This window comes from Hyperolius riggenbachi, chromosome 8 (assembly GCF_040937935.1).
Source record: "Hyperolius riggenbachi isolate aHypRig1 chromosome 8, aHypRig1.pri, whole genome shotgun sequence".
Classification (NCBI taxonomy): domain Eukaryota; kingdom Metazoa; phylum Chordata; class Amphibia; order Anura; family Hyperoliidae; genus Hyperolius; species Hyperolius riggenbachi.
The window spans coordinates 270118859-270695574 of NC_090653.1; the positions used below are offsets into that span (position 1 = coordinate 270118859).

At 46.0% G+C, this 576716-nt stretch overlaps 1 protein-coding gene across 4 annotated transcripts; it reads right to left on the bottom strand.

The window, feature by feature from the left end:
- Nucleotides 1–24275: 24275 nt before the first annotated feature.
- Nucleotides 24276–416588, bottom strand: FIBCD1 (fibrinogen C domain containing 1). 4 transcript variants are annotated; one of them, XM_068248850.1, is made up of 8 exons: nucleotides 416501–416588; nucleotides 381902–381976; nucleotides 118377–118844; nucleotides 82039–82192; nucleotides 64011–64147; nucleotides 37911–38007; nucleotides 28681–28860; nucleotides 24276–25625 (listed from the first exon to the last, which is right to left on the bottom strand). In XM_068248850.1, the coding sequence occupies exons 2-8, from the start codon at nucleotides 381971–381973 to the stop codon at nucleotides 25366–25368; spliced, it is 1368 nt and encodes a 455-aa protein (XP_068104951.1). In that variant the 5' UTR covers nucleotides 381974–381976; nucleotides 416501–416588; the 3' UTR covers nucleotides 24276–25365. The 4 variants fall into 4 exon arrangements, with proteins under 4 accessions (XP_068104951.1, XP_068104950.1, XP_068104952.1 ...); XM_068248849.1 differs by lacking the exon at nucleotides 416501–416588 and adding an exon at nucleotides 415771–416324; XM_068248851.1 differs by lacking the exon at nucleotides 416501–416588 and adding an exon at nucleotides 414591–414614.
- Nucleotides 416589–576716: the final 160128 nt, after the last annotated feature.

A 576716-nucleotide genomic window follows, 5' to 3' on the forward strand; every position in this document is an offset into this window, starting at 1 on the left:
TGACTCAAAAAGACAAATGCATTGTGGGACTTGTAGTTCCGTAACAGCTGGAGGGCCAAGTTTGCCCATGCCTGGTCTATAGCCATTCAGCCCTGGGAGTTGGGCGGGTGCCTGGGACCACTCCTGAGGATACTGGAGTGGGACCACTCCTGGGGATACTGGTGTGGGATTATTGCAAGGTAAGTATCCCTGGTTAATCCAGAGCAATAAAGGACTTTTTTCGTTGTGGTCATTACCTGTTTGATACTAGAATCCATAGGTGATTTCCTCTGCTCCCTCTGTCCCATTCCGCCTCCAATGCATTTTTTACATAGCCCCCAGGCTGCGACCCGACCCCACAGCACGGGTCGTCTCGTATGCCACAATCAAGATGGCCGCCGCCAAGATCCGCGCCTGCGCAGTACGCATGGCGAAGAGTGCGGCTGCGCAGCTCTCCGCCCTCGCCATGAGCGCGCCCGCTGCCACGCTAGGAGGACGCTGACATCGAGTACGCGGCTGGGCGAGGGCGGAGAGCTGCGCAGCCGCACTCTCCGCCATGCGTACTGCGCAGGCGCGGATCTTGGCGGCGGCCATCTTGATTGTGGCATACGAGACGACCCGTGCTGTGGGGTCGGGTCGCAGCCTGGGGGCTATGTAAAAAATGCATTGGAGGCGGAGTGGGACAGAGGGAGCAGAGGAAATCACCTATGGATTCTAATATCAAACAGGTAATGACCAAAATTTCGATATTTGGCCTCGTAAGTCCTTTAAAGGGGACCCCCGGATGGCACCATAAACCCCCCAGGACGTTGGCGGCCCCCACCTCCTCCTGGGGCACCGGAGGTGGGGAAGAGCCCCTTACCCATGGATTGGACAAGGGCTCTGGGGGTGAGGGGGAAGTTGGCCGCCCCTCGCCTCCAGAGCCCCCCCATACCATGGACCATGCGGGCTGGTATAGCTCAGGGTGCGAAGCCCCACGTGGCCGGGACTCCGCATTCTGGCTATCCCAGCCTGCATGGGGGACAAGGGGTTAAGGAGGCTTGGAAGGGGGGACCCCACGCTGTCTGTTTTCATGAAATGTATACAATATGTATACAGAACTCGGAATGCAGTAACCTGTACTGCAGCAGTGTCATTTTACACAGTTTAAAAACCATTTTTCCTATGAAACTTTAAAATCGTTTAACTCAAAAACTATAAGGTCTTTTCACAATTTTTTTTTACCATGTTCCTACCCACCCTCCCACCTGGCTATCTATTTGCCCACCTGGCTATCTAACTGACCACCCTCCCACCTGGCTATCTATTTGCCCACCTGGCTATCTAACTGCCCACCCTCCCACCTGGCTATCTAACTGCTCACCCTCCCACCTGGCTATCTATTTGCCCACCTGGCTATCTAACTGACCACCCTCCCACCTTTTGTTCAGTAACCTAACCTGTATAATACAGATGTTACATATATGCATCAAGAAATATTTCTGGGCCTCAGGGAAGGTTGCCGTAGACTGTACTGGTAATTATATGCAATGTGTGACCACGCCCAATTTAGTTATGGCCACGCCCACTTTTAGCTGCCTGCCAGGGGCCCGCAATTGGTATTTTGCACAGGGGCCCGCTGCTGGCTGTGTCTGTCACTGGTGAGCCGTCTTTAGACTTCATTCTGCGGCTTAATATAGCCGCAGCAATTTCAAATGTATGCTAATTTATGACCTTCATACAAATTTATTATTAACACTTATCCACCACAATAAATCCCAATAAGTCACTTTTGTAATACTCCATTAATCATAACTTATAGAGAAATGTACCTGTGTGTTTTTAGAGAGAAAAGCCTAATTCCCTCTCATCTTCAAGTAATCACAAGTGTGATTTGATCTTTCAGCTGTATTAGCCCAGAAATTCGGCAGTCCTTGGCAGAGCAGCTAATATGTAAACGCAGGATGTTTTATTAATCAAAATTTTTATTAATACAAAAAAGCAGGATGTTAACCCTTTGTCTGCTTCCATGAAAGCAGGAAGTAAACACACTTCACATTTATTGCAGGAGCTCTATTAGCTGTAACAAATAAATATTTTTCTTAAAAGGTATTATGCTGTTGCTTATCTTTTAGAGCAGAGAGGAAGTTCGGAGTTCAGGTCCGCTCTATCAATAACCTCTTTTAAAAATGTGTGATGTTCAGTCTGACGTCTTCTTTTGAAAAGGTAGGAGAGATTTTCTATCTTTTTTCTTTTGTCCCGGTTGTAGAGTGTGAAGATTTCTCCCTGAACTAGCCTAGCGTTCAAGTAACAAATAGTTACTATAAATAATGGTTGTGGCTTGCAGACTGCCGTCAATATTTCTGGAGTCACGCCTTGTCTCCAGGCCAAGAGAGTCCAAGAAGTGTTCTCCAGAACCTCATCTGCGCATTAAGGCTCTTAGCGCTTTGCAAAGCCTTTTTGTCTGCCTCATAAGTTTTTTGTCTGAAGAGGATTGTTAAAGTTGGCAGCTTAATCCACTCCAGATGGGAACTGGGTGCTGCCCCACTGCTCTCCGACGGTGCTTCGCCCGCGCCAGCTGACGCCCTCATTAAATGAAATCTAACCGGTGGGGGCAACAGTATTATCGACAACTGTTTTACTGAGACACCGGATTTCTCAGCAATGCTCACTCGCCTGCCTCAGGTTCACTTAAAGTGACATTCCCCTCTCACAGAAGGTTATTTTTTTACTGTAGTACTTTGTATATTTTTGGATTCCTTTTGCACTTTGTAGGCATTCTTTTTTTAGGTATTCATATAGCACCTAGGGTTCATATAGCACCTAGGTTCTCAACGTGCGGTACGCGTACCCCAGGGGGTACTTCTGGTGGTTCCAGGGGGTGCTCGGGCTTGATATACTTAACCAAGAATAACACATTTAGAGTTTTAGAAAATGATAAATCTTATTTAACCACTTAAGGACCATGGTGTTAACCCCCCCCCCCCCCCTAGTGACCTGGACATTTTTTACTAAAATGGCCACTGCAGCTTTAAGGCCAAGCTGCAGGGCCGCACAACTCAGCACACAAGTGATTCCCCCCCCCCCCCCCCCCCCCCAATCCCTTTTCCAAATGCTCCCCAGTTGTTTGTTTATTTTTTATAAATATTTATTTATTTATTTATTTTTTTAAAATAAATTTCCCTATTTTTTAATTTATTTTATATTGTCCCCTCCCTCCCTCCCCCCGCCAGCCAATCAGAGTGATCGGCTGTCATAGGCTTCAGCCTATTTCAGCCGATCACTCCCCAGCCTATGGAGGGGACAGCCATGTGACAGGGTACAGCGCTGCCTTAGATCGCATCGCTGTATGGGGTAATTAAACGGCGGCTTTGCCGTCTAACAGTCTTTGATCAGTGATCGCAGCTGGGAGACTGAAGGCGGAGCGGAGCTCCGCCTTCTAAGCGGAGATGCTCGTGCATTAGTGCGTGCGATCTCCTGCTAGTCCCATAGAAGGCCGTTCATGCCAATCGGCATGGACCGGTCCTGGGGCTGCTGCAGCGTCCACGCCTGGTCGGCAAGCAGTTAAACAACACCAAAATTAGTGTTTTAGCTAATTAAAAGCAATAGTAAATGCTTGGACATTGTTTAGAACCAATTATCATGTACTACGATTAAATATATATTGGTCAAGGGGTACTTGTGATGTTTTCTATGCTAGGGGGTACTTGGTGAGTACAGGGTTGTAAAAGGGGTACATACCAATAAAATGGTGAGAAACCCTGATATAGCATATGGCTTTATACTTAAAGTGTACCCAAAGCGATAAAAAAGTAAATACTTACCTAAGACGTGAAAAGCCTCAGGATCCTATAGAGGCTTCCCACGCCGTCCTCCGGTCCCCCACTGCCGAGAATGGACCCCCTGAAGATAACCGACAAAGGGTGATCACATCGAGGCCATGCTCCTCTTGAGGCACAAGTGTGGCCATGGGCGTAACTATAAAGGAGCAGCCCCTGCGACCACCAGGGGCCCAGAGCTGTGGGGGTTCCGTTACTACCAACTTTCCCTTCCTCTGATGCAATGGACTATACTTCAGATCAGGGGTTTTTGTAGCCACACTTGTTATGGGTGTGAAGATCATGATAGCCACACTTGTTTTATGACCCTTGTGAGATGGGCCCCCAGGACGTGAAGATCACCAATAGCCAGGGGGCAAGGGAAGAGGTGTGGGGCTCTATAAAAGTTTCGCTTGGGGGTCTCATAAATTGTATTTATGCCCCTGAGTGCAGACGTACTGTGCCTGCGCGGGTATGACTGTGCCTGCGCGGGTATGACTGTGCCTGCGCGGGTATGACTGTGCCTGCGCAGGTATGACTGTGCCTGCGTGGGTATGACTGTGCCTGTGCGGGTATGACTGTGCCTGCGTGGGTATGACTGTGCCTGCATGGGTATGACTGTGCCTGCGCGGGTATGACTGTGCCTGCGTGGGTATGACTGTGCCTGCACGGGTAGGACTGTGCCTGCACGGGTATGACTGTGCCTGCGCGGGTATGACTGTGTCTGCGTGGGTATGACTGTGCCTGCGCGGGTATGACTGTGCCTGCGCGGGTATGACTGTGCCTGCGCGGGTATGACTGTGCCTGCATGGGTATGACTGTGCCTGCGCGGGTATGACTGTGCCTGCACGGGTATGACTGTGCCTGCGTGGGTATGACTGTGCCTGTGCGGGTATGACTGTGCCTGCGCGGGTATGACTGTGCCTGCGCGGGTATGACTGTGCCTGCGCGGGTATGACTGTGCCTGCGCGGGTATGACTGTGCCTGCGTGGGTATGACTGTGCCTGCGCGGGTATGACTGTGCCTGCGTGGGTATGACTGTGCCTGCGCGGGTATGACTGTGCCTGTGCGGTTATGACTGTGCCTGCGCAGTAAACCAAACGACTTGGCCAGGTGCAGAGTGCCAGAAGTGGTCCTCCCTACCCTATACAGTTCCCTGGTGTCTAAAGGCCCCCACCCTCACCTATACAGTTCCCTAGTGTTTAGTGGCTTCCCCCTACCTCCCCCATATCGCTTTCCCGGTGTTCTAGGGCTTCGCCTCCAATATAGCTTCCCTGGTGGTCTGGAGTGGGCCAAACATAATGAAAAGTGGGGAAACCACTTGAGGGCTAAAGGTAATGGCTCTGAGGGCCAGATTTGGCCCGTGGCTCTGAGTTTGACATGTATGATATAGAGTCTTCTCTCTCCTTAGATATTTATTTTTTTAACTTTGTGGCGCCTCGTGTTCTTTTTAAACGGAACTTGAAGTGAGAGGAATATGGAGGCTGCCATCTTCATTCTCTAATAAACAATGCCAGTTGCCTGACTTTGTGCTGTTGCTCTGCCTCTAGTACTAAAAGTCACTGGCCCAGAATGAGCATGCAGGTCTGATGCTGTGATTCTGGTTTGACTCCACTTTGTGTCTCAGATACAACTAAAGCCAAAAGGTCAGCATGACTGCCAGGCATATTTCTCTTACTTTAGGTATCCTTGAAAAGTACCTGACATGACATGTGACACAAGATAAACGTGTACATACATTCCCAATCTTGCATAGAACTAAACTGTGTTTCTTCTTTTTTCTCACTTTAAGAGTTAAGAATCCCAGTGTAAAAATATATATAAACTTCTGATAGTTAGAATAAGAATTATTACCTCTCTTGATGACTAGAATAAAAATTATTACCTCTCTTGATGACAAAAACGCCAGTAGCACTGGAAAAGTATTCAAAACACAAAATAGACAATGAGTTTCACAGGTACTAGCCCACTTTCCATATCTAATCACTTTGCTGCAAGGCACTGTGTGTTGACCTGAGGAAGCAGGCTAGTGCCTGTGAAACGCGTTGTCTATTTTTGTGCTTTGCATAAATACTTTTCCAGTACTACTTGGTGTTTAAAATAAGAATGAGATTACCTCTCATCCTTATTTTAACTATTAGAAGTTTATATATATTTTTACACTTGGGTGCCTCCATCCTCACGAACATTCAGCCCCATTTCAGCACTGGACAGCAGAACTTGGTGCGTTCAGGGCAGGTTGTAGACTTTTTGTTGCCTGAGGCAAAGTTGTGAGGATGGCCTCTTCTCTTCACCTCACTTTCCTCTTGCTTCTCCTTCTGCTCTGACTGCATGCTGTAAAAAAAATGCTGCCCCTGTAATCTCTGCACCTGATGCAAAGGTTTCACCGTGCTTCATGAGAAAACCGACCCTGGGTGCGTTCCATTTAGCTCTGAAACTTCCTCCTTCCAGCTTAAAAACAGGAAGTAGCAGCGCTAAATGAATCCCACCCCATCCTTCTGTCAGGTGCTTAAATATTGTGGTATGCGGTTGTTAGGGTTACGAACCACATGGTCACGAATTCAAACATCAACACTACTGATCAGGGATAAGTTCCAGTAGTATCAGACCATTTCCAGTTCTTATTCTTAATTATAGATTTAACTTTGCTCCTCAGGATTGACAACGCCTGTGACTTTTTTTGTATCTATTTCCTGACTTGTCCCAGTCCACAGCGTTATCTCTGAGATATTTAGACAGTGCCTTGCCAATCTTAGTTGATTGTTTGCTATCAGCTGCACTACCAATCACTGGAAGGCACTAGGAATATTTTTTTTTTTTATGCTGAACTCATCGAAAAGATTACAGATGATCACAAGTGGAAGCCAATTAACTTGGTATAACGCAGGAGATTAGTTACACCTGATTGAGTTTACAAGGATTTTTAGGGGGGAGGTGAACCTTTATCCATCTCACTGATTCTGTTTTGTATTTACTTCTCCCGACTTGTTGCTATTATATTTTTCTCTCGGCTGCTATAAGTTATGTCGAATAAATACAGCTGGAATTTTTTTTTCATGCATGTCTTAATTTTGAATATTCATTTTGAAGGGGTCGACTCTGATCCACACCCGCTCTACAATTGTTTATCCCGCGAGTTTATTTTCACTTTAAATAAGACGTATCCTAGCGAACAATAATTCCCAGCATGCTCTGCTGTTTTTTAATTGCACATCTCACCCCCTACTTGCACAGATTACTTAATTTGCTGTTTTTCCACCACAGATGGGATGAATTGCTGCTCAATCATATCAACACACAATTACACGGAAATATAATTATGCACCGCGGCGAGAGAGGAAAAAGACCATATACACGCGCCGCAATAAGTCATGTATCTGTCAGCATACCTTTCATTTGCACAAAATCATTCTCACCTAATTTGCGAAATCTTCACAACATATTTAATACCACGTAGAAAAGAAAAACATTAACGGCAAGAGGTTTTTTTTTCACTTTCCCCTTGTTAATTATTTCCTTGAAACCGTGGTGAGATCCTGGGTGGTGGCATCAATTATACTGTTGTTCTATTGTGTAATGAAGAGATGAATCAGAACAATTAAGGGGGGGTGCAAGTAATCGGCAGTCTGGGAGGTGAACTAGGAACGGATGTAGAAGAAGAAGAAGGGAGAAATAATTGTTCCGCTATCTCGGGGTCGCGGCACAAAGTCTCTCCTGTGTCCTCCTGGCATTTTCTGCAGATGAGTTTTGCTTCTGATGTTATTTAAAGTGGACCCGAACTCTGTGTGCACATTGCTCCTTTTCTCAAGAAACATTGTCTATGGAAGAAAAACAATCTCTTCCTCTACTTAAAGTGAACCTCGAGACTAAAAATCTACTCAGCAGCACTGAAAATGCTTGGTGTTTCTTTAACAGTTTCACAGCATCAGAACTTTGTTTTTCTCACCCAAGCCTCATTTTTAGCTACACAGAAGAAAACTACCTGGGCATTTTCCCCCTGATGTTGTGCCAAGCATGATGGGATTTCTGATGTTGTTGTTCTCCTTCTGCTGCTTTGGCGCAATTTTTTTTTTGTTATTTTGAATTTGAGATTTGAAACTTAACGCGTGCAGGAGGGGAGGGGTTATCAGGACACAAGACAGTTGGAAATGTGTCTCATGCTCCCTGTTACCTCCTTTCAACCAAAAAGATGGCTGCCCCCATGAAAAAGATGGCTGCCCCCATAAAATCACAAACATTTACCTGTTCTTTTAAAACAGGGTGGGTAAGAGATTATATTACCTAGCCTACCTTTTTTATTAACATAACTAATGTAACTTAAAGCGGAATATAACCCTGCATTTCAACTTTGCTCTAAAACATTATTTACAGTATATTATATGCAACCAGCATTTTTTTTTTTTACTAGACCAGCATTGGAAGGGTTACACAGTGCTTTAAAGTTCCTGGAGATTTCTGCAGATGCATCCGAAGCTGACATAGATACATTTTGTTTACATAAATGTATCTAAGTGTTGAATGTGACTCATCTCTCTGACTGAGAAGAAGTTGGAGGACAGCCAAAGAGTGTGTAATATTTCTCAATAGTTACATATAACTAAATAGAATGTAACAATCTGAACTTCTGCATATCTCTCCACAAAACTTTAAACCTCTGTGTTTAACCCTTCCAATGCTGGTCTAGTAAAAAAAAAATGCTTTTTGCATATAATATGCTGTAAATAATGTTTTAGAGCAAAGATGAAATGCAGGGTTATATTCCGCTTTAATGACAGTATGTTTGTTTAGGCTGACGTTCCCCTCTAAAGTTACAGAGTACCCAGCGAGCTTATGGTGAACCAGAACGTCTAGGAGTGTGTAAGGGGCTACAAAGGACCAAAAAGCTGACTTACTAAATTGCTATGGAAAACAAATGCTTTCCTTCTTAAAACAAAAGGTATTTATGATTATTCAGATTGGAGTGAGCATATGATGTCTCCCACAATGCATCACTGCTAAATATGCAAATCGTCCCTTTGTTGTCCCTGATAGCTAGCTAACCACACCCCCAGAACCGCTAAAAGGCAATGATGTGACAGCTTGTTAATTGTACAGAGCCACAATTAACAAAGCTTGTTTTTTCACATAGTGAGCCACGCTGAGTTCAGCATGTGACATATGGTTGCATGCCCAGAGTCTCTCCCTACATGTCCATCCCTTCCTCTGCCCAAAAGCTACACATTTATAATGGCGTATAAATAAAGCATGAAGTAATAATAATGAATCAAGGTGACTTTAGGTGGACACACACACACACACACACCTGGAAAAATGGGCGCAAGATCCGCCTTGGAAACAAGGTAGTGCCGCCGTAGGCGCCTGCAATGAGCGGGAATTTTGTTACCCAACAAAATAGTGGCTGCCGATGCTTCCCTCTATGCAAATCTAATACTGCAATTTGTATAGGGGAGAGCCTCAGCGCCCGCTATTTTATCAGGCGCCACTGAGCTCCCTTTTGCTCATTGCCACCCAACATGGAGGTGAGTTATAGATTAGACAAAATGGGAAGGGGGCATGACAAGCACGAAAAGCCTGTTTCCTCAGTGACCCCGAGGAGGGACAGGCTAGGATTTCCCACTTGTCCGATTTGGCAACCCTTACTTGTGAATTCTCAGGTGTTTGTGTTATTATCACCCATCATACTTCTTGAATTACCTCACTATTTTGGGCTCTTGATCTTCCCTTCTGTCTTTTGCGATACTCCTCTCCAGAATCGTATTCCTTGGCAATTCAGCCTTGTAAAATTACTACTGGAAGCAGGCCGAACCTTTCAGGGAAGTTAAGTCACTTCCAAGTACAAAAATACAGGGGTCAGAATTCCTGTGCACATCAGAGACTTAAAGAGTACCTCCAGTATAAAAGATCGTCATGTCAGGATCTGTATTAATGATGCAGTGTGTGTGTGTATGTGTGTGTTTTCTCCAGGGGTTAATTACTTACCTGATCAGGCGTAATTCAAGGTGAGTGCTCCGCCCCCACTCAGAAATGTGACTGTGATGGCTTTTTTAAGGGTCTGTCAAGGCTCCGACCACCCCCAACCCGCCCCCAGCGTGGCAGCTGCAGCCTAATTGGTAGCTGTTGAACTGGGGGCAGGTTGCGACAACACAGGCAGAGGTTTCCAAAGAGCTTTGGAAACATGGCTGAGAGGAACTGGGGGGGGGGGGGGGGAAGAGCATCGCCTGTGTAATGAATTATAGTCAGTCAGGTAGGTGTTTAATGCTGAGTCATCCTCCCCAATCCTGCATCATTAAAGGGAACCAGAGACGCCGAACATGGAAAAAGAAAAAAGATTTCATACATACCTGGGGCTTCTTCCAGCCCCATAAGCCTGGATCTCTCCCATGCCACCATCCTCCGCCTCCTGGATCCGCCAGTACAGGGTCTCGTCACTTCCGGCGGACGCGGCCAATTGTCCGCATGATCAGGGGATCCCTCCATGTCCTTACGCGTGCGGCTGCGCTATATGCAGCTGCACGCGTAAGGGTATGCTGGGAGCCCCTGTGATGCGGACAATTGGCCGCGTGCTGACGCCGACTGGCCGAAACTACGGGACCCGGTACTGGCGGATACAGGAAGCGGAGGACGTCGGCGTGGGAGCGATCCGTGCGTATGGGGCTGGAGGAAGCCCCAGGTATGTATAAAATCTTTTTTCTGGCGTCTCTGGTTCCCTTTAAGACACAGCCTTACATAACAGACTCTGGGGGAGATTTATCAACACATTACCGACAGTTTTTTCTTCTTAATCTCTTCCAACCAGCAGAGAGAACAGTTCTGTATGATAATAAGAACCTTCTCAAATCCTAGGTAATAGTGGCAATTTAGCATGAATTTCTAGAGCTGCACTACAGTTAAGAAAAGTGCAAATCCATGCCTAAACTGCTGCAGATTAAGAAGTGCTTAATAGCTGTTCTACAAATGTAGAACTGCAGGCTAGACATGATTGCAGAGTGCAGGATTGACATGATTTGTGATGTGCTCCTCCCCCCTGCTGAATTCCTCCTCAGAGCCTGCTGCTATCAATACAACAGCTGTGTTGGTTACCTCAGCAACAGCAATTCCCCTCACACACTGCACTGTCTGAGAGACCTTTCTAGCTCCTCCTCTTTTACAACAGTTTTAGAAGGAATCTGCACTATCTAATGATTTCTTAAGATGTCTGAGACAGTTCTGCATGGATTTCTAAATATTTACTAATATTTTGATAAATCTGGCCCTCTGTCTTCTATACTAGAAGTATTCTTTAAAGCAGGGGTGTCAAACTCAGTCATGTAAGAGGCCAAAAAACCTAGTCTAGGTCGCAGTCCAAATAGTTTATTAAGATTTAAAGGGAAGGTTCAGGGAGGGTGGGTAAAAAATAAAAATCAAATTCCACTTACCTGGGGCTTCCTCCAGCCCGTGGCAGGCAGGAGGTGCCCTCGCCGCCGCTCCGCAGGCTCCCGGTGGTCTCCGGTGGCGCGCCCGACCTGGCCAGGCCGGCTGCCAGGTCGGGCTCTTCTGCGCTCCAAGGCCCGGAACTTCTGCGTCCCACGCCGGCGCTCTGACGTCATCGGACGTCCTCCGGGCTCTACTGCGCATGCGCAGAACTACTGCGCATGCGCAGTAGAGCACGGAGGACGTCCGATGACGTCAGAGCGCCGGCGTGGGACGCAGAAGTATCAGGACTTGGAGCGCAGAAGAGCCCGACCTGGCAGCCGGCCTGGCCAGGTCGGGCGCGCCACCGGAGACCACCGGGAGCCTGCGGAGCGGCGGCGAGGGCACCTCCTGCCTGCCACGGGCTGGAGGAAGCCCCAGGTAAGTGGAATTTGATTTTTATTTTTTACCCACCCTCCCTGAACCTTCCCTTTAACACCTATTGGACAATATCAAACTAAGTGGTGTAACTATGGTGACCAGAGGGACAGCTCCTCCCCCTTCCGCAGAGTAGCGTTGTGGGGCAGTTTAATATTTACCTGTTCCAGTGCTGCTTCGGTAGAAAAGGATCGAGATAAGTTTTGGCCCAAGGCAAGTTGCTAGCCTTCACTTCCCCATAGTCTTTTTAGAAAGCTGAGGTGGCCGGGGAGATGGGAGTGAGGGGGTGTTTTACAAGCCACGTTAGGGGGTTTGGAACCCCATGGTAATTTTTGTTGAGGGGTCCCATGGGTCATTGCTGCTACACCCCACCTCAAACTGACACCAGGTACTCTGTCACCGGTGTGCTCCTCTGGGTGGGAAGCGGTGTACTGTTGTTCTTTTACTGCTCACAATGATGCACATTTGTAGCTCTGGACGGCCACATAAAAATGGCAAGAAGGTTGCCACATTTGGCCTGTGGGTCTTGTGTTTTATACCTGTGATTTAAAGAGGAGCTGTCAGCGATAATGTCTCAGAAAAAAACACATACAGTATACTGTATTAGTAGATAAATATTTGCTCTACTTGCATAACATATGTATTGCACTGTTCACATTTTGATTTCAGTGAATTTTATATAGTAAATAAAGAGAATTCTGTTTCCGTCAGTTGCCATTTTGGAATCCCTGCGTCTGAAGCCAATCCTGATGTCATTTCCTCCCTTACTTACTGTTCCCTCTCCTGATTTAGTATGCTTGCATGGCTTCCTTCCAGTCTTCAGACACTCCCACACAGCTCTGCATTAAAGGACAACTGAAGTGAGAAATATATGGAGGCTGCCATATTTATTTCCTTTTATACAATGCCAGTTGCCTGGCAGCCCTGCTGGTCTATTAAGATGCAGTAGTGTCTGAATAATGCCAGAAACAAGCATAAAGCTAATCTTTCAGATCTGACAACAATGTCAGAAACACCTGATCTGCTGCATGCTTGTTTAGGGTATATGGCTAAAAGTACTAGAGGCAGGGGGATTAGCAGGATAGCCAGGCAACTGGTATTGCTTAAAAGATAATAAATAAGGCAGCCTCCATATATCTCTCGCTTCAGTTGCCCTTTAAAACATGAATTATAATACCTGCTGACTAAATATCACTCGTTATATCAGATACAAGGGTACCAGAGTTGAATCAAAAAGTAAAGACAGGGGTGCGGACATGTATATGGAGTATTAGTAACAAACTTGACCAGCGCTGTATACACTTTCATGTATCACTCCCACCACCAGCGCCCAATGGAGGGCGACTCACCGATTGAGTTGGAATGAAAGTGTATGCAGCGCTGGTCAAGTTTGTTATTAATGCTGATTGAAAGGACTAACTCGCCTTATTTTGACTACAGCGAAGCCCAAGTCACATTATATGGGACTTTTTAGCTTTTTAGTGAATTGGAAAAGTGTTTACGACATTTAACTGGACTAATTCATTTGTATGACTCACAGTTTGAAGTAGCTGCTGCTGAGCCCACATTACGGTTTCAGATCATATTGTATTGTGTGTGTGTGATACATTTTAACTTGGCACGTTATCCTCAAACTTCCAGTACTTTGGGATCTTGATATATTGAGTGAAGAGCTGAACCAGCCCAGGCAGGTATTGGAGGGTTTTAATGTATATGGAGTAGTCTTCATAACCACCACCCCCCCTCCTCTGTCCCCCTCCTTTATTGCGCAAATGCCCCCCACAGTCACTAGCTGGATGGCCGGGGCGTTAGTGCGCAGGCGCTGGCTGCGTGCGTTCTTGCTTGTGCACCTGTGGCTGGGAGCTGTCTGCACATGACGTCAGGACTGCAGCAGACCCAGGTTTGACTTTTGTGGAACAAAAACGTTTGTTCCTGTGACTGGAGGTTTGCACTGAACATTTTCTGGAGAGAATTGTTCAATGTCCTCTGTAAAGTGTGCCGGAAACTGTGCCAGTGGTATATAAATGCGTCATATTGATAATAACTAGCCTATTCACCCTACCATGAGTGGATGAGTGAGCACATTTGTTCTGTACACAAATTTCCATTTTCTAGGAAATCAAAATGTGAAGCCGCTAAGTTTATCAGTAGCCAGTTTGTTGATTGGTGGTTGGGGATTTCTGATTAGCCCCCTGCAAACCTCCATTTCCTGGTCAACGGAATTCTGTGTGGGGGACAAATTGTTCTCCCGGCCTGCCATATGCTCTGACATTCAGCCTCACTGTGGGTATGATGTGCTATTACCACAAGGAGAGTGAGGAATCCTGACAAATGGAAAAGAAAGAGTAAACGGACATACCAATCACCCGATCTGTATGTGCTCTCTGCAGGGTGTGTGGTGTTGGGGGGGGAGGCAATGAACACAATACTAGCTAATTAAGGCGCCCAAGTGTAAAAATATATATAAACCTCTTATAGTTAAAATAAGAATGAGAGGTCATCTCTCCTGATGACAAAAACACTAGTAGTACTGGAAAAGTATTTATTCAAAACACAAAATATGCAACGCGTTTCACAGGTAACTAGCCTGCTTCCTCAGGTCAATTAGAAGTTTATATATATTTTTACACTCGGGGGGGCCTCCATCCTTACCAGTATACAGATAAACCTCCTTTGGAGGTAACAGTCGTGTGCAGGGGCATAGCAATAGGGGTTGCAGAGGTAGCCACCGCATTGGGGCCCTTGGGCCAGAGGGCCCCCCCCTCAACTACAGTATTAGCTTTCTATTGGTCCTGTGCTCATAATAATCACTTTTGTAGACGATTTGAATAGTGGTAATTATTAACAAACTGTTCCCCATCCCCTTCTTGCACCTCTGACACTGTGGTTGTCCTTGGCAGGTTTTGGTGCACTGTATCAATTGTTATGTATAGAGTGCTTGGGGGGCCCCATTGTAAAACTTGCATCGGGGCCCACAACTCATTAATCCATCCAGAGTGGGGTCACCAGAGAGGAGGCAGGGGACACTGCGGCACCTGTACATAGCTTAGATTTCCAGCTGAATGGTTACCATTGATTCCAAGACTGGATTTATACTTTTTTATACTTTTTATACAAAAATGTGCTGGGAATTGGGCCAATCACATGCAATTCCTGTGCTTGTAGATTGACCCAAATCCAAGCTACATGCAATTTGAAATCATTATTATCTCAATGACTTTTTTCAATGACATTTAGCAAATCCATGCAGAAAAGGACAATCCACCAGGCAACCTAGGCAAGTGCTTGGGGCCTAGTGGGTGTGAAGGGGCCCACCTACCACCTTCTCTGACCTCTCTTCACTTCAACTTACCAAAAAGTCCACAAGGGAACCCCAATTCTACTACCTAGCCTAGGGCCCCATTGCATCTTCATCCATCTCTGTCTCCATGTCCTGATAAAGTCCAAGTAAGGGTTACCAACATTTTCCTCTGTAACATTAGACATGTTTTTTCAATCTCTCCCTGGCTTGCTGGATCCTGTATGTTCCTCACTGATCTGTAACTTCAGTAAACCGGCCCCTAAATTAGGAGCCTCGTGTCCATGGGCATAACAATAGGGGCTGCAGCCCATGCTTCTCTCTCTAGCCTCTGAAGCGACTTCCTGTATAAACAGGAAGTCGCGTCAGACACTAGAGAGAGAAGCGTCCGCGCTGGAGCGCACAGAAGGTATGTAGCTGCCGCTGCCCGCCGCCTGCATATATATTGTTATTGAAGCCGGAGGGGAGCGCAGAGGGGATAGCCCGAGGCGAGGGAGGGGGGAAGGGGGATAGGGGGCCCACTCAAAATTTCTGCAGGGGGGCCCGGTGAGTCTTAGTTACAGAGGCGCTTCTAAAGACTGACATTCCAGCAAACTGCCTAGGGCGCTGAGCAGTCTGGGAAGCGCATTCCAGGAAAAACAAATGTCTATTTTACTGATAATTAAGGGTTCGGAGAAAAACTTTCTATTCTGTGCACAAGGGTTCTGCTGGCTGAGCCACTGGATAACCAGTTTTGTAGACAGAGACTTGCACCAAGTCCCCTATTCATTGTTATCTGGCGATCTCCTGCTACTTCTACTGTCCCGCCCCTCCCTGTGCCAGAGAGGAAAAGTAAACAAAGCAGAAGAGCTTGTAATAACAAGGCATGCAAGACATGTCAGAAGTGCAGAGCTCCATGCTAGAGAACATCAATCCCCAGACAATTACGTTTGTCCTTTGCAGCACTAGGGACATTTGTATTTCCTCACCAGACCCGATCATCTGAATGTGATGGCTTCCAGACTGATAAGGTGCTGTGTGAATAGCAGGACAACTCGCTAAATTAACAGCTTTAGTCACTGATTGAGCACACAAAAGGTTAAATTCTGGCTGCAGCTCAGGAAGGGGGAAGCACAGCGAGAGACCAGGTCATCAGGATGTGAATATAGTGACTTGCTGTATAAGGTGCTGCTCAGGCTGCCTATTCCTTGACCAAATCATAGACTGCACACTGGGGAACTACAGGTACCACTAGCATGTCCTACTGTGATTATGTATGTGTCATGTATGGAAGTTCATCTTCACAAAGAAATGCTGGTAATTGTAGATCTCCCAGTGGTTTATAAGGATCTTACAAACGTACAATAATAGATAATTGTTCATATACAAGTGATAATTAAGTATTTCTATAGCACTGACGTCTCCTGCAGCACTTTACAGAGTACATAGCCATGTCAATGGACTGTCCTCAGAGGAGCTCACAATCTAATCCTACCGTAGTCATAGTCTAATGTCCTGCCATATTATTATTATGTATTTATATAGCACTGACATCTTCTGCAGCACATTACAGAGTACATAGTCATGTCACGGACTGTCCTCAGAGGAGCTCATAATCTAATCCCTACCATAGTCAAAGACTAATGTCTTACCATATTATTATTATTATTATTATGTAGTTATATAGCACTGACATCTTCCGCAGCACTTTACAGAGTTCATAGTCATGTCACTGACTGTCCTCAGAGGAGCTCACAATCTAATCCTACCATAGTCATAGTCTAATGTCCCACCATATTTTTATTATGTATTTATATAGCACTGACATCTTCTGCAGCACATTACAGGGTACATAGTCATGTCACTGACTGTCTTCAGAGGAGCTCACACTCTAATCTATCCTATCATGGTCTAATGTCCTACCATATTATTATTCTGTATTTATATAGCAGTGACATCTTCTGCTGCACTTTATAGAGTACATAGTCATGTCACTGACTGTCCTCAGAGGGGCTCACAATCTAATCCTACCATAGTCATAGTCTAATGTCCTACCATATTATTATTGTGTATTTATACAGCACTGACATCTGCTGCAGCACATTACAGAGTACATAGTCATGTCACAGACTGTCCTCAGAGGAGCTAACCGTCTAATCCTATCATGGTCTAATGTCCTACCATATTATTATTGTGTATTTATATAGCACTGACATCTTCTGCAGCACTTTACAGAGTACATAGTCATGTCACTGACTGTCCTCAAAGGAGCTCACAGTCTAATCCCTACCATAGTTAAAGTCTAATATTTTCAATAAAGGATTGTTTTGAGGGAAACCAGTTGACTTGTTAGTGTGTTTTAGGGATGTTGGGAAATATGAAGTGCCTAAATGAATTCCTGGGGAAGATAATAACTCCATGCACATTTTGCCCTAACCAATGTTCAAATCTAGGACTCAGCACTGTAATACTGTACAATAGTGCTATCCAGTACGCCTCTATTCTGCTCATATCTATCTGTTCATGCATGTCATCAATTCTCACCTTCTACCACTCTTCCTCCCTCCATTCTACTTCTCTTACACTACCAACACACTGTGCTTATTTCAAGAATGGGTTATGAATTACTAAACTATTGTACCATTTGACTATCTCAACCCTTCAATGTCATGATATACCCACTCCAGTACTATCCTGACAGGCGGTAACATATCTGCATATCCCTTTATGTGTGTGAAAAAGTGTTCTGGAATCAAGGGCACCTGATCCGCCAGGCCATAGAGGCTGTCACCTGGAGCGACGTGCGGGGGGGGGGGGGCTTGGGGGAGGGACTGGGCCACCCCCTAGCCAGATAGTGTGTCCTCCCAGTTGGTAGACGCAGCACCAGTTCACCTGTCGGCCGCAGGCCCGCGGAGTCTGTGGCAGGCAGAGCAGGGTAGGGCGCTGCATTACGATTATTTTCCAGTGAAACGCAGCCGCATCACAATTATTTTCATAGGGAGGCACCACAAGGGGGAGGATGGGGGAGCGTGTCGGGGCACCATGGGGGGGGGGGGCACCACAGGTTTTCTCGCCTAGAGTGCCAAGATGGCTAGAGGCGCCCCTGTACTTGCTCTTACGCAATGCTTCAATACTACGGCCATTTGTAATGACCACCTCTTGCCTATGAGAAAAGCCAAGGTTGAGTTTTTCCTTCATTTCCTTCCTACAACCCTAATCTTTTTAAATCTTATTTTGTTCATTATTAATGTATCTTCACATTCCTTTTCCATTTCTTCATCTGTGTGCCTTCCTCTGTAGCTCCTTCTCGACGTTTGTCACAACGAGTGTCTTTTCCATCTGCCTCTCTCCCCCCATCTGTGTCTCTTTGCTTCTCAGCTCCCCCCCACCCGCCCCCACAGATATTTTATATAAACCCTTTCTCCTTAGACCTTTCTCCCTCGGTTAGTGTCTAGGTCTCAGGAGACCCCTTCTCTCTCTCTCTCTCTCCATCCACCTGTTCCTCCATCTATGGGCCTGACACCAACTCTGGTGGTCCTGCTGAGTTATGTGTTAGCGCAGGATAAACAAGAAGACTTCATGCTCGTTTAACCAAGACATTAAAAGCAAATCATTTTTACTTGTCAAAAAAAAAAAAAAACAGAAGGGGGGGGGGAAGAGTATTTCTCTAATGCCAAGATAGCAACTTTAATGAGAAACCTGTTAACAGCGTTCCCGGTTTAACCAACCAAACTTTGTCACGGTCCATTAACTTCCAGGTTACATCCGCCTGGATTCCTTTTAATTTTCAAAACACTTGTTTACAATGCCGGCTGCCACAACCCAGGTAGCATAAAGACGAACGGCATGAAAGGCGCTAATGATTTCACAAGGAGGCCTATTCATTACTGAGTGTCTGGCTGTGCATGGCGTGAGGTGTAACCCCCTCCCTCCCCTCGCCCTTTCCCCCCCCCCCTCGGAGTTTACTGATGTCTCTCAGAATAACAGCTTGCTCCCGCAGGAGCAGGTACATGGCTGCGACGTGGAGACCAGAGCCTCCTCCCATGTTCCACCGATGCGACTTGTTCATCTGTGTTTTTTTTTAAATGACCCACTCATTACGGGGACGGGCACGTCATGAGGATGAACGGAGCGCGGAATATTTAGCGATGCTGTGTTACAAGTAGCTTTTTGTCTTCACTAATTGAGACGGAGTTGATCGTAAGCTTACAGCATTAAGCAGCTGTTGGCCTGGTGTAATGGAGCCCAAGATGTTTTTTTGGAAATGTTAGGAAAGCAAATTAAATTTTGATGCTATAATTGCTGAAAACGATTGCCCGTGGGGTTGGGGGAGGGGATCAGAGATTGATAGCTTCTAGGGAAGGATATCATGCTAATGTATCTGGGAATTTATTTTTGGAAGCCTTTTGACAAAGTGTTCGTTAGTGGACTGCGAAAATATACTTTGGGTCATTCTTTAAAATGCAGAGCAGGATCATCCACCAGGCAACCTAGGCTACCTCCTTCTTTGACCTCTCTTCACTTCAGCCTGGCAGTCCTGCTGATCCTCTGTCTCTACTACTTTAAGCCATAGACCTTGAACAAGCATATGCAGATCAGGTGTTTCTGACACTATTGTCAGATCTGACAAGATTAGCTGCATGTTTGTTTCAGGTTGGTGATGCAGACACTACTGATGCCCGGATGACCAACAGGACAAAATGGCAGCCTCCATATATCTCGCTTCAGGTTCCCTTTAAGAAATAAACAAACCTATCAGCTTTACATATTATACTGTATTCCACCTCCGTAATATCTCCAAGATCCGCCCCTTCTTAACCCCGGACACGACCAAACTGCTCATCCATGCCCTCATCATATCCCGCCTTGATTACTGTAATTCCCTCCTTTCTGGCCTCCCCCTGAAACGCACTGCCCCCCTTCAATCAGTGATGAACGCGGCTGCAAGACTCATCCATTCTTCGCACCGCTCTGCATCCACATCTCCCCTTTGTGAATCCCTGCACTGGCTCCCTATCCGTTTCAGGATAAGTTTCAAGATTCTATGTCTGGCATATAAATCTGTGCACAAAACCTGCCCTACCTACATCTCGGAGCTTGTTTACAAGTATACACCAGGTCGCCCCCTCCGTTCCTCCAACGACCTTCGCCTCACCACCCCACGCATTTCACACTCCCATGCCCGCCAGCAGGATTTCTCAAGAGCTGCCCCCACCCTCTGGAATGCCCTTCCACCACCCATCAGACTTGCTCCCCCTTTCAACACATTCAAGCAAGCCCTCAAAACCCACCTCTTTATGATGGCCTACCCACCTCCTACCACACAGTAACTCTCTAAGGAATATTTAACAGCCCCCCCCTAGTGTTTCCACCCCTCCCTTTAGATTGTAAGCCTCTGGCAGGGTCCTCCACTCCCTAGTGTAATCTACAGGATCATGTGCTCCTGTCCTATGACAGCCTGTACTTGTATTACTGGGCCTACCTAACCAGCCCATATTGCATGATCGTGTATTTTGTACAATTTGTATGTATAACTTTGTTCTATGTGTATAACCCTGTGTATGTCATCCTTGTATCATTGTATATATTTATTGTCCAGCGCTGCGTAATATGTTGGCGCTTTATAAATACAATAAATAATAATAATAATAAAGTATATGTATCTTAGACTGATTTATGTGCATGCATGTGTTTCCTAAAGTGGAAGAACCTGACAGGCCTGAGTGTGAATTTCCAGTTTAAGAGAATGGAGGTACCTCATCGTGGTGAAAGGGTCTAATACAAAATGCCTTTGCATGCAAACCATTTTGGAAGCAAATATCCTCCATCAGTGCAACTGAATGCAAATTTCATGCAAATTAGTGCAACTAAATGCAATTTTCATGCAAGTTTTTATCATTGCTAAAGTTCCTACTTGATGTGAGTATCTGAGTGCAGAGGGTTAATTATTGTTTGCATGTAAATTAACCACTCCCCTCAGCACCGCCTCCCCCATTAAAATTCTGGGCCCTCCATAGGATGAGCACAGCTCCACAGCTCCAACAAAATGGGCAGCACATTGAACACATTTTATAAGTGGTCAGAAACTTGTAAATAACTCATGAAAGAATAAAGTTGCGTTAAAACCAAGCACACCATTGTTTTTCTTGTGAAATTCCCAATAAGTTTGATGTGTCACATGACCCTCTTCCTATTGAAAAAACAAGAGTTGGATTCAATATGGCCGACTTCAAAATGGCCACTATGGTCACCACCCATCTTGAAAAGATTCCCCCCTCACATATACTAATGTGCCACAAACAGGAAGTTAATATCACCAACCATTCCCATTTTATTAAGGTGTATCCATATAAATGGCCCACCCTGTAGTATTTATCTACTTATATATGTGTTTTATATTTCTAGGTTAGCATGGGTGTCGCTTGTTCTTTAAAGGATACCCAAGGTGACATGTGAAATAATGAGATAGACATGGGTATGTACAGTGCCTAGCACACAAATAACTATGCTGTGTTCCTTTTTTTCTTTTTCTGCCTGAAAGAGTTAAATATCAGGTATGTAAGTGGCTGACTTCAGTGTGACCCTCACTGATGAGAAATTCTATAAAATACTTTCCTAGCTAAAAATGGCTTCTGAGAGCAGGGAAGAGATAAAAAGGGTCATTAGTTCATAGATTTTAGCTCTGGCATACTGCAATGAATGTGTCATTGAGCAAAAACAATAAAACAATTAAAACTTAACTAGTAGATTTAAACATAAAATAAAACTGTGGAATATCTTAAAAAGTTGTTTTTAAGAGAAGGAAGATAGATACAGTCATTTATTTCTTAGTTTATTTTCGCCTCTGTGTCCTTTACAGTAAACCTGAGATCTCAGAATAAAAAAAATTTGTGCTCACCCGGGTCTTCCTCCAGCCCCATGAGCACCGCTGCATCCCTCGTTGTCCTCCTGAGTGCCTCTATTCATCTGCAATTATTTCCAGTAATCTGGCTCAGTCGTGCCAGTCGGCTCTTCTGTGTATGAGCGGAGGGGCTGGAGGAAGCCCCGGGTCAGTATAAAATCTTTTTATTCTGAGATCTCAGGTACACTTTTTTAAGCAACAATAGTTCCTGGTCTGTGTAGTGTAATAAATATATAGGGAGGGGAAGCTTAAAGGACAACTGTAGTGAGAGGTATATGGAGACTGCCATATTTATTTTCTTTTAAGCAATACTAGTTACCTGGCTATCCTGCTGCTCCTCTGCCTCTAATACTTTTAGCCATAGACCCTAAACAAGCATGCAGCAGATCAGGTATTTCTGACATTTTTGTCAGATCTGACAAGATTAGCTGCATGCTTGTTTCTGGTGTGACTCAAAGACTGCTGCAGCCAAATAGCTCAGCAGGGCTGCCAGGCAACTGGTATTGCTTAAAAGGAAATCAATATGGCAGCCTTCATATACCTCTCACTACAGTTGTCCTTTAAGTGCAATGTATGTGCTGAAAACGAGTGCAACAGAGTTTAGACATTTCAGACTAGGACAATAGTTAGGTTTACTGTCGGTTTTGGAAATTCATAGCTGACTTCACGCTGAAATTGATTTTTTTTAATAACATTAAATTGCAAACACACTTGTGCAGCCCCGATACACGTTTACAGCAAATTTGTAGAAAGAGTGACATTTCTTTTTAAGTGATACTCTTTTCATTTGCATGGACTTTTTTTTAAAAAAATAATGAGCATATGGGAGTCTGTTTCCTTCTTCAGGTCCAACATTGTGGTATAGTTTTATATCTGAGGAAGAAAGCTAAACTTACAAAAAGAAAAAGTGCAAGTAAAAAGAGTAACAAATACAATACTCATTTTTTTAAGCTACAATCATCTCCTACAATCCAAAAACATAAAAGATGCTTGGGATGTTCTGTCTGAAAGGACCACTATCACAAAAAAAAATGTAAAATTTTAAACTCATTCATATAAAATGTACATTTGATCCAGAATAAAATGCACCATTTTTTCCTATGTCTGAGACACAGTAGATAGTTAAAAGCTGACTGATCTGACAGGTTTTGGGCACGTCCATCTCCTCCTAGGGGATTATTAGGGTGGTATATTTGGCTCTTCACAGGGAGTGCCCCCCCCCCCCCCCGCCCCGAGTAGATGGACTTGTTCAAAACCTGTCAGAACTGTTAGTTTTTTTACTTCATATGGCCTCAATTCACTAAGCAGTTTAGACTAGTCTACAGGTGTTTTTTAGTCTACTGATGGTTTGGTCAGTTGCATCAAAGGGGAATTCACTATTACCAAATGTTGAAGACCTGTTTTTAGACCGGGTCTAAACCATTTGGCAATTAGGTGGGTAAAGCAAGGGAATTGATCAAAAGATGCAATTCACAAACAAGTAGCTATGACTGACATCCTTCTCCTTTGATGAGCTCTCCTCTGCATACAATTAAACTCCTGCATAATTAATTCAAAAGGTTCCATCCTCACATCTAAAATACCTCACAGAATTACTTTGCTGACAGAAATCAGCTGGTCTAATCTCTGACAGAAAAAGTGGGCGTGGTTACTCCTTGTTTGCCTTTGTGAATTGTGTAATTACTGAATGTTAGACCAGGTCTAAAACATGACACCAAACCATCAGTAGACTAAGATCCATCTGTAGACTAGTCTAAACTGCTTAGTGAATTGAGGCCATACTGTAAGTGACAGCAACATTAGAAAAAAGTAATTTATAGGACAATTGCTCGGGTAGAAATATACCTATATATATCTTATATCTATGTGTTTACAATCTTACACATTTTCGCAATAGTATTCCTCTAGCTGGGAACACACTTTTGTCAGAGATAAACGGCCGTGGCTTCCGGCAGATTACCTTTTCATAAACTTCGGCAATGGGAATCGCATGCTTGTTTCTTCCCACATTTTAAACCGTATTGGAAAAATGTGAGACTTACATCGTCATGCAATTTCAAATAGGGGGAAACTCGCAAAATTTTGGTAAGTGTGTTCCCTGCTTTAGGGCCCTTTTCCGCCGGCTTCGCTCCGATTCAGTTATCGGAACACTTGCATTTTGCCGATTGCAAGGGCACTGCAATTAACATTTTAATCCCGGTTTCTCCTTCTTCACCTGTGCAATTAGACTTATGGAGAACACAGGATTCAGGAAAACCCGCAGGTCCATTTTTTTGTGTGCTTGCGATGGGCCGCTATTAGAATTTTTTAAAAGCTGCCAAAAATCGGTGAAAAAAATGCACTTTTTAAATTAAGAAAATCGCATTTGCAACAGTGATTGCGATTGTTTTGTGTAACAGGGCCCTTAGAAAGCTTTTTTTTTTTCAGTGGCTGATGTGAACAATTTGGTGTTAGTTATAAAGTGCCAATAGAAGAAATAAACAACACAACTCAATTTTGGATACAGCTTCTGCTTAAAGTATTCACAGTATAGACACTACTCTCCAAAAATGAAATGGACGCAATCTTATAATTTTTTTTTTCTTGGTCAAAATCTGCATTTGTCAAAAATAAAAAAATCATCAACCCAGCAAATTAAGAAACAAAGAATTCATCACAATGTCTTTTTTGGCTTGGCACCTCACTTCTTCTTGCCCCTGCGCAGCCACGGCTAGCCGTTGTGCCAAAATTTGTTTTGCTTTTACGCCTACACACCACATGATCAATTAGGTCACCGAGATCACTTTGACAGCAAACATCAACATCTCGACGATCCAAAGTCTGACGATGTGTTCAAAATAAAGCAATGGGCATCGAAGAGACACCATATTTCAGAACAGAGTGTTGTGTGTGGGGGTGGGGGGATTGTAAACCTGAATACCAATTTCACTAGTCACCCCAAAAAAATAAAAAATAAAATATGAGAAGCAGGAACAAATAACAGGTACAGTGGGAGGGACCGCCAATTGCAACGCCAGGAGAGAATATTAGTGACAGGCTTCAGAAAGTCATGACTCATCTGTCGAGGAGAAGATGCCAACGGCACAGAGGAAAGGCATTGTGCGGCTGGTAATGTGAAGTGATCTCAACTATCAACGTCTTTCTTTAAGAAAAAAAAAGGATCTTTTTGGGACATTGAGAAACATAATTTGTGCACGTTGATGTCCGTAGATACAAGATTCCAGACAAAGATGGACAGGTAGATACCAAAAGTGGTCCAGGTTAACCAGTCCCACAAGTATCGAGGAGGCTGGCTGGGACACAAAAGCACAAGAAGAAATGTTGGTTTGTTAGCACTGAAGTCTTCTGCACTTAGTAAACATCTCCATTGTGAGCTTTCTTCTCAAAAGTTTGTTGGATCCCTCTGAAAAGCTCAACCTTGTCATCTGTACAATGCCTTCAGAAGCTCATCCAAATATACTCTTGTGCAACATCAGTGTCAAGGGGTGAAAGTCTCAGCTTTCTTAAGTTTCCCACCCAAAATGAGTGTTGAGTTAGCAGTTTCCCTTAAAAAGCCCCATCCAGTAATGAAAGAGGAGAAAAGATCACTTGTCTTCTCGTAAGGGGCGAATCTTCATCTCCGTGAATTTGAGGGAATATTGCCATCCTGTCCAGGAAGACCACTCGATGCCGTCGGCGTATGAGGCGTGGTGTCCCCGGAGATACTGGCCGTTCAGGTTGGAGGTGTGGCAATTACGGTACCACCAAGCTCCATGATAGAAGCTGGCGCAGTTGTTCTCAGAGTGGTCATTGTCCATGTCTTTGGTGGTGAACTTCATGCCACTGTGCTTACCAAAAGAATCTCCTGAGGAGCAAGAAAAGAGAGCATCAAGGAACATTCTTGTAAAGTGTACAAATAAAGTGGATGAATAAAACATAATTGTTTCAATTAGATTATGCAGGAGAACAGAGGTGCCTGGCTCTTCTACTGACCACATATGCTGTTGCTCCATTGTTGTTGCCTGGTGAGGCGGGATCAAACTTGCGAAATGCGTTGCATGTTTGGAGTTCATAGATAAAATATGTTGACTGTCTTTGCTGCAGTCGTTGTGTGTCTACTTGGAGGAGGTAAGTCCACCACTACCTCCTCTATTTACCAAGAATTTGGTTTTTAAGCTCATTTAGCTTCCTTTTATCCTTTTAGGGCCTCTGTTCTCCTGCATAATATTGAGTCCACCCTGGGTGGAGGGTTGAACCCCCTTTTTTCTCATCTACAGAGAGCGACTTCTTATTCCTGAGTGGGGTCAGGAAAATCTCCCCACCTGCCTTTACAGTGGTTGCCTAATGGTAACCCTGGTTTGTGAGTATTAATATTTACTCTATCTAGTAACCATTTACCAGTACATATTACACTATTGGGGCTCTTGGTGTTCCTTGTTTTTATATTTTTTGTTTCAATTAGAGTTCGGTTTAACTTCGTTGAAGGTTCCCTCTGCACATGAAATGTTTGGAAGGATACCTTGTGGGGCCACATCTGGAGTATGGGATACTGTTTTGTGAACTGCACTAGGAAGGACATTAAAAATAAACTCCTCGGTCGAGGCGCCAAAAATATGTAAAATAATTAGAAACAAAAGGAGATAATGTTGATTTACCTTTTGAAGTTCCACACCAGTCTTATATGGTGGAATATTTCAATATTATTGCACAAAAACATACGGAGGATGCGTTTGGTGGGTGTGGTCCACTTCTTCAGGTCTATGATGATAAATTGCCAACGGTTGGCAGTTTATTGTTATTTTCCTAAAAAAAGATGGACAGACCTGCGAAACACTTTGTCCTTCTGTTTTTGTGCAATAACATTGAAATATGCCACCGTACACGCCTGGTGTGTAATTTCAAGAGAGGTAAGCCAACATTACCTCTCGTTTTAACTCGCTTTTAATTATTTTATATATTTTGGACGCCTCCACTCATTAGTTTATCCTTTAGAAAACTTTATTGGCACGGTGTCATTAAATAGTTTTTTATTGTTTTTTAACTACAAAAGAGAAATTAGGAGTGCGACCCCTTGAGTCCCAAGGCTCCTTTGACCCCTACCAGAGCAGAGGCTGGCAGTCCTCTGTAGGCTTGAACTGGTGGTTGCATCTCTTGCAACCATACTTGTGAGTGCATCCTTCTGTTTATACTAATGTATTGGTGTGTATAAATACTACTCTATTGGCTCCTGGTCTCTTGGAAGATCATCTGGTCCTCCTTATCTCTCAAAATTTTAGATCTAGTGTAAGGATGGGCAACTAATTAATCATAGCAAAATATTGGTAGTCGCTCAGTCAGGCTGACATATGAGGAGCTCACGAGACTGGAGAAATACACAGAGCAAAATGTAACGGGACCTGGGCTCAAAACTCACAGATAGCCAGCGGCTAACACAATATCCCAAAATAAACGACTGTTAGTGCCACATATCCATCAGGAATGTGGGTTACGCTCCAATGTCTAAATGGATTTCCACAGAGTCAGCACCTCATGTACAGAACCTGGGAATAGGGCCTGGTGCCAAGCCTTGACCGGATTGCTCAAATGGTCCTAGACAAACCAATGTAAAAGAAAGAGGTGGCGCAACACTGGCTGCAAATAATGCTTATGTTGTGGAATAGAAATACTACATGTTACGGACTCGCAGGTCCTTCATCAGGTGCAGGGGGTTGCTCTGCCGGCATCAAGACCACACTCCTAGAGGGGTTCCCACTTCCTACACTAACAGTGGATGCATCCTACACATACAATGAGTGTATCCACGATTGGATAAAACACCTGAAACATGAAATGGGGCAAGACACCAAATTTGTCTCTTTCTGCTTGCCACCTGGCTCTAGGTAAGGTAAGATGAGGAATGGGGTGTCAGAAAAGGTGCCACATGGAGCCACTAGACACCCACCAGGCCCTAGGCATCTGCCTAAGTTTCCTTGTGGATGATCCGGCTGTTAGAATATGCTTTGCTTAGCAGGTTTACTTTGGCTTTAAAGTGAATCGAGCAGCATTTTAGCCCCCAGGGCATCTCAATAGCACATTCAAAATGCATGCTAACAATGTGTCTCATTACTAAATAATCCATTCTACCTCTTCTTTTTACATTTAAATCTTTGTCAGAGGGTTTAATTGCCCCACTTCCCCGGCCTGCCATCCTCAGAAAGAGCAAGCAGATAAGGACTGCGGTAATTAGCAGTAGCAATGAGCAAACAAAAAGCTTTCATCAGCAGGAGGGGTTGGGAGATAGGACACTGTGCTTCAAACAATTTATAGAAGTCACAGGTGATTACATTCACACCCTCCCCTGGATAAATAAGGGTGGAGGGAAAGGGAGGGGGGGGGGGGGGGAAATGACAGCTCCTACAGCTATTAGAATCCAGGACAAACTGCAGGGAAAAAGGCTGCTTAGATCCCTTTGAGGCTGGTTTCACACTACTAACCAGCATTTTTGATGCGGTACGATTCGATGACCGCACCACACCGCCCAAAACAGCCTTTGGGGGTTTCCGCGTTAATATGCAGTAATCCCCACTCTGGCTGAAACAGGAAGTGTGGCGGAAATACGAAGGTCACAGAAGGGTGTTGAAAATACAACGCAATGTGAACACGGTTTAAAAAACCTGCATCGCTTTAGACTCATATGACTTCCGGTCCGCCGCACTTCGCCTCGCAACTCGCCCTCTTGCAGCAGATGCACCACTTCCAGTACATCGCATCCAGTGTGAAAGGCCACATAGACTTTCATTGCCCTAGCGCCCCCATGCGGTAAAAAAGGGAAACGCAATGAAAACGTCCCAGTGTGAAAGGGGCTTAAAGGTTTATTAGCTTATTAGTTTTGTGCAGCAATCCTAAACTACCCCCAGCACATACAAGAATGAACAGCATACCTGCATTTCCCAAGTAGTCGGCCACCGTGAGCGGGTATCCATCCTCGTCCGGATTGACGGAATTCAGGCCCACGCCGAACGTGTTATACTGAGCATAAGCCGTGGCGTTATCAAAGTCAGTCAGGTCAATACGGAGCTGGTAATGAGTTTGCATAGTCAATAAGTACAGCCGCTGAAGGCCTAGGAATAATCAGAAGAGAAGAATAACAAAACAACGCTGACTTTCAGAGAATAACAAGTCATGGGATTGCTCAGCTGCAGATTCTACCTGGAGGAACCTCTAGTTAGATCTGTTATTGCAATTCATCTTGCAGTGCTCTTTTCCATGGCTTATTATCTGCTTTTAAAGACGACTGAAAGCAGAACTACTGAAAACTTTGTGTATCACTGAGTGAGTTTGAATGGGGTTTCTAAAGCTTTTGTCCTGCTTAATGCACAATAGCGGTTCCCTGCTGGTATCAGGACCTGATTCCTTGGCTGACAGTTTGGGGGCAGAGCGCTGTCTATCGAAAAAGGGCGCACTGAAATGTGGGCGCCTAGTAATCCTGATAGTAAAATATCGGTATTTATTTAATACAGATATTTTGCTATTAAAGTGTAGAATATCGGTATTAAATATTGCTAATATACTATGGATAAACCTAAGCCTACTCTCATGCAGAACCCTCCCCAACGCCTAACCCTAAACCTTCCCCCGCACAAACACCCTAACTGACAGGAAGTTATGCCGATTGGTTCAATTTCAAGCTGCACATACTTCACTTGAAATTTGAATGCAAGGGGAAATTATTTGCTTCTCATTGACCCTCCCTACTGATGACATTCTCCTTTAAAACTCAAACTCCAGGAAAAGACATACAATATCAGATCAGTAAGCAAAGATTCCAAGTCACCTGTTTTGTGTTAGTTGAGGGCTCTACGGCTGAAAATCCTATTTTGTAAATTCGGTTATGTGACCTGAATGAGTCCCATTGCAATCACACAATAAGGCTCCAGGTAAACGTGAAAGTACCCTTATTAACTATTAATTACGGGATAGGTGTAGTAGGTGTTACAGATGAGTAATAAGGTCTGCTCTGCACCTAGTTCCTTATATAGTGAATTGATGAAGATCACTAGTCCTTCCAACACTCTTTGCATCCCCGCCTTGGCAATATTTCTCTATGATTCTGTACCAGCAATACAGATTAAATTCCATCTTTTATTCTTTACTCTAAAAACGGGCCAAACAGCAAGATTCATTACATTCACACTTCCAAAGCAATAACCCTTGTAAAATGCTCCTCCGTCAAATTTCAATTTATCTTAATAGTTCCTCAGTGTCACGATACATTACAGCTCCTAAACGTGACCAATAAACACTATACGGGTTATAGACAGCCATGATTTCTCTATGTGTTTATTGGCCACACTTAAGAGCAAAGAGGAAATTCTGAGTTTCATACCACTTAAAAGATTATTTACAACATGAACTCTACTACCACAAACGAATGTGTAGCAGAATAGCTTTCAAACAGTTAAACACAGCACCTTGTTCTTCAGTGGGAAGCTCCTTGCTTCAGTGGGCAGCTTCTGGCCGCATCCGAAGAGGTGATAACATTATCTTTTGTTTACATTCCATTGTCAGATACATTTAGTAAACATTAGCAAAGTGCAGAAACTGAGCTCTCTCTGCTTCTAGTATGTGTGCAACTGAGAAGTGATCACTAGATATATTTTAATATACAAATACAGCAGCTATGCAATAAAATGCAATGGCAGCTTTCAGAGCAGATAAACTGCATTTTGGGAATATGTAATTTGTAGACAGACAATATAACTCGTGCACAAAAGCAAATATGATAACTGTATGGGTAATAAAAAGTAAGAAAACACATTGTTATTGAATGTTATGTCAGAGCTGTATCCCACTTTAAGAACCATAATATTGGATGAGATTAAATAACTATTAAGATAAACTGGAATGGATGGAGGACTATTTTATAAGCTTATCACCTTGGCTTCTGGTTAACCCAAGACTCACATGCTGCTCTGTTTGTACTGAATGGTCATAGTCTAGGCACTAACCAGTGGTACTGTCAAAGCTCAAAGCCAGAAACATGCTTTTATATTAGTTTTACATAGTATGGAAAAAGGTTAAAACCCCTTTGGGGATTTTACGGTTGTCACTGTCCCCATGGAAGAGATTGCTCTTGTTTCACATGCTAGCAAGGTTATGCTCAAGATTTTGCAGGCTATGCTCAGCAATATGAGACCCGAGAACTACTGGAAAACCAAGCTGGTTTTCAAGCTCATACAAACATCCAACATAATGCACATTCAACCGCACAACAAGACCAACTGCATGAGAAGATGTTTACACGGCCAATACGTACACACACGCCAACCAACTAAAAAACAACTCAATTAAATATCAAGATAAATGACAAACAACACAACATGTCCACAGTAAAAAAACAAAACTAAGCTGTCCAGATAACTTGTACACCTGTGGCCAACCTGCAAGATAGTTGGGTAGGTTGATCCACTGGTTGGATCTGGCATACAACCTGTTATCAGTTGGTCTTCTTGTTGTTTGGCAGCCGTTCACATGCCCAACTGTCTTCCAACCAAACAAGTTTAGATGATAGTTGGGCAATGCATACCAGCCTTTACACACCTTACATTGGGTTGATAGCAGCAACCACATGGGCAAGTATACACTATACGCACACCTCTAGTGCACCAATCTTTTACACATAGGCTGCTGCAGTTTCAGTGTTCTCTACGTCTGCTCAACTATCATCTAAACTTGGTCCGTTGGAAGACAGTTGGATGTGTGTACGGCTGGCAAACAAGAAGATGACCAACTGATAACAGGTTGTTTGCCACGTCCAACCGGTGGATCAACCTACTCAACTATCTTGCAGATTGGCCATGTGTGTACAAGTCTTTTGAACAACTTTATTGTTTTTTTAATGCGGCCATGTTGTGCAGTTTCAAAAAAATGGTTCAAAACCCTCTGATACCCCCATAAAGTTACACCCACTGGTGCAGGATCTGGTCAGCCAGGCCAATCCATGTATCCAAGCAGAGAGGTTCCGCAAACCAAGAAAGGTAGGGAAAATGCCAGTATTCTTCTATTAACAACTCCCCACAAAAAGAGGATCAACTGACGCGTGTCGGGCTTACAATTTGCAATTAGTCATACTATGAGAATAAGGGCAGATTGTAAGCCCGACATGCGTCAGATGATCCTGTGGATGTTTTGTCTCTTTTTGTATGGAGTTGATAAAGAAAATGGGAAGAGCTTAAAGTGAACCTCCGGACTAAAAATCGACTCAGCAGCACTGAAAAGGCTTGTTGTTTCTTTAACAGTTTCACAGCATCAGAACTTTGTTTCTCTTATACAAGCCTCATTTTTAGCTGCACAGAAGAAAACTGCCCGGGCTTTTTTCCCCTGATGCTGTGCAAAGCATGATGGGATTTCTGATGTTGTTGTTCTCTTTCTGCTGTTTTGGTGCAATTTTTTTTTTTTTTACATTTTGAATTTGACATTTGAATCCTAGCGTGTGCAGCTGGGAGAGGTAATCAGGACACAGGACAGTTGGAACTGTGTCTCCTGTTCCTTGTCACCTCCTTTCAACCAAAAAGATGGCTGCCCCCATGACAAAGATGGCAGCCCCCATGAATCACAAACATTTGCTTGTTCTTTTAAAACAGGTTAGGTAAAAGATTATATTACCTATCTATTCTAATTAACATAACTAATGTAACTTAATGACAGTATGTTTGTTTAGGCTGAAGTTCCCCTTTAATAAAAAAAGAAACCAGATACCTCTGTGCTGCGCTGGCTTTACCGTTCAAATCCCCCGTGGCGGGGGACTTTGGAAGTCTTCGGGAGCCGAATCCTCCCGAAGACAAGCGGTTCCATACTGTGTATGCGCGATTGCGAGATAGAGGGTGTTCGCGCGTGCGCAGTATTTCCGAAGTCACCGAGCAGTATTTGACTAATTTAGTCAAATACCGCTCCTGGGGACAGTGCAGCACTGTGAGCACCGGGAGAGGAGAGGGAAGGCTCATTAGGACCTGAGCCTTCCCTCTCCTTAGGTAAGTATCTTGTTTTCTTTTTTTTATGTAGCGGTTCCCATTGGCTTTCATAAAAGAATATCGGCATCTTTCCTACCTTACCTGGTGTGCGGATCCGCTCTGTTTGTATACATGTTGTGCAGTTTGTTGTTTCGCTTGCCTGTGCAGTAGACCCAGACTGACGCCACTGAACCTATTACCGGGCCTATTAACGGCAGACCGCGGGAGGATGGCGTGGGACTAACAAGTGTTTATGCTGCTGGAGGAAGCTGCGGGTGAGTATCAAATGTTCTTTTTGCCACAGCTCTGGTTTACTTTGTGAGTTGTTTTTTTACTTGGTTGGCGTGTGTGTACGCACTTGTCATTTAAACAACTTGCTGTGTGGTTGGTCATGTTGTGCGGTTGGTTTTGCATTATGTTGGACATGTGTATGAGCCTTGAGAAACATCTCATAGATATAGACCATATAAGACATGGGCTGGACTGGAGTAAGGGCCCGTTTCCACTATCGCGAATCTGCATGCGTTTCCTGCATGCAGATTCGCACAGCCAATACAAGTGGATGGGCCTGTTTCCACTTGTCAGTTTTCCTGAACGTTTTTCTGTGCAGGATTTTTCTGCACGGCAGAGCCCTCAGAATTCGTCTGCGTGTGGAATGCATGCGAATCGCCGCTAATGTATTTAATAGGGAAATCGCCTGCGGCCTTGGTGTGCGAATTTTCATGCGAATTCGCATGCGAATCCGCATGGAAATCAATGGAAATGCACACCGTGGCGATTCGCACCGCACAAGTGGAAACGGGCCCTTAAAGTTTAGCCTTGCTTCGAATTTTAGACTTGTGCAGCAATGAGATAAGGTTACAGCAATATTTTAAGGAAAATACAGTTTCACGTTAACGATGGAGGAGCAGTATACGTGCAGGACAGATTTGGCTTGCTCCACCGTCTCCTTCTTGGCCAGGTAATGTCCACATTACCCACAATTCCCCTCCCCATGTATAATTGCTTCTGTGCTATGCTTGTTCATTCCATCTCTTCTATCTGCGCTGAAGTCCCTGCGCGAGGGGTCAGACTCCATCTTCACCATATTAATGAGGACATCAAGTGACTGGCGAATGCAAATCAAGGTGTTCCTGTGATCCGTGGCCTTGTGCTTCTGTTTGCTGATTTCAATTAAGATTCTGTTGCGGAGTCCGGCAAGATTGGCACACGTCTCCCCGAATGTGCAGATTGGCAGCCAGCAGAGCCGCCGGTCTCCTAGTCACCGCTGCTGGCACACACCTCCCCCTGAAGAGGAGCCTTCTGAAGCAATTACCGGGAACAAGTGTGCGGACCAGGTGTTCGGCCTTCTATTTCTGCCTCTATAAGTACCTCATGACAGGTGTATCGTTACAGCCCTAATTCAGCCTCCAATTTACATAGGATAGTGGATTTGCATTAATTAGCAATGTACAAAGTTTTGTCCTTCGCACCTCTGTACCTTTTGTAATAAATCTATTGAAAGTAACTGGCTGGCTAGGTTTGCAAAACTCTCTTCCTGTGCCTGAGACATATGCTGCGCCTGCTACCTGAGAGAACAGCAAATATGTGTGCCTTCCATACTTTTCCCCTGGCGTGTCGTTAGGGTCTGGGACCTGGGGCTTAAGCCCAGAATCCCCTGGCACTGTGCCTGGATGGTGCTGCAGAGTGAGGTGTGGAGTGTTGCCATGGTTACGGCACCACTTTCTTGCCCAGCCACAGCACAGCCTGCCTGCAGCTCACCAGATGCCATCAGCAATGGTACTGTTGCAGTATTTGGCATTTTGTGGGCTCATGATTACTAAATGGAATGCAAATACATGACACAAAAAGAACACAGTGACAGGAAAATCATTATATTTTGCTGGCCACTTTATTAGGTGCATCTTGCTAGCGCTGAGTTGGACCCCTGTGTGCTTTCAGAAATGGCATTTCTCAGAGATTTTGCTTCATGTTGACATGATAGCATCATCTTTTGCCTGTGTTTTGGGAGGAAACGCATGCCCACTGCATTTGAGTTACATTGTTACATTACTGTTAGCTCCACCCACATACTGTCATGACCGAGCCCATTTTTCCTCTCTGCACTCTCCCCTTGCCCTTGGTGCCCCGAGTCTTTCAGGATCCTAGCTACCCTGCTGCCCCTCCCCCTTTCTCACCGTCATCTGCATAAGACAGTGAGAGAGGGAGCAACTGCCAGCGTCGCTCTGCTGCTGACAACCAGGCATGGGCTTCCGAATTCCGCGGAAGCTAAAATTCCGAAATTCCGCCGGAATTGGGGTTTCCGCATGGTTCCGCGGAATTCGGAATTTGCAATCCGGAATTCGGAATTTGCAATCCGGAATTCGGAATTCCGGCAAAATCGGAATCGGAATGAATTGACCAATCAGGAGATGCGGAATGAGTTGACCAATCATAATCAGCGGAGAGTTACTGCGCTAAAATAACGGTTTCAACATTTTTTTATCCAAATTTACAAAATACAAATCAACTTTATTAACAATAGATATTTCAAATGAGCGATTGAGTGTTTCCTCCTAAATTTACGGAAATCCGTTTAAAAATTACGGAAGTCCGTTTAAAAATACGGAAAGTGCACGTGGCGGAATACCGCGGAATTCCGCGGAATGTAGCGGAATTCCACCGGAATGTAGCGGAAGCGGAATTTCGGTAGTGGCGGTATGCGGAATTACCGCGGAATCGGAAATTGGCTCTTCCGACCATGCCTGCTGACAACATTGTAGCTACAGCTCCTCCCCCATAGAGTTTTACCCTCGTGTCCCCGCACAGTGTGTAAACATTTACATTTTCAGACACATCGAATGTCTGTATCCCGTGTCTGTAACAGTTTAGTAAAAGAGCAATGGAAAGGGCTAAACAATCCATAAGCTTGTATTACTAGTATGGCTAGTGTCATTTAGTGTGGCTGTCAGGACCACTGAGCCCACCTGATCTATGGAGCATGCCCAGTAGACTGTGGAAATAAAGCTGCAAGTCCAGCATTGCTCACTCTGCTTTCTGCATAGATCAGGCAACCTTGGTGGTGCTTTTAGCCCTCTAATTCATACCCAAGATGAGGACTCCTTCAGTGCGGAATATGGACCTCAAAAAGAATAATCCAATGCCAATGAATCTACCAAGCGGCTGTGGGGGTAGGAAATAAAAAGCCACTTGCTAACAGTATGATCCTTCTGGGCTTGAAACAGACATTATCATCAGGTACTTAAAATAAATGCTTTAACTCAGGGCCGGTTTAAGCAACAGTGGGGCCCCAGGGCAAAATAAACCTGGGGGGCCCCCCCAACATATACCCCGGAGCAAAAATTGTCATTAAGGGACCTTTCTTGCAGCTGGTATAGTCAGGGTTTGAAGTCCCAATCGGTCGGAGCTCCACATTCTGGCTACCCCAGCCTGCATGGGGGACAAGGGGTTACAAAGTTTCAGAAGGGGGGACACCACATAATTTAAAAAAAAAAAAAATTCCCACACTCTAAACATAGAAAAAAAATTGGTAAAATAGGAACAAAATGCCAGGGATCTTCATACAGCCATATTGCGGCTGTATAGCAATCCCTGGCCAAAGCGCTGCGGCTGCGTATGGACCCCCTGGTCCTGGACACCCAGTCAGGAAATTTATTGCTCTTTCTTTTGATACATGTAAAATTACACTACAGTTAGGTACTAAAAGTGACATTTACTGCATTTAAAACTATACTTTTTTCCTTCAAAACTTTAAAATAGAGTTTCTCAAAAACTATAACGTCTTTTTGAAAAATTGTTTTTTCCTCTTATTCCCAATGATCTCCTTAACATATCCTGCAAATTTAGGGTTTCTAGAATTTAAGGTGGATTTTCTATTAACTATTAAAGTCGGCTGGTTTTTAAATGTGTATTTTTTTTCCTTTGAAACTTTAAAATCGATTTTCTCAAAAACTATAAGGTCGATTTGAAATTTTTTTTTCCTCTTGTAGCCACTGGGGGCCCCTACAAGCTCTGGGGCCCGGGGGCAACTGCCTCCTTTGCCTCTATGGTAACTGCCTCCTTTGCCTCTACGGTAGCAGTATTCGATCGATCATTCGAATACTGCTCTGTGCAGCCACCGGAGCCTTCGGAAGACGGGCGGCTCCATACTGCGCGCTCACGCATGCACAGTACAGAGCCACCCATCTTCAGAAGCCCTCGGGCTCCGGCAGAATTCCGCAACCACCTGCTGGAACGAGGGGACTGTGAGAAGAGCAGGAAGAATCTATAGGACCCAGAGCCTTCCCCCTCCTTAGGCGAGTATCTGTAGTGGATATAGTAAAATGCAGCAAATTATTCATGATACCCACTTCTACTGTAAACACTTCCTACATCTATATATTGCTGTATATTGGTATGTAGCCCCGCCTTCCCAGTGATGCTTAGCCTAGGCTGATTAGCTATTCAGAATTTTCCTTCCAGTGCATTCTGGGAAACCAGGGCTTATAAACCAGGGGGCGATACGATTTTACAATGGGCAAACACTGACTAAAGAGTTTATAAATGCATATTGTAAAAAAAAAATATTCACTACAGTTCCTCTTTAAATGTAAGAACACTTTCAAGTAGCTACATATATTTTTGGTGTCCAGGTATGCTAATTAAATGACACCCAAGGTCCTGATAGGCCGTCATTCAGCAGGAAGTTGTGGATTCGGCTGAAAGAGCAAGCGGTTTTTCCCCTTCCTGCCATATGTTTGTTTTTTGTTTTTTTTTTACAAAACTTTCTAATGCATAATTAATATAAATGAAGTTCTATAAATGCTATGTAACTGCTTGAACTGGAGCTTTAACACTCTTCAGAATGGAACAGGCTATTTGTACGCATTGTACAAGCATAATGCATTCATTACATGCACAGCCATTTACTCTCTGCTGCAAGGCCGGCAGAGTGTGTCACATTTGTTCTCTTTACTGAATACGCTTTTTTTGTAAACTGCTTCTTATAATACACCAGACAGCGGAGTGGCCCGTTGTTTGGACGGTTAATAGAGTTGAAAACATCAAACCCCGCAAAGTGCACTTCATTCTGTTTTCCATAAACCTGATGGCCTACTTTGATGAGATCTGTTGTAATGATTAGTCCTTGATGAACAAAGAATTTTTTATTTATTTTCGCTCACCCAGCCAATGTTCCCCTGTAAGTTTTCCGAATCCATCCCTGTACTGTTCCCATCCGCGGAAAAAACTCACGGACCCGTCTTCTCTTCTCTGGAATACCTGAAAACCAGATACAAAATGATTACGGTAATTCATTTCAGGGCCAAAATATACAGAAAAAAAATCATATTAGCTACTTCAGTACAAAATACTATAACCCTCTTCCTTACCATATCGTTACAGTTCTGTGACGCCATTGTTTAAGTTGAAATATGTTTTTGTGTGGCTTTTTTTTCCAGGACGTGTGGGGATTTCTTTTGTTCCCATTTCATTTTACTGAAGTTGGAAATGTTTTGTTTTTTTCAAAGAATGTTTCCCAACAAAAATAAATAAATTGAAATTAAAAAGTCATATTTTATGAAACTTTAAAAACAAGAATGAAGCCAAAACACTTTAATTATCTTGAATAGCAGCACAAAACCCTTAACCTCCTTGGCAGTAAGCCATGCCGGAGGTTTTCTCCAGCCCTGCTGGGCCGAGTTGTCTAATTTTTTTTTTTTGCTAAACGCACACACCGATCGCCGCCGCCCCGCGCTTGATCGCCGCTATCTGTCGCGCCGTGCGCCCCCCCCCCCCCAGACCCCGTGCGCTGCCTGGCCAATCAGTGCCAGGCAGCGCCGAGGGTTGGCCCGGGACTCCCAATGACGTCATCCCGCCCCATCGCCATGGCGACGGGGAAGCCCTCCAGGAAATCCCGTTCTTTGAACGGGATTTCCTGATCGAAGCGTTATATACGCGTTCCCGTTTGCTATTGATGCCGGCGACGATCGCTTTACATGAAACAAAACAAAACAAAAAAAAAAAGGATTTCTGCCTATTGGGCAGAAAAATTGAACCGCCAGGAGGGTTAAAGTTACTTTTATTCAACCAGCAAGTATTTTTTTTTGATGGGAAATGACATAGGTGTCTCCTAAAAGATAATAAGACGATGTACAAGAGGAATTATTGTGGGAAAAACATTTCTCAGCTTTTATTCACTTTTGAGCAAAGAGTGTATAGTCCAAAATTACTCATACCCTTCACAAACTGTCACAGTTTGTGTGAAAATCCAAAGTTCTATACCATTCCAAATACCGTATATACTCGAGTATAAGCCGACCCCCCAACTTTTACCCCCAAAAGCAGGAAAAAGTGGGTGACCCGAGTATAAGCCGAGATAATGTTATCTAATGGAATAAGAACCGGGGCTCACAGGTTGCAGCTGTTCCTTTCCTATCCTTCAAGCATGCTCACTGCCCAGTCTCAATCAGGTCATTGCTCCTGGCCCAGTGTGATATTGTATGTGAGCCATGTGGAGGCCAGGCAGTAATCGAAGGCCAGGGAGGGTACCAGCAGGAAGGGTGCTGCCTGTAAATAATGTCACAGCACTCCCTTCATACAGACACAGACACACTCTATATAAAAAGTGCTGTCTCCCTACTAGTGCCTTGCCTGCATGTGTATAGAGCGAGTGTCCCCCTCATAAACAGTGCTGTGTATGGCATGCAGATGCTTGTTGTGCCCCCCTCCTCCCACCACGTGCGGGTATGCGGTGGCGATGATTGTGAATTGTGGCCCCACCAGTACATGCAGAGTGATGTGAATGCCCCCCTCTCCTTCGGAGAGCCTTGCCGGCATGCGTATAGAGCGAGTTGCCCCCTCATAAACAATGTTGAGGATTGCGTGCAGATTCTTGTTATACCCTGCGGTATATGCAGAGTGATGTGAATGCTACCCCGGATGGCCCCCCTTCCCGGTATATGCGGAGTGATGCGCAACAGAGCGTACTTCCTTCACTCACCGTTCAGCGTTGTCCTCCTCGATTCCGCATCGGCCTCTCTCTCATCGCTATGACACATATTCAACTCCGTCCACCTTGATGCCGTATCAGCCTCTCGCTGTCTCTTCGCTATGATGGCGTCATAGCGAAGAGACAGCGAGAGGCTGATACGGCATCAAGGTGGACGGAGTTGAACATGTGTCATAGCGATGAGAGAGAAGCCGATGCGGAATCGAGGAGGACAACGCTGAACGGTGAGTGAAGGAAACACGCTCCATTGCGCATGACTCCGCATATACCGGGGAGGGGGGCCATCCGGGGGGGGGGGGGAATTCACATCACTGCATATACCGGAGGTTATAACAAGAATCTGCACGCCATCCTCAACATTGTTTATGATGAGGGAGACACTCGCTCTATACGCATGCCGGCAAGGCTCTCCGAAGCTCCAGAGCTGCCTCCATTTTTCACATGGCGGGGGTACTCGGGAGAGGTGACTCGAGTATAAGCCGACATCCCCACTTATAGGCAATTTTTTGGAGGTGAAAAAGTCAGCTTATACTCGAGTATATACGGTAGTCTAAGCTGTTCTAAAGCATCCTAATTACCCTGATTAATTGGGAACAGCTGTTTTAATAAACTCAACAGGTGAAAAACAGCAGCTCTCTGCAGTTGGTTTGTGGACAGTCATGGAGCTCAGTGAGGACCTGCGGCTGCGCATGGTGGCTGCTCACAAGTCAGGAAAGGGCTACAAGGCCATTTCTAAATGTTTTCAAGTTCCAGTGGCTACAGTGCAAAAAATACAAGATGTTCCGCACTTTGGAATATCTCAGAGATCGTGGTCGGAAGCCAAAAGTGACACCTGTGCTGGCCAGGAGGATAGTGAGGTGAAAAAGAATCCAAAGATCACCACCAAGGCCATCCTGGTGAATATGTGCTCTGCTGGGGGCAATGTCTCAAGGCAGACAATCGTACGGACACTGCACACTGCTGGGTTCCACTTATGCAGACCATGGAGGACGCCAAAAAAGGCACACAAAAGCTTGCTTGCCCTTGCAAATGCTCATCTGGACAAGGAAGAAGACTTCTGGTCTTCTGTGTTATGGTCAGATGAGACAAAAATTTAATTGTTTGGTCACAATGATGTTTCCTTTATTTGGCTTAAAAAAAGTAGAATCCTTCAACCCAAAGAACACCATCGCCGCTGTCAAACTTGGTGGTGGGAAGCTAATACTTTGGGGGTGTTCTTCAGCCAATGGACCAGGAAACCTAATCACAGTAAATGGCACCATTAAAAAGAGCAATACATGAGGATTCTCAACGACAACATCAGGCAGTCTGCAGAGAAACTTGGCCTTGGGCACTAGTGGACATTTCAGCATGACAATGACCCAAAACCCACAGCAAAAGTTGAAATGGTTACCAGACAACGACATTAACATTTTGGAGTGGCCCAGCCAGAGTTCAAACTTGAATCCAATTGAGAATCTGTGGAGGGAGCTAAAGATCAGGGTGATGGCAAGAAGACCCTCCAACCTGAAAGATTTAGAGTTCATTGCTAAAGATGAATGGGCAAATATACCTGTGGAGACATGCAAAAAGCTGGTCTGCAATTATAGGAAGCATTTGATTGCTGTAATAGCCAATAAAGGCTTTTCTATTGATTATTGAGAAGGGTATAATAATTTTGAAATACAATTAAAAATAATTTTGGACTGAACACATTTTGCTCAAAATTAAATAAAAGCTGACAACCCCCCCCCCCCCCCCACACACACACACAATAATGCCTCTTGTATATCGTTTTATTATTTTTTGGGAGACATCCATGTCATTTCCTGGCAAAAAAAATACTTGCTGGTTGAATAAAAGTAACTTTAAGTCAAAATTTGCCAGGGATATAAATAATTATGGGCAGCACTGTAGCACTGGTGCTGAAGGTCTGAAGTACTATAACATTAAAATCAGGGCTGTGGAGTCGGTACAAACATCTTCCGACTCCAACTCCGACTCCTTGGTTTATGAAATCACGACTCCGACTCCAACTCCGACTCCGGGTACCCAAAATGACTCAGACTCAGACTCCTCGACTCCGACTCCTTAGTCTAATACTTAACAGGGCTGTGGATTTTGTACAAAAATCATCCGACTCAGTTTATGAAACCACGACTCTGACTCCTCCCAAAATTGCCCCGACTCCTCGACTCCGACTCCTTGACTCCGACTCCACAGCCCTGATTAAAATGTCACTAAAATGCCACCATTCAGTAAGCTAAACCCCATAAGGTATACACTCATGGGTGCATTGCATATTTTGGCTGCATTTGTTTTTGTTTTTTTGTTTTTTTATAGAATAAGAATAAATGTAAAACAAGAATACTATTCTTTCCCTCAAATGTTTTTTTTTTTTGTCATTTCTGAGACATGGGCCTATATGCAGCTACATTTGTCTCCTGATTTTTCTCCTAGGAGACAATTTTTCATCTTCTGTTTTACAATAACTTTTCAGCACTTAGAGTGTTGTACCGTGTTAGCCATCAGTAAAAGCAAGACGTTTTGAATCAGGATGATACCATTTATTGGCTAACTTAGAGATAAATACATTTTCAGCACTTTGCAATCGAGAAAGTACCAAAAAGTAGGTGGAAAGTGTTATTTCTTGCTTGCTGGTGATTTAAATTGACAAGAAAATATCACTTAGGCGAAAACTCATGAGGAAAGGTAATTGCATATGGGCCCTGGGCGATATTTTCACACCTTATCAATAGAACTCCTTTTAAAGAGAATCTGTACTCTAAAATTCTTACAATAAAAAGCATACCATTCTATTCATTATGTTCTCCTGGGCCCCTCTGTGCTGTTTCTGCCACTCCCTGCTGTGATCCTGGCTTGTAATTGCCATTTTATGCAGTGTTTACAAACAAAAGACATAGTAAGTGATAGGCTGAGAGTAGCTCAGTGTTGTGAGTCATACAGAGTGTGCAGGGGGCGTGGAGAGAGTGTGTGTAGCTTCTAGCCAATCACAAGCAGCACAGCACATTCCTGCCTGACTGCCTCAGCCCGACAGAGCCGACAATGAAGAAGGGTTAGATCATATAACAGAGATAACACAGCCATCGTGCAACTAGAAAAGGCTGCAGTTAGACAGAGCACATTAGAACAGGTATAGGAACTTATAGGATAGAAGAAATAAGGATGAAAATTTTGTTACAGAGTCTCTTTAAGACACCCGCAAGAAAAAAAGACAGCCCTTTTTCACCTGCTTGCTGGTACTTTTAAAAATTAACCTCCCTGGCGGTCTATTAAAACCGCCAGGGGGCAGCGCAGCACATTCAATTTTTTTTTCTTTTAATCATGTAGCTAGCCTAGCGCTAGCTACATGATAGCCAATGTGCAGCGGCATCCCCCCTACCACGTTCAGAACTTCCTGTTTGGCTTCCCCGTCGCCATGGCGACGATCGGGATGACGTCATCCACGTCATGGCGCAAGGGGGAGTCCCGATCCACCCCTTAGCGCTGCCTGGCGCTGATAGGCCAGGCTGCGCAAGAGGTCTGGGGGGCGGCGCGGCGGGTAGTGGTGAATCAGCGGCGATCGGTTTGTACACGCAGCTAGCAAAGTGCTATCTGCGTGTACCAAAAAAAAAAAAAAAAAATATGCAAATCGGCCCACCAGGGCCTGAGAAATCCTCTGCGGCGGCTTAGCCCGAACTTAGTTCGGGCTTACCGCCAGGGAGGTTATAAGAGTGCTGAAAAGCTTTTTTAAACAAAAAAATATTTCCTAGGAATTCTAGGAAAAAAATAATAGAAAACATTAATTGAATAAAAACCATGATGTATAGAACAACTGTTTCTCCAGGTGTGTATCTTCCTCCCTTGTGGCGTATACTACAAGGACCAGTAAAAAATTAAACAATTTACCTGTTCATGGAAAGCAAAACAGAAATTTGCCGTCTTAAAACAGAAGGTATTTGCGATTATTCAGGTTGGAGTGAGCTGCTGAGGTTTCCCACAATTCATAACTGCAGAATATGCAAATCATCCCTTTGATGTCCCGGAATGCTAAACGCCTCCAGAACCGCTGGAATGCAATGATGTGTCTGCTTGTTAATTGTACAGAGCCATAATAATCCAACATGCATACAGACTGTTTTGGATTGGTCAATTCCCACCAGTGCATGACACTGAATAATCGCAAATACCTTCTGTTTTAAGAAGGCAAACTTCTGTTTTGCATAGCAAAAGGAAGCTTTTTGGTCCTTTGTAGCCCCTTACACACTCCTCGGATTTCTGGTTTACCACGAGCTTGCTGGGCAATCTGTAACTGTTCATAGAACAACTATAACAATACTGCTTTTTACCTGTATAGTACTTTTGCTGCAGGCACTGCAACAATAAAAAAATACAGCCGAAATGACACCATTCAGAAAACTATATACACTTATCCGTGGGTACTTTTAATAATTTGGTTGCATGGATTCTTTGTGTGTGGAATTTATAGTAGGAATGAATGAATAAGTAAATACAAATCCTCAGATATGTCACTTGTGTGGATGCAAAAACAAAAACACCTGATGGATGGATGAACCCCTTTATCGGAGGGAGGGAAGTAGTACTTGGGGCCCCCTTACAGCTGTGGTCCCAGGAGCTGCTCCCCTGTAGTTACGCCCCTAGCTAGTAGAAATTACACAGACCTATATAAACCAGCATTATTAACCACTTCATGTCCCATGACGTGAAAATAAGTCTCTGCACTCCCCTTTCTACAAAATTAACACTGTTTATTTATCTCTGAGCTGATACCAGTGCTACACAGTTGTAAAGGAATGACAGCAAACCCCTCTCTTTCTGCCAGGGAATTCAATGGCAGGATTAATGTGTAAACAAGTGTAAAACAAACATTCCAGAAGCAGACAGATGTAACGAGAGTAGGGTATATACAATGTGTTACTAATACATATTAAAACAAATTAACTGTTTAAATAAACAGGAAAGACAAATACAATTTGTAAGTTTAATGTACAATAGAAGCTATTTACATTAACTAGTCTACAACCGCTCCACGCCAACAGGCGCGGCCGCGGTGGCAGCCCCAGGACCGCCTAACACCACTTGGCGTCAGGTCCTGTAGCCGGCTAATGCAGGAGATCGTACGCATGGCTGCGCGCGCATCTCCTGCTTGAGGGGCGGAGCTCCACCCCGCCTTCAGTCTCCAAGCGGCTATTGCCGCTCGGGAGGCTGTTAGACGGCGTAATCGCCGTCTATTTACATGTATAGCGCTGCATTCGGCAGCAGCGCTGTACTGGGGACAGCCGTGTGACACGGCTGTCCCCTCCATAGGCTAGGCAGTGATCGGCTGTCAAGCCTATGACAGCTGATCACCCTGATTGGCTGGCGGGGGGAGGGAGCGAGGGAGCAGGGGAATACAAATTTAAAAAAAGGCATATTTATAAAATATATATATATATATTGATAAATATTTATAAAAAACTAAATAAACAACTGTGGAGTGATCAGACCCCACCAACAGAGAGCTCTGTTGGTGGGGGGACAAGGGGGGGGGGGAGGGGAATCACTCGTGTGCTGTGTTGTGCGGCCCTGCAGCTGCAGTGGCAATTAAGTAAAAGATAGCCTGGTCTTTAGGGGGGTTTAACACTGTGGTCCTCAAGTGGTTAAAGCTATAATGTATGAAAGTAGATAAATTGTGTATTTTTTAACTTTTTTCCTTATTTTCCTTTTAAAATACATAGAAAATAAGGTCATGAATAAAAACAAATAGCCTAATTTGTCCTGAATAAAACAATCCATAGATCATTTAGTTGTGATAATTATTGTATTAACCACTTTACCCCCGCCCGTACGTATTTCTCCGCCCCTTTTTCCATCCTTTAAAAACCAGGGACGGAGAAACACGTACTTTCCGCGTTCCCGACGCTGCCCGCGCTCCCGCTCGTAAACACGCCGCCCGCCGCTAGTAAAACCGCCGCCGCCCGCTCGCCCAGAGATCAATGAACGGGAAAATCCATTCCCGTTCGTTGATCTAAGCCCCGCAATGATCAGCTGCTCTCCTATGGGCAGCGCGATCATTGTGAGAAAAAACTCACGTGTCCATGCTCATTATACTTCCTCCAAGCTTCCGGAAGGAAGCTTGGAGGTCGCATTAAAACAAAAAGTTACTGTGGCCATCTTGTGGCCAAATAGTAAACTACACCCTACACATTTTTCACATACAAATAAATGACTTTTACACATAAAATTAACTCATTACCTCCCACACTCCCCATTTTTTTTTTTTTTGTAATTAAAAAATAAATAAAAAATTTACAATTAAAAAAAATACATAAATAGTTACCTTAGGGACTGAACTTTTTAAATATTTATGTCAAGAGGGTATAACACTGTTACTTTATAAACTATGGGCTTGTAATTAGGGATGGACGCAAAAATGAAAAAAATGCACCTTTATTTCCAAATAAAATATTGGCGCCAAACATTGTGATAGGGACATAATTTAAATGGTTTTATAACCGGGACAAAAGGGCAAATACATTTCATGGGTTTTAATTACAGTAGCATGCATTATTTAAAACTATAATGGCCGAAAACTGAAAAATAATAATTTTTTTCCCCACATTTTTCCTATTTTCCCATTAAAACACATTTAGAAAAAAATAATTCTTGGCATAATGTCCCACCTAAAGAAAGCCTAATTGGTGGCGAAAAAAACAAGATATAGTTCATTTCATTGCGATAAGTAATAATAAAGTTATAGACGAATGAATGGAAGGAGCGCTGAAAGGTGAAAATTGCTCTGGTGCTCAGGGGGTAAAACCCCTCAGTGGTGAAGTGGTTAATATATTTATAAAGTTATTGCCAAAGTAATCAGAGCTGAGCTGAACTGTGAAAATGACCAGGGAAGGGAAGTGGTTAATGCACCACTAGCATTCACTATAAACTTTCAATATAGCTCTACATTCACTTATACTATAAGCACAGACTTATAGAGTGGCAGCATACCAAGGGAGCGTGAATAGAGCCTGGTGAGAAGGGAGAGCTCAACTTATCCCTTACCTTCCTTAATGGCCCCTCCTCCTGCTTTCCCTGGTAGCTGCTGGCTCCTCCCTCTCCTTCAATTAAATGCTGAAGAGCGTAACTATGTAACCCCACCCAGGTTTAAAGAGGAACTCCAGTGAAAATAATGTAGTAAAAAAAGTGCTTCATTTTTTACCATAATTATGTATAAATGATTTAGTCAGTGTTTGCCCATTGTAAAATCTTTCCTCTCCCAGATTCACATTCTGACATGTATTACATGGTGACATTGTTACTGTGGGCAGGTTATGTAGCTGTTTCTAGCTGTTCTGGCTTTACAGACAGCTGTAAACAGCCATTTCCTGTCTGTAAACATTGTTACATTGTGTCAGTTTGCCCAGAGTACCGTGGTACCCAGAGCTTCTTGTGGGAGGGGTTTCAACACAAAATCAGTCATACAGCGCCCCCTGATGGTCTGTTTGTGAAAATCATTATATTTCTCATGTAAAAGGGGGTATCAGCTACTGATTGGGATAAAGTTCAATTCTAGGTTGGAGTTTCTCTTTAAACCACTCACTCTCCATAATGTAAAAGCACGAGCCTGTAGCCACTACATTAATATGATGCTCCTCCTGTATAGATAAAAGGGGCCACAAGCAAGCATTACTGGCCCTCGTGCCATTGTGTCAAACATACAGTATATGCGCATGTGTGTTTGTGTATTTGTGCAATAGCAAATAAAAACAATGGTATTTTTTTAAACTCCTTAGCTTGTTTTAAATACCGACACTCTCTCACATTAACCACAATAGCAGCAATTTATTTTCCTGGGTATCTTTTTCTTTTGACATTTATAATGTTGTGTTTTATTTGATCACACATTGCAGAAAACAATCCTCCGCAGTAGCCTTCAGCAATCAGTCCGAAAGGAGAGCTATCTATATTGTGTTCTATTAAGAAAACATCCAAAATACAGCAGCGGCAGGAGAAAAACAAGGGAGAGGCGCTGCCCTTAACGGCTTAGGCCTCATTCACACTCTGCTTATTGCTAGAGATAAGCCAAGTACTGCAGTGCAAGTAATACAGTGGGACTACGCACACTGCGGCAATTGCGGTGCGTTCACCATTTCCGCTGATTGAAAACGTGCTGCATGCAGCATTTTCCCGGTGATTGCATCGCGAGTCTCATTCTCAAATCGGGGAAAATAGCAATGCAAAATTACGAGTGCGATCGCTAGGCGATTCTCATTTTGCAGTTCCGAATGCAAACGGGACCTTACAATATAGAGGGACAGAAATAAAATGGTAAGGGTTGTTTCACACGTGTGCGGATACAGAACGGAAACGGTAAGCGCATCTGCAAGGCGGATGTGTACCGTACGTTCTGCATCCGCATGCAACAATATTTCCCCGTTTGTTTTGTGTCCGCACCTAGCCGCACATTCGCAGTGTCGATCACATCGGCCCGTACACATCTACACTTACCTGTCCCACCGCTGCTCGATTCCTTCAACAGCCCAGAAGCCAGCAGATGTGGCTCTCCACAGGCTGAAGCAGGCCAATTCTCCCTAGCAACAGGGAGATTTTTCATTGGTCCAACATGAACCAATTCTCCCTGTTGCTGAGGATTCCCAATGGTCTTTTGCAGCCTGATGGAGATCCCCTGGCCACTGGGCTGTTTTGAAGGGATCGAGCAGCGGCGATGAGCAGCAGGACGCGTCAGTATGACATCACAGCAGTGACAGGTGAAACTTGCGATACGGTGGCAAGCCTAGTGAGAACGTACAGTGTCCTTTCTCATAGGCCTTCATTGGACACGTTTTCCCATCCGCTCCGGGAAATTGTGCCAAGTTGGGACTCTGCGTTCCGTCTCGCGTTCTGCAGGACACACATCTGTGTTTCGTAACAAGTTGAAGCGGGTCCTATTTTTAACATAGGATCTGCTTCCTGCGTTTAAGCAGAACTTTAAAAACATCACAGGGATACATTTTTAAAGTGCAGCAAGCAAAGCCAGATTTATGCAAAGTCCATGTAGGCTGCGGCCTAGGGCAGCTGGACACCACAGAGGGTATTGCTACATTTGAAAAAAGCTTGGGCATGTGCAGTACACCCCAATGATCGGAATTACCGTGCCACCTAGCAGAAGCAGCGTGGGAAAACGGCCCCAGGTATGTACAGTGGGATGCAAAAGTTTGGGCAACCTTGTTAATCGTCATGATTTTCCTGTATAAATCGTTCGTTGTTACAATAAAAATGTCAGTTAAATATATCATATAGGAGACACACACAGTGATATTTTAGTGAAATGAAGTTTATTGGATTTACAGAAAGTGTACAATAATTGTTTAAACAAAATTAGGCAGGTGCATAAATTTGGGCACCACAAAAAAGAAATGTAATCAATATTTAGTAGATCCTCTTTTTGCAGAAATTACAGCCTCTAAACCCTGTAGTTTCCAATGAGAGTCTGGATTCTGGTTGAAGGTATTTTGGACCACTCTTCTTCACAAAACATCTCTAGTTCATTCAGGTTTGATGGCTTCCGAGCATGGACAGCTCTCTTTAACTCACACCACAGATTTTCAATTATATTCAGGTCTGGGGACTGAGATGGCTATTTCAGAATGTTGTACTTGTTCCTCTACATGAATGCCTTAGTGGATTTTGAGCAGTGTTTAGGGTCGTTTTCTTGTTGAAAGATCCAGCCCAGGCGCAGCTTCAGCTTTGTCACTGATTCCTGGACATTGGTCTCCAGAATCTGCTGATACTGAGTGGAATCCATGTGTCCTTCAACTTTGACAAGATTCCCAGTCCCTGCACTGGCCACACAGCCCCACAGCATGATGGAACCACCACCATATTTTACTGTAGGTAGCAGGTGTTTTTCTTGGAATGCTGTGTTCTTTTTCCTCCATGCATAACGCCCCTTGTTATGCCCAAATAATTCAAATTTAGTTTCATCAGTCCACAGCACCGTATTCCAAAATGAAGCTGGCTTGTCCAAATGTGCTCAAGCGGCTCTGTTTGTGCTGTGGGCGGAGAAAAGGCTTCCTCTGCATCATTCCCGCATACAGCATCTTCTTGTGTAAAGTGCACCAAATGGTTAAACGATGCACAGTGACTCCATCTGTAGCAAGATGATGTAGGTCTTTGGTGCTGCTGGTCTGTGGGTTGACTCTGACTGTTTTCAGCATTCAATGTTTCTGTTTATCCGAGATTTTTCCTGGTCTGCCACTTTGAGCCTTAACTTGAACTGAGCCTGTGGTCTTCCATTTCCTCAATATGTTCCTAACTGTGGATACAGACAGCTGAAATATCTGAGACAGCTTTCTGTATCCTTCCTCTAAACCATGATGCTGAACAATCTTTGTCTTCAGGTCATCATTTGATAGTTGTTTGAGACCCTCATGTTGCTACTCTTCAGAGAAAATTAAAAGAGGAGGAAAACTTACAATTGACCCCTTAAATACTCTTTCTCATAATTGATTTCACCCGTGTATGTAGGTCAGGGGTCACTGAGCTTACCAAGCCAATTTGAATTCCAATAATTAGTTCTAAAGGTTTTTGAATCAATAAAATGAAAACAGTGCCCTAATTTATGCACCTGCCTAATTTTAGTTAAACAATTATTGCGCACTTTCTGAAAATCCACTAAACTTAATTTCACGTCTCAAATATCACTGTGTGTGTCTCCTATATGATATATTTGCCTGACATTTTTTATCGTAACAACCAACGATTTATACAGGAAAATCATGACAATTAACAAGGTTGTCCAAACTTTCGCATCCCACTGTATAATTTTTTGGCGCCTCAGGTTTTCTTTAGCTGCATACATTTTTCACTGGTGTGGTCCTTTGACTGTGAGGGTATTTTTTTATGCAGAGGTGGTAGATCATTTTGACTCTGTAGTTTTCAAAAGTAGCTCACGAGATAGCAGAGTGTGGGCAGTTTATACTGTATAGATTTTCGTACACACCTCACAACTGCCAGCGCTAATGCCTCTGGACAGAATATAAGCATCCTGTGGACCCCGGATACATGTAAAATAAAACATCAAATAAACTCTCTAAATGGGGCTTTGATACAGCGAGCCTGGAAGAATAGGAGATAGATAGCGCCTCCACATTATTACACTGCCCCCCTAGGAGCGCGAGGAGATCTCAGAGGCAGCAATGGTCGATTTGCAGGGCATATTACACAGCAGCGTTAGCGAGATACATTGCAGGACGAGCCTTGAACACAGCCTGGAAGATTCTAAATGTGATCTTCATGCCGGACTAATCTGAATTTTCTGCCGTTCCCCCCCTCCTCCTCCACCCCCCCCCCACCCTCTCGGCTTAGACACACCGCCAGAGCTATCTATAACAGGTGTAAGGGGAATTATGTATCAAAGATTTCCAGAAGCCGAGCCAACCCCACATTTATCAAAGAAAATAATCTCGCTACGTGTCAGCCGAAGCCGTTTGCTTGATTTATCAAACGCCGCTCTCTTCTTCCTTTGAGTACCGGGGGGGACAATTGACAAGAGAGATCCCGGGCGGGCGGGGGGCCGGTGGGGAATGGGTTAAAAGGTTTATGGAGTTTAAATGTGTTTTACATTGATGTTCCTATCCCAGAAGATTGTGGCAGCGAGCGGGGAAGGGGGGGGGGGAGGATGATGCGGGGGAATATTCAATCACACAGGTGTCCGCCAGACCCAGGCGGGGAGAGGGAAGCCCGGATTAATCTGATCCGACCTTGTACAGCTGAAGTAGGGCACATTGGCGTTGTGTAAAAGGGAGAGAGACGTAAGGTGAGGTGAGGCTGGGACAGGGAGGGAGACGAGGAAAGCCAGCTAACAGCTCAGGCGACACACAAGAGGGATTAGCTGAGGAAAACACAAAGGTGTATAGACAGTTTCCCATACTTCTTCTTCTTCTACGCCTGAGGGAAATCTCTGACAGAAAAAATATACAAAATTACAATTCTTTTGTCCCCGCACGGAGCGTAACTACAAATCACTGAGCCCTTCAGCAAAAGTTTGGTGGGCTCTCATTACACTCACTGCTTTAGGACCGTCACAGCCTCAGGCTCATCTGCCCGGGGTTGTGTAACAAGTGCAGTCACCATGACCTCCCGCTCTACAAGTGTGGGTGTGGTCACTATTACCCATCCAAAACAGTGCAGCCATCATGACCTCCCCATCTATAACCAGTGTGGCCACCATGACCTTCCCGCCTATAACAAGTGTGGCCACCCTGACCTCCCCGCCTATAACAAGTGTGGCCACCCTGACCTCCCTGCCTATAACAAGTGTGGCCACCATGACCTCCAGCCTATAACTAGTACAGTCACCATGACCCCCCATTCACAAGTGAGGGCGTGGTCACTATGACCCATTCATAACAGTTCAGCCACCACAACCTTCCCGCATACAACAAGTGTAGCCACCATGACCTCCCTGCTTACAACAATTGTGGCCAACATGGCCTCGCCCCTTATAACAAGTGCAGCCACCACAACCTTCCCACCTACATCAAGTGCAGCCACCATGATGTCCCTGCTTACAAGTGCAGCCAACATGGCCTTGCCCCCTATAACAAGTGCAGCTACCATGACCTCCCCGTCTATAACATGTGTGGCCACCATGACCTTCCTGCCTACAACAAGGGAAGCCACTATGACCTTCCCACCTATAACAAGTGAAAATTATTAAACCAACTGGTCAAATATGCCTTCTGGAGTCCTTGTGAAGGCTTTGGAAGTACTCCTGATAACAAATACTGTGTGCAAGTGCGCAGTAGGATGCGTTAGTTTTTGGAAGCACTGGGGATGCTTCCAAAGACTTTGAAGGACTCCCGAAGACGTGGGTTTTCACAGAGGGACAGCAGTGGTCCAAGGGCACAAAGAGAGGACTGGGAAGACTCTATGGGATCCAGAGCCCTTCCTCTACTTCGGTGAGTACTGTATTCAGGGGTGTAACTAGAGGGGAGGAGCCTCTGCGATCACAGGGGGGGGGGGGCCCAGAGCTTTTTTGGAGCCCCAACTACTAACCTTCCCTTCCTCTGATACAGGGGTCTATACTTCAGATCAAGAGTTTGTGTGGCTTTATTTGTTATGGGTGTGACGATCCTGATGGCCACACTTGTTTTCTGACCCTTGTGACGGGGAGCACAAAGGGGAGGCAACGGAAGGGGTGTGACCATTGGGGGGGCCTCATGCATTGTAGCTACACCACTGACTGTTTTCCACTTTTTTCAGCGTGGCTTTGAATTTGCTTTAAAAACAAATGCTCTCTTCACACAGCCGCAATCACACTACCACTAATTAACATACCTCTCCAGTAACCCTGACTATGATCTAATATGACCCCAGAGGAGGGTAGCACATTCTAACAAATTAATAGCAGACAATGGATGCATAATAACTTATACATTCTGTCTCTACACCCAATGCTTTAGCAAATCAGTTCAGCAGTAGTATGGTAAGAATATAACTGTTACAGCTATGCAATTAGCATTTTTGGATCATTGCTTACAAGCTTTAGTGGGCACAGAGGTTAATGTGAATATGTCCTATTAGATTGGGTCATGCTCCTCTAGCATTCCACCCAATCTAGCCTATTTAAAGAGAACCCGAGGTGTGTTTAAAGAATGTTATCTGCGTACAGAGGCTGGATCTGCCTATACAGCCCAGCCTCTGTTGCTATCCCAAACCCCCCTAAGGTCCCCCTGCACTCTGCAATCCCTCATAAATCCAGCCGTGCTGTGAGGCTGTGTTTACATCTGTAGTGTCAGTCTCAGCTGCTCCCCCGCCTCCTGCATAGCTCCGGTCCCTGCCCCCGTCCCTTCCCTCCAATCAGCAGGGAGGGAAGGGATGCAGGCGGGGACCGGAGTTCTGCAGGAGGCGGGGAGAGCAGCAGACTGACACTATAGAGATAAACACAGCCAGCTCTGACAAGCTGTTTGTCAGCAGCGTGGCTGTGATTTATGAGGGATTGCAGAGTGCAGGGGGACCTTAGGGGGGTTTGGGATAGCAACAGAGGCTGGGCTGTATAGGCAGATCCAGCCTCTGTATGCAGATAATATTCTTCAAACCCACCTCGGGTTCTCTTTAAAGTCCAAATGAGTAGGAGCACACTATCATTTCTTTGTGATTATCCATTTAAAGTTAACCTGAACTCTTCCACAGGACAGGAGGAAAACAGAGAGAAATGCACCCTGTATGTATTTAGAGAGTTCAACCTGTCTAATCCCCCTTCCCCCCTCATCTGTGTCTAATTACAAGTTGTAATTTGATCTCTCCCGTGTGTCACCTGACTGCCAGGGCAGATAAGCTCATTTGAAAGCACAGGATGTTAAAGCGGATCCGAGATGAAAAACTAACTATAACAAGTAACTTGTCTATAAATCTTATCTAAAGTTCAGATAGTTCACACAGCAAATCTAGCTGCTAACAGCTTCAACAGTTTATGATTACATATTCCTGTGATACAATGAGGGCAGCCATGTTCTGTTTGTCACATTGTCGCAGGCTGGGGCTGGAGATGCTATCAGCTTGCCTGTGTGTAAATTCAGTCCCCCCTCCCCTCTGCCTCTGAAATTAATGGCTAGTAACCTCCTCCTGCCCAGACTGAGCTCCCATAAGCCCTTGCTACAGTGCCAAGGCACTGTGAAAAAGCTGTGGGCGAGGCTTGTTTAGCTTATAGGGAATTGGAGTATTAAAACAAAACAAAAAAAAAGTATTTGGCTTGAGGAATGCCCTATAAACTATATGAAAGGAACACAATTATGCAATGAGTAAAAGTTTTTCTCGGATCCACATGTCTGCTTCCATGAAAGCAGGAAGTAGAAGCAGTGCAGATTTATTTATTAGGGAGGATAGCGGCCGGGGGTATCCGTTGCATTCGTCGTTCATGTTTATTGCACTCTGTTACTGCCGTGCACCCGATCTAGCATGTTGACGACCAATCTCGGCCTGAAATTGGTTGAACTGTTGATCGCGCAATGCTCTTGGCGGTACCAATTTTCATCAGCTTTGATAATAATTATCAAATCTGATGGTCGGCTGCCAAGTCTACAGATGCACCTTTAGTCTTTTGTGAACTAAGACCTAACAAAACCAGCAGGGTTTTTATAGCTGTCTGTGAAAAAAACATTGTATGAGTTTTAGCACAACTTAATGTTTACAATCTCCAGTTCTCCCATTAACATGAGGTCAATTGTACAAACACACTTCCTCCCTTCGAAAAATGAAACTGTTTTAATACATCCTGTCCCATTATGTCCTAAAACTTTTATCACGCCTGTAAATGTAGCAAACAGCCCTTTCACACAACCCCATTTACGTTTTAGGGCTTATTAAATGGAGTCTTTGTGAGGCGCAGTTACGGGCTGTTTAATGACGCGGACGTAGCTGATGACAGCGGGTGAGAGGGAAGTCCAGGAAGGCTGATGGAAGGGAGAGGATAGGGGACCTGTTGGAGAGACCTCTACAGATGAAAACTGGGCTGGTATAAGGGATGACACCACAGGTGATGAGCTGGGGGGACTGAAGAAAGTGATGTTTGATGTGATCAGGCAAGGCGGGCAATCCATGGAGGAGGGGTGGCGCTGGGTCATACTTGTTTGTGTTCTCATCATTAAATATGAATCCCCCCTACGGCAAAAAGAGCCCAGTCTCTGGACCAACACGCTAAAATATTAATATTCTCTGCTGACGCTCCTTAGTTGGCGAGATTCTCGAATGGACTGAGGACCATTGTTATAAGAAAATTAACCCCACCGGTCCTGCTTGTTAACTTAAGGATTCAACATTGCCTTTCCATGACCGCGAAGGGAGTAAAGGCATCTCCATATGAAAGTAGTCATAAGAGCAGCTACGTAGGCCACATACTTGTTTATTCTGTTAATAATCTTTTAGCAGCAGTACTTTTATTATGTAGCCTGAGGCTTGTTAGGACCGCCTGAAATTTCACATAGATTCACCAATGGCTGCACAGCTGCCGAAGGTCAACTTCCTGGTCACATCTCGTCGCCCATCACCTGAGTGTGTCCTCCCAGCAGCTCATAACGTGATTGGCTTGCGTACTGACTGAAGTCTGTCTGAAATTCACATGGATATACCTATGGCTGCACAGCTGCTGAAGGTCAACTTCCTGGTCACATCTCCTCGCCCATCACCTGGGTGTGTCCTCTCAGCATCTTATAATGTGATTGGCTTGAGAAGTGACTGCCCATCCACAACTCTTCCTTGACTATCTGACTGTCAAGACTCAGCAAGACTTTGTCACATGCAGATGAAGCTGAGCTTCTAAGCAGCAATTGTCTTCAAGTACCATTCATGTAATAAAGAATGTGTTTATTAACATCTTAAACAAAATAAAGTAAACAGGATCACTGTCTGAATCCCCAAAAATGTGAATTCTATACAAAGTAATCTCCAGGGTCCCTCTTGTCCACCACCCAATGTAACATTTTGAGCTTTCCCTTCTGGGGCCTTATGTTGGAGCACTACCCGTACACCCGTAATGGTGGCTATGATGTAACAATGGGAGGGTGTGTTTTACAACAGATTCCTGGACTTCTATTTAAAGCGGGATTGTCACCATAAAAATCAAATTTCAACAGCAACTGGTCTGAGTGTATTAAGCGATAAAGATGCTAATCCTGCATTCAAAACTTTTTCTGCTGTTATGATTTGGAGTTATCACATATTTTTGGCCCTTTAATAGCCATTGCCAAACAGTTGCATGCTGGGGGTTCTTTTTATCTATAATATATTCCTCCTCTTCCCATTATTTTCATTCCTAGCTGACTAGCTGAAACCAGATCCCCTGCTCACTTGTGTTTACAAGCAAGGCAGAGGTGACTCAGCGATTGGAGGAGAAAAGAAAAAAAAGTTAAGGGAAGAATAACATCAGGATTTAGCCTCAAACTGTGGGCAAAAGACATGGTTCCCACAAGGAACAGAATTCTCTTCATTTACTATATAAAATTCACTGAAACGTGGATAGTACAATACATGTGTTATGTAAGTAGATCAAGTATTTATCTACCTTTATATGTGTTTTTTTTCCTGGCATAGTATGGCTAATCCTCCTGCTTTAAAGTGATATTACACTCAAATTAGACTTTTTGCTCTAATGCATTAAATACAGTAAAAAATGAATATGAATGAATGTGAAACACTATGAAACTGTCCTGATGTCATCTGAATGCATATTTACACCTCACTGAAGCTAATCGATATGGCTGCAGGACAAATTATCAGACTGACTCGTAATTAAGTAAATAGTGTGCAAATAAAGGAGAGAAAATTATCTGCTAGTTTGGCTGCCTGAATAGCCAATCAACCTGCTTGCAGTGGCTTTGGGTGGGGAGTGTGTCCCAGAAAACTAGACTACTGGAGATAGCACTTTAACCAGTTGTATGTTCTACATTATGTTTGCATAGGTTGTGCATGGAAACCTGACCCAAAAGTGCCCTTGGAAGGAGTATCCACTAATAGGACCGGTGCTACCTTAGAGCCAATCTGGGCAGTTACCAAGGACCCAAACTCCTTAGCAGTACCCAGATCATAGATTGAAAAGGTCACAATAACTTGACTGTCAGAACAGTATGAAATGTAAAGGGCCCTATGCCCACTTTTGCTCAGGGATTTACCCAAAACTGTCCCCACCCACTAATGCAATAAATAGTGCTAAAATTTGAGATGCGTAAGCCATTTTTGCTACGTATGTATGTGCAGTATTCCCTTATTTATATTACAGCCCCTTTCATTATTCCCAATCAAGCCCCCCCCCCCCCCCAGCCCACACAAATTACCGATGTGTTCATGTTTGCGCACTGCAATACAAACCGGTAAACTATAAACCGCATTGCTAAGCATAAAACAAACACAAGCGGGGTAAGAGGCGTCATAAACCACCGGCAACAACACATACGTTCTGTGCAGGCTGTAATTATACACGGGAATCATATACCAAACAAGGAAAACCATAAACACATCAACATGGTAATTATATAAACAAAGAATAACAGGCTATGAAAAGCACAACATAAAATATGAACTTCCTATAATTACGGGAAGACAATGCAGAAAATACAAATCAATGTAATAAAGTATGAATGTGATCCCCTGTATATGTATATGAGCCTGTAAACATGCACACTATAGAATAGTACCGTGTACAGGTATACAGCACCACTCATGAGCAGGCCGTGCAGAGGATCCTTAAAGTGAACCTCCAGGCTAAAAATCTACTCAGCAGCACTGAAAAGGCTTGGTGTCTCTTTAACAGTTTCAAGGCCTCAAAACTTTTTTTTTACCCAAGCCTCATTTTTATCTGCACAGAAGAAAACTGCCCGGGCATTTTTCCCCTGATGCTGAGCAAAGCATGATGGGATTTCTGATGTTGTTGTTCTCCTTCTGCTGTTTTGGTGCAAATTTGTTTTTTTCTTTCTATTTTGAATTTGAGATTTGAAGCCTAGCATGTGCAGCTGGGAGGGGTGATCCGGACACAGGACAGTTGGAACTGTGTCTCATGCTCCCTGTCACCTCCTTTCAACCAAAAAGATGGCTGCCCCCATGAAATCACAAACACGTGCCTGTTCTTTTAAAACAGGGTGGGTAAGAGATTATATTACCTATCTATTTTAATTAACATAACTAATGTAACTTAATGACAGTATGTTTGTTTAGGCTGAAGTTCCTCTTCAAAGAGGAACTGTAACCCTGGAATGAACTTTATCCCAATCAGTAGCTGATACCCCCTTTTCTCAAATAGATCATCAGGAAGGTCTGTACGGCTGATATTGTGGCAAAACCCCTGCCCCTCTACTGCAGCAGCAATGGATGGCCTCTCCCTGCCCCCTCCAGCAATACGCCCCCCCCCCCCCCCCACATCCAGATATGCACAATAGTTGCCTATCCCTACACCCCTCTCCCCCTACATCAATGATAGGTGGATTCTCCCTGCTTCACCCCATCCTAAACAGAGCAGTAATGCATGGACGTTGCCTCTTAGCACCAGGATTGCTTCTTCCCTCATGACACGGAGGACACAGCCTGGACTCTGGAGCGTGTACAGTAGTCACCTGTTACTGTGCGTGTGAACAGAGTGCATCTTCTCCATACTTTCGGGCAGTCTCATCTCTTCTGATCGTCGGCTAGTCACGTGACGTGGCTGCCATGGAGATGGCAAGCTTTCAAGCTCCGTTTCACACTACGGAGCTTGGATTACTTCTCTGAACTACCCCTCTCCATAGGCGGTGATAGAGCCCCAGTAAGGAGAGAAGGAGTCAGTCTCAGAGGAAAGGGGTCCCTATCCAGCAAAAAAGAAGAGGTGCTTGAGCACCCAGAATCCCCCCTTCCCCCCGTGCATGTGCCTGCCCATGTGAGTCTATCTGAATAGATTGTGCGTCAGCACGTGCAAAGCTTAAACTGGGACTCTAGCCAGGTTTTTACTGCTGTCTGGATTCCTACTTGCCCAGTTATGGTTATCTCTAAGTACTATTATGTATTTATAAAGTTTACTGTATATACTCATGTATAAGCCTAATTTTGGGGCCAAAAAGTTGATCAAAAGTGGGGGTCTCGGCGTATACTGGAGTCACTACTCTTTGAGTAACCACCACAGTGCCCCCACTGTATGCACAGTGGTGCATCATCTGAGGGAGACCACACACCTGACATTTCCATGGGAGGTCCCAGCTAACCTCATCTCGAGTTGTAGCCTTGGAAGGCATAAAGGAGGGTGTCTATTGAGTGGTGAGAATCCTTGCATCCCTATATCAAGTTTTAAATACATGACTATGTGGCTCTACATTCCTTGCTTTATCTTTATGCCAGCTTAAACTTTGCAACAGGAGTTCTTTGCATGTCCATCTCCATTGTAGGCCTATGTCCTGGCTTATTATTTCAATCTGCTGAATTTATGATGCTTTTCTGTATACTGTATGGTTGTGGCCGGCCATGGCTGTGAGTGGTGTTGTGGTTGTGGCTTTTGCCACCCCCGGCTTATACTCGGGTCGAACATTTTTTCCAGTTGTTTAAGGTATACGTTGGGGGTGTCGGCTTATACTCGGGCCAGCTTATACTCATGTATATATGGGTACATCTTCTGCAGCACATTACAGACTACATTGAACAATTCGTATCACTAGCTGTCCCTGACAAAGGTCAGGTGCCGCTGGGTAGCAAGCACTCCCCATTCTTTGTGTTTGTATTTTTGGGGAGTAGTTGAGGGTGGTTTCCCAGGTGGTGAGGTCACTTAGGAAAACGTTTTTCTACAGGTGCTCAAAGTTAGAGTCCGTTTTTAAAGACACTGATAAACTTGACCTGAAGAGGTGGACAAAGACCTGTGAAACGCGTTGTCTACGTCATACGTCAGCCGGAGACCTATGAGCCAGTGGGCGGCCATTTGTAGCCTATTCGCTATCTGCACACTACTCTGAGCTTGTGTAGCCTTGCTAAAGCATTGAAAAGAAAAGATGACTCCCAACAAAACGTCAATCGCTTGACCTTGCGGCAAAGTGTGCCGACAGGGTCATATGCATAGCGCCGCTACCCCCCACGCCCTTCGCCCAGTGACGCACTCGCTGCTGGACAGGAAGTACGTCACTGGGATTTCCGGGGAATCGCCGTAGTATTCCGTTGTTCCGCGCCGCAACGCTGCCGCCCTTTTTAAAAGGTTTGCGTCGCCCATTGACTTACAATACTTCCGCCGCCAACTTAGCAGTGGCTCAGAGGGGATTAGACACTCCAGGCGCGACATGTTAAGTGTGCTAGGCCCTATTCTCTTGCATTGAAGTTGCATTACCATGCGTTAAAACAGGATACCGCAACGGACGCTTACAATGCAAGTGTAAAAGGAGCCTGAAGCAGGACGTCAACTTTTTTTTCTGGCCGGACGGGAAGCCGATAGCTGTATTTCATATAAAGCTGTGTTGTTGTCTTTTCTTTTTTGCTGAAGCAAAGGAATCATTTCCCATAATTTCCTCAGCATCCTCTGAGATGTTCTAATCTTCACATAGGACTCCATCTCAGTACTGATCTCCAGTATTGTTTACACTGGGTACCACCATTCAGTGATGATCTCCAACGTGTCGCACAAGATGACATTTCAGAATGAATTATGTTTTCCCCCATTACAGAAGTAAATGTCAGTCAGGAGTAGAACGCAGAGTGTGTATGGGTTCCATTGCCTAGAGAGGCGTGTCTGGAATATTCCCAGCCGCTGTGTAAAACCACAGACTGACCTTTCATGATTATAGTCTGGGTGTCTCAGCAAAGCGTATAGCAGAGCTGCAGCATAGGGAGACATTATGGAAAGTGACACTATGCCGTAATAGGGGCAGCACTACACAGAAGGGCAGCTAATAGAGTCACGGGTCCATACATGAGGCTTACAGAGGGGACCAATGCTGAGGAATCATGACAGGTGCCATTTCTGACCTTGTTCTAAAAAATAAATAAATTGCCTAAAGTGACGATCTAGTGTATATCAATAATAGTAATGCTAATTTTGTTTACACTAAATTTTGCGGAAATTTCCCAATTCCAATTACACGCAATTACAATATTGAATTGATTTTGCATAATTAATTAACTGGTTGCCGGACGCATCATGTCGATGGGCGTTGCCGCAAGGCTACCCCAGGGCCGCCTAATGCCGATCGGCGTAAAGTCCCGGGGCTGGAATTTGCAGGAGATCGCGTGCTCCGCTATCAGCTTCCCAGCGGTGATCGACGCTAGGAGACTGTTAGACAGCGAAACTGCCGTCTATTTACACAATACAGCGCTGGGATCTACGGCAACGCTGTACTGGGGACAGCCGTGTGACACAAATATATACTGTACTGAGTTTTGAGTTCTGAATACACATTGGGCTCGATTCACAAAGCGGTGCTAACCCAGTTAGAGACTTTAGGCATGATAACCATTGCACCACGCTGGTGAAAAGTCAGTTTAGGCGTGATAAGTTTAGGCGTGATAAGTTTAGGCATGATAAGTTTAGGCATGATAAGTTTAGATAAGTTTAGATCGCACGCAAAGTCCCACACGCAAAGCAGTGCCATTAAACTCTATGCGAAGTGCACCAGACTTTGCTAGCGCAAAACTTTTGATCGGCTGTGCACTGCGGTGCTAACCCAGTTGGTGCTTAAACTTATCATGCCTAAACTTATCACACCTAAACTTATCACACCTAAACTTATCATGCCTAAACTGAGTTTAGGCATGATAAAGGGCTTTTCACCAGCGTGCTAACTGTTAGCACCGCTTTGTGAATCAGGCCCTTTGAATACATTTTAAGAAAGAGGCTTGGGAGTAGGGAAGTTAGTTTTAGGGAGTAGGGGGTTGTTAGTTTTTTTTAGGCAAATTTTTCATATTACGCGGTGCAATCATCCAGCGGCAGTGAGTGCACCGCACCATTGACCCATACATATTATCCTGCGGATAAGTGCTTTCACACTTACTATGTTTAGTAGCGTTGCAGTACTCTTCCTATCTAGCTGGGAGCACAGCACTAAGCGGTGGGCGGTGCAATGCATATTAATGATTGGTGAACGGTAATATGCACGGGGGAATGGTGTGGTGTAATCGTCCTGTCCTGGGCTCTCCTGCCACAGCACGATCACATCGCACAATATGTAAAATCAGCCTTAAAGGGGATCTAAACTGAGAAGGATATGGATTTTTCCTTTTAAAATAATACCAATTGCCTGACTCTCCTGCTGAGCCTCTGCCTCTAATACTTTTAGCTACAGCCCCTGAACAAGCATGCAGCAGATCAGGTGCTCTGACTGAAGTCAGACTGGATTAGCTGCATGCTTGTTTCAGGTGTGTGATTCAGCCACTACTGCAGCCAAAGAGATCAGTAGGGCTGCCCGGCAACTGGTATTGTATAAACGTAAAAATCTATATCCCTCTCAGTTTAGGTTCCCTTTAGGAAACCCGAGGTGAGAGTGATATGGAAGCTGCCATATCTATTTCCTTTTAGTTGCCTGGCAGTCCTGCTATACTCTTTTGTGTCAGTGGTGTCTGAATCCCATACCTGGAACAAGCATGTGGCTAATCTTGTCAGGTTTTTTTCAGAAACATCCGATCTGCATGCTGGTTCAGAGGGTTTATGGCTTAAAGTATTAGAGGCAGAGGATCAGCAGGATAGCCAGGCAATGTGCATTGTATTAAAAGAAAATAAATATGTCTGCCCCCATATATCTCTCACCTGCTGTTCCCTTTAACTTCCTGTCCCAGTGATAGGGTCAGCACATACCATATATGGTAATATGAAACTTTTTCAAAACCAAGAAAGGTTGCCGTGCACCTTTAAAGCAAAACTGAACTGAAAATTAAAAGTCAAAATGAACATACACAGGTCATACTTACCTGCTGTGTAGTCTACTCATCAATATCTTTCTCCTCTCCTGTGTCCTGTTTGTCCACTGTGATCAATGGCATTCTCCATCCTCCATAATGGCTATTACCTCATTACAGCTTCCTGGTCAGCACACTGTTAAACTGTAATATTGCCCACTTGAGCCATAGGTGAACATGAAGATTACCTTGCTCATCAGTTGTCCTTCCAGTTATAACTGCCAGCCAGGGGCGTAACTAAGACCCGCTCAGGGCCGTTTGGGGGGCTGGAGGGGTCGCAGCATGAGGGGAAAGCTATGGCCACACTCGGCGGGCAGGGGGGAACGGTCCTCCCCCTCCCTCACCTCGGGCTCTCCCCTCTACGCTCCCCTCCAGCTTAAATAACTATATATGTGCATCGGTGGGCAGCGGCAGCTACATACCTTCCGTGCGCTCCAGCGCGGACGCTTCTCTCTCTAGTGTCTGATGCGACTTCCTGTACAGGAGGAGCGGAGCGCAGAGGGGAGAGCCCGAGGTGAGGGAGGGGGAGGAACGTCCCCCTTCCCCGCCGATTGTGGCCATAGCTTTCCCCTCATGCTGCGACCCCTCCAGCCCCCCAAAATGCCCCTGAGCAGGCCCCAGGGGGGGGGGAGGGCCCGGGCCCCCCAGGGGCACATGGGCTGCAGCCCCTATTGTTACGCCCATGCTGCCAGCAACTGATATATAACAACTGACATCAACTGATATTTTTCAGTTCTGACAACATCCTGTCAGAACTGGAAGGAATGGCTGTAAGAAGAAAATGATGAGCTTCTGAGAGGAACTGCTGGCGCGGTGAGTATGTAATATTCATCTGCAGGTTTATCACATTTTTATTTAAAATAATTTTACCCGGTTCAGATTCATCAATCAATTTAGTCTCCTTATGACTTACCGTCCAGCCGCCGCCATCAGTGGTCATGTCGCAGTACACCTGGAATCCAGTGGGGTAGTGTAAGGGGAACACGGAATAGACGCCGTCCTCCTGGTGTCCGCTCATCAGAATATCATAGCAATCCCGCGGCTTGGAGCCTACGAATAAGAGAGTCAGCGTTACATGTCAGCAGACGTAAAGCCATTTCCTCCACACACAGGGGTGAGTCACCACCTCAGATTATTCTATTCCTAGAGAAAAAAAATGTTTAAATTCACACATAAAAAAAAAATCCCCTTGCAAAGGTTCTACGCGGGTGACTTTCCTGCTAAGATTTATTGTCCAATCAAAATGGAAGCGGTAGGAGAAGCGGGCGCTGGCTTCCTGTTATTACATGCAGGGACGGCGCTGGGAAGGCTGACAGCTAAACTGCAATGAGGATTTTTCTTTCCTATAAACTAGATCTATTTATTAAAAAAGTAAGCTTCAAAAGTAGCATCTGATCAGCAATGCAAATAGAGCGCATTTATAGTGTTACTCCCATGGGACAAGTCAGTAGCTGCCTGCTTGTTTACACTAAATGCCCGCCCTCTCACCCCTGTTCTGATGACATTTAAAGAGGAACTCCAGTGAAAATAATGTAATTAAAAAAAAAGTGTTTTATTTTTACAATAATTATGTATAAATGATTTAGTCAGTGTTTGCCCATTGTAAAATATTTTAAATCCCTGATTTACATTCTGACATTTATTACATGGTGACATTTTTACTGCTGGCAGGTGATGTAGCTGCTGCTTGCTTTTTTGACAGTTGGAAACAGCTGTAAACAGCTATTTCCCACAATGCAACAAGGTTCACAGACAGGAAACTGCCAAGAGTACGTACTCAGAATTTCTTTGTGGGAGGGGTTTCACCACAATATCAGCCATACAGCGCCCCCTGATGGTCTGTTTGTAAAAAGAATAGATTTCTCATGTAAAAGGGGATATCAGCTGTGGATTGGGATAAAGTTCAATTCTTGGTCGGAGTTTCTCTTTAAGGTGGCCGATCGACCATCCAATAATTACCGTATTATCAAATCGGATGAAAATCGGTGCCTCCCAAGGGTATGCCCGATCAACAGCAGAGGCGTAGCTAGGGTTTTCAGCGCCCGGGGACATACACAGTTTTTGCGCCCCACTCTGGACAAAATGGGCGTGGCCACACATCAAAATGTGGTCGTGGTCATGGGTGGAGTCAAAAGTTATTTAGATAGCTATATGTGCCCCCTGACTCCATTCAGATAGCCAGATGTGCCCCCCCCCCTTAAATAGCCAAATGTGTGCCCCTTTAGTTAGCCAGATGTGCCCCCCCTTCCCCCTGTATAGATAGCCAGATGTGCCCCCTTTAGATAGCCTTATTCTGCTGCTGTTAACACTTTTGCAGAGGGAGAGAGAAAAGCAGGGAAACTACAGGCAGCCAGCGAGCCGCCTCTCATGCACTTGGGGGTGCAATGGCCATGCTGAGCGCCCTCACAGTGCTGCACCCGGGGACATATGTCCCACCTTGCCCACCCATAGCTACTCCTCTGATCGACCGAACAATTTCCGGTCAAAATCTGTTGCATGTATTCATCGGACATGCTGCAAGATGTCGTGCCTTTGTGATCGATCAGGTGTGGGGCGGCAATGACGAGCAACATCCGGACAAGTAGCGAACACAACGAAACTGCCGGCGCTGCCTTCCTGGTGTATAAATGTAACCCCCCCCCTCCCCGTGTGTGCATTTATACATTACCTGTCCTGTGTCGCCCACCACGCTCATACATCTTCGGAACCCCCCACTATCGCGTTAGCGGTATACACGCCTCCGGCATGGCACTGATGTGACATCATGCACACGCCACATGCTATGCGCGGGCGGTGAATACACCACTAATGGAAGAGCAAAGGGTTCCGAAGATGAATGGGTACTGTATAAATGCGCACACGGCGGGGACAGTTATACACTTGCAGGGCAGTGGCATGTGCGGCGGACGCATGCTGAAAATGAGCAGGAATCGGCTGTGTATGGGCAGCAGACAGATCTCTCTCTAATCAGATTCGATCAGAGAGAGATTTGTCTTTCGGTCGAATCTGCCCATCATCGCTAGATGTATGACTACCTTTAAAGGGTACCTAAACTGGGAAGGATATTGGTTTTTCCTTTTAAAATAATACCAGTTGCCTGACTCTCCTGCTGATCCTGTGTCTCTAATACCTTCAGCCACAGCCCCTGAACAAGCATGCAGATCAGGTGCTCTGACTGAAGTCAGACTGGATTAGCTGCATGCTTGTTTCAGGTCTGATTCAGCCACTACTGCAGCCAAAGAGATCAGCAGGACTGCCAGGCAACCGGTATTGTTTAAAAGGAAACATCCATATCCCTCTCAGTTAAGGTTCCCTTTAAAGGATACAGGAGCAGAAAATGGGTTCTGAGAGCAGGAAAGAGGTAAAAAGGGTAATTTCTTTATCAGTGAGGGACACAATGCAGTCACTTCCTGTCAGGACTGAGTCAGCCACTTACATACCTGATATTTAACTCTTTCAGGCGGAGAAAGAAAAAATGGAGCACAGCATAGTTATTTGTGTGCTAGGCACTGTACATACACATGTCTATCTCTTCATGTCACATGTCAGTTCGGGTATCCTTTAAGGTGGCCATTAATGATACAATCCTGCAGACGATCAATCGTGTGGTAATCGAAAAAATTGGTCATTCCCATAACTGGACCAAAACAAACAAACAAAAAAACAGTAACCAATCCAATCAGATCGATGGGATCGATCTGAAAAACGGGCGGTGAACTGGAGCAGCTGACAGTCTGTGAATTCGCTGCTAGTGGAAAAGATGCCTAAAGATGGTCATAAATGATACAATCCTGCAAATTACTGATCGTTTACCGTGGTGATTGTAAGCGATTAACCGACCACGGGGGTTGTATCATCAATGGCCACCTTTAGGCCTCTTTTCCATGAGCAATTGAAGGTGGTAAATTCAGCGGACAGGCAGCCCCCCCCATGGTGTTGCATACTCAGACGTGACATGAGAAGTAAGCCTGCTATCTAGGTGATGTGAGGGCGGGGGGAGGGGCAGTGATGGGAGGATTTCCTGCTTATTTTACAGATCCTTGTCCCGCCCACTGGAGGTGGGAAGGATAGGAATCTACAAAATAAGCAGTAAATTAACACTGATTAAATAAAAAAAAAAAAAAAAGGAAAGGGCGGAAGTGATGTCACTTTTTGCATCACAGAGAAAACAGTAAAGATGGAAACCAGCAGAAATATTCTTTTCTTTTTCCATATCACGTCTTTTAAATTTGACAGTGAACGCTACAACAACAGGATAGGTAAGCGAAATAAATCATTACTTATCGGATGATTTATTTTAATTTGTTTCAGTTAATATGGAATTTCACCCCACTTTAAGTCATATATGACTGTCACTCTTTCGGAAGCTGAAAAGTGGTCATGAATTGTTGAGTAAAATCCAAAAAACATCAGTTGTGCTAGATTTTACATATGTCTATTCATTTATGAACATCTTTCAGTGCAAAAGCTAAATAAATATTTCTCGATGATACTTAAAGGGGAACTGAAGAGAGACGTATATGGAGGCTGTCATGTTTATTTCCTTTTAAGCAATACCAGTTGCCTGGCAGCCCTGCTGATCCTCTGCCTCTAATACTATTAACCATAGCCCCTGAACAAGCATTCAGCAGATCAGGTGTTTCAGTGGTTCCGACTTTAAAGTCAGATTTGACAAGACTATCTGCATGCTTGCTTCTGGTGTTATGCAGATACTACTGCAGAGAAATAGACCAGCAGGGCTGCCAGGCAACTGGTATTGATTAAAAGGAAATAAACATGACAGCCTCCATATAGCTCTCTCTTCAGTTCCCCTTTAAAGGATACATTAGTTCTAATTAAAATCTAAAAATGACGCCCTATGTGTGTGAGGGGAGGTGGGCATAGGCTTACCGCACCTCCTGTGCCCTGGCATCTGCCTCCGTTCGCCCCCTATTGCTGCCATTGTCCAGGTCCTGGTCAGAGCGGTCGGCGCCCTCTTCACCAGACATACTGCGTTGCGCATGCGCAGTGTGACGTCTTGGGCAGCTTGTGACCGCTCCGAATACGTCATCAATACGCATACTGCACACTGGGTCCCCGGCGAGCCCACATGCCACCCAAGAGGACATACTGCATATATGAAGCACAGTATGTCCGGGTCAAAGGGTGCCAACCATGCCGACCAGGGTTTGGACAACGGCAGCAATAGGGGACAAACAGAGACAGATGCTGGGCTATGGGAGGTGCGGTCGGTACCCTTTGGCCCGGACATACTGCACTGCACATGCGCAGTAGGTCCTCTTGGGCGACTTGTTAACGCGCTTGCCAGGAACCCAGGGTGGTGTACACGCACACGCCCGCCTGCTGATGTTACTCGGCGCGGTCACAAGACACCCAAGAGGACGTACTGCGCATGTGCAGTGCAGTATGTCGGGTCAAGGGGCACCGACTGCTCTGACCAGGACCTGGACAAAGGCAGCAATAACGTGTGAACGGGAGGTGCTGTGCGCCTATGTCCACCTCCCTAAACACACAGGGCATCATTTTTAGATTTTATTTAGAACTAAGTTATCCCTTATTGTTATTGGATCATTAGCTAAAGCCAAGTCAACAAAATGTTATAATATTAGATAAAAAGGTATTAAAAGCACTAATACGTTTAGTACATCCCCCCTCTGTGGCTGCTGCAATGCCCTTGAGAACCCTAATTTCAATGCAGTTCATCCATCCTGTAATAATGGTGTTCCCTACATAAGCTGGTGGACTGTGCGCCGCATAAACTGAATTAAAACAGGAAGCGTCCCATTATCAGCAGGTAACGGCCATAAATACTCCACTTTAAAGGCGCAGTGTCATCTCCTCTGGCGGATCATTAAACGGCTTGCTAAATTGCTGTAACTTAATTGCTTTATTTGTGGCGGCACAAACTGCGCGGCATATCAGTCTAAGTAAAGCCGATCTCCATAACGTCTGCTTTTTATCGCTCGTCTCTGAGGAAGGCGAGACACTCTGCAGCTGTCTTCAGAGTACTACAAACCCCAGCCTCTCCTGCTGCCGGTACAAGGGAGTGAGTGTAAATATGCACCACTAACAGGTCATAATTTAAGGGTTTTTATTAGCGAAAAACTATGCTTATTAGTGATGACAAGTGGGTCAACTATGACAAGCTGCACTCAGCTATACAACTGCAGTGACGACGGGGTAGACTTATCTCCTTCTCTCCCTGCCAGGCTGCCACCTCCCTCTCCTCTATTTCTACCTCCCTGTGTTACTGTCTACCTCCTCTCTCTTCTCTCTCTACCTCCTACCTCTCTGGCTGCCATGTCTCTGAGGGCCAGTGTGCACAAAAAAGATTTTTCAAGACAATTCTAGGCATGTGCCTAGCGACTTTCTATTTATACCTAGCGATTTTTGGAGCGTTTTTCTGTAACATTTTTTTTATATACAGTACAGGTGCTAGTGTACTGGTTTTGTCACAAAAACGCTTGGCAAATCGCTGTGATCTAGCACTTTCAGAGCGATTTTCCACTTTCCTATACTTAAAGGAGTCATCAGGGAGAAATTAACAAATGAGCTTTACTCACCTGGGGCTTTCTCCAGCCCCTTGCAGCTGACTGTCCCACGCTGATCGCTCTGCTCTCCGCCGCTGTCCCCGAGGTCGTCCTTGCTGCGCAAAGCGCCACTGTTAATCATGGCCACGTTGCCCGCGGCGTACTGCGCAGGCGCAACGTGACGTGACCATGATTGACAGTGGTGCCTCGCGCAGACGCAGTAAGGTTGACCTCGGGTCGGTCTGAATACTGTGCGCGAAGACCGGGACGGCGGGGAGCGGAGGTGACAGCGTGGGACAGTCGCCTGCAAGGGGCTGGAGAAAGCCCCAGGTGAGTAAAGCTCATTTGTAAATTTTTCCCTGATGACTCCTTTAACAATGAGGCTGAATTACCTCAGAAATCAGCAGAAATGCTGCAGGACCCGCGTTTGCGTTTTGGGGAAAAAAAAATCACATCGCTCTGGTGTGCACCATCCCATTCTAATACATTAGCCACACGCTTTTTAAAGCGCTACGGTTTTTAAAGGCACTTAGAAGGGCTCTTGGTGTGCACCAGCCCTTACTCTCTAAAGCTAAGTACACACCTGAGATAAAAGTCTTTGGGAAATGAAAGATCACAGACCAATTTTACCCCCTTCCATGTAGTATGAGAGCCATACCTACACAGTCTATTCTAGTAAGCTGAGTACACCCATCAGATGAAAATTTTTGCAAACTGTCAATAAGTTTGTCAGGGAGGTTTTAAAGCAGTAGGATCAGCCATACTATGCCAGGGAAAAAACATATATAAGTAGATAAATACTTGATCTACTTACATAACACATGTATTATACTGTCCACATTTTGATTTCAGTGAATGTTATATAGTAAATTACAAGAATTCTGTTCCTGGTGGGGGCCATGTCTTTTGCCCACAGTTAAGGCTAACTCGTGATGTAATTTCTGCCCTTTACTTTTTTTCTTGTCTCCTCCAATTGCTGAGTCACCTCAGCCTTGCTTGTAAACACAAGTGAGTAGGGGATTAGGTTTCAGATAAGCAGCTGGCAGGGAAATAAAGGGAAGAGGAGGAATAGATTATAGATAAAAATAACCCCCAGCATGCAATTCTTTGGCACGACTACTAAAGGGCCAGTGTTCCTTAAGTATGTGATAACTCCAAATCATAACAGCAGAAAAAGTTTTGAAAGTTTTGAATGCAGGATTAGCATCTTTATCACTTAATACACTCAGACCAGTTGCTGTTGAAATTTGATTTTTATGGTGACGATGCCGCTTTAAAGACTGATCTTTCTATAGATGTCGTACACATGCAAAAGATCTATATCTGAATGTATGAATGCAATTTGCAGGCCAGGAACTGATCTTTTCAATGATTAATCACCACGATAAATTCACAAAAGTTTTCATGCTGAAATCGATAAGGAATCGGCCTGCGGTTTTTGGCAGCCAACAGATCTGTCTCTGATTAGATTCATTCAGAGGTTGATCTTTCTCTTGGTCAATTGATAGCTGTATTGGCACCTTTAATCTCTTATCGCTATCTCTGTTTGTCTCTGCCGCCACCTCTCTCTGTCCTCTACCTCTCTCTTTACTGTTTCCGTCTCTCCTCATAACCTCTCTAACTCCTCCACCACCCCCCCCCCCCTCCAACATACAACTCTCTCCACCTAAAAATACAGCTCCTTGTTTTAAAGGAAACATCAACTGAGGCAAATAAGTCAGCTGTCATCTTTATTTCTTTCTGAAGTTGCCTGGCTGTAATACTGACCTTTGATCTACAGTAGTCTTTGGTCGAGCCATACCTGGACCTAGCATGCAGCCGGTAGAGTCACAACACCTGATCCGCATACTCATTCTGGGTCAGTGATTTAGAGAGCATTGAAGGCAGAAGACCAGCAAAGAACAGCCAAATAAGTAGTAGGGAGAAAAAAAAATCAAAAAGCTAAATATTATTATACAAATAATATTTGCACCAATTCCTAGATCCTGAACTCCTCAGGAACCTACAGATGCCTCATCAGTCAGTGTCAAACACTGTCACATGCAGAAGAAAAGTGATTTCTCTGTCAGCTAAAGCCACGCCTCTCTGCTGATAGATAACCTATCAAAGCTTTCAGTCTACAGTAGGGAGGTGTGTCTTTAGATTTCACCAAGAGGTGAGCAGTCAGTGAGCAGTCAGGAGGTGGGGATCTTTGAATTAGCCCAGCAGGTTTTTCTGTTTTTCTTTAAAATATGGGACTTTTCCCACCCAAAAAACTTTCTATGTATAATTATAATTACTGTATTTTTTTGGCTTATAAGAAACACTTTTTCTCCCCCCAAAATAGGGAGAAGAAGTCCCTGCGTCTTATATGTCAAATACAGGGCATCCTTGACTTATGAACCCCGCCGATACAAACCACTGACCCGCAGAGATGTCGGGGACCCCCTGTACTGTCCCCCTGTGTGTCTCCTGCGCTACTCGTGTCCTCCCGTGCTCCCCCTGAATAAAGAAAAATCACCTAATCCAGCTGCTCCAATGGCGTTTAGAGATCTCTCCCTAGCGGCTCCCCCAGTACTAGGAGAGCCGTGAGGGAGACGAAAGGTCTCTGATCGCTGCTGAAGCCGCTGCATTAGGTAAAGCGTGCTGCCGCTGATTGTTATGTATTCATGGGGAGCGCAGGAAGGCACAGGGGGTAGCACAGGAGACACACAGGGGGACAGAAGGGGACACACATGGAGTGGAGGAGACACACTGAGGACAGAAGGGGACACGGGGGAAGTGCAGGAGGACATGGGCAGCGAAGGAGATACAAGGGGAGGCAGAAGGGGACATGTGGGGGAGCAAAGGAGGACACAGGGGGACACATGGGGAGGAAAGGGGGACATGGGGAGCAAAGGAGGACATGAGGGGACACATGGGGAGCAAAGAAGGACACGGGGACACATGGGGAGGAAAGGTGGACACGGGGACACATGGGAAGGAAAGGGGGACATGGGGAGCAAAGGAGGACATGGGGAGCAAAGGAGGACACAGGGAGACAGAAGGGGATACATTGGGGAGCAAAAGAGGACACAAAGGGACAGAAGAGAACACACAAGGAGAGCAAATGAGGACCCAGGGGGGCAGATGGGAGGCAGTAGGGGACTTATGGGAGACTGAAGGGAACACAATGGAACACAGGAGGACACATGGGATAAGGGGTGGGTGGGGGGGGGGGCAAAGGAAGATGCCCTGGAATATGGATGCACCAGGCTTAGTATATTTTTTTTCCATGATTTTGCCCTCTAAACCTCGGTGCTTCTTATAGTCTCTTGAGCATCTTATATGCTGAAAAATATGGTGATTTAAATTGAAGTTTGAAATAAATGCCTGAACTTTGTCCTAAGTATTTCACCCATCCTGAATGAGTACATTCACGCTATTTTAGTCTAATAAAGACAATAGCGACGTTGGAAAGTCGGGAGAATGTGCGTGCCTGCCAGTTGGACTTCTAACTGTCAGTAATACCGCTCCAGTATGAGTGGCGCAGAGGCGACCTGTCTTAGACCTGCTTTTATGCTCCCACCAGAACATTAAGTGTCATCTCAATAAAGGCAAGTGAAACTTGTAAAGTGGAGGAACAATACGGTCAGCTCTAATAAAAGGAGAAAAAATCTTGTCCGGCTCTCCTTGAGTTCCCTTTCATGCCTTGTAATTACCGTACCTGAAAGAACATTCCATTAACTTTTCAACTTTTCCATAACAGCAGAATTATTACAACCTAAAGGATACATTGAAGTTGGAGCCGCCTCCCGCGGCGTGGGCCTCATTGTCTGCTCCGGGTCTCTATTGTCGGCCAGGGTGAGTGACGGGCGTCGAGAGAACATTATATGGTTTGCAAAACAGATTTTTTTTTTCCTGTATTTTACATTCTCCACCACAAACAAATAATACCTCAGTCACATGATATATCCTTGACTCGTTTACAGATACTTGCACAAATAAACCTCTTTAACCCTCAGGATTTCTCAAGTGGTGCCTTAATCTCTAGAACTCTTTCCTCATGCCTCCTGACACTCCCTGGGACCTATTGATATTGGTGTGAACAGGCAATTCTGTGGAGTTTTGGGGGGAAAAAAATTGCCATTTTTTTATTTGTCACATTTAAAAATGCGCAAAATGGTCACCTTTTTAGTGTATTTGTTTTTTGACAATTACTCATTACTTATATTTATTTTAAAGGAAATAAAAAACAATCAGTTTAACTTATCTGGGGCTCTTTGCAGCGCTATGGAGTTATCCTATGCCCGCGCCGTCCTTTGGAGACCCTCTCGCCGGAAGCGGCGATCCCCGCAAAGCTGACCAGCCACGTGCCTCCTCACCGTGTCCCCATTGCCGGCAGCATTCTCCTAGCAACAGGAACGCATTCAGGGTGTGCACGGCTTGGGGCCGCCTATGTGAAGTAGCCTCCTACTGTCTGTGAGTGGTCAGCTCTATAGGGGTTGCCCCTGCTCACTGGAGGGTCTGCGACGGACGGCGTGGGTACAGGATGACTCCAGGGGGCTGCAAGAAGCCACGAGTAAGTTAAACTGATTTTTTTATTTAGCTTTAGTAACCCTTTAAGTAGAAATTGGGAAATGAGGTTCCAAAAGTGGGGCAATAAAAAGGTTGTCTATGCGCAGATCACTACTACACTCTTACGTTCCTCCTTCATACATTGCTACTCTACAGATATCACGTAAAACTTAATCTGGGTTTTGGAAACACTCATTCAGGACTTCACACAAGCTGCTCTTACCCTGTGGAACTCTTTCTTAGAATCCATTCATCACTCCCCATCCATCAAGATCTTTAAAGTAAACCTCAGCTGTAAATTGCAAATTGAAGAAGAGGCAGAAGGACACTTACTTATTCCTCTTTGACCCCCCCCCCCCCCCCCCCCCACACACACACACACACAGATGACACAATCTCTTAGCAGTCTTTTCAATGGCAGAAAACTGCCATTGCAAAAAAAAATTTTTTAAAAAAGGGTAGTGGTTAAAGGACCATTATCGCGAAAGATTTAAAATACACGTAAACACATACACAGAAGTATATTTCTTCCAGAGTAAAAGAAGAAGGAATGGAGGGTGGCTGACCAGCTATATTGTCTAACAGCTGGATTTCTTAAGTGGAGCTGAAATGCCCACTCTGTGCAGGGAAACTTTTTATTTAAGAGTTCTGTTTCTACAACCTTGGCAGAGTGGCACTAATCACTGAATCTTATATGTTCCGGGATTATTCATGTCACAGCAGATCAAGCTGTCTCATTGCACACCAGGAAGTAAGGAAGATGCACAGAGCTCTGGAATTCAGGATTTGTACAGCAAAGCAGGGCAGCTGCGGACCAGAACAAATTATTTACTCTGACATGTAGCCTCTTATGTCTTCCAAGCCTTTCTGCCCTTCTGCTTTTTCAGCGCCCAAGGCCATGGTCTTTGTGGCCTTTCCAGAACACTGGCTCTGATGAGGAGATGGACTAGTCTAAAACCACTCAGATTTGTCAGATTTTTACTACCTACTGTAAGTGAAAGCATCATAGGGAAAAAGTAATTTATAGTGCATTTTACTCAGTGACTAATGTGCTTGTTATTTGTTTACATACACTTGTTTTTTTATGGTAGAGGTGGCCAGTTGCATTTTTTTTCCTGCTACTCTGTTGTAACTTCTGCTGCCTGTGCTGATAATATGGGTTTTATTCTTACCCTGGGCTTCCTCCAGCCCCATAAGCACATGTGAGTCCTGCGATCAGCCCCGATACCCGGCTCAGTCACGTCAGTCTGGGTCTACTGCGCATGCGCGAGACAGGTGCACATTAGACTCAGACTGAACCTGACTGAGCCTGTTACCGGGGCTGATCGCGATTGAGTGGAGGCACACAGGAGGACAGCGAGGGACTCACACACACTTATGGGCCTGAAGTAAGCCCCGGGTAAGTATCACTTCTTTTAAGTCTGTGATCTCTGGTACACTTTAAGTTCAGCTTAAAGGGAACCTTAACCGTGGTTCAAAAAAAGTTTCACTTACCTCGGGCTTTCCCAAGCCTCCTGCAGCCGTCCTGTACCCGCGCAGCTCCTCCAGTGTCCTCCGGTCCCCCACCGCAGCTTAGTTTCGTTTTCGGCCGACTACCAGTCGTCCTCCTGCAACGCGTCCTATTCTTCCGCATTCCCTGACGTAAAGCGCGTCCATGGAACACATTCCCCGCCGTAAAGCGCATCCGAATGACGCGCTTTACGGCACTTTACGTCGGGGAATGTGGAAGAATAGGACGCGTTGCAGGAGGACGACTGGCAGTCGGCCGAAAACGAAACTAAGCCAGATGACCTGTTCAGGCAACTTTATAATCTGTGATCTGACTGAGAATGTGTCACCTAGCTACTGAGTGACCAATCCTGATCTCATTACTGCCTACCTAGTCAGGGTAGCCCAGCTAACCACCAATATTCACCTTTGATTTCACCCTCTATGTCTTTATCCCTGGTACACACAATACAATTATTCCATCAGATTGACAAGAAATTTCTGGTTGTTCGATAATTTCCAACATGTCTGATCAGCTTATCATCAAGAAAGGGATGGATTTTGTGCAGTACTGATCTTAAAATTGCTGCCGTCCCCGATCGGTAGCAGATTGGACATTTTGCAAATTAGCAAACTTTATATGTGTACCCAGCCATAAAGTCCATACCCACGGCGTGATATTTTCGGGAAATCATGTAGCATCGTTTAATGAAAATTCATTAAACGATGTTTCATGATGCAGGCCACCCGCGGCGATCATTGGTTGTTAAATGACCACTATGTTGGATCAAATCGAGAAGGATACTTCTGATTCCCATTGACTTTCACGGCAATTTGCCACGATCGTGTAAATGATTGTTTACACGATCGTTCTTTTCTGTGGTCACCAACGATGCTTGCAGATTCTGCCAGATGGCTCATGAAACAATCTTTCGTCGGTGTAGATCCCTGATCTGTCTGGCCGTGGGTACATACACTAGCTTTAGACTGTTAGGGCTTGTTCAAATTAGGGGCGATTTTGTTTGCTTTTTTTGGCGCTGGCAACTTTAAAAATCGCCATAAAAGCGCTTGTGCAATGATAGCTTATGTTCTCACATAAGCGATGAGCTTTCTATCCAATCTCCTGCACCATCTTCAGAGCGTTTGCGATTCAATTCTTTGAAAAGCGATTTCCCAAGCGCTTTAATGAATAAATACATTGTATTTATTCATTTCCAGGGCAAAAAGTGAAAAAAACGCTACACAAAATTGCTTAGAAAAACGGTTTCAAAATTGCCCCATACATCGCTCAGCGCTTGCAATTACACTAGCGATTTATAATGTGAACAAGGCCAAATCTCATTTTGGCAAGGACCACTCTGAATTGGTCAGAGACATTTGAATACAAGCGAGCTTGTGCAAGCATGCATTGTAGCTGTTCATACCAATCTTTTGTACTGCAGGTTCCTGTGTATATATCCAGTGGTGTAGCCAGGGCCGAATTTGTACTCTTTACCACCCAAGGCCACTGCCAGCAGCCACCCCCCTTCAGCATAAGTAGCCAGATGACCCTTCCCCCTCCAGTATAGGTAGTGAAATGACCACTCCCCCCTCCAGCACAGGTAGCCAGATGACCCTTCCCCCCTCCAGTTTAGATAACATGATAACCCCTCCTCCCTCCTTTCCTCTAGTATAAGATGCCAAACCTTTCACCTCCCCCACAATATAGCTTGCTGCCCACCCGCCCTTGATCCTGTTGTGCCCTAGGCAATGGCCAAATGGGCCTTGGCTTAAATCCGGCCCTTGGTGTAGCAATAGGGATGCAGAGGTTGCGACCGCACCGGCCCCAAGGGAAACCCCCTCAATCGCGGTACTAGCTCTTTATTGGTCCTGTGCTATAATGATCACTTCTATAGATGGTGTGAATAGTAGTAATCAGTAATCATTAACAAGCTGTTCCCCATCGCTGTTCCCCTCTAGTACTGTGGATGTCCTTAGTAGGTTTTGGTGCAGCATATCAATTGTTATGTATAGAGTGCTTCGGGGGTGGGGGGTGGAGGGGCAATGTAAAACTTGCACTGGGGCCCATAGCTCCCTAGCTATGCCACCATATATATCGATTGGTCATCTGCACTTGTCCACAGTGCGACATGTGCTGGAACAATAAAAAAAACACAGCTGATCGCTCAACAACCAAGAAAATAATTGTTTATTGGTCATTTTTGATTGGTCTGTAGCACAATATTGGCTCATGCATTCCAGCTACAAGGTTATGTTGGACTCTGAAGCTTCTCCTGCAGGAAGAAACTCCTAATTTGGTAAGGAACTATCTTGCTTTGTGTGTGTTGAAAACACAATGACTTTGGGCTGAAGAAAAGCTGTTAGTTCTTTGTGTTGCTGCTGGTAGCGTTATTTGTTTGTCTCTCTTTTTTTGAAAATAAAGCTTTTATCTGTCATTACATGGCTGTGTTAGAGAACCTTGATCCCCTCTGAACTTCTCGATTTGTTATGTTTATCTTTACAAAAGTGTCTGTTTTTCAGTTCTAGAAGATCACCAAGTTTATACTGCTTTTTGAGACTCTAGACATAGATCGGGTAATCTTACTGAACAGGGTGTTACACAACCAAAAGAAAAAAATAGTTCCCCACAATGTATACATAAATATAGACTATAAATATAGTCTATAAGTAATTCAACCACTTGGCCATTGTCATGTGAATAGTAACGGGGCCGGGCCGAGGCATAGGCTGAAGAGGCTCCAGCCTCAGGCCGCAGTGTAGGAGGGGGCGCACAATTCATTCAGCTGTCATTCCTAATTGTGTATGAAGCAGAAAGAAATAAGAAAAGGGGATACATGACAGTGACTGCAAGCCAGATAACTAGATATTAAGGTGTTGAGGAGGTTGTGGGCCCTGTGGCCCTCTTAGTCTAATAGCAATCAGTGTGTGGGGTGGGAGGGATGGAGGGGCGCACTTTGCTGTCTCAGCCTTGGGTGCTGGAGGACCTTGTCCCGGCTCTGAATAGTAATCTCTTTATTGTGGACCAAAAAATTGGTATAAAAACAATTAAAAACAAGGCCGGGTCATCAAGTACTCCCCAGTGGGTAAACAAGCAAAAAACGTGTACAAAGATAATCACATAATCCTTATAAGTATCACAATAAAAGTGCTGTCACGAATATCGAAATAACACGGTAACCAGAGAGGGTATAATTCATGACCTACATAATTATATCTGTTGCATTGTCCAAGTAAAAAGGTATTGCGACCCAGTGAGCGTTACACACCAGATAAAATAGTTCCCATATGGACAAAGTATGCGACAGATAATCAGCAGTATAGAGTATAAATATACATTAGGTCACATTGTCCATGTAACATTATATTGATCCTTAAAAAAAGTGATCAATAGTGGGCAATGTATGTGATCCAAAGCAATCCACATCATGAAACAAACATCTCCATTGAGTATATCTGCAAAAAATTCTCAGCAGAAGGTAACCAATTGCATATCATGCTAATATATGAAAAAAATAATAATCAGGAAACAACCAACAAGAGGATGTGCAGCCACCAGATAAAGTGTAAAATTAGAAACAAATATCCCCAATAAGTGTCTAGTGCATAATGGGAATCAGGGGCACCTCTAGCCATTTTGTTACTACAGACAGAAGGAGGCACAGGGGAGGCAGAAGGACAAACAGGGGGTCAGACAAGGCACAAGGGACTTAAGGAGGCACAAGGAGACAGAAGGAGGCACAAGTCACAGAGGTGGCAGCTGCCTGAAACTTACACTAAGTAGATGTAGCAGAAAAAAAGTAATAGAACACCCACAGGGAGTTGGGGTTAGTCCAGGGGCGGGGCTCAATTTGGGGTGGGGCTTAATCCAGCAACATGGCGCTCCCCAGGACCAATGGCACTCCAGGCAATGGCCTGTACTGCCTATGCCTAGAGGCGCCCCTGATGGGAATCATATTCCGCTGTGCATGAAAGTGATCAGTGCAGATTTTAGCAAGGAGAAACATAGTGATAGGCAAAGACACATAGGATTAGGGAAACCGGGTGTAAGTACAGGGGTACAGCTCCTATAACCACAGGGGGGGGGGGGGGGCTACAGAGCTGTAACATTCTTTCTGATAAAGGGGTGCACCCATCAGATCAGGTGTTTTTGTGGTTACACTTGTTATGGATATGAGGATTACAATGTCCACACATGTTTTAGGACCGTTGCTTGACGGGTCCTCAGGCTGTAACGATCATAAGGGGTTGGCAAGGGAAGGGGTGTGAGCATTGAGGGGGCCTATCACAGTTTTGTTGGGGACCCCATGGTTTATAGTTACACCCCAGCAAAGACAGCAAAAAAAAAAGTCTGTGAGAGATTTTATTTTTTTTTTCCACTTTTTCCTGACAGTAGACCTGAATTCTTGCACAAGACTGAAGAAATACATAGAGATTTGCACTCTGTATGTATTTAGAGAGTTTGGTCTGTTTAATTCCCCCTCATTTGTATCTAATCACAAGTTGTAATCTGGTCTCTCCCCTGTGTTGCATGACTGCCTATGGCAGAGATGGCAGATAAGCTCATTTGAAAGCACAGGAGGTTAACAATATGTCTACTTCCATGAATCAGGAAGCAGATTTATTTTACTATTAGAGGACGTTTTTCTTGTAATTCACGCTATGTTGTTTATATGTTGAAGTGTCCCTGTGGCAGCTGCTACGTGGGGAAAACCACTCAAGAACTTAAAGAGCGTATATCCTCTCACAAAACTACCATTAGGGGTAAGAGTATGGATCATGCAGTCTCTGAGCATTTTGTTCAATTCCGACATGATGTGAGTCAACTTCGAGTTCAAGTCTTGGATGGGGTACCTCGGGAATTTAGGGGTGATAGGGGGAGAGAGCTGTTTAAAAGGGAGGCTCGCTGGATAAGGGAACTTGAGACTACCGGATGGGGGGGGGGTTTGAATAAAGAATATGACCTTAATTTTTTTGGGTGACTCTGAACTTTATGCTCTGTACTTTGCACCATGGGGTGGGATACTGCCCTGTATGGGTCCTTTCTTTTACTGGTTTGATTAATCCCTTGCCTTTTAGTGCTTTGAGGGAGAGGGGTGTTGTTTTATTAAAAAAGGTGGAATATGGACACCCTGTGAGTCCTATGGGTTAGCGTATTTGTGTACGCGTTATTTCCGCGTGTTTTTCCGCGTACATTGCGGCTGTTTTTACGCATCGCGGTGGCGACAGAGCGTCAGGACGGCGCTGGATATGTCATTCCGCTTGTATAGCGGTCATGTGACTAGTGGTTGCCATAGCGACGGCGGGCAGCGCTGTTTACAGATGTAACTTCGTTTTTGCCCATCATACTGTAGATGGGGACTTTCTATTTAGACCCTGGGACTCAGGGGACTCCTATCCACCTTTTGGGATCTTTAAGATGTTCAGTAACTATCTTGGAACAGGTATATAATAATGTTTATGTCTGAATGTTTGAAAATGTGACATCATTCTTTTTTGACCAATGGAGTAAGGGGGGGGGGGTGACTCTGTGAGGTCAGTCCTTGCAGTTCCCCATCAGGTCCGGTCATTTGCATGCTGTTCCACGATTGGTTACCTTGACTCAGTATGTGACTATATAAGCTGTGAACCTGCATTTGCACAGTTGGCTGTGTGGCGTGAACAAGGACTATGGAGGTCTGAAACGGTGGACCGTAGCCACTATACAGCTTTTTATGTATTTTTGTAAGATCCAATAAAGCAATTTTTCTGATAAAAGAGCGGTGCTGGATCGTTTTGGGGATTTTGGATTGTTTACCCGGATGGTACACGGGTGGATCCGCTGCACGCTTGACCCCCGAGTCATTTGAGTGCTGTCCTACCTCTTTCCTAGGCGAGCAGGTTTATTTTAGGATTTATATCAGCTGTAACAAAGAAATGTTTTCATTTAAAGTGTACCAGAGCTTAATAATTAAAAAGATTTCTACATACCCCGGGCTTCCTCCAGCCCCATCTGCTCTGATCGCTCCCACGCCGCTGTCCTTGGCTGTCCGCAGCTTTGGGGACCGGGTCCCGTCACTGACGTCAGTTGCGGCCAGCTACGCAGCTGCTGGAGAGATACGTAGAGGGCGTACTTCTCTTACGTCAGACTGACTCCAACTGACGGAAGTGCGGGGACCCGGTTCCCGAAGCTGCGGGCAGCAAAGGTCGGCGGCGTGGGAGCGATCAGAGCAGATGGGGCTGGAGGAAGCCCCGGGTATGTATAAATCTTTTTAATTATTAAGCTCTGGTACACTTTAAAGTTATTATGCTGTTGCGTATCAGAGAGAACGTTTTGAGTTCAGATCCGCTTTAATAAAAAAAAAAGTTTCTGTCTGGATTTCCATTTGAACACAATAATAATGGACATACCATTGGTGCAGCCACGAGGCTTGGTGCTCCTGGCAGGGGCCCGGATAAGATCACCCTTCCCACGGGAGCGCCCATGATCTCTCTGTAGACTGTCCAACACATCACTGACTGAGCTGGCAAGCTGGGCCACGTGTCTCTGTCCCTCCGAGAGAAGCTGTATAGACAAAGAACCAAGTACATTCCTGTGACGTCTGGTGAAAGGCAGCGCTATAAGCAATTCAAAGATTTAAACAGGGCCACACACAATACAATGTATTATTTTTTTTTCATTGAGAAGTATGATTGATTTTTCGGTTTTGTAACTTAATAAAAAAATCGGATCAATGTGTACAGTAGGTGGCCACTTAGAATACAATGGTGTGTTTTGGTTTTTTTTTGGATTCAATGTTTTGATTCATAGACCCAAGCAGGGCCGGGCCGAGGCATAGGCTGGAGAGGCTCCAGCCTCAGGGCGCAGTGTAGGAGGGGGCGCACAATTCATTCAGCTGTCATTCCTAATTGTGTATGAAGCAGAAAGAAATAAGAAAAGGGGATACATAGCAGTGACTGCAAGCCAGATAACTAGATATTAAAGTGAACCAGAGAGGAAGCATCCTCATGTATTTTACCTTATAAATCAGTGGGAACATGACAGTAAACACCTAATCTGCTCTTTGTTACATTGTTCTCTGTTTAATTTGCCTGTTATCACCTCTAAGATAAGAATCCCGACTAAGCAGTCGGTCTGGCTTTGCTACAGAAAGATTATAGCTGAGACTGTGTTCTTTGCTGTCTTCAAGTCCAAGCCTGCCCCCTGCTGGCTTTGCTCAGGAATCATTATAGCTGAGTCATTATAGCAAAGCCAGACTCAATGCTCAGTCCGGGATTCTTATCTCAGCTAGATAACAGACACTTTTAGCAGTGAGGATGGAACAGAGAGCATGGTAAGTGTTTTCTCTAATGTTCCCACTGATTTCCATGGTAAAATACATGAGGATGCTTCGTCTCTGGTTCACTTTAAGGTGTTGGGGAGGTTGTGGGCCCTGTGGCACCTCTTAGTCTAATAGCAATCAGTGTGTGATGACTGGAGTGGGAGGGATGGAGGGGCGCACTTTGGTGTCTCAGCCTTGGGTGCTGGAGGACCTTGTCCCGGCTCTGGACCCAAGCAGTTATTTCAGAGCTTTCAATCACGTAGAACTGGGGAAAAATGTTACGCAAAGTGCGTGATACATTGGTGAGATTTTTTTAAAAATATTACAATCAATCGGGAAAATTGATTGTAATTCTCAAATTGAAAACAAATATTTTGTGTGTGGCCACATTATCACATTTACATTCAATTGTTCCACAATCAAGAAAAAAATTATTGATAACTCCCCAAAATTTGCTTTGGTCTATAAATCAAAAAGTTTACAATCTATCCTACGCCACTCAATCTTCTGAAAAATTATCAGAATATTTCACCATAGCCTATTAAGAAAAGCAGAAAGTTTGATCACATTTCTTGTTAAAAAAATAAATAAAAATAAACATCCAATTTTTCTATACAACTGATCATTTTATTGAAAAAACTGTAAAAACCGAGCATGTTCTTGTATTGTTATCGTTTATTATTATTGATTAAGAAGTCACAAAAATATTCAGTGGCGCTGTACAAAGTAAGAAACAAACATGGGGTACAGATAATACAGACAATGGAATACATCAATATTCAAAATACAGAATTGGTAATTACAGTAACAAAAGTAACATGATGAATAAAATGTATAACAAATTCCAACACACAAAAGAGTGAGAGAGCCCTGTCCTTGAGAGCTTACAATCTAAAGGAATAGGGGGGGAACAAGAGGAGGGTGGTATACAATATTCATATCTAGAGGCAGTGTGTCTTTAGGTTATCCAGTAAGGATGTAACTTGGCCTTAGGTCAAAGGCATGTGTTTTTTCAGGATATATTTATTCTGAAATTAACTAAATCATGGGCTTACTTTATATATTTAATCCATAGTTTTTCATTCAAACTCAATTTATTTTTTATTTTTGAATATTATATAATAACACAATTTTGATTGTACGAGTGTATTCATGCTTCGGTCTCTGGTATTTTCAGCTTGATACTCCTCCCTGTAATGCCTGATGAAGCGGGATTGAGCCTGCGAAACGAGTTGCATTTTTTTGGGGAGTTTCTAATAAATGTGTTTGACTGTCTGAATCGCAGTCATTGTCGTGTCTGCTTGAGGGAGGTAAGACCACCATTTCCTCCTTCATTTTTGCCATTTGAGTTGGTTTTTAAGCTCATTTAACCTAATTTTATACTTTTGGTGCCTCTGTTTTATTGTATACAATTTAGGTCAAAGGGAGAATGGCCTAAGATAGAGCATATGCTTGTCGGAAAAAGTGAGTTTTGAGGTAGCGTTTTAAGATATCAAAGGTTGGAGAGTGGTGTATGTGTTGAGGAAGAGAATTCCAGGTGAGGGGTAAAACACATGCAAAATTATGTATAGATGAATGCAAGGATGTAATTCTAGAGGAGGACAAAAGAAAGTCAAGTGCGAATCTGAGATTGCGGTTGGGTTGGTATCTGGAAACTAGGGAGGAGATGTACAGGGGAGAGAGAATGTGGAGAACTTTGTAGGTTAGGGTTGAGAGTTTGAACTGGATCTCTGGTTTATTGGTAGCCAATGAAGAGCTTGACAGGGAGGGGCAGCAAAGGAGGAGCGAGAAAAAAGATGAATGAGACGAGCAACTGAGTATAATACAGATTGGAGCGGTGCTAGTCTGTTAGCTGGTAGTCCACAAAATAGTGTTACAGTAGTCCAGACAAGATATTATAAGAGCATGTACTGTACTAACATTTTAGTTGTGTCCTGGGTGAGAAAAGTTTGGATGAGAGATATATTTTTGTGTTGGAGATGACAGGAGCTGGTTAGGGAGTGAATGTGAGGAATAAAAGAGAGAGAGAGAGAGAGAGAGGAGTCAAATATTAACCTGTGCTTTGAGAACTAAGTTATGGGGGTGTTATCAACATTTACTGTTGAGGTGGACAGAGTCTGTGGAAAACTGATTAGTTCTATTTCATTCATATTAAGTATCAAAAGGTCAGGAAAGATATACCGTATTTTTCGGACTATAAGACGCACCTAGGTTTAGAGGACAAAAAAACGGGGGAAAAATATATATACTAAACCTGGTGCATCCATGGTGAAGGGGCATCTTGTGGATTATGCCCCCCCCCCGCCCCTCCTTTGTACCTTATGCCCCCTTGTACCTCTTTTGTCTCGCTGTGTCCACCTGTGTCCCCCATGTGTCCGTTTCTGTCCTCCTTGTGTCTCCTCTATGCTCCTTTGTGTCCCCCTGTGTCCTCCATTTGTCCCCCTGTGTCCTCCTCTCATGGGCACAGTACAGGCAGTCCCTGACATTGTGGCGGGTTGAAGGATCGTATTGGCCGGCGTTCACAAGTCAGGAACTCCCTGCATTTGGACTATGAGACGCAGTGACTTTTCCCCCCTACTTTTGGGGGAGAAAAAGTGAGTCTTATAGTCCAAAAAATACAGACAAGCAGTCGGGAACACGTGTGAGGAGGGAGTTAAGGTCTGGGGCAGAAAGGTACAGTTGTGTATCATCCGTGTATAAATGATATTGAAACCCAAATGAGCTGATTAAGTTGCCAAGAATGTGCATATAGATAGAAAAGTGGAAGGGGCCCAAGAACAGAGCATTGAGGTACCGCCACAGACAAAGGATGTGCAGAAGAGATCTGATCTGAGTAAGAGACTGTGAAAGTCATCCCAGGTGATAGGAAGATATCCAGGAGAGAGCAAGGCCCTTTATGCCTACAGATGAAAGTATCTGTAGGAGTAAGGTGTGGTTGACAGTATCAAATGCTGATGTCAGTATGGAATAATGACCTTCGGATTTAGCTGTAAAGGTGGCCATACACTGGTCGATTTGCCATCAGATTCGACCAAAAGATAGATCCCTCTCTGATCGAATCTGATCAGAGAGGGATCGTATGGCCACCTTACTGCAAACAGATTGTGAATCGATTTCAGCCTGAAACCGATCACAATCTGTGGAGCGGCCGCCGCCCCCCCCCCCCCCCCCCCCCTGGTCCACCGCTGCCTTCTTCTCCGCCTGGTCCCGGCATCTTCTCTGCATCGGCTCCCGGCTGGCATCTTCTCCCATCACCTTCCGCATCACACATCCGGCATCCGCATATAACTTTCTGTCACTCCAGTGACAGCGGATGTTAAAATAGAGCGCCCTCTATTTGTACTTCCGCTGTCACTGCAGTGACACAGGAAGTTATACCGGATGCCACGATGCGGAAAAGATGCCAGCCGAGAACCGGGAGGTGACAGCGGTGACAGCGGGGACTCGCGCGGCGGAGCAGGTAATGTATCTCCGCTGTATTGCGTCGGTCGTCGGGCATTCGAACGCGCTATCGACGCACTCCTGACCCACCGCTGATCGAGAAAAAACTTCCGCACGGATGGATCGACGGGAGTCGACGGGAATGATGGATTTCAGACGGAAACCCATCGTTCTGTCAGTGGTGTGCGCTGCGATTTTACGGCTGTTTCGATCACTGTGATCGAAATGGCCGTATTTCAGCGGGAAAATCGTTAGGTGTATGGGCCCCTTAAGAAGATCATTGGCCTTTAAGGTAATATTTCAGTTACAGGTGTTATCTTGTGGCATTTCCACCCTCTGTCTTTTTGTACCCCCTGGGGACTGTAGCAGTGAGGTCTACAGTTCACACTAAAGTTCCTGTTTTTTTTTCTCCTCCATCTCACAACTCCTGCTACAAATGTCCCACACCATGTCTTGTCTCCTTCAGACTTTAACAATTAGCAAGAAGCTAAAGCCTGGTACACACTTTCAATTATGATTGGCCAATTACTGACCAATTCACCCACCTCCATGTAGTATGAGGCTCAGCAGACACTGAATACTATGAGCAGATTGTGTCGATAAACCCTCATACTACATAGAGGTGGTAAAATTGGTCTGTGAATGTCCAATCATAATTGAAAGTATGTAACAGGCTTTAGAAATAAGAACTCCAGGACGGGTTCAACAGAATTATCCCCCTTGTGGTAGTAGTTATGGCAATTAATGTGTGCACCTCTTCTTTCCCTTGCATACTTTTACGCTAGTCCTGTATTAATAATAGTAAACCATTCCTTCCATGGAGGACCCAGCCATGGTATTGTCTTCAAAGATAACACTATGATCTCTGGAGCTGTTAACTAAGCAACTTGTTTTACTATTTATCTCTCAGACTTAGGGCCAGCACTACCATAGGGGCAACCTGAAGGTGTAAAGATGGGATACATCATGAGCCCATACAGTGTAGTAATGGGCTCATGATGTATCCCATCTTCAGCCCACAAACCACTTTGACCATTCCGGAGAAACTTTGATTCCGACCACAGTGACCCCTGGTGTTCAAGGGAAAATCCGACGGGGGTCATGTAAAACAAGCAACCCCTATGTCCTCTCTTATCCCCATAGGAAGAGTGACATCAAAAACCCTATAAGAGTGCAGGTACTATGTCCGACCACCTTACAGCATAACAGGCGTGGCCTAACGCTACCTCGGCCCATAACAGCTGTCACCACCATTACTTTCACTCTATAACAGTGTATAAAAGGCGCCCTTGATCTAATAATCACTTGTGTGTGCTAATACACTATTTATTTAGCTAAACGAGAGGTGTGTGTGGTGGTGGTGGTGGTGGGGGTTGGGTGTCAAAAAGTGCTATCTTGCCTAGGGCCCCATTGTATCTTAATCCATGTCTGCCGTGCTGCAAAGGAAACCTGTAATCTGAGAAATATGGCGGCTTTGAGGTGACAGACAGAAGACTAGTATTCTGTGTTTCATCGGGGCAGCGCAGATTTCCTCAGAGCAGGAAGAACAGCTTGTGCCTTTGACAAGTGCATAACTCTGCCCCCGTACTTCTATGGAATTGCACACTGTACAAAATACCAGGCCCGTAAAACATCAGGAACGCCGAGCACCGGTATTAAATAATGAGGAAGTCTTAATTATTTCATGGCCAGCAGTGTTTTCATCAAAGTGATGAAAAGGTGCCCGGTACAGAGCGTCTCAATCCTGTAATATACACTGCGGCTATGATTTCTGGTAAGTTACCTAAGTAAGTTAGAGCAGTTTCAGACTGGAGGTGATATGATTGGTATGATTCAGTTACAAAATGGCTTGTGTAGGGAAGACATATGTTATATTGATTTTAGTACTAAAAAAGAGTGGCCCTTTAACGTAAACATGCGTCACACATATTTTCCAAAGTTCCCTTAGCCCCCGTTTGCTTAAAAACAAGAAGAGAATCGAGAGCCCAATATGGTGCAGTATTGTCAGGTAAAATGAAGAGTTCAATACAATTTTATGTATATATATACTCACAAACACGGGCTACCAACAGGCAACCACTTTAAATGCAGGTGGGGAGCATTAGGACCTGACCCCACTCAGGTGAAGAAGTTGCTCTCTGTAGATAGTAGATGGGGATGCACCCCTCCACCCAGGGTGGACCAGAAGATCAGCAAAAACTCGGTATACAGAGGCGCCAGAGTAGAGTAAAACGTTTTAAAAAACGCTTAAAAGGAGAGGGGGATGTTAAGGTGGACTCACCTCCCTCTTACAAAAAAAGAAAACTCACTTGAGTCTCAATAAAATAGAATTGTCAAGTAATTTATTCAACTCCACAAATGCAACGCGTTTTGCGGGCGTGACCCCGGCCCCCCCAGGCAAAAATGGGAGCACAACTCAGTGGGTCAAGCAATAAGTTTGAGCGCCTCTTATTGCTTAAACTTATTACTTGACCCACTGAGTTGTGCTCCCATTTTTGCCTGGGGGGGCCGGGGTCACGCCCGCGAAACGCGTTGCATTTGTGGAGTTGAATAAATTACTTGACAATTCTATTTTATTGAGACTCAAGTGAGTTTTCTTTTTTTGTAAGAGGGAGGTGAGTCCACCTTAACATCCCCCTCTCCTTTTAAGCGGTTTTTAAAATGTTTTACTCTACTCTGGCGCCTCTGTATACCGAGTTTTTGCTAGCCCCCGTTTACACTTAATCAGTTGCTCTCAGTTATAACTGAAAGAACGACTGATTTTAAAAGTAATTCCCATGTTTTCCTATGGCACCGTTCACACCTAGCACGTTTTAACTGAAATATTTTTCACAATGCACTGCTATGGAGAAAGAAGAAAAAACGCGTACCAACTGATTAAGTGTAAACAGGGCCTAAGGGTTGTGCATAGTATGCAGTCTTTTCAACGTCCATGCAATTTTTTGTTTTTTGAGGAGGATGTAGTTAGCCCTTTAATCTTTTCGTACATCAGGATTTCCAACAATGGTAGTTATGCTCCCAGCCAGTAGGAGCTCTGGGCCCCAGTGCAAGTTTTACATTGGGCCCCCTGAAAGTGGGATAAAACGTTGACATAACATTCAACAAACATGTGTTTTTCTACTTTGGATTATCCATACAGTTATCACATAGTAATATTGCCCATCTACAAATTCCCAAAGTACAGTTTATCTTCTCTGAGAGCTGCCATTGCATTTAATTGCATAGCTGCTGTATTTGTATATTAAAATCTAGCTGGTGATCACTTCTCAGCTGCTCACATACTAGAAGCAGAGAGAGACCAGTTTCTGCCCTTTGCCAATGTTTACTAAATGTATGTGACAAACAACAGTACACAAAAGATGTTATCTCCTCTTCGGATGCGGCCAGAAGCTGCCCACTGAAGCAATGAGCTTTCCAATGAAGAACAACGTGCTGTGTTTAACTGTTTGAATGCTGTTCTGCTACAAAACATTTTTGTGGTAGTAGATTTTAAGCTGTAAATAATCTTTAAGGCCCCATTCACACCTAAAACTGCTAAACACCGGCGATTACCTCTAGCGTTTTGCAGGAGTGATTTTTCCGCGATTAACGCAGAAAAATCACTGGACACTGCAGCGTTTTGGGAGCGATTGCAATTAGCGGTGCTATGCATGCTAATCGCGATTGCTAATCGCCGGCAAAACGTTGCATGTGACGCGTTTGCGGTTAACGCTACCCGCAAATGCGACAGTGAAAACACTGCCATAGGCTTACATGGGCTAGTGGTTTTAAAAAAGCGCTAGCGCTTTGCGCTGAGTGGGAATCGCGCGATTCCCGCTCAAGTGTGAACGAGCCCTTAGAGGAAAGAGGAAATGCTGAGTGGCATACCACTTTAAGCGCTCTATACATAACAATTAATATTGAGCACCAAAACCTGCCAAGGATAGCTGCAGTGCCAGAGGGGTGAAGGCTGGGGGCCCTGGTGCATCCCCCATTACTACTCCACTGCTCCCACCCTCACCTAATCACACTCCAGACTCTGCATTACAACTCAGGCTACATTACAACCAAATGGGAGGGCAAGGAATGCCCGCCCACCTAATTATAAGATGTCAAGGATAAAATATGGTCAGGTGGGCAGCCAATCACTGCAGTCTGACTTCCACACCAGGACTGAAGAGGAAGCTGGACCCAAAAGGGCTGTCCGCATCTTATTTATTAAAAATAGCAACTGAAGAGAGGCTGGGAAGGCCACAAAAATGTGGTCTTAGCTGGTAAATATTAGCTGTTAAAAATTCAAGTCACAATTAACTGTTTAAAGAGACTCTGAAGCGAAAATATATCTCGCTTCAGAGCTCATAGTTAGCAGGGGCACGTGTGCCCCTGCTAAACCGCCACAATAGCGCCGCTAAACAGGGGTCCCTTCACCCCCAAACCCCCCACTGCAACACTTGGTCGCAGACTTGGTCGCTCCTGGAGGCAGGGCTAACGGCTGCAGCCCTGCCTCCAGTCGCATCTATCAGCGGCGGATCTCCGCCTCTCCCCCGCCCCTCTCAGTGAAGGAAGACTGAGAGGGGCGGGGGAGAGGCGGAGATACGCGCTGACAGACGCGCGTGAGGCAGGGCTGCGGCGGTTAGCCCTGCCCCAACCAGGAAGCGCTCCCCCGCTGCACCGAGGGGATTTGGGGGATCAGGGACCCCCGTTAAGCCGCGGGATAGCGGGGGTTTAGCAGGGGCACACGTGCCCCTGCTATCTATGAGGTCTGAAGCCAGATTTATTCTCGCTTCAGACTCTCTTTAAAGGAAAATTCACAGATATGCTTAAGAATTAATTTTAAAATGAAGGGTTGACAACCGGTATGGTTACTAAAGCCGATGAATGTCATTCCCACAACAATTGAAAGAAGTCCTCTAATTTATCCAAGTTTACTAATCTAATACTATAAATGAGGCGAAAGAGAAGTGTTTACTAAAAAATACTGTGGTTGTATCTTAACATGTAAAATGTTTCCTTTTCTTATTCCAGCCATCTGAAAATGGTGTTGAAATTGAAGAATAAGAGGTGTAATCCTCAGCTCTTCCCAGCCTCTCTTTTACCTGTAACTCCCTTCCATTCTAATGAGTCATGCTGTCTTTTCTCCTGTGGGCAGAGACAAGCTGAACACATAGAGCAGCTGTCTTGTCTCTGCACACAGAAAAGCAGACAGCATGACTCATGAGAAGGGAGAGGATGAGGAGGGAATTAGCAGAGGGGCTGGACACAGCCATGGGTTTGATCATGCTATAGTCAGATTTCAACACAGTTTTCAAATGCTTGGATTAGGAAGAGGATAACGTTTACAAGAGAGAATACTTCACACGATGTCCCACACACCTTCAACAAAGGACGAGCAGTCAGGAGTGCCACTGCTCAATCCAGGCCTTCCACATAGTGGAGACAAGTGCATGTGTGCATGATCTTCGATTAGATACAAATTTGTAAACAGAGGCGTCAACAAGAATAGGAATTTTTTTAAACCATTTAAAAAGGGGTAAGTTATGGTGGACGTACCTCCCTCGATAAACAGACTGAAAAACTTTACTTAGATTCAAGGTGACATTTATTAGGTACTCCAAAAAGAAACGCGGGTCACAATCCAAAAAGCAACGTGTTTTGTGTTGCTTTTTTGGAGAAAAAAAATAGGGTCTGTGTGGCAGCCAAGCCAAGCGCCTCTGTCACAGAGGTGCTTGGCTGCCACACAAACCCTATTTGTTTTCTAAAATGATTTGCCTGATGAAGTGGGACTGTGACCAGCGAAACGCGCTGCTTTTTGAAGTAACTAATAAATGTTACCTTGAATATAAGTAACTTTTTTCAGGTTGTTTATCCACAAGGGAGGTAAATCCACCATAACCTTTCCCTTTTTAAACGGTTTTTAAACGTTTTATTCTTGTTGGTGCATCTGTTTACAAATTTGTATCTAGTCTAGTCCGCGTACGTTAAAAAGGGGCGCTGGGAAAAAAGGGCGCCGGGTTTTTAACGATAAGCATGGATAACGTTTAAAATTGTATTGTACTGTATTTCGTTTAAAATTAATGTTTTTTAAAGTTATAAATCATTAAATAATGTGCATTAAATCGGCAATTGTAAAAACGTTAATCTTTCGTTTAAATAGTGAAACGTATAATAACGTTTAAAAAAAAAATTACTAAGTAACCCTCCCTGTACCTACCCCTAACCCCTAGACCCCCCTGTTGATGCCTAAACCTAAACCCCCCCCTGTTGGTGCCTAAGTAACCCTCCCTGTACCTACCCCTAACCCCTAGACCCCCCTGTTAGTGCCTAAACCTAAGACCCCCCTGTTGGTGCCTAAACCTAAGACCCCCCTGTTAGTGCCTAAACCTAAGACCCCCCTGTTGGTGCCTAAACCTAAGACCCCCCTGTTGGTGCCTAAACCTAAGACCCCCCTGTTGGTGCCTAAACCTAAGACCCCCTGTTGGTGCCTAAACCTAAGACCCCCCTGTTGGTGCCTAAACCTAAGACCCCCCTGTTGGTTTTTTCGTTTAAAAATAATGTAAAAAAAAAAAAAAGTACTGTTTTTCGTTTAAAAATAATGTTTGGAAAAAAATATTGTACTGTTTTTCGTTTAAAAATAATATTTAAAAATGTATAAATCATTAAATAATGTGTAATCATGAGAAACAGTAATAAAACATTAAGTCTCCGGGCGCCGCTTTTAAAACGTTAGTTTTCTCCGGCGCCCTTTTTTCCTATCGGGCGCCCATGAAACGATATTTATTATAGGAGTGAATGGCGGCGCCCGATTTGTCCACTAGCCTCAGGCGCCCGAATTTACTGTTACCGTCTAGTCCACCCTTGGTGGAGGGGTGTATCCCCATTTTTCCCATCTACAGAAAGCGACTTCTTAAAGAGACACTGAAGCGAAAAAAAAAATATGATATAGTGAATTGGTTGTGTACTATGAATAATTACTAGAAGATTAGCAGCAAAGAAAATATTCTCATACTTTTATTTTCAGGTATATAGTGTTTTTTCTAACATTGCATTATTCTAAAATATGTGCAGATTACACAACACTCAGCATTCAAAATGATTCTTTCAGAGCAGTCTGTGAAGTAATGACCTCTCCTCTGGCAGAGGAAAAGTAAATAGTCCAGGAACAGTTGAGATAATAAAAGTCAGATAACAGCCCTCTCCACTTAGTCGGAGAGCTTAAAGGAATACTGTAGGGTGTCGGGGGAAAATGAGTTGAACTTACCCGGGGCTTCTAATGGTCCCCCGCAGACATTCTGTGCCCACGCAGCCGCTCCCCGATGCTCCGGCCCCGCCTCCAGTTCACTTCTGGAATTTCAGACTTTAAAGTCTGAAAACCACTGCGCCTGCATTGCCGTGTTCTCGCTCCCACTGATGTCATCAGGATCGTACTGCACAGGCCCAGTATGGTCTGTGTCTGCGCAGTACGCTCCTGGTGACATCAGCGAGATCGAGGACACGGCAACGCAGGTACAGTGGTTTTCAGACTTTAAAGGGGAACTGAAGAGAGCGGTATATGGAGGCTGTCATGTTTATTTCCTTTTAGACAATACCAGTTGCTTGGCAGACCTGCTGATCCTCTGCCTCTAATACTATTAGCCATAGCCCCTGAACAAGCATGCAGCAGACCAGGTGTTTCAGTGGTTCAGACTTTTAAGTCTGATCTGACAAGACTAGCTGCATGCTTGTTTCTGGTTTTAATCAGATACTACTGCAGAGAAATAGACCAGCAGGGCTGCCAGGCAACTGGTATTGATTAAAAGGAAATAAACATGACAGCCTCCATATACCTCTCTCTTCAGTTCCCCTTTAAAGTCTGAAATTCCAGAAGTGACCCGGAGGCGGGGCCGGAGCATCGGTGAGTGGCTGCGCGGGCACAGGATGTCTGTGGGGGACCATTAGAAGCCCCGGGTAAGTTCAACTCATTTTCCCCCGACCCCCCTACAGTATCCCTTTAATGGCTTGTTTGCATAGAGATAACAACTGGAGTTTCTCAACTCTTCCTGTACTGGAAACAATTAGACTGATGTATCTGATCTTAATGTTTTATTTCTTAGCTGTACTACACATACAAATCATAATATCATCATTTTTTTTTTCGCTTCAGTGTCTCTTTAAACCTGAGTGGGGTCAGGTTCTAATTCTCCCCACCTGCCTTGATAGTGGTTACCTGTGTGATAACCACTGGCGTAACAATAGGGGATGCGACCCCTGCCCCCGCAGGGGGGCTCGCTCGGGGCCGTTTTGGGGGGCTGGAGGGGTCGCAGCATGAGGGGAAAGCCATGCCCACAATCGGCGGGGAGGGTCCCCCCCTCCCTCACCTCGGGGCCCTCCCCTCCAGCTTAATGAGTGTCCGGGCAGCGGCAGGCAACGCAACGGGTGATACATACCTTCCGTCTTCCGTGCACTCCAGCGTGCGTTCCTCACTCTAGTCTCTGACGCGACTTCCTGTGTAAAAGGAGCGGGGGGGGGCTACTCAGAATTTCTGCAGGGGAGCCCGGTGGGGCCTAGTTACGCCAATAGTGATAACCCATGTTTGTGAGTATACTCATTGCTACCGTTACTATAATCTACACAATTTACTTAAATACTACACTATATTGGGCTCTCGGTTTCCTATCTTTGGTTTTAAGCATGATCTTAGATTGTTCACCCACTGAATATACTCTGCATGCTCTGAGGAAGAGACTGAATGTCTCAAAATGTTTGCTTTGTTTATATTCAATTATTAAAATTGATATTGGATGTGTCAGCCTTGTTATTATTGAAGATAACTTTTACAAGATATGAAACAGCAGCACTATTTTTACTAAACACTTCTCTTTCAGGATATATTATTATTATTATTATTATATAGTATTTATATAGCACCGACATCTTCTACAACACTACAGAATATATTGTCTTGCCACTCAACTGTCCCTCAGAGGGGGTCACAATCTAATCCCTACTATAGTAATATGCCTATAGCCAATTTTAGAGGGAAGCCAATTAACTTATTTGAATGTTTTTGGGATGTGGGAGGAAACCAAAGTGCCCGGAGGAAACCCACACAGACACGGAGAGAACATACAAACTCCTTGCAGATAATGCCCTGGCTGGGATTCGAACCGGGGACCCAGCGCTGCAAGGCTGGAGAGATAAACACTATGTCATCGTGCTGCCCAGTAGCGGATGTCTCGTAGATCCTCAGATACACAAAAGGGTGCCCTTTAAAGAACACCTGAAATAAGAGGGTTATGAGAGCTGCCATATTTATTTCCTTTTAAACAATACTAGTTGCCTGGTTGTCCTGCTGACCCTTTGCCTCTTGTACTTTTAGCCATAGACCCTGAACAAGCTCAAGCATGCAGATGCAGATCAGATGTTTCTAACAAAGATCTTACAAGATTAGCTGCATGCTTGTTTCAGGTGTGTGATTCAGACACACGTGTTTCTTTATGAAAAGGACTTTGTAAAAATACTCAGATGCAGTCATGCAATACAAAATATTGAAGCAACTTTATTTGGCACATACTGACACAAACATGCAAAAAATTGACGTATTCACAAAAACTTTTGATCCGTGAGATCAATCCTCATGAAGAATAATATATCCAGAACTTTTCATGAAGCTAACACGCATTGTAATCTGGTTTGGCTTGATAAACAATTAAAGGCTTATAGGCAACGACACATGTTTGTTTCGGGCTTAATTTGTGCCCTTCATCAGGCCGTAATGTGATTAAACAGTTCTGTAAGGCCCAATCAGCAACAACAACCAGGAAAACACAGAAGATAATAAGGGGCATCTTCACCAACCAGACGCACCCAAAAACAACCCCAATGGCATGAAGAGACGACCATGTAGCTACGTGTGATTCAGACACTACTGCAGCCAGCAGGACTGCCAGGAAACTGGTATTGTTTAAAAGTAAACAAACATGGCAGCCTCCATGTACCTCTCGTTTCAGGATTCCTTTAAGAACTAGCAATTTTTATTCCAGTTTGTTTTTGTTTTTTTTAAAAGAAAAATGCAACACAAAACTAAAAACAAGCACCGACCCTGGTAATACTACTAGGTGATAATATATGCTGAAATATATTAAAAAACAGAATTAAATAAAAACAAAACACTGAGCAATTATTCACTAAAAAGTGAAATGATTAAATAGGTTGAAAATTGTCTAGTCAAGCGCATCATGGCAGAGGAGAGACAAACCGCAATAAGAAAACACATTAAATAAACTTGGAGATTCCAAGCCAATAAAAGAAATTGTGTATTATCCATAACAAGATAAAAATCTCATAAAAATAATCAGATGGTAGCGACACACAATCCAATAGCGGTGGGCAAATAAGATATACTCTTGAACACGCCACTCCACAGGATGTCAAATCCCACTGGAAAAAATGACTTCCACTTGGTTGTATCGCTTGGCTCAGTATTACGCCAAGCGTGGAACGACTTTGTCAGGTTAGAACTTTTTGACGGTTCATCTCTCCGGTGTAATCGTTGGGGATTTTTTTGCCGAGGTGGAAGCTATTTGTAGCTGAGGGATTTGACCTCCTGTAGAGGGGACCATTCATGAGGATATCTCATTTCCCCATCTCTGCTGGACTGTTTGTAGCTCCTGTTTGATCACATGAGATTTTCGTCTTACCCATTTTTTATTAGTTTTGGATTCCAGGTTTATTTTATGTTTCTTCCTTTTAGTGGCACATCTGTGCTATTTCATTGTGTAGTGTAGTGGGGGTGTCTCAGCACCTTGCAGGGAAAAAAATTGAAATGCTCCCTGTGATGATTTATCTGTTTGTTTGTTCTGTTGCCATTGTCCTGTCCCAACGGTGGTCGACAGGAAATGGTTCTGATCTCTGTTCTTGGAGTATAGCTGGTGCAGCGGTTGCTACCAGCTATCTCTTCTGATCTGTCTCTTTGGATCGCGCTAGCCACTTTTCGCTAGCGCTGTGGATCCTTCTGTTCTGTCTCCTGGGATCGCGCTAGCCACTTTTCGCTAGTGCTGTGGATCCTTCTGTTCTGCTTCTCTGTACCTGGATCGCACTCGCTTCTCGCTAGTGCTGTGGATCGTATCTCTCCCTTGTCCCTGTTTTCGTGTGTCTGTCTTGTCTGTTACGAACGCTTGCTGTAGGCTCGGTGAGGTAACCGTTAAGCAAGCGCTCGCGTCCTCTGTTTCATGTTTGTCTGTCAATGGTTAGTTAGGCGTGCTTGTCTCTATTGTGCTTATCACGTGGAGACTGCGCATAACCGCGTGCACTGTTGCGAATGAGTGTGGTGTTCGCGGTTAGGTAGCGTTTGTTATTTTCCGTATCTCCTCATTGTATTATTTGCTGTGCCTTTGCTAACCTCATATTCTGTTCTGATCTGCCTTGTGTCACGTCTGGCGATCGCACCTCTCGCGATCGCGTTCCTGTTTCATATCTGCTGTTGTGTGTGCACTGTCGCGGGGTGGCGACTAGGTTGGCGCACACACATACAACCTGTCCCTTTGCTCGTCTCATTCGCAATCGCCTCTCTTGCAATTGCGTTCTGCGCTTCGTACAATTCCTGTCTGGCATTTGTGGAGGTACAGAGGATTGGTTCCTCTGCACTCCCCAGCGCCATCTGCCGACAGGAATTTTCCCTCTACGGGTGCGTAGCACCTTTTGCTGGGTGCCTGCAAATACACGCTTGTGGAGGATTTCCGCCGTGTCAGCGCACGCGTTGTGCGTTGATCACGGAGAAAGTTCCACAATCGTTACACTCCCTTTGTCATATCGACTTGTTCATTTGGCACTTTTATTGGCCTGATGAAGCGGACTTGGACCCGTGAAACGCGTTGCCTGTGCTAAATAAAAATCTTTTGTCATATACAAGGATTTCGTTATTGAGGTAAACAACCTCATATTATTTCCTCGATTTTAAGCTGTTTTTAGATGTTTTTATTTCAACTAGGGCGCCTCTTTACCTTCAATTATTTCATTGTGTGTTTGAGAGCAAAAATTTGCATCCCGTTTATTTCTTAAATACGTTTTTTTTTACTTCCATTAGAGCTCTTTCACACTGATATCTAAACTGTGCGCTTAGCGCGCAGCTCAGCCTTCCATTGGCTGACCGCTGAGCACCTTCCAGCTGCAATAGCAAACTTTGTAAGCTCATGTATGTTAGCATTTGACACAGGTGCCCTTATGTTATTCACTTTTTTATCTTTTCTCCTAGTTTTCTCCTAGGAGATAGTTTTTCATCTTACATTTAACCACCCTGGCGTTCTATTGCAGTATTTTTTGCATTTTTTTTTAAATCATGTAGCTAGCCTAGCGCTAATTACATGATTCCCCCCCTCCCTGCGGCGTCCCTCCCACCCCTCCGATCCCCGCCGGCGATCAAGCCCATCCGGAAATCCCGTTCTGAACGGGATTTCCTTTAGGGCTTCCCCCGTCGCCATGGCGATGAACGGAATGACGTCATCGACGTCGTGACGTCACAGGGAGTCCCGATCCACCCCTCAGCGCTGCCTGGCACTGATTGACCAGGTTGCGCATGGGGTCTCGGGGGGGGGGGGGGGCCCTGTTACGCGGCAGGTAGAGGCACATCGGCGGCTGCGATCGTCCCCAACACGCAGCTAGCAAAGTGCTAGCTGCGTGTTTTAAAAAAAAATTTACGCAGCCCCCACCAAAATTACGAAAATCGCTCCCCCACCAGGGCCTGAGCGGTGCCCTGCGGCGGTTATGGACGAGCTGAGCTCGTCCATACTGCCAAAGTGGTTAAGGTACCATATTTTTCGGACTATAAGACGCTCCTGAACATAAGACGCACCTAGGTTTAGAGGAAAAAAAACAGGGGGAAAAAAATACTAAACCTGGTGCATCCATTATGCCCCTTTTGTACCTCATGCCTCCTTGTACCTCTTGTATCTTCCCTGTGTCCTCCTCTGTCCCCCTTGTGTCCTCCTCTATGCCCCTTTGTGCCCCACCCCCCTTGTGTCCGTTTGTCCCTGTGTCCTCATTTTTCCTATGTCCTCCTCTGCATGGGCACAGTACATGGAGTCCCCGACATTGTGGCAGGTTGGAGGTTCATATTGGCAGGTGATCACAAGTCAGGAACTCCCTGCATTTGGACTATAAGACACAATTACTTTATAGTCCAAAAAATACAATAACTTTTCAGCACTATACAGTTTAAAAAATACCAAAAGTAAGTGAAAAGTACTGTCAAAATTATTCTGAGTATTTTCTTGCTTGCTGGTGGCTTAACATGTATTTTATTGATAAGGTGGGAAAATATCCGTTAGAACTAAACTCAGGAGAAAAAGTTAATTACATATAGGCTAGGGTGCGTTTATCTGGGAGTGCAAAATGGAAACAGGACATTTGGGCACCCGCTAATGGCGGAAGTTTGGGCGCCAGTGTCACCCAATAATTAGCGGGTGCCCAAATTACCGCTCAATGCTGCGATTTCACTGGACGACATAGGCATCCTAAAGAAAAATTACTTTTCTTTTTTTTGCAACGATTGGCAGCAAAGGGGGGGGCAGGGGGGAGAGAGGATAGTGATTGGCGGTGGGGGAGATGTTAAGGTTAGGCATGGGCAGTGATTAAGGTTAGGCTTGGGGGGGGGGTTATGTTTAGGCGTCAATAGGGTCGTGTGCAGGGGAAGGCGGTGCGGTTAGGTGTCAGGTATGGTGTCTTTGCGTGTATGTGTGTGTGTGTGTGTGTGGGGGGGGGGGGTGGGGTTGGGGGGGGGGGGGGGTGGGGTGGGGTGGGGGGGTGTTAGGGTTAGGCTTCAGGTAGGGTGTCTGTGTGTGTGCAGGGTGGAGGGGTGGTAAGGGTTAGCTATCAGGGTGGAGGGTTCCGTGTGAGAGTAGGGTTAGGTTTAGCTAACGGTTGACATTATATATGCGCAAATAACTGTCTGAGAGAATATGGCCGCACTGAGATGCGCCTCCATGAGATGGATGCCTCCCAACTGCCTGTACTGAGGGCTTCCCAACACCTGGTAGGATCATAAAACAGGTGGTGGATTCACTGCCTACAGCTGCCTGTCCATGCACCTCCTAGATCTCATTCTCATGACCAGGAGCATTCTGCACATGCTTGTACAGTACAATTCTCTTGAGAGCCAGACGAGCGCAGAACGCTCTAGGTCATGGGTGCGTTATTGAAGAGGTGCATGGTCAGGAGGACCAGGGCCGGATTTACCATAAGGCACTGTAGGCATGTGCCTACAGGCGCCTGCTCATGGAAAGGCGGCTCACTCTCCTTCACAAGTGCCTCCATCCCACCTAACCTATGCAGAGTCCTGATGAGAGTGTAAGGGCCAGTTCACACCTAAGCGGGAATTGCGCGATTCCCGCTAACCACAAACTGCTAGAGTTTTTTTAAAAACTCCTGTCCCAGCCTAGTGCAGTATTCTCACTGCCGCGATCACGCTAATCGCAAACGTGTTACCTGCAGCGGTTTGATGGTGTTTCTGGAGGGATCGCGATTAGCATGTATAGAACCGCTAATCACGATCGCTCCCAAAACACTAATTTGTCCATTGATTTTTCCGCGTTTATCGTGGAAGAATCACGCCCACAAAACGCTAGCGGTAATTGCTAGTGTTTTGCGATTTTCTAGTGGGAATGGACCCTTAATGAGAGGTTTCTCATCTAGCGCTCTGAATTCCACTGACAAGATCTCCCTTCAGTCAGAGTCACCTCTAGCTAGTTAATACTGACGGTAACTCTGGGTACCTAATGCTTTTAAGGGGCACCTGAAGCTACCTTGCTATGACAGGCAAGGAAAGTAAGGGAAAAGTGACAGCTAACACTTGCGGTGTGCTTTTGGTGGGGGTTCAAAGTGTAAGGTGCCAGGAGATCTTGTGCCTATAGGCTTCTGTGAGGTAAATCCGGGCCTGGTCAGGACTGAGCATGTGCAGTGGCTGCATCTAAAGATCTAATTGCAGATATTTTGGAGTGGGCAGCAGCATAACTAAAGGGACCTGGGGGATGCTGAGTGACCTGATACACTACCGGGGCGGGAAGAAGGCCAGGTAAGAAAACAAACAACCTGGCCAATTCAGGTGTACTTGAGGGCCTTTTACACTTAATGCGTTGAGTTGCATCGCATTTGCCAACTCAACACACCTCAACGCAAGGCATTAAGTGTAAAAGGGCCCTCAAACTACTACTACAGGCTAGGGATGCTTATTTGGGTTTCGCAGAATTTAAATTTTCACATTTCCGATCGGAAATCCGTATCTCCTATCGGAACTTGGAAAATGGAAATCAGATTTTTGTGGAAATACCGCATTACGACAATTCGGTAATTTTAACCCAATCACAGAGCTCGGAAGCATTGGACCAATCAGAGAATGCAAAAAAATGAACAAAAAAACACTAATCGGAAAACAGAACTCGGATTTCTGTGTAAATACTGGATTACCACAACTCAGTAATTTGAGCCCAATCCCAGAAATCGGAAGTATTTGGCCAATCAGAGGATGCAAAAAAAAAAAATTGACAAAAGTTCTACTCGAAAATCGGAAATCAGCATGTCCGACCATCCTTATTGCGGGCTCCACACATTTCACATGATCCTTTCATGCACTTTTGATTTCAGAAAACTGACAAGAATGTTCGATTAGTTGTTACTCTCAATTAGTTTTTCCTCTTGTTTTATGAAATGGGAGAGTCGGGAAGAAACCAATTTCAAAACACTCAAATGATAAATTTAGATTGTGTTCCTCTTGTTTTAAAATGAATAGTCTGTAAAGACTGCATGAAAATCTGTAAAGCAATAACCTGGCCACACGCCATACAGTCTGTCTCATCTTTATCTGCTTTACAAGTGTATCCAGTACAAGTCCGCTAGTGTCTATGTAATAGGAGGAGGAACACTTCAAATATCATTTGGATAATTGTTTAGGTGGGGCGGTCCTTACAGCATCAGCGCACATGCAGCTGGTCAGCAGTTTATTTGCTCACACCGCAGGTCCTCTTCCAGGGCCGGGCCGAGGCATAGGCTGGAGAGGCTCCAGCCTCAGGGCGCAGTGTAGGAGGGGGCGCACAATTCATGCAGCTGTCATTCCTAATTGTGTTTGAAGCAGAAATAAATAAGAAAAGGGGATACATAGCAGTGATTGCATGCCAGATAACTAGATATTAAGGTGTTGGGGATGTTGTGGGCCCTGTGGCGCCTCTTAGTCTAATAGCAATCAGTGTGTGACGGCTGGGGTGGGAGGAATGGGGGCGCACTTTGGTGTCTCAGCCTTGGGTTCTGGAGGACCTTGTCCCTGCTCTGTCCTCTTCCACCCCTCGACAACAGCTAAAAGTCTCCGTATTACAAATCTCCTACTGTGTCTGTGTGTTACTCCCCAAAGGTTGTGTATTAGGCATACCTAACAAAAGGAAAGCCGATAGTAGTATATTGGGAAATTTACTGATACTCTACAATTAAAGTGTAAAGAAGGATTATAACATTTTTTTACTATAACTAAACCTAACCCTACTCTTACACTGAACCCTCCCACCGACGCCTAATCCTAACCACTCCCCCCCCGCACACACACCCTACCTGATACCTAACCCTGACTGCCCCCCCCCCTCCCGCACAAACACCCTTCCTGATGCCTAACCCTAACTGTCCCCCCCCCCCTGCACAACCACCCTTCCTGATGCCTAACTGCCCCCCCCCCCTGCACAAACACCCTTACCAATGCCTAACCCTAACTGTTCCCCCCACCTGCACACTCTTCCTGATGCCTAACCCTAACTGTCCCCCCCTGCACAAACACCCTTCCTGATGCCTAACCCTAACCACCCCCCCCCCCCCGCACAAAAACACTTCCTAAAGCCTTGTCCCAACCACTCCCCCTGCACAAACACCCATCCTGATGCCTTGTCCTAGCCACTCCCCCCTGCACAAACACCCTTCCTGATGCCTTGTCCTAACCCCCCCCCCCCTGCACAAACACCCTTCCTGATGCCTTGTCCTAACCCCCCCCCCCCTTTCACAAACACCCTTCCTGATGCCTAACACTAACTGCCCCCCCCCCCTGCACAAACACCCTTCCTGATGTCTAACCCTAACCATCCCCCCCCCCCCCCGCACAAACACCCTTCCTGATGCCTTGTCCTAACCACTCCCCCCTGCACAAACACCCATCCTGATGCCTTGTCCTAACCACTCCCCCCTGCACAAACACCCTTCCTGATGCCTTGTCCTAACCACTCCCCCCCCGCACAATCACCCTACCTGATTCCTAACCCTAACCGGCCCCTCCCCTCGCACAAACACTAAATCTAGACCTGCACCTAGTTGCTGCTGTAGTTGGGCATGCCTCCATAGAAATAAATGAGGAAGTAAGGCAAGTGCATGTCTGTTCCTCTATATATTGCCAACCGTCGCCCTCTAGAGAAGGCAGCTTACCTGCACATTTATCAAATACAGCCTGATGGCCAGTGAACATTTTGACAGCACTGAGGACACACCTGCATGCGCTGGGTGTCAAGAGATATTTTACTTATTTGTAAGACAAGAGAATAAAAACAAAAACAGCAACAACAAAAATCCAGCTTGCCAACTCCCAACCCCCAAAGGTTTTTGTCCCCTTGTTCCCCTTGTAAATGGGTATTCCCCTGGGAATTGAGTTTCTACAAATGTAGGGCTCCACCCCCCCTCCCCTTATGCTTTACTATATTAAGAGACGCCACTGAAAAAAAAATTGGTGGCTTTGTGTCATTAACCCTTCATGGTATAAGATGACCCATCTATCTATTTTTCTGAGGGATAAAGATATGCCAGAACTAAAATCTATGACCTATTGACCATTTTTATCTCTTTCCTGCTCTCAGAAGCCATTTCTCTGTCAGGAAAGTGTTTTACAGTTGTAATTTATTATCAGTTAGGGTTACGCTATAGTCCAACCCAGTCTCGATCTGGACAGTCTCTTGCATACCGGATTTTTAACTCTTAAGGCAGAGAAAGAAAAAAAGGAACACAGCATAGTTATTTGTGTGCTAGGCACTGTACATACACATTAAATCAAATCATATCACATATCACCTTGTGTATCCTTTAAAGAGAAACCGAAACCAAGGATTGAACGTCATCCCAATCAGTAGCTGAGACCCCCTTTCTCGTAAGAAATATTTTCCTTTTCTCAAGCAAATCATCAGGGGGCTCTGTATGGCTGATATTGTGGTGAAACCCCTCCCAAAGTGGGATGTCAGGGCCACGGTTCTGTCATCACACTGTGGGAGCCTTGTTGCATTGTGGGAAATAACAGCTGTTTCCAACTGGCAAAAATGCATCATCTCCTTCCACAGAATCACCTGCCAGCAGTAAAGATGTCGCCATGTGATAATTGTCAGGGAGAGGAAAGATTTATAAATAATTATTGTAAAAATTAAGCATTTTTTTTTTCATTATGTTATTTTCAATTGAGTTCCTCTTTAAAGAGACACTGAAGCGAAAAAAAAAATATGATATAATGAATTGGTTGTGTACTATGAATAATTACTAGAAGATTAGCAGCAAAGAAAATATCCTCATATTTTTATTTTCAGGTATACAGTGTTTTTTCTAACATTGCATCATTCTATAATATGTGCAGATTACACAACATTAAGCATTCAAAATGATTCTTTCAGAGCAGTCTGTGCACTAATGACCTCTCCTCTAGCAGAGAAAAAGAAAACAGTTGAGATAATAAAAGTCAGATAACAGCCCTCTCCACCACTAGTCAGAAAGTTAATGGCTTGTTTGCATAGAGATAACAACTGGAGTTTCTTAACTCTTCCTGTACTGGAAACAATTAGACTGATGTATCTGATCTTAATGTTTTATTTCTTAGCTGTACTACACATACAAATCATAATATCATCATTTTTTTTCCGCTTCAGTGTCTCTTTAAGTGACTACACTACTATTAGATTGAGTAGTTAAGTTGTAGAAATAATGAGGAGGTACCATAAATATACCAGAAGGAAGGGAGAAAACTTAAGGCTGGGTGCACACATAGCAGAAACGCTAGCGTTGAGTAATGGGACTCAAAAAAAAAATGCAGAGACCTGCACCAGTATGCGTTTCGAGAACACTGGTTTTTGTTGCATATTATGCAGCATAGCTGCCAAAACACACATAATGAAAGTCAATGGAAACGCAATGTATTGTGTTTGTATGCTTTTTTTTTAAAAATAAAGATTTCTGATGCGTTTCCGCTTCCTGTTGTCTTCCTAGTGATTTGCATAAATGTAAATATAAAAACGCATACAAAACGTATATGCATTTTACCTAAGAGAACCGCAAACACGTTAAAGCGCACACAAAAGGCATGAAAAACGCATCTGCGTTAAAAAACCGCAAACGCACCAAAAATGCATTACAAAATCGCACACACACCTGCATAAAATGCTCTTTTTCACGCTATGTCATATGTGAACCCAGCCTAAGGCCTCTTGTACACTACATGCGATTTTATATTCTGATTAAAAATTCTGATTAAAAAACGTAGCAGCATGTAGTACGTTTTGTAATCAGAATCAAAAATCGGATCAGATAAAAAAATCAGAATCGCATGTTCGGCTTGATTCACGAAAGTGTGATAACTGCTATCACAGCAGTTATCACGCAAGCTGCCGCGCGCAAAGGTTAGCGCGCAAACAATGTTACTTCGTGAGATAAGCGAAGGTTTTCACGTGAAAAGTGCATGTGATCAAGCGCAAACCTTCGCTTATCACGCTGTAACGGTGCTTGCGCGCGGCAGCTTGCGTGATAACTGCTGTGATAGCAGTTATCACACTTTGGTGAAGCGAGCCCGTAGCGTGCAAGAGGCCTTATACTGATCTTGAATACAGCTTTATGAAGGTACAATATATACTGACCATGGCAGTCTACAACTGACAACAAAGCGAAGCCCTGGCAGATTCCCCCCTATAACAGAAGATTGGTGGTGGTCTATTTCTATTTTTCAGCTCTTTTCTACACCTGCAAAACCACAACCACATCTATGCTTTGCCATAACCCAACCTCTATGGCTGGGCTTCGAAAAACTGAATCCAAGATCAACACTTTGCAGCAGCAGCTGCAGGGACACGCCCGATCGACGCTGATCTATGCAGTCATAAAGGCTGCAGGAGTATTTCATGGTATGGTGGCTCCTGCCTGTAGACGAGCCACCGCTTCCCCATATAAGACCTGCCAACGTGTTTAATTGAAAAAGCTTCAATGCGAAGCATCCTGGGCCCCGGCGTTCTATTCCGACGCAAGCTGCATGAGCGAGGGGGGATCTGGCGCTCGCTCCTCATCGTGGACCAGATTGGTGTTCCAGATATTTGTTGGCCTCGATGTGTTTGTGTGCGCACCGCGCCAGGGCTGCCATGTGTTGTGTGTGAAGCTGATCCAGAAGATATCTGTACTCATAGATCATGCCATCTCTCGGCTTATTATGCATGGAACAGAGGCCCAACGTTCCACGCACATTGTGTGTTTAATTACATTCATAAGCACACGCCATATGCAAATACTAAAAGTGAACCTGCCATGGTGGAGGAGGAGGCCCAAGGCATTCACACTTTTTAAACGGTCTGTGTACAAAGGCTTTAGTGTGTTTACAGGACTGGATTTACCTCACGGGAGTCTGAAGGCACAGATGTCCTGACACCTTAGACACCTCCATGAACCCCCGCCGAACTGCACAGCCAGTGTGCTGGCTGGCCAAGCCATCACTTCTCCCTTACTTCCCTTACCTGTCATAGGTAGCTACAGGTGCCTATTAGGTAGCCAGAAGTACCCTCAATATTAAGTAGCTAGTGGTACTCCCAACTAGTATTAGGTAGCTAGAAGTGCCCCTGACTGAAGGGACATCTGGTAGTGGATTGCTGAGAGCAGAGTGAGTAACCTCTCATTTACACTCTCATCAGGACTCTGCATAGGGAAGGAGGGAGGCGCTCTGAGAGGGGAGTGAGACACCTTTCCATAATCAGGCGCCTGTAGGCACGTGCCTACAATGCCTTATGGTAAATCCAGCTCTGTATGTTTACGTATCTTACATTAGGGCCCAGACATGTAATGCCATATACTTGCATGTTTGATTCTAGCTACATAACCCCACAGATCGCACTGTAAGCTGTTCTTGTGTGCCTAAATTGATTGTAAACCAGCAGCCGTGTATGCTGAATCTTGTTTGAAAATGTGCTTCTGAAGTGTTCTCACTGCTTTCTAAAGCGAGGATGAGGTGAACAAACACCTTAGAGAAAAAAAACACATAGAGACAACGGGAGCCCAATAGCGCAATATGTCACTAGTCTTGGAGAAATTAGCGAAAAAGCAATTCAATCACAAAGGTGGGCTGCAGCAAGGGGCGACCATCACAAGAAGCCCATGGAGATATATAACCCATCTCCACTCGGGCATTCCAGGTGTAGCTAGATGGAGATTGGCTGTACCCTTGGAAAAGATAATTGCTACTGCAGATGGCTGAGCCACTGTAGTACAACAAGAGTGAAGGCACCCAGGATAGAGAGAATTTTGTTTAAAACAGGATAACACTAATTAGATAAAGTAAAGTTGATTTTATTTGCACAGGCATCACGTTTCGTGGCTACAAGCCCAATTCCTCAGGCCATTAAAAGTGCCGCTGCTGTGTAGCCAAAGGACTTGGAGCACTTTGAGTTGCCTGAGCAAAACTTGTACAAAGGGGCATAGATCTGATTGTGCTAGGCTGACCAGGCGTCCTCTTTCGCCCGGGACAGGTCCACTTTTTATGACCTGTCCGGGCCGTCCTCTCGGGGTTTTGAAATGTCCGGGTGAAGAGACACAGAGCAGCCGAGCTGCAGAAGAGCCACTTTGTTCAGTGTGTGAGTCAGCAGACTGGCCAGGGGGAAGGGGGGCAATCTCCCCCCAGGCAGCCTTTCATTCAGTGATTTAGGGCAGGTCTGGTGTATTCAGGTTTGTTGTTGTAAGGCAATGTGAAACACTTGGCTAGCTGATAAAAGTGCAATTAGAGGGCAGGCAAGCTTGTAAATATACACAGCATGATGCAGAGCTTGCCTGGAGGGTCCCTGGGCAAATATCTGTCTGGTTTCTCCCGATTGTTATAGTGACTGCATGTGTGGATAAGGCGTTAAAAAAGTTTTTGACAGTCCCTAGACTCCAGGAGCGCTGCTTTTTGACTTGTGTGAGAGACTGGCAGGGCCTCCTGTTTTTCTGCACTTCATCACAAACACCTTTGTTAGCTTAAATTAACCCCAAAGTGTTCAGTTAAATCACTGAGATATCCAGCTTTCAGTATGGGCAAATGAATGGCAAAATGTTCAGTACTGCATGTTTCTTGTCTTTTCTCAGCAGTTACACTTTTAGGTTGAACAGAAGACATCCAGCCATCCAGTTCAGCCAGAATACTAAATTATTGTGCTTAACTAGCATGGTTTTCTTCTCTGGAGTTCTCACCATGATTGTCATTTGTCACCTGCCTGTGTGATTTTATTGCATTTTGTAGGGAAATCTTCTGCGAATCTGATTGCATTTTGTGGTCGGCTGGCCCTCTACCACCATGTGGTCTGGGAAAAAAAAACCGGCCCTCCATGCAGTGTTGCCAACTCATCCCTTTAATTACTGACACATATGAATTATACAGGTTTCGTGGCTAGGTAGATGCAGGTAAGGCATTGATTATGTGTAAGTAGCCCCAGAACCTGTATAACTTAGATGTGTCAGTAATTAAAGGGATGAGTTGGCAACACTGCCTCCATGCCCCCGAAGTTGGACAGCACACTGCTAAGGTCTTGTATTGTATATTTGGCCCCACCCATGACCACGCGCACACGCTGTTGTGATCGTCCTCTTTTTTGGAAATCAAAATATGGTCACCCTAAATTGTGCTGACTCATGGCTCTACTTGTAAGCAGTGGTGCTCATCTGGATTCCGGATATCCGGGTAACCCGGATATCCGACCTTTTTTTAGCTATCCGATTCGGATCCGGATTCCGTATTTCTGTGCAAATCCGGATAGCAAACCGCGGATATCTGGTCGCATACCCGGACATCCGTGGATATCCGGCGGATATCCGAATCCGAACACTGCAACTAAGGAGATGACATCATTGAGCCAATCAGAGGGCTCCCAGCAGAAGCCCTAGCAACCAATCACAGAAGGGAACCCTGGCCAGCCCCAACTGACCTCATTGAGCCAATCAGAGGGCTCCCAGCCTAAACCCTGGCACCCAATCACAGAAAGGAACCCTGGCCAGGCCCCCCTGTATAATAAGGAGGGCTGCCATGGTGAGAAATCTCGTCCTTGCTTGTGAATGCTCACTGAGAGACATGCTCCAGTGCTGCTGGCCTAGCAAGTGCTGTATACAGTGATAAACCTAAAGCTGTCCAGTGATTAACCCCTTCACTATCACTACACTATTGTTATATTGTTAATTAGGTAGCAGCCAACTAGCTTGATTTCATTCAGTGAGTGACAGTCAGAGGGTGTGCTGCAGGGCTGCTGCAGCTGCTGTGTGTCTGTGTGTGTGCTGTGCTGGCCAGCTAGCCTTAGCTACAGTATAGGTTAGGTTAGGGAATAGGATTACTGTGTTATTGTGTAGTTAGTACTGTAGTACTGCAGTCAGTGCTAGTAGTTGTTAGAGTAGTAGTACTACTGTGTTAGCTTACTACAGAGCTGCTGTGCTGTGAGCAGTGCCAGTGTGACAGTTAGTGTGCACTAGTGTCTTCTCCTCTGCTGTCTGACTGTCACTTGGCACTTTGCATGTGGCACTTTGTACTTGGCACTTTGCACGTGGCACTTTGCACTTGGCACGCGCCAAGTGCAAAGTGCCGCGTGCAAAGTGCCGCGTGCCAAGTGCCACGTGCAAAGTGCAAAGTGCCACTGCCAAGTGCCACATCCGGCATGCTCATGGCAGACGTTACACCTGCTGCTGCTGCGTTGCCCTGCTCCTGCTGCCTGTGCTGCTCACACCGCCAGGGTGCCACAGGCCACTGCTGCTGTGCTGATACCACCTACATTTAACTCAAAACACAATTGCTGCATCATTTTTTGTAGGTGTCTGGGCTGAAAACAGTCATGTCCCAGATGTGCGGATGGACTTTGGACACAATGTGGGCTGCACGACCGCTGTCTGGAACCTAGTCCTGATCAGGGGCATAGCAATAGGGGTTGCAGAGGTAGCGACCGCATCGGGGCCCTTGGGCCAGAGGGGCCCCGAAGGGCCCTCCCTCAACTACAGTTTTAGCTCTCTATTGGTCCTGTGCTCATAATAATCACTTCTATAGATACTTTGAATAGTGGTAATCATTAACAAACTGTTCCCCATCCCCTTCTTGCACCTCTGACACTGTAGTTACCATTGGCAGGTGTTGGTGCACCATATCAATTGTTATGTATAGAGAGCTTGGGGGGCCCCATTGTAAAACTTGCACCGGGGCCCACAGCTCCTTAGCTACGCCACTGGTCCTGATGTTAATTGACAGCCATTTTTTTTGGGGGGGGGGGGGGGGGATTTTAAGTCCCCACATCATCAATTTGTGTTTCACTTAAAAAAAAAACATGATGCTACATGCCTCATTAACCCTTAAAAAACGTTTTAGAAGCAATTTAACCACTTGAGGACCCAGCCTTTACCCCCCCCCCTTAAGGACCAGCGTAGTTTTTTATGATCTGTGCTGGGTGGGCTCTGCAGCCCCCAGCACAGATCAGATTGCATGCAGAGCGATCAGATCGCCCCCCTTTTTTACCCCCTATGGGGATGATGTGCAGGGGGGGTCTGATCGCTCCTGCCGGCTGGCATGTTGCGGGGGGGCACCTCAAACCCCTTCTCCGCGGCGAGATTCCCCCCCTCCCTCTCCTCCCTGTCCCCTTGGTGATCTGGGCTGCACAGGACGCTATCTGTCTTGTGCAGCCAGTGACAGGATGTCCTCTGTTACATGGCGGCGATCCTCGGCCGCTGATTGGCCGGGGATCGTCGATCGGCCTTACGGCACTGCTGCGCAGCAGCACCGTTCAATGTAAACAAAGGAGACAAACGTCTCCTGCGTTTACATTTAGTCTGCGAGCCGCGATCAGTGGCTCGCAGGCTATTCACGGAGACCTGCTCCGTGATCTCACAGGAAACGGCCGCTCGCGCAAGCGCCCTTTCCTGATTAATTAGGGAGGCACCTGCCGACACAGATGTGCGTCGCTGGTCCTCCAGCTACCACTTTGCCGCCGCACGGTATGAGTGTGCGGTCGGCAAGTGGTTAAAGGCCACTTCCGGTTTCCCTATCCAGATATCCGAATCCGCCCGGATATCCCGGATACTGGGGTCGGATATCCGATTCTATTCGCATACCCAAAAGTTTGGATCCGGATATCCGATCCGGATATCCGGATCCAGATCAATTCGGATTTTGAAAAGGGGTATCCGAGCACCCCTGCTTGTAAGGGAAGACAAGGTAATACCTCTGGGAGGTACATAATTATAATTGTGGGGGCACATGGCTGTACTTGTAAGGAGTGACAGGACATAGTTCTGGGAGGTACATAACTGTAATTGTGGGGGCACATGGTTGTGGTTGTAAGGGGGACATGACAATATTTGTGGGATGTGTGTAATTTGTGGGAGGTGCATAGCTAATTGTGGGGGCTCATCATTAGAGTTGGGCCGAACGGTTCGCCTGCGAACGGTTCCATGCGAACTTCCGTGGTTCGCGTTCGCGTCCCGCAGGCGAACCTTTGCGGAAGTTCGGTTCGCCCCATAATGCACATGGAGGGTCAACTTTGACCCTCTACATCACAGTCAGCAGGCCCAGTGTAGCCAATTAGGCTACACTAGCCCCTGGAGCCCCACCCCCCTTATATAAGGCAGGCAGCGGCGGCCATTACGGTCACTCGTGTGCCTGCATTAGTGAGAGTAGGGCGAGCTGCTGCAGACTGTCTCTCATAGGGAAAGATTAGTTAGGCTTAGCTTGTTCCTGGCTGCATACCTGTTCTGTGAACCCACCACTGCATACCTGTACTGTGAACCCACCACTGCATACCTGTTCAGTGAACCCGCCACTGCATACGTGTTCTGTGAACCCACCACTGCATACCTGTTCAGTGAACCCACCACTGCATACCTGTTGTGTTCAGTGAACCCACCACTGCATACCTGTTCTGTTCAGTGAACCCACCACTGTATACCTGTACTGTTCAGTGAACCCGCCACTGCATACCTGTTCTGTTCAGTGGACCCGCTACTGTATACCTGTTCTGTTCAGTGAACCCGACCACTGTATACCTGTACTGTTCAGTGAACCCGCCACTGCATACCTGTTCTGTTCAGTGAACCTGCCACTGCATACCTGTTCTGTGAACCCGCCACTGTATACCTGTTCTGTTCAGTGAACCCACCGCATCAGTGCGCATACCTGTGCAGTTAAGTGAACCCACCTACCTACGTGAGTGCACGCAGTGTGATATACCACTCCGTGCATACCCGATATGGACAAAACAGGTAGAGGAAGAGGTAGTGCCAGAGGAAGGCCACCCGGCAGGTCTGCGCGAGGTCGTGTAAATGTAATTTCGTGTGGACCTGGCCCACAGTACAGTGCTCGGAAGAAGGCACGTCTCATCACCTCCCAAGATTGTCAGGACGTGGTTGAGTATTTAGCGACACAGAACACCTCATCTTGCTCAGCCACCAGCGCTACTACTAGCACCACTTCCGCTGCATTTGACACTTCGCAAGAATTATTTAGTGTTGAAATCACTGATGCACAGCCATTGTTGTTACAGCCAGATGAATTTTCACCAGCTCATATGTCTGAGTTACGCGGCAACACTATGGATGTAACGTGTAAGGAGGATGAAGGACCTACTGATGGTGCATGTTTGGATTTGTCTGAGGCAAGCGAAGCTGGGCAGGATGATTACGATGATAGGGATCCTCTGTATGTTCCCAATAGAGGAGATGAAGAGGGGGACAGTTCAGAGGGGGAGTCAGAGAGTAGTAGGAGGAGAGAAGTTGCTGAAAGAAGCTGGGGCAGCTCTTCGTCAGAAACAGCTGGTGGCAGTGTCCGGCACCATGTATCGCCACCTATGTACAGCCAGCCAACTTGCCCTTCAGCATCAGCTGCTGAGGTCCCCATAGTGCCCACATCCCAGGGTGGCTCAGCGGTGTGGAAATTTTTTAATGTGTGTGCCTCAGATCGGACCAAAGCCATCTGTTCGCTCTGCCAACAAAAATTGAGCCGTGGAAAGGCCAACACTCACGTAGGGACAAGTGCCTTATGAAGGCACCTGGAGAAAAGGCACAAACAGCAATGGGATGGCCACCTGAGCAAAAGCAGCAGCAGCACACAAAAGAAAAGTCACCCTTCTTCTCCTCTTCCTCCTTCAGGTGCATCATCTGCTTCTGCCGCTTTCTCCCTTCCACCTTCACAGGCACCCTCCTCCACTCCGCCTCTGCCCTTGAGCGCTTCCTGCTCCTCTGCCCACAGCAGCAGTCAGGTGTCCGTGAAGGAAATGTTTGAGCGAAGAAGCCAATTTCGGCCAGTCACCCCCTTGCCCGGCGTCTGACAGCTGGCATGGCGGAACTGTTAGCTCACCAGCTGTTACCATACCGGCTGGTGGACTCTGAGGCCTTCCGTAAATTTGTGGCCATCGGAACACCGCAGTGGAAGATGCCAGGCTGCACTTATTTTTCGAGAAAGGCCATACCCCAACTGCACCGTGAAGTTGAGAGGCAAGTGGTGTCATCTCTTGCGAAGAGCGTTGGGTCAAGGATCCACCTGACCACGGATGCCTGGTCTGCCAAGCACGGGCAGGGCCGCTACATTACGTACACAGCCCATTGGGTCAACCTGGTGGTGAACGATGGCAAGCAGGGCGCAGCGGACCAAATTGTGACACCTCCACGGCTTGCAGGCAGGCCTCCTGCCACCTCCTCTCCTCCTGCTACATGCTCTTAGCTGTCCTCCTCCTCCTTGGCTGAGTGGCAGTTCTCCTCTCCAGCTACCAGAGCAGGGACAAGGTCCTCCAGCACCCAAGGCTGAGACACCAAAGTGCGCCCCTCCATCCCTCCTACCCCAGCCATCACACACTAATTGCTATTAGACTAAGAGGGCCACAGGGCCCACAACCTCCCCAACACCTTAATATCTAGTTATCTGGCTTGCAGTTACTGCTATGTATCCCCTTTTCTTATTTCTTTCTGCTTCATACACAATTAGGAATGACAACTGAATGAATTGTGCGCCCCCTCCTACACTGCGCCCTGAGGCTGGAGCCTCTCCAGCCTATGCCTCGGCCCGGCCCTGCCAGCTACACAGCCCCAGCTCCGCAGGGCCTATGCTGCATGCCAGGTACGACGGTGTCACGCCATCTTAGACATGTCTTGTCTCAAAGCAGAGAGTCACACTGGAGCAGCTCTCCTGGCTGCTCTTAAGAAACAGGTGGATGAGTGGCTGACCCCACACCACCTGGAGATAGGCAACGTGGTGTGCGACAACGGCAGCAATCTCCTTGCCGCTTTGCATATGGGGAAGCTGACACACATACCCTGCATGGCACATGTCATGAATCTAGTTGTTCAAAGATTTGTGGCAAAGTACCCTGGCTTAGCGGATGTCCTGAAGCAGGCCAGGAAGTTCTGTGGGCATTTGAGGCGGTCTTACACAGCCATGGCACGCTTTGCGGAAATTCAGCGGAAAAACAACATGCCGGTGAGACGCCTGATTTGCGATAGCCCGACTCGCTGGAATTCGACCCTGCTCATGTTCTCCCGCCTGCTAGAACAGAAGAAAGCCGTCACCCAGTACCTCTACAACTACAGTAGAATGAAACAGTCTGGGAAGATGGGGATGTTCTGGCCCGACAACTGGACACTGATGAAAAATGCATGCAGGCTCATGCGGCCGTTTGAGGAGGTGACCAACCTGGTGAGCCGCAGTGAGGGCACCATCAGCGACTTAATTCCCTACGCTTACTTCTTGGAGCGTGCTGTGCGTAGAGTGGCGGATGAAGCTGCGAATGAGCGTGACCAGGAACCGTTACGGCAGGAACAGGCATGGGACCAATTTTCATCAGACCCAGCTGTTTCCTCAACACCTGCGGCAGCACAGAGGGGGGAGGAGGAGGAAGAAGAGAAGTCGTGTGCAGAAGATGAGTCAGACTCAGAGGATGATGAGCAAGGTGTTTCTTTGGGGGAGGAGGAGGAGGAGGGGACGGCGGCAGGAGAACACCCGCATCAGGCGTCGCAGGGGGCTTGTGCTGCTCAACCTTCCCGTGGTATTGTTCGCGGCTGGGGGGAGGAGGTTGACTTACGTGACGTCACTGAGGAAGAGCAAGAGGAGATGGAGGGTACTGGATCCGACTTTGTGCAGATGTCGTCTTTTATGCTGTCCTGCCTGTTGAGGGACCCCCGTATAAAAAACCTCAAGGGGAATGAGCTGTACTGGGTGGCCACACTACTAGACCCTTGGTACAGGCACAAAGTGGCGGACCTGTTACGAACTCACCTGAAGGTGGAAAGGATGCAGCACATGCAGAACCAGCTGTCAACTATGCTTTACAATGCCTTTAAGGGTGATGTGACAGCACAACGCCAGCAAGGTACCACTGCCACTAATCCTCCTCCCGTGTCCACGCAGTCAAAGACAGGACGCTCCAGCGATCTCGTGATGTCGGACATGCGGACGTTCTTTAGTCCAACGCCTCGCCGTAGCCCTTCCGGATCCACCCTCCACCAACGCCTGGAACGGCAGGTAGCCGACTACCTGGCCTTAAGTGTGGATGTAGACACTGCTGTGAACAGCGATGAGGAACCCTTGAACTACTGGGTGCGCAGGCTTGACCTGTGGCCAGAGCTGTCCCAATTTGCCATCCAACTTCTCTCCTGCCCTGCCGCAAGCGTCCTGTCAGAAAGGACCTTCAGCGCAGCTGGAGGCATTGTCACTGAGAAGAGAAGTCGCCTAAGTCACAAAAGTGTTAAGTACCTCACCTTTATCAAAATGAATGAGGCATGGATCCCGGAGGGCTGCTGCTCGCCCCAAGACTAAGTCAGTCCCCGCACACACAGCATCTCTGCCTGCACGCCGTGTGACTGGCTGCCTGGCCTGTCCCTCCACACAGCATGTCTGCCTGCAGGCCGCTTGACTACCTTCTCCGCCACCACCAACAGGGTCCGGGACTCCAGGCGGATTGCTGAATTTTTTAGGCCGCTGCTAGCAGCGGCCGCTGTAATAATTTTTCTGGTGCGTGTACATGACTGCCTAATTTCTGGCTGCACTGCGGGCAGCTGCAACAACAAAAGAAAAGGCATGTACATGCGCCCATTCCCCTTCGTGATCATTACCTTGCCGTGGTGAAGGGGCTTGCGTATCACAATGAAGCAATGACCGGCGCCTAGATGAGTGTCTCGGGGGGCACACAAAAGATAATAAGGTCGTTGCTTCATTGTGGTCAGACCAAATTTGATCAGCTGGACAGTCACTGTTCTGTCATTCAGCTACATCAGCCAGGCGACCATATGGGCTGTAACGCCACCAAAACCTGCACTCTCGCCATGGTGCGCACCAGTCCAGCACGGCCGTCACTACACAAACAGCTGTTTGCGGTGCGTTACACGGTGAGTTTGGTGTGTCAGTGTGAAGCAGTACCTTAATTACACTACCTGATTGATGTATACACATGCAAGATGTTTTAAAGCACTTTAGGCCTGTCATTTAGCATTCAATGTGATTTCTGCCCTTAAAACGCTGCTTTGCGTCAAATCCAGATTTTTCCTGGGGACTTTTGGCGTGTATCCCACTCCGCCATGCCCCCCCTCCAGGTGTTAGACCCCTTGAAACATCTTTTCCATCACTTTTGTGGCCAACATAATTTTTTTTTTTCAAAGTTCGCATCCCCATTAAAGTCTATTGCGGTTCGCGAACTTTAACGCGAACCGAACGTTCCGCGAAAGTTCGTGAACCCGGTTCGCGAACCTAAAATCGGAGGTTCAGCCCAACTCTACTCATCATGGCTGTTCTTGTAAGAGGTGAAGGACATGACAATACTTCTGGTATGTACACAACTGTAATTGTGGGGGCACATGGCTGTACATGGTAAGATGGGCATGACAATATTTGTGGAGGTATGTATCATTAATTGTGGGACACATGGCTGTACTTGTAAGGGGGACATGACAGAATTTGTGGGAGGTACATAGCTGTAATTGTGGGGGCACATGGCTGTACTTGTAAGGGGTGACAAGACAATACTTCTGGGAGGTACATAGTTTTAATTGTGGGGGCACATGGCTGTACTTGGTAAGATGGGAATGACAATATTTGTGGGGGGTACATAGCTGTAATTGTGGGGGCTCATGGCTGTACTTGTGAAGGGACATGGCAATACTTGTGCGGTAGGGCATGGCTATATTGCAGTACTTTTGGTGAAAGCATGGCAATTCTAGCAGGGGAACATGACAATATACTGTATATATATTTTTTGTATGTTTAACTTGTCTTTCAGTGTTCACATTATTACAAGTATATAAATACATCTCATACACACAACTTAAAGTAAACATGAAGCAAAAAAAAGAAGAGGGAAGGCTTATAGAGCATCCCTGGTCCTCCCACGGTCCACTCGTTCCAGCACTGTTACCGCTGTTGCATGTACTAACTAGTCAAATACGCCTTCGAGGATCCTTGGAAGCCTTCGGAAGCACTCTTTTCCCCAAGTGCTTACAAAGACGTGCAGCTCCAGACTATGCATGCACAAGCATGCTCTCACACATGCGCAGTACGGAGCGGCCCATCTTTGGAAGCACTCGAGGACACAAATAATTCCAAAGCCTTCTGAGGGCTCCCGGAGGTGGAAAATTTGAACCGGGGAGTTGGGGACAGCACTGGAAAGTCGACATAGAAAGAGGACAAGGAAGACTCTATGAGATCCAGAGCTTTAGCTCTCCACAGGTGAGTATCTAACTTTTGTAAAAACAAATTATACAGCTTTTAGCCCTTGCTTTCTCACATCACCACCAAGGAATGCTATAGTATACCTGTATGAGTCTGCCCTGCTCACTCTGCAGTGCTCCCAGCTCCGATACCAGCCCGTTCTGTCCTTTTCTCAGGCTCTCCCAGTCTGCTCGTTGCCGGGACACCTGGGATACCATCTGTGACACCTGGTCTGCCAATCCTGACAGTAAAGCTCTCTCCTTCCCTACGGCCACTTTCAGCTCAGAGTCGTGGTCCGCCAGGGCAGACAGCAGAGAAGACTGAAGACCCTCCAGACGAGGTACGGGGTCTGGGCAGTTGGGGTCGATGAATATATTGATGTGAGAGCTGTCCGCTCTCTCTATGGTGACCAGAGCGTTGGGGTCCTCCATGTTGGTGGTGATGACTGGCGGAGGCTCGGTAGAAGGAGCGTGGTAGTGGTTCATGAACAGAACGGCTCCGGTGACGGTGACTGCCAACAGGACAGCAACGGACAACAAGACGGTGCATAGGATGTAACCACAGCTTGTCCTCTGCAAGATAAGAAAAAATACCCTTCTAAGTTCATGTAAAAGTGATACCTACACCAATGAATACACAGCTAAAATACTCTAAGCCCATTAAAAGTTTAATTTTTATCATGGTCACATAAGTCATGCCTAAGATAGGATTAAGGTGCATATTCAACTTTGCTGGATGTCGCCTGTCAGGGATCAGGACCTGATCCCCTTATGTGACATTGCTAGGCTGTACACATGCGTCACACAGCGGGAGAGGGAATGGTGCAAACAATCGGATCAGCAGGGGATCAGTGTCGCTGGGGGTGAGTAGATCCACCCGGCAGATTGCTCACGGGTTGGGGGTCGGGTATTGCCGGTGTAGTGCCGAGTTGTCCTACTTTGTCGAAATGTACTACCTGGTCTAATCTGGTAGCGTCAATCGATTAGTCAAGGTGTCTAAATATGCAATTTTATCGGTATGTGCTACCGGTCTGCCTAACTTACTCACCCTTCTTCCCTCGTAACCCTAACTCTACCCCCTCTCCTATCCTAACACTAACCCTCCCATCTGTTCTCCTAACGCTAACCTCCCTTTTCTACTCCTAACACTAACCTACAACCTCTCCTAACCTGCTTCTATGGGATGCTTAGTAGTAGTTAGTATCGACAAGCCGGCGGAAGGATATCAGGCAAACTGAGCTCAAGTGCTGGTGCACATGCCCAGATCCAATTTCAGCATGTTTCGATACGAAGCATAAATCGGCATTACACCGGCTGTAGTACACACGCCTGATCATGGTCGTTATTGGCCGCCTCAGCCGACTTAAGTCAGGCGAGTGTAAGAAGCTTTAGTCTGTAAGGTCCATTAAGTAGGGTTCACATACCATACCATTATTTGGAACTAAACTCAAAACTTCATTTCTGCTTTAAAAGATTAGCTACAGCCTGATAACCTTTGTAAAAAAAACAAACAAACTGCATTATAATTAGTGGAAAGCCTAAAAATAATAATAATTATGCATGTTACTGTAGGAATGGTTGCGCTACTGAAGTACCACGTTTCACGCAAACAGCGTAACTCACAGTACTTGCTACCGGAAATAAAGGTAATACTGCCGTGCGCTGTCTGTGCACAGCAGTATTACCACGATGTTTATTTTATGCAGAGCTGCCTTAGCAGAGTTATCCTGTAGTCTATTCTCAGTTGCTGATGAAGTGATTTTTTTTTCAGCAACTATACTATGTGTGGAATGAAGACTTTTCATTGTGTGCTGTGCAAGAGTTCTGGTCCGCTTTAATAGATCAACTAACTTATGTGAGAATGCAGGCCAGAAACATACCTCATTTTTTGTTCATAATTATTTTTTTCATGCTTGAACTTGATCGACAAATGCCTTTTTTTTACCAAACTGACTAGTACTATGTATTTACACAGTATATTGCTGGCACATTTTCTGCAGCAGAGTACATTGAATAATTCATATCACTAACTGTCCCTTAGAGATGTTCTCGATCTGAAGTTGATATCGTAATTATGGGCTAATACTTTGCCATACATGAGAATGATTCACTAAACTCATAGAACTGCCGCGCTAGCATTTTGCGTGCATTATAACGCGTACAATGGTTTACAACGTGCACAAAACTCTAGCGCGGCCCTGCTATGAGTTGGCACGGTTTAGTGAATCATCCCCATGGGCTGATAATAGCTTGATTACCAATCATTCTGTGATCAAAAATCAGTTGGAAAGTAGTGATTGGCATACCACTTGGTCACCCGTTTTATTATTCAAAGATATGGCAAAAAGGATTTTTTTCAAGGATAAATGGTTGAAAACAAAAGGTAGCTAAGGTAGGGTAGATCATAAATCAGGTCATTCATTTTTGCATTAAAAGTTATAGTTTATCCACAAAACACATAGATAAAACCATAAGGGCCCGTTTCCACTTGCACGGAAACCGGGCCGAATCCGCAGAGTTTCCCCGCAGGCAAATCGCACGGGAAAACTCTGCCATAGAGAGTAATGGAGCAAATCTGTGCGAATCCCATAGCCATGCATGGTACGGCTCATGGGATTCGTCAGCGTAACCGCAGATCCGGAAGTGCCGCCACGCATCTCTCAGACGCGTGCGGCTGCAGTGGAAACGGGCCCTAAAGGATCAAAACAACACATGTTGTTCTGGTATAGTAAACCCAGATATAATAGAACTTCTGCTATAGTAAACCTGTTTTTTGGTCCTTGTGGTATTCTGTATGTGGCTATAGTGGAAAATGGGCGGGTGCATGCACCATATGTCAGTCGGAGACTCCATGAGCCGTGGTCGGTGGGCGGACTGGCAGCCACTTGTAGCCTGTTCACTATCTGCACACTACTCTGGGCCTGCGTGGATTACCTCAAACGCACCAGCTGCTGAGATCTATGCTTCCTGTATAAGTTGCTGCCTGATTACTGAGATGATTACCTATCATTGGAGACTTGCTTGTGCATGGCTGCAATGCTACAGCATCAACCAGGCTGCACAGAAATGTGATATGCTCATGTATTGTGCATGTACAATATGCCAATGTATTGCGCCTGTATGATATGCTCATGTATTGTGCATTTATGTTATGCTTCTGTATTGTTGTGCATGTATGTTCAGCTCATGTATTGTGCCTGCACGATATGCTTATTGATTGGGCATTTGCATTGCAGAGCAGTATTGCTATACACAGCTGCTAGACATTATCCCGCCCACTGCGGTTCTTTTCTTAACCTTATTTGTATTTTGCATGTGAAGTATACACACCCGTAGAAGTTAAATAATACATTTTATTTCTACAGACTTATGCGCAAAACTTCAAAGACGCACGACTGAAGAACAAAGAGGGACACAGGGATTTGCTTCAAAAACAGGGACAGCTGGGATGCGTGAATATGGAAGAAGGTAAGAAAGTTTACACTACATGATTCTTTTGCTGTGGGGATCATCACAAAAACATTACAAAGATTTTAGGCAAACTTTAAATCCTCAGAGGCTTTTGCTGACACTGAAACGCAAACAGAGCACTGGCAGAAAATACATGATTTGTTAAAGGGTCGGTCTATAATAATGCCTTTTCTTTCAATAAATATAGTCATGCGTTAGACATTACAGCATAATATGTATTCAAATGACAATGTTTCTGAGGGCCTTTTCACACTGAATGTGCTGCAATGCATTTACCCCATCGCTTGCCTTTTGCAAATTGCAAGGGTGCCACTGAGATAACAGAAGTGAAAGTAACATGTTCACACTGAGAGCAGCAGCACGTGTACAGAGCATGGAGCAGCAGTGTGTGTACAGAGCATGGAGCAGCAGCATGTGTACAGAACATGGAGCAGCAGCATGTGTACAGAGCATGGAGCCGCAGCGTGTGTACAGAGCATGGAGCCGCAGTGTGTGTACAGAGCATGGAGCAGCAGCGTGTGTACAGAGCATTGAGCAGCAGCATGTGTACAGAGCGTGGAGCAGCAGTGTGTGTACAGAGCACAAAGCAGCAGCGTGTGTACAGAGCACGGAGCAGCAGCGTGTGTACAGAGCATGGAGCAGCAGCGTGTGTACAGAGCATGGAGCAGCAGCGTGTGTACAGAGCATGGAGAAGCAGCGTGTGTACAGAGCATGGAGAAGCAGCGTGTGTACAGAGTATGGAGCAGTAGCGTGGGAAAAGAGCATGGAGCAGCAGCATGTATACAGAGCATGGAACAGCAGCATGTGTACAGAGCACGGAGCAGCAGCGTGTGTACAGAGCATAGATCAGCAGCATGTGTACAGAGCATGGAGCAGCAGTGTGTGTACAGAGATTGGAGCAGCAGTGTGTGTACAGAGCACGGATCAGCAGTGTGTGTACAGAGCATAGAGCAGCAGCGTGTGTACAGAGATTGGAGCAGCAGTGTGTGTACAGAGCATGTATCAGCAGTGTGTCTACAGAGCATGGAGCAGCAGTGTGTGTACAGAGCATGGAGCAGCAGTGTGTGTACAGAGCATGGAGCAGCAGCGTGTGTACAGAGATTGGAGCAGCAGTGTGTGTACAGAGATTGGAGCAGCAGTGTGTGCAGGGGCGCCTCTAGCCATTTTGTCACTCCAGGCGAGAAATCCTGTGCCCCCCCCCCCCCCCCGTGATTGCCCCCAGTCCCATACCCCGTACCCCTCATGGTGAACACCACTCCTGTGGTGAACCCCACCCCCAAGACCCCCGAAAATCATAATGCAGCAGCGTTTCACCAGAAAATGTACTTATTGCGGCATGGGTTCACCAGGAAATAGTTGCTATGCAGCAGAGCGTTTCACCATAAAATATACTTATTGCGGCATGCACTCACACACACCACACACAGTACACACACACACACACTATACACACACACACACAGTGTACACACACACACACACACAGTGTACACACACACACACACACACACACACACACACAGTGTACACACACACACACACACACACACACACACACTATACACACACACACACACACACACACACACACACACACACACACACACACACACACACACACACACACACACACACACACAGTGTACACACACACACACACACACACACACACACACACACACACACACACACACACACACACTGCACACAACATACACACTATACACAGTACACACACACACACTCTAGACATGCACAGCACAGTACACACACTATATACACACACACACACAGTACACACACTGCACACAACATACACACACACACACAGTACACACACTGCACACAACATACACACTATGCACAGTACACACACACACTTTAGACACGCACAGCACAGTACACACACTACACACACACACACACACACACACACACACACACACACACACACTGCACACAACACACACACACACACAACACACACACACACACACACACACACACACACACACACACACACACACAGAGAGCACACTATACACAGCACACAGTAGACATACACTACACACATACAGAGATAGGAGGAGTGGAGTGAGACTGAGAATAGCCTGAGATGGAGCAGTTTATCTGTATTGCAGTCCCACATTACACAGAGACTAGTTGCTGGTAATAGGACTGCTGTCCCTGCCAATCTCTTACACAAGTCAGCAAGCAGCCCTCCTGGAGTCTAGGGACTGTCAAAACTTGTCAACCTGTTTAAGACCTTATATGCACATGCAGTCATTATAACAATGGGGAGAGACCAGACAGATTTTTTCCCACTGACCCTCCAGACGAGTTCTACATCATGCTGTGTATATTTACCAGCTAGCCTGCCCTCTAATTGCACTTTTATCAGCTAGCCTAGTATTTTACATTGCCTTACATCAACAAACCTGAATACAGCAGACACAGGACCAACCCTAAATCATTGAATGAAAGGCGGCCTGGGGGGAAGTCAATGCCTGGCTGCTACACAGTCTCTACATCCACGCAGTTACCAGTAGCAGAGAGAGAGGGACTGAATTCTCAGGAGTCGGACTCAGGAGCTGATGATGCTGTACTCCTCCGATCCCTGACTAGGATGAGTGCCTTCTTTCACTGACTCATTCATTACTGTGGTTCTTTGAATCATTGAGCTGAAGTCCAGTCAGCCCCGCTGCTGCTGCTGCTGCTGTGTAAACTGACACCTGAGTCAGCTGAGAGGCATTTCTTCTCTCACTACTCAGTGCAGAAGCGCCCTTGCCTCTTCCTGTCGCCTTAGGCGAAAATTTATAGCTGCCTAATGGCTCGGACGCCTCTGAGTGTGTGTACAGAGCATGTATCAGCAGTGTGTGTACAGAACACGTGTGGGCATCGTAATGTTTACACCCACAACAAATGTAGCCACAAAACACCTGATCTAAAGGATGGACCCCTTTATCGGAGGGAGTGAACTAGTAGTTGGGACCCCGTTACAGCTCTGGGCCCCCCTGTAGTCGCTGGGGCTGCTGCCCTCTAGCTACACACCTGAATGGTCCTGCTACATTTTCCCTGCAATTGTGTCCAATGAAAAGAAGGTAGCAGGAAAAAAGGGCGCCAGTTGAAGGTGGACGAAAAGTTCGCTGCCCTAGACTTTAATGCAATTATCGTTAATACAGCGAAAAAAGCAGAAAAAAAGGGCGTCGCGAAAAATATCGTTAATAACATTAGAACATTATAGTTTTTGAAGTAGTTATCATTTCAGAAGTTTACAAGTTATAGTTTTTGTCATATTATTTCGTTAATATGCACAGATTTTACATTTTCAAAGGTATTATCGTTAATATATGTAAAAGGGTGTTTCTGCAGAGGGAGTGGTTATGGTTAGGCACCCCCTAGGTGGTGGTTAGGGTTAGGCACCACTGGGGGGTGGTTAGGTTTAGGCACCACTGGGGGGGGGGTGGTTAGGGTTAGGCACCACTGGGGGGTTAGGGTTAGGCACCACGGGGCGGGGGTGGTTAGGGTTAGGCACCACCGGGGGGGTGGTTAGTGTTAGGCACCACCAGGGGAGGGTTCTGTGTGAGGATAGGTTTGGGTTAAAGGGAACCAGAGATGTACCCTAGATGAAAACACAGTTATACATTCCTGGGGCTTCCTCCAGCCCCATACGCGCTGATCGATTCCACACCGAAGTCCCGAACCGGCTCCCGTCACTGACATCATCGGAGCCAGCTACGCAGGAGAAGTGCGCCCTCTACGTATCTCTCCATACACTGCTGCAGAGATACGCAAAGAGCGCACTTTTGCTATGCTTAGACTGGCTCCGACTGACGGCACAGCGGGGAGTCGGTTCTCGTAGCTGCGGGCAGAGGAGGATGGCGGCGTGGGATCGATCAGCGCGTATGGGGCTGGAGGAAGCCACAGGTATGTATAAAATCTTTATTTTTTCATCTCTGGTTCCCTTCAAGCAGTATTGACAAAAAACATTTAACGTTAATATTTATTCGTTATTATATCTCTTTTGTGTTTTGCAACAGTAAATATTGTTAATAAAGCTTGACAACGATGGTTCTCGTTATCAAATTTCATTAATACCTGACGCCAAATTCGTTAATTAGTCGGGCCCTTTTTTCACGACGCCTTTTTTCATGCATGCAAAAAAAAAAGGAGATGCAAAACACACAAGTAATTGCATGCTTAATATTGCCAAAATCTCTATTGCTAACCCCATTGCATTATGCAGACAGTGTTTAGGGTCATAGCTATAACATTTGTTATGGGTCTTAGCAGCAATGGGGCAGATGTGATCCTTAATTGTCTTCACTGTGCATTTAATTCTCAGTTTCTCCATCCTGAGAGCACTAGAAGTCTGTATTGGTTGCAGTGTTGAGGCTCAGGGTTGGGGGTGTGGTATGAATGCCATATAGCACAGGTGTCGAACTCCAGTCCTAGAAGGCCATATAGTGTTTTGGATGGACTGAGAACTGGAGAAATGTGTTCTACTTGATGAACCACAACTTTCCTGATTCAGTCCTATTAAATTATTTGAGCTGTGCCAAACATTTGTGAAGACCTCAGCCCTTGGGGACTGGCGTTCGACGTCACTGCCATATAGAGCATAGGCAATCAATGGGTATTAAAATATACTAGCCGACCCGCGGCGTAGCATACGCCAAGCTGGAGGGGGTAGCGAGCAGGAAGGGGGTATTGGGCACAGCGGCGGGGAGAGGGGGTTGGACCCCCCCTCTCCTGGGTCCCCCATCTGCGCTCCCCCTCTAGCTTAAGTTCAGCAGCAGGCGCCGCTATTAGAGGCAGCAGGCGGGGATGACTCACCTCTTCCACGTTCCAGCGTGCGTTCCACTGTCGTCACTTCCTGCAATGCCGCCCACTGTACTGTAAGTGGACGGCATTACAGGAAGTGACGACAGTGGAACGCACGCTGGAACGTGGAAGAGGTGAGTCATCCCCGCCCACTGCTTCTTACTAATAGCGGCGGCTGCTGCTGAACTTAAGCTAGGGGGGAGCGCAGATGGGGGACCTAGGTGAGGGAGGGGCCTCCCCTCCACTGTGCCCAATACCCCATTCCAGCCCGCTACCCCCTCCAGCTCGGCGGCAAGTGTAGGACCGCCCTTGGGGGCAGGGAGCTACTTCTTCTTGCTTGGACCGGCCCCTTCTTCTTGCTTGGACCGGCCCTGGGGCAGGGCGCTTACTCTATTATATATATAGATGGAGCACAGGGAAGGGGAGACGTGACATTGCCAAAGTATGTCTAACAAACATTTTGCTATTGAGTTCTGTTATTTATAGTCCTCACATTTCTACGGCAGACTCCCTTGTAGAATAATTAGAATTCAAGGTTAGGTGAGTCAGCAGTGGCGTAAATACAATCTATTGGGCCCCCCAGCAAAACTTTGATGCCCCCCCCCCCAAGTGTTCCTACCCCTTCCTTTTTCTCCCCTTGGTGCCCATCTCACTAGAGTCATAAAACAAGTGTGGTCATCATGATCTTCATGCCCATAACAAGTGTAGCCACAAAAACACCTGATCGGAATTCGGAAGGAAAGTCCCTTGTATCGAAGGAAGAGAAGGTTGGTACTTGGAGACCACACAGCTCTGCCTCCCCTGTGATCAAAGGGGCTGCTCCCCTTTAGTTACGCCCCTATGATTCAGTGCAGATTCAGCTGACTCCTGTAAGCATAGTAATTGCCTGGGGGGAATTATTCTTTGCAAAAAAATTACTGACTTCGTAGAAGGAATGTATTGATAACAACACAAAGAGAATTTTGAGGACTTAACATTCAAAACACTTATTCTTGCTACCATATGAATAATAATAAGATACAGAATAGGGAATTAGAAGTCCTCTAGCACATGGTAACCATGTGTGCCAGGAAACGCCCCTTCCTTTCAGGAACTTTGACAGCCGCCTCTCATTTGAGACTGTGACTCATGCGGTTCCATGCAAAAACAGCTCTGAAGGTTCAGCAGGGGGCTCCGCACTCGGCCAAGAAATGGCACAGGATGACAACATCTCTCCTCTTCCTTGGGAGAACATCTTTCCTCCATCATGACAAGCTGAGAGAAGAGCAGTCACACAAAAGACGGAATGTTTTTCCCAAGAAAAGTTGATGTTTTTACTTTTACAGGCTTGCTATTTACCGGTAGATATGATAGAAAGTATTTCTGTAATAGAACGCGGAAAAGCCGCCGCGTGTACTGACAGCAAGCGGCGGTTTGCACGCAGCAGCGTGCGTCTGGTGTGGCTGGGTCTGTTAGTTCACACAGATTGAGGAATACGCGCGCGCGCGCTGAGAGGCAGAACCTTTATGACAACCAAGGAGGGATAAGCTGACCAGGTTGGTCAGCTGACCTCAGAGCAAGTGACTATTGGTTGATCATTGATGGGTGGCGCCGGGTCTGCCGTTGCGAACATTTATGTGAAAGCACTCCGACCTTAGTCAGATCCTACAGTGTGTTAGAACCAGGAGGACCTGGGAATTCACACTGAGCCAGATTACTTCTGTGTATCATTGTGTTATACTTCCGACTAGTTCCAGTGTGTCGAGACCACGGACCTCACACCCAAGATTAGGGACTCTGTGTTATCATTCTGTTATACTTCAGACTAGTTCCAGGGTGTTGAGACCATGGACCTCACACCCAAGATTAGGAACTCTGTGTTATCATTGTGTTATACTTCAGACTAGTTCCAGGGTGTTGAGACCACGGACCTCACACCCAAGATTAGGAACTCTGTGTTATCATTGTGTTATACTTCAGACTAGTTCCAGGGTGTTGAGACCACGGACCTCGCATCCAAGATTAGGGACTCTGTATTATCTTTGTGTTATACTCCAGACTAGTACCAGGGTGTTGAGACCACGGACCTCACAACCAAGACTAGGGATACTGTGTTCCATCATATTATACTCCAGACTAGTTCCAGGGTGTTGAGACCACGGACCTCACACCCAAGCCTAGGGATTGTTTTGATATCTGTTATGACCTATTGCATTTCTGACTATCCCTCTGCTTTCTGATTCGGTACCTACGCATATCTGATTATCTGTTGCCAACCCTGCCTGCCTTTGGAAACCGAATCAGCCTTCTGTCTCTGTACCTTGTCTGTCCGTGTGTTGCCGACCCGGCTTGCCCGACCTTGAGAGCTATCTCTCTGCTTTAGAGATAGTCTCCAGACCTGCTAGTGACATCCACCTTTCAGGTGTCACTCACTCACAGGTCCTTCCTACTTTCAGTCTGAGGCTCCACCCCTTTGAAGGTCTCAGGCTGCTGGAAGGTTCATGCACTTCCCAAAAGGCGGTATCGCCCATACTGCCAAAGACCACCTGCTCCTCGGGTGGTCCAACTCAAAGTCATTACTGTTGTACCAAACACTCACACTATATAGGTGTCCAGAGGTTAGTCATACTTGCATTATCGGTGATTCTGCAGATCATCAATAATCGGGTATATATCTGTATTCTTGGTGATACTGCAGATCACCAATAATCAGATTCTCTCTGTGTGCTGACACCGATCGTTACAATTTCTCCCCCAAAGAATCACTTGTTCAGTTACAGAGGTACTAAGTACCTGCTAAGAACACAATGAAAGTAAGAACTGAGAGTCTGCAGCTAAGTGCCATAGCGGAAAAGTCTACAAGAAGAATCAATAGTAGATTCTATTTTTGGCGCCATGCAACACTTTCTCCAAAGTTTCAGCAACAGTTGAGGGCAAATATATATATTGAGAAAGGTTGATCTCAAAGTACTTCACTGGATGAGGCTTGAGATCCTTTATAATAAAATGTTCCCAAGAAGAGACAAAAAAACGGTCTTTATTACTTAATTGTTTACTGTTGAAAATTTTAATTGGTTCTCCAGACAAAGATGGTATTACTGCAGTTAAAGCTAGACCTTAAGGTACAGGTGACAAACACAAGGCTCCCAGGCCGAATTCAAGATTCAAGCACTTTACTGCCATTGCGTAACACAACAAAATTACATTTTATGACAGCCCCACGGTGCATATAATGCTGGGGATACACGGTATGTTTCTGTAACGTGTATCGAGCAGCTGACCCGACCAGCTGATAATATTCAGCTGGTCCGATCGGATCCATCTGAAAATGGCGCCTGTGAATAATGCCGCACGGTGTTGCCGCTAATCGCTATTTAATGTTAAAGCCTTATTGTTTTTTAGCGTTAACACACAGAACCCTCTCTGTACCTATTCCTAACCCCTAAACACCCCCTGGTGGTACCTAACCCTATAGGCCTATACACACGTCGGATTTTCCGGACGACGGGTCGTTTGAACGTCCCGTCGTTCAGTCGTCCGCACGCCAAATCGGGCGTGTGTACAGACTGTCGTTCGGGTGATAAGACTGATTTTGAGCGATCGGCCCGGCAGATCGCTCAAGACCAGTCTTATCACCTGAACGACAGTCTGTACACACGCTCGATTTGGCGTGTGGACGACTCAACGACGGGACGTTCAAACGACCCGTCGTTCACAAAAGTCCGACGTGTGTATGGGCCTTAAGACCCCCTTGGTGGTGCCTAACCCTAAGACCCCCTGGTGGTGCCTAATCCTAAGACCCCCCTGGTGGTGCCTAACCCTAAGACCCCCCTGGTTGGTGCCTAACCCTAAGACCCCCCCTGGTTGGTGCCTAACCCTAAGACCCCCTGGTGGTGCCTAACCCTAAGACCCCCCTGGTGGTACCTAACCCTAAGACCCCCCTGGTGGTGCCTAACCCTAACCCCCCCCCCCCGGTGGTGCCTAACCCTAACCTTGACAGTGTTACATTAAATCCATTCACCATTTTGCAGTTAAATAACGTCTGCAGTTTGGCTTATGTAGGGCGCTATTGATAAATAACATTACTGTGGGAAGAAACGTCTACTGTTTCGCAAATGAACGGCACTATTGATAAATAACGTAAGTGTGTGCCACTATTGATAAATAACTTTAGTAGTGTATGCCGTTTTTCTTCTTTTTTCCCTGTGCGCCATTATTATGCAGTACTAACGATAAATAGCTATAAGCGTATGGTATTTTTAATGCGGCGCCATTTTTATGCATAGACGCTGTGCGCCATTATTCACTGATCCGGGTCCGATCACGCCGCTCGACCCCCGCCCGCTCGATCCTCGCCGGCGGACAATGGCAGGGAATCGAACAGCTCATAAGGAGTGCCGGCGGGAAGGAGCGGTAATCGATCCGCGCACGTGGGGTCACGGCAGGGGTCGATCCGGCGGCTAATCGGCCGCCGGATCGACCCGTGTATTCCCAGCATAAGGAACATAGTGATAGTAACGGAAGTAGAAATAGTCGAATCATACAAATATACCAGGTATTTCAAAAATGTAAACAATTTGTACACAGTGTTAGTTATTTCAGAGAGGATTCACAGTTTATTAAATTGATGGCAGATGGGAAAAAGCTGGTTTTCAGTCTGTTTGTGTTTATGCGAATTGATTTAAAAAGTCTGCCTGATGAAAGGAGCTCAAACAAGGGTTTTTCCAGGGTGAGTGTTGTCCTTGATAATGTTTTTGGCCCTTCTCATACAGCGAGTCTTATACAAGAGTTCCAGTAATGGTAGTTCAGTGCTGATAATGACTTCTATTGCTTTAACAACTCGCTGCAGGGCTTCTCTAGCAGCCTTGGTGCGGCCCTCCTTGCCATTTATGTGGCCCTCGAGAGCTTCAAGTGTGCATCATTGTTAGCAGTAAAATAATAACAGCACATTCCCTTCCCATCCAGAGAAGAACACTGGTGAAAGTATTTTCGGTTGAAACATTGTCAATTTGTAAGGGTGCAGCAACAATCAATGGGATGCTCTAGTGAAATTAGCATGGGGCTATCTCTTGGGATTCAAACCCACTTGTCTGGCTGGTAAAAGGCACACACACCTTACTTCTATTCTTCTTGGCAGTCCCACGCTGTATGCTTCCATACCTACTTCTCCTAATCACATGGCATACCTCAGGAGCCAGAGGTGTGCAGGATAGAGCACGTGGCTGTCAAGAACATCAGAGGTGACCCAAAGCCGCACTAGTGTAGGTAAACATTAAAACTGCTCCACTGGGCTACTCTGAAGAAGGGCGAGAGGCAACGCTTCATGTTCTCTATAGTTTTCCCACTCAGTTTGAGACTTCTCAAATGTTAAATCTTAATAAACAATTTGACCTGGGACTTAGGCTATGGTGCAGATTTTGTCCCCTCACATGACTGAGTTTGACACCCCTGCCTTAAGGCATGGTCACCTATCTCATTGCCATGACTCTAAAAAGTGCCATTCACCAAGAAATAAGTAAGTTCTATCACCACACAGGAGCAGGGACAACTGTTTTACCTTTACCTTAGGATTCTCCGCCTCACACTAAGCTACAGCTGATGTGGTAATGGTAGTGGTTAAGGGCTCTGCCCCTGACACAGGAAACCTGGGTTTGAATCTTGGCTCTTCCTGTTCAGTAAGCCTACACCTATTCAGTAGGAAACCTGGGGCAAGTCTCCCTCAAACTGCTACTGCCTGTAGAGCGCGTCCTTGTGGCTGCAGCTCTGGCGCTTTGAGCCCGCCAGGAGAAAAGCATGATATAAATCTTATATGTCTTGTCTTCGCATAATAGCCAAACTCCAGACAGAAAGTAACTTATTACGCGTTACCTCTGCCAAAATCTGTGAGCCTAAACTCAACCCCTCTGTCAATATCAAAGGTTTGGCTACACAGTAGCTGCTGACAGACTTCTGACACTATTTAGAGTTCAGCAACATAGTAGCCGAACTCTGTGAATCACCGCTGCTATCTCCACAGCTATTTGGAGTTTGACTACATTGTAGCCGGACTCCACGCGTCAGCTCTTCCTCCCCTCTGACGATAGCTGAAGTTTAGCTATTTAATAGCTGAACTCTGGCGCCTCTGGAACTCAAATTGCAACGTCATAGCCCGCAATTTATATTGCGGTCTATGGCGGCGTCCAAGTTTCCAGGTGTGCTATGCGGCCCAAATTGTCTGCTTCCGAGCCCCACCCCCTAAGAGCAACATCACTTGAATTAAAAAGTACATTTAGTGCATCAGAAGAGGAAGTTTATTAAGGTAACTTTCTGTTAAGTGTTCTGTTGAAGTAAACCTGAGACAAAAGGATTGAAAAGTTTTATATAGACCTGGAGCTTCCTTCAGCCCTCTCCACGCAGATCGTTCCCTCGCTGCTGTGCTCCGCCTCCTGGGTGGTCCGTTAGATGCCCTGTTATCTTTGGGCAGTCAGGGTTCTGCTGCACCTGTGCCTGGGCACCCTCCCAGACATGGAAGCGCACGTGGGCAGACTGCGTCTCCACCAACTGGCCCCAAATGGCCGAAGATAACGGAGTATCTACCGGAACATCCAGGAGGCAGAGAATGGTGGCAAGGGAGGGATCTGTGTGGAGATGGGTGGAGGAAGTCCCAGGTATGTATAACATTTTCCATCCATTCATCAACTTGATCAACCTGTCATCGTTCATGCAGCTTTTTTTTTAATGCATCTCACATGCCAGATTCCTTATGTGAATAAGCTGGTCACTTTCCACTAACATGCTTATGATTGCCCTGGCTTGTCTGTTTTTCTTATGCCATTCCTGATGGTTTTCATCTGGTCTATCTGTGATAATTACATCCCACAGATCATATCTAGATAGCAGCATTTCCATTTTAAACTTCCATAACTGATCGTTCATGTTCTTCAACTTGGTCACTGCTAGTGTAAGTTCTGCATTGCTAGCCATGTCTGCTTCTGCTCTTTAACCCCCTTGGCGGTATGAAAAATACCGCCAGGGGGAAGCGCAGCAGTTTTTAAAATTTTTTTTTTTTTAATCATGTAGCGAGCCGAGGGCTCGCTACATGATAGCCGCTGCTCAGCGGCATCCCCCCGCCCGCTTCGATCGCCTTCGGCGATCACCGATCAGGAAATCCCGTTCAAAGAACGGGATTTCCTGGAGGGCTTCCCCCGTCGCCATGGCGGGATGACGTCACCGACGTCAGCGACGTCGGGACATCATTGGGAGACCCGATCCACCCCTCGGCGCTGCCTGGCACTGATTGGCCAGGCAGCGCTCGGGGTCTGGGGGGGGGGGGGCGCGCGCCGCACCGGATAGCGGCGATCGGGCGCGCGGCGGCGATCGGGGTGCTGGCGCAGCTAGCAAAGTGCTTGCTGCGTCCAGCAAAAAAAAAATTATGTAAATCGGCCCAGCAGGGCCTGAGCGGCACCCTCCGGCGGCTTACCCCGTGTCACACACGGGGTTACCGCCAAGGAGGTTAATGTTTATCTGTAGACAGGGGCATTGCTAGGCCCACAGATCAGTGGCATGTGCCCCGGATCTATTCTGGGGTGCCCAGGATCTCCCCCAGTGGTGGTGATGGTGCCTCTATGGGCTGTGGTAATTCAGTTGTGGATATGTTGGGTGCTGTGATGCCTCTATGGGGCATACTGGGTGCTGTGGTGCCATGCTGGGCACTGTGATGGCTTTATCGGGGCATTCAGGGAGCTGTGGTTCTTCTATGGGGGCATTTTGCTGGCCAGGCCTACTTAGACCGCTGTTAAAGGGAACCTTAACTGAACGGTGGGGGGGGGGGGGGGGGGGGGAAAAGCTTCTCTTACCTGGGGCGATTACCAGCCCCCTGCAGCAGTCCTGTGCCCTCGGAGCTGCTCTGGAATCCTCCGGTCCCCCGCTGTCACTTAGTTTCGTTTTTGACGACTCACCAGTCGGCCGGCCGCTATGCGTATTATTGGCCGCATTCCCTACTGCAATTAGCGCTGTTGCGGACCGCAGCACGTACAAAAATATGCGTTGCCGCATTCCGCACGCGTAGATATGTGGCAATGTGTATTTTTGTACGCGTTGCGGTCCGCAACAGCGCTAATTGCAATAGAGAATGCGGCCAATAATACGCATGGCGGTCGGCTGACTGGTGAGTCGTCAAAAACTAAACTAAGTGACAGCGGGGGACCGGAGGATTCCAGAGCAGCTCCGAGGGCACAGGACTGCTGCAGGGGTCTGGTAATAGCCCCAGGTAATTGAAACTCTTTACCCCCCGTTCAGTTAGGGGTCCCTTTAAGTTCATTTAAATTTGCCTCCACCCATGACTACACCCACATTTTGGTGCATGGCCACACCCATTTTCTGGCAGAGTGTCCAAAAGTGCCCCAGATCTCTTCAGATCCTGAAGGCAACGCCCCTGTCTGTAGATCAAAGTAACTTTGGGAGATTCATGGTAGCCATTTTCTGAGCTCCACTGGATCACTGGTGACGTTCATCTTAGGGTTATTGCAGAATGAGGACTGAAAAAATGTCTGTATATTTATGTCTAAATAATTTCAGCCTAAACAAACATACTGTCATTAAGTTACATTAGTTATGTTAATTAAAATAGATAGGTAATATCATCTCTTACCCACCCTGTTTTAAAAGGACAGGCAAATGTTTGTGATTTCATGGGGGCAGCCATCTTTTTGGTTGAAAGGAGGTGTCAGGGAGCATGAGACACAGTTCCAACTGTCCTGTGTCCTGATCACGCCTCCCAGCTGCGAGTGCTAGGCTTCAAATCTCAAATTAAAAAAAAATAACAATTGCAGCAAAACAGCAGAATGAGAACAATGAGATCAGAAATCCCATCATGCTTTGCACAGCATCAGGGCAAAAATGCCCGGGCAGTTTTCTTCTGTGCAGCTAAAAATGAGGCTTGTATAAGAGAAACAAAGCTCTGATGCCGTGAAACTGTTAAAGAAACACCAGACCTTTTCAGTGCTGCTGAGTAGATTTTTAGTCTGGCGGTTCACTTTAACACCACAAATGTACAGCAGGAAGGAGACTATGATGAGCCACAGAAATCATTCACAGAGAACAATAAATAAACGAGGACATTTGGGGATGCAGAGATGTAGACCAGAAGGGCCGTGGAGAGCGGAGAGACAGCTCCTTATTTTTTTCCCCTGTTCTTTTGTTTCTCACATCAGGCTGATTAATGGAAATTCTGAACAATTGAGAAATATTGACGATTTAGATTTTGTTTCCTTCTTTTTTCTTTATTGACAGATTATTCTTTTATTCCGGAATATTGAGTAAGTAAAGTTGCATTCCACCGTCAGGAAGAAGTACGAATTTACCCAGTGGGGAAATGCATTTCCCTGACACAGGCAAAGAAACATTAAAGTGTCTTCAATTGGATGCCTTTTCTCTGTTCTGAAAGACGTTCCATCACTCCTGCAGAGTAACGTCTTTAGTCCTCGCAAATCAAGGAGATCCCTCTGCATTTCAGAAGTACGGATAATCCACTTACTTTTGCCAAACAGTCTCCGTAATTGATACAGCAGTGCAGACTTTGTTTTGTTTAAGTATCGGGCTGAAGGTGTGTACTGCTGACTTCAAAACATCTAGTCAAATAAGATGAAACCGCATTGTACGTTGCTGACAAATGGTGTTTAGGGACAGGGGCGTAGCAATAGGGGTCGCAGAGGTTGAAACTGCATCGGGGCCCTTGGGCCAGAGGGGCCCTGAAGGGCCCTCCCTCAACTGTAGTGTTAGCTCTCTATTGGTCCTGTGCTCATAATAATCACTTCTATAGATACTTTGAATAGTGGTAATCATTAACAAACTATTCCCCATCCCTTTCTTGCACCTGTGACACTGTAGTTGCCATTGGCAGGTTTTGGTGTGCCGTATCAATTATTATGTATAGAGTGCTTGGGGGGCCCCATTGTAATACTTGCATCAGGGCCCACAGCTCCTTAGCTACGCCACTGTTTAGGGATACCCATCTTGGCTTAGGGATGGTCTTTATGGACCGGGTTAAAAGTTTGTGAAAAGATTACAGAGGCGCAAAAAGGATAAGATCAAATAATAAAAACATTTAAAAATGCTATTGAGGTAGTGGTGGACTTACCCCATACAAGCAGACACTGAGACTTGTCTATTCAAATAAATACAAATGTATTAGCACACTCCAAAAAAAGGGGGACTGCAATGCGCGTCACAGGCTCAAACCCGCTTCCTCAGGCAACAAAAGCCAGGAGCATTGTAACATTCTGTGGAGATGCAGTTGTGGGCAGTCAGGATGCCCCCGCAGTTGCTTCGGTTTCCCTGTCGGGCGTTTCTCCTGTCCCCTCGGCGTCTAGCACGCCGAGGGGATTGTCAGTGGCTCACAGGGTGGCTTTGTACAGACGGGACCTTTATGCGGGGAGGAGGCGCGTCAGCTGACCTGCCGGTCGACTGACGTCAGAGGATACGCTCGGCAGCTCAGATTGGCTGATGGGCGTGGCCGAGGGGTCTCCTCCGCTTCTTAAGCCTCCGGGAATCACTTGCAAACTGTCTGCTGTTGCGAATGCTTCGTGTGAGCACTCAGACCTTAGTTAGTTCCGGTGTGCTTTGATCTGGGAGGAAACCAGGGATTTCACACAAGACTAGGAATTGTTATTACTAGTACTACTGTTATTATTGCTTGATTATCTGTGTATGACTCTGGCTCTCTTCTGACGACTCTTACGCTATAAGATTCTGTACTTTCGCCCATCTGATCCTGTTGCTGACTCTGCCTGAAATACCTCTATCCTTCTGCTTGCCGATTCTGTATCCTCCTTTCTGTTGCCAAACCGATCTGTCTGACCACTCTACTCACCAGTGAGCCCTTGTCACTGGTGAGGTTCCTTACTGATAGTACCCACCAGCTCCTCTGGTGAGGTTCTGCCAAAACTAATCAGTATTACTGTTGCACCAAGCACTGTACACTTGCTATTACCTTGTTTACTATACTTGCATTATTGGTGATTCTGCAGATCACCATATAATCAGGTATAGTGTCTGATTTATTGGTGATACTGCAGATCACACAATAACCAGACTTCTGTTTGCTACACCAATCGTTACAAGCATACAACTTCAGTGATTCCGGGTAACACCTGGCGCCTCTGTGACAGAGGACAGAGGCGCCAGGTGTTACCAGGAATCACTTAAGTTGTATGCTCCCGACTTTTGTTGCCTGAGGAAGCGGGTTTGAGCCTGCGAAGCGCGTTGCAGTCCCCCTTTTTTGGAGGGTGCTAATAAATTTGTATTTATTTGAATAGACAGTTTTAGTGTCTGCTTGTATGAGGTAAGCCCACCACTACCTCAATAGCATTTTTAAATGTTTTTATTATTTGATCTTATCCTTTTGGTGCCTCTGTAATCTCTTCACAAACTTATTATCCACCCTTGGTGGAGGGGGATACCCCTTTTTTCTATCTACAGAGAGCGACTTCTTATTCCTGAGTGGGGACAGGACAATCTCCTCACCTGCCTTTACAGCGGTTACCTTGGAGGTAACCCTGACTTGTGAGTATATTCATCGTACTCTTTCATATTTCCATAATTTACAGTACATACTACACTATATTGGGCTCTCGGTTTCCCTTTTCTCTCGGGTTAAAAGTTTGGACATGAATCAATCAGCCTACAAGTTACAACCTGATTAATGGTAGAAGCTTCCCAAAGTTCTCAGCAATTAACAAAGTGGGACTGGGCCGGGCCGAGGCATAGGCTGGAGAGGCTCCAGCCTCAGGGCGCAGTGTAGGGGGGCCCCCAATTTATTCAGCTGTCATTTCTAATTGTGTATGAAGCAGAAAGAAATAAGAAAAGGGATACATAGCAGTGACTGCAAGCCAGATAACGAGATATTAAGGTGTTGGGGAGGTTGTGGGCCCTGTGGCCCTCTTAAGCTGGCCACTAATGATCCAATCTTTTTCATCCAATCTTACCATTTCTATGTAATATAAGGTAACTGCCTGAAGTATCCATTCAGTATATTCACTCAGTTTACCCTTATACTACATAGATTTGGTAAGATTGGATGAAAGAGATTGGATCATTAGTGGCCACCATTAGTCTTATAGCAATCAGTGTGTGACGGCTGGGGTGGGAGGGGTGGAGGGGCGCACTTTGGTGTCTCAGCCTTGGGTGCTGGAGGACTTTGTCCCTGCTCTGGACAGGGCTGTCCAATGTCCCCTTACCTTTTCAATTTAGCGTTGGATTCTTGCTGCAGGCTGTGCAGTTTGACTCATGTATACACGGCCTGGATGTCAATGGCACACAACTCAAGATGATGGGTTTTGCAGATGATCTACTACTGTTGCTACTACAACCTATTACCGGAAATAATAAGCCAAATATCCTGATCAGACCACGCGTTCTTTCAAACCTCACCAAGGGGCCTGATGCATTAAACTTTTATCATGAGTTTTGTTCCTTTTTTTGTTCTTTCGCCTACCCTATTAGGGCCCGTTTCTGGGCTGAATCCGCAGACTTTTACCGCAGGCAAATCGAGCATGGAAACTCTGCCATAGGAAATAATGGCACCACCGGCCAAATCGCTTGCCCTAGCGATTCCGCCGACATTGCCATCTGTTTCCGTGCGGGAGGCTGCGAATCCCATAGCCATGCATGGCATGGCTTTTGGAATTCGTCTGCGTACCCGCAGACCAGGAAGTGCCGCCGTGCATCTCGCAGCCACACGCGGCGTCTAATGGAAACGGACGCTTACCTTTTCTGTAACTAGTTAGCAAAACTACTATGAACAAATTGAGAAAAACACAAAACACAAAACTTTAGTTGATATGGGGCAATTTATTCTGAGTTTTCTTATTTACTTACTGTGTGTACCTAAGTACCTAACGACCGCGTCACGCCAAATGGTGTGAACGTGGTAGCTCCCCCAGGACCACCTAACGCCAACTGGCGTCAAATCCTCGGGGCGGAGATTGCAGGGGATCACATGCGCTGATGCGTGTGCATCCCCGCTTGACTGACGGAGCTGAAATGGTGGGGGGGAAAGGGGGGGGGGGGTCACTCGTGTGCTGTGTTGTGCGGCCCTGCAGCTTGGCCTTAAAGAGAATCTGTATTGTTAAAATCGCACAAAAGTAAACATACCAGTGCGTTAGGGGACATCTCCTATTACCCTCTGTCACAATTTCGCCGCTCCCCGCCGCATTAAAAGTGGTTAAACACAGTTTTAAAAAGTTTGTTTATAAACAAACAAAATGGCCACCAAAACAGGAAGTAGGTTGATGTACAGTATGTCCACACATAGAAAATACATCCATACACAAGCAGGCTGTATACACCCTTCCTTTTGAATCTCAAGAGATCATTGTGTGTTTTTTTCCCCCTGCATCTCTCATGCACTGAAGTTTCAGGCTGCTCTTTTCTTCCTGCAAACAGCTTTGCCCTTGTCTGTAATTTCTCAGTATGTGAAAGCCCAGCCAGCTCAGAGGACGATTTATCCAGCTTGTAAAAGATAAGAGAGAAGATGCCCTAATCTAAATAATACACAGGCAGTGTGCATAGAGGGGCCTGGAAGGGGGAGTTCATAGCAGAACCACAACACTGAAGAACTTGGCAGCCTTCCAGACACAGGCCGACAAGTCTGACAGGGGAAAGATACATTGATTTATTACAGAGACTGTGATAGCAGAAAGTGCTGCAGTTAGCCAGAACACATTAGAATAGCTTTTGGAACTTGTAGGATGATAAAAAACAGGATGCAATTTTTGTTACGGAGTCTCTTTAAAGCTGCAGTGGCCAATTTAGCAATAATTAGCCTGGTCTTTAGGGGGGTTTAACACTGCAGTCCTCGAGTGGTTAAACTCCGCTCAGAACTCTGCATAAGTAAGTAGGGAGGGAGGCTGAGCTGCCTTTCCATCAACAGGCGCCTGTAGGTACGAGCCTACACTGCCTTATGGTAAACGGAAATACTACCGCAGTTGCCTGTATCAGGTTCAAGTTGAGATCATTCATTAAATTAGATAGGAATCACCACCTTACCTGTAAAATAACTTTCAAACCATTTGGGCATTAGAGGTACCACTAACGTTAGGAAATAAACATCAGTGAATTCCGATCAGATTTTGAGGGCTCCCTGTGATGTTTACTGGGGGTGCAGAGCCCCCCCGAGGGCTATCTAACAACTTCCAAGCAACATGCATGATGAAAGCCTCTAAATGAGCTCTTTCATTTCACAGCTTGTTTTGTTTGAGATGCAGAGAGGAGGATTCTGTGCAATAACAGTCTTGCAGGATAATGCAATATGCCACTTCCATCAGAGACTCGCCGGCAACAAATTATCTACCCTGAAGTGATTTCAAAGTTACAAGAACTTATAAACCATTAAGTAGGCTCTCCCCGAGGAGGCCACATTAAAGTAGCCCCGGAACGGTATTAATACTTAAAACTGCATTTTATTTATTGCTGTCGCTTGCCTCCTCCTCTCCAGCTTTATCTCTTGTGTTGTGTCTTCTTAATTAGTGACAATAAAGTACTCTAAAAACAGAGTTTTGAGAAGAAACAGAACATAAAGTTCCCAAAATCCCTAACTGATTAATAGTTAAAGGGGGTTGTAGCATCCAGAAAAAACTAAAATTTACACACACAAAAAATACATTATAAAATAGGTCCCTATATGTTCCCCATTTTTTTTCTTTTTACCTGGTCTGTTTGGCTTTGCCTAAGTGCAGGAACAGTGCAGTGCCAGCGGGATTGTGGGACTTTTTTTTTTACAGTAACAAACTTATCTCAACATGCAAATAACAGAAAGCTTCCCATTTTGGATAAGATAAAGACACTATAGCTGTAGCTGAATCCCGCCTCCCCTTGAAGAGTTTACTCAGCGCTGTACAGGCGTGTCTGGGCTTTCTAGCTGACAACTTTTTCCATGCATTTGTGGTCACTCCTACACTAAAACAAAGCCACAATAAGGTTGAATATCAGTCATTGTTAAGACACACGTCACTCCAGTCTCCTACAAATGTTCTTACCGTTAAAGGGGGATTGTCAACCATAAAATCAAATTCCATTAAAGTGGAGATGAACTTTTACTCATTGCATAAGTGTGTTCCTTTCCTTCTGTTTATAGGGCATTCCTCAAGCCAAATACTTTTTTGTTTTAATACTCTAATTCCCTATAAACTAAACAAACCACGCCCAAAGGTTTTCAGAGAGCCAAGGCATTTTCAGACAGTAGCAAGGGCTCATGGGAACTCAGCTCAGTCTGAGCAGGAGGGGGGGGGGTATTACTAGCCAGAGATTTCAGAGGCAGAGGGGAGGAGGGAGGAGGAGGGGGGATTAGGTTTTTTTCACAGGCTGAGTGCTCAAGATACAGATAATCCTGCCTCTGTAATGTTTACAAACAACATGGCTGCTGTCATTGTATCACAGGAAGAAATAATCATATTCTATTGAAGCTGTTTACGGTTAGATTTGCTGTGTAAACTATCTAAATTTTAGAGAAGATATATTGACAAGTTACTTGTTATAGTTAGTTTTTCATCTCGGATCCGCTTTAACCCACTGCCTTGTGTTTATTATGCAGTCTACAACCTGACCCTGCATTGCAAGCACCCCAATCTACTCAGAAATGTTTCTGCAGTAATAAATATTATCTGTCAGCCTGGCTCTATTTGGTACACTGCTGAAGAGAAGGAAGCTTGGCATCTCCCGTCCCACATTCTTGCTCCTCAATGATTGGCTGAGGGCAGCTCAGTGTGACACGAGGCCGAGAAGGGAAATCAAACCTCACACCTCTGCAAAAGCTACTGAAATACGATCTATGCTGCACTCACATGTATTTACAAAGCAAGCTAGATATGACAGTGCAGTTTCTAGGAGAAAAAAAGAGTAAGGGAGGAAATGACATCGGGATTAAAACCACTTAAAGAGAGTCTGAAGCGAGAATAGATCTCGCTTCAGACCTCATAGCTAGCAGAGGCGTGCGTGCCCCTGCTAAAACGCCGCTATAGCGTGGCTTAACGGGGGTCCCTGTCCCCCCAAACCCCCTCCGTGCAGCGGGGGAGCGCTTCCTGGTTGGGGCAGGGGTAACCGCCGCAGCCCTGCCCCATGCGCGTCTGTCAGACGCGTATCTCCGCCTCTCCCCCACCCCTCTCAGTCTTCCTTCACTGAGAGGGGCGGGGGAGAGGCGGCGATGCGCGTCTGATAGACGCGCTGGGAGGCAGGGCTGCAGCCGTTAGCCCTGCCTCCAGGAAGAGTTTTCCCTACGACCATTTTACGACCAACTTTTGCGGGGGGTGGGTTGGAGGTGAAGGGACCCCCGTTAAGCCGTGGGATAGCGGCGTTTTAGCAGGGGCACACGTGCCCCTGCTATATATAAGACCTGAAGCGAGATTTAGTCTCGCTTCAGTGTCTCTTTAAGGACCAGCCGAATTTCTAATGATCGGTGCTGCGTGGGCTCTGCAGCCCGCAGCACCAATCAGGATTACACCAGGGCGATCAGACTTCCCCCCTTTTTTCCCCACTATGGGGATGTCCTGCTGGGGGGGGTCTGATCACCGCCGGCCATTAGTGAGTTGCGGGGGGGGGGCTCCTCAAAGCCCCCCTCCGCAGCATTTTCCGCCCTCTCCCCGCTTACCTCCCTCCCCTCCTTTCCTTAGGTGGCGCAGAACGGATATCCGTCCTGCGCATTGTAGGATAGGCTTCAGCCTATCATATGCCGGCGATCCCCGGCCAATCAGAGGCCGGGGATCGCCGATCTGCCTTACGGCGCTGCTGCGCAGCAGCGCCGTATGATGTAAACAGAGGGGATTTCTTCCCCGCATATTTACATTACGTGTGCGAGCCGCGATCGGCGGCTCGCACACTGTTCACGGAGGCACCCTCCATGAACTGGCATGGAAAGTTTCCATGCTATACCACTAATGACCAGGCGCCGCCCATCGGCGTTAGCTGGTCGTTAAGTGGTTAACTTCAGTCAGAGGCAGTAAAGATGGAAAATGCCTGAAACAGTTTTCTACTATTACTATATAAAATTCACTGAAATCAAAACATGTATTTATCTACTTCTCTAGGTGTTATTTTTTTCCCTGGGATAGTATGGCTGGTCGGCTGCTTTAAGCAGCCAGCATGATTCTGCTTTTCAAACGCCTATTGTGACACATCTCCCCAAAATTAACACGCTGCAACTAATTTGTAGTTTACCCTGGAAGAGGTGCGAATAAAAAAAAAAACACAGCTTTACTCATTTATTTCAGTCTAATAAAAAAAAACACAACAAAGCAAACAATCGCAGAATTAATGCAATGCAAATCAATCTAATTAAATTCCGCGCACTGTTAGAATTACTCAATAAAGGATAAAGCGGCGAGAAATGATAGCTGTGCTCCAGAGCGCACTAAGTGCGAGGGAAGGGGAAGCTATCACCGCGTTTCATGAGTTGTTATTGTGAAGTTGACCTGAAAGCAATTTTTGATGTTTGTTGCCTTTTATTTGCATGATCCTGCCTGGAATATCAACGTTCAGGTTCTCCAGTAACTGTCTGTGTCAGATAGCGCGGTGCACATCCGTACTTAAAACTGAACTGTAGGATCGCAAATTAAAGGACTACTCCAAGAGGTGTAATTGGATTGGCCATTGAAAGACAATAATAACTGTCATTTTCAGCAACATTTGCAAAGCGTGTTTCAACCATGGGATTCAACGAGCATGGCGTATCCCCTGTTCAATATTTAGGGTGGATTATGTAACAGAGGAAATGGCTAAATGCCTGTAAATGGCAGAATATACTGGTGGCCTTTCCATCTGGATATATAAACAGTAAGAGATGGAGTTATCCGGATTGAGTCTAGTAATGAGTTCCAAAGGGTAAGAGCAGCATGACAGAACACCCTGGTTCCAAGGGTTTTTAGAAGTTGTGGTAGGTGTGATGCAGTTGAAAATGCTTCAGATAGAAAGTGCCTAAATTGTGTAAGAATTTTCAATGTTAGTAGGCCAATTGTGAAGAGGACGATTCTCATTTGTTTATGGAATGGAGTAAGCAAAGAATCAGAGTTATGTGACAATGGCTTTTCTCTGTTGTTTGTTAACAGCCTATTAGGCTTATAGGCTCTAACACACACTCGGTATTCTAACTCTTGGTGGCCAGGGCTGATTTACCATAAGGCACACAGGCGCCTCATGATGTAAAGCCGGCTCACTCCCCTCCCAGAGCGCTTTCCTTCCTCTTTATCTATGAAGGGTCCTGAGCGGAGTGTTAATGAGAGGTTACTCACACGGGTGTCGGCATTCCACTGATGAGATCTTCCTTCAGTAGGGGACAACTTAATACTGAGGGTACCTCTGGCTACCTAATGCTTAGGGACAGCTGTAGCTACCTATGATGGGTAAGGGAAGTAAGGGAGAAGTGACAGCTGGAGCAGCCAACACACTTGTGGTGCAGTTTGGGGGTTTGTAGGTTCGTGGAAGTCTAAGGTGCCAGGACATCTTTGCCTATAGGCTCCTGTGATGTAAATCCGGGCCTGCTGGTGGCACTTATACCCAAGGAAGTGTCTTGACCAACAGTATCTTGTGCTTTAATAATAGGTTTTGCCAGCATTGGATTTTTTTAAAAGTGTTTTTTTTTTATAGTTCTTTTATAGAAGTGCTTCTTTTTTGAAGTTCCTCCACCATCACCACCCCTGTTTTTCTGTGGGCGCCTCCCAAAGTCTTCTATATAGTTCTGGTATATCTGGATCATGCGGTTTTTGCCATTGGCCTTTTTGTTTTTAACTGTGTTGTTGATTGAGAAACACGACCAAGAGAGAATTAGGGCATGAGAAGATATGGGGACAGTTTCTCTACAAGATCTTTTAGTGGTTACCTGTTTTGTCCGGCCCTACCATAAATCCACCTGAATGATTTGATTCAGGCATCAAAATCTAGGGGCTGGCAATATCTCAATATGCAGAGCGGCTGCATCAGAGCACAATTGCCTGGTTCTTCACCAGGTCCTCTCCTCTTATGCACTGAAGCCTATAACCGTGCAGCATAGCCTCCCAATGCATGTCATGTGACACCACAAGCCTATGCAGATTTGCTGCCGCACAGTGATAAGCTGCAGTGCAAAAGAGGAGAGGACCTGGTGATGGACCAGGTAATTGTGCTCCACTGCAGCCGCTTTGCATATTCAGAGGGGAAGGGGGACGAGGCATTGAATCTGGGTGCACTTTTTTTCTGGGGATGAAGACGTACTGCATATTAGCCGCAGTTCTTTCTAAGCCTTTTGGTAGGAGTGGCAGCAGGTGAGCATCAGGCTGCAAAAAGATTAGAACTGGATCCGTTGGTAACAAATTCTTTGTGAGCCTTATTTATCCAGCAGATAAATAACTACTCTTAAGGGATGGTTCAGATGGGCATCTGAGCCAGCAGCACACAAAAAAAAATACATAAATCCAGGCACATTGCCTCAAGTTAGGACATTTATTAAGTGCTAAAGGGGATGTGGCCAGCAAAATAGCAAAGTCAGTTAACCCTTCACACACTCACATGCCCCTGTGGCCAGGGTTTAATCCAGTGCACTCCCTCCTCCCCCTATCTGTGACCATTGTCAGTTTGCACATAACGTATGCTGGTGTGTGCATGGTGCCAGGGCCGGGCTGAGGCAGAGGCGAGAGAGGCTCCAGCCTCAGGGCGCAGTGTAGGAGGGGGGCGCACATCTCACTCAGCTATCATTCCCCTATTGTGTTTGAAGCAGAGAGAAATAAGAAAAAGGGATACATGGCAGTGACTGCAAGCCAGATAACTTGAGATTAAAGAGAACCCGAGGTGGCTTTGTATAACGTTAGTGGGGCACAGAGGCTGGTTGGGCACACTAACACCAGCCTCTGTTGCCCCATCGTGTGTGTCAAAGACCCCCCTGCTCGCCGCTATACCCCCGCAATGCTGGCGACACGCAGCGTGTCGCCAGCACAATGTTTACCCTAGCGCTGTCTGTCAGCGCCGCTCCGCCGCCTCCTCCGCATCGCCGCTACCCGCCCTCGTCCCTTCCCTCACGCTGATTGGAGGGAAGGGACGAGGGCGGGTAGCGGCGATGCGGAGGAGGCGGGGGAGCGGCGCTGACAGACAGCGCTAGGGTAAACATTGTGCTGGCGACGCGCTGCGTGTCGCCAGCATTGCGGGGAGGATAGCGGCGAGCAGGGGGGTCTTTGACACACACAATGGGGCAACAGAGGCTGGTGTTAGTGTGCCCAACCAGCCTCTGTGCCCCACTAACGTTATACAAAGCCACCTCGGGTTCTCTTTAAGGTGTTGGGGGCCTTGGGGTGCATCTTAGTCCAATAGCAATCAGTGTGTGACGGCTGGGGTGGGAGGGATGGAGGGGCGCACTTTGGTGTCTCAGCCTTGGGTGCTGGAGGACCTTGTCCCGTCCCTGCATGGTGCACATGGACATATTTTGTTAAAGAGAACCTGAGGCGGCCTAAAAAAAACATACTACCTGCTCCACGCCGCCTCCCAGATGCAACTGTGCTGCTCCATGCTGCTCTCCGTGGCTCTGTTCATCCTCCATTCACCGGCAGACGAATCCAAGATGGCCATGACCTGGAAGTACTTGGGTTATGGCTTAGCTGATGATTGGAGGAGGCAGGGGAAGGAGGTGATAAAGGCGGGGGAGCAAGTTGGTGGAGGCTGGGGAGCGAGGTGGGAGAGCAAGTTGGTGGAGGTGGGGGAGCAAGTTGGTGGAGGTGGGGGAGCGAGGTGGGAGAGCAAGTTGGTGGAGGCAGGGGAGCAAGTTGGTGGAGGTGGGGGAGTGAGGCGGAGGAGCAAGTTGGTGGAGGCTGAGGAGTGAGGCGGGGGAGTGAGGCGGTAGAGCAGGTTATTGACGGCTGGCAGGGCAAAAGGAGGCTACCGACAATCAGACTGTCTCTAGCTTTGAGGGGGAACAGCAGAGCCCGGGGGGCCTGACAGCGGCACCAGAAGGACACATAGGCAAGTAACTGGGCAGAGAACATGCCTCTGTGTCCCATAATCTAAACTCAGTCCGCATTGGGTACTCTTTAACTCCCTTGTGGGATTAGTTTGAAGCACTATCTGTCCCAGGAGAGGACGTCAGGATATGTGCTCCGAATGTTTAGATAGGTTTGATGCAATGAACGTTTGCGCATCTGCACTATGCCTGTTACAGGGCCGGAGTCAAGACACCTACGAATACTGGGGTACCTCTGTATGGTGTAGGTGTCTATACAAGAGATTGTATTGTTTTGTACTCCAGCTATTAACTTAGCTGTAGGGATAGCCGTGGTTCCTGGATGATTGATTTCTGTGAAGGCATTTGTATGAACATTTGCATGAGAGTGTGCGAAGGGTTAACCATCTGAGTCAGTAGCGCAGCGTCTCGATTTACTAGCGAGCAGAGAAGCATTTAGCAACCTTCAACTGCGCTTTCCATGGTTTGCTAAATGTGTTGCGTTTTCCCCTCCCCAAGCAGACATGGAAGCGCCATGCTTAGCAGATGCTGGACGACTGAAAACGACAGTTTGGAGCGGGGTGTTTGCACGAACCACGATAGCAAGCACTGTTAATTAAAGCGGAATGAAACCCAGCATTTCTTCTTTGCTCTAAAAGATTATTTACAGCATTTTATATACTACCACCATTTTTTTTACTAGAACAGCATTCAATTAGTTAAACACAGGACTTACAAGTTCCCTGCAGAGAAAGCTGGCTGCATCCGAACTGGAGATAATGTTATGTTGCGTTTACATTCCTCACTTGATACAATTAAGTAAATACTTCTCTGAAAGTGCAGACACTCCTGAACACAGTCAGACACTCAGAAAGCATTTCTGCTCAAAATTCAAGAGGAATAAAAAAGTTATGAATAAAATGCAAAGGCAGCTCTCAGAGCAAAAAAACTGTACTTTGGGAACTTGTAATTTCTAAATTAATAATAACACGTATGCACAAAAGCAAATGTGATAACTGTAGGGCATATAAAAAGTAGGAAAACATGTTTTAATGGAATATTATGTCAGGGTTTTATACCGCTTTAATGTGAATGAACAGCGCCTGAGCTGACCGTTGTTTAACGCCGTTTCAGCACCTCTCTGAACCCGCCCTGAGAGACTTCTATTTTTTGCTGCCTCTCTAGTGTCTTTTTTTGAGGTCCTTGGAGATAGAAAAATCGTCAAGCACAAAGCTACAGCTTCTTCTATACACACTGGGCCTGATTCACAAAGCGGTGCTAACAGTTAGCACGCTAGTGAAAAGCCCTTTATCATGCCTAAACTCAGTTTAGGCATGATAAGTTTAGGTGTGATAAGTTTAGGTGTGATAAGTTTAGGTGTGATAAGTTTAGGCATGATAAGTTTAGGTGTGATAAGTTTTTAGGCGTGATAAGTTTAAGCACCAACTGGGTTAGCACCGCAGTGCACAGCTGATCAAAAGTTTTGCGCTAGCAAAGTCTGGTGTACTTTGCATAGAGTTTAATGGCGCTGCTTTGCGTGTGGGACTTTGCGCGCGAAATCTAAACTTATCTAAACTTATTATGCCTAAACTTATCATGCCTAAACTAAGTTAAGGCATGCTAAAAATGGTTATCACGCCTAAAGTCTTTAACTGGGTTATCACTGCTTTGTGAATCGAGCCCACTGTATCTTAATAAGGCAGTAAGTCAGTAAAGCAAGCATACTGCATTATTATTCATGGTCTTATCGTGAGAGATTTCAAATAGGACAACCCTTTAATAATGGATAGCAGTAAATGATATAATCTGAACAATCATTTTATGCAATGCACACTTGGGTTATTTATTTTAAAGCGCTACAAATCTCAGCCATTTACAGAAGAGCTGTTATGTGAAACTGACTGTAGTATGAGAATATGAACTACCCATGAGTCATTTCTGCATTGTAAATAATGACAGTGACAAGCCTATATTTAAAAACAGATTTGAAATCGATACTGCAAGTACGCTGTATTATCAATCAAAGCCTCATTTTAAAGAGGAACTGTAACCAAGGATTGAACGTCATCCCAATCAGTAGCTGATACCTCCTTTCCCATCTTTACCTTTTCTCAAATAGATCATCGGGGGGTCTGTATGGCTGATATTGTGGTGAAACCCCTCCCACAGTGTGATATCAGAAACCTGTCCCCCTACTACGTACTGATGATATAGTTATCCTACCTACCTATGACCCAAAGTAATATTATGTGTGTCAAAATCACAGTTCTCCCTTCCCTCGTCACACCATATAGTACTAGAAGCAGCCATCTTGCATAACAATGTAATATCCAGTTCACATTATAAGCATAACCTGCATTGTTTCCTAAATGTACAGCTTTATATTTGATTAGAGGAATACAGAAGCTCTTTGCTAAAAGTAAAGCTTATCTATAGCCAAAGATAAAACAAGAATCTCTTAAGCTGGAGAGCTCAGTGTGACTGTGTGTGGTACCCTGACAAGATTCCTGGAAGAAAATTAAATTTAACACTTTAAAGCATAACTGAAGATCTAAAAAAAGCAAACAGTTTAACTTACCTGGGGATTCTCGTATAACACTATTGCGGGTTGGAATGCGAAGAAAGCTACACGTAGCCCGGGGTGTGCAGGCGCAGTCTGGTGGCGGGAGAACGGAGGATCGTGGAGGACTTGCGCGCAAAAGGACGGCTGCTGGGCCTTGGGGAAGCCCCAGGTTTGTGAAACTCTTTGTTTTTTTTAGATCTTTAGTTCTGCTTTAAGGCACTTTTGTTTTTTATTTTTTAAATGTTGTTCTTAGAATTTATAATAACATGGCTAAGCTACTGGAGGGGGGATTTTGACTGTAGTTTCACTTGGGCAGCATGGTGGCGTAGTGGTTAGCGCTCTCGCCTTGCAGTTCAAATACCAGCCAGGTCAACATCTGCAAGGAGTTTGTATGGTCTCCCCGTGTCTGTGTGGGTTTCCTCCGGGCACTCCGGTTTCCTCCCACATCCCAAAAACATACGGATAGGTTAATTAGCTTCCCCTAAATTGGCCCTAGACTATGATACATACACCTCACAATACATACATATGACTATGATAGGGATTAGATTGTGAGCCCCTCTGAAGGACAGTTAGGGTCCTTTTACACTTAATCAGTTGCTCTCAGTTATAACTGACTTTTCAAAGTAATGCCAATGCTTTCCTATGGCACATTTCACACTTAACGCGTTTAACTGAAATCTTTTTCCCAATGCACTGCTATGGAAAAAACGCGCACTAACGCACACTAACGCGTACTAACGCACACTAACGCATACCAACTGATTAAGAGCCCTAAAAGGGCCCTTACTGACAAGAAATATACTTGTACAGCGCTGCGTAATATGTTGACGCTATATAAATATTTACAATAAATAAACACTTTGTGTGACACAATTTTTTTAAATCTGTGGCTATTTATTAGTTTTGAAAGATTCCTGTTTTTTCCTATAATGGCCCTGTACTGTAGTACTCTGTTTTTTTTGGTGGTTTTTAAAGCCTGGTACACATCTTCAATTTTGATTGGCCAATGACTGGCCAATTTTACCAACTCCATGTAGTACGAATGTCAACCGATTTTGAATACTGTGAGCAGACTGTGTAGCTAAGCTGGCAAAATTGGTCAATGATTGGTCAATCAAAGTTTAAGGTGTGTACCAGACTTTAAAGGACTCTAGGGGCTGGAATAAGCCCCAGGTGAGTAAAAATAGATTATAAGTGCTGCCTCATGAGTCCTTTATGCCTGGTACACACTTTCAATTATGATTGGCCAATCACTAACCAATTTTACCAACTGTAGAGGCATGGCCGTTTCTACCGCCGTGCGGGGCGTGCCGCGGCCCGGGGCGCTGTTGGGAGGGGGGGGGCTGTGATGGAGGGGGGAACCGCAGCCGCGGGGAGGGCAGCCCGACCTCTTCCTCCCTCTCCCCGGGCCGCCCTCCATACGATCCCCCCTCGGACGGAGTGCAGAGTAATGCGCAGGGAAGCGCTATAGAAAACTACTCACCTCTCTGGCTCCAAGCGCTGCTCTCCCGCCGCCAGTCTCCTCTCTCTGCCTACACGCTGATACACACACACGCTGCTTCCTGTTTAGCAGCGTGTGTGTGTATCAGCGTGTAGGCAGAGAGAGGAGACTGGCAGCGAGAGAGCAGCGCTTGGAGCCAGCGAGGTGAGTAGTTTTCTATAGCGCTTCCCTGCGCATTACTCTGCACTCCGTCCGAGGGGGGATCGCATGGAGGGCGGCCCGGGGAGAGGGAGGGAGAGGTCGGGCTGCCCTCCCCGCCGCTGCGGCTCCCCCCTCCATCATGGGGGGCACCTACCTAACCTATACTGGGGCAGCTACCTATCTAACCTATCCTGGGGGGCACCTACCTATCTAACCTATCCTGGGGGGTACCTACCTAATCTAACCTATACTGGGGGGCAGCTACCTAATCTAACTTATACTGGGGGGCACCTACCTAATCTAACCTATACTGGGGGGCACCTACCTAATCTAACCTATACTGGGGGGCAGCTACCTAATCTAACCTATACTGAGGAGGCACCTACCTAACTAACCTATACTGGGGGCATCTACCTATTTAACCTATGCGGGGGGCAACTATTCTGGCTACCTATATTAGAGGCACCCTCCTAGCTAACCTGTACTGGGGGCACCTAACTATCTAACTTATACCTGGGACGCCTGCCTATCTAACCTATACTGTGGGCAACTATACTGGCTACCTATACTGGAGGCACCTACCTGGCTAACCTATACCGGAGGCAACTATACTGGCTCACCTATGCCTGGCTACCTATACTGGGGGGACCTATAGCTGGCTACCTATACTGGGGTACCTATTCTGGGGGAATCTATACTGAGTGCAACTAGACCTGGCTAACCTACACTGCGGGCACCCATACCTTGCTTCGGGGGGGATGGGGGGGGGGGGCGCAATTTTTACACCCTCGCCCTGGGTGCATTTTAGCCTAGAAACTGCACTGTGTATAGGTAAACCCTAATACTACATGGAGGTGGTAAAAATGATCAGTGGTTGACCAATTATTATTATTTTTATTTGTATGGCGCCGTCGTCTTCCGCAGCGCTGTACAGAGTATATTGTCTTGTCACTTAACTGTCCCTCAGAGGGGCTCACCATCTTATCCCTACCATAGTCATATGTCTATGTATGTATCATGTAATGTATGTATCGGCATGGGCGTCCGCACATACGGCAAAACCGGGCATCTGCCCGAGCCTGGCCGCCCGCTGCCCCCCCCTGGCCGCGTGCCCGTGCAGCCAGCAGGAGGGGAACAGCGCAGAGAAGAGAGAGAGCTATGGGCACAGTGGGGAAGGGCGGATGTCTCCCCCCACCTTCCCTCACCTTAGGGGGCTCTCTCTGCCTCGCTGTCCCCTCCGGAATGAACAATGAAGTGTGCAGCGGCTGGCAGCGGGCGGAACTTACCTCGTCTCGCTCCTGCGCCGGAAGTTCTGGTGCCGCACTCTGGTCTGGATCAGACCAGAGTAGCGGCTAATCCATCCGGCGCGTGCGACGAGAGGAGGTAAGTTCCGCCCGCTGCCAGCCGCTACACACTTCATTCCGGACTCCGGAGGGGAGAGCAAGAGAGGGAGGGAGAGCCCCCTAAGGTGAGTGCCCATAGCTCTCCCTCTTCTCTCCGCTGCTCCCCTCCTCCTACACACATAGCCACTTTTTCTGGGGACATATACCCCTGGCTACATATACTGGGACATATACCCCCTGCCTACATATACTGGGACATATACCCCTGCCTACATATACTGGGACATATACACCTGCCTACATATACAGGGACATATACCCCTGCCTACATATACTGGGACATATACCCCTGCCTACATATACTGGGACATATATCCCTGCCTACATATACTGGGACATATACCCCTGCCTACATATACTGGGACATAAACCCCTGCCTACATATACTGGGACATATACCCCTGCCTACATATACTGGGACATATACCCCTGCCTACATATACTGGGACATATACCCCTGCCTACATATACTGGGACATATACACCTGCCTACATATACTGGGACATATACCCCCTGCCTACATATACTGGGACATATACCCCTGGCTACATATACTGGGACATATACCCCTGCCTACATATACTGAGACATATACGGTATACCCCCTGCCTACATATACTGGGACATATACACCTGCCTACATATACTGGGACATATCCCCCTGGCTACATATACTGGGACATATACCCCCTGCCTACATATACTGGGACATATCCCCCTGGCTACATATACTGGAACATATACCCCTGGCTACATATACTGGGACATATACCCCCTGCCTACATATACTGGGACATATACACCTGCCTCCATATACTGGGACATATCCCCCTGACTACATATACTGGGACATATCCCCCTGACTACATATACTGGGACATATCCCCCTGGCTACATATACTGGGACATATACCCCCTGCCTACATATACTGGGACATATACCCCTGCCTACATATACTGGGACATATACCCCTGCCTACATATACTGGGACATATACCCCTGGCTACATATACTGGGACATATACACCTGCCTACATATACTGAGACATATACGGTATACCCCCTGCCTACATATACTGGGACATATACACCTGCCTACATATACTGGGACATATCCCCCTGGCTACATATACTGGGACATATCCCCCTGGCTACATATACTGGGACATATACCCCCTGCCTACATATACTGGGACATATACCCCTGCCTACATATACTGGGACATATACCCCTGCCTACATATACAGGGACATATACCCCTGCCTACATATACTGGGACATATCCCCCTGGCTACATATACTGGAACATATACCCCTGGCTACATATACTGGGACATATACCCCCTGCCTACATATACTGGGACATATACACCTGCCTCCATATACTGGGACATATCCCCCTGACTACATATACTGGGACATATCCCCCTGACTACATATACTGGGACATATCCCCCTGGCTACATATACTGGGACATATACCCCCTGCCTACATATACTGGGACATATACCCCTGCCTACATATACTGGGACATATACCCCTGCCTACATATACTGGGACATATACCCCTGCCTACATATACTGGGACATATACCCCTGCCTACATATACTGGGACATATACACCTGCCTACATATACTGGGACATATCCCCCTGCCTACATATACTGGGACATATACCCCTGCCTACATATACTGGGACATATCCCCTGGCTACATATACTGGGACATATACCCCTGCCTACATATACTGGGACATATACCCCCTGCCTACATATACTAGGACATATACCCCCTGCCTACATATACTGGGACATATACCCCCTGCCTACATATACTGGGACATATACCCCCTGGCTACATATACTGGGACATATCCCCCTGGCTACATATACTGGGACATATCCCCCTGGCTACATATACTGGGACATATACCCCTGCCTACATATACTGGGACATATACCCCTGCCTACATATACTGGGACATATACCCCTGCCTACATATACTGGGGACATATACCCCTGCCTACATATGCTGGGCAAATATACCCCTGCCTACATATACTGGGCACATATACCCCTGCCTATATATACTGGGCACATATACCCCTGGTTACCTGTTCTGGGGACATCTCTACCCCTGGCCACCAGTTCTGGGGACATCTATACCGCTGGCCACCTATTCTGGGGACACCTATAGACCTGGGGCTACCTATTTTTGGGGAACCACTGCTGTCAGATTGAGTGAATTTTGGGGAACTGCTGCCAGGTGAGAGGTGTCTACATATTAAGGGGGCATTCTGCCTATTTATGTGAAAAGCTGTCTATTTATGTGCCTAATGACTGCTGACTTTGTCTTGTTGGGGGCCTCATGATTTGTTGGGGGCCTCAAGATTGCTGAATTTGTCTTGTTGGGGGCCTCATGATTGCTGAATTTTTCTTGTTGGGGGCCTCATGATTGCTGAATTTGTCTTGTTGGGGGCCTCATGATTGCTGAGTTGGTCATGTTGGGGGCCTCATGATTGCTGAATTTGTCTTGATGGGGGGGGGGCTCATGATTGCTGAATTTGTCTTGTTGGGGGTCACATGATTGCTAACTGCGAGACTATGGAAAAAGCTGAATCATCATCATATGAGACAATAACATTAAACCTACTTTTTCCGCTTTTTAAAACAGAAAATGAAACTGGGAGGTTCTAAAAAAGATGAATAATTTTTTTCAGGAGTACGATGGATGAAATTGTTTATCTTCACAGTTTATTTTCAACTTAATTTTCCATAATGTTCATGTATGAGTTAAAACGTTTGTATTTAGTTTAAATTGCTGTTGGCACTTTGTGATAGTAAAGTGACTTTGCAGTTTGGACACTCGACCTCCAAAAGGTTCGCCACCACTGTCCTAATCTAATGTCCCACCATTGCTTAGTTCATGTAAACTTGTCTCCACCCACGACCACACCCACATTCTGGTTCATGACCACACCCATTTTTCGGCGCGGCGCGCCGCATGACATAGCTCCATTTTTTTGGCCACACAACACCAACCCAAATTTGCGGCGCGGCTCCCCACTTTTTGCTCCCCACTTTTTGCCCCCCCTCTGGAAATTTTTCTGCGGACGCCCATGTGTATCAGAGCTTAAGGCCAATTTAGGGGGAAGCCAATTAACTTATCTGTAGGTTTTTTGGGGTGTGTGAGGAAACCGGAGTGTGGAGGAAATCCACGCAGACACGGAGAGAACAAACTCCATGCAGGTAGTAACCTGGCTGGAAATCAAACCTGGGACCCAGTGCTGCAAGGCAAGAGGGCTAACCACTATGCCACCGCGCTGCGCATTCATAATTGAAAGTGTGTACCAGGCCTGGTACACACCTCAATTCTGATTGGCCAATAATAAAAATTTAACGTGTATACCAGGCTTAACTACTGGGGAATTAGTCACCAAGTTTATTAGAAAGACATTTTAGGGAATACAAAGCTTATAATTCTTCGTTTTAACCGCTTTCGGACGGTGGTGATTAAAATCTACTCTCTGTTTGGACGCTGTTATTCCTGCCAGGGCATAGATTTCACACCCAGGGCATAGATCTCATCGCTGTATCCCCACTGCAGTCTGCTGCATAGCTCCCAACTGTCCCTCTGTCCTTCTTTTCTCCTCATATGTCCCTCTTTCAGAACTTTGTCCCTCTTTCTATATATATATATATATATATATATATATATATATATATATATTTCTTTACTAAAAAATGTGTTTGACTCTAAACTTTATTCCCATCCTTTAAATTGACATATTACTCATTTTAAAATGTTACTATGAAGGAAAATGAACCAGGATAGAAAGGACAAGTGTGGTTTGAATTATAAAACAACATATTTTCCTTATGAAATCTTTATGGTATGCGTGACTAGGGGCATGGAGGGGGCGTGGCCAGGCATGTGGCAGGGGGCGTGGCTTAAGTGTCCCTTTTTCTCATCTCAAAAAGGTGGGGAGATATGTGCAGTATGACAGCAGAGCTCCTGACCCTGTCATCAATGTGAGCCAATCTCATTGGCTCACCTGGATCACAGGGTTAGGAGCCAATTAAATCGGTTACTGACCGGCTAACAGCGCTCTGCCGTCATAGAGGCGGCAGAGCGGCTGGGCTGAGGCGATGGGTGTGCGGCGTGAACTGTGGTGGCGGCGATACTGAAGAGGTTAAAGAAAATTTCAAACAGTTATTGTTTTTTAATGACCAGTCCAATTAAATGGCTTGGAGTTGTCCTTACCATTCTGCTGTTGAGTTTTAAGCATGGATGCATGCTGCGCTATCTGACTCAGTCAGTTACTAGATAAAAAAAGCTACAATTTTATATTCCAAGCAGGAACATGCAAATAGTACACAAGAAACATTGTAAAGCGATAAATCCTGTGTGATTCGGGTCTCTTTTCTCTGAGACTCTCAGTATCACCGATCAGCAGGAGAGAAACCACAAGAGTAGAATGAAGGCTGCAGCTGGGGGGATCCAGAACAAAGTCTGGACGCGCTGTGATTATACTGCCACTGTCACATCACTGCGGCCCGCCTCTCTCTGTATGACGCGCATCATTAAGCAGTGCGTTGTGGTTGCCTGCCGCTGGGCTGTCACTCTGTGTTGTCTGCTGAGGTCTCCACCTCACAGGTGGTCCCTCCTAAGCAATAAGGAGCTCCGCTGTGCTTGGGGAAATAATAATAATATTCTACTGAGTGTTCTACACAAAGTAAACAGTTACGTGTGTGAGTCTGTGTCAATGTTCTTCTTCCTTCATGTCAAGGAATCCCTGAAGAAAAATGATTTTCGGTCACCATTTTTGTGAAAATGTTGGCCAGATTAAAATACTTTACTTTTCTTTGGACGGTTAAAGTGGCCGTACACTGCAAACCTGGCCATATACAACGCATTTTGCAGGACCTACCCACTTCTTCCTTGGGTCAATAGTACAGTGTCTTACAGAGTATTACACACACTGTACTATTGTCCTGAGGAAGCGGGTAAGACCCGCGAAACGTGTTCTTCTGTGTACAATTTGAGGTAAGCTAGTGTTGGGCGAACACCTAGATGTTCGGGTTCGCGAACGTTCGCCGAACATCGCCGCGATGTTTGGGTGTTCGCGCCGAACTCCGAACATAATGGAAGTCAATGGGGACCCGAACTTTCGTGCTTTGTAAAGCTTCCTTACATGCTACATACCCCAAATTAGCAGGGTATGTGCACCTTGGGAGTGGGTACAAGAGGAAAAAAATATTTGAAAAAGAGCTTATAGTTTTTGAGAAAATTGATTGTAAAGTTTCAAAGGAAAAACTGTCTTTTAAATGTGGAAAATGTCATGTTTCTTTGCACAGGTAACATGCTTTTTTCGCCATGCAGTCATAAATGTAATACAGAGAAGAGGTTCCAGGAAAAGGGACCGGTAACGCTAACCCAGCACCAGCAGCAGCACACGTGATGGAACAGGAGGAGGCGCAGGAGGAGAAGGCCACGCTTTGAGACACAACAACCCAGGCCTTGCATGAGGACAAGAAGCGTGCGGATAGCATGCTTTGTACCGCCATGCAGTCATAAATGTAATAAAGATAAGTGGTTCAATAAACAGGGACCACGCGGCAACACTAACCCAGCAGCAGCAGACGTGATGGAACAGGAGGAGGAGCAGGAGGAGAAGGCCACGCTTTGTGAGACACAACAACCCAGGCCTTGTATGAGGACAAGAAGCGTGCGGATAGCATGCTTTGTACCGCCATGCAGTCATAAATGTAATAAAGATAAGTGGTTCAATAAACAGGGACCACGCGGCAACGCTAACCCAGCAGCAGCAGACGTGATGGAACAGGAGCAGGCGCAGGAGGAGAAGGCCATGCTTTTTGAGACACAACAACCCAGGCCTTGCATGAGGACAAAAAGCGTGCGGATATAGCAGCAATGCTTTTTGCCGCCATGCAGTCATAAATGTAATACAGATGAGAGGTTCAATAAACAGGGACCGGAAACGCTAAACCATCCCAGATGTTCATTGGTCATGTTACTTGGTTGGGGTCCTGGAGTGTTGCGTAGTCGTTTCCAATCCAGGATTGATTCTTTTAATTTGAGTCAGACGGTCTGCATTTTCTGTGGAGAGGCACAGAGTCACAGAGTGGCAGTACACAGAGTGGCAGTACACACAATGCTATATAGTCTGGCTGAGCGGTGTACACAGAGTGGCAGTAAACAATGCTATATAGTCTGGCTGAGCGAGGTACACAGTGGCAGTACACACAATGCTATATAGTCTGGCTGAGCGGTGTACACAGAGTGGCAGTAAACAATGCTATATAGTCTGGCTGAGCGAGGTACACAGTGGCAGTACACACAATGCTATATAGTCTGGCTGAGCCGTGTACACAGAGTGGCAGTAAACAATGCTATATATAGTGTGGCTGAGCGAGGTACACAGTGGCAGTAAACAATGCTATATATAGTGTGGCTGAGCGAGCTGTGTACTACTGTTCCCTGCAGCGACACACAATGACTGGGGGGGACCCTGGCTAGCGTGGCTGGAGAGCGAACTACCCTGCCTGCCTACCCAAAGCTAAACCCACAGAGAAATGGCGGAGATATGACGTGGTTCGGGTATTTATTTACCCGAACCACGTGACCGTTCGGCCAATCAGAGCGCGTTTGGGTCCGAACCACGTGACCCGTTCGGCCAATCACAGCGCTAGCCGAACGTTCGGGCCGAACTCGAACATCACCCGAACAGGGTGATGTTCTGCAGAACCCGAACAGTGGCGAACACTGTTCGCCCAACACTAGGTAAGACTATTTCGTTCTTTTAAACAAGTTTTAAAAATGCAATGCCCCTGGGGCACGTCTTCCTGTGCATCTCAGCCATGGCCGGATTTCTGGCAAGGCCACATAGGCCATGGCCTAGGGCACCAGATGAACAAGAGGCGGCCTGCAGATAGTGGGCATTATTTGCAGGGCATTATTTGCAAGTGTGCAAACAAATGAAAGTGGTCAGGATAACTGCACTATTAGTACCAGCTGGCATCTGCCTGTGCAGTGCTACAGGCAGCTGCAGTCCGTTAACCAAACGTTTTTGAACAGTGTGTGACTAGCAAAAAGCCAGACCTTGTCTAATGACATAGCAGCAGCTGCAGGCAGTTACAGAAGGCCGGGTCCCACACACTTGGCGTGGGGGATGAAAGGACCAGGGACAGCACCAGCAAATAGTACAGAATACAGAAGACAGACTCTCACAGTACCCATTTCTTAATTATTGATTGGCCAGCGCTGTTACCCTGAAAACAGCAGTGGGTACAGGACTCACTTTTACGTGTTGCTGACCCCACCCAATGTCCAATTGTGAGCCACTTTTGACAATGTGTGTGTGGTGGATGGCTCCCACCACGCCCATCACCTGTAGATGGCTTGATTGACCAGTTCCCCGTGTGACGTGATTGATTCACTTCATATTGCCATGGAGACCTCGGCACTAGCCCCAATAGAGGACACCAGCGGCCCAAAAATGTTTGGATGGGTGTGTGTGGAGAGAGGTGGTAGGATACGGTTTCGGTTGGGGCGCCTGGTAATAGTCGGCCTTGGGCGGTAAGAAGTACAAATCCGGCCCTGATCTCAGCATCACCCTACGTTTAGGGGCATTCCCCTGGTATCTATATTTCCTAGAGAACAACCAACAACAATTAAAAGGAAGGATTGGGATCTAATCCGCGTGAAGATGTAATTGTCCATGGCCATTATGCAATTCCATTTTTCACCTGAGTTTCTCCTAGGAGATAATTTTTCATCTTTAATTCAAATTACTTTTTTAGCACTTTGCAATGGCAATGGAAAATTAACAAAAGGTTAAATTAAAAAATACTGTCAAAATTATTTTGAGTATTTGTTTGATTGCTGGTGGTGTAAAAGGCATTTTGGGCTTGATTCACAAAGCGGTGCAAACTGTTAGCACGCTGATGAAAAGCTCCTTATCACGCCTAAACTCAGTTTAGGCGTGATAAGTTTAGGCGTGATAAGTTTAGGCGTGATAAGTTTAGGCGTGATAGGTTTAGGTGTGATAGGTTTAGGCGTGATAAGTTTAGGCGTGATAGGTTTAGGCGTGATAGGTTTAGGCATGATAGGTTTAGGCATGATAGGTTTAGGCATGATAGGTTTAGGCATGATAGGTTTAGGCATGATAACTTTAGGCATTATAACTATAGCACCAACTGGGTTAGCACCGCAGTGCACAGCTGATCAAAAGTTTTGCGCTAGCAAAGTCTGGTGTGCGAAACGTCGCATAGAGTTTAACCTCCTTGCCGGTTATCCCGAGCTCAGCTCGGGGTAACCTGCCGGGGAGGATTCCTCAGGATTTGCATAATTTTTTTTTTAATATACACAGCTAGCACTTTGCTAGCTGCATGTCACTTACGATCGCCGCCGCTCCGTGCCGATTCGCCGCTACCCGCCGCATCAGAGGGTGCCCCCCCCCCCTGAGACCCGTGCGCTGCCTGGCCAATCAGTGCCAGGCAGCGCTGAGGGGTGGATCGGGACTCCCTCTGACATCACGACGTCGGTGACGTCATCGCACCCATCGCCATGGCGACGGGGGAAGCCCTCATGGAAATCCCGTTCAGAACGGGATTTCCGGATGGGCATATGCGCCGGCGGCGATCGGCGCATAAGGGGGGACGTCGCAGGGAGGGGGGAAGCATGTAGCTAGTGCTAGGCTAGCTACATGCTAAAAAAAAAACATATGCAAAAAAAAAACCTCCCTGCCGTGCGCAGCACATTTTTAGAACGGCAGGGAGGTTAATGGCGCTGCTTTGCGTGTGGGACTTTGCGATCTAAACTTATCTAAACTTATTGGGCTTGATTCACAAAGCGGTGCTAACTGTTAGCACGCCTGTGAAAACCCCCTTAGCACGTCTAAACAAGCTTTTCGCGCATAAAACTTTACGCGCGCAAAACTTTATGCGCCTAAAACTTTACGCGCGTACTGCACAGAGCGCAGGGCGCTCCGCGCGAAGTGCCCATTAAAGCCTATGGGACTTAGCGCGCGTAAAACTAACCTACTTAGCACCCTGGTTAGCGCGTCTAAAGACTTTACACGTGCTAAGTAGGTTAGCACCGCTTTGTGAATCAAGCCCCTTACGCCTAAACTTATCACGCCTAAACTATTATCATGCCTTAACTGAGTTTAAGCATGACAAGGGGCTTTTCACCAGCGTGGTGCAATGGTTATCACGCCTAAAGTCTTTTAGGCGTGATAACTGGGTTATCACCACTTTGTGAATCGAGCCCTTTATTTGCAAGTTGTGAAAATCAGTGGTGCTCAAATACCCCTTTTAAAAATTCGAATTTGGTCGAATTCGAATAGTAAATTATTCGAGGTCAGTCGAATATTCGAGTCGAATATTTTTTACTATTCGATTCGACCTCGGACTTCGAGCTCACTATTCGAGTCGGTATTCGAGCTCACTATTCGAGCTGACTATTCGAATTGGCCCAAAATAGCTTCCAACACTTGTTTTGAGGGTGAATGATGCAAGAAACATCTTTTTTTCCAAGTAACAACAGCAAGTGATTATGTGGGGATGTTCCTTTAAAAAAAAATGTGGAAAGAGAAGTTGTGTCCTTAATTTGGTTCAGTAGTGTAGTGTTACTGTATATACTTGTTCTTCTTCTTCTTTATCTTTCTTAATCTTCTTCTAGATCTTCTTCTTCTTCTTCTTCTTCTTCTTCATCATCTTCTTCTTCTTCTTCATCTTCATCTTCTTCATCTTCTTCTTCATCTTCTTCTTCTTCTTCTTCATCTTCTTCTTCTTCTTCATCTTCTTCATCTTCTTCATCTTCATCTTCTTCATCTTCATCTTCTTCATCTTCATCTTCTTCTTCATCTTCTTCATCTTCTTCATCTTCTTCATCTTCTTCTTCTTCTTCTTCATCTTCTTCTTCTTCTTCTTCATCTTCTTCATCTTCTTCTTCTTCTTCTTCATCTTCTTCATCATCTTCTTCTTCTTCTTCATCTTCATCTTCTTCATCTTCTTCTTCATCTTCTTCATCTTCTTCTTCATCTTCTTCTTCTTCATCTTCTTCTTCTTCATCTTCTTCTTCTTCTTCTTCATCTTCTTCATCATCTTCTTCTTCTTCTTCATCTTCATCTTCTTCATCTTCTTCTTCATCTTCTTCTTCTTCATCTTCTTCTTCTTCTTCATCTTCATCTTCTTCATCTTCATCTTCTTCTTCTTCATCTTCTTCTTCATCTTCTTCTTCATCTTCTCCTTCTCCTTCTTTTTCAATATCGTCTTCTTCTTCTTCTTCACGTATTTCTCTTTTCAAATTTTTTTTTAAAGAAATGCAGCTATTTTTGAGCGTAACAAATAGCTGGTGGGCGCACGCATGTTGGAAGCGCCATTGTATGTGCTCCCTGGCAGTGGAAACACAAAGACAGCAGGAGGTAAATTCAGCAGCAGGAGGAGGAGGATGAGTGTGTGGCAGCAGGCAGTCAATGAGGCAGGCAGCTCGCCGTGACATAATAGCCCTGGTACCTAGCGGTGATACCAGGGCTGTAAATAAACACAACAGGAGGTCCCAGACAGCGGTCGTGCAGCCCACATTGTGTCCAATACACAACTGGGACAACACAGTTTTCAACCCGGGCACCTCAGAAAAATTAAACCTTTTTTTTTTTTTATTGGTTTTTTTTGGTTTTGGTTTTACAACCAATATAGCTATTGTTTTGACGTAATAGCTGGTGGCAGAGTGGCAGCAGAAGGTAATTCTGTGTACCCTGGCAGTGGGAAACACAGACAGACAGCAGCAGCAGGAGGAATGGAGGAGCAGTGTGAGCAGCTATTGTTGTGACGTAATAGCTGGTGGCAGAGTGGCAGCAGACGGTAATTCTGTGTACCCTGGCAGTGGGAAACACAGACAGACAGCAGCAGCAGGAGGAATGGAGGAGCAGTGTGAGTGTGGCAGCAGGTAGGCAGCGTGACATAATAGCCCTGGTACCTAGCGGTGATACCAGGGCTGTAAATAAACACAACAGGAGGTCCCAGACAGCGGTCGTGCAGCCCACATTGTGTCCAATACACAACTGGGACAACACAGTTTTCAACCCGGGCACCTCAGAAAAATTAAACCTTTTTTTTTTTTTATTGGTTTTTTTTGGTTTTGGTTTTACAACCAATATAGCTATTGTTTTGACGTAATAGCTGGTGGCAGAGTGGCAGCAGAAGGTAATTCTGTGTACCCTGGCAGTGGGAAACACAGACAGACAGCAGCAGCAGGAGGAATGGAGGAGCAGTGTGAGCAGCTATTGTTGTGACGTAATAGCTGGTGGCAGAGTGGCAGCAGACGGTAATTCTGTGTACCCTGGCAGTGGGAAACACAGACAGACAGCAGCAGCAGGAGGAATGGAGGAGCAGTGTGAGTGTGGCAGCAGGTAGGCAGCGTGACATAATAGCCCTGGTACCTAGCGGTGATACCAGGGCTGTAAATAAACACAACAGGAGGTCCCAGACAGCGGTCGTGCAGCCCACATTGTGTCCAATACACAACTGGGACAACACAGTTTTCAACCCGGGCACCTCAGAAAAATTAAACCTTTTTTTTTTTTTATTGGTTTTTTTTGGTTTTGGTTTTACAACCAATATAGCTATTGTTTTGACGTAATAGCTGGTGGCAGAGTGGCAGCAGAAGGTAATTCTGTGTACCCTGGCAGTGGGAAACACAGACAGACAGCAGCAGCAGGAGGAATGGAGGAGCAGTGTGAGCAGCTATTGTTGTGACGTAATAGCTGGTGGCAGAGTGGCAGCAGACGGTAATTCTGTGTACCCTGGCAGTGGGAAACACAGACAGACAGCAGCAGCAGGAGGAATGGAGGAGCAGTGTGAGTGTGGCAGCAGGTAGGCAGCGTGACATAATAGCCCTGGTACCTAGCGGTGATACCAGGGCTGTAAATAAACACAACAGGAGGTCCCAGACAGCGGTCGTGCAGCCCACATTGTGTCCAATACACAACTGGGACAACACAGTTTTCAACCCGGGCACCTCAGAAAAATTAAACCTTTTTTTTTTTTTATTGGTTTTTTTTGGTTTTGGTTTTACAACCAATATAGCTATTGTTTTGACGTAATAGCTGGTGGCAGAGTGGCAGCAGAAGGTAATTCTGTGTACCCTGGCAGTGGGAAACACAGACAGACAGCAGCAGCAGGAGGAATGGAGGAGCAGTGTGAGCAGCTATTGTTGTGACGTAATAGCTGGTGGCAGAGTGGCAGCAGACGGTAATTCTGTGTACCCTGGCAGTGGGAAACACAGACAGACAGCAGCAGCAGGAGGAATGGAGGAGCAGTGTGAGTGTGGCAGCAGGTAGGCAGCGTGACATAATAGCCCTGGTACCTAGCGGTGATACCAGGGCTGTAAATAAACACAACAGGAGGTCCCAGACAGCGGTCGTGCAGCCCACATTGTGTCCAATACACAACTGGGACAACACAGTTTTCAACCCGGGCACCTCAGAAAAATTAAACCTTTTTTTTTTTTTATTGGTTTTTTTTGGTTTTGGTTTTACAACCAATATAGCTATTGTTTTGACGTAATAGCTGGTGGCAGAGTGGCAGCAGAAGGTAATTCTGTGTACCCTGGCAGTGGGAAACACAGACAGACAGCAGCAGCAGGAGGAATGGAGGAGCAGTGTGAGCAGCTATTGTTGTGACGTAATAGCTGGTGGCAGAGTGGCAGCAGACGGTAATTCTGTGTACCCTGGCAGTGGGAAACACAGACAGACAGCAGCAGCAGGAGGAATGGAGGAGCAGTGTGAGTGTGGCAGCAGGTAGGCAGCGTGACATAATAGCCCTGGTACCTAGCGGTGATACCAGGGCTGTAAATAAACACAACAGGAGGTCCCAGACAGCGGTCGTGCAGCCCACATTGTGTCCAATACACAACTGGGACAACACAGTTTTCAACCCGGGCACCTCAGAAAAATTAAACCTTTTTTTTTTTTTATTGGTTTTTTTTGGTTTTGGTTTTACAACCAATATAGCTATTGTTTTGACGTAATAGCTGGTGGCAGAGTGGCAGCAGAAGGTAATTCTGTGTACCCTGGCAGTGGGAAACACAGACAGACAGCAGAAGGGCAGTACACAGCAGCAGCCCACTGTAGGTGTGAAATGTGTGGCTGCAGGCGACGTAATAGTCAAAGTGAACCAGGCTGGCTTAGTGAGCAGGAGCCAGGAGGTGGTAAAGGGTGGTAAGGCACATTAACGATGGTACTAAGTTCCGGCAGCCAGTTCATGTCCCCCTCTCGCCGACAACAGGGGCCAGGAACTCGCCTTCCACCCACGCCTGGTTCATCTTGAGAAACGTCAGTCTGTCCACAGACTTGTGAGACAGACGTGAGCGTTTCTCGGTGACCACGCCACCAGCTGCACTGAAGCAGCGCTCGGACAGCACGCTGGAAGGGGGGCAGGACAGCACTTCCAGGGCGTACTGCGCCAGCTCGCTCCAGATCTCCATGCGCTTGACCCAATACTCCATGGGATCAACAGGGGCATCGCTGTCAAGCCCGCTGTAGGACCCCATGTAGTCAGCCACCATGCGGGTCAGGCGCTGGCTGTGACCGGAGGAGGATGCTGCTGCATGCATCTCCTCTCTAGTCACTGCTGCCGGAGCCTCTACAGTCCTGTAGAGCTCGTGGCTGAGAGACAGCAGGTCTGTGGGGCGCTTGCTGCTGCTGGATGCAGGCACCTGCTGCTGCCTCTGTGCTGGCTGCTGGACAGTGGGGGTGGAAGGCTGGGGGAAGGCTTCCTCCAAGCGCTCAACAAGGGCCTGCTGCAAGCTCCTTATTTGTTGCGCTGGGTCTCCTCCTGCAGGCGGCAGGAACTGGCTCAACTTCCCCTTGAGGCGTGGGTCCAACATCATGCTGATCCAGATGTCCTCCCTCTGCTTCATCTGGATCACCCTGGGGTCCCTGCGCAGGCACGTCAGCATGTGCGCTGCCATTGGGAAGAGGCGGGCCACGTCTGCTGGCACATCGACGTCAGTGCTGTCCTCCTCATCCTCCTCCTCTGCTGCCTCATCCTCTCTCCACCCCCGCACCAACTCAGCTGCACTGCGCTGATCCCCCTCATCAGCAGCCAGGTCAGGGACCTCCACCAAGTCCTCCTCCTCCTCCCCCTCAGAGGTGGACTGTGCAGCTGCTTGCCGCTCCTGCTGGTCCAAGGCTGCCGCTCCCTGTGCCAGCAAAGCATCGAGTGCCCTGTTCAGCAGAGAAACCAGGGGCACCCACTCGCAGACCATAGCATGGTCCCTGCTCACCATGTTTGTGGCCTGCAGGAAGGGAGCCAGCACTAAGCACACCTGCTGCATGTGCCTCCAGTCATCATCGGGGACGATGGACGGGATGTTGCTGGTCTTGTCCCTTCTCTGAGCTGCGGAAACAGTGGCCAGGGCAAGGTAGTGGTTGACAGCGTGCTTCTGTTCAACCAGACGCTCCAACATCGCCAGGGTGGAGTTCCAGCGAGTCGGAACGTCAATGATCAGCCGATGGCGTGGCAGATCCAGCTCCTTTTGCACGTCTTCCAGGCTCGCACAGGCTGCAGCCGAGCGCCGGAAGTGACGCACAACGTTCCTTGCCGTTTCCAGCAGCTCGTCCATCCCCTGGTAGGTGCGCAGGAACTTCTGCACCACCAGGTTCAGCACGTGGGCAAGACAGGGGATGTGGGTCAGGTTTCCCCTGTCTATGGCAGCAACCAGATTGGCCCCATTGTCGGACACCACCTCTCCGACTCTGAGGCCTCTGGGGGTCAGCCAAATCCGCTCCTGCTCCTGGAGTTTGGCCAACACGTGGGCTGCCGTCAGCTTGGTCTTGCCAAGGCTGACCAAGTGCAGCAGCGCTTGGCAGTGGCGGGCCTTCACACTGCTGCTGAGGCGGGGGGTTTGGCCAGGTGTGGCGGAGGATGGCAGAGGATCGGAGGAACCCGCTGCAGTTCCCCTGACCCTGCGGGGTGGCACCACCCACTGTGTTGCTGCTGCTGCTGTGCCCGCTGCTGCTCTCCCATCCTCACCCCCTTCCACCAAGCTGACCCAGTGGACAGTGAAGGACAGGTAGCGGCCTGTCCCGAAGCGGCTGCTCCAGGAGTCCATGGTGACGTGGACCCTTTCACCAACCGCGTGCTCCAGCCCTCGCTCCACATTGGCCATCACAAAGCGGTGCAGTGCAGGAATGGCCTTGCGGGCGAAGAAGTGTCTGCTGGGGAGCTGCCAGTCTGGGGCTGCACAAGCAAGCAGCGCCCGCATGTCGCTCCCCTCCTGCACGAGCGTGTACGGCAGGAGTTGGGAGCACATGGCCCGTGCCAGCAAGCCGTTCAGCTGCCGCACGCGACGGCTGCTGGGAGGCAGAGCCCTAACCACCCCCTGGAAGGACTCGCTCAAAAGGCTCTGGCGTGCCTTTTTGCTGGCACGGGAATCAGCAGACGGAGCAGAGGAGGCCACTGAGGACTGGCTGCCAGAACAGGCCTCAGTGTCGGCGGCAGGAGTTGCAGAGGGGGGAGGAGCAGGGCGTTTCCGCACTCCTGCTGGTGCTGCTGGAGGAGCAGGAGGGCGGGTGGCTGCTGTTGCTGCTGCTGCTGCTGAAGGCTGTGCAGTGATGGGATTGGTGCCACTGCCAGCACCAGATGCCTTCAGCCTCTGGAACTCCTCATGCTGGTGGAAGTGTTTCGCAGAAAGGTGGTTGATCAGCGAGCTGGTGCTGAACTTCAAGGGGTCTGCACCTCTGCTCAACTTCCGCTGACAGTGGTTGCAAGTGGCGTACTTGCTGTACACTGTGGGCATGGTGAAAAACCGCCAGATTGGTGACAAAAACATCCCCCTACGGCATGGAAGCGCTGCTGCCTGTTTCCCTGTGGTGGTTGGGGGGGGGGGGGGGGTCTTGGGTGCGGCTGGTGGTGGTACTGGCTGATGCTGCTGCTGCTGCTGCTGAGCCTGAGACACCAGCAGGCTGTGGGACGCTGCCAATGCTTGCAATGATGCGCCTCCTTGCAAGGCCCACAACCGCATCCTCCTCCTCCTCCTCAGAGCTGCTGAGGACGACATCCTCTGGATGTGTTGGCACCCAGTCTCTGTCTGTCACCGGGTCATCATCATCATGCCCCTCCTGAAACATGTCCTGCTCTGATGATGACCCCCCAAACTCCTCTGCTGATGCATGGATGGGACGCTTGACTGTCGCCACAGTCTTGCTGTCCAATCCCTCCTCCCCCAAAGTGCCCATCAGCATCTCCTCCTCCAAATCGCCAACAACAGCATTCAATTGACTCATCATGCCTGGGGTCAAAAGAGTGCTGAGTGACAGGTCGGCGACTGACGGTGAACTGGCCTCCTCCCCAGGCCCTGCTGGGCGGCTGCTGCGAACAGGGGTGGTGGTGGTGAGGGTGGAGGCCTCGGATGCAGAGCTGATGGCGGGCTGCTCATCCTCCGTCATGAGTTGCACCACAGTGTCTGCATCCTTTTCCTCAATGGGACGTTTCCGACCCGGCTGGAGGAAAATGGGAGCAGGTGCTACACGCTGCTGCTGCTGTGTCTCTGCAGCGTGAGTTGCAGATGCTCCTCCTGGGCGGCGCCCAAGGCGTCCACGGCCAGTGGCTATGGGAGGAATGTTAGCCACTGACGCTGCTGCTGCTGCTGCGGAACTGTGCATGGTGGCGCGCCCGCGGCCGCGGCTTGCCACAATGCTGCTCCCTCTCTTCCTGATTCCCTTGCTGCCCTTCCCCTTGCCCAAACCGCGCTGGCTGCCACTTCCAGACATCTTCAATGTTTTGGGCGTATAGACAAAAGTTTTGTAAAAGGGCGGGTGAAAAGTGGGGTACTTTAATGGAGTGGGTTGGTTGGTGAGGTGACTGAGTGAGTGTCCCCTAGTACAGTAAGTAAGTATTAACAGTCAGGAAGTACAACTAGCAGTTACAATAATCAGTAGTAGTAATCACAAGTAAATTTAGTGTGTGTACACTCAGACAGTGAGTGCACGCACGCAGGAGCTAGTAGCCTATGGACACAGTGACTGAGTGTCCTAGACTCCTAGTACGGTAAGAGTAAGTAAGTAGTAACAGTAAGTAGAACTAACTAATAACAATAATCAATCAGCGATCAGAAGGAAATGGAGTGTGGGTGGTGTGTGTGTACACTCAGACAGTGAGTGCACGCACGCAGGAGCTAGTAGCCTATGGACACAGTGACTGAGTGTCCTAGACTCCTAGTACAGTAAGAGTAAGTAAGTAGTAACAGTAAGTAGAACTAACTAATAACAATAATCAATCAGCGATCAGAAGGAAATGGAGTGTGGGTGGTGTGTGTACACTCAGACAGTGAGTGCACGCACGCAGGAGCTAGTAGCCTATGGACACAGTGACTGGGTGTCCTAGACTCCTAGTACAGTAAGAGTAAGTAAGTAGTAACAGTAAGTAGTAGAACTAACTAATAACAATAATCAATCAGCGATCAGAAGGAAATGGAGTGTGGGTGGTGTGTGTACACTCAGACAGTGAGTGCACGCACGCAGGAGCTAGTAGCCTATGGACACAGTGACTGAGTGTCCTAGACTCCTAGTACAGTAAGTAGTAACAGTAAGTAGTAGAACTAACTAATAACAATAATCAATCAGCGATCAGAAGGAAATGGAGTGTGGGTGGTGTGTGTACACTCAGACAGTGAGTGCACGCACGCAGGAGCTAGTAGCCTATGGACACAGTGACTGAGTGTCCTAGACTCCTAGTACAGTAAGTAGTAACAGTAAGTAGTAGAACTAACTAATAACAATAATCAATCAGCGATCAGAAGGAAATGGAGTGTGGGTGGTGTGTGTACACTCAGACAGTGAGTGCACGCACGCAGGAGCTAGTAGCCTATGGACACAGTGACTGAGTGTCCTAGACTCCTAGTACAGTAAGAGTAAGTAAGTAGTAACAGTAAGTAGAACTAACTAATAACAATAATCAATCAGCGATCAGAAGGAAATGGAGTGTGGGTGGTGTGTGTACACTCAGACAGTGAGTGCACGCACGCAGGAGCTAGTAGCCTATGGACACAGTGACTGGGTGTCCTAGACTCCTAGTACAGTAAGAGTAAGTAAGTAGTAACAGTAAGTAGTAGAACTAACTAATAACAATAATCAATCAGCGATCAGAAGGAAATGGAGTGTGGGTGGTGTGTGTACACTCAGACAGTGAGTGCACGCACGCAGGAGCTAGTAGCCTATGGACACAGTGACTGAGTGTCCTAGACTCCTAGTACAGTAAGTAGTAACAGTAAGTAGTAGAACTAACTAATAACAATAATCAATCAGCGATCAGAAGGAAATGGAGTGTGGGTGGTGTGTGTACACTCAGACAGTGAGTGCACGCACGCAGGAGCTAGTAGCCTATGGACACAGTGACTGAGTGTCCTAGACTCCTAGTACAGTAAGAGTAAGTAAGTAGTAACAGTAAGTAGAACTAACTAATAACAATAATCAATCAGCGATCAGAAGGAAATGGAGTGTGGGTGGTGTGTGTACACTCAGACAGTGAGTGCACGCACGCAGGAGCTAGTAGCCTATGGACACAGTGACTGGGTGTCCTAGACTCCTAGTACAGTAAGAGTAAGTAAGTAGTAACAGTAAGTAGTAGAACTAACTAATAACAATAATCAATCAGCGATCAGAAGGAAATGGAGTGTGGGTGGTGTGTGTACACTCAGACAGTGAGTGCACGCACGCAGGAGCTAGTAGCCTATGGACACAGTGACTGAGTGTCCTAGACTCCTAGTACAGTAAGTAGTAACAGTAAGTAGTAGAACTAACTAATAACAATAATCAATCAGCGATCAGAAGGAAATGGAGTGTGGGTGGTGTGTGTACACTCAGACAGTGAGTGCACGCACGCAGGAGCTAGTAGCCTATGGACACAGTGACTGAGTGTCCTAGACTCCTAGTACAGTAAGAGTAAGTAAGTAGTAACAGTAAGTAGAACTAACTAATAACAATAATCAATCAGCGATCAGAAGGAAATGGAGTGTGGGTGGTGTGTGTACACTCAGACAGTGAGTGCACGCACGCAGGAGCTAGTAGCCTATGGACACAGTGACTGGGTGTCCTAGACTCCTAGTACAGTAAGAGTAAGTAAGTAGTAACAGTAAGTAGTAGAACTAACTAATAACAATAATCAATCAGCGATCAGAAGGAAATGGAGTGTGGGTGGTGTGTGTACACTCAGACAGTGAGTGCACGCACGCAGGAGCTAGTAGCCTATGGACACAGTGACTGAGTGTCCTAGACTCCTAGTACAGTAAGTAGTAACAGTAAGTAGTAGAACTAACTAATAACAATAATCAATCAGCGATCAGAAGGAAATGGAGTGTGGGTGGTGTGTGTACACTCAGACAGTGAGTGCACGCACGCAGGAGCTAGTAGCCTATGGACACAGTGACTGAGTGTCCTAGACTCCTAGTACAGTAAGAGTAAGTAAGTAGTAACAGTAAGTAGAACTAACTAATAACAATAATCAATCAGCGATCAGAAGGAAATGGAGTGTGGGTGTGTGTACACTCAGACAGTGAGTGCACGCACGCAGGAGCTAGTAGCCTATGAACACAGTGACTGAGTGTCCTAGACTCCTAGTACAGTAAGAGTAAGTAGTAACAGTAAGTAGAACTAACTAATTACAATAATCAATCAGCGATCAGAAGGAAATAGAGTGTGTGTTGTGTGTGTACACTCAGACAGTGAGTGCGCACACGCAGGAGCTAGTAGCCTATATGAACAGTGACAGTGAGTGTCCCTACGGGTACAGTAAGAGTAAGTAGTAAGTAAGTACAACTAACAATAATCAATCAGTAATCAGAAGGAAATAGAGTGTGTGTACACACAGACAGTGAGTGAGTGCACACACGCAGGAGCTAGCTAGTAGCCTATAAACAGTGACAGTCAGTGAGTGTCCTACTCCTAGTACAGTATAACTACAATACTATTAGTAAAGGACAGCAGAAATACTGGTATAGATGATGAGAGAAATAAACAGAGGACAGCTGCCCACAGAGGCAAGGCCCCCCTGAGGCCTAAACCTGTAAGCTTGCAGCAGCTGCCTGTCTCTAATGTAACACACAAGCTACTAACTAAAATACAATGTCTATCTAAATAACAACAATACAGGTGTATATGGCAGGTGTAGGTGAGCAAAAACGCTAGGTAAATGAACACAATAGAGCACTTGCTAAGCCAAAGCACAAAGGAGCAGATCTCTCTCTGTACAAGTCTCAGGCAAGCATGGAAAACCCGAACATGGCGGCCGCTATTTATAGGGTAGGGGCTGGCCAGGGTCCCCCTCTGTGATTGGCTGCCGTCAGAGGGCCTGGGAGCCCTCTGATTGGCTCTAAGGACATCAATCTGGGCTATGACGCTATTCGAGCTCGGTACCGAGCTCGAATAGCGCCGGTTTGCTCGAATAGCTCGAATAGTGAATGGGCTATTCGAGTGTTCTCGAATAGCCCATTCGAATAGCTACAGCTATTCGGAGCTCGAATACCGAGCTCGAATAGCTGAAAAAGAGCTCGAATATTCGAGCTACTCGAATATTCGAGCTCTGCTGAGCACCACTAGTGAAAATATCAACTTGGAGAAAACTAAGGAGAAAAAGAGAATTGCATATGGGCCCACATGTCTTAAACTGTACACCATGTAGCAACCCACCCTTGTAAGTAGCATGGTGTGACGCTCGGTGTAATGGAGCGCACACGCAGCAAAAAGGGGACAGCGTGCTTCTGAGCCTGGCACTATGCGCCGGCCAGAAGCGAAGGGGGAAGGACATACTGCGCACACAGGGCGCAGTATGTCCGGGGCAGAGGTCAAGCAAGTCGCCGCACACCGGAGTGTATAGAGTATGAACAGCGGCAGACGGAGGAGGGTGGGAGGAAATGCAGGTATGCGCTCATCACCCCCTACACAGTGCGGCAATCAATTTTACCACAACCATTCGGTTGTGGTATCCTGTAGAGGGAACCTGAACTGAGTAAAAGTATTTAAAATAAACACATGATGCACTTGCAAACGAAAATTACATACTTACCTCGCCGTCAGCTCCTCTCAAAAGCTCACCATTTTCTTCTTACAACTATTCTTTTCTTTTCTGACAAGATTTTGTCAGAACTGAAATATATCAGTTGCTGTCAGTTATAACTCAAAGGACAACTGATGTTCAATATAATGTCCATGTTTCCCTATGAAGTAAGTGGGCGATATTACAGTATAACAGTGTGCTGATCAGGAAGCTGTTATGGTGCAATGGCCAAATTCAAAATGAAGGAGGGAGAATTCCATTGATCACAGTGGATAAACGCTGAGATGAGAAAAGGAGAGGAGAAAGTGATTGATGAGTGGATACATGGGAGGTAAGTATGACCTGTGTATGGTTATTTTGACTTTTAATTTTAAGTTCAGGTTTGCTTTAAATATCCAAGTGCCTTACACTACATTGTATACTGGTGCTCCTGGTGTTTTCTTTGTCTTTTCTTTTTTATATCCATTCCCCCAAGTATAGGTAGCCAGGTATAGGATCCCCCAGTATAGATAGCTTGGTATAGGTGTCTCAAGTATAGGTAGCCAGGTATAAGTGCTCCCAGTATAGTTAGCCTGGCATAGGTGTCCCCAGTATAGCCAGGTATAGGTGCCCCAACTAGTATAGGTAGCCTGGAGGAGGGGAGCAGCAGGTACACGCAGCCCTCACCTGGGGCCCCCTTCTGTGCTCCCCCCCTCCAGAAATTAGTGCAGTGGCAGCGAGGAACAACTCCCCTCTTCCTGAGGCGTTGGAGCTCTACGTAGAAGAGTGGGTGGCATATAGAGCTCTGTCACCAGGAACCAGGAAGAGGTGAGTTGTTCCCGACCCGCTGCCACTTCGTTAATTTCTGGAGGGGGGGGGGGGGGCGCTGAAGGGGGAGCCCGAAGTGAAGGAGGGGGAGTCAGACACTGCTGCTCCTCCTGCGCTACGCCCCCCTCCTGCCATTAAAACGGCCCTGGGCACGCCCCCACACAGGCTTTTCCCACCATGGGCTCCCCCGTGGTTGCATCCATTGCAGCAGCGATTGTTACGCCCCTGACTGTTACATTCGAATTGTACCTTTAGTGGCCACTTTAAGACTGATAAGATTTTGTCCTATGGGAATAAGAAGCTGCTTTGTGAGGCTATGATAGCGGCTCCACACACAGAATTCTCATTCGAGAGTATCAATAGTTTTGTACGATCAGGCAGGTATCAGCCTGTCTCTGGCTGGCTACAGTGGATATGAATATTTCATACATTTTTTTTTAATGTTTTATATATGAACATTTGCTATTCATGTCAAAGTGCATGGTGCGTGCATTCATTTGTTTTATACTTTTGTTGAAACAGTTTACAGAATCACAAACTACATATTACAAATAAATGTATAAACCTGACACTAGGAAAACCGCTCCACACTGCATACCGGTGTACTGTGTAGTTTATTATTGTGGTATAGGAGTAAATAATAACCAATACATGACATATGTACACAATCTACGGAGTTCCTTGCTATATTTTTTTCTATGAAGGTTGTTAGGTGTGAAGTTCACAGTAAAACCTTGGCTAGCAAGTATCTTGGTGTGCATGTCTTTGGATGACAAGAAAAAATGTTATGAACTTGTGACTTAACAAGCAAGCAACGTCTTGATATAAAGTATGACAACTTGATATAAAGTATGACAACCCGATCCTTCAGCCCCCCGCAGCGACCCACTTTCATTTTTGGCGACTCAGGCAGTCAATGGCCACTGCGCCTGAGAGATCGTTTCATACTGTGCATGCACAGGACGCTCCCGGTGACGAGAGCGTGATTAAGGATACGCACAGCGCAGTGGCCATCGGCGGTTTGAGTCGCCGAAAACGAAAAAGGGGGTCTGCTGGGGACCGGAGGATCGGTTCGTCACAACGTGGGCACAGGGATGGATGCAGGGGGCGGGTAGAAGCCCCAGGTAAGTTAAAGCAGATTCGAGATAAAAAACTAACTATAACAAGTAACGTGTCTATATATCTTATCTAAAGTTTAAATAGTTTACACAGCAAATCAAGCTGCAAACAGCTTCAACAGTATATGATTATTTCTTCCTGTGATACAATGGCAGCGGCCATGTTCTGTTTGTCACATTACACAGGCAAAGCTGCTCTGCATATCCAGCCCTCAGCCTGTGAAAACTTCACTCCCCTCTCCTCCTCTCTGGCTAGTAATCTCCTCCTCCTCCTGCTCAGACTGAGCTCCCATAATCCCTTGCTACAAAGGTTTAGAGTGCCAAGGCACTGGAGAAGCTGTGGGCGAGGCTTGTTTAGTTTCTAGGGAATTAGAGCATTAAAACAAAGCAAAAAAAGTATTTGGCTTGAGGAATGCTCTATAAACTATATGAAAGGAACACAATTATGCAATGAGTAAAAGTTTAACTCGGATCCACTTTAAACAGGCTTTTTTTCATTGAGTTTAGGTTCACTTTAAAGAGAATCTGTAACCAAAAAAAGAGTCCCTGGGAGTTACTTACCTCGGGAGGGGGAAACCTCTGGATCCTGAATAGGCTTCCCCCTTCTTCTTCAGTAGAGGGGATCCAGCGATGGCACTTCCCTGAAGATCTCCTTGTCTGCCTCTTGTCAGCATGCGCACATGTGCAGTAGCAGCTTTCCACTAAGCCCCCTGGCGGAAATCGCTGAGCCCAATCGGTTCGGCTGTACTGCACAGGCACGTGACGTATGCGCCGGCTATTGCCGCCGGAGCCTGAGTGGAAAGGTGCTACTGCACGGATTCGGATATCCGGATAGAAAAACGGAAGTGGCCTTTAAATTGCTTCCCAAACATTTTTTAGGGTAAATGAGGCATGTAGCATCATGTTTTATTAAAGCGAAACACTAATTTATTATGTGGGGAGTTAAAAAACATGAAAAAAGAAAAAAAATGGTTGTAAATTAACATCAGGACTAGGTTCCAGAAAGCGGTCGTGCAGCCCACAATGGCCTTGATTCACTAACCGGCGCTAAGCTGGTTAGTGTGCCTTATCTGAGGTTAGCGTGCCTTATCTGAGTTAGCGTGCCTTATCTGAGTTAGCGTGCCTTATCTGAGTTAGCGTGCCTTATCTGAGTTAGTGTGCGTTATCTGAGTTAGTGTGCCTTATCTAAGGTTAGCGTGCCTTATCTAAGTTAGTGTGCCTTATCTGAGTTAGTGTGCCTTATCTGAGTTAGTGTGCCTTATCTGAGCTTAGTGTGCCTTATCTGAGGTTAGTGCTCCTTATCTGAACTTAGTGCCCCTTAAGTAGCTTTGTGCACACTAAAAGATGCACAAAGCTACATCGTGCACTGAACCGCGCACAGCGTAGTGTGCCAATCTTTGCGCGCAGTGAGATGATAACATCGCACCCGCTATACTGTATATGATGCGACGATAATGGTGCACTGATGCGCCGTTTAGGTCGCACCCTATGAGACCTTAAGGTCGCATCATGTACAGTATAGCTGGTGCAATGTTATCGTCGCACCGCGCGCAAAGATCGGCGCATTACGCTGTGCGCGCTGTGCGAGGTGCAGTGCGCGATGTAGTTTTGTGCATATTTTAGTGTGCACAAAGCTACTTAAGGGGCACTAAGTTCAGATAAGGCACACTAACACAAATAAGGCACAATAACTCAGATAAGGCACACTAACTCACTGAGGTTAGTGTGCCTTACCTGAGGTTAGTGTGCCTTATCTCAGTTAGTGTGCCTTATCTGAGCTTAGTGTGCCTTATCTGAGCTTAGTGTGCCTTACTGGGGTTAGTGTGCCTTATTGAGGTTAGTGTGCCTTACCGGAGGTTAGTGTGCCCTAAGGCACACTAACCTCAGTAAGGCACACTAAGCTCAGATAAGGCACACTAATCTCAGATAAGGCACACTAAGCTCAGTAAGGCACACTAAGCTCAGATAAGGTACACTAATCTCAAATAAGGCACACTAAGCTCAGATAAGGCACACTAACTCAGATAAGGCACACTAAGCTCAGATAAGGCACACTAACTCAGATAAGGCACACTAACCTCAGGTAAGGCAGACTAACCTCAGTAAGGCACACTAACTCAGATAAGGCACACTAACCTCAGGTAAGGCACACTAACCTCAGTAAGGCACATTAACCTCAGATCAGGTTAGCGCTGTAGTTTGTGCCCACTAAGTGATAAGGCACACTAACCGGCATAGTGCCGGTTAGTGAATCAAGGCCCTTGTGTCCAAAGTCCAACCGCACAATTGGGACATGACAGTTTTCAGCCGAGACACCTCAAAGAAATTATTCAGCAATTGTGTTTTGGGTTAAATATAGGTGGTATCAGCACAGCAGCAGTGGCCTGTGGCACCCTGCGATGGGAGCAGCACAGGAAGCAGGAGCAGGGCAATGCAGCAGCAGCAGGTGTAACGTGTGCCAGGAGCATGCCGGACGTGGCACGTGTACGTGGCATGTGTACGTGGCACGTAGCGTTGGTGGTACCACGGCTTTAAAGAAATTGTGAACCAGGCGCTTAGTTAGTAATAGTTAATCAGGAGGAGCCAGGAGGTTGTGGTTGTGGTGGTAAAGGGTGACAAGGCAGGCATAGTGATTCCCAGCCACTTCATGTCCACCTCTTGCCAACAACAGGGAAAGACTCCCCCAACAGGGTCTGGCAGAGTTTTTTCCTCGCACAGGAAGCGGTGTAGGGAGCAGAGGAGGCCACTGAGGACTGGCTGCCTGAACAGGCCTCAGTGTCGGCAGGAGTGGCAGAGGGGGTTCTGGTGCTCCGAGTCTGACCACTGCCAGCGCCAGCTTGCTTCAGCCACATGATGTGGGGTACTTGTATTTTATTAAATCGAAGTTGGACTTTAAAGCAAATCAGCACGGAGTGACAGACAGCAGAGTAGAAGACACTAGTGCACACTAACTGTCTAACTGTCACACTGACACTGCTCAGCACAGCAGCACTGCAGTAATCTGTAGTAAGCTAACACAGTAGTACTACTCTAACAACTAACTAGCACTGCAGTACTAACTACACAATAACACGGTAATCCTATTCCCTAAACTATAATGTGGCTAACTCTAATAGCAGGCCAGCAGCAGGCCTGGTCTGTGCACAGCACACACAGACACAGGACCTAATAGCAGTTGCTGCAGCACAGACTCTGACTGTCACTGAATGAAATCAAGCTCGCTAACTAATAAACAATAGAACAAAAGTGTAGCGAAGGTATTAATCACTGAAAAACTTTAGGGTTATTACTGTATACAGCACTTGCTAGGCCAGCAGCACTGGAGCATGTCTCTCAGTGAGCAGTCACAAGCAAGGATGAGATTTCTCATCATGGCACCCCTCCTTAATATACAGAAGGGGTGGGGCTGGCCAGGGTTCCCTTCTGTGATTGGGTGCTAGGGCTTAGGCTGGGAGCCCTCTGATTGGCTCAATGACGTCATGGACATTATCTCCTTAGTTACAGTATCCGTATTCGGATATCCGACCGGATATCCGAATTCCTATCCGGATTCCGCTTCTAATTTGGATACCGCATTCCGGATTTGCCCAGATATCCAGAATCCGGATCTGAGGTCGGATAGCTGAAAAAGTTGGGATTATCTGGGTAGTTTGGATATCCAGAATCCGGATGAGCACCACTGGTAATGACTGCTCAATGTCACATCACAAGAAATGAGCCAAAAAAGTAACATCGCCTAGGATGCATGAATACACATTATACACAGAAAAGAGAACGCCATCCATATGGCAACAACATATAGAGTCAAAACGATGTTCTCCAAAATATCAAATCTTTATTTAATGACTACGTATCAAAAGATAAAAACAATGAAAAACTGCTACATACAGCAGGTCAAGACGTCTGAAAGTGTATTAAATTGTATTAAATTCATACAATCTCGTAATAATACAATTCAGAATGGAATGTATACAATATGTAGTATAAGCATATAATAGGGGACACGGGCTCGATGGGGCTAACGTAAATACACTAAGCCAAATGAGCAAAGCAAAGATAGAACAGTAAGTGTCTGAAAGCAATTACCCAGTTCGGGTGTGAATATAGATATCACAGAAATAGACAACGCTAGGCATACATTATGGCAAAAACACCTCCATAAATATGAAAGCAATATGTATCTTACCACCAGGGCCGCCATCAGAAATTTTGGGGCCCCTCACACATCATCAGGCCTGGGCCCCCCTCCCTTAGCCCACCCACTGGTTTCTGTGCCCGCCCACTAGCCCACCCCACCCTCATGTTCATGCACGAAGTACGCTGCGGCGCAAAATGTGCAAGGCTCCGACACTGAAGAAAGCAGCATACACAGCATGATGCAGCAAAAAGTGGGCATGACCATGGCATGTTGTGGGTGGAGCCAAATACTAACAAAATACAGGTAGTCCCTGGTTAACAAATGAGATAGAGTCCCTTCTTATCCTTTATCCATTTTCTTTTGTCCCCCTCTTTTCTCCCTGTGCCTCTTTTGCCCACCTCTGCTCCCCCTGTGCCTCTTTTATCCTCCTGTGTTACCTCTTGTCCCCTTCTGTCTCAGCTCGTCCCACTGCCCTAGTCAGGTATAGGTGCCACCAGTATAGGTATCCAGGCATAGGTGCCCTTACTATAGGTAGCCAGGTATAGGTTCCCCCAGTATAAGTAGCCAGCTATAGGTGGTGCCCCAGTATAGGTAGCCTGGTGTAGATACCCCCAGTATAGGTAGCCTGGTGTAGCTGGTGCCCCAGTATAGGCTAGCAAGATACAGGTGCCTCAGTATGGGTATTCAACTATAGGTGGTGCCCCAGTATAGGTAGCCTGGTATGGGTGGTGCACCAGTATAGGTTACCCAGTTACAGGTGCCACCAGTATAGGTAGCAAGCTAGAGGCGCCCCAGTATAAGTAGCCAAGTATAGGTGGTGTCCCAGTATAGGTAGCTAGGTATAGGTGCTTCCAGCCCCAGTATAGATAGCCAAGTATAGGTGGTGGCCCAGTATAAGTAGCCTGTAGCCAGATATAGGTGGTGCCTCAGTATAGAAAGTCCGCTGTAGCGGGATCACTTGTCTGTTCCCCGCGTTCAAATGCTGATGTCACTCTTCTCCCAGTGCTGGAACGCAGTGTGCTGGTTAGTGAGCCACAGGCCCGCAGCCAGCACATGCGGCCCTTCCAGCGCTTGGGGGGGGGGGCAGGGCCCCCAGAAGCCAGGGGCCCCTCACTGCAGTGTCAGTTGTCTCCCCTTGATGGCTGCCCTGCTTAACACAGGTGTCCCCTCACAGACGTCTGCCGTCTGAAAAAGATCGGATTATCTGGGTAGTTCGGAAATCCGAAATCCAGATGAGCACCACTGGTAATGACTGCTCAATGTCACATTTCCATGAAATCCTCAAAAGGAGGCAAAAACAACGCATGCGTGAAAAAGGGGTGAAAGGAAATTTGGGCGCCCAATTTTATCTAGTAGAATATCGGTAAAGTTTACTGATATTTTACATGTTAAAAGCGTTAATCATCATAGTAAAATATTGGAAAGCAATACCGATATTTTACTAAAACTTAACCTAACACCACTCATACACAGAACCCTCACTTACCGATGCCTAACGTTAAACGCCCCCCCACCTAAATCATAAAAACACCCCCCACGGCTTACCTTAACCACCAACCCCCACCCCTAACCCTTAAAAACACCCCCTCCATGCCTAAGCTGAACCGTCTCCTTCCCCTACGCCTAATCCTGACCCCGACTGACCCCCGCCGCCAATCTGCCGCTATTGCGATAATGTTGGGCCACCACCATAGGGGCCATTATAAATTGTGGGTATAATGTGAAATTCGCTATTTATCGGGCGTCCTTAATGTGAACCCTCCAGTTAGTCTCAGGTTCCCTTTAACTGTCCCTCAGAGGGGACACTTTTGAGCTACACAGTAAGGAACAAGAAGAACAAGGATTCCTGGTACAGTTCAGAGAGTTTTAACCCTCTGGGCGATACAATTAGATCGCCCAGGAGGGGGCGCAGCACTTTTTTTTAAAATTTTTTATTTTTTAAATCATGTAGCGAGCCCTGGGCTCGCTACATGATAGCCGCTGCGCAGCGGCATCCCCCCACCCACTCCGATCGCCTTCGGCGATCAGAGTAAGCAGGAAATCCCGTTCAGAACGTTCAGCCATGGCGACGGGGCGGGATGACGTCACCGACGTCATGGACGTCGTGACATCAGAGGGAGTCCCGATCCACCCCTCAGCGCTGCCTGGCACTGATTGGCCAGGCTGCGCAAGGGGTCGCGGAGGGGGGGCTGCGCGGCACGGCGGCGAGCGGCGGATCGGCGGCGAGTGGCGGCGATCGGAAGTTACACGCAGCTAGCAAAGTGCTAGCTGCGTGTAACAAAAAAAAATTATGCAAATCGGCCCACCAGGGCCTGAGAAATCCTCCTGCGCGACATACCCCGAGCTCAGCTCGGGATTATCGCCCAGGAGGTTAACAGACTAACAAGAAACCGGTTATCACTCTCTGCAATATAAAGAATATAAGCCAACCCTACAAATGTAATGCAAATGATATATAACTTACCTCAGGGCCATTAATAATAAGATTCTTTAAAAAAAATGGCAAATGTAAGATACTGTATATGCTTATACATATTTATGCATTAGTCCTAAAAGAGCTAATGTGTGGAATAAAGTAGACAGTTTTAAAAGAAGGAACTGCCTAACCGGTAGAACGCCAGCAGTGAGCCATGTCCCCATGTTATTAACATGCATGTGATAACCTTCACCCCCCCCCCCCCCCCCCCCCCCATCATGGAGCTTCGGATAGGCTTCGGCCCAGCATTTGTAGTTCCACGGGTGCATAGCAACAAGTCTCCTCTCCTCTTTCTACATTTGAAAGCAGTCAGAACAACAGAGGATGATTACCTCCTGCCACGGGCTACTGCCCACTGTTCTCCTTCTTATTAATAAGCCTGCATGCATGTGGAATTCCGTGACATTCTGATCTCCTGGCTTACGGAACTATCATCCCTGTTCTGCAAAGCTATTTACAGCTGTGCTCTAGACACATAGATTATATTGCCGTTCAAAGGTGAACGGCATCTGGTTTTTGGAAAAGAATAATATTACCTTAGGATCGCTGAAATTTCTTTGGAAAAGAATAATATTACCTTAGGATCGCTGAAATTTCTTTGGAAAAGAATAATATTACCTTAGGATCGCTGAAATTTCGCATAATCAAGAGAAGAGTGTGGTGTTGGGACTACTTTCACCAGTTTCCCTGTTAGCTGAGAGACTGCTTTTGTTTGCATGGCTGTTAAGTGCCCCACATCGCGGTTTTGAGAAAAACCGGGGTTTGGACACACCCCCATGAGTTCTGTGAAGCAGAGCAACATGTGACCTGTGAAGCAGAGCAACATGTGATGATGTCACCATATCATCCCTCCCACAGACCAGCGGGAAAGATGCATTTAAGCGGATCTTCTGCATCACGGGAGGCTCATTATATAGTGCTTATTTTATTCCAGTAGCATTGGGATAAGTGTCACAACTTCCCAATGGCATAACTAAGGGGCTTGGGGCCACAGTGCAATCTTTACCCAGGCCCCCAAGCATCCCTGTTTCTAAGGGCGAGCAAGGCGGGTATCCGCTTGGGGCGCAGTGAGGGAGGAGGGCGCACCCGGCACAGTGATGAAGGGGGAGCAGCGACACACTGGGACGGGGAGGGGGGCCTGACTCCTCTCTCCCCCTCCTCTGGACCCCCTCTGTGCTCCCCTCTCTATTTGCAGAAATAGATTTATGATGGCGGGAGCGGTGTAGTAAAGACTCACCTTCCGGGTTCCATAGAAGTTCACTGCCACCGGGATGTTCTGTTTTCAAAAGCATTTCCTGTCTAGAACCAGCCCTAGTCAGGCCCCATGTCACATGTCTGTTAAAGAGACTCTGTAACAAAAAAAAGTTCCCCTGGGGGATAGGCGGAAGTAGCCGATCTCTATCAGTCCGCTCTACTACGCAGGTGCAGGAGACTTGCGCCTGCACAGTATTGCAGACCGACAGTGATCAGTTATTTCCACCTATCTCCGAGCGGAAAGCCGATACTACACCTGCGATGGAGCCGGGAAGTTAAATATTTACATCCCCACTGTTCAGAGGAGCACAGACCGCCATGGGACACAGGAGGACGGGGGAAGCCTCGATAGGATCCGGAGGCTTCCCCCACCTGAGGTGAGTACCCTCCCAGTGGAATTTTTTTTAGTTACAGGTTTTCTTTAAGGTACACCTTAGGCCCCTTGCACACTTGCGCGCTGCATCGCCCCACGTTATGCTTCCCTGTTGCATCCCCGCCACATAGGCCATGCAAGTCAATTGAGTTAGCGTTATGCGACATGGTGCGGCAGAAGTAGCAAAATCGCTGCAATCCTGGTGCAAAGTCAGCAGCATGTTACAGCATGATCCGTGCCTACCACACAGATTATACAGCAATGCAAGTCAATAGGCAGCGCAGCAAGTGTGCACGACGGGAGTGTGGTGCGGATGAGTGGACTGACAGGAATCCCAGTGACGTACTTCCTACCCAGCATTGCATCGAACCTCTAACCTCAAGTGTGCAAATGGCCTACGCCCACCTGGGCACCGCAGCTGTCCTTGGCACGTTTTGGTCCTCAACATCAATTGATACGTATAGAATGCGTGAGGCGGCCCAATGTAAAGCTCACACTGGGGCCTATAACTCCTTCACTACGCCACCGCCTGATAGAGACACACAGAACACCTCAATCAACATAACGCTCATAAATCACCTATCATTGCCAGTACTAGACAGCTACATCCCGTACTAGACAGTTACACGGTGTGTAAATCTATCCTGGCGACAGATCAGAGCCTGCTGCCTATGTTAATACATATATAAATATGTGCCTACACTTCATTCTCACATTGTGTTCCACTCCGAAATATATGGCCCTGTCACTCGACACAGAGAAGCCTATTCCTCCGACTATTTTCGGTTAATAATTTAAAAGACCCTTAAGCGTGAAATATGTAACCTTCTGCAGAAAAAACCCGATTGCAAATATTTCCAAATATGTAAAATACCTCAAATGCTCAACGCAACAAAAAAGATATTTGATAGCAGATTCTTCTTGCGTTTTTGCAAACTGTGTTTTTTTCCCTCCCCCCCTTGTAGGCACAGCGGGTTTCATTATTCCATTCTGCTTGATGTGTATGAAAAACAATGGCGCATATGATTTACAAATAATAATAATAATAATCCATTTTGGCAATGCTCTTGGGGCCTTATTATTTATCAAAGTGCCTAAACAATAAGAGTTGTTGTTTTGCCCATATGGACGCTTCTTAAGGGACCTGTGAACGTACACAGATGGGTAAGCGACCCCAAATTAATCCCTGATCTTTCATGCAATTAAAATGCATTACTGATTTTGCCCCCCTAGAGAGATGGAGGGACGCCCCCTTCCTTGTTGCTTTTTGTTTTCTTCTCTTTACCTGTGGTCTGTAGACATATTCCATTACTACAGTAGCCTGCCAGGTTACCAGCTTCCCCATTGCTCTGCCTGCAAACTATCATTTGCTATAGGTGCTCTGAGCCAATTTACTTTTGCTTTGAGACACTGTTTGATTGACCTGAGAAAGCGGGTGGATGCCAGCGAAACGTGTTGTCCAGTATTTTTGAATAAATTAGTTTTGTATCTTATATCACTACTCATTTTGGGGTAAGTTTTTCTTGCCTCTTAAAGGGGAACTTCAGCCTAAACAAACATACTGTCATTAAGTTACATTAGTTATGTTAATTATAATAGATAGGTAAAATAATTTTTTACCCACCCTGTTTTAAAAGAACAATGTTTGTGATTCATGGGGGCTGCCATCTTTGTCATGGGGGCAGCCATTTTTTTGGTTGAAAGGAGGTGACAGGGAGCATGAGACACAGTTCCAACTGTCCTGTGTCCTGATCACCCCTTCCAGCTGCACGTGCTAGGCTTCAAATGTCAAATTCAAAATGTAAAAAAAAAAAAAATTGCACTAAAACAGCAGAACGAGAACAACATCAGAAATCCCATCATGCTTTGCACAGCATCAGGGGAAAAATGCCCGGGCAGTTTTCTTCTGTGCAGCTAAAAATGAGGCTTGTAAAAGAGAAACAAAGTTCTGATGCCGTGAAACTGTTAAAGAAACACCAGTCCTTTTCAGTGCTGCTGAGTCGATTTTTAGTCTGGAGGTTCACTTTAAACAGTTTTTATTTATTTTACACATCCTTTGGGGTGCCTCCCTCCAGGTATTACATCTCTGAACCCCCATGGAGGTCGGTTTTTAGTTTGGGTAATTGTTTGTTTTTACATTTTCACATCTACTATCCTTTTATTTCTTGGAGTCTGACCTAATCCCACCGAAGAAAGTCAATCCTCTCTCGGTGATTGGTGACACCACCTTCAAGCGAAAACACCACCTTCAAGAGAAAATTCATGGTCGCCTCCTCCCTCGTAGAAAAAGAGACTTTGAGACGTTACTATAATTCACAATAACATTTATTATATACTCCAAATGTGCAACGCGTTTCTCAGGTCTTTATCCAGCTTCATCAGGCAATGAAATGGAGAAAGCAAAAAGGGTCTGCGCCGTGGCCAAGCGCCTCTGACAGATCAGTCTAGTCTACCCTTGGTGGAGGGGGGTATCCCCATTTTCTTCCTAACTACAGAGAATGACTTCTTATACGTGAGTGGGGTCAGGTTCTAATTCTCCCCACCTGCCTTGCCAGTGGTTGCCTGTGTGGTGACCCTTTGTGAGTATAATAGTTATATAAATCTACTATTGATCTAAATACTACACTATATTAAGCTCTCGGGTTCTTTTCTTCGTTTTAAGATTGTAAGAAAGTGGGTTTGATTCTTTGTAGAGCGATGTCACCTGACTGCCCCAGTCACTTCCTCCTATGTCCTAGACTGCCATTTGCCCTGTTACCACTCCAGGATGTTTTGTTCTAGACTTGTGCGATTGGTAAGATGCGCTATCTGTCCCAGGAGAGGACGTCAGGATGTGTGCTCCTAATCCATTGATAGGTTTGATGCAATGAATGTTTGCATGTCTGCACTATGCATGTTACAGGGCCAGAGTTAGGACACCTATGTTTACCTGGGTACTTCTGCGCAGTATAGGTGACTAAGCATAAGAATGCATTCTTCTGTGAACTAAGACCCCGGCTTTTAACTTAGCTGTAGGGATAACAGTGGTGTCTGGATGAGTGAATCTGTGAATGCATTTGTTTGAACATTTGCATGCGAGAGTGCGAAGGGTTAATAGATTTTTGCTGTTTTGCCACACCCCCTTCAGCACCTCCCTTTCCTTAATAACTTATTTAATGTCCTAACTAGAGGCGATGTGCCTGGATATATGTATTTTTTCTTGTTACTGACCCCTGTGGCTAGGGCCTAATTCACAGCACTCCCTCCTTCCCCTGTATGTGTTTGTCAGCATGCACACAGCTTATGGTGGTGTATGTGCATGGTGCACATGGATACATTACGTTAGCTCCCTTGTGCGATTGGTAAGATGCACTATCTGTCCCAGGAGAGGACGTCAGGATGTGTGCTCCTAATCCATTGATAGGTTTGATGCAATGAATGTGTTTGCATGTCTGCACTATGCATGTTACAGGGCCAGAGTTAGGACACCTATGTTTACCTGGGTACTTCTGCGCAGTATAGGTGACTAAGCATAAGAATGCATTCTTCTGTGAACTAAAACCCCGACTTTTAACTTAGCTGTAGGGATAACAGTTGTGCCTGGATGAGTGAATCTGTGAATGCATTTGTTTGAACATTTGCATACGTGAGTGCGAGGGGTTAATAGATTTTTTGCTATTTTCTAGCCACACCCCCTTCAGCACCTGCTTTTCCTTAATAACTTATTTCATGTCCAAACTAGAGGCGATGTGCCTGGATATATGTTTTTTTTCTTGTTCTAGACTCCCGCCTGGCTTGCCTATGCCTAAACACAGCCTAGCTATGAAATCCATATCCCATTTAGTAAATTGCTTCTTTCTACCGCCTCCCGGAGCTCCTAAACCAATGGCCCACTTACCGCATCTTCACTGTTACAGCGTTCAATACGCAATCATTTTATTCGCCTAATAAACAGATTGATCAGTAGATATTCCCGAACTGTACATGATTAAATAAAGGCACAAAATGTGACACGATGGCGCTAACGAGGGAAGACAAATTATTGGAATCTGCAGAGATTACAATGAAATTGAAGTACAATTAATATAGCATAGCGGCAGCAGCAGCAGATGACTAAGAGATAAATGTGGCATAATGTTAACCTAGCAGCAATATGCGAGGCGCTAGCCATATACACAATTAAGGCATTAGATGAATCAAAAGCGCCAGATGAGGTGAAGCTATTAAAGCTGCCTGTATGAGATGAAAAGCGAGCAGTGGTTACGGCGTACGCGCTCCCAGCGTTTTACTGCTACAAGCTTATTTAGAACATTATTTGCATATTCGAGGCTCTGGGAAGGAGGAAGCCACATGAGCAAATAATGTACAGTTGCCCATTCTTCTTCCTGCAAATATTGCTATAGTGCATACTTATGGCCAGGGTTGGGCCGAGGGAGAGGCTTAAGAGGAGCAGAGGCGTGAGGGCGCCTAGAGGTGCCCCTCCCCCCCCTCAGCCCTGGGTGCCACCCATCCCCCAGCCGTGGTAATTGCAGAGCTGTGAGCGGAAATCACCTCTCCAGGTTCCCTCACAGGCTCTGCTTGTTCTCTCCAGATCCGCTCTGAGATGGTCTTCATCAGGGCCGCATTTGTACTCTTTACTGCCCAAGGCCACTGTCACCAACCGCTCCCCTTCAGTATAAGTAGCAAGATTACCGCTCCCACCTTCCCTCCAGTATAGGTAGCCAGATGACCCCTCCACCCCTTCCCTCTAGTATAGGTAGCCCTTAATCCCTCCTTCCCCCCTCTTTTCAATATAGATAGCCAGCTAACACCGCAGCAGCCATCAGTGTCACTCATTTCTCCACTCGTCTGCAGTGCAGAAGCTTCCTCTTCCTTTCTATCTCCAATGCTGCCCAAGTTCATAGCCGCTGCCACAATGCAAACATGCACAGAAAGCAAAGTACCACAGTCAGGCGCTCGCCTGATTTCCCTGCATTGCAGCATTTGCAACCTTGCAAATGCTGCACCAGTTTAGCCTACTGCTTTTGTGCCCTTGCTCCTGTGGTGCCCTAGGCCATGGCCTAGATGGCCTTGGCCTAAATCCAGCGGTGGTCTTCATGGCTGCAGCCGATGTCTCTCATTCTGTGACTCATGCATCACGACGTCCTGGCGAGTCACATGATAAGAGATGCCGGCTGTAGCCGTGGACTCTGGTCACTAGCGCTGAGCAGAAGTTTCTGAAGATGCCTGGAGCCCCCTATACAAGGGTAGGGGACTATGGCTACATATACTTAGAGCTCTGACTACTTATACTTAGGGGGGAGGGGGATCTGGCTAACTATACTTAGGGGGGACTCCGGCTACTTATACTTAGAGAGGACTCTGGCTACTTATACTTAGAGGGGACTCTGGCTAATTATACTTAGAGGGGACTAGGCTACTTATACTTAGGGGTTATTCTGGCTGCCGATATGGGGGGGGGGGGGAGGCTCTGGCTACCTATACTTCTGCCTCTGATGCTGGAAAACCTTGTCCTGGGCTTGCACTTCCTACCCCAAATCTGTAGCTAAATGATCTAAAAATAGTTCCTGAACTCATCCTGCGAGTTGCGCTCACATAGGGAAAGACTGCAGACAGAGTATGGATCATGTGACCACTATCTTTGACCCATTGTAGACTCAATGGGCTTGATTCACTAAGACAAATAGCATGTCTTATCAAAGTTAACACGCCTTATCAAAGTTAACACGCCTTATCAGAGTAGCATAGTGAGCGCTACAAACTTATGCCTGCTAATTGGCAATGACAAGAGCGCCACTCCTCCTGCCCTGAGCCCCTGCGAGTTTGTAGCGCTCACTATGCTACTCTGATAAGGTGTGTTAACTTTGATAAGGCGTGTTAACTTTGGTAAGGCATGCTATTTGTCTTAGTGAATCAAGCCCATTGTTGATCATTGTAGAGAAGACCTAAGCAAATTGAAGTGAAAATAAACGTATGAGATAATGAATAGTATGTGTAGTACGGATAATATATAGAACATTAGTAGCAAAAAAAAAGTCTCATTTTTATTTTCAGAAGTAATGACCCTTTGAACTTTCCTGCAGTAAAACCTTATCTAGAACTGTCTCTCTCTTTTTCTTGGCTGTTTAAGCTGTTCAACTGCGTTCAACCAGGTTAGTCGACTAGCTCAGAGAAGCTCTTTTGCATAGATAACAACTGAAGTTTCTTAACTCTTAACAACATGAGATTCCATTCTTTGCTACTAATGTTCTGTTTATTATCCGTACTATGCATACAATTCATTATCTCAAACGTTTATTTTTTCTTGAGATTTGCTTTAAATAAGTGATTGTTTTACCCTCAGCCTTGCTCTCTGTTATGTACTGTGCTGGGAGGTAAAGCTATAAGCTGGGAATGTATGTTCTGTGCTGCTCCTTCTCCTATGTGAACCTTTTGTCTCCCGTCTTATAAATTAATGAGGTTCTTGCCACATTTTTCTTCCTTTACAGGGAACTTCATTAATGATGCATGATAGGCCTGTTCTAAGACCTGCGCCGTCAGTTTTAAAATAAATCACCAGTGGTCTCCTAATTATCCAGGGGAGCCACAAAGTCCTTAAAGGGGGATTCAACTTTCACAAAAAGTGCAGTCCATTCAGTTGAATTCTATACATTACAGCAATTACAAGCAAATATGACTTTGAGCTTACGCGTCTTGTTTTTATGTGCACAGAAAACAGTGATTCCAGACACTGGATTAATGCAGGCATTGTAAATGAGTGAGGCCCATTTCACACTAGTGTATTGCGTTACCCTGTTTTGCCTCAGGGTAATGCTACACCAATAAAAGTCTATGGGGCATTTCATACTTGCGCGGTGTGAGGCAATGTGCCGAAAGTCCTCAATCTGCCATCCGTGCTGAAAGTCCTCAACGCTGGAACATCCGCGCGTTGGTGGCCGACTTGCGCAGCGACATGTGAAGACTGGAAGTCATGTAGGTCTATGGCGATGCAACTTTTACAAACATTTTTGGGGTTTGCATTGTGACGCGCATGTGCGGAAGCGTATTTTTTCCATATACTTCCACGCAATTTAAATTCCAGCCACAGGAAGCGAGCGCCAGAGAGCCCCACTTCCTGCTTGGCCTGCGGGCACAAGGTAGATAACCACGCATTGACGCGGTAATCTCCGAAAGCTATTTTTAGTGTTGCGATGCACCGTCGCCCGCACCGCTACCCTAACGCCGGCTGCCAGCCTGAAACCGGCATTGGGGCTGGAACCCAGTGATTTTTTTGAGCATTTAGGGAGCGATTCAAACCGCTAGCGATTTCCCTAAACGCTCAGCTAATGTTGATGGATGGGCCAAATTCCACTGGACCAATTGCGATGACCAAAATTGCAAAAGCAGGACATGCAGCATTTTTAGCTTTAGCGGTTAGCGTTTCTGCAATGTACAGTATATAAACGCTGGCGTAATCGCTCATCAAAACCTACACAGAACGATTTTGCTAGCGTTTTGAAGTTACTGCACACTAAAAAAATTAAAATTAATTGAAAGGACCAATCAGAATTAAAAACGGTAATTGCTACACAATCGCTGGCAAAACACTTACACTTTTTAAAATCGCTACCAATATCGCTAGAAAACGCTTATGAAATCGATTACAAAACGCTCATACAAAACGCTAGTGATTGCGATTAACGATAGCGATTTGTAGTGGGTTCCAGGCCTAATGCTGATCCATACAAAGGGCTATAACAGCCTGCAAGTGATCAATCTTGGCCCTATTGCAAATCCATCCGGTAGCAGTGATCAGTATACCATCTTGTCCCACTCAACTTTGATTAGACTTTAGAATAAATTTGACCAATAATCGATCAGACTGCAAGCGCAACATCACATGATGCACAACCAGCGTATACGGACGTTGATCCCTCACCGCTCGATCATACCGACAGGAAAGCCAGCTGGAAGGTAATCATGACAGGCTCTGTCTTAAAGTGACTCCGAGCTCATAAAAAAAAAGAAAGTTGTACTCACCTAGGGCTTTCTCCAGCCCAGTGCTGGTCGGGAGGTCCCACGACGGCGTCCTGGCTCTTCTCCTTCTCCCCGCTCCGGAACGGCTGACAGGCCGCAGCCCGGGCGACACTCTGCCGAGTGTCGGGCTGCAGCTTCCGCGTATGACGCGGATTATGTCACACGCCGGCCGCCTCGCGTCATCACGGCGGCCGGCGTGAAAGTACTGCGCATGCGCGCTTTAATCGCGCATGCGCAGTACTTTCACGCCGGCCGCCGTGATGACACGAGGCGGCCGGCCTGTGACGTCAGCCGCGTCATACGCGGAAGCTGCAGCCCGACACTCTACCGAGTGTCGCCCGGGCTGCGGCCTCTCAGCCATTCCGGAGCGGGGAGAAGGAGAGGAGCCAGGACGCTGGCGTGGGACCTCCCCACCAGCACTGGGCTGGAGAAAGCCCCTGGTGAGTACAACTTTCTTTTTTTGGGTGAGCTCGGAGTCCCTTTAAGGATACAGGACTAGGAGGGACTCGGGGTCAAAGCAGACCTGGACTCTTGCAGAGGAGACAAGGAGAATACAGAGAAATCAATCCTGTGCCCACCCTGTGTGTGTTTTTAAAGAACAGCCTATCTAATTCTCCCTTCTCAACAAGTAATGAGCTAGTGTAATTTGAGATGTCAGCTGTCTGCAGACTCTGCTGAATTCTGAGCTAATGTGTAAACACAAAAGGTTAAAGAGACACTGAAGCAGAAAAAAAAAATTATGATATAATGATTTGTATGTGAAGTACAGCTCAGAAATAAAACATTAGGAGCAGAGACATAAGTCTAATATTGTTTCCAGTACAGGAATAGTTAAGAAACTCCAGTTGCTATCTATGCAAAATAGCCATTAAGCTCCACGGCTTTCAAAGTCGCAGAGAGCTCTGTCTTCTGAGGGCTCGTTTCCACTGTTGCGACGCGATTTCGCCGGCATTCCGACGCTTGTAAAAACGCATGCGGATGCGTTTCCGCATGCGTTTTTACCCGCGATTTCGCGTGCGATTTCGCATGGCAGGGTGCCATGCGAAATTAACCATGACACTGCCAGGGCAAAATAACATTGAAAAATGTGCGAAATCGCACGCGAAATCGCGGGTAAAACGCATGGAACAAACGCATGCGTTTTTACTATTAAATACATTAGCGGCGATTCGCACGGATTCCCGACGCAGGCGAATTCTGTGGGTCCCGTCGTGCAGATTTGGCCCGCCGCCAAATTGCTCCCGCACGCCGCACATGTGGAAACAGCCCCGGCCACTTCAGTGTAACAAGCGAATCCGCATCTCGTCGCCGCATGCGGATTCGCTATGGTGGAAACGAGCCCTGAAGCTTGTTATCTCAACTGTCAGTCACTGTATTTTCTTGTTCTCTGCAGAGGACAGTTCAAACGTTCACTGGCCTGCTCTGTAAAATCATTTAGAAAGCTGAGTAGTGTGTAAACTGCAAATATTAGAGAAGGACGCAGTGTTATAAAACACACTATATAACTGAAAATAAAAATATGAGATTATTTTCTTTGCTACTAACGTTCTAGTAATTATCCCTACTACACAACCAATTCATTATATCATAATTTTTTTTCCTTCAGTATCTCTTAAACCCTTCCTGTGCTCCCAGCAAACCAGGAAGTAACCACTCTGCTGAATCTCAGTAGGAGTTCTATAAGCTGTAACAAGAAAATGTCTTTGCTCTTGCTTATTTTTTAGAGCAGAGAGGAAGTCCTGGGTCTGATTGGCCCAATGATGATGCGTGGTCCCGGATTGTTCTCTAAGCCAAGTGGCCTCAGACACAAAGACAGCTTTGCAAACCTGGCCACAGCTAGGCAGTAAAAAAACACAATCATGTAAAAATGGTTTATGTGCAATTCAAAGACTTTGCGCATTGCAAATTATGATGGATTCCACACAATATGCATTAGAGAAAAGCCTGAGCCTGAACAAGGGATTTTAATATCCTGATATGCGACTCCCAGAAGGTACAGTATAATCTGTTACTCTGTAGTGTATAAAACACATACGGTAGCTGTAACTCGCTCACACCTCTGCTTCCGCAATATTTCCACTGCTTCTTAAAGCGGATCCGAGATGAAAAACTAAATATAACAAGTGACTTGTCTATATATCTTATCTAAAGTTTAGATAGTTTACACAGCAAATCTATCTTCAAACAGCTTCAACAGTATATTAATATTTTTCCCTGTGATACCATGGGAGCAGACATGTTTTCTGCTTGTCACTATTACACAATTACACACACAGGCAAGCTTATCTGTATCTAGGCATGCTAATCTGCATATTCTGTGAAAACTCCACTCTTATCTCCTCCATTACAAAGGCAACTGATCTGTATCTGCACTGCAGCTCTCAGATTGTGAAAACTCTGCCTCTGAAATCTATAGCTAGTAACACCTTTTTCACCTGCCCAGACTGAAATCCCACAATCCCTTGCAAGCGCCAAGGCACTCTGGAGAAGCTGTGGGTGTGGCTGGTTTAGTTTATAGGAAATTAGAGTATTAAAACAAAACAAAACAAGTATTTGGCTTGAGGAATGCCCTATAAACTATATGTAAGGAACACAATTATGCAAGGAGTAAAAGTTCATCTCGGATCCACTTTAAGTGCCCCTCCAACTCCAGCTGTAAATTGTGACTTTGCTCTGTCATCCATTCAGAGATGTTATCAACCCTTCAGTAAACACATACTTATGAGTCATTTTCTTTACTGTATACACTGGGAGTAGCACATAGCAGGCTTTTACAACAGGACTACAGCCAATGATGCCAGTATTACTTATGTAGCACTGACATCTTCTGCAGCACCTTACAGTACAGAGTATATATAGTCATGCGGCACTAACATTTCCTCAGAAGAGCTCACAATCTAATCCCTACTATAGTCATACTTCCATTGTAGTCTAGGGACAATTTAGGGGGAAGTCAATTAATTATATGTATGTTTTTGGGATGTGGGAGAAAACCTGAGTTGCCAGGTGAAACCCACGCAGAAACGGGGAGAGCATACAAACTCTGTGCAGATAGCGCCCTGGCTGGGATTTAAACTGTGGATCCAGTGCTGCAAGGCGTGAGAGCTATTCACTATGCCACCAGGCTGCCCTAGTATATCTCACTACTGCTCAGGGCTTCATTTAAAGCAGGGGTCCCCAACCACCGGTCCGGTCTGCCGGTCCGTTGGCAGTTTTCCTCCGGGCCGCGGCGTGTCTGGCCTCTCGACCCTCCTCCCCCCCCCCGCGGCTGCCGCTCCTGTTACCTTATAAGCGGCGGCCGCTTCTTTCCTCATATTCTCCCAGGCGCTGCTCTCCTCTAATCCGCATCTGTTATTACAGCATCGCATATTGCGGCTGCTGTAAGGAGGGAAGGAGGCACGGCAGGGTTTCCATGGTGACGGCGATGCATATCGCTGCTACAGGAAGCCGCTGCCGCGCTTCCTTCCCTTCCTTACAGCAGCCGCAATATGCGATGCTGTAATAACAGATGCGGATTAGAGGAGAGCAGCGCCTGGGAGAATATGAGGAAGGAAGCGGCCGCTGCTCATAAGGTAACAGGAGCGACGGCCGGGGGGGCACTACCTACACACCCACCCACACTAGGGCACTATACTAGCTATACTGGGCACTTTACTAGCTATACTGGGCACTATACTAGCTATACTGGGCACTATACTAGCTATACTGGGCACTATACTAGCTATACTGGGCACTTTACTAGATATACTGGGCACTATACTAGCTATACTGGGGCACTACCTACCCATACTGGTCGCTATAATGGGGTAACTATACTAGCCATACTGGGGAAACTAAACTCCCTATACTGGGGCAATTCCAGACCTCCCCCCCTCCCCGTAACCCGCTGCGCATGACACTGTCCACTAGGTCGCGCACCGCATCCCCCCCCCCGGGTCCCCGGTGAAAAATTTGGCCAGAAAAGGTTGGGAACCCTTGATTTAAAGGACCTCTGTCGCGAAAATCATAAAATTTAAAATACATGTAAGCATATACAGATAGAAGTACATTTCTCACAGAGTAAAATTTGCCATATATTACTTTTCTCCTATATTGCTGTCACTTACAGTAGGTAGTAGAAATCTGACAGAACCAACAGGTTTTGGGCTAGTCCATCTATTCATGGGGGATTCTCACTATGGCCTTTATACTTTATAAAGACTCTACCTGAAAAGGATTTATGCAAAGATGCTGGCCAGCCTCCCTGCTCGCTGCACACTTTTATGGCAGTTGGACTGAGCAACTGCCATTAACTGTGCTTTGTAAATAATGAAAACCCTGAAAATTCCCCATGAGGAAATGGGCTAGTCCAAAACCTGTCGGTTCTGTCAGATTTCTATTACCTACTGTAAGTGACATCAACATAGGAGAAAATTCATTTACATCTCATTTTACTCTGGAGGAAATGTACATTGTATTTGTATATGTTTACATGTATATAAAATGTTCTGATTTTCTAGATAGTGGTCCTTTAACCACTTCACCCCAAAGTGTTTTTTACCCTACGGACAAGAGCGATTTTCACCTTTCCGTGCTCATCCCTTTCATTTGCCAATAGCTTAATCACTACTAATCACAATGAAATGATCTATATCTTGTTTTTTTCACCACCAATTGGGCTTTTTGGGGTTGATATTTGTTTTAAGTAATCACTTTATTTTCTATGCATTTTAAAGGGAAATACAAGGAAAAAATACACTATTTCTCCAATTTCATCCCCTATGGGTTTAATATAAACACTGCTACTGTGGATAAAACCCACACATTTTATTTGCCTATTTGTCCTGGTTATCACAAGATTTTAATTATGTCCCTGGTACAAAGTATGGTGACAATATATTATTTTTTGAAATAAAGGAGTATTTTTTCTTTGGTGGTTTTTTTCTCTCACTATTTTCACGTGCACGGGAATGCACGTGCACGGGAATGCACACGAACATGCGCACAGCGGGAGCAGCACTGCCTAACTTATAAAATGTCCTGGAGCCATTAAGAGGCTCTAGCAGGAGGTTTTTATAAGTCAGCATGTCATTAACTGGTTAAAGTACCCATGAATGAGGTAAAAAAACAAAACTGTTGAATTAGGACCATGGTGGGCTACATTAACCAATCCCCAGCCTCCTGAAGCTGCTCTGTGTCTTTTGGGTCCCTCTCATTTCCTGGGCTCAGTCCTCTTCACTCCCCAGCCTCCCAGACATTCCCTGAGTGGCACAAATTGACTCTGAAGTGCGCAAGGCGCACAATGAAAGAAAGTGCTCATGGTTGAGTGCTTTCTTTTAGCTATGCACGTGCAATTCAGAACTCACACCAGCACAGATCTGAATCTCTCGGCACCGATAGGGGAAAGTTTCGAGAACATATTCAATGGAGAGATCCAGTTGAGTATTTAGCAGACTGGGGACAGGGACAGAAGGGGCCCTGTCTGTGCGGTAAAATTACCATGCACAGGTACTGCACTGCAAACTTAACAGAACTAACAGCCAGGCGGCAGCGTACATTACCCTATTAGGGATAGTTTACACTAGTGGAGCTTTTCCCGATTAGCAAAATGCTAGTGCAGTATAGCCCTACAGGTGTGATCCAACTGAATCGTTGCAATTTGTAATATGGTAAATCGCAATCTCAATGCATGCAGAGATTTTCTGAGAGGTTGCTTTTGAAATCCAACATTCCTTCCAAGTGGCTTGGAAAACTACTATGTAAAATGGCATTTTTTTGATTTCCAGTAAGAACCAGTCCTTATAGTTTATGAAACGTTTTTATGCAACTGCTCGGGCTAGCTCCCGGGAGCTCAATGCAGAGTATAGCGCGCAGCAGGCGTTTTTATTCACCTCCCGGGGGATCCAGACGTTGGTAGCCTTTCTTCTTCCTGTCCTCTGAGGCTCTGAATCACTCTGGTGAGATCGCCGTCATCGATCTCACCCCAGAGTTACAGCGCCACCCGGAGGACGGAGGTAAAATTGCAGCGCTGGAGCCCGGAAGGTGAATGAGAGAAGGGGCTGCTGCAGGCATTCTGGCGGCAAGATTTTTTTCCCAATTTTAGGATCTGAAACGTTTTAAAAAGACCCTAAAATCCGGAAATAATCATTTCGCCAAGGGGGTTAAAATCCTGTCTTAAATTGTGATCACCTGACCAGAATAATCAAATGTCAGTTTCAGGTTCTGTGGGTGGAGCCACAGCTCCTACTGGTATTGCATCATTCAGCTGTGCAAGGGGGAGGGCACAGAGTGAGTCTCTCTGAGAAGACTGCAGCCTATAGCAATGACAGTCTGTGGTTTAGGAAGTGGCCAGTGCCTTGGCTCCTGACCAGGTACTTTAAAAGTGATTTATATGCCATCAGCTAATAAAGGGGGTTCTACACAGATACAGTAACAGCAAATAAGTAACTACACTGTGCTGGGTAAACATATATATCTATATTAACATATAGTCAGGCTTTAAGATAATTTGCTGTGAAGAAGAGGAACATTACAGAAATAGAAAGGAGAATGCAGGAACCATCGGTGCAGAGCGCGCTCGCTGTCTTCCTTGCCTCACCGCAGCTTCAATGCACTTACTTTAAAGCGAAGAAATTTAATTACCATAATGAAAAGATGGGGATTTAGCTTACGGAAGTAATTTATTTTTCACCACCGGCTCGTAATCCTGCCTGGCACCAAGCGTGCATTACAGCGACGCCGTTCCTCTGGGACGCGCTGGCGGGGATTCGCCGCGGCTCGGTAAAGGTTAAAATATTTGGGATGAGCTGGAGAGCTTGGTGCGTCGGTTCTCCTCTGCTGGATAGAACACGACTTTCAGGTCTACAGGAGAGAGAGGGAGACGGGGGCTTCCAGAGAGACCGCCAGGCGAAGACGGAGAGAGCGCGAATGCTAATGTTCAAATCCATGACCAAAACGCTGATCCGCTGGTGTGTCGGTGACTGACAGCAAGTCGTATAATAGAGGGAATTATTATGGACGGATACACAAGGAAATGACCGTACTTACAGAGGAGAGAACAACACATACGGCGAGGGGGGGTATAAGTGACCTTGTGCAAATCACTCCGTCCTGACAATTTCCATCCATATGGATGTACGGATCACAGACCTGCATTCAGACCGCATGTGGTTTGGCTGCACTTAAGGGGGGGAGCGTCAATCTCATTGCAATTTATGGTTGTTATGTATAGGCGATCAATAACATTTGCACACATTTCCTCCTCATATGAATGGACGGCTTTTAAAGTAATTCTACAGAGAATGGCATCACACTTAACTGGTGTTTACGCAACTTTACCGCCTCGGCAGCACAGGATGTTGGGGGCAGAATCACATACGTATCTAAGGAGAAGGAAGCCTCTCTGGGTCCTAATGAGGCTCCTCTCGCTGTTTTCTGGGCCCCCATTGCCACTCATGGGCGCACCAAAGATTACCAACAAGGGCTTGTTGGTAATCTGATCGGGGCTGCGCTTTTCTTCAAGCACGGGCGCGGCAAGCTGTAGCTGCTCGTGCACTCGAGAACCTGCTGCTGCGCATGTGTGGCCACGCTTGTGACAGAAGAGGAGCGTGGCCCTGATCAGCTGGAGCATCCATGAGCGGCAACGTGGGACGACAGGGAAGCCTCCTAAGTATGTATTTCTGAACCCCAGTTTTGGCTCGGGTTCTCTTTAACCACTCTGCTGCGACAGCCTACCGCAGGATTGCGGCCGCAGAGTGGCACTCTTGTTCCTCAGCCACACACGGGCGCGTGATCTCGCATAGCACGAGATTAGCAGGGAACGAGCACTTGCTCAAGTGCCCATTACCTGCAAACAACACAGCGGGGCTCCGTGATCAGCCTGCCAGCCTGCAATCACAGCTGATATAAGAATGAATGTAAGGGTACAGTGCTGCAATTTAGTGCAGCGCTGTACACAGAATGTCCCTGTAACCTAACTGTCCCTCAGAGTGGGTCACAATCTAGTTCCTATCATAGGCTGATTCCAATGACAGTATACGGATTGCAGTGTAGGGCCAATTTTGGGAGGGGGGGGGGGGGAGGGGGGATTTAAAAAAAATAGAGAAAAATAGAGAAATGTATTTAAAAAAAATGATTTTAATAAAAAAAAAAATCGCAGCAGCAATTACAGACCACCATCAAAAAGCTCTTTTGGTGGCAAGAAAAGGAGGTAAGATTCATTTGGGTGCTAAACTGTATGGCTGAGAAATAAACTGTTGAAGATGCGCAGTGCTGAATTGTAAAAAAAAAATCGCCTGGTCACTGGGGGGGGGGAGGGGGGGTGGTGGTGTCGAGGGTGTCCTGAGTAGTGTTGGGCGAACAGTGTTCGCCACTGTTCGGGTTCTGCAGAACATCACCCTGTTCGGGTGATGTTCGAGTTCGGCCGAACACCTGACGGTGCTCGGCCAAACCGTTCAGCCATATGGCCGAACTAAGAGCGCATGGCCGAACGTTCCCCGAACGTTCGGCTAGCGCTGTGATTGGCCGAACGGGTCACGTGGTTCGGACCCGAACGCGCTCTGATTGGCCGAACGGTCACGTGGTTCGGGTAAATAAATACCCGAACCACGTCATATCTCCGCCATTTGTCTGTGGGTTTAGCTTTGGGTAGGCAGGCAGGGTAGTTCGCGCTCCAGCCACGCTAGCCAGGGTCCCCCCTGTCATTGTGTCACTGCTGGGAACAGTAGTACACCGCTTGCTCAGCCACACTATATAGCATTCTGTTTACTGCCACTCTGTGTACCTCGCTCAGCCACACTATATAGCATTCTGTTTACTGCCACTCTGTGTCTGCTGGGAATAGTAGTACACCGCTTGCTCAGCCACACTATATAGCATTCTGTTTACTGCCACTCTGTGTACCTCGCTCAGCCACACTATATAGCATTCTGTTTACTGCCACTCTGTGTCTGCTGGGAATAGTGGTACACCGCTCGCTCAGCCACACTATATAGCATTCTGTTCACTGTTCTGTGTCTGCTTGGAATAGTGGTACACCGCTCGCTCAGCCACACTATATAGCATTCTGTTTACTGTTCTGTGTCTGCTGGGAATAGTGGTACACCGCTCGCTCAGCCACACTATATAGCATTCTGTTTACTGTTCTGTGTCTGCTGGGAATAGTGGTACACCGCTCGCTCAGCCACACTATATAGCATTCTGTGCACTGTTCTGTGTCTGCTGGGAATAGTGGTACACCGCTCGCTCAGCCACACTATATAGCATTCTGTTCACTGTTCTGTGTCTGCTGGGAATAGTGGTACACCGCTCGCTCAGCCACACTATATAGCATTCTGTTTACTGTTCTGTGTCTGCTGGGAATAGTGGTACACCGCTCGCTCATCCACACTATATAGCATTCTGTTCACTGTTCTGTGTCTGCTGGGAATAGTGGTACACCGCCCGCTCAGCCACACTATATAGCATTCTGTTCACTGTTCTGTGTCTGCTGGGAATAGTGGTACACCGCTCGCTCAGCCACACTATATAGCATTCTGTTCACTGTTCTGTGTCTGCTGGGAACAGTAGTACACCGCTCGCTCAGCCAGAGTATATAGCATTGTGTTTACTGCCACTCTGTGTACACCGCTCAGCCAGACTATATACCATTGTTTACTGACACTCTGTGTACACCGCTCAGCCAGACTATATACCATTGTTTACTGACACTCTGTGTACACCGCTCAGCCAGACTATATACCATTGTTTACTGCCACTCTGATTCTGCTGGGAACAGTAGTACACCGCTCGCTCAGCCAGACTATATAGCATTGTGTTTACTGCCACTCTGTGTACACCGCTCAGCCAGACTATATACCATTGTTTACTGACACTCTGTGTACACCGCTCAGCCAGACTATATACCATTGTTTACTGAAACTCTGTGTACACCGCTCAGCCAGACTATATACCATTGTTTACTGCCACTCTGATTCTGCTGGGAACAGTAGTACACCGCTCGCTCAGCCAGACTATATACCATTGTTTACTGACACTATATAGCAGACTATATAGCATTGTGTGTACACCGCTCAGCCAGACTATATACCATTGTTTACTGACACTCTGTGTACACCGCTCAGCCAGACTATATACCATTGTTTACTGCCACTCTGATTCTGCTGGGAACAGTAGTACACCGCTCGCTCAGCCAGACTATATACCATTGTTTACTGACACTCTGTGTACACCGCTCAGCCAGACTATATACCATTGTTTACTGCCACTCTGATTCTGCTGGGAACAGTAGTACACCGCTCGCTCAGCCAGACTATATACCATTGTTTACTGACACTATATAGCAGACTATATAGCATTGTGTGTACACCGCTCAGCCAGACTATATACCATTGTTTACTGACACTCTGTGTACACCGCTCAGCCAGACTATATACCATTGTTTACTGCCACTCTGATTCTGCTGGGAACAGTAGTACACCGCTCGCTCAGCCAGACTATATACCATTGTTTACTGACACTCTGTGGACACCGCTCAGCCAGACTATATACCATTGTTTACTGCCACTCTGATTCTGCTGGGAACAGTAGTACACCGCTCGCTCAGCCAGACTATATACCATTGTTTACTGACACTCTGTGTACACCGCTCAGCCAGACTATATACCATTGTTTACTGCCACTCTGATTCTGCTGGGAACAGTAGTACACCGCTCGCTCAGCCAGACTATATAGCATTGTGTTTACTGCCACTCTGTGTACACCGCTCAGCCACACTATATAGCATTGCGTACTCTGCCAGTCAGTGTGTATATTGCTGGGATCAGTAATACTCCACTCACCGTCAACCACTATATGAGCTCAACATGAGTTCCCCAGAGACCTCCGCTGTGAGCAGCACTCCCAACAACAGCAACAGCCAACGCCCCACGCAAGCTATAACATCCACCCCAGCAGCCAGTGGTCAGCAGCAGCCCTCCCCGGAGGAGAACGTTGTGTCCATCAGTCCGTCGCCAGAGCGATTAATGAGGGCTGCCATTGAGGAGATGATGGGGCCTGATGTGGAGGAGGAGGTCTGGCTCAGGCCAGCATCCCAAGTTAATGTTGAGGACGATGAGGGGTCTGTGTCTGGGGATGTTGGGGTGGCAGAGGTGGTGGGTGGGTCAGACTCAGGAGAAGAGTTGTATGATGAGGATGATGATCGGGACCATCTGTATGTGCCTCAGAGTCCGACCCCGGAAAACATGTTGTATCGTGTGTTTAGGTACTAAAATCTGCGTTCCCTCCCAGTAGTGTTGGGCGAACAGTGTTTGCCACTGTTCGGGTTCTGCAGAACATCACCCTGTTCGGGGTGACTATATAGCAGACTATATAGCATTGTGTTTAATGCCACTCTGTGTACACGGCTCAGCCACACTATATAGCATTGTGTTTACTTCCACTCTGTGTCTGCTGGGAACAGTAGTACACCGCTCACCCGCCACTGTATAGCATTGTGCTCTGTGTCACTGCTGACAATAGTGGTACACCGCTCACCCACCACTGTATAGCATTTCTGTACTGCCACTGTACTGCTGCCAGTCAGCGTGTACTTTAAGGATAAGTGAAATGAGGAAGAAATCCGGTGAAAGAGGGAGGGGCAAGGGAAGAGGTGTTTCCCCTGACGGTTCACGTACAGGCCACAGGGGAGCACCCAAGAAAACCCACTCAATACTGCCCATGTTGTCCAGGACAACAACCCTCACAGATCCAAAAGAACAGGACCAGATAATTACTTGGATGACCTCTCAAGCGTCCAGCAGTGGGTTAAGCAGCACCAGCACATCACGCACGAGGTCCGAGTCCTCAGCCAGTTAAAGTCTGGGCTTTCTTTGAAGACTGCACTGAGGATGTTACCATGGCGATTTGCAAGGTGTGCAAGACCCGCCTGAGCAGGGGGAAAAGTATTAACAACCTCTCCACCACCAGCATGAGCCGCCACATTCTATCCAAACATCCCACTCTGTGGGCAAACGCGGCAGGACAGGGTACCACCAGCAACACTGCCTCCCTTGGGTTCACCAGACTCACCACCAGACCCGCCTCAGCAGCAGCAGTAGCCCAGCCATTGCGTGGTTCACAACATTCACAAACATCAGACGATGCTGACACTGTCACTTTCCGGACTAGTGCTCTTGAGGTCTCCCAGTGTTCATCAAACACAACAACCAACAGCCCTTCGGTGTGCAGCGCTACGGTTGAGTTGTCTGTCTCTGAGATGTTTGAGCACAAGAGGAAATTGCCAGCAAATGACCCCCGGGCCGTGGCAGTAACAGCCAGCCAGCATAGCCAAGCTTCTGGCCTGCGAAATGCTGCCATATCGAGTGGTGGAGACAAACAGCTTCAAGGGCATGATGTCAGTGGCCATCCCACGTTACGTTGTTCCCAGCCGCTACCACTTTGCGCGCTCTGCAGTGCCTGAGTTGCATGAGCACGTGGTCAGCTAAATAACCCGAAGCTTGAAGAATGCCGTTGCCTGCAAGGTTCACCTCACCACTGACACCTGGACGAGTGCGTTCGGCCAGGGTCGATACATCTCCCTTACCGCGCACTGGGTGAACCTTGTGGAGCCTGGCAGCGATTCCTCACCTGCTACGGCGCGGGTGTTGCCCACGCCGCAAACAGCTGGATAACAACAGCAGCACCTACCTCTCTGACTCCTTCTCCTCCAACGCATCTCAAAGCTGTACCTCATCCGGAAATGCTAACCCAGCACCAGCAGCAGTAGGATCGTGGAAGCAGTGCAGCACAGCTGTTGGCATGCGTCAGCAAGCGTTGCTGAAGCTGATCTGCCTTGGGGATAAGCAGCACACAGGGGAGGAAATTTGGAGGGGAATAAAGGAACAGACGGATTTGTGGCTGGCACCGCTGGACCTGAAACCGGGCATGAAGCTAGACACCTGGCACGAACTGGCAATGTACGCAATAGAGGTGCTGGCTTGCCCGGCAGCCAGCGTTATGTCGGAACGCTGTTTCAGTGCTGCCGGAGGCATCATCACAGATCGGCGTATCCGCCTCTCCACAGAAAATGCAGACCGTCTGACTCAAATTAAAATGAATCAATCCTGGATTGGAAACGACTACGCAACACTCCTGGACCCCAACCAAGTAACATGACCGATGAACATCTGGGATGGTTTAGCGTTTCCGGTCCCTGTTTATTGAACTTCTCATCTGTATTACATTTATGACTGCATGGCGGCAAAAAGCATTGCTGCTATATCCGCACGCTTTTTGTCCTCATGCAAGGCCTGGGTTGTTGTGTCTCACAAAGCGTGGCCTTCTCCTCCTGCGCCTCCTCCTGTTCCATCACGTGTGCTGCTGCTGCTGCTGCTGCTGCTGGGTTACCGTTGCCGCGTGGTCCCTGTTTATGGAACCTCTTATCTTTATTACATTTATGACTACATGGCGGTACAAAGCATGCTATCCGCACGCTTTTTGTCCTCATGCAAGGCCTGGGTTGTTGTGTCTCACAAAGCGTGGCCTTCTCCTCCTGCGCCTCCTCCTGTTCCATCACGTGTGCTGCTGCTGCTGCTGCTGCTGCTGGGTTAGCGTTGCCGGTCCCTGTTTATGGAACCTCTTATCTTTATTACATTTATGACTACATGGCGGTACAAAGCATGCTATCCGCACGCTTTTTGTCCTCATGCAAGGCCTGGGTTGTTGTGTCTCACAAAGCGTGGCCTTCTCCTCCTGCGCCTCCTCCTGTTCCATCACGTGTGCTGCTGCTGCTGCTGCTGCTGGGTTAGCGTTGCCGCGTGGTCCCTGTTTATTGAACCTCTTATCTTTATTACATTTATGACTACATGGCGGTACAAAGCATGCTCTCCGCACGCTTTTTGTCCTCATGCAAGGCCTGGGTTGTTGTGTCTCACAAAGCGTGGCCTTCTCCTCCTGCGCCTCCTCCTGTTCCATCACGTGTGCTGCTGCTGGGTTAGCGTTGCCGCGTGGTCCCTGTTTATTGAACCACTTATCTTTATTACATTTATGACTGCATGGTGGTACAAAGCATGCTATCCGCACGCTTCTTGTCCTCATGCAAGGCCTGGGTTGTTGTGTCTCAAAGCGTGGCCTTCTCCTCCTGCGCCACCCTCCTCCTGTTCCATCACGTGTGCTGCTGCTGGATTAGCATTACCGGTCCCTTTTCCTGGAACCTCTTATATGTATTACATTTATGACTGCATGCCGACAAAAAGCATGTTACCTGTGCAAAGAAAACAGACATTTCCCGCATTTAAAAGACAGTTTTCCCTTTGAAACTTTAAAATCGATTTTCTCAAAAACTATAAGCTCTTTTTGCTAAATTTTTTTTCCTCTTGTACCCACTCCCAAGGTGCACATACCCTGTAAATTTGGGGTATGTAGCATGTAAGGAGGCTTTACAAAGCACAAAAGTTCGGGTCCCCATTGACTTCCATTATGTTCGGAGTTCGGGTCGAACACCCGAACATCGCGGACATGTTCGGCCTGTTCGGCCCGAACCCGAACATCTAGATGTTCGCCCAACACTAGTCCTGAGGCCCACCGCTCCCCCCGTTCTTCTTTCTGCCCCTCCGATGATCCTAAATGTGCCTGCACTGGCCCAGCTGCGCATGTTCTACAGTGTGCAACCTTGACTGGGAGCGCTCTGCACATGACGTAATTGTGACGTTATGCGCATGCCCAGAGCGGTCGTACGCTGTATGACGTGCGTAGCCGGTCCAGTGCAGGCGCAGTGATGCCCAACTACAGCGACCCCAAAGAGGGTGCCTGAGGGCATTAAGGAGGATCGGAGGGGCAGAAAAGAGAACGTGGGGGGGATGGAGGGCACACCATACACCAGGGCTTTGCTGAGCCACATTCTAAACAGTAAAGTGAGGTTGTAAGGCTGCATGGCATGAAGCCTTTCCACCAGAACCAGGGCTAAATTTAAACTTTGTGTGCCTTAGGTTAAAAATGTTGGGGCATACCTTCCATGTGCAGCAGTGCCCCTCCTATTCCGTGTTCAGCCCCCTGTTCCCCTGTTCCACGTGTATCATGCTATCATGCATGTACTGCAACCCCTTTCAGTCAGGCACAGCTCTGGTGGACATCAGTTTTCCTTTTTCATGTGTTGCTCCCCATTTTCAGCACCCCCTTTCATAATTAGCAACCCCTCTTTCATGTCCAGGTGCCTGCTTGGGCTGCAGCCGCCTAAGGCCCAGGTCTCTTTGGCCTTTCCAGAAATCTGGTCCTGACCAGATCTAAAATATGTACAGGTGAACCCAGGGCTGGGCCGAGGCATACGCTGGAGAGGCTCCAGCCTCAGGGCGCAGTGCAGGAGGGGGCGCAGAATTCATTCAGCTGTCATTCCTAATTGTGTATGAAGCAGAAAGAAATAAGAAAAGGGGATACATGACAGTGACTGCAAGCCATATAACTAGAGATTAAGGTGTTGGAGAGGTTGTGGGCCCTGTGGCCCTCTTAGTCTAATAGCAATCAGTGTGTGACAGCTGAGGTGGGAAGGATGGAGAGGCGCACTTTGGTGTCTCAGCCTTGGGTGCTGGAGGACCTTGTCCCTGCTCTGGGTGAACCCCAACGTTACTTGCCACCTTTATAGCGATCTGCCTGGTTGGATTTCTCTCCCTCCATGCAGCCAAGGAGACGAAACAGGGCCAAAGCCAAGGTAGTAACTTTTTCTCATGATGGTCTTTCTGGTAAACTGGGGTGGAAACGGGGCCAAAGAAGGTGGAAGCCAGGTCCCTTGACACCCACTAGGTCCACGGCACCTGCCTAGGTTGCCTTGTGATTGATCCTGCTTTGCCTTGATGCCTTCTGTAATGTGAGACCTTCAAAAGAAGTCCCAAAAGCCTGCGCCTCTATCCCGTTCCCTTTAAAAGAGCAGATCATGCTGCTTGGCCAGGGGGCAACCAGCCTGTCTACAGCCCTAATATTGGAACAACAGCCCTCATCCTGAGACAGGAAGGTTTCAGTGTTTCACATGGAGGATTCCAGGAACATCTAGGTGGTAAGCAAAGAGATACCAATGGTGCAGTCTCTTTAGTTATAAGAGTAATTGTGAGTATATACTGTAGCTTTATACTCACAAGGGTGGGTTGCAGATCCCTACAACCACTGTATAAGCTTTCAGGGAATAAACCATCCCCGTTTGGCTTTCCAGGTCCTGCCAGATGCTGGATGGTCCCTCTACTAGATGCAGTTTTGGGCAAAACTATTACCTCACAGAGGAGGTCTGACTGGAAATGTATAGGGATGGAGGTGCCCAAATTATTGGAATAATAGCTTTTTATAGTTATAAAAATCAGAAAAAAGAGAGGTCTTATCTTACCTCTCCGGAAGATAGGAGATACTTCAACTGGAAAACGTAGGCAACACGTTTCACAGGTACTAGCCCGCTTCCTCAAGTCAATACACAGTGCCTTGGAATAATGTGCCTAAGAGTATGGGCACCTCTGATCTATATATCTATAGAAAACTATTATTACAATAATTTGAAGGCGTCCATCCCTACAAATGTCTCATCTTGAAACTGCTGCCTGAAATAATCCGTAACGATCCTTTTTGGATAACAATGTTTGAAACCGTGTACTTTGTTGTAAAGGTCTGACACATGGACACTTTGCAACATTTCAAAGCAAATATAGATAAGTCTCCAGAAGACTCTGTTGCCCGCGCTGGTCGGAGGTGTCGGCCTTGTGCCAGCATCTGACCAGATGTACGGGGGTTTCAGACAGTAGATGAATCATGATGTTTTCTCTGATTAGCTCTTGATAAACATCAGATCTGTGTTAAGAAGCGCGCCGAACGCTGGGCTCGATTTACATTTTTCGCCACCCTAGGCCTTTCCTTCTCTCTGTGGTACCAACCACCACTGCACGGCATTAGCATAATATAATAATAAGTATTAATAATAACTCAACCCTAACTGAGTGCATGAATAATGTTTAACATTTGTGCAAGTAAATAAGACTAGTATAATGCCATGTAGAAAATAGACATAAAATGTAGCAGTCCTGGCCTGCAAGTGCACATGCAAAAAGGGCTCCTAGAAATATGAGCAACCGAAACAGCTGCTAGTAGAATATCAGTGAATTAAAGGAATACTATTGATTCACATATTTTTTTCAATTGACACAGGAATTGTTTGGGAAGTGCTGCTAAGTACTGGTGTATACATTTTAGTAGCAACTTCTTTGTTTACTGTTAGCAAAATACTTTCAAAGTTTACTGACGCCAAAACTGACGGCTGACTGAGCCATGAGGAGAGGGGATATTCCCCTCACACTTGATCAGTTAACTCTATGTGTAGCTCTGTGTGTGACAGAGAAGAGAGCTCCCAACAGCTGCGGCTCCTGTGTCCTGTGTTTCTGACTGACATGTCTGAAGAGAGCAGAGGAAATGTACTTAATTGTCACAGTTTTTCATACTGTTTTTGCTTTCAGAGTTTGATATGTTTGATATTTGCTTTCTGTAGTCTGATATGCAACTCTGGCTGTGCATTGAAGCAGACATCCCTTCTGCAATTGATTTGTCCCAATATAGCTAAATCCTACCCTCAATAAATTACAGCTTTTGCCTCTGATATTTAACATGAAAAGTAGGAAAATGTTTACACAGCTACTTAGACATTATTTGCACACTGTCATTTTAGAACACTTGGGTATCGATAGTATTCCTTTAACAGATATTCATACTATTTTGCAGTGCTGATTACCATAGTAAAATATTGGCAAATTATACCAATATTTTACTACAGCTAAACCAGAGCCCTCCCTCTACCGATGCTTAGCCATCTACCCCTGCTGATTTTAAACCCGTAAAATTTCCCCCTGTAGCCAAATTTAGTATGGCACTCAGGGCCGGTTCTAGAATTTTTGCTGCCTGAGGCAAACTTGTGAGGATGCCCCCACCCCCACCCCCGAATCGGAATGATCGCACAGTACCCGACAATTTGCATCGCACGTTAAAGCTGCGGTGGCCGGTGAGCCCCCCCAAAAAACACCCTCAGTGTACGTAGGTAGCCAGTTATAGTTGTCCCCAGTGTTGGTAGCCAGGTACAGTTGCCCCCAGTATAGGTTGGCCAGGCAATCTCGTCACTTCCTGTTTCTGCCTGTTGCTGTCCCCAGACTTCTGCTGCCTGAGGAAGTCACCTCACTTGGCATCATGGACGGACCGAGCCTGTGGGCACTTAAAGGAAACATCCAAGCAGAAGAAAACAACAAACTCCACTTACCTGGGGCTTCCTCCAGTCCCTGGCAGTCGTTCTGTGCCCTCGCCGCAGCTCTGGTGGCTCCCGGTGTCCTTCGCTGCAGAAGCTGACATCGCCAGGTCGGCTTCATGTGCGCTCCACGGCACGGGTCACGTGGTCCGGCCGACATCATCAGGATTGTACTGGCAGGCGCAGTAGTTCTGCGCCTGCGCAGTATAATCCTTATGACATCGGCCGGACCACGTGACCTGCACAGTGGAGCGCACAAGAAGCCGAACCAGAACCAGATTTGGCGAAGTCGGCTTCTGCAGTGGGGAAGACTGGGAGCCACCGGAGCTGCGGTGAGAGCACAGAACGACTGCCAGGGGCTGGAGGAAGCCCCAGGAACGTGGAGTTTGTTTGTTTTTTAGCTTGGACCTTCACTTTAAAGTGGTGCTCAAACTTGCATGGTGTCTCCGGCACCCATATTTCCGTCTTCAATCCTGCAATACTGTCTCCACAAATACAGGGCCAGATAAGCCCAAATGGGTGACCTTCAGTGGCCACTCCAGCTTCATATTTTTTTTTTGGGGGGGGGGAGCACAAATAGGGCATGATGGCTGGCCGGTAGGGCTTTTTTGGGTGATCAAAATAGATTTTTGTATGGTGAGCTAGTTTAGCACTTTTAGACACCAAATGTGAACCTCACAAACAGAACTCAGAGGCTTTTGAGCAGAGCAGATTGTCCAAATGATGGTGCTATTATTGAAGCAAAGATACCTAAAGATGTACTTGGCTAGTTGTCTGGGATGCTTTAATCCCCAGATGCTTTAATCTGGCTGGACAGATCACAGACACATTCAGTAAGAGGGGGGTGGGGAGAGAGGTGCTGAAGAGGCACGTGGCCAGACAGCTTTCAGGGGTTTGCCGCTGCTCACTGGAGGGTAGCGGAAGGACAATGCGGACGCAGAATGACTGCAGGGGCTGCAATAAAGCCCCAGGGAAGTTAAACTGTTTTTTTTTTTTAAGACTTGAGATTTCCTTTAAATTGTTGTATGACAATCGAGTGGTGATAGTCAGTGACCAAAACATAACAGCCATCTCAGAAATATAACACTGTAACAGCGGTGGTTGTATTAAAAAAAGAAAGAAAGAAAGAACAAAAATGTTTAGACTGACTTCAGGTAGTTACTCTTCATAAATAGACCCCATAGGACTGAGCAGTATCAGCAATATGGCGAGATTGATTGATTAATCAGGATTACCCGTTCTGTTTCTGCACGCAGCAGAGCGGGACGGTAATCACGCATTTCATGCAGTCGCTGCAGTCCTGACTCAGATGCAGTTTTTGTGTTATATTTGCTTACAGGTCAGCTACGCTACTTTCAAATGGGGGAACTACATTATCTGATGGAATAAAGTAGGCCTGAGGTCCAAAAGAGAAATGAGCACACAAGACGCTTCTCACTTCAATGGATGTTAAAGTAAATGTGAACCTAAATAAAAAATTCAAACAGATACTTACCTAAGGAGAGGGAAGGCTCTGGGTCCTATAAAGCCTTCCCTGTCCTCTCCCGGTCCCAGCTTTTCAGCGCTGGTTTCCTGGTACCGGGATTCAATCAATTGGTCAAATACTGCTCTGTCCCGCCGAAGGAGGCTTCGAAATGTTCGGGTGCCCGAGTGCTGGAAGAGGGCTTCTTTGTACTGCACCTGTGCTAGTGCGCTCAGGCATGAGCAGTAAGGAGCCGGCCGTCTTCGGGAGCACTTGGGGTCCTGAAGACTTCTGAAGCCTCCCGCGGTGGGGGTTTCAAATGGGGGAGCCAGAGCTTAAACGAGGGGACCAGGAGAGGAGCGGGAAGCCTCTATAGGACCCAAAGCTTTCCATTCTCTTTAGGTAAGTATCTGTTGTTTTGGTTTTGGTTTTTTAAGGTTCCCATTAGCTTTAAGGTGCTAATAATTAAGTTTATGCTAATTCATGCAGCTTGGACATACATACATTTGCATCTCTCAGCTGTGTCAGCTGGCTGCCTCGGCAGAGCAGCTAATTTGTAAACACAGGATGTTAACCCTATGTCTGGTTCCATGAAAGCTGGAAGTAGACACACTGCACATTTATTACAGGATTGATATCAGCTGTAACTAAGAAATGTTTTTCTTTAAAGGTTATTAGGCTGTTGCTTATCTTTTGGAGCAGAGAGTAAGTTCTGAGTTTAGGTCTGCGTTAAAAGGAAATGAATATGGCAGCCACCATGTGCCTCTCATTTCAGGTTCCTTTTAAAAACGGAGCCTTGAAAATGCCCCCTCTCCATCTTGGACTGTGGACAGAACACATGCAGGATGTAGTTTTACTACTAGGCACTGGTTTACATTATACACATCACAGAGTAAAGTAATGAGAGTAAAGTAATGCATATGTGTATGTGCCATCGCACATGATAATGGGCCCATTATATTGATGACAGGGCATCCAATGCATTTCAGGGACACTGTGCACATCATAAGTAACATGAACAGTGCGCTACTGAAATGCTCTGCAGTGGGGATGTTGTTGTGCAGTAGTGCGCAGCATCCTGCAGTGTTGTGAATGAGGTGTTATATTGTATGCAAAGCTGCCTCAATGCAGAGACAACGTACGACACTCCTAAACTTCACACAGAGCCAACACCTTATGCCTGGTACCCACTTTCAATTCTGATTGGCCAAGCATAATTATTTTGCCAAGTACAAACGGGGGGTTGTACCCGGGATTGGTTTTGACTCATACAGGTTCTGGAAGGATGGGGGGGGGGGGGGGGCAATGTCCGAAAGCCAAGAGCCGAGGCTGCCATACTACGGCGCCAAGAGTTGCTCTTGGCAATCCTCTGTCATCCCTAAGGAGGCATGGAGGGGGGTGAAGGACAGAGGGAGGTGAAGGTTCAGCAGTGATGACCCAGTTCTGACTGAATTTTACCACCGCCATGTAGTATGGGAGCTTACCTACACAATCTGTGTAGTATTCAATATCTGTTAGCCCTCATTCTACATGGAGGTGGTAAAATTGGTCAGTGATTGGCCAATCATACTTGAAAGTGTGTACCAGGCTTAAAGGATACCACAACTGACATGTGGCATAATGAGATAGACATGTGTATGTACAGTGCCTAGCACGCAAATAACTATGCTGTGTTCCTTTTTTTCTTTCTCTGCCTGAAAGAGGTAAATATCAGGTATGCAAGTGGCTGACTCAGACAGGAAGTGACTACAGTGTGACCCTCACTGATAAGAAATTCCAACTATAAAACACTTCCCTAGAAGAAAATGGCTTCTGAGAGCAGGAAAGAGATACAAAAGGGGGAAATTCTTATCAGTGAGGGTCACACTGTAGTCACTTCCTGTCAGGGCTGAGTTAGCCACTTACATATCTGATATTTACCTCTTTCAGGCAGAGAAAGAAAAAAAGGAACACAGCATAGTTATTTGTGTGCTAGGCACTGTACATACCCATGTCTATCTCATCATGTCACATGTCAGTTGTGGTATCCTTTAATTCTTGCAACAAACCTGCAGTGACTGATGGTTCCATAAACTTGTTTTAACCCTTTGACGACCTTTATGCGATGGACCTCAGGCAAAAGCTGTCAATGAAGGTTACAGTCTTGCTGAGTTTAACCTCGTCAGTGGCAGTCGAAGGGTTAAAGTGGGGCATCCGCTGGTGTCTTCTCAGCTTGCTCTTGGTCTTCTTCTCTGCTGTTTGAAGAGATGGTATCTCCTTTGTGTGCTTTGACTTAAAGAGAATCTGTATTGTTAAAATCGCACAAAAGTAAACATACCAGTGCGTTAGGGGACATCTCCTATTACCCTCTGTCACAATTTCGCCGCTCCTCGCCGCATTAAAAGTGGTTAAAAACAGTTCTAAAAAGTTTGTTTATAAACAAACAAAATGGCCACCAAAACAGGAAGTAGATTGATGTACAGTATGTCCACACATAGAAAATACATCCATACACAAGCAGGCTGTATACAGCCTTCCTTTTGAATCTCAAGAGATCATTTGTGTGTTTCTTTCCCCCTGCAGCTATCTTTCACTGAAGTGTCAGGCTGTTTCTTCCTGCAGAGTGCAGACAGCTCTGCCTGTATGTAATTCCTCAGTATGTGAAAGCCCAGCCAGCTCAGAGGAGGATTTATCCAGCTTGTAAAAGATAAGAGAGAAGAGAGAAGCTGCCCTAATCTAAATAATACCCAGACAGTGTGCAGAGAGGGACCTGGAGGGGGGAGTTCATAGCAGAACCACAACACTGAAGAACTTGGCAGCCTTCCAGACGCAGGCCGACAAGTCTGACAAGAGAGAGATAAGTTGATTTATTACAGAGATGGTGATAGTAGAACATGCTGCAGTAAGCCAGAAGACATTAGAATAGCTTTTGGAACTTGTAGGATGATAAAAAACAGGATGCAATTTTTGTTACGGAGTCTCTTTAAAGCCTATTCGCACTGGAGTGTTTCCCGTGCAAATTCCGCATCACAAGAGAGATAGCAAAGATGATTGCGCTTTAATGTTAAAGAATCAAACAATGCAATCACTTTCCTGCACAGTGATATATCAAGGGAAAATTGCTTAGCAGAATGCTTGCGATTTTGGATGGTGTTTTGCGATTTCCAGTGTGAATGGGCACAAAGCGAATGTGGCTCTGCTGACTCCACCTATATTGAGCGATGTGGCAGAATTACGCGGCTGGGTCACATTAGTGGTGGCGGGTAATTTGAACAAGCTAGTAGACGCACAAGTTCAGCACCATGGAAAGCCTCTGTCCTGTAGTAAGTGAGCCTGAAGACTCAGACCTCTGGTGACGGGTAATTTGAAGAAGCTAGGAGAAGCACAGGTTCAGCACCTTGGAGAGCCCCTGTCCTGTAGTAAGTGAGCCTGAAGACTCAGTGCTCTGGTGGTGGTTAATTTGAACAAGCTAGTAGACGCACAAGTTCAGCACCATGGAGAGCCTCTGTCCTGTAGTAAGTGAGCCTGAAGACTCAGACCTCTGGTGACGGGTAATTTGAAGAAGCTAGGAGAAGCACAGGTTCAGCACCTTGGAGAGCCCCTGTCCTGTAGTAAGTGAGCCTGAAGACTGAGACCTCTGGTGGCTGGTAATCTGAACAAGCTAGGAGAAGCACAGGTTCAGCACCTTGGAGAGCCTCTATCCTGTAGTGTGAGCCTGAAGACTCAGTGCTCTGGAGGTGGGTAATTTGAGCAAGCTAGGAGAAGCACAAGTTCAGCACCATGGAGAGCCTCTGTCCTGTAGTAAGTGAGCCTGAAAACTCAGACGGCTGCATTAGATAACAGCTGCTGCTGAGTGTTATCACACTGGCTCACAGGTAAGATACATTTCACAACAGTAATAATTAATCCAATGCCCAGTAAGGTATGATAACCTACTGTGATTTGTGTTACAACAGCCTTACTAAATAGGGATGACAGTTTACTACGGTGAATGGGTTTGCGCTCCAGTGTGTCCCAGAATGCACGCTTGCTGGTTCACCGTTCGCATGCCGAACTGCCCATTACAGTTCCCAATCCCCGATCGACATCACTTTGGCACTCATAGTGCCTACTCAATCACTACGCCCTGGAGACGGCCTGACGACACGCCAGTGCAGAGGCAGCACAGAGAACTGCATGGGTGGTGTGTAGGAGAGCAGCTCTCTGCTTGGCTGAGTTACAACCCGCCCATCCAGCTCTCTCTGCAGTAGCGTCAACCCATCTCCCTTGCAAGGTGAGCGGGCAGGAAAAGGGCATACATGGAAATATATGGGCATTCAGAAATAGCTAATAATAAAATATTGGTAAACTTAAGGTGGCCACTAACGGTCCAATTTCTAGTGAAAAATCATTCGAGCGATCAGAAATTCTGATCGGATTGGTTGAAAATAATCTCAGTTGATGGGCACAATCGATTATGAACGATTATAAAAAAAAATCGTCCGACTGGATCTTTGTCAAACCAAAATTTGGATGTTCTTATTGGTTGTGATAGATAGGAAGCAAAGTTTGGTTCGTTGATGGTGTAGTGAACGATTTTTCTTCCGATCAAAATCTCTGATCGCTTGAACGATTTTTCACTAGAAATTGGACCGTTAGTGGCCACCTTTACAGATATTCTTCTCTTACAGTGCTAATGACAACAGTAAAAAAACTGGTAATAGATACCCATATTTTACTACAGCTAAACATATTCTCACACTGATCCCTCCTCTCTAAATATGCCCAACCTTAACCACTTCCCCTGGATGCCTAACCTTAATCATCCCCCCACACCCAACCTTAACCCCACCCAGGGGCGTAACCATAGACCCTGCAAGGGATGCCTCTGCAGGGGGGCCCAGAAGCCACAGGGGGCCTGTGGGGGGGGGGTAGTTTGAGAGACTGACAGCTAAGGGCATGGAGTGAAAAAACGTATTCTGCTCTCGTACCATTGTGATATTGACTTCATGTGTCCACCACACAGATACACACTGGAATTTGTACACTGTCCCTGCTCCCTAGGGTTCGTAAAAAGACATCTGTCTCACACTGCAGTTAAGTTCTGATTCTGACGACTCCATGTACAACCTAACAAACGAGTCACATTTTGAAAAAAAAGTTGTAGACTTTACCTTTTCAGCAAAGGATTCCTAGATTCTTACCTCGCACGGCTAATGATCTTATGGCCTCTAATTACTTTTACAACACAATGGAGTGGAGATTGATGTCTTACTATTGCTGCTTCATTGAGAGCTTGTTGTCTTAATGAAGTCCAAGATGTAATAAGAGTATCAATCAGTGACATTCTGAATGTTTTGCCAAAGTTACAGTGAATTAATACAATATCTTATGTTCAGCATGTCATTGTTGTTCCTCCACATTGCATGTGCTCTCATGTAGTAAAATAATACAGCTGTGTGTGTATGTATGTACTGGGAGCAGAGCTGCAACGAGGGACTTGTCAGCTGCAAGGGGCTGGAGGAAGCCCCGGGTAAGTAGATCTGGTGGTAGCATAGATTGCCTAACGTTTCCTTAAGTCTAGGTGTTTTTATCTGCATGGGGAAAACACATTGGTCTCTGCTCAATGACACCTTCAATAAAGTATGTCAGAGCTCAAATCTATGAACTATTGACCCTTTTTATCTCTTTCCTGCTCTCAGAAGCCATTTACTGAAAGGAAAGTGTTTTAAGGCTGTAATTACTTATCAGTGAGGGTTATGCTATAGTCTGACCCAGTCCAACCCGGACATAAACTTTCACTTACATACCTGATGTTTAACTCTTTCAGGCAAAGAAAGAAAAAAAGGAACACAGCCTAGTTATTTGTGTGCTAGGCACTGTACATACACATGTCTATCTCATGTCACATGTCACCTAGGGTATCCTTTAACCATGACACACACCCCTCCCCGCGTCTAACCTTAACTGCCATCCCCCCCCCCCCCACACACACACACACAGGTAAATCACAACATTTTGCATGCAGCTATATAGGTGCCCATATAAGTAATGGCTCTGAGGACAACTAAATATCAGGCACCGGGTCTGCCCGTAGTGCAAGCACCCACTCTTTGTAGCCATATTTTGCCCTGTGGGCAGCTTTGGCACGCCTGATATCTTATTGAGTGCCATGGGCACCAAAATTATTCCACCCCATAGCCATTATATATATATATATATGTATATACAGTATATGCGACTATGGCGGCACCCAAGCTTCCTCCAAACGTGGGCGCCCATATTTCCTGTTTCCGGGAAAAGGTGCAAGGGGTGCTGGCTGAAGATTAGCAGAGGCGGATCATCCACAAGGCAAACCTAGGCACTTGTCTAGGGCCTCAAGCGAGTCTAGGGGCCTGGTGGATGCTATTCCCCACCAAATCTTACTAAAAAAGCCAGGTGATCAGCAGAGGTGGGACTAAACTGCTATCTTGCCCAGGAGAAAATCGCGATATAAATGTTATTTGTCTTGTCTGATCTGAGTTAAATGGGTATTAGCCAGTAGACGGACGTAAGAGGCTTTATATTAAATCCATCTACCTAGCCATAGAAGTGTCCACGGGGTTGTACAAGCTCCTTCCCAGCCAGCCTAGCTCAGCACTTTTTGGCAAGGCTAGAATGTAAAGAGTGCTAGCACTGGGATTGCTAGACGGGGTGAAGATATCTGGGAATATTAAACACATTTGTCTAAAGAGAGTTGTCCAAATGAAATAAGAAGCACATCCTATTCTGTATCTCTCAGAGCGATCCGTACACTGCAAAAAGCTGTTCTCTCTAAACCGCAATTGTGTCTTTGCAAGAGCTGATATTTCAATCGCAAGCAGTATATGCAGGAGCACTTTGCTAGTATCTCTCAATTGATTCTGGCCAATGTATTGAATGAAGATGTGTGTTGCAGTACATTTTTTGAATGATGGGTGTTGCAGTGCATTTTTAGGAGGTAGAGGGGAGATGAATGCACCCTGTATGTATTTAGAGAGTTCAGCCTGTCTAGCTCTCTCAGCTGTGTCAGCTGGTTGTCTCAGCAGAGCAACTAAGTTGCAAACACAGGATGTTAACCCTATGTCTGCTTCCATGAAAGCAGACACACTGCAGATGTATTGCAGGCTTTAAGGTTATTATGCTGTTGCTTATCTTTTAGAGCAGAGAGGAAGTTTTGAGTTCAGGTCCCCTTTAAAAGACAATGCATCAATCATTTGAGGATGGAGGAGGGGTGCACATTTTGGACTGAGAAAAAAAGTAAGTTTGACAAAGACGGCCACTTTCATGTCTCCTGTACTAAACAGCCATCAATAAACAGATTAGGATGTTGGACACCATTTATCAGCATACAGTACAAACATTTTACCTAGTTATTTTAAAGAAGATGTTTGTTGTATTTGTGATAAAATGCCTTCTAGAACAGACATAGATTTCCATTTAAAGGAAATCTGAAGTAACAAAAACAATTTATGAAAAAATGAATTAAATGTGTAGTACGGATAATGAATACAACAAAGAATAGAGTCTTATATTTTTATTTTCAGTTACATAGCTTTAAAAAAAAATAAATAAATAACATTGCATCTTTCTGTCATATTTGCAGTTCACAAACCATACTCTGTATTTTAAGCTATAAATCAAAGCAAAACTAACGACCCTTGGAACTTTCCTGCAGTAAAACCTTATCTCAAGCTGTCTCTCACTGTTTCTTAACTATTTAAGTGCATCAGAAAAAAGGACTGTATTCCATCCAAGTTGGGTCGAATAGCTCAGAGAAGCTCTATTGCATGGATAACAACTGAGGTTTTTTAACTCTTCCTGTACTGGAAAACAATATAAGGCTCATTTCTTTGCTACTTATGTTCTATTTCTTAGCTTTAATACACATAGAAATCATAATTTTTCATAAGTTTATTTTCACTTCAGGTTTGCTTTAAATCTGCTTTAGGAAGAAGCCACATCCGGCCAATATGAACTCATATACAACCAACGTAAAAGTTGAGATTTGTCTCCCACAAATAGTCCCATTATAGTGTGCCCACTCTGTTACCCTATAACCCTAAGAGGTTTTTTTTTTATCTTTCGGGTCAGCAACAGATAATATTGCAGCAAATAGGTAAAACAAACATCGGTTGAAGTGTTAAACTGGAGCACACATGGGGTGAGGCAGAGCGGGTGGCAGTGTCACAGGTATCAGGAAGCCATAACTTGTGACTGTATAGACCCCTTAGGAACCTGGCTGTATAAATCAAATCAAATCAAATCAAAGATAGCTTTATTGGCATGACCAAGATTCATTACAGGTATTGCCAAAGCAAGGGGAAATAGGGGACATGGGAGGGGGTGGGGCAGGGGGAAAATGGCTAAGCAGTCTGTGGACATTTTTTAGGTTTACAGTTCCGTTATGCTCCTCTCAGTCTCTGGCATGCTGTGACATAGTGTGCAGAGATTGTCACTGTGGATTGCATATATACAGCACTGAATCAGTCTCTATAAAGAAGCTATGAGGAAGCAGTGGGACCTCAGTAGCAAACGGTCAGCACTATAAATCATAGACGGCTCCACTGGTGGGAATCCATTCCTGCAATTCCTTAAATGAAGGACAGCATGCAGAGAGATGCTGGAGATCATCAGGGTCTACATTATCACCATATCACTGGGAGGGTGGAGGCGCCCCATGGTGTAATTTGTAGTTTAACCTCCCTGGCGTTTTGATTACCGCGGCCATGCGGGAGGGTTTTTTTACCCTATTTTTTTTTTTTTATCATGTAGCTAGCCTAGCTCTAGCTACATGATTCCCCCCTCCCTGCGGCGTCCCTCCCACCCCTCCGATCGCCGTAGGCGATCAAGCCCATCCTGAAATCCTGTTCTGAACGGGATTTCCTTCAGGGCTTCCCCCATCGCCATGGCAACGTACGGAATGACGTCATCGATGTCATTGACGTCGTGACATCACAGGGAGTCCCAATCCACCCCATAGCGCAGCCTGGCGGCGATTGGCCAGGCTGCGCACAGGGTCTGCGGGGGGGCCCTCTTTCGCTGCGGGTAGCAGCAGATCGGCTGCAATCGGAGAAACACGCAGCTAGCTAAGTGATAGCTGCGTGTTTAAAAAAAAAATATTCAAATCGGCCCACCAGGGCCCGAGCAGTGCCCTGCGGCGTTACTGGACGAGCCGAGCTCGTCCGTAACGCCCAGGAGGTTAAAGAATATAAAGTGTTTTGCAAGCTCCTTGCTTGCAAAACACTACTTTTAAGACACTTTTTGTTACTTGATCTGAGGAAGTGGACTGTGAAACGCGTTATCATTCAAGGGTCTGGTTTCTCTCAAAGTTTATTATTATTCTATTTGGGCTGCCGCCTTTTTTTTAGAGTTAAGCAAGTTTTTATGTGCTTATTTCTTTTGATATTCCTAGAACTAAAAATTACAACTTGGTGCGCCTCCTGCCTCCCAGTGATATCCTACCCAGCCTCCTAAGTTTTGGGGTGCTGGTCTTGTCTGTTGGTTCTCTAAACCTTACATTTTTTCATTTTTTGGTGTACATTTTTTGGCATTATTGAGGATTAAAGATCCCGAGGACAGGCCTTCGTTACTGGCTGATACTCTGTGGTTGCCGGTCTTGCAACCCATCTTTGTGAGTACCCTATACATTATTGTTGTTCATTGACTTATACCCTCGATATTCTACGCCATCAGGGGCTCCTGGTGACCGTGTCTCATTTGTTGTCTTGTTTGGATGGTCCTTGGACTCCACTGGTCACTAAACCCCTTCCATTATCAATAATTTATCAATGGAAAGACACCAACAAAGAGCTTTATCTTGACACTAAACCTGGCCATACATCTACCAATATTGCATCGACCATCCAATTCGATTATATTGAAGCGGATGAAAATCGGTGCTGCAAAAAGCATGCCTCAACAATTCAACTGCTTTAGGTGCGAAATCGGTTAAATGTATCAAACAAGCAAGCTGGAAAATTTCGGTCCGACATGGGAAATGATGATGTGTCGTCCTGGTTTCCTCCGTTGTCTCCCCCGAGCACCGCCAGGTGGTATACGCGTAACCACATGGTGGCTCCTTGTGATGGCAGCACTCAAGGGAGACAGCAGAGAAGATGGGGAGGCAGTGCAGCGGGATAGGTGAAATTTGCACTGCACAGGCATCGGGGGAGGGGGGTGCATTAATATTTGGGGGATGGCCAGACAGGGCTGGATTTTTTGGAAAGGCCACCAAGGCCCGGGCCTTGGGCGTCAGCTGGACATGGCCGAGGGATTGCTGCATATCGAGGAAGAGGCTGCAAATCGAATACAACAATTGCAAATAAGAAACAACTCACAAAAATAGGCAGCTACTGCCCAGGGACCTGTATAGAATGGAAGGAGGCTTCTGTACATGAATGTTAGACATGGAAGAGGGGGCTGCACAAGGAATAGGAGGGGGTGCTGCACATGGAAGGGAAGCTGCAAGAAAGTTTGTGTAGGGGCAGAAAAATAAATAATAAATCCGGCCTTGTGGCCAGGCGGGCGGAATTGGCGGCATTACCAGGCCGATCCCTGAAATATTTCATGCTGAAATCTATTGGGAATCGGTCTGCCCGTGCATGGGCAGCCAACAGATCTCTCTCCGATCAGTCAGAGAGAGATCTGTCTCTTGGTCGATCTGCCCATCATCACTAGATGTAGATCCACTATAAGAAACAAGAATTCTGGTGGACCAAGAAGACGAGTAGACGACTGGTGATCTTGATATTGGAGTCTCTGTAAGATATTAGATTCCAGCACATGATTTGCTTAGCAACAGCATTTTATTAAAACACCCAATCTCTGAAATTGTGCAGACATCCAACTTACGTACTGTAGATACTCTATGCATGGATTGAGTAGTCAGCCGATGCATGACCGGTACTCTTTAATCCAGGAGCACCCTTCCCCCCCCCCCCCCCCCAATCTTGGAAGCTGAGCGTGTGACAAATTAATCTAAGCAACACCGTAACAACACAATATTCTCTGCTGGGAAAAAGATTTGGCAAAGGCTCTCTGGAATGACAACTATAATTAATTTGCTGAAAGTGCGATACATAATGAAATGCCTCTACCCTGTTCCATCGCAAACAGGAAAATTTTAATTTGCAGCAATTTTATAGATTCTCTTCTGGAATGTATGCAAATAAAATGCAATTCACTTGAGTGGTGTAAAAAAAATTAAATTGAATCGGACAGTTAAATTAACAGCATCACAAAGGAATGAGGGAGACAGGGGGACCCTCTCTCAAAGCAGCCAATCAGATGCTCAAGAGAGTGTGCGCAGGTGTGTGTAGGGTGGCGGTGGGTGGGGTGTAGTTTCAGGCTTGTTTTACATCTGTTTTTTGCATTGCGGTGGAGATGCGATGCTCCTGCTGAATCCCACCGCAACGCAAAAAATGACAAACATATGACCCTAAAAAAATAATGAAAGCACTCGGAAAAAATATTACCCAAATTACTTTCAATTGGAAAAAGCCCCCTGAATATGCACTAAAACATAACTTTTATTTAGTTATTAAAATTGAGGACAACGACATTAACAGCTTCCTGTCCCTATGACGTGAAAATAAGTCTCTGCACTCTCCTCACTACAAAATCTTAGGCCCGGTTCACATTTGCGTTTTTTACCAAAACAGACCAGATGTCCGGATCCGTTCCGTCCGGATCCGGTCCGGATGCATCAGGTTGCAATCCGGATCCGGTCAGGATCCGGTCCGTTTGCATCCAGATTTTCATCCGTTACGGATCCGGTTGCTATCCGGATCCGTTTTTTAAAGAGATAAAGACTATATAAATTACTGGGGTCTGGGAGGTCTGCAGAAGTCCTGGAGTCATTGTTGGAGACAGCCTGACATGTGGAGACCATCCTTGGATAGAGAGACTGCAGTTTGGACCATGGATCCAGTGTATTTTTACTCATTTTACCTGGGAATTGTCTCCTTTTTAATTTTTACCTACTACTATGTGGGAAGGAAGCATGCTCCTCGCAGGACATGGTGGGTGCACCCTCTACTCATGAGAAGGCAAAGGAAGGGAGAGTTCCAGACCCTCTACCAGGACCTTAGACGACACCCAGAGAAGTTCTACAGCTATACCCGGATGTCCATACCCCTGTCCATACACCTCACCCCTGTATACCTAGCTAAACACACCACCCTCCACAAAACACCCAGACCCCTCTAAACACACCTCCCCCATCCTCCAATGCTGGGCCCATGTGTCACCATCCAAAATGGCCGCTATCACCATAGAAAACGCTACGTAAGTGGGGTAGATAGGCTGGATTTTATAGCCAGTGTGTTGTGTCATTTCAGTTTCTCATTGGTTTCTGCTGTGCGGATGGTGTAGTCAGGATCCGGTCCGGGTGCGGCGAACTGATGAAACGTACGGCAAAAATAGCGCAGGTTAGAAAAATCCGGACCGTGGCCCAGAGTCCGGATCCGGTCAGGAGTGTGTACGGATCCATAGAGTTACATTGGATCGCCGAATGTCCATTCCGTTTGTACAGTATACGGTCCGGATCCGGTCCGGAAAATCCTGACGGCGAACGCCAATGTGAACCAGGCCTTAGATAATACTGTTTATTTATCTCTGACTTGATAACATCACTACAGAGTTGTAAAGGAATTTCAGCAAACCCCACTCCTCCTCCCAGGTTATTAAATGGCAGAGTTAATTAGTAAGCAAGTGTAAAATACACATTCCAGAAGCAGACAGTTGCAGATTGTATGTAGCAGAAGTAATGTTACTTGATTGTTACATCTAAAACATTATCAAAACAAATGGACTGTTTAAATAAACAGGAGGGATAGACAAAAAAAATGTGTGGGTTTAATGTACAATAGAGCTGTTTACATTAAAGCTATAATGTATGAAAGTGGATAAATTGTGTGTGTTTTTTTTTGTTTACCCTTTTCCTTATTTTCCTTTTAAAATGCATAGAAAATAAGGTGATTACTAAAAACAAATACCAGCCACAAAAAGCCTAATTTGTCCTGAAAAAAAAAATATATAGATCATTTAGTTGTGATAATTATTAATAAATGATTTGTTATTGCCAAAGTAATCAGAGCTGAGCTGAACTGTGAAAATGACCAGGGTTGAGAAGTGGTTAAACAAGTAATATAGACTTGGTAGCTAATACCTTTGGTCCAATCAGCAGGTTAGTCCATGTCAGTCTGACATTTCAGTTCTAGTGAATACACCAAATTCTCTGGTTTGGTCTATTGCAGTTTAGCACGGGGCACTTCAGCACAAGCACTTAGTGTACCCCTGATGAAGCCCCCAAATTTTAGGGGGCTGAAGAATGTAGAGTTTTTCTGTTGGGTGGTGTAACTGTATCTGTCTTGCAGTGTGAAGTGAGGTTCTGCCCCAGTGATGTTAACAGGGAGATCTATTGCTACTATTACCTCAATCCACTGCTGTGTCATTATCGCAAGCAATGTTTAGTAACAACCTATGGTTTTAAAATAGTTATAAAAAGTTACGTTTTATACCTTCAGTTTCCTCCCAACTTAGGTTATCTTTTGTGTACTCACCCAGTGGATGGTCCGGCGGATATTGGCGCATACTAGTATGGAAGTGTATGTGCAGCGCCACAAAATTATCTCATTACAAAACCACAGAGGTCCTTAAAGTGCACCTCCAGACTAAAAATCTACTCAGCAGAACTGAAGAGGTTTGGTATTTCTTTAACAGTTTCACAGCATCAGAACTTTGTTTTTCTTACCAAAGCATCATTTTTAGCTGCATTTTTAGCTAAGCTCCGCCCCATCAAAGAAAACTGCCTGGGCATTTTTCCCCTGATGCTGTGCAAAGCATGATGGGATTTCTGATGTTGTTGTTCTCGTTGCCTAGCAACTGGGAGGGGTGATCAGGACACAGGACAGTTGGAACTGTCTCATGCTCCCTGTCACCTCCTTTTAACCAAAAAGATGTCTGCCCTCATGAAATCACAATTTGCCTGTTCTTTTAAAACAGTGTGGGTAAAAGATTATATTACCTATCTATTTTATTAACATGAATAATGTAACTTAATGACAGTATGTTTGTTTAGGCTAGAGTTCCTCTTTAATTCAATTCACTTGCTCTCCTAACTTTTCTCTTGTGATATAATGTTTTATATTCTCTTCATAATAACTTTTCAGCACTCTGCTATTGAAAAAGTAACAAAAAGCAGTGGAAAAGGTACTTTCAAAAGTATTTTCTTGCTTCCTGGTGGCTTAAAGTGTAACTGTCGGGCATGAAATCAAAAATCAATTATTTATTTGTATCTGGTAAACAAGTAATAAGGATGCTAACCAGGCAATCCAAAAGTTAAAATCATTATTACTTTTCTTGTTGATAAATGATCATTCCCCAGTTTATCTGATTCTTATATGGTACACAAAAAGGAAGTTGTAAGGCATGCTGGGTTGTCTTTTTTTGCTTCTCTACTTCCCCTCAGACTAAACTAATGCAGTTTCCCCCTCCCACATCTCTGTTCTGCTGTGATTGGCCAATATTTCTTATGCTGAGACAATACTTCTATAGTGAAAGGCGGGCAATGCATACACAATCAGGCAGAGGAGAGTAAGGGAGGAAATGACATCAGGATTGGCTTCAAAATAGCCACAGTTAAGATGGGAAATGCTAAAAAGGATTTTCCCTTTTCTTTTTTTTACTGTAGAAAAATCACTAAGATCTAAACGTGGACAGTGCAATATATGTGTTATGTAAGTAGAGCAAGTATTTATCTACTTAAATAGGTGTGAAAATATCACCCAGGAGAAAACTAGGAGAAAAAAGGCCTGATCCAGTTCACCTTTCCTCCTAATTTTTATCCTAGGAGACAATTTTTCCTTTTCTATTTAACATAACTTTTTAGCACTCTGCAAATGAAAAAGTACCAAAAAGTAGGTGAAAAAATAGTGACAAAATTAACAAAAGTACTTTCTTTCTTGCTGGTATTTTAACCACTTCAAGGGGAACTGAAGTAAGAGGTATATGAAGGCTGCCATATTTATTTCCTTTTGATCGATACCAGTTGCCTGGCAGCCCTGCTGGTCTTTTATTAATTAAAACTCATGTATTTTATTTGCCCATCTGTCCCGGTTATTACACAGTTTAAATTATGTCCCTATCACAATTTATGGCACCAATATTTTATTTAGGAATAAAGGTGCATTTTTTCAATTTGCGTCCATCACTATTTACAAGCTTATAATTAAAAAAAAAAAAATACTGTCTTGACATGCATATTTAAAAAGTTCAGACCCTTAGGTGACTATTTATGTTGTTGTTGTTTTTTTAATTGTAATTTTTTTTTATTATTAAAAAATGTATTTGAGTAATTTTTGGTGTGGGAGGGAAACCGATAATTTTTAATGTAAAATAATGTAATTCTTTATTAAAAAATGTATGTGGGTGCAGTTTACTATTTGTTAAAAAAGTCCTGGAAGCATACGATCACGCTTCCAGGAACAATAAAGAGCACGGGAAACTTTTGGGCAGCAGAAATACCAGGGTCTCTGAATAGAGACCGTTTTTTCTGCTGGGAACTTAGATCGGTGAATGGGAATTATATTCCCATTCACTGATCAGGGAACTAACGGCAGGCAGTGGGAGCGCGCACGATCGCGTGCTTCATGCAACGGCAGCAGCACAGTCTATCTGGACGGATATATCCATCCAGATAGACTTAAGTGGTTAATTATAAGATGTGAAAAAACACTTAGGACAGCAGTGGCGAACCTATGCCATGTGTGCCAGAGGTGGCACTCCGAGCCCTCTCAGTGGGCGCATATGCTAAATTGCAGAGTTGGGGTTTTTTGCTCATATTTTTTTTCATTATTAAAATAAATAATTCCCCCCTTACTCCCCATCCCCTTTTGAAAATCTCCAATCTAGGGCAGCACAGAGAGGCAGGCAGGTGAAAGAGGACATTTTACCTGCCGCCTCACTGCGCATTGATACGTCCCTGTTCACCTCCTGACAATTAACTTATAGTTCTGGCTGGAAACAGCAGCAGAGATAGAGGCGCACTTGAGTATTTGGTTATTTCTGCATTTCATACATGGGGTAATTGCTGCATTTCATATGTGGGGTAATTGCTGTATTTTAAATGTAGAGTTGCCCATAATGTATGAGATGTTTTTTTCTTAACTAAAACCAAAGTTTTCAGTATAAATTGCTGTGTTGCCACTCTATAATAAATAAGTGGAATTTGGGTCTCAGCTTGGGCACCCAACCTCTAAAAGGTTCGCCATCACCGGAGAAATCTCTGGAGAAAAAGTGAATTGGATAAGGCCCAAAGTGTCTATTATTGCCACAGTAACTAATAGTTAAATAGTGTTCCTGTACTATGTTTTGCTTACTGTACAGCATGCTTAACGTGGGAGGATGCAGGACTTTGTAGTTTGCTTTTGAAAGAGCATTACCTGGACTGGTTCCAATGCTTGTACCTTGTACAGGAGGTCTTTTGGATTTGATGAGTGGTTTGCACAGTGTGGGCCTATTTGAAACAGAAGTGAAAAAAGGAACCTCCTTGTGTTTAAATTACTGGCCTGCTGCTGCATGGTACACATTTTTTTTTAGATACAAATACTATGTTAACACTTGCAATGCCTTTGCAAAATAAAACTTGCACCATGCGTTCAAACAATTGCCATGTGTGGTAGGATGCTGGTTTTAGGCATATTGGGGGGTGAGTTGTTCTATTGCTTTTGGCCAGTAATATTTACAGTATACACACATTACTTATTTCTTATGGAGTCCCTGTCTCAGATATAATGATTTTTATTGTCAACTAGCTGAAGACTCGGCATTGCTCGGGTATGTATTTGGTTGTTGTTGGGTCTGGCCATTTTTTTCTAACCTGGACACACAGTCAGTAAGTGACTAAGTTTGTGAGCTTTGGGGTCCTTGGCTTCAAAACTGTAGTGTGAGACTGGAAGCAGTTTAAATTCTCCCATTAAAATCAATCAAACAAATCTGATTGGCTGCTTGTACTGGCCATCACTGCCAAAAAGCAGATCCGTGGGCCTAACACAGCCACAGGAGCCTGGTGGAGGAGGAGGAAGGAAGAAATCTGGGCCCCTCCTCCTTGCCAGGCATGTAGGTAGGGGGAGGAGGGGCTCTGAATGAAAGAAGGGAACCCCCTATAGGTATCGGGGGAGGGCTTGTGATACATAGTTACGCCCCTGTTTGTGAACAGTCTATTTCTCTAGCTATCTTCTGACTCATTCAATAAGCATGAGTCGGAGAGCTGGCTTGCGAGAGCGTTTGAAGCAAACCTAAAATAAAAAAATAAAAGTCAAAATAAACATACACAGGTCATACTTACCTCCCGTGTAGTCTACTCATCAATCTCTTTCTCCTCTCCTGCATCCTGTTTATCCACTGTCAGCACTGTCCACTGATCATTTAAAGGACAACTGACATGAAAATCATAACATTTAGAATATATATACAAACATATACTGTATATACATTTCTTCCCGAGTAAAATTAGTCATAATTTACTTTTCTCCTATGTTACTGTCACTTACAGTAAGTAGTACAAATCTGACAGAACCGACAGATTTTGGGCTAGCCCATCTCCTCATGGGGGGTTCTCAGGGTTTTCTCTATTTTGAAAAGCTTGAATCACAGTTGCTCCGTCAAACTGGCAAAAACGTCTACGGTGAGCAGGGAGGCTGGCCAGCATTTTTGTATAAACCTTTTTCAGGGAGTGTCTTTATAAAGAATAAAGGCCATGCTGAGAATCCCCTATGGAGAGATGGGCTAGCCCAAAACCTGTCGGTGATGTCAGATTTCTAATACCTACTGTAAGTGACAGCAACATAGGAGAAAAGTAATTTATGGCTCATTTTACTCTGGAAGAAATGTACTTCTTATTTATGTTTTTAACCATATTTTAAATTTTAAGAATTCGCCACAGTGATCCTTTAAATCTAAACCAATGAGTCACCAACCTCTGTATGATGAATTCGATATCAGGCCCTCCGTAAACAGTCCTCTTTCTAAATTCATCAGCGAGCCTCAAAATGCGCTAGCAATTGCCAAGTGGAAAGCTGTAATATTTTCCTACATCGGTTCTCAGCCCAGCAGCAGCTACTCCAATATCCACCATGCAGCCCAGCATACGGTACAGGCCCAGCAGGCTGTGGATATTAGAATTCCTATGGCTGAACTCTTAGATTGATGTTTTGCAAATGCCGCTGCTTTAGATTGGCAATTACGTTCTCCATCGCTGTGTATTTGTCCTGTGTTGTTGACTGGTGCTTTGCAACTATCATTGTACCTGCAGACCTGGCCGCTGCTGGCGCCTATTAATGCCGTGGATATACCTTCACTGATGTCGGCTTGTGCTTTGACTGTTATTATTGACTGTGCTGGACTTTTAAAGAGCGGTGTTCATGGATTATTAAAGGAGGATCTAAGGACTGCAAAATTGCTGTTGTTACTGGAAAACAACATTAAAACCCAACTCAAGTCACATAGCTCACTCTGCAGTTTATGTGAAGACTTTTACCTGGCAACAGATTCGACATTCTATTCAGGCCAATCTGGCGCTTCTGTTAGTTTTACCTAGCCCAGCTGGACAGAGCATCTACCCTAGCTTAGATACTGGGCCGTTTGTAAGCATAGGCAAACCAGGCAGAAGTTTGGGGTGACAACTGTAGGAGGGGGCACTACAGAGCTAGTCTTAGTATGTTGTATTTTGGGGAATTCCTATAGCCAACAGCTAGTTCTGTTAAAGGAATCATCAGTAAATATGTGTGGCCCGTGGGCCCCGCCGGTGCAAAGGCCGACCCCCTCTACTGCGCCTGGGCGAGCGCCTCTGTCAATAAAGTCCATGTTGTCCGCAGTGCACTGCACAGACGCAGAACTACTGTGCCTGCGCAGTATACTACAGACAACAAGGACTTGATTGACAGCGGCGCTTTACACAGGCAAAGTAAGGACGACCTCGAGGTCGACCTCTGCACCAGCGGAAACCCTGGGCCACCGGCTGAGAGCGGAGATGCTGCGTGGGGCATGTCGGCTGCAAGGGGCTGGAGGAAGCCCCCGGTAAGTATTTCATGGGGTAGCACATATTGACTGATGATTCCTTTAAAGAGAAACCGTGACCAAGAATTGAACTTCATCACAATCCGTAGCTGATGCCCCCTTTTACATGAGAAATCTATTCCTTTTCACAAACGGATCATCAGGGGGCTCTGTATGGCAGATATTGTGGTGAAACCCCTCCCACAGGAAACTGAGGACCATGGTCTTGGCAGTTTTCTGTCTGTGAACCTTGTTGCATTGTGGGTAATAGCTGTTTCCAGCTGTTTCCAAGTGTGAAAAAAGCAAGCAGGATCTCCTTCTAGTGACATCACCTGCCAGCAGTAAAAATGTCACCATGTGATCAATGTCAGAATGTTAATCAGGGAGAGGAAAGCTTTTGCAATGGGCAAACACTGACTAAATCATTTATAGTACATAATTATTGTAAAAATGAAGCACTTTTTTTATTACATTATTTTCACTGGAGTTCCTCTGTAAAGTGTACTCGAGGTGATGCTGGCAGAGAAATCGGGACACAGAGGCATGATAGATGGTAAATTACATAACTCTGTGTCCTTCCTGCTCTGAGCTCCGCCCCTGAAAATGGCCAGAAACAGACCCCCTATGATTTCATAAAGAAAAGCAGCAGCACACCAGTGAGATCATTGCTGTAGCTCCTCCTCCCAGGAAAGATGCTCATGCTACAAAAATGTGAACCCTGCATCTTTGAGCGCTCCTTTGCAGGGGATTTACAAGAGGGTAGCATAAATGGAGCAATTAAAGAGATGTGTAAATACATATTAAACCAATTTCAAATTGCTCTTAAAAACAAACAAATAAAAAAACAGTAATAAGTTTTTTTGGCTCCCTTGAAAAGATATGTCCCCTGGATCCCTGCTGTATTCAAACACATATTTATTTCCTTTTAGGCTGCTTTCACAGTGAGACGTTAGAGCAGCCTGTAACGCAGCCCACCGCACAGTAATGAAAAATCAATGGGCTGTTCACAGTGCCCACGTTGCGTTACATTGTAACGCAGGACGTCAGTTAAATGTGCTGCATGCTACGGCGTTATGCGCGGCTACGCCACCATAGACATTGCGCACATGCAGGGCCGGTTTAAGCAACAATGGGGCCCCAGGGCAAAATAAACCTGGGGGGCCCCCCCGACAGATACACCGGAGCAAAACATTCTGGCTACCCCAGCCTGCATGGGGGACAAGGAGTTAAAAAGTTTCAGGAGGGGGGACCCCACATAATTTAAAAAAAAAAAATTCCCACACTCTAAACATAATTTTTTTGGGGGAAAAATAGGAAAAAAATGCCAGGGATCTTCATACAGCCATATTGCGGCTGTATAGCGATCCCTGACTAAAGTGATGCGGCTGCGTATGGACCCCCTGGAAACCCCGTCAGGAAATGTATTGCTCTTTCTTTTGATACATGCAAAATTACACTACCGTTAGGTACTAAAAGTGACATTTACCGCATTTAAAAGTATACTTTTTTCCTTCGAAACTTTAAAAACGATTTTCTCAAAAACTATAAGGTCTTTTTGAAAAATAGTTTTTTCTTCTTATTCCTAATGATCTCCTTAACATATCCTGCAAATTTAGGGTTTCTAGAATTTAAGGTGGATTTGCTATTAACCATCGAAGTCGGCTGGTTTTTAAATGTGTATTTTTTTTCCTTTGAAACTTTAAAATCGATTTTCTCAAAAACTATAAGGTCGATTTGAAATTTTTTTTCCTCTTGTAGCCACTGGGGGCCCCTACAAGCTCTGGGGCCCTGGGGCAGCTGCCTCCTTTGCCTCTATGGTAGCGCCAGCCCTGCGCACATGCTCAGTAGTGTTGGAGGAGGAGGTCTTCCCTCCTCCTCCTTGGCCAGCCACATGGCTAATTAATATTCACTCATTACGCATCACGGACGCCAGAGTGAGCTGCACAACGTGGCTCACTCTGATGTCCACATCCAAGAGCACCAGGCGTTGCGTTAGGGGACGTTATGCGACCATAACGTCCCCTAAAATGCAACGTCTTGGTGTTTAAGTAGCCTTAACCAATACCAGTTGCCTGCAATGCCTGGCAGTCCTGTTGATCTTTCTGGTCAGTAGGGTCTAAATCACACACCTGAAACAAGCATGCAGCTACTCGTGTCAGATTTGTCAGACATCTGATCTGCATGCTTGTTCAGGGTCTATGGTTTAAAGTATTAGAGGCAGAGGATCAGCAGGACACCCAGGCAATGTGCATTATTTAAAAGGAAATGAATGTCAGCCTCAATATCCCTCTCACCTAGAGCGAGGCGGTATCAGGGGGAGAGGGCCGGCGCTAGCTTTTGAGCTGTAGCTCCGCCCTCTTGCACGCACCAGCATAATTCTGTTATTACACCACACTGCATGCTGTGGGAATCAAAGGGCTAGATCCGGCTGCCCCAAGTGATAGCCCAAAATGCGCCCACGTAATATTTGTGTACATGGCACAGTGGTAATCAAAGTGTCTGACTTAGTCCAACACTTTGATCTGAAGGGGCTGACGCTGGGCCGGATTTTATCCCGCAACAGCACCATCTAGCACAGTCATCTCTAACTCCGGCCCGCAGGCCAAATCTGGCCCTCACAGCCATTACATTTGGCCCTCAAGTGGTTACCCCACTTTGCATTATGTTTGGCCCATTGTAGACCACCAGGGAAGCTTTATTGGAGGTGAAGCCCTAAAACACCAGGGAAGCCATATGGGGGAGGTAGGGGGAAAGCACTAAACACCAGGGAACTGTATAAGGGAGGGGTGCACTAGACACCAGGGAACTGTATAGGGATGGAGAGGACCACTAGACACCAAGGAACTGTATAAGGGAGGGGGGGCACTAGACACCAGGGAACTGTATAGGGATGGAGAGGACCACTAGACACCAAGGAACTGTATAAGGGAGGGGGGACTAGACAACAGGGAACTGTATAAGGGGGGGGGGGCACTAGACACCAGGGAACTGTATAAGGGAGGGGGGCACTAGACACCAGGGAATTGTATAGGGGATGGAGAGGACCACTAGACACCAAGGAACTGTATCGGTTGGGGAGGGCCATAAGACACCTGGGAACTGTATAAGGGAGAGGGGACACTAGACACCAGGGAACTGTATCGGTTGGGGAGGGCCATAAGACACCTGGGAACTGTATAAGGGAGGGGGGCACTAGACACCAGGGAACTGTATCGGTTGGGGAGGGCCATAAGACACCAAGGAACTGTATAAGGGAGGGGGGCACTAGACACCAGGGAATTGTATAGGGGAGGGAGGATCACTAGACACCGGGGAACTGTATCGGTTGGGGAGGGCCATAAGACACCTGGGAACTTTATAAGGGAGGGGGGGCACTAGACACCAGGGAATTGTATAGGGGATGGAGAGGACCACTAGACACCAAGGAACTGTATCGGTTGGGGAGGGCCATAAGACACCTGGGAACTTTATAAGGGAGGGGGGGCACTAGACACCAGGGAATTGTATAGGGGATGGAGAGGACCACTAGACACCAAGGAACTGTATCGGTTGGGGAGGGCCATAAGACACCTGGGAACTTTATAAGGGAGGGGGGGCACTAGACACCAGGGAATTGTATAGGGGATGGAGAGGACCACTAGACACCAAGGAACTGTATCGGTTGGGGAGGGCCATAAGACACCAGGGAACTGTATAAGGGAGAGGGGGCACTAGACACCAGGGAATTGTATAGGGGATGGAGAGGACCACTAGACACCGGGGAACTGTATGGGTTGGAGGGGGCCATAAGACACCTGGGAACTTTATAAGGGAGGAAGGTGGCCAGTAGACATTGAGGTTGGCCCCCGACTAGGTCCCAGTGTACAAATCTGGCCAACTTTGTATTTGAGTTTGACACCCCTGATCTAGCAGCAGCCAGTTTTCCTATATCAGATTATGTCTAACATTGGACCTATGGAGGACATAGTGTGACATAGGATTGGGAAGGGTTAAAATGGACCTGAACTTTTGCACAGGACAGAAGTAAAACACAGAGAAATGCACCCTGTATGTATTTAGAGAGTTTGGCCTGTCTAATTCCTCCTCATCTGTGACTATTCACAAGTGTAATTTGGTCTCTCAGCTGTGTCATCTGCAGGGCCGGCGCGTCTATAGCGGCAAACGGGGCAATTGCCCCAGGACCCCAGAGCCTGTTGGGTCCCCCAAGGTGCCCCTCCTCCCCTGCTGTGTGTTTAATGGGAACCCACAAAATGCTTTTTAAGGAACATACTGTATGATGGACACCTAATGATATTTTGAGACGGGGAAGGGGGTGGTTGGATCAGGCCAGACAGCCGGCTCAGTGGCCCAGGGGGTGATTAGGTTGGAAGTGGGGCGTAAGGGTTACTTTTGCCCCAGGGCCCTGTTTTAACTAGAACCAGCCCAGGTCAAGTGGCTGCCTCAGTCAGAGCAGCTAATTTGTAAACACAGGATGTTAACCCTATGTCTGCTTCCGAGAAAGCAGGAAGTAGACACACTGAAGATTTATTGCAGGATTTGTACCAGCTGTAATAAATAAATGTTTTACTTTAAAGGTTATTATGCTGTTGCTTATCATTTAGAGCAGAGAGGAAGTTCCGAGTTCAGGTCCGCTTTTATCGGAATATTGCTTTGAAAGTTACATCTGTGAAATCAGCGACGGTAATTGAGGAGCCTGTACACATACAAACAGAATCTCCGCTTCAGAGAGCGCCGCAAAAGGCCTGGAAGACGCTGACGCCCGGAGATAGACTTTAAGTGATGTTGGCTCCACAGTTTCCACAATAAATTCAAGTAAGCAGCTGCTTCTCCGCTTCTAGGATTCTCCATCTACTGGGAGAGCTGACATTATTTGCCTGGTAAGTGGCTGCAGACCAGGTAGAAGCCTGGAGAGAGACGTGGAGGATCGCTAGGAATAACTGATAGGCAATCGTTAGGTCCCTGATGGATTGTCGTAGCCATGCGCGTGGCATCTGGTGTCGAGGGGGTTAAGGCAGCACCCCGCAGCTTCTTGACTCTGCCACCAAACCACTCCCCAAGGCTATTAAATGGCACACGCTGGGCAAAGCTGTTATTATGGCAGGCCGGCCGATCAGCCAAGCAACGGGAAAAGGCATCAAGCGGCTCAGCGAAGGAATAATAAAAGTTCAGGCTTGACAAGGAGGCTGTCAAGAGAACGAGCGGAGGGGAATGGAAGTCAGACAGCAGCCTGTGTGCTCTGCACTGATAATGCGACCGCGGCGATTCAAGAAGACTCTCACCTTCATGAAGCCGGTGACATTCCTCCGTCCATTAAATTCTCCATTCCTCTATTATATTATACGCCATGGAAGCAACCAATATTCCCAGATGAGTGTGAGAACCTGCGCAAAACCCGATAACAACAAGCGCACCCTCCTAAAGTGCACCTGCTTCCAATTAACAGCTCCAGCTTAGTCTCAATAACATATTATTCAAAGCGTTGCAGTTCAATCAGGGCAGTTTTCAAGCATAGCACAGCAAGGGTGAAGAGGCGTCCAGGCTGAATAAAACTTTATTAAAAGCACAATAAAAAAAAGACAATAGGAGTTGGGTTACCTCACTCCAGTGACACTAACAAGGATTTAACAACAAAAAGATTTTTATTTGCACAGACAACGCGTTTCGTGGGTCTCGCCCACTTCCTCAGGCCAGTAAGAGTGCAACTTCAAACAAGCCAGATAGTCCTGATAGGACCATTTTAAGGCATAGGCACTATAGGCAGAAACTACAGGAGGGGACACCAAAATAACCTTGCCAAAAGTGCACCTGCTTCCAATTAACAGCCCTAGCTTATTATCAGTAACAAATAATTCAAAGCGTTGAAGTTCAATCAGGGCTGTTTTAAGGCATAGAGCGTACATCAAAAAAGGGCGTCGGGAAAAAAGGGCGCGTGGTGACAACGATAAGCAGTATTATCGTTTATAGAAATATTGTGTAGAATTTCGTTTACAAATAGTGTTTTAAGAATTTATAAATCATTAAATAATGTGTATGAGATCGGCAATTCTTAAAACGTTAATCTTCCCTGTTTCTAAACTGAAACTTATATTTACGTTTAGTAAAAACCCTCCCTGTACCTATCCCTAACCCCTAGACCAGTGTTTCCCAACCTTTTCCGGCCCGGGGAACACTGTCCGACCAAATTTTTCTCCGGGGAACGGCGCGCGCGCGGTGGGGGCGATGCGGCCCCCGGTTGTTTGCGCGACCTAGTGGACAGTGCCGCTATGGGGGGGGGGGGGGGGGGGGCTGGGGTGCGGCTGCATAGCTGGCATAGTTGCCCCAGTGTAGGGAGTTTAGTTGCCTCAGTATAGTGCCCCAGTATAGCCAGTATAGTGCCCCAGTATAGCCAGTATAGTACCCCAGTATAGCCCCCCAGTATAGCCAGTATTGTGCCCCAGTATAGCTAGTATAGTGCCCCAGAATAGTGCCCCAGTATAGCCAGTTTAGTGCCCCAGTATAGTGCCCCAGTATAGCCAGTATAGTGCCCCAGTATAGCCCCCCAGTATAGCTAGTATAGTGCCCCAGTATAGCCAGTATAGTGCCCCAGTATAGCCAGTATAGTACCCCAGTATAGCCCCCCAGTATAGCCAGTGTTGTGCCCCAGTATAGCTAGTATAGTGCCCCAGAATAGTGCCCCAGTATAGCCAGTTTAGTGCCCCAGTATAGTGCCCCAGTATAGCCAGTATAGTGCCCCAGTATAGCCCCCCAGTATAGCTAGTATAGTGCCCCAGTATAGCCAGTATAGTGCCCCAGTATAGCCAGTATAGTACCCCAGTATAGCCCCCCAGTATAGCCAGTATTGTGCCCCAGTATAGCTAGTATAGTGCCCCAGTATAGCTAGTATAGTGCCCCAGAATAGTGCCCCAGTATAGCCAGTTTAGTGCCCCAGTATAGTGCCCCAGTATAGCCAGTATAGTGCCCCAGTATAGCCCCCCAGTATAGCTAGTATAGTGCCCCAGTATAGCCAGTATAGTGCCCCAGTATAGCCAGTATAATACCCCCAGTATAGCCAGTATTGTGCCCCAGTATAGCTAGTATAGTGCCCCAGAATAGTGCCCCAGTATAGCCAGTTTAGTGCCCCAGTATAGCCAGTATAGTGCCCCAGTATAGCCCCCCAGTATAGCTAGTATAGTGCCCCAGTATAGCCAGAATAGTGCCCCAGTATAGCTAGAATAGTGCCCCAGTATAGCCAGTTTAGTGCCCCAGGATAGCCAGTATAGTACCCCAGAATAGTGCCCCAGTATAGCCAGTTTAGTGCCTCCCGCCCGTCCCCGCGGCCGCCGCTGTTATTACCTTGTTAACAGCGGCCGCTCTCCCCTCTCCGGCGCGTGTATATTCAAGCAGCGTATCTCCGGCTGCTCTGTGTGATGCACTGATGCGGAAGAAAGGAGGGCAGCGGCTTCCTGTAACGGCGATATGTATCGCCGTTACTATGGTAACCGATCCCTGCCTCCTTCCGCATCAGTGCATCACACAGAGCAGCCGGAGATACGCTGCTAGCATATACATGGTCTGGAGAGGGGAGAGCGGCCGCTGCTAAGGTAATAACAGCGGCGGCCGCAGGGACGGGCGGGAGGGGGGATAAGAGCACGGCACACCAGGCAACGTTCCGCGGCACACTAGTGTGCCGCGTAACAGCGGTTGGGAAACACTGCCCTAGACCAACTGGTGGTGCCTAAACCTATGATCCCCCTGGTGGTGTCTAAACCTAAGACCCCCCTGGTGGTGCCTAAACCTAAGACCCCCCTGGTGGTGCCTAAACCTAAGACCCCCCTGTTGGTGCCTAAACCTAAGACCTCCCTGTTGGTGCCTAAACCTAAGACCCCCTATGAATAATAATGTTTTACAAACATTAATAAAAAATGTAAATAAAAAAATGTAAATCATTTTTTTGGGTGGATAATAATGTTTTAGAAATAGTGATTTAGTATCTTTATAAACGTTATTCGTCACGGGCTCATTTTGTAAAGTTAAATCATCACAAGCACAGTTATAAAACATTAAAAATCTCCGGGCGCCGTTTGTAAAACGTTAATAATCTCCGGCGCCTTTTTTTCCCTGTTCGGCGCCCATTAAACGATATTTATAATGGGAGTGAATGGGGCGCCCTTTTTGTCCACTTGTCTCATGCGCCCAAATCTCCTGCTTCCGAGTACTATAGGCAGGAACTACTGAAGGGGACACTGCCCAACACACTATTGTTTATGGAATTATTATATACAGATGAGCGAAGTTCATCTAGCCAGCACAATCATTTGCCAACATTGCATAGAAATAGTGACCTGATTAGCATGACAATGGTGTGGATGGTACGATTAATGTGCTAATGAAGCTCGTGATTGTTTTCAGTTTGCTGTTCGCACCTCTGGATTCTTATTCAGCAATGCAGAGCTCTGCAATGTTATCAAAACGTGCACAACGAGCAGCCGAATAAATCAGAAGCTTCTGTAGAAGTCCAAGGGAAAAAAACGCACTTTTTTTTAATGTCTGCACTTCAGCTTTCTGACAGATTTAAAGGGCCTGATTCACAAAGCGGTGCAAACTGTTTGCACACCAGTGAAAAGCCCTTTATCACGCCTAAACTCAGTTTAGGCGTGATAAGAAGAAACTCGTGCGAAATTCCCGCGCACAATCGGGCAGCGCACAGCGCAATGCGCGCAACGCGCCCATTAAACCCTATGGGCGCTGTGCGTGGAATTGCGCGATTGCGCACAGGACTTTGCACGCGATCACCAGCACAAAGCAGTGCTAACTCCGCGGTGCAAAGGTTATCACGCCTAAAGTCTTTTAGGCGTGATAACTTGGCTATCACCGCTTTGTGAATCAGGCCCAAAGTGTACCAGAAGAATGCCCAAGCAGCTCAGGGTGACCCAAAACCAACAGGAAAGTATAGGGGACTAAAAGAGACCGAAAAGCCCTCCTACTAAAAAGCAACACTCAGTGTAATTTGCCTTCTTAAAACAGAAAGTATTTGCGGCATTCAGTTTCAAGTGAGTGACTGTGATCTCCCACAATGCACCACTACTGAAGAAGGCAAACTACACTGAGCATAGCTCTTCAGTAGGAGGGCTTTTCGGTCTCTTTTAGTCCCCTATATTTTCCTAGTAGTTTTGGGTCAACCCAAGCTGCTTAGGTATTCAGTTGTTCTGGTCCAAGCCCCCCAGGGGCAAACTCAGGATTTTCAAGGGGGGCATTCCTGAGAGGTCTCCCTCAGCCATGCACAATACCGTATAATAGTATGGTAGGACATCATGCTAGGTATGCATACTGCAATTCCTGACCGACCGACAATGGGATTGATCAGGTGTAGTTTGGATACAGATAATAAAGAGGACAGCTGATATTGCTAATGAAGGGGAAAGTGAAGCATTCACACAGCAGGGCACATGGCTGTGCTCATACCTGCCTCTGTTAAGTTCCCCAGAGCTGCTCCATGCTCTGTACAAACGCTGCTGCTCCATGCTCTGTACACACACTGCTGCTCCATGCTCTGTACACACGCTGCTGCTCCATGCTCTGTACACACACTGCTGCTCCATGCTCTGTACAAACGCTGCTGCTCCATGCTCTGTACACATGCTGCTCCTCCATGCTCTGTACACACACTGCTGCTCCATGCTCTGTACACACACTGCTGCTCCATACTCTGTACACACACTGCTGCTCCATGCTCTGTACACACACTGCTGCTCCATGCTCTGTACACACACTGCTGCTCCATACTCTGTACACATGCTCCTGATCGATCCCAAATAATCAGCAGATCCTGTCAGTTGGATGGGAAATTGCATTATGCGTACCTAGCATGATGTCCTACCATACTATTATACTGTATTGTGCATGGCTGAGGGAGACCTTTCAGAAATCCCCCCCCCCCCCTTGAAAATCCCGTGTTTGCCCCTGAGGGGCAATGTTTGTTTTCTGAGAGTTCTAAAGCCAGTAGGAAAGATCTCTGGCCTCCCAGAATACTCTGGTGGGGAGAATTCCGCACGATAAACAGCCTAGAGCAGTGATGGCTAACCTTGGCACTCCAGCTGTGACAAAACTACAAATCCCATCATGCCTCTGACTCCCCGATTTATGCTTAGAGCTGTCAGAGTATTGCAATGCCTCATGGGACTTGTAGTTCCACCACAGCTGGAGTGCCAAGGTTAGCCATCACTGGCCTAGAGTATGCTTCAGTAGGAGAGTGGGGCTACATACCAATATGCAGCAAAACATAACTAGTGTAAGTATTTCTGATGCTGAAACCAGGATATTTAACATAAAAGTAAGTACCCTGAATAATTCACTGCATTCTACTATACGTCAGTAAGGTTCCTCTTAAAAGAAAATGTGAAAGAAAAAACACCCTCTGGGGAATACTTACCTAGGGTGGTGGAAACCTCTGGATCCTAACGCGGCTTCCCCCATTCTCCTCCACCTCAGTGATCCAGTGCTAAAAGGCTCCGAACACAGTGGAGGTAAATATTTACCTACTGCGATCCAGTGCAGGCGCAGTAGCAGCTTTCTGATCGGGCTCAGTCGTAAATAGCTGAGAACGATCGGATCAGCTCTAGTGGCAGGTGCAGGTGACTTGTGCCTGCGCAATCAGACTCAGCTAATTCCGCCTGAGCCCGATCGGAAAGCCGGTACTGTGCCTGCGCTGGAGGTAAATATTGAAGGTGCTACTGTGCCACAGCAGACATCCATGTTGGCTGTGGTTTTAAAGAGAACCCGAGGTGGTTTCGGACATGAATATTAGGACAGGGAGGGACATTCGGCATGCAATGCCCAGCCTCTGTGTCCTTATAGTGTGCCCCCAGGCCCCCCCTGTCTGCTGTCCTCAATATAAAAACCACCACGTTAGCGACACGCAGATTGTTGCTAGCTGGCTGTTTACATTGTAGCTGTCATTTACCTCCGCTCCCCCGCCTCCTGCATATCGCCGCTCCCCGACTGTGTCCCTTCCCTCCCCGCCTCCATAAGCTTGCTCCAATCGGCTTACGGAGGCGGGGAGGGAAAGGACGCAGGCGGGGAGCAGCGATATGCAGGAGGCGGGGAACAGAGATAAATGATAGCTACAGTGTAAACAGCCAGCTAGCGACAATCTGCGTGTCGCTAGCGTTGCGGTTTTTATATTGGGGGAGAGCAGAGCGGAGCAGGGCCTGGGGGCACACTATACGACACAGAGGCTGGGCATTGTATGCCGAATGTGCCTCTGTGTTCTAATATTCATGTCCGAAACCACCTCGGGTTCTCTTTAAGGGCTTCCAGCACTGGATAGCCAGGACGGAGGAGGACAGGGCAAGTCTCATTAGAATGCAGCGGCTTCCCCCTCCAGAGGTAAGTATCCCACATGGGCTCTTTTTTTCTTACAGACTCTTTAAGTTGGCTCCATTTTGTTATTGATAATACATAAATGCCACTACAATATTTACTACAATGGCTGCATATCCTTATAACTATCATAGGGCTTAGAACATGCTCTAGTTGAAATGGCTCCGGACAAGGTGATCATTGTTGTATCCGAAATATGATGACTTCTTTTGGCAAAATTACTGTTTACTATTTTGTATATAATCTAGCAACTGTTTTTTGTTTTGTTTTTTACTGTCTGCAGAGCAAATTTATGCAGATCGTAATCTTTACAGGCAGCAGGTAGTTATGATTTCTGAAGCCAGGATTATTGCAGTGCTTCTTATTATAGCTATGCAGCTTTATTTATCATAGTTTCTATAAAAAAAAAAAAGAGAAACTCCTTTGAATGCAAACTCGGAAAATGGGGAGAATTTGGTAGAATGCCAAACCAAATGCTCCTTAAAAACGTACAATAAAAGAGACAGATTATTTCCGTGTATAATGCACAGCCCTAGGGGCATTGGGGTAGAGGAGGGGAGAGTGAGTGACTTGCCAAGAGTGCTAGGTTCTAAACACATGGTATAAGTACCCCAGGGGTACTTGGGTTGGGCTCAGGGGGTACTTGGCTAGTTGCAGGCAATTCATTTTAATATGAGATAAAACAATATATATATATATATAGAAGAGGGAAACCGAGAGCCCAATATAGTGTAGTAAGTACTGCAAAAATGGATATATGTAAAGAGTACAATATATATACTCACAAAGCAGGGTTACCTCCAGGCAACCACTGTATAGGCAGGTGAGGAGATTGTCCTGTCCCCACTCAGGAATAAGAAGTCGCTCTCTGTAGATAGGAAAAAGGGGTATCCCCCTCCACCAAGGGTGGATAATTAAGGGTGGCTGAGGCGCCAGGTGTTACCCGGACCTTTTACTGTTGTATGCTCCTATGTTATATTGCCTGAGGAAGCAGGTTTACACCTGTGAAACGCGTTGCGACCCCCTTGGAGTATGCCAATAAAATTTATTTAGATTTGAACTGACAGTTTATAGTGTCTGCTTACAGGAGGTAAGTCCACCGCTGCCTCCAAAGCACTTTTAAACATTTTATTACCTGATTTTATCCTGCTGGCGCCTCTGTTCTTTCTACATAATATATATATATATATATATATATATATATATATATATATATATATATATATATATATATATATATATATATATATATATAATAAAATGCACCAGTGTTTTTTTTTCTTTTTAGTTGTTTAAAAGCACAAAGTGAATGTTTGGAAAATATTACTAAAATGCTTATACATGTTCTAATCATATCCCATCTCGACTACTGTAACACCCTACCAAAAACCAGACTGGCACCTCTCCAGTCCCTACTGAACTCTGCTGCCTGCCTCATTCACCTCTCGCCCACTCATCTGATGCAGCCCCTCACTGCAAATCGTACATGAAGTACAATTCTTGGGGCCGTTCAATGTTCATTCCCCTTCCGTTGCCTCCCCTTGGTGCCCTTCACGGCCTTGGGGCCCATCTCACATGGGTCATATAACAAGTGTGGCCATCATGATCTGTACAGTCATAACATGTGTAGCCACAAAAACACCTGATCTGAATGATAGTCCCGTTTTGGCGGAAGGTAAGGTTAGTAGTTGGAGCCCCGCACAGCTCTGGGCCCTCTCTGCTATCACAGGGGCTGCTCCTCTCTAGTTACACCCCTGCGTAGGTGTATGTGGACACTAATGTTGGGCGAACAGTGTTCGCCACTGTTCGGGTTCTGCAGAACATCACCCTGTTCGGGTGATGTTCGAGTTCGGCCGAACACCTGATGGTGTTCGGCCAAACCGTTCGGCCACATGGCCGAACTAAGAGCGCATGGCCGAACGTTCCCCGAACGTTCGGCTAGCGCTGTGATTGGCCGAACGGGTCACGTGATTCGGACCCGAACGCGCTCTGATTGGCCGAACTGTCACGTGGTTCGGGTAAATAAATACCCGAACCACGTCATATCTCCGCCATTTGTCTGTGGGTTTAGCTTTGGGTAGACAGGCAGGGTAGTTCGCTCTCCAGCCACGCTAGCCAGGGTCCCCCCCAGTCATTGTGTGTCGCTGCTGGGAACAGTAGTACACCGCTCGCTCAGCCACACTATATAGCATTGTGTTTACTGCCACTCTGTGTACCTCGCTCAGCCACACTATATAGCATTCTGTTTACTGCCACTCTGTGTCTGCTGGGAATAGTAGTACACCGCTCGCTCAGCCACACTATATAGCATTGTGTTTACTGCCACTCTGTGTACCTCGCTCAGCCACACTATATAGCATTCTGTTTACTGCCACTCTGTGTCTGCTGGGAATAGTAGTACACCGCTCGCTCAGCCACACTATATAGCATTGTGTTTACTGCCACTCTGTGTACCTCGCTCAGCCACACTATATAGCATTCTGTTTACTGCCACTCTGTGTCTGCTGGGAACAGTACTACACCGCTCGCTCAGCCACACTATATAGCATTGTGTTTACTGCCACTTTGTGTCTGCTGGGAATAGTAGTACACCGCTCGCTCAGCCACACTATATAGCATTGTGTTTACTGCCACTCTGTGTACCTCGCTCAGCCACACTATATAGCATTCTGTTTACTGCCACTCTGTGTCTGCTGGGAATAGTAGTACACCGCTCGCTCAGCCACACTATATAGCATTGTGTTTACTGCCACTCTGTGTACCTCGCTCAGCCACACTATATAGCATTGTGTTTACTGCCACTCTGTGTCTGCTGGGAATAGTAGTACACCGCTCGCTCAGCCACACTATATAGCATTGTGTTTACTGTCACTCTGTGTCTGCTGGGAACAGTACTACACTGCTCGCTCAGCCACACTATATAGCATTGTGTTTACTGCCACTTTGTGTCTGCTGGGAATAGTAGTACACCGCTCGCTCAGCCACACTATATAGCATTGTGTTTACTGCCACTCTGTGTACCTCGCTCAGCCACACTATATAGCATTCTGTTTACTGCCACTCTGTGTCTGCTGGGAATAGTAGTACACCGCTCGCTCAGCCACACTATATAGCATTGTGTTTACTGCCACTCTGTGTACCTCGCTCAGCCACACTATATAGCATTCTGTTTACTGCCACTCTGTGTCTGCTGGGAATAGTAGTACACCGCTCGCTCAGCCACACTATATAGCATTGTGTTTACTGCCACGCTGTGTACCTCGCTCAGCCACACTATATAGCATTGTGTTTACTGCCACTCTGTGTCTGCTGGGAACAGTACTACACCGCTCGCTCAGCCACACTATATAGCATTGTGTTTACTGCCACTTTGTGTCTGCTGGGAATAGTAGTACACTGCTCGCTCAGCCACACTATATAGCATTGTGTTTACTGCCACTCTGTGTACCTCGCTCAGCCACACTAAATAGCATTGTGTTTACTGCCACTCTGTGTCTGCTGGGAACAGTACTACACCGCTCGCTCAGCCACACTATATAGCATTCTGTTTACTGCCACTCTGTGTCTGCTGGGAACAGTACTACACCGCTCGCTCAGCCACACTATATAGCATTGTGTTTACTGCCACTCTGTGTCTGCTGGGAACAGTAGTACACCGCTCACTCAGCCACACTATATAGCATTGTGTTTACTGCCACTCTGTGTCTGCTGGGAACAGTAGTACACTGCCGCTCACTCAGTCACCCCATTACTATATAGCATTGCTGGGATCTGTAGTACTCTGCTCACCCACCCATACCATTGTACTGCCAGTCACTGTGTATATTGCTGGGATCTGTAGTACTTCACTCACCGTCAACCACTATATAGCATTGCGTACTCTGCCAGTCAGTGTGTATATTGCTGGCATCAGTAATACTCCACTCAACGTCAACCACTATATGAGCTCACCATGAGTTCCTCAGAGACCTCCGCTGTGAGCAGCACTCCCAACAACAGCAACAGCCAACGCCCCACGCAAGCTATAACATCCACCCCAGCAGCCAGTGGTCAGCAGCAGCCCTCCCCGGAGGAGAACGTTGTGTCCATCGGTCCGGCGCCAGAGCGATTATTGAGGGCTGCCATTGAGGAGATGATGGGGCCTGATGTGGAGGAGGAGGTCGGGCTCAGGCCAGCATCCCAAGTTAATGTTGAGGACGATGAGGGGTCTGTGTCTGGGGATGTTGGGGTGGCAGAGGTGGTGGGTGGGTCAGACTCAGGAGAAGAGTTGTATGATGAGGATGATGATCGGGACCATCTGTATGTGCCTCAGAGTCCGACCCCGGAAAACATGTTGTATCGTGTGTTTAGGTACTAAAATCTGCGTTCCCACTTCCCAGTACTGCCCGGGTCCACGGATCCATATAATTTTTTGGGCAGCACTATCAAACTGTGGTACTATGAGTGAGTTGCCATGGTCCTTCTGTGCTGTCACACTCACCGTCTGTCTGCAGATGGATTGTTCAACACAGCTACGCCATCTGACATGTAGTCCTTGACCATCTTCTCCAGGCGATTGGTGTTGGACGACGTGGAACTGCCCGATTGCTGTTCTGTGGGCTGCTGCATGGGTGTCAGAAAATGTTCCCACTCCAAGGACACTGCCAATACCATTCCCTTTTGGGCACTAGCAGCAGCTTGTGTTCTTTGCTGCCCTCCTGGTCCTCCTGGGTTTGCTGAAGTCAGTCTGTCGGCGTACAACTGGCTAGAGAAGGAGGAGGATGTCAATCTCCTCTCTAAAGTCTCCATCCTCAAGGGCCTGCTGGAATTGTTCCATTTTTGACCTGTCTGACACTTTCTTCAATCAGTTTTTTAACATTGTGTTTGTATAAACTGGGTATAAACCCAGTAATTGGTGTTGTCCAGAATAATGAATAATAATGAATAGTGAATAATGCGCGGGCCGCGTTCAATGCAGTCTAGCATGAATTGAGCCATGTGTGCCAGAGAATCCTGCCAGACTCCTCTGTCTTCATGTTCTTGTGAGCGTTGTGATTGTTGTGATGCACCATATTCGTCACCAGCATCACTTTCTTCCTCTTCTGCTGTCCATTCCCGCTAAATTGTGGAAGTCCAACGTGCACCGCCCTGTCCCTCGGCAGTGGGGGCATCCAATTCCTGCTCCAACTCCAGCTGTTCCTCGTCCTGTTCTTTGTCATAGCTGGGACCAGCGTTTCCTGAGGCAGGTTGCCTGATGTTGGTATCATCACGCTGATCGTTTTCATCTTCAGATTCCCCCACTTGCATCATGCCAGCGGTTTCCATCTTCAACATTGATTTCTTCAGTAAACACAGCAGTGGTATTGTAATGCTGACTGTAGAGTTGTCACTGCTCAGTCACAAGCAACGTGGATTGCTCAAAATTTTGGAGGACTTGGCAGAGATCCAACATGGTGGCCCAATCAGATCCACAGAAGCTTGGTAGCTAGCTGCTGGAATGCGCCTCGGCACTGCGCAAAAGCGTGCTAGCATGTGCAGCGTAGAATTCCAGCGCGTAGGGAGGGACATCACCCAGCGAGCGATGGTGCGCTAGATTGAAGCGCTCCTGCATCTCTTGGTGAGTCCTTCAGAAGCGGTACTGGACTTTAAAAAATGTTTGTTTTTTTTCCTTCAACAGAAGATCTGCCACGTTGGAGTGAGGAGGACGCCGCCGACCCCGACACCAAGCTGAACCCCGGCGAACTCCAAGCAGAGGATCTTCAGGAACCCTCAAGGCTTTGAGCAAGCTGAGGAGGATCAGCAGTCCCGACGAGACTTCTCCTCATATGTGACTGTGTGCAGTGGAGTAGAGCTCCCCAGAACAACCTCTCATTTGTCACTTTGTCACTGGTCACTTTGTCACTTTGTCATTTTGTCACTTGTCACTTTGTCACTTGTCACTTTGTCATTTTGTCACTTTGTCAGTCACTTTGTCACTTTGTCACTGGTCACTTTGTCACTTGTCACTTGGTCACTTGTCCAGATGATCTCGGTACACCTCCTGCGATTCAAATTCCTGCACACATTGCTCTGGGATTTGGGTGTGATGAATGATGCATCTAACTGGCCACCGGAGGCAATTAAGGCCTTCAAAACATTGAAAGCAGCTTTCTGTTCCGCCCCCATTTTGCGTCATGTTGAGTTGTTGACGTCATGTTCATCCTCGGCCTCACCTTGCATTTCAGTGCGAGGTGCATTTTCCACAGAAAAAGGTTGTGAATCCGGGCACAACATTTGTGGCTGTTCCATTGACCTTTCACAGGTAGAAGATTGTGGGGGTGGGAATAGCTCCTCCGAATAGCCCATTGTGTCCTGAAAACTACTCATTGCATTGCTTTGCGCACGCATTTTTTTGTCCTCATGCAAGGCCTGAGTTGCGCCTGAAAGCGTGTCCTTCTCCTCCTGCGCCTCCTCCTGTTCCATCATGTCTGCTGCTGCTGGGTTAGCGTTGCCGCCCGGTCCCTGTTTATTGAACCTCTTATCTTTATTACATTTATGACTGCATGGCGGTACAAAGCATGCTATCCGCACGCTTCTTGTCCTCATGCAAGGCCTGGGTTGTTGTGTCTCAAAACGTGGCCTTCTCCTCCTGCGCCTCCTCCTGTTCCATCACGTGTGCTGCTGCTGCTGCTGGGTTAGCGTTGCCGGTCGCTGTTTATGGAACCTCTCATCTTTATTACATTTATGACTGCATGGCGGTAAAAAGCATGCTATCCGCACGCTTCTTGTCCTCATGCAAGGCCTGGGTTGTTGTGTCTCAAAAAGCGTGGCCTTCTTCTCCTGCGCCTCCTCCTCCTGTTCCATCACGTGTGCTGCTGCTGGTGCTGGGTTAGCGTTACCGGTCCCTTTTCCTGGAACCTCTTCTCTGTATTACATTTATGACTGCATGGCGACAAAAAGCATGTTACCTGTGCAAAGAAACATGACATTTTCCACATTTAAAAGACAGTTTTTCCTTTGAAACTTTACAATCAATTTTCTCAAAAACTATAAGCTCTTTTTCAAATATTTTTTTCCTCTTGTACCCACTCCCAAGGTGCACATACCCTGCAAATTTGGGGTATGTAGCATGTAAGGAAGCTTTACAAAGCACGAAAGTTCGGGTCCCCATTGACTTCCATTATGTTCGGAGTTCGGCGCGAACACCCGAACATCGCGGCGATGTTCGGCGAACGTTCGCGAACCCGAACATCTAGGTGTTCGCCCAACACTAGTGGACACGTGCATTTTACATTTTACAGTTTTTTTGTGAGTTAGTTGTCCTTTTATCTGACGCATTTCGCAGACTCTTCTTCGTTTATTGAGTATTCACTAACCAGTTGTTTTCAAGAATCTATTTGGACAACAACTGCATCTGTCTGCTTACCAGAGAATGAACTGCCCACCACCACCAGGAATGAGACTAGACATCCTTCAAATTTCCCTATATGACATGTTAGCGGCCGCCTAATTTATCATCATCGTGAATCGGGCGGGAATTGCACTGATAAAACCATGCTGAAGAGGGAGGCGCAGTGGTTAAGTGCTCAGCTTTCTCGTCTTGACGTTCTGGAGTCCAAGGCGTGAATGTCAGTTCAATACAAGCGGGGCTGAACGTGATCAAACAACTAGCATGAAAGTTCAATACACATAGAGATTTACTGTTTGATTCTATTAAAAATGTAATATACAATTCCTGGGAATCTACACGAACTCCTATTAAAAATGAAGGCCCTACCAACTGATCTATAATCATTTTCGACCTGAGCATGTAAACAAGGACTGGTGGGTGGATTGCCGGAAGACGATTTGTACCTCCTGGACTTTTTCATCCAAAACAGCTGCCATCACACTCTTGTCGACATTGTCAAAACAGAAGAGGCAGAATTTGCAGAATTTTTAGCTGTATGTGGGCAGCCAATCACAGTTAAAGTGGAAATGGACATGCAAATTTACAGTTGCTAGAAGGGGACACGGCTGCTGCTGGAAAGGGGTGGGGGTTTGGAGAGGTCTGCATCATAAAATGCACACTTACCAACAAAAATATTCTTTTTTCTAGGCTCCCCCCCCCATACACACACATAATTTTGGCCCTTCTGCTGCAGCTGGGGAAGTGATTGTCAGTCCTTTTAAGAGTCCATGCTGTCTTTATTGATGATACATTTGCAGCCACCACCTACTGTGGGGTGCAGTGTTTCCTATTCCATGTGTTGCTCCCCATTTTCACCCCTCCTCTTTCATATGTAACAGCCCCTCTTTCATGTCCAGGTGCCCCATTGGGTTGCAGCTACCCAAGGCCCGAGCCTTTGTGGCCTTTCCAGAAATCTAGTCCCTGCTCCAAGTGCTTCAACAACATGGCTGTCTGCAGGGCCAGATTTCTACTCTTTACCGCCCTAGGCCACTGTCACCAGCCGCCCCCCTTCAGTATATGTAGCGAGATGACCCCTCCCCCCTTACCTCTAGTATAGGTAGCCTGATGACCCCCTGAGTATACAGTAGGTAGCCAGATGACCCCTCCTCCCTTTCTATGCAGTATAGGTAGCCAGATGACCCCTCCCCCTTCCCTCTAGTATACATAGCCAGATGACTCCCACCTCCTTTCCCTCCAGTATAGGTAGCCAGATGACTCCCTTAATCCCTCCTTTTCCCACCTCCCCCCCTTCAGTATAGGTAGCCAGCTCACCTTCACAATGCAGCAGCCATCTGTGTCACTCATTTCTCCGCTCGTCTCCAGTGCAGAAGCTTCCTCTTCCTTTCCGTCTCCAATACTGCTCAAGTCCATAGCCGCCGGCTACAATGCAAACGTGCAGAGAGCAGGCACGGCTGCTGCACAGGCAGTAGAGTACCGCGGTCAGGCACTCGCCTGATCTCCCTGCATTGCAGCACTTGCAAATGCTCCACCAGTTTAGCCTGCTGCTATGGTGCCCTTCCTCCTGTGGTGCCCTAGGCCATGGCCTAGGGGGCCTAGGCTAAATCCAGCCCTGGCTGTCTGGCAGGAATGGTAGGGTAACGTAATATCAAAATTAGAGACTCTTTGTAGGTTAGTATGGGGGTGGGGCTTGGGAAGTGGGAGATTTACCGTTAGGTCTTAAAATTAATATCAAATGTTATGTATTCAGTTTGCTGTTTTATTTCAAAAACCTTTTTTTTTTTTGTAGAGCAAGGTACTTTGAATTATGCAAATTTGAATTGCAGGCACGTCTGCAGAACTCAATCCTGTCTTAAATTAAGAACTCCCTCTATGTGTATTTCGGTTGTGGATTCATCTTTAAGGTTTGCTCGGCGACAAGGCCTTGCGGATACAGCCTATCGGTAGACAGGAGACCCAGAGTTTCAGACTGTCATATCAAACACATGAACACCTCTACTGTGGCCTAGACATGTCACATTACAGCGAAGCGCACAACAATAGGCCCAGGAAGACAGGACAAGGGGTGAGTTGTTAGCATCAAAGAGACAAAGAATTCCTGATACGGGAGAAGAGAGAGACTTGTCAGAATCCCGGAGATGAGAGGGCCTCTCTTCTTCCTGCCCTTGACATCAAATAGACAGGAGAAGACAGAGGTGGAGTGTAATTATGTACATTACTGCCCTCCCCTAGGAATTGATTTAAAGGACCGATAAAGCAAAAAAGTACAAATCGGCATATCTAAGAGACAAAACTCTGGAGTCATCGAGAAGCAGGATCTTCAGAATCAAGCGATGCTGAAATCAGTAAATCTAATCAAGGAAGACGCTGAGTGCATTGCTCTTCAGGCTGTGTACTCAATAAACCTGTTTGCCAAAAGTAAAATTTAACTCATCTTTACAAAAAATTTCCAGAAGAGCGAAGGCTGCCACTGAGGAAGTTTAAGGAAGCGCTGTAACGGTCGATATTTCCAGCAGATTCTGTCAATCCGAATGACTCTGCCAGTGATCTATTGACCCTGCCGGCCCGATCCATAAACCTCCCATTGATTTTGCATGGTTTATTAATTTGAAGCCTGATCGGGCGGGCAGGCGAAGGAACAGCCGGGGGTGGTGAACACCACAGAGTATGGCAGAAGCAGCGGATTATGACTGGGGTTATCACAATGAGGGCAGCTCACTGAGTGTGCAATAAGCCATTGGTTCTCATTATTTTGGTATGTATCCCTCATGAAAGACTGTACTTACCAAGTACTGCAGTGTGTCAAGTTTCACCTAAGTATCTCTTGAGAGTGCATTTTATCTTACTTCCTGTTGATTAGGGGGCTGTTCAATGCTGATGGCTAAAATATTGGTAATATAATATCAGCACCCCAGCTACTTACACACAGTTGGGCATCTGAACGTGTGACAAATGATTAGACGAACGACTGATAACTGGCTGTTTGCCCGATACAACAGGTGGATTAACTCACGTGGCAGTTGGCCACGTGTGTACGAGTTGTTTGAATGACTTGTACTTGTTTTGAATGCGGCCATATTGTACAGTCCATTGCACACTTGTGTGCGCAGTATGCAAATGAGTGGGTCATGCAGTTGGTTTGTGCGTGGAAAATACAAGTCATGCAATTACCTTACCTATCCCCTAACACTAATCCCCCTCCTACGCCTAACACTAACCTCCTCTCCCTAACTATCACTTCTATTCTACTTCTTACCTATCCCCTAATACTAACCACCCTCCTACGCCTAACACTAACCTCCTCTCCCCTAACTATCACCTTTATTCTACTCCTTACCTATCCCCTAACACTAACTCTCCTCCTACGCCTAACACTAACCTCCTCTCCTTAACTATCACTCATATTCTACTCCTTACCTATCCCCTAACACTAACCCCCCCTACGCCTAACACCAACCTCCTCTCACTAACTATCACCTCTATTCTTCTCCTTACCTATCCCCTAACACTAACCCCCCTCCTATGATTTTGGCATACAGCTCATGAAAACCCAAAATTCCTATCTTAAAAAATTAGCATATCATGAAAAGGTTCTCTAAACAAGCTATTAACCTAATCATCTGAATCAACTAATTAACTCTAAACACCTGCAAAAGATTCCTGATTTTCCTATCTGAAAAAATTAGCATATTTCATCCGACCAATAAAAGAAAAACGTTTTTAAAACAAAAAAAGTCAACCTTCAAATAATTATGTTCAGTTATGCACTCAATACTTGGTCGGGAATCCTTTTGCAGAAATGACTGCTTCAATGCGGCGTGGCATGGAGGCAATCAGCCTGTGGCACTGCTCAGGTGCTGTGGAGGCCCAGGATGCTTCGATAGCGGCCTTAAGCTCCTCCAGAGTGTTGGGTCTTGCGTCTCTCAACTTTCTCTTCACAATATCCCACAGATTCTCTATGGGGTTCAGGTCAGGAGAGTTGGCAGGCCAATTGAGGACAGTAATACCATGGTCAGTAAACCATTTACCAGTGGTTTTGGCACTGTGAGCAGATTGCGCAAAAGGTGGATCAGCGCAACACCAGGCCGCCTCCTGGTGCCAGGTCGTGCTGAAAAATGAAATCTTCATCTCCATAAAGCTTTTCAGCAGATGGAAGCATGAAGTGCTCCAAAATCTCCTGATAGCTAGCTGCATTGACCATGCCCTTGATAAAACACAGTGGACCAACACCAGCAGCTGACATGGCACCCCAGACCATCACTGACTGTGGGTACTTGACACTGGACTTCAGGCATTTTGGCATTTCTCTCTCCCCAGTCTTCCTCCAGACTCTGGCACCTTGATTTCCGAATGACCTGCAAAAGTTGCTTTCATCCGAAAAAAGTACTTTGGACCACTGAGCAACAGTCCAGTGCTGCTTCTCTGTAGCCCAGGTCAGGCGCTTCTGCCGCTGTTTCTGGTTCAAAAGTGGCTTGACCTGGGGAATGTTTCTGCCACACTTTTTCCTTCCCACAGACTTCCCACTGAGGTGCCTTGATACAGCACTCTGGGAACAACCTATTCATTCAGAAATTTCTTTCTGTGTCTTACCCTCTTGCTTGAGGGTGTCAATGATGGCCTTCTGGACAGCAGTCAGGTCGGCAGTCTTACCCATGATTGTGGTCTTGAGTAATGAACCAGGTTGGGAGTTTTTAAAAGCCTCAGGAATCTTTTGCAGGTGTTTAGAGTTAATTAGTTGATTCAGATGATTAGGTTAATAGCTCGTTTAGAGAACCTTTTCATGATATGCTAATTTTTTGAGATAGGAATTTGGAGTTTTCATGAGCTGTATGCCAAAATCGTCAATATTAAAACAATACAAGGCTTGAACTACTTCAGTTGTGTGTAATGAATCTAAAATATATGAAAGTCTAATGTTTATCAGTACATTACAGAAAATAATGAACTTTATCACAATATGCTAATTTTTTGAGAAGGACCTGTATATGTATTTAAAGCTAATGGGAATCTGAAAAAAACAAACAGATACTCACCTAAATAGTATTTGTTTATCTGTTCCTTTTTCTGGTTCCCTCGTTAAAGTGCTGGCTCCCCCCTTAGGGACTCTTAGGGCTCGGTTCCACTGTTGCGGTGCGGAATTGCCTGGATTCCACCGCAGAAGAAATCGCATGCGGCTGCGTTTCCGCCTGCGGATTTAGCCGCAATTTCACATGCGATTTCGCATGGCAAGGAGCCAGGCGAATTTAACCATGTCACTGCCTAAGTAAAGCTCCATAGCAAACCATGCGAAATCGCACGCGAAATCGCGGGGAAATCCGCATGACAAAGCCACATGCGATTTCCCTATTAAATGCATTAGCGGCGATTCGCCCGCATTCCTCCCGCACGCGAAATCTGACGGCTCTGCCGTGCAGATTTCTGCCGCACCGAAAAACGCTCCCACCACCGCACAAGTGGATACAGCCCCATCCACTTACATTGACTATGCGAATCCGTATGCAGTGCTCGCATGCGGATTCGCTATAGTGGAAACGATCCCTTTGGGACTTTTAAAATATGTATGTCATTAAGGTATACATATCACAACTACTTTTTCAAATTAGGGCTTGTAATTATCGAACTAGTATAAAGAAACGCAAATAGAAAAAATACACCTTTTGTTACAATCTTATCTTTGGGATCCAGCGATGCGGCTGTCTCCGCCAGGACTCCATCGCATCCTGGGTCTTACGGGTCTGCGCGGCTCTTGTGCGCGCACCGCAACCCATGTCCATAGCAACGGGGGTGGGCGCATGCATCCTGTTAGGATGGAGGGACGGAAGCGTCTGATTAGGCATCCGTCCTACACTGCCAGGCAACGTTAGTTAGTGTCAGCTGACACTTAGGCAGGGCTGTTATTGCTGCAGGTGGTTGTTGTTTGTGTGTGTGTCACTGATTGGAGGATGCCTGCTATTTAAACTTGCTGTGTCAGCTGTGCAAACTGCCTGTGATAGCCTTAGTTTACTAGCTGCTGGGTGCTCTGTTACATGTTTTTTCTCCATTACTTGGATTTTGACCCTGCCTGTTTACTGTACTGTTCTTGCCTGCTGCCTGCACTGACCTTAGCCTGTGTCCTGGATTCTCCTGATTGCTGCCTGGACCGACCTATTGCTTTGCCTATTGACCTGAGTTTCCCTAGGCCTTTCTGTACCTCAATATTTCAGATTCCCATGTATGACCTTGGACTGTTTTCTGGATTGCTTTTGTTTGGCTCTAGTGAGTTATTTTACCTGCTCTACATTTAGCTCCTATACCTTGCACCCTTAAAGGCATGGGTGTAACTGTAGTCAGGCAGGTGTTTTTTTCTAACCTCCTGTTTAAGCGGGGGCGCTCCACATAAGGTGAAGACGGTGGAGATAGATTGGGGCATAGGAGCTGAACTGCGGGTGAATAGCCTTTGTGGCCTTACATCTACATTTCCAAATAATATATTGTCGCCATACATTGTATTAGAGGGACACAATTTAAACATTGTAATAACCGGGACAATTGGGCAAATAATTCTCGGTTTTATCTATCGCAACACATTTTATTTTAAAACTATAATGGCTGAAAACTGAGAAATAATGTTCCTTTAAAATGCAGCTAAACTAAAATAATTCTTAGCAAAAAGTAAGATCCAAAGAACGCCTCATTTGTAGAAAAATGAACCGGTCTATAGGTCATTTTGGTGTCATGAGCCGCAATAAAGTTATTGGCGAATGAATGGGAGGAGCATGAAATGTGAAAATCGCTCTGGTTTTTAAAGTGGTCTGAAACTCTGACATAACATTCAATAAAAATGTGTTTTCCTACTTTTTATTACCCATACAGTTATCATGTTTGCTTTTGTGCATAAGTAATATTGTCTGTCTACAAATTAAAGTTTTCAAAGTGCAGTTTATCTTGCCCTGAAACCTTCCATTGCATTTTATTCAAACTGCTTTTTATTATATATTAATATCTTCTAATGAGCTATTCTGAACTCTTTGTGAGTGTGAAGCACAGAGAGCTTAACAGAGAGCTCCTTTTCACTTGTTACACTGTGTTTACACACATGTGTCAACATTGGAATGCAAACATACTGTTATCTCCAGTTTTGATGCAGATTTGAAGCTGAATAGAAGGACAAAGTGCTTTGTTTAACCATTTCAGTGATGTTCTGCTAACAAAAAAAAAATTCTGGAATAGTAGCTTTCAAGCTGTGGGGATCTTTTAGTGCAAAGTAAAAGTCCTGGCTTCAAGACCACTTTAAAGAGACACTGAAGCGAAAAAAAAATGATGATATTATGATTTGTATGTGTAGCACAGCTAAGAAATAAAACATTAAGATCAGATACATCAGTGTAATTGTTTCCAGTACAGGAAGAGTTGAGAAACTCCAGTTGTTATCTCTATGCAAACAAGCCATTAAGCTCTACGACTAAGTTAGTCGTGGAGAGGGCTGTTATCTGACTTTTATTATCTCAACTGTTCCTGGACTATTTACTTTCCTCTTCTAGAGGAGAGCTCATTACTTCACAGACTGCTCTGAAAGACTCATTTTGAATGCTGAGTGTTGTGTAATCTGCACATATTATAGAATGATGCAATGTTAGAAAAAACACTATATACCTGAAAATAAAAGTATGAGAATATTTTCTTTGCTGCTAATCTTCTAGTAATTATTCATAGTACACAACCAATTCACTATATCATATATTTTTTTTCGCTTCAGTGTCTCTTTAAGTGGAAATAACCTGTGGTGGGGAAGTGGTTAATGGACACTTACATTTGTTTATCAAATAACCTTTTTTTATATATGCAGAAATATCAGTAGTATAGTCAGACTGTATTCCTAGAATGGAAATATCCAAACGTACGTCCCAATGTTTCTTCTCAAGCCGTGAAAGGTAATTTTTTCGTACAGTTGGATGTCAAGAAGATGCCTCTTGAAAATGATGTTTCCATCATCCTGTGGCTGTTTGGAAGCCATACATATCATTACTGCCGCTGCTGTGGATAGTATGGCATAAATATAGGAAAATCTGTATGCTTTGCTGTTTCCAAGTCTCGCTTCTCTTCCCGCTCGCTGTTTTCTATTTGCGCAGCAGCTTGAGTAGAAGACCTTGCAGACACGTTTGGCCAGCTTTGTGGGGTTTTTTTGTTAAAGGACAGCTGAAGCAAGAGGGATATGGAGGCTGCCATGTTTATTGCCTTTTAAGCCAGTTGCCTGGCTATCCTGCTGATCTCCTGCCTCTAATGCTTTAAGCCATAACCCTGAACAAGCATGCAGCCGATAGGTGTTTCTGCAATTATTGTCAGATCTGACAGGCATATTTAAAAAGCCTAATCAACCAATTCACATTTATTTGAGGATTAAAAACCACTTAACGACCGTCTAACGCCCATAGGCGTCGGCGGGTCGTTAGTGGTATAGCATGGAAACGGCCGCTCGATCGAGCGGCCTTTCCATGCCAGTTCACGGAGGGTGTTTCCGTGAACAGGCGGAGAGCCGCCGATCGCGGCTCTCCAGCGAACTGCAAACAGGCGGGGAAGAAATCCCCGCTGTTTACATCATACGGTGCTGCTGCGCAGCAGTGCCGTGACGTAGATCGGCAATCCCCGGCCTCTGATTGGCCGGGGATCGCCGGCATATGATAGGCTGAAGCCTATCCTTCAATGCGCAGGATGGATATCCGTCCTGCGCAGCCCATGGAGGGAGAGGGAGGTAAGGGGAAGGAGGGAGCGCGGAAAACGCTGCGGAGGGGGGCTTTGAAGAGCCCCCCCCCGCAGATCACAAACAGCCGGCGGCGATCAGACCCCCCCAGCAGGACATCCCCCTAGTGGGGAAAAAAGGGGGGAAGTCTGATCGCCCTGGCTATTTCCTGATCAGTGCTGCGGGCTGCAGAGCCCACGCAGCACCGATCACTGCAGAAAGCCCTGGTCCTAAACTCTTCATACCTAGAGCTTGTTTCCACCTTACAGAGCAACTGATCAAATAAGCCTTCAGGGACCCGAAAAGGGCTTCGGAAGCCCTTGTGTCCCCGAGTGCTTCCAAAGACGGGCGGCTCCATAATGCATATGCCCCTTTATAGTACCCTTATTTCTATTAAACCTTTCTAATGCCCCACACTTACACTGCCCCCTATTTGTAGAATCCACTACAAAACCCTATTTCCCCTATTACTGCTTCCAAAATGCTGTGTCCCCTACATAGTGCTCCCCAAATAGTGGCTCCTATACGTAAAAAGTGTCTCCCCCATTTAGGCAGTCCCCTATACGGCATGTGTAGTGCTAAGGGTAACCCTGAGGCTAGCTGCACACTAATGGAAGTCTATGGGCTGCAGGGAAAAACGCATATAAAAAAAACATGCATATGTGTTTTGTTTGCGTGCGCTTTCAAAAATGCCTTGTTTTGTTGCATAATATGCAAAAACTCATCAAAAACACACATAATTAAAGTCAATGGAAACGCAACGGTATGTGTTTTCCATGCATTTTACATGCGTTTTTGTTAAAAAAAAAATTGTTTTGTGATGTATTTCCGCTTCCTGTTGTCGCAATTGAAAAGCACATGAAAAACGCATACAAGACACATATGCGTTTTGTATATGAGAACCGCAAACACATTAAAACATGAACATCCATGGCGGGCGTAGGAGAACGCGTGTCGTGTGCAAAAACACATCTGCATACGTGTTATAAGTGTGAACGAGGCTTAAATGTGTGGACTCTCTCTTATGGACCTATTTGGAGAGCACTGCAACCTCCTGTCACATGATTCTGTACTCAGCCACTCACGATATTGCATAAGTCTGATCTTTGCTCACAGTGAGTGAGGCACCTGAACTAGTGAACCCCCCGTGCTGCATTTAGACAGGCTACGATTAAAGCAGACCTGAGCTAAGTAATTCCTCTCTGCTCTAAAAGATAAGCAACAGTATAATAACCTTTAAAGAAAAACATTTCTTTGGTACAGAACTCCTGCAATAAATCAGCAGTGTATCTACTTCCTGCATTCATGGAAGCAGACATAGAGTTAACATCCTGTTTTTACAAATTAGCTGCTCTGCCGAGATTTCTGAGCTGACACAGCTGAGAGATCAAACTGTAGTTGTGATTAGTTACCGATAATGGGGAATTAGACAGGCTAAACTCTATAAATCATACATGTCAGACTCCGGCCCGTGGGCCAAACCTGGCCCGTGGAGCCATCAGATTTGGCCCTCAGGTGGTTTCACCACTTTGCATTATGTTTGGCCCTCTCTAGGGTAAGACCTACATCCCCAGGGAAGACAAATGGGGAGGGGGACAGTACTAGATACCAGGGAACTGTATAGAAGAGGGAAGGAGGTGCTAGACACCAGGGAACTGTATAGGGGAAGGAGAGGGGCACTAAACACCAGTAATCTAAATAGGGAAGGGTGTTAAACATCAGGGAACTGCATAGATGAGGGAAGGTGGACCAATAAACATCACGGAACTGTATCCCTATCAGTGCTGGGCCGAAATTACGCATTAGCGTAATTACGCATCGTAATTCACTACAAATGCACCGTAAGCGTTACGTGTAAGGTTACGGTATTACACGTAATTAATTACGCGTAGACCGTAGGTTACGTTATTACGCGTAACAAATTACGCGTAAGACAGTAAACTCCTATTGAAATTACACAGTCTGCCGTAATCGCGTAATATTACGCTCCTGTATAATATAAAAAAAGCCTCCGACTTTAAGGGTTAATAGCAAAGCCCCCTTAAGTGCTAAGAGCCTCAAATTTGGAGAATATATTAAGGAGATCAGAAGGAATAAGAGGAAAAAAATTTTTTTTCAAAAAAACCTTATAGTTTTTGAGAAAATCGATGTTAAAGTTTCAAAGGAAAAATATATACATTTAAAAACCCGCCGACTTTAACGGTTAATAGCAAAGCCTGCTTAAAATTTAGGAACACCAAATTCCCAGGGTATATTAAGGGGATCAGTGGGAATAAGAGGAAACATTTTTTTTTCAAAAAGACCTTATAGTTTTTGAGAAAATCGATTTTTAAGTTTCAAGGGCAAAAATGTCTTTTAAATGCGGAAAATGTCAGTTTTTTTTGCACAGGTAACAATAGTGTTTTATTTTCATAGATTCCCCCAAGTGGGAAGAGTTTTACTTACTTCGTTCTGAGTGTGGGAAATATAAAAAAAAAACGACGTGGGGTCCCCCCTCCCAGACCTCTTTAACCCCTTGTCCCCCATGCAGGATGGGATAGCCAGAATGCGGAGCACCGGCCGCATGGGGCTCCGCACCCTGACTATACCAGCCCGCATGGTCCATGGATTGGGGGGTCTCGGAAGGGGAGGGGCAGCCAAGCTTTCCCCTCCCCCTCCGAGCCCTTGTCCAATCCAAGGACAAGGGGCTCTTCTCCACCTCCGATGGGCGGTGGAGGTGGAGGCCGTGATTTCCTGGGGGGGTTCATGGTGGCATCTGGGAGTCCCCTTTAAAAAGGGGTCCCCCAGATGCCCACCCCCCTCCCAGGAGAATTTAGTATAGGGGTACTTGTACCCCTTACCCATTTCCTTTAAGAGTTAAAAGTAAATAAACACACAAACACTTAGAAAAAGTATTTTAATTGAACAAAAAACATAACCACGAAAAAAGTCCTTTAATATTCTTAACCTCCCTGGCGTTCTATTAAAATCGCCAGGGAGGCTGCGGGAGGGTTTTTTTTAAATTAAAAAAAAACTATTTCATGCAGCCAACTGAAAGTTGGCTGCATGAAAGCCCACTAGAGGGCGCTCCGGAAGCGTACTTTCGATCGCCTCCGGCAATCGAAAGTAACAAGATAGGCCGCAATGAGCGGCCTATCTTGTTTCGCTTTCCTCGTCGCCATGGCGACGAGCGGAGTGACGTCATGGACGTCAGTCGACGTCCTGACGTCAGAGCCGCCCGATCCAGCCCCTAGCGCCGGCCGGAACTGTTTGTTCCGGCTGCACTGGGCTCGGGCGGCTGGGGGGACCCTCTTTCGCCGCTGCACGCGGCGGATCGCCGCGGAGCGGCGGCGATCGGGCAGCACACGCGGCTGGCAAAGTGCCGGCTGCGTGTGCTGCTTTTTTCAGAATCCAAATCGGCCCAGCAGGGCCTGAGCGGCGACCTCCGGCGGCATACCCCGAGCTCAGCTCGGGATTACCGCCAAGGAGGTTAATTAACCATTAATACTTACCTGTCCCTTTAAAAGCCAGTTCCCACGCAATATCCTCGGAAATTGGCTAATCAGTTACAATGTAACAAAGTTGTTACAATGTAACAACTTTGTTACTTTGTAACTCCACCGCACCCGACGTCACTCGCCGCTCGCCCGCTGCCCGCCGCATACACTTACGCTAAGTCCCCGCCGGCTCCCGCCGTCCACTCCGCCCACACCTGTCACCCATATACATGCTGGCACCCATGGGTGCCAGCATGTATATAGGTGACATGTGGGAGAGGCGGGGAGGGCAGCGAGAGCAGGCGGGACTTAGCGTCCTGCACACCCGACAGAGCTCTGAGCTATATAGCTCAGAGCTCTCTAAAGCATCTTTGTATTTGGGCTCCAAGGAGCCCCAATGGTCCTTAGCAGACCAATGGGGTTCCTTCTGATTTGAAGGAACCCCATTGGTCTGCTAAGGACCAATGGGGCTCCTTGGAGCCCAAATACAAAGATGCTTTAGAGAGCTCTGAGCTATATAGCTCAGAGCTCTGTCGGGTGTGCAGGACGCTAAGTCCCGCCGGCTCTCGCTGCCCTCCTCGCCTCTCCCACATGTCACCTATATACATGCTGGCACCCATGGGTGTCAGCATGTATATGGGTGACAGGTGTGGGCGGAGTGGACGGCGGGAGCCGACGGGGACTTAGCGTAAGTGTATGCGGCGGCCGGCGGGTGAGCGGCGAGAGACGTCGGGTGCGGTGGAGTTACAAAGTAACAAAGTTGTTACATTGTAACAACTTTGTTACATTGTAACTGATTAGCCAATTTCCGAGGATATTGCGTGGGAACTGGCTTTTAAAGGGACAGGTAAGTATTAATGGTTAATTAAGAATATTAAAGGACTTTTTTCGTGGTTATGTTTTTTGTTCAATTAAAATACTTTTTCTAAGTGTTTGTGTGTTTATTTACTTTTAACTCTTAAAGGAAATGGGTAAGGGGTACACGTACCCCTATACTCATTTCTCCTGGGAGGGGGGGTGGGCATCTGGGGGACCCCTTTTTAAAGGGGACTCCCAGATGCCACCATGAACCCCCCCCCACCCCCCCCCAGGAAATCGCGGCCTCCACCTCCACCGCCCATCGGAGGTGGAGAAGAGCCCCTTGTCCTTGGATTGGACAAGGGCTCGGAGGGAGAGGGGAAAGCTTGGCTGCCCCTCCCCTTCCGAGACCCCCCAATCCATGGACCCATGCGGCCGGTGCTCCGCATTCTGGCTATCCTAGCCTGCAATGGGGGACAAGGGGTTAAAGAGGTCTGGGAGGGGGGACCCCACGTCGTTTTTTTTTAATATTTCCCACACTCAGAACGAAGTAAGTAAAACTCTTCCCACTTGGGGGAATCTATGAAAATAAAACACTATTGTTACCTGTGCAAAAAAAACCTGACATTTTCCGCATTTAAAAGACATTTTTGCCCTTGAAACTTAAAAATCGATTTTCTCAAAAACTATAAGGTCTTTTTGAAAAAAAAAATTTTCCTCTTATTCCCACTGATCCCCTTAATATACCCTGGGAATTTGGTGTTCCTAAATTTTAAGCAGGCTTTGCTATTAACCGTTAAAGTCGGCGGGTTTTTAAATGTATATATTTTTCCTTTGAAACTTTAACATCGATTTTCTCAAAAACTATAAGGTCTTTTTGAAAACATTTTTTTCCTCTTATTCCTTCTGATCTCCTTAATATATTCTCCAAATTTGAGGCTCTAAGCAATTAAGGGGGCTTTGCTATTAACCCTTAAAGAGAATCTGTATTGTTAAAATCGCACAAAAGTAAACATACCAGTGCGTTAGGGGACATCTCCTATTACCCTCTGTCACAATTTCGCCGCTCCTCGCCGCATTAAAAGTGGTTAAAAACAGTTTTAAAAAGTTTGTTTATAAACAAACAAAATGGCCACCAAAACAGGAAGTAGGTTGATGTACAGTATGTCCACACATAGAAAATACATCCATACACAAGCAGGCTGTATACAGCATTCCTTTTGAATCTCAAGAGATCATTTGTGTGTTTCTTTCCCCCTGCAGCTATATTCCACTGAAGTGTCAGGCTGTTTCTTACTGCAGAGTGCAGACAGCTCTGCCCGTATGTAATTCATCAGTATGTGAAAGCCCAGCCAGCTCAGAGGAGGATTTATCCAGCTTGTAAAAGATAAGAGAGAAGAGAGAAGCTGCCCTAATCTAAATAACACACAGCAGTGTGCAGAGAGGGGCCTGGAGGGGGGAGATGCATCACAGAACCACAACACTGAAGAACTTGGCAGCCTTCCAGACACAGGCTGACAAGTCTGACAAGAGAGAGATAAGTTGATTTATTACAGAGATGGTGATAGTAGAACGTGCTGCAGTAAGCCAAAACACATTAGAATAGCTTTTGGAACTTGTAGGATGATAAAAAACAGGATGCAATTTTTGTTACGGAGTCTCTTTAACCTCTTGAGGACTGCAGGGCTAAACCCCCCTAGTGACCAGGCAATTTTTAGTTTAAAAGGCCACTGCAGCTTTAAGGCCAAGCTGCAGGGCCGCACAACATAGCACACGAGTGATTTCCCCCCCCCCCCCTTTTCTCCCCACCAACAGAGCTCTCTGTTGGTGGGGTCTGATCGCTCCCCCCATGTTTATTTTTTTTTTTATAAATATTTGTGTTGCTGTTTTTTAAAAAAAAAAACCCTCTTCCTTTAAATCCTTTCCCTCCCTCGCTCCCTCCCTCCCCACAGCCGGCCAATTACGGCGATCGGCTGTCATAGGCTTCTGCCTATGAGAGCCGATCGCTCTCTTGTCCCCCAGGGGGACAGCCGTGTCACACGGCTGTCCCCAGTGCAGCGCTGCTGCTGAGCTGATCGCAGCGCTGCACAGAGTAAATAGACGGCGATCACGCCGTCTAACAGTCTCCCGAGTGGCAACAGCCGCTCGGAGACTGAAGGCGGGGCGGAGCTCCGCCCCCCAAGCAGGAGATGCGCACGCAGCCTGTGCGTGATCTCCTGCAAAACAGAGCCCCAGGACTTTACGCCAATTGGCGTTAGGCGGTCCTGGGGCTGCCGCCGCGGCCACGCCTACTGGCGTGACGCGGTCGGCAAGAGGTTAAAGTCGGCGGCTACCTAACATTGATCCATGCGTCAACTTTTCCGCTTGGGAGCATGACCTTACGCATTAATTGCTAATAGGAAATTACGCGTAAGGCAATAACGTAACAACCTGCATTACGGTATTCTTACGCATAATTGCGTAAGGGCTATGCGTAATTACAGACATAAACCGTAAATATATATCTACGCAGTAAGCGTAATTCCGTAATGCGTAATAGCGTAAAATTACTCGTAATGATCCGTAAGCGTAGTTTTTTCCATTACGCCCAGCACTGATCCCTATCAGGGCCAGATTTACTATAAGGCACTGTAGGCACATGCCTACAGGCGCCTGATGATGGAAAGGCGGCTCACTCCCCTCCCAGAGCACCTCCCTCCCTCCGTGTGCAAAGTCCGGAACTGAGTGTAAACGAGAGTTTACTTATCCAGCTCTCGCCAGTCCACTGATGAGATCTCCTCTCTCCAGTTGGAGGCACCACTACATACTTAGTATTAGATAGCCAGAAGTATCCTCAATATTAACCTCTTGAGCGGTAACCCCAAGTCAGGCTGAGGACGGAAATCCGCAGCTCAGAGTGCTACTCCCTAATTGGATCCATGGGAGGTGTGAAATGAGTAGGGCTGACGCATATCTATCTAGCAGTATGATTTTTAGGGTCTAAAAGCTTGTGGAAAAGATGGCACCACTTTTGGACAATACATTTGTAAATAATCATACTGCCAAGGTGGTTTTTAAGGGGCACCGTAGCGACCTATGATGGGCAAGGGAAGTAAAGGAGAAGTGACAGCTGAGCTAGCCAGCACTCTTACGGTGCGGTTCAGTAGGTGCTTGAAGGATCATGGAGGGCGAAGTCTAGGGTAGCAGAACATCTGTGCCTATAGGCTCCTGTGAGGTAAATCCGGGCCTGATCCCTATGCAGTTCCCTGGTGTTTAGTGGTCCTCCCTCCCTCATCTATACAATTCCCTGATGTGGAGGGGGGCTATTAGACACCAGGGAACTTTATAAGGGAGAGAGGTGGCTGCTAGACATTGAGGTCAGCCCACAACTTGGTCCCAGAACTCAATTTCAGCCCACTTTGTGTTTGAGTTTAACACCCTTGCTCTAATCTAAATGCATACAGGGTACATTTTTCTACATTTTTTTTATGTCCTGTACGAGAGTTCAGGTCCACTTTAAAGAGAACCTGTACTGAGTAAAAATCAATAAAATAAACACATGAGGTAACTTCAAATGAACATTACATAGTTACCTTGCCATCAGTTCCTCTCAGAAGCTCACCATTTTCTTCTGACAATAATCCCTTCCAGTTCTGACAATATTTTGTCAGAACTGAAGTATATCAGTTGCTGTCAGTAAAATATCAGTTGCTGTCAGTTATAGCTGAGAGGAAAACTGATGTACCAGGTAATGCCCATGTTTCCCTATGGCTCAAGTGGGCGATTCTACAGTTTAACTGTGTGCTGACCAGAAAGCTGTTATGGGTAATGGTCATTTTCAAAATGGAGGACGGAAAATTCCCTTGATCACAGTGAACAAACAGGACGTGGGACAGGAGAAATACACTGAGGGGTAGACTACATGGGAGGTAAGTATGATTTGTGTATGTTTATTTTGACTTTTAATTTTCAGTTCAGGTTTTCTTTAAGGAATACTCCGAGAAGCAGGATATTAGCAGCTAGAGGGATATCATTAGCAGCAGGATGATTGCATGTAAGGAAGTCAGAAGCCATGCAGTAGCTTGTGCCTGTTGTGGAATGTACGTTTTAATTGGAAATGTATAGCTTAGTAACAGGCAGATCACCAAGGGAGCCACTACGTATCTGTATATATTAGCTGAGCATCATGGGAATCGTGCTTCCTAATTGTGCAGCCAGAGAACTGCCATCTTTAGCAGAGGCCTCTAGTTTCCACACTTTCACACTGTCTTAGCATAAATAGACTGGCGATGCTTTCTGATGCTCTCCTCCATCACACTTCCGCTACTGTCCAGGATTGTCACTTTCAGTCCGATCTACTCATTTACTGAACTCCAGGCTCTGTACGAGTCCACCCAGGTAATCACCCAAGTGTCATCTTCCGAGTGCCCTACAAGTCAATTACCCAGCAGTAGAGCACACACGTAATAAGCTTTAGCCACGCGTTACCACAACTACATTTCAAAGGCAGGTTGTTTTTTATATTGAGCCTCTAAAGGGACTCACAACAGACACAAAGGCAATGGAACACAGTGAAAGCTAAGTGCTATGTAGCCTGTTATTGTGGCACATTGTTAGGGCCGTGCCTGCAATAGGCCATATGATGGTTGGTTGGCTGTTGTTTTGTGTGGTTTCTGGATTGGGCATGAGTACTGCACTTAGGCTGCTTGGTTCAGGTTTGCATGATGTTTCTTCTGAGCCATCTTTTGGTTTGATCCCCTATTTCTAATCTATGGGGATTGTACGTTAGGGGCATAGCTGGCCTTTGACCTGAGCGACTGGAGCGGTCGCTCAGGGCGCTGGCTTCCAAGGGGGCGCCTATAGCTGGTTACCTATACTGAGAGCACCTATACCAGATTTCCTATACTGGGGCCTCCTATAGCTGGCTAGCTTTACTGAGGGCACCAACACCTGGCTGCCTATACTGGGGGCACCTACGCTTGGCTACCTATATTGAGGGCACCTACACATGAAATCCTATACTGGGGGCACCTATATCTGGCTACCTACCTATACTGAGTCAGATGGCGTTTCTTTGGGGGGGCACAATGCGGCTATAACGCGTGGTGCAAATTGTCGGTGCTGTGCTATCATTCTAAATGGGGGGCAGCTAACTGTCCCACTGATTCAGGGGCGTAGCAATAGGCCCTGCAGCGCCTGCGCCCGCGGGGGGGCCCCGCCCCCCCCCTGGGGCCCGCTCGGGGCCGTTTTTTGGGGGCTGGAGGAGTGGCAGCATGAGGGGAAAGCCTTGCCCACAGTCGGCGGGGAGAGGGGAAGTTCCCCCCTCTCCCTCACCTCGGGGCTCTCCCCTCTGCGCTCCCCTCCAGCTAGTGAATGTGTGTGGGCAGCGGGCAGCGGCGGCGGGATACATACCTTCTTCCTTGCGTTCCATCGCCGCCTTCTCGCTCTAGCGGCTGACGTCACTTCCGGAAGCGGAAGTGACGTCAGCCGCTAGAGCGAGAAGGCGGCGATGGAACGCAAGGAAGAAGGTATGTATCCCGCTGCTGCCCGCTGCCCACACACATTGAAATTCTGCAGGGGGATTTTCAGGTGTCTGCTGCCCACATTACGATTTTCAGGTGTCTGCTGCCCACATTACGATTTTCTGGTGACTGCTGCCCACATTACGATTTTCAGGTGTCTGCTGCCCACATTGCGATTTTCAGGTGTCTACTGCCCACATTACGATTTTCAGGTGTCTGCTGCCCACATTACGATTTTCAGGTGTCTGCTGCCCACATTACGATTTTCAGGTGCCTGCTGCCCACATTACGATTTTCAGGTGCCTGCTGCCCACATTACGATTTTCAGGTGTCTGCTGCCCACATTACGATTTTCTGGTCACTGCTGCCCACATTGCGATTTTCTGATGACTGCTGCCCACATTGCGATTTTCAGGTGTCTGCTGCCCACATTACGATTTTCTGGTGAACTCTGCCCACATTACGATTTTCTGTCCCACATTACGATATTCTGGTGAACGCTGCCCACATTACGATTGTCTGGTGAATGCTGTTCACGTTACAATTTTCTGGTGACTGCTGCTCACGTTACGATTTTCTGGTGAACTCTGCCCACATTATGATTTTCTGGTGAACTCTGCCCACATTATGATTTTCTGGTGAACGCTGCCCACATTACGATTGTCTGGTGAATGCTGTCCACGTTACAATTTTCTGGTGACTGGTGCCCACATTACGATTTTCTGGTGAACTCTGCCCACATTATGATTTTCTAAAGGCCCACATTACGATTTTCTGGTGAACTCTGCCCACATTATGATTTTCTAAAGGCCCACATTACGATTGTCTGGTAAAATGCTGCCCACTTTACAATTAATTTACAGTGAAACGCTGCCCCATTACGATTATTTGGCACCTATGGGGGGGGGGGGGGGGGGGCCCATCCAAATATTCGCAGGGGGGCCCAGTGATTTCTAGTTACGCCCCTGCACTGATTGTTTTTATTAATATTCCTGAAAGGTTCTAGCCTTTATTTTTAAGTGTATTCAGGATAATGCACTCTTTCCATCCATTCGTGGTTATTAGTATTTTTTTCTATAATACACATGTGACGTGTCACGGAGATCTGAGCATTTGGCGTGATGTGTCAAAAAGGTTGGGAACCACTGTCTTAGGAGATATCTCAGGAGAAAAGGTGAATTGCATATGGGCCTGTGTGTGTGTGTGTGTGTACGCACGCATGCGAGGAGGATGTAGGGGGGGGGCACAAAAATCAGGGTTCGCTCAGGGAGCTGTGAAAGCTAAGGCCGGCCCTGATCATGGGTGTTGCTAGGAGAGATCCGGAGAACTTTTGGGCGCTCCAGTTGAAAATGGGTGTGGCCATGCACCAGAATGTGCGAGTGGTGATGGGTGGAGCAAAATTTACATCAACTAACAGCGGTCTAAGTAGGCCTGCCCAGAAAAATGTTGGATGAAGCCCCGTCTCCATTAATACAAAAAAAAATGCATGCTGGGTGCTGTGTGGCACCATGCTGGGTGCTGTAGTGCCCCTATGGGGCATGCTGAGGTGCCTCTATGGGGCATTTTGGGTGTTGAAGTGACATGCTGGCAGTTGTGGAGCCTCCATAGGGAGCTTGCATTGTTGTGTCCTCGCTGTTCCTCCCCCCGAACCCCCCTTCCCAGCAGAGTAGCACAGCGAGAGGAACTGTCCATCTCCTCTATCCACTCTCCAAGTCTGGAGAGATCATCTGTAGCTGGTGATTCTCCCTCTAGCATCCGATAATCAGACGCTAGGAGCTCTAATGTCTGGCTCCTTCTCAGACACTAGGGGGAGAAGCTCAGAAGAGACGTCTGCAGAATCTGGAGACAAAGTGGCCAGAGATGGGTACTGCCGTCTGCTGCTTGACTCGGCTTTGGGGACATCCGGGGCACCTGACCCCAGAATAGATCCGGGGCACGTGCCACTGATCTTTGGGGCTAGCAACGCCCCTGTTGTACATTAGTTTGATCTTTTATTTGTATTCCGCTTGCTGAAAGTATCTTTTCTAACTCCTCATCCAAGCAAAAAGAAAAAAAAAACTTTATTAGTTGCTACATGTTACAGACACATGGTAACCACTGTACAAATGCTGTGACCAAACACATTGAAAAGAATCAGTAGTGACCATTACAATGCAGGAAAGGAAGTTCCAGCAGATCTCTGTGTGAGAAGGCACTGCAGTTGAGTTGTTCATATACAGGTCGATTGCAGTGGTTGGCAATCAATAATTCCCCAGTTGGAAATCAGTTGGGAAATGGCAACACAATTTGGTCAGGAATTGTTTGTGTGAGCCAGCTTAGATATAAAGTCTTCCATTTTACCAAACATTAATTTTATAGTAAGAAGAACACTATACTATACTCCTTATGCTGCTAAGGCATTTTTTTGTATTGCCCTGAGGAAGCGGACCATGACCTGCGAAACATAAATATTTTGAAAACATATTTTTCCAGTTAAACTGGTGTCTGTATCTCATGGAGAGGTAAGTAAATACCTCTCATCTACATGTTATGTTTTAAAGTTTTAGCACCCATTTATTTTGAGCACCTCCGCTCCACCCATTTTATCAATCTGCCCTTGTTTGGAAGTAATACCTTTACAATTTTCTGGAAAATGTATTGAACTACAGTAGAGCGACCATCCAGTATCCAGCATGAACCAGAGCAGTGGAGGACTGGGACCTTTTGGCCTGGGGGGAAAACACAAACTAGAGGCCCGTTTTCACGGCAGCCCAGCCCAAATGACATCACACACGTGTCCCACGAGCTATATGCCGGTAGTCACGTGGGAAATACAGCAAGGACACTCGAGGGACAGTGTGACAGCTAAAGTATAAATGCACTGGCATCGGGGGGCACATAATACATTTTGAGTTACAATGGTTGAGGTTTCTATCTCTTACACAAGTCCTGCAAGCAGCCCTTCTGGAGTCTAGGGACTGTCTGCAAGCAGCCCTTCTGGAGTCTAGGGACTGTCAAACTTTTCAACCTAGACAATATCTTATGTAGCTGTGCACATGCAGTTATCAATGGTGAGAGACCAGACAGATTTTTTCCCACGGACCCTGCAGGCAAGCCTCTGCTCTGTATCATGCTGTGTATATTTACTAGCTTGCCCGCCCTGCAATTGCTCTGTAATTGGGCATTTATTTCCCTCATTCAGCCTAGTGTTTCACATTGCCTTGTACAAAAACCTGAATTCACCAGGCACAGTGCCAGCCCTAAATCATTAAATGAGAGGCAGCCTGGGGGGAAATCTCCCTCCTTCCCCCCTGGCCAGGCGCCCCCTGAACCGGAGCACTAAGCGGGGACGGTGAATTCCCTACAGGCCTATACAGCAGTTGCAGGAAATGCAACCCACCTTTGTGAGTATATAATCCTATATACTTCCGGCCCCTTATACATAACGGTACTGCACCATTGGACTCCTGGTCTCTCTCTACTTCTCGTTTAGGTGCTCTTGGTCCCCACAAGAACCACCAAACCCCTTGTCGTGTTCTAATGCATTCCTGTTGAATTTTGAATCAACGATTGAGATGAGTGAACGGTGCTGGAATAACATTAGGCTGAGCCCTAAATTCCTGCGGTGAGGGCATGATATGGCTACATGAAGTAGAATTGAAGGAAGCACCTTCTTAGGGTGCACACTATACCATATGAAATATAAAGCAAAATGTCTTATACACAAACCGAAGAATGAATTATTCTATAACCATATGTACTGCATACTGTTTCGATGAATATTCAAGTATTTCTCTTGTGTATTAGTCATTTTTTTTTTCTTCATAAAACATTATGTTCCCTAACAAACAATCCTGTCAGTCAGATTCCAGGATAACATTCTACTTTACATTCGGTCTCCTGCAGTTAATGATGTCCTATCTATTCTTACCCACTGCAGGGATGTCTCTTCCAGACTTCCCCAGAGTCCTCCGGCTTACATAATCAGTGGTACCAAGCCCCTGATCTCTCTGTATCAGAACAGCCCAGGAATGTTTAACCAGTTCAGGACCACAAGCTTACACCCCCCTAGTGACCAGCTATTTTTTTACAATTTAGGGCACACATATTAATCCCCTCCTTTTCTGCCCACCAACAGAGCTTTCTGTAGGGGGGCTCTGATTGGTGCTGCAGTTTTTTTTTTTTTTAACCTCCTTGCCGGTTATCCCGAGCTCAGCTCGTTCTCAACTGGATTTCCTGCATACTCTGATCGCCGAAGGCGATCGGAGTGGGTGGGGGGATGCCGCCGCTCAGCGGCTATCATGTAGCGAGCCCTGGACTCGCTACATGATTTAAGACATAAATTTAAGACATAAAAAAGTGCTGCGCTGCCTCCTTGCCGGATTTTTTAGACCGGCAAGGAGGTTAATTATTTGTTTCTTATTTAGAATAAATTTACCTTTTTTTTTTTAAATTATTATTTTTCTGCTCCTCCCTCCCTCCACCAGCCAATGACAGCGATCAGCTGTCATAGGCATCAGCCTATGAGAGCCGATCACTCCTGAGCCTCCCAGGGGGACAGCCGAGTGACACGCCTGTCCCCAGTACAGCGCAGCCATACATTGTAGCGCTGTACAATGTAAATAGACGGCGGTTTGGCTGTCTAACGGTCTCCTAGCGGCAATCGCCGCTGGGAGACTGATAATGAAGCGGAAATCCGTGCGCGATCTCCTGCAGAACCCCACCCCAGGACTTGACGCCAGTTGGCGTTACGCAGTCCTGGGGCTGCCATCTTCTCGAGGCCTATCATTGTTAGGTGGTCAGAAAGCAGTTAAAGGACAACAGAGCTGAAAGGGATCTGGAGGCTAACCATAGCTGTTTCCCTTTAAACAATACCAGTTGCACGAAATCCAGCTGATCTTTCATGCATCAGTAGTGTCTGAATCCCACACCTGAAACAAGCATACAACAAATGCTGTCTTTAAGTCAACCTTTTGATCTGCATGCTTGTTCAGGGTCTATGAGTAAAAATGTTAGAGGCAGAGGATCAGCAGGATAGCCAGACAATAAAAATGTGCATTGTTTAATAGGAAATAAATACATGCACAGCCTCCACATCCCTCTCAGGTCAGGTGTCCTTTAAGACCAAAGGAACTTCTGTGATGGAATTCATTCCATATAATCTTTTGTCTAGTGGAGCAAATAAATACATCTAGCGACGATGGGCAGATTCAACCAAGGGACAAATCTCTCCCTGATCGAATCTTTTCAGAGACAGATCTGTCTGCTGCCCATAAACTGCAGGTGTCAGGGCCGGGCCGAGGAATAGGCTGGAGAGGCTCCAGCCTCAGGGCGCAGTGTAGGAGGGGGCGCAGAATTCATTCAGCTGTCATTCCTAATTGTGTTTGAAGCAGAAAGAAATAAGAAAAGGGGATACATGGCAGTGACTGCAAGCCAGATAACTAGATGTTAAGGTGTTGGGGAGGTTGTGGGCCCTGTGGCGCCTCTTAGTCTAATAGCAATCAGTGTTTGATGGCTCGGGTGGCAGGGATGGAGGGGCGCACTTTGGTGTCTCAGCCTTGGGTGCTGGAGGACCTTGTCCCGGCTCTGGCAGGTGTACACTGATTCCTGACCAATTTCAGCATGAAATCTCTCGGGTATCATCCAAGTCCGCCGCTGCCCATCTTGTGTATAAATGCCCCCCCATCCGTGTGTGCACTTATACATAACCTGTCCTGTGTCGCCAACTGCATAGTGCCCATCTGTCTTCGGAATCCCGCTGCTCCATTCGTGCTATACATAGGGGGAACAGAGATGAGGGTTTTCTCACGTTTGTTGCTCGTCCCAATATCGCACGCCGTCCCTGCCGTGCACCCAATCGACCACGGCGGCCCAACATCTTGCAGCGTGTCCGATTCTTGCGACCAATTGCAGCCCAAAATTGGTCACATCGTCAATCGAGCAAGCTCTTGGTGACACCAATTTTCATCTGATTTGATAATAATTATCAAATCGGATGGTCAATCAGCCATCAAGTTGAAAGATGTATGGCCACCTTAAAGGATACCCGAAGTGAGATGTGACATGATGAGATAGCAAGCACACTAATAACTATGCTGTGTTCCTTTTTTTCTTTCTCTGCCTGAAAGAGTTAAATATCAGGTATGTAAGTGGCTGTCTCAGTCCTGACTCAGACAGGAAGTGGCTACAGCGTGACCCTCACTGATAAGAAATTCCAACTATAAAACACTTTCCTAGCAGAAAATGGCTTCTGAGAGCAAGAAAGAGATAAAAAGGGTAAACAGTTCATAGATTTTAGCTCTGGCATACTTCAATGAATGTGTCATTGAGCAAAAACAATAAAACAATTAAAACTCAGGGCTCGTTTCCATTATCGCGAATCTGCATGCGTCCAACGCATGCGGATTCGCACATATAATGCAAGTGGATGGGCCTGTTTCCACTGTAGCATTGTTGAGGTGCGTTTTTTTCAGCGGTGAAAAAACGCACAAAAGAGCCGCAGAATTTGCCTGCGATGTATGTAATTAATGTAATGTATTTAATAGGGAAATCGCATGCGTTTTCACCATGCGTTTTTTGCCGCGAATGCATAGGTACCAATGTAAATTCACACAGGCAGTGACATGGTTAAAATCGCATATACCCTCACCTATGCGAATTGGCATGCGAATTCGCGGCAAAAAACGCATGCAGAATCGCATCCGCATGCAATTTCATCAGCGGTGGAATCCAGGCGATTCCGTACCGCAATAGCGGAAACGAGCCCTCAAAAAGTAGATTTAAACATAAAATTAAACTGTGGAATATCTTAAATAGTCATTTTTAGGAGAGGCAAGATAGATACAATCGTTTATTTCATTCGTTATTTATTTGCTTCGGGTGTCCTTTAAATCAGACAAGCCATACTGTATGTCTGGGCCATATGGAATTCACCACTTTTACATGATATACTCCACTTCTTATCTCTTCATGTGCTATATCCATGTTATGTGCCCCGATTATTTTGTGTGCCCCACGTGCTGCGCAGCAGTTCTTCCTGTTCCCTGGTAGGGTACCTATGGAGAGTGCTGCTAATGCATAATACCCAGGGATGGATTAAGAAGATGTCATGGAGACCTGGGCAAGGTAGTGGATTTGGGATCCCCTTGTGGTCCTCTTGGTAAGCTGAAGTGGAGAGAGCTCAAAGAAGGTGGCAGCCAGGGATGGTTGTAATCAGCTAATTACGATGACGCAAAATTTCATTTAAATTTTCGCCTAATTTTGTGCCGACTTTGGCAGTGAATAGCAATGCCCCCCTACATGGTAGTGACACCAAAATTGCTACATCTGTTAACCTCCTTGCCGGTTCAATTCCTCCGGCAAGGAGGCAGCACAGGTTTTTTTTAAGTTTTTTTTTTTTTAAATCATGTAGCGAGCCGAGGGCTCGCTACATGATAGCCGCTGAGCGGCGGCATCCCCCCACCCACTCCGATCGCCTTCGGCAATCAGAGTATGCAGGAAATCCCGTTGAGAACGGGATTTCCTGCAGGGCTTCCCCGGTCGCCATGGCGACGGGGCGGGATGACGTCACTGACGTCATGGACGTCGGGACGTCATAGGGAATCCCGATCCGCCCCTCAACGCTGCCTGGCACTGATTGGCCAGGCAGCACAGGGGTCTGGGGCGGGGGGGAGCGGCTCGGCGCGGCGGATTGCGGCAGATCGGCGGCGATCGGAAGTTACAAGCAGCTAGCAAAGTGCTAGCTGCTTGTAACAAAAAAAAAATTATGCAAATCGGCCCAGCGGGGCCTGAGCAATCCTCCTGCGCAGGTTACCCCGAACTGAGTTCGGGATAACCGGCAAGGAGGTTAAGGAGAATAGTGGGTACAAGTCAAAAAAATTTGATTTTCCAAAAAGACCTTGTAGTTTTTGAGAAACTCGATTTTAAATATGCAAAGAAAAAAATGTTTTTTAAACAAAAAAATGACAGTCTAAAAACCATTTTTCTTTGCATATTTAAAATTGATTTTCTCAAAAACTACAAGGTCTTTTTGGACAATTCTTTTTTTGACTTGTATCCAATATTCTCCTTAAAGTGATCCTCCTCCTGGCCGCAATAGCAGCATAGGGGGCGATATACAGGCTGGGAACACGAAGAATCACTCGCGTTCCCAAGCCTGTCGGCCGGTGACGGCCAAACCGGAAGTGTTCGCCGGCGGGTCCTGGAGCGTCAGAGCGGGTCTGCGAGGGCACCGATCGGCTGCTGGGGGCTGAGGGAAGCCCCAGGTGAGTAAATCTCATTTTTTTTACTTGGCTTAAGGATCACTTTAACTGGCTCCGACTGACGTCAGTGACGGGACCCGGGTCTCATAGCTGCGAGCAGCGGAGGACGGCGGCGTGGGATCCATCAGAGCCTATGGGGCTGGAGGAAGCCCCAGGTATGTATAAAAACTTTTTCATGTCCCCATCTCTGGTTCCCTTTAACCTATGAAGCAATTTTGGTAGCAATAGCTTATAGGGGGACTTTGCTATTAATCGCTAAATTTGGTACAAAATTTCACGAAATTGCGCGAAAATTATGCAAAATTATGAAATATTACTATTACATACGAAATTAATTACAATTTTCACTGAAATTTCGCATTACGATCACGATGCGTAAATGCAAATTTCGATGCAAAATTTCGGCCCATCACTGATGGCAGGTGGACCCCTTGACACCCATCAGGCCCCAATCACCTATTTAGGTTGCCTGGTGGATGATCCTGCTGTGATAATACTTGGCTTGTTTCTCCACCACTGCACATCCCTTCTTCCAATTCCTCCCTGCCATGACCATTCTGTGTCCCTTCCTGGCGCGGTGTCATCTTGCATCCCAGTTCTGAGCCACTACCTCTGTCTGATCGGAGTCCCTTGCATCTCAAGTGCCCTCACAATGTTTGCTATCAGTTCTGTCTACTCAGCAGTCACCTGGCGTGCTTCATTACTGAGCCCCATTATCTTTCTATCTCCCCTGGTGGCCATCTCATGATCCCCAGTAATATGCACAATTATCTTAATGTCTGGCTGGCAGCCATGTAATATGTGCCATTACCTCTCTGTGTGCCCGGCAGTCATCTCATGTGCCTGGCTAATGTGCTCCAATTATCTCAATGTCTTTGAAGTGATAATTTAATGTGCAAATACTGAGAACCTGATTCTAGCCTTCTGACCCTGATTCTTGCATGAGCACTCTCTGAATGGAGCGAGTCAGAGGAACACCCCTCTACTTTCACCTCTGGGTGTGGTATCTCTTGTCAATGTGTTATCCCCTCTGGGTGGAGTCTTTACCGCTAATGGAGGAGTGGCATTCCGGAGACGGATGGGGACAGCACGTTGGGTGACATAGGACCGATAATGTATAAATGCACATGCAGTGGCACATTTGTACACTAGGGGGGCAGCGGCGAGGTGGCAGAAGCAGCGATCTCGGACGCTGAGTGTATGGGCAGCAGACAGATCTCTCTCTAATATCAGATTCGATCAGAGAGAGAGAGAGATTTGTCTCTTGATCAAATCTGCCCATAATCATTAGGTGTCAGTGGCGTAACAATAGGCCCTGGAGGGTCCGCCCCCCCCTTGGGCCTGCTCGGGGCCATTTTGTGGGGGCTGGAGGGGGCGCAGCATGAGGGGAAAGCCTTGGCCACAGTCGGCGGGGAGAGGGGAAGTTCTAGAGATGAGCGTAATGACCTAATTACGATTTCGCGAAATTTCGCGTAATTAGTGTAATTACGATTATGGCCGTAAGTACATAATCGTAATGAAGAAGGATTTTGCGAAATTTCGCGTAAGCGTAATTTTCGCATTACAATGGTTATTTGTTCATGCCGTAATTTCGCATTAAACGCTACCGTAATTTCGCGTTAAACCGTAACGCTCCGTATAATATAAAAAAGCCGCCGACTTTAAGGGTTAATAGCAAAGCCCCCTTAAATGCTAAGAGCCTCAAATTTGGAGAATATATTAAGGAGATCAGGAGGAATAAGAGGAACATTTTTTTTTCAAAAAGACCTTATAGTTTTTGAGAAAATCGATGTTAAAGTTTCAAAGTAACAATGTATACATTTAAAAACCGCCGACTTTAACGGTTAATAGCAAAGCCTGCTTAAAGTTTAGGAACACCAAATTCCCAGGGTATATTAAGGGGATCAGTGGGAATAAGAGGAAAAAATTTTTTTTCAAAAAGACCTTATAGTTTTTGAGAAAATCGATTTTTAAGTTTCAAGGGCAAAAATGTCTTTTAAATGCGGAAAATGTCAGTTTTTTTTGCACAGGTAACAATAGTGTATTATTTTCATAGATTCCCCCAAGTGGGAAGAGTTTTACTTACTTCGTTCTGAGTGTGAGAAATATAAAAAAAAAACGACGTGGGGTCCCCCCTCCCAGACCTCTTTAACCCCTTGTCCCCCATGCAGGCTGGGATAGCCAGAATGCGGAGCACCGGCCGCGTGGGGCTCCGCACCCTGACTATACCAGCCCGCATGGTCCATGGATTGGGGGGTCTCGGAAGGGGAGGGGCAGCCAAGCTTTCCCCTCCCCCTCCGAGCCCTTGTCCAATCCAAGGACAAGGGGCTCTTCTCCACCTCCAATGGGCGGTGGAGGTGGAGGCCGCGATTTCCTGGGTGGGGGGTTCATGGTGGAATCTGGGAGTCCCCTTTAAAAAGGGGTCCCCCAGATGCCCACCCCCCCTCCCAGGAGAAATGAGTATAGAGGTACTTGTACCCCTTACCCATTTCCTTTAAGAGTTAAAAGTAAATAAACACACAAACACATAGAAAAAGTATTTTAATTGAACAAAAAACATAACCACGAAAAAAGTCCTTTAATATTCTTAATTAACCATTAATACTTACCTGTCCCTTTAAATAAATGATCCCACGCAATATCCTCGGAAATGTTCTATCAGTTACAATGTAACAAAGTTATTACAATGTAACAACTTTGTTACATTGTAACTACGCCGCACCCGACGCCACTCGCCGCTCAGCCGCCGCATACGCGTCCGTGCAGGACGCTAAGTCCCCGCAGCTCCCGCTGTCCACCCCGCCCACATCTGTCACCCACATGTGGGTGACATGTGGGTGACATGTGGGTGACATGTGGGAGAGGCGGGGAGGGCAGCGGAGCCGGTGGGGACTTAGCGTCCTGCACGGACCCGACAGAGCTCTGAGCTATATAGCTCAGAGCTCTCTAAAGCATCTTTGTATTTGGGCTCCAAGGAGCCCCATTGGTCCTTAGCAGACCAATGGGGTTCCTTCAAATCAGAAGGAACCCCATTGGTCTGCTAAGGACCAATGGGGCTCCTTGGAGCCCAAATACAAAGATGCTTTCGAGAGCTCTGAGCTATAGCTCAGAGCTCTGTTGGGTCCTGCAGCACAGACGCGGTGGCGGCGGCGGCGGTGAGTGACGTCGGGTGCGGCGTAGTTACAATGTAACAAAGTTGTTACATTGTAATAACTTTGTTACATTGTAACTGATAGAACATTTCCGAGGATATTGCGTGGGATCATTTATTTAAAGGGACAGGTAAGTATTAATGGTTAATTAAGAATATTAAAGGACTTTTTTCGTGGTTATGTTTTTTGTTCAATAAAATACTTTTTCTATGTGTTTGTGTGTTTATTTACCTTTAACTCTTAAAGGAAATGGGTAAGGGGTACAAGTACCTCTATACTCATTTCTCCTGGGAGGGGGGGTGGGCATCTGGGGGACCCCTTTTTAAAGGGGACTCCCAGATTCCACCATGAACCCCCCACCCAGGAAATCGCGGCCTCCACCTCCACCGCCCATCGGAGGTGGAGAAGAGCCCCTTGTCCTTGGATTGGACAAGGGCTCGGAGGGGGAGGGGAAAGCTTGGCTGCCCCTCCCCTTCCGAGACCCCCCAATCCATGGACCATGCGGGCTGGTATAGTCAGGGTGCAGAGCCCCACGCGGCCGGTGCTCCGCATTCTGGCTATCCCAGCCTGCATGGGGGTCAAGGGGTTAAAGAGGTCTGGGAGGGGGGACCCCACGTCGTTTTTTTTTTATATTTCCCACACTCAGAACGAAGTAAGTAAAACTCTTCCCACTTGGGGGAATCTATGAAAATAATACACTATTGTTACCTGTGCAAAAAAAACTGACATTTTCCGCATTTAAAAGACATTTTTGTCCTTGAAACTTAAAAATCGATTTTCTCAAAAAACTATAAGGTCTTTTTGAAAAAAATTTTTTTCCTCTTATTCTCACTGATCCCCTTAATATACCCTGGGAATTTGGTGTTCCTAAACTTTAAGCAGGCTTTGCTATTAACCGTTAAAGTCGGCGGGTTTTTAAATGTATACATTTTTACTTTGAAACTTTAACATCGATTTTCTCAAAAACTATAAGGTCTTTTTGAAAAAAATTTTTTTCCTCTTATTCCTCCTGATCTCCTTAATATATTCTCCAAATTTGAGGCTCTTAGCATTTAAGGGGGCTTTGCTATTAACCCTTAAAGTCGGCGGCTTTTTTATATTATACGGAGCGTTACGGTTTAACGCGAAATTACGGTAGCGTTTAATGCGAAATTACGGCATGAACGAAACGCGAAATTTCGCGTTGAAAATTACGCTTACGGTATTTTCAATTACGATTTTAATGGCAATTTCGCTACGCTAATTTCGCATCGTAATCGCAAATTTCGCATGCGTAATTATAGTAATGCGAAATTACGAAAATTTCAGCTCAACTCTAGGAAGTTCCCACCCTCTCCCTCACCTCGGGGCTCTCCCCTCTGCGCTCCCCTCCAGCTAGTTACAGTGTGTGGGCAGCGGCGGGCAGATACCTACCTTCTTCCGTGCGTTCCATCGTAGACTCCTCGCTCTAGCCGCTGACGTCACTTCCGGAAGTGACGTCAGCCGCTAGAGCGAGGAGTCTGCGATGGAACGCACGGAAGAAGGTAGGTATCTGCCCGCCGCTGCCCACACACTAACTAGCTGGAGGGGAGAGCCCCGAGGTGAGGGAGAGGGGGGGAACTTCCCCTCTCCCCGCCGACTGTGGCCAAGGCTTTCCCCTCATGCTGCCACCCCTCCAGCCCCCACAAAACGGCCCCGAGCGGGCCCCAGGGAGGGGGGGCGGCCCGCAATGCAAATCTGCAGGGGGGCCCGGTGGGGCCTAGTTACGCCCCTGTTAGGTGTAGGGGCACTTTTAGAATGGCATGGGGTGTGACAAAACCTTATGAAAGTGTTGCTCTAAGTGACATAAAGGCCCATATGCAATTAACTTTTTCTAGGAGATAATTTTCATCTTCTCTTTAAAATCACTTTTCAGCATTTTACAATTGAAAAGATAACCAAAAGTTGGTAAAATAGTACTGTCAAAATTATTTTCTTGCTGGCTGGGACTAGTTTAAGAGGCATTTCATGTCACGTTCAGGCCATATGCAATTCAATTTCCTTACCTTTCTCCCAGGTGGTAATTACTGGTACACATCTTATTAATAAAATGCTCAGAATAATTTTGACAGTACTGTCGCCTACTTTTTAATACGTTTTCAATTGCAGAGTGCTGAAAATGTATTTTAAACACAAGGTTAAAAATGATGATCTAGGAGAAAACGCTGGAGAAAAACTGAATTGCATTTGGGCCAGTTTTAGCACCTTCTAAAGTTGAGAGATTAACTACAAATCATGAGGTACCTCAGAGTAACTTTGACAGTGCAGCAACCATTCCTCCGCCCACATAGAACTCTATTGCTTTTCAGAATAACATTATTATCACTGTAACTTGATTCAAGCAGCTTTTTTTCTGCAGTTTGTCTTGGTTTCTAATAGCTGTAGGAACTGCCACCCCCCCCCCCTTCCCTCTGCTTTTTATTTATCCAGGGGAAGGTGTGAATGTAATGAAGTGTGACTTTTCTAAACTGTTTGAAGTACAGTGTCCTATCCCCCCCACACACACACTGCTGAAAGCTTTTGTTTGCTCATTGCTAATTACAACAATCCTGATCTGCCTGCTCTTTCTGTGGACAGCAGTCCACAGAAGTAAGGCAAAATAAGCCTAAAAAAGAGTGTAAGAAAAAGAGGTAGAATGGATTTTTTTTAGTAATGAGCCACATTGTGTATGTATTTTTAATGAGCTATTGTGATGCCGTGAGTGCTAAAAATGGTGCTAATTTTTTGTACTCATCTCCAGACTCATTCAGATAGCATGAGTTGGACAGCTGGTTAGAAAGAGTGATTTTTAGGGGTGCTGTGACTTGTATATAGCACTATACATTATAAATGCAACCACTGTTTGAAGTTTATCGCAATGTCACTTCACTGAGTGCCCCTTTAAAACAACATCCAGATTTAATAGACCATTGTTTTTTGTGGTTTGAGGGCACTGTGCAGTTGAGTGATTTTAGTTTGAAGCGCATCGCTCTGTCAGAAGGCCGACATCCCATGTAAAAGCTCACAGGCATGGGACTAGCTAGACACGAGTCAGCATCATTAATATGATGTTATAATGAGTGATGACAGGCAGACCACCATACAGTGGGGCTGGAGGTGGCGCTGTGGGGATTTCCACCTGTTATGACATTGATGAAGATGTGGGGAGGGGTGGGGGCTGTCTATCTCCCCGTCCTCGCTCTCTGTATCTCCAGGGTTCTCCAGCTATTTAGGCAGAGAGGGGACACACGCCCGGTCCTGCCATCTCGTCCTTGCTGACAGCCCTGGGTTTATGAAAAAAACAACACATGGCATGCCTGATGTATGAAAAATTGATGTGTGCCGATCCGGCGTTATTAAAAATGCCTCAGAGAAGAGCTGTTATCCAGCCAACATATAGACGGCCGCTGTGACCTGTATATAAATGTAACATAAGTCCATAAATCAGGCACGCGGTGGCTTTGATATTGAATTTCCAGATACAAGACCTCTTCCCCTTCCTCTTCCTCCCCACCACCGCCAAAAATAAATAAATAAAATAAATAAAAAAAAATTCAGGCCTACTCTTTTTTTTTTTTTTTCCAATTCCCCACAGCCCGAGGCAACTCTCCAGCTTGCTGCAACGTTGCAAAAATTTCTTTGGACTAACCAAAAAAAAGAGAGGGAAATGCAGTTTGCAGTTTCCACGGAAACAGTTGCCGTGTTTTTATGTACCAAATGAAATGTTAATGTTTGTTTCTTGTTGTTCTCTAAAAAGCTGGAATGAAAAAAAGTGCAACGGAAAATGAATAATGAGATATTCCCGCATTAATGCGAGTCTGTCGTGATGGTGGTTTGTGTAGCTTTGCGGCGTCACGAACAGCGACACGCCCGCCCTGGAAAACGACGCTACATCCTGGAGAGATAGCAGCGTGCAGTACCAGGCGGAGGTCTGAGCCTGTGCTTCTCGTGCAATAGGTACTTAGTGTGCGCTCGGGGACAACATCAACTTGTCACAGTCAAATCATTAAACTAAGTTTGATATTAAAACTGAACTACAGGCAGAATTTCCCATCTGCTCGAATACATTAGCCACACTATTCTGAATTCTAAGCACAAACTCCTTTCGAAAGGGTTAATTGGTTCACTTGTGCCCGAAGGTGTAAAAGGGACTCTGAGCGAGCATAAAAATGGAAATGTGAACTTACCTGGGGCTTCCTCCAGCCCCCCGTACCCCCAAGGTCCTTCGACATCCGCTGGGTCCCCTCCATGCTCCCGCCGGTGGCTCCTTTAGGTGCGCGACTTCGCCTGAAGTCGTGCGCAACTATGCCTGCACGGCCTGTCGAAGTGTCCGCCAGGATCACATGCCCAACTTTCTTGCAACTCCCTTCCATGTGCAGCACCCCCTCTCCAATTCCCTGTGTAAACCCCACTTCCATGTCTAACATTCTTGCACAACAGCCCCCTTTCATCATATACAAATCCCTCGAACTGCAGCTCCCTAGTTCTAACTGTTGCACCTCATTTGCAACCTCTGTATTCCATTTGCAGCAATCCCTCTTTCAGGCCCAGCCGTCCCTCAGCCAGCTGCAGCCCAAGGCCCATGCCAGTGTGGCCTTACCAGAAATCTGGCCCTGACCCCGTACACTCCAGACTCTGCCAAGACGGCCAATAAAGACCACCTCTGCGGAGAGTCCAACATGTGTATTGCAGCCCCTGACCCCCCTCAGCTGCTCGGCCAGCGGTCCATGTGGCGGATTGCTTCTGCTGAGCGACGGCCCATAACTTTGTTCTCCCCACTAACCTGACTCCCTCGCTGTGCGGTTGGGAGATGGTGCACTGCACTTCAAACAGTTTAGAGAAGTCACACTTGATTACATTCACCCCTTTCTCTGGATAAATAAGGGCAGAGGGAAGTGTGTGTGTGTGTGTGGGGGGGGGGGGGGGGGGGGGGGCGGGTCCTACAGCTATTAGAAACCAGGACAAACTGCAGAAAAAAAGGCTGCTTGCATCCCTTTGAAGCTTTATAATTGTATACAGCCTTGCCCTTCTACCTGTTACCTTCTGGAAAAGCAAGCACTATTAAGAGCTGTAAGAGCCACTTTGCAATGAACAAAGCCATGGCTTTTAGCTCCATGGACCAAAGACTTTCAGAGATAAGTATTTGGGGACAGATGGTACACATTGATGGTAGGCACTAGGGAGACAAACCATGGGGGGGGGGGGGGGGGGGGGGGGGGGAGTTCTTGGACATGGGCTTTAAACACGCACAGCCATTGCAAGGCATGCTGGTCCTACTCTACATCATTACAACATCCATGCTAGCCATATAAACTTGATTTCATAACTTTTATCCTCTACAGAATCATTTTTCTATACCTCTGACAAAGCCCACTCGGCTCATGATGCTGTCTAGAGTTACAGCTCCTCCAGCCAATTTACTGCAGTATCCCAGTTCACACTTTGTATAATATTCTGTCATTTCCTTGCTCTACCAGGGATGAGTCCACTCGCCATAAAATGATGCTATCCATGGGTATATTTTTGACTTGATTCGAACACCCTCTTCACTAGTTTTCAGAAGGCTGCCACTTTCAAAAATAGCATCATGCAGCCACAATGCAAGTCAATAGGCCACCGGCTGCTACTTTTCTAACAAAAAATAACGGTTGCAACTGGCGTTACTTCAATCGAGAGAATGGAGCGGTGGATCTCCACTTTACACTGTAGGTGATGAAAGCACATGCATGTAATTAAGGCGCCGGTAAATTTGGGCGCAGGGCAACGCCGAACATTGGCTCTCCCTGCTCCTGCATAAGTCCCGGCGGCGTTAACCACTTGCCGACCAGGGGATTTTTCAGTGATCGGTGCTGCGTGGGCTCTACAGCCCGCAGCACCGATCAGGAGTGCAGCAGGGCGATCAGACTACCCCCCTTTTTTCCCCACTAGGGGGATGTCCTGCTGGGGGGGTCTGATCGCCGCCGGCTGCACTTGCTTAGCGGGGGGGGGCTCTTCAAAGCCCCCCTCTGCAGCGTTCTCCGCCGTCTCGCCCGCTCCCTCCCTCTCCCTTCCCCTCTGAGCGGCGCAGGACGGATTTCCGTCCTGCGCATTGAAGGATAGGCTTCAGCCTATCATATGCCGGCGATCCCCGGCCAATCAGAGGCCGGGGATCGCCGATCTGCCTTACGGCCCTGTTGCGCAGCAGCGACGTATGATGTAAACAGCGGGGATTTATTCCCCGCCTGTTTACATTTTGCCGGCGAGCCGCGATCGGCGGCTCTCCGGCTGTTCATGGAGACACCCTGAACGGACATGGAAAGGCGAGCGGCCGTTTCCATGGAAACCCTCAGCCAACCAGTTTACGCCAATCGGCGTTAGCTGGTCGTCAAGAGGCTAAAGAGACACTGAAGTGGAAAAAAATTATGATATAATGAATTGGTTGTGTAGTACGGATAATTACAAGAACATTAGTAGCAAAGAAAATATTCTCATATTTTTATTTTCAGTTACATAGTGTTTTTTTTATAACATTGCATCATTCTCTAATATTTGCAGTTTACACACTGCTCAGCATTCTAAATGATTTTACAGAGCAGGCTAGGGAGCTTCTGAACTGTCCTCTGCAGAAAAAAAAACAGTACAGTGACAGACACTTGAGATAATAAGCTTCAGACGACAGAGCTCTCTGCGATTTTGAAAGTCGTGGAGCTCAGTGACTCTTTATGATAGATAACAACTGGAGTTTCTTAACTCTTCCTGTACTGGAAACAATATTAGACTTATGTCTCTGCTCCTAATGTTTTGGACTTACCTGCCCCCAAGTAGTATGTAGTTACTGAAAAAGATTCTTTATTCAAAACACTCCATAGATTTATGCCTCATTGCAGTACTAATGCGCAGGCGCAGAATGCTCCTGGCCACGGAAGCGTGATGGGGTCGTGCGTGTGGACAGACCACACCTGTGCCGACTGGCCCCGACTGAGCGGCTTACCGGGGTCGATTGCGAAAGATCCAGGAAGCAGCAAGGGAGTAATCAGCCTGGGGGAAGGAAGCCCCAGGTGTGTATATTTTTTTTCTGCTGCCCCATCTCAGGGTTCCTTTAATGGGGTGATTTCAGTCCTCAAATTGGAGATCAAAGAATTGAAGATCCATCAGCAGATGACGCCATAAACAGACCACATGGAAAACGGGGGGGGGGGGGGGGGGGTGTAATAGTGGATTGTTTTGCGTTGATTTGGCCTCCCTATTTAGCTGTTTCAGAGACATGTTCCTGAGCAGCTCTTGGTAAACAGGGCCCTGAACAAAACAAATTACAGGGCATGCAAAAATAAATATATCCATGCATAATATGATCTGAACTAAAAAGGCAAAAATAAAAAGAGCACTTTTCGTCTGCCTCGTATTGATCCTTGACATCAAAAACGCAAGGATAATTACGGCACAATAGCGCTACTTACGAGACTAACAATGCTTTCTAAAAGCACAATCAGGAAGAAAGAGGCAAATAACAGGTACACAGTCGCACAAAGGCAGCATAAAACAACGGACTCTGGGGAGAAAGCGGGTGTTAAAAACCCGCGACCGTCACTCGGTTCAAAATAAGCGGTTTGCAGGGCGGGGCGGAAATTCTGTAGAACTCGGGTCCTCACGACCTCATCAAAGAGAGCATGTCTAGAGAGGAGAATTGCTAAAACACCGAGGGGAGGTTAATCTTAAATGCAGCAAAGCGGGATGACGGATGCACAGAGTGAATGGCTTTGATGAGCTGGGTGTTCACTTCCTTGCGTATGTCTAAAGAGCACTATGTGCAAAACAATTCATCGTTTCTTTATTGTTCTTCTGATAAGTGGCCAATCTCAGCCGACAATTGAAAGTCTAGATTGGGCTTCCAAACTCAGGGGAGTCTCTCGGTGCTGCTTTTGATCTCAATTTCTCAATTCTATGCTAAAGACATTGGAGACTGAAATATCAATGATGGCCAGCGGCTGTCCGTGACCGATATCTCTATTGTGGTTCCGCGCAGGGGAGGAGGTTGAATTCTTCTTTGCATTTGAGACAGTAGACACAATCACCTATATCTATAATTTCTGGTTCTCCTGCTGTATGTGTCTGCTCAGTATGACGTCAATTACGGTACTTTCCATTCAACAGCAGCACTACCGTAGGATAAAATGAACTTGTATGAGTAAGCGAGCTACCAGAACTGTCAGACTGAAGTACACTGCGATAGTGTCAATGATAGACCTTTTACTTAAAGCAGATTGCTTTGCTGAAGATACAATAGCTTGGACTCTGGATTTAACTATAACATGGCCAGCACCCAAGAACTTTACTAGCAGCAAGATGGATGTCTAGAGCCAACAACAACCAAACTATTACATGGGAAAATTTAAATGGCTACTATTCTAAAAGCTTGTACCTACCTCACGATTCTTTGCGCAATCTTTCTAGCAATGATTGTTTTCACGATCTCACAAGGTGGGCGCATGTGCGTGATTTGGCGAACAATGATTTGCTATGCATCAACCGTCACGGGATATCGGCTCTTTGAAATCCCTGACGACTCCCGCACAAAGTGCCGAGAACATTTGAACTCTCGTCCGTGCCCGTCGTATGATGTCACGTGACATCACGTGTTCCCGCAGACGGAAAAGATGGATCAGGGAACCTCATTCGTCGGGAGGTGTCGCTGTGACGTTCCCCCGATCCATTGTCAGGTAAGTATTTCGCTTAACCCCCTTAATGGCAGAGTTCTCAAACTCTGCAGTTGGTCACTGGATGACTGGAATTAATATTCAGAAAAGTAGGTGGAGCCTACAACAGCCAACCAAAATTCACCTTTTGACTTTCAATGGGGAATATTTAAATTGCTGCCATTCTTACACTGTTAATGGCAGAGGCCTCAAACCTGGTACAGTCATTGGGTGACCGGGGTTCAAATTCATTAAAGGGGGTGGAGCCACAAACAGCCAATTAGATTTGTTTGATTCATTTTAATGGGGAAATTTCAACTGCTTCCATTCTCACATTGTTGATGCCAAGGACCCCAAAACTCACAAACTTGGTCATTGACTGATTGTTGTGTGTCATGGTTAGGAAAAGTGGCATAATACATACCCAGGCAACACCGGTCTTCAGCTAACAGTCAATAAAGGTGCCAAAGGGGATTACTGGAGTGTTTGCCAATATGCTGCTTACTAGGGATGCTTGATTTGGACTCCAAAGCTAGGCAATAAGACTGCTCATTTCAGCAAATAAAAGATTGTTGTCTCTAGTGATTGGATTTCAGGCCACAAGTGAAGAGTTATGAGATGGCTGTTGGAGGGTTAGGGGAAGGGGGTAGAGTCGGGGGATTAGGCTTAGATGGTATTGTTAAAGGCTCAGGTATCAGGAAGGGATAGAGACAGGGGCGTAGCAATAGTGGTTGCAGAGGTAGCCACCGCATTGGGGCCCTTGGGCCAGAGGGGCCCCGAAGGGCCCTCCCTCAACTACAGTATTAGCTCTCTATTGGCCCTGTGCTCATAATAATCACTTCTATAGATACTTTGAATAGTGGTAATCATTAACAAACTGTTCCCCATCCCCTTCTTACTCCTCAAACACTGTATTTGCCATTGGCAGGTTTTGGTGCGCCGTATCAATTGTTATGTATAGAGTGCTTGGGGGGCCCCATTGTAAAATTTGCATCGGGGCCCACAGCTCCTTACCTACGCCATTGGATAGAGAGTGTTATGGCTGGGGATGCTCATTTGGATTTAGTGGAATTGAAATTTCTGCATTTCCGATTGCCATTTCCAATCAGAAATCAGATTTACCACAATTTGGTAATTTTAGCCCAATCCCAGAACTCGGAAGCACTGGACCAATCAGAGAATGCAGAATTTTTCAGCAAAAATCGGATTGCTGTGGTAATTTCAGCCAAACGCAAGACTCAGATACTACTAAGTATTCCTGAGTCTTTGTGATTGGCCGAAAATTTTGGTAAAATTCTGCATTTTCTGTTTGGTCCAATACTTCTGAGTCAATGGCCAATCTGGAAAGGCAAAAAAATGACAAAAAAAGACTCCTCTGTAATTTGCAGAATCAGTTATCGTAATCTCCGACCATCTCCAGTTAGAGCTGGTTCACACTCAGGAGCTTTTCAGCTGTGAACTAGCCCTTAGTTGTCAGGGTGGAGCTAACGTTGGGAATGGAGGTCAAGGTTAAGTGTTGGGGAGGAGATTTAGTGAAGGGAATCAGTTAAAGTGAGCTGATAGTCGAGTAGCACCAAAGAAAACTTTACAAAACCAAAACTACCAGTACTCTGCCCCTATGCCAATTAGCAGCTTCAAAGTCAAGTATACCCTCTTAATGTCACATGGTTATTTAGCACCATGATAATTTTGCTGGTGAGGTCCTATAAGTTTTTGCTGCAACCTGGATCAATCCGACTATATTTCAGCCAGAAACACCGGTAAACATTTGGAAGAGTGTCTGAGACAAAATATTGATAGGTTTTTAGAAATCCATGCAGAACTGTCTCAGACATATTTAGAAATCACTAAATAGTGCAGTTTCCTTCTTAAACTGTAGGAATGGGAGGAGTTAGAAAGGTCTCTCAGACAGTGCAGTATGTGAGGGAAACTACTGTTGCTGAGGTAACCAATACATCTGCTGTATTGCTTCAATGCCCGGCACTGGGAAGTTAAAGCACAGAAGAGCTTCACTGGACACCTGGCAGCAGGGGGGAGGAGCATTTCACAAATCATATCTAGTCTACACTGCACAATCTGTAGAGTGCTATTAAGCACTTCTTAATCGGCAGCAGTTTAAGGATGGATTTGCACTTTTCTGAACTGTAGTGCAGCTCTAGAAATTCACACTCAACTGCCGCTATTAACCACTTAACAACCGCCTAACGCCGATGGGCGTCAGCAGGTCGAAGTGGTGTTTCCATGGTTCCATGTCACTTCACGGAGGGTGTCTCCGTGAACAGCCTGCGAGCCTCCGATCGCGGCTCGCAGGCGAAATGTAAAGATGCGGGGAAGAAATCCCCTGTGTTTACATCATAAAGCGATCGGCCAACCCATGGCCTCTGATTGGCCCGGGATCGCCACCGTCTGATAGGCTGAAGCCTATCAGAGGCGGTACAGGATGGATCGCCGTCCTGTGCCGCCCATAGCGAGAGGGAGGGAGAGGGAGGGAAGAATATCGCTGCGGAGGGGGTCTTTGAGGAGCCGCCCCCACTCGGCCACACAGAGTGGCGGCGATCAGACCCCCCCAGGCAGGACATGCCCTTAGTGGGGAAAAAAGGGAGGAATTCTGATCGCCCTGCCTCAAAGCTAATCTGTGCTGCGGGCTGGAGAGCCCACGCAGCACAGATCAGTGAAAAATACCCCGGTCCTTGAATGGTTTTTAAGTAGGATTTAGGAATTTTGGTTAGAACTGTTTAAGAAGAAAAAACTGTCAGTAATGCTTTGATAAATCTGGCCCTCTGTCACTAGTGTGCTCCTCTGGATGGGAAGGCTCTGCACTGTGGTTCTTTTACTGCTCACACTGGTGCACATTTGAAGCTCTCAAGGGCCAAAATGAAACGGCAAGGGGGGGCCACATTCGGCCCACAGGCCTTGAGTTTGACACCTGTGCTCTACAGGCTCATCACAACCTCTCCTTTGATGTCAGAGGAATGTATTGCACTGAGTAAGCAGAGAAATGAAACTATTTGGTTGTCAGCTTCTCCATTCCATTAACTGACTGCAATGATAGTATGAGAGTGTTGTCTATTGCAGCCACTACACTCACTGCACGTAACTCTGTTCTTGTTATGTGTTAAATTAGTGATAGATGGGGTTTGAATGAGTTTTTGCTCATCTTGGGAAAGTGGGTTACAATGTACCAGTAGGTCCCAAATTTCCTGACCTTTATTCGTTCACACCTCTGGTACTAAGCCGTAGCTCCTCCTACACTGGTGTTTGGGCTGACCAATGACGACCAGACACCGTACCGCTAAAGAGGAACTGTACCATCTCTTTTGGAGGGACAGTCACTCTGTGGGAGCCCTGTCCCTCTTTCACCCTCATTTGTCCCTCTTTCAGGACTTTCTCCCTCTTTCTATGTAAATATATATATTTCTCTACTAAAAAATGTGTTTGACTCTAAACTTTATTCCTATCCTTTAAATTGATCTATTACTCATTTTAAAATGTTACTATGAAGGTGTAACGATTGGTGTCAGCACGCAGAGAGAATCTGATTATTGGTGATCTGCAGTATCACCAAGAATGCAGATATATACCTGATTATTGATGATCTGCAGAATCACCGATAATACAGATATATTACTAACCTCTGGACACCTATGGGTATGTAAGTGTTTGGTGTAACAGTAGTACTTTGAGTAATGCACCTGCTGGGCAGGTGATATTAGGCAGTAAAGGAACACTGCTCTGAGAGCACAGGAACCTTCCAGCAGCCTGAGACTCTCCAAGGGGTGGAGTCAGGCTGGAGACAGGAAGGGCCAGAGAGTGAGTGACACCTGAAGGTGGATGTCACTCTCTGATCTGGAGACTATCTCTTAAGAGGAGAGATAGCTCTCGAGGTCGGACACACCTGGTCGGTAACACACGGACAGATAAAGTACAAAGACAGAAGGCTGATTCGGTATCCAAGGCAAGCAGGGTCTGGCAACGGAATATCAGATATGCGAGGTACCGAATCAGAGGACAGAGGAGTAATCAAGAAAGCAATAAGTCATAACAGATATCAAACAATGCCTAGTCTGGGTGTGAGGTCCGTGGTCTCTCCACCCTGGAACTAGTCTGATGTATAACAAAATGATCGCACAAGTTCCCTAGTCTTGGGTGCGAGGTCCGTGGTCTCAGCACCCTGGAACTAGTCTGGAGTATAACACAAAGGATAATACAGTTCCCTAGTCTGAGTGCGAGGTCCGTGGTCTCAGCACCCTGGAACTAGTCTGGAGTATAACACAAATGATAATACAGTTCCCCAGTCTGGGTGTGAGGTCCTTGGTCTCTACACCCTGGAACTAGCTTAAGCATAAACAGAATACCAGTTCAAGTAATCTGGCTCAGTGTGAATTCCCAGGTCCACCTGGTTCAAACACACTGTTGGATCTGACTAAGGTCTGAGTGCTTCCACGTAGTGTTCGCAACGGCAGACAACTTGCAACTGGCCAGCAGTAACTATATATGGAGTAGTGCTCTCCAGCACCAACCCTAATTGATCAACCAATAGTATCCTGCTCTGGAGTCAGCTGATCGGCGTGTTCAGCTGACTCTCTCTGCCCAGTATAAGAATTCTGCCTCTCAGCGCGCGCGCGCGTATTCCTAAGCCTGTGTGCACTAACAGACTCAGCCACACCAGACACACGCTGCCACGTGCAAACCGCAGCGCTGGACGCGGAACCAGCCGCCTTACTGTTGTTGCATGCGGCTGCTTTTCCGTGTTCTGCCCTGCTACCAGACACACGCTTCCGCGCACAAACCACCGCATTGGACGCGGAATCAGCCGCCTCCTCAGTAGCACACGCGGCGGCTTTTCCGCGTTCTCTCACAGAAGGAAAATGAACCAGGATAGACAGGACCAGCGTGTTTTGAATTATAAAACAACATATTTTTCTTATGAAATCTTTATGGTATGCGTGACTAGGGGGTGTGGTGGGGGCGTGACCAGGGGTGTGGCATGGACATGGCTTAAGTGTCCCTCTTTCTCATCTCAAGAAGTTTGGAGGTATGGTTTCATCACGATATTATTATTATTTATTGTATTTATAAAGCGCCAACATATTACGCAGCGCTGCACAATAGATAAATTGGTTAACATATAGGTAGAACATACGGAAACTCACAACAAAACAAGATCATATAAACGATTTGATAACAATACAGTGTCATAGGTCAAAATAGAGACTGTTCTAGTCCACAAGAGGAGTGATTGTCAGTAAGATTGCATAATCAAGGTGGAAACACTAGGGAGGAGGGTCCTGCCAGAGGCTTACAATCATGGGCGTCCGCACATACGGCAAAACCGGGCATCTGCCCGAGCCGGGCCGCCTGCTGCCCCCCCCTGGCCGCGTGCCCATGCAGCCAGAAGGAGGGGAGCAGCGCAGAGAAGAGAGAGAGCTATGGGCACAGTGGGGAAGGGCGGACCTGCCTACATATACTGGGACATATCCCCCTGGCTACAAATACTGGGACATATCCCCCTGGCTACATATACTGGGACATATACCGCTGCCTACATATACTGGGACATATACCCCTGCCTACATATACTGGGACATATCCCCCTGCCTACATATACTGGGGCATATCCCCCTGCCTACATATACTGGGACATATCCCCCTGGCTACATATACTGGGACATATACCCCTGCCTACATATACTGGGACATATACCCCTGCCTACATATACTGGGACATATCCCCCTGGCTACTTTTTCTGGGGACATATACCCCTGCCTACATATACTGGGACATATCCCCCTGACTACATATACTGGAACATATACCCCCTGCCTACATATACTGGGACATATACCCCCTGCCTACATATACTGGGACATATCCCCCTGGCTACATATACTGGGACATATCCCCCTGGCTACATATACTGGGACATATACCCCTGCCTACATATACTGGGACATATACCCCTGCCTACATATACTGGGACATATCCCCCTGCCTACATATACTGGGACATATCCCCCTGCCTACATATACTGGGACATATCCCCCTGGCTACATATACTGGGACATATCCCCCTGGCTAAATATACTGGGACATATACCCCTGCCTACATATACTGGGGACATATACCCCTGCCAACATATACTGGGCACATATACCCCTGCCTACATATACTGGGCACATATACCCCTGACTACATACACTGGGCACATATACCCCTGGCTACCTGTTCTGGGGACATCTCTACCCCTGGCTACCAGTTCTGGGGACATCTATACCGCTGGCCACCTATTCTGGGGACACCTATAGACCTGGGGCTACCTATTTTTGGGGAACCACTGCTGTCAGATTGAGTGTATTTTGGGGAACTGCTGCCAGGTGAGAGGTGTCTACATATTAAGGGGGCATTCTGCCTATTTATGTGAAAAGCTGTCTATTTATGTGCCTCATGACTGCTGAATTTGTCTTGTTGCGGGCCTCATGGTTACTGACTTTGTCTTGTTGGGGGCCTCATGATTTGTTGGGGGCCTCAAGATTGCTGAATTTGTCTTGTTGGGGGCCTCATGATTGCTGAATTTGTCTTGTTGGGGGTCACATGATTGCTAACTGCGAGACTATGGAAAAAACTGAATCATCATCATATGAGAAAATAGCATTAAACCTACTTTTTCCGCTTTTTAAAACAGAAAATGAAATTGGGAGGTTCTAAAAAAAATGAATAATTTTTTTCAGGAGTACGATGGATGAAATTGTTTATCTTCACAGTTTATTTTCAACTTAATTTTCCATAATGTTCATGTATGAGTTAAAACGTTTGTATTTAGTTTAAATTGCTGTTGGCACTTTGTGATAGTAAAGTGACTTTGCAGTTTGGACACTCGACCTCCAAAAGGTTCGCCACCACTGTCGTAATCTAATGTCCCACCATTGCTTAGTTCATGTAAACTTGTCTCCACCCACGACCACACCCACATTCTGGTTCATGACCACACCCATTTTTTGGCGCGGCGTGCTACGCGCCGCATGACGTAGCTCCATTTTAACACCAACCTGCTCCCCACTTTTTGCCCCCCCCTGGAAAATTTTCTGTGGACACCCATGCTTACAATCTAAAGGGTGGGGGTGGAGACAATAGGTGCATCTTTTGAGAGGGTGTCTAATGGAACGTATTATGGTGCTGGTGTAGGGGGGTATGCGAGCATGAAGAGGTGAGTCTTGAGAGCTTGTTTGAAGGTATTAAAGGTGGGGGCGAGTCTGACGGCTGGTGGGAGCGAGTTCCAGAGAGTAGGGGCAGCCCTGGTGAAGTCCTGCAATCGTGCATGTGACTGAGTTATGCGAGTTATATCAGTCATACAGACCCCCCTGATGATTTATTTGAGAAAAGGTAAAGATTTCTTATGGAAAAGCGAATATCCGCTACTGATTGGGATGAAGTTCAATCCTGGGTTAAAGTTCCTCTTTAAAATATCTCATTACATCCCTCAGCTATATATAAAGAAGATTTTCAACTGAGCAGTCAGTGTGTGTTTAGCTGAACTGTTTAATTTGAGTTTGGGGACCGAGGAGAAAATCTGATGTATGGGATGTATGAATGAATTGAGCTTTCTCATTCCAGCACGGCTTTCAGTATAATGGGAACTAATAATTTGCAAATGAGACTTTTATAGGATGGGGACTCCTGACAGCACTGAACAGACTGATGGGGCAAGAGCCGTGGTGGAACAAGGGACGAGTATTTTTTTTTCTGAAGTCTAACTGCCTTCCATAGAATTGGGCCCTGATAAATAGTGTGAGTTAGAGATGATGGCCATATGGAAGGATAATAGCTTAGCAGCCGCTTCTCTATAGGCTGGCTTGAGTCCAACTCTACATTAAAGAGTAACTTTACCCAAGTTTGAACTTCATCCCAATCAGAAGCTGATACCCCCTTTTCCATGAGAAATCATTTCCTTTTCTCAAATACATCGTCAGGGGATGTCTGTATGCCTGATGCAGTAGCCCTGACAGTTTGCTAGTTTGCTGTCTGTGAACCTCATTGCTTTGTGGGAAATATTGCTTCCAAGCACTTCCTAAACTTAAAGAGGAACTCCAGCCTAAACAAACATACTGTCATTAAGTTACATTAGTTATGTTAATTCAAATAGATAGGTAATATAATCTCTTACCCGCACTGTTTTAAAAGAACAGGCAAATGTTTGATTTCATGATGGCAGCCATCTTTTTGGTTGAAAGGAGGTGATTGGGAGCCTGAGACACAGTTCCAACTGTCCTGTGTCTTGAGCACCTCTCCCAGTTGCTGGACAACGTGAATAACAACATAGGACATCCCATCATGCTCTGCACAGCATCAGGGAAAAAAAGCCTGGGCTTTTTTTCTTTGATGGGTGGAGCTTAGGTAAAAATGCAACTAAAAATGATGCTTTGGTAAGAAAAACAAAGTTCTGATGCTGTGAAACTGTTAAAGAAACACCAAGCCTTTTCAGTTCTGCTGAGTAGATTTTTAGTCCGGAAGTTCACTTTAACCTTAAAGGGGCACTATGGCGAAAAAATGTAAAATTTTAAATATGTGCAAACATAGACAAATAAGAAGTACGTTTTTTTCCAGAGTAAAATGAGCCATAAATTACTTTTCTCCTATGTTGCTGTCACTTACAGTAGGTAGTAGAAATCTGACAGAAGCGACAGGTTTTTGACTAGTCCATCTCTTCATAGGGGATTCTCAGGGATTTATTTATTTTCAAAAGCACTTAGTGAATGGCAGTTGCTCTGTCCAACTGCCAAAAAACTGTAGCGAGCAGTGAAGCTGGCCAGCATCATTGTTTAAATCCTTTTTAGGGAATATCTTTATAAAGAATAAAAGCCTTGCTGAGAATCCCCTATGAAGAGATGGGCTAGTCCAAAACCTGTCGGTTCTGTCAGATTTCTACTACCTACTGTAAGTGACAGCAACACAGGAGAAAAGTCATTTATGGCTCATTTTACTCTGGAAAAAAAACTTCTTATTTGTTTTTTGTTTGCACATATTTTAAATTTTACAATTTTTCGCCATAGTGCCCCTTTAACTCCCATACGAGCAGTTAAGAATACGTTTATGAATCAGGTGGAGGTTTAAGGTTAGACACTTACATGAAGAGTAGGGTTAGGCATTAGGTAATGGGTATTCTTTTTAGGTACTTTCAGGGGGAGGGGGGAGGGTTAGGTGATAGGTGAGGAGACTACAGTTAGGCCTCTGGGGGGTGGGTGTTAGGTATTTGGTGGGGGTTAGGGATAGGCACTGTGAAGGAAATTCTCCAAGACCACACTTTGGATTAAGTGAAAAGGGAACTGAAGAGAGAGGTATATGGAGGCTGCCATGTTTATTTCCTTTTAAGCAATACCAGTTCCCTGGCAGCCCTGCTGATCCTCTGCCTCTAATACTATTAGCCATAGCCCCTGAACAAGCATGCAGCAGATCAGGTGTTTCAGACTTTAAAGTCAGATCTGACAAGACTAGCTGCCTGCTTGTTTTTGGTGTTATTCAGATACTACTGCAGAGAAGTAGACCAGCAGGGCTGCCAGGCAACTGGTATTGATTAAAAGGAAATAAATATGGCAGCCTCCGTATACCTCTTACTTCAGTTCCCCTTTAAGACGATTTATTGCTCATATGAGGAGGCAAGATACAACTGTCCCTCTATTGATTCTGGATATCATGACCCGTGCAGTAGGGCTGCTCACACAATGTCTAGCCTGAGGGTTCAGGGACTTGATTGTCTCTGCAGGCAATAGCCCAACTTTAAATAGAGATATATTTCCTGATTTTACTCAGCCCCTTGGACCAGGATTTGTTGCCTGAACGCATATGCATTTTGTATGCGTTTTTATATTTTAATTTATGCAACGGTCAATAGACTTCCATTAGCGGTAAAAACACAGCGTTTTCCGCAGCGCTAGCGTTTCTGCTAGGTGTGCGCCCAGCCTTAGCAAGAGATTTTAAAATCACTAGCGCTTAAAAAGCTCTTGTAGTGTGAACCAGGCCCTAAATGAATATTGTAAACAATAAGCAATTGTATTCAATATGTTATTTTCACTACAGTTCCTCTTTAAAGAGTAACTGTAGTGAAAATAACATAATGAATACAATTGCTTATTTTTTTACAATAATAATTTATAGATTATTTAGTCAGTGTTTGCCCATTGCAAAATCTCTCCTCTCCCTGGTTTATTAATCACAGGTGGCGCCATCTTAATTCTGCCAGGTAATTTCTGCGGAATGCTCCTTAGTGAGAGTTCTATGCACAGAGGGAGATATTGCTTGCTTGGCAGTTGGAAAAAGCCATGATTTCCCACAATGCAATGAGGTCCACAGTCAGACTGCAAATTGTCAGGACCTTGGTCATGACACAACACTTTGGGAGGGGTTTCACCACAATATCAGCCATACAGATGTTCCTGATGACCTATTTCAGAAGAGGGTAAATATTTCTCATGGGAAAGGGGGTATCAGTTACTGATTGGGATTTTCAATTCTTGGTTAACCACCTGAGCGGTCTGGACGAGCTCAGCTCGTCCAGCACCGCCGGAGGTCGCCGCTCAGGCCCTGCTGGGCCGATTTTCATCAAATAAAAAGCAGCACACGCAGCCGGCACTTTGCCAGCCGCGTGTGCTGCCTGATCGCCGCCGCTCTGCGGCGATCCGCCGCGAGCAGCGGCGAAAGAGGGTCCCCCCAGCCGCCTGAGCCCAGCGTAGCCGGAACAAAAAGTTCCGGCCAGCGCTAAGGGCTGGATCGGAGGCGGCTGACGTCAGGACGTCGGCTGACGTTGATGACGTCACTCCGCTCGTCGCTATGGCGACGATATAAGCAAAACAAGGAAGGCCGCTCATTGCGGCCTTCCTTGTTTATTCTGGGCGCCGGAGGCGATCGGAAGATCGCCTCCGGAGCGCCCTCTAGTGGGCTTTCATGCAGCCAACTTTCAGTTGGCTGCATGAAATAGTTTTTTTTTTATTTAAAAAAAACCCTCCCGCAGCCACCCTGGCGATTTAATCAGAACGCCAGGGTGGTTAAAGTTCCTCTTTAACAAGAGATTCAGAGCCAGAAGGGTCATCAGTAGATGCCGGCTTTCCCTAGTCTCTGTGAAAGCTTGCCAGGGGTATCTGACATGCTGGAGACTCCAGTGACTGGAAGGGGAATAAGCTCTCATGCAAAGGTCACAGATGTCATGATTGTCACGGCAACTTAGCCAGCCTGCAGGATTGTCATGTCATTCAGCATTATGACATAAGTAACAGAGGTGATGGCGAGTCACGAATAAAAGCACTACAAAGACGTCTGTTCTTCAGATACAATACTGGCCGCCATCTTGTTGGCTAGACCAGTACTTCAGGGAGCTTGGTTTATTCCCATCTTCAGTATGGAAGGCAGCACAGAGGCTCTTGTACCTGTTAGCTACGGATTCCCCAGTGAACTGCGATCACCACTACTGATGATGCAGCCAGAATCGGTCCCAACAGGAGGTAAACAGGACAGGTACACTTTAAAGCGGACCTGAACTCAGAACTTCCTCTGTGCTCTAAACAATAAGCAATAGCATAATAACCTTTAAAGCAAAAACATGTCTTTGTTACAGCTGATCCAAATCCTGCAGTATTAAAGGATACCCGAAGTGACATGTGACATGATGAGATAGACATGTGTATGTACAGTGCCTAGCACACTAATAACTATGCTGTGTTCCTTTTTTTCTTTCTCTGCCTGAAAGAGTTAAATAGCAGGTATGTAAGTGGCTGACTCAGTCCTGACTTAGACAGGAAGTGACTACAGTGTGACCCTCACTGATAAGAAATTCCAACTATAAAACACTTTCCTACCAGAAAATGGCTTCTGAGAGCAAGACAGAGATAAAAATGGGAATTTCTTATCAGTGAGGGTCACACTGTAGTCACTTCCTGTCTTAGTCAGGACTGAGCCAGCCACTTACATACCTGATATTTAACTCTTTAAGGCAGAGAAAGAAAAAAAGGATCTGCGTGGGTAGGACTGTTGTAGCATTACGCTCCAGGCCGGGGCAGAGATGAAATCACTGGGGGACAAAATTGGACGTGCGAGGGGGGCGGGGGAGGCAGAAGACAGGAACCGGGGGACACAGCAGGACATGAGGGGCGGGGGTCAGACCAACGATAAATAGTAGTAATGCATATCCTTAAAACTATAAATACCGTTTTAAAAGATTTATCACTGTGCGCCATTTTTTCCCCACACCATATTTTCCTGACCCGGTCCTGGTGATCCTCTGCCTCTCATGCTTTTGACCATGAACAAGCATGCAGCAGACCAGATGTTTCTGACATTATCCTCAGATCTGACAAGATTAGCTGAATGCTTGTTTCTAGTGTGATTCAGACACTACTGCAGCAAAATAGATCAGCAGGATAGCCAGGCAACTGGTATAGTTCAAAAGGAAATAAATATGTCATCCTCCATATCACTCTCATTACAGTTGTCCTTTAACCTCTTGACGACCAGCTAACGCCGATTGGCGTAAACTGGTCGTCTGCGGGTTACCATGTCTCCGTGAACAGCAGGAGAGCCGCCGATCGCGGCTCGCCGGCAAAATGTAAACAGGCGGGGAAGAAATCCCCGCTGTTTACATCATACAGCGCTGCTGCGCAGCAGTGCCGTAAGGCAGATCGGCGATCCCCGGCCTCTGATTGGCCGGGGATCGCCGGCATATGATAGGCTGAAGCCTATCCTTCAATGCGCAGGACGGAAATCAGTCCTGCGCAGCTCACAGGGGGAGGGAGAGGGAGGGAGCGGCGAGACGGCGCAGAACGCTGCGGAGGGGGGCTTTGAAGAGCCCCGCTAAGCAAATGCAGCCGGCGGCGATCAGACCCCCCCAGCAGGACATCCCCCTAGTGGGGAAAAAAGGGGGGTAGTCTGATCGCCCTGCTGCACTCCTGATCGGTGCTGCGGGCTGTAGAGCCCACGCAGCACCGATCAGTGAAAAATCCCCTGGTCGGCAAGTGGTTAAACACTTATAAAAAAATTTGCCTAAACTGGATTTCAAAGAGGAATTGTACTGAAAATAATGAATAAATTTGCTTATTTGTTACAATATTACTTTATAAATTATTTAGTCAGTGTTTGCCCATTCTAAAATATTTCCTCACCCTGATTTATATTCTGAAATGTATCACAGCGGGCAACATCTTTAGTGCTGTCAGGTGCAGCTATGCGGAATACTGATTTACTCTTTGTTCCGAAGCCAGTAGAAACAATACCTGGTCTCCAAGGATGCTATGGAAGGAGAATTCCGCATAGCAAAACAGCCTAGGCTGTGACATCACTGGGAGGGCAGGGCTATTACCAAAACTGCAACATGTAGATATAGGAAGTGTTTCTGATGCTGAAACCTGTATAATTACAGTAAAAGTCGGTATCCTGAATAATTTACTGCATTCTACTGTATGTCACTACAGGGCCTCTTTAAAATATCAAACAATGGAAAAAAAGATTGAGCAAATAGAAGCGTTACAAGTGCTTTGATTTCTCCTTTCGATTTTGGACGTTGGGTTTCCTGTATTCCATCAGACAACATAGTTCATCCATTGGAAAGTAACGCAGCTGGCCTGTAAGAAAAAACAAAAGGAAAAAACCAAAAAGCAACCTGCACCGGAGTCAGGATTGCAGCAGCTGCATTAAAATTGCATAGATTACCGTCCTGTTCCGCTGAGTACGTAAACAGAACAGGTAATCCTGATTAATCAATCGATCTCGCCGGCCTGCCGAAACAGAGCATGTTGTTTGTTTAAAATCCAGTGGAAGGGAAAAGCTGAAGATTACAGATGACTCATCCCTTCTGCAACGGTATTCGTATTTCAGAATTTTAATGTACGATATAGCCCTGGGCGGTCATAGCTATTACCGCATTCACGCTCAACCTCTCAAGGAGCAAAGTTAAAACTTATTAATGCAAAGACATATTTGTTTACGTCTGTTCAAACACTGACAGACTATACTGTAGAGGGTGTTCTCGATTTAGGGTTAATGTGAGCAAAGTAGGGGAAAAAAAGGCGCATTCGACAGGCGATTAAAAAGGGCGCTGCCTAGAGCACAATGTTATTAGCGGCAGTATAATAAGGGCGCATTATATATTTTTTATCTGCAACAGGAAGTCTCAATACAAAAATGATATATTGGAAGTCTCAATATGAAAATCACACAGTGAAAACCACTGGGCGCCCACATTTTCCTATAATGCCGCTAATCGTGGCTTTGTGGCCATGGGCGATTAAGGGGTAGGTAGCACCACGGGGGTGGGGCTATGGTGGGGCACGTTAAGGGTTAAGCACCATGCGCCCAATTTTGACTAGTAAAATATCAGAAAATTTACAGATATTCTAATAACTGTAAATTATTTTAGTAAAATATTGGAAAATTGTACCAATATTTTACTACAACTTAACCTAACCCTTCTCTCACACAGAGCCCTACCTGATATCGATGCCTAACTTTAACCATCCCCCCCCCCCCCTACGCCTAAAGGTGGCCACTAACGGTCCAATTTCTAGCGAAAAATCGTTCGAGCGATCAGAAATTCTGATCGGACGAAAAATCGTTCACTACACCATCAACTAACCAGTCATTGCTTCCTATCTATCACGACCGCCAAGTAAATCCAAATTTTCGTTTGACGAAAATTCATTCGGGCGACATTTTTTTCACTCGTTCATAATCGATTGTGTCCACCAATGGAGATTATTTACAACCAATCCGATCAGAATTTCTGATCGCTCGAACGATTTTTCGCTACAAATTGGACCATTAGTGGCCAGCTTAACACTTAACGGACAACCAAGGTGATATGATGAGATAGACATGTGCACATGCATTACCTAGCACACAAATAACTAGGCTGTGATTCTTTTTTTCTTTCTCTGCCTGTAAGAGTTAAACATCAGGTATGTAAGTGACAGTTTCGGACTGAGTCAGACTATAGCATAACCCTCACTGATAAGCAATTGCAGCCATAAGACACTTTCCTGTCAGTAAATGGCTTCTGACAGCAGGAAAGAGATAAAAAGGGTCACTAATTCATAGATTTGAGCTCTGACATACTTCAATGAAGGTGTCATTGAGCAGAGACAACGAAACAGTAAAAAATGTAAAAACTACATTTAAATATAAAGTAAAACTGTGGGTTATCTAAAAAAGTCATGTTTAGGAGAAGGAGGAGAGATACAATTGTTTTTCTCATCAGTTTATTTTCACCTTGGCTGTCCTTTGAACAAACCCTTTTGCGGAGCGTTTCAGTGCTTTGCTGATCAAAAGTGCTGTGACAAACGTATCCCTATGGGGTCATTCTTCTGAATAGTTATTATGCCAAACTCTATACTTGCTTGAAGAGGTGCATTTTAATGGTAGTCTTCAAGGTTTTGAGGCTCAGGGCATCATGGGATGTGGTGAGGAAGAACGTTCCAAAGGAGAGGAAAAACCCATGAGAAGTCCTGGATATATGAGTCTGAGTGGGAGAAAAAGAGGTGAGCAACACAGTTCAGTAGGAATTGGAGAGGTGCCAGTCTATAAGCTACTAGGCCACAGTGGAGGAGTTTGAGTCATTCAACAATAAAAGTGGTTGGAAGAAGGGCATTTATTAAGAGGGTAGTGGTGTCAAACTACTTAATTCTATTATCTATTATGCCTCTAATACTTTTTCAGACCCTGAACAAGCATGCAGCAGTTGTTTCTGACATTATTGTCAGATTTGACAAGATTAGCTGCATACTTGTGTCTGGTGTTTTTCAGACACTACGGCAGCTTAAAGATCAGCAGGGCTGCCAGGCAACTGGTATTGTTTTAGAGGAAATAAATATGGCAACCTCCATATTCTTCCCACTACAGTTGTCCTGTAAACAATTGTTGCGCACTTTCTGTATATCCAAATAACTTCATTTCACTTCTGAAATATCACTGTGTGTGTTTCCTATAAGATATATTTAACTGACATTTTTTATCCTAACAACCAACGATTTATTCAGGAAAATCATGACGATTAACAAGGTTGCCCAAACTTTTGCATCCCACCGTACATTGATAACAGTGTTTTATTTTACTGTTCCTTACAGGAGTTCTTTGGGGAGGTTTAAAAAGACAAAATCTGACACTTACCTGGGGCTTTTATCGGCCCCCTGCAGCTGTCATGCCCCGCACCGTCCTACTCCGTTCCCTGCCGCCGGTCCTGGTCTAATCTAGCGACTACCTAGACTGCGGCTGCGCGACTGCGTGCATGCTCGCTCCTGTGTGCGTCATCGGGAGCTTACTGCGCAGGCACAGTACAAGAAAACTCCATATTGCTCCTGCGCAGTAAACTCCCGATGACGCGGGTGGGAACTAGCACTATTCGTCTATTTAGACGAATATTAGACTGGGACCGGCGGCGGGGAACCGAGGATTGTAGGAGGACGGCACAGGAGATTAAAGCTGCAGGGGGTATATAGAAGCCCCAGGTAAGTGTTGGATTTTGTTTTTTGAGCTCCTCCACAGAACCCCTTTAACCTCCTTGGCGGTATGAAAAATACCGCCAGGAGGGAGCGCAGCAGTTTTTTTAAAAAAAAATTTTTTTTTAATCATGTAGCGAGCCGAGGGCTCGCTACATGATAGCCGCTGCTGAGCGGCACCCCCCCGCCCGCTTCGATCGCCTTCGGCGATCTCCGATCAGGAAATCCCGTTCATAGAACGGGATTTCCTGGAGGGCTTCCCCCGTCGCCATGGCGACGGGGCGGGATGACGTCACCGACGTCACTGACGTCGGGACGTCATTGGGAGTCCCGGGCCACCCCTCGGCGCTGCCTGGCACTGATTGGCCAGGCAGCGCTGGGGTCTGGAGGGGGGGGGGGCCCGCGCTGCAGCAGATAGCGGCGATCGGGCAGGGGCCGGCGGCGATCAGAGTGCTGGCGCAGCTAGCAAAGTGCTAGCTGCGTCCAGCAAAAAAAAAATTATTAAAATCGGCCCAGCAGGGCCTGAGCGGCACCCTCCGGCGGCTTACCCCGTGTCACACACGGGGTTACCGCCAAGGAGGTTAAAGGAATACTGTAGGGGAAGTCGGGGGAAAATGAGTTGACCTTACCCGGGGCTTCTAATGGTCCCCTGCAGACATCCTGTGCCTGTGCAGCCTCTCACCGATGCTCCGGCCCCACCTCCGGTTCACTTATGGAATTTCAGACTTTAAAGTCTGGAAACCACTGCGCCTGCGTTGCCGTGTCCTCGCTCCCGCTGACGTCACCAGGAGTGTACTGTGCAGGCCCAGTATGGTCTGTGCCTGTGCAGTACGCTCCTGGTGACGTCAGCGGTAGCGAGGACATGGCAACACAGGCGCAGTAGTTAGACCCCTGCTAAATTTGCATATGTTTTATGCCCTTGTACACAAACGATCATGACTATGCCCACTTTTTGTCGTGACACTCTCAGTGGTACGCTGTGGTGCACTAAATCTTCTGGGAACCTAGCAACCAGGGTTGTGAAGTTGGTACAAAAATCATTCAACTCGAATTCCAACTCCTCAGCTTATGTAACCACTGACTCGGACTCCAGGTGCCCCACAATTGCTATAACTCCACAGCCCTAGCAGGGCACAAAAGTCATCCAACTCCAACACCCCAATTTAGGAAACCACTGAATCCAGGTACCCCAAAATTGCTCTGACTCCTCAACTCGAAAGCTATAGCGCTGCTAGAAACACCCCTGGAGATTGTTAGGTGGGAAAGGAGTGGGGTTGATTTTTTCATGCCTCCTCTAAGAGTTATTTTGCCTATAAACGATCCTGAGTAAAAATTAAGAGAATATAACGTACACCATTTGATTGTACAAAGTGCAAGAACACAGCTACATCATCTAATTTACGGAGACATCTTATGGAAAAGTTAAACAGTAGCCCAGCGCAACCAATTAGGTATCACCTCTACAGTGAAGCCAAGACTCTGATTGGTTGCTCTGGGCAGACAGCCCAATTTGAACTCCAGTTTTCTTGGTGTCTGTCTTTGTAAAACAACCCTTTTAGTTTTTTTTCGATATCTTCTCTTTTTCACCAGTTAACACAAAATCCACTATGTCAAAATCAATTTGTCTGTAAACGGCCAAGCTTCTTCAAGGATTTTCTTATTACCATCCCTCTGCAGAGCAAATCCTAATTTACAACAGACCTGCGGTATTATTTTACGCAGATGATCCAAGCCTTGTTTCACATTTCAATGAATTAATCCTTTTTGCACAAAAGTCTAAACAGCTTCTTGTAGACTTGTGTTTCAGGGCCGCAATTACTCCTAGTATAGCTTTAATCACAAACCACTTGTGTTAACAACCACTGGGAGAGAACCGTATGCAGCATGAACTATGTAAAAAAAATGGGGGGAGGGGGATATTTAACAATCCCACCTGGCGGGGGAAGTAAAAATCGCAGAAACCTCATTCTACTGCTAAAACTCCAAACTCTTAAGTTAAATCCAGCTTTTATTAGCCGTCAAGACCTCAAATCCTGACTTGATTGGCTGTAAAAGCGCTGAAGAAGGGGAGAAAGAAAAAAACCCATACGGTTTAATATGCAATGTGCTTTTATCGGTTGTATAACCAAACTGACTGCCATAGAAGCAGAGGATTCTGGGTAGCGGAGTATAAACAAGAGTTGTCTTTACTTTAAGATAAAGGAAGGAAGAGCCTTGCCTCCTCGAGACGCAAAAGCTCTGAAATTTCCTTGGAGAACCATGTATGTTTTTTGTTCACAGAATAATAGGTATTGAACACAGAAGGACAGAATATACTGGATTTATTGCAGATAATGGGTTTCAAAGAACGATAAATCCAGGGTTCTTTTTCTTCTCTTTGTACAGATTGGAGACTAATAAAAAAGAATACTCGATAGAAAGGGTTTTTGCTTTTAAACAAAGCATAAGGATAGGTCTCAGCATACCAATGAGAAGGTCTAGGGGAAAAAACAAACAAACTGTAGGGCTATAAAAAGTAGGCCAGGTTGGCCTACGCTTGGAAACTGAGTGAAAACTAAAAAAAGATAAATCAATAACAATAAAACACTATATATACAAGGCAATCAAGGCCAGTTCAACTAGTAAGATTTTAGCTATGGTACCGCATCTAGGAAGAGGAGGCATGGAAGCCTGGAAGTGGCAGAAGCCTTCCTGGGGAAGTAAATAACTTCTCTTTACAGGATAATTTTACTTTTCAGAGCATTCACTGGTTTGCATCAGCTTAGCCTTTTTTGTTTATTGTTGGGAACTGTGCAATACTTGACTTTAACTGCTGGTGGTGCGATGTGTCAAACTGCTGATTTTTCCCTGTTCACTAGCAGGTGGCTCTAGCCCTTACTTGGCTGACCTGCAATTCCTTGCCTCGCCTACAGGTGGTGTCTGGTTTATGAACTGTTCTCCATTTTCTACCTCCCACCAGTAGTTGTCCTTCCACACTTCCACAGCCTGGAGCTCTATCATCAGCAGACACACCTGTTTTGCCTCCTATAAAAGACTGGTCTTTCATGCATAAAAATATCAGAACACCGGAGTTCTTCCATAGTGCTGATTTATCCTACATCTTAGACTTCTGGGCTTATTAACTTTTTCTCCATAGTTTTCTCCTAGGTGATATGTTCACATCTTGTCAATAAAACGCCTTTTAAATTACCTACAAACAAGGAAATATTGAAAATAATTTTGATAGTACATTTTCACCAACTTTTTGGTACTTTTCAAATTGCTAAGTGCTGAAAACGTATTCTAAACAGAAGATGAAAAATTACGTCCTAGGAGAAAACGTTAATTGCATCTGGGCCCTGGTATTGATCTTTGGCATGCCCCTGACTTAGCTTTGGTTTCTGTATTGGTTTATTGGTTATTGATTTTGACCCTGCAACCTGAACTTTGCTTCCTGCTCATGTATTGTATGACTGGCTGTATGTACAGTACAGTGGAGTACCTAGGGGATTTGACATTATGTGCTGATTATTTACAGACAAACATCCACCCCAAAAAACAATTTTTTTTGATGGGAGGTTTGACAGATTGGAGCGCCTAGCATGTCGTTGCAAATTTTGGGGGATTTTGGGAGAAAAGGAGTCGTCAGGATGTGGACGGAGCTAACCATTAAGAAACTGTGCTCTATACAGTGCTGCAGAAGATGTCAGTGCTTTATAAATACACAATAATAATATGGTAGGGCATTAGACTATCGTACAATTAGATTGTGAGCTCCTCTAAGGACAGTCACAAAAGGTGGACATATTGTACAAAACAGGGGGATTAGGAGGAGGGGGGGATAAAGAGGTAGAGGCACAAGACAGAGAACCTCGTGGGAGAGGAGAAATGGCAGGAAGACCTCTCACCAGGACTGCAGACATCATGTTTGGCAGGGACATGCTGTTAAAAGAAACCACTCTGAAAAGAGGAAAGGGTCATGGGGAAGACAACAGGGTGGGAGCCTGGAGCTTGCTCACTACAGAAGTCGGCTGTCAGCAACTGTATCACTGGCTTCTGCAACAGCAGACTGATAAGGAAAAATAATTAATAGTCTAGGTACTAGGGCCAGTGCTCGTGGCTACTAATGACAGGCAACTTCTGAAGCACTAAAAACATCCTGCCACCTCTCCCTGCTAATGTCCCAGCTGCAGCACAGCAATCATTGTCTCTACTCACCCTGCTGCTCTGCACATTCACTCACCGCAGGCTGTGTGTAAAGAGCGGGAGACACATTGCCCACAGCACAGGAACAGGGAGGGGTGCTACATCTAGTGCAGGAAGAAGTACAGTCCCCTGCACTGCCTGCTGCTATTTTCCTGAATGTAGCCCAAACTATGAGAAAAGGTCCCAGGTGGAAGAACACAGTGGCTGAGCACCACAGCAGTACCCCTAGCCATGGCTACACCCTGTTATTACCTACAGCCTTATGGTAGATACGCCACTGTTACAGTATATGTGTGTGTATATACACATATATATATATATATATATATATATATATAGATAGATAGATAGATAGATAGATAGATAGATAGATAGATAGATAGATAGATAGATAGATAGATAGAGAATTGAGAGAGAGCATTTTCATATTTTCTTTAAATTAATGTTTTAGAATTTCACAGTTAAAAAAATACCCAAAAGTTACTGAAAAAGTACTATCAAAATAATCCTGAGAATTTTCTTGCTTGCTGGTGGTCACTGGCGTAACAATAGGAGATGCAACACCTGCCACCGTGGGGGGGGGGGGGGGGGGTCTAGGGCCCCCTAGGGCCCACTCAGGGACTTTTGTGGGGCAGGAGGGGTCGTAGCATAAGAGGAGAGCGTGGCCGCAGATCGGTGGGGAGGGGGGATATTCCCCCACCCTCCCTTACCTCGGGCTCTCCTCTCAGCGCTCCCCTCCTGCAATCAATCATTGGTGGCAGCGGGCGGGCGGCGGCAGACTGGACACATACCTCCTTAGCGCCGCAGGTCTTCTGTTCTCTAAGAGCTTCATGCAACTTCCCGTGTAAACAGGAAGTTGCTCTTAGAGATCGGAAGACCTCTGGCGAGAAGGAGGTAATGTATTCAGCCTGCCGCTGCCCGCCCGCTGCCACCAATCATTGATTGCAGGCAGGGCCGGGCCGAGGCATAGGCTGGAGAGGCTCCAGACTCAGGGCGCAGTGTAGGAGGGGGCGCAGAATTCATTCAGCTGTCATTCCTAATTGTATTTGAAGCAGAAAGAAATTTTTTTTTTGCAGGGAGGTCCGGATTTTTTTTTTGCAGGGGAGCCCGGGGATTTCAAGGTACGCCCCTGCTGGTGGTGTAAATGGCATTTTATGACAAGGTAAGAAAATATCACTTACTCGCGTTGCGCTGTATGTTGGAGTATATAAATAAATTTGTTTGTACTAAAACCGACAGTATCATGTCTGCTTCGGGGAGATGAGTCCACCACTGCCTCCCGAAGAATTTTAAAGTTTTTAGATATATTTTATTCTGTTGGCGCCTCTGTTTTCCTTACAATATCAGCATCCACCCCTGGTGGAGGGGTTGAATTTCCTTTCTTCTTCTAATCTACAGAGAGCGACATCTTAAGCAGCCCATACACTCAGCCGATTTTCTGGCCGACCGATCGATCCCGATCGATCGATCGATCAATCGATTGCAAATCGGTTGACCAATCGACCGATCGACGGCCGATTTCGATCGATTTCGATGGATTTCCATCGAACTTGCAGGGTGGAAAATTTAGGTCGATCTGATGAGATTGCTTATCAGTTTGCATTGGCCTTAATGGAAATCTGATGGCAAAAAAATGCCATCAGATCGAATTTCAATAGATTTCAAACTGAAATCTATTGGAATTCTATCCTGGTAAAAAATGTTCTAAAAACGCATCAGATAGATCATCAGATGCATTTCTTATCTATCTGCTGCCAATCTGACGAGTGTATGGGCACCTTTAATCCTGAGTGAGGACAGGCCTAATCTCCTCACCTGCCTATACAGTGGTTGCCTAATTGGTAACCCTGACTTGTGAGTATATCTATCATATACTTTTCCATTTACCCATCACCCAACTTACTATACTATATTGGGCTCTCGGTGTCTCTTCTTTTTCAAAATCACTAAGTATGTTGAGGGGAATAGTGGGAAGAAGGCGAAAAATAATTTTTCAAAAAGTCCTTGTAGTTTTTGAGAAAATCTAATTTAAAATGCAAAGGAAAAAGGGTAGCAGGAAAAAAGGGCACCGGCTGAGGGTGGACGAAAAAGGCAGTGCCATAGACCTAAATGGAATTATCGTTAATATGGCGAAAAAAGCAGAAAAAAGGGCGCCAAAATAAATATTGTTAACAACATTAGAACATTAGCGTTTTTGAAGTATGTTATCGTTTTAGAAGCTTGCAACGTTACAGTTTTTGTCATATTAATTCTTTTGTATGTACAGATTTTACGTTTTCAAAGGTATTATCGTTTTTATGTGTAAAAGGGTGTTTCTGCAGAGGGAGTGGTTAGGGTTAGGTACCACCCGGGAGGCAGTTAGTTTTAGGCAACACCAGGGGTGGTGGTTAGGGTTAGGCAGCACCGGGGGGTTAGGGTTAGGCAGCACCGGGGGGGGGGGGGGGGGGGGGTTAGGGTTAGGCACCACTAGGGGGTGGTTAGGGTTTCGGCACCATCAGGGTAGGGTACTGTGAGGGTAGGGTTGGGTTAAGCTGTATTGCTGAATTATGTAACGTTAATATCTTTTCGTTATTATTTCTCATCTGTGTTTACAACAGTATTTATCGTTAACTAAGTTTGACATCGATCATATTTCGTTATCCACCGGCGCAATTTCGTTATCCAGCCGGCCCTTTTTTCACTCGGCCCTTTTTTCATGCACGCGAAAAAAGAGTTTCTAAACTGTCATTTTTATGAGTGTAAAAACCATAGTTCCTGTGCATTTTTCAAATTGATTTTCTGAAAAACTGCAAGGTGTTTTTGAAAAATTATTTTTTGCCTTCTTAAAATTCTTACAATAAAAAGCATACCATTCTATTCATTATGTTCTCCTGGGCCCCTCTGTGCTGTTTCTGCCTCCCCCTAGCTTGTAATTGCCAGTTTTATGCAGTGTTTACAAACAAAAGACATAGCTCAGTGTGTGAGTCATACAGAGCTTGGAGGGGGCCTGGAGAGGGTGTGTATAGCTTTCTATTCAATCACAAGCAGCACAGCACATTCCAGCCTGACTGTCTGAGCCCGACAGAGCCGACAGAGGAGAGAAGATTAGATCATACAACAGAGATAATACAGCCACTGTGCAAATATGAAATGCTGCAGTTATACAGAGCACATTAGCACAGCTATAGGAACTTATAGGATAGAAGAAATAAGGATGAACATTTTGTTACAGAGTCTCTTTAACATACGTAGCTGGTTTGGTGACGATAGTATGTATGGAGGCTCTGCTATTAACCACTAAATTCGGCATGCGCACAATTACATTTGGATTACTAAAAATCAGTTAAATGTCCAAACTGTAATTACATATGGCCGTAATTGCGAAAATGTACATAAAATTTCTCATAAATAGCAGATCACGATCATCACTAGTCACTACAGTGCCTCTTTAAAGGACAACCGAGGTGACATGATGAGATGGACATGGGTATGTACAGTGCCTAGCACACACATAACTAGGCTGTGTTCCTTTTTTTCTTTCTCTGCCTGAAAGAGTTAAACATCAGGTATATAAGTGGCAGTTCCTGTCTGGGTCAGGACTGAGTCAGACTACAGTGTGACCATAACTGATAAGTAATTACAGCCATAAAACACTTTCCTGTCAGTAAATGGCTTCTGAGAGCAGGAAAGAGATAAATAGGGTCAATAATTCATAGATTTGTGCTCTGGCATACTTTAATGAAAGTGTCATTGAGCAGAGACAATGAAACAGTACAAACTTAAAAACTAGATTCAAATATAAAATAAAACTGTGGGATATCTAAATAAGTCATTTTTAGGAGAAGGAGGATAGATACAGTTGTTTTTTCTCATCAGTTTATTTTCACCTTGGATATCCTTTAAAGGAGTTATCCGGGCATTATAAAGAAAATAAAGGCTACTTACCGGGGGCTTCCTCCAGCCCCAAGCTCCCAGGACCTCCCTCGCCGCACCTCTGCGCGCAGCCGTTCGCCGGAGCTCCGTCCCGGTCCCCGGCGATGACATCAGAGCGCAGTCCGCTCCGGCCCACGTGGCGGTGATTGACAGCGCCGCTCGCGCAGGCGCAGTACAGAGCGACCTGGAGGTCGCTCTGGCATCATCGCCGGGGACCGGGACCGAGCTCCGGCGAACGGCTGCGCGCAGAGGTGCGGCGAGGGAGGTCCTGGGAGCTTGGGGCTGGAGGAAGCCCCCGGTAAGTAGCCTTTATTTTCTTTATAATGCCCGGATAACTCCTTTAAATAAGGCAACTAAACCCAATCAGAATATGTTACCTGGTTTTTCAGATGACGATGATACAGCCAATCAAGTCTAATGCTGAACTGCAGTACAATTTAAACATTTGGAACAGGAAATGAATGGAGAAAGGCACAGCCATCATTTCTAATAAGACTTAAACCACGGTTGTCAGTAGTGGAAATACCAGGCGTAACAAAACATTGGATGGTAAAAACCTAGAACTAGTTGAAAGATTTAGGTATGTAAGCTCAATAATCTCGACAAATGGGAGAATTGATGCTGAAAGAAATGGGAGATTAACATCTGCTGGAAGACTGGTACACGCCATTAACAGAGGATTCATATCCAAACGAGAAGTAAATTAGAAAACAAAAACATCTGCACAGAACTGGAGGAGGATACAGGCTACAGAAATGCAATATATTAGGAGAGCCAGCAATGAGAAACAAGGTTCAGGACCTGAAGGTGGTCTCCATGCATTAAGAAATACTATAAAGCAAGCACAACTGAGAATGTTTACCCATTTGGTGAGAACGGGAAGAGACAGCTGACCCAGGAAGGTATTTGAAGCAAGAAGTGTTGACCTAACACCTAGAGGGAGGCCTAGATAGTTGAAGATGACCCAACTGAGTAGTATACTAAAAAACAATGGTGGAGGTGCCCTTGATGATATGATCCTACTAGATCCTACTAATATTATAAATGGGAAAGTTTGGATGTTTGGATGGTTGGATGTTTGTTACTCGATCGAGCAAAAATGGCTGAACGGATTTGAATGAAATTTGGCACACACATAGTACATAACCTGGAATAATACATAGGATACTTTTTTATTCCCATAACCAAAAAGTGGGCGGAGACAAATACAAATTTCACTGGGAAAATGTAAACTGCAGCCATTCTTACACTGTTAATGGCAGGGTTCTCAAACTTTGCACAGTTGGTCACTGGGTGACTGGGATTAATATTCACCTATTGATTTTCAAGGAGAATATGTAATTGCTGCCATGCTTGCACTGTTAACGGCACAAGCCTCAAACCGGGTACACTTGGTCATTGGATGACTGGGGTTCAAATTCAGAAGTGGGGGTGGAGCTACAAACAGCCAATCAGATTTGTTTCATTTCAATTCAAATTATTGATGCCAAAGGCCGCAAAGCTCACAAACTTGGTCATTGAGTAACTGAGTGTTTGTGTGTTAGGGTTAGAAAAAGTGGGTGGAGCCAGCACCATCCAAATACATAATTGGGCAACGCCGGGCCATCAGCTAGTGTTGTATATATGAGAAGGGTAATTTCTTACCTTCTCAGAAGGACAAACCATTATCTACTGGAAAAAGTTATATTTATTCATGCACTGTAGACAACACTTTTCACAGGTCTTGGCCGCTTCCCTAGGTCAATACAAGTGCTTGTGGAACTTTTTGGTCATGAACATGAGTGCTTAAAAATAGCATATTAGGCTATTTTTAGGTGCTCATGTTCATAATGGCGGTTAAGGTTAGGCATGGGTGGTTAAGGTTAGCCCTGTGGAATGGGCGGTTTAGGTAAGGCACCGGGGGAGTCATTAAGGTTAGGCATGAGGGTTGGGTGGTTAAAGTTAGGCATGGGGGGTTGGTTAAGGTTAGGCATGGAGGGGAGGGTTTAAGTTTAGGCACTGGTAGTGGGAGGGTTCAGCGTGAGAATAGAGACCCCAATTACTATCTATAGATCAGTGCTTCTTAACCCTGTTGGAGGTTTTATACTGTATGTGCATTGACCGAACCCTTCGTAGTCTGAACCCTTTGTGGTTGGAATTCATTTTTTTTTAATCAAATTCAAAACATAGATACTGTATATTCTGGCATATAAGACTACTTTTTAACCCTTGAAAATCTGAAAAAAGTCAGGGGTCTTCTTATATGCCGGGTATCATTGATGCCGGGTGATACGCCCATTCCTGTTACCACCTCTCAGATCTTGCTGCTGAGGACTGTAGTGAAGCGGCGCAGGCGCACATTTATGAGATCTGAGAGGCAGAGAAGGAGGTAAATAGGATACAAGGGCGGGGCCAGAAGGGTGAAAGAGGCGTGTTTTATGGGCACAGCATGATCTATTTTTCCACGGCAATTGCGTTTGCACTTTTAAGAATAAATACATTGGGCTCGATTCACAAAGCGGTGCTAACCCAGTTAGAGACTTTAGGCGTGAAAATCATTGCACCACGCTGGTGAAAAGCCAGTTTAGGCGTGATAAGTTTAGGCATGATAAGTTTAGATAAGTTTAGATCGCGCACAAAGTCCCGCACGCAAAGCAGCGCCATTAAACTCCATGCGAAGTGCACCAGACTTTGCTAGCGCAAAATTTTTGATCGGCTGCGCACTGCGGTGCTAACGCAGTTGGTGCTTAAACTTATCACACCTAAACTTATCATGCCTACACTTATCATGCCTAAACTGAGTTTAGGTGTGATAAAGGGCTTTTCACCAGCGTGCTAACTGTTAGCACCGCTTTGTGAATCAGGCCCTTTGTATTTATGAGTGTTTGGCGTTTTTCCTATACCTTCTATTGTAGCAAAATCGCCCAAAAAATGGTGCAGGCAGCACTTTGCTCAGCAGAAAGCTGACGAAACGCTCAGATATGAACAGTCCCATAAGGTTTCATTACACAAGCGCTTTTAGGCTCCCTGCACACTGCATGCTATTCCGATTTTTTTATCGTATTTTACATGCGATTCTGATTTTTAATCGTTACTGCATGCTGCGTTTTTTCTTCATTCTTTTCTGTTAAGAAAGGGAAAATCGGAATCGCAAATCGGATTTGCAGTGTGCAGGGAGCCTAAAGGCGATTTTCAAAATATCTAGGTGTGAACAAGTCATACGAGTTCTAAACTCTCTGTCTAGTTTACTGACACACCATTCTGAATGAATCAGATTGGTGTACTATTCTATGTCTTACTACTATCATTAAGGTAGCCATACACTGGTCGATTTGCCATCAGATTCGACCAAGAGATAGATCCCTCTCTGATCGAATCTGATCAGAGACGGATCGTATGGCTGCCTTTACTGCAAACAGATTGTGAATCGATTTCAGCATGAAACCGATCACAATCTGTGAAGCTGCCGCCGCCACTGACGCCGTCCCTCCCCCGGCATACATTACCTACTCCGGCCGGCGCGAGTCCCCCTCTGTCCCCGCGTATTCTTCTCTGCGCTGGGTTCCGGACCGGCTGCAGCTTCATTGATCTGCCTGTCCAGGGAAGCTTAAACAGTAGAGGGCGCTCTACTGTTTAAACTTCCTGCCGGGACAGGAAGTTCAATGAAGCTGCAGCCGGTCCGGAACACAGCGCGGAGAAGACGCGGGGACAGAGGGGGACTCGCACCGGCCGGAGCAGGTAATGTATTGCCGCTAGCGTCAGTCATCGGGCATTTGAACGCCGCTATCGACGCGCTCCTGACCCGCTGGCGATCGACCAAAATCTTCCACACGGACGTATTGACAGGAATCGACGGGAACGATTTCTGTCAGCGTTTGTGCAACGATTTCACAGCAGATTCGATCACAGTGATCGAATCTGCTGTATATCGGCGGGAAAATCGTTAGGTGTATGGGTCCCTTTACATGGATCACACAATTCTCATGTATAGGATTCGCGAGATTCGAGAATCTTTTCGGGATCCGGATTCAAGGAAATTTGGTATTTATTCCATCTCTAGTCTTGAGACTCTCGAGGTGTTGGTCATGTTTGTTCGACTTGGACCGTTAAAATGTTCTGCCATACGTTGGAGTAAGGCTCGAGTCGTATATATCCAATGGATAGCAGCCTGCATTTTATACAAGACTCCGTATATACCACAGTACAATTGTAACAATATAAGGTTTCATATAAGGATGCTTGACGCAAAAAAAAAAACTCTTTAACCGCAGCAGCTGCATATGTCTCTCTATGCAGGAATTGCCACAAGGCGACGCCCGCACCTCTGTACACGTCAATTCCAACAACATGGCCATCCCCGAGAGCTGCATTGCGTCTCAGCCACCTTAAAAATACTCGGCGATGCCGTTTTTCCCAAGTGAGATTTTATTTTTTCCTTGGCAGTGAAACACCCTGCGAGCAGAGCTTACCCCCCTGACGAGAGCTCTGATATCTAAAAATTCAGCCGCCACCGCAGGAATGCAGATGGTGGGATAAGTTGATCGTTATCGCTCCTAAAGACAATGCAGAAAGTACCGGAGCTGGCGCAGGATTATCACACGCCGTCCTCATCGATTATAAAAAATGTCATGGCGTGCAGTCACCTGCTGGAGAGAAACCGCTGCTGGCAGGAGTGGGCGACGTGTCTCACCAACATTGCGTTGAGATTTCAAGCGTCTGATTACCTTAGCAGCTTGAGAAACAACAACAATAAAACATAAACAAAATAAATTAAAGTGGACTTGTACCCAAAATTATCTAACCAAATATTTGGTGAGGTACAGGTTGGAGACGGACACACACATGTAATGAAAAATTCTGCATCATACTTTTGCCGTAATCCTTATATACACGATTAATTAAAGTGTACCTGAGACAAAGGGAACAAAAGGATTTTTACTTTCCTGGGGCTTATTCCAGCCTCCTGTAGTCTGTCCGCTCCCTCTATGCCCTCCCGGTATTCCCTCCTCTAATAGGTAAACAGAGGCGCCAAGTAGATTGAAATATATTAAAAACAGTTTAACAGAGGTGGTGGTGGTGGGCTTACCTTCCAACTGAATGATCTTTTTTTTTTTAAATAGCTTTATTAAGACAAAACTCCAAATGCAAGGAGCCTTACCCGCTGTGTAAACAGAACAGATACTCAAACATATATATTTCACTGAAGAAGCAGGTGAGAGCTGCGAAATGCGTTGCATTTGGAGTTTTGGCTTAATAAAGTTGTTTTTGAAAAAGAGCACTCATGTCTTCAGTTGGGAGGTTAGTCCACTGCCACTTTCCCTTTTAAACCATTTTAAAGTGTGATTGTCAGCCATAAAATCAAATTTCACTTACCCACTGCTCTGTGTTTATTATGTAGTCTACATGCAGTCTGCATTGCAATACAATCATAAATGTCTGCTGTAATTAACGTTATCTCAGTCAGCCTGGCTCTATTCTGGTACATTGTTGGGAGAGGGAAGCTTGTTATCTCTCCTCCCACATTCCTGCTCCTCACTGATTGGCTGAGAGCAGTTCAGTGTAACAGAAGGTTGAGAAGGGAAATACACCTCACCCCTCTGCAGAAGCTGCTGAAATATGATCTATGTTGTGCTCACATGTGTTTACAAAGCAAGCTAGATTTGACAGAGCACTTTCTAGTACAGAGCTCAGTGGGGAGGAGGGCTGGCAATGCATACACCATTTCAGGCAGGAGAAAAAAAAGTAAGGGAGGAAATGACATCAGGATTGGCTTCAGTCAGAGGCAGTAAAGATGAAAAATGCCTGTAACAGTTTTCTCTTTATTTACTTTATAAAATTCACTTAAGTCATAATGTGGACAGTACAGTACATATGTTATATAAGTAGAACAAGTATTTATCTACTTACATATGTGTTTCTTTTCCTGAGATAGTATGACTGTTCCTGACGCTTTAATGTATTTTAATCTACTTGGCGCCTCTGTTTTACCTATTATTGTACATATTAGATTGTGTGCTTCTGCTGCAGGGATTCTGATCCTTCTTATTTTGTCTTAAATACCAACGTGTTATTTGATTTGCCATTTTAGTCACGTCAATAAGCGATCTCTTTTTCTTTCAGGTCTTCTGTAGGGAAATAAAGAGGAGGTATTATGCGAAGCGGCAAATTCTGCTGTTTTTCTTCCGGATGCAGAGCCATACTGAAGCAATTATTGGCACTTAAAATCTGGCAAGTAAAGGATGGGATTTAGGAGTTAGTTTTAGGCATTACTTAAAGCGGAATATAACCCTGCATTTCAACTTTGCTCTAAAACATTGTTTACAGTATATTATATGCAACCAGCATTTTTTTTTTTACTAGACCAGCATTGGAAGGGTTACACAGGGCTTTAAAGTTCCTGGAGATTTCTGCAGACGCATCCGAAGCTGAAATAGATACATTTTGTTTACATAAATGTATCTAAGTGTTGAATGTGACTCATCTCTCTGACTGAGAAGGAACTTGGAGGACAGCCAAAGAGTGTTTAACATTTATCAATAGATACATGTAACTAAATAGAATGTATCTATCTGAACTTCTGCATATCTCTCCACGGACCTTTAAACCTCTGTGTTTAACCCTTCCAATGCTGGTCTAGTAAAAAAAAAATGCTTTTTGCATATAATATGCTGTAAATAATATTTTAGAGAAAAGTTGAAATGCAGGGTTATATTCCGCTTTAAAGTAGGGTAAGTTTGTTATTTAGTTTTCAGGGAGTCTGAAGCGAAATTAAAAAAACTAAAACAAAAAACATACTCACCTGGGTCCTATAAAGCTTTCCCGTTTGTCTCACGGTCACCGCATTCCAACACTTGCTCTCCTGTTAACAGTCTTATCGGTCAGAAACTGCTCTCTGCTCCATATTGCACATGTGTGAGCATGCATTCTCGCACGCTCTCGGGCATGCGCACCGCAGTACGAAGCCGTCTGTCTTCAGAAGCACCCAGGTTCCCGCTGGAACGAGCGGATTGTGACAGGAATAAGAAGGCTTCTTAGGAGTCTATTTTTTTATTTTTTTAATCCACTTCAGACTCACTTTAAAGTGGAATATAACCCTGCATTTCAACTTTGCTCTAAAACATTATTTAAAGTATATTATATGCAACCAGCATTTTTTTTTTACTAGACCAGCATTGGAAGGGTTACACAGAGTTTTAAAGTTCCTGGAGATTTCTGCAGACGCATCCGAAGCTGAAATAGATACATTTTGTTTACATAAATGTATCTAAGTGTAATGTTACACACTTTGGCTGTCCTCCAGCTCAGTCAGAGAGAGTGAGTCACATTCAACACTTAAATACATTTATGTAAACAAAATGTAACTATCTGAGCTTCGGATGCTCTGCAGAAATCTCCAGGAACTTTAAAGCTGTGTGTAACCCCTCCAATGCTGGTCTATTAAAAAAAAATGCTGGTTGCATATAATATGCTGTAAATAATGTTTTAGAGCAAAGTTGAAATGCAGGGTTATATTCCGCTTTAAGGGAAGTTACCATGTTAGTTTAAGGTTAATATTAGATTAGGTTCCACTTTGGCCACAGAAATCTTTTTAAAGGTTAAGGTTAGGAATGTGGGAAAAGTTGGGTTAGGGTTAGGCATTTGATAGGAAAGGTTACAGTTACGTGGTTCTGAATAAACAGATATTGGTCAAGGAGGAGTTATAATAAGGGGTAGACAAAGAAAAGAAAAAGTACAGAGTTTGTAATCGGGCTTAGGGTGCAGTTAGAGTTGGGTAGGGGGTTAGATCATCAGAGGCCCTGTGGGGTCAGACTAAGTCAGGATAATGGGTTTTCATTAGTTAACCTGATATTCTGAGGCCCTCTTAAACAGAAGCAAAAGGCATAAACACAGTTTATAGGTATACAATATTACTGTTTTTCTTTCTAGCTTAATGTTATGATTGGCTAGACTACTAGAACATCAGATCTGTACACCAATGTGTATATTTAGCACTTATTTGTACTGTGTTCAACGCTGATGAAGAAGTGCTATGACAGTCAAAAATTTCCTACATAAATAGCTAAGTCCAGCTGTGGAAACAGGGCTGTTTTTAGGCATAGGCAAGCCATTACGTTGTTAGGGCACCACCTGCTATAAGGTTCACCAAATTTCACCTTGTTTTCACCATAAGGGTGGAAGCAATTATCCCATGTAGCGCTCCTACTATTCATTTACCAATAACTTTATCGCTACCTATTACACCTAAATGATCTATATCTTGTTTTTAACAACAAATTAGGCTTTTTGGGGGTGATACTAGTTTTCAGTAATTATTTTCTATGTATTTTATAGGGAAATACAAGAAACAAAATGAAAAATACCAATTTTTTCCAATTCCACCACCTATATTTTTAAAATAAACAATGCTGCTGTAGATAAAACCCACACATTTTATCTGCCCAGTTGTCAACCAGATACGATTAAGAGGTTAACCTCCTTGGCGGTTTGGACGAGCTCAGCTCGTCCATGTACGCCAAGGAGGATTGCTCAGCTCCTGGGGGGTCTTTTTACTTACTTTTTTTTTCAGAACATGTAGCTAGCACTTTGCTAGCTACATGTTCTGTCCGATCGCCGCTGCTACCCGCCGATCCGCCACGATGTGCCGCTAAAGGGGCTGTCCCCCCCCGAAACGCCTACCGCAGCCTGGCGAATCACCCGGCTGCGCAATGGGAAGGATCGGAGCTCCCCATGACCTCATGACGTCGATGACGTCATGACATCATGTCCGATCATCACCATGGCGACGGGAGACGTGACGATACGAAGTCACGCTTCTCGCGGGATCGTGGACGCGTAAGTATGGCCTGCGGGGATTGGGTGGGTGGATGCGGTCGCGTAGGGCATGGCGTACTGCTCTAGCTAGCAATCCGCTAGCTACAGCATGCGGAAACAAAAAATGTAACAAAATGGGTAATGCGTACTTATGTACGCATTACCCAGAACGCCAGGGAGGTTAAGGAGGGTGGTGATAGTAAGGAGAGCAGTGAGGGGACAAATGTTGAAACCGGCAAAGAAAACAATATCAAACAACCTAAACACTACACTATCCCAAATCGCGTAGGCAAAATATTGTGCCATCTTCGAATCGTCCTTGCTTTCGGTATGTTTCCCAGGGGCCACACTGCAGCAGCTGATATGGGGAAGCTTACAAAGCTGAAAGGCTGCAACAGTTTCATACGTGCTGAATCCATTTACAATTCCCAAGAGAGAGCATTCCCATAAACCGATGTGGGATGCACAGCAATAAACAGGGATTATATGCTGGATTGTCCTTTCCCTGGATGGGGGATTGAAGGCTGGAGTGGAGGAAGACATCGGCCAGTTGTCACGGGAAAGCGTGGGGCAGGTTGTTATGGATACTGAAAGGGATCAAGCCATGTGCTTTTTAGTGCCTACAGGGGTTAATTCTAAGATGTGCCCTGTGTGTAGACAGGCAATGGCAGTCCATTAACCCCCCCCCCCCCCCAAACAGCCGTGCAGACTCCCAGCCCCATAATTGCCAGAAGAGGATTCAGGTGTCTGTCTCAGTGAAAGGTTTAAACACACAGAGGAGGTTATGACGTTATTATTCTGATGTTCGCTGTTCTCGCAAGTGACAGGATAATCAAGCTGCCTGCAGCACTAAGTGGCGGCGGTTGTGTCGGCGAGAGGGAGCTCTGATAACTTGCGGTGACTCACCAGACACAGCACCCAGTAAGTCTGGCTCTGCAGGGTGACCTATCCGCTTCTTGTGCTGACCCAGGTGCTCACGGCAAGCCCGTGCTTACTGACTGCTCACCGAAGGTCATCCTCATTGCTTCTTCTGTCCATCTCTCTCCTGGACAAAGGATCCTTGATAAATATATATTATAGCAGGCCATGGAAACTGGTATTGCTACTGCAGGGCTGTTTCTGGACATAAGCCACATAAGCAATTAGCCACCTGGTACAGCATTGCTAGCTTGGCATTAAATCTCGACCTGAACTCACATTAAGGTTTTTTTGTAATCTAAGGCTCTATTTTGATTTTGAATTAGGTAATAATATTTTATAATATTTTACAGAATACACTCTGCTTTCCTCCTATTTATTCCTGGTATTTTTGTCTTGAATCCATCCAAGACATCATCTTGATTAAATTAAATGGTCCACCTACTCAATACAGATTAATTCATACAAAAAAAGCTTGTCCAGTAACAGAGCTTCAGATTCTCTTCAATTCACTAAGATCATGCTGGAGATAATAAGGCAAGAGAAAACTTACCTCCACACATCGATCTTGCCTTATTAAGGTGCAGAGATAAGTTTTCACAGTGAGAGAGTTATCTTATCACTTCAGTCCTTAAGTTACCTCATCTGTAGTTATTTTCACATGCAGATAATTAATAGCCTGTCTTTAAATTTAGAATTCTGGAGTTATTTTAAGGATTGAAAAGTTAACTTTAGAGATATATCCTTAACTTAAAGAAGATCTGTTAGGGGTTTCTGAGGAGAAAAACAGACCCTTACCTTGGGCTTCTATCAGCCCCGTGCAGCGGTAATGTCCCACGCCGTCCTCCTCCCATCTGCTGTTCTCCGCCGCCGGCCCCGGTCTAAGCGGCATGGGATCGAACTGCGGCTGCGCTACAGTGGCCGCGCACCCGCTCGCTTCCGCCTGCGTCATCGGAAGCTTACTGCGCAAGCGTAGTACAAGGCTCCGTTGTACTGCGCCTGCGCAGTAAGCCTCAGATGACGCGAGCGGAGGCGCGGCAACGCCCATTATTCGTCTGTGTGACAGACGAATAATAGCCCGGTGCCGGCTGCGGGGAACGGCAGATGGGAGCAGGACGGCGTGGGACATTACCACTGCAGGGGGCTGATAGAAGCCCCAGGTAAGTGGCAGTTTTTCTCCTCAGGAACCCCCACAGAACCCCTTTAAAGATGGAAGAGTTAACTTTAGGTTTGCCTGAGGTAAAATGTTTCCTGAATACTACATGCCTCATCACCATGGTGATAACTATAGGAACGTTCTTAAAGACAGGAGATGAGCTTAGTGAATTGAGGCCAATGGCAGTCCATTAACTCCCTGCTCTGCCCCCCCCCCCCCCCCCCCTCTCCAATGTCTGCAGCCTGTTACCACTCTCTTTGATTTGCTGGGTCACACTAACAAAAAAAGCTTTTAGATCTTTAACTTGGGCTCTAGCTTCTAGCACAGTCAGATAAGTTATCTTGCCAAACTTAAATGTAAAATCAGTATCCACTTGAACCCATATGAAAAATGATTTGGAATGCCCGAAAAAGGAACTAGAGACATGCAAATTGTATTACTTTATTGGTAGTTTCAAAGGGTACCCAGAATTTGATAGGTTCATATTTCATGATTGTAATAAAAATTTCCAAAAAGTTGGTCCCCTCTAAACACGTTATCAACTTTTAAACTTACTGTATCAAGTTCTTGCAAGGTGGTATCTCACTCCCATTGGCCTGGCTAAAATGGGAAGACATTGTGAAAATTCATGTTGGAGATGCTACATAGCGCCAGGGACATTTCACCATATGTAGTGGTCCTGTCCAGTTATACAAAATTTGGGGGAAATATTTGAAACTTTTGTAATTCCCACTATAACAACACATACCCCCTTACGGTCACATATGTTTGGGAATTAGTGACAGAGATATCAAAGGATGTGCAAAGAATCTGGCAGTGCCAGCAGCCATAGTTGCCAGAAGTATAAAAATATGGAAAGAAAGCCTCAACCCCTTTGTTATCAGAATGGATAGTTCGTACATCCAATTTTTGGGAGATGGAAGGTTGGGATATGGAGAGGAGGATTGGGAGATGGAGGAGATCACTAATACTCATCTGCAAAGATGGCAAAGATGGAGCCTTTCCTGGGCTAAGTGAATTACCAATAGACAACACGAAACCATGAATGAGAGTGGAGAGAGTGTCGATAGGCAGGAACAGGAACAATAACTTCAATGGCATCTATAGAAAAGTTGGTAGGAATTTGGAAGCAAGGAGGAGGATATAAAGGTGACTTTGTTTAAGATGAAATGGGGTCCAAGGCAAGGTTCTAGTCTTTGCTTCCTCCTATGGCCTTTTTGGTAAATTGAGGTGGGAGAGTGGTCAGGGAAAGTGGTAGCTGGGCCCCTTGATGCCATCTAGGGAACATGATTTGTAGCTGTGTCACTGTCAGTGCTCTATAATCAACAGAAATTTGTTTCACATTGTTGGGCTCATGTGTGCATGAAATAGGGGCGCAAAGAAAAATGGGCTGCCAGGTGTAGCCAATATAAGTCGAAACAATAAATTCCATGGTGAATTGGGCACCAGATGAAAACAAAATATTTATACAGTGGTAATGATGATAGTAAAACAGTGGAAAATGTTACCGATATTTTGATACAACTAAACCTAACCCTACTCTTACACAGAACCCTTGGATGCCTAACCCTAAGACCCCCCGTCCTGATGCCCAACTCTGAAACCCCACTTCCTGGCGCCTAACCGTAAACCCCCCCTCCTGATGCCTTACCCTAAACCCCTCCTGGTGCCTAACCCTAACCCCCCCCTTCTAAACGCCTAACCCTAAACCCCCCCTTCCTGACTCCTAACCCTAAAAATCCCCTTCTTGATGCCTAACCCTAAACCCCCCCCTTCCTGACTCTTAACCCTAAAACACTCCTTCTTGACGCCTAACCCTAAAGCCCCCCCCCTTCCTGAAACCTAACCCTAAAACTCCCCTTCTTGATGCCTAACCCTAAACCCCCCCTTCCTGACTCCTAACCCTAAAACACTCCTTCTTGACGCCTAACCCTAAAGCCCCCCCCCTTCCTGAAACCTAACTTAAAACCCACCTTCATTATGCCTAACCCTAAAACCCCCCTTCTTGACTCCTAACCCTAAAACACTCCTTCTTGACGCCTAACCCTAAAGCCCCCCCCTTTCCTGACACCTAACTTAAAACCCACCTTCATTATGCCTAACCCTAAAACCCCCCTTCTTGACACCTAACCCTAAAACCCCCCCTTCCTTATGCCTAACCCTAAACCCCCCCCCTCTTGACGCCTAACCCTAAAACCCCCCTCCCTGATGCCTAACCCGAAAACAGCGTGCATCAAAAAATGTAAATTGTTAAATACAAAGGCAAAACATTTCAATAACTACGGTAAAACATTCTAATATTCTCAAAACTAAAAAAAATTCAAAAAATATAACATTCTATTTTTCAAAAAAATAATTATCAGGCACCTAAATTTCTGTTTTTAGCGCCCAATAACAGGTATATTTGCATTAGCTCCTATGGTGGTGCCCAAATCGCCCATTCCCTGCGGGCGCCCAGTCTCAAATACCCCATTAATGCCACATTTTATAAAGCTAAAGTTTGTTTTCTTTTATGCTTTTTTGTTTGTACATTTGATTTTGTTTTTTTCTTGTCAAGCAGCCTCTTTAAAGTGGATGTGGGCTCAGAAGTGTGCCAGAAAGAGTGAGGTCTGTGTAATTGGCGGTGGGAGCATGGTGGCATTCATAAAGTCTGGTCTTAAGACTCCCTATGGCGCTCCTTGACAAATGGTTTTCACTTTCCTCATTCACATGAATGAATTTTCGCTTCTGAAAAAATCAAAATGCATTTTTGCAAAGACTTTTCTGTTTCCATAAAATCAATGCTGAAATGAAAAGCGGTGATTTCTTCCAACTCTATAGACATAATATAAACCAGCAATAAGTATGTCCCCAAGAACCTCCCAACACTTTATACTTAATGCAGGGAAAAATATTCTCCTAAGAGGCACGTTGTCCACTGACCCAGGAACAGAAGGAAATTCAGCCAATCAAATCCAGGAGCCGCTGAACAATTGTCGTAAAAACTTGAATATAAACAAAGCCTGAGAGAACAGCAATAATAGATTCCATTATAAACTGACTTTACATCGAATTAGGTCATTTCGGCCCGCTTGTGACCCGCCCTGCGCCACATTTGGGCGCCGCAAATAAAATCACAGTAATTCGGGTGCCGACAATAGCCGAACCTGAAATTACGTGCGCAAAAGAAAAAATTAGGTAATGAGTAGGGGAATATATTTTTTATATTTCTGAAGATTACCAAGCACAGGTAGAGCCTGCTTCCAAAAGAAACGCGGCCAGAACACATGTACGCTGTTCTGACACCTTCCTCTTCCCACCATCAGTTCCTTTACCACTATTGTCCCAAGCCATCTATTGTTTCCAGTGTGTTTCATGATCCACTACCCCCCATTCCCCCTAATCTAATACAGTAGACTGCAGGAGTGTGTCCCCCAGCCCCTACACTGGTATTGCCAATGATGGACTAACAGCAAATGGGGACCTAGGAAAAGTAGTAGCTTTGACTCATCCTAATGGTCGTGTTGGCAATCTCAGGTGGGGGAAGGGACAAAGGAAGTGGGAGTCCCCCTGAAACTCTCTAGGCACCTGTCTAGGTTGCCTTGTGGATGACCATGCTCTGGGTATTGCCAGTGTTCCTCCCTGGTTGGGTTAGGGCACTGGTGTAGGGGCCACGGTCACAGCAGCCCAGGGCTCGCCCCTCCTCTCCATGTGCTGCGTGCCGTGCAGGGGCGCAGCGACAGGCGCAGGAGCAGCGGTAATCAAATATGTTGCCGGATCCAGCGCCACATGTACAACTTACTTCCCATTTCTGTGTTCCATCCAATAGTAACAGCGTCCCCTAGGGAGATGGAACACAGGAACAGGAAGGAGTTAGTAAATGCGCGCATGGATCCCGTCAATGAAAGTATCTTATTACCACTGCTCGTGCACCCGCTGCTGCATCCCCCCTCCGCCTGGCTACATATACCGGGGCACCTAATGCCTGGCTACCTATACTGGAGGCCCCTATAGCTGGCTTACTATACTGGGGCACCTATTCCTGGCTACCTATAATGGGACACCTATAGCTGGTTAACTATACAGGGGGAACCTATTCCTTGTTGCCTATACTAGGGCACCTATGCCTGACTACCTATACTGGGGAATCTATTCCTGGCTACCTATACTGGGGGCATCTATTCCTGGCTACCTATACTGGGGCACCTATTTCTGGCTACCTATACTGGGGCACCTATGCCTGACTACCTATACTGGGGCACCTATTTCTGGCTACCTATACTGGGGGCACCTATACCTGGCTACCTATACTGGGGAATCTATTCCTGGCTACCTATACTGGGGGCATCTATTCCTGGCTACCTATACTGGGGCACCTATTTCTGGCTACCTATACTGGGGCACCTATTTCTGGCTACCTATACAGGGGCACCTATTTCTGGCTACCTATTCTGGGGCACCTATGCCTGACTACCTATACTGGGGCACCTATGCCTGGCTACCTATACTGGGGCACCTATTTCTGGCTACCTATACTGGGGCACCTATGCCTGACTACCTATACTGGGGAATCTATTCCTGGCTACCTATACTGGGGGCATCTATGCCTGACTACCTATAATGGGGAATCTATTCCTGGCTACCTATAGTGGGGGCACCTATTCCTGGCTACCTATACTGGGGCACCTATTTCTGGCTACCTATACTGGGGAATCTATTCCTGGCTACCTATACTGGGGCACCTATTCCTGGCTACCTATACTGGGGCACCTATACCTGGCTACCTATACTGGGGAATCTATTCCTGGCTACCTATACTGGGGCACCTATTTCTGGCTACCTATACTGGGGGCACCTATACCTGGCTACCTATACTGGGGAATCTATTCCTGGCTACCTATACTGGGGGCATCTATTCCTGGCTACCTATACTGGGGCACCTATTTCTGGCTACCTATACTGGGGCACCTATTTCTGGCTACCTATACTGGGGCACCTATTTCTGGCTACCTATTCTGGGGCACCTATGCCTGACTACCTATACTGGGGCACCTATGCCTGGCTACCTATACTGGGGCACCTATTTCTGGCTACCTATACTGGGGCACCTATGCCTGACTACCTATACTGGGGAATCTATTCCTGGCTACCTATACTGGGGGCATCTATGCCTGACTACCTATACTGGGGAATCTATTCCTGGCTACCTATACTGGGGGCATCTATGCCTGACTACCTATACTGGGGAATCTATTCCTGGCTACCTATAGTGGGGGCACCTATTCCTGGCTACCTATACTGGGGCACCTATTTCTGGCTACCTATACTGGGGAATCTATTCCTGGCTACCTATACTGGGGCACCTAATACTGGCTACCTATACTGGGGAATCTATTCCTGGCTACCTATACTGGGGCACCTATGCCTGACTACCTATACTGGGGAATCTATTCCTGGCTACCTATAGTGGGGGCACCTATTCCTGGCTACCTATACTGGGGCACCTATTTCTGGCTACCTACACCGGAGGCACATATACCTGGCTACTATATGAGGAGGAATGGGGCACATCTGGCTACCATACCAGGGTGGCAAGCGGGGGCACATTATTTAATGTAGGGGGGCCAGGTCCAAATTCCGCATTGGGGCCCCGAGGTCTGTAGCTACACCACTGGGTTAGGGGGCTCCATGGAAAATCTGCTGGGGGGCCCGAGAGTATCTTGTTTCTCCCCTGACTCAGATACGACTGAAGTAATCAGTATTAGCCCTCTTACACACTACATGTGATACCGATTTTTTTATACGATCTGATTTTTAATCGGAATCACAAATCTGATCATATAAAAAAATTGAAATCGCATGTAGTGTACAAGAGGCCTTACAGACAGTATTTTATAAAGGGAAACAAAGATAGCAGCTCAGATCAACCTCTCACTGTAGTTTTTGAGGCCACAGTGGTGCGTTGTGGTGCGGTGTAACGGCCACTTTGTAACGCGGCTTCCCGGACTGCAATTCACCACCCATGTGACATTCACAGTGTGGTGGTGCATTACAGTATAATGGGTTATTGCATGGTAACACACTGCATGCACTGCGCTACCGCAAAACGCACACGTTAACAGTGAAGCATACTTGGCCGTAATGTGCAGTACGACTTTTCTGTTGCGTTCCTGTTATACACTATGAACGTGGCCTAAAAGAATAAAATAATTTAAATCGAGCTTTTGTCACACATTTTCCATAAAGCTGAATTTGTACTCACCGAGTCTTTATTGCAAGTTGATATTATTGAAAAACATTTTTCTGTCATATCTGCAGCCAGCTAAGAATTTTTAAGAATAAACAGGAAGCAGAATTTGTGCTTTATTGCAACCATGACAACGGTCATCAGGTTGAAATGCACATTGAAAATAAACATCAACCTTGCTACACTAGTACTGAGATATGTACAGAGAGAGCAGTACTAAGATGTACAGAGCAGGAAACCTCGTTAGTCATTTTTAACACCATTGACTGGCAGCAGACTGAGACACTCCTGTTTGCCTGAGTATATTAAAAACAGCGTGATATACCGTACTTAGTATTTTATATCCATATAAATATAAAGCTCGTAAAGGAAGCACGCAGTAATAAAATCTGCCATAAATCTGTACAAAACATATAGCTGAACTGAACTGATAGCTGAACTGAACGGATTGCATTTTTGTCAACAAAAGTGAATGAGCACATCATGGTTTTCCTCAAATTTGGCCACCAATAAAGCAAACCTGCCAATAATTCAGCTGAATGCCTGTTCAGATCTAATGGCAGACCATAAAGAATCATTTCAAATTGGTTTCTTGAACATGACAATGAGTTCACTGTACTAAAATGGCCCCCACAGTCACCAGATCTCTACCAAATAGAGCATCTTTGGGATGTGATGGAACGGGAGCTTCGTGCCCTGGATGTGCATCCCACAAATCTCCATCAACTGCTAGATGCTATCCTATCAATATGGGCCAATATTTCTAAAGAATGCTTTCAGCACCTTGTTGAATCAATGCCACGTAGAATTAAGGCAGTTCTGAAGGCGAAAGGGGATCAAACACTGTATGAGTATGGTGTTCCTAATAATCCTTTAGGAGGGAGTATATCGTGTAGTATATGAATCGTAGTCTAGGGCCAATTTAGGGGGAAGCCAAATAACTTATCTGTATGTTTTTGAGGTACAGGTTCACTTTAAGCCCCGCCGGGCCTGTAAATATAGATGTAGACACACGGAAGGCATCTCTCTCTCTCTCTCTCTCTCTCTCTGTGCTCCTGTCATTCAATAAACCATCCCTGCATAGTTTCATTCCTGGCCGTCCTAAGCAGCTCTTCACCTATTCCACTCACACTGTCTTATATTGCAAATGAATTGATCTATATGACATGGATCGATAGGCAGGTTCTTCCTGCTGTAATTAGATAGAGCTCATTCCGCCGGGTTGCCAGGGTAGTATTCCCTGATGTAGGTAACCAGAGCCCCCTGCATAAAGCTCCAGCACTGTCCACTCCTACCACATATATGTCTCTCCTCGCAATATAGTCTCTCCATCACTCCTCGGGGCAAGTCAGCCAGACTGCAGTCACCAGAGCTCCTGCCAGCTCTCTGCTCACACACAGCGTAATAAAGTACACCTGTCATCAGAGAATATATGGCCTGCCAGGGCTGATCTTCCTCTAAGATGGGACTTCTCAACCTTGTTACGATTTCAGATCCCTCAGTGGAATGTACGGAGTGACCCCATAACCCCTTTCCACTTATAGTCCAAATCATCATCATGGCCAGTCCTAATAGGCACCAGCCAAAGTTCCCAAGATGCCATTAGCTCGGTTTTACTGCACATTTGGATCTCTATGAACAGATCATTGAAAATTCAATATAGGGCCTTATGATGTAATAAAAGACAGAAATATTTGTTTGCAAAAGCAAGCAAGATACTTAACAGTCGCTGATGTCACACGGGGCCTTGTAAGACTCGCCCTGTAAAGTGTATACTATAACTTTTAGGCTAGGTTCACAGTGTGGCGTTGTGTTTAGGGTACGTTATAGGGCACATAACGTGCCCCTAACGCAACGCCTGGTGCTCTCTGGTGTGGACGTCGGAGTGAGCCGCGTTGTGCAGCTCACTCTGGCGTCCGTGATGCCGCGATGCGTACTCTTGGATGCATGCGGCATCACGTGGTCCCGCCCGGCCAATCGCTGCACAGAGCGGCGCTCCAGGAAGTAAACACTGCACACGTCACACCGTGCAGTGAATATTAATTAGCCATGTGCCCGGCCGCTCTCCCCTCCTCCCCAACATGACTGAGCATGTGCAAGCAGTCTAACGCGGCTTAGCCGCCTATAACGCATTGCATGCAGTACTTTCTGTTGACGTGGAGCGTTACAATGTAACGCAACGTGGGCACTGTGAACAGCCAATTGATTTTTCATTACTGTGCGATGGGGCTGCGTTACAGGCTGCACTAACGTGCGCCTGTAACGTCCCACTATGAACCTAGCCTCAAACATAGTATGCAATATTAAATGATCATATGTGTTGCACTCCCTTGCCTGTCTGGTCTCAATGAGCTCTTGATCAATAGACTCATCACATGTGTAGTAAAACAACATCGGATTCCAATAATGTGTTACCAATATAAAACCTTTAAAGAGACTCTGTAACAAAATTTTCAGCCTTATTTCTATTATCCTATAAGTTCCTATTCCGGCTCTAATGTGCTCTGGCTTACTGCAGCCTTTCCTAATTGCACAGTAGCTGTATTATCTCTGTTATATAATCTAATATTCTCTCCTGGGTCGGCTCTGTCGGGCTTAGGCAGGAATGTGCTGCTCTGCTGTTATTGGCAGAAGCTATACACACCCTCTACACACCCCTGCAGGCTCTGTGTGAGTCACAGACTGAGCTCCTCTCAGCCTATCACACTCTGGTTAGCAGCCATGTCTTTTGTTTGTAAACATTGTCTAAAACTGGCAATTACAAGCCAGGATTGCAGCAGAGAGTGGCAGAAACAGCACAGAGGGACCCAGGAGAACATCATGAATAGAATGGTATGCTTTTTATTGTAAGAATTTTACAGCGCAGATTCTCTTTAAAGCGACACTGAAGCGAAAAAAGCTCATGATATAATGAATTGGTTGTGTAATACTAATAATTAATAGAACATTAGTAGCAAAGAAAATAGTGTCATATTTCTATTTTCAAATATATGGCTTTTTTTTTATAACAATGCATTATTCTCTAATAATTGCCATTTCTACAATACACTCAGCATTTTAAATGATTTCACAGAGCAGACTATTGACTTTTTGAACTTTTCTCTGCAGAAAAACCATAAACAAAGTAGAAACAATGAGAGGCAGTTATGATAAGAGCTACCAAAGACAGTGCTGTCCACAACTTTATAAAGTGGCAGAGCTCAGAGAAGCTCTTTTGCATGGATAGCAACTGAAGTTTCTTAACTCTTCCGGTACTAGAAACAAATGAGACTCATATGTGCTAATGTTTTATTGTTTAGCTGTACTACACATACGAATCATCTGCAAGGAGTTTGTATGTTCTCCCCGTGTCTGCGTGGGTTTCCTCCGGGCACTCCGGTTTCCTCCCACATCCCAAAAACATACAGATAAGTTAATTGGCTTCCCCTAAATTGGCCCTAGACTACAACACATACACTACACGATACATACATAGCACATATGACTGTGGTAGGGACTAGATTGCGAGCTCCTCTGAGGGACAGTTAGTGACAAGACAACATACTCTGTACAGCGCTGCGGAAGATGTCGGCGCTATATAAATATTAAATAACAATAATAATAATATTAGTTTATTTTCACTTCAGATTCCCTTTAATCCTCCCCTAAAATCACAAATTAAAACTCACAATGTAACCACTTGTGTCCATAACAGGCATACAGATAAGTGCAGGTTGTGAGGGCAAATGGGGAAAACTTCTAGCGTTGCCACTCCACGTGAGTTCCGCCAGCTGCGGGTCTCCCACTCACTTCTCCATCTTCCGGCTGTCTCAGTTACGCAATGCTCGACCGGTTTCGTGACCTGACTTTCTCAAGGACCCCTTGAGAAAGTCAGGTAATGAACCTGGTAGGGGATTGCCATGTTTGCTGAAAATTCTTGTTACCGAAGCCAATTTTCACATTGGCAGAACAGAACTCGAAACAGTGTAATTTCCAATTGTCATGATTTTACTCGGAACAGCCGAATTCTGATACGAAAATTGGAATTTGGAAATGTTCCAATTCCGAGAACTCATCTCTACTTTGGACTTTGTTCCAGCAACAATTTTCTCAGCAGTTGAGGGATTGGAGGTGTAGGGACTCAAGGATGTATAGGGACTCAACTGCACACTGATTTTTTATTTTCTTCATAATATGCAATATTGCCCTGCTATTAGAGGCTATGGTGCTCTACAAACAAACAGACAGCAAGCGTCCATATCCTTCGCAATAGAGAACTGATGATTACCAAGGCAGAGCCTCATAAGTGACAGTAGCCAGTGCTGTTCAGATGCTAAGGCTGCATTCCCCTCTCCCACATAGCAACAGAATGTGTCACTAGGTTGCAAGGTTGGAGGCGTGTCTGTACAACTTTAGCCCTGCAACATTGCACTAGTGATCGAGACCCCTGGTGGGCCCCTCTGGTTCAAGTGCAATTGCAATCTCTGCATCCCCTATTGCTACATCACTGGTGTGTACAAGACTTTACTCTTGTGCATAGCTCCCAACTGTCCCTTTTTCAGGACAGTCCCTCTTTGGGAACGAAATCCCTTTTGTCCCTCTATCTTTCTTAAAGGAAACATAAACTGAGAAGGATGTGGATTTCTCCTTTCAAAATAATACCAGTTGCCCGACTCTCCTGCTGATCCTGTGTCTCTAATACTTACAGCCACAGCCCCTCAACAAGCATGCAGATAAGGTGCTCTAACTGGAGTAAGACTGGATTAGCTCCATGCTTGTTTCAGGGTTGTGATTCAGTCACTACTGCAGCTAAAGACACCAGCAGGAGAGCCAGGCAACTGGTATAATTTAAAAGGAAACATCCACATCCCTCTCAGTTAAGGTTCCCTTTAACTGTCCCTCTTTCAGGCCAGATGCACAGGTCTGTGGAAAAATATAAGTAGTTTTCTACTGAAAAATGTGTTCAATTAACTGTAAACTTCATGTCCACCCCTTAAAGAGGAACTTTAGAGAAAAGGGGAAAAAATTAAATCAATACATTCTAAAGTAGGAAGTTAAAAATACAAGAGAGATCAATAAATAATTGATATTTGCCAATCACCATGTAACTTGTTTATATTGTTTGATCCACAATCAGCCTGCACATAATCATCTTTACTACTGGCAGATATGAAAGACTTCTGCTTTCAGTTTCTACATTTTCTGTTTGTAGAGGGAGATCAAAGCATTCCAAAAATTTACAGCATAACGAGTTCTGCCGACTGAGGTCAAACGCAGTGCACTTATCTCAAAATGAGAATTCTTTTAAAGTTGCTAATGGAGGAAAGCACAATCACATAACACCAATTAAAGAGACACTGAAGCGAGAATAATTCTTGCTTCAGAGCTCATAGTTAGCAGGGGCACGTGTGCCCCTGCTAGAACGCCGCTATCCCGCAGCTAAACGGGGGTCCCTTCACCCCCCCCCCCCCCCCGCAAAATCAACGACCAAATTGGTCGTAGATTTTGCTGCTGCTGGAGGCAGGGCTAACGGCTGCAGCCCTGCCTCACAACGCGTCTGTCAGACGCGCATCGCCGCCTCTCCCCCGCCCCTCTCAGTGAAGGAAGACTGAGAGGGGCGGGGAGAGGCGGAGATACGCGCTGACAGACGCGCGTGGGGCAGGGCTGCGGCGGTTAGCCCTGCCCCAATGCGGAAGCGCTCCCCCGCTGCATGGAGGGGGATTTGGGGGTGAAGGGACCCCCGTTAAGCCGCGGGATAGCGGCGTTTTAGCAGGGGCACACATATCTATGAGGCCTGAAGCGAGATTTATTCTCGCTTCAGACTCTCTTTAAGTGCTGAGGGAGGGCTTTAGGTGAGCCCTCTGGTGCCAAAGCCCCAGTGCAGTCACCACTTGTGCATCCCCGATTATTATTCCACTGTTCCTAATATAACAGCTATGCATGAGATTCCTTATAAAAGCAACACAAATGTCGCTTTTACCTGTCGTAGTGCAATTCCCCTCCATTTATCTCCCTCATATAAGTGCTAGGTGCGACTCCCTCTATTTATACAGATACAATGCTGCTCTGAAAGCCTGCCTATAACCGTTTTAGGATAATTTCCTTCCATTTAAGTAAACTTATCCTTTGTTCTTTTAAAATGTTGCTCAGTCAAGCCTCATTTCCGAGTCACTTTAATAAGTCATGAGAGCGCTGGGAGCGTCAGGGCGGCGTGGAGTCCATCAGTGCTGCCACACGGATGCTTTTTGCACGACACAGGATTTTTCGGGGCAGAAAGAGACACGATAGAGTGAGGAGGACCCACAAACTACCCACTCCGCCGACCGAAGCCAGTCCGACCGCGCGAGGAGAAATCCACGTTCAGAAATACGTGCGTGATCTGCCTACTCTCACAACAAGTTACAAAGTACAGAGAGTTCTCCATTTATGCCAAGAATGTGTCCTGGTACATCATTCACAGTTTGCATAATTGAAAAATCATTACTTATAAACTGCTATAATTGCATAGCATTTGCATAATTTCAAACTTATTTAAAGTTTGTGGACAGTTTCCAAAAATATATTTGCATCTGTCCCCCCCAACAAAATGAATTGCCAGAATTAATAAAGCACTAGTACCATATATTGCAGTGTATAATATGACTGGGTGTATAAGACAACCTCCCAACGTTTCCAGTTTTCCAGTTAAGACTGGTAAGACTACCCCTCTTCCAGTGCGAACCAAATAAAAAAACCATCATATACTGGTGCTATGTATCAACAGATACTGGTACTGTACTGTATGTGGCACCCAGTATATAACACTATATAGGAGATTGACTGGTTGGATTGGTCAACTCACGCTAATGCTGGGTACACATGATGCATTTTTTTTTTGGTCGATTTCCTGTTCGATCGATTTTCGATTCTTTTTTCTGCTCGATTTCCCGCTCAATTCTCTTATCTTTTCTTATCAATTTCCATTCACCTCTATGAGAAATCAAGCAGTAAAATGATCAAAAGTAATATCGGATGAGTTCATTGTAGTGACATGATGGCAAGGATTTGATTGTAAGCTCCTTAGCGAGCGGCACATTCAGTGAGTGACAGGCAGCTCAGAGATCACTGTAAGTGTCAGTTCGCTGCTCTTTCACCTCTCCAGTGGCAGATCCAGCTGCTGGTAGCCGCCCACTGCAACCTGCAAATTCTGTATAGCAGGACGATTGTTCGGCAGCCTAACTGCTACTGCCACATTCCTGCCCACCCCTTTCTTTCCTGGCGCCCTAGACCATGGCCTTTGTGGCCTTGCCTGAAATCCTGCCATGGGGGCGCCATCACATTTTTGCTGGGGGGCCCCTTGATTGGTAGTTACACCCCTGCATCACAGTACGTATAACGCCACACACAATATGTATGTAGAGAGAGAGGAGATGGATACTATGGATAAGTAGATGAGGTATTTGCACAGCATATATAGGTATATACAGTTTGCATACACGGAACCTGCTGAGAGGTATGTGGGCGCTTTCATTTATTTCAGGCACACGTTGTAAAACAAGCGGTAATTACTCTGCTGCATTAGGAGGGACTTCTTCCTATCAGCTCCATTACAGAACAACATTCATCTCTCATGTACAATTACTTTAAGCCTGGGAAAATGACTGCATCTTCCCCCTGACTTCAGAGGGCACGCACATTATTAAATATTACACAGCACGTAAAAAGCAATTTAGATTAAATATTCAGTGGGCAATCTGGGCCTGCAGACTTAGACAAACTGCAGTATCCAACTTCTACAGAGCGCCAGAAGTGGCCATCGGAAGGAAGGAGCCCCGTTTCCCGTATCGCGGACGGCAGGAAGACTAATGTCATCTCACGCCGCTGGAATCCCTCCACCTCCTCGCGCTTTTACTGGAGAAAACAAATGCGTACGGCTGAGACAATAAGGGATGCTTATGTGGTCTCTTGAAGTATGTGCGGGCCTGGATAGATTTAAAGTGGACCTAATGCACAGGACAGAAGGAAAACACAGAGAAATGCACCCTGTATGTATTTAGGGAGTTTAGCCTGTCTAATTACCTCCTCATCTGTGGCTAATCACCACTGTAATTTGATCTCTCAGCTGTGTCAGCTCAGGCATTTCTTCTGCCATGACAGAGAGGCTAATTTGTAAACACAGGATGTTAACCCTATGTCTGCTTCCATTAAAGCAGGAGGTAGACACACTGCAGATGTATTGCAGGATTTGTATCAGTTGTAACAAAGAAATGTTTTTTTCTTTTAGAGCAGAGAGGAAGTTCTGAGTTCAGGTCTGTTATAAAACCCGACTCCACGAAAATCTTTTATTTTAGTTTTTGTCTAAGTGTGTAAAAGGGACAGAAAGATCCAGTCAAGCCGTGTGTGTTATGTTTACAACTTGCAACTCAGTGCCATTGCTTTAAATAGGAGGTGTAGTGATTGTAGTGGTGAGTTAGCGCTATGAATACATACAAAAAGACTGTCTGGAAATGTGGACTACCGATGACAATACCGGCGATGGTAAAATATCGGTAACTTTTCCAGATTATGGATAATAGAATATTCGTGTTGTTTATTCTACTATCCCTAATCTATCTCTCACACTAACACTAACCCCCACAACTATGTCTATCAATAACCCCCCATCTACACATTTATGACTATCACTAACCCCCCCCTCCCCCCACCTACGCCTATCAATTAATCCCCTCCCCCCCACCTACGCCTAGCACTAACCCCCCTCTCCCCCACCTACGCCTAGCACTAACCCCCCTCTCCCCCCACCTACGCCTAGCACTAACCCCCCTCTCCCCCCACCTACGCCTAGCACTAACCCCCCTCCCCCCAACTACGCCCATCACTAACCCCCCTCCCTCCTCCCACCTACGCCTATTAATAACCCCCCTCCTCCAACCTATGTCTATCAATAACCCCCCTCCCTCCTCCCACCTACGCCTATTAATAACCCCCCTCCTCCAACCTATGTCTATCAATAACCCACCTTCCCATCTACGCCCATCACTAGCCCCCCTCCTCCCACCTACGCCTATTAATAACCCCCCTCTTCCTATCTAAGGCTATCACTAACCCCCTTCCCCCCACCTACGCCTATTATTAATAACCCTCCTCTACCCATCTATGACTATCACTAACCCCCCTCCCCTAGCACTAACTCCCCTTCCCACTAACCCCCCTCCCCCCACCTCAGTGTTGCCAACCTCGGAAATACATTTTTACTGACAAAGCAAAAATTTACTGACGGAACACTTTATTTTACTGACATCTAATATTACTGAAATTAAATGAAAGATATCACACACGCGCCCCACGTGCAATACACCGGCAACCACGTGGGCTGCAAATGAGGAAGAAGAGTGCAGTGGCGGACACCAGATACATAAAGTAATAATGCACTGCATCTAAGGGAGGGGGAGCGGGGGACACTTTGATACATTTACATTTGGGGGATGTGACCGGGGTTTCCGTCATGTTTGTTCTCCATTATCGCAGCCCTTACCGCTGCATGCACCAGATCGAGCATGCTAACCTGAGATTTTCCAGCATGTCCGATTGATACATGCGATCGATACATGCACTCCATTATTATAAAACTGTATGTGCAATAACCATCAATCCTCATAAGGAGACTCCTACATATTGGTGAATTGTCACAGGAACCCATATTGGGGGAAGAAATGTACGCAGGGTTTGCGGAGGCACTCCTTTGATATATACCTGTTCATTTGAAAGAGATTTTTTTCCCTTGGAGTCTCAATACTTTTAAGGTTTTGCATTTTAGCCTCTTGACGACCAGCTAACGCCGATTGGCGTAAACTGGTCATCTGCGGGTCATCTGAGGCTGTCTCCGTGAACAGCCGGAGAGCCGCCGATCGCAGCTCGCCGGCAAAATGTAAACACGCGGGGAAGAAATCCCCGCTGTTTACATCATACGCCGTAAGGCAGATCGGCGATCCCCGGCCTCTGATTGGCCGAGGATCGCCGGCATATGATAGGCTGAAGCCTATCCTACAATGCGCAGCACGGATATCCGTCCTGCGCAGCTCAGAGGGGAAGGGAGAGGGAGGGAGAGGGACGGAGCGCCTAAAACGCTGCGGAGGGGGGCTTTGAAGAGCCCCCCCCCGCAAAGCGCAGAGAGCCGGCGGCGATCAGACCCCCCCAGCAGGACATCCCCCTAGTGGGGAAAAAAAGGGGGTAAGTCTGATCGCCCTGGCTCTATCCTGATCTGTGCTGCGGGCTGGAGAGCCCACGCAGCACAGATCAGCCATAAATCCTCTGGTCGTCAAGTGGTTAATGGGGAAGAGATTCCTTTTTAGTTTTTTTAAGGGGAACCCGTATGCTCCAGAGTGAGTGTGTATGAGTGTATGCGGTTCATGTGATTATTTATGTTAAAATTCTTGATACAGAAATTTATCTTAATAAAACAGTCCATTGATTGAAATATCACATTTTGATTCTGATCTTTATATTTAAAACACCTCTACGGAACTAGAAATAATTTATAAGTGTATATGTCCAGCGCACCTTCAGTAACTATATATACAGATACATGCAACCACTTTTGGTCCAAAATTGGTTTGATTGTATAGGCATACTCTTGGTGGCACCACTTTTTATAATATCAATAATAATTGTCTTATCTCATGGGCGATTGGCCACCAAGTCTACAGATGTATGGCCACCTTTAGCTAGAGCAGTGTACATTCCAGAGTGATGCATGAACTGATAAGCAGTAAGTGCTGTGATCTTTTGGGAGAGAGAGGTTTTTCTTTACTGACACCACAAAGTTTTTCATGGACTTTACTGACAGCCTAGATTTGTTGACTTTTTTACTGGCTGTCAGTAAATTTACTGATGGTTGGCAACACTGCCCCACCTACACCTATCACTAACCCCCCTCCTCCCACCTACGTCTATCAATAACCCCCCTTCCCATCCACGCCTATCACTAGCCCCCCTCCTCCCACCTACGTCAATCAATAACTCCCCTCTTCCCATCTACGTCTATCACTAACCCCGCCTCCCCCCACCTAGGTCTAGCACTAACCCCCCAATCTATGCCTAACACTAACCTCTGCCGATGTAGGGTTCAGATACATTTTAGCTTGTGCATTAAGATTCAATTTTGAATCTTAAGAACTGAAAAAAGTTTCTCTGCATGCCAACCTCCCCCCCCCCCCCCCCCCCTCCAGTTCCCTGCGGCTGTGCAAGAGTGTTTGCAGTGGAGAGCAGTGGTGCTCAGCAGAGCTCGAATATTCGAGCTCTTTTTCAGCTATTCGAGCTCCGTATTCGAGCTCCGAATAGCTGGAGCTATTCGAATGGGCTATCCGAGTACACTCGAATAGCCCATTCACTATTCGAGCTATTCGAGCCACCCGGCGCTATTCGAGCTCGGTACCGAGCTCGAATAGCGTCATAGCCCAGATTGATGTCCTTAGAGCCAATCAGAGGGCTCCCAGGTCCTCTGACGGCAGCCAATCACAGAGGGGGACCCTGGCCAGCCCCTACCCTATAAATAGCGGCCGCCATGTTCGGTTTTTCCATGCTTGCCTGAGACTTGTACAGAGAGAGAGAGTTGCTCCTTTGTGCTTTGGCTTAGCAAGTGCTCTATTGTGGTCATTTACCTAGCGTTTTTGCTCACCTACACCTGCCATATACACCTATATTGTTGTTAGTTAGATAGACATTGTATTTTAGTTAGTAGCTTGTGTGTTACATTAGAGAACTGCAGGCAGCTGCTGCAAGCTTACAGGTTTAGGCCTCAGGGGGGCCTTGCCTCTGTGGGCAGCTGTCCTCTGTTTATTTCTCTCATATTCTATACCAGTATTTCTGCTGTCCTTTACTAATAGTATTGTAGTTATACTGTACTAGGAGTAGGACACTCACTGACTGTCACTGTTTATAGGCTACTAGCTAGCTCCTGCGTGTGTGCACTCACTCACTGTCTGTGTGTACACACACTCTATTTCCTTCTCATTACTGTTTGATTATTGTTAGTTGTACTTACTTACTACTTACTCTTACTGTACCCGTAGGGACACTCACTGTCACTGTTCATGTAGGCTACTACTACCTCCTGCGTGTGCGCACTCACTGTCTGAGTGTACACACACAACACACACTCTATTTCCTTCTGATCGCTGATTGATTATTGTAATTAGTTAGTTCTACTTACTGTTACTACTTGTACTTACTCACTCTTACTGTACTAGGAGTCTAGGACACTGAGTCACTGTGTTCATAGGCTACTAGCTCCTGCCTGCGTGCACTCACTGTCTGAGTGTACACACACCCACACTCCATTTCCTTCTGATCGCTGATTGATTATTGTAATTAGTTAGTTCTACTTACTGGTGTTACTACTTACTCTTACTGTACTAGGAGTCTAGGACACTCAGTCACTGTGTTCATAGGCTACTAGCTCCTGCCTGCGTGCACTCACTGTCTGAGTGTTCACACACCCACACTCCATTTCCTTCTGATCGCTGATTGATTATTGTAATTAGTTAGTTCTTCTTACTGTTACTACTTACTCTTACTGTACTAGGAGTCTAGGACACTCAGTCACTGTGTTCATAGGCTACTAGCTCCTGCGTGCGTGCACTCACTGTCTGAGTGTACACACACCCACACTCCATTTCCTTCTGATCCCTGATTGATTATTGTAATTAGTTAGTTCTACTTACTGTTATTACTTACTCTTACTGTACTAGGAGTCTAGGACACTCAGTCACTGTGTTCATAGGCTACTAGCTGCTGCGTGCGTGCACTCACTGTCTGAGTGTACACACACCCACACTCCATTTCCTTCTGATCGCTAATTGATTATTGTAATTAGTTAGTTCTTCTTACTGTTACTACTTACTCTTACTGTACTAGGAGTCTAGGACACTCAGTCACTGTGTTCATAGGCTACTAGCTCCTGCGTGCGTGCACTCACTGTCTGAGTGTACACACACCCACACTCCATTTCCTTCTGATCGCTGATTGATTATTGTAATTATTTAGTTCTACTTACTGTTATTACTTACTCTTACTGTACTAGGAGTCTAGGACACTCAGTCACTGTGTTCATAGGCTACTAGCTCCTGCGTGCGTGCACTCACTGTCTGAGTGTACACACACCCACACTCCATTTCCTTCTGATCGCTGATTGATTATTGTAATTAGTTAGTTCTACTTACTGTTATTACTTACTCTTACTGTACTAGGAGTCTAGGACACTCAGTCACTGTGTTCATAGGCTACTAGCTCCTGCGTGCGTGCACTCACTGTCTGAGTGTACACACACCCACACTCCATTTCCTTCTGATCGCTGATTGATTATTGTAATTAGTTAGTTCTTCTTACTGTTACTACTTACTCTTACTGTACTAGGAGTCTAGGACACTCAGTCACTGTGTTCATAGGCTACTAGCTCCTGCGTGCGTGCACTCACTGTCTGAGTGTACACACACCCACACTCCATTTCCTTCTGATCGCTGATTGATTATTGTAATTAGTTAGTTCTACTTACTGTTATTACTTACTCTTACTGTACTAGGAGTCTAGGACACTCAGTCACTGTGTTCATAGGCTACTAGCTCCTGCGTGCGTGCACTCAGTGTCTGAGTGTACACACACCCACACTCCATTTCCTTCTGATCGCTGATTGATTATTGTAATTAGTTAGTTCTTCTTACTGTTACTACTTACTCTTACTGTACTAGGAGTCTAGGACACTCAGTCACTGTGTTCATAGGCTACTAGCTCCTGCGTGCGTGCACTCACTGTCTGAGTGTACACACACCCACACTCCATTTCCTTCTGATCGCTGATTGATTATTGTAATTAGTTAGTTCTACTTACTGTTATTACTTACTCTTACTGTACTAGGAGTCTAGGACACTCAGTCACTGTGTTCATAGGCTACTAGCTCCTGCGTGCGTGCACTCAGTGTCTGAGTGTACACACACCCACACTCCATTTCCTTCTGATCGCTGATTGATTATTGTAATTAGTTAGTTCTTCTTACTGCTACTACTTACTCTTACTGTACTAGGAGTCTAGGACACTCAGTCACTGTGTTCATAGGCTACTAGCTCCTGCCTGCGTGCACTCACTGTCTGAGTGTACACACACTAAATTTACTTGTGATTACTACTGATTATTGTAACTGCTAGTTGTACTTCCTGACTGTTACTACTTACTTACTGTACTAGGGGACACTCACTCAGTCACCTCACCAACCAACCCACTCCATTAAAGTACCCCACTTTTCACCCGCCCTTTTAAAAAACTTTTGTCTATACGCCCAAAACATTGAAGATGTCTGGAAGTGGCAGCCAGCGCGGTTTGGGCAAGGGGAAGGGCAGCAAGGGAATCAGGAGGAGAGGGAGCAGCATTGTGGCAAGCCGCGGCCGCGGGCGCGCCACCATGCACAGTTCCGCAGCAGCAGCAGCAGCGTCAGTGGCTAACATTCCTCCCATAGCCACTGGCCGTGGACGCCTTGGGCGCCGCCCAGCAGGAGCATCTGCAACTCACGCTGCAGAGACACAGCAGCAGCAGCGTGTAGCACCTGCTCCGATTTTCCTCCAGCCGGGTCGGAAACGTCCCATTGAGGAAAAGGATGCAGACACTGTGGTGCAACTCATGACGGAGGATGAGCAGCCCGCCATCAGCTCTGCATCCGAGGCCTCCACCCTCACCACCACCACCACCCCTGTTCGCAGCAGCCGCCCAGCAGGGTCTGGGGAGGAGGCCAGTTCACCGTCACTCGCCGACCTGTCATTCAGCAGTCTTTTGACCCCAGGCATCATGAGTAAATTGTCTGCTGTTGTTGGCGATCTTGAGGAGGAGATGCTGATGGGCACTTTGGGGGATGAGGGATTGGACAGCAAGACTGTGGTGACAGTCAAGCAGCCCATCCATGCATCAGGAGAGGAGTTTGGGGGGTCCTCATCCCAGCAGGACATGTTTCAGGAGGGGGAGGATGATGATGACCCGGTGACAGACAGAGACTGGGTGCCACCACCTCCAGGGGATGTCGTCCTCAGCAGCTCGGAGGAGGAGGAGGATGCGCTTGTGGGCCTTGCAAGGAGGCGCATCATTGCAAGCATTGGCAGCGACCCACAGCCTGCTGGTGTCTCAGGCTCAGCAGCAGCAGCAGCAGCATCAGCCAGTACCACCACCAGCCGCACCCAAGCCCCCCCCCCAACCACCACAGGGAGACAGGCAGCAGCGCTTCCATGCCGTAGGGGGATGTTTCTGTCACCAATCTGGCGCTTTTTCACCATGCCCACTGTGTACAGCAAGTACGCCACTTGCAACCACTGTCAGCGGAAGTTGAGCAGAGGTGCAGACCCCTTAAAGTTCAGCACCAGCTCGCTGATCAACCACCTTGCGGCTAAACATTTCCACCAGCATGAGGAGTTCCAGAGGCTGAAGGCATCTGGTGCTGGCAGTGGCACCACACCCATCACTGCACAGCCTTCAGCAGCAGCAACAGCAGCCACCCGCCCTCCTGCTCCTCCAGCAGCACCAGCAGGAGTGCGGAAACGCACTGCTCCTCCCCCCTCTGCAACTCCTGCCGCCGACACTGAGGCCTGTTCTGGCAGCCAGTCCTCAGTGGCCTCCTCCGCTGTGTCTGGTGATTCCCGTGTCAGCAAAAGGCCACGCCAGAGCCTTTTGAGCGAGTCCTTCCAGGGGGTGGTTAGGGCTCTGCCTCCCAGCAGCCGTCGCGTGCGGCAGCTGAACGGCTTGCTGGCACGGGCCATGTGCTCCCAACTCCTGCCGTACACGCTCGTGCAGGAGGGGAGCGACATGCGGGCGCTGCTTGCTTGTGCAGCCCCAGACTGGCAGCTCCCCAGCAGACACTTTTTCTCCCGCAAGGCCATTCCAGCACTGCACCGCTTTGTGATGGCCAATGTGGAGCGAGGGCTGGAGCACGCGGTTGGTGAAAGGGTCCACGTCACCATGGACTCCTGGAGCAGCCGCTTCGGGACAGGCCGCTACCTGTCCTTCACTGTCCACTGGGTCAGCTTGGTGGAAGGGGGTGAGGATGGGAGAGCAGCAGCGGGCACAGCAGCAGCAGCAGCAGCAACACAGTGGGTGGTGCCACCCCGCAGGGTCAGGGGAACTGCAGCGGGTTCCTCCGATCCTCTGCCATCCTCCGCCACACCTGGCCAAACCCCCCGCCTCAGCAGCAGCGTGAAGGCCCGCCACTGCCAAGCGCTGCTGCACTTGGTCAGCCTTGGCAAGACCAAGCTGACGGCAGCCCACGTGTTGGCCAAACTCCAGGAGCAGGAGAGGATTTGGCTGACCCCCAGAGGCCTCAGAGTCGGAGAGGTGGTGTCCGACAATGGGGCCAATCTGGTTGCTGCCATAGACAGGGGAAACCTGACCCACATCCCCTGTCTTGCCCACGTGCTGAACCTGGTGGTGCAGAAGTTCCTGCGCACCTACCAGGGGATGGGCGAACTGCTGGAAACGGCAAGGAATGTTGTGCGTCACTTCCGGCGCTCGGCTGCAGCCTGTGCGAGCCTGGAAGACGTGCAAAAGGAGCTGGATCTGCCACGCCATCGGCTGATCATTGACGTTCCGACTCGCTGGAACTCCACCCTGGCGATGTTGGAGCGTCTGGTTGAACAGAGGCACGCTGTCAACCAGTACCTTGCCCTGGCCACTGTTTCCGCAGCTCGGAGAAGGGACAAGACCAGCAACATCCCGTCCATCGTCCCCGATGATGACTGGAGGCACATGCAGCAGGTGTGCTTTGTGCTGGCTCCCTTCCTGCAGGCCACAAACATGGTGAGCAGGGACCATGCTATGGTCTGCGAGTGGGTGCCCCTGGTTTCTCTGCTGAACAGGGCCCTCGATGGTTTGCTGGAACAGGGAGCGGCAGCCTTGGACCAGCAGGAGCGGCAACCAGCTGCGCAGTCCACCTCTGAGGGGGAGGAGGAGGAGGACTTGGTGGAGGTCCCTGACCTGGCTGCTGATGAGGGGGATCAGCACAGCGCAGCTGAGTTGGTGCGGGGGTGGAGAGAGGATGAGGCGGCAGAGGAGGAGGATGAGGACAGCACTGACGTCGATGTGCCAGCAGACGTGGCCCGCCTCTTCCCAATGGCAGCGCACATGCTGGCGTGCCTGCGCAGGGACCCCAGGGTGATCCAGATGAAGCAGAGGGAGGACATCTGGATCAGCATGATGTTGGACCCACGCCTCAAGGGGAAGTTGAGCCAGTTCCTGCCGCCTGCAGGAGGAGACCCAGCGCAACAAATAAGGAGCTTGCAGCAGGCCCTTGTTGAGCGCTTGGAGGAAGCCTTCCCCCAGCCTTCCACCCCCACTGTCCAGCAGCCAGCACAGAGGCAGCAGCAGGTGCCTGCATCCAGCAGCAGCAAGCGCCCCACAGACCTGCTGTCTCTCAGCCACGAGCTCTACAGGACTGTAGAGGCTCCGGCAGCAGTGACTAGAGAGGAGATGCATGCAGCAGCATCCTCCTCCGGTCACAGCCAGCGCCTGACCCGCATGGTGGCTGACTACATGGGGTCGTACAGCGGGCTTGACAGCGATGCCCCTGTTGATCCCATGGAGTATTGGGTCAAGCGCATGGAGATCTGGAGCGAGCTGGCGCAGTACGCCCTGGAAGTGCTGTCCTGCCCCCCTTCCAGCGTGCTGTCCGAGCGCTGCTTCAGTGCAGCTGGTGGCGTGGTCACCGAGAAACGCTCACGTCTGTCTCACAAGTCTGTGGACAGACTGACGTTTCTCAAGATGAACCAGGCGTGGGTGGAAGGCGAGTTCCTGGCCCCGGTTGTCGGCGAGAGGGGGACATGAACTGGCTGCCGGAACCATCGTTAATGTGCCTTACCACCCTTTACCACCTCCTGGCTCCTGCTCACTAAGCCAGCCTGGTTCACTTTGACTATTACGTCGCCTGCAGCCACACATTTTACACCTACAGTGGGCTGCTGTGTACTGCCCTTCTGCTGTCTGTCTGTGTTTCCCACTGCCAGGGTACACAGATGATTTACCTTCTGCTGCCACTCTGCCACCAGCTATTACGTCAAACAATAGCTGCTCGCCTACTCCTCCATTCCTCCTCCTGCTGCTGCTGTCTGTCTGTGTTTCCCACTGCCAGGGTACACAGATGATTTACCTTCTGCTGCCACTCTGCCACCAGCTATTACGTCAAACAATAGCTATATTGGTTGCAAAACCAAAAACCAAAAAACCATAAAAAAAAAAAAAAAAGGTTTAATTTTTCTGAGGTGCCCGGGTTGAAAACTGTGTTGTCCCAGTTGTGTATTGGACACAATGTGGGCTGCACGACCGCTGTCTGGGACCTCCTGTTGTGTTTATTTACAGCCCTGGTATCACCGCTAGGTACCAGGGCTATTATGTCACGCTGCCTACCTGCTGCCACACTCACACTGCTCCTCCATACCTCCTCCTGCTGCTGCTGCTGTCTGTCTGTGTTTCCCACTGCCAGGGTACACAGATGATTTACCTTCTGCTGCCACTCTGCCACCAGCTATTACGTCAAACAATAGCTGCTCACATTACTCCTCCATTCCTCCTGCTGCTGTTGCTGTCTGTCTGTGTTTCCCACTGCCAGGGTACACAGAATTACCTTCTGCTGCCACTCTGCCACCAGCTATTACGTCAAACAATAGCTATATTGGTTGCAAAACCAAAACCAAACAAACCATTAAAAAAAAAAAAAGGTTTAATTTTTCTGAGGTGCCCGGGTTGAAAACTGTGTTGTTCCAGTTGTGTATTGGACACAATGTGGGCTGCACGACCGCTGTCTGGGACCTCCTGTTGTGTTTATTTACGGCCCTGGTATCACCGCTAGGTACCAGGGCTATTATGTCACGCTGCCTACCTGCTGCCACACTCACACTGCTCCTCCATACCTCCTCCTGCTGCTGCTGCTGCTGTCTGTCTGTGTTTCCCACTGCCAGGGTACACAGATGATTTACCTTCTGCTGCCACTCTGCCACCAGCTATTACGTCAAACAATAGCTGCTCGCCTACTCCTCCATTCCTCCTCCTGCTGCTGCTGTCTGTCTGTGTTTCCCACTGCCAGGGTACACAGAATTACCTTCTTCTGCTGCCACTCTGCCACCAGCTATTACGTCCAAAAATAGCTAAATTGGTTGTAAAACCAAAAACCAAAAAACCATTAAAAAAAAAAAAAGGTTTAATTTTTCTGAGGTGCCCGGGTTGAAAACTGTGTTGTCCCAGTTGTGTATTGGACACAATGTGGGCTGCACGACCGCTGTCTGGGACCTCCTGTTGTGTTTATTTACGGCCCTGGTATCACCGCTAGGTACCAGGGCTATTATGTCACGCTGCCTACCTGCTGCCACACTCACACTACTCCTCCATTCCTCCTGCTGCTGCTGTCTGTCTGTGTTTCCCACTGCCAGGGTACACAGAATTACCTTCTGCTGCCACACTGCCACCAGCTATTACGTCAAACAATAGCTGCTCACATAATTACTCTCCTCCATTCCTCCTCCTGCTGCTGCTGCTGTCTGTCTGTGTTTCCCACCGCCAGGGTACACAGATTTACCTTCTGCTGCCACTCTGCCACCAGCTATTACGTCAAAAAATAGCTATATATCTGTGTAATTGGTTGTAAAACCAAAACTACAAAACCATTACAAAAAAAGGTTTAATTTTTCTGAGGTGCCCGGGTTGAAAACTGTGTTGTCCCAGTTGTGTATTGGACACAATGTGGGCTGCACGACCGCTGTCTGGGACCTCCTGTTGTGTTTATTTACAGCCATGGTATCACCGCTAGGTACCAGGGCTATTATGTCACGCTGCCTGCCTCATTGACTGCATGCTGCCACACACTCATCCTCCTCCTCCTGCTGCTAAATTTACCTCCTGCTGTCTGTGTGTTTCCACTGCCAGGGAGCACATACAATGGCGCTTCCAACATGCGTGCGCCACCAGCTATTTGTTGTTACGCTCAAAAATAGCTGCATTTCTTTAAAAAAAAAAAAAATGAAAAGAGAAATAAGTGACGAAGAAGACGATATAGAAGAAGATGAAGATGAAGAAGATGAAGAAGAAGAAGAAGAAGATGAAGAAGATGAATAAGAAGAAGAAGAAGAAGATGAAGAAGATGAAGAAGAAGATGAAGAAGATGAAGATGAAGAAGATGAAGAAGAAGATGAAGAAGATGAAGAAGAAGATGAAGAAGAAGAAGAAGAAGAAGAAGAAGAAGAAGAAGATGAAGAAGATGAAGATGAAGAAGATGAAGAAGAAGATGAAGAAGATGAAGATGAAGAAGATGAAGAAGAAGATGAAGAAGATGAAGATGAAGAAGATGAAGAAGATGAAGATGAAGAAGATGAAGATGAAGAAGATGAAGAAGAAGAAGAAGAAGATGAAGAAGAAGAAGAAGATATAGAAGAAGAAGAAGAAGATATAGAAGATAAAGAAGAAGAAGAAGAAGAAGAAGTATATACAGTACTGAACAAAATTCTGGACACAACTTCTCTTTTCACCTTTTTTTTTTTTTAAAGGAACATCCCCACATAATCACTTGCTGTTGTCACTTGGAAAAAAATATGTTTCTTGCATCATTAACCCTCAAAACAAGTGTTGGGAAGCTATTTAAGGCCAATTCGAATAGTCAGCTCGAATAATGAGCTCGAATACCGACTCGAATAGTGAGCTCGAAGTCCGAGGTCGAATCGAATAGTAAAATTTATTCGACTCGAATATTCGACTGACCTCGAATAATTTACTATTCGAATTCGACCAAACTCGAATTTTAAAAAGGGGTATTTGAGCACCACTAGTGGAGAGGAGTTTACGCTCACCTGTCTATCGGTACTCTCCTCATGTGTCCTTAACACCGGGGCGAAGTAGGTTATTTCGGAGCACAGCGCTCAGTGCCGAAGCTGGGCGTTATCATAGCACTATTGATTCGGGGATTGGCCGATTGCTGGACCCTGAATACACCTCCCTCCCAGTTGCTACAACTGGGACGTGGAATAGTATTTAGCGCCGCCAGGGGTTTGAGCGGCAGCGGGATGAGCTGTCATTCGGCTCACCCTGCGTCCAGCTCACTGGCGGCACGATAATACCTATGCCACCTGTGTGTCCCTGTGACCCAGTGACACGTATATTACGTGACCACATACATGCTGTCAGGTCATGGGATACAGTCCCCCTCTGGTGGCGATTGAGAGAAGACACAGGGAGGAGCACACTGGCAGACAGGTGAGCATACGCTCCACTGCCGACACTCTGCACGGCCAGGGGGGGGGGGGGGGGGGAGGACACATTTTAAATGGGGGGAGACCGTCCGTCTGTTGGCCCGAAATTGAACGGCGCTACTGCTTTGCACCCAACCACCCGCCGATTTTAGACGGAAATAAATCTAGGTTACAATCAAGCGATCACATTGCGACATCGATGTCTAGCAGATTCGATCATCATGAGCAAATCTGCTGGGAAAATCAAGCAAGTGAATGGGTGCCTTTAGTTGTTGGAAGCCTTGCAGCTAGCAACAGGTTTTGACACGAAGCATATTGACTTTAGTCTGCTTCTGTCACATGACCACCACAGGAGCAGCAGATTGCTATAGCGTTCTTTTAGCACATATTCTTTATACACGTCCTCTCGGTGTGGTTACATGTGTGACCTGGGGCACCATATTGACAACTTCCTGTCACAGCGTTCGGGGCCTATCTATGCACTTCTTAATTGAGTGTTCCCGGGGGCACGGTGCGCGTCAGCTGTCTTCGCTAAGTTAAATCTTGAGATAAGATGTATGGTATGAAGGCGTGAAGATAGAGGTCATGGCGCTGTGCCATGATTTCTCTTCTCCGCACCGAGAATTGTGACATGTCACCTTTCTCGGGTTTTTAACGGAAACGTGTGGTGCCTTCAAATCACCTCTTATTTAGCAATTTACGAGAGTACAAAGACATGTATTTATAGTGTTTGATTCATTGTGTTAAAACTTGTTTAAAAATAAAGAATGAATATACGAAGCAGTTCATTTCGGTGCCCGGCACTGAGTGCCGAAGCTGGGAACCATCATAGCAGCAATGCTATGCTGCGCGCCCCGCGTAAGAGAAAATCAGGGCTCTAGCAATCCCCAAATTACATCTCCCTCCAAGTTGCTACAACTCAGGGGGAATAGTATTTAACCCCGCTGGGGAGTTTAGCAGCAGGGAGAGCCTTCATTTAGCTCACCCTGTGCCGAACTACCTGGTGCCTGGATACTATGTACCCATGAATATATAAGTCTAATTCCTTTTAAATAATGCAAGTTGCCTGGTTGTCCTGCTGATCCTCTGCCTCTAATACCTACCTTTAGCCCAGGGGCGGCGCCAGGGGGGTGCTTGGGGGTGCTCGAGCACCCCCTAGAATTGTCCAAGCACCCCCAAAGCACCCCCTGGAGTGAACTGACTTCAGGCGTCTAAAAGACGCCAAGTCAGTTCACACAGCGGCAGCACGGAGCAGCAGGCAGGGCTACGGTAAGATGGCCGCCCGGAGCCCTGTTCTGCAGACTTGGAGTCTGCAGTGCATGGCTTCGGGCGGCCATTTTCCCGTAGCCCTGCTCTCTGCATGCAGGCAGGAAGTCTCGTCGTGACGTCGGGAAGGAAGAGGATCGTGGGCGCGCGGGCGCTGCGCGCCACAAGGAGGTCGGGACAGGAGGTCGGGAAAGAAGGTCTTCTGGCCGTAGGTGAGTAAATGGGTTTTTCTTTTCTTTTTCAGGTGATGCTGATTGTGCATATTGGGGCCATATCTGCTATGGATTGTGCATATTGGGGTCATATCTGCTACGGATTGTGCATATTGGGGTCATATCTGCTACGGATTGTGCATATTGGGGTCATTTCTGCTATGGATTGTGCATATTGGGGTCATTTCTGCTACCGATTGTGCATATTGGGGTCATTTCTGCTACCGATTGTGCATATTGGGGTCATTTCTGCTACCGATTGTGCATATTGGGGTCATTTCTGCTACCGATTGTGCATATTGGGGTCATATCTGCTACCGATTGTGCATATTGGAGTCATATCTGCTACCAATTGTGCATATTGGGGTCATATCTGCTACGGATTGTGCATATTGGGGTCATATCTGCTACGGATTGTGCCTATTGGGGTCATATCTGATAACGATTGTGCATATTGGGGCCATATCTGATAACGATTGTGCATATTGGGGCCATATCTGCTACCGATTGTGCATATTGGGACCATATCTGCTACCGATTGTGCATATTGGGACCATATCTGCTACCGATTGTGCATATTGGGACCATATCTGCTACCGATTGTGCATATTGGGACCATATCTGCTACCGATTGTGCATATTGGGACCATATCTGCTACCGATTGTACATATTGGGACCATATCTGCTACCGATTGTGCATATTGGGGCCATATCTGCTACCGATTGTGCATATTGGAGCCATATCTGATAACGATTGTGCATATTGGGGTCATTGGACGTGTTTTTTGTTAAAATCTGCTCACATTACGTGTATTTTCTTGAGAAAACCTGCACAATTATGTGAATTTTCTGGGAAAAGGGTCACCAAAACTCCAAAACTCAAAAAAGTCTTTGCGTTGCACTTTTAAAGGGAACCCGAGGTGAGAATAATATTGAGGCTGCCATATTTATCTCCTTTTAAGTAATACCAGCTGCCTGGCTGCCGTGTTGGTCCTCCTCCTCTAATTCTTTCAACCATAGACCCTGAACAAGCATGCAGCAGGTCAGGGGTTTCTGACAATATTGTCAGAACTGACAAGATTAGCTGCAAGCTTGTTTCTGGTGTAATTCAGTTCACTACTACAGCCAAATAGATCAGCAGGGCTGCCAGGCAACTAGAATTGTTTTAAAGGAAATAAATATGGCAGCCACCATATCACTCTCACCCTGGGTTCACTTTAAATTACAGTTAGCCCCGCCCTCATCCAGTCATGACCACGCCCATTTTTTCGTCGCGGCGCGCTTTGCGCGCCGCAGGTCGTCAGCTCCCCCGGAAATTGGTCCAGCACCTGCATAGCACCCCCTAAAAAAAATTCCTGGAGCCGCCACTGCTTTAGCCTTACAACCTGCACAAGCACGCAGATCAGGTGCTCTGACTAAAGTCTGACTGGATGAGCTACATGCTTGTTTTAGGTTGGTAATCCAGATACTACTGGAGCTAGAGAGAACAGCATTGTTTAAAAGGAAATACATATGACAGTCTCCATATCCTTCTTCTTAAAGAGACTATGAAGCAAACAAAAATTGCTATTTTTACCTGGTAGTTCGGTTCAGTAGTCTCAGAAGATGTAAACGGATGGATCCCCGAGCCACAACGAGAGGTTTACACCCCCCAAATCCCAGGGCAAAATCCCACGACTTTCTTGATCGTGGATTTTGCTGCCCGGGGAGGGAGAGCTTTGAGCTGCAGCTCTGCCTCTACTAACGTCAATCGCCGTGCGGATCTCCACCTCACCCCGTCCATTTCTGTGAAGGAAGATTGAGAGGGGCGGGGAGAGGCGGAGATCCGCGGCGATTGACATCAGTAGAGGCAGAGCTACAGCAGAAAGCTCTGCCTCTTTCAGGAAGCGCTGTCCAAATTGCCACCCGGAGATTTGGGGGGGGTCTAAAGCCCTCGTTTGGGCTCGGGGATGCGGCGGTTTGCAACTAATGAGAGTACTGAAGCGACCTACCAGGTAAAAATAGCAGTTTTTGTTCGTTTCAGTCTCTCTTTAAAGGATGCAGAAGGTAAATTAAAAAAAACCTCTGATTTACCCGAGGCTTTCTCCAGCCCCTAGAAGGCTAGGTGTCCCCCTCCCCAGCTCTCCACTCTCAGCCAGTCTCCTGGGCCCCCTCCATCCTTCTGCTCCTAAAAACGATTATCTTTTTTTCCTTAGGTATCGCACAGTTTTATGTTATTTTTCAAAACTTAAAACTCTGAAGTCTATCAAAAATGAGGTTTTTACTTTAAAAACCTCATTAACATTATTGCCCCTCTTAAAAAGCCACAGAACCGTGGCTGACAACACCCTCAATCACCCCTAACTCACCCCCTTACTCGGCCGGCAAAATCCACGACTTTCTTGTTCGTAGATTTTGCTGCCGCCTCTATGCGCGTCAATCAGCGTGTATCTCCGCCTCTCCCAGGCCCCTCTCGGTGAAGGAAGACTGAGAGGGGCAGGGAGAGGCGGCGATCCGCGGTGATTGACGTGCATAGAGGCAGAGCTACAGCCAAATGCTCTGCCTCTATGCGGAAGGAGCCTGCGATGTACCCCCGAGAGTTTGAGGTGATTAAGGGTGTGTTCAGCCACGGTTCTGCAGCCTTTTAAGAGGGGCAATAATGTTAATGAGGTTTTTAAAGGAAAAACCTAATTTTTGGAAGACTTCAGAGTCTCTTTAAAAAGTAAATTTATTGTTTTATCTCTGCTCAATGGCACACTGTTTCTGTGTCTCAAAGAGCTAAAATAAATGAACTATTGACCTTTGTTATCTATCCCCTGCTCTCAGAAGCTGGTTTCTACCAGGAAAGTGTTTATGACTGTAATTCCTTATCAGTGATGATTACACTATAATCCGACTGCATCCCACCTGGAGAGAAACAGTCAGTTGCATACCTGAATGTTAACTCTTTCCGGACGAAAAAAGGAACACATCCTAGTTATTTGTTTGCTTTCCACTGTACATACAGATGGCTATCCCATCATGCCACACGTCACTTAAAGAGGAACTTTAGAGAATAATAGTAGTAGAGGGGAAAAAATAAATCAATACATTGCAAAGTGAGAGATTAAAAAAATAGAAGATAGTTCAATAAATGATTGATGTTCACCATGTAATTTGTCCATGCTGTTTGAGCCACAAGTAGCCTGTAAGTCACCATCTTTACTACTGGCAGACATAATAAAGACCAGACAGCACCATCTGCCATTATCTATAACCCACAGCCACTAACAACACGATAGGCTAAAAGGTTGTTTTTGTTATACATATACAGTACATATGCACAGTGAGAGATACTGGTTGCTTGGCAGCTTATATGCCTTTGTCCAGTATTGTTGCTTTTTGAATAAGAATCAGACTTTGAATTTGACCAATGGAGTTAACCTTCCTTTTATTAGTGATTGCATGACTAGCTGTTGCTGGTCCTGCTCCTGGCTGATGTGGTGGTGTGGTGAGCGTTTTTTCTCTTCATTATTTCCTGCAATGCAACAAGGCTCACAGACAGGAAGCTGTCAGGGCCTAGGCTGGTAGCAGCCCTACACTGTTTGGCACTTTTTTTATGGAACCTTTTTAATGAGATAAGATAAAGAGCTATGTTTTATACGTAAAAGAGCATTTTTTGTGGAGGTGCCGACCGTTTTTGTGGATCTCGGGACCTAGGTCCTGACATCACACTGTGGGAGGGGTTTCACCACAATATCAGCAATACAACCTCCCCCTGATGATCTATTCGAGAAAAGGTAAAGCTCTCTTGTGGGAAAGGGGGTATCCGGTACTGATTGGGATGTAGTTCAATCCTGGGTTAAAGTTCCTCTTTAAGGCCAGACGAGTTGCCCCAGTTGATTTCTGCAACTTCCGCTTTGTGACCTTATGTGCCGTACACTTTATTCCTAGCCATACTGTACTGCACACAATTTATTTATAGTCTCCTGGGCAGCATTCTTGTCCCTTGCAGAGCTCCATTAACTCTTATTTCAGTCCAGCTACGCACAATGCATCCTCGCGTCACGTCTCAATACATCTCAATATGAGTGCTCCTCTGAGCAGATGTGCCTTTGGCTTCCCACAAACTCTGCAGTAATCCCTTCGAGGAGAAGCTTTCTCTCTGTTTTCCTGGCGTTTGATATCTGGGCTTTAATGTAGTCAATGTATGAGAGAGCCGTGCGTATTAATAGGCCTATCTGATGTACAAACATGGCTGCTGTCAGTCATCGGCAGATGCGGAACGCGTTAACCCATTCTGTCATGGCGGAGGGTGTTCTGCAGAAGTGAAAATCATCTCTTGTTTGGTTTCGACAGTAACAAGTAGTGACATGACTCTGCAGCTGCTCTTACTGAAGCCAAAAGCCACGCTGTGCTATATTACTTTGAGCCATGGTGATTCTCAGCAGGCAACCATCATGGTCCCTAGTGGGCAGTTATGATTGACTTGCCCTTACAAGAAGTATTGGGAGGAATGTAGGACTGGATGCTGAGATCATGCTAGCCTGGCTCTGAAAACAGTATGCAGCAGATCTTGGTGTTCATGGACCTTGTTGTGTGAATGTAATGGATGCTACTAGGCTAGTCATGCACTGTTAGCCTGTCTACTAGGTCAGGTCAGAGAGCACTTCAAAACCAATAGGCAGGTGTTGTCTCCTATTTTGCTAGCTTTTAGCAGGAAGTACATAAGCATGTCTGTCTACCATTCAGGGTCAACAGTGGTTTAAATACAGCACCCGTGACCCCCGTAGTCACAGGGGCCCAGTCCTGTCTGTGGCAAGTGCAGAGTAGAGCAGAGTGTAATGTCATACATTACCTTCATGCAGTGCCGTGACATGTCCTCAGTCCTTTCTTCGTCACTGTAGCCGCTGTGCAGTAGCTCCCTGTTTCTCACGTCTGCATTTCATGTGACATGCAGAGATGGGAGCTGCAGATATACTTTATCATACGACAGTGAAGAAGAGAGGACTGAGAATATGATGGAATGTGAGGCACACTACACTTCAGTGGTGGTGGTGGTGGTGGTGTGTGTGTGTGTGTGTGTGTGTGGGGGGGGGGGGGGGTGCGAAGAGCTTTGCAGACGGGTGGGGGGTGGGGGGGGGGTGAGAGTTTTGTAGGGGACCAGTGTAGGTCAAGTTACACCCTTGAGGGTCGAAATGAGATATTCTTGCAGTTAGACTGTCCTTGATAGAGGCTTGCAATGGTGTAACTACTGCCACAGCAACTTAGGGATCCTGGAAGGCGGAGTCTGTCCTGCTTGTCTTCAGAAGGACTCGGGATGTGGGTTCTTCCGAAGCCTTCACAAGGACTCCCAAAGGAGTATTCTACCAGTTGGTAACTTTACGGCGGCAGCAATGTTTAGGGGCACCGAGAAAGGGCCTGGAAGGCTCATGGGATCCAGAGCTTTGCCTCCCCATAAATGAGTACAGTATGGCTTCAGTTTATCTTTAAAAATAAACATCACTGGGGAAATGTAAAGATTTTGTTGGCAAAAAAATGGGTTCCAACCTTACTGAAGACAAACTTTTGATCAGTTTTTCCCAGCCCTGTCCTCAAGAACCACCAACAGTACGTTTTGCCGAAAACCACAAACATGCACAGGTGGGGTAATTAGTGTCTCAGCAGAGCTGAATAACGACATCTGTGGATTTCCACAACACATGCCCTGTTGGTGGACCTTGATGACAGGGTTGGGAACACTGCTCTACAACAACAACAACAACAACACAGAACACTTATATCATGCTTTTCTCCTGGCGGACTCAAAGCACCAGATCTGCAGCCACAGGGACACGCTCTATAGGCAGTAGCAGTGTTAGATAACAACCAAGACCTGGATTTCTAGACCAAGATCCTGAGGAGAATCAAAGCCCCCGACTGTTGCTGATGTCATCTGTAGACGTTCATATTGTTTCTCATTGTGAGAGTTTAGTAATTCCAAAAAAATAATATAAATACCTCCAGGCTGCCACCTATCCACAGTCCTATTCACAAAGTACCAACAGATCATTATACTGCAGCCACAAATACAACAGAGGTGGACTCCTGACAGAGATGGTCGATGAAATGCTAATAATTCAAAGTTGATGCACGTTACTTTAATTTTATGCAAATGTATGCAGCTTGGAAATGGACCAATCGGTTGCAGTAGCTCAGGCATGTCCAAAGTCTGACCCAGGGGGCAAATATGGCCCACCGAACCTTTTCTGGTGGCCCCCAAAGCTCTCTATAATTGTAAATTCATGCACCCTACAGGCCACCTTGTATCACTGCTCTGCCTCCCCCTTTGTTCGCCTGTAGGTTATCAGCCACCACTGTAGCAGTGGTAGCCACTGATTAGCAGCCACCACTATGCTAGCAGAAGTAACAGCCTCTGATTGGCACATCTGACGAAGGTGCAGAGCGCCGAAACGCGTAATGACGCTACAAGCACGTCCAGAGTAAGCCACGCCCACCCCCCAGAGACGAGCTACAGAAACCATCGGACTGCGCTGCTGGCCACAGTGTTAGAGTCATAGCCCCTGGGGAGCTAAGCGGAAGGGCTTGCCACTGATAAGCGATTCTGTTCACAGACACATTGTGAGTATAACTTTTAACTTGCGGAATAAACTGTTTTTATGGTAATGCACTATGGAGCGCTCCTTGTTTTGTTTTAAAGCCTCTGCTTAGCGGCTGCTACTGTGCTAACTGCACATGATATACGGGTTATTCCTGTGGAAATGTTTTATTTGACTAAAAGTCACAGGCATAGTGTACCTAAGGTCAATCAGCAAAAATTGCATTCAATTTCACTAATTCAGACTCATAGCTCTCTCAAGAATGGCGATATGGCCCTTGGCGTTAAAAGTTTGCACACCCCTGCAGTAGCTGAATATAGAACATCAGCTATTGCTTGGAGTATCTGAGACTTTGGTTTTGGCAAAACATTTATCATTGGAATCTGGAACTTAATGTGAAGAGCTTTATATTTATGGCAGAGATATTCCTCTACAGAGCTTGGGAAGCAAAAATCATCTCTTGTCCATCCAACCATGGCAAGTAGCGTATTTTGAGTTGTCGGCTGGATTTCTTAGTATCGTTATCGCCATGTTCCTGTGGCTGGCTTACAGCATTTCCCAGGCTTCCATACAAAGCCGGAGATAAAATGATAGGAGTCACATCCCCAGCACCATCTTTTGGTTGACTGCACCGAGCGTTTCATTGTTTGTTACTTCCTTTCTCGTTTCTACGGGAGTGGAGGGCATTGGCCTTGATTCATCAACACTTAGCAAATTTGTTAACAACAGTTCGGTAAAATACCAAATTTGTTAACTTCATTTCAGGATTCATCAAAGTTATCTACAGCTGTTAGCGAACATTCGGTAACAATTCGGTAACGATTCGCTAAAACGGAATAAAGTGCAATTCATGAAAAATAAAGTGGGCGTGGTTTAGCGTTACATTTAGGATTAGTTATCTCCTTCACTGCTCTGTCGTTATTCCTGTCAGATCATTGCTGACAGAGAAGATGGAGCCATTTGAAGTGGTTATGTATAAGCTGAGAGTGATTCAAAGGCGCAGAAGGGCAAGAATAAGGTCTGCAACAATATAAATTTGTAAGAGAATAGATTTATTTGCTATAACACGACATCTGCATTTCTCTTGAATCATCTTGTAAGAGAACACAGGCAGTGTCAGGGTTAACTATTTTTGCTAGCTGCACTATAATTTTTTACAAAAGGCTCCTATCAAATTGTGGGATTGTCCCAACCACTTCCAGAATCCTGGTCCAGGTGTAAAGCCCTATTCAGAATGTTGCTACGTGGTGTTCAAAGGACTGCCTTTTACCCACAATTCCATGGGAATCTTATGGCCTTGTGTTAAATTACCGCTGTAAAATGGAAATATCGACACGTTACCGAAAGTTTACCGAATTGTTATCGAATTCACACCGAATGCCGAAAAACCTTGATGAATACAACTAGAAATCGCTAAACTTCGAATTCGGTAATTTAACAAACTGGAAAAAGTTATCTCAAAGACAATGATGAATCGAGGCCATTGTCATTTGTTACAGAACTGGGACGGATCATGGGATTACAGGTACAGCAAAACAACCCACTTAGCGGTCATCCTGAAACATTTCATTCAACAGTCTAAGAATACCTATCTCTGTTATATATGCGAAACAGAAGCATTTACAGCTAACCTGAAGCGAAAATTGTATGCGTAGTACAGCTAAGAAACAGAACAATTGTAGCAAAGGATTGGGGAGAGTAGAGGTGGGATGGCTCTGTTTGTTTAATTTTTGTTTTGTTTTATTTATTTTGTAATTGTGAAAACTGGAGAAGAGAATATGGGGATATGTTGTATTGGAATTGATATGAGAATTGGAATATTTAACTTTTTCAATAAATTATATTAAAAAAAGCAAAGAAGAGAGTCTCATATTATTCTCCAGTACAGAAAGGTTTAATAAAAACTTCAGTTGTTCCCTATGCAAAACAGCTTTACTGAGCTATTCAGCCCCCTGGGTCAGATACAGTCCTGTTTTCTGAAGCACTAGCAGGGGCCACATATAATAATTCCTTTTCCTTTTTTGTATTACGCTTTTCTCCTGTCGGACTAAAAGCACTTGAGCTGCAGCCACTAGAGCGCACTCAGTAGGCAGTTGCAGTGTTAGGGAGACTTGCCCAAGGTCTCCTACTGAATAGGTCCTGGCTTACTGAACAGGGTGAGCAGAGAGTTGAACCCAGGTCGCCTGTGTCAGAGGTGGAGCCCTTGACCAGTACACTATCCAACCAGGTATTTATATATACCTAGGGCTTCCTCTAGCCCCCCTCAAGCCTGATTGCTCCTTCATTATCCTCAGTCACCTCCTCGTTCGCCTACAAATGGCCCCGGGAAATCCTCCAGTCGGCCTGCAGTTGACCCTGAACCAGAGGACTTTCCAGGGCTAATTGTGGCTGAACGGGGAGTCGGAGAAGGAGGGCGTCGGAGCGAACAGGCCGGAGGAAGCCCCAGGTATGTATATTGTGTAATTTTAACACCATCTCAGGTTCCCTTTAAACAGCCAAGAAACAGTGAGAGACAACTTGATATTTTACTGCAGGAAAGTTCAAATGTTCATTATTTCTGCTTTGTTTTACACAGTAGAATCTCCTTATAGTAAACTCTGATATAGTAAACCTCTGGATATAGTAAACTCAGTCCTCCCGCCCTAGCAAATACATCTGTATAAATATACAATGTATGACCAATTCTGATATAGTACACTTCTGATATAGTAAACTACTTTTAATGGTCCCTTGGAGTTTACTATACAGGGATTTCACTGTAGCTTTAAAGAAAGAGTGTGGTTTTAAAACTTCAACTGTGATAGAATGATGTATTGTTATATAAAAAGATATATAACTGAAAATAAAAACATGAGACTCTTTTCTTTGCTGCTAATGTTCTATCCCTTATCCGTACTACACGTACAATTCATTATATCTTTACTTTTTTTTGTTTGTTTCAGGTTCCCTTTAAGGATCCATATTACAATCCTGGCAGTTTATAAAGCTCACTTGGAGAAAGTGTCTGCTTTACTTAAATCTTGTATCAGCATGAATTGTGAAGTCGCTATACAGCCTCGTGACAGATGATAGACCTACATAAACTTTTATTATTAATGAAGGTAATAAAAATAAACTCAGCATTTCATAACTGCCTAGTCATCTTCCTCTCTACTGTAACCGTTTATTTCCTAGCAACTGACTTGTAACACCCCCAGCTGCTGCACTCTTCCTTACCTAGTGTGGCGGTTAGAGTGTAAGCTCTTCTGAATAGGGTTATTGGAGGGTTTTCGGTGATCTTTGTAGTGATGGTGTACTCAAGAAAATCTAGGTAAACAGAGATAATGGTGCAGTACCATTAATATATGGGAAGCTGTAGGTATATGCAGCTATACCCCTGCCCTGCAACCACCGTATAAGCCAGCAGGAAATTAACCTCCCTAGCGTTCTGGACGAGCTGAGCTCGTCCAGAGATGCTAGAGGGCACCGCTCAGGCCCCGCTGGGCCGATTTTGATAAAAAAAAATTTCAAACACGCAGCTAGCACTTTGCTAGCTGCGTGTTTGCCCCGATTGCCGCCGCTCGCCGCCGATCCGCCGCCACCCGGCGTGAAAGAGGCCCCCCCCGCAGACCCCGTGCACAGCCTGGCCAATCGCCGCCAGGCTGCGCTTTGGGGTGGATCGGGAGTCCCAGGGACGTCACGACGTAGATGACGTCGACGACGTCACTTCGTTCATCACCATGGCGACGGGGGAAGCCCTAAAGGAAATCCCGTTCAGAACGGGATTTCCTTATGGGCGTGATCGCCGGCGGCGATAAGAAGGGTGGGAGGGAAAGAGGAGGAAGGGGAGAATCATTTAGCTAGCGCTAGGCTAACTACATGATAAGGAACAAAAATCGGGCGAAAAAAACCCTCCCGCGGCCATGCGGCCGCGGGAATTGAAACGCCCAGCAGGTTAACCGACCCCGTTCAGTTTTCCAGGTCCTGCCCAAAGCAGGATGGTTGCTCTCCTGGGTTCGTAGGTTTTTTTGCTGTTGCTTATCTTTTAGAGCAGAGAGGAAGTTCGGAGGTCAGGTCTAATGCCACCTCTATCTATTGAACAGCACTGTGCAATATGTTAGCACTTTATAAAGTTGAATAATAATGACAATGTTAGTGCATATGCCCCATGGTTTGATAAGCATTGTTTCTGTAGGGAGGGAGGGAGGATGGAGAAACCCTTGAAATAAAAGCAGCACAACAGATGATTTCCACTCATGACAGCAGTTTCAGACTGTTCCACAAGGCTACGATTTAACTTCATAAGTGACAGAATAATTATAATCTGTGTCATGAGTGTCACGCAGCTAATAATCAAGATAGTTCTCTCAGGAGACCTGTAACACATTTACATACATTTTATACGTACGCGATCACAATATGTCCATAAATAGGGCACAGTTACAATAAGTCACCCGAGGAACAATTTAAAGTGGACCCGCCAGCGTTCATGAGAATCATTAAAGGGAACGCGGTGAAAATAAACTGATGAAATAAACAATTGTATCTATCCTCCTCTCTTAGATATCCCACAGTTTTATTTTATATTATAATCTATTTTTTAAGCTGTTATTGTTTTATTGTCTCTGATCAATGACACATTCATTGAAGTAGGCCAGAGCGCAAATCTATGAACTATTGACCCTTTTTATTACGTTAATTGCCTGCATCATCCAGACTGAGAACTTTAGTCCCCACAAGGTTTTCAGGACCATCTGTCTTTTCCCACTTTCTCTAGTATTCAGACTCACTGGGGTTGATGCACTATAAGAAATAGCGTTCCTTATCGGAGTTAACATGCCTTATCAGATTTAACATGCCTTATCAGAGTGAGTGTGCCTTATCTGAGTAGCATAGCGAGTGCTACAAATGTATGCCTGCTAATTGCCAATGACGAAAGCTCCACTCGTTCTGCCCTGAGCCCCTGCGGGTCCAATCACTTTCAAGGACATTATCCCCGCACTTTGATTGGCCTGATAGGCTGCCTATTACTTGACAGGAAACTTGACAGGTAGCCTATTGTGCCAATCTAGATTGTAAGCCTTTGGGCAGGGTCCTCCTCCTTTTGTGTCCTACCTGATCATGCACCTCCATTACTGTGAACCCATGCTATGCATCTGAGTGATCCTAACTTTCCTAATCTCCATGCTCCCCTCCAGTGACTGACTAAGCATTACCTTGTACTCATACTGTGCTGCATGATCTGATCTTTCTTGTATTCCTGTATTGTCATATTGCTGTATGTCACCCTAAATATTGTCTGTAACCTAAATTAATGTTCAGCGCTGCGTAATATGTTGGTGCTTTATAAATACAATAAATAAATAAATCAGGGGCTCAGGGCAGGATGAGTGAAGCTCTCGTCATTGCCAATAAGCAGGCATAAATTCGTAGTGCTCGCTATGCAACTCTGATAAGACATGATAACTCTGATAAGGCACGCTATTTGTTATAGTGAATCAACCCCTTAGTACCATATACAAACGAAAGCCATACCTCCCATCTTTTTGAGATATGAAAGAAGGACACTTTAAGACACACCCTGCCACACCTCTAACCCCAAGCCACGGTAACAGTAAAAAAGGGCGCAGGAGGCTAGTGGACAAATCGGGCGCCGCCATTCACTCCCATAATAAATATCGTTTAATGGGCGCCCGATAGGAAAAAAGGGCGCCGGAGAAAAATAACGTTTTAAAAGCGGCGCCCGGAGACTTAACCTCCCTGGCGTTCTATTAAAATCGCCAGGGAGGCTGCGGGAGGGTTTTTTTTAAATTAAAAAAAAACTATTTCATGCAGCCAACTGAAAGTTGGCTGCATGAAAGCCCACTAGAGGGCGCTCCGGAAGCGTACTTTCGATCGCCTCCGGCAATCGAAAGTAACAAGATAGGCCGCAATGAGCGGCCTATCTTGTTTCGCTTTCCTCGTCGCCATGGCGACGAGCGGAGTGACGTCATGGACGTCAGTCGACGTCCTGACGTCAGAGCCGCCCGATCCAGCCCCTAGCGCCGGCCGGAACTGTTTGTTCCGGCTGCACTGGGCTCGGGCGGCTGGGGGGACCCTCTTTCGCCGCTGCACGCGGCGGATCGCCGCGGAGCGGCGGCGATCGGGCAGCACACGCGGCTGGCAAAGTGCCGGCTGCGTGTGCTGCTTTTTTCAGAATCCAAATCGGCCCAGCAGGGCCTGAGCGGCGACCTCCGGCGGCATACCCCGAGCTCAGCTCGGGATTACCGCCAAGGAGGTTAATGTTTTATTACTGCTTCTTATGATTACACATTATTTAATGATTTATACATTTTTTAATATTATTTTTAAACGAAAAACAGTACAATATTTTTTTCAAGCATTATTTTGAAACGAAAAACAGTACAATTTTTTTTTAACATTATTTTTAAAAGAAAAAACCGCACAATATGTTTTTGAAACTTTATTAATGCTTATCACAGGGGGGTCTTAGGTTTAGGCACCAACAGGGGGGTCTTAGGTTTAGGCACCAACAGGGGGGTCTTAGGTTTAGGCACCAACAGGGGGGTCTTAGGTTTAGGCACCACCAGGGGGGTCTTAGGTTTAGGCACCAACAGGGGGTCTTAGGTTTAGGCACCAACAGGGGGGTCTTAGGTTTAGGCACCAACAGGGGGGTCTTAGGTTTAGGCACTAACAGGGGGGTCTAGGGGTTAGGGGTAGGTACAGGGAGGGTTACTTAGGCACCAACAGGGGGGGTCTTAGGTTTAGGCATCAACAGGGGGGTCTAGGGGTTAGGGGTAGGTACAGGGAGGGTTACTTAGTAAAAAAAATTTTAAACGTTATTATACGTTTCACTATTTAAACGAAAGATTAACGTTTTTACAATTGCCGATTTAATGCACATTATTTAATGATTTATAACTTTATAAAACATTAATTTTAAACGAAATACAGTACAATACATTTTTAAACGTTATCCATGCTTATCGTTTAAAACCCCGCGCCCTTTTTTCCCAGCGCCCCTTTTTAACGTACGCCCAAGCCACACCCCTCATGATGCAAATCACAAAGAATTCAGTGTCAAAAGATGTAGTTTTATCATTCAAACCACAAAAAACAACCTTTCTATTATCATTAGTTGTCATTTATATTAACATTTGAAAACAAGAAACATATCAACTTAATTGATTGGGAATAAAGTTTAGAGGCAGCTAAACACATTTTTCAGTAGAAGAATACATATATATATAGATAGATAGATAGATAGATAGATAGATAGATAGATAGATAGATAGATAGATAGATAGATAGATAGATTCGTACATCAGGGAGGGACTGTCCCTCCAAAAAAGGGACAGTTGGGGACTATGGCCAAAGAGCTAGGGGTCCCAGCGGTATGGACAGAAATGTCTGTCCAAAAAAACATGCTGTGAACAGTATAAACGTGCATACACATCAATACTCTCCTGCACTGTATACTAGACCCTTGCTTGACACATTTTGGCAAGTTGCAGAAATTTTTTTTTTTAAATTTTATCACTGTTAAAACAGAAATCCTGGGAAAATTGAACGCCAGGGAGGTTAAGTTTAACTTTAGGCCCCCTTCAAGCAATTGGTATGGAGCGCCAATGATTGCTGCTTTATCAGAGCGGTATAAGTAGAGAAGTGGAACAGCTTGTTACTGATTATCACAATTCAAAGTAGATATAGAGGTGATCATTACCATCATAGTACTAATGGAAAGCTAAAACAGCAGTTGAAGGCGGGCTTCTGATGGAGCCCTCTAGTCCAAGGGCCCTGGTACAGTTGCTACCTCTGCATGCATCCCCTATTGCTACGACACTGATTTAAATTAAGCCGACTTTGAATGTAGAATGACTCAAAAATTTGGAAATGGTGAGAAAACGTAACCTCATTCTGTGAGGGTTTCTGCATTTCAGGGTCCTGTTGCCTCCTGGATGGGAATCTACTGTAAAAGGATGATTGCCCATCAGGATCTCCTACAACGCTACCCTGTTTGCTTTATCTGCTTTAGTTGTCATCACTAGCACTGCAGGTATCAACATCAGACCATTGTGATTTTCTTACTGTATTGAGGGCGGATTTCTTGACAGGCCAAAAAGGCTCTGGCCTTGGGCGACTGCAGCCTAAAGGGCACCTGAATATGAAAGAGGGGTTTTTACATATAAAAGAGGAGGCTAAAAATAGCGAGCAACTCTTAAAAAAGGGAAATTGATGCCCAAATGAGCTGTTCATGAAGGTGAGGGACTGCAGTAAATGGATGAGACACATGGAAGATGGGGCTGCACATGGAATGGGAGGGGGATGCTGTACATGAAAGGGGAGTGAAAACATAGTTTGCCTAGGAGAACAAAAAGTATCAACCTGGCCTTTACCATATCTGTTTTAGGCTACTTTCACACTACACGCGGCGCAACCCTGCGCGGTACTCTCCCCTGCAGCAGCTCATCGTGAAGGCAATGTAAGTCTATGGAGACTCACACAGTATTGCAACGTAATGAGGTGCGACAAAAGAAGCAAAATTGCTTATACTCACAAAAGTGCATAAGATTTCAGCAATTACATCATGCGGGTTCTTCTGGCCAACCTCCTCCCATCTGGATGAGGGCATGAGAGCCTCCATGTTAAAGTATTGTCTTAACTTCCTGCAATCTCTTCTGTGAAAGGACATGGAAAACACCACTTTCCTTCACTGCTACTGACAGTTGTGTCTGTCAATAATCTTCCCCTCCTTCTCTGGTTAAGGGCCCGTTTCCACTACACGCAGATTGGATGCAGAATGGATGCAGAAAAACTGACTCCAATGAATGCCTATGGGATAATCTGCATCAGAAAAATCGTGTTCAGTGGAAACAGGCCAATAGGCTTTCATTGGAATCAATTTTTCTGCATCCAATCTGCGTGTAGTGGAAACAGGCCCTAAATGGAGAATGGAGGCGGAGTGGCTTCACTATGATGTAATATGGCAGGGTTGGAGCATTGGATAAGGAGCAGAGGTTGCTGGGATGCAGTACTTAGGTTTCCGGTAGGAATCAGTTGTAGACTGCTTATCATCCTCCTTATCATTCATCCCTATTGAAGGGGGTGTAGCCTAAGGATGGGGGTGTGTCAGAAAAATCAAGCAGCTCATTCTCCTCAGAGGATGTGATCTTCTGACCCCCCCTACTATGGAATTCCCCTACAGGGTAGTATGAGAGAGAATATGAAAGATGATTATTTGTGTCAGATGGGAGGAGCAGGAGTGAAATGCGTAATACATATGTAAGATCAGACTGGTAAGCAGGGCTGTTTAATTAATAGTATGCTGCAGAAGTTGCAGTGGCTGTAATAATGATTTATGCTGACATTCTCCATAAAGGGGACGAAGAGGCGCTTTGGGCGATCCTGACAGCCAATCATCTGTAATTTATTACCAGCACTGATTGGCTATACAGGTCCTTCTAATCATAACATAGCATTTAATGTGACTGCTTCATAATTTACTAAAATGGCTCATCTTTACATTAAGCACATATAGAAAATCAATTCCAACACGTTTTACATGCAGTTTTCACACGGGAATGGATGCTGCATAATTGAACATAAACGCTATCTATCACACAAGTTTAACAGACCTTACAAATGGGTACATAATATCCAAAGGAACAATCAAAGGATATTAACCTCTTGGGCGATAATCCCGAGCTGAGCTCGGGGTATATCGCGCAGGAGGATTTCTCAGGCCCTGGTGGGCCGATTTGCATAATTATTTTTTTTGTTACACGCAGCTAGCACTTTGCTAGCTGCGTGTAACTTCCGATCGCCGCCGCTACCCGCCGTGCCGCGCAGCCCCCCCCCAGACCCCTTGCGCAGCCTGGCCAATCAGTGCCAGGCAGCGCTGAGGGGTGGATCGTGACTCCCTCTGACGTCACGATGTCCATGACGTTGGTGACGTCATCCCGCCCCATCGCCATGTCGACCGGGAAGCCCAGCAGGATATCCTGTTCTGAACGGGATTTCCTGCTTACTCTGATCGCCGAAGGCGATCGGAGTGGGTGGGGGGATGCCGCTGTGCAGCGGCTATCATGTAGCGAGCCCAGGGCTCGCTACATGATTTAAAAAAGAAATTTTTTTATAAAAAAGTGCTGCGCCCCCTCCTGGGCGATGCAATTGTATCGCCCAGAGGGTTAATACTAAGCAGAAATCCCCAACATCCCTTATAGGGAGTCTGAAGCCAATCCCGCCAAAAAAAAAACAGATACTCACCAATGTAGAGTTAAGGCTCTGGGTCCTATAGAGCATTCCCATTCCCCTCCTGGCCCTGTCGTTCCTGCGCTGGCTCCTTTGTTAGCAGTCTCTGACTGATGGGTCGTAGACTGCTCTCTCCCACTGCGGGAGGCTTTGGAAGTCTCAAGGAGCATTCCGGCTCATGTAGACGTGCCGCTCCATACTGCACACACGTGAGCGCGTTCTCTGGTGCACTACCTCATGTGCAGTATGGAGCTGCCCGTCTTCAGGAGCACTTGGGTTCCCGAAGACTTCGGAAGCCTCCAGCAGTGGAAAATTTGAACAGAAGAGCCTGAGGGGGAATGAGGAGACGAGGAGAGGTGCGGGTAGGCTCTATAGGACCCAGAGCCTTCCCTCTCCTTAGGTTTTCAGTTTTTTATTGGCTTCAGATTCACTTAATGCGCAGAAAAGGATTAAGAAGAAATAGCACGTTTTTTTTCCCATGGATAATGGTCATCTGTCTTTTCTAGTTTTGGTGGAGGCTAGCATTCACCAGGCCCCTGGACTCTCACCAGGCCCAAGGCAGCTGCCTAGGCTTGCCTTGTGGCTGCTCCAGCTCTGCTTATATGTATTGAAAGTTTCAGGAAGGTCACATGTGGGGAAGGACGATGGTCCACAGAAAGTGATTTAGACAAGCTTGTAACATGGTGCTCTTTGCCTGCTGTTTCTCTGGGGGTTATACAGGTAGTCCCCGGTTAACGAACGAGATAGGGACTGTAGGTTAGTTTTTTTAACCTAAATCTGTTCTTAAAGCGGATCCGAGATGAAAAACTATAACAAGTAACTTGTCTATATATCTTATCTAAAGTTTAGATAGTTTACATAGCAAATATAGCTGCAAACAGCAGAAAATGATTATTTCTTCCTGTGATACAATGACAGCAGCCATGTTGTTTGTAAACATTACACAGGCAGGCTTATTTGTATCTTGAGCACTCAGCCTGTGAAAAAAACCTAATCCCCCTCCCCCCTCCTCCCCTCTGCTTCTGAAATCTCTGGCTAGTAACACCTCCCCCTCCTCCTGCCCAGACTGAGCTCCCATGAGCCCTTGCTACTGCCAAGGCTCTCTGAAAACCTGTTGGCGAGGCTTATTTAGTTTATAGGGAATTAGAGTATTAAAACAAAAACAAAAAAGTATTTGGTTTGAAGAATGTCCTATAAACAATAGGAAAGGAACACAATTTTGCAATGAGTAAAAGTTCACCTTGGATCCACTTTAAGTTGGAACATTGTGCCATGTTTATCCCCTGTACCTCCTCTATGCCCCCTGTGCCTCCTGTGTCACCCTCTGTGCCACCTCTGCCCTCTGTACCTGCTTATACAAGTTTAAAAGCCATTTTTCCTTTGATTTTTTTTTTTAAATCGATTTTCTCAAAAACTATAAGTCCAATTTGAAAAAAAAATGTTTTGACTTGTTCCCATGGCAACACAGAATCCATGCCGTTCGTATCGGCCAGTCGTTCGTAAGTCGGGCGTTCGTAAGTCGGGGACTACCTGTATTTACAAAGTGTCCTTATCACTATTATCCTTGTGTATACACATTTATACACTTTATGCTGGGAATACACCATGAGTTTTTTTGGCAGATAGACGGCTTGATAGATCATTTCCGACCAATCTGATTTCGATCATTTTTCAGATCGATTTTCTCATAAAAGTGAATGAAAATCGATCAGTAAAAGGATGGGAAAAATTATCGTAAAATTGATCGGAAAGTAAATCTGCCAAAAAAACCTCATTGTGTATTCCCAGCATTACAGGGACACTACAGTATGCCTCCTTATTAGTCCAGGGCTAGCTCCTGAGGAAGTGAATGTGTATTCAGGAAACATGTATACTCACTTGTACACATATATGGTCTATATGCTGTGACTAAAGGTATGTGCTTACCTTGCCTTTGCACCTCTGAGAGGGCTACCTACTTATGTCTGTTTTGCAAAACTTGTGGACAATGTTGCATGACCACATGTACGCATACACTATTTAATTTATGTTTTTAAAGTGGACCTGACCTCTTTCACAGGACAGAAGGAAAACAGTTCAGGTCCGCTTTAGAGAGAGTCTGAAGCCATTATAAAATCTTCTTTTTTCCTTCTATTTATCTTAAGCAGTATGAGTAGAGCTGAAACGCCGTATTCCCGTGGCAGAACGAGGGCTTTATACCCCCAAATCTTGGGGCAAACATCCACGACTTTCAAAGTCGTGGATTTTGCTTTTCGGGGAGGCAGAGCTTAGCGCTGTAGCTCTGCCTCTACTGAAGTCAATCCGCGCGCGGATCTCCGCCTCTCCTCACCCCTCAGTGAAAGAAGACTGAGAGGGGCTGTAATGATCGCTGCTGCAGCAGCTATTACTGGAAGTAGTAGTGCTGCAGCTCAGGCAGTTCTGATCTATTTCCATGCAAGCTGCATAGCTTTGTCTGTTTTTCCCTGCTGTCAGCTTGTGACTGATTATCATTCACCTGTGTGGGAATCTGCATGTCTGCTCCCATTGGATGACCTCAGTATAAAGATCTGCTTCCTGCAGGGTTTCCTTGGGTTTTCATAGCTTCAGCTTAAGCCTGCCTTGCTGTCGCTTTAGCCCCCGATCGTGTTTCTTGTTATAAAGATACTTTGCTGGTCTTTGCATCATATATTGGTTCATTGCCAATATATATGCATACCAGCACGTTTATTATTTTCCTTGTATTTGTGTTACGTGATACATCAGTGTCGCTGATGTATACGTACACGAACTGTTTATATCCTGTGTGCAGTTAGTCAGCTTTCCAGCACGTTTTGGTAGGTTGCGCGTACCGTGACCACCCGTGCTGAGGTAGTTACCCTGCTTCTGGTTCTGTTTGTGGATTGCGTTCATCTCTGAGAAGAGATAACGAATCCTTCTGAATCCTGTTCTGTTACTGTTTGTGGATTGCGTTCATCTCTGCGAAGAGATAACGAATCCTTCTGAATCCTGTTCTGTTACCGTTTGTGGATTGCGTTCATCTCTGCGAAGAGATAGCGAATCCTTCTGAGTCCTGTTCCCTGTATTACTCTAGTCCTAGTCAGCGTTCCTGCTTATGTCATATATCGGTTCATTGCCGATATATACATATGTTAGTCAGACCTTACAAATAGTTTCATTGATAGCTGTAATTGTAATACGCTAGGAAAACATACTTATTGTATATTTATCTGTGTTACGTTCTTCTATCTCAATCCTGCTATTTCCTGACCATCCTGTCCTGTCTTTGTGAGGCACGCCATCGCCGCAACGCATTGGCTGCCTCATTCCAGTCTGTCTGGTTTTGGACGCTTGCTGTCGCTAAGTAGCCGCTGGCTAGCAAGCGTTCATTCTGTCTACCTGTCCTGATCTCCTCAGTTCTGGTTTATGCGCTCAGCGCTACTTTGCGCTGAGACGTTATAACGAAAGCATTGTTTGTGGCTGTCAGATCTGCACTGGCTCTGTGCGCCACAATCTCCTATTGGAGTCAGTCCTCCCCTCCACTATACTAGGGATAGCCTGTTTCCTTGTGCTAGTGTGTGTACCTCCTCCACGCCAGCTCATGCGTTGCATGCTGACTGTGGAGAATACACCACCAAGCCTTACATTATGAAAACCCCATTACCAATCCCCATTGTGGGGGGGATTCCCAGAAAGTATGACACTGTTAATTATGGTTCCTGTTCCTTTAAGAAATTTGAAGAACTTAGCTCTGAAACAGAAAATGAGTTTTTCTCTGAATGTGCCAGGTTCCTGACCAATCCTGATCTCCAGGCGACTCCTGTTTCAAGAAAGACCAAAACCAAACAACCACTGACCAGTATATGCTGCTCAAAAAACTGCAATTTATTGACATTAACATATAGTTTTTTACACACTTAGTTTATTGAAATTGTGTCAGGATTATCTGACACCATACAGAAAAATTTGCCAATGCAAAATAAAGTGCTGCTGCTGAGTAAAGACAGCGTGGAAGAATCCCCAGGGAATAGCATTCTCCAATTCAAATAGCCCACTTAATAAGTTCATAAAAATAATCCAAGGCATAGACGTTTTTTGGTGATGCCAATAATGTTTGTCTGTGAGGAGACCTAAAGAGAAGTTAAATAAGGTCAAAACCACTCACTGTGACACAAGACTGGCGTAGCCAAATTACATAATGATCATTAGTGCCAACTTGGATACCTGACAAAATAGATCTTGGTGATGCCTGTGTCCTGGTTCGTGAGGAGACCTATAAGGAGTGGTATAGGGAGGTCATAACCACTCACAGAGGGCATTTGCAGGCATGACCAATGTGGTCAAATAATTCAACCAACAGTAGGTATCGGGTTAGTTTAAATCTAATAGCCTTGGTCATCAATGAAACCAGATTGGATACCTGGCATGTAGCTCTTGGTGATGCCTATATCCTAATCCATGAGGAGACCTATAGAGGAGGTTTAGAGAGGTCATAACCACTCACAGAGGGTATTATATAGGCATGACCAATATGATCGAACAATTAAGCCGCCAATAAGTATACAAATAGCTTGAATCAAATAACCTAGATCATATTGGGACAGAGTGGGACAACCGGATTGGATGCCTGGTATATAGATCTCGGTGATGTCTGTGTCCTGATCTGTGAGGAGACCTATAGAGGAACGTTTAAGGAGGTCATAACCACTCACAGAGGGCATTTACAGGCATGACCAATATGATCAGGCAACCAAACCGCCAATGAGCATACAAATGACTTAAGTCTAATAGCCTGGGTCATATTAAGATAGGGTGAGACATCTTAGGGGCACCATTCCTAGATCTAATACGAGACAAGTGAATCTAAAAAGTCCTTGGTAAACCTAGATTGCTCATAAGGGATGATAGGTGCCACAAAAGTAATTTGAATAAAGTTTCTATTCCCTGTATGTATAGGAGCCAACACTTCAATGTCCAAAGACGGGAGCCATATCCGCAAGAAAAAATTAATTAATCAAGCCTTCATGGAACTGCAACAGAAAGCAACAGAAAGCAAAGAATATCATTCCAGCCAAAGTAATTTTGGGTAATCAGCCATAGGTCCGCATAGTGTCCTGGTTGCTTACTCCATGCAGACAAACATTGTTATAGCGTAGAGATGCATCGCTCCTTCTTATGAAACGAAGTACACACATCCATATTTGCAGTGTTTCAACCTGGGCACTCCAACTAAGTTATATTTTGTTTAAAGGGGAATTATTCCAGTGGGCATTTGATGTTCTCAATCATTCCGATTTGAAAGATAGACCGCTGGAATTTCTAGCGTTTGTGATCCATAACTGGTTGCGCATAGATCCATTGCCTTTTCCTCTTAATGAACTCCTGGCAGCAGGCCAATCAGCTGCTCCTTCAATTGCTTGCAAGAATGAGCAGCAAGCAGAAAGTGTTACTGATAATTTTCCTGCAGCTTTGAATAAATCACCAAAACCCGCAAGGTCAAAGGCAAAACGCAAACGTTCTAAGAAACGTGTCCAATCTGCAGAATCGTTATCCTTAGCGACTGAGACCTATAATGAGATTCTGCCATTAACAGATAATGAAATGCAATTGTCTTTCAGGGGAGTTAAATGGACTTATGAAACTACTAATGAACTTTCCTCCCTGGCTAGGGAAAATAAAGATTTTTGTTTAAAAGAATTATCTGAGTATGATTATGATGAGATATTACAGAGTATTGAACAAATCAACTTATTTGTGAACCAAGGGAAGTTTGCATACACTACAGTTCAACACTTGCTACAGGTATTGGAGATTCTTAAGAATAAGGAATCTGCCAATCACCTGCTAATTAACCCTATACATGTGCCTGCCACAATCATATCTGCAGACTGTGATCAGCCTAAATGTTTCGCTGTTAAGTATGCATGGGATCCTCCATTCGAGAGGGGAGAGATGGAAGCCCTGGTCTGTGAATGGAAGAATGATTCAAGTTCATTTTGTCAATTTTACAGTGTAAAAAGTGAAATGGTATTGAACGCATGCATTAAGTCAGCCTATAACCTAATAGAGGCTGGTGTGTGTAGGTATGACTGTGTGGCTCCCTTGATTGATGTGTGGGAACTGATTTTGGATGATTTTTATGTGACTCCGAATTCGCAAATTTGGCGTTCTGACCCGCCTGCTTCAGCACCTTTGGCTGATTCAGCAGGTGATTCGGAGCTCTTTTTGTGTGAAATTGAAGTTCCTGCAATTCCACCCTGTACCATGGATAACTCAGTGTTACTTCCCAGTAAAACAGAAGCCACTGATACATTCTTAACCTTGCCCTGCGCAAATTTCTCAGCAGAGAATCCAGAGGTCCTGCTGACTTCCGAGTCCAGCCTAGCCAGTACTCATGACTCTTTGTTTAGTGAAACAGACACCAGAAAAATCTTGCCTGTCTCTGCAAACACTTCTGCAGAAATTACCTGTGTTAATAAAGTTCAACTCCTGTCTGATCCAGCAGATGCCAATAGATGCACTACATCAGTTTCCGAGTCCCAGCAATCCTGTCTAGTAAACTCAGAACCCCAGCATCTGAATTTTCCAATTTTACAAATGAATGGTGATTCAGATGCGCAAACATTGTGTCTTGATCTTCCTGTTTCTACACCTCGCTCTAGTTTCGTGAATAGCTCAGAGCATTTGCTATGTGAACCTGAAATCGCAGAATTATTACCTTGTTCAGAAAATTTTCCAATAAATTTGCCCTGTACCATGAATTGTGCAGTAGATCTCTCCAATGAAACTCAGGTCACAGAATCATTATGCTGTCCAGCAGGTGCTTCCATGGTTTTGCCCTGCAATATGGACTGTTCAGTGATCCTGTCCAGTGAAGCTGTGGTCGCAGAGTCTTATGCTTCACCCAGTACTTTGGATACTTTAAACCCTCTAGCAGAGGAGGCTGAAGCACTGCTTACCTCAGTTGGTGTTGCAGTAATATTCACTTGTCTAGCAGCTGTTTTGGAATTACAGTCTGCTCTAATAAAACTTGATGAATTTCTGCCCAGCAAAGCAGAAGCCATTGAAATATTGTCCTCGTCAGCAAGTGTGTCAGATACCTTGTCCTGTACACAGTCTGATTTAACCAATGTTGTTGAGTCCCTCTCCAGTGTTGTAACAGCCGAGGAACTCCAGCCCTGTCCTCTGAATGTTTCAGAAGTCTTGCCCTGTAACATGGATAATTCTGATTCTCTGGTCAAAATAATAGAAATCTCAGAATTTCAGTCCGGTCTGATGAGTGTTCCTGAAACCCAGCCCTGTATCCTGAAAGATTCTGGTTCTCTGGCCGCTGTGGCAGAGGTTCCAGAGTCCCCTTCCTGTCCAGGGAATTCCTCAGTTTTGCCTAGTCCAGTGGGGGCTGCTGCAATACTGACTTGTTCTGCAGCGCCTCATGAGCTCCAATCCAGTGTATTAAATGAGTCTCTGTCCAGTCCAGAGGTAGTTGTGGAGTCCCTGTCTGGTTCAGTGCATACATCAGAAGATTTGTCCTGTCTTGTTAGTGCCCCTGAATCTGATTTGTTACTGACTTTGCTGGAATCAGCGACATCTATGTCTGATCCAGCATTCTCGTGTAAAAGTCCAGTAGTTGCGAAGTTTAGTCATGATGATTTTTTTTTGGCCAGTCCTGGTTTTGGTCCTGTCTTGGCTGACCCTGAGGCTCACAGTTCCTTGACATGCCCAGAGGTTTCTCTTGTGCCGGTGTGCCCAGATGTTCTTTGTGTGCCAGAATGCCCAAGTGTGTCTAAGGTGTTAGCGTGCTCTGATGCTTCCTTAGTGGGAACACGTTCTGATATTGCCAGTCTGCCTGCATGCCCAGAGATGGTTCTGGTCCCTGAGAGCCCTGATATTGATGTTTGTCCTTGTGGCCCTGACTCGGGAATTGCCCTAGGTTCCATAGGGGTTCTTGATGGTTCTCCATGTGAGCCTAAGGGGCATTCTGACCTATGGGGATCTCTTTGGAGCTTCAAGGTGTTCTGGGAGGTCTCTGAGAAAACTTGTCCTGGTGCCTTGGACTGGTTCAACAGTGGGTTTTGTGTTGGTAAAGACAGTACCGGTGGGCATTGCAAAGGCTTTGGCGTTTCTGAACGGTTCCTGGAAGGCGGTGGGTATCGCTCAGGGAGTTTCGGAGGGCTTTCTTCTGGAAATCATGGTTCTGATGGGTGTCACACTGGGGCTTGTAGTACTGATGGGCATGGTTCTGTAGGTTCTGGTTCTGATGGGTCCAGTCTTGTGGGGACTGATTCTGGAATTCGGTCTTGCCGGGCTGTCCCGGTCATCATGAATTATCAGTCAGACTGTTTTGTTTGGAATTTCAGTTTTGAAAAGCGTCTGGAATCCGCTTTTAAAGGCGGGGGTACTGTAATGATCGCTGCTGCAGCAGCTATTACTGGAAGTGGTAGTGCTGCAGCTCAGGCAGTTCTGATCTATTTCCATGCAAGCTGTATAGCTTTGTCTGTTTTTCCCTGCTGTCAGCTTGTGACTGATTATCATTCACCTGTGTGGGAATCTGCATGTCTGCTCCCATTGGATGACCTCAGTATAAAGATCTGCTTCCTGCAGGGTTTCCTTGGGTTTTCATAGCTTCAGCTTAAGCCTGCCTTGCTGTCGCTTTAGCCCCGATCGTGTTTCTTGTTATAAAGATACTTTGCTGGTCTTTGCATCATATATTGGTTCATTGCCAATATATATGCATACCAGCACGTTTATTATTTTCCTTGTATTTGTGTTACGTTAATACATCAGTGTCGCTGATGTATACGTACACGAACTGTTTATATCCTGTGTGCAGTTAGTCAGCTTTCCAGCACGTTTTGGTAGGTTGCGCGTACCGTGACCACCCGTGCTGAGGTAGTTACCCTGCTCCTGGTTCTGTTTGTGGATTGCGTTCATCTCTGCGAAGAGATAACGAATCCTTCTGAATCCTGTTCTGTTACTGTTTGTGGATTGCGTTCATCTCTGCGAAGAGATAACGAATCCTTCTGAATCCTGTTCTGTTACCGTTTGTGGATTGCGTTCATCTCTGCGAAGAGATAGCGAATCCTTCTGAGTCCTGTTCCCTGTATTACTCTAGTCCTAGTCAGCGTTCCTGCTTATGTCATATATCGGTTCATTGCCGATATATACATATGTTAGTCAGACCTTACAAATAGTTTCATTGATAGCTGTAATTGTAATACGCTAGGAAAACATACTTATTGTATATTTATCTGTGTTACGTTCTTCTATCTCAATCCTGCTATTTTCTGACTGTCCTGTCCTGTCTTTGTGAGGCACGCCATCGCCGCATCGCATTGGCTGCCTCATTCCAGTCTGTCTGGTTTTGGACGCTTGCTGTCGCTAAGTAGCCGCTAGCTAGCAAGCGTTCATTCTGTCTACCTGTCCTGATCTCCTCAGTTCTGGTTTATGCGCTCAGCGCTACTTTGCGCTGAGACGTTATAACGAAAGCATTGTTTGTGGCTGTCAGATCTGCACTGGCTCTGTGCGCCACAATCTCCTATTGGAGTCAGTCCTCCCCTCCACTATACTAGGGATAGCCTGTTTCCTTGTGCTAGTGTGTGTACCTCCTCCACGCCAGCTCATGCGTTGCATGCTGACTGTGGAGAATACACCACCAAGCCTTACAGGGGCGGGGAGAGGCGGCGATCGGCGGAGATTGACTCCAGCAGAGGCAGAGCTACAGTGCAAAGCTCTGCCTCTTAAAGGAAACGCTCCCCGATTTTTGCCCCGGGGATTTGGGGGTAATAAAACCTCGTTCTGCCGCGGGAATGCGGTGTTTCAGCTCTATTTCATATTGTTTAAAATAAACAGCCTGTAAAAAGAAGATTTTATTTTGGCTTCAGACTCTCTTTAAGGAGGCTTGTTTCTTTGTTCTTAATTGATTGAGACAAATGTACGTTCATTTTAAAGACACTGGGCATGATTCACAAAGCTTTTTCACGTATTTTCACCATATCTTTGTTACATTTTTAAGCTTCCAAAAAGCAAAAATGTAATATAATGACGGTAAGAAAAGTAATATTGAAATGAAGTTAATCAGGAACAACTTACTTTGAGTGCTTATTTTGCTTGTAAATGTGCTGAAAGGTTATTTTTTATCAGTTAGGTGATAAATAAGGCATTATTAGAAGTTTTGTGACTAGAGCCTAAATTGACAAATGTGAAGTCCTTAATCCTTCTCTGGGGATCATTGTCCTCACTCTTTAAAATCCCACCTCGTAATATTCCTGTCTGAATCTGAACTTTATCTATAAGCTTCGTAAAATACCCCTTCAAACAAATAAAAACATCCAGCAAACTAGCTAAGATATGTAACTTGGAATAACCTCCAGTTAGGCTTAAAGGGGAACTGAAGAGAGAGGTATATGGAGGCTGCCATGTTTATTTCCTTTTAAGCAATACTAGTTGCCTGGCAGCCCTGCTGTTCCTCTGCCTCTAATACTATTAGCTATAGCCCCTGAACAAGCATGCAGCAGATCAGGTGTTTCAGACTTTAAAGTCAGATCTGACAAGACTAGCTGCATGCTTGTTTCTGGTGTTATTCAGATACTACTGCAGAGAAATAGACCAGCAGGGCTGCCAGGCAACTGGTATTGATTAAAAGGAAATAAATATGCCAGCCGCCGTATACCTCTTACTTCAGTTCCCCTTTAAGCTGACGTTTTGGTGCAAAATCAATTTCACAAATAGCATAACAATGGCATAAGGAAGCTTTCAGTATAGTGTATGGGTCAAGAATCTCAGAACGATCACCCAATAAAGGGCAGAAGTTATTCCTATTACCAAAATGTCTGGTTGGCCAAAGCTATTTACCAAATGTAAAATGTGATCTATGGCCATGATCTAGCCAACTGGAGCCTCTGTTTAAATACCCATCATATCTTTCACCTCTACAGAAGAAGTGATGGGGGAATCTATGCTAGCTCATGGGACATCGGCTCTTATTCAATTCACTGTTTCACCTTATTCAACTCGCAATTTTTTTTTACTAGATTATATTTTCACATCTTATCATTAAAATGCCTTTGAGGTCACCAGCAAGGAAGACATTTTTTTACAGAACTTTTTCACCAACTTTTGGTACCTTTTCAATTACAGAGTCTTGAAAAGTTATTTCAAACAGAAGATGAAAATATTATCTCCTGTGGAAAAAAAACAACTTAGGAGAAAAAGTGAATAGGATCGGGCCCAGTGTCTATAGAAGGAGCTTTGCTTGGTCTGAATATAGTGACCAAGACTATGGGCACCATACGCATTACCAAGTGACATTAAAGATTGTTTTGTTTTATAAAAAGCTGCTTTTAATGTGACCCTGACCCAGAAAAATGGCATAGACATGGGGTTTTGTTACCTGTTAGCCATTAAAATCACATTTACATTAAAACTGACAGGATTTTACAAAAATGTATGTGAAACAAAAATGGTCAGTTCTGCTCATCTATAGACTAAACCAATATTTTACAGGTTGTAACAGCGGCTTCCATGTCCTCAGAACAAAGTCAAGTCAAAGTGAGGTTCTATGATGCAGCACACAAGAACTCGTTTCTGGCAAATCTGAGGGGGGATGGGGGGAGGTGCGGGGCGATGAGTTGACCTCTTCCCACTCTACTCAGGTCCACCAAAGGGGTGTGTCTAGGACCATGCTTAAAGCGGTATAAAACCCTGACATAATATTCAATAAAAACATGTTTTCCTACTTTTTATATGCCATACGGTTATTATATTTGCATTTGTGCATAAGAATTATTCATTTAGAAATTACAAGTTCCCAAAAGTACAGTTTTTTGCTTAGAGAGCTGCCTTTGCATTTTATTCATAACTGGTTTTATTCATGTTGTATTGAAGGCAGAAATGCTTTCAGTGTCTCTCTGTGTCCAGGAGCTTCTGCACAGTCAGAGAATGTGTCACATTCCTCACTTGATACATTTAAGTAAACACAAGATAACATTATCTCCACTTTGGATAAGTCCAGATTTCTCTGCACTGAACTTTCAAGCTGTGTGTTTAACTAATTGAATGCTATTCAAGTAAAAAAAAAATGGTGGTAGAGCAAAGAAGAAATGCTGGGTTTCATTCCGCTTTAAGGTGCCTTAAAGTTCTTGAAAACAGACCGACAGGAACACTTAAAACAATACTTCCTAGCACTACAACATTCTACACTTAGTTACACAAAACTTTAGAAATCCTTTAGGCAGGGCTGTGAAGTACAAAATCATGAAACCACCGACTCCGACTCCAGGTACTCAAAATGGCTCAGACTCTGACTCCTCAACTCTGACTCCACAGCCCTGCTTTTAGGTAAGAATGTAATCTCTTTTTAGACATATTTGAAAATACATTATTTGTTCATAAAGGTTTGTTTTTTAAATACACAATCATCTGTAGGAATCACGCTCGTATTAATCATGTAGACAAGCGGAAATCTGAAGTGACTGACCTGAGACTTCTCTTGCACGGTGTCCTCCATCTGAGGGGAGCCTCCGATATTCTTCCAGCGATCACTGCCCATGTTCTGCTGAGGCAAAGGAAACAGTGACCCACCGATATCACAACCGCATCAAATGTAAACAAGTATTATTTTTCTTTATATTGTAACAGGATATAAATACTCGGCATAAAAACTATTGATACATTTGGAATGTGCATACAATAGTAAACCATCAACGCATTTCGTAGGTCCAAGCCCACTTTCTCAGGCACTGTATTTGGCCTGTTGAAGTGGGTGGAAACCCACAAAACGCTTTGCCTGTGCATAATTAAACTTCATATGTGTATGAATGTATTGTTATTGAGGTGAGCTGTTTTTAATACAGTTTTATGTAACATTGGGCGCCTCTTCCCAACTCTAAGCTTGTGCAGGATTGAATTTCCAATTAAAACCCATACTATTCTTTATAGAAATAATATACATCACTGAGGCTGAAACATGGTAGAAATAGGGTAATGAGTTCGCATGGTATGCCGTCAAAGACTAAAGCTGTACACAATATGGTCACACATGACTAGCACCTCCTGTAATGAAACCCTAACATGAATGAGCTCAGACATTTTAGCTTCTAGCCTGTGCTGTAACATATCTAGTCGCCATATGTAATGTTATATAGGAGAGAACAGAGGCGCCAAAAGGATAAAAGGGGTTTTAAAGAGACTCTGTAACAAATTGTTTATCTTTATTTCTTCTATGCTATAAGTTCCTATGCCTTTTCTAATGTGGTCTGGCTTACTGCAGCTTTTCCTAATTGCACAGTAGCTGTGTTATCTCTGTTATATGATCTAATCTTCTCTCTATAGTCGGCACAGTCAGGCTGAGGCAGTCAGACTGGAATGTGCAGGGCTGCTTGTGATTAGCTAGAAGCTGTACACACCCCCTGCAGGCTCTGTGTGACTAACACACTCTGCTTAGCTGAGCCTATTAGAAGCTGGTTAGTTTGTTTGTAAACACTGCCTAAAACTGGCAATTACAAGCCAGGTTTGCAGCAGAGAATGGCAGAAACAGCACAGAGGGGACCAGGAGCACATAATGAATAGAATGGTATGCTTTTTATTGTAAGAATTTCAGAGTACAGATTCTCTTTAAAGGAGCTTAAAAGCCAAAAATTTGGTATTTAGAGGAGGCAGTGGTGGACTTACCTCCTCCAAGCAGACACAACACGACTGTACATTCAGTCTATTTATTAACAAACTCCAGATAAAACAAAGCAACGCGTTTCACGGGTCAGCGCCCGCTTCCTCAGGCAATAGAAAAAGGAGATACAGCATCTAGCAAAACAAACAACACTCTGCGCCATATGTAATGTGGTGCTCTTTTTCAACTGTGAACATAAACCTCAGTAAGGGAATTCCCATTGAATCTTAAAACATTGTATAAATACCTATATTGTAAATGATAAGCAAAGTGCATTACACATGTATATGCCAGACTGTAAAGTAGAGTAGATATTAACCAGAAGTGGATGGGCCACTTAGGTGAGCTGATCAGCTGAAACAATTTAATTGCAGTTTTGTAAACTGGGAATCCCTATTCCATATCTAGCATTTGAGAGAATTGTTCATGAGAGAACTGTTCATAGGACAACCCAATAAAACTTTGATGGGAACCAAACATACTATGCTGAGTCCTACAACCAGTCTGTAGGAACGCTATAAACCAATGTAGCCACCATGATGACCCCACCACATATATAACAAACATGGTAAACCTGACAACCTCTTCCTGATAAATAAGAGCAAGTACCATGTCTCCGTTCCTGCCCTTAACAAGTGCAGCCACCATAACCCTCAACAGAACAAGTGCACCTACCATAACCCCCAACAGAACAAGTGCAGGTATCATATCCCTCAACAGAACAATCGCAGCCACCATAACCCCCAACAGAACAAGTGCAGCCACCATAACTCAACATAACAAGTGCAGCCACCATAACCCTCAACAGAACAAGTGCAGCCACCATAAACCTCAACATAACAAGTGCAGCCACCATAACTCACAACAGAACAAGTGCAGCCACCATAACTCAACATAACAAGTGCAGCCACCATAACCCTCAACATAACAAGTGCAGCCACCATAACCCTCAACATAACAAGTGCAGCCACCATAACCCCCAACATAACAAGTGCAGCCACCATAACCCCCAACATAGCAAGTACAGCCACTATAGCCCTCAACAGAACAAGCGCAGCCACCATAATCCCCAACAGAACAAGCGCACCTACCATAACCTTCAACAGAAAAAGTGCAGCCACGATAACTCTCAACATACCAAGTGCAGCCACCATAACCCTCAAGATTACAAGTGCAGCCACCATAACCCTTAACAGAAAAAGTGCAGCCACCATAACTCTCAACATAACAAGTGCAGCCACCATAACTCTCAACATAACAAGTGCAGCCACCATAACGCTCAACAGAACAAGTGCAGCCACCATAACCCTCAACAGAAAAAGTGCAGCCACCATAACCTTCAACAGAAAAAGTGCAGACACCATAACGCTCAACAGAACAAGTGCAGCCACCATAAACCTCAACAGTACAAGTGCAGCCACCATAACCCTCAACAGAACAAGTACAGTCACCAAAAGCCCCAATGTAACACGTGCATCTACCATGATCCCCAATGTAACAAATGCATCCATCATGACACCATCCCTACCTTAATAACAAGTGTAGCTACCATGACAAGAATACAACCCATAAGAATCGCACATGTCAAGATACCACTCTTCCTTCAAAACAAGTGCAGACACCATGACCCCTTGGGTAAAATATGCAATCATTGTGCATTTACACCCAATGTAAAATGTTTAGCCACCATGATACACTACTAGCTATAAAACGTGCGACCACCATGACGCCATTCCAGCCCATTACAACGACGGCACCAAAGACATAATTCCCACCCGTAAAAAATGGAGCCACCACGACACTATTTCCCCTCATAAAAAGTGCAGTGAGCATAACCTTTCTAACGGGTACTGCAATGTCCACCTTCCCTCCAATAACAAGTTCTGTAACCATGGGACCCATTCTCACCCTAATGCCAAATAGCTCAGTGTTGGGCACTACAGTATCATAACCGGTCCTTCCTCCTCTTTGGGCAACTATCCATTGTCATACACATACGTTACGTACTGTTGAAGTCATCTTGTGTGCCATGAGGTGTACTTGTGAGATGTAAGACAACCGGGTCCGGGATAGAGGAGAGGGATGGTGAGGAGGACAATCCAGACCCCACGCTGGAGGTGGTTATAGTCTTACTCTTGCTTGTTGTGGGTTTGATGGGTGAAGGGGGAAAGCAGCTATTATGGACACACAGGAGGATAGATCCCAATATCAATGAGGAGAAGTGTATAAAGTAAGACTCTCTAAAGGGCCCCAGGTTTCCACCTACTGCTCCTCAGGTGGTTACAACACTGTCTGTTTTCTCTACAAAGGCATTGAAGAGTTGGAAGTATACAGAAAGTTAATTGGGAAAGTTTGCATCTATCCCTGCACTCTGGTGACACCTAAATCAGCACCCCGATTAGCATGCCAATGGTGTGATGGGTGCTATTAATGCGCTAATTGTGCTTGTAATTGTTTTAGATTTGTTCTTTGTTGACTGTCTTAACACCTTTAAATTCCCAGAACAATAATCAGCAAAGAAGCCCTGTATAATGTTCTGCAAATATGCATGTTTACATTTCTCTGCATTGCCTAGCAATTGGTTTTTAGTGTCTGCAATGCTAATTGATGTAAGCTATGATCTTCATGTTTACAGAGTAGTTATGTCTTATGGAGCCACGATAGCTGTGTTCCTTCTCATTTCTTCTAAATTAGAGGTCTGTAAATATCGCACCCACTACTGTACTGTATAATGAGACAATCAGAGACTTCTTTGGAAACTTTCCTTAAATCTTTCAAGCCTCAGAATTCAGAGAGGGTCATTTTTTATTAAGGTATTCACTAGTAATTTATTTTAGATCTTCCATGCAGCTGGAATTTTTCTCTAAAAAGTTTCAATTTTTATGTTAAAGAGAACCTGAACTGAAAATAAAAAGTCAAAATAACCATACACACGTCATACTTACCTCCTGTGTAGTCTACTCCTCAATCTCGTTCTCCTCTTATGCGTCCCATTTGTGCAGTGTGATCAATGGCATTCTCCTTCTTCCATTTTAAAAATGGCCATTACTCCATGACAGCTTACTGGTCAGCACACTGTTAAACTGTTATATCACCCACTTGAGCCATAGGGAAACATGGACTTCCCTTTGCACATGCATATGTAACTGACAGCTGCTGATATATAACTGACAGCAACTGGTATATTTCAGTTCTGACAAAATCTTGTCAGAACGGGAAGGGATCACTGTAAGAAGAAAATGGTGAGCTTCTGAGAGGAACTGATGGTGAGGGTAATATGTAATATTCATTTGCAACTACGGCAGGTGTTTATTTTTTTATAATTTAACTTGGTTCAGGTTCCCTTTAAATATTCTGAAAATATTAATTTCAGCGGTTTTATTGTTGCCTAAGTCAAAGTGGCTGTCTTTAGTCATTCAGGGCTGCATGCAGCGCCTAGTGGCCAGTGCCAGGATTATCCAACTAGCTGAACACTCTCAGATTTGATCTTCTCGGCGCAGATCTTTCTAGCACAAAGCTCTTTCCTTTGGCTGCATTGTCTAACTTACTGAGTTGAGTATTTGGTAGTGATGGTGTTGGGATGGACTGAGTGTTTGTAACTTCTTTTAAATTTTGCCGGTCGGAACGTAGTGCTAGGCACTGTGTTGGCTATATTGGGCTTGGACAGGGAATATTCTTCAGTAGAACAGACTGGTATACAAAATATGGCAACATATAAAGTAACTTAAAGAGACTCTGTAACAAATTTTTCAGCCTTAGCTCTTCTATCCTATAAGTTCCTATGCCTGTTCTAATCTGCTCTGGCTTACTGCAGTCTTTCCTAACTGCACTGTCTCTGTAATAAATCAATGTATCTTTCCTCTGTCCTGTTTGTCGGGCTAAGGCTTGATTGTGTGGAATGTGCAGGGCTGCTTGTGATTGGTAGAAGCAATACACACCCTCTGCAGGCCCCCTGCACACTCTGAATGACTCACACACTATGCTTAGCTGAGCCTATTAGAAGCTGGTTAGTTTGTTTGTAAACACTGCCTAAAACTGTTAATTACAAGCCAGGATTGCAGCAGAGAGTGGCAGAAACAGCACAGAGGGGCACAGGAGAAAATAATGAATAGAATGGTATGCTTTTTATTGTAAGAATATTAGAGTACAGATTCTCTTTAAAGAGGGACTGTAGTGAAAATAGTGCAATGAATAAAACTGATTATTTTTTACAGTATTCATTTATAAATTATTTGGTCAGTGTTTGCCCATTGTAAACTCTTTCCTAACCCTGAATTACATTTCCAAATTTATCACAGGCAGTGACCAGGGCCGGATTTCTACTCTTTACCGCCCAAGGCTACTGTCAGCAGCTGCCCCCCTTCAGTTAAGATAGCCAGATGACCCCCTCTAGTATAGGTGGCCAGATGACCCTTCCCTCTAGTATAGATAGCCAGATGACCCTTCCCCATCCCTCCAGTATAGGCAGCCTGTTGACCCTTCCCTCCACTATAGGTAGCCAGATAACTCTCCCCCCCCCCCTTCAGTTTAGATAGCCTGATGACTCCCCTTCCCTCCAGTATAGCTATCATGGTCACCCCTTCCCCCATCCCTCTAGCATAAGTAGCCAGATGACCCTTCCCACACTTCCATATAGATAGCTTGATGACGCCCCCTCCTTCCAGTATAGGCAGAAAGGTGATCCTTCCCTTCCCCCAGGTATAGCCTGCTGCCAACCCGCCCTTGATCCTGTAGTGCTCCTAGGCCATGGTCTATGTGGCCTTGGCTTAAATCTGGCTCTGGTGGCGACATCTTTAGTCCTGTCAGGTGCAGCCCTGCAGATTGTTTGTTTCTGAGAATTCCGAAGCCAGTAAGAATAATGCCTGCTCTCTCAGAATTGCCTGGGAGGAGAATCCAGCATAGCTTAACAGCCTAGGCTAAGCATCACTGGCGGGGCTACATACCAATATACAGCAATGTATAGATATAGGCAGTGATTCTGATGCTGAAACCAGGAAAATTCCAGCAAAAGTGGGTATCCTGAATAATGCACTGCATTCTACTGTATGCCCCTACAGTCACTCTTATTGCACTTTACAAAACTTATTTCACAGGCAGATCTCCCACTTCTCAATTTGGAGAGTGTGTGGTCTGCTGCCACTAGGAGGTACACAGTCCTGTCACTAAAAACGGGAAGTATCAAACATCCAGACACCACCTTGATTAGGAAAACTGTGTGCTCATGATGCTAATAACAGATGTATAAACCATTGAGAAAAAGAAAAAAGTTCCATCAGGCACTGCAGCTGATTTGTATTTAATTGAGATTCAGGCGTGATATGGATCACAATATATGTATGTAGTGTAGTGGCTGGATGGTGTACTGGTTAAGGGCTCTGCCTCTGACATGGGAGACCAGGGTTCGAATCTTGGCTCTGCCTGTTCAGTAAGCCAGTAATTCAGTAAGGAGTTCATTGGGCAAGACTCCCTAACACTGCTACTGCCTACTGAGTGCGCTCTAGTGGCTGCCTCGCAAACGCTTTGAGTCCGACAGGAGAAAGGCGCTATACAAATACTGCCATTATTATTATTATTAATATGTGAATTTCTGGTGTTCATAGGTAGGTGCAATAGTCATAAGCAAACATTTTGTGCTGAGATGACAAAGTCAGTATTACTGCATAAGATAGATGTCCTACCAGATCAGAGGGTGGTGGTGGTGGGAGCAGGGCAAAAACCGGTAGCCTAACCTCCGTTTCGCACGGCGGTGCTTCTTCCGAGGCTGATCCACTAGCAAGGTGGATCAGCCTCGGAAGAAGCAACTCTGTGCGAAACGGCCATTAGGCTACCTTTCTGTGCCCTGCACCCACCACCACCATCCTCTGATCTGGTAGGAGATCTCCCACTTCTTCAGGTATTTTGGTACTAGTAGCTACGTTACCTCCTTATGAGTCTGTACTCACTATATACCTCACACAGGATTTTTTTTTTAAATGTTCTTAAATGTTTTGCAAAATTACCCTTTTTTATCTATAATGTGTGACCTGCAAGATCCAAATGCATTCCATATACCTGAGTATAGACAGGGTCATTCACCTCAGCTTTAGGCATAGTGGTTGTCTTTGCAACAATGCTGGTTTGTAAGTATTTTTTTTATCTTTTCTACTCTACGTTTTCTATTGTTCAAACATGCCGTAATTTTCCCTTCTGTTATTGAGGTCCTTGGCTTTCTCTCAGTACTTCTCAGAAAAGTAGTTTGGAGGTCATCTCTTTTAATATTTTTCCACCATTATTTTAAGACACAGACATGTCACCATTTGCTGAATACAGAATAAACTATAATAATGTGTTTTGTTGGTACATTAATAACAGCATCCTGATCCCTGTTTGAAACATGTTTTTAAAATATTCCCATTGGTTTTGAAGTGTTTCCTCCCTTCTCTTGTAGTAAATTGGCCCCCTGTATTCACTTTGTATACGTAAATCTTTATCGGCAGCTTAGCAGACAATGAGTATCAGTTAGGGTCGGTTCATATTGGTTTTAAAAACGTATCCGTGGCTCAGTTTTTTAGCCTGGACCAAAACCGGAGACACGGATACCAATGTTAAAAATAGCGTCCATCTTCACAGACTTCAAAAACCAGATCCACGGGATCTGGCTTGAAAAACTGAACAGAGAGTCCAGATTTGCTGGGACTTCATGGACCGTGGTTACACAGAGGGGTAGTGAAAAGAACTACAAAAACGGATCTCTCTCTACACAGGCTATTTTGCACACAAAGCAGGTGCCAAAACAGATTGCCTGAACTTCCTTCTCCTCCCCTCAACGTCATCAGCTGGGAGAGATGAGTGTGACAAGGTGGGAGAGACAGGTGTGCTCCAAAAACAGGTTCTTCAGACAATACACTAAATAAAGTCACTCCCAAAATCCTACCCTGTACATTCCAAATGTTCTTATATGGTTCAACAATTGTTTTTTTTTACAGCATAACCACTCCCAATTCGTTCCTATTGGCTATAATCCACTCCCAAAATCCTCCCCACTACATTCCACATGTCCTTAAATGGTTACACTACTGTTTTTTTATCCATAACCACGCCCACTTCCTTCCTATTGATCAACATTTACATATATATTGTTTATTTGCAACAAAAGCCCTCCCATTTCCTTGCTATTGGCCAATATCAACAGCATAAAAAAAGACACGTTTTCTGCAGTAAAAACGGAATAGAAACAGATAGGAAACGGATGCTCTTTTTTCCAAGACAGATACGTCTGCCTTCCGGTTTTTGAAGACCATACCGTGGATTGCTCTTCTGCAACCGTACCTAGTGTGGACCGACCCTTATGCTATGTATATGCGCAAGATTACTGCTGCCTGAAGTGATAAGGTGTGATTATTTCCTGTGACAGTTTACTAGAGATCCCTGAACAGTCATGTCGATGGGCTTCAGAGAGGAAGAGCAAACAAGCAGCGGGAGTCCCTCATCAACTTGCAGGGGGAGCTACAAAAGCAGTCAATTACTAAAGAAACCAGGGATGTCAGGGGACAACTATTCTCATTAGACTGTCACCCAAAAGAATCACAAACAATTGTTTTGGCTGGTAAAAATGTAATTTATGTATATAGCTTAAAGGAGGGGTCATATTCTTGCATACTGAAACAGGGATAACAGTAATAATGTAAATATATTCATTATTAATCAGAACTTCATTTTGAGACTGCAAAACGCCGAAACCACATGTGTGAACAGGCCTTCAAGCTTCAACCTTAGCACAATTATTCTCCTAGATCTGGTAAGTGTCTGGTTGCTGATTTCATTTTTTGTTTGAATATAAGCTCCTTGATTAGCTGTCATATAAAACATGATAATGTTAGGTCCGAAACCACAGACTGTCAGTGCTTTATGCTGCAGTTTTCTCAGACAGATTCAGACTATGCCTGCCTCCTTTTGTTTTCAACAGCCAGGTGATGAAATACACACAACAGTAGCAGTTCCACCCACTGTTCTTAGAATTGGCTCCGCTGAGCTTATCTGCATATGGTCGTGTGATCAGAATTTTAAAGGAGTTATCAGGCGAAATGGACAAAATGAGCTTTACTCACCTGGGGCTTTCTCCAGACCCTTGCAGCCGACTGTCCTACGCCGACCGCTCCGCTCCCCGCCGCTGTCCCGGTCATCGAGCACAGTGCAGAGGCCGATCCTGAGGTCGTCCGCACTGCGCCTGCGCTAACCACCGCTGTCAATCAAGCCCACGTTGTACGTGGCTTACTGCGCAGGTGCAGTAGTTCTGAAGACGCCTCATTATGAGCAAACTAGTGATACATCTAAACCAGGGGTGCTCACCCTTTTTCGGCCTGTGAGCTACTTTACAACCTGCCGAGTCCTCGAGATCTACCCACTTCCCCCCGCCCCGCAGCTTCAATAAGAATTCTTCTCCTCACCCCCACCCCCTCACCCCCAAGTCTAGCGAATAGCTGCAGAAGCTAATAGCCTAGCGAATAGCTGCAGCTCCACAATCCTCCCCCCTTTAAACATAGTAAATAGCTTCAGAATCCTCCTAAAACTATTTGCCCAAATTGCTCTGCGCTTGCCTGGCAGCCTGGAGGGGAGAAGAAGCTGCGCACGCAGGCAGCCTGGAGGGGAGGAGACTCTGTGTGAGTCACACAGCCTGGAGGGGAGGAGACCTGCCTCCTCATTTGCTCCTCTCCCCTTTAGCCGCTCCTCTCCCCTCTTCTCCAGGATGCTGCTAAGGCAGCAAAATCTGACAGCTGCGGATGCGCGGCTTTAGATTGTGAGAGGATGCGGCCAAGATCTACTCAGCAGGTGGTCATGATCTACCGGTAGATCGTGATCAACCTATTGTGTACCCAGGAACTAAACTGTGCTGTGAGCATCGGAAAGTTGTGTTTGAATCTGTCTTCAGCTAGTGGTTGAGAAAGGGTAGGGAAAAAAGTGGAGAACTGTTCAAATACTTTAACAGCCTGATGCCAAACTTGTGGTCCTTCAGTACTTGCTGTACAGCCATCGGGTGCCTCAACAAAATGCCTGGTGACAGATAGCTCTACGCTGATCAGCCAAACTATTTAAACAAACAGCTTTGTATTGTGTGGTTCCTCCTTGTGCTACTTAGCTCCTCTCTATTCTAAGAAGAACTCGTCTACAGAGATGGAACAAATTAGGGTAAAGAAACAAAACAAACAGAACATGGATTTCACACATGTGCAAGCCTAGTGCAGCAGCACAGACACTCGTGCACGGTTGTACTTAAGAGGAGAGGAGCTCGGGCTCGGCCCAGATCTCACAACCGACAAGCTTTTGTTGGATTTCCTTTGGAGGTTCACCAGCGGTAACGGTGGGTCCAAAAGATAGCATGGAAAGCCTCTACTGGATCCATAGGCTACCTTCTTCTTAAGTGAGTATCCATTTTCTTGACCCAAGGTTCACATGACTCGAAGTGCCGGTACGACACGTAGTCTGTTGTGGAGGTTTTTTACCTAATTTTGCCCTACTTTTTTTACCCTAATTATGTTTCATCTCTTAAGGTAAGTTCCTTCTTTCCTCCTATTCTTCACCACGACCCCCTACAGAGGTTGCTCTTAGCTTGGGCTGTTGCGGGTTTTTGAAAGCCCTAGTTGACCAAAACCGTACATTTATTTTCTGGAGTGTGACCGAACTTTATTAAAACACCTACCTCCACAGGGTGGTTGGACTCACCGCACCAAAGCTTTGTACCGTGGTTACCATTCTCCAACCTAGGTTTGTGAGTTCTATTTTTATTGTCTCTATCTCCAACACTTAATTTCACATACTACACCATAAGGAGCTCCTGTTTTTTCCTATGCTTTTTCCCCTTTCTGAAGATCTACATGTTTTTCAGATCCCTAACAAGTTTTTAACAGTGGATGCCTGGAGAACAGGTGAACAGGTGTGTGAGGCCTTTGAGAGTTGCCGGTGCCTAGTCTCAGCCGGATTGCTCTAACGGCTTAGGAAACATCCAAACCAATGAAGAGATGGCAATGGCATTGGTTTGGATGTTCCCTAACAAGTTTTTGATTGGACTAGATCTAGAGAACTTGGAGACAAATAGAAATAGAATTTATCAGAGCAGGCTGTTCTCCTTCTTCCAATGCTCTATGATGCAGCAATGATGCTCACATGCCTACTGTAGGTGGTTTTGGTGGCAGATGTGGGTCAGCATGGGTTCTATGGCTGTTCTGTGGCTTCACAACCTCATATGCAGCAGGAAGAGATATGCTCCATGTCTTGACACCTCACTGTTGGGACCAGCACTAAGATTGTCAGTAATTTGTGCTATGGAACCAAACAGGTTAGTCTTCTGCCAGGGGTGTAACTAGGGGGGAGGAGCCCCTGCGACTGCAGGGGGACCCCAACTACTAACCCTCCCTTACTCTGATACTCCTGATCAGGTGTTTTTGTGGCTACACATGTTATGGGTGTGAAGGTCCTGATGGCCACACTTGTTTTATGACCCTTGTATGATGGACCCCCAGGATGTGAGGGTCACCAAGGGGAAAGGATCTCTCCTGTAACATGTTTTGTCGGCTGCGGTGGAGCTGCAGACTGGCAGTTCTGCCTTGTCTGCTTGCAGTCGGTTGCGCATTTGCAATACGCCTCATTGTCATTTACAATCACTCTGCAGTTCAGAGCAGCTCAGGATGATGTCATGATTTCTCCCATTGCTTGCTGCAACTGAACTGCAGGCAGATAGCCCTGGATTTCCTACATGCATGTTGCTGCATCTGCATGTATTTGTTCACAGTCAGCCATCAGATCAGACTGGCTCTGGATTGAGTAATTACCATTTAGCTGTGTGGGAATTTGCATATTTACATGCCTGCATCCATTGGCTAATGTCCACATAATAGTCTGCCTCCCATTTAAGACTCCGCCCGACATAGCGTTCAGCTACCTTAGTTGATGCCGGGTCCATACTATGTGGATGCTTGCTGGTGACTAGTAGTTAACCTGCTTGCTCTGCTTCTGAGAACGTAACTATAAGCTGCGGTTGCTATTAGTTACGCTCCAATCTGTAGTCCTGTCTTGTATCTGTATGAATGCTTGCTATCGCTAGGGCAGCGTTTAGTCTTGCAAGCATTCTGTCTGTCTTTCTGTTATCTGTCTTGTTACTTAGCCTGAGGCTCAGACGGCAGACGCCCTGGGCAACAGTCAGTCAGTCAGTCTGTCTGTTCGTTCTTTGTCTTGTTACTCAAACCATAGGCAGTGCAGCATCGCACTGCACTACCAATGTGTCTTATTTGTAGCGATATCGGAAGCCCACAGCTGAAGTTGCTCTGGGCAACCTTTGTAGCCTCTTACATTATCCAGCTACTTAGCCTTGTTGCTCTGGGTGGTCAGAAAGTATACCCCCAGGCATTACATAAAGGATACCCGAAGTGACATGTGACATGATGAGATAGACATGTGTATGTACAGTGCCTAGCAGCACACAAATGACTAGGCTGTGTTCCTTTTTTTCTTTCTCTGCCTGAAAGAGTTAAATATCAGCTATGTAAGTGGAGTATTGTAATTTCTTGTAAAAGTAGAAAATTATACCAAATTATGAAATTATAGCTAACACAAATGTGTAATTGTTTTACATGAATTCATAATTATGAAAATGTCTTCACCAAAATGATCGTGATTACAAAAACTTGTGTATGGTCGTAATTATGTGCAATTTTGCAAACTTTTTTGTGATTGCGATTCTTTATATGTAATTTTTGTAATTAAAAATGTATGCATAATTATTTGTAATTTTCAAATCATAATTTGCACATAACGATTTTCATTACTCCTGGTTTCTCTGTGTTTTTTCTTTTTTGGTTCCTGGAGTTCATCCTTTGAATTTCCTTCCCCGGATACACCCATGGTTTCACTGCAGGTCTCTCTATACCTAGTCGCCAGTCGAGCAGGTTTCGTGCACGAGTGGCATCATTCTGCTGGCTATGCGCTGGCTTTACATGTACATGCCCAATATCCTCAGGCCACAGCCAGGAGTGTGGCAGGGAGAAACCTACTCAACTGGCGTGGGCTCCATTAGGGTCCAGAAAGTCTCTGGACCATCCAAAGGCTTCCCACTATTGAGATAAGTATCTAACATTCGTTTTTGAAATCCCCTAGGGTGTAATTTAAAACTAGTTGACCACTAAGGGGTTTTTCTCCTTATTGACCATAGCAATTTTCACATTTCAGTGCTCCCCTCTTTCATTTGCCATTAACTTTATCACTACTTATAACAACAAAATGATCAATAGCTTGTTTTTTGCCACCAATTAGGCTTTCTTTGGGTGGTACATTTTGCTAAAACAATTATTTTATTCTAAATGTATTTTAATGGGCATGATAAAAAAACAATGAAAAAAAACTCCCTATTTCTCAGTTTTCAGCCTTTATAGTTTTCAAATAATACATGCTACTGTAATAAAAAAAACACATTTTATTTGCCCATTTTCCCCCAGTTATTACACCATTTAAATGGCCCTATCATAATGTATTGCGACAATATTTTACTTGGAAATAAGTGTATTTTTTCAGTTTTGCTTTCGTCACTAATTACAAGCCCTTATTTGCATCAGAGATAATGTGTAGCACTTCCTCTTAGCTGTCAGTAGTTTGACGTGCCAGGCCAAGATCCAGCAGCACTCCGGATCACACTGCATGAAGTAGAGAAGCAGTCGGCACCATCCAATTCAGTAATGCTCTTTTATTGAAGTAAAAACATCTCAGCAGATAACAGCGATGTTTCGAGGTAAGCACCTCTTTATCAAGCTCATGCTGAAAGTATGTCACACATAAATCATTCAAACACAGGTTTATATACTAAGCATGATTATGCAGCAACCAATCATATGATACTACACTTCTATCCAATCATAATAGTCCGTGAATTGTCGGACCTGATGGGGAACTTAGGGGTTGGTGCCTCATAGGTACATTTGAATGAAGTCCCTCCCATCCCCAAACACCCACCTTGGTAAACCGCCGCGGCCCCTGCTGCCCGTCAGTCACCACCATCTCCTCCTATCCAACAAATAAACGTTGCTGTTATCTGCTGAGATGTTTTAACTTCAATAAAAGAGCATTACTGAATTGGATGGTGCCGGTAAGGGCATAATTAATTGGGTATTTTAGGAATTTTTATTTATAGCGATGTATGTAGGTGCAATTTTACTATTTGGCCACTAGACTCAGACCCCCCCCCCCCCCCACACACACACACACACTTTATTCCTACTGTGTACTGTACACTTGCGTTACAGAAAGTGACGTGTGTATATTTTACTTTTATTTTTGTCAATGACAGCCGGCATCTCATTGATGTTGGTGACCATTGATCACAGTCACTTTGATCAGTGAATGGGAACTGTATTCCCATTCAATGATTAGTGTACTAATGGGCGGCGACAAAGGCATGCGCGGGAGCGCACATGAGCATGCGCAGCAGGCAACCCTTGCAAGGTACGACCATCTACGCCCCTAGAACTTTAGATGAAGTCCTGCAGGGCGTAAGTATACTGTCCCGGGGCTATAAAGTAGTTAAAGAGGAACTGTAGTGAAAATAATATAATGAATAAAATTGCTTTTTTATAGTATTCATTTATAGATTATTTACTCAGTGTTTGGCCATTGTAAAATCTTTCCTCTCCCTGATTTACATTCTAAAATTCATCACAGGTGGTGACACCTTTAGTCCTGTCAGGTCATCTCTGTGGAATGTTTGCTTTTGAGAATTCCGAAGCCAGTCAAAATAATGCCTGGAGGATTCCACCTAGCTAACCTGAGCATCACTAGGAGGGCAGGTTACATACAGCAAGATATAGATACAGGAAGTGTTTCTGGTGCTGAAACCAGCATAATTACCATAAAAGTGGGTATCCTGAATAATTTACTGCATTCTACTGTATGTCTCCACAGGGAAGCAGGAGATTTGGGCGCATGAGACAAGTGGACAAAAAGGGCGCCCCATTCACTCCCATTATAAATATCGTTTACCGGGCGCCGAACAGGGAAAAAAAGGCACCGGAGATTATTAACGTTTTAACAAACGTCGCCCGGAGATTTTTAAGGATTTATAACTATGTTTGTGATGATTTAACTTTACAAAATGAGCCCGTGACGAATAACGTTTATAAAGATACTAAATCACTATTTCTAAAACATTTCTAAAACATTATTATTCACCCAAAAAAATTAATTACATTTTTGTATTTACATTTTTTATTTATTAATCTCTGTAAAACATTATTATCCATAGGGGGTCTTAGGTTTAGGCACCAACAGGGGGGTCTTAGGTTTAGGCACCAACAGGGGGGTCTTAGGTTTAGGCACCAACAGGGGGGTCTTAGGTTTAGGCACCAACTGGGGGGTCTTAGGTTTAGGCACCAACAGGGGGGTCTTAGGTTTAGGCACCAACAGGGGGGTCTTAGGTTTAGGCACCAACTGGGGGGGTCTTAGGTTTAGGCACCAACAGGGGGTCTAGGGGTTAGGGATAGGTACAGGGAGGGTTTTAACAAACGTAAATATAAGTTTCAGTTTACAAATACGGAAGATTAACGTTTTAAGAATTGCCGATCTCATACACATTATTTAGTGATTTATAAATTCTTAAAACACTATTTCTAAACGAAATTCTACACAATATTTTAATAAACGATAATACTGTTTATCGTTTACACCACGCGACCTTTTTTCCCGACGCCCTTTTTTGATGTACGCCTCCACAGTGCCTCTAAATAAATGGAGCATAACTGAGAGCTTTATTCCACTACTTCAATTCGGTATTTGGAGTGCATGCGGTTCACTGGCTCTTAAAGTGGACCTGATCTCTTGCACAGACAGGACAGAAAGAAAACAGAGAGAAATACACCCGGTATGTATTAAGAGAGTTTAGCCTGTCTAATTTTCCCCTCATCTGTGACTAATCACAAGTGTAATTTCATCTCTCAGCTGGCTGCCTCGGCAGAGCAGCTGATTTGTAAACACAGGATGTTAACCCTATGTCTGCTTCCATGAAAGCAGGAAGTAGACACAGTGCAGATTTACTGCAGGATTCGTATCAGCTGTAACAAAGAAATGATTTTCTTTAAGGCTACTTGCAGACCAAGACATTGCATTAGGTGCCACGTTAAGGTCGCATAACGTGCACCTAACGCATCGTATGGTGCTGCAAGAGAGGACGGTAGAGTGAGCCGCGTTGGGCGGCTCTATCCCTATAAGGTCTCCCAGAGTGGCGCTGATTGGCCGGCGGGACCACGTGATGCGGAGCGAGACACCCTGCATCACGTGGTCCCGCCGGCCAATCAGCGCCCGCCAGTGCAGTGAATATTAAGTAGCCATGTGCGCGGCTACTGTAGCTGGCTTCCCCGCCTCCTCTCCGCCCCCCACTGCGCATGTGCAAACAGTCTAACGCGGCTATAGCCGCTCTAACGCCGTAGCATGCTGCACTTTCCCGACAACGTGCAGCGTTACATGTAACGCAACGTGGGCTGTGTGAACAGCCCACTTGTGTTACATTGCTGTGCGTTGGGGGAGCGTTACTAACGTGCGCCTGTAACGTCCCTGTGTGTAAGCAGCCTAAAGGTTATTATGCTGTAGTTCTTTTAGAGCAGAGAGGAAGTTCTGAGTTCAGGTCCTCTTTAATGTAACCCACAGTCCCCTACTTGCGGTGCAATGCAATTCAATTCTGGTTGAACTGCTATGGCAATGCTTGCTGCATATTCTGGGTAGTCAAAAAGACATGGAGAAAAAAAGTCTGGCACTATAGTGTTTATTGTACAAAAAAGTATCACATGTGGTGAATTAAAGTGCATCAGCAGGCATGATATACATTGATTGATTATGCAATGAGAAAAATGCATCATTGTGTCTTGAAATTCGGCTCGGTACAGGTGGGAGGCAGCGGTAGTGGGTGCCACTGGCTGCACGGCCTAACGACTGTTTCGCAAGGCTTGCGCCAGGCTTTCTCAAAAAACACTTTATGTATATCATGCCTGCTGATGCACTTTAATTCACCACATGTGATACTTTTTTGTACAATAAACACTATAGTGCCAGACTTTTTTTCTCCATGTCTTTTTGACTGCTTTAGGACTCTCTCCTCTGCTAGTCTTGAGCTCATAGTGTACTGGGTGCTACATCTGTTTTTGACTGCATTACTCCGAGTGCCTGCTTGCTCTCCCATACACTTGCATTTTCGGGGTGACTGCCATTCAGCGCAACTGAGGCCTGGTGCACACCAAAAACCGCTAGCAGATCCACAAAACGCTAGCGGTTTTTGAAACTCTTTTTCTTATTTTTATGAAGCGTTTTGGTAGCGTTTTGCGGTTTTGTGTAGCATTTTTTGGAGTTTTTTTGTGTAGCAGAATAAAATATTGTTACAGTAACAGCTGTTAAGGCCCGTTCACATTTAAAATCGCAGAACGCCGGCGATTTCCACCGACGTTTTTCGGGAATGATTTTCCCCGCGATTAGCGTGGAAAAATCACTGGACACTGCGGCGGTTTTGGAGCGATCGCGATTAGCGTGCTATGCACGCTAATCACGATCGCAAATCGCGGAACGCTCGTCGCCGGCAAACCGCTGCTTGCGGTTACCGCTCTGGTGTGAACCACCCCATTGAAATACATTACCCAAGCGTTTCCACAGCCGCAAGCAGATCTGAAAACGCTCCAAAACCCGCTTGGGGTGCACCAGCCCTGAATGAGGTTTACAGCTGCACCGCTATTGGGTAGAAAATCCCACAGCAAGTGCAGTGGGGGGAAAAAGAGCGCTAAAAGGACAAATGGAACTGCAGGGTTTTTATCACTTAAAATGAATATTTCATAATCTCGCCAAAGCTCAGTTAAATATAATCTGGGAGTGCCCTGAACTCTCTCCAGGATATTCGCCTGTTTATATAGTCCTGCTGCTTACAAAGCCACGTGCACAAGTTAATTATATGTGGCCTATCGCTGAGGATTTATCAGACTCACAGGCGATAAGAAGCAAAGAGTATTATACAGGCACCGTATTATACAACACCGGCATTCCACTGCCAGAGACAGGAATCAGAGTCAGACTGGAAGAGGGGGAGGATCCATACAACAAACTGTGCATTACTCATTTATAACTGATTATAAAATAATAATAATATTAATAATAATAACTAGCCGACCCGCGGCGTAGCATACGCCACGTAAGAGGGTAGAGGGCAGGAAGGGGGTATTGGGCACATCGGCAGGGAGGGGGGTTGGACCCCCCCTCAACTAGGTCCCCCATGTGTGCTCTATCTCCAGCTTAAGCTCAGCAGGAACCCCCCCCCCTCAGCTGGGTCCCCCATGTGCACTCCCCATCCAGCTTAAGCTCAGCAGGAGCCCCCCCGCCCCTCATCTGGGTCCCCCATGTGCACTCCCCATCCAGCTTAAGCTCAGCAGGAACCCCCCCCCACCACCTGGGTCCCCCATGTGCGCTCCCCCTCCTGCTTAAAGAGAACCTCCAACCTAGAATTTAACTTTATCCCAATCAGTAGCTGATACCCCCTTTTACAAACAGACCATCAGGGGGCGCTGTATGACTGATTTTGTGCTGAAACCCCTCCCACAAGAAGCTCTGAGTACCGCGGTACTCTGGACAAACTGCCACAATGTAACAATGTTCATAGACAGGAATCAGCTATTTACAGCTGTCTCTAACAGCCAAAACAGCTAGAGCAGCTACATAACCCGCCCACAGTAAAAATGTCACTATGTAATAAATGTCAGAATGTAAATTAGGGAGAGGAAAGATTTTACAATGAGCAAACACTGACTAAATCATTTATACATAATTATGGTAAAAAATGAAGCCCTTTTTTTACTACATTATTTTCACTGGAGTTCCTCTTTAAGCACAGTAGCAGCCGCCACTATTAGCAAGAGGCAGCGGGCGGGGATGACTCACCTCTTCCGTGTTCCATCATGCATTCCACTGTCGTCACTTCCTGCCAGTGGCGTAGCTAAGGAGCTACGGACCACGATGCAAGTTTTACAATGGGGCCCCCCAAGCACTCTATACGTAATAATTGATACGGCGGGACAAAACCTGCCAATGGCAACTATAGTGTCAGAGGTGCAAGAAGGGATGGGGAACAGTATGTTAATGATAACCACTATTCAAAGTATCTATAGAAGTGATTATTATGAGCACAGGACCAATAGAAAGCTAAAACTGCAACTGAGGGAGGGCCCCTCGGGGCCCCTCTAGCCCAAGGGCCCCAATGCGGTCGCTACCTCTGAACCCCCTATTGCTACGCCCCTGCTTCCTGCAATGCCACACATTGTATTGGTGTAATTTGCCTTTTTAAAACAGAAGGAAATCTGCAATAATTCAGCTATAAGTGAACATTTGTGGTTACCCACAATGCACTGCTACTAAATATGCAAATTGCCCCTTTTCCCCCTTTGGTAAGCCAAGCAAGCATCCAGAACCGCTGGTGTATAGCAAGCATAAAGCTTTAAATTTTACACAGTCATATCAAACCCACATGTAGACAGCCTGTTTCAGACTTTTGGTCCTCATCAGTACACGGCAGGGATTGATACAGCTGTGTGAGATAGGGCTTGGACCAGTACAACAGAGTACCCAAGCAGCTCAGGGTGATCCAAACCACTCGGAATGTATAGGTGGATAAAAGGGACCAAAAAGACCTTCTACTAAAAAAAGCAAAGCTTGGTGTAATTTGCCTTTCTAAAACAGAAGGAAATATGCAATAATTCAGCTATAAGTGAACATTTGTGGTTACCCACTTTGGGCTCTATTCACAAAGATGACAAAACACCGAAAAATGTTACCGAAAAATTTCCGCCAGCGGTAAACTCCGCATTTTTTCCACATTCACTAATATTTTCCGCATGTTTTCCACATGCGGGAAAAAAGATGCGGTAACAGCCATTATTCATGCGGAAATCATGCGGTAAAAAGGTCGCATGAAAAAGTGTTTAAAAAAGAATGTTAAAGTGCAGCAAGCACAGCCCATAAGCCTCCAGACTTATTAAAGTCAATGGGATGCGGAATATCTCACCTACTACTTGCAGGTGATAAAAAAATCGGTAAATAACGACGAAATGATGCGCCTGAACATTTTTGAGAATTGATTTTTTATTGCGGAAAATACCGACTTTTGCGGAAATTTTTCCGCATGAATCCCGCACTTTTTCGCATGCGTAAAAAACATGCGGAACATTTTGAGAATGTCAACTTGACTGTATTTTGGTCGCAAACTTCCTGCATGTACTTTACCGCATGCGGGAAGTCATTGAGAATAGAGCCCAATGCACTGCTACTAAATATGCAAATAATTCCTTTTCACTCTTAGTAAGCCAAGCAAGCATCCAGAGCCACTGGTGTATAGCAAGCCTATAGCTTTAAATTTTACACAGTCATATCAAACCCACATGTGACAGCCAATTTCAGCCGTTTGGTCCTCATCAGTACATAGCAGGAATTGATAAGACTGTATGAGATAGTGTTGTCCGGATCATGAACTATTCGGATCTTTGATCCGAATCTATTTTGTGAGTTGAATCATCCGAATCATCAAAATGAGTGATTCGGATCGCAAAAGTGGCGGGGCCGTGAGTGACACGCCCCCTCTCAGCAGGCAGCGGGGTCCTGGAAGCAGAGCAGAGATGGATCGCTCTGTTGGAGGGGAGCCAGCCTTGCAGGGAGACAGGTAGATGAGAGAGAGGGGACATGGGTGCCACTGCCAGATATGTGTAGAGCACACATACTGGCTATAACCTGCTGCTCATTATAGGCTGTCTGTTCCGTAGTGCTGCACAGTGAACACATGGGAAGGTTTTGGCTCAGCTCAGCACAGCTCAGTAACTTTGCAGGCTCTGTGATTGCAGCACAATATGATCCTCCTGCACTGCTCTAAACTGCACTTCACTTCTGGGAATGCTTCCTATCACTGTGCGACGTTTGCATTCAAAGTACACAGATGAACATATAGGTGAAATACATGTAAAGCATATGATTGCAGCATGTGGGTATTGTGTGCAAGCATTTCTGCTCCCTGCTGGTCCCTCCTCCCATCTCTGTCCACTCCCTGCCCTCTGTCCATCTTCTCCCCTTCTCTGTGTGTCCACCCCCCTCCCCTTCTCCTGTCCACAGCAGGGAAAGACCTGTCCTGCTATTCATTTCACCCCCGAATGCTTCGGTAGTAAAATGATCCGAGATTCGGATCAAAGATCCGGATCTTTTCAATGATCCGATTCGAATCATCCGGATCATTGAAAAGATCCGAACTTCCCATCTCTAGTATGAGATAGGGCTTGGACCAGTACAACAGAGTAACCAAGCAGCTCAGGGTGACCCAAACTACTAAGAATGTATAGGAGGAAAAAAAAACAAAAAGACCTTCTACTAAAAAAAGCAAAGCTTGGTGTAATTTTCCTTCTTAAAACAGAAGCAAATCTGCAATAATTAAGCTATAAGTGAACATTTGTGGTTACCCACAATGCACTACTACTGAATGTGCAAATTATCCCTCTTTGCCCTTAGTTTGATATGACACGACTTCTTCTTCTTGCTTGGACCAGCCCCTTCTTCTTGCTTGGACCGGCCCTGGGGGCAGGGCGCTACTTCTTCTTCTTGCTTGGACCGGCCCTGGGGGCAGGGCGCTACTTCTTCTTCTTGCTTGGACCGGCCCTGGGGGCAGGGCGCTACTTCTTCTTCTTGCTTGGACCAGCCCCTTCTTCTTGATTGGACCGGCCCTGGGGGCAGGGCGCTACTTCTTCTTCTTGCTTGGATCGGCCCTGGGGGCAGGGCGCTACTTCTTCTTCTTGCTTGGACCGGCCCTGGGGGCAGGGCACTACTTCTTCTTCTTGCTTGGACCGGCCCTGGGGGCAGGGCACTACTTCTTCTTCTTGCTTGGATCGGCCCTGGGGGCAGGGCGCTACTTCTTCTTCTTGCTTGGACCGGCCCTGGGGGCAGGGCACTACTTCTTCTTCTTGCTTGGACCGGCCCTGGGGGCAGGGCGCTACTTCTTCTTCTTGCTTGAAGGTTGAGGCACTTACTCTATTATATATATAGATAATAATAATGGCGCGCGCGGCGAGAAACACAGACCTAGAGCCCGTTTTTAAACGGGCTTAGATTTGCTAGTTATTAATAATTTAATACATATTATTATTATTATTAAGGATGATCAATGAGATGCACATATTTATGAGTTTATGCTGAATTATGTTCATTTTATGCAAATACTGTATATGCAGCTTGAAAATTGACCAATCAAGACCCACCCAGGTTTAAAATGATTGGTCCATTTTCAAGCTGCAAATATTTGCATAAAAATTTACATAATTCTGCATGAAATATTTGCATCTCAGAGATCATCCTTAAAGGACAACTGTAGTGAGAGGTATATGGAGGCTGCCATATTTATTTCCTTTTAAACAATACCAGTTGCCTGGCTGTCCTTCTCTGCGTCTAATACTTTCAGCCATAGACCCTAAACAAGCATGCAGCAGATCAGGTGTTTCTGACATTATTGTCCGATCTGACAAGATTAGCTGCATGCTTGTTTCTAGTGGGATTAAGGCACTACTGCAGCCAAATAGACCAGCAGGGCTGCCAGGCAACTGGTATTGTTTAAAAGGAAATAAATATGGCAGCCTTCATATCCCTCTCACTTCAGTTGCCCTTAATAATGTTACTGGATAGAGTCCTATATCTGTGACTGTAGATACATTTGAAAAATGTTACTAATTAGCAAAGCAGACATCACAGCTATGGGGGTGGGGCTCACAAGGGGCGGGATCAGCGATGGTGTGAGTGGAATATAATACAGCCTGTTTACAAAGACGTGAAAATTCTGTCTACCCGAAAAATGCAGTTTTTTTGTTTTTTGTTTTGTTTTTTTCAGAAAAATAGCAATCAACAGAAAAGACAATTGCTGCAGCACCATCGCCATCGCCCCTTTTAAACAACCAATATATACAGAAATTGTCTGGGTGCCGCTGACGATTAGACCTTGTCCCCAATTCACAATGCAGCAAGCTGTGCGTATATACAGAAACACATGGCAGCGACAGTGAATGGGATAGCGCTGCGTTACAGATAAAAGCACATTGCGATAGTGGGGACTTCAGGCGGTGTACTCTATTCCACCTTCAACTCATTCAAGCAGTCCTTAAAGCAAACCTCAAGCGAAAATAAACTTATGATATAATGAATAGTATGTGTAGTACAGCTAAGAAATAGAACATTAGTAGCAAAGAAAAGACTCTCATATTGTTTCCCAGTACAGGAAGAGTTAAAAAAACAAAAAAACTTCGGTTGTTTTCTATGCAAAAGAGCTTCTGACCAACTAGGTGGAATACAGTCCTGTTTTCTGAAGCATGCAAACAGCTAAGAACCAGTGAGACCTAAACAGCTAAGAATCAGCTTGGGATAAGGTTTTACTGCAGGCAAGTTCAAAAGCTCATTATTTCTGCTTTTTGTTTTATAGCTTAAAAGACAGAGTGTGCTTATAAAACTGCAACTGTGACATTACGCTGCAATGTTATTAATATATATAACCGAAAATAAAAATAAAAGACTCTTTTCTTTTCTACTAATGTTTTATTTATTATCCGTACTGCACATACAATTCATTATATCATACGTTTATTTTCACTTTAGGATTGCTTTAAAGAGGAGCTTTACCAAAGAAAGTAGTAGGGGAAAAAATAAATCGATACATTTCAAAGACAGAAGTTTAAAAATAAAAGATAGATCAAGAAATGGTTGTTACTCGCGGTGTAATTCGTTCATGTGGTTTGGTCCGCCATCAACCTGTCTGCCATTATCTTTCCTACTGGCAGAAAAGTAAAAAGAACAGCACCAACTGCAATTGTCTATAAACTCACCCACTAATAATCTGATAAAAAAATGTTTTTAATATATGCTTGGCAGTTGGAAACAGCCGTTATTTTGTACAATGCAATGAGGTTTACAAACAGGAAGCTGTCAGGAGCATGGTCATGACATCACACTGTGGGAGGGGTTTCACCACATTGGCCTCAATTCGCTAAGCTTATCTCCTGTCTTTAATAACTCTTCTAGAGTTGTTACCATGGTGATAAGGCATGTAGTATTCAGGAAACATTTTACCTCAGGCAAACCTAAAGGTAACTCTTCTGTCTTTAAGTTAACTCTTCAATCCTTAAAATAACTCCAGAGTTAAAGACAGGCTGTTTATTAACTGCATGTGAAAATAACTACAGAGGAGGTAAATTAACTACAGAGGAGGTAAAATAACTACAGAGTAGGTAACTTAACTACAGAGGAGGTAACTTAAGGAATGAAGAGATAAGATAACTCTCTCTTATGTGGAAGTAAGTTTTCTCTTGCCTTATTATCTCCAGCATGATCTTAGTGAATTGAGGCCAATATCATTATCCAAAGAAGACAAAAGCTTGATGCACACCAAAGATTACTTGCTATACCATAACATGGTTCAAACATCAGACAATGCAACTTCCAGATGAAAGCAGGGGCGTAGCAATAGGCCCTGCAGCGCCTGCGCCTGCGGGGGGGCCCGGCCCCCCCCTGGGGCCCGCTCGGGGCCGTTTTTGGGGGGCTGGAGGGGTGGCAGCATGAGGGGAAAGCCTTGCCCACAGTCGGCGGGGAGAGGGGAAGTTCCCCCCTCTCACTCACCTCGGGGCTCTCCCCTCTGCGCTCCCCTCCAGCTAGTGAATGTGTGTGGGCAGCGGGCAGCAGCGGCGGCGGGATACATACCTTCTTCCTTGCGTTCCATCGCCGCCTTCTCGCTCTAGCGGCTGACGTCACTTCCGGAAGCGGAAGTGACGTCAGCCGCTAGAGCGAGAAGGCGGCGATGGAACGCAAGGAAGAAGGTATGTATCCCGCTGCTGCCCGCTGCCCGCTGCCCACACACATTGACTAGCTAGAGGGGGATTTTCAGGCGTCTGCTGCCCACATTACGATTTTCAGGCGTCTGCTGCCCACATTACGATTTTCAGGTGCCTGCTGCCCACATTACGATTTTCAGGTGTCTGCTGCCCACATTACGATTTTCTGGTGACTGCTGCCCACATTACGATTTTCAGGTGCCTGCTGCCCACATTACGATTTTCAGGTGTCTGCTGCCCACATTATGATTTTCTGGTGACTGCTGCCCACATTACGATTTTCTGGTGCCTGCTGCCCACATTACGATTTTCTGGTGACTGCTGCCCACATTACGATTTTCTGGTCACTGCTACCCACATTACGATTTTCAGGTGACTGCTGCCCACATTACGATTTTCAGGTGCCTGCTGCCCACATTACGATTTTCAGGTGTCTGCTGCCCACATTACGATTTTCTGGTCACTGCTGCCCACATTACGATTTTCAGGTGTCTGCTGCCCACATTACGATTTTCTGGTCACTGCTGCCCACATTGCGATTTTCTGGTCACTGCTGCCCACATTGCGATTTTCTGGTCACTGCTGCCCACATTGCGATTTTCTGGTGACTGCTGCCCACATTACGATTTTCTGGTGCCTGCTGCCCACATTACGATTTTCAGGTGTCTGCTGCCCACATTACGATTTTCTGGTCACTGCTGCCCACATTGCGATTTTCTGGTCACTGCTGCCCACATTGCGATTTTCAGGTGTCTGCTGCCCACATTACGATTTTCAGGTGTCTGCTGCCCACATTACGATTTTCAGGTGTCTGCTGCCCACATTACGATTTTCAGGTGTCTGCTGCCCACATTGCGATTTTCAGGTGTCTGCTGCCCACATTACGATTTTCAGGTGCCTGCTGCCCACATTACGATTTTCAGGTGTCTGCTGCCCACATTACGATTTTCAGGTGTCTGCTGCCCACATTACGATTTTCTGGTGTCTGCTGCCCACATTACGATTTTCAGGTGTCTGCTGCCCACATTGCGATTTTCTGGTGTCTGCTGCCCACATTACGATTTTCTGGTGTATGCTGCCCACATTAGGATTTTCTGGTGACTGCTGCCCACATTGCGATTTTCTGGTGACTGCTGCCCACATTAGGATTTTCTGGTGACTGATGCCCACATTGCGATTTTCTGGTGACTGCTGCCCACATGGCGATTTTCTGGTGACTGCTGCCCACATTGCGATTTTCTGGTGAACTCTGCCCACATTACGATTTTCTGTCCCACATTACGATATTCTGGTGAACGCTGCCCACATTACGATTGTCTGGTGAATGCTGTCCACGTTACAATTTTCTGGTGACTGCTGCTCACGTTACGATTTTCTGGTGAACTCTGCCCACATTATGATTTTCTGGTGAACTCTGCCCACATTATGATTTTCTGGTGAACGCTGCCCACATTACGATTGTCTGGTGAATGCTGTCCACGTTACAATTTTCTGGTGACTGGTGCCCACATTACGATTTTCTGGTGAACTCTGCCCACATTATGATTTTCTAAAGGCCCACATTACGATTTTCTGGTGAACTCTGCCCACATTACGATTTTCTGGCCCACATTACGATTGTCTGGTAAAATGCTGCCCACTTTACAATTAATTTACAGTGAAACGCTGCCCCATTACGATTATTTGGCACCTATGGGGGGGGGGGGGGGGGGGCCCATCCAAATATTCGCAGGGGGGCCCAGTGATTTCTAGTTACGCCCCTGGATGAAAGAATAGGCTTAATATCATATTGAAGTATGAGAGAGCTGGCAGGCACTCGGGTTATGCTGTGTTGAGCAGACAAACTGAAGGGGCATCCAGGTAAACCATGTGCTCAAGACCAGAACACAAAGTCCATGCAACAAACAGGGGGAGAAGACAAGAAAAGTCTGGCACGATGGTTTATTGTCAGCATGTGGTAACAGTGCGAGCAGTATCAAGAAAAAGGCATGGATGCAACAACATGCAAAATCTGACATGCAGTGGGATGATGATACAAAACAAATTAGCTAGTGCTGGAATGCTGTACCTGGATGTTGGGAGGTGGCAGATGTGGGCGCCAATGTGGTGCACGGCCTTACGACCGTTTCGCAGGGCGGAACGCCTAACGCAGAACGTGCACTCAACCTCAGAAGAAGCCAGGCGTTCTGCCCTGCGAAACAGTCGTAAGGCCGTGCACCTCATTGGCGCCCACATCTGCCACCTCCCAACATCCAGGTACAGCATTCCAGCACTAGCTAATTTGTTTTGTATCATCATCCCACTGCATGTCAGATTTTGCATGTTGTTGCATCCATGCCTTTTTCTTGATACTGCTCGCACTGTTACCACATGCTGACAATAAACCATCGTGCCAGACTTTTCTTGTCTTCTCCCACTGTTTATATCATATTGCATGGAAAATAGAAAACTCCAGGAGCATTCATCATAAAACTCAAACGCTCTTTAAGGAATCTTCATACAAAATGCCAGTTGCAATCAAACAGTGGTAAAAATACAAAATACTTATCAGATACAGGCAGCAGAATGGAGGTCGACAATCGTTTCGCCCAGTTGGCTTTCTCAAGACCGTGCATCAACCCCGGCTACCTGTCCACCTTTTATACCTGACTGTGGACACTCCCATCCTGTCACCACCCAGAAATCAATTAACAACAGGAAACAGTCCAATATATTTAACTCATCTATTAAGATGTGGGGAAGATTCCCCAAGTAGCTGGGTGGGATGGCGCAGTTCTCCAAGTCACCACCATGCTCAAAAATCATGCTAAAGAGACGTCCTGGAATGCACTTGAAACAAAATTAACACTTCCGTGTTCCATCCACGTCATTTCCGCCCGACTGCCAAAATCTGCATCCAATGCGTACACGTGTGCAAATGTATGCATGTGCAAATGTACGCATGTGCACTCTATGCCATGTGACCATGAGGTCACTTCATACGATTTGCACCATCTAAAATCGGTTCTTTATTAGGCTTTCCCTAAAAAGATCCCAAACATCTTAAAAATTAATCTGTGGGTAAGTCATACTCGATCCTGTATGGCCTGAAACGCCTGTGCGTCATCTTTGACTTACCCACAGATGAATTTTTAAAATGTTTGGGATCTTTTTAAGGAAAGCCTATTAAAGAACCGATTTTAAATGGTGCAAATCGTATGAAGTGATTTACAGTGTCTTGTGACTCCAGAGGGGATTCCTGCACGTCTATGACCATTGGTGCGGTGGCCTTTACGCTGTACAATGTGACCATGAGGTCGCATGCAATGATGCCACCATGCGTACAGGCCAAGACCTGCGCCCCCTACAGGAACAAAGGGAAAACACAGCCAGCAACAAACAAGGTAGGACCAAAAAGCCTGACATACATAAATATTAAAATGCATAAGTACAAAATAGATACAAAAGTTGGCATCAATATATGATTACAAACAAATGCAGGAATTGTTCCGGGATCTCAAGATTGCCCAGGTGGAGAAACACTCGACCAATTCAAAAAGGGACATACATCATTGATCCCAAAAATAAATACACATTGTGACACAGATACAACAGGAACCAAGCCATGACCTATATTAGGGGATGAGAGAGACCGCTCTGGTGATCTATTCAAGAAATATTAAAGATGTATTTTGGGAAAGGGGGTATAAGCTACTGATTGGGTGAAGTTCAATGTCAGGTTAAAGTTTCTTTTTAAAGACCTTATCTGTCCACCATTGCTTACCTGCTATCTTCATAGCTCCACCCCCTCACTTGGACTGAACCCCCCCCCCCCCCTTATGTGTTATTCTCCCACATCCCTTAGATTGTAAGACCATTTGGTAGGGCCCTTCTCCCTGTGTGCTCCTCTCCCCCACCGTATGGACTCAGTGACTCGTCTGCTATATTTGTTACATCACTATTATGTAGTGAGTACCATCATTGAACGCTATACTGTCCCTGTGCAACATTGTTTAATCCTGTGATGTCTCCCATATTTATTGTAGTGCGCTGCGTAACATGATAGAACTTTATAAGTTAGGTTCAATAATAATACTCTATGCACTTGTGATGTCCTTGCGTACCGCAAGCTATAGGCATTGCTGAAATGCGCACAGCAATACGTATACTGGGGGGGATCAGTGAATAATGGCGCACAGCGCCTATGCATAAAAATGGCGCCGCATTAAAAAGATACGCTTATCGCTATTTATCGTTAGTGCTGCATAATAATGGCGCACAGGGAAAAAAGAAGAAAAACGGCACACACTAACGTTATTTATCAATAGTGGCACACACTAACGTTATTTATCAATAGCGCCGTTCATTTGCCAAACAGCAGACGTTATTGCGCACAGTAACGTTATTTATCACTAGCGCCCTACATAAGCCAAACTGCAGACGTCATTTAACTGCAAAACGGTGAATGGATTTCATGTAACACTATCAAGGTTAGGGTTAGGCACCACTGGGGGGGGGGGGGGTCTTAGGGTTAGGCACCACCAGGGGGGTCTTAGGGTTAGGCACCACCAGGGGGGTCTTAGGGTTAGGCACCACCAAGGGGGTGGTTAGGGTTAGGTACAGGGAGGTTTCTGTGTGAGAGTAGGGTTAGGTATAGTTACAGTACACTATACACCACCAGGGAGGTGGTTAGGGTTAGGCACCACCAGGGGGGGTTTAGGGGTTAGGGATAGGTGCAGAGAGGGTTCTGTGTGTTAACGCTAAATAACGATAAGGCTTTAACGCTAAATAACAAGGCTTTAACGTTAAATAGCGATAAGCGGTAAACGGATTAGCGGCAACACTGTGCGCCATTATTCGCAGGCACCATTTTCAGATGGATGCATACTGGGGATGAGGCGTCTGGTTGTCTGGTAGCGAGGAACAACACTTCTTCAAACTTTTATAAGAGCGATATTGTAAAAATGTCAATCATAGTCTGCTTAAAGTAGACCTGAGACGGGGGATATAACAAATGTATACATACTCCAGCCCCCTCCGGCCTGATTGCTCCCACAAAGCTGTCCTCCACTGCCTGCAGCCTCTGTAAATTGCCCCAGAAAGTCCTACACTCCGGGGCATAACACACAGGTGCAGTTGGGTGGTGTGCGCTCTCCCATCGCCATAGGAGCAAGAAAAGGAAACGCACACAGCCCGACTGCACCTGCGCCGACAGGCCCACATGCGGGTGATGTCACACACATGTGCAGAGCGCCCCCGGCAGTGGGTTGCGTGCTGTTGTGGCAGAATGGAGTAATGGTTAAGGGCTCTGCCTCTGACACAGGAGACCAGGGTTTGAATCTCGGCTCTGCCTGTTCAGTAAGCCAGCACCTATTCAGTAGGAGACCTTGGGCCGGTCTCCCTAACACTGCTACTGCCTATAGAGTGTGTCCTAGTGGCTGCAGCTCTGGCGCTTTGAGTCCACCAGGAGAAAAGCACGATATAAGTGTTCTGTGTTTGTTGTTGTTTGTTGTACGTGTTCCGGCAGCAGTTGTGTGCTGTAGCATGCGTGCAGCTCGGCCGGAAAGACGCAATGCTTCCCGACCAAGCCGACCAGAAGGCAGGGCTACGGGGCAATTCCAGCTATAGGAGGGGGCAGGGAGGAGCGGTGATCATCAGGGCAGTTTCCCCCGTTTCTCATCTTTTTTTTGGGCTCTGGTATCCTTTAACCTCCTTAGCGGTAACCCTGTGCTGGACACGGGGTAAGCCACCGCGGGGATATCTCAGGCCCTGCTGGGCCGATTTGCAAATTTTTTTTTTCAAACACGCAGCTAGCACTTTGCTAGCTGCGTGTTTGGTCCGATCGCCGTCGCCGATCCGCCGCTACCCGCCGCGATACAGCCTCCCTCCCCCCCGGATACCCCTTGCACAGCCTGGCCAATCGCCGCCAGGCTGCGCTATGGGGTGGATCGGGACTCCCTGTGACGGCACGACGTCGATGACGTCACTCCGTTCGTCAAGCCATGGCGACAGGGGAAGCCCTCAAGGAAATTCAGTTCAGAGCGGGATTTCCTTATCGGCAAGCACGCCGGCGGCGATCAGACAGTACGAGGGGACGCCGCAGGGAGGGGGAAGCATGTAGCTAGCGCTAGGCTGGCTACATGCTAAAAAAAAAAAAAAAAAAAAAAAAAAAAAAAAAAAAAAAAGGTTAAAAAACCCCTCCCGCAGCTGCGGGGGTCATACCGCCAGGAAGGTTAAGTGAAAAATGAAATAAAGGGGATTTTTTTTACATTTCCAATTTTTTTTTTAAAGTAAACAGCCTTCCTAGTGTGATGATGTGGCATTGCCACAGGCCAGGCCAGGCTTGAAGCACTCTATATCTAGTTTGTTAGGTTTGGTCATAAAAGTTCTTATCTAGCCAAGAATTGGCATCTACAAATTGAAAACGGTTTTGTTTTGTGTTCTAGCTTACAAGACATTTCATCGTGAAACAAGTGGCATCCTCAGTACACACAACGCAACAAAATACACAAAAATATGCATGGATAATTTAAGCACTAAAAATTATAGCCTAAAGCTGGTTATCGGAGATGATATTGCACAACTAGATATTATCCCCACAGTCAGTAAGCACAGCAACATCACCCTTAGTCCCCTGAGACAAATATTGACTGTTCGAGTTACACGGCTGAAAGTGTAAATTGCTAATAAAGATTTTAAAATGACGCTGAATGTCAATGCTAAGTGATGTCGATGACCCCCAGACTGGCTTAGGGTTGGCTGTTCTAGGTTGAGGCTTTTGAGGATTGAGAACAGCAATAATAAGACATAACTGCTTGCTTGCCCCTTGAGCGGGGTTATAATCGCCACCACTTAAAGTGCAAGCAAATGGTTATGTTTTGTTATCCACAACAATCCTGTATATATTGTATATATAGATTTACAGTACACAAACATATAGCATAACTATACACACATTTAAAGCAAATCTGAAGCGAAAATAAACTTATGAGACAATAAATTGCATGGGAAGTACAACTAAGACATAGAACATTAGTAGCAAAGAAAACAGTCTCATATTGTTTTCCAGTACGGGAAGAGTTAAAAAAACTTCATGTTATCTATACAAAAGAGCTTCTCTGAGCTCTTCGACCCACTGGGTCGGAAACAGTCCTGTTTTCTGAAGCCCGTAGACAGCCAAGAGACAGTGAGAGACAGCTTGAGATACGGTTTTACTGCAGGAGAGTGCAAAAGGTCATTATTTCTGCTTTGTTTTATAGCTTAAAAGACAGTGTGTGGTTTTAAAACTGCAACCGTGACAGTATGATTCAATGTTATCGAAAAAAAAGCTATATAACTGAAAATAAAAATAGGAGACTCTTTTCTTTGCTAATAACATTGTATTCATCATCTATACTACACATATCATAATATAACTTTTTTTTTTTTTAATTTAGGTTTGCTTTACTAAAATTTCCTCTTCGCGTTATTCTTTATATAGTATGCAAGCAGCACCATCTGTGTACACACTGACTCTAGTAATATGTACCACGCAGGCAGCTAAACGTATACTGCACAAGATCCTCCACTAGCTGTGCCCAGAAACACAGCACTTTACATCTCCCAAATCAATAGCCAGGGAGTAAAAACACAAACAGATATACCTTGCTAATCAAAAACTGACACAGTCAATATGCTGCTTTATAGCAGGTCATATATCTGCAGCCATCACCGCCACTCCTGATAGACTCTATCCACGGACGCTGCACACACTGGATGATCCCACTAATGACCAGAGCCTGCTACCAGCGCCCAGGTGGGTACCGCACAGCGCACACACATTATGCAATAATAAGCAGCAGCTATATATAGTTATAGAGTGAGAGATAGGTGTAGCGGGATATATAAGTGCTTGTGGGGATGATATAAGTATTAAAATTCACTGCAATTAGACTGAGATGACAGTGGAACGCACAGAGGTAGTGAGATCTTAGTGATTGGCACAGACAGACAGAAAGAGAGAGAGAGAGCTAAAGGAGAGGAGAAAGGGAGGGAGAAAAGAGATAGGTAGATAGGTGTTCATGCAAGTCTGTGACTGTCCCAGAGGAGCTTACAATCTGATGTCCCAACTACAGTCACGCAAGCAGTCACAGCAGCGCTAAGGTCAATTTAGGTAACAGATAGATAGATAACTATTGGATTCATGGGAAGAGAAAGATAGCTATAAAGAGTAAAGACATACAAAGAGATAGATTAGATAGATAGATAGATAGATAGATAGATAGATAGATAGATAGATAGATAGATAGATAGATATTGGGTGGATAGGAAGAGACAGATAGATATAATGACAGACAAAGAGATAGATAGATAGATAGATAGATAGATAGATAGATAGATAGATAGATAGATAGATAGATAGATAGATAGATAGATAGATGTTGGATAGAAAAAGATTTTGGGTGACAGATACACGCAGATTCTAAAGCCAGTTTATACAGATCATTTCATAGATAGATAGATAGATAGATAGATAGATAGATAGATAGATAGATAGATAGATAGAGATAGGAGGGTGTCATATAGATAGACAGATCATTTATGTCACATCAGTACCTGCCCCAGTCCCATCCACTGACATGCAAGCACACTGACATTCTCGGGGCTAGCTTATGTAGGATAAAACAGAATAAATAGACGATTTATCCCATTAGTACCTACCCAGGTCCCATCCACAAACACACAACTATATGCTGATACTAAAGCGTATGGTAGATGGATAGATTGACAGATGGACCAATAGACAGACAGATATGGACTGGACAGACAGATAGACTTGCTCACCTGGATTGATCATTCTATCCATACAGGTCTGCTCTCAGTAACTACTGTCCAGCGCTATCCCCAGCGGTCTCACCTGCCCACACGATCTCCTCTAGCAGACGGGACTAGCTGACTAGCACAGGGTACAATTCACTGGATTCTAGATCATCACCTTCATCCTCCTCCTTATCCCCATCCAGCGCTCCGCTCCAGACTCCGTTCCCTGTTTCCTCACCCCCTCCTGTCCTTTTGTATCGCTGTTCCTTTCTCTATTCCCCTTATTCTAAATCGCCTCCTTCAACCCTCATCACACCTTTCACTCTTCTCAGCAACAACTTCTGTTTTTCTCTCTCTCTCTCTCTCTCTCTCTCTCTCTCTCCTTCTATTTAATCTGCCTAAAGCAGCCTCAGCAGCTAATTCTCAAATCTTTAATCTGCTTTCCTGTGGAAGTCTAATGAGCACAGAACAGAAGCTCCCATCCAGTTCTGCAGCCCCCACAATTCTGCTGCTGGAGAGAGAGAGAGAGATGAAAACTCTAACACAGGCTGCTCCCCCCCAACACACAACTCTGCTGCTGCTGCATATGCAAAGATTGGGCTCAGCAAAGCACTGCAATCATTCCATATACAGGCAGCACCAGCACAGTGACAGTCAGGGAGGTGGGGGGAGGCAGAGGGGGGAGTGGGGCAGGGATGCAGGACAGATAGAGATGTAGTCAGACAGGAATAATAGAGTCAGCCAAACCACTTACCCTCCTAAATATACTGGAGAGAGGCGCACATAGGAAGAGATGTCTCCATCACTACAGCCTGTCCCAGCCTGGGCTCTCTCTCCTCCTCTAGATGCGTTCAGCTAAGAATTGGTAGGGGGCAGTACTGGGATGCGCTTAGCGCTGGATAGACAGAAAGGTCTCACAGATTTGTCAATTACGGTCATATTATTAGTCGATGGAGTTGTCTATGTCCACCCCTCATTTTTAAAAATTTTTTAAATGTTCCTAGTCTCTCTTTATTGCTATTGTGTGAGCTTTACACAATTATTTTTGTTGCAATGTTTTCCATGATTTATGCCATAAAAATCAAATAAATAAAAGTTTGGCGAGAGCCTCGAATCCGCGGATGGGTTTAAATTTGCAATGACGCGTTTGGGGGTCATTCGTCGTCTGGGGAGCCTCGTCAATGCCTCTGCCGCCGCCGCGCCGAGCTAACCGTGTTAAGGGGTGGTAATGAGGTTTGCAAGTCACATCTTCGCTGTTAGCGGGTCAAGGACAGGCTGGCACGGAGCTCCACGTGACCGGACTGCGATGGCGGCAGTGTCTGGAAGGGAGAGGAGGGGGGTTATTGGTATATTAGTAATTATTGATTCATTGGGAAGGGGGCTTGGACAAATTTAAGATGCGTGTGAGATTCTGAAGGTTATTTTTGCTGTCCGAGTCACAGTAGTGGGATATTTTATTTTTCTCTCACGTATTTTAGAGCGTACTGAGGGCTATTAATATTATTTCGTATTTACGGTATATAGTGCCAACATCTTCCGCAGTGCTGTACAGTGTATATTGTCTTGTCACTTCAAAGCAGGGGCGTAACAATAGGGGATGCACCCGCGTGGGGCGGGGCCCTCTAGGGCCCACTCAGGGACGTTTTTTGGGGGCTGGAGGGGTCACAACATGAGGGGAGAGCATTGGACATCGACGGGGAGGGGGGACATGTGTTCCTGCCCACCGCCTGCTGCCAGTAATATATGCGTTCCACCGTCGGAGGTTCCTCTAAGTGTCTGACACTACTTCCTGTTTAAACAGGAAGTAATGTGAAGCACTTAGAGTTTGGAGACCACCGCGGTGGATGGAGGTATGTGTCCTGCCCGCCGCCAGTAATATATGCTGGAGGGGAGAGCCCGAGGTGAGGGAGGGGGGGACTGTCCCCCCTCCCCACCGATGTCCAATGCTCTCCTCTCATGTTGCGACCCCTCCAGCCCCGCAAAAATGGCCCTGAGTGGGCCCAGGGGGTGGGGCGCTCGATCCAAATGTTTGCAGGGGGGCCCGGTGATTTCTAGTTATGCCCCTGCTTCAAGGGAATCTGTAATGAAAAAAACATCCCCTGGGGGGTACTTACCTCAGGAGGGGAGGCCTCTGGAACCTAATGAGGCTTCCCCCATACTCTTCAGCCTCAGGGATCCCACCCAGAAAGCCCCCAAACTCCATGTGCGGCAATATTTACCTTTTGGGCTCCAGCGCAGGCGCAGTAGAAGCTTTCCGATCGGGCTCTAGCGTAAATAGCCAAGCTCCATTATGTCCGCTGTACTCGGCTATGGGCAGTAGAGTGGACCCGGTCGGGCTCGGCTATTTCCGCCGGAACCCAATCAGAAAGCTTCTACTGTGCCTGTTCTGGAGCCCTGAAGGTAAATGTTGCCGCGCACGGCTGCGCCTGCGCAGTGCTTGCTGGGGGAATTTTAAGGTGAGCCAGCTCTGGATCCCGAGGTTAAGGCCCCGTTCACACTGCACGCGTTTCCAGCCGCGTTTTGGAAACGCGTGCAGGTGGCCGACACGCACGACATCAGACATTGCATAGAGTGCAATGTCTGATGTTCACACTGCATGCGTTCCGGACCTGTGCGGTCCAGGAACGCATGCTGCATGCATTTTTTGTAAAAACGCATGGCTGTCCCATTCGCTTTTCAGTGATGGGATCAGCCACGCAACGCACACAAACGCGGATGGCGTGCGTTCGTACGTGTTGCGGTCCGCACGCGTTCCGCACGCATAGCCATCCGCGTTTGTGATGTGAACGGGGCCTTAAGAGGATGGGGGAAGGCTCATTAGGATCCCTCAGAGGCGAGCACTGTAAAAACAGTGCTAAAGATTTGGGCGCTCAGTGAGTAATTTGGGCGCCGTCAAAAGACTAAGCACAGTTTACTACAAAAACACTTTAATTCGGTCGTCAGCAACAGCTGGAAGCTGAATAACATCTTTCCCCCACTAACCATGGCAGCCTGGTGGGGGAATAGTAATTACCGCCGCCGGGATCTGTGCAGGAGCAGGTTGAGACGTTTATTGGTTGGCTTTACCCTGCGCCCAAATCTCCCGGCGGCCAATTCATAGGTATGCCTCAGAGGAGCTCACAATCGAATTCCTACAATAGTCATATGTCTATGCATGTATGTATCGTGTAGTATATGTATCATAATCTAAGGCCAATTTAAGGGGAAGCCAATTAACTTATCTGTATGTTTTTGGGATGTGGGAGGAAACTGTAGTGCCCAGAGGAAACCCACGCAGACCCATGAAGAACATACAAACTCTGTGTAGATAGTGCCCATGTTGGGAATCAAACCAGGGATCCAGCTCATATACCATGAATCTACTGAGTTGTTGTTGTTTCATATTACACAAGTTATTTGTAATAACACTACCTTTGTGTCGAGTGTGCTTGAATGTCGGCAGAAACAGTAGCGTAACACATGAAGGTCTTGTTTCTATGAAATTACAGAACTGATCTCTGTTTGAAAAGGCTCATTGAAATCTGACACTAAAAATACATTCTCAGAAACGTACTGCTCTTCAAAGGTTCATTTTGGTGCATTACATGATGGCTAGCTAGATAGACAGATAGATAGTCACTCTTATCTGGTGCACTGCACAGATTCACTGAGATTTGATGCTTTGCAGATATTCATTGAGATTTGGTGTTTTGTAGAGATTCAATGAGATTTGGATCTCTGCAGAGATTCACTGAGATTAGGTACTCTACAAATATTCAGAGATTTGTTACTCTTCAGATATTCACTGATATGTGGTGCTCTGCAGAGAGTCACTGAGATTTGGTGCTCTGCAGAGGGTCACTGAGATTTGGTGCTCTGCAGAGTCACTGAGATTTGGTGTTCTGCAGAGAGTCACTAAGTTTTGGTGCTCTGCAGAGAGTCACTGAGATTTGGTGCTCTGCAGAGAGTCACTGAGATTTGGTGTTCTGCAGAGAGTCACTGAGATTTGGTGTTCTGCAGAGAGTCACTAAGTTTTGGTGCTCTGAAGAGAGTCACTGAGATTTGGTGCTCTGCAGAGAGTCACTGAGATTTGATGCTCTGAAGAGAGTCACTGAGATTTGGTGCCCTGAAGAGAGTCACTGAGATTTGGTGCTCTGCAGAGAGTCACTGAGATTTGGTGTTCTGCAGAGAGTCACTGAGATTTGGTGCTCTGCAGAGAGTCATTGAGATTTGGTGATCTGCAGAGAGTCACTGAGATCTGGTGCTCTGCAGAGTCACTGAGATTTGGTGCTCTAAAGAGAGTCACTGAGATTTGGTGCTCTGCAGAGAGTCACTGAGATTTGGTGCCCTGCAGAGAGTCACTGAGATTTGGTGCTCTGCAGAGAGTCATTGATATATGGTGCTCTGAAGAGAGTCACTGAGATCTGGTGCTCTGCAGAGTCACTGAGATTTGGTGCTCTGCAGAGAGTCACTGAGATTTGGTGCTCTGCTGAGAGTCACTGAGATGTGGTGCTCTGCAGAGAGTCACTGAGATTTGGTGCTCTGCAGAGAGTCACTGACATTTGGTGATCTGCAGAGAGTCACTGAAATCTGGTGCTCTGCAGAGTCACTGAGATTTGGTGCTCTGAAGAGAGTCACTGAGATTTGGTGCTCTGCAGAAAGTCACTGAGATTTGGTGCCCTGCAGAGAGTCACTGAGATTTGGTGCTCGGCAGAGAGTCACTGATATATGATGCTCTGAAGAGAGTCACTGAGATTTATTACCCTACAGAGGTCTTACCATCAATTTAGGCCTGTGCTGGCAGCACATTCCAGGGCTTCTCAATACAATATACATTTACAATCTGACTTATATTGCAAAACAAAACACAGCTAAGTTAAAGGATACCAGAGGCGAAAAAAGTAGGAAAAGGGGGGAGCAGGCATGTACTGGCAGCTGTCCCGTTTTCCTTCTTCGTCTGGCTCTGGTATAATGTAAGAAGGTCTCATCATTCACTTGTCTGTAAAACACAATTGTAGAACTTTCCACTTTCCAAATAAGAAATTATAGAAACTATGAATAATAGGCATGATTCAAGAATACATCATTGATGTAAATTGGGAATTCTTTGTACTGATAACTTTTGCAGAAGCGTTTCAATTTCTCATTTATCTTTACAAAACATTTTATATAAAACATAAAAAAATGTCAAAATTGTCTCTCTCCAAAATCATCAAAAGATTTATACTCACCTGTAATCCGACAGCTCTCTGTCCGGCTTCTCTGTCCCCTTAGGTCCCTTTTACACTTAATCAGTTACTCTCAGTTATAACTGAAAGAAAACTGATTTTCAAAGTAATGTCCATGTTTTCCTATGGCACAGTTCCCACTATATGTGAAATCTTTTTCACAATGCACTGCTATGGAAAAAATGCATACCAATGCGTGCTAAGGCACACTAACGCATACCAATGCATTAGGTGTAAAAGGGCCCTTAGTGTTGCCACTGTCAGCCCCATAAAGTCATTGGGCCAGATTTATCAAAGCATTACCGACAGTTTTTTTCTGTTCAAACCAGCAGGGGAACTGTTCTGCATGATAATAATAATATTCGTAAATCCTACTTAAAGAGAACCAGAGATGAAGCAACCTCATGTATTTTACCTTATAAATCAGTGGGAACATGACAGTAAACACCTAATCTGCTCTTTGTTACATTGTTCTCTGTTTAATTTGCCTGTTATCACCTCTAAGATAAGAATCCCGACTAAGCAGTCGGTCTGGCTTTGCTACAGAATAATTATAGCTGAGACTGTGTTCTTTGCTGTCTTCAAGTCCAAGCCTGCCCCCTGCTGGCTTTGCTCAGGAATCATTATAGCTGAGTCATTATAGCAAAGCCAGAATCAATGCTCAGTCCAGGGTTCTTATCTCAGCTAGATAACAGACACTTTTAGCAGTGAGGATGGAACAGAGAGCATGGTAAATGTTTTCTCTAATGTTCCCACTGATTTCTATGGTAAAATACACAAGGGTGCTTCGTCTCTGGTTCCCTTTAAAGGATACTCGAACTGACATTTGACATGATGAGATAGACATGGGTATGTACAGTGCCTAGCACACAAATAACTATGCTGTGTTCCTTTTTTCCTTTCTCTGCCTGAAAGAGTTAAATATCAGGTATGTAAGTGGCTGACTCAGGCCTGACTCAGACAGGAAGTGACTACAGTGTGACCCTTACTGATAAGATTTTCCCGTTTGTATCTCTTTCTTGTGCTCAGAAGCCATTTTCTGCTAGAAAATTGTTTTATTGGTGGAATTTCTTATCAGTGAGGGTCACACTGTAGTCACTTCCTGTCTGAGTCAGGACTGAGTCAGCCACTTACATACCTGATATTTAACTCTTTCAGGCAGAGAAAGAAAAAAAGGAACACAGCATAGTTATGTGTGTGCTAGGCACTGTACATACACATGTCTATCTCATCATGTCAAATGTCAGATCGGGTATCCTTTAATAGTGACAGTTTAGTGTGAATATCTAGAGCTGCACTACAGTTAAGAAAAGTGCAAATCCATCCCTAAACTGCTGCAGATTAAGAAGTGCTTAATAGCAGCTCTACAGATAGTGCAGCACTGCAGGCTAGGCATGATTTGTGAAGTGCTCCTCCCTCCTGCTGCCACGTGTCCTGTGAAGCTGTTTGTGCTTAACCCTCCTGGCGGTCTATTAAAAACCGCCAGGGGGCAGCGCAGCAGTTTTGTTTTTTTTTAAATCATGTAGCGAGCCCCACCCGCTCCGATCGCCTCCTGCAATCTGCGATCAGGACATCCCGTTCAAAGAACTGGATTTCCTGGAGCGCTTCCCCCGTCGAGATGACGTCACCGACGTCAACGGGAGTCCCGATCCACCCCTCAGCGCTGCCTGGTGCTGATAGGCCAGGCTGCGCAAGGGGTCTAGGGGGGGGGGGGGGCATCGCGTCATGGTGGGTAGTGGCGGCGATCGGTGTGCACATGCAGCTAGCATAGTGCTAGCTGCGTGTAGCGAAAAAAATTACAGGGTTACCGTCAGGAAGGTTAAAGGAGTCATCAGGGAAAATAAGCAATTCGCCGCAGCAGTTCGCCGCAGCTCCGTCCCTGTCCCCGGCGATGACGTCAGAGCGACCTCCAGGTCGCTCTGTACTGCGCCTGCGCGAGCGGCGCTGTCAATCACAGCCACGTGGGCCGGAGCGGACTGAGGTCGCTCTGACGTCATCGTCAGGGACCGGGACGGAGCTGCGGCGAACGGCTGTGGGCAGAGCTGCAGCGAGGGACATGCTGGGAGCTTGGGGCTGGAGGAAGCCCCCGGTAAGTAGCACTCATTTTACATTATTTTCCCTGATGACTCCTTTAACCCTTCCAGTACTGGACATTGATGCAATACAGCAAATGTACTGGTTACCTCAGCAACAGCAATTCCCCTCACACACTGCACTGTCTGAGAGACCTTCCTAACTCATCCTGTTCCTATTAGTTTAAGGAATCTGCACTATTTAGTGTTTTCTTAAGATGTCTGAGACAGTTCTGCATGGATTTCTAAAAACCTACCAATATTTTTTCCCAGACACGTTTGATAAATGTCCCCCTGTGACTCTACATGTGCATCTCTGCCACACCTACCGCATCCTGTCACTGGAACCATTATACGTGATCGACCAGCTCGGTGCCATGGGCCTATAAAGCAGGAAGGAGGGTCTATAATGTCGGGAACAACAGAGCAGCTTCTAGTGGGCGGGGCGAGGAGGGGAGCAATGGGCTTGGCAGCCAATCGTCACTTACAGATGCCAGATAAATAGGCGATCCCAGCAGACTTCGGGGGACACCTGCACACCCGCTAAAATCCTGGCTGAGATGGCCGAGGACAGCGTGCGCCCAAGGCATTATAGACGTGTATTGGAGACGTGCGTTTCTTTTCTTCAACAGAACACATGAAATCTGATAAATTGAAAAGAAATAGCAGCGTCCAGTAACAATCAATGAGCCGGTAAACAGTGCAGATTAGATTTACCACATGGTACTGGTTCAAGGTACATTACAAATGCATTTAAAGGTGATCAATAGCTGCATGTATTACAATGCATTACAAAGACATCAACAACTCTGGCCAATAAGTACAGCAAGCAACTGCTCAATGATATTCTGGAAACATTTCAGCTGTGCTGAGCTAAAAGTTGTTCAGTCCAGTCCGTGCAGCTATAATGCAAATTTATCAGAGACATCAGGGTTTGTGTGCTGCTCCTAGACAGGACTGCAGCCTCTTGTCCTGTGATTCAATTGTGCAGGTCATTGGATCTTATAGCCCAGTGTGTTAGGGGGGTCCTTTACCCACCAAAAGAAAGCCTCTATCCTCTTCCATGTACATCAAAGTGAAATCTACTAAAGGAAGGAGGTAGCAGAAGGGGGCAGAGGAAGGAAGTGTGGGAGGTATTTTGACACCTTCCTGTTTGCATAATCATGTGATACGGCTCCAGGGAAAAGTGAAAACACATCTTTAACCATTTCAGGTACTTTTCTTAAAGGACAACCAAAGCAACGTGCATATGGAGGCTGGCATAGTTATTTTATTTTAAGCAATACCAGTTGCCTGGCTATCCTGCTGATCCTCTGCCTCTAATACTTTTAGCCATAGACCCTGAACAAGCATGCATACATCAGGTGTATCTGACATTATTGTCAGATCTGACAAGAAAAGCGGCATGCTTGTTTCTGGTGTTATTCAGACACTTCTGCAGCCAAATAGACCAGGAGGGCTGCCAGGCAACTGGTATTGTTTAAAAGGAAATAAATATGGCAGCCTCCATATTCTTCTCATTACAGTTGCCCTTTAAAGAAAACCTGAACTGAAAATTAAAAGTCAAAATAAACATACACAAGTCATAGGAAGCAAAGCAGGGAAGGACCCGCAACATCCACACACAAATGAGCCAAAGGGAGCCAGGAACCTGTAAGCGCAGCAACCAGTAGAGAAAAGGGCGGAGAATACCCTTGATCACAGTGGACAAACAGGACGCAGGAGAGGAAAAAGAGATTGAGGAGTAGACGACACGGGGGATAAGTATGACTTGTGTATAGAAAAAAGAAAATTCCGCTGCACCAATGGCTGGGTGAAAAAAGGTTCTCCGTTTATTATTACATCAGTGGGTACAAAGAAGTTAAAAAAGCTCACGCGTATCGGAGCTCATGGCCCCTTAATCATAGCTTACACATTGTTACAATGCACTAGTTCTTCTTCAAGTGTAGTGATGCACCCTGACAATTAGAGGACGACGTGCCGGACTGGAAGGACAACCAATCCCATCAGATATGTAGAAAAGCAGTCGGCACCGTCCTCAATTGCTATTATTTATTCAGCTTAGTCATGTAAATACACGTTTCGGAGCGCAGCTCCATTCTTAAAGGGAACCAGAGAGGAACGGGGGGGTGAAAAAAGAAACAGATTTTATACATACCGGGGGCTTCTTCCAGCCCCATAAGCCTGAATCGCTCCCACGCCGCCATCCTCAGCTTCCTGGATCCGCCGGTACCGGACCCGTCACTTCCGGCGGACGTGGCCAATTGTCCGCATCACAGGGGCTCCCTCCATACATGTACGCATGCGGCTGCGCAGTTAACAGCCACATGCGTATCTGTATGGGGAGAGCACCCTGTGATGCGGAGAATTGGCCGCGTCCGCCGGCCGACTTGCCGACTCGCGGCAATGACGGGACCCGGTGGCGGCTGATGCAGGCAGCGGAGGAGTGCGACGTGGGAGCGATCCGTGCGTATGGGGCTGGAGGAAGCCCCAGGTATGTATATTGCATCCTCTCTGGTTCCCTTTAAGTGATGACTGTCTGACAACAGAAGTGGACATAGAACTCCTTTATATACCAAGTCACATGCCTCAATCACACCCCTAGACTGCAAAAGAGCCAATCACCGCTCTCCCAAAGAGCGGACCTGATGGGGAACACATGTGAAATGGAATGGACCAATGGGTGGACACCAAGAGCACCATGTGATGCGGGGGGAGGATGCGGAAGAAAAGGCGCATCACGCGGATTGAACTTTAAACTAGTGCATTGTAACAATGTGTAAGCTATGATTAAGCGGCCATGAGCTCCGATACGCGTGAGCTTTTTTAACTTCTTTGTATTTACTGATGTAATAATAGACGGATAACCTTTTTTCACCCAGCCATTGGTGCAGCGGAATTTTCTTTTTTCTATACACAAGTCATACTTATCCCCCGTGTCGTCTACTCCTCAATCTCTTTCTCCTGTCCTGCGTCCTGTTTGTCCACTGTAATCAAGGGAATTCTCCGCCCTCCATTTTGAAAATGGCCATTCCCCCATAACAGCTTTCTGGTCAGCACACTGTTAATCTGTAACATCGCCCACTTGAGGTATAGGGAAACATGGACATTACCTGGCAGCTGGCACATCAGTTGTCGTCTCAGCTATAACTGACAGCAACTTATATATAACCGACAGCAGTTGATATATTTCACTTCTGACAAAATGTTGTCAGAACTGGAAGGGATCATTGTCAGAAGAAAATGGAAAGCTTCTGAGAGGAAGTGATGACAAGGTAACTATGTAATGTTCATTTGAAATTACCTCATGATTTTATTTTTAATAATTTTACTCAGTTCAGGTTCCCTTTAAGAGAATTCATTTTTACAGTGTTAAAAGCAAAAAAAGCCTTTTGCATTGAATTGTGTATTGTGAGATGTTGACACTTCATAAATACATGATAATAATACAGAGTGATCATACCAAACTTTGATTTCATTTATGTGATTTTTCCTCTGTTTATTGTACTTTTGACGGCAGCTTTTTTGATTAAATTGTAACTTCAGTCACACAAAATTGCCCATCCAGCTTTCAGTGGGTCAGAGCCGAAATTAAATAGCCTGTTATAAAAATCCAATTATTTTCTTTAGATCCGCAATTATTCTCTTAAAGAGAACCCGAGGTGTGTTTAAAGAATGTTATCTGCATACAGAGGCTGGATCTGCCTATACAGCCCAGCCTCTGTTGCTATCCCAAACCCCACTAAGGTCCCCCTGCACTCTGCAATCCCTCATAAATCACAGCCATGCTGTGAGGCTGTGTTTACATCTGTAGTGTCAGTCTCAGCTGCTCCCCCGCCTCCTGCATAGCTCCGGTCCCTACCCCCGTCCCTTCCCTCCAATCAGCAGGGAGGGAAGGGATGCAGGCGGGGACTGGAGTTCTGCAGGAGGCGAGGAGAGCAACAGACTGACACTATAGAGATAAACACAGCCAGCTCTGACAAGCTGTGTGTCAGCAGCGTGGCTGTGATTTATGAGGGATTGCAGAGTGCAGGGGGACCTTAGGGGGGTTTGGGATAGCAACAGAGGCTGGGCTGTATAGGCAGATCCAGCCTCTGTATGCAGATAATATTCTTCAAACCCACCTCGGGTTCTCTTTAAAACTGCTTTCACAGGTCCAGTATTAGGCTTAGTTCACAAGTGATTCCTGGGATTTGATTATACTCTATTGTTCTGCATGAGGCCCGTCAAGCGTGACACCTGTAAGAATTCTGCTGCAGGTATTTTGGCGATGTTGACTGGTAATCTGACCTATAGGAAAGGCAGTGGACAAATGCCTGCCAGTGACATCGCTAGCTAGTGCCAGTCAGCTTTTGTCGACACCTTTTAGTGCCAGTCAATGCCTGTGAAGCGTCAGTCTGCGTCTATCAGTGCTGGTCAGCAGCTGATAAAAGCCCCAATTAGCGCCAAACAACTCCTGTAAAAGCACCAATCAATGGAAATGTTTTTTTTCATTGCTTCCAGTAAGAAAGTCCCGCCCTCGTTTCTACTTCTCTAGCATCTGAATACAGATGTGAGCAGAGTGCATTATAAATGTATCTCCTTATGTGTGATGGTGTATGCTTAAAGAGACACTGAAAACTCAAAAATTAACTGTTTTTATAAGCCAGACCTCTTCAGCATATGCCATAGCTAAAATACCACATTCCCGTGGCAAAACGAGGCCTTAATCACCCCCAAATACCAGGGCAAAAATCCACGACTTTCCAGGTCGTAGATTTTGCTGCCTGGGGGAGGCAGAGCTACAGCCCAAAGCTCAGTCGCATCAATCTCCGCCTCCTCCCACCCCTCTCAGGGAAAGAAGACTAAGTGGGGCGGGAGGAGGCGGCGAACAAAGGCAGGAATAGAGGCAGAGCTACTGCACAAAGCTCTGCCTCTAACAGGAAGGAGCTCCAAAATTTGATAAAGGCCTCGTTTTGCCACGGGAATGCGGTGGTTCAGCTATGGCCAGGCGCGGAGCTAGGGGGGGTCGGGGTAGGACAAGTGCCCCGGGGCGCCGGGTCCCCAAGGGCGCCCAGCTGAGCTTCGGGGTTTTTTTTTTTTTTTTTTTTGCGGAGACCTGAGGAGAGCAGCGCAGAGAAGAGAGAGAGCTGTGCGGACGGTGGGGAAGGGGGGCCATATCCCCCCTCCTTCCCTCACCTTAGGTGCTCTCTCTCCCTCGCTGTCCCCTCCAATGTCTGTCCGGGACGGTGCTGGCAGCGGCGGGCGGAACTCACCTCCGTCTCGCTCCAGCGCCGGCCGGAAGTTCGGGTGCGCAGCTGCTGCTCTGGTCTGGACCAGACCAGAGTAGCGGCAGATCCATCCTGCGCTGCGAGAGACGGAGGTAAGTTCCGCCCGCGGCTGCCAGCACCGTCCCGGACAGACATTGGAGGGGACAGCGAGGGAGAGAGAGCAGCTCTTCCTCTTCTCTGCGCTGCTCCCCTCCTGCTGGGGAGGGGGACACCTGACCTGGCTACCTACTCTGGGCACATATATACCCCTGGCTACCTACTCTGGGCACATATATACCCCTGGCTACCTACTCTGGGCACATATATACCCCTGGCTACCTACTCTGGGCACATATATACCCCTGGCTACCTACTCTGGGCACATATATACCCCTGGCTACCTACTCTGGGCACATATATACCCCTGGCTACCTACTCTGGGCACCTATACCCCTGGCTACCTACTCTGGGCACATATATACCCATGGCTACCTACTCTGGGCACATATATACCCCTGGCTACCTACTCTGGGCACATATATACCCCTGGCTACCTACTCTGGGCACATATATACCCCTGGCTACCTACTCTGGGCACATATATACCCCTGGCTACCTACTCTGGGCACATATATACCCCTGGCTACCTACTCTGGGCACTTATACCCCTGGCTACCTACTCTGGGCACATATATACCCCTGGCTACCTACTCTGGGCACATATATACCCCTGGCTACCTACTCTGGGCACCTATACCCCTGGCTACCTACTCTGGGCACCTATACCCCTGGCTACCTACTCTGGGCACATATACCCCTGGCTACCTACTCTGGGCACATATATACCCCTGGCTACCTACTCTGGGAACCTATACCCCTGGCTACCTACTCTGGGCACATATATACCCCTGGCTACCTACTCTGGGCACCTATACCAATGGCTACCTACTCTGGGCACCTATACCCCTGGCTACCTACTCTGGGCACCTATACCCCTGGCTACCTACTCTGGGCACCTATACCCCTGGCTACCTACTCTGGGCACATATATACCCCTGGCTACCTACTCTGGGCACCTATACCCCTGGCTACCTACTCTGGGCACATATACCCCTGGCTACCTACTCTGGGCACCTATACCCCTGGCTACCTACTCTGGGCACATATATACCCCTGGCTACCTACTCTGGGCACATATATACCCCTGGCTACCTACTCTGGGCACCTATACCCCTGGCTACCTACTCTGGGCACATATACCCCTGGCTACCTACTCTGGGCACATATATACCCCTGGCTACCTACTCTGGGCACATATATACCCCTGGCTACCTACTCTGGGCACATATATACCCCTGGCTACCTACTCTGGGCACATATACCCCTGCCTACATATATTGGGCACATATACCCCTAACTACATATACTGGGCATATACCCCTGGCTACATATACTGGGCACATATACCCCTGACTATATATACTGGGCACATATACCCCTGACTATATATACTGGGCACATATACCCCTGGCTACATATACTGGGCACATATACCTCTGGCTACATATACTGGGGACACATACCCCTGCCTACATATACTGGGCACATATACCCCTGGCTACCTGTTCTGTGGACATCTCTACTCCTGGCTACCTGTTCTGGGGACATCTATACTGCTGGCCACCTATTCTGGGGCTACCTATTTTTGGGGAACCACTGCTGTCAGATTGAGTGTATTTTGGGGAACTGCTGCCAGGTGAGAGGTGTCTACCATATTAAGGGGGCATTCTGCCTATTTATGTGAAATGCTGTCTATTTATGTGCCTCATGACTGCTGAATTTGTCTTGTTGGGGGCCTCATGGTTACTGAATTTGTCTTGTTGGGGGTCTCATGATTTGTTGGGGGCCTCAAGATCGCTGAATTTGTCTTGTTAGGGGCCTCATGATTGCTGAATTTGTCTTGTTGGGGGCCTCATGATTGCTAAATTTGTCTTGTTAGGGGCCTCATGATTGCTGAGTTGGTCATGTTTGCTCATGATTGCGGAATTTGTCTTGATGGGGGGGGGGGGCTCATGATTGCTGAATTTGTCTTGGAACATGCTGGAAGGTACCTACTGAGGGAGGGTGGGTGAGCGTGAGCCTGCTAACCTCCATGTACATTTGGCTCCACCCATAACCACGCCCATATTTGGCCACGCCCCTTCACCTTAGGGGGCGCAATAATAGTCTTTGTCCCCGGGCGCTGAAAACCCTAGCTACGCCTCTGGCTATGGCATTAATGTTGCAAAGGTCTGGCTAATAAAAACAGGTAATTTTCGAGGCTTCAGACTCTCTTTAAGGAAACAGGAAATTTAGGCGCCTGTGGCTAATGGACTATTTGGGCGCTCCATAGGCGCTAATGCAAAATATCGACTATTGGGAGCCAAAAGCAGAAAAGTGGGTGTCCGATAAATAGTGGGCACTCGAGGCCCATTCAACCAAATTTTTTTCGTTTTAGGGTTAGGCACCAGGAAGGGAGGTTTTAGGGTTAGGCACCAGGAAGGGAGTGTAACGATTGGTGTCAGCACACAGAGAGAATCTGATTATCGATGATCTGCAGAATCATCAACAATACAGATGTATACCTGATTATGGATGATCTGCAGAATCACCAACAATACAAGTATGACTAACCTCTGGACACCTAATAAAGTGTAAGTGTTTGGTGCAACTGTAGGCTATCTCCCGTGGGGTGGGAGACACAGATAACTCCGGCCAGAGACCACCTGAGGAGCAGGTGGCCTTCGGCTGTGCAGGGACTATCTCTTTAAGAGAAGGGAATAGAGATAATCTTGCAGCCAGTGATTCCCTGGAAAACTAGGAATCAGACTGTACTGCAGCCAGGGGACTCCTATGGGATAGAGGCCCTGGGCTGCACTGCAGGAAGGACTCTCTGAGGAGCAGAAGGTCCTTGCAGCTAACTGACACTTGGTGGAATAGCGTGGGCCAACTCCTGCAGGAAAGGCAGGTTGATAGTTTAGATCCTGCACATTCTGGTAGGCGAATGCATTATGCAAACGCTTTGCCATTTTAATTAGCCAGCAGACTTGAGGAAGCCAGCAATGAAGTCTGGAGTTGACTGGTCTGAGCACACATCCCTTTTCTCTTGTGTAGCATACATCTGGTTCTTCCTTCTTGGGGGCGGTGTGGTGGTCGGTGGTGGGGTGGGCGGGGTGCGAACGGGCTCTCCCAGCGGTGGCAGCGTCTGGGGGGCTTGCCTGCGCCCTGCCCCCTATCCCCCTCCGCATCACCCCACCATTGGTGTGTTCGCTCCCAGGACATGCAATTTTGCACCACAGGTAAGTAAATATGCAAGGTAAGGGATCTATCCTTTGGGGGGGTTGCATGGGTGGACAACCAGCAAGATCTATATATACTACAGTGCTCCGCAGCGCCGCCCCCAGCCACTCAGCCAATCAGGAGTTCCGCTGGGATCAGCTGATCGTCCTGATCAGCTGATACCTCTCGTGCTGGCATAAAGGTCCTGTCTTCTAGCACGCGCGCGCACGTAGCTCTCCATCTGTGTGCACTAGAAGGCTCAGGCAAACCAGACACATGCTGTTGTGCGGAAACCGCCGGTCTGAACGTGGAGACAGCCGCCCCGCCGGCAGACCGTGCGGCGGCATCTCCGCTATTCATTACAGAGAGGTTTTAGGGTTAGGCACCAGGAAGAGGGTTTTTAGGGTTATTCAATCACGTGACAAACCATTCCAAAAGCCTACACTCTAAAGTACCAAGTCCTGTTTATTCAAACACGTGACAAACCATTCCAAAAGCCAGGGTTTTAGGGGTAGGGCGTCAGGAAGGGGGGTTTAGGTTTAGGGACCAGGAGGTGGGGTCTTAGGGTTAGGCACCAAGTGGGGGGGGGGGTTAGGGTTGGTGGTCAGGAAGGGGGGTTTTAGGGTTAGGCACCAGGAAGTGGGGTCTTAGGGTTAAGCACCCCGGAGGGAGGTTTTAGGGTTAGGCACCCGGAAGGTGGTTTTAGGGTTAGGCAACAAAAAGGGGGGTTTTAGGGTGAGGCGTCAGGAAGGGGGGTTTTAGGGTGAGGCGTCAGGAAGGGGGGGTTTTAGGGTTAGGGGTCAGGAAGGGGGGTTTTAGGGTTAGGCGTCAGGAAGGGGGGGGGGTTTAGGGTTAGGCGTCAGGAAGGGGGTTTTAGGGTTAGGCGTCAGGAAGGGGGGGGGGTTTAGGGTTAGGCGTCAGGAAGGGGGTTTTAGGGTTAGGCGTCAGGAAGTTGAAAGGGGGCCTTAATCAGTTGCTTTCAGTTATAACTGAAAGAAAACTGATTTTCAAAGTAATGCCCATATTTTCCTATAGCACAGTTCCCACTATACATGTTTTAACTGAAAGCTTACCTCCAATGCTCTGCAATGGAAAAAATGCATACCAACGCGTACTAGCGCATACCAACGCATTAAGTGCAAAAGGGCCCTAAGAGCTCTGCACATTCCTGTACATAGCACCCCCAGTGCTGGGATTTGTGCAGGCTCGGTCTTGTTTAGGCAGCACCTGTGGGGAACACAATAAGGAGATTTATCAATTTAGCAGCACGGCAGGGAAGGGCAAAATAATTACCAAAGACAGATTGTGAGGCAGATTGATTATAACACTGCAGCTTGCTTTAAAAATCCCCTCCCCCCCCCCAAAAAAAAAAAACCCCTGCATAGCACGCCATAATGTCACAATATAACATGACCCGGACCAATTCTTACAACTGTGCCTGCTTATTTTAAGGTGCCCATTAACTATGCAATTTTACCAAAAGATTTATTTACTGTATTATTTTTTACAGCATATAGCACTGACATCTTCCACAGAGTATACAGCCATATCACTATCTGCCCCTTAGAGGGGCTCAAAATTGAATCCCTACCATAGTCATATGTCTATGTATGTATCGTAGTCTAGGACCAATTTTAGGTGAAAGCCAATTATCTGAGGATAGGTTCACAGTGGGAGGTTGCAGAGCAGCGTTATAAAGTCTTAAGGTCCGTACACACGCCGGCGGATCGCTCAGAAACAGCCGTATCAGTCCGCTGACAGTGCGTACACGCCGGACTGTCGTTGGCACGCCCACCCAGCGGGAGGCAACGACGTTGCCTCCAGTCCGGCGTGTGTACGGACCTTTATAAGAGTGTTAACTGATAGCAAGGTCGTGCTATCAGTTAACACTCTTTTGTGAATCAAGCCCCTTGTGTAGTCCCGGCTCTTCCCATCCCACATTCTTCTCCATGGCATCCAAAGGACCCCTACATGGTTCCCACATTGCCGCGGCCGCACCCCATCAACCTAAATATGATTCATGGCAGTTTCTAGGCTAAATTGCACCCAGGGCGACGGTGTAAAATTTGCTCCCCTTCCCTCCCACCCCCGTGGACTCGCGAACCCTTACTTTTTAGGGACAGTCACACAGCCACAGGTCACAAGTAGATCTGCCTACTTACTAGTGACCAGCCGCTCATCCAGGAGGAAGCAGGGACCAGGAAAGCACACAGGCGAATAGAGCCCCGGTAGAGCTGACTCCATGAGCACCGAGCACTTACAGCCTGCAGTACTGCTACAGGACATCAGGACCACGCAGTGGTGGCATGATGAAGACTTGACATCAGATGCAGGCAGCCCAGGAAGAGTCGAGGAAGGTGATCGTGCTGGTGTTCTTCTTTCTTCTTCCATAAGGCGTCATCGGCTCCCTACTGTCAAGTGGTTAAGTCCTTCTGCCTGCTCCCGTATCTCCTACTTGCCGGTCTGTGTCCAGGGCGGTCGCCCCGCCCGCACTGCCCAAGAAACAGCCCTGCTATAACCTTCCCTTCTTGCGCCACACCATGTTCTAGGAGGGAGATTTGGGGCTATAACAGCCATGCTCCCCCCCCCCCACTCAGCCACTAAGGGAGGGAGGGAGGGAGCCAAGCACCACACCCCTTCCGGATGTCCTCTAAGGAGGCAGGGTCACTACAGCCAGTGGAAATGCGGAAATATACCCTAGCGTGACATCATCGCTGTGTGGGGTTCCCAGACAGCATATTCGGAAAGGCGTTTAGCGGGCACAACCTTTATCATCACTGGGGAGAGGTGGGAGATAGGGATATACTAAAAATCAATGTTGAAGATAGGTTTTGGGAGTTTGTTGAAGAATGATGGGATTGACCTACTCGGATTTTAAAATAAAGAACAAAAGAAGTTGTGAAGCAAGCCTAGATTTGGTGGCAAAAGTTTGCAACCTTTACCTGGGTTATAACAGATCGCTGAGAGCATTGCTGAAATATTATCAAGCAGGGTGGCCATATCAGCTCAGTGGAAAAGAATGATTCTTTGCAGATTCAATCATTTAGCTAAAATCTGACTGTGGGAGTTCATGAATATCAGTCAATAACTTCCAACTGCTTTTCAGAGTCAGTTCGAATAGAAAGGCAATTACGCAGGCTGGAAAATTTAGATGAAATCTGTTCCAAATTGATCCTTTTTGTACTACAGTGAGCAATACAACAGCCTCTCCACATCTCAAAAATATACTGATAACTTGTTCACTACCCCCTCCTAATAATGGTCTTATTATGGAAGAGAGATTAGGCTATTTGGCCTCAATTCACTAAGCATTGCGCATTTGGTAATGCAGAAAACAGCTGATTTTACCAAACTGCACTTAGGTAAATTTAGGCCTATGACTATAAAGGTCCCTACACACCTATGACCGATGTTGCCTGTCAGGGATCAGTAACCGAACCCTCAGGCACCACGAAATGCTCTGATCTTTGTGAATTGACATTTATTGAGGAATTTAACCACACAAGTTGGTCATTTACTTTACTAGTGGGTAATTTTCCATTTCCATGCGGTAACAGCCTTAATGAATTGACAGTTGACAAGATTTTTTATTAAACTTAGCTGTTTTCTGCATTGCTATTGTAACCCTCTAAAAGAGGGTGACAAGAGTTTTGCTAATGTATTTCTATGTGTGAGGTAACTTTAGCATCTAAGGCTAAGTTTCACCTTAGATGTTCGCCTGTGAAACTAAAACGACGCATGGGAGAGGAGTGGAGGTGCTGTAATGGTCGCATAGACTGTTGCTAGGCGACCAAAGCACACAGAGCAGTGGAACTTTCCAAAAGCCCCGCACAGCAGACGGCGCAGGTGCCAAGGGGCAGGGCAAGAGAGTCGTAGCCGGAGGGAACTGGTTCCAACCAGTCAGAGCGCGCCAGTCAGGCGGAGAGGAGATATGAACTTGGGAAGTCAGGATTAGGCAGAGGCGGAGAGAGCAGGGAGGAGGCCACAAGGAGAACGGCCGCAGCAGTCACCCCGGAGGCTAAGAGGGGACCCGGCGGCCACGCACCAACCAGGCCAGACAGTGACCGGAGGCAGCGTGCACAGAGCAAATCCAAGCTAACCCGGACAGAAAGGAAATCCGTCAGTCAGATGAGTATGGACCCTAGAGCCAACTACAATTTACAGTGTGTGTTTAGTTAGTAGCCAGTAGTCAGCGGAGGCTTGCTGAGGAGATTGAAATATAGCAACCCAGAACCTGAACAGGTTCATAGTGCTGTTACTAGAGACTGTCTATGTTCAAAGGCCCTGAAGCGAAAAAAAAAATATGATCTAATGATTTTTATGTGTAGTACAGCTAAGAAAAAAAACATTAGCAGCAGAGACACAAGTCTAATATTGTTTCCAGTAAAACAAGAGCTAAGAAACTCCAGTTGTTATCTATGCAAATTACCCATTGAGCTCCACGACTTTCAAAGTCGCAGAGAACTCTGCCAGACACTTGAGATAATAAGCTTTAAAAGACAATTCACCAAGATCATGCTGGAGATAATAAGGCAAGAGAGTTCCTTAAGTTACCTCCTCTGTAGTTAATTTACCTTCTCTGTAGTTAATTTACCTTCTCTGTAGTTAATTTACCTCCTCTGTAGTTAATTTACATCCTCTGTAGTTATTTTCACATGCAGTTAATTAACAGCCTGTCTTTAACTCTGGAGTTATTTTAAGGATTGAAGAGTTAACTTAAAGACAGAAGAGTTAACTTTAGGTTTGCCTGAGGTAAAATGTTTCCTGAGTACTACATGCCTTATCACCATGGTAACAACTCTAGAAGAGTTATTAAAGACAGGAGATAATCTTAGTGAATTGAGGCCAATGTATCTTTTTTCCCTCTGCAGGGAAGATTTTCCATAGCATGCTAGTGAACTTTTGAACCCATTTAGAATGCTGAGTAGTGTTTAAACTGCAAATATTTGAGAATGATGCAATGTTATAAAAAAACACTATATAACTGAAAATAAAAACATTAAAATATTTTCTTTGCTACTAAAATTCTATTAATTATCCATATTACACAACCAATTCATTATATCATAATTTTTTTTCTGCTTCAGTGTCTCTTTAAATATATAGAGACAATGGCCTCAATTCACTAAATTCATGCTAGAGATAATAAGGCAAGAGAAAACTTACCTCCACACGTGAGAGAGTTATCTTACCTCTTCATTCCTTAAGTTACCTCTCCTGTAGTTAATTTACCTCCTCTGTAGTTAATTTACCTCCTCTGTAGTTATTTTCACATGCAGCTAATTAACAGCTTGTCTTTAACTCTGGAGTTATTTTAAGGATTGGAGAGTTAATTTAAAGACAGAAGAGTTAACTTTAGGCTTGCCTGAGGTAAAATGTTTCCTGAATACTACATGCCTTATCACCATGGTAACAACTCTAGAAGAGTTATTAAAGACAGGAGATAAGTTTAGTGAATTGAGGCCATTTGTGTTGATGATACAGTTGTTGCTGCCAGCTAAAGTGAAGGAATCTGCTGCTGACTGTATGAAGTGTATTGAGTGTGAAGCCTTTCTGTTACAAGAGACAATATCAGCCTCCATTAAGTACCCCGCTAAGCTCAGACAGCCACCCGCTTGCTTTAGGCCTGATTCAGAGACAGTGTGCCTGTCAAGTCCGTTTCAAGTGAAGAGTTGAAGTTCATGTGTTCTTCTGTGCTATTGTAATGCTGGAGAGGCATACTTTGACCACCCAGCGCAACAAGGCTAAGCAGCTAGATAATGGAAGAGGCTACACAGGTTGTCCAAAGCAACTGCAGCTCTGGGCTTCCGATTTTGCCACAAATAAGACACAATGGCAGCGCAGTGCGATATTGCGCTGCCTATGGTCTGAGTAAACAGACAAAGAACAGACAGACAGAACGCTAGCAAGACTAACACTGCCCTAGCGATAGCAAGCATTCAGACAAATACAAGGCAGGACTATAGATTGGAGCGTAACTAATAGCAACCACCGCTCACAGTCACGTCCACAGAAGCAAAGCAAGCAGGTTAACAACCAGTCACCAGCAAGCATTCACACACAAGCAAGACTACAGAAAAGAACGTAACTAATAGCAACTGCAGCCTATAGCTACGGTCCTAGAAACTAGAGTAGCAGGAATACTACCAGTCACCAACGTGGTGATGGCAGAATCCAAGCTATAAGGATAGTGGACTTCACTGACCCACCGCGGATGCAGCGAACATCCATCAGGCATGGAAACAAGGCAATACACAATAATACAGAAACATAACAAACGGCTCAACTAACGAATAAATATATATTAGCAAGTCTGCATATATATTTATCAAGAAACTAGCTAAAGCACAAGTAATAAGGTCGAATTGAACTACAATAACAGATTTTTTACAGAGTGACAATGTCCAGTAGACCAGTGTACTGACCGCTATGTCGGGCGGGGTCTAAAATGGGAGACAGACTTTTATGTGGACCTCAACCAATGGATGCAAGTATGCAAATTTCCACACAGCTGAATGGTAATCATTCAATCCTGAGCTGGCTTGATTACCATTTGCTAGCTGGCTGTGAATGCAAAGGACTCCCATAAGAAATACATGCAGTATTATGTAACAACATGTATGCAGGAAAACCAGGGCTATCCGGCTGCAGCTCAGCTACAGCAAGCAATTGGTGGAATGATGACAGCATCCTGTGCTGCCCAGAACTGCAGAGCGATTGCAAATGACAATGAGACTTATTGCGAATGCACAACCAAATGCAAACAGATAAGCCAAAATTGTCTGTTTGCAGCTCCACTGCAACGGACAGAACACACTACAGGAGGGATCCTGACAGCTATGTTCTGAAGTGATCCTGAGAGAGTGATACAAGAAGTGAACCAAAGTGTGATTTATGCATATTGCCTGAGTACACGGTCCTAAAGAAAGAGGAGATAACTACGGCCTTGAAAGTAAAGAGAACCTGTCAGTATTAAAGAAGATAAGTGAAGGAGGAGGAGTTGCATTGCGTCTTGTGATACTAAAAGTGTGCTACAGTGAGGAGTGAACTGACTTTTGATCAAGATACCGAGTCCACTTGCTTGGAGTACTAGTTTTGCAACAACTCTAAATTAGAGCTCATTCAGCCTAAAAGTCAAAGTGCACAAAAGGAGAGTTATACTGTGGGAGAGTGATCTGGGTGGTATAGCTGGGTGCATTGGTCACTTTTATCATTTCGTTTGTTTGCTTTTATTTTCCTAACCTTTTTGATTATTTGAATTATATTTTATTTTGTTTGTTATTTTGGGAGGCCCTATTCAGAGGTGTGTTAAGTGTAAAGTGGGTTTGTGGTAGATTATCAAGGGTAAAGAGTCTAAGAAAACTTTGAGTAAGGTGACATCCTTTTCGGGATCAATCAACGAACTGTGTAACTATACAGTACCATCTTTAAGAATGGTCACGAGTTCCCCCAAGGTTTTGCTGAGCAATAAAGATTGGACTTGGTTGCAGAACTGAGAACTGTTTAGGAACTAAAATTGCTCAGTAGACCATCCCCTTTCCAAGCCCACGCCCCAACAGTGGTACTGTGATGTAAACATGCTGTAAAGTGATTGATTGTTGTACAAAAAGACCTTTGTAGCTCAACTTTCATATATAATTTGTATGTAACTGTAACGATTGGTGTCAGCACGCAGAGAGAATCTGATTATTGGTGACCTGCAGTATCACCAAGAATGCAGATATATACCTGATTATTGATGATCTGCAGAATCACCGATAATACAGATATATTGCTAACCTCTGGACACCTATAGGTATGTGAGTGTTTGGTGTAGCAGTAGTACTTTGAGTAATGCACCTGCTGAACAGGTGATCATAGGCAGTAAAGGAATACTGCTCTTGAGGGCACAGGAACCTTCCAGCAGCCTGAGACTCTCCAAGTGGTGGAGTCAGGCTGAAGATGGGAAGGACCAGAGAGTGAGTGACACCTGAAGGTGGATGTCATTATCTGATCTGGAGACTATCTCTTAAGAGGAGAGATAGCTCTCGGGGTCGGGCACGCCATGTCGGCAACACACGGACAGATAAAGTACAAAGACAGAAGGCTGATTCGGTATCCAAGGCAAGCTGGGTCTGGCAACGGAATATCAGATATGTGAGGTACCGAATCAGAGATTAGAGGGATAGTCAGGAAAGCAGTAAGTCAAAACAGATATTAACAATGCCTAGTCTGGGTGGGAGGTTGGTCTCTACACCCTGGAACTAGTCTGAAGTATAACAGATTGATAATGCAAGTTCCCTAGTCTGGGTGTGAGGTCCGTGGTCTCTACACCCTGGAACTAGTCTGAAGTATAACAGATAGATAACACAAGTTCTCTAGTCTGGGTGTGAGGTCCGTGGTCTCTACACCCTGGAACTAGTCTGAAGTGTAACAGATAGATAACACAAGTTGCCTAGTCTGGGTGTGAGGTCCGTGGTCTCTACATCCTGGAACTAGCCTAAGCATAAACAGACTAACAGTACAAGTAATCTGGCTCAGTGTGAATTCCCAGGTCCACCTGGTTCAAACACACTGTTGGATCTGACAAAGGTCTGAGTGCTTCCACGTAGTGATCGCAACGGCAGAACTTGAGACTGGCCAGCAGTGACTATATATGGAGTAGTGCTCTCCAGCACCACCCCTAATTGATCAACCAATAGTAACCTGCTCTGGAGTCAGCTGATCGGCGTGATCAGCTGATCTCTCCTTGCCCAGTATAAGAGTTCTGCCTCTCAGTGCGCGCGTGCGTATTCCTAAGCCTGTGTGCACTAACAGACCCAGCCACACCAGACACACGCTGCCGCGTGCAAACCGCCGCGCTGGACGCGGAACCAGCCGCCTTACTGTTGTTACATGCAGCGGCTTTTTCGCGTTCTGCCCTGTTACTAGACGCACACTTCCGCGTGCAAACCGCCGCATTGGACACGGAATCCGCCGCCTCCTCAGCAGCACACGCGCCGGCTTTTCCGCGTTCTCTCACAGTACCCCCCCCCCCTTCCCCCTGAGGAGTGGACTCCGGACATCTCCTGCCCAGCTTTTCAGGATGCAAGTTATGGAACTCCCTTTTCAACTCCTCTGCGTGCATGCGACATTCTGGAACCCAAGTTCTCTCCTCAATGCCATGCCCCTTCCAGTGCACTAAGTACTGCACGGAGTTCTGCACAAGCCGGGAGTCTAGAATCTTCTCAATTTCATACTCAGGTTGGTCATCAATCAACACGGGGGGGGGGCGAGGAGAGCAGAATCCACGTGCACTGCCGGCTTGAGCAAGGACACATGGAACGATCTTCCACCTCGCATGCTGGTAGGGAGATAAATGGCATAAGTGGCATCATTGATTTTCCTGGTCACTGGAAATGGACCCACAAATCTGGGACCTAACTTGGGAGACAGTTGCTTCAGAGCCAAATCTCGTGTGGACACCCAGACCAAGTCTCCTGGAAGGAATTCCCACTCTATGGAACGTCTCTTATCAGCCTGTTTCTTCTGACTCTGAAAAGCCCCCCTCAAATTTCTTTCTACCATTCCACAAATCTCCTTTAAGGACTTCTGCCAATCCTCCAGGGCTGGAAACGGAGTGGCAGCCACTGGTAATGGGGTGAACTTAGGTGACCTTCCTGTCACCACCTGGAATGGGGAAAACCCTGAGGAGGAGCTTTTCAAATTGTTGTGTGCAAATTCTGCAAATGGCAGGAATTTGACCCAGTCGGTTTGAACATCTGCCACATAACACCTCAGAAACTGTTCCAGAGACTGATTGGTTCTCTCGGTCTGGCCATTGGTCTGTGGGTGGTAGCCTGATGAAAAAGATAGCTCCATGTCTAACTGATGGCAGAATGCCCTCCAAAACCTAGAAACAAATTGGACTCCCCGATCTGACGCTATATTTTCCGGAATACCATGCAGCCGGAAAATATGTTGGATGAAGAGATCGGCCAACTCCTGGGCTGAGGGGAGTCCTTTCAGGGGGACAAAATGGGCCATCTTGCTAAATCGATCGACTACCACCCAAATGACCGTCATGCCCCCAGACCTGGGGAGTTCGCCCACAAAATCCATGGACAGATGGGTCCATGGCTCACTCGGGACTGGCAATGGTTGCAATGTCCCAACAGGTGCCTGACGGGAGGGTTTGCTCCTAGCACACACTGCACATTCTCTTACATACTCTTTGTAGTCAGTTGCCAATGACGGCCACCAGGCACATCTCGCAACGAGGTCCTGAGTCCTGGTGGCCCCGGGATGCCCAGCATTCTTGTGGGAATGGAACAACTGCAGTATTTGTAGATGAAAAGGCAATGGTACAAACATGACCCCCTCAGGCTTCCCCTCTGGTACATCCTGTTGGAATGGACCCAACGTTTCTGTCCAGTCCCTCCAGGTCTCAGTGGCGGCCAGAACCACTTTCTGAGGAAGAATGGTTTCTGGGTCTGAGGGCTGTGCTGTCTCGGGCTCAAAACATCTGGACAAGGCATCAGCTTTGATGTACTTACTACCAGGGGTATACGTGTTTACAAATCTGAATCTCGAGAAAAATAATGACCACCGGGCCTGTCGGGGGCTAAGTCTCTTAGTGCCCTCAATGTACTCCAAATTCTTGTGGTCAGTATAGACAGTAATGGTATGTTCTGCACCCTCTAGCCAATGTCGCCATTCCTCGAAGGCCAACTTAATGGCTAGAAGTTCCCTATTGCCTATATCGTAGTTCTTCTCTGCGGGTGAAAACCTACGTGAAAAATAGGCACAAGGGTGTAGTTTTCCCTGCAACCCAGAATGCTGAGACAGCACAGCCCATACCCCTACCTCTGAGGCATCTACCTCCACAATAAAGTGGAAGGTGGTGTCGACATGTCTCAATATGGGTGCAGTACAGAACAATTTCTTCAGAGTGGAGAAAGCAGCATGGGCCTCAGGGGACCAGTGATGAGTATCTGCCCCTTTCTTTGTGAGACTGGTGAGAGGTGAGATCACCGTAGAGTACCCCTTTATGAATCTCCTATAGTACTTGGCGAACCCTAGGAACCTCTGGAGAGCCTTCAGTCCCACAGGTTGGGGCCACTCCAAAACAGCTGAAACGTTTCCAGGGTCCATAGAGAGGCCAGAGGTTGAAATTATGTACCCCAGAAAGGCAACAGAGGTCACTTCGAAAATGCATTTCTCCAGCTTAGCGTACAGCATATTTTGTCTCAACTTCCGTAACACAAACTTAACATGCTTTCTGTGCTCTGAGGTTGGACGAGAAGATTAGTATGTCGTCTAAATATACTAAGACGAATCTGTCCAATACTTCTCTAAAGACTTCATTAATCAGCTCTTGAGAGACGGCCGGGGCATTACACAACCCGAAGGGCATCACCAGGTACTCGTAGTGCCCATCGGGTGTGTTAAAGGCCGTCTTCCATTCATCACCGTCCCTGATCCGCATAAGGTTGTAAGCACCCCTTAAATCCAGTTTCGAGAAAATCTTAGCATTGGTGACTTGAGTAAATAAATCGTCTATTAAAGGCAAAGGATAGCGATTTTTTACTGTAATTTTATTTAAGCCCCGATAATCAATGCATGGACGGAGGCCTCCATCCTTCTTTTTCACAAAAAAGAACCCTGCCCCTGGCGGGGACCGAGAAGGGCGGATAAAACCTTTAGCTAAGTTCTTTCGGATGTATTCCTGCATGGCCAATTTCTCTGGCCCAGATAAATTATAGAGATGACCTCTAGGGGGCATACAACCAGACCTGAGATCAATGGGGCAATCAAAAGGATGGTGTGGAGGAAGTTTATCTGCTGACTTGGGACAAAATACGTCCACAAATTCTGAATACTGATCTGGCAATCCCTCCATGTGAATCTTGGTTTTACCAAGGGTTACTTTCGCTAGACAATGATGATAGCAATGGGCAGACCAGCTTGTTAGCTGACCCGTAGCCCAATTGATCTGAGGCGAGTGAATTTGTAACCATGGCATGCCAAGAATGATCGTGGAGGTTGCCATTCGTAACACAAAAAATGGTAAATTTTCTTTATGCAACACCCCTATAGTGACCCCCAAGTCTGGGGTCTGGGAGAGAGGGTGGTTACTCTGCAGGGGGGAATCATCCACTGCAGTGACCCGAATCTGTTGTTTTAGTGGGGAGATCGGAATCCCCAATTTCTTAGCAAACTCATAATCCATAAAATTAGCTGCTGAGAATCTATGTAGGCCTCAGTAGTCTCTGTCTTATCCTGCCAGGATATAGTACAAGGGAGAAGAAAACGTTTATCATCTAGAGGTAGTGACTGCGCACCTAGGGTATTACCTCCGACTACACCTAGGCGGCAGCATTTCCCGACTTCTTGGGACAATTCTGCACTATATGACCCCCCTCTGCACAGTATAGACAGAGCTGCTCTGTTTCTCTGCGTCTCCGTTCCACCTGACACAATCTTGACCGACCAATCTGCATTGGTTCCGGCGGAGGTGAAGCAGGAGGAGATGGAACAGAAGGAGATGCTGCGTAGGACAAGTATCTCACATTGTTCCTACCCCGGGTCTGTCTTTGGTATCATAAACGATGATCAATTCTGATGGCCGATGAAATGGCCTCATCTATGGATTTGGGCTCAGGATGACCCAACATTAGCTCAGAAACTGCGCCTGACAACCCTGATAAGAAACAGTCTAAAAGAACGAATGAGTCCCATCTAGCTGACACTGCCCACTTTCTAAACTCCGCAGCATAGTTTTCTACCGGACCTTTGCCCTGCCGTAACAATTTGAGCTTCCGCTCAGCGGTCGAGGCAATGTCCGGGTCATCGCAAATTATAGCCATTGCTTTAAAAAAATCCTCCACCGAGGTCAGGGCCTTATCCCCCGTGGGAAGACTATATGCCCAAGTCTGGGAATCCCCTGACAATAGAGTCTTAATAAAGGTTACTCTCTGTGCTACGGTTCCTGATGAATTAGGCCTTAACTCAAAGTATGATAACACTCTGTTTCTAAAATTCCGGAAGGCAGATCTGTAACCAGAAAACTTTTCAGGTACAGACATGCGTATGTCTGTGCTAGGAGGAGATCGCACTGTATCCACAGCCGTCTAATCAACTTGTACAGTCTCAGACAAAGCGTTGATTTGAGTCTGGTGACTGTCCAGCACTCGGGTGTAATTTTCCACCGTAGTGGTGAGTGCATCGAGACGGCTGCGGAGTGCGTCCATTTGGGTTTGGTCTGCCGTTCTGTAACGATTGGTGTCAGCACGCAGAGAGAATCTGATTATTGGTGATCTGCAGTATCACCAAGAATGCATATATACCTGATTATTGATGATCTGCAGAATCACTGATAATACAGATATATTGCTAACCTCTGGACACCTATAGGTATGTGAGTGTTTAGTATAACAGTAGTACTTTGAGTAATGCACCTGCTGAGCAGGTGATCATAGGCAGTAAAGGAATACTGCTCTTGAGGGCACAGGAACCTTCCAGCAGCCTGAGACTCTCCAAGGGGTGGAGTCAGGCTGAAGATGGGAAAGACCAGAGAGTGAGTGACACCTGAAGGTGGATGTCACTATCTGATCTGGAGACTATCTCTTAAGAGGAGAGATAGCTCTCGGGGTCGGGCACGCCTGGTCGGTAACACATGGACAGATAAAGTACAAAGACAGAAGGCTGATTCGGTATCCAAGGCAAGCTGGGTCTGGCAACGGAATATCAGATATGCGAGGTACCGAATCAGAGATTAGAGGGATAGTCAGAAAAGCAGTAAGTCATAACAGATATCAACAATGCCTAGTCTGGGTGTGAGGTCCTTATAATAATAATAATAATAAACCATTACAGTCTGAATTTGTATTAAATAATGACTAGTCCTGTGGTTTTGCACCTCTAGAGTGCAATGATTGCTTCGCAAGCAGGATGTTCTCTGTGCAGAGTTTATCTATCTGTCTATCTGCACCCGGATGACCCTGCAGGGTATTAAGAGGGCCACTATGATGGAGCTTTGCTGCCCCGAGGGTTAGGCATTTAGGGGTTAATGTTTCAGGAGGGTTGTGGGCTGGGATAGGATTTTCCCAGGAAGAATGCTCTTCTCTCTTTTCTGATTGGTGGCCTAGGGGAGAAACTTAGAGTTTGATTGGGAGGAAGAGGAGGAGCTCATCCCCTTTCCAGGTTGTGGAGCAAGTTGCCCACTTTCTTGCCCTTAATGATAGTTTAAAAAACAAACAAATAAGAAATGGAGTCAGTTTTCTGTTGTTGTTTTGTGGACATGTTGTCTTTTTTTCCTTTCTTTTATTTACAGTAACCAGCTAGTGGCTTAGTCATCACAGCTTGGTGGGGAAGAGTGAGGGGGGGGGTGGGGGGGGGGTTGTCCAAGGTCCCCTAACGGTCAGTGGTTTATGGTGAGGATACAACTCGGGTTCAACTTGACATCAGATGAGGACTGCATTTGTGTATCTGCTCACAGTTGTCCCTGAAGCGGTGACCATGGTCGGGGAAGGTGTGTGTGTGTGTGAGTGTGTGTGTGTGTGGGGGGGACAACCTCTGGACCTCCCCCCTCTTCTTCTTCTTCTCCTAGGTGATTATGGTTGAGTCTTGTTGACTGATATTTTGTTATTTATTCATGTTTTTGTTATACCTGTTTAGATACTGTGAATAAATGGGCTGCTTTGGCCCTATCAGATGCAAGTTTGCAGCCCTTGTCATTTTTTGGGAGGGAGTGGCAGTGTGCATGTTTGGAGGGCTACGTTTGGGTGCCTTGCAGTATATTGGAAGCCAAGGGTGAAGTCAGAAATAACCCATCATGTATTCCTAGAGTTTACATGGGTTCCAAAAATGTATTAGTAGATTGTCTCCCTTATCCGTCCTCCACAAAACAGACCCACTGACAGGGATATCAGATGCTTCACTAGGGGTAGGGACAGTAAGTAACATGAATCTGTTTAATGTACTTTGCAATTCTACAACTGCTAAATATTCCAACAATACTGACCCCAACATATCACATCAATAAACGTCCTTGCTATATAGAGCAGTTTATTGATCAGAGGGGTGGTCAGGTGCAATTCTCAATCAGGTGTCTGCTGAAATCTGATCTAGATCAAGTTGTTCAAATTGGTACCTTGATCACTACTACCTGCAGTGGTGTCACTGGGGGGTGCGTTAGGTGCAGCCACACCAGGTGTCACCAGCAGAGGGGTGACCCAAGCTCCAGGCTGAAGGAGAGTGGAGTAAGGCTGTGTAAATATAGACCAGGCTCGTGCCTGAAGTTCTTCTCCCTCCTGCTTTTCTCCCTTCTGGTTGCCTTGTGCTGAGTCCCACCACCTCCCATTCACTGAGCGCATGTGTATCCTGCATAAACTCTTCCAACCAACAATAACTAGTGTGTCCAGTGCAATACACCTCCCTCTTCTCCCACAGCGAGCATGGCCAGAAGCCTCCCCAATAGCAAAGTATGACCTGTATAACAATCCCTAACCTCCCACCCCCCATAGCAACATTATCCAGTGTGGTACTGCTCCATCATCCGCTCTAGCAAGCATTAACAGAAACCCCCAATATATAGCGAAGCTCAGCCAATATATCTATACATATCTCTTTCTCTTCCCATAGCCAGTGTGTCTAGCGTGGTTCTGCTCCATCACCTCCCCCACTCCATTGCAAACATGGCCAGAACCCCTCATTCCCACATCCCTCAAACACACAACCTATAGCAAAGTGTGGCCAGTATGACAGTCCCTGACCCCAACACCTCTCTCCCCTATAGTAAAGGGGTGCAGTATATCCCCTTCCAAGCCTCATTCTCAAAAAATGCCAGTAGCAAGTAATGTTACTAAAAAAAAGCATGAGTGGGTTTGTTTAGGTTGATAGTCCATGAGGTAAGAGAGGTGTGGCATCCAGGGGCGTAACTACAATTCATGGGGCCCCCAGCAAAGCTTTGATAGGGCTCCCTAAATGTTCACACCTCTTCCCTTGCCTCTCCTTGGTGCCCTCCATGGCCTTGGGGCCCATCTCACAAGGATCATAAAACAAGTGTACTGTAGGGTAGTAGAGGAAAAAAACACAGAGAGATCCGGGAGCCCAATCTGGTGCAATAATGTTAGTATATCGGGGTAAGGTGATAGATCTTAAGAAGTTTATACTCACAAAAGTGGGTTGCAAAGGAGGCAACCACTCATATTCGCAAATGGGAAAATGACCATCCCCACTCGGCCTTTAGTTTCTGGATGGTCGCTGCTCCAAAAAGTGATTGCGAAGTCGAGAAGCTCGACTCCGATCTCCCCTCTAAGAAAGGGGGTATCAAAAATCTTAACAGCAAGTAGGAGGCGCCCGGGATGAATAGTATGTGATACACAATGTAACTAGGCTGATATAGGTTCTCCACAGGGTAGATCCAACAATATAAGTAATATAAAGTAGTCCTACCTTATGGATAAGAAATTTGGTCGAGATTCAAATTAGGCAGATCAGTTTGATAAGAGCACTTTAGACAACGCGTTTCATGGCTACAGCCGCTTCCTCAGGTCAATACAGTGCCTGAAGGTATTAATGTCCGAGTATCCGGGCGCCCGTGTGGCCATCATGGTCTTCACACCCATAACAAGCGTAGCCACAAAAACACCTGATCTGCAGTATAGTTCCCTGTATGGGAGGAAGGGAAGCTTAGTAGTTGGGAGCCGCCCACAGCTCTGGCCCCCCCTGCGATCGCATGGGCTGTTCCCCTCTAGTTACACCCCTAGAGACACCATGAGCTTCCGCACCAGGTGACCCCAATTCTAGAGATGCCTCTGACTAGGAATGCTCATTCGGATTTTGCAGAATTGAAATTTCCGAATTTTAGATCGGAAATCTGAACTCGGAAATCAGCAACTAAACTCAGAAATCGGATTTCTGCAGAAATACTGCATTACTGAAATTTTCAATAATTTTAGCTCAATCACAGAGCTCGGGAGCACTGGACCAATCAGAGAATGCAGAAACAACTCAGAAGTATTTGGCCAATCAGAGAATGCAAAAAGTAACAAAAGAAACACTACTTGGAAATCGGAACTTAGAAATCGGATTTCTGTAGAATTACGGCGTTACCACAACTCGGTAATTTTAGCCCAATCCCAGAACTCGGGAGCATTGGACCAATCAGAGAATGCAGAGTCAACTTGGAAGTATTTGGCCAATCAGAGAATGCAAAAAAATGACCAAAAAAACCACTACTCGGAAATCGGACACCGATCTGAAATTCATGGAATCGGTATTCGGCATTGGTGGAAATCGGAATTTCTGCGGAATCAGAAATCAACATTTCCTACCACCCGATCGATTTCAAGGGGAACTGAAGTAAGAGGTATACAGAGGCTGCCATATTTATTTCCTTTTAATCAATACCAGTTGCCTGGCAGCCCTGCTGGTCTATTTCTCTGCAGTAGTATCTGAATACCACCAGAAACAAGCATGCAGCTAGTCTTGTCAGATCTGACTTTAAAGTCTAAAACACCTGATCTGCTGCATGCTTGTTCAGGGGCTATAGCTAATAGTATTAGAGGCAGAGGATCAGCAGGGCTGACAGGCAACTGGTATTCTTAAAAGGAAATAAACATGGCAGCCTCCATATACCTCTCTCTTCAGTTCCCCTTTCAACTAGATAGTGATCAATCACTGCCACACCTGGCTGTTATTGAACCGTGTAGGGTGAGCTTTAGTAAACCAGCCCCGGCGTGTGATGTGAGTAGTTCAGTGTTGTGTGTAGCGTTACATATCATGTTTGGCCAGTACAGTATTTTCCACAATGCTGCCCGGTAATGTAATTTCCTCCTTCCTCCCCAGAGAGCACTCCTTTCACTTTGCGCGCATTAAATAAACTGTCATGGAAGTCAGGAGGTTAAGGCACGGCGGCTCTCGGTTCGTGACATGCTGTTACAGAGTGGAGCAAAGTCTTGTCATCACCATGGAGATCTGACCATCTATATTCAGCTTGTAAATATGGTTAGGTTACCTTGGCATTTAATAAAGAGCCACAAAAAAGTGGATGTTTCAGGCAGCATATGCTCTGCACTTGGGGTTATAAAAGCACAAAGCAGATTCCCCTCAGTTACCTCATTAAAGAGTACCTGAAGCGGGAAAGAAAAGAAAAATTAGATACTTACCTCATGGCAAATGCATGAAAACATTCCCCCCTAAAAACACTTATACTTTAAACTTAAATTAAATAAAGACACAACACGCAGGAAGGTGTTTCTTTTTTGGGGTTATTAATTTTTTAAAACTTTATTAAACCTTTAACTTCAGTCAACACAACCGAACACCTTTTTTGTTTCTTTACCACCCACCAGAGATATTACATGGTCTGTAGACTCTAGCAATGCACCAGTTGCCCATAGCAACGTACCAACTGCCCGCCCCTATCAGTGGGAAGCACTAACCCCCCCCATAAGTAGGTACCACAACAAAGACTTGCTGAAAAAATGAAAGGGTGGGTGGGAGAAGCTTGCCTGTTCCTTGCCAACTGACCAAAAGCTCCAGGTTACTTCACTTTGTATACTGTTCATTATCTGATTACCCATTGGGTCACCTGGGGACCCAACGACCAGACCTGAACCAATCGCTAGCCACACCCTGACCTCAGTCCATCTCCTAACTGGTTGAGCATCCAGGCAGCGTCCTCAGCAGCAGCACCTTCTAGAAACTGAGATGTCACTCCTCACGGCCAGCAACTGTAACAAGAAAAAACACGCAGCCAGAAACACACATACCTGTATACTGTCACACTGACTACATATAGGAAGTTTCCAGCATTTGCCATGAGTTCGTCACCCTGTTAGTGTCCCTTCCTTTCCGGTAGAGAAGAGGTTCTGGGTAGTCCACACTCTCCCCGATCTTCCTGCAGCTCACCATTCCAGCACTACGTCCCTCTAAAGGTGGCCATACATGGTACAATTTTTCATTTTTTCGATTAGATACTTTAGTTCGATTATTCCGTTAGATCGAATATAAAGATTTTTCCAGCATGTCCGATCAGATTTTTCTCGAAAAAACTGGATAATCGTTTGAATTTCTTCATCGGAAAAAAAAAAAATCAACTTTCATTCGATTTGATCATTTAGATCGAATAAATGGGAAAATACATTTTTATTGTATCGTGTATGGGCACCATAAGAATGTTTGTTAAAGAGACACTGAAGCGAAAAAAAAATATGATATAATGAATTGGTTGTGCACTATGAATAATTACTAGAAGATTAGCAGCAAAGAAAATATTCTAATACTTTTATTTTCAGGTATATAGTGTTTTTTCTAACATTGCATTATTCTATAATATGTGCAGATTACACAACACTCAGCATTCAAAATGATTCTTTCAGAGCAGTCTGTGAACTAATGACCTCTCCTCTGGCAGAGAAAAAGTAAACAGTTCACTTACAGTTGAGATAATAAGTCAGATAACAGCCCTCTCCACGACTAACTTAGTCGGAGAGCTTAATGGCTTGTTTGCATAGAGATAACAACTGGAGTTTCTCAACTCTTCCTGTACTGGAAACAATTAGACTGATGTATCTGATCTTAATGTTTTATTTCTTAGCTGTACTACACATACAAATCATAATATCATCATTTTTTTTTCGCTTCAGTGTCTCTTTAAAGGACATCCCAGGTGAAAATAAGCTGATGAGAAAAATGATAGTATCTATCCTCCTTCTCCTAAAAATGACTTTTTTTTTTTAGATATCCCAGTTTTATTTTATATTTAAGTCTAGTTTTTAAGTTTTTACTATTTCATTGTCTCTGCTTAATGACACCTTCATTGAAATATGCCTGAGCTCAAATCTATGAACTATTGACCCTTTTTATGTTTTTCCTACTCACAGAAGCCATTTACTGACAGGAAAGTGTTTTATAGCTGCAATTACTTATCAGTGAGTGTTATGCTGTAGTCTGGCCCAGTACCGACAGGGACAAAAACTGTCACATAGATAGCTGATTTTTAACTTTTTCAGGCATAGAAAGAAAAAAAAGGAAAGGAAAAAAGAAAAAAACACAGCATAGTTATTTGTGTGCTTGGCACTGTACATACACATGTCCATCTCATCATGTTACATGTCACCTCGGTTGTCCTTTAAGGGCTTATCTAATATGGCCTTGTGGCATTGCTTCCATGTGTTTAAGAGTGCTGTACTGCACACGTGCAAGTTTGGTTTGTGCGCGACTAACAGGATGAAGAAACTTTTGCTTTTCCCACTGCATGTGAGCAGTTTTATGCTATTTTGCATACACAGGCTGTACTTGCGAATGCACAGTGCCGTTGCACTCGTAAACGGACTGGAGCACAGCCACAAACGAGAAGAACATCCCAGGCAGCAGACTCCTTTCAGCCCTGGGACAAGTCCTCTTTACTCTTCAGTGTTACCCCCCTGGGCTGCATTCATTTGTTGCCAGAGGCACATGGTGAGTGACAGATGGGAGGTGAATGAAAAAGACGCCCCCCTGTCACACCTCCAGTGAATTGCACTATGTAGAATTCATTTAGGGTAGCAATGGTCAATGGCCTGAAGCAGTGGAGGTGTGTGGTGTTTTGCATTGCCACGGTGCTCTTTCACTCCTTGAAGTAAAGTCCATCGCTTGTCTTCCATTTTAAACCGTTTTTCAATATTTTTCATCCCTGGCATCTCTGTTTTTATTTATTACTAGGAACGGTGAAAAAGATACAAATGATTCTGAGTTGATGCAGAATTCTACAACATTTTGATGCAAATCTATGCAGCTCGAAAATGGGCCAATTGAATTAAGCTGAGACGGGATTCGGTTGGTCCCCCCCTCGAGCTGCATAACTTGTAAAAAAATGTGCATAAATCTGAAATAATTTGCATCTCATTGACCATCCCTAATGCTAGTTACACACCATGAAATTTACCATTAGATCGACCGGCAGTGGCGGCTCCAGGAAAATTTTTTAGGGGGTGCTATGCAGGTGCTGGACCAATTTCCGGGGGTGCTGACGACCTGCGGCGCGCAAAGCGTGCCGCGGCAGAAGATGGGTGTGGCTACAACCGCGGCAAATAAAATGGGCGTGGTCATGACCGGATGAGGGCGGGGCTAACTGTAATTTAAAGTGAACCCAGGGTGAGAGTGATATGGTGGCTGCCATATTTATTTCCTTTTAAACAATACTAGTTGCCTGGCAGCCCTGCTGATCTATTTGGCTGTAGTAGTGAACTGAATTACACCAGAAACAAGCCATGCAGCTAATCTTGTCAGTTCTGACAATATTGTCAGAAACCCCTGACCTGCTGCATGCTTGTTCAGGGTCTATGGTTGAAAGAATAAGAGGCAGAGGACCAGCACGGCAGCCAGGCAACTGGTATTGCTTAAAGGGAGATAAATATGGCAGCCTCAATATTATTCTCACCTCGGGTTCCCTTTAAAAGTGCAACGCAAAGACAGAGGGCCCAAGTTTTGGTGACCCTTTTCCCAGAAAATTCACATAATTGTGCAGGTTTTCTCAAGAAAATACACGTAATGTGAGCAGATTTTAACAAAAAACACGTCCAATGACCCCAATATGCACAATCGTTATCAGATATGGCCCCAATATGCACAATCGTTATCAGATATGGCCCCAATATGCACAATCGTTATCAGATATGGCCCCAATATGCACAATCATTATCAGATATGGCCCCAATATGCACAATCGTTATCAGATATGGCCCCAATATGCACAATCGTTATCAGATATGGCCCCAATATGCACAATCGTTATCAGATATGGTCCAAATATGCACAATCGGTAGCAGATATGACCCCAATATGCACAATCGTTATCAGATATGGCCCCAATATGCACAATCGGTAGCAGATATGGTCCCAATATGCACAATCGGTAGCAGATATGGTCCCAATATGCACAATCGGTAGCAGATATGGTCCCAATATGCACAATCGGTAGCAGATATGGTCCCAATATGCACAATCGGTGGCAGATATGGTCCCAATATGCACAATCGGTAGAAGATATGGCCCCAATATGCACAATCCGTAGCAGATATGACCCCAATATGCACAATCGGTAGCAGAAATGACCCCAATATGCACAATCGGTAGCAGAAATGACCCCAATATGCACAATCGGTAGCAGAAATGACCCCAATATGCACAATCGGTAGCAGAAATGACCCCAATATGCACAATCGGCAGCAGAAATGACCCCAATATGCACAATCGGTAGCAGATATGGCCCCAATATGCACAATCCGTAGCAGATATGACCCCAATATGCACAATCCGTAGCAGATATGACCCCAATATGCACAATCAGCATCACCTGAAAAAGAAAAGAAAAGCCCATTTACTCACCTACAGCCAGAAGACCTTCTTTCCCGACCTCCTGTCCCGAGTCCCGACCTCATTGTGGCGCGCAGCGCCCGCGCGCCCACGATCCTCTTCCTTCCCGACGTCACAACGAGACTTCCTGCCTGCATGCAGAGAGCAGGGCTACGGGAAAATGGCCGCCCGAAGCCATGCACTGCAGACTCGAAGTCTGCAGAACAGGGCTCCGGGCGGCCATCTTACCGTAGCCCTGCCTGCTGCTCCGTGCTGCCGCTGTGTGAACTGACTTGGCGTCTTTTAGACGCCTGAAGTCAGTTCACTCCAGGGGGTGCTTTGGGGGTGCTTGGACAATTCTAGGGGGTGCTCGAGCACCCCCAAGCATCCCCCTGGCGCCGCCCCTGTCGACCGGCCAGACCGATAATTTCCAACCAGCTACGGCATCGATTATGCAGTAGTGATCTAAAAATCGGTCCTGTTATCGGGTTATCCAGTAATCAGTAGCAGATCAAACATGACAGAGACTATCAGATTGATTCTTCGATCTGATGAGAAATTGCATGGTGTGTAGCGAGCTTTACTCAGAGTACAGATGTATAAAGAATTGCTGATTTCCCAACAGGTCATCACTTTGATTGCCTTTTTGAAATTTTGGATCACCCTTTTAAGATCGATACGTTTGTTTAAGTACAATTGAAAAAACGATTCTCCCCTACCTAAAAGTTCCTTCTCTAGCAACTAACCCTAACTCATTCTTAACCACAAAAGTGAGAAAAAGCACAAAAATACTCACTTAACCACTTAAGGACCAGGGCATTTTTCACTAATCTGTGCTGTGTGGGCTCTCCAGCCCGCAGCACAGATCAGATTTGAGGCAGGGCGATCAGACTTCCCCTCTTTTTTCCCCACTAGGGGGATGACCTGCTGGGGGGGTCTGATCGCCGCCACTCTGTGTGGCTGAGCGGGGGGGCTCCTCAAAGCCCCCCTCCGCAGCGCTATTCCTCCCTCCCTCTCCTTCCCTTCCTCCCCTCCGTCCTGTACCGCCTCTGATAGGAGGAGGCCTATCAGATGCCAGCGATCCCCGGCCAATTAGAGGCCGGGGATCGCCGTTCTCCTCCTGTGCAGCAGCGCCGTATGATGTAAACAGCGGGGATTTCTTCCCCATGTGTTTACATTTCGCCTGCGAGCCGCGATCGGAGGCTCGCAGGCTGTTCACGGAGACACCCTCCGTGAACTGACATGGAAAGGCCGCTCGAACGAGCGGCCGTTTCCATGGAAACCCACAAACGACCAGCAGCCATTAAGCGGTCGTGGTTAAAGAGGAAAAGGGGGAAAAGTGAGAAAAAATAAATAAATACATTGAAAAGAGAGAAGTTAAAAAATAGAAGAGAGATCAAGAAATGATTGATAATCATCATATAAATGATAATTTGTTCTTATTTTGTGAGCCACAATCAGCCTGCACGTCATTATCTTTACTACTTGCAGACATGATAAAAAAACTGACAGTGCCAACTGCCCTTATCTATAACCACACCCCATAACAATGTGATAGGCTAAAAGTTTGTTTTTTCCTAATAGATATACATATGCAGAGAGGAAGATACTGGTTGCTTGGCAGTTGAAAAATAAAAATGTTATTTCTCACAATGCAATGAGGTTCACAGATAGCAAACTGTCAGGACCATGGTCATGACATCACACTGTGGGAGGGGTTTCACCATAATATCAGCCGTACAGACCCCCCATACTCCCATTGTCTGCTGTTCAGCCGCGATCAGCCCCCATAACTGGCTCAGTCACGTCAGTACAGGCCTACTGGGGGGTCCGCGTATGTGCAGAAGACCCAGACTGGACCGGACTGAGCCAGTTACCGGGGCTGATCGAGGCTGAATGGCAGACTGGGACTCACATGTGCTTATGGGTCTGGAGGAAGCCCTGGGTGAGTATCAATTCATTCTATTTATTAGTCTCTGGTACACTTTAAGACACACCCCCACCATATCACAAAGAATTCAGAAGCAAAAGTTGTAGTTTTATCATTCAAACCACACTGTCCCCTCTATTATCAGTAGCTTTCTTTTATTTTAACATTCAAAAACTAGAAATATATACATTTAATTGATGAGAATAAAGTTCAAAATCAGTTGAACACATTTTTTAGTAAAAAAAAAAACTTATATTAACACAGATCTGTACATCAGTCTTAAAAGAGGGACAAAAGAGGCAGGAAGAGGGGCAGAGGGATTTGGTTACTAAATAGGGACTGTCCCTCCAAAAGTGGGACAGTTGGGTGCTATGATATGTTGGGTAGGAAGGACAAAGATCGACTTTTACTGCTATCTGTGTTGAGGGGGCAAAAAAGCCACCTAATACCGCTATGTGGGGAAATGGGTTTCCACCTAAAAACGACCGTGGATATTGTTCTAATCCAGCATCTAAGCGGTAAACAAGAGCAAGTTAACACCTGGAATTTAAAGCTAAAATAATTTACCTATTTTAGATTCCTCTCCCATCGCTGCATTTTCCTAATTCACAGTAGTTTGTGGTTGTGGGTGGCGGCCTCCCTCCCTGTGATGATATGGGGCCTGTGCAGCCAATGGCAAGGCCTGGCTGTGGTCACATGGGATGGGGGCAGAGGTGCATATGCAAATCCCAAAAACCCAGAGGTGCAGGAATTTGCATATGCAAGTCAGAGTCTGTAGCGAGTGCAAAGCAACATCTGGCACCTTATGGCGCTGGCTGTGCATTCCAGCTGCTATTTTTGTTTTTACAGTTCAGATGTGCTTTAAAACAGAACTCCAGGCGCTACTGTTATTCTACCTCTCAGACGTGGCTGTCATCTTTATTACAAACACAACAATCTTACCCCCGGGATCTCTGGGGGTTTGTGAAACCAGCTGAAGACTGCAGCTCCTTGTCAGCAGTGTGAAGGTGCAAACAGACATCCAACTCCTGATGGCTGAAATGATTGTTAGTGATGGAGACATCCGTCTGTCTGGTGTCTGTACAGGCATCCTCCCGTTCTCTGTGTCTGAACTAATGCAGATGACAAGCAATCGGCTGGGTGAGAGATGTCTTTTTGGTTGCATGAAGCGTGCCGCTGACAGTGCCTGTCAGGTGAAATGAAGCATAAACGTAAACTGTGTACCATGCTTAAAGTGGATCCAAGATAAACTCTTACTTATTGCATAATTGTGTCCCTTTCCTATAGTTTATAGGGCATTCCTTAAGCCAAATACTTTTTTGTTTTGGTTTTAATACTTTAATTCCCTATCAATACTTTAATTCCCTATAAACTAAACAAGCCTCGCCCACAGCATTTCAGAGTGCCAAGGCACTTTCAGACAATAACAAGGGCTTATGGGAGCTCGGTCTAGGCAGGAGGTTACTAGCCATTGATTTCAAAGGCAGAGGGGAGAAGGAGAGGGGACTAAATTTACCGTACACACAAGAAAGCTGATAGCACCTCCAGCCCTTAGCCAGTGACAATGTGACAAAAAGAACATGGCTGCCCTCATTGTATCACAGGAATAAATAATCATACACTTTTTAAACTTTTACAGCTGGATATGCTGTGTAAACTATCTAAACTTTAGATAAGATGTATAGACAAGTTACTTGTTATAGTTAGTTTTTCATCTCGGATCCACTTTAAAGGAAACCTGAGATAAAAAAAAAAGCATTTATACCTACCTGGGACTTCCTCCAGCCCCTTCAGGCCATTGGCTCCCTCACCGTCTTCCCGGGCCACCTCAATCCTCGACTGGCCATCCAGGTATACCTTTCAATGGCCATCTGTCTCTACGTAGTAGTGTGCATGCACATCCCGGATGCGCATGCCCCCTCACTGTCCTCATGTCACCGGGAGCGTTCTCCGCCTGCCTGGTGACAGGAGCACGACTGGTATGCACTCTCCCGCGCATGCAATTGGGGTGCCATTGGCCGCGCATGCGCAGTATGGGGCTGACTGTCAGTGACTGGAAGATTTAGCTGGACAGCTAACTACAAGAGGATCAAGGAAGCCCAGGTAAGATGGCGAGGGAGCAAATGTCTGAAAGCACCAGGTATGTAGAAATGTTTTCTTTTTTTTCTTTTTGGTCACAGGCCCAATTTAAGGCTGGTTTTATGCCCTTCATCGCCCAGTGATGTACTCCATGCTGGACAGGAAGTACGTCACTGGGATTCACACAGTAATTCCCCGTCGTATTCCTGTTTTTCCGTGCATACACGGCGCCCTGCTGACACCAACATGTTCCTGCGTCGCCCATTGACTTACATTATTTCCATCACCGCTGCGTCGCTACAGAAGCCCAATGATAATGTGCTGTTGACTTTGTAGTGGCTCAGCAGCTGATCAGATACTTCCGGTGGAACGTGACGCCAGAAGTGTACTAGGCCCGAATGCCTTGCATTGTCGTTGCGTTATCCTACAGTAAAACAGGGTAACGCAACGCAGTTTTGCAAGACAAGTGTAAAAGGGGCCAGAAGCAAAACAATGCCGACTGATGGCTCTCCCTGCTGCCGCTAAACTTCCCGGTGATGTTAAAGAGAGTCTGAAGCGAGAATAAATCTCGCTTCAGACCTCATAGATAGCAGGGGCACGTGTGCCCCTGCTAAACCGCCGCTATCCCGCAGCTTAACGGGGGTCCCTGATCCCCCAATTCCCCTCCGTAATGCGGGGGAGCGCTTCCTGGTTGGGGCAGGGCTAACCGCCGCAGCCCTGCCCCACGCGCGTCTGTCAGCGCGTATCTCCGCCTCTCCCCCGCCCCTCTCAGTCTTCCTTCACTGAGAGGGGCGGGGGAGAGGCGGAGATCCGCCGCTGATAGATGCGACTGGAGGCAGGGCTGCAGCCGTTAGCCCTGCCTCCAGGAGCGACCAAGTCTGCGACCAAGTGTCGCAGTGGGGGGTTTGGGGGTGAAGGGACCCCCATTTAGCGGCGCTATTGCGGCGGTTTAGCAGGGGCACACGTGCCCCTGCTCACTATGAGCTCTGAAGCGAGATTTATTCTCGCTTCAGAGTCTCTTCAAATACTATTCCCCCTCTGAGTTGCAGCAACTTGGAGGGAGATGTTATTCGGCATTTGGCAACCGCCAGAGCCCCGAATTACCGGTAAGCATGGCGCGCAGCATAGCATTGCTGCTATGACGGTGTCTAGCTGTAGCGGCAGGCGCCGAAACAAGCTGCTCATTCACCGCACATCTAATGAAAGTCGATGAAGTATCATGATTCTGTTAAAATTTGTGAAATTGCGTTTGCATTTTCGCATGCACAAGAAAAATGTAGGCAATGTCATTTGTGTGGATGATGGAGGCACACATTTGTATATGATATGCCGTTAAATACTTCAGCCCGCGGGTTGCTTTCACCTTATGGACTAGAGGAGTTTTCACATTTCAGTGCTTCTCCCTTTCATTCCCCAATAACATTATCACTACTTATCACAACAAAATGATCTATACCTTGTTTTTTTCACCACCAATTAGGCTTTCTTTGGGTGGTACATTATGCTATTATTTTATTCTAAATGCATTTTAATGGGAATAATAAGAAAAAAAATGGAAAAAATTCATTTTTCAGTTTTCAGCAATTATAGTTTTCAAATAAAATGGTCTACTGTGGAAAAAGCTACACATTTTACTGTATTTGCCCATTTCCTCCGGTTATTGCAACGTTTAAATTATATCCCTAGTACAATGTATGGTGAAAATATTTTATTTGGAAATAAAGGTGCATTTTTTCAGTTTTACATCCATCACTATTTACTAGCCCATAATTTAACATTAATATACCCTCTTCATATTAAAAAAAATGTCAGTCCCTAATGTACAGTGGTTTGCAAAAGTATTTTCCACATTTTGTCATATTACTGCCACAAACATGAATCAATTGTATTGGAATTCCACATGCAAGACCAATACAAAGTGCTGTACACGTGAGAAGTGGAACGAAACTCATACATGATTCCAAACATTTTTTTACAAATAAATAACTGCAAAGTGGGGTGTGCGTAATTATTCAGCCCCCTTTGGTCTGAGTGCAGTCAGTTGCCTATAGACATTGCTTGATGAGTGCTAATGACTAAATAGAGTGCAACTGTGTGTAATCTAATGTCAGTGCAAATACAGCTGCTTTGTGACAGCCTCAGAGGTTGTCTAAGAGAATATTGGGAGTAACAACAGCATGAAGTCCAAAGAACACACCAGACAGGTCAGGGTTAAAGTTATTGAGAAATTTAAAGTAGTCTTAGGCTACAAAAAGATTTCCAAAGCCTTGAACATCCCATAGAGCACTGTTCAAGCGATCATTCAGAAATGGAAGGAGTATGGCACAACTGTAAACCAACCAAGACAAGGCTGTACACCTAAATTCACAGGCTGATCAAGGAGATCGGTGATCAGAATTGCAGTCCAGAGGCCCATGGTGACTCTGGATGAGCTGCAGATATCGCCAGCTCAGGTGGGGGAATCTGTCCATAGGACAACTATTAGCCGTGCACTGCACAAAGTTGGCATTTATGGAAGAGTGGCAAGAAGAAAGCCATTGTTAACAGAAAGCGTAAGAAGTCCCGTTTGCAGTTTGCCACAAGCCATGTGGGGGACACAGCAAACATGTGGAAGAAGGTGCTCTGGTCAGATGAGACCAAAATTGAACGTTTTGGCCAAAATGCAAAACACTATGTGTGGCGGAAAACTAACACTGCACATCACTCTGAAGTCTGAACACACCATCCCCACTGTCAAAAATGGTGGTGGCAGCATCATGCTCTGGGGGTGCTTCTCTTCAGCAGGGACAGGGAAGCTGGTCAGAGTTAATGGGAAGATGGATGGAGTCAAATACAGGGCAAACTTGGAAGAAAACCTCTTGGAGACTGCAAAAGACTTGAGACTGGGGCGGAGGTTCACCTTCCAGCAGGACAATGACCCTAAACATAAAGCCAGGGCAACAATGGCATGGTTTAAAACAAAACATATCCATGTGTTAGAATGGCCCAGTCAATGCCAGATCTAAATCCAATCGAGAATCTGTGCAAGATCTGAAAACTGCTGTTCACAAACGCTATCCATCTAATCTGACTGAGCTGGAGCTGTTTTGCAAAGAAGAATGGGCAAGGATTTCAGTCTCTAGATGTGCAAAGCTGGTAGAGACATACCCTAAAAGACTGGCAGCTGTAATTGCAGCAAAAGGTGGTTCTACAAAGTATTGACTCAGGGGGCCGAATAATTATGCACACCCCACTTTGCAGTTATTTATTTGTAAAAAATGTTTGGAATCATGTATGATTTTTGTTCCACTTCTCAGGTGTACACCACTTTGTATTGGTCTTTCACATGGAATTCCAATAAAATTCATTCATGTTTGAGGCAGTAATGTGACAAAATGTGGAAAACTTCAAGGGGGCCAAATACTTTTGCAAGCCACTGTATGTCGGTGTAATTTTACTATTTGGCCACAAGATGTCCTTGTGCATTGTTTTCTATTGACGTACTATAAGTACGCAAATAGGAAGTACCTTATATACAAGCCTAATTTTTAAGCACAAAAAATCTGCTGAAAAGTTACCCCCTCGGCTTATATGCAAGTCAGTCCAGCAGAACAGATGGAACAAGTTTTGTTACTGGCAGAGGAGCAAAAGGATCATGCACTAGTAATCCTGCCCTTGCCAGCTGGCTTCCTGCTGTGTCCATACCCCCCATCCACTACAACATGGGGTGCAGAATGTGCTGCTCAAGACTACCTGTGTCCCCTGGCTTGTGGAGCAGAACGGGCAAGCAGCATTGTCAGTTGTCCAATGATCGAGGATTCTTCCTGAATGGCAATTGCTGTGTCTCATATCTATGACACCATCTAGTGGCATCTTGGAGACACAGCTGTATCATTCTTGGGGCACATCTGGCTATGGGAAGGAGGGGGTGACTTGTACTGAAGGCACATCTGGCTACTGTGGAGAGAGCTATACTGGGGAAGGGGCTTATATGGGTGTCAATCACTTTTTCCTAGTTTCTAAGGGGAAAAATGGGTACCTCTGCTTACATGCGGGTTGGCTTGTATGCAAGTATATACGGTAATGCGTTACTTCGGAAGTGACACAGGTATCTCAATGATGCTGGTGATCACAGGGACTTAGAGGGGAGAAGAATGAATGGGAATTAAGTGCCTATTCATTAATCTAACGATCAGCGGCAGGCAGTAATGCTCGGGATAGACCGCAATCACGGATTTTACCTATCCGGACGTGGTTGGAAAAAAAATCCGGAAATGGCGTGATTAATTTCTGGATTGGAAACAGACTCACGAATTCGACCCGGATTTTTCCCGTGAATGAGGCAATCACGGAAATTCACGGCCACGATCAGGGAAAAGCGTTTTAGCTAATAGCAAAGCCCCCCATACATGATACAATCACCAAAATTGCATGGATTATAAAGGTGAGGTGTGGCTACAACTTCAAAAAAAAATTCAAAAAGAACTTTTAGTTTTTGAGAAAATAGATTTTAAAATTTCAATCAAACAAAAAACAAAAAAGTATTTGGGATTAAAAAGCCGCCAAAACCCACCGACTTTAGCAGTTAACAGCAAAGCCCCCTTACATGGTAAGAACACCACATTTGCCAGATATGTTAAGAAATGTTTTCTTTCCAAAAAGACCTTATAGTTTTTGGGAAAATCAATTTTAAAATTTTAAAGGAAAAAAGTATACATTTAAATGCGGTAAATGACAATTCTTAGTGAAACAATTCCCGACGACTTTAGCAGGTAATAGCAAAGGCCCCTTACATCCTAGAAATGTTCACCTCCCATTCATTAGCCTATAACTTCATCACTACTTATCACAATGAACTGATCTATATCTTGTTTTTTCCACCACCAATTAGGCTTTCTTTGGGGGGTAAATTTTGCTAAGAGCCACTTTACTGTAAATGCATTTTAACAGGAAGAATAAGAAAAAAACGGAAAAAAATCATTATTTCTCAGTTTTCGGCCATTATAGTTTTAAAATAATACATGCCTCCATAATTAAAACCCACGTATTGTATTTGCCCATCTGTCCCGGTTATTTCACCATTTAAATTATGTCCCTATCACAATATATGGCGACAATATTTTATTTGGAAATAGAGGAGCATTTTTTCTGTTTTGCATCCATCACCATTTACAAGCTTATAACAAAACAAAAAAAAATAGAAATATTTCATCTTTACATAGATATTTAAAAAGTTTAGACCCTTAGGTAAATATTTATGTGTTTTTTATTTTTTTTATTGTAATGTTTTTTTTTGTTTTTTTTTATTAAACATTTTATGTGTGTATTTTTGGGAGGGTGGGATGGAAATGGTGTTTGATTTAGGGAAATATATGTCCATTTAATTTTTTTTACTTTCAGTTGTAGTTTCACTTTTTGGCCACAAGATGGCAATCTTGAGTTTGTTTACATTGCGTCACTCTAAGCCTACAATGTACGCTTGGAGGGACATAGGATTCAGAAAATGCGAAGCTTCCGAGAGAAGCTGTCGCTTTTTCTGCAGGGGAGAGGAATCAGTGATCGGGCACCATAGCCCGATTCACTGATTTCTGGGCTACCGAATCCGCGGCCGGGAGCGCGCGTGCACGCGCGCGATCGGCCAAGGGAGCGTGCGGGAGCGCGCATGTCCTCCTTGACGTTTAAATAAGTCAAGGAGGACAAAGTGGTTAAAAAAACATTTTTTTTTGTATGTGCTGATAGTGGGAAATTTAAAAGAAAAAAAATGTTGTGAGGTCCCCCCTCCCGAGCCTCTTTAACCCCTTGTCCCCTATGCAGGCTGGGATAGCCAGAATGTGGAGCCTCGCTGACTGGGGCTTCGCACCCTGAGCTGTACCAGCCCACATAGTCCATGGTATGGGGGGGTCCGGGGGAGAGAGGTGGCCAAGCCTTCCCCTCTCCCCCGGAGCCCTTGTCCAATCCATGGACAAGGGACTCTTTCCCACCTCTTGTGCCCCAGGAGGAGGTGGGGGCGACGACTCCCTGGGGGGAATTCATGGTGGCATCTGGGAGTCCCCTTTAAGAAGGGGATCCCAGATGCCCGCCCCCCCCCCCAGGAGAAATGTTACCCATTTCCACAAAGGGTTAAGTGAAATAAGAACGCAACAACAAAAAAGTATTTTATTATTCTTAATTAACCAGAAATACTTACCTGTATCTTTAACCACTTAAGCCCTCGGTCGTTTTCACTTTATGCATCCGAGCAATGTTTACCTCCCATTCATTAGCCTATAACTTTATCACTACTTATCACAATGAACTGATCTATATCTTGTTTTTTCCATGACCAATCAGGCTTTCTTTGGGTGGTACATTTTGCTAAGCGCTACCTTACTGTAAATGCATTTTAACAGTAAGAATAAGAAAAAAAAACTGAAAAAAATCATTATTTCTCAGTTTTCGGCCATTATAGTTTTAAAATAATACATGCCTCCATAGTTAACCACTTGCCGACCGCACGCTTATACCGGCAAAGTGGCAGCTGCAGGACCAGCGACGCAGTATTGCGTCGCCAGCTGCAGGCTGATTAATCAGGAAGCAGCCGCTCGCGCGAGCGGCTGCTTCCTGTCAATTCACGGCGGGGGGCTCCGTGAATAGCCTGCGGGCCGCCGATGGCGGCTCGCAGGCTAAATATAAACACAAGCGGAAATAATCCGCAGCAGCGCCTTAAGGCAGATCGGCGATCCCCGGCCAATCAGCGGCCGGGGATCACCGCCATGTGACAGGGGACAGCCTGTCACTGGCTGCACAGGACAGATAGCGTCCTGTGCAGCCCGGTCACCAGGGGGGGGCAGGTAGGAGAGGGAGGGGGAGGATTTCGCCGCGGAGGGGTGCTTTGAGGTGCCCCCCCCCCGCAACACCCGGCAGGCAGGAGCGATCAGACCCCCCCAGCACATCATCCCCCTAGTGGGGAAAAAAGGGGGGCGATCTGGTCGCTCTGCCTGCACCCTGATCTGTGCTGGGGGCTGCAGAGCCCACCCAGCACAGATCAGCTAAAACAGCGGTTAAAACCCACATATTGTATGTGCCCGGTTATTACACCCTATCACAATGTATGGCGACAATATTTTATTTGGAAATAAAAGAGCATTTTTTCCGTTTTGCATTTATCACTATTTACAAGCTTATATAAAAAAAAAGAAAGAAAGAAATATTTCATCTTTACATAGATATTTCAAAAATTTAGACCCTCAGGTAAATATTTGGTTTTTTTTTATATTGTAATGTTTTTTTTTTTATTATTAAACATTTTATGTGGGTATTTTTGGGAGGGTGACATGTAAATAGTATTTGTTTTAGGTAAATATATGTGTATTTTTATTTTTTTTTACATTTAGATGTACTTTTACTTTTTGGCCACAAGATGGCAACCTTGAGTTTGTTTACATGACGTCACTCTAATGCTGGAAATACACTGGTCGATAAGGCGGCCGATTAGCCGCCGGATCGACTCCCGCCGCGACCTCGCTCGTTCGTGCGGATCGATTACCGCTCGTCGGCGCCAGTGCTTCCTTATTAGCGCTCGATTCCCTGTCATTGTCCGCAGGCGGGGGTCGAGCGGCTTCACCGGATCAGCTGGTCGATACACCGTACAGAAACGTACCGTGTATCCGAAGCATAAGCGTAACATGTATGCTTAGAGGGACATAGGAGGCAGAAAAAGCGAAGCTTCCGAGAGAAGCTGTCGCTTTTTCTGCAGGGGAGAGTAATCAGTGATCGGGCACCATGGCCCGATTCATTGATTCCTGGGCTAACAATCCGCGGGCGATCGCGCGCGTGCAAGCGCACGATCAGCTGCGGGAGAGCGCAGGAGCGCACATGGCCTCCTTAAAATATTTCTATGTCAAGGAGGACAAAGTGGTTAAAAAAATGTTCCCACGCCAATATCCTTGGAAAAGGTCCCACACCAATATCCTCTATCTTGCGATCTTCCCCTTGATTGAAGATCTCCGCCAACCCGCCGAAACACATGCCGCAGCTCTCAACAGTACTACGTATAGCTGAGAGTGCATCTGCCTATGCGGTTGCATTGCAGCCGGCTCCCGCTGTCCTCCCTGCCCCCCCACCTGTCACCCTCACCCATGCTGGCACCCAGTGCACCCATTTCTCCTAAAATAACTTTTTAAGATATACCACAGTTTTATTTTATGTTTAAATCTACTTTTTACGTTTTAACTGTTTTATTGTTTTTTCTCAATGACACATTCATTGACGTATGCCAGAGCTAAAATATATAAACTATTGACCATTTGTATCTCTTTCCTGCTCTCAGAAGCCATTTTCTGCTAGAAAAGTGTGACGTTGTAATTTCTTATCAGTGAGGGTCACACTGTTGTCACTTCCTGTCTGAGTCAGGACTGAGTCAGCCACTTACATACCTGATATTTAACTCTTTCAGGCAGCAAAAGAAAAAAAAGGAACACGGCATAGTTATTTGTGTGCTAGGCACTGTACATACACATGTCTATCTCATCATGTCACATGTCACCTCGGGTATCCTTTAACCACTTAAGCCCAACTGGACGAACATTCTCGTCCAGTTGGGCTGCACGCGCTCCCGCCGCCGGCCGTTAGCCCAGCGATCAATGAAAGGGATTATATATCCCTTTCATTGATTGAAGCCCCCGCAGAAAAGCCGACAGCGTCTCATCAGACAGTTGAATTCCCCATCTTCATTCTTCTTCCTGGAAGCGTACGATCACGCTTCCAGGACTTTTTCACTGTGGCCATCTTGTGGCCAAATAGTAAAACTACACACACATCCCTTTTTTAATAAATAAATACATTTTTTTTACATTTATAATTAGCTTTTTACCCCCCACACCAAAAATTACCCACATACTATTTTTAATACAAAAAAATAAAAAATAAATAAATGGTTACCTAAGGGTCTGAACTTTTTAAATATGCATGTCAAAGGAGTATATTAATATATTTTTTTTAAATTATGGGCTTGTAAACAGTGATGGACGCAAATTGAAAAAAATGCACTGTTAAAATGGATTTAGAATAAAATAATTCTTAGCAAAATGGCAAAATGTATCACCCAAAGAAAGCTTAATTGGTGGCGGAAAAAACAAGATGTAGACCAATTCATTGTGATGAGTAGTGATAAAGTTATTGGAAAATGAATGGGAGGTGAAAGTTGCTCAGATGTAAAAAATAAACAACCCTTCGGGCTTAAAGTGGACCCAAATTAAAAATACAAGATTTCAGAAATAAAATCTATTTTCATAACTTATAATAATAAATAGCAGCCTTTTTTTAGCTGCATGATGAAAAATATAACATATTTTACATTTATTGGACTTGGAGGAACCCTTCCCTTCCTTTCATATTGCCAGGACAGAATCCAGAAGACTGGTGGAAGAGATAAAAAAACAAAAACAAAAACAAAACACAGGCTGCTACTGATGATGTCACAGGGGAGGTGATCTCAGCTTGTGTGAGATTTCACATAGACGAGGCCCCTGTGAGGGAGGGTAGCTGATGACAAACACACCCATGATCTAAAACCTCCTACTAAGCTCAAAAGTAATGGCTGCCACCTGTATAATTCTAGTTATGAAAAGAGAAGGGTGAAAAGCATGCACTGAAATGCTCATAGGCTTGAAGGAGTGTTTATTTATCTTTGTATGTGTCAGAGTGGTGCAACTAAATATTTTGAATTAAAAAAATGTTTGGTTTGGGTCCGCTTTAACTGGTTAAGCCAGTCAGCTGGGATGCTCGTGGGTGGCTAAGGACCCATCGCAGGACACCTGCTCAGGAGAGAGGGAAAAGCTGGAGACAGCTATGGGCAGAGATGGATTAAGATGTAATGAAGTACTAGGCAAGGTAGGAGATTTGGGGCCCCTTGTGGCTCTTTTGGCAAGCTGAAGTGGAAATATGTCAAAGAAGTTGGCAGGTGTGCCCCTTGACACCCACAAGGCCCCAAGTATGTGCTTAGGTTGCCTGGTGGATAATCCTGCTCTGGGTATGGATGGGGTGTTCCCCCCTTTTTCTTAAAATCAATCACCAGGCTTGTCCATACATCACAACTTACTAAGATAAGAAACAGGGTCACATTTAAAGCATATCTGAAGTGAAAATACATTTCTGAGATAATGTTTTGTATGTGTAGCATGGATAATAAATAAAACATTAGTAGCAAAGAAAAGAGTCTCATATTTTTATTTCCAGTTATATAGCTGTCTGTATTTATTACAATGTCACAGTTGCATTTTAGAATTCACACTCTGTATTTTAAGCAGTAAAACAGAACAGAGCTAATGATCCTTTGAACTTTCCAGCCGTAAAATCGTATCCCAAGCTGTGTCCAACTGTTTCTTTGTTTAAAGGGGGCCTGGCGCACACCAAGCATTTTTGGTAGCGTTTTCAAAACCGCTGCCGCCTGTGAAAACGCTTGGCTAATGTATCTCAATGGGATGGTGTACGCCAGCGGTTTGAGGTTTTTACAGGGGCGTAGTAATAGGGGTTGCAGAGGTTGCGACCGCATCGGGGCCCTTGGGCCAGGGGGGCCCCGAAAGGGCCTCCCTCAACTACAGTATTAGCTCTCAAGTGGTCCTGTGCTTATAATAATCACTTATAGATGCTTTGAATAGTGGTGATCATTAACAAACTGCTCCCCATCCCCTTCTTGCACCTCTGACACTGTAGTTGCCATTGGCAGGTTTTGGTGCGCCGTATCAATTGTTATGTATAGAGTGCTTGAGGGGCCCCATTGTAAAACTTGCATCGGGGCCCACAGCTCCTTAGCTACGCCACTGGGTTTTTAGCAAACTGCAAATGTGGCTCCTGCAGCATTTTTGCAGTTTGCAGATACATTTCTGCCTCAATGATAAAGTAGTATAGGAAGGTGGAAACCGCTCTGAAAAACACTAAATCAGAGCGGTTTTCCAGGCGGTTTTGTTACAGAAGCTGTTCAGTAACAGCTTTACTGTAACAATATATGAAATCTGCTACACAAAAACGTTCCAAAAAACGCTAGGCATGTTTAAAAAACCTCTTACATGCCTAGAATCACTCTGAAATCTGCTTCAAAAACCTCTAGCGTTTTGCGGATCTGCTAGAGGTTTTTGGTGTGCACTGGGCCTGACTCACCTGGGGCTTCTACCAGTCCCTGCAGCCGTCCCGTGCTCATGGATTCTCCGGTCCCCTGCTGCCAGCTACTTTCGTTTTGCCAACAGGCCTGGCCACGTGTAGGTAGGTAGTCTTCTTTGTGTTCCTGTCCTCAATAGCATCCTGCGCAGGTCGCTATTGCGATGGGAACGCGAAGAAGGAAACTAGCTTGCGTGGGGGGGGGGGCTTGGGGGGTTGGGGGGGGGCAGGAGGATCCACGAGTGACTATCACCGCGTGGGAACAAGATGGCTGCAGGGGCCTAGTAGAAGCCCCAGGTGAGTAAAACTGATTTTTTTTTTACAAGGCTTAAGTAACCCTTTATGCTCTTCAGAAAACAGGACTGAGCTCGACCAAGTTAGTCGACTAGCTCAGAGAAGCTATTTAGCATAGATAACTACTCAAGTTTTTTAACTCTTCCTGTACTGGAAAAAAAACCAGAACTATTTATTATCCGTACTACACATACAATTATCTTATTGTTTCTTTTAATTTCAGATTTGTTATAAGACATGTTACACCTCTAAGCAAAGAACTCATAGGTCCCATTTCCACTGTCTCGCATACGATATGAGTATGGCATTTTTGATCATATTTGTGAAAACGCATGCTTTCTTTTATGCGCATTTTGAATGCAAATTTTAGGATCAGATTTTTAATCTCCATAGCAACATGACATCACTGTGACTATACAGGAAACAGGAAAAAGCATGTTAGATGGAAAAACCAATGGAAATTTTGCATTGGTATGCGGGACTTTCATTACATGCGATTCGCATGTGGAACCAATGATGAGCGAAAATGCCAATATTCTTTTTGCATTCATTTTCCCAAAAATAATGTTATATTCGATTTTCGAGAAAAAATTCCATCCAAAAAAGCTTTGTTATTTTTCACGTTTATCACTTTTATTGCAAATTTTCACAGTAAAAATATAAATTTTTCGGGGAAAAATAGTTGCGTTAAAAATATTGTTTTCTATGTTTTTGTGTTTTTTGCAGAAAAATATTGATTTTCTGTGTTTTTGTGGCAAAAACATTATTATACTAATACTATTTTTTGCAAAAAAATTCTCGAATCGAAAATGAGATTTTCAATGCGAAAATGACGCTGCTTGGGGCCCTTCTCTCCCAGTTGCTCAGTTTAGTTGGTTCTAAACTTAAGACTATCCACTTACACACGGTGACCATACGTCCCGGATTTCCCGGGATGCATCCCGCCTTCGGGGGGCGCTGTCCCATGCTGCATGAGGTCCTGGGAAATGACCCGCTTTTAGCTGCGGGATGTCCCGGCCTCGGGACGCTGGCCACCGTACGATCGAATGAACTGGCTGCAGCGTCTAATAGACGCCGTGCCATTTCATAGCCTGCAGCAGGCGAGCAGGGCTACGGGAAGATGGCTGCCGAAGCCGTGTACTGGAGACTATTTGTGTCTCCAGTACAGGGCTTCGGGCGCCATCTTGCCATAGCCCTGCTCTGCCTGTCAGCACGGGAGACACAGGCTGGAGGATCGTCCGAGGAGCTGCATGCCAGAGGCCGCCCGGGAGCGAGAAAAGACTTCTGCCAGGTGATGGTTAATGCTTTTTTTTCCAGGTGAAATGCTGCCCAAATTGCGTTGTGCTGTCATGTTGCTCACAATGCGTTTATTTTGTGCTGTCATGTTGCTCACATTGCGTTTATTTTGTGCTGTCAAGTTGCTCACAATGCGTTTATTTTGTGCTGTCATGTTGCTCACATTCGTTTATTTTGTGCTGTCAAGTTGCTCACAATGCGTTTATTTTGTGCTGTCATGTTGCTCACATTGCATTTATTTTATGCTGTCATGTTGCTCACAATGCGTTTATTTTGTGCTGTCACGTTGCCCGCATTGCGTTTATTTTGTACTGACATGTTGCCCGCATTGCGTTTACTTTGTACTGACATGTTGCTCACAATGCATTTTTTTTTGTACTGACATGTTGCTCACAATGCGTTTATTTTGTACTGACATGTTGCCCGCATTGCGTTTATTTTGTACTGACATGTTGCCTGCATTGCGTTTATTTTGTACTGACATGTTGCCCGCATTGCGTTTATTTTGTACTGACATGTTGCCCGCATTGCGTTTATTTTGTGCTGTCATGTTTGCTCACATTGCGTTTATTTTGTACTGGCATGTTGCTCACAAACAATGCGTTTATTTTGTGCAGTCATGTTGCTCACAATGCGTTTATTTTGTACTGCCATGTTGCCCGCATTGCGTTTATTTTGTACTGACATGTTGCTCACAATGCGTTTATTTTGTACTGACATGTTGCCCGCATTGCATTTATTTTGTACTGACATGTTGCCTGCATTGCTTTTATTTTGTGCTGTCATGTTTGCCCGCATTGCGTTTATTTTGTACTGTCATGTTGCCCACTGCGTTTATTTTCTGCTGACATGTTTCCCACAATGCGTTTATTTTGTACAGATAGGTTGCCCGCATTGCGTTTATTTTGTGCTAACATGTTGCTCACAATGCTTTTATTTTGTACTGACATGTTACCCGTATTGCGTTTATTTTCTGCTGACATGTTGCCCGCATTGCATTTATTTTCTGGTGTCTGGGGTAACTGTTGCTGCATTTATTATTTAATGGTCATAGTTGGCTATGTTTTCTGCTTTGGGGTTACAGTATACTATTATCATCACACAGTTTCTGCACACTCATGATGCGAAGTCTCGTTTGAGCACATCATGGCGTAAACACTGCTTTCTTATGCCTCGCTGTTACATCATTACGTTAGCTCCGCCCATACAATGTCATGGTCACGCCCATTTTTGCCGCAGCGCAGACCCCCAACCAACACCTGTCTTCGTCGCTGCTCGAGCCACATTCCCCCCCATTTTTCCCAGGTTGGACCCACAAAAATCTGGTCACTCTAACTTACAGACAAGGCCACTGTGCTCACTGGGACCTTTAAAGCAGCAGATTTTTTTCTGTAATTCTCCCCAGATTTGTGCCTCAAGAGCACAAACCATTGTCTTCACTCTAGACAATGGTTTGTGCTCTGATATGAACTGTCAACTGTGGGACCTTATATAGACAGGTGTGTGCCTTTCCAAATCATGTCCAATAAACTGAATGTAAGGTAGACTCTTAGCTGCAGAAACATCTCCGGGATGATCGGGGATGTACTTTAGCTTAATTGTGAGCTTTATGGCAAAGGCTGTGACTGTGCTTTCTCAAAAATGTGCATGCGCTTTTTCTCAATTTTATTTTTTTTTAAATAAATTTGCCAAAACCTCAAATAAACTTTGTTCATGTTGTCAAACCCTGGTCTTCTGTGTCAGAGGCAGAGCCCTTTAAGAGAAACTGTGACCAACAATTGAACTTCATCCCAATCAGTAGCTGATACCCCCTTTTACATGAGAAATCTATTCATTTTCACAAACGGACCATCAGGGGGCTCTGTAGGGCTGATATTGTGGTGAAACCCCTCCCACAGGTAACAGTTTCCTGTCTGTGAACCTCATTGCATTGTGGGAAATAGCTGTTTACAGCTGTTTCTAACTGCCAAAAAAGCAAACAGCAGGTTCTTAGACTTACACCACCTGCCAGCAGTAAAAATGTCATCATGTGATAAATGTCAGAATGTAAATAAAGGAGAGGAAAGATTTTACAATGGGCAAACACTGAATAAATCATTTATACATAATTATTGTAAGAATGAAGCACATTTTGTATTACATAATTCTCACTGGAGTTCCTCTTTAAGCAGTACACTATCCAGCCACTCAGAGACACAGTCCGAGTACATTGCAAATGGACACACTTAAGAAATCCTAAGTTTGTGATCTGCCTGCTTACTATGCTCCCATCCTGACTGCGCGGTAAGCGGCTCTTATCATTTCTCAAAACCACAATACAATTAACTACCACACTTAGAAGTGCTCCAAACTCTCTCTATTGTATTTTTTCATATGTAATTAATTCTCAGAAGTGCTATGAAGCATCTAACTTTGTATGAGCTGTAAAGGTTGCTCCCTTATAGCTCCCTCCCTAATAGGAGACTTAAGCTATACTGTGGGATTTGTGTGAGGACTATCAGATACATTGCTGCTGATATGCTAAACCTCCATGCTGCACTTTGCAGTCCTGCGGTTTGTATCGCCCAGCCATTGTGTACGCACACAGGAAGTAATAGATTCTGTGGCTGACAGGTAGCCCTCCACCATGTGCAGGCCTTCAGCCTATTAGAAGCTGTAATTATTGGCCCCATCATAATCACCCACAATGCCTCTTGTGCTTTTTTCTACATGTGTGTAGAAGAAGGGAAAACATTATAGTGTGTATGTTTGTTATATCAATGTCATACTGTATATACTGTATATGCTTGCATATAAGCCGACCCGTGTATAAGCAGAGGTACCCACTTTTGCCTCAGAAACCAGGAAAAAGTGACTGACTCGTGTATAAGCCCACTCCCCAGTAGCCAGATGTGCCCTATTACAAGTCAGCCCCCCTTTCCATACAGAATGGAGACACAGACAGCCCAATATAGTGTAGTATGTACTGGTAAGTGGTTATGAAAGGTAAGTATATAGTTATACTCACAAACATGGGTTACCATCCAGGTAACCACTGTATCAGCAGGTTAGGAAATTAGACCCGTCCCCACTCAGTATTAACCACTTGAGGACCACAGTCTTTTCGCCTCTTAAGGACCAGAGCCTTTTTTTCCATTCAGACCACTGCAGCTTTCACGGTTTATGGCTCGGTCATACAACCTACCACCTAAATGAATTTTACCTCCTTTTCTTGTCACTAATACAGCTTTCTTTTGGTGCTATTTGATTGCTGCTGCGAGTTTTAGTTTTTATTATATTCATCAAAAAAGACATGAATTTTGTCCCAAAATTTTTTTTTACTTTCTGTGCTGACATTCAGGGCCGCGCCTGGGCGGGTGCTGCGGGTGCATTGCACCCAGGCGCCTCTCTCTGTCTGGCGCCGCTCACCCCCTCTGGCCGCCACTCCCTCCCTCCCTCTAGCCGCGTCCATTGGGCGCAGGGGGGCGTGGCGCCCCGGGTGACTGACACCCCCTTGGGGTGTCGCCACAATCCCCCATGGTGGGGGAAGGGCAGCGCTAGAAGGAGGGGTGGGGACAGTGGCGGGGAAGGGGTACAGATTCCCCCCTCCCTCACCTGGGTCCCTTCCTTCTGCCTCTCTTCCCCGCTGCTGGCCGCCCGGTTCATCTCCCCGCTGTGGGGACCACCTCCCGGAGGCAGAGCAGGGCTACGGCAAGATGGCTGCCGAAGCCCTGCTCTGGAGACTATTTGTGTCTCCAGTACAGGGCTTCGGGCGCAATCTTGCCGTAGCCCTGCACTCTGCCTGTCAGCACGGGAGATCGTTGCTGGAGGATCGTCGGGGAGCTGCACGTCAGAGGCCGGCCAGGTGAGTGAATTTTTTTTTTCACAGCACTACTCCCCACATAACGATTATTTTCTGGTGATAGCTCCCCGCATAACGATTATTTTCTGGTGATTGCTCCCCATATAACGAATATTTTCTGGTGATTGCCCCCACATTGCGATTATTTTCTGGTGATTGCTGCGCACATAACGATTATTTTCTGGTGATAGCTCCCCATATAACGATTATTTTCTGGTGAATGCTCCCCACATTGCGATTATTTTCTGGTGAATCCTCCCCACATTGTGATTACTTTCTGGTGATTGCTCCCCACATTGCGATTATTTTCTGGTGAATGCTTCCCACATAACGATTATTTTCTGGTGAATGCTGCGCACCTAGTGATTATTTTCTGGTGAATGCTCCCCACATAACGATTATTTTCTGGTGATTGCCCCCACATTGTGATTATTTTCTGGTGATCGCCCCCACATAACGATACTTTTCTGGTGATAGCTCCCCATATAACGATTATTTTCTGGTGAATGCTCCCCATATAGCGATTATTTTCTGGTGATAGCTCCCCATATAACGATTATTTTCTGGTGAATGCTCCCCACATAGCGTTTATTTTCTGGTGAATGCTGTGCACATAGCGTTTCTTTTCTGGTGAATGATTATTTTCTGGTGAATGCTCTCCACATTGTGAATATTTTCTGGCGATTGCTCCCCACATAGCGATTATTTTCTGGTGAATGCTGCCCACATTGTGATTATTTTCTGGTGATTGCCCCCACATAACGATTCTTTTCTGGTGATAGCTCCCCATATAACGATTATTTTCTGGTGAATGCTCCCCACATAGCTATAATTTTCTGGTGATAGCTCCCCATATAACGATTATTTTCTGGTGAATGCTCCCAACATTGCGATTATTTTATGGTGATAGCTCCCCACATAATGATTATTTTCTGGTGAATGCTGCCCACATTGCGATTATTTTCTGGTGGATGCTCCCCACATAGCGATTATTTTCTGGTGGTTGCTCCCCACATTGCGATTATTTTCTGGTGAATGCTGCCCACATTGCGATTATTTTCTGGTGAATGCTCCCCACATAACGATTTTCTGGTGAATGCTCCCCACATTGTGATTATTTTGTGGTGAATGCTCCCCACATAACTATTATTTTCTAGTGATTGCTACCCATATAACGATTATTTTCTGGTGATTGCCCCCATATTGCGAATATTTTCTGGTGATTGCTGCGCACATAACGATTATTTTCTGGTGATAGCTCCCCATATAATGATTATTTTCTGGTGATTGTTCCCCACATAACGATTATTTTCTGGTGATTGCTCCCCACATTGCGATTATTTTCTGGTGAATGCTGCCCACATTGCGATTATTTTCTGGTGATTGCTGCCCGCATAACGATTTTCTGGTGAATGCTCCCCACATTGTGATTATTTTGTGGTTAATGCTCCCCACATAACTATTATTTTCTGGTGATTGCTCCCCATATAACGATTATTTTCTGGTGATTGCCCCCACATTGCGATTATTTTCTGGTGATTGCTGCGCACATAACGATTATTTTCTGGTGAATGCTCCCCATATAATGATTATTTTCTGGTGATTGTTCCCCACATAACGATTATTTTTTGGTGATTGCTCCCCACATAACGATTATTTTCTGGTGAATGCTGCCCACATAATGATTATGGACATGGGTGTGGTTATGTGGTTGGGCGCGGTAATTTAACCACTCCCATAGGCACCAGAGAAAATCTTGCACCCAGGTGCCAGGCACCCCAGGCTCACCCCTGCTGACATTTTTCAAATAAAGTAAAATTTCTGTATACATTTTTGTCCAAATTTATTGTGCTACATGTCTTTGATAAAAAAAAACCCATTCAGTGTATATTTATTGGTTTGGGTAAAAGCTATAGCGTTTACAAACTATGGTGCCAAAAGTGAATTTTCCCATTTTGAAGCATCTCTGACTTTTTTGACCACCTGTCATGTTTCATGAGGTGCTAAAATTCCAGGATAGTATAAATACCCTCCAAATGACGCCATTTTGGAAAGAAGACATCCCAAAGTATTCACTGAGAGGCATGGTGAGTTCATAGAAGATTTTATTTTATGTCAGAAGTTAGCGGAAAATGACACTTTGTGACAAAAAAAAAAAAGTTTCCATTTCTGCTAACTTGCGACAAAAAAAAAAATGAAATCTTCCACGGACTCACTATGCTCCTCTCTGAATACCTTGAAGTGTCTACTTTCCAAAATGGGGTCATTTGTGGGGTGTTTACTGTCCTGGTATTTTGGGGGGTGTCTAATTGTAAGCACCCCTGTAAAGCCTAAAGGTGATCATTGGACTTTGGGCCCCTTAGCGCAGTTAGGCTGCAAAAAAGTGCCACACATGTGGTATTGCCGTACTCAGGAGAAGTAGTATAATGTGTTTTGGGGTGTATTTTTCACATACCCATGCTGGGTGGGAGAAATATCTCTGTAAATGACAATTTTTTGATTTTGTTTTACACACAATTGTCGATTTACAGAGATATTTCTCCCACTCAGCATGGGTATGTGTAAAAATACACCGCAAAACACATTATACTACTTCTCCTGAGTACGGCGATACCACATGTGTGGCACTTTTTTGCACCCTAACTGCGCTAAGGGGCCCAAAGTCCAATGAGTACCTTTAGGATTTCACAGGTCATTTTGCGACATTTGGTTTCAAGACTACTCCGAGTCCTCACGGTTTAGGGCCCCTAAAATGTCAGGGCAGTATAGGAACCCCACAAATGACCCAATTTTAGAAAGAAGACACCCCAAGGTATTCCGTTAGGAGTATGGTGAGTTCATAGAAGATTTTATTTTTTGTCACAAGTTAGCGGAAATTGATTTTTATTGTTTTTTTTCACAAAGTGTAATTTTCCGCTAACTTGTGACAAAAAATAAAATCTTCTATGAACTCACCATACTCCTAATGGAATACCTTTGGGTGTCTTCTTCCTGGGGTCATTTGTGGTGTTCCTATACTGCTCTGGCATTTTAGGGGCCCTAAACCGTGAGGAGTAGTCTTGAAACCAAATGTCGCAAAATGACCTGTAAAATCCTAAAGGTACTCATTGGACTTTGGTCCCCTTAGCGCACTTAGGGTGCAAAAAAGTGCCACACATGTGGTACCGCCGTACTCAGGAGAAGTAGTATAATGTGTTTTGGGGTGTACTTTTACATATACCCATGCTGGGTGGGAGAAATATCTCTGTAAATGACAATGTTTTGATTTTTTTTACACACAATTGTCCAATTACAGAGAGATTTCTCCCACCCAGCATGGGTATGTGTAAAAATACACCCCAAAACACATTATACTACTTCTCCCGAGTACAGCGATATCACATGTGTGACACTTTTTTGCAGCCTAGGTGCGCTAAGGGGCATAACGTCCTATTCACAGGTCATTTTGAGGCATTTGGTTTCTAGACTACTCCTCACGGTTTAGGGCCCCTAAAATGCCAGGGCAGTATAGGAACCCCACAAGTGACCCCATTTTAGAAAGAAGACACCCCAAAGTATTCTGTTAGGCATATGGTGAGTTCATAGAAGATTTTTTTTTGTCACATTTTAGCGAAATTGACACTTTGTGAAAAAAAACAATAAAAATCAATTTCCGCTAACTTTTGCCAAAAAATAAAATCTTCTATGAACTCGTCATACACCTAACGGAATACATTGGGGTGTCTTTTTTTCTAAAATGGGGTCACTTGTGGGGTTCCTATACTGTCCTGGCATTTTAGGGGCCCTAAACCGTGAGTAGTCTGGAAAACAAATGTCTCAAAATGACTGTTCAGGGGTATAAGCATCTGCAAATTTTGATGACAGGTGGTCTATAAGGGGGCGAATTTTGTGGAACCGGTCATAAGCTGGGTGGCGTCTTAGATGATAGGTTGTATTGGGCCTGATCTGATGGATAGGAGTGCTAGGGGGGTGACAGGAGGTGATTGATGGGTGTCTCATGGGGTGGTTAGAGGGGAAAATAGATACAATCAATGCACTGGGGAGGTGATCGGAAGGGGGTCTGAGGGGGATCTGAGGGTTTGGCCGAGTGATCAGGAGCTCACACAGGGCAAATTACGGCCTGATCTGATGGGTAGGTGTGGTAGGGGGTGACAGGTGGTGACAGGAGGTGATTGATGGGTGTCTCAAGGTGTGATTAGAGGGGGGAATAGATGCAAGCAATGCTGGGGGACGTGATCAGGGCTGGGGTCTGAGGTCGTTCTGAGGGTGTGGGCGGGTGATTGGGTGCTCTAGGGGCAGATAGGGGTCTAATCTGATGGGTAGCAGTGACAGGAGGTGACAGGGGGTGATTGATGGGTGATCAGTGGGTGATTAGATGGCAGAACCGATGTAAACAATGCACTTTGGAGGTGATCTGAGGGTAGGTCTGCGGGCAATTTGATGGTGTGGGAGGGTGATCAGATGCCCGTAAGAGGCAGGTTAGGGTCTGATCTGATGGGAGGCAGTGACAGGTGGTGACGGGGTGATTGACGGGTGATTGACGGGTGATTGACAGGTGATTACAGGGGAGAATAGTACACGGGGGGGGGGAGGTCTGGGGGGGTCTGAGGTCGTTCTGAGGGTGTGGGCGGGTGATTGGGTGCCCTAGGGGCAGATAGGGGTCTGATCTGATTGGTAGCAGTGACAGGTGGTGACAGGGGGTGATTGATAGGTGATCAGTGGATGATTAGATGTCAGAACAGATGTAAACAATGCACTTTAGAGGTGATCTGAGGGTAGGTCTGCGGGCGATCTGATGGTGTGGGAGGGTGATCAGATGCCCGTAAGAGGAAGGTTAGGGTCTGATCTGATGGGAGGCAGTAACAGGTGGTGATGGGGTGATTGACGGGTGATTGACAGGTGATTACAGGGGAGAATAGATGTATACAGTACACGGGGGGGGAGGTATGGGGGGGGTTTCTGAGGTCGTTCTGAGGGTGTGAGCGGGTGATTGGGTGCCCTAGGGCAGATAGGGGTCTGATCTGATTGGTAGCAGTGACAGGTGGTGACAGGGGGTGATTGATAGGTGATCAGTGGATGATTAGATGTCAGAACAGATGTAAACAATGCACTTTGGAGGTTATCTGAGGGTAGGTCTGCGGGCGATCTGATGGTGTGGGAGGGTGATCAGATGCCCGTAAGAGGCAGGTTAGGGTCTGATCTGATAAGTGGCAGTGACAGGTGATTGACGGGTGAGTGACGGGTGATGGACAGGTGATTACAGGGGAGGATAGATGTATACAGTACACGGGGGGGGGGGGGGCTGAGAGTGTGGGGGGTGATCAGGAGCCCCCAGGGTGCAGTTTAGGGACTAGTTAAAGAAATAACGCTGACAGATAGTGACAGGGAGTGATTGATGGGTGATTAGGGGGGTGATTGGGTGCAAACAGGGGTCTGAGGGGTGCTGTGGGCGATCAGAGGGAAGGGGTGGGGAGATCAGTGTGCTTGGGTGCTTACCTGCGTGGCTGCAGCCTGCCCTGGTGGTCCCTCGATCACTGGGACCACCAGGGCAGGAGGCAGCCTGTATAATACGCTTTGTATACATTACATAGCGTATTATACACTTTGTTTGCGACGATCCGTTCGCTAGTAACCCGCCAGCGCTTCCGAACGGCCGGCGGGTTACAGCACGAGGGGGGCGGAGCCTGTCGCCAGTGGCTGATCGCGTCACGAATGACGCAATCGCCACACAGCCACGCCTGCTGCCGCCGATGGCGTAGTCGTTTGGGCCCAGCCCTTGCCGCCGCCCAATGGCTTAAGGCGGTCGGCAAGTGGTTAAGAAGTCGCTCTCTGTAGATAGGAATAAGGGGCAACACCCCTCCACCAAGGGTGGACTCATGAACTGTGTAAGCAGACACAGGCGCCAAAAGGATAAAATATTCTAAAATGTTTAAAATGAGGAGGCAGAGGTGGACTTACCTCCTCCAAGCAGACACACACGAGTATTGTGTATACTCGTGTGTGCCTCAGAGGCGCTGAGCTTTGCACCAGACCTATCTGAGTATGATGCTCCATCTCTATTGCCTCATGAAGCGGGATATGCCCGCGAAACGCGTTGCACTTGCACTTTCTGGAGTATGTAAATAAATTGTTGTTGTTTTTGAGTATACACAATACTCGTGTGTGTCTGCTTGGAGGAGGTAAGTCCACCTCTGCCTCCTCATTTTAAACATTTTAGAATATTTTATCCTTTTGGCGCCTCTGCTTATACAGCCCCTTTCCATAGCCATATGTGCCCGAAGGATAACGCAGCTGTGTTTCAAGATGCCACTAGATAGTGTCAAAGTTATGAGACACACAGGAAGAATCCCCGATCATTGCACCGCTGACACATTGCTAGCACGCTCTGCAAGCCAGGGGACACAGGTAGTCTTGAGAAGCACACCCTACACACCATGTTGCAGGGAAAGGGGGGCACAGACACAGCAGGGAGCCAGCTGGCAAAAGCAGGCTCACTAGTGCAAGATCTCAGTAACAAAACCTGCTTCACTATCTGTTCTGCTCCACTGACTCGCATATAAGCCGAAGGGGTAACTTTTCAGCACATTTTTTTGTGCTGAAAAATTAGGCTTACACGTGACGTGAGTATATAAGGTGGTTATATTAGTGTTACATTAGTGTAGGCGGCTTTATATATAGTATAGAAAGAAGAAGGAGGTCCTATCAGATAGCACAGCGCATCTCTAAGCCTGAACGGTGATCTAGTGCTATACCTCCCAACTTTTTGAGATGAGAAAGAGGGACACTTTAACCTCTATGGCGTTCAGTTTCCCGAGGATTTCTGTGCAAAAAGTGATCTAATTAATTGTCATAACCTTTTTTTTCCTGTAACTTGCCAAAATGTGTCAAGCAAGGGTCTAGTATACAGTGCAGGAGAATTTATGTATATGCACGTCACTGCTGTTCACAGCATATTTTGTATTGACATGTATAACTGTCAATACTGCCAGGGAGACACGCCCCTGCCACACCCCTGATCAATCCCCCACCACACCCCTAGCCATGCGCACCACTAAAAATTCATACACAAAAGATGTCATTTTAAAATTTAAAACACACTGGTCCTTTTCTATGGTTACTAGTTTTTCTTCATGTTAACATTTGAAATTAAGAAATATATCAGTTGAAAGGATGGGAATAAAGTTTGGAGCCAATGAAACACATATTTCAGTAGAAAAAGAAATATATTTACATAACTCTCTGTATATCAACCCTGAAAGAGGGACAGTTGGGAGCTATATTTTTTAGTCACACATATAGGTAAATTTAAAGGGAACCAGAGACGAAGCACCCTCATGTATTTTACCATATATATCAGTGGGAACATTAGAGAAAAAACCTACCCTGCTTTCTGTTTCATTCTGCACTGCACAGCTTGTTTCTTATCAGCCCTGATAAAATCCCAGACTGAGCATTCAGTCTGGCTTTGCTCAGGAGTCTTTATAGCTGAGTCTTTGTTTTTTGGTGTCTTTTCAAGCCCAAGACTGCCCTCTGCTGGCTCTGCTCAGGAATCATTATAGCTGAGTCATTATAGCAAATGCATACTGAATGCTCAGTCTGGGATTTTATCAAGGCTGTTAAGAAGCAAGCTGTGCAGTGCAGAATGAAACAGAAAGTCCCAGCTGCTTACCGGTAGCCGTGTTTCGGCGAGTCCTCCAGGACGGCTGCTGCTGAGACATTGCATGTCTCCGTCACACTGGAAACACCTGAAATTAATTAAAATGTTAACTCGGTGTGAGCCCATAAAGGGACTCCTCCCTCCCCACCTTGTCAGTTATATCCGAGTACCCATTAATACATCTCTCCATATCCATATGTTACATATATACACACATACATACCAATAGGGTTGGGAACTCAGGCAGCCGTCCTGGAGGACTCGCCGAAACACGGCTACCGGTAAGCAGCTGGGACTTTCTCCCATCGTCCTCCAGGACGGCTGCTGCTGAGACCAGCGAGAAGTCATACCTTAGGGAGGGATAATGGCCTGTAGAACCTTTCGTCCGAAACTCTGGTCCTGGCTTGAGAGTAGCTCCACACGATAATGCTTGATGAACGTCGTGTGTGAAGACCAGGTTGCTGCCCTACAAATTTGTTCTAGGCTTGCACCTGACCTTTCTGCCCACGAGGCTGCCAAAGATCTTGTAGAGTGTGCAGTTATTTTGGAAGGAGTCGTGGTATTTGAAGATTTGTATGCCAATGTAATCACTTCCTTCACCCATCTAGAAATAGTACCCTTAGATGCCTGTAAGCCCTTATTTGCCCCTGTGTAAGAAACTAGTAAATGGCTTGACCTTCTCCAATCCGCTGTCCTTTGAAGATAAATTAGGACTGCTCTCCTAACATCTAGAGTACTCCACTTCCTCTCAGTATCGTTGGCTGGATTTGAAGAAAAGGAAGGCAGAATCACCTCTTGTGATCTATGAAAAGCTGAGGCTACCTTAGGTAAATAGGCAGGGTCTGGCCTGAAAACTATTTTATCTGGATGTATCACCATGTATGGATCCTTGATAGACAAGGCCTGGATGTCACTAACTCTTCTAGCTGACGTGATCGCCACTAAAAAGGCAACCTTTAATGATAACAGTTTCAAAGGTATATCCGACAAAGGTTCAAATTTTTCTGAAGTTAGAAAATCGAGGACCAATGATAAATCCCAAGGCGGGATCAGTTTTTCTGGAACTGGCTGAGTCCTAGCCACCGAAGTAAGGAAGTTTTTGATAAAAATATTCTTTGACAATTTTGTATTAAGAAAAACCGACAGAGCAGAAACTTGAACTCTAAGGTAACTGACTGCTAACCCTAATTCCACTCCACTCTGCAAAAATTCCAAAATAAATTTTAGGTCATTAGATCTGACTTTATTTTTATCTTTCCAAAGAAAAAAGGTTTTCCAAACTTTCTCATACTTTTTTCGTGTTGAAAGTTTCCTACATCTAACAAGAGTGGAAACTACCCTCTTTGAAAACCCCCACTTTTCTAGGATGCTTTCTTCAGTATCCAAGCCGTGAGGTTCAGCAACTGAGGATTTGGATGAAGACGACCTTCCTGAATCAACAGATCTGTTCTGTTGCCCAGATGCCATGGACCCCTGCAGACTAGCCTCTGGAGATATGGGAACCATGTCCTCCGGGGCCACCACGGACCTATAAATATTACGCTGCAATCTGACACCTCTATTTTCCTCAGTACTCTGGGAATTAGTTTGAATGGAGGAAAGGCATAAAGAAGCCCCCTCGGCCAATCTATCATTAGAGCGTCTAGTCGATTCTGCGGCACTGTGGGATGTAGGGAACAGAAGTCTTTCACTTTTGTATTTTGCGGGGTCGCAAATAAGTCTATTACTGGCCACCCCCATTCCTGTACAATCTGCAGAAAAACCTGCTGATTAAGCTGCCACTCTGCTTCCATCGTCATCCCCCTGCTGAGTGAATCTGCCCATCTGTTCTTGGTCCCCTGAATATGTACCGCCTTCAGGGATATTAGATTCAACTCTGCCCATGACATTATTTCCAATGCTAGCTCTCGCAAACTCTCCACTCTGGTACCCCCCTGTTTTCTTAGGTAGGATACCGTGACAATGTTGTCCGAGTATACCAGGACCTCTTTCCCTAAAATCTGATCCTGAAGCTGTAGAAGCGCCAGTCTCACTGCCATCAACTCTCTGAAGTTGGATGAGCTGTCTACCATCTCTTGACTCCACAGACCCTGTACTTGATAAGTCAAGTAATGTGCTCCCCATCCCGTCAAACTGGCATCTGTATAGACCTTTGCTGGGGATGTCTGAAACCAACGCCTCCCTAGTGATAAATGATTGTGACAGGTCCACCACTGAAGGGATTCTAGGATCTGGTCTGGACAAAGCACCACCCTGTCGAGTGATCTTTGATTCCTGTTCCAAATTGATAGGAACCAGGTCTGTGTGTCCCTCGAATGAACCTGCGCCCATTCCACCGCTGGAAAGGTTGAGGACATCTGTCCTAATAAGGACATTACATTTCTCAATGATGCCGTTTTCTCTGTCCTGAACATCTGTACCTTGTGTATCAACCTGTCTACTTTGTCTTCTGGCAGGTACACCATTTGACTTGTTGTGTCCCATAATAGGCCCAAAAAGAGAAGTCTCTGAGCTGGGTTCATCTGGGACTTTTCCTTGCTTATGATCCATCCCAGTTTTGTAAACCATTCTACTGAAAAATCTAGCTGCCTTTTTAAGACTTCCTTGGTTTCTGCCAGAAACAGGAAGTCGTCCAGGTATGGCAGAACCCTTACATTGTGGAGATGTAAGAAAGCTATCACCTCTGCTATAATCTTTGTAAAAATTCTCGGGGCGGACGTAATGCCGAACGGAAGGGCACGGTACTGGTAATGACAAATTGATTCTCCGAACTGGACCGCAAATCTGAGAAATTTCTGACATGACGGGTGAACTGGAACATGCAAATAAGCATCCTCCAAGTCCAACGTCGCGAGAAACGCACCTGGAATCATCAAGTTTCTTACAGAGGTGATGCTTTCCATCCGGAACTTCTTCTCCACAATGTAAGGGTTCAGGGATTTTAGATTCAAAATCATTCTGAACTTTCCTGATGGTTTTAGAACTAGAAAAACCCTTGAATAAAAGCCCCGGAACTGCTCCTGAAGTGGAACTCTCTCGATAACCTTCTTTCCCAATAATGAAATTATCGAATCCCTTAGGGCCTGCGCCTTTCGAGAGTCCCTCGGGACTCCCGTTACCAATCTGCTGGGAGGAGGAAATGAACTTAATTCGATCCTGTATCCAAACTGAACCAGATTCAGAACATAAGGACTTTTGGTTATTTCTTTCCAGGCCGGAAGAAAATAACTTAGTCTCCCCCCTACCGATTGATAGTCACTTTGACTGTTTCGTGGGGGGCATTTGGGGTCTATTGAAAAGAAATGATCCCCTACCTCTGCCCCCATTATAAGTCCACCTTTTGGACTGAAAACTTCCCCTTGAGGATGACTCTCCTCTGGTCGGGTTTTTCTTATTTATAAAAGGTTTCTTAGGGCTTTTCTTTCTTTTGTCTGGAAATTTCTTTCCTTTATCTGAAGACCTTTCCAACACGGAATCAAGGTCCTTCCCAAATAATAACTCGCCTTGGAACTGCATAGAACAAAGGTTATGCTTAGAAGTCGAATCTCCCTCCCAAGCATTTAACCAGACTGCACGCCTGGAGGAATTTACAAGAGCCGCCGCCTTCGCCGAAGCTCTCACACTCTCAGAGGCCGCATCAGCAAGGAATGCAACTGATTTTGAAATAACCGGTAACGATTCAAGAATCTTTTCGTGTGGAGTACCCGCAATCAAGTGACCCTGTAATCCATCAATCCATCTAACCAAATTTCTGGCCAAACAGATGGATGCGATTGCAGGTTTGAACGAGAAAGACACCGCGTCCCAAGCGCGTTTAAGCAAAGCTTCCGCCTTTCTGTCCATGGGATCCTTCAATGATCCCGCATCCTCGAACGATAAATCCGAATTCTTAGAATATTGCGCCAACGATGCGTCTAATTTCGGACACTTAGTCCAAGGAGATTCCTCTTCCTCCTTAAAGGGGAACCTCCTTTTGAAAGATCTAGGAACAAAAAACCGTTTCTCAGGATCCTTCCACTGGGACCTAATGAGTTCCTTTATCGAGTCATGAATGGGAAAGACCTTCATAGTCTGTACAACAAGACCCTTGTAAATATCGTCTCTTACCGATGCCATCGGCAGATCCGACTTAATTTGTTCAGAGTCATATATTGCTTTCAATATTTCCTCTGTATCCTCTGCAGAAAACAAATAACGTGTAGATTTAGGAACTTTTGATATTTCTGATCTATCTGAATCTAACGCTTCACCCTCTTCCTCAGAATTCTCAGACGATACCTGCAACTGAACTGGAGGCAATGTCTGAGAAATCAATGATTGCTGACCAGACGGTTCATGGATAGGTGAAAATTGAGCTGCCAGAGAACCCCCCTGTGGCCCCAAACTTGAGGATGCTGCTGAGGATTGTGCATTCTGTGGAAGGGTCTGCCCCTGATCCTGATTCACAGACAGGGTAGACCTGAAAGCAGTAAAGGTGTTAGAGATCTCATCCTTTACTGTCTGCATAAGCTCTAACAAAGCCCTTGTGGCCTGAGAACTTTCTCCACTAGGGTCTGAAGATTGTTTAGATTTTAAGTGACAGTCTCTACAAATATTTTTGGCAGCCCCTTCTTGTAACCTAGCATTACAGACTCTGCATCTAATTTTCTGTTTCGTTGTGGCTTTCTGCAAAGGTAAACACAAACAGAATACAGCCTCTTAATATCACCATCAACAACATGGGGAGTCAAAGGAAAGCAAAAAGCTTCCATCACCTACCCGCGGACTTGCGCCTGTCTGCCTCGGAATGGCCGCCGGGGTATCCTCTGCTGCTGTATTGGAGGACTGCGTCTGCTCCATGTTGCAGCGTGGGCGGCGTTCCTCGTGCGCTGAAGCGCGGCTTGTATAGCCGCACTTCCTGGTTTTGGACGCCGCCCCCTGCCCTCCACCAGTTGCCGGAAGCGGAAGTGACGTCACCCGCTCTAGTCTCCGCCAGAGACGGAGCTCCGGCCAAATCCGCCTCCAGCTGCACGCTCCCCGAACGCCCACACAGGCGGCAATGGCGGTTCTCTGCACCAGAGGACAGGAGACCAGGTATGAACTACCCCTCCGACTACTGACAGGGGCGAAACGTCCCGTTATCGACCCCAACCACCATCAGGCAATCCTACCTATCTACGACACGGGTGCCCCAGGCCAAATCCCGCATCACATAAAACAACAAACTGCTGTCTAGTCAGGCGTCCCGTATGAATGGGAAACAGCAAAAAACTGACAAGGTGGGGAGGGAGGAGTCCCTTTATGGGCTCACACCGAGTTAACATTTTAATTAATTTCAGGTGTTTCCAGTGTGACGGAGACATGCAATGTCTCAGCAGCAGCCGTCCTGGAGGACGATGGGAGAAAGCAAGGTAGGTGTTTTCTCTAATGTTCCCACTAATTATATATGGTAAATACATGAGGGTGCTTTGTCTCTGGTTCACTTTAAAGATATTCTACTATTAAAGTGTAAAAAGGATTGTAAAAGATCGGTATTAAATACCGATGTCGTAATTTAGATAAGCCTACACCCGAACTGTGGCGGCCTAGCATAGAGGTGTCCCACGTAGATTACAGTAAAGCAGACTTAGCCAGACCTGTTATTTTCATATTACCTCACAGGGGGAGAAGGGTTAGTCCAGGGTCGTTTCTTCCATGAAGCAATGTGAATCATGTGCTTCAGGACGGTCAACCATTAGAGGGCAGCAAGAGGCAGTTCCCCTCCTCACAATGTATTGATTCAAGAGGAACTGTCGCGAACATCTTAAAATTTAAAACACATACAAGTAAGAAGTCCATTTCTCCCAGAGTAAAAATGAGCCATAAATTACTTTTCTCCTATGTTGCTGTCACTTACAGTAAGTAGTAGAAATCTGACATTACCGACAGATTTTGGACTAGCCCATCTTCTCATAGGGGAGTTCTCAGGGTTTTCTTTATTTTTAAAAGCACTTACTGAACGGTTCCATCCAACTGCCAAAATAGTGTGCAGCGAGCAGGGTGGCTGGCCAGCATCTTTGTATTAATCATTTTCAGGGAGTGTCTTTATAAAGAATAAAGGCCATGCTGAGAATCCCCCATGAAGAGATGGACTAGCCCAAAACCTGGCAGTAATGTCAGATTTCTACTACCTACTGTAAGTGACAGCAACATAGGAGAAAAGTAAATTATGGCTCATTTTACTCAGGGAGCAATGTCTTTCTTATCTGAATGTGATTTTCGCGACAGTTCCTCTTTCAGGCAGCAAAGGGTCTAGAAACGGCCCTGAAAGCAGCCTATAATTTCTTATTACAAACTGTAGTGAAACAGGTCTATGGTTACATTATGAAAGATATAAACCATTCACCGAACACAAAAAAATGGCCATGTGAGGTCAGGGCTAGTCCTAGACTTTTTGCTGCCTGAGGCAAACTTTTGAGGATGACCCCCCCCCCCCCTTTTGATTTGGAATGATCGCACCGCACCCGACAATTTACTCTGCGTCATTTAATATTCTCACATGACGTGCTACAGCTCAACACAATAGCACACTGGCTGGCTGTGATACAAATGAACTGCTCACCCTCAGTCACTCCATTCCTCCTTAGTCAGGACAGCAGTGCCACCTCCTCCCTTCTGCTGCGCAAGTCAAATGAAGCACTGCTGCTCTCCTGCCTCCCCCCTCCTCACTCACTGTCAGACTCCTCACACAGCACAACAAGCTGCTTTTCCCCAATGATGACCTCTTCACCTCGCTCTCCTCTCATTTCTCCTCCTACTCTGACTGCATGCTGTAAGTGTAAACACAGTACAAACATGCTGCCCCTGTAATCTCTGCACCTGATGCAAATGTCTCACGTTGCTACATGAGAGAACCGGCCCTGTGTGAGGTGTTCCTCAAGCGGTAGTGCAAGGGTTAAAGGTCAGGCAGCATTACCAAGAGAGCACGCAAAGCTCCATCGCTGATAAGATGAAAGGATAACTGAGCTAAACATGGCTGGCTTCAAAGAGGGCGCTGGCAGAAAGGGCCTATTCCGGAGCCGAGCCTGTGTATAGGTTCTGCTGTGTGGCTTATGCGGCATGCAGATGTGAATTACTGAGAGGGAGGCCGGATCTGGATACATCTAGCCCCGGCAATCTTCATTTGGAAGGAAAAAGCAATCTGGGATTACTTACCCACCGTGCGACAATCACATCCTGAATGGGTTCTCAGGGGTGTCCCCAGCTGCCGACCCCACACGGCGCCAATTGCAGCAAACTTTCTTAAGAGAATCGTGGTTAGACTTATCCGTAGAGAAACCGGGCGCGGTGTTTTTACATCGTTTATTACTGAAAGGAATTATTTTTTTCCCCTTCTTTCAAAGCTCGTGACATACAGCTGGGAGTGTACACACTTTCCTTTATTATACCCATTCTAGGGAATGGAACAATCAGGCTATATTGCCGTCAGATTGCAGTCCACTTATGACTCTACCCCCTATCAACGGCTATTCTGCAGCAGCTGGTGCCAAAGGAAACAAGGCTATTTGTGAGGTCATGTGATCTCTAATTATTTGATGCTGTGAGTGTATGGACAGTTTGCCTGATGTTTCTACATCCACTTCCCTTCCCAGCTACACAAGGCAAATACAATAGATTTATTCTGGAAGTACCGAAATTGATTTTGGTGCCCTCAAATCACAAGTTTACGATCTCAGCGTTCTTCCCTGACCTGCCCTTAAAATACGCAAACAAAAACACACTCAGAGGTGACGCTAGCAGCAGTGCCTTCCTTTTTGGCCCTGACCTATTCAAAAGGGGCAAGAGCTGGATCATTCATAAGGCAACTTGAGCAGTTGCCTAGGGCCTGGCGAGAGACTAGGGGGTTATTTTAGGCTAATTTTACTACAGATAACTTTCTTTTTAATAATGCAAATATAATTCAGAACTAATTTGCTCCAGTAAAGATATCCTGGCTGTCTATTGTTAGCCTTTTCAAAATTGGCCTGCTAACATTCAAATACCTACACGACCTGGATACCTGAAGGATTTGCTGCAACTGCGTCACACCGCCCAAAACCTCAGATCGAAAGAATCCAAAAACTTGACCACCGCCAGAGTCCAGCTAAAAACCTTTGGAGCCAGAGCTTCCTTGTCATGCTGCCCCTACCCTGTGGAATACCTTGCCAAACTTAATCAACACAGCTCCAGCCCTGGACATGTTACCGGCGGCCAGCGGGACACCGTGGAGCACAGGAGTAGTGTTGGGCGAACAGTGTTCGCCACTGTTCGGGTTCTGCAGAACATCACCCTGTTCGGGTGATATTCGAGTTCGGCCGAACACCTGATGGTGTTCGGCCAAACCGTTCGGCCACATGGCCGAACTAAGAGCGCATGGCCGAACGTTCCCCGAACGTTCGGCTAGCGCTGTGATTGGCCGAACGGGTCACGTGGTTCGGACCCGAACGCGCTCTGATTGGCCGAACTGTCACGTGGTTCGGGTAAATAAATACCCGAACCACGTCATATCTCCGCCATTTGTCTGTGGGTTTAGCTTTGGGTAGGCAGGCAGGGTAGTTCGCGCTCCAGCCACGCTAGCCAGGGTCCCCCCAGTCATTGTGTGTCGCTGCTGGGAACAGTAGTACACCGCTCGCTCAGCCACACTATATAGCATTGTGTTTACTGCCACTCTGTGTACCTCGCTCAGCCACACTATATAGCATTGTGTTTACTGCCACTCTGTGTCTGCTGGGAACAGTAGTACACTGCTCGCTCAGCCACACTATATAGCATTGTGTTTACTGCCACTCTGTGTACCTCGCTCAGCCACACTATATAGCATTGTGTTTACTGCCACTCTGTGTCTGCTGGGAACAGTAGTACACTGCTCGCTCAGCCACACTATATAGCATTATGTTTACTGCCACTCTGTGTACCTCGCTCAGCCACACTATATAGCATTGTGTTTACTGCCACTCTGTGTACCTCGCTCAGCCACACTATATAGAATTGTGTTTACTGCCACTCTGTGTCTGCTGGGAACAGTAGTACACTGCTCGCTCAGCCACACTATATAGCATTGTGTTTACTGCCACTCTGTGTACCTCGCTCAGCCACACTATATAGCATTGTGTTTACTGCCACTCTGTGTCTGCTGGGAACAGTAGTACACTGCTCGCTCAGCCACACTATATAGCATTGTGTTTACTGCCACTCTGTGTACCTCGCTCAGCCACACTATATAGCATTGTGTTTACTGCCACTCTGTGTACCTCGCTCAGCCACACTATATAGCATTGTGTTTACTGCCAGTCTGCCACTCTGTGTCTGCTGGGAACAGTAGTACACTGCTCGCTCAGCCACACTATATAGCATTGTGTTTACTGCCACTCTGTGTACCTCGCTCAGCCACACTATATAGCATTGTGTTTACTGCCACTCTGTGTCTGCTGGGAACAGTGGTACACTGCTTGCTCAGCCACACTATATAGCATTGTGTTTACTGCCACTCTGTGTACCTCGCTCAGCCACACTATATAGCATTGTGTTTACTGCCACTCTGTGTCTGCTGGGAACAGTAGTACACTGCTCGCTCAGCCACACTATATAGCATTTTGTTTACTGCCACTCTGTGTACCTCGCTCAGACACAATATATAGCATTGTGTTTACTGCCACTCTGTGTACCTCGCTCAGCCACACTATATAGCATTGTGTTTACTGCCACTCTGTGTACCTCGCTCAGCCACACTATATAGCATTGTGTTTACTGCCACTCTGTGTCTGCTGGGAACAGTGGTACACTGCTCGCTCAGCCACACTATATAGCATTGTGTTTACTGCCACTCTGTGTACCTCGCTCAGCCACACTATATAGCATTGTGTTTACTGCCACTCTGTGTCTGCTGGGAACAGTAGTACACCGCTCGCTCAGCCACACTATATAGCATTGTGTTTACTGCCACTCTGTGTACACCGCTCACCCAGCACTATATAGCATTATTGTGTTTACTGCCACTCTGTGTCTGCTGGGAACAGTAGTACACCGCTCACCCGCCACTGTATAGCATTGTGCTCTGTGTCGCTGCTGGGAATAGTGGTACACCGCTCACCCACCACTGTATAGCATTGTGCTCTGTGTCGCTGCTGGGAATAATGGTACACCGCTCACCCACCACTGTATAGCATTTCTGTACTGCCACTGTACTGCTGCCAGTCAGCGTGTACTTTAAGGATAAGTGAAATGAGGAAGAAATCCGGTGAAAGAGGGAGGGGCAAGGGAAGAGGTGTTTCCCCTGACGGTTCACGTAGAGGCCACAGGGGAGCACCCAAGAAAACCCACTCAATACCGCCCATGTTGTCCAGGACTAGAGTTGGGCCGAACGGTTCGCCTGCGAACGGTTCCATGCGAACTTCAGTGGTTCGCGTTCGCGTCCCGCAGGCGAACCTTTGCGGAAGTTCGGTTCGCCCCATAATGCACATGGAGGGTCAACTTTGACCCTCTACATCACAGTCAGCAGGCCCAGTGTAGCCAATTAGGCTACACTAGCCCCTGGAGCCCCACCCCCCCTTATATAAGGCAGGCAGCGGCGGCCATTACGGTCACTCGTGTGCTGCCTGCGTTAGTGAGAGTAGGGCGAGCTGCTGCAGACTGTCTCTCAGGGAAAGATTAGTTAGGCTTAACTTGTTCCTGTCTGGCTGCATACCTGTTCTGTGAACCCACCACTGCATACCTGTGCTGTGAACCCACCACTGCATACCTGTGCTGTGAACCCACCACTGCATACCTGTTCAGTGAACCCACCACTGCATACCTGTGCTGTGAACCCACCACTGCATACCTGTTCAGTGAACCTGCCACTGCATACCTGTTCTGTTCAGTGGACCCGCCACTGTATACCTGTTCATTGAACCCACCACTGCATACCTGTGCTGTGAACCCACCACTGCATACCTGTTCTGTGAACCCACCACTGCATACCTGTGCTGTGAACCCACCACTGCATACCTGTTCAGTGAACCTGCCACTGCATACCTGTTCTGTTCAGTGGACCCGCCACTGTATACCTGTTCATTGAACCCACCACTGCATACCTGTGCTGTGAACCCACCACTGCATACCTGTTCTGTGAACCCACCACTGCATACCTGTTCAGTGAACCCGCCACTGCATACCTGTTCTGTTCAGTGGACCCGCCACTGTATACCTGTTCAGTGAACCCGCCACTGCATACCTGTTCTGTTCAGTGGACCCGCCACTGTATACCTGTTCAGTGAACCCGCCACTGCATACCTGTTGTGTTCAGTGAACCTGCCACTGCATACCTGTTCTGTGAACCCGCCACTGTATACCTGTTCTGTTTAGTGAACCCGCCACTGTATACCTGTTCTGTTTAGTGAACCCGCCACTGCATACCTGTTCTGTTCAGTGGACCCGCCACTGTATACCTGTTCAGTGAACCCGCCACTGCATACCTGTTGTGTTCAGTGAACCTGCCACTGCATACCTGTTCTGTGAACCCGCCACTGTATACCTGTTCTGTTTAGTGAACCCGCCACTGCATACCTGTTCTGTTCAGTGGACCCGCCACTGTATACCTGTTCAGTGAACCCGCCACTGCATACCTGTTGTGTTCAGTGAACCTGCCACTGCATACCTGTTCTGTGAACCCGCCACTGTATACCTGTTCTGTTTAGTGAACCCGCCACTGTATACCTGTTCTGTTTAGTGAACCCGCCACTGCATACCTGTTCTGTTCAGTGGACCCGCCACTGTATACCTGTTCAGTGAACCCGCCACTGCATACCTGTTCTGTTCAGTGGACCCGCCACTGTATACCTGTTCAGTGAACCCGCCACTGCATACCTGTTGTGTTCAGTGAACCTGCCACTGCATACCTGTTCTGTGAACCCGCCACTGTATACCTGTTCTGTTTAGTGAACCCGCCACTGTATACCTGTTCTGTTAAGGGGAACCCGCCACTGCATACCTGTTCTGTTCAGTGGACCCGCCACTGTATACCTGTTCAGTGAACCCACCACTGCATACCTGTTCTGTTCAGTGGACCCGCCACTCTATACCTGTTCAGTGAACCCGTCACTGCATACCTGTTGTGTTCAGTGAACCTGCCACTGCATACCTGTTCTGTGAACCCGCCACTGTATACCTGTTCTGTTTAGTGAACCCGCCACTGTATACCTGTTCTGTTTAGTGAACCCGCCACTGCATACCTGTTCTGTTCAGTGGACCCGCCACTGTATACCTGTTCAGTGAACCTGCCACTGCATACCTGTTGTGTTCAGTGAACCTGCCACTGCATACCTGTTCTGTGAACCCGCCACTGTATACCTGTTCTGTTTAGTGAACCCGCCACTGCATACCTGTTCTGTTCAGTGGACCCGCCACTGTATACCTGTTCAGTGAACCCGCCACTGCATACCTGTTGTGTTCAGTGAACCTGCCACTGCATACCTGTTCTGTGAACCCGCCACTGCATACCTGTTCTGTTCAGTGGACCCGCCACTGTATACCTGTTCAGTGAACCCGCCACTGCATACCTGTTCTGTTCAGTGGACCCGCCACTGTATACCTGTTCAGTGAACCCGCCACTGCATACCTGTTGTGTTCAGTGAACCTGCCACTGCATACCTGTTCTGTGAACCCGCCACTGTATACCTGTTCTGTTTAGTGAACCCGCCACTGTATACCTGTTCTGTTTAGTGAACCCGCCACTGCATACCTGTTCTGTTCAGTGGACCCGCCACTGTATACCTGTTCAGTGAACCCGCCACTGCATACCTGTTGTGTTCAGTGAACCTGCCACTGCATACCTGTTCTGTGAACCCGCCACTGTATACCTGTTCTGTTTAGTGAACCCACCACTGTATACCTGTTCTGTTTAGTGAACCCGCCACTGTATACCTGTTCAGTGAACCCGCCACTGCATACCTGTTGTGTTCAGTGAACCTGCCACTGCATACCTGTTGTGTTCAGTGAACCTGCCACTGCATACCTGTTCTGTGAACCCGCCACTGTATACCTGTTCTGTTCAGTGAACCCACCGCATCAGTGCACATACCTGTGCAGTTAAGTGAACCCACCTACCTACGTGAGTGCACGCAGTGTGATATACCACTCCGTGCATACCCGATATGGACAAAACAGGTAGAGGAAGAGGTAGTGCCAGAGCCAGAGGAAGGCCACCCGGCAGGTCTGCGCGAGGTCGTGTAAATGTAATTTCGTGTGGACCTGGCCCACAGTACAGTGCTCGGAAGAAGGCACGTCCCATCACCTCCCAAGATTGTCAGGACGTGGTTGAGTATTTAGCGACACAGAACACCTCATCTTGCTCAGCCACCAGCGCTACTACTAGCACCACTTCCGCTGCATTTGACACTTCGCAAGAATTATTTAGTGGTGAAATCACTGATGCACAGCCATTGTTGTTACAGCCAGATGAATTTTCACCAGCTCATATGTCTGAGTTACGCAGCAACACTATGGATGTAACGTGTCAGGAGGATGAAGGACCTACTGATGGTGCAAGTTTGGATTTGTCTGAGGCAAGCGAAGCTGGGCAGGATGACTACGATGATGACGGTAATAGGGATCCTCTGTATGTTCCCAATAGAGGAGATGAAGAGGGGGACAGTTCAGAGGGGGAGTCAGAGAGTAGTAGGAGGAGAGAAGTTGCTGAAAGAAGCTGGGGCAGCTCTTCGTCAGAAACAGCTGGTGGCAGAGTCCGGCACCATGTATCGCCACCTATGTACAGCCAGCCAACTTGCCCTTCAGCATCAGCTGCTGAGGTCCCCATAGTGCCCACATCCCAGGGTGGCTCAGCGGTGTGGAAATTTTTTAATGTGTGTGCCTCAGATCGGACCAAAGCCATCTGTTCGCTCTGCCAACAAAAATTGAGCCGTGGAAAGGCCAACACTCACGTAGGGACAAGTGCCTTACGAAGGCACCTGGAGAAAAGGCACAAACAGCAATGGGATGGCCACCTGAGCAAAAGCAGCAGCAGCACACAAAAGCAAAGCCACCCTCCTTCTCCTCTTCCTCCTCCATCAGGTGCATTATCTGCTTCTGCCGCTTTCTCCCTTCCACCTTCACAGGCACCCTCCTCCACTCCGCCTCTGCCCTTGAGCGGTTCCTGCTCCTCTGCCCACAGCAGCAGTCAGGTGTCCGTGAAGGAATTGTTTGAGCGGAAGAAGCCAATTTCGGCCAGTCACCCCCTTGCCCGGCGTCTGACAGCTGGCGTGGTGGAACTGTTAGCTCGGCAGCTGTTACCATACCGGCTGGTGGACTCTGAGGCCTTCCGTAAATTTGTGGCCATCGGAACACCGCAGTGGAAGATGCCAGGCCGCACTTATTTTTCGAGAAAGGCCATACCCCAACTGCACCGTGAAGTTGAGAGGCAAGTGGTGTCATCTCTTGCGAAGAGCGTTGGGTCAAGGGTACACCTGACCATGGATGCCTGGTCTGCCAAGCACGGGCAGGGCCGCTACATTACCTACACAGCCCATTGGGTGAACCTGGTGGTGAACGATGGCAAGCAGGGCGCAGCGGACCAAATTGTGACACCTCCACGGCTTGCAGGCAGGCCTCCTGCCACCTCCTCTCCTCCTGCTACATGCTCTTCGCTGTCCTCCTCCTCCTTGGCTGAGTGGCAGTTCTCCTCTCCAGCTACACAGCCCCAGCTCCGCAGGGCCTATGCTGCATGCCAGGTAAGACGGTGTCACGCCATCTTAGACATGTCTTGTCTCAAAGCGGAGAGTCACACTGGAGCAGCTCTCCTGGCTGCTCTTAAGAAACAGGTGGATGAGTGGCTGACCCCGCACCACCTGGAGATAGGCAACGTGGTGTGCGACAACGGCAGTAATCTGCTTGCCGCTTTGCATATGGGGAAGCTGACACACATACCCTGCATGGCACATGTCATGAATCTAGTGGTTCAAAGATTTGTGGCAAAGTACCCTGGCTTAGCGAATGTCCTGAAGCAGGCCAGGAAGTTCTGTGGGCATTTGAGGCGGTCTTACACAGCCATGGCACGCTTTGCGGAAATTCAGCGCAAAAACAACATGCCGGTGAGACGCCTCATTTGCGATAGCCCAACTCGCTGGAACTCGACCCTGCTCATGTTCTCCCGCCTGCTAGAATAGAAGAAAGCCGTGACCCACTACCTCTACAACTACAGTAGAATGAAACAGTCTGGGAAGATGGGGATGTTCTGGCCCGACAACTGGACACTGATGGAAAATGCATGCAGGCTCATGCGGCCGTTTGAGGAGGTGACCAACCTGGTGAGCCGCAGTGAGGGCACCATCAGCGACTTAATTCCCTACGCTTACTTCTTGGAGCGTGCTGTGCGTAGAGTGGCGGAAGAAGCTGTGAATGAGCGTGACCAGGAACCGTTACGGCAGGAATAGGCATGGGACCAATTTTCATCAGACCCAGCTGTTTCCTCAACACCTGTGGCAGCACAGAGGGGGGAGGAGTAGGAAGAAGAGAAGTCGTGTGCAGAAGACGAGTCAGACTCAGAGGATGATGAGCAAGGTGTTTCTTTGGGGGAGGAGGAGGAGGAGGAGGGGACAGCGGCAGGAGAACAACCTCAGCAGGCATCGCAAGGGGCTTGTGCTGCTCAACCTTCCCGTGGTATTGTTCGCGGCTGGGGGGAGGAGGTTGACTTACCTGACGTCACTGAGGAAGAGCAAGAGGAGATGGAGGGTACTGGATCCGACTTTGTGCAGATGTCGTCTTTTATGCTGTCCTGCCTGTTGAGGGACCCCCGTATAAAAAACCTCAAGGGGAATGACCTGTACTGGGTGGCCACACTACTAGACCCTCGGTACAGGCACAAAGTGGCGGACCTGTTACCAACTCACCGGAAGGTGGAAAGGATGCAGCACATGCAGAACCAGCTGTCAACTATGCTTTACAATGCCTTTAACCTTCCTGGCGGTAAGCCCGAGCTGAGCTCGGGGTAAGCCGCCGGAAGGCACCGCTCAGGCCCCGCTGGGCCGATTTGCATAATTTTTTTTTTGCTGCACGCAGCTAGCACTTTGCTAGCTGCGTGCAGTGCCCGATCGCCGCCGCTACCCGCCTATCCGCCGCTATCCGTCGCGCCGCAGCCGCCCCCCCCCCCAGACCCTGTGCGCTGCCTGGCCAATCAGTGCCAGGCAGCTCTATGGGGTGGATCGGAATCCCCTTTGACGTCACGATGTCGATGACGTCGGTGACGTCATCCCGCCCCGTCGCCATGGCGACGGGGGAAGCCCTCCGGGAGATCCCGTTCTCTGAACGGGATCTCCGGATCTCCGATCGCCGGCGGCGATCGGAGGGGCTGGGGGGATGCCGCTGAGCAGCGGCTATCATGTAGCGAGACTTTGTCTCGCTACATGAAAAAAAAAAAAAAAATTTAAAAAAAAGATTTGCTGCCCCCTGGCGATTTTTTTGCAAACCGCCAGGAGGGTTAAGGGTGATGTGACGGCACAACGCCAGCAAGGTACCACTGCCACTAATCCTCCTCCCGTGTCCACGCAGTCAAAGACAGGACGCTCCAGCGATCTCATGGTGATGTCGGACATGCAGACGTTCTTTAGTCCAACGCCTCGCCGTAGCCCTTCCGGATCCACCCTCCACCAACGCCTGGAACAGCAGCAAGCCGACTACCTGGCCTTAAGTGTGGATGTAGACACTGCTGTGAACAGCGATGAGGAACCCTTGAACTACTGGGTGCGCAGGCTTGACCTGTGGCCAGAGCTGTCCCAATTTGCCATCCAACTTCTCTCCTGCCCTGCCGCAAGCGTCCTGTCAGAAAGGACCTTCAGCGCAGCTGGAGGCATTGTCACAGAGAAGAGAAGTCGCCTAAGTCACAAAAGTGTTAAGTACCTCACCTTTATCAAAATGAATGAGGCATGGATCCCGGAGGGCTGCTGCCCGCCCCAAGACTAAGTCATTCCCCGCACACACAGCATCTCTGCCTGCACGCCGTGTGACTGGCTGCCTGGCCTGCCCCAAGAAGACTAAGTCGCTCCCAGTCCCTCCACACAGCATGTCTGCCTGCAGGCCGCTTGACTACCTTCTCCGCCACCACCAACAGGGTCCGGGACTCCAGGCGGATTGCTGAATTTTTTAGGCCGCTGCTAGCAGCGGCCGCTGTAATAATTTTTCTGGTGCGTGAACATGACTGCCTAATTTTTCTGGCTGCACTGCGGGCAGCTGCAACAACAAAAGAAAAGGCATGTACATGCGCCCATTCCCCTTCGTGATCATTACCTTGCCGTGGTGAAGGGGCTTGCGTATCACAATGAAGCAATGACCGGCGCCTAGATGAGTGTCTCGGGGGGCACACCCACGATAATAAGATCGTTGCCTCATTGTGGTCAGACCAAATTTGATCAGCTGGACAGTCATTCAGCTACATCAGCCAGGCGACCATATGGGCTGTAAAGCCACCAAAACCTGCACCCTCGCCATGGTGCGCACCAGTCCAGCACGGCCGTCACTACACAAACAGCTGTTTGCGGTGCGTTACACGGTGAGTTTGGTGTGTCAGTGTGAAGCAGTACCTTAATTACACTACCTGATTGATGTATACACATGCAAGATGTTTGAAAGCACTTTAGGCCTGTCATTTAGCATTCAATGTGATTTCTGCCCTTAATACGCTGCTTTGCGTCAAATCCAGATTTTTCCCCGGGACTTTTGGCATGTATCCCACTCCGCCATGCCCCCCTCCAGGTGTTAGACCCCTTGAAACATCTTTTCCATCACTTTTGTGGCCAGCATAATTATTTTTTTTTTCAAAGTTCGCATCCCCATTGAAGTCTATTGCGGTTCGCGAACTTTAACGCGAACCGAACTTTCCGCGGAAGTTCGCGAACCAGGTTCGCGAACCTAAAATCGGAGGTTCGGCCCAACTCTATCCAGGACAACAACCCTCACAAATCCAAAAGAACAGGACCAGATAATTACTTGGATGACCTCTCAAGCGTCCAGCAGTGGGTTAAGCAGCACCAGCACATCACGCACGAGGTCCGAGTCCTCAGCCAGTTACAAGGAGCCAGTGGGCACAAAGCTGACACAACCGGCAGCGACACCACGCACACAACTGCCAGATAACCAGTCCGATGAATTACCTCAGGACACAATGGGGTATTCGCAGGAGCTATTCCCAGCCCAACAAACTTCCACCTTTCAAAGGTCAATGGAGGAACAGCCAGAAATGTTGTGCCCGGATTCACAACCATTAACTGTGGGAAATGCACCGCGCACTGAAATACAAGGCGAGTTCGAGGAGGACTCGGAAACCCAAATCCCAGAGCAAGTTGGGCAGGAGGGGTTGCAATTGCAGGAGGTCGGCCGACAAGATCTGGAAGAAGACGTTGGAGTGAGCTGCGCAGAGGTTGTTCTGGGGAGCTCTACTCCACGGCGGCGGCCCCCCACAATGACATATGACGAGTTTCAGGAGATGGAAGAGGAGGGTATGGACAATGTGGACATAGACCCAGATTTTGTTTGTGAATGAGAACATTGCCGTCGTAGCAGCAGCACAGATGAGTCTGTTGAAGAACACACTGCTGCACAAGTTCGCCTTGTGCCACAAGGTAGGCGGCGCGAAATTTCAGGCACCACAAGCGTGGAAGTTCAAGTGAGAGGCAAAAGAGGCGCAAACAGAAATCGCCAGCAAGGCAGGTGCTCCAAAGTCTGGGCTTTCTTTGAAGACTGCACTGAGGATGGTACTATGGCGATTTGCAAGGTGTGCAAGACCCGCCTGAGCAGGGGGAAAGTATTAACAACCTCTCCACCACCAGCATGAGCCGCCACATGCTATCCAAACATTCCACTCTGTGGGCAAACGCGGCAGGACAGGGTACCAGCAACACTGCCTCCCTTGGGGTCACCAGACTCACCACCAGACCCGCCTCAGCAGCAGCAGTAGCCCAGCCATTGCGTGGTTCACAACATTCACAAACATCAGACGACGCTGACACTGTCACTTTCCGGAGTAGTGCTCTTGAGGTCTCCCAGTGTTCATCAAACACAACAACCAACAGCCCTTCAGTGTGCAGCCCTACGGTTCAGTTGTCTGTCTCGGAGATGTTTGAGCGCAAGAGGAAATTGCCAGCAAATGACCCCCGGGCCGTGGCAGTAACAGCCAGCATAGCCAAGCTTCTGGCCTGCGAAATGCTGCCATATCGAGTGGTGGAGACAAACAGCTTCAAGGGCATGATGTCAGTGGCCATCCCACGTTACGTGGTTCCCAGCCGCTACCACTTTGCGCGCTCTGCAGTGCCTGAGTTGCATGAGCACGTGGTCAGCAAAATAACCCGAAGTTTGAAGAATGCCGTTGCCTGCAAGGTTCACCTCACCACTGACACCTGGACGAGTGCGTTCGGCCAGGGTCGATACCTCCTACCTCTCTGACTCCTTCTCCTCCAACGCATCTCAAAGCTGTACCTCATCCGGAAACGCTAACCCAGCAGCAGTAGGATCGTGGAAGCAGTGCAGCACAGCTGTTGGCATGCTTCAGCAAGCGTTGCTGAAGCTGATCTGCCTTGGGGATAAGCAGCACACAGGGGAGGAAATTTGGAGGGGAATAAAGGAACAGACGGATTTGTGGCTGGCACCGCTGGACCTGAAACCGGGCATGGTTGTGTGTGATAATGGGAGTAATCTCATTCGCGCTTTAAGGTTGGCTAAGCTGACACACATCCCTTGTCTGGCGCACCTGATGAACCTAGTAGTTCAGCGGTTCCTGAGGACATACCCAGGCGTGGCCGATCTTCTGTTGAAGGTGCGACGAGTGGCCAAACATTGTAGAAATTCCAGTACTGCTTCGGGGGCACTCGCCAAGATGCAGGAGCGCTTCAATCTCCCCCACCATCGCTTGCTGTGTGATGTCCCTACGCGCTGGAATTCTACGCTGCACATGCTAGCCCGCTTTTGCGAGCAGAAGAGTGCAGTGGTCCAGTACATGACGGCGCAGTACCGAGGCGCATCCGGACAGCTGCCAAGCTTCTGTGGATCCGATTGGGCCAACATGTTGGACCTCTGCCAAGTCCTCCAAAATTTTGAGCAATCCACGTTGCTTGTGAGCAGTGACAACACTTCAGTCAGCATTACCATACCACTGCTGTGTTTACTGAAGAAGTCAATGTTGAAAATCAAGGAAACAGCTGTCATGATGCAACTGGGGGAATCTGAAGGAGAAAACGATCAGCGTGATGGTACCAACATCAGGCCATCCGCCTCAGGAAACGCTGGCCCCAGCAGCTATGACGAAGAAGAGGAGGAGGAACAGCTGGAGTTGGAGCAGGAATTTCCTGCCACCACTGACGAGGGCCAGAGCGGTGCACGTTGGACTTCCACAATTCAGCGCAAATGGTCAGCAGAAGCAGACCAGGAAGAAGGTGACAACTATGATGCATCACAACAACTATCACAACGCTCACAAGAGGATGATGAGGATTCTGGCAGGACTCTGGCACACATGGCTCAATTCATGCTAGACTGCATTGAACGCGACCCACGCATTGTGCGCATTCTGGACAACACCAATTACTGGGTTTATACCCTTCTGGATCCACGGTACAAACACAATGTTCCAAAACTGCTTGAAGAAAGAGTCAGACAGGTCAAAATGGAAGAATACCAGCAGGCCCTTGTGGAGACTTTAGAGAGGAGATTGACATCCGCCCCCTCCTCTAGCCAGTTGTACGCCGACAGACTGACTTCCGCAAACCCAGGACGACCAGGAGGGCAGCAAACAACACAAGCCGCAGCTAGTGCCCAAAAGGGAATGGTATCGGCAGTGTCCTTGGAGTGGGAAAATTTTATGACACCCATGCAGCAGCAGCCCACAGAACAGCAAGCGTGCAGATCCACCTCCAACACCGTTCGCCTGGAGAAGATGGTTAAGGACTACATGTCAGATGGCGCAGTGTTGCTTGCGAATTTTCGCCAAAGCCATTTTCGCATCGAAAATCCCATTTTCGATTTTGCCGAATTTTCACGAAAATAAGTACTATTTTCGCTTCAAAAGGCGAAATTTCGCAATGATATTTTTGCATTAATTTTCGCCTAAAGTCCGTTTTTTCGCGTTGAATATCTAAGCCACCTTAAAAGCTAGAATCACCAAATTTGCAGGGTATATTAAAGAGATATGTGGGTACAAGAGGAAAAAGAAATTTTTCAAAAAGACCTTATAGTTTTTGAGAAAATCGATTTTAAAGTTTCAAAGGAAAAAAGTATAAATTTAAATGCAGTAAATGACAGTTACTTAAGCAAACCTAGAGGTAGTGTAAATGTACTAATAGCAAAAGAAAGGGCCAACTGCCAAGTGCAAACTGCCATGTGCCAAGTGCAAAGGGCCAAGTGCAAGGGCAAAGGGCCAAGTGCAAAGGGCCAAGTGCAAGGGCAAAGGGCCAAGGGCAAAGGGCCAAGTGCAAAGGGACAATTGCAAATGCAAAGGGCCAAGTGCAAAGGGCCAAGTGCAAGTGCAAAGGGCCAAGTGCAAAGGACCTAGTGCAAAGGCAAAGTGCAAGGGCAAAGGGCCAAGTGCAAAGGCAAAGGGCCAAGTGCAAAAGAATAAGTGAAGGTTCAAAGGGCCAAGTGCAAAGGGCCAAGTGCAAAGGGCCAAGTGCAAAGGGCCAAGTGCAAAGGCAAAGTGCAAAGGCAAAGGGCCAAGTGCAAAGGCAAAGGACCAATTGCAAGTGCAAAGGGCCAAGTGCAAAGGCAAAGGGCCAAGTGCAAGTGCAATGGGCCAAGTGCAAAGTGCCAAGTGCAAGGGCAAAGTGCAAAGGCAAAGTGCAAAGTGCAAAGGGCCAAGTGCAAGTGCAAAGGGCCAAGTGCAAATGAAAAGGGCCAAGTGCAAAGGCAAAGGGCCAAGAGCCAAGGGCCCTTTGCACTTGGCCCTTTGCACTTGGCCCTTTTCATTTGACCCTTAGCCATTTGCACTTGCACTTGGCCCTTTGCACTTGGCCCTTTGCACTTTGCACTTGGCCCTTTGCACTTAGCCCATGGCACTTACACTTGGCCCTTTCTTTTGATATTAGTAAATTTACACTACTGCTAGGTTTGCTACAGTAACTGTCATTTACTGCATTTAAATGTATACTTTTTTCCTTTGACACTTTAAAATCGATTTTCTCAAAAACTATAAGGTCTTTTTGAAAAATTTCTTTTTCCTCTTGTACCCACATATCTCCTAATTATACCCTGCAAATTTGGTGATTCTAGCTTGTAAGGGGGCTTAGATATTCAACGCGAAAAAACGGACTTTAGGCGAAAATTTATGCGAAAATATTCTGCGAATTTTCGCCTTTCGAAACGAAAATAGTATTTATTATGTATGTATTAAAGAATATTTGCATTTTCGCTCATCACTAAGATGGCGTAGCTGTGTTGAACAATCCATCTGCACCCTTCAACTATTGGGTATCGAAGCTAGACACCTGGCACAAACTGGCAATGTACGCAATAGAGGTGCTGGCTTGCCCGGCAGCCAGCGTTATGTCGGAACGCTGTTTCAGTGCTGCCGGAGGCATCGTCACAGATCGGCGTATCCGCCTCTCCACAGAAAATGCAGACCGTCTGACTCAAATTAAAATGAATCAATCCTGGATTGGAAACGACTATGCAACACTCCTGGACCCCAACCAAGTAACATGAACAATGACCATCTGTGATTGGTTAGCATTTCCGGTCCCTGTTTATTGAACCTCTTATCTGTATTACATTTATGACTGCATGGCGGCAAAAAACATGCTCTCCACACGCTTCTTGTCCTCATGCAAGGTCTGGGTTGTTGTGTCTGAAAGCGTGGCCTTCTCCTCCTGCGCCTCCTCCTGTTTCATCACGTGTGCTGCTGCTGGGTTAGCGTTGCCGGTCCCTGTTTATGGAACCTCTTATCTTTATTACATTTATGACTGCATGGCGGTAAAAAGCATGCTATCCGCACGCTTCTTGTCCTCATGCAAGGCCTGGGTTGTTGTGTCTGAAAGCGTGGCCTTCTCCTCCTGCGCCTCCTCCTGTTCCATCACGTGTGCTGCTGCTAGGTTAGCGTTGCCGGTCCCTGTTTATGGAACCTCTTATCTTTATTACATTTATGACTGCATGGCGGTAAAAAGCATGCTATCCGCACGCTTCTTGTCCTCATGCAAGGCCTGGGTTGTTGTGTCTGAAAGCATGGCCTTCTCCTCCTGCGCCTCCTCCTGTTCCATCATGTGTGCTGCTGCTGGGTTAGCGTTGCCGGTCCCTGTTTATGGAACCTCTTATCTTTATTACATTTATGACTGCATGGCGGTAAAAAGCATGCTATCCGCACGCTTCTTGTCCTCATGCAAGGCCTGGGTTGTTGTGTCTGAAAGCGTGGACTTCTCCTCCTGCGCCTCCTCCTGTTCCATCACTTGTGCTGCTGCTGGGTTAGCGTTGCCGGTCCCTGTTTATGGAACCTCTTATCTTTATTACATTTATGACTGCATGGCGGTAAAAAGCATGCTATTCGCACGCTTCTTGTCCTCATGCAAGGCCTGGGTTGTTGTGTCTGAAAGCGTGGCCTTCTCCTCCTGCACCTCCTCCTGTTCCATCACGTGTGCTGCTGCTGGGTTAGCGTTGCCGGTCCCTGTTTATGGAACCTCTTATCTTTATTACATTTATGACTGCATGGCGGTAAAAAGCATGCTATCCGCACGCTTCTTGTCCTCATGCAAGGCCTGGGTTGTTGTGTCTGAAAGCATGGCCTTCTCCTCCTGCGCCTCCTCCTGTTCCATCACGTGTGCTGCTGCTGGGTTAGCGTTGCCGGTCCCTGTTTATGGAACCTCTTATCTTTATTACATTTATGACTGCATGGCGGTAAAAAGCATGCTATCCGCACGCTTCTTGTCCTCATGCAAGGCCTGGGTTGTTGTGTCTGAAAGCATGGACTATTCCTCCTGCGCCTCCTCCTGTTCCATCACGTGTGCTGCTGCTGGGTTAGCGTTGCCGGTCCCTGTTTATGGAACCTCTTATGACTGCATGGCGGTAAAAAGCATGCTATCCGCACGCTTCTTGTCCTCATGCAAGGCCTGTGTTGTTGTGTCTGAAAGCGTGGCCTTCTCCTCCTGCGCCTCCTCCTGTTCCATCACGTGTGCTGCTGCTGGGTTAGCGTTGCCGGTCCCTGTTTATGGAACCTCTTATCTTTATTACATTTATGACTGCATGGCGGTAAAAAGCATGCTATCCGCACGCTTCTTGTCCTCATGCAAGGCCTGGGTTGTTGTGTCTGAAAGCATGGCCTTCTCCTCCTGCGCCTCCTCCTGTTCCATCACGTGTGCTGCTGCTGGGTTAGCGTTGCCGGTCCCTGTTTATGGAACCTCTTATCTTTATTACATTTATGACTGCATGGCGGCAAAATGCATGCTATCCACACGCTTCGTCCTCATGCAAGGCCTGGGTTGTTGTGTCTGAAAGCATGGCCTTCTCCTCCTGCGCCTCCTCCTGTTCCATCACGTGTGCTGCTGCTGGCCTGGGTTAGCGTTTCCGGTCCCTGTTTATTGAACCTCTCATCTGTATTACATTTATGACTGCATGGCGGCAAAAAGCATTGCTATATCCGCACGCTATTTGTCCTCATGCAAGGCCTGGGATGTTGTGTCTCAAAAAGCGTGGCTTCTCCTCCTGCACCGCCTCCTGTTCCATCACGTGTGCTGCTGCTGCTGGCCTCGGTTAGCGTTTCCGGTCCCTGTTTATTGAACCTCTCATCTGTATTACATTAATGACTGCATGGCGGCAAAAAGCATTGCTATATCCGCACGCTATTTGTCCTCATGCAAGGCCTGGGATGTTGTGTCTCAAAAAGCGTGGCCTTCTCCTCCTGCGCCTCCTCCTGTTCCATCACGTGTGCTGCTGCTGCTGCTGGCCTGGGTTAGCGTTTCCGGTCCCTGTTTATTGAACCTCTCATCTTTATTACATTTATGACTGCATGGCGGCAAAAAGCATTGCTATATCCGCACGCTATTTGTCCTCATGCAAGGCCTGGGATGTTGTGTCTCAAAAAGCGTGGCCTTCTCCTCCTGCGCCTCATCCTGTTCCATCACGTGTGCTGCTGCTGCTGCTGGCCTGGGTTAGCGTTTCAGGTCCCTGTTTATTGAACCTCTCATCTGTATTACATTTATGACTGCATGGCGGCAAAAAGCATTGCTATATCCGCACGCTATTTGTCCTCATGCAAGGCCTGGGATGTTGTGTCTCAAAAAGCGTGGCTTCTCCTCCTGCACCGCCTCCTGTTCCATCACGTGTGCTGCTGCTGCTGCTGGCCTCGGTTAGCGTTTCCGGTCCCTGTTTATTGAACCTCTCATCTGTATTACATTAATGACTGCATGGCGGCAAAAAGCATTGCTATATCCGCACGCTATTTGTCCTCATGCAAGGCCTGGGATGTTGTGTCTCAAAAAGCGTGGCCTTCTCCTCCTGCGCCTCCTCCTGTTCCATCACGTGTGCTGCTGCTGCTGCTGGCCTGGGTTAGCGTTTCCGGTCCCTGTTTATTGAACCTCTCATCTTTATTACATTTATGACTGCATGGCGGCAAAAAGCATTGCTATATCCGCACGCTATTTGTCCTCATGCAAGGCCTGGGATGTTGTGTCTCAAAAAGCGTGGCCTTCTCCTCCTGCGCCTCCTCCTGTTCCATCACGTGTGCTGCTGCTGCTGCTGCTGCTGCTGGGTTAGCGTTGCCGGTCCCTGTTTATTGAACCTCTCATCTGTATTACATTTATGACTGCATGGCGGCAAAAAGCATTGCTATATCCGCACGCTATTTGTCCTCATGCAAGGCCTGGGATGTTGTGTCTCAAAAAGCGTGGCCTTCTCCTCCTGCGCCTCCTCCTGTTCCATCACGTGTGCTGCTGCTGCTGCTGGCCTGGGTTAGCGTTTCCGGTCCCTGTTTATTGAACCTCTCATCTGTATTACATTTATGACTGCATGGCGGCAAAAAGCATTGCTATATCCGCACGCTTTTTGTCCTCATGCAAGGCCTGGGTTGCGTCTCAAAAAGCGTGGCCTTCTCCTCCTGCGCCTCCTCCTGTTCCATCACGTGTGCTGCTGCTGCTGCTGCTGGGTTAGCGTTGCCGGTCCCTGTTTATTGAACCTCTCATCTTTAATACATTTATGACTGCATGGCGGCAAAAAGCATTGCTATATCCGCACGCTATTTGTCCTCATGCAAGGCCTGGGATGTTGTGTCTCAAAAAGCGTGGCCTTCTCCTCCTGCGCCTCCTCCTGTTCCATCACGTGTGCTGCTGCTGCTGCTGGGTTAGCGTTGCCGGTCCCTGTTTATTGAACCTCTCATCTGTATTACATTTATGACTGCATGGCGGCAAAAAGCATTGCTATATCCGCACGCTATTTGTCCTCATGCAAGGCCTGGGATGTTGTGTCTCAAAAAGCGTGGCCTTCTCCTCCTGCGCCTCCTCCTCCTGTTCCATCACGTGTGCTGCTGCTGGTGCTGGGTTAGCGTTACCGGTCCCTTTTCCTGGAACCTCTTCTCTGTATTACATTTATGACTGCATGGCGACAAAAAGCATGTTACCTGTGCAAAGAAACATGACATTTTCCACATTTAAAAGACAGTTTTTCCTTTGAAATTTTACAATCAATTTTCTCAAAAACTATAAGCTCTTTTTCAAATATTTTTTTTCCTCTTGTACCCACTCCCAAGGTGCACATACCCTGCAAATTTGGGGTATGTAGCATGTAAGGAAGCTTTACAAAGCACGAAAGTTCGGGTCCCCATTGACTTCCATTATGTTCGGAGTTCGGCGCGAACACCCGAACATCGCGGCGATGTTCGGCGAACGTTCGCGAACCCGAACATCTAGGTGTTCGCCCAACACTACACTGGAGCTGCAGCGAGGGACCCAGAAGACTCCTAGGGGCTGGAAAAAGCCCCAGGAAAGTAAGGATAGATTTAAATTTCCACTCAGGAGTCCTTTAACAGGAAACAACTATGGTAGTCACCATATCGATTTCAGTACAAGTGTCCTTTAATATCTTGTGATTAATAGGTGTATTATTCCAATCATTGGGTCTGGGGCCTGGGCAGGTGTTTGGCACAGTCAACCTCCTCCGCAGGTCATAATGTAGCAGTCTGGTGCACAGCATATATGGGATTTATCTAGGACTGCCAGGGTTGCTAGAAATGTCTGGTTTGCCTTCTGTGCAGAGCTGGATTATCCACAAAGAAAACCTAGGCCTTGGGCCTGGAGAAAGTCTAGTGGCCTGGCGGACACTAGCTGCCTAGAATTCTTACTAAACTGTCACTAGTGACCATCAGCGGTAGGCGAAAACTGCTCTTTCATAATACTTTTCTGTTCTGTGCCAATGCATGTACCAGTGCAGAGGTGGCCTTGAAGCGGAGCTAGAGCTAGGAGGAGAAGCCTTAAAGAGACTCCGTAACAAAAATTGCATCCTGTTTTTTATCATCCTACAAGTTCAAAAAGCTATTCTAATGTGTTCTGGCTTACTGCAGCACTTTATACGATCACTATCTCTGTAATAAATCAATGTATCTTTCCCCTGTCAGACTTGTCAGCCTGTGTCTGGAAGGCTGCCAAGTTCTTCAGTGTTGTGGTTCTGCTATGAACTCCCCCCTCCAGGCCCCTCTATGCACACTGCCTGTGTGTTATTTAGGATTAGAGCAGCTTCTCTCTTCTCTCTTATCTTTTACAAGCTGGATAAATCGTCCTCTGAGCTGGCTGGGCTTTCACATACTGAAGAATTACAGACAAGGGCAAAGCTGTTTGCAGGAAGAAACAAGCAGCCTGAAACTTCAGTGCATGAGAACAGGGGGAAAGAAACACACAAATGATCTCTTGAGATTTAAAAGGAAGGCTGTATACAGCCTGCTTGTGTATGGTTGTATTTTCTTTGTGTGGACATACTGTACATCAACCTACTTCCTGTTTTGGTGGCCATTTTGTTTGTTTATAAACAAACTGTTTAAAACTGTTTTTAACCACTTTTAATGCGGCGAGGAGTGGCGAAATTGTGTCAGAGGGTAATAGGAGATGTCCCCTAACGCACTGGTATGTTTACTTTTGTGCGATTTTAACAATACAGATTCTCTTTAAAGAAAGGTAGGCAAGTATGCATTTTTCTTAAATGTAAACATCTTTTCTATCATTGTCAGTACCCTCTCTGTGGACCTATACGTACAGCATAATAACAAATGCATGCATAGGTTTTCTTTCAATCAATTTTCGTAACTAAAGTGAAGTTGTTACCTTTTTAAATGAACAGAAAACATCTTGATCATTTTCAGAGGTCTTTACCCTCCATTCGGCATGCGGCCAGTAGTACAGATGCTCTTAGCTGGATTCACTCACTCAATTTCTTCATGATAGAAAACAGGCAAACCCCGACTCTAGTTTACATTCAGGAGAGCTCTCTCTATAGACTTCTTTATTATCTTCTAGCTCCACTGACATCAATCTTGTGATCGGGTCATCTCAATCACTCCCCACCGACACCGTCCCCCACAATCCCAGTGGCTCCTGCTTTGGTAAAGTGATTCATTAATAGGCCAGCGCATTTAGCATATTTATAACGACAAAAGGTGACAACATAATTCAATAAATAGAGTCTCTGTGCACACACTACTATGGTAATTTGGTAAACCTTAAAGAGAACCAGTCACCTTGAGGCCAATAAAAATCTTATTTCTAGGATTCAAATTATGAGTGTGACTTTGTCGTTCTAATAGGCGGTTTCTTCCGAGAAAAGCTGTTTTTTTTTTTTATCCCGGGGAAGGCACAACATACAGGGATGCTGATTGATTTAGTAAGTAGAAGGTTTGCAAAATCCAGTATGGCTGTTGTCAGTGACAGTGGCGTAGGGATCGGCATAGCAACTTCTAACGGGCCCACAGCCAAGGGGGCAGGGGTGGAGCAATAGCCATAGCAGCCATAGCAGCTTCCATGGGGCCCTGCAGCAGAGGGGGCCCAGGAGGTACTTAATGTATTCATCATTAATTTTCTTCTGTTCCTCTACCCTCTGACTTTGTCTCAGTGCCCATGAACTATATGCAGTATTGATTGCACGGGAATGTAAACTGTACAATGAACTCCTATCCATAGGGTAGGGGCAGGAGGCATTGCTTGAGAGTGCCTCCATCTGAGGGCCCCATAAAAAGATTTGCTATGGGGCCTCATGATCTTTAGCCGTACCACTACAAGGGGGTCCAATCCCAGAATTTTTTGTTTTAAGGTATAAATGTATTCTTTATTGTTTGCCCCTTCCTTGCTGTTTCTCTGGCTCTCCCAAAACCCTAGACCACCAGGGAAAGCTATGTGAGTGTGTGTGTGTGTGGGAGGGGGGCACTAGACTTCCAGTGAAATTAATATAAGATGAGGGGGGCATGTAAGCTATATGGAGGAGTGACCACTAGACTATGGGTGGTTGGGGTGGGGCGGGCCAGTAAAAAAGGGCGCATATGGCTAATGGACAAAAAGGGTGCTGCCATAGACTGCAATGCAAAATATCGGCTATTGGGCGCCCGACAGGAAAAAAAGGGCGCCCGAGAAATAGCGGTTGCAGGGATCGTGTTAACGAAAGTTTTCATTTACAGAATAAGGTTTATTACAAATATCGTTTACAAGTTCGTTTTAACTTTGTGGTTTACTTATTTTATCATTTTTAAATTTTGCTTATAGGAGCTTTTGCTTATTTTTCCGTTTTTAAATTTCGCATTCACGGCTGTAACAAGTAAATTATCGTTTACACTTATTTTATCATTTAAAATTCGTTTTCATACGTATAATGCTTAAATATCGTTTTCAACCTAGTTCAATTGGAAATACGTCGCTTTTGGTATTAACTTTGTTTTTTACACTTATAATGCGTTAATTATAGTTTTCTAATATATCGCTTTTTATATAACCGTTATTTTAAGATTTTTAATGCGTACGTGATTGTAAGGCTATCTATTCTATATATATATATATATATATATATATATATATATATATAACCTTTTTCTATTTATAATATAATTAATGTGTACATGATTTTAACGCTATTTATTCTGTTACAAATATATAAATTATTCTATTCATGTTATTTATAGTGAAGTATTTTATGGATTAAATATATTATTGTTTGTGTGTAAGGGTGTTTGTGCAGTGGGGAAGGTAAGGGTTAGGCATGAGCAAGGGGGATGGTTAGGGTTAGGCACGACTAGGGGGATGGTTCGGGTTAGGCACCACCATGGGAGATTTAGGGTTAGGCACCACCAGGGGGGTGTTAGGATTAGGCACCACCAGGGGGGGTCTTAGGGTTAGGCACCACCAGGGGGGTCTTAGGATTAGGCACCACCAGGGGGGTCTTAGGGTTAGGCACCTCCAGGGGGGTCTTAGGGTTAGGCACCACCAGGAGACCAGGAGGGTGGTTAGGGTTAAGCACCACCAGGGGAGTGGTTAGGGTTAGGCACCACCAGGGGGGTGGTTAGGGTTAGGCACCACCAGAAAAATATTGTTTTACATTACAACTTATAATTTCGGCTATATCCCGCGCCCTTTTTTGATACACGCGGCAAGGGGGCCCTGCAAAAATTTTGCTATGGCGACCAGTTCTAGTTACGCCCCTGTTCAGTGTCACATAATTGATGGGCAAGATTCAATTGCACCCTGCCTGGTAGGGGTGTAACTGCAAACCATATTCCCCCCTCCCCCCAAAACTCACCACCCTTCCCTCTATGGTGACACCCACAACCTGGGGACCCATCTGCCGTAGGTCATACAACAATTGTGACCACCATCATACCCTCATTATAATAGTGTGGCCACAATGACTCCCCCATCTATAACAAGTCTGGCCACAATGATTCCCCAGGACTTTGGGTCCTGTAGAGCCTTCCTGTTCTCCTCATGGTCCCCTCATTCCATCGCTGGCTCCCCCGTTCAAATGTCCCGCCGTGGGAGACCTCAGCAGTGTTCGGAAGCACTCAGGCTCTCGAAGACTGATGGATCTGTACTGCGCATGCGCCAGTGCGGGAGAGAGGGCACTCACATGTGTGCAGTACAGAGCGGCCCATCTTCAGAATCCCGAGTGCTTCTGAAGACTGCCAATGTGCACCCAACGCAGAAGAGAGCAATCCATGACTGGACGGTCGTGGACTGCTAATAGGGGAGCCTGCGGGTGAACATGGAGACCGGGAGGAAAACAGGAAGGCTCCTTAGAAGAGTATCTGTTTTTTATTTTAAAATTCCCTTCAGACTCCCTTTAACCACTTCAGCCCTCAGTCGTTTTCACTTTATGCATCCGAGCAATGTTCACCTCCCATTCATTAGCCTATAACGTTATCACTAATTATCACAATGAACTGATCCACATCTTGTTTTTTCCGCCATCAATTAGGCTTTCTTTGGGGGATACATTTTGCTAAGAGCCACTTTACTGTAAATGCATTTTAACAGTGCGAATAAGAAAAAAACAGAAAAAATTCATTATTTCTCAGTTTTCGGCCATTATAGTTTTAAAATAATACATGCCTCCATAATTAAAATCCACGTAATGTATTTGCCCATTTGTCCCGGTTATTACACCACTTCAATTATGTCCCTATCACAATGTATGGCGACAATATTATTGGATTATTTGGAAATAAAAGTGCATTTTTTTCCGTTTTGCATATATCACTATTTACAAGCTTATAATAAAAAAAAAAAAAAAATAGAAATATTTCATCTTTATATAGATATTTAAAAAGTTTAGACCCTTAGGTAAATATTTATGTGTTTTTTTTATTGTAATGTTTTTTTACTATTATTAAACATTTTATTTTGGGTATTTTTGGGAGGGTGGGATGTAAATAGTAATTTTTGTAATGTAAATATATGTTTAATTTTTTTTTTTTTATGTAGATGTAGTTTTACTTTTTGGCCACAAGATGGCAACCTTAGGTTTGTTAATATGACGTCACTCTAAGCGTAACATGTACGCTTAGAGGGACGTAGGAGGCAGAAAAAGTAAGGCTTCCGAGAGACGCTGTCGCTTTTTCTGCGGGGGAGAGGAATCAGTGATCGGGCACCGTGGCCCGATTCATTGATTCCTGGGCTAACGATCCGCTGCCGGGAGCGTGCGTGCATGCGTGATCGGCCGCAGGAGTGCGCGGGAGTGCACATGGCCTCCTGGATGTAGCTCTACGTCCAGGAGGAGAAAGAGGTTAAAGTGCACCTGAAATATAAACTATTGGTGTATTTATACTAACCAGGGGCTTCCTCCTGCCCCAATGAGGTGAGTGGGCTCCCTCAATGTCCTCTCCGGCGGCTCTGTTCACTTGTAACCCCCCCCCCCCCGGTAAATTGGCCAGTTGCGGGCAGTCATGCACTTCTGCGCATGCACCGCCCAGCCACGCAAGCCTCCCCTGACCAGCGCAGAACTCTCCTGGGAACATGATGGGGAGTTCGGGTGTGGCCAAGCCGTGCCTCGCATGCACAGAAGAGTGCAGCTGGTCCGATTACCATCGGGGATAGCAAAAAAAATAGAGTGGCCGGACAGGATGGCGAGGTTGCCCATGCCACTCATGGGGCTGGAGGAAGCCCCAAGTAAGTATAAATACCAATAATGCACATCTCAGGTTTCCTTTAAAGGTGTCACACTAGGGAATGGGGGGAACCCATTGTTAAAGGTTCGAGGGCTACAGTGTGGGAAGCTTTAACAGCTGTGGTCTAGTTGCAGCCGAAGATCACATGCAACATCCAGCCAGGGCTGCAGCTGGCTTGCGGCACAGGACCACGTTCCAGCCGCTGTTATGTGAATTGAGCCATTTGGCTGTATTATTCACCCTTTTGCAATGAGTAGCTGAGAATAGCTCTGTGGACAGCAGGAATTTTTTAACCCCTTGTGTGAACAGGCCTTGTGACTGAGTGCATTATAGCCGATTGACTGCTGATACACATCCCACAAACACTTCTCAGGCGGTCTGCAATAGTACCCGCCATGTTCCCCTTGTGACGGCTGAACCTTAAAGAGGAACTCCAGTGAAAATAATGTAATAAAGAAAGTGTTTCATTTTTACAATAATTATGTATATATAATAGAGTAAGTGCCTCAACCTTCAAGCAAGAAGAAGAAGTAGCGCCCTGCCCCCAGGGCCGGTCCAAGCAAGAAGAAGGGGCTGGTCCAAGCAAGAAAAAGAAGTAGTGTCATATCAAACCAAGGGCAAAGAGGGATAATTTGCATATTCAGTAGTAGTGCATTGTGGGTAACCACAAATGTTCACTTATAGCTGAATTATTGCAGATTTGCTTGTTTTAAGAAGGAAAATTACACCAAGCTTTTCTTTTTTTAGTAGAAGGTCTTTTTGGTCTCTTTTTTCCTCCTATACATTCCGAGTGGTTTGGGTCACCCTGAGCTGCTTGGTTACTCTGTTGTACTGGTCCAAGCCCTATCTCATACAGCCATATCAATCCCTGCTATGTACTGATGAGGACCAAACGGCTGAAATTGGCTGTCACATGTGGGTTTGATATGACTGTGAAAAATTTAAAGCTATAGGCTTGCTATACACCAGTGGCTCTGGATGCTTGCTTGGCTTACTAAGAGTGAAAAGGAATTATTTGCATATTTAGTAGCAGTGCATTGGGCTCTATTCTCAATGACTTCCTGCATGCGGTAAAGTACATGCAGGAAGTTTGCGACCTAAATACCGTCAAGTTGACATTCTCAAAATGTTCTGCATGTTTTTTTCCGCATGCGGTAAAAGTGCGGGATTCATGCAGAAACATTTTCGCAAAAGTCGGTATTTTCTGCAAAAAATGTTCAGGCGTGTCATTTTGTCGTTATTTACCGGTTTTTTTTATCACCTACAAGTAGTAGGTGATATATTGCGCATCCCATTGACTTTAATGAAGTCTGGAGGCTTATGGGCTGTGCTTGCTGGACTTTAACATTTTTTTTAAACACTTTTTAATGCGACCTTTTTACCGCATGATTCCCGCATAAATAATGGCTGTTACCACATCTTTGTTCCCGCATGCGGAAAACATGCGGAAAATATTAGTGAATGTGGAAAAAATGCGGAGTTTACCGCTGGCGGAAATTTTTCGGTAAAATTTTTCGGTGTTTTGTCATCTTTGTGAATAGAGCCCAAAGTGTGTAACCACAAATGTTCACTTATAGCTGAATTATTGCATATTTCCTTCTGTTTTAGGAAGGCAAATTACACCAAGCTTTGCTTTTTTTAGTAGAAGGTCTTTTTGGTCCCTTTTATCCACCTATACATTCCGAGTGGTTTGGGTCACCCTGAGCTGCTTGGTTACTCTGTTGTACTGGTCCAAGCCCTATCTCATACAGCCGTATCAATCCTTGCCATGTACAGATGAGGACCAAAAGTCGGAAACAGGCTGTCATATGTGCGTTTGATATGGCTGTGTAAAATTTAAAGCTATAGGCTTGCTATACACCAGTGGTTCTGGATGCCTGCTTGGCTTACTAAGGGTGAAAAGGAATTATTTGCATATTTAGTAGCAGTGCATTGTGGGTAACCACAAATGTTCACTTATAGCTGAATTATTGCATATTTCCTTCTGTTTTAGGAAGGCAAATTACACCAAGCTTTGCTTTTTTTAGTAGGAGGTTTTTTTGGTCCCTTTTATCCCCCTATACATTCGAGTGGTTTGGGTCACCCTGAGCTGCTTGGTTACTCTGTTGTACTGGTCCAAGCCCTATCTCATACAGCCGTATCAATTCCTGCCATGTACTGATGGGGGACCAAAAGTCTGAAACAGGCTGTCTACATGTGGGTTTGATATCACTGTGTAAAATTTAAAGCTATAGTCTTGCTATGCACCAGCGGTTCTGGATGCTTGCTTGGCTTACCAAGGGGGAAAAGGGGAAATTTGCATATTTAGTAGCAGTGCATTGTGGGTAACCACAAATGTTCACTTATAGCTGAATTATTGCAGATTTCCTTCTGTTTTAAAAAGGCAAATTACACCAATACAGTGTGTGGCATTGCAGGAAGTGACGACAGTGGAACGCACGATGGAATACGGAAGAGGTGAGTCATCCCTGCCCGCTGACTCTTACTAATAGTGGTGGCTGCTACTGTGCTTAAGCAGGAGGGGGAGCGCACATGGGGGACCCAGGGGGGGGGGGGGGTTCCTGCTGAGCTTAAGCTGGAGGTAGAGCACACATGGGGGACTTAGTTGAGGGGGGGTCCAACCCCCCCTCCCTGCCGATGTGCCCAATACCCCCTTCCTGCCCTCTACCCTCTTATGTGGCGTATGCTACGCCGCGGGTCGGCTAGTTATGTATAAATGATTTAGTCAGTGTTTGCCCAATGTAAAATCTTTTAAATCCCTGCCTTACATTTTGACATTTATTACATGGTGACATTTTTACTGTTGGCAGGTGATGTAGCTGCTGCATGTTTTTTTGGGCAGTTGGAAACAGCTGTAAACAGCTATTTCCCACAATGCAACAAGGTTCCCAGACAGGAAACTGCCAGGAGTACGTACTCAAGAGTTTCTTGTGGGAGGGGTTTCACCACAATATCAGTCATACAGCGCCCCCTGATGGTCTGTTTGTGAAAAGGAATAGATTTCTAACCCCCTAAAGGGGGTATCAGCTACTGATTGGGATATAGTTCAATTCTTGGTCGGATTTTCTCTTTAAAGAGGAAGAGTAGTGAAAATAACATTGAATGAATTTGCTTATTTCTTACAATATTCATTAATAGATTATTTAGTCAGTGTTTGCCCAATGCAGTTGGCTGATGGTGTAATGGTTAAGGGCTCTGCCTCTGACACAGGAGACCAGGGTTCGAATCTCGGCTCTGCCTGTTCAGTAAGCCAGCACTAATTCAGTAGGAGACCTTTGGCAAGTCTACCTTACACTGCTACTGCCAATAGAGCGCGCCCGGGTGGCTGCTGCTCTGCTCTGGCGCTTTGAATCCGCAAGGAGAAAAGCGCAATATAAATGTTATTTGTCTTGTCTTGTCTTGTCAATGTAAAATCTTTCCTCTCCCTGATTTACATTCTGAAATGTATCACTGGTGGTGACACTGGTGACAGCTTTAGTTCTGCCAGGTGATCTGTATGGAATATTTGTTACTGAGAGTTCGATGCACAGAGGGAGGTACTTCTTGCTTGGCAGTTGTAAAAAGCTGTTACTTCCCACAATGCAACGAGGTTCCTAGACAGCAAACTGTCAGACACATCACACTGGGGGAGGGGTTTCACCACAGTATCAGCCATACAGACCCCCCTTCATGAAGATCTATTGGAGCTACTGAATGGAATAAAGTTCAATTTTGGGTTAAATATTTCTTTGTAAACGTATTTTTCCCCTGTGCCAAATTCTTTCCTCTGATAGATCTCTTCTCCACCAGGTGTCCACAGTGAAGAAAGATATTCAATTATAAATTGAAAAAAAAAAGGATAAAGTACGTTTCTGAAATATTTTGAACAGCTGGGCCCTATGTAATCCCGATCTGTACTTCTCTCTCCCCTGTTCTTCTCTCCTTGCCCAGCGGGTAAGAGCATTTGAAGATGGATTTTATGACACCTTACTCATTATCTGGTGGTAAGATTTTTTTTTTACCCATCCATCCAGTACCTTCAATTTGTGGTCTAACGCAAACTACGACATAACTAATTCCTTGATTGTCCCCCCCTCCCCCCTCTCCTGCCTTCTTTTGTGACTCTGCCACCGATTGACAATTACCGCCCCCACCTAGACGCGGATGTTGTGTCTGTTCTGTCCCCATCACTCTGATAGCATCTGCTCTGTCACCGCTGTGCTGTAGAAATTACACCTTTAATAATAAGACGGGGGTTATTTTAGATCTGCTTATCGCTTCGCAATGCCTTGCTCCGGGAAGTTGCGGGGCGCCGCGAGGAATTGTCAGCGTCTTGCGGCTGCGGGGTTAAACGCAGACTCAAGCAGCTGGAACCTGTCCAAGGATCACTGCCTGTTCCCGACGCGGCTTGAGCTCGCGATTTTAGAAGCCAGCATACCTTGACATGCACTCATAACGCCACAGCGCTAATGGAAGCGAACGAGGGCGACGAGGGAGGCGGGGTGGGGCTGAGGGGAACGGATGAGAGAGAAAGCGATGATGAAGACACCAGTGGGGGGAGTGGGTGCGTGAACAGGAACAAATGACAGAACAGATTTCCATCAGATTGTTTTGTCAACAACCACTGACAGGGGAGATCGCAGAAGGACCGCGCAGTAGTCAGAGTTGGGGGGTGGGGGGAGTATCAGTTGTGGTGCAAGAGCAACTATAGGCAGTGGAGCTGACAGGACATCCTGGCAGGGACGGATCTAGGGGGGGGGGGAGCGGGTATCTTGCCCCAGGCGCAGTTTGTTGAATTCTTAAAAAGGCATAAAATGAATGGCAGTTTAGGCGCCAAAACCTGACCTTTAGGCGCCAAAACCTGACCTTGCCCCAGGTGCAACTTGGTCTTGATCCGTCCCTGCATCCTGGAAGGATGGTGGGTTGTGTGTGTGTGTGTGTGTGTGTGTGTGGGGGGGGGGGGGCGTATCATTCGTGGTGCAAGAGCAACTACAGCTGAGAGACCTACAGCTGAGAGACCATCCTGGAGGGTGGTGGTGGGTGGGGGTACTGGAGGGGAGGGGGACCAAAATCCTTGTAGACAGATGATAAAACCAGCATCAGTTATGAGGTGGCCCCCGAGGGATATTGAAGCACGGTGCATTAGCTTTCTCACAGCTTGTAAATTCCCTTTACTGCCATTGGGTCTTGCTACATATCGCTTAGCGAGAAAGCAACAAAGATTGACCACGCTTTTCGTTCCCCCTCTGCTCCTGCGGACGTCAGGCATCTCGCTGCATCTTTATGAGGTGTTTTTTTTTCTGTAGAGGGTTTGTGTACAAAACATGCAGAGGTTGGCTTGAGAGCAGAAGGTTTCTGAGCGAGGTATTATCATAAGTGTTGTCGTGATTAATGTTTGGCTGAGCGGAGGAGACTTTTGTGTTCCCAGAGCGAGGGGGAAAGCAGGAGTTTACAATTGTGGGCAGTGGAAGGTTTATTTAAAGGGTCACTCCGCTAGGTTTAAAGTAGTGTGTGTGTTTATAAATGTTCTCTGCAGCAGTATGCCCTGTAAAACCTCATTCTAGGAGAAAAGCTCCGAATGCTTTCCTTCTGTTATATTCCCCACTGACTACTTTAAAGTCCAATCTCAGTTTTTATTATTTAATTTTAGCTTGGATAATGGATAAAAAGGTTAGAAGAATTTTTTGTGAGGGGGTTTCTTGCTGTCCAAGTCCCCACCAGTGATAAGCAAAAATGACAATATTCTTTTCGCATTAATTCTTGCGGAAATAATGTGAAATTCGACCTTCTAGCGAAAATCCCTTCGAAAATAATTTTGTAATACGATTGTGATTTTGTGCGTTTTTAGTAATTTTTCACTTTAACCCCCCTGGGACCGCCTCACGCAGATGGGTGTGGCCATGGCGGCAGCCCCAGGACCGCCTATCGTCGATGGGCGTCAAGCCCTGGGGCTGGAATTTGCAGGACATCGCGAATCTCCGGGGGGGGCGGAGCTCCACCCCGCCTTCAGTCTCCGGGTGACTGTTAGCAAGGGCGTCGCTAGCGTCATATATCAGTGGCACGTGCCACGGATATGGCTTTGGGGTGCCCCTAATTAGAGCTCTGGGGTGCCCAACGGGAGTGCCCCGAATGTATTTACTTTGCGCGGCCGCTGTTTACACAAGACGGCGGCCGCCATGTTGTGGGCAGTGCTCGCCGCCAGAATCAGCGGCACTGCTGGTCCTCTTGTCCATCCGCCCCCTGCCCAATCAGGAGCACCAGGCAGGGGGCGCGAGATTGAATGAATTGGCAGGGGGCTGGAGAGAGCGTGAGTAGCTCCGCCCCCTGCACGTGTAGTACCTCGGAGTTGAATTGCCCGCCCGGTGCCGCTGTTAGACAGCGAAAACGCCGTATTTTCACTAAGTACAGCACTGTGATCATCAGCAGCGCTGTACTGGTGACAGCCATGTGACACGGCAGTCCCCCTGGGGGACAAGAGAGCGATCGGCTCTCATAGGCAGAAGCCTATGACAGCCAATCGCCAGGATTGGCAGGCTGGGGGGAGGGAGAGGTTTGTTAAAAGAGAAAAAAAAAGAAAAATAGTAGAAAAAGACACGAAAACACTCAAATAAATATTTATTTAAAAATAAATAAACAACTGGGGAGCTCTGTTGATGGGGGGAAAAGGGAGAGGGAATCACTTGTGTGCTGTGTTGTGCGGCCCTGCAGCTTGGCCTTAAAGCTGCAGTGGCCATTTCAGTAAAAATGTGCCTGGTCTTTAGGGGGGTTTACCACTGTGGTCCTCAGGTGGTTAAAAGGTGTGTTGTTTTTTTGTTTTGTTTTTTTGTGTGCTATTTTTTGCTTTAGAGAGTAATTTGCTGTCAACTCATCAATGGCAGTTTAGGCGATATTTGTTTTTTCAAAAATGGACATTTCGAAAATACAACGTATTTTTGCAAATATACTTTTGAAGTTAAAAATAGAATTTTCAATGCGAAAATGACTTTGGCATAAATTCACACCCGTCCCCAGTAAAGAAATGATGTCTCACTTCCTGGATTCAAGATCTTCCATAGAGCTTTGATGTTTATGTTTTAATATGAAAATCTATGGTCCCAAAAACTGGAGATGAGAGACCGCAATTACATAAAAATGTTGGAGGCTCTAGAGGTGACCAAAGCCCTACAGATGGGCACCCGATGTGGCCAAAAGATAGATCCCTCTTAAAGTGGCCATTAACAATATGATTCGACAGCCGATCGATTGTTTCTCTTCACCCCAGTAATCAATCCAAAATGATCAGTCGTGCCCATTACTGTCCGAATTCCCACTAACCAATGTGTTGAGATTAATGGAATCGATAGGCTGCGGGATTGTATCATCAATGGCCACCTTTAGACCAGAGAGGGATCTGTTCTTGCCACTGCAAATATATTTCAGCATGAAATCTATTGCAAACCTATGCTATGGACCCCCGATACCACCATACTCTCTTTGTTCCCACTAGACAGAATTGTCCCCCCAGGCCCCAGAGCCAACTAATGCCCCCCCCCCCAGGTCTCCCCCCAGTTACTAGGCACATACAAAAAAGGGCAGATCATTTCAGCACAGAGCTGCGCTAATGAACTGGGCGCCACCAAAGGCCGTAATCTGAGTAATGGTCATAGCCGTGCTCACTGACTAATTTGCGCGCCGGTGATTGCCGGAGTCCAAATTAGAAAAAACGTGGTAATTCGGCTGCCAGCAGTAGCAATAACACCACTCCAGACTTTCAGCAGGTGCAGGGTGAGCTGATGTTTTTTGGCTTCACCCGGCGCCGAAATTTGGCTGTGGTGAATTTAAATGTACACATGGGCGTCCGCACATATGGCAAATTCGGGCATCTGCCCGACCCTGGCCGCCCGCTGCCCCCCCCCCCCCCCCTGGCCGCGTGCCTGTGCGGCCAGCAGAAGGGGAGCAGCCCAGAGAAGAGGGAGAGCTATGGGCACAGTGGGGAAGGGCGGACGTCTCCCCCCCCTTCCCTCACCTTAGGGGGCTCTCCCTCCCTCACTGTCCCCTCCGGAACGAAGTGTTGTACAGCTCTGGGCAGCGGGCGGAACTTACCTCCGCCTCGCTCCAAGCGCCGGAAGTTCTGGTGCGCTGTCTGGTCTGGTCCAGACCAGACTAACGGCAAATCCATCCGGCGCCTGAACGAGACGGAGGTAAGTCCTGCCCGCTGCCCAGCGCTGTACAACACTTAGTTCCGGAGGGGACAGCGAGGGAGGGAGAGCCCCCTAAGGTGAGGGAAGGGGGGGAGACGTCCGCCCTTCCCAACTGTGCCCATAGCTCTCCCTCTTCTCTGCGCTGCTCCCCTCTTGCTAGGGGCAAACCTGGCTACTTATTCTGGGGACATATACCCCTCTCCTGCTTACATATACTGGGCACATATCCCCCTGCCTACATATACTGGGACATATACCCCTGCCTACATATACTGGGCACATATACCCCTGCCTACATATCCTGGGACATATACCTCTGGCTTCATATACTGGGCACATATACCCCTGGCTACATATACTGGGCACATATACCCCTGGCTACATATACTGGGCACATATACCCCTGCCTACATATACTGGGCACATATACCCCTGCCTACATATACTGGGCACATATACCCCTGGCTACATATACTGGGCACATATACCCCTGGCTACATATACTGGGCACATATACCCCTGGCTACATATACTGGGCACATATACCCCTGGCTACATATATTGGGCACATATACCCCTGCCTACATATACTGGGCACATATACCCCTGCCTACATATACTGGGCACATATACCCCTGCCTACATATACTGGGCACATATACCCTTGGCTACATATACTGGGCACATATACCCCTGGCTACATATACTGGGCAAATATACCCCTGCCTACATATACTGGGCACATATACCCCTGGCTACATATACTGGGCACATATACCCCTGGCTACATATACTGGTCACATATACCCCTGGCTACATATACTGGGCACATATACCCCTGTCTACATATACTGGGCACATATACCCCTGCCTACATATACTGGGCACATATACCCCTGGCTACATATACGGGGCACATATACCCCTTGGCTACATATACTGGGCACATATACCCCTGGCTACATATACTGGGCACATATACCCCTGCCTACATATCCTGGGACATATACCTCTGGCTTCATATACTGGGCACATATACCCCTGGCTACATATACTGGGCACATATACCCCTGGCTACATATACTGGGCACATATACCCCTGGCTACATATACTGGGCACATATACCCCTGCCTACATATACTGGGCACATATACCCCTGGCTACATATACTGGGCACATATACCCCTGGCTACATATACTGGGCACATATACCCCTGGCTATATATACTGGGCACATATAACCCTGACTACATATATTGGGGACATATACCCCTGGCTACATATACTGGGCACATATACCTCAGGCTACATATACTGGGCACATATACCCCTGGCTACATATACTGGGCACATATAACCCTGACTACATATATTGGGAACATATACCCCTGGCTACATATACTGGGCACATATACCTCAGGCTACATATGCTGGGCACATATACCCCTGCCTACATATACTGGGCACATATACCCTTGGCTACCTGTTTTGGGGGCATCTATACCACTGGCCACCTATTTTGGGGACACCTATAGACCTGGGGCTACCTTTTTTTGGGGAACCACTGCTGTCAGATTGAGTGTATTTTGGGGAACTGCTGCCAGGTGAGAGGTGTCTACCATATTAAGGGGGCATTCTGCCTATTTATGTGAAATGCTGTCTATTTATGTGCTTCCTGTAAGCTAACAGGTCCCATGAACAAAATATCACTGTGGCCATCTTGTGGCCAAATAGTAAAACTACACACTAAAACATTTTACATATACAAATACATTAGTTTTACACACTAAATTAACTCATTACCTCCCACACTCCCCAATAATTTTTTTTTTGTAATAAAAAAAAAATACAATTAAAAAAAAAAACCATAAATAGTTAACTTAGGGACTGAACTTTTTAAATATTTATGTCAAGAGTATAACACTGTTACTTTATAATGTATGGGCTTGTAATTAGGGATGGATGCAAAACTGAAAAAAAAATGCACCTTTATTTTCAAATAAAATATTGGTGCCAAACATTATGATAGGGACATAATTTAAACGGTTTTATAACTGGGACAAATGGGCAAATACATTTCATGGGTTTTAATTACAGTAGCATGCATTATTTAAAAACTATAATGGCCGAAAACTGAAAAATAATGATTTTTTCCCCACATTTTTTCCTATTTTCCCATTAAAACACATTTAGAATAAAATAATTCTTGGCATAATGTCCCACCTAAGGAAAGCCTAATTAGTGGCAAAAAAAACAAGATATAGTTCATTTCATTGCGATAAGTAATAATAAAGTTGTAGACAAATGAATGGAAGGAGTGCTGAAAGGTGAAAATTGCTCTAGTGTTCAAGGGGTAAATCCCCTCTGTGGGGAAGTGGTTAAATATCACACTGCATGCGCTCACGTGGGTAGGTGGGTGCACTGAACAACAGATAGGTAGGTATATGCAGTGCTGCTGGGTATTACAAATGTGCACCTGTCACACACACCTACCGTGAACAGGTTCAATGACTGGTGGTATTAACAATGCATGTGCTCACATAAGTAGGCAGGTGGACTAAACAGTTGTCAGGTGCAGTGATTGGAATTACAAATGTGCAACTGCCTGTCACACACACAGGTAGTCACTGAATGTGCTGGGCCTGGCAGTGGCACAGTAGGAATTAAGGGGCCAAAGGCCAGCTGCGACTGACTGACAGGGCTGTATATAAATATAATGCAAGTGGGCCACACACACAAAAAAAAAATAGATCACAAGAACAAGATTAGCTCTCAAAAGAGCTGTTGAGGGGTGCTTTTTTAGCAGTAAGAATCAGCAAGGAGCAAGCTAACAAGCCTACAAGAGCCTAACTAAGCTTTCCCTATGAGAGTCTGCAGCAGCTCTCCCTTCTCTAATTACTGCAGGCACACGAGTGAGTCCAATGCCTGACGCTGCCTGCCTTTTATAAGGGAGGGAGGGCACCCAGGAGGGAGGGTAGCCTGATTGGCTACAATGTGCCTGCTGACTGTGATGTAGAGAGTCAAAGTTGACCCTAATGATGTACTATGGGGGCGAACCGAAGTTCCGGAAAAGTTTGCGGTTCTCAGCGATCGCAAACCTCGGAAGTTTGCCGGCAACCGTTCGCTGGCAAACCGTTCAGGTCATCTCTACTCATTTGTCCCTCTTTCAGGACTTTGCCCCTCTGACTATGTAAATATATATATTTCTCTACTAAAAAATGTGTTTGAATCTAAACTTTATTTCCATCCTTTAAATTGATATATTACTAATGTTACTAATAAAATGTTACTATGAAGGAAAATGAACCAGGATAGAAAGGACCAGTGTGGCCTGAATTATAAAACAACAATATTTTTCTTATGAAATCTTTATGGTATGCGTGACTAGGGGCGTGATCAGGGGTGTAGCAGGGGCGTGGCTTAAGTGTCCCTCTTTCTTATCTTAAAAAGTTGGGAGGTATGAAGTTGCGGGACCCAGTACTGGAGCTGCAGACATTGGAGGACGGCAGCGTGGGAGAACTCCGTGTGGATGGGACTGTAGGAAGCCCCAGGTATGTATAAAACATTAAAGGGGAACTGAAGAGAGAGGTATATGGAGGCTGTCATGTTTATTTCCTTTTAGACAATACCAGTTGCCTGGCAGCCCTGCTGATCCTCTGCCTCTAATACTATTAGCCATAGCCCCTGAACAAGCATGCAGCAGATCAGGTGTTTCAGTGGTTCAGACTTATAAGTCTGATCTGACAAGACTAGCTGCATGCTTGTTTCTGGTTTTAATCAGATACTACTGCAGAGAAATAGACCAGCAGGGCTGCCAGGCAACTGGTATTGATTAAAAGGAAATAAACATGACAGCCTCCATATACCTCTCTCTTCAGTTCCCCTTTAAGGCCTCTTTCAAAGTGGGATGTTGCGTTTGATGCGACGTTAAAGTCGCACAATGTGCCCCTAACGCAGCGCATGTAGGTTATGAAATTGGACGTTGTTTTGCACTGCATTATGTGTCTCTTGGTGCGCTGTTTTCGTTGCATACTGATGGAACGAAAATGGCGCATGCGTTACATTTTTTTTTTTTTTAAACCTTACTGGAGCATGTGCAACACACATAACGCAGCAAATGTATTGCTAAACGCACAGCATGCAGTACCTTCTAAATATTGCTACACGTTACACACAACGCAACGTGTGCACTGTGAATGTCGCACAGACTTTGTATTGCTGTGCGTTAGTTTGCGTTATCATTTTTTATAACGTGCGACTTTAACGTCCCACTGTAAAAGAGGCCTTCGTTTAAATCAGCTCTGGTACACTTTAACATTGAGACTGAATTGCGTCATAAAAGCGCAGAAATGCTACAGGACCCGCGTTTGCATTTGGGAGAAACTCACATCTCTCTGGTGTGATCCATCCCATTCTAATACAATAGCCAAGCGCTTTTCTAAGCTCCCAGTGTTTTTCAAAGGGCTCAGAAGCACTCAGTTCCTCTTCATCTTTTGCACACACACAAAAAAAATCTGCTCGAAAACAGTCAGAAAGTTTACAAATCTGAAAAAAAGATTTCATGTAAAATAAAGAAAAAAAAGTCATAAGTATAAAATGTTGAAAGATCATATGCTTCCACGCATATCTGTTTAAACCTAGAAACGCAACAGCTGTTTCTTCCCACTTAGACCACCTTTTAACCACAGGGCCGGAGAAGTGCGTTTCGTTTTGCGCCTTCGTCTTCACTGTAGATTTATGACGGCTTGAATATTTTTTTTTTCGCAGCATTATCATTTGTGCTCACAATTACAGTTGCCAGAGGCGTTCAGGTGACAAATACGTGTCGTTTGACGATAATTATTCTCTTGAACAGATTTCCGGTGTGAAGGAACCCTCAGTTGTAATCATTTATTATATGGATTCAGAAAGGCTGTCATAACAAGCGTTTGAAATGGCATCGTTTAGCGTGAAATATCTGTGCACCTACGCATAGCACTAGCGGGGCAAGCAATTGTCTACCAGTCGTACAACTAACGTTCCCAGCAGACCGGCAGCTGTAGAGCTACAGGTTGCTGGTGCCTGAATTTAATGAATCTAAAGATATCCGGTTTATTTCCTGCACTTCTTAAAGCCCAATTTAAGGTATGATTATACCTTCTCTTCATTCTCTCCATTAAGCTTTGCATGCTAAAATATAAAGGTACTGCTAATATGGCTCTCCATATACTATAGTGCAAATCCCTTGAAAATTAACCTTCCTGGCAGTATGATCATTTCCGAATTTTAGGGTCTTTTTAAAACGTTTCAGACCCTAAAATCAGGAAAAAATCATGCCGCCAGAGTCTCTGCAGCAGCCCCTGCTCTCACTCACCTCCCTGGGCTCCAGTGATGCAATTTCCCCTACGTCCTCCGGGTGGCGCTGTAACTCTGTAGTGAGATCAATGATGGCGATCTTACCAGAGTGATTCAGAGCTTTGGAAGACAGGAAGGAGAATGGCTACCGATGTCTGGATCCCCGGGAGGTGAGTAAAAATGCCCGCTGTGCACTACACCCTGCATTGAGCACCCGGCGGCTTGCCCAAGCTACACTTGGGATTAAAGGTTAAAGAGGAACTGTAGTGAAAATAGCATAATGAATACAATTGTTTATTTTTTACAATAGTCATTTATAGATTATTTAGTCAGTGTTTGCCCATTGTAAAATCTTTCCTCTCCCTGATTTACATTCTGAAATGTATCACGGGTGGTGACCTCTTTAGTTCTGCCAGGTGATCTGTATGGGATGTTTCTTACAGAGAGTTCTATGCACAGAGGGAGATACTGCTTGCTTGTCAGTTGGAAAAAGCCGTTATTTCCTACAAAGCAACGAGGTTCACAGACAACAAACTGTCAGAACCTTAGTCATGACATCACACTGTGGGAGGGGTTTCAGCACAATATAAGCCATACAGACCCCTCCTGATGATCTATTTGAGAAAAGGTAAAGGTTTCTGGTGGGAAAGGGGGTATCAGCTACTGACTTGGATGAAGTTCAATCCTGGGTTAAAGTTCCACTTTAACATGACCTGAGCACCAGATTTAAAGGGACACTTAAGTCAAACAAAAAAAATGAGTTTTACTCACCTGGGGCTTCCAATAGCCCCCTGCAGCTGTCCGGTGCCCTCGCCACCTCCCTCCGATCCTCCTGGCCCCGCCGGAAGCCACTTCCTGTTTCGGTGACAGGAGCTGACAGGCTGGGGACGCGAGTGATTCTTCATGTTCCTGACCACAATAGCGCCATCTATGCTGCTATATGGTATATGATATATGCTATAGCAGCATAGATGGCGCTATTGTGGCCAGGAACTCGAAGAATCACTCGCGTCCCCAGGCTGTCAGCTCCTGTCACCGAAACAGGAAGTGGCTGCCGGCAGGGCCAGGAGGATCGGAGGGAGACGGCGAGGGCACCGGACAGCTGCAGTGGGCTATTGGAAGCCCCAGGTGAGTAAAACTCATTTTTTTGTTTGACTTAAGTGTCCCTTTAAAAAAAAAAAAAACGAACTTCTCCCCAAGAGGAGTTTATAATGGAGTGTGCCACTGGGGGTGGGGGTTGGTGAGAGCATCACTACTTACCTATGGGGTGCTCTGCTCCTCTGGCCTCCAACCCATTCGAGAATGCACCATATTCTCCACCCAGCCAGTGGCTTCTGCCGGCTCTTGTAGTTCCCGCGGCGGTGTAGCTACATTCACATCCACAGGCTATATCTCCCTCCCAGCTTGCTTAGTGGCATGCGTGACACCACTGGGAACTACAAAAGTAACCAGAAGTTGCCAGTGGGGTGGAGAAGATGGTGCATCTTGTAGATAAGTAATGATGCTCCTCCCAACCCCCCTTTCAACAGCACACACCATTACGAACCTCCCTTTTGGGGTGGTTCAGGGTCTTCTTTAATTCTGGTGATCAGGTCACTTTAACACCACTTACCGACCGCCTAACGCCAATAGGCGGCGGCAGGTCGTAAGTGGTTTTACATGGAAATGGCTGCTCCATGTCAGTTCACGGAGGGAGTCTCCGTAAACAGCCTGCGAGCCTCTGATCGTGGCTCGCAGGCTAAATGTAAACGCGCGGGGAAGAAATCACCGGTGTTTATGTCGCACGGCGCTGCTGCGCAGTAGCGCTGTAATGGAGATTGGCGATCCCCGGCCTCTGATTGGCTGGGGATCGCCAGCATCTGATAGGCTGAAGCCTATCAGAGACGGTACAGGACGGATCGCTGTCCTGTACCGCCCATGGGAAGGAGGGGGGGGAGGGAAATAGAGGTAGGCGAAATATCGCTGTGGAGGGGGCTTTGAGGAGCCCTCCCCGCTACATGCAGATAGCCAGCGGCGATCAGACACCCCCCCCAGTAGGACATCCCCCTAGTAGGGAAAAATGGGGAAAGTCTGGTCACCCTGGCTGCAACGTGATCTGTGCACAGATCATGCAGCACAGATCATGGAAAACAAGCCCGGTCCTTAAGTGGTTAACCTAGATGTCATCTCTGATGTGGATACAGTTACGATTTAGAGACCCCTTAAATATCTGCTTTAAGCATACACTACTTGTAGAAAAGGGGCGAGCATGCACAGTTTTGTGAGAATCAAAACTGAACCCACTTGTGTCCGAGGAGGAGGCCACCACAGACAGCAGGGCCGGTTCTAGTGACAATAAGGCCCTGAGGCAAAATTTACCTAGGGGCCCTCTGTAAACTGAATTTTTTTTCCACTACACAGCTGAATCACAAAATCGCAAATCGCTAGGGTTGCTACTTTATCATAGAAATCATAAGAAGTACTTTCCACTACAGTGATTTGATTTGTAAATCGCAATCGCTTTCTGGAGCCATTTTGGGCCCATTCACACTAGAAGCGCTTTTCTGAGTGTTTTGCGACGGATTAGCGGTTTTTAAAATCGCTCTCATTCACTTTCATTAAAGTGATCCTTAAGCCAACTGAAAAAAATGAGATTTACTCACCTGGGGCTTCCCTCAGCCCCCAGCAGCCGATCGGTGCCCTCACAGCTCCGCTCCGATGTCCCAGGACCCGCCGGCGAGCACTTCCGGTTTGGCCGTCACCGGCCAACAGGCATGGGAACGCGAGTGATTGTTCGCGTTCCCAGCCTGTATATCGCCCCCTATGCTGCTATTGCGGCCAGGATAGTGATCATCAGGGCTGTGCAGAGTTTTCGGCAGCATAGGAACTCACCTGTCCGACCCGACGCACCTCTCGTCCGTGACCCAGCGCATGCTATTATGTAATAACTTCCTGCCGGCCGGGTCACTGAGAAGATGTAGCCGGCGAGGATGAAGCCAGGAGTGCACCAAGTCTTGGAGGAGCTTTTAAACCGAGACACATAGCTACCAACTGTCCCTTTTTGAGAGCCCTGTCCCCTTTGTCCCTCTTTCAGGATGGATGTACAGTACAGATCTATGCAAATATATATATACTAGCCAACCTGCGTCGTAGCATACGCCGCATCTATCTATCTAATAGAGTACGTGCCTCAACCTTGAAGCAAGAAGAAGTTTAACCCTAGCAAGTCTGGCTTTGAAAATCCGGCCTAATTGGCAAATATGCATTTGCTTTCGCATGCCAAACTATGCAGGGTCAAAAAACCAATACTGCAAAGTGCTCTCTCGCTGCCTGGGAACCACAGCGGCACCCCGGAGTGGGAGGCTGGGTGGCGCAGCCGCCCCCCCCCCCCCCCCACAAGCGTGGCCAGCGCTGGGGAGAGCCGTCCGCACCCACCTCCTAATATTAAAAACAGCCACTTACCTTAACGTCCATTGGGTTCTGCTACATGCGCATTAGTTTTCTCATGGAAAGCATTTTGTGCAGTTTGTATCATTTGGAGGCAGGTGGTGGATGGCTTGCTCCGGTGGTGTGAACCATCCCTCTGGAGTGCTGTATGTGAGCCAGCCCTGAGCTCTAAAGCTCGGGGTGACCCATGCTTCTCTCCTTTCTCATGTGGTGCCCCCAAATTAATGCGCATGTAGCAGAACGCAATGGACGTTAAGGTAAGTGCCTGTTTTTAATATTGGGAGGTGGGTGCAGACGGCTCTCCCCGGCGCTGGCCACACTTGGGGGGGGGGTCGTCCACGCCACCGAGCCTCCCCCTCCGGGGTGCCGCTGTGGTTTCCAGGCAGTGAGAGAGCCTGGGACCCTGCGGTCCCCCCAGTTGTATAAAACGGGGCATTGGGAATCCTCCCCGTGGCGCTCCTGGAGGCCTGGAGCACACCAAAAACTGCTAGCAGATCCGCAAAATGCTAGCAGATTTTGAAACGCTTTTTCTTATTTTTCTGTAGCATTTCACCTAGCATTTTGCGGTTTTGTAAAGCGTTTTTGGTGTAGTAGATTTCATATATTGTTACAGTAAAGCTGTTACTGAACAGTTTCTGTAACAAAAACGCCTGCAAAACCGCTCTGAACTGCCGTTTTTCAGAGCGGTTTGTGTTTTTCCTACACTTTACATTGGAGGCAGAAACGCCTCCGCAATCCAAAAAATGCCTCACCTCGGGAGTATGCGTTTCAGCAAAACGCCTCCCGCTCTGGTGTGCACCAGCCCATTGTAATACATTACCCAAGCGTATCCGCAGCCGCAAGTGGATCGCAAAACGCTGCCGAACCGCTCTGGTGTGCACTAAGCCGGATAGTGCTAATGTAGCATGTAGCAGGGTGACTGCTTTGTGGTATTGGTTTGTGCATGCATTTGCATGAGCATTGCCTCATGAGTAGCCAATTAGGCCAGATTTGCAATGTCAGACTTGCTAGGGTAAGGCCTCTTTTCCATGGACTGTGAATAGGCAGTGAAATGGCTCTCAAACTCTCACAACTGCTCACTGCTGCCTGGTAACTGCTTGCTGCTGCCTGGTAACTGCTTGCTGCTGCCTGGTAACTGCTTGCTGCTGCCTGGTAACTGCTTGCTGCTGCCTGGTAACTGCTTGCTGCTGCCTGGTAACTGCTTGCTGCTGCCTGGTAACTGCTTGCTGCTGCCTGGTAACTGCTCGCTGCTGCCTGGTAACTGCTCGCTGATGCCTGGTAACTGCTCACTGATGCCTGGTAACTGCTTGTTGCTGCCTGGTAACTGCTTGTTGCTGCCTGGTAACTGCTTGTTGCTGCCTGGTATCTGCTCACTGCTGCCTGGTAACTGCTTGCTGCTGCCTGGTAACTGCTTGCTGCTGCCTGGTAACTGCTTGCTGCTGCCTGGTATCTGCTCACTGCTGCCTGGTAACTGCTTGCTGCTGCCTGGTAACTGCTTGCTGCTGCCTGGTAACTGCTTGCTGCTGCCTGGTAACTGCTTGCTGCTGCCTGGTAACTGCTTGCTGCTGCCTGGTAACTGCTTGCTGCTGCCTGGTAACTGCTTGCTGCTGCCTGGTAACTGCTCGCTGCTGCCTGGTATCTGCTTACTGCTGCCTGGTAACTGCTTGCTGCCGCCTGGTAACTGCTTGCTGCCGCCTGGTATCTGCTCACTGCTGACTGATAACTGCTTGCTGCTGCCTGGTAACTGCTTGTTGCTGCCTGGTATCTGCTCACTGCTGCCTGGTAACTGCTTGCTGAGCACACAGCTCAACAGTCCGTGGAAAAGAGGCCTTAAACTTGGTTTTTGAGCACGCATAAATTTTCTCATGCAAAGTACTTCTTCATCTTGTTTGAAGGTTGAGGCACTTCGTCTATTATATATATAGATTCTTCTACTGGAAAATGTGTTTCATTAACTTTAAACTTTATTCTCGTCCTTTAAATTGAACAAGGATAGAAAGGACCAGTGTGGTTTGAATTATAAAAAAAACATTTTTTTGTTATAAAATCTTTATGGTATGCGTGAATAGTGGCGTGCCGGGGGTGTGATTGTGGATTTGGAAGGGTGTGGCTTAAGTCTCATCTCAAAAAGTTGGTAGGTATGCAGACAGGTGAGTTGCTATGCTTCTAAAATCTTGATGGTGTCCAGCAGCATTCAGGGGCCCTGGTACGATTACCCAAGATGTCCTTTATGGAAGCGTCATCCTTGGCAGAGAGGATTCATTTGCTTGCATGACGTCCAATCTCCCTCTTCCCAACACTTCCTGCTCCACAGCTGCCATCTCTGTAGTGAAACAGGAAGTGTCAGGAGGAGGGAACGAAGCATGGAGCACTGTGGCAAGAGGATGTCAACTAGGTAAATAAACCACCTCCTCGGACACAAGCGGGTACATTTTCTCTGCTTGTGAAACCATGCTCTCTCATCCTTATCGCAGAACAGAAATAATGCAATCAGCCCTGTGAATAAGTCACCTTTTGCAGTTTATAGATTGCTATGAAGTGGGCACTGTTATCCAGAACAATTGTTGTCAGCTTTCTAAGCTCCATTCATCCGCCAGATGGAAGCCAATATATAGCAGTAATGAGTTATGTATGAAAAAAGCTTAACAAACATGGCCACCCGCTGCCCACACATATCCAACAAAGATGTATTCACAAACCCCTCTATGGGATCCGCAATAACTCCGTAGCTGTCGCTTCCTCCTAAAGAAATGAACGCACATCAGCGTTAGAGCTAAACGTTTATGGAGATTTCCTCTAATGATCACCAGCAAAGATATATTCACAGAGAGTTTATAAACTCCTTTACGGATCTGCGTGAAACAAAATATAATCGCCACTTTAAGCATTCACGAGAAATTGTATCAGGAGGACGTTAGTTGTATACTCCATTTATGAGTTTGCAGTGGGCCACATCTGTAGACCCCTTAAAATAAATATGTATAAAAATGAGCTTAAAGCAAACCCCAGGTGAGAATGATATGGAGGCGTCCATATGTATTTCTTTTTAAAGGGAAGGTTCAAGCAAAATAAAAAAATGAGTTTCACTTACCTGGGTCTTCTACTAGCCCCATGCAGCCATCCTGTGCCCTCGTAGTCACTAACTGCTGTTCCAGTCCCCCGCTGGCAGCTTGCCGACCTCGGAGGTCGGCGGGCCGCATTGCGTACATTTTTACGCATTCCCGCTAGTGCAGGAACATTAACACATAAATTTGTACGCATTGCTGGTTCAATGCGTAAAAATGTACGCATTGAACCAGCAATGCGTAAAAATGTATGTGTTAATGTTCCGGCACTAGCGGGAATGCGTAAAAAAATGTACGCAATGCGGCCCGCCGACCTCTGAGGTCGGCAAGCTGCCAGCGGGGGACTGGAACAGCAGTGAGTGACTACGAGGGCACAGGATGGCTGCATGGGGCTGGTAGAAGACCCAGGTAAGTGAAACTCATTTTTTTATTTTGCTTGAACCTTCCCTTTAAGCAATACCAGTTGTCTGGCTGTCCTGCTGATCCTCTGCCTTTAATACTCCTAGACATAGACCCTGAAAAAACATGCAGCAGATCAGGTGTTTCTGGCATTTCTGTCAAATCTGACAAGATTAGCTGCATGCTTATTTCTGGTGTGATTCAGACACTGCTGTAGGCAAATAGATCAGCAGGGCTGCCAGGCAACTGGTATTGTTTAAAAGGAAATAAAAATGGAAGCCTCCATATCCCTCTCACCTCGTGTTCACTTTAATAAGTTTTGTTTACATGGATACAACAACAGGTATTACCTGCTATCTTTTTCGGATGAGATTTTTCTGTGTTTTTGAAATGGACGGCAGTATTACATTTTTTTCTTCTTTTTGCGAACAATGTGAGAATCAAATGTATTGAAAATCAATGGAAACACAAAAAAAAGTGCATGTGGTATATGAACATTCGCATATGCATTTGAAGTTAATTACGCAAAGTTTCATGTGAATTAACTTCATTGGTATGTGTAAAAACGCACACAAACCAATACAAATAATATCGCAACTGAAAAATCACAAAACGCAGACCCCAAAAAGTTTAAATATGTTGTCAAAAAATTGCAGGGATAACTGTGAAGACTGCCTTAAAATGTACCTGAACCGTGTAAAATTATTTAAAACTAGCCGACCCGCGGCGTAGCATACGCCACATAAGAGGGTAGAGGGCAGGAAGGGGGTATTGGGCACATCGGTAGGGAGGGAGGTTGGACCCCCCCCTCAACTAAGTCCCTGATGTGTGCTCTACCTCCAGCTTAAGCTCAGCAGGAACCCCCCCCCCCCCCCCTGGGTCCCCCATGTGCGCTCCCCCTCCTGCTTAAGCACAGTAGCAGCCACCACTATTAGTAAGAGGCAGCGGGCGGGGATGACTCACCTCTTCCGTGTTCCATCGTGCGTTCCACTGTCGTCACTTCCTGCAATGCCGCACACTGTATTGGTGTAATTTGCCTTTTTAAAACAGAAGGAAATCTGCAATAATTCAGCTATAAGTGAACATTTGTGGTAACCCGCAATGCACTGCTACTAAATATGCAAATTACCCCTTTTCCCCCTTGGTAAGCCAAGCAAGCATCAAGAACCGCTGGTGTATAGCAGGCCTATAGCTTTAAATATTACACAGTCATATCAAGCCCACATGTAGACAGCCTGTTTCCGACTTTTGGTCCTCATCTGTACATGGCAAGGATTGATACGGCTGTATGAGATAGGGCTTGGACCAGTACAACAGAGTAACCAAGCAGCTCAGGGTGACCCAAACCACTCGGAATGTATAGGTGGATAAAAGGGACCAAAAAGATCTTCTACTAAAAAAAGCAAAGCTTGGTGTAATTTGCCTTCCTAAACCAGAAGGAAATATGCAATAATTCAGCTATAAGTGAACATTTGTGGTTACCCACTTTGGGCTCTATTCACAAAGATGACAAAACACCTAAAAATTTTACCGAAAAATTTCCGCCAGCGGTAAACTCCGCATTTTTTCCACATTCACTAATATCTTCCGCATGTTTTCCGCATGCGGGAAAAAAGATGCGGTAACAGCCATTATTCATGCGGGAATCATGCGGTAAAAAGGTCGCATGAAAAAGTGTTTAAAAAAAAATGTTAAAGAGGAACTGTAACGGCAAAACGTCCCCTGGGGGGTACTCACCTCAGGTGGGGGAAGCCTCCGGATCCTAATGAGGCTTCCCACGCCGTCCTGCGTCCCTCGGGGGTCTCGCTGCAGCCCTCCGTACAGCCGTGACGTAATATTTACCTTCCTGGCTCCTGCGCAGGCGCTCTGATGGCTGTCGGCTCCGAAGTAGGCGGAAATACCCGATCGCCGTCGGGTCCGCATGTCTCCGGCGCCTGCGCAGTAGAGCAGACCCGACGGAGATCGGGTATTTCCGTCTATTTCCGAGCCGAATGCAGCCACAGCGCCCCCGCTGGAGCCAGCAAAGGTAAATATTGAAATTACAGTCGGGCCTGTCGCCGGCTGTTCAGAGGGCTGCAGCGAGACCCCCGTGGGACGCAGGACGGCGTGGGAAGCCTCATTAGGATCCGGAGGCATCCCCCACCCGAGGTGAGTACCCCCCAGGGGATCTTTTTAAAGTTACAGAGTCTCTTTAAAGTCCAGCAAGCACAGCCCATAAGCCTCCAGACTTCATTAAAGTCAATGGGATGCGCAATATATCACCTACTACTTGTAGGTGATAAAAAAAAATCGGTAAATAACGACGAAATGATGTGCCTGAACATTTTTGAGAATTGATTTTCTATTGCGGAAAATACCGACTTTTGCGGAAATTTTTCCGCATGAATCCCGCACTTTTACCGCACGCGGAAAAAACATGTGGAACATTTTGAGAATGTCAACTTGACGGTATTTTGGTCGCAAACTTCCCGCATGTACTTTACCGCATGCGGGAAGTCATTGAGAATAGAGCCCAATGCACTGCTACTAAATATGCAAATAATTCCTTTTCACTCTTAGGGCTGGTGCACACCAAAACCCGCTAGCAGATCCGCAAAATGCTAGCAGATTTTTAAACGCTTTTTTTTATTTTTATGAGGCGTTTTGCTAGCGTTTTGCGGATTGCTGCTGCGGTTTTCAGTATAGTAGATTTCATATATTGTTACAGTAAAGCTGTTACTGAACAGCTTCTGTAACAAAAACGCCTGCAAAACCGCTCTGAACAGGCGTTTTTCAGAGCGGTTTGCGTTTTTCCTATACTTAACATTGAGGCAGAAACGCATCCGAAATCCAAAAAATGCCTCACCCAGGCATTTTTCGTTTCTGCAAAACGCCTGCCGCTCTGGTGTGCACCACCCCATTGAGATACATTGACCAAGCAGATCCGCAGCCGCAAGCGGATCTGAAAACGCCCAAAAAGCCGCTCGGTGTGCACCAGCCCTTAGTAAGCCAAGCAAGCATCCAGAGCCACTGGTGTATAGCAAGCCTATAGCTTTAAATTTTACACAGTCAAATCAAACCCACATGTGATAGCCAATTTCAACCATTTGGTCCTCATCAGTACATAGCAGGGATTGATATGGCTGTATGAGATAGGGCTTGGACCAGTACAACAGAGTAACCAAGCACCTCAGGGTGACCCAAACCACTCGGAATGTATAGGAGGAAAAAAGAGACCAAAAAGACCTTCTACTACAAAAAGCAAAGCTTGGTGTAATTTTCCTTCTTAAAACAGAAGCAAATCTGCAATAATTAAGCTATAAGTGAACATTTGTGGTTACCCACAATGCACTACTACTGAATATGCAAATTATCCCTCTTTTCCCTTGGTTTGATATGACACTACTTCTTCTTCTTGCTTGGACCGGCCCTGGGGGCAGGGCGCTACTTCTTCTTCTTGCTTGGACCGGCCCTGGGGGCAGGGCGCTACTTCTTCTTCTTGCTTGAAGGTTGAGGCACTTAAGGTGCATACACACATGCGACTATAGTCGTTTGTAACGACTGTCCCCGATCTTTACCAACGACGATCGTTACAAAAAACGAACCACCGACTATTAAGGCAAACGACGAACGAGCCAAATCGCTACAAAAGAAAGTTCTGTCTCGGCGGATTTTAACCTACGACGATCGTTTGCAAAAGTAGTACATTGTTGGAAACGGTCGTTCGTACTAGGCTTGACATGCGCATTTCACAATTTCTCCGTGAAACTTCAAATTTTTATGTGTAGGCGCAATAGTTGCTTTACGTGATGTAACGTTCGTTCTAACGATCAGATCGTTACACACCTTTTAAAAGTAACTTTACTTAGGTCGTTCTTTCATCAATTAAAAGTTCGTTCGTCGTTCTCAACGAACGATCGTTGTCGCATGTGTGTACGTAGCATTACTCTATTATATATATAGATAAACACATGATATACCTGCAAATGAATGTTACTTACCTCACCGTCAGTTCCTCTCTGAAGCTCACCATTTTCTTATTACAATGATACCTTCTAGACCTAGTCAGAACTGAAAGCCTTAGGGCCCTTTTCCACCAGCGCAAAGACGCAAACCGCTAGCGATTTTACGATCGCTACGGTTTGCTTTTTAACATAGGAATCGCGGTAGGTCATTTCCACTACCGCGATTCGTTTTTTACGGGAACGCGAACGCGCGGCGGAGCGATATTTGCCACGATTTTGCTATGCAGTGCATAGCATAGCAAAATCGCGGCCGCAAACGTCGGGGAATCGCCGGTAATTGCGATTCAGCAATCGCTAGCGTTCAGCGTGAACGCTAGCGACTGCTAGTGGAAAAGGGCCCTAAGGGCCATTTTACACTTAGGGCTTGTTTCCACTGTTGCGACGCGATTTCGCCGGCATTCCGACGCTTGTAAAAACGCATGCAGATGCGTTTCCGCATGCGTTTTTACCCGCAATTTCGCGTGCGATTTCGCATGGCAGGGTGCCATGCGAAATTAACCATGACACTGCCAGGGCAAAATAAAATTGAAAAATGTGCGAAATCGCACGCGAAATCGCGGGTAAAAACGCATGTAACAAACGCATGCGTTTTTACTATTAAATACATTAGCGGCGATTCGCATGCATTCCACTCGCAGGCGAATTCGTTGGCTCTTTTGTGCGTTTTTTTACCGCTGAAAAAAACGCACCTCAACAACGCTACAGTGGAAACAGGCCCATCCACTTGCATTACATGTGCGAATCTGCTTGCGTTGGACGCATGCAGATTCGCGATAGTGGAAACGAGCCCTGAATGTGTTGGTATGCGTTGCGTTTTTTTTTTCTCCATAGCAATGCATTGTGAAAAAGCTTTCAGTTAAAACGCGTATAGTGGGTGTTACTGAAAAAATCACTTGTCATTTCAGTTACAACTGAGAGCAACTGATTAAGGCCCGGTTCACATTAGCGGTTGCTATCCGGAATCGCCGTGCCGGAGCCGTGCCGGAGCCGGACCGCATGCGGACCGGACGAAACGGACGCACGGCATAGCAATGAAAGTCTATGCGACCGTTCACATGCGTCCGTTTCGTCCGGACCGGAGCCGGACCGGATCCGGACTCCGGCGTCCGTTCCAACATGCGCTATTTTTTGGTCCGGCTGACGTATCCGGACCGGAGCCGGAATGTTGCATCCGGCCAATGGAAACCAATGAGAACCGGAGAGCGCACAACACACTGGCTATAAAAACCGGATGTTATACCACACTTCCTATGCTGACTCTATGGTATGGTGGCCATTTTGGATGGGGACCACATGGCACCAGCGTTCACAGAGTGGAGCAGCAGTGACTTCATGCTGGAGCTGTTTGGCAGCAACATGTCTGACGATATGTCTGATAACGAGGGGGTGAGGCCCTACACATCAGAAGACCTCATCCTACAGGTGCAGCAGGTACCAGCCCTGTGGGACAAGGGGGATGCGGACCACAGCAACATCAAAAAATGCAGAGGCCTGTGGAAAAAAATTGCCAAGCTGTATGTGGAGGACTTTGAGCACTTGAGCAAGAGACAGCAAGGCACAGAGGGTATGTTGACTAGAAGTTTTTGGGGGGGCTTGTGGTTTAGCTTGTGATGTATTCCACTTTTGCTATGGATTTGTGTCACCCACGTGTTGCCCACCCACCCGTGGCCCACCCACCTGTTCCCCACCCACCTGTACCCCACCTGTGATGTATCCCACCCACCTGTGATGTATCCCACCCACCTGTACCCCACCTGTGATGTATCCCACCCACCTGTACCCCACCTGTGATGTATCCCACCCACCTGCGATGTATCCCACCCACCTGCACCCCACCTGTGATGTATCCCACCCACCTGTACCCCACCTGTGATGTATCCCACCCACCTGCGATGTATCCCACCCACCTGTGATGTCTCCCACCCACCTGTGATGTATCCCACCCACCTGTACCCCACCTGTGATGTATCCCACCCACCTGTACCCCACCTGTGATGTATCCCACCCACCTGTACCCCACCTGTGATGTATCCCACCCACCTGTACCCCACCTGTGATGTATCCCACCCACCTGTACCCCACCTGTGAAGTATCCCACCCACCTGTACCCCACCTGTGCTGTATCCCACCCACCTGTACCCCACCTGTGATGTATCCCACCCACCTGTGATGTATCCCACCCACCTGTACCCCACCTGTGATGTACCCCACCTGTGCTGTATCCCACCCACCTTTGATGTATCCCACCCACCTGTGATGTCTCCCACCCACCTGCGATGTACCCCACCTGTGCACATAAAACATACACAATGACCAATTATTAAACATCAATTTATTGTAAAAAATTAAGACATTTAAAATCACTTAAAAACTTGAAACTCCAAAATAAACACATTTCAACAAAACATATTAAAAACCAAACATTCACCCTCGTCCTGGTGGTGTGGTAAAATAAAGTCTCAGTTGGTCCCTGTTCCGCAGTGACTATACCCTTGGCCTGGTTGCATACCTCCGCAGGGGCATTAGTGGAAGCACATTCGGGGGTTCCGGAGTCTCTCTTTCCTCCTGCCGCACAAAGTTGTGGAGGATGCATGCTGCCTTCACCACGACAACTGCGTTGCCCGGTTTCAGCAGCATGGGCGTGTGGAACACCCTCCACTTTGACACTAGGATCCCAAATGTGCACTCCACCATTCTCCTTGCACGGCTCAACCGAGCATTGAAGTGTAGCTGGCTGGCATCAAGTCCCCTGTCTGGGTACGGACGCATTACATGGTCGGACAGGGCGAAGGCCTCGTCCCCCACAAACACATAGGGGTAGGCCGGTGCCCTTGTCCCAGGCCAGGGTCTGTCACGGGGGAGACGCAGTCTGCCTTCCTCCATCAGCCGGCAAAGGGTCGTACGCTGGAAAATTCCAGAGTCATTGGAACTACCGTACGACCCCACGTCCACGTACACAAACTTGTAGTCCGCATCTGCCACTGCCAATAGAACAATGCTGAAGTATTTTTTATAGTTGAAATAATGGCTGCCACTCCCCACGGGTTTCTGAATCCGGATGTGTTTCCCATCCAGTGCGCCAACACAATTAGGAAACTTGCACTCGGTCCAGAAGCCCTGGGCGATCTCCTCCCATTTCGTGGTGTCCGGCACAGGCATGTATCTGGCCCTCAGTCGCGTCCAAAGGATCCTCGAAGTCCTCACGACGATGCCTGCCACCGTGCTCTTCCCGATACGAAATGTGACATGTAGCGATGTATATGTTTGTCCAGTTGCGATGTACCTACAAGAGAAATAATCGAAATCAATTTTTCATGTCGTTACAGGAGAAAGGTTCAAGACAAGGTGGCGCAATATACGTGATGCATACGTGAAATGGCTACGGAAGAAAAAACTTGCCGAACGAAGTGGCAGTGGCGAGGACAAGCGACAAAAAGACTACCAATTTGCAAAGCAATTGTCTTTCATCAATGCAAGCCTGGAACCTAGACTGTAAGTACCACTACTGTGGGCAGGAACTGAGAGCTCATTTTAGCAGACAACTACCATGACTTCGGCCATGTATTGCTATAAACTGGCCTCAATTCCCATGGCTAGCGAACTTTTCTCACAAGCTTTATCAAATGTTTGGTAGAAACGGTTGATAAAGTGTTTGCTAGTGTTTGCTAGCTCTGTGAATTGACGCCACATGCTGTTTGGCACACCAATAAATATTGTTTTTATCTACAGGACTGAAGACAATTTGGAGCAAGAGGAACCGACCCAGGAGGCACGGTTCAGCAGTGAGGAGAGCTTGGTGGATGATGACGTCGCCGATGTAACCTATGTCCCCGAGGAGAGGAGTAGGAGGAGGGAGTCCTTAGCTATCCCAGCTCTCTCCTTTGATGTTGACTTGGGAGAAGAGAGCTTGGATGTTGAGGTTGCAGGACCGAGTGTGGATGAAGCTGCACCTCCACAATCGACCGCTATGGAAGCTCCCGGGGAACAAGAACAAAGTGAGGAGCACCGAGAGACTGCAGCACAACCAGCGCGCAGGGCAACCCCGACACAGGCCAGAGGACGGGAAGATGCTGCCACACCACCAGTGAGGACCACCACACCAGTGAGGCGTCGAGGTACCCTCCCCCCAACAAGGAGAGAGACAGAGTCCGAGATGTCCGGGGCTGTCTCCGGACTTCTCGGGATTCTTCAGAGCCACCAAACTCTCATAACCCGGCAGTTGCAAGATGAGGACAGGGGCCATATCATGGAGCAGTACAAGTCCCACATCACTTCACTGCAATGTGAGCTCGACGCTGTACATGGGCACTACAGGGATGAGCTTAAAATGATGCATGAGATGCACAGAGGAGAAATCGACCAACTGCGTGTGCAGCATCATCAGTCGGTGGGCCAGCTGCAGAACATGATGCAGCAAATGCATCAACAAAGCAAGGAACTACTGAAATTGCAGGCACACCCGTGTTTTCACACTGTGATGTCTCTAATACCATATTTGGAAAAGGTGCCTTCCCAAAACTTGATGGCGTGCCATTCCACTGTTGTGTTTCTATTGTAAATGCAGCCAGCAGTGATTTCTGAGCAGTGATTCAATTCAGGACTTATTAGCAGACGTTTCTGCAAAGGGAGGCCTGGTGCACACCAAAAACCGCTTGCAGATCCGCTTTTTATTTTTATGAAGCGTTTCAGCTAGCGTTTTGCGGTTTTGGTTGTGTTTTTTGTGTAGCAGATTTCATATATTGTTACAGTAAAGCTGTTACTGAACAGCTTCTGTAACAAAAACGCCTGGAAAACAGCTCTGAACTGGCGTTTTTCAGAGCGGTTTGCGTTTTTCCTATACTTAAAGAAAACCTGAACTGAAACTTAAAAGTCAAAATAAACATACACAAGTCATACTTACCTCCTGTGTAGTCTACTCCTCAATCTCTTTCTCCTCTCCTGTGTCCTGTTTGTCCACTGTGATCAAGGGAATTTTCCATCCTCCATTTTGAAAATGGTCATTATCCATAACAGCTTTCTGGTCAGCACACTGTTAAACTGTAACATCGCCCACTTGAGCCATAGGGAAACATAGACATTACCTGGTACATCAGTTTTCCTCTCAGCGATAACTGACAGCAACTGATATTTTACTGACAGCAACAGATATATTTCAGATCTGACAAAATATTGTCAGAACTGGAAGGGATCATTGTCAGAAGAAAATGGTGAGCCTCTGAGAGGAACTGATGGCGAGGTAACTATGCAATGTTCATTTGAAGTTACCTCATGTGTTTATTTTAAATATTTTTACTCAGTACAGGTTCTCTTTAACATTGGAGGCAGAAACGCCTCCGCAATCAAAAAAATCCCTCAGCCCGGGAGTATGCGTTTCTGCAAAACACCTCCCGCTCTGGTGTGCGCCAGCCCATTGAAATACATTACCCTAGCGTATCCACAGCCGCAAGTGGCTGTAAAAACGCGACATAACCCGCTCGGTGTGCACCAGCCCTCAGAGAATGTTTACCTACTTGTATCAAGTGAAGAATGTAAACACAAGATAAGGTTATCACCAGTTTGGATGCGGCTGCCCCTGCAGGAGAAAAAGTCAGTCCTGTGATTTAACCCTTTGAATGCTGTTTTACTAAAAAAAAAATTGTGTTAGTATATTATATGCTGTAAATAATCTTTTAGCGCAAATAACAAAATGCTGGGTTTCATTCCACTTTAAGGCTTAAAGTAACATTGGATTAAGACATGATGCAACATGTTTAACGTTTTCGCAGGTTTGCTTTGCTTTACAGAACTTGAATGCAGGTTCAATTTACACGCAGCCGAACGTTCTGGTTGAATAATCTTCAAATGAAGCCTATGCTGTCTGATTTCCATAACGACATCCATGCGTCTGTGAAGGATCGGATTATCCAGGTGATGGATCCTACTCAGAGCACAGCTTCAGCAGGCCATCTTTTTATGTTCAAGACTCTGTTTTCCTGCTAATACCAGCAACATTGTCAGTTCAATGAAGCGAAGTAAGAAATATCCAGACGTTTATACATACAGATGATCCACTTACTCCAAGGCTGGCAAATGGACGCGCACAGTGTTATCGGCCGTTCACACTTATTAGAATCCGCGTGTGTCGTGCGGAATTGCGATTTCACATTCATCGCACATCTAATGTATTTCAATGGCAATGCGTTTGATCAGCATTTTTCTTATTTTTCCTGCATTTTCTGATTTTTCACTGTTTTTAGCAGTGATGCTTTTTTCCCCATGTACAATTTGCATATAATGTACAGAAGGTCCATGGAAATGCAGAAAAAAATGCATTAGTTATGCTGGGAATACACAAGTTTTTACTGTCCGATCGATTTTCCCATCGTTTTCTGATGAATTTCTATTCACTTCTAATCGATCAGACTGAAATCTGATCGGTCAGAAGTATTCCCAGCATTACGTGAAAAAAATCGCTTTAAAATTTGTCAATAATTAGATACATTCTCATGTAAATGAACTTCATTTACATACGCACTGAAAAAAAAAATCACAATCTAAAATAATTACATAAAAACTGCATAAAAATGCAAAATCGCAATGGAAAAAAAAAATGGAAGGACAAAAGCAAATAAAGGAAAATGCTAAATCAAAAGTGTGGAAAATCACATGCAGAATGTGCGTGGATATGTGTGATCACTATCTTAATTGTTTAAAGGACAACTGAAGCAAGAGGTATACGGAAGCTGCCATTTTTATTTCCTTTTAATCTATACCAGTTGCCTGGCAGCCCTGCTGGTCTATTTGGCTGCAGTAGTGTATGAATCACACCAGAAACAAGCATGCAGCTAGTCTTGTCAGATCAGAAACACCTGATCTGCTGCATGCTTGTTCAGGATGGCTAATAGTATTCGAGGCAGAGGATCACCTCCTCCTCGATCCAGCGTGCGCTCCACTGACGTCACTTCCTGCAACGCTGCAGGAAGTGACGTCAGTGGAGCGCACGCTGGGAAGAGGTGAGTGTCCTCCCCGCCCGTTCCTCTTACACATAGCGGCTGCTTCTATTTAAGGCTGGAGGGGAGCGGAGGACGGGGGACCCAGGCGAGGGAGGGGGGGGGTCCGACCCCCCTCCCCGCTGCTGGCCCAATACCCCCGTCCTGCCAGCTACCCCTCCAGCTCGGCGGCCAGCTCCCCGCACCCACGGACGGGCGGGTGCCGCCTCTGGAAATTTGCCGCCTGAGGCAAAAGTTTCACCCCGCCTCATGAGCGGGCCGGCCCTGGAAGTGAGAGGGATATGGAGGCTGCCATATTTATTTCCATCTAAGCAATACCAGGGGGGGGGGGGGGGGGGGGGCGGCGGCGGCGGCAATTCTTTTAAAATTTGCCTCAGGCGGCAAAAAGTCTAGGGCCGGCCCTGCTCACTTCAGTTGTCCTTTAAAGGGAATCCATAGCCTGGTACACACTTTTCATTATGATTGGCCAATCACTGAACAATTTTGCCACCTCCATGTATGAGGATCAACAGATTTTGAATACTACCGGTATGAGCATTGTGTAGGTAAACCCTCATACTGCATAAAGGTGGTAAAATTGGTCAGTGATTGGCCAATCATAATTTGAAGTGTGTACCAGGCTTATGCCCAACTGTGATAGAGCTAAGCCTTTTCCCAGCGCTTTCTCAGCGATTTTTTTAGAAGCGCTTTTATAAGCTCTTTTGTTAGGCAATTAGAATTTTCTTTTTAAAGAAACTATCAAAAAGTTAACTCTTTGACCTGGAACTAAATGACTTGAATGTACTTTGTGAGTAAAAGCGCTCACAAAACTGCTTTTCCAGGCGCTTTCTCAAGCGTTTAGCGATTTCCCTATACCTTGCATTAAAGCGCAAATGCTCAGGAAATAGTGCAGCAGCCACATTTGCGCTTGGAAAGAAAGATAACTCGCTTACAAAATCGCTTCAATTTTTTTTTTGAAAAGCAATTTTGCAGCGCTCCTATCGTTTGCATTGGAGTGCAATCACTCCAAAAATACTGCAGGACCCACAATTGCAATTTGGCCAAGTTACAGTCACGGATTCACCTCCATTCACTTGCATCAGACTTTTTGGGATCCCTGGAGATCTGAAAGCCCTCTAGTGCAGAAAAGGATCATGGTGAAATGAGGCCCTAGGCAAGTACCAACTTTGGGCCCACCCTTGATGGCCACCTGGCTTTTTTGTTGTTGTGAGTTGTTTTGGAGGATAATGTCAACCAGGCCCCTAGTCTCTCTTCAGTACGGTGACCATACGTCCCGCTTTACCCGGGACGCGTCCCGCCTTCGGGAGGCGCTGTCCCAGGCTGCATGAGGTCCCGGGAAACGTCCCGCTTTTAGCAGCGGGACGTCCCGGCCTCGGGACTCTGGCCACCGTACAATGAACTAGCCGCAGCGTCTACTAGACGCTGCGCTAGTTCATTCCCCGCAGCCCCGCTCCAGCCTGCATTGTCCTCCTCCGGCAGGCACAGGCAGAGCAGGGCTACGGGAAGATGGCGTCCGGAGGCGGAGCCCTGTATTGGAGACTATTTGTCTCCAGTACAGGGCTCCGCCTCTGGACGCCATCTTGCCGTAGCCCTGCTCTGCCTGTGAGAGGCTGAGCGGGAGATTGAAGATCGTCCAGGCCAGGGGGAGCTGCACACACCAGAGGCACCAGAGGCCGGCTGCGTGAGGGGACGTCTTCTGCCAGGTGAGTAAATGCTTTTTCTTGCAGGTGAAGTGTTTGCCCACATTTTGTACTGACATATTTGCCCAAATTGTGTTCATTTTGTACTGACATGTTTGCCCGCAGTGCATTTATCTTGTACTGACATGTTTGGCCGCATTGCGTGTATTTTGTACTGACATGTTTGCCCGCAGTGCATTTATCTTGTACTGACATGTTTGGCCGCATTGCGTGTATTTTGTACTGACATGTTTGCCCGCAGTGCGTTTATCTTGTACTGACATGTTTGGCCGCATTGCGTGTATTTTGTACTGACATGTTTGCCCGCAGTGCGTTTATCTTGTACTGACATGTTTGGCCGCATTGCGTGTATTTTGTACTGACATGTTTGCCCGCAGTGCGTTTATCTTGTACTGACATGTTTGCCCGCAGTGCGTTTATCTTGTACTGACATGTTTGCCCGCAGTGCGTTTATCTTGTACTGACATGTTTGCCCGCAGTGCGTTTATTTTGTACTGACATGTTTGCCCGCAGTGCGTTTATTTTGTACTGACATGTTTGCCCGCAGTGCGTTTATCTTGTACTGACATGTTTGCCTGCAGTGCGTTTATCTTGTACTGACATGTTTGCCCGCAGTGCGTTTATCTTGTACTGACATGTTTGCCCACAGTGCGTTTATTTTGTACTGACATGTTTGCCCGCAGTGCGTTTATTTTGTACTGACATGTTTGCCCCATTGCGTTTATTTTGTACTGACATGTTTGCCCGCAGTGCGTTTATTTTATGCTGACATGTTGCCTGCAATGCGATTATTTTGTGCTGAAATGTTGCCCGCAATGTCTTTATTTTGTGCTGAAATGTTGCCCATTGCGTTTATTTTGTGGTGTCTGGGGTAACTGTTGCTGCATTTATTATTTAACCCTCCTGGCGGTTTGCAAAAAAATCGCCAGGGGGCAGCAAATCTTTTTTTTTAATTTTTTTTTTTTTTTTTTTCATGTAGCGAGACAAAGTCTCGCTACATGATAGCCGCTGCTCAGCGGCATCCCCTCAGCCCCTCCGATCGCCGCCGGCGATCGGAGATCCGGAGATCCCGTTCAAAGAACGGGATCTCCTGGAGGGCTTCCCCCGTCGCCATGGCGACGGGCGGGATGACGTCACCGACGTCATCGACGTCGTGACGTCAGAGGGGACTCCGATCTGCCCCATAGCGCTGCCTGGCACTGATTGGCCAGGCAGCGCACGGGGTCTGGGGGGGGGGGGGGGCGGCCGCGGCGAGAGGAATTGCGGCGGATCGGCGGGTAGCGGCGGCGATCGGGCACTGCACGCAGCTAGCAAAGTGCTAGCTGCGTGCAGCAAAAAAAAAATTATGCAAATCGGCCCAGCGGGGCCTGAGCGGTGCCTTCCGGCGGCATAGCCCGAACTCAGTTCGGGCTTACCGCCAGGAAGGTTAATGGTCATAGTTGGCTGTGTTTGCTGCTTTGGGGTTATGGCATACTATTAAATAGCATCACACAGTTTCTGCACACCTATGATGTGAATCCACGTTTGACCACATCACGGCGTAAGCACTGCTTTCTTATGCCTCGCTGTTGCATCATTCTGTTAGCTCCGCCCATAGATCAAGCAATCATCTGCAGATCTGAAAATCCATCCTGGTGGATCTGATCTGCAGATGAATGTCAGTTAAATCATGTGTGTATGATGATCTGCAGATCTCATAGACTATCATTGCAATTTGCAGGAATGGATCTTTGGCAGGAACAGATCTTTTGCAGATACTGATCTTTTGTGTCTGTACAGCATCTTTGTGTGCAGCATCTTGCAAAGATTTTTTTCTGATGTGGAGTTCAGCTCCATAGAAAAGACTGTGTAGAGTATGGCTCTCATACTACATGAAGGATGGTAAGATTGGTCTGGGATCTTTCATTTTCCAAAGACTATAGTCTGATGTGTGTATGAGCCTTTAGTCACATTGGCCTGCAGGGGGAGAGTGATTGCTCTGTTAGCTGAAGGCACACCATCCTTCTGACTGATGGGCTATCATTGCTGTCAGTATAAAGTAGGGAGGAGTGGCTTCAACTTGACAGAGTTGCATGGGGAATTGCTAAGGTGCAGCAAGGTGTGTGTGTGTGTGTGTGTGTGTGTGTGTGTTTGTGTGTGTGTGTGTGTGTGTGTGTGTGTGTGTGTGTGTGTGTGTGTGTGTGTGTGTGTGTGTGTTTTTAACCACTCCACAACCATAGGCTTACACCCCCCTAATGACCAGGCTATTTTTTACAATTTAGGGCTATGCCGCTTTAGGCGCTCGCTGCAGAGCCATATAACCTCACACACATATGAATCCCCCTCCCCTTTTCTGCCCACCTGTTGGGGACAGTCGAGTGACACGGCTGTCCCCAGTACAGCGCTGCCTTAGATAGCAGCGCTGTACATTGTAAATAGACGGTGGTTTCGCCGTCTAACAGTCTCCTAGCGGAGCGGAGCTCCGTCATTCAAGCAGAAATGCACGCGCATCGGCAAGCGCGATCTCCTGCAAAACACGCCCCCAGGACTTCACGCCAATTGGCGTTGAGTGGTCCTGGGGGAGCCACCACGTTCACGCCAAATGGCGTGGAGCGGTCGGCAAGTAGTTAAAGGACAACTGTAGTCAGAAGAACAAGTAGGCTGCCATATTTATTTCCTTTTAAACAATACCAGTTCCCTGGCAATACTACTGATCTATTTGGCTGCAGTAGTGTCAAAATAACACCAGAAACAAGCATGCAGCTTGACAATAATGTCAGAAACACCTGATCTGCTGCATCCTTGTGCAGGGTCTATGGCTAATAGTATTAGAGGCAGAGGATCAGCAAGTCTGCCAGGTAACTAGTATTGCTTAAAAGGAAATAAATATGGCAGCCTTAATATCCCCCTCATTTCAGTTGTCCTTTAAAGAGACTCTGAAGCGAGAATAATTCTCGCTTCAGAGCTCATGGTTAGCTACTAAACCGCCGCTATAGCGCCGCTAAACAGGGGTCCCTTCACCCCCCACTGCGACACTTGGTCGCAGACTTGGTCGCTCCTGGAGGCAGAGCTAACGGCTGCAGCCCTGCCTCCAGTCGCGTCTATTAGCGGCGCATCGCCGCCTCTCCCCCGCCCCTCCCCCGCCCCTCTCAGTGAAGGAAGACTGAGAGGGGTAGGGGAGAGGCGGAGATACGCGCTGACAGACGCGCGTGGGGCAGGGCTGCGGCGGTAAGCCCTGCCCCAACCAGGAAGCGCTCCCCCGCTGAAACGAGGGGATTTGGGGGATCAGGAGCCCCCGTTAAGCCGCGGGATAGCGGCGGTTTAGCAGGGGCACACATGCCCCTGCTATTTATGAGGTCTGAAGCGAGATTTATTCTCACTTCAGACTCTCTTTAAGGACAACATTTTTTCAATTTTTTTAATTGCGTAATTTATTCAAAGCAATGATCTGTGAAATGCATATAAAAGAACTGAGCCTGAACCTGGGTATTAAATGTGTTTAATATAATGTTTAAGCAATTCCCTCTCTTTTCCCATGAATCACAAAGGTTATTCTTATTTGACTGATGGTTCCGATGAAAATTTGAGGAGTTTTTCCTTGAACTGGCGAGTCAGCCGGCTGCACAAGATCCAGGATTAAAACTGCAGACAACAAAGGATTGTCGAGGGCTCCTAACTCAATCCTTTAATTACTGGCATATCTATTTTTTACAGGTGTCATGGTTAATGAGATCAGCCACATGTGTAATTCATACATATCGGTAATTAGCAGAATGAGCAGCCAACCTGCGGATCGCCATGTTACACGTGGGAAATAAAAATTGTCGAAAACTTGCTTCAATCCGAGCTGAAACCTTTGTGCTTTTCCGCAGTCAATTATGTTCAGGTAGAAAAAAAGGGGATGGCAAAATAATGGCAAGACAGATAAAAAGAAAGTTAAAGAGTACAGATTATGGAAAGTGCCATTGCTGTTTTTTTTCTTTTTAAAAATGCTATGTGTCTGGCTGAACTGGCTGGTCCTCCGCTCTAGCTTTATGTAGAGAGAGTGTGCTGATCACACTCTGGTAGGCAGGCATGGTGGCCTGGAAGCAGAGGCGTGGCTTACATATGCCGCCTCCCCAGCTCGATGGGCTAGTAAAAAACAAAACCGGGTGTCTTGTGTGCGTTATCAAACTTTATTACTCCCACCTGCACCCCTCAAGATTCTGCAGAGCAGCCACGACGGAGCTTCATACGTTCCCTCATACTGGCAGAGCAGCTTCAGCAGAGCTTCATACTTTGCCTCATACTGGCAGAGCAGCTTTAGCAGAGCTTCATACTTTGCCTCATACTGGCAGAGCAGCCACAGCGGAGCTTCATACTTTGTCTCATGCTGGCAGAGCAGCTTCAACAGAGCTTCATACTTTGCCTCATACTGGCAGAGCAGCCACAGCGGAGCTTCATACTTTGCCTCATACTGGCAGAGCAGCCACAGCGGAGCTTCATACTTTGTCTCATGCTGGCAGAGCAGCTTCAACAGAGCTTCATACATTGCCTCATACTGGCAGAGCAGCCACAGCGGAGCTTCATACTTTACCTCATACTGGCAGAGCAGCTAGAGCGGAGCTTCATACTTTGCATCATACTGTCAGAGCAGCCACAGCAGAGCTTCATACTTTGCTTCATACTGGCAGAGCAGCTATAGCGGAGCTTCATACTTTGCATCATACTGGCAGAGCAGCCACAGCAGAGCTTCATACTTTGCCTCATACTGGCAGAGCAGCCACAGCGGAGCTTCATACTTTGCCTTATACTGGCAGAGCAGCCACAGCAGAGCTTCATACTTTGCCTCGTACTGGTAGAGCAGCCACAGCGGAGCTTCATACTTTGCCTCGTACTGGCAGAGCAGTCACAGCAGAGCTTTATACCTTGCCTCATACTGGCAGAGCAGCTACAGCGGAGCTTCATACTTTGCATCATATGGCAGAGCAGCCACAGCGGAGCTTCATACTTTGCCTCATACTGGCAGAGCAGCCACAGCGGAGCTTCATACTTTGCCTCATACTGGCAGAGCAGCCACAGCTGAGCTTCATACTTTGCCTCATACTGGCAGAGCAGCCACAGCGGAGCTTCACGCTTTGCCTCTTAACACTGTGCAGCCTATTACTTTGCAGCTCCCGACACTGCATGTCATGTAACAGGTAATTGGAAGTCGCATAGAATGCATGACGTGGCTACACAGATGAGTGAGGAAAACCAGTTCTGCTGCCAGTATGAATTTCTGCTGTGGGTGCTGGGAAAGGGGGGGGGGACTGGACCCCCACAATGGTGGAAGTCGCCGGGGCTATTGTTACCCCCCCCCCACCTGGAATCTGTAACCTGGGTTTAAAAAGGCAGGTTACATATTTCTTTCATTTCAGAATACTGTTAGTCAGATTAATACTATATCAGGATCATCCTCCTCTCAACTCTGAGGATATTCAACTTCAGCTTCACAAACAAGAGCTGTGGCTGCCCCACCCACATCCCTACATGCTGCATCTGAGGAACTCTTATGTCACTTCCATATTGCCACACATTCTCTCCCATTTTGTCTTTTGCTAATCCATGCCAACTGCCGATTGCCCTCTCAGCAGTATCTAGCAGTAGGATGGGAACGGTGATAACATAGTAGCTTGTAGCTAACCTATCCACCACATATATTAGTATTATTTATTTTTTGTAATTTTTTTTAGGAACAGATGGGTCTTTCTTTTGAGGTTTTCTATTATTCAGGGCCGGATTTAGGCCTAGGCCATGGCCTAGGGCACCACAGGAGGAGGGGCACCAAAGCAGCAGGCTAAACTGGTGCAGCATTTGCGAGCTGGCAAATGCTGCAATGCAGGGAGATCAGGGGAGCGCCTGACCGCGGTACTCTGCTGCTAGCCGCCTGTGCAGTAGCCACCTTGCTCTCTGTACACGTTTGCGTTGTGGCCGACGGCTATGGACTTGGGCGGCATTGGAGACGGAAAGGAAGAGGAAGCTTCTGCACTGGAAACTGAGCTAGGAAATAAGTGACACTGATGGCTGCTGCAGTGTGAAGGCGAGCTGGCTACCTATAGTAGAGGGAAGGGGGAGGGGTCATCTGGCTACCTATACTGGAGGGGTCATCAGGCTACCTATATTAGAGGGAGGGGTCATCTATACTAAAGGGGGGCGGCTGGTGACAGTGGCCTAGGGCGGTAAAGAATACAAATCCGGCCCTGCTATTATTATTACAGTATTCTGAATTAGGAGGAAACAAATTGGCAAAATGATGAAAAAAAAATCGTTTTTCCTCCATTTTAAGTAGAAGAGAATACATAAAATGGAATTTCATAGCATACCATGGTATGAAAAATGTGTGGTTTTATTACATTTTTATTTTTACGACTAGAATCGACGCAACTATTCCTGCATTTTATATATAAAAAAGATTATTCTTGTTCATATGGTATGTAAACACGAAGGTCCTATAATAAGACCTGGGTTCATGAGTATGTATGAATCTTAAAACCACTTGGCCTGTGTCCTTGTAGACCCACACTTAGGCCCAGTGCACACCGAGCGGATTTAGCAGCGATCCGCCAACCGCATCCGCCTGTGAAAACGCTTGGCTAATGTATTTTAATGAGATGGTGCACACCGGCGGTTTGAGGTTTTTAGCAAACCGCAAACGTGCCTTCTGCTGCACGTTTGCGGTTTGCAGAAGCGTTTCTGCCTCAATGTAAAGTATAGGAAAAACGCAAACCGCTCTGGAAAAGCTACATCAGAGCGGTTATCCAGGTGTTTTTGTTACAGAATCTGTTCAGTAACAGCTTTTACTGTAACAATATTAGTAATCTGCTACACAAAAATGCTCCAAAAACAATAGGCATGTTTAGAAAATGTCTCTAAACATGCCTAGAATCGCTCTGAAATCTGCTCTAAAAACCGCTAGCGTTTTGAGGATCTGCTAGCGGTTTTGGTGTGCACTGGGCCAGACTGTCTGAGGGCTGGTGCACACCGAGCGGCTTTTTCCGCGTTTTCAGATCCGCTTGCGGCTGCGGATCTGCTTGGTCAATGTATCTCAATGGGGTGGTGCACACCAGAGCGGCAGGCGTTTTGCAGAAACGAAAAATGCCTGGGTGAGGCATTTTTTGGATTTCGGATGCGTTTCTGCCTCAATGTTAAGTATAGGAAAAACGCAAACCGCTCTGAAAAACGGCACTTCAGAGCGGTTTTGCAGGCGTTTTTGTTACAGAAGCTGTTCAGTAACAGCTTTACTGTAACAATATATGAAATCTACTATACTGAAAACCGCAGCAGCAATCCGCAAAACGCTAGCAAAACGCCTCATAAAAATAAAAAAAAGCGTTTAAAAATCTGCTAGCGTTTTGCGGATCTGCTAGCGGGTTTTGGTGTGCACCAGCCCTGACTGTTTAACACCTCTGCCTGTTGCTGCTCTCCTGCTGAGAGATAAGTTGATTATTGTTTGTGTTTACCTGTAGTGACAATTACTGCCAGGGTGCAATAAATCTGAACACTAATGGCCCATACTCACGAGGGACTTTTGTCGCCTCAACACGCGGCGCGCGCGTGTTGCGGCGACAGGTCGCCCGTGAGTATGGGCCGTCGCACGCCCGCGCGCCCCCGAACTGTCGCCCGTCGCTATGTCGCCATGCGATTGAAACTTTCAATCGCATGGCGACAGTCGCCGCTGCCCCCCCGCCGCAACTGTCGCTAGTCCGCGTGAGTACGCGGACTAGCGACAGCAACCTCCATTGAGGTTCACAGACCTTCCGGCGGGGGGAGGAGGAACGTCAGCGACAGCTTCCGCCTTGCCGCTGGTCCCTCTTCCGCATGTGTACGCGGAGGGACCTGGCGAGAAGCTGTCGCCGGCCTGTCGCCCACACGCTCACGTGTGCTGGCGACAGGCGAGTTTTGCAGCCCGTGAGTACGGGCCTTAAGGAAGTCTTTTTAAATTTCGTAGGAGGTGATACTGTGTGACATGTCAGATTGAGCCTACAGAATCATATATAAAGGTTCGTACACACGTCCAACTTTTCCGACCAGCTATCGTTCAAACTTCTTGGATCGGACGATAAGTTGGACGTGTGGATGCCTAAACTAACAACTGATAACAGGCGGTTTGCTCGATCCAACTTGTGAATCAGTTGGGACAACTATCGGGCAAACAACTGTCAAGTCAGTGCATGTGTACAAATGACTTCTAGTCGTTTAACCAACTAATAAGCCGGTGGATGCGTGTTGAAAGGCAAAGTGCACCAGGGATTTGTAATAGGATGAAGACGCACACCTTTTATGTTTGTATGTTTTGTACTTGTAAACTAACAGGTGTACAGATATACCTCTATGTGTGTGGACATCGATGTATAGAATATTTGATGTATGTGTTATAGGTGGTTTCAAAATTAATTATTTTCAATTATTTTTCGGCATCGATTTTCATTTTTTTTTTAGCATTTTTTACCCCCCCTCCCGGTGCTCTAGTGCGCGGTACGATTAAAGGATACCACAACTGAAATGTGACATAATGAGATAGACATGAGTATGTACAGTGCCTAGCACACAAATAACTATGCTGTGTTCCTTTTTTTCTTTCTCTGCCTGAAAGAGGTAAATATCAGGTATGTAAGTGGCTGACTCAGTCCTGACTCAGACAGGAAGTGACTATATTGTGACCCTCACTGATAAGAATTTTCCCCTTTTTTATCTCTTTCTTGCTCTCAGAAGCCATTTTCTTCTAGGAAAGTGTTTTAAAGTTGGAATTTCTTATCAGTGAAGGTCACACTGTAGTCACTTCCTGTCTGAGTCAGGACTGAGTCAGCCATTTACATACCTGATATTTACCTCTTTCAGGCAGAGAAAGAAAAAAAGGAACACAGCATAGTTGTTTGTGTGCTAGGCACTATACATACCTATGTCTATCTCATTATGCCACATGTCAGTTGTGGTATCCTTTAAGTGCTTTTGCAGAGCAATTCCGCTTTTTCACTTCCTGACGCCAGTCTCTTTGACCTGGAAAATAATACAATGGGCTTGATTCACTAAAGAGTGCTAAGTGTTAGCATGCCAGTGAAAAGCCCCGTAGCACGTGCAAAGTGCCTTTGCATGCGCTTATACGCACGCAAACGTTTGCATACGCAAAGTTTAGCGCTGCACGGTGCGCATGAAACTTTGCACCGTTGCGTGCGAAACGTTGCACTGTCCACGTGCAAAATAGCCTCATAAGCGTACTATGCTTGCGGACGGTGCAATCTTTTGCGCTCACCAAATAGCGTGCGATCAGTCACAGCTTTGCCCGTGCAAACTACTTAGCACCCTAGTTTACACGTGCAAAGCTTTTAGGCGTGCTAACTGTGTTAGCACGCTTTAGTGAATCAAGCCCAATGTATTTATTCTTAAAAATGCAAACGCAATTACCCAGAGCCGGCGCTCTGACGTCATCGGACGTCCTCCGGGCTCTACTGCACAGGCGCAGAACTACTGCGCATGCGCAGTAGAGCCCGGAGGACGTCCGATGACGTCAGCGCGCCGGCGTGGGACGCAGAAGTTCCGGGCCTTGGAGCGCAGAAGAGCCCGACCTGGCAGCCGGCCTGGCCAGGTCGGGTCGGCCACCGGAGACCACCGGGAGCCTGCGGAGCGGCGGCGAGGGCACCTCCTGCCTGCCACGGGCTGGAGGAAGCCCCAGGTAAGTGGAAATTGATTTTTATTTTTTACCCAACCTCCCTGAACCTTCCCTTTAAGCTAGCTCATCCAGAGTGTTGGGTCTTGCGTCTCTCAACTTTCTCTTCACAATATCCCACAGATTCTCTATGGGGTTCAGGTCAGGAGAGTTGGCAGGCCAATTGAGCACAGTAATACCATGGTCAGTAAACCATTTACCAGTGGTTTTGGCACTGTGAGCAGGTGCCAGGTCGTGTTGAAAAATGAAATCCTGAATAATTGATTCATTCTATTATTATTTTTAATTTATAAAGCGCCAACATATTCCGTGGCTACTACATGTTACTATATTGCCTCTTTAAATTCATATCATCATGACATTGTCAGAAAAGTCAGCTTTGTTCAAAGCAGATTACAAGCTAACAGGGGAGGACTGGGACCTTTCAGCCTGTGGGGAAAACACCAACTAGAGGCCCGTTTCCATGGCAGCCCCAGCCCAAATGACATCATACACACACACCACGTGCTACATGCTGGTAGTCATGTGGGGCGCCCATGTGGAAATACAGCAAGGACACTTTCAGGGCAGTGTGACAGGTAAAGTATAACTGCACAGGCACCGGGGGGTCACATAATACATTTGGAGGGATGACAGCAAAGGGTTTCCATTGTGTCCGGCGTTCGTGATTATCGCACGTCGTTACCGCTGCGCACCAAATCAACCACATCGGCCTGAGATTTCCCAGCATCTCAGACTCAACCAATTTCCGACCAAAATCAGTAAAAATGGTCAATTGGGCATGCTTGTTGCAGCACCGATTTTCACCCAATCCGATAGTAATTATCAAAACAGTTGGTTGATCGCTGAGACAGCAGATGTATGGCCATATTAATTCCCAAGATCCCCCCCACACACACACAGAGGTTTTTTTCTATGGACCCTGTAGGCAAGCCTCTGCTCTGCATCTTGCTGTGAACATTTACCAGCTTACCCGTCCTCTAATTGCTCCGTAATTGCACCTTTATTTCTCTCAGCCAGCCTAATGTTTCACATTGCCTTATACAAAAACCTGAATGCAACAGGCACTGTACCAGCCCTAAATCATTAAATGAGAGGCAGCCTGGGGGGAAATCTCCCCCTTTCCCCCCTGGCCAGTCCTCCCCTGCAAGCTAAAGGGAAAAGGGGGTATTTGAAAAAGAATTGCAACAACTTGTATGACTTGGGGGATCCAGTTATTAATGCATGGCAGCGTTCTAATTAAGCTGTGTCTTTTTTGGAGAAATGTGGCGGAAAATGCACTGCTGTTCGGGTCCTGGGCCTGCTCGCCCGCCGTGGTGCAAATAGTTTTTTTTTCCTTTCTGAAAACTTGCGCTGTAATCCACTGGGAAAACGGACGAAAGCAGACGTGATCAAACAATGCCAATACTGTCTGCTTTCTAGAATTATACGCTAGACCTAATGTGAAAAGACAAAGACTTGGCATAACACGGAAGAATTAATAGATACGACCAAAGTACTGACACTTAATACCTGTCAGTCACTATCTAGCTGAGCAGTATGTCACCATGGCAACTCCTCTCTCACCATTCAGCCAGTCACATGGGCCACTAAGTTGATTTAGTGTTTTAACTGCAAAACTAATGAGCTAGTTTGCAGGGAAAACATGCCTGGTTTCCGGTGCCATCCCTTAAAGCAAACCTGAACTGAAAAATAAAAGTCAAAATAAACATAGACACGTCATACTTACCACCCGCGTACTCTGCCCATTAATCTCTTTCTTCTCTCCTGCGTCTTACTTGTCCACTGTGATCACCGGCGTACCTACTGGGGATGCGACCCCCTCAGCCGCAGGGGGGCCCGGGGCTGCTCTGGGGCCCGCTCACTGTGCGTGGGGGGAGCGCTGCTCTGGACCCCCCAGCAAGGTGCTCAACTGGCCGCAGCGTCTAATAGACGCTGCGCCAGTTCATTCCCCGCAGCCCCAATCCAGTAGCCTGCATAGTCTCCGGCAGGCAGAGCAGGGCTACGGCAAGATGGCCACCGAAGAAGCCCTGCACTGGAGACTATTTGTGTCTCTAGTACAGGGCTTCGGCAGCCATCTTGCCGTAGCCCTGCTGCACTCTGCCAGTCAGCGCGGGAGATGTGCTGCAGGAGGACTCGGGGAGCTGCAAGTCAGATGCCGGGAGAGAAGACTTCTGTCAGGTAAGTGAATTGTTTTTTTTTTAACAGGTGCATTTTTTTTTTCTAGTGTCTGCTGCCTACATTGTGATTTTCAGGTGTCTGCTGCACACATTACGATTTTCTGGTCACTGCTGCCCACATTACGATTTTCAGGTGTCTGCTGCCCACATTACGATTTTCAGGTGTCTGCTGCCCACATTATGATTTTCTGGTGTCTGCTGCCCACATTGCGATTTTCTGGTGTCTGCTGCCCACATTACGATTTTCTGATGTCTGCTGCCCACATTGCGATTTTCAGGTGTCTGCTGCCCACATTACGTTTTTCTGGTCACTGCTGCCCACATTGCGATTTTCTGGTCACTGCTGCCCACATTGCGATTTTCTGGTGTCTGCTGCCCACATTACGATTTTCAGGTGTCTGCTGCCCACATTACGATTTTCAGGTGTCTGCTGCCCACATTTCGATTTTCAGGTGTCTGCTGCCCACATTACGATTTTCAGGTGTCTGCTGCCCACATTACGATTTTCTGGTCACTGCTGCCCTCATTGCGATTTTCTGGTCACTGCTGCCCACATTGCGATTTTCTGGTGTCTGCTGCCCACATTACGATTTTCAGGTGTCTGCTGCCCACATTACGATTTTCTGGTGTCTGCTGCCCATATTACGATTTTCAGGTGCCTGCTGCCCACATTACGATTTTCAGGTGTCTGCTGCCCACATTATGATTTTCTGGTGTCTGCTGCCCACATTGCGATTTTCTGGTGTCTGCTGCCCACATTACGATTTTCTGGTGTCTGCTGCCTACATTACGATTTTCTGGTGTCTGCTGCCCACATTACGATTTTCTGGTCACTGCTGCCCACATTACGATTTTCTGGTCACTGCTGCCCACATTGCGATTTTCAGGTGTCTGCTGCCCACATTACGATTTTCAGGTGTCTGCTGCCCACATTACGATTTTCAGGTGTCTGCTGCCCACATTACGATTTTCAGGTGTCTGCTGCCCACATTGCGATTTTCAGGTGTCTGCTGCCCACATTGCGATTTTCAGGTGTCTGCTGCCCACATTGCGATTTTCTGGTGTCTGCTGCCCACATTACGATTTTCTGGTGTATGCTGCCCACATTAGGATTTTCTGGTGACTGCTGCCCACATTGCGATTTTCTGGTGACTGCTGCCCACATTGCGATTTTCTGGTGACTGCTGCCCACATTAGGATTTTCTGGTGTGTGCTGCCCACATTATGATATTCTGGTGACTGACTGCTGCCCACATTACGATTTTCTGGCCCACATTACGATTTTCTGTTGAACACAGCCCACGTTACGATTGTCTGGTGAATGCTGTCCATGTTACAATTTTCTGGTGAACGCTGCCCAAATTACGATTTTCTGGTGAACTCTGCCCACATTACGATTTTCTGTCCCACATTACGATATTCTGGTGAACGCTGCCCACATTACGATGGTCTGGTGTATGCTGTCCACGTTACAATTTTCTGGTGACTGCTGCTCACGTTACGATTTTCTGGTGACTTGTGCCCACATTACGATTTTCTGGTGAACTCTGCCCACATTACGATTTTCTGGTGAACTCTGCCCACATTATGATTTTCTAAAGGCCCACATTACGATTTTCTGGTGAACTCTGCCCACATTACGATTTTCTGGCCCACATTACGATTGTCTGGTAAAATGCTGCCCACTTTACAATTAATTTACAGTGAAACGCTACCCCATTACGATTATTTGGCACCTATGGGGGGGGGGGGGGGGCATCCAAATATTCGCAGGGGGGCCCAGTGATTTCTAGTTACGCCCCTGACTGTGATCGATGGAATTCTCCATCCTCCATTTTAAAAACTGCAATGACCCCATAACAGCTTCCGGGTCAGCACTCCATTGACCAGGAATATTGCTTGAGCCATAGGGAATCATGAACATTACCTTGCACATCAGTTGTCCTTCACTTATAACTGACAGCCACTGATATAGTGAAAAAGTATCCTAAGGTTTTCAGCTTACCGGAGAGACAAGTCTGACTATATCTAGTCAGAACTGGAATTAATATTGCCAACTTTAGCCATTGGGAATCATGGACATTACCTTGCACATCAGTTATCCTTTCAGTTGTAACTGACAGCAACTGATATAGTGAAAAATGGCCCTAAGGCTTCCAGTTCTGACTAGATCTAGTCAGAACAGGAAGTAATTGTTGTTATAAGAAAATGGTGAGCTTCTGAGAGGAACTGACGGCGAGGTAAGTATGTAATATTCACTTGCAGGTACATCATATGTTTATTTTAAATAATTTGACTCGGTTCAGGTTCACGCAGAGAGAAATCTGGATAATTCTGCTCAGTGCTGGATGCAGCCAACAGTGGGTGATTGCTCAGAATTAAGAGTGGCTCTTCACTCCAGCCATAGGTAGAACCAGGTATGGTGACAGAGAGAAAATGTGTAATGTGCTGTGCCAAAGAGGAAATATGTGATGCTGAGTCAAAAAGTGGGTGTGGTTACAAAAGATAAGTTCAACACAGATAAAGGACAGGCAGTGAGTGTTAGATAGGTAAAGGTGCCTGTACATTTGCCTGATGTTGCCGTCAGATTCAAGCATTCTGATTGAATTTGTTAGAGAACGATGCCGCAGCGTGGCTACCGGAATGTCATTCTGATTGTGCAGGCTGAAAAGCGGTGGTCACATGCGTGGCAGTAGTGGTGGCAGACTTCGTGGACGAACGACGCACCCCCCCCCCCCTCCCCCGGTCTCCAAGCCATCTAAGGTGTGCTTCCCAGGACTTGCGTAGAGCAGTGAGGCTCTCACACTCTCCTGTCTGCTGGCGTCTCCTGCTGTGCTCTCTCTCCAAAAAAGTGAGGTGACCATCAGCGGGGGCAAAAACTGCTATCTTGCCTAGGGCCCCATTTCAGCTCAGTTGCAGGGGTGCCTGTGGTCCATGTCCCAACAACAACAACGGCATGCTGGTGGTCACGTAAGGTACATGCCATTGAGTTATGGAGTATAGGCACCCGGGGTTGATGAAGAGAGGAGAGACATGGGGAGGGCGCCAGCAGGCAGGTGAGTGTATGCTCTGCTGCCAGCACTCTGCACGGCCCGGGGGGACCGCATTAGATGGGGGGGCTGGGGGCCTTGGAGGCGATGGCGGCTCCACAGACCTGCAATAGATTTCATGCTGACATTTATTAAAAATATGTGTACAGCGTGTGGCTGTAATAGATCCTTCTCTGATCAGCTTTCGATCAGAGGGGGATCTATCTGATGGTCGAATTTGGTGGCCATCTATAAGTGTATGGGGTTCAGTGATTGTATAGCACAATTCCTACACCTTGTCTACCAACATACAGACAATATAAAGCATTTGGCAGCACAATTACTGAGTCATTATTCCCCGAAGGAGTACATCTCCCATCATGCATCCAGGGATCCCGCGATGGCGCAGCCTCCCAATCAGCTCCTGGCTTTGCTACGGGGAGGATCGGAACTGCGCAACCCTGATTACGAGGTCGGATTCCGAATTTGTGATCGTCCGTCTCTCGATCACGGATTTAGTGGGGATCGTGGTCCAAATCCAGCTCCTGATCACGAATTTAGCCGTGATCACGGCCGTGATTAATAACCTGAAAACCCACCGACTTTAGAGGTTAATAGCAAAGCCCCCCCTTACATGATATAAACACCACATTTGCAGGATATGGTAAGTACAACAATGGGAACAAAAAGACCTTATAGTTTTTGAGAAAATCGATTTTAAAGTTTCAAAGGAAAATAGTATACATTTAAATGCGGTAAATGACAGTTAATGTATTTACTGCATTCACATGTATACTTTTTTCCTTGGAAACTTCCTTTGAAACTTTAAAATCGATTTTCTCAAAAACTATAAGGACTTTTTGAAAAAAATGTTCCCCTTGTTCCCACTGTTCTACTTAACATATCCTGCAAATTTGGTGTTTATATCACGTAAGGGGGCTTTGCTTTTAACCGCTAAAATTGGCGGGTTTAGGCGGTTTTTAATCACGAATACTTTTTTCATTTGAAACTTTAAAATCTATTTTCTCAAAAACTATAAGGTCTTTTTGAAAAGAAATGTTTTACGTTGTAGCCACTGATCTCCTTTATAATACTGTACATGTAATTTTGGTGATTGTAGCATGTAGCTTTGCTATTAACGTTAAAGTAAAATCTGTAATCACGGCTAAAATCCGAGTCGAAGTCGGAGCTCCGATTCAAATCCGGATCACGATCAAGGCCTATCTGGATTTCGATTCTGCCGTGGCCGGATTTACTCAAATTCGTCATTGGGGGTATCTGAGCATAGCTGGCAAGAAGGCAAAGGATGGGCGATTTGGTATATCTGTCATAAAACATCTGTAAAATATACACATTAAGTAATTAATTAATGACACGCAATCCAAGTGTTGTATAAAAAATTCTATGTGAAACCCTGTTAGCCATTAGTTTCATCTTAAAAGCATGCTAATGCTAAATAAAACATAACAAGCCACAGTAATATTCTTATATAGAGAGCTAATAAGCAAGGTTACTGGACCTATAAAAATAGTAGGGATGGTGCTATGTTATGTAGGTGGTGAGAAAATCAATTTAGAGCTGGCTCACCAACGAGTTATGAGAACTGTAATCAACTGTCAGGAAGAGGAAATGCATATCTTGGCGAGGGAAACTGGTCATAAAATAGAACTGTGTATGTTACACAAGAACGTTGTTCTGTATGCAGGTCAAGAAATGTCTAAATTAAAATAATAAGATAGCTTAAAGTGGAAACATTGCTAGAAGACATTTCAGAACTCTTACAAAGCAACTTGTTCAGTTTTAATGAGGTGAGATGTGCAGATGCTTGAAGAACGGGTAATCCATCTACCCCAGTCAACAAACTGTCTAGCTTGGGGATGTCAAACTCAAATACAAAGTGGGCAAAAATTAAACATTAAGACCAAGTCACGGGCTAATCTTATTAAATGTCATTCCCTGGTATCTAATGGCTCCCCTCCCTCCCCTATATAGTTCCCCAGTGTCTAGTGAGAGCCCTCCCTTATACAGTTTCCTGGTGTCTAATGCTTTCCCCTTTCCTCCCCCATATGGCTTCTCTGGCGATTTAGGGCTTTACCCCCAATATAGCTTCCCTGGTAGTCCAGAGTGGGCCAAGCATAATGCAAAGAGGGGAAACCACTTGAGGGCCAAATTTGATGGCTCTGCGGGCCAGATTTGGTTCACGGACCAGAATTTGACATGTATGGTCTAGCTGGTGGACACCTACAAGGTACAGGACTGTTTCTGGGCACAGGCAGTCTAGGCAATTGCCTGAATTGCTAGTGTATGGTGTATGACAATGCACCCTCCGTACTATTGAAATCCTATTTATTATTATTATTATTATTTATTTATAAAGCGCCAACATATAGCGTGGCGCTGTACAATGTAAGAAAACAAACAAGGGATACATAATGGTACAGACAACGATATACATCAAATATGAACACTGATACAAGATACAGCACTGCTGATTACAATTTGATTTAACATGATGACTAAAATGTATAAATGTCTAACAGTGTGCAAGCAATTCAATTAATAACATTCCATGACACAAAAGGGTGAGAGCCCTGCCCTTGCGAGCTTACAATCTAAAGATTTCAGGAAGTGTACTTCCACAGTGCGGTATGTTCCAGCTTTTGCTGTTCCCAGGGATGTATTTCAGTATTCCAGTGTATACTATAGTGTAATTCTTGACTGATACTATCCTACACATCCCCTACTTTCCATGTTGTGTTTGTGTGTTTGCGTACGTGGGTGAGGACACAGATTGTCTTGCCTGTAAGCACCTAATAGGTCAGAAGCAGCTCTAATTATGCATATGTTAATTGTTTAAGTAGCTGACTTAAGGTGTGTGTTGTACTTAAAGCGGATCCGAGATGAAAAACTAACTATAAAAGGTAACTTGTCTATATATCTTATCTAAAGTTTAGATAGTTTACACAGCAAATCTAGCTGCAAACAGCTTCAATAGAATATGATTATTTCTTCATGTAATACAATGACAGCAGCCATGTTGTTTGTAAACATTACACACAGGCAGGGCTATCTGCATCTTCTGTGAAAAAAACCTAATCCCCCCTCCTCCCCCCTGCCTCTGAAATCTCTGACTAGTAATACCTCCCCCTCCTCCTGCCCAGACTGAGCTCCCATGAGCCCTTGCTACCGGAGCAGTGCTTTTCGGCACTGCTAGATTTGGGTGCAGCCAGCGCTGCCATAGACTATAATAGGAATCAGTCTATAGCGGAGCTCAGTGAGTAACGTTGGCGCCGTCAGAAGACGGAGCCGAGGATGCTTAAAGATCACAATCATTCGGCCTCCAGCAATAGCTGGAAGCCGAATTATTTCATTCCCCCACCATCCATGGCGGCCTGGAGGGGGAATAGTAATTAACACGGCCCGGACTTGTGCAGAAGCAGGATCAGCCATATACCGCTGTATCCTGCGCCCAAGTCTACAGGCGCCGATTTCAAATGTACTCCTTGCTACTGCCAAGGCTCTCTGAAAAGCTGTGGGCGTGGCTTGTTTAGTTTATAGGGAGTTAGAGTATTAAAACAAAAACAAAAAAGTATTTGGCTTGAGGAATGCCCTACAAACAATAGGAAAGGAACACAATTATGCAATAAGTAAAAGTTAATCTCGGATCCACTTTAAATGTCAGAGAAAAAACACTGTGTTGATAATAAATGATGCACACAAAAGAAAAGACTGCCTCTAAATGGTGAGGGTGCGGAGACCCTAAGATGATTGGGTAAATTAAGTAATGGATTCAGAATGTTCTCCAATGTCAACATCAATTTATTAGGGACATATCCCATAAAAATGTTAAAAACAAATACAATTAAAATCCCCCAACATTGTAAGTAAACAAACACCCCTAGACCACTGTAATAACAATCTAATAATAATACAAGTAAAAGGACTACCTCAAATATAAAGTGCTAATAGTGCAAAAACGTTTCTATACCTGAGCACATATGCTTACAAAGGTGCAAAAAAAAGTATATACATGGAAAATATGTGCAAAAATAGTGCCAAAATGGATGCAGAGATGCATCATATGAACATACATGTGAGAAAAATACAAACTAGTACCTAAATGTCACAAGAGTAAACAATGTGCAAAAGAGCCGACAGATAATCCGTTAAGTGCAATAGAGAGTGATAAGGAGGAGTACTTTACCAATGGTGGTCAAGAGGAGAGGGGGACAGCCCAAGTCCAGTTTAGGCAACCGGTTTATTGTAGATGACCTTATTCACAAATTATCAAGGGAAGCAGTTTTCTTCTTTGTAGAAAAAGTGCACCTAACCTAACCATTCTCACAATTGTGCTTGTTTAGGCTGAGGTGCAGTCCTGACTGTACCATTAGAACACTTATGCGGGGCCATGTTCTTACTCCGGAACTGCTTGCTGCTTGGTCTATAATGTTCAAATCTTTGCACTCCTCAGTACACTGGACTGCATAGACCAAGTTCCTTTGCTTGCATTTAGATATTGGATCCTTAGGATGTACATATTTCTGTCTATTTGACTAGACTTATGCATAGTATTATAGTAAGAATGTAAAATAATCTTGTAGGAAGCTTATTATTGCCCTTGAACTCTGATGATGGAGAAGACTTTTGTGGATACCTTGGACAAGCAATAAAATGAGTTGGAAGATGAACTGTAGTCAAAATAACAATGGATAAAATGTTTTTATTTATTTTTTACAGAGGCTCCCTTGGCTAAATATTCCATTTAGCTTGGACCTTGTATTGGCCTGAGGAAGCGGACTTGGACCCGCGAAACGCGTTGCCTGTGCTATAAATAAATATTTCGTTTATTACAAAGATTTGTTGTTATTGAGGTAAGCTACCTCAAGTTTTTGTCAATTTTAAACTGTTTTTAGATGCTTTTATCTACTATTAGGGCGCCTCTTTACAATTGTCTAGTTTATTTTTTTACAATATTCATTTATAGATTACTGTATTTAGTCAGTGTTTGATTGCAAAATCTTTTCTCTCCCTGATTTCTGAAATGTATCACAGGTGGAGACATCTTTAGTCCTGGCATGTGATCTCTATGGAATGTTCGTTTACTGAGAATTCTAAAGCCATTAGAAAAGATCTTTGGTATCCCAGAATGCTCTGGGGAAGAACTCTGCATAATGAAAAGCCTAGACTAGGCCTCATTGGAAGGGTGGGGCTACACAGCAATATATATAGGAAGTGTTTCTGATGCTGATACCAGGATATTTAATGTAAAAATGGGTAACCTGAATAACCTAATGCCATCTATTGTATGTCGTTATGGATCCTCTTTAATCTAGTTTTCCAAGACTTCTCTCTGAGGAGCATGATTGCCGTCAGTGAGATGACTTACTGCTCTGGGCTACCAACCAGCTATATACTCGGAAAGTTGGAGTGAAGGAGCGGACAAGGAAGAGAAGCACCAAGTTGGATCAATTTCGTAAGACTCACAATGAACCTAAACTGATCACAGGGCCTTCTGTAGACATTTCGTCCATGCTGTCACCATTAGCCTGGGCTGACTTGATTGCACCTGACATAATGAAATAAGAGAGGAGATCCAAGCCCAACATGTGTAAAACACTGACCTTTATCAAGATGCTTTCACAGACGACTTCAAAGGTGCAGCAGGTGAACAGAGAAGCAGACTCGTGTGCACCAGGGACTGATAGACCCAGCGGCCATTATCGTTTTCTGATGATTTCTCCAAGGAGCGGTCAATGACACAAGTTTGCCGTTCCTTTTATCTGCTGCACCTTTGATGTCTCCTCTGAAAGCACCTCAATAAATGTTGGTGTTTTACAAATGCTGTGCCCAGGTCTCCTCTCACTTTGGATACCTGTTTATACAATCTTGTGTGCATCTCAGCCTGGAGCATGTTGTGATCAGATCTGTTTTAAAGGTAGCAGGATTTATTAATGGAAGTCTTACTCCTCTGTAAACTGAGTGGTCCCATTTTCTCCTCTACATCTATTGTAAAGCAGGGGATAGGTTGCGGGGGCTTTTTGCCTTCTGGCATGGACACAGTGCTGTGATTCAGGTTTGGTTTGTGCTGTAGACACTATTTAGAGACTGTTGAAAATATTTACAGATAAACGTAACAAAACTAACATAAACGTTGTCATTAGTTGGGTTACTAACTAGAATTTAAAAATGGGAAATCCTCTCCAGAAGGTACCTAATGTTTGCCCCCAAACAACATAATTTACATAGGAAATGTACCGTAGAAAAAATGTGACCAATAAAAATTGCTTATATTTTTACAATATCGATTCATAAATTATTGAGCCAATGTTTGCCCTTTGTAAAATCTTACCTCTCCCTGATTTGCATGTATCAGTGATGCTGCCAACTTTACTGCTGACGAGTTAGGTTGCTATTGTTAGGAATTCACCTGGAGGTTCCCGCAATGCGACCGCTCATAATGAGAGTTGCGTCGGAACCTCCACTTCCGCATGTCAACGGCCATCCTCCGCTGGTGATGCGTGCACTGGGGATCGCTCTGCGCATACTGGTGGGCGGCTTTCTCGCTCCTCTCGGCCACAGTATGGTTTGAGGCGGCGACAGAGGTAGTGTCAGCTGACAGTTTAGTCAACTGACATGGGTTTTAATAAATATATAAAATATGAATACTGTCCCTGGCTGGATTTGAACCCTGGCCTCTCACGCCAGAGGCGATGACTTTGACCAGTATGCTATAGCTAATATACAGCCAGGAGGTTTTGTTAGTCAGCTGAGTAGTTACCCAACTGACATGTATTGCTACCTGTGTCAGCTGATCTCTTCAGCTGACACTTAAACAGGATTATTGCCTGCGTGTGATTGGCTGCTGTGTGCATGTGGTTGACCACTGATTGGTTGCATGAAGTATTTAAACCTGCTGAGTGCTTCCTGTGATTGCCCGTGATAGCTTTGGTTGTGTGCTTTTGCTGGGTGTGATTTACTGCTTATTGATTACCTGTGAACCGACCTCTGCCTGGAATCTGACTACGCTTTGCCTGCTGCCTGAACTGACCTTCTGCCTGATCCCTGACTATTCTCTGATCTCTGCCTGGACCGACCTAGGATTACCTGACCTTGATTTCGCCTGCTCCTTGTGTACCTCGATACTTCTGATTGTACGTGTATGACCTCGGATTGTTACTGGACTCTGCATATCTCCTGTTAGGTTCTGGTGAGTTACATAGTTCACTCTACGTTCAGCTCCTATACCTTGCACCTACAAGGCCTGGGTGTAACCGAAGTCGGGCAGGTGTTGTTTCCTCACCTCCCGTTCAAGCGGGGACGCGCCACATAGGGTGAAGAAGGTGGTGATAGATTGGGGCATAGGAGCTGAGCTGTGAACTGATAACTGGCCAAGCCTGACATAACATTATCACGGGCCTACTTACCCCAATATTTTACCAAGATGAATGGTAACAGGGAACGTTCCCAGATGGAGATCCTATCTGAACTTGTCTCTCAACTTCGGATTTCAGTCGAGGATGTTCAAAAGAGCTATTCACAAATCCAGGAGCAGTTACGCAATCCAGCAGCTCCTTCAACTCCTGCTCCACCTGCTGCTCCAGTATCTATTCCTATCGAAAACTCAGTTCCTGCTCCTGTTCCAGTGGACCAAGCTGTGTCTCTTGCTCCTGAGCCTAAACTTCCTTTGCCAGAAAGATTTGCGGGAGATAGAACCAAGTTTAGACTGTTTTGCAGTGCTTGTTATTTGCATTTCTCACTTCTACCCAGAACTTACGCTAGTGAAAATATTCGTGTTGGAGCTGTTATATCCTTGTTACAAGGGGAACCGCAGGCTTGGGCACTACGATTGGTGGATCAGCAGCATCCAGCCCTCTCTAGTACTGCGAGTCTTTTTAAAGCACTGGCTGAACTGTATGAGGATACTAGTAAAGGGACCGCAGCAGAGATGGCCCTGCAGTCACTCCGTCAGGCTAGACGCCCTGTGGAGGAGTATGTTACGGAATTCTGACAATGGTCAGGGGATACAGCATGGTGTGATGCAGCTCTGAAGCACCAATTCAGACGTGGACTTTCTGAACAACTGAAAGATGAGCTTGCCAGGGTCGGGATTCCAGACACACTTAAAGATCTCATCAAATTATCTATTCAGATAGATCAACGCCTCAGGCTAAGTTCACAGTGGGACGTTAAAGTCGTGCGTTAAAACAGCATTTAACGCAGAATAACTCACTGCATTGAAAAATCAATGCCCTGTTCACAGTGCACACGTTGCGTTGGTGTCTAACGCTGCACGTTAAGTAAAAGTACTGCATGCAGTGCGTTATACACGTTATTAGCTGCGTTGGACTGTTTGCACATGCTCAGTAATGACTTGGAAGCATACTTTTCATTGCCTGTATTTTTTACTGTATCTGCTGTATGCGGCGGTAACGATGCGTTGCCGCTTTTTGGGCGCGTTGCGTTGTAAGCTTGCGGTGCGACTTTAACGTGGCATCAAAACGCAAAGTCCCACTGTGAATCTAGCCTCAGGGAGAGACGTCAGGAGAAGTCTTCTTCCTTCCGTCCTAACTGGTCCACTTCAGTTCCAGTACTGCCACCTCCTGGTTCTCCTCCAAAACCATCTGGGTTAGATGATCCAGAACCCATGCAGTTGGGGGCTTCTAAGTTATCTGTTGCTGAAAAAACTAGAAGACACTCTATGGGTCTTTGTCTGTACTGTGGAGCTTCAGGTCATATGGTTCGCTCCTGCCCTGTAAAGCAGCCGGAAAACTCCAGCGCCTAGGTGAGATCGAGGAAACTCACCTAGGCGGTCAGGTATCTCCTCATAAGAATCGTTTATTATTACCTTGCAATATTATCTGGAGTGACAATTCTTTTGATGGTCAGGCTTTTGTGGATAGTGGGGCAGCAGGTAATTTCATGGACCTCACTACCGCACAAAGCCTAAAATTGGTGTTTGTCACTGTGAAAAGATTAAGTTTTTCTTGCTTGATTTACCTTCCACCCCAGTCGTATTAGGTCTTCCTTGGTTACGCTTGCATAATCCAATATTTGATTGGCAGTCGGCTCAACTCACATCATGGTCTAATACTTGTTTTAAAAACTGTATTAGTTTGCTTCCTTTACGTGGTACTGAGGTTAAAGCCAATCAATTGCCTGTATGTTACCAAGAATTTTCAGATATATTTTCTCCACAGGAGGCTGACAAACTTCCCCCTCATAGACCATATGATTGCCCTATTGAGTTATTACCTGGTACCATACCTCCTCGGGGTAGGTTGTTTTACCTTTCAGGTCCTGAGAAAGAGGCTATGAGGTATTACATAAAAGAGAATCTTGAGAAGGGTTTTATTAGACCTTCTTCCTCTCCGGCCGGGGCGGGGTTTTTCTTTGTGGAGAAAAAAGATGGGGGACTCAGACCATGCATTGATTATAGGGGGTTAAACAAGATCACAGTGAAGAATCGTTACCCTCTCCCACTCATTGACGATCTCTTTACTCAGGTGGCTGGAGCTCGAGTTTTCACTAAATTAGATTTGCGCGGAGCTTATAACCTCATCCGCATCCGGCAGGGAGATGAATGGAAGACTGCATTTAACACTCACGAGGGTCATTATGAATACCTAGTCATGCCATTCGGTCTTTGTAATGCCCCAGCGGTCTTCCAAGATTTTGTTAATGACATCTTTCGAGATTTCCTAGGGAAATTTGTTGTTGTTTATTTGGATGACATTTTAATATTTTCAGCCTCTGTTTCTGAACATCGTACTCATGTCAAAATAATTTTACAAAAATTACGTGAAAATCGTCTATATGCTAAATTGCAAAAGTGTATCTTTGAGACCCGACAGGTTTCCTTTTTAGGTTATGTTATCTCTGACTCTGGATTGTCCATGGATCCCTCCAAGTTATCTGCAGTTCTAGAGTGGCCACAACCTCAGGATCTCAAAGCACTTCAAAGGTTTTTGGGGTTCGCAAATTTTTATAGAAAATTCATTAAAGATTTTTCTATTAAAGTAGCACCATTGACTGACCTTACAAAAAAAGATGCTGATCCTTCTCAGTGGTCTTTACAAGCAATCAAAGCCTTTTAGGATTTAAAACAGGCCTTCTGCACTGCGCCTGTTTTGATCCATCCTGACATTCAATACCCATTTGTTGTTGAAGTTGATGCTTCTGAGCGAGGGGTGGGGGCAGTGCTTTCCCAGTATGCAGGCAAACCGGACATCCTTGTGCTTTCTTTTCCAAGAAATTCTCTTCTGCTGAACAGAATTATGATATTGGCAACAGAGAATTACTGGCAGTCAAATGGGCATTCGAAGAATGGAGACATTGGTTGGAAGGAGCGTCTCACCCAGTCACTGTATACACCGACCATAAAAATTTGGAGTATATAGAAAATGCCAAAAGACTGAATCCTCGTCAAGCACGTTGGGCTTTATTTTTCTCACGGTTTAATTTCATTATAACTTACAAGCCAGGCTCAAAGAACACCAAAGCTGATGCTTTATCTCGTAATTTTGAAGTCCATTCTTCCAAGGTAGAAGCTCCTGAACCAATCCTCCCTTCTCAATATATTGTTGCAGCCTTGTCTAGGTCCACCTTGTCAGAGGATTTATCCAGTCTCTTGAAAACTTTTCAAGATGACCCACCACCGGGGCAGCCAGCCCATACCTTATTTGTTCCACCACAATTTAGACTGCAGGTTTTACAACAATTCCATGAGTCTAAAAGTGTTGGTCATCCTGGTCAAAAGAAGACCCTGGAATTGTTATCACATCTTGTTTGGTGGCCCTCAATGATAAATGATGCTAAGGCATTTGTAAAAGCTTGTACTGTATGTGCCCGCAGTAAAGCTCCCAGATCGGCTCCTAGTGGATCTTTACTTCCGCTTCCCATCCCCAGTAAACCTTGGACGGATTTATCTATGGATTTCATTGTAGATTTACCTCCGTCCCAAGGTTTTACGGTAATCTGGGTAGTGATAGACCGGTTTAGTAAGATGGCTCACTTTGTACCCTTAGTCAAATTGCCTTCGGCCAAAGAATTAGCTGAGTTGTTCATTAAACATGTCTTTCGTTTACATGGTATACCTGAAACCATTGTCTCTGACAGGGGGCTACAATTTGTGGCTCAGTTCTGGCGTTGTTTCTGTGCCAGGATGGGCATTTCTCTGTCTTTCTCTTCTGGGTTTCATCCAGAATCTAATGGCCAAACTGAGAGGACTAACCAGACCCTTGAGCAATATTTACGTTGTTATGTTTCTGAGAATCAGGAGGAATGGGCTGATTACATTTCATTTGCGGAATTTGCATTCAATAATCTGGTTAGCTCCTCCACCGGTTTGTCACCATTTCAAGTGGTTACTGGTTGTCACCCTAAATTTGCATCATTGTCTGGGTCATCATCTAATTTCCCTGTTTTGGAAGAATGGTTGAATTATATGTCATCCATATGGAATAAAGTTAAAGAAAATTTGGAAATCGCTAGTAAAAAACAAAAAGATTTTGCTGACCGGCATAGGTCACCTGAACCTGAATTTATTCCGGGAGATCTAGTTTGGATTTCCACTAAGAATATTCCTTTACGTCAACATTCTTCCCAGCTGGGTCCCAGATTTATTGGTCCATATCCTATCCTTGAAAAAATTAATAGAGTGACTTACAAAGTGTGTTTACCGCAGTCTCTGAGAATAGTCAACTCTTTTCATGTGTCGTTGTTGAAATCTGCCAATGATGCCATTTCCTCCTCTTCCCCACCGCCACCCATTGAGGTAGATGGTAGTCCTGAATATGAAGTAGAACGTATTCTGGATTCTCGTAAAGTTAGGAATTCCCTTCAATACCTTATTGACTGGAAAGGGTCTGGACCAGAGGAGAGATGCTGGATACCTGCTCGTCAAGTTCATGCTGATGATTTGGTTAAAGATTTTCATTCTAAGAATCCAGATAAACCAGGTGTTGAGTGTTCGGAGCCCACTCCTCAGAGGGGGGGTACTGTTAGGAATTCACCTGGAGGTTCCCGCAATGCGACCGCTCATGATGAGAGTTGCGTCGGAACCTCCACTTCCGCATGTCAACGGCCATCCTCCGCTGGTGATGCGTGCACTGGGGATCGCTCTGCGCATACTGGTGGGCGGCTTTCTCGCTCCTCTTGGCCACAGTATGGTTTGAGGCGGCGACAGAGGTAGTGTCAGTTGACAGTTTAGTCAACTGACATGGGTTTTAATAAATATATAAAATATGAATACTGTCCCTGGCTGGATTTGAACCCTGGCCTCTCACGTCAGAGGCGATGACTTTGACCAGTATGCTATAGCTAATATACAGCCAGGAGGTTTTGTTAGTCAGCTGAGTAGTTACCCAACTGACATGTATTGCTACCTGTGTCAGCTGATCTCTTCAGCTGACACTTAAACAGGATTATTGCCTGCGTGTGATTGGCTGCTGTGTGCATGTGGTCGACCACTGATTGGTTGCATGAAGTATTTAAACCTGCTGAGTGCTTCCTGTGATTGCCCGTGATAGCTTTGGTTGTGTGCTTTTGCTGGGTGTGATTTACTGCTTATTGATTACCTGTGAACCGACCTCTGCCTGGAATCTGACTACGCTTTGCCTGCTGCCTGAACCGACCTTCTGCCTGATCCCTGACTATTCTCTGATCTCTGCCTGGACCGACCTAGGATTACCTGACCTTGATTTCGCCTGCTCCTTGTATACCTCGATACTTCTGATTGTACGTGTATGACCTTGGATTGTTACTGGACTCTGCTTATCTCCTGTTAGGTTCTGGTGAGTTACATAGTTCACTCTACGTTCAGCTCCTATACCTTGCACCTACAAGGCCTGGGTGTAACCGAAGTCGGGCAGGTGTTGTTTCCTCACCTCCCGTTCAAGCGGGGACGCGCCACATAGGGTGAAGATGGTGGGGATAGATTGGGGCATAGGAGCTGAGCTGTGAACTGATAACTGGCCAAGCCTGACATAACAGCTATGCTATTGTTTTTTCCACATGGTAGTAAGCAGGAACATCAGCTGATCTCCCAGAGTGCTCTGAGGCAGAAGGCTGCATGGCTTCATAGCCTAGAGGCATAGCTAATGTTTTTTGAGAACCTGGCGACAAAGACGTTTTTCACACCCGCTTGGTAGCCTTGTAGTGCACACATTGCACTGTGCTGAAAAATGGGCATGGCCATGCAACATAATGTGGGGTTGGTCATGGGTGGAGAAACTCCCTCTTGGGGGAGTGGGGTACTGAATATGACTAAAGCTTTGTACACACGTATGAGACATGTTGCCCTGGACAGTATGCCACAGTTTTCTGCAGCACACCCAAATCCATACAGCTGTGCATGGCACCGCTAAACAATTTTCAAAGCACAGGTGCCACTTCCGGATCAGAATGGATGTAGCACCCTTGTGGAGATAGGCCCTAATAAAGTGCTTTGGAATAGCTGGCCTGGAGCAACGTATTGTTTGCTCGATAGAACTTCCCTTTATGTACAGAGAGAGACAGAAACACATGGAGAGGGAAGGAGACACATAGGCAGAGAGACAGAAATGCATTAAGACAAAGTGAAGAGAGAGATATAAGCATGTAAAAGTTAGCAGAGAAATGGAAAGGACAGTACACTGCACAGAGATTACCCGTGTTGGGGGGGGGGGGGAGGGGGGGAGGAGAGAATTTCTCTACAGCCAGCCATTAGGAATAGCATACAGCAGGACAGAATACCTCTCCCCTTCTTTTTTTTTCACAGGCGCTGCAAGGATCAGGAGGCATTAGGGGACAATGTGGTCCGGGGCAGCAGGTATGTGGTCTGGAGGGGCACATTACTAAGGTACAGCGCCCCTTAGATGCTGCGCCCAGGGACAGATGCTCCCCCTTGCCCCCCCATAGCTACGCCTAAAACATCATACAGTAACTAAGGAGGATGGGGTTGGATAACAAAATACAGCAGTATATTGATATAAGTAGCATTCCTGACTGATGTTGAAACCAGGATAACTGAGGTAAAAATGGGTATCCAGAATGATTTATTACATTTTACTATCTGTCATTGCAGTTCCTCTGAACTGAACAGTGGCTTTTCCAGCACAAATGTAAAATGAC

Excerpts from the sequence above, each read along its gene's own strand:
- FIBCD1 (XM_068248848.1), bottom strand. The coding sequence starts at position 396,109 with ATGGTGGTGACTGACGGGCAGCAGGGGCCGCGGCGGTTTACCAAG. Across the intron at positions 381,977-396,064 it reads GGCCGCGGCGGTTTACCAAG|AACATGGGCAGTGATCGCTG; the intron begins GTGGGTGTTTGG and ends TTGCCTCAGCAG. Across the intron at positions 82,193-118,376 it reads AGCAGGGCAGACTCATACAG|CTTCTCTCGGAGGGACAGAG; the intron begins GTATACTATAGC and ends TTGTCTATACAG.